The sequence below is a fragment of the Ambystoma mexicanum genome, chromosome 8 (genome assembly GCF_040938575.1).
Source record: "Ambystoma mexicanum isolate Mex_15411 chromosome 8, UKY_AmexF1_1, whole genome shotgun sequence".
NCBI classification, from domain to species: domain Eukaryota; kingdom Metazoa; phylum Chordata; class Amphibia; order Caudata; family Ambystomatidae; genus Ambystoma; species Ambystoma mexicanum.
This window is the reverse complement of record NC_090929.1, coordinates 1,732,521,848-1,733,009,434: the sequence shown is the minus strand read 5'-3', so window position 1 is coordinate 1,733,009,434 and position 487,587 is coordinate 1,732,521,848. Positions and strand designations below refer to the sequence as shown.

Below are 487,587 nucleotides of genomic sequence, written 5' to 3'. Positions count from 1 at the left end.
CTCCATACACGCCCATAGCAATCAATGGGCTTTCACCCTCCAAACACAAATCTGGTGTTTTCACCCACCCAGATGTCATTAAAGGTTGAGAACAATGGCGGGAACAAACTAAATATTTGATTTTGAATAAATTCATAGATTCAAGTAGGCCGGCCTGATTGATTTCATGCCTTTGATATACAAACCCATCAAAAACAAAGAGTGACTAAATATAGAAGGAATGATAAAAGAGGTGTGCGCAAGAGGTCAACGCAGACACACCTGCGGATGGGAGAATCCGTCGTAAGCAGTGCAACATGGAACTTATTGAAGACGAAACCCACGTTCTCCATCACCTCCACTGAACCGGGTATCAACACCCGATAAGGACCTCTCTTGTCACAAGTGCCAACCTTCCCGATTTATATTGCTATTTTTTACATTCTCCCGCCTAAAAAAATCTCACCCCAATGCAAACCTATGGGAGCATCCGTTTCTCCCGTTTTCTGTGATTCATTCTCTCTCCCAGGTGCCTAGAAGGAAGACTTTTATGTGTTGGAGACTTTGAATCACAAGCTTCCAAATGATTTTTAAAAAAATAACAGAAATACAAATGTAATTCCTTGAACCAGTAGCAGTTGTCCCAATATTAAACATCAACACCGTTGCAATGAGAATGGTGTGTTATTGTTGTATTAGCGCCTCTGCTCGTTGCTGCCCCTCCTAGGCACTTTCCGGAGCCTATAATGGGGGGAGAGGCCCGTTAAGCAGGCGGTTTCCGGAATCCCCTTGTGCGCATGCTCCGTTGTCCCCTTGTGCGCATGCTCTGTTGCTTTTTGCTGCAATGCGCATGCTCACCCCAGTATCTCCGCTGGCCTCGTGCCGTATGAAACCATCTTATCACTGCGCATGCTCTGATAGGCTGTAGGTCATAGTGTATCTGACATTGAGCATGCGCAGAAAGGAGCTAAGGGAACACCCGCAGAGTGCTGAGCAAGGGGTGATCTGCTATAGGTCTCTCTGACCCCCTCCCCTGCCTCCTGCTCCTCTCAAATGGTTAAGATGCGGCGCAAGCGATGAAGCAGTGATGAGGGCCTCACTTACTGCAAGTGATGGACAGAGGCGAGGCCACTTTCTTCCAGGATCAGCATCTGTGATATGAGGAGGGGGGGAGGGGCAGGAGGGGTGGGGTGCACGGCTCCTCCCCTTCCAGCCTTTCTGCTGTGAGATGAGGAGGGGGGGAGGGGCAGGAGGGGTGGGGTGCGCGGCTCCTCCCCTTCCAGCCTTTCTGCTGTGAGATGAGGGGGGAGGGGCAGGAGGGGTGCACGACTCCTCCCCTTCCAGCCTTTCTGCTGTGATATGAGGGGGGAGGGGAGGGATGCATGGCTCCTTCCCTTCCAGCCTTTCTGCTGTGATATCAGGAGGGGGGAGGGGCAGGAGGGGTGGGATGCACGGCTCCTCCCCTTCCAGCCTTTCTGCTGTGAGATGAGGAGGGGGGGAGGGGCAGGAGGGGTGGGGTGCGCGGCTCCTCCCCTTCCAGCCTTTCTGCTGTGAGATGAGGGGGGAGGGGCAGGAGGGGTGCACGACTCCTCCCCTTCCAGCCTTTCTGCTGTGATATGAGGGGGGAGGGGAGGGATGCATGGCTCCTTCCCTTCCAGCCTTTCTGCTGTGATATCAGGAGGGGGGAGGGGCAGGAGGGTGGGGTGCACGGCTCCTCCCCTTCCAGCCTTTCTGCTGTGATATCAGGAAGGGGGGAGGGGCAGGAGGGGTGGGATGCACGGCTCCTCCCCTTCCAGCCTTTCTGCTGTGATATGAGGAAGGGAGAGGGGCAGGAGGGGTGGGGTGCACGGCTCCTCCCCTTCCAGCCTTTCTGCTGTGATATCAGGAGGGGGGAGGGGCAGGAGGGGTGGGGTGCGCGGCTCCTCCCCTTCCAGCCTTTCTGCTGTGAGATGAGGAGGGGGGGGGGGCAGGAGGGGTGGGGTGCACGGCTCCTCCCCTTCCAGCCTTTCTGCTGTGATATCAGGAGGGGGGAGGGGCAGGAGGGGTGGGATGCACGGCTCCTTTCCTTCCAGCCTTTCTGCTGTGATATAAGGAGGGGGGAGGGGCAGGAGGGGTGGGATGCACGGCTCCTACCCTTCCAGCCTTTCTGCTGTGATATGAGGGGGGAGGGGAGGGATGCATGGCTCCTTCCCTTCCAGCCTTTCTGCTCTGATATGAGGAGGGGTGGAGGGGCAGGAGGGGTGAGGTGCACAGCTCCTTCCCTTCCAGCCTTTCTGCTGTGATATAAGGAGGGAGGAGGGGTGGGATGCACGGCTCCTACCCTTCCAGCCTTTCTGCTGTGATATGAGGAGGGGGGGGCAGGAGGGGTGGGGTGCACAGCTCCTTCCCTTCCAGCCTTTCTGCTGTGATATGAGGGGGCAGGGGAGGGATGCATGGCTCCTTCCCTTCCAGCCTTTCTGCTCTGATATGAGGAGGGGTGGAGGGGCAGGAGGGGTGAGGTGCACAGCTCCTTCCCTTCCAGCCTTTCTGCTGTGATATAAGGAGGGGGGAGGGGCAGGAGGGGTGGGATGCACGGCTCCTACCCTTCCAGCCTTTCTGCTGTGAGATGAGGAGGGGCGGGAGGGGAGAGGAGGGGAGGAATGCACGGCTCCTTCCCTTCCAGCCTTTCTGCTGTGCATATGAGGAGGGGCGGGAGAGGAGGGTGAGATGCACAGCTCCTTCCCTGTGATTTCATGTGCATAGCGCCTTTTCCCATTGGTGTGGTTTCAAAGCGCTGTAGGTGAAGGTCCTCGGGGACCGATATCCAAGGTTTGGGAAAACTGATCAGAGGAGTTTAGAATGCGTGCGTGTGTTTAGCCAATGTGAAGTTGGGTAGGGATGCCTGTATTGAACTGACAAGCAGACGGGCGCTTTGTTGTCGACTGGAGAGTTTTATTTATTTATTAACATTTATATAGCGCACAGCAGCCCTGAAGCATTGAGGTACTGGTACAGGTGCACATAACTGGTTACAGAAACAAGGATAGTAAATTTCATGGCAGGGTGTTTGGATATACATAGTTACAGGCAATACATAGGAGATGCAGAATTCAGTAGGAATGGGGGGAGTGTTAGTTGAATAGTGTGGTTCTGAGGCCTTTGTGGAAAGCGGTGAGGGATGTCTCAGCTCGGGGAGTGTTGGGCAGGGGGTTGCAAAGTTTGGGTGCTAAATGAGGAAAGCCGATTACCCCCCTTGCTTTAGCCCTTTTGACTGGCTGGAGGCGCAGGTGGTTGGCGTAGTGAGTACTCTTGGGACGTAGGGAAGTAGCTCTGATAATGGTTTCTGAAAGGTAGGAGGGGGCCGAGAGGCTAAAGCATTTATGTGTTAAGGTCGGGGTCTTAAATGTAATTCTGTCCTTAACCGGGAGCCAGTGGGCAGCCCCTCTGGCCTGTGCGATGTGGTCTCTTTTGGGGATATTGAGTGCTGCTCTGAGCGCGTTATTCTGGACTGTTTGAAGCCAGTTGAGGTTTTTGGCTGAAGTGCCTGCAAGAAGAGTGTTGCAGTAATCTAGTTTAGATCCAATGGTGGCTCGGGCAATTGAGAGGCAGTTTTGGTTGGAAAGGAATTGGGTGATAGTGTTTGGTGGTGTGTGCAGAGGCAAAGGCAGTGACCTGTCGGGTCATTGACAGGGTGGAATCTACATAAATCCCAAGGGTCTTCACTGAGGCGGAGACGGGGATGGTGGTATTGTCAATGATGAAGTTACCGTATTTATGGTTAATTTTGGACAAGGTTCCTTTGCAACCTAAGAGAATAATCTCTGTTTTATCTCCATTGAGGCATAGTCCATTGTTTGCCATCCGTTCTTGGATGGTGGAATATATTTGGAGAAGGGCTGCAGAGTCTTGGTCTTACGAGCCAGTGAGAGGGAGGCTAACTTGTGTATCCTCGGCATAGTTGGTGTAGGTTATGCCGAGGGAGTCCAGTTTGTCGAAAAGGGGCTTAGTAAACAGGTTGTAGAGGGTCAGTGCAGTGCACGAGCCCTGGGGAACACTGCAGTAGATAGTGGTAGGAGCTGCGTTTGCCAGATCTGAGAATACTTTTATGGCTCTACCTTCTAGGAAGGAGTTTATCAAAGAGGAGGCCTGTTTAGAAAAGTGAGCTGCATTGGTGAGGTGAGAGGTAAGAATTTTGTGATACACAAGATCAAATGCGGCTGACAGGTCTAATAGCAATAAAAGGGCTTGTTTGCCTTTGTCCAATATCTCGGTTATTTGTTTTTTTGGGTCCAGAATGGCGGTTTCGGTGCCATGGCCTTTTGCGGATCCTGATTGCGTTTTACCTAGGATGGTGTTGGATTCAAGGAAGTGTTGGATCTGATTGTGTGCCGCTTTTTATCTAGGATTTTAAGGAGGAATGGGATGTTGGCCATAGGGTGGTAGTTGTTAGCGGATGAGGGGTCTAGGGAGGACTTTTTAAGAAGGGGGCGGACCAAAGCTTCTTTTAGGCTGGACGGGACAGTACCTGTGGTAAATGAAGCATTAATGAATGCTGTGATGAGAGGAGCCAGGGAATCAGCGCAGTCTTTGATAATGTTGGGTGGACAGATGTCTCCTTTACACGTGGAGGGTTTAAGTTGTTGGAGGAGATCTGACTTCTGTTTCTGAGGCGTCTCTGAAGGAGAAGAGAGGGGTGGGAGGCTTATGTGGGGGGGTGCTAGGTATGGCATGACGGTCGGCTTTGGTTAGTGCTTTGCGTTGTGTTTGTATTTTGTCTTGGAGAAGAGTAATTTTGTTTAGTGGTGCTGCCTGTATGCTAGAGCACCAGGCTTCATCTTTTCTGATTTCATCGGGGCTGGTGGGTGGGGTGGTGTGATCTTTAAAGATGGAGAATTTGGAGTTAGCTTTAGAGATCCGTAGGTTGAAGGTGTTAGCCTTGGCCTGGAATATAGCTTTTTATATTGCGCTGATATTCTTTTTAATTCTTCATTGGTGGAGTCACAGGGGTTGGACTGCCAGTTGGTTAGAGCAGTCCGTTTGCTGGTGCGGAGGGCTAGTAAGTCATCCGTAAACCAGGAATTAGTATGCATGGATCTTTCTTTTTTTAGCTTCCATCAGGCTATGGTGTGAATGGCTTTGGTGAGAGTGTGAGCATAGAAGTCCGCGGGTGTGTTGGGGTCATTTGCGAATGGGGGTTTCAGTTCCTTGGCATCCAGGAGGGGGCAAAGGTTGTCTATTGTGAGTTTTTTCTGGAGCTTCTGACTCTGAGGGGGAGGCATAGGAGAGTAATTTAGTGGTAGGCATGGTGGGGACGTAGAATTGGATGCGATTTATGGTCTGTCCACGGCTAAGCTGAGTTGGAGGCAATGGTGGAGGAGCAGTTGAGGTCTGCCACCCAATCGAGGGTGCAGCCTTTGGATTGAGTTGAGTGAGTAACTTTTCGTGTGAATCCAAGGTCTTTGAGTTCCTTGGCAAGGGTTGAGGCTGCTTTGTCCTTGGGGGTCGGCAAGACTGAGAATGAGGTCACAGAGTAGGATGGTTTTAGTGGAGGGTTTTAGATTGTTGCTTAGAACATGTAGGAGATGCCCTTGGAAGTTGGGGGCTGTGCCAGGAGGCCTGTATATGATATGTATGTTTATAGTGCAGTTTGCAGACAGGGATAGTTTGGCTGAGAGGAGGTCGGCGTTGCCTTCCTTGGTGTGATTGCACAGCCGGATGGGGAGCTCGTCCCTGGATATGAGAGCAACTGTCCTGGCGGCGGATGGAGTAGCCCTGTGTAAGAGCGAGCACGATGGCTGGGCCGGAGGCCTCATGGAGCCAAGTTTCCGTGATGGCAAGTAGGTCTAGGTTAAGGGTGGTGATGAGGTCGTTAATCTCTTAATCTCGAGGGCGTGAGCGGGGAGAGATCAGGCGTTGATAAGGGCACATTTGAGGGCATGGGGAGGCCTATTTTTTAGGGTTGGAGGAGTGGGGAGGGGAGCTGGTGGAGTGCAGGGCAGGGGTGACTGAGGAGGTGGTGATGCAGATAGGTTTGGTAGAGGGGGTTAGGAGGATGTAGGTGGATTGTGTGAGGAGACGCTGAGGTGTTGTCTGGTGTGGTGGCACTAGCTTGCTATGGGTGTGTTTGTCTGTGGTGTGATGGGGGGGTGAGTAAGTGGGTTCGGTGCGAGAGCCTAGTTTAAGATTTCTCCTTGCCATATTGTCGGGGAGGCTAGGATGCAGTGAGGGCTCAGTGCGTGCTCTGAATCTGGAGTTTCTGGTTTTTAAGTGTGTTTAGAGAGCCTGAAGGGTGGAGAATTTGCTCATGGTGGCAGCGTTAGCTGGCCTAACAAACTTGTAGGGTGAGAATGAGGCGAGGTGTCTGTTGGCCGTAGTCAATGTGGCTGCTGGGTCTGTGTGCAGGAGTGTGGCTAGTGTGAGAACTATTGCGATGAGGGGATGAAGTGAGGGAGGCGTCTGGGGAGTGTATTAATGTGTAGACATGTGTGGTGGCCGGGGTGGTGTAGTCGGATACATTGGAATGTATGGGTGTACACGGCACAGAGAGGGCAAAAACACTTTTTTTTCTCGCACAAATGAGCATCAGTATAATGTGAGGCAAACTGGACACGGCTCAGAGTGGGCAAGATATAATTTTCTTTGCACAACACGTACGGCCCAGTGTGGGCAGAATGCAATTTGTTTTTGTATGCCTGTGCATCAATGTAATGCAGGGCAAAGTGGGCAAAATACAGTTTTTAGCACAATTTGTATGACTCAAAGACGGCAAAAATACATTTTTATGGCACAATTCGTACTGCCCCAGAGAGAGCAAAAATACACTATTATGGCACAATTCGTACGGCCCCTGAGTGGGCAGGATACAGTTTTTAGCACAATTCGTATGGCCCCAGAGTGGGCAAAAATACAGTATTATGGCACACTTGGCATCAAAGAAGTGCAGCACAGAGTGGGCCGAGAGCACTTTAGCAAGTCTATTATGTGGTACCTTAATGGTTGTATGATATGATATTTTATTTGTAACGCGCTCGTACACGAGTGTTTCAGAGCGCGACAAGGCAAGGGAGGGGATACAGTGGAGATAACAGAACAACGATCTTACTAGGCCCAGTGACATTGAGAATGTGCAAGTGCATGGGAAAGGGAAAGTGGAAAAGTGCATGGAAGGGGGAGACTGGAGAGTGCGGAGCAGAGGGGAGACAGATAAATAATAAAATAGATAATGGAGAAATAAATAGGGGTAGTGCAGCCAACACGTGGCAAGTGATGTGCTTACGCCAGCAGAACTGGGTAAGTCTGATAAGTGCATGAAAGAAGAAAAAGGGGTATTGGGGGACTGTATGGGTACAGATATAGTCCCCAGTGCAAGGGGTGGCCAGAAGGCCGTGCAGAAAGGGTGGCAAGGTGAACAGGTACCAGGGCCCAGGGGACAGAAGGTGGCCAGGTGCACAGTGCCAGGATTAAGCAGATCAGCAAGGGAGAGGGGGAGCAAAGGCAGAAGCAAAGAGGAAAGTCTTTAGGTGCTTCGGAACTTGAGATGCTTCTCCTCAAGTTTTAGAGTGGCCGGGAGGCTGCTCCAGAGGGAGGCCCCCGCCGAAGACGGAGATCTACCCCCAGCTCGTTTCTTTGAAAAACGACTGACCCTGAGGGAGTTAGCGGTAGAGGAGGGAAGAGCTTGAGAGGAGAGGTATTTGCGGAGGGATAGCTGAAGGTATTTTGGACACAGGCCCCAGAATGCCTTGTGGACAATGCATAGGGTTTTAAATTTAAACACGTGTTTCGGTCTGGTTGGACCTCATCAGTAGGGAGGAGCTGTGCCTCTCTAAGAATAGTGAGCAAGGGGTCCATGTCTGGATTCCCCTAGTAACTTAGGGTGAGACCCAAAGTTACTCAAATATACAAATTACAAGGGGGGATCCTGGGAGTCCCGCTGCCAGACATTAGTCCTGGTTGCGAGAGACTTACCCAGAGTCTTTAGCTCACTATCTTTCACAGAGAAGAAATATCCCAAACATATCAGTCTTTGTCCTGCCCTCGGGCAGTCCAGCACCGAAATGCTAGGCAATTCTCCTCTGAACAAGAGTACCAACAGCATTCCCAGACACGTGTTTTGCTCTGGTTGGACCTCATCAGTAGGGAGGAGCTGTGCCTCTCTAAGAATAGTGAGCAAGGGGTCCACGTCTGGATTCCCCTAGTAACTTAGGGTGAGACCCAAAGTTACTTAAATATGCAAATTAACAAGGGGGGTCCTGGGAGTCCCTGTGCCAGACATTAGTCCTGGTTGCGAGAGACTTACCCAGAGTCTTTAGCTCACTATCTTTCACAGAGAAGAAATATCCCAAACATACCAGTCTTTGTCCTGCCCTGGGTCAGTCCAGCAATTCTCCTCTGAACAAGAGTACCAACAGCATCCCCAGACACGTGTTTTGGTCTGGTTGGACCTCATCAGTAGGGAGGAGCTGTACCTCTCTAAGAATAGTGAGCAAGGGGTCCACGTCTGGATTCCCCTAGTAACTTAGGGTGAGACCCAAAGTTACTCAAATATGCAAATTAACAAGGGGGGTCCTGGGAGTCCCTCTGCCAGACATTAGTCTTGGTTGCGAGAGATTTACCCAGAGTCTTTAGCTCACTATCTTTCACAGAGAAGAAATATCCCAAACATATCAGTCTTTGTCCTGCCCTGGGGCAGTCCAGCACCGAAATGCTAGGCAATTCTCCTCTGAACAAGAGTACCAACAGCATCCCCAGACACGTGTTTCCGTCTGGTTAGACCTCATCAGTAGGGAGGAGCTGTGCCTCGAAGGAGAGGAACGGAAGAGTACCTCTGAGGAGGCGCAGAAGGAAGTTGGACTTTTTTGAGACCTCAGAGATGTGGGTGGAGAAGGAGAGTGTGGAGTCAAAGATGACCCCGAGGTTCTTAGCCTCACAGGTGGGGATAGGAGGAGGGCCAAGCGAGGCCAGCCAGAGAGAGATCGGAAATGATGGGGAAGGAGTGCCGATGAGGAGGATCTCAGTCGTACTGGCATTCAGACAAAGGTCATTGGCAGCACACCAAACTTGAATGGCAGTTAGGCAGTCGGAGATGAGAGAGGGAGAGGAGGTGGCCGAGGGCAGCCTGAAAATGAGTTGAGTGTCGTCAGCGTAGCACTGGCAATTTGAGCATAGTGTGGCAATGCAGTGGGCGAGAGTTGCCAGGTATTGGTTGAAAAGCCAGGGCGAGAGGTTAGACCCCTGGGGAACACCACAGGTAGAGAGGAAGATAGAGGATAGGAAGGACCCAAGTTGGACCTGGGAGGGTCGATCAGAGAGGCAAGAGGTCAGCCAGGCAAGAGCCTGATCAGTGATACCCAGGTTCTCACGGAGGTGGTTGAGCAGGATGGTATGGTTGACCGTGTCAAAGGCAGAAGAGAGATCAAGTAGGATGAGAACAGAGGGAATGTTAGAGTCAAGGTTGGAGAGTAGATCTTCACGGATGTTCAGGAGAGCAGTTTCCGTGCTTCTGGCTGCTCTGAAACCAGACTGGTGGTCATGGAGACGACCAACAGAGTCAGTATGAAGGTTAAGCTGAGAGATGGCCAGCTTCTCAAGGAGTTTGCCAAGGAATGGAGTAATGGAGATTGGGCGATAGTTAGCTGGACATGAAGGATCAGCTGTAGGTTTCTTGAGGAGAGGATGCACAAGGGAGTGTTTCAGAGGGGAGGGGAAAGATCCTGAGGAAAAGGAATGGTTACAGAAATTGGCAAGGGTTGGAGCGAGGATGTCAATGTGGTCCTTGATGGTTTTGGAGGAGCAGGGATGAACCTGTTTTGACGTGGCTTTCATAGATCGGACTTGACTAGCGACCTCAACAGGTGAGAAAAGGGGAAAGGAATAGAAGGAGGGAGGGGGTGATTAAGGGAGGGTTAGTAAGCGCAGGGGGAGGGGGAATAGGAGGGGGAGGGGAGGAGAGGGAGGACAAGATGTCCTTGGTTTTTGAGATAAAGTGAGAGGCAAGGTCGTTGCAGAGAGCTTGGGAGGTAAGGGGGGGGAGAGACTGCAGCAGGGTTGGCAAGGTCCTTGCAGATTTTGAAGAGTTCAGCCGAATTGTTAGAGGCCGCAGAGACACAGGCTTGAATGTGGACTCGCTTCTTGGTGAGGACAGAGAGTCGGTATTGCCTTTGAACCAGGCGGCAGGCCAGTTTGTCAGAGCATGAGCAGGAATCCCTCCATTTCCTCTCAGCCGCCCTAGACTTACGTTTAAGTGTAGCTAGGTCTGAATCATACCAGGAATTACACTTGGCTTTGGACTTCAAGCGGATCCTCATGACAGGGGCAAGAACATCAAGAGTTTCAGAAATGGAAGAGTAGAGAAGGGAAAAGGTTGTGTCTGGGTGTGATTCAGCCAGAGGAGGAGAGGGTGGGGAGAAGGCGGCAGCGAAAGCCTCAACTGACACACGCTTCATAGGTCGAATGTCCAAGAAGGTAGGTGGCAGTGTAGGGGTGAGCTTGGCTTGAGGGGACGAAAGTGAGAGATGGGAGGAGAGAAGGCAGTGGTCACTCCCGGAGAGAGGAGTGGTCAGAGGGATAGAGAGGGGTAGGCCAGAAGAGATCAGGACATTGAGGGTGTGTCCTGCAGAGTGTGCCGGGCCAGATGGGAGGATAGAGAGGGAGAGGGAATCACAAAGGTCGCGAAAAAGCAGAGATGAGGGACAGGGGGAATCGAGATGGATGTTGAGGTCACCAAGGAGGAGGAGTTTAGTGGTAGCAGTCAGGAGGGAGGAGGCGAGGTCGGACCACTCGGAGAGAAAAGAGGTGATTTGCCCAGGGAGCCGGTGGTGAGTAGCAACAGTAAGAGAGTGGCTAGGAGAGATTGAGAGTCTGCAGACAAGACATTCGAAAGAGGAGTAAATCTGAGTGGGAATGATAGTGCCCGGAATCCACTCAGGAAAGATCAGGGCTACACCACCTACGGGCCGGGTGGATCTGGGTGCAGAGAGGATCTTGTAGCCATCAGGGAGGAGAATGTCAAAGCTCGTGACAGAGCTGGCCATGAACCGTGTCTCCGTAAAACTGAGGACATCAAGGTCCAATTCTTCAAGGAGGTGGCAGATGTCAGAGAAGTGTTTGACAGCAGAGCGGGAATTTAGAGTGGCAAGATGAAGAAGGTTGCCTGCCTTAAAGACCTTCCAGGGAGGGGTACAAATCAGAGGTACGCCCTGCAGAGTTGTGGATGGAACCTGAAGAGGGGCAGAGGAGAGGGAAGGAAGAGTGGGCAAAGTAGCCAAGGAATAAGAGGAGGGGACAGCCGGAGAGGAATGGAAGTTGATGAGGCAAGGAAAGCACCCGTTGAAGAGGAGGAGGTTGGCCTGAGGGCCTTGGACCATGACCATGCCATTTAGGTAGACATTAAGGATGACTCTGGAGGAGTCAAATGAAGCCATGAGGACTTCCAAGCGAGTGCCACCGTTAATGGGAGAGGAGGAGACGGGAGAGAGCACAGTGATCACATGGGGGGTGCATAGATCCGGCGAAGGAACAACAAAGAGGATGTCCATGAGGTTTTGTCTGGAAGAGGCACTGGTATAAGTATCAGCAATAGGGAGACCAGGGTTCGAAGCCAGGATATCTTTTTTTAAACTTCTTCTTTCCAGACTTAGAAAGAAGAGAGGGATAGTTGATAGAGAAGCAGTTTGAATAGATGGGAAAAACCAAAAGCGCCATATGTGTGGGGAGTGGAGGCAGAGGGAGGAGAAGCAAATACAGCGGTATAGCGCAGTCACAGAGCTAGCAGGTTACAGTTGATAGCCAAAGTAAAATGCAAAACACTACCCACATTTGACTTTCAAGTAAAATGCAAAAACACCCAAGTTTGACTTTCAAGTAAAATGCAAAAACACCCAAGTTAGACTTTCAAGTAAAATGAGGGAAGAGTGGTTAGGGGAATAAAGATGGGAGTAAGAATGGTAAAGGTGAGAATGGAAACAGCTTAAGATGAGTACATATGCAGAATGTGGTCGGAGAAGACATGATAGTCCGATTGTCAAGTGGTGGCAGCCTCTTGGAGGGTTGGGCTGTGCCAGATAACAGGGGTGGCCTTTATCGGTCTGTCAGTGGACAGGGAGCTGACAGGGGCCTTAGAGGTGGGCCTTTGAGACAGTGGGACGGCTAAAAGCCTACTGGTCCCTCGTTGGTGAAGAAAAGCCACCTTACCTGCCAGAGTCATGAGGAGGAGTGCAGAGTCAATGTAAGAGCGAGCAGGGGTGGGCAGCCTACCTTTGTTTACATCAGTAAAGGTGGTAACGGCACGGCACCGCACTCCTAAGCACAAACAGGGCCTTGTCTTCAGGGGCCTTTGTGCAAACGGGCCGGCTTCCGCCTGCCAGCGGAAAGGCACAATTCAAAAGTAAACTGTTTCCTAGCAACGCACCGCTGGCCTCTGTAGGAGAGCAGTCGGCTATCTTAGGAGCAGGCAATAGCCTTGTGTGATCAAATGAAGAACGAGAAAATCAGCAGTATCTATGATGCAAGTACCATGTACTTGGTCAAAAAACAAGCTTCTGGTTGAAACGGCGACCTTACCTTTCAGGTGGAAAGCGCACGAGAAGTGCATGTGGGGAGCCAGCTGCTCCTGTAGTGCGAGGGGGTTTAATAAAGTGTATTTGAGATAGTAAAGCTGAGACTCGAGACACAGAGCTGCTGTGGAGTCATTGTGTTTGATCCAGGCAGCTTTATTTACATAGTTACAAATGTACATCATCCAGTTTCTCTCGAGGGTATTTACAGTGACATAGTTGACAGGACAGGACATAAGTATAGAGTAGACCCACCGGCCATCCTTCACACTCCAGCTCAGGCCCCAACTGACACACTCAGAACATTCACTCACAGATGCACCCAACATTCTCCTGAGCTGCATTCATGCATCAACATTCTAACATCAAGCACTCCAGGCCAGTGACGACATAAGACAAGACTACATTATAACAGGGGGTTAAGGCAGCTGTAGGGAATGACGCAGGTGATGGGGAGGGGGGTCCTGCCCTCTCCGAGATCCGAACGAAATGAATGCCCCTGATGCTCAAACAGGGCCTTGTCTTCACAGACGTTTGCGCTAAGTATGTGAGAGTAGGAGACTCATTATGTGTCCTGCTAGACCACATTTCTGTCATGGAGGATGGCTGCATTGTAATGGCAGAGGTGTTGTGCGGTGTATCATATGATAGCAGATGCATGCGGGTGGGAGACCTTGCCTTCGGGTATCTTCCATAAGCATGGAGTGTACCTCTGTGTTCTGGCTGGCTTCTTGGCTTCGTAGATGTGGCAGGGATTCTGTCCTGTTGCCTGCTGGAGATTATGGGATTATTCTCACGGTCATTCAGTGATTGCATGGAAGTTTGGTGATGCCCATCCCTACCTGAAAAGTGGTTGACTAACCAGACGAGGGCAGGGTTCATCAGGGTGCTGGGGGAATAGCCAGGACTTGAGGAGCCTAGCTTTGCAGTTCTGGACCCGTTGGAGCTTTCTGAGTTGATATACAGGGTTTCCAAGGTAAAGGGAGTTGGCATAGTCTAGGTGTGAGATGACGATGGACAAGATTACAGTGACTCTGCGAAGGTAGGAGAGGTAAGGGAAGATGCGTCTGAGAATGTAGATAGCAAGATTTAGACACTGTGTTAATGCGATATGAGCGTGTCAGGTTAACGTCCATGGTGCATCCCAGGTTTTTTACTGTGATGGATGCGGTGGGGCAGGGCTAGGGAGGATGTTGAATGGGTGGTTTGGGGGAAAAAGCTATCTGCCCACAGAGCATAATTTCTTTTTTTCTGAGATTGAGGAGGGGAGGTGGTTGGTCATCCTCCAATGATTGATGTCTAAGAGGCAGAGGGCGAGGTCAGGGTGGGAGGTGGAGACGGACCTAGGGCTCTTAAAGATGATTTGGGTGTCTGCATAGTTGTAGCAGGTTAGGGTTTGTGGATGAAAACGGGCGGGGGGAGGGCTGATGAAGAGGTGGAAGACTAGCAGCGATAGGCAGGCGCTTTGAGGAACTCGATTGGTGACAGGGAGGGGGGCCAAGCTGGAGGGATTTGGTATCTGTTGGCGAGGAATACAGAAATCCATCTTAGTGCTTTGCCCCTTATGCTGAGTGAGTGGAGTCGGTCAGTGAGGATGCTGTGGTCAATGGTGTTGAACACCGCTGGCAAGTGGAGGAGTAGTGCGGCACAGCCTTCTTCGTGCGCAGTGCTTTTGGGGCTCATCCCAGATGGGGAATAGGGATGATTTTGTTCCACAGAGGGGTCTGAAGCCGGACTGGGTAGCGTTGAGAAGGTGATTGGATTAATTGAAGAGGCAACGCTGGGAGTCAGCCGTTTGGTCAGTGAGTTTGGCTAAGAAATGTGGTGTTAGAAATGGGTCTGTAGTCGGCTGGAAAGAAGGGGTAAAGTGGGGATTTTTTGAGGAGGCGTTTGATGTGTGATGTCTTGAATACTGCTGGGAAGATGCCTGAGGTGAGGGAGGAGTTAAGGATGGGTCTTGTGATGCTGCCTGCACAGGTTGAAGTAAAGATTTCTTTGAGGAGTGCAGGAGGGCATGGGTCTTTCGGGGATCTAGACAGATGGCTCCTGGCAAGTAGCTTAAGGAATGCCTGTCTAGATGGGAGGGAAACAGGAGAAGATGGGGTTAGGAGATAGAGGGGTCAGGCAGGGGTGTAAATGATCAGTTTGGGGCGAGGGTGCAACCTCTTTCTACCGACGTTATAGAAATAGTCAGAGAGGGCATCACAGAGTGCTTGGGAGATGGGAGCAGGGGGGGGGCATGGGAATTACTTATTTTGAGATGATATCGTGGCGTTCCTTGCTGCTGATTTGGTCGTTGAGAATTCTGTTTGCGTTAAAGGATTTTTCGGCCTTCTGGATTTCTGCATTGCAGGCTTGGATCTGACGGGCGTAGGCTGCTCTGTTATGGGGAGATGGGCCGGCCTGACATCTGCACACTAAGGTGTAGTCTAGTGTTTTGAGGGATTTGAGGAAAGGAGTGAACCATCTATGAGAGATGTCTTGTGTATGGGAGGTTGATCTAGAGGGGGTGAGATGTAGATGAATTAAGCACATGATAATGTTTTCTTTCCCCAGACCTGAATACTTCATTGGTGTGTCCTCGTGTTCAGCAAAAAGCAAGGAGCACAAACTGCAAAAGGTAAATAACTGCAGTGATCTATGTATGCCTCTCTGCACGCGTTGTTCTTTGTGTCTGATGTGGCTTGTCTCATGGCCTGCATACTCGTGCACTCCATGTCTCCTTGTCCGTTTCTGTGCAGTGTCCCCCCGCCCCATCATCGTACACTGTGACTGGGCTAGGAACCAATAGTGGCCCTGGACATTGTTTTCAAAGTGGCCTCATGTTGCATTGAGCAAAGAAGAATAACGAGCCATCCCAACCCCTCGAGGGAAAATAACGAGCAATCCCAACCCCTCAAGGAAGAATAACGAGCCATCCCAGCCCCTCAAGGGAGAATAACGAGCCATCCCAGCCCCTCGAGGGAGAATAACGAGCCATCCCAGCCCCTTGAGGGAGAATAACGAGCAATCCCAACCCCTCAAGGGAGAATAACGAGCAATCCAGCCCCTCAAGGGGAGAATAACGAGCAATCCCAGCCCCTCAAGGGAGAATAACGAGCAATCCCAGCCCCTCAACGGAGAGTTTGGATGAACAGTGATTAAAAATCAGGTTTTAAACATGTTCAACTTATTTCAGGAGTCCCCTGAAGACAAATGTCCATCCAATCAAAAAGAATCTATGTCCCCCTCCTGACCCCTCCGCCCCTGTCGCATTCTGTAGCTTGATATGCTGGCCCAAAGAGTCTCCATTCCTCCCACCCCTTCTCCCCATCACAACCCATATCTTGATTGTATTTATTATTTTATTTTTAATGTATTTACTTGTACCATGCCGTTAGCCCGCTGGCATCGGGGCGCCAACACTAAGGCATAGACAGGGGACTAACGGTATGACAGGACAATTAACAAGAAACCTGATAGAGTACTGTCTCACTAAGCTAGTCTAACCCTGACCTGGTTTCACTGAAATAGGGGAGTTTTAAGTTTCTTGCTGAAGACAGTGTATGTTGACGCTAGTCTTAGTTGTAGTGGTAGGTTGTTCCATTTGGTTGCAGCCTTTATAGGGAAGGCATTACCCAAGCCGTTGGAGCACTTGTGAGGTGCAACTATGATCTGGCCCCGTGCTTCTGATCTCAGGGTTCGCCCCGGTACATAGCGAGTGATCTTTTCCTTCAGGTATGCTGGAGCTTTCCCATGTAGACATCTATGAACCAGGGTCAAAGCCTTGAACTCGATCCTGTCCTCCACTGACAGCCAATGCATGTCCCTTCTTTCTTTGCTGGTGTGCTCTTTCCTGGTTTTCTTTTTCACTATTCTGTGTTGTTCTGAATCACTTGGCATTTTGTTATGCACGACTTATTCCTAGTAGTAGAGCATTGCCGTAGTCCAGCCGAGACAATATGGTAGCTCTGGCGATGTCTGCACAGTTTCCCACACTCGGGTAGGGTTGCATTGCTCTAAGGAGCTGAAGATAGAAGGAACCGTTTTTACTCACAAATATAATCCGTGCTTCTGCACTCATTGAGCCTTCCAAAAACATCCCTTGTGTCTTCACTTTGCCTACTACCTGTATGGGGTAGTCTCTGATGTGAAATGGCTCGTATTGAGGATCCAACTTGGCCCCAGCTTGGTGAGAGCCAAAAAGCATCAGTTCTGTTTTGTTGCCATTAAGGTACATCCAAATGTCCATGATATGATATGAAATGGCATTTATAATGCACCTATACACAAGTTTGTCAAGGCGCATTCAGGTTTCAGTTGTTTTATATAGGGCCTTTACTTTGGTACTATCCTGTGAGTAGTTACCACTCGGCTCTACCACCAACTGGCTATCGTCTGCGTAGATGGTGAAATGTGCACCGATGTTATCTAAAGCTACGCAGGTGGATCTGAGGTAGAGGTTGAAAAAGAACGGTGATAAACTGGCACCTTGAGGGACACCACAGAGTATGGAGGTCTCATGGGAAAATGTATCCCCCCCCAATGGACCTTGGATTTCCTGTCTGTAAGGAAAGAAGCCAACCAGCTGCTGGCTCCTTTGGAGCAATTTGCCACCTTCTCTAGTAACTGTTGGAGCTGTTCATGGTCCAAAAGATTGAATGTGGCGCTTAGATCGAGGAGTAAGAGTAGCCATGTGTTCCCTTTGTCTATTATGGTCAGCGTGTGCGTTTGTCAATCAAGCATTGCTCTTCCCGTGCTATGAGCTGCTCGGAGACCCAACTGTCGATTATGTAATATCGTGTTTTCCTTCAACATGGGACGGCAGTTGAGCCGTGGCAATCTTATCAATCTCCTTGAGGAGGAAATTGCAATTTGTTATAGGTCTCAAAATTCCCGTTTCCCTTTGATCTAACAATGGTTTCTTCACCAGTGGTGTGATGGTTACTGTTTTGATGCTTGTTGCCACTACTCTGTTACGGAAGGTTGCATTAACAGTCTTAGTGAGCAGTGGGGCAAAGATGTTTATATTCTCCAGAATACTCTTCAGAGGGAGGACATTTTCGGCAGATGATATAGGTTTCATGCCGGACAGTCAGCCAGCCAATCACCACAGAGTACACTTGGATCTCCTAGCAGACTAAGCACAGGGAATTTCGGGCACCTCCCTCACTTCCTGCCCATCTCAGGCGCCAGAGGCGGTCTTCACTCCTTAAGCCTGCCAAAGGCGAATGAACGAATGGACCAAACCTGGATTGGCGCACAGAGACAAACTCTAGAAGGACTTTTCCACAAATAAATGGCGAAAAAAAGACTGGGATCTTTTTAAACAAAGGAGGCTCAGACGCCATCTTGAAAAACATGGCTTCTGCGATTTAATGCTACCGGAGCTACGAACAGTTAGCGGTCGGGAAAAATCATGGTAGTTCGTTGTAAAACCACTGCCACCAGCCATTCTGAGAGGAAAGGGTAGCATTTGTTTGTTTGTTTGTTTGTTTATTTTTATTGCGCACCTGGCCCAAAGGCATCTGGGCGCATTTCTTAAGGAAGGTACAATGGTTACAAGGAAAGGTACATATAATAACAGTGATGTACATCAATGGCAAAATGCAGCAAGGAGTACATACCTTACAAAGAGGCAATATAAACTAGAGTGAGTAACATATTTATAACAGAGGCACAGTTACTAACGTAGGAAAGTATATTTACAGGAGGTAAAGAGAGATGGTTGTAGAACAGCGGCAAGTTTACTTAAATGACGTAGTGTGGTCCTGCTCGATGAGCCAAGTTTTGACTTTATTCTTAAACGCATGGTAAGAAGGTTCAGCTCGGAGTGGAGGAGGTAATGTGTTCCAGATTTTGGCGGCAAGGACTGGGAAGCTGGAGCTCCCTGCCTTCTGGAGCTTGAATCTGGGAATAGACAATGAGTGGGCTTGAGCAGATCTTGAGGGTCTGCTAGGAGTGTGGGCAGTGAAGCGGTTGGTAAGATAGATGGGTGCCTGGTAAGCTTGGGATTTGTGAGTCAAAGCAAGAGTTTTGAGTGATATTCTTGAGGCAACAGGGAGCCGGTGTAGACTACGTCGTGTTTCAGAGATAGGAAGTTTCCTAGGGATGTTGAGAGCTGCCCTTATAGCATTGTTCTGGGTGACCTTGAGCTTATTGCTATTTCTTTGGCTGGTCCCTAAATATAGGGCATTACAATAATCAATGTTTGCCATAACAAGGGTTCTGGCGAGGATGATGCAGTTGGGGGCCGTTAGGAAAGGTCTTCATGCTGTTATAAGCTTGCAAGTGTAGGCCGATACTGATACCACAGCATTAGTTTGTCTTGTGAGTGACAGGGTAGAATCAAGATAGATACCTAGTGTTTTTGTATCATTAGAAACGTTAATGCTATTCCCGTCAATAATGAAGGATTTGAAGGTGAGGTGCAGTTTACGGAGTCTAGGGTGAGTAGCTCCGTTTTTTCATCATTTAGACACAGTCCATGATGTGCCATCCAGGCCTGGATGACAGAGCAAACATCGTTAAGTGCTTTAGAGTCAATAGCACAGTTACCAGTGATAGGGATGAGTATCTGGGTGTCATCAGCATAATTGGTAAAGGAGACACCCAGATAGTCGAGAATATCGAAGAGGGGTTTTGTAAATACATTGTATAGTTTCAGGGAGACACAATATCCTTGTGGGACCCCACACAGGACTGGTGATGGTTCAGCAGAAGTGGTCGGTGAAAAGACACGCATGGTCTTGTTTGGCAAGAATGATCTGATCCAGGCTGTGGCTTCGTCTGAGAAGTGGGCAGCAGTTTTAAGATGTTGGCACAAAATTTGGTGGTTGACCAAATCGAAAGCTGCCGATAGGTCAAGCAATAGAAGTAGGGCCAGCTTGCCTTTATCTTTTAAATCCTCAATTTGTGTTTTTAGGTCAATAAGGGAAGTTTCTGTTCTGTGTCTAGGACGGAAGCCCGATTGACGGAGGCCAAGGAGATTGTTTGATTCATGGTAAGCCTGAATTTGTAAATAGGCTCCCCTGTCCAGCATTATTAGGAGGAAGGGCATCGTGGTAATGGGTCTGTAATTAGCCGGGTTACTAGGCTCAAGGGTAGGGTTTTTGATTAAGGGGATAACCCAGGCATCCTTGAGGTTCTCTGGGACAATCCCAGATTTAAAGGAAGCGTTTATGAAGGTAGTGATAAAGGGGGCAAGCTTGTGGGCCGCCTCCTTAATGATAGGTGCTGGGCAGGAGTCACCTTAACAGTTGGAAGGTTTCACCTTTTTAATAATGTTCTCTACTTCCCAAGTGGAAAGCGGTGAGAAGCTGAATGGTTTGGCAGGATGTGGTGAAGTTGTGGTGTTAAATGCAGAGTTGAGTACAGGATCTGGGACTAAACTACATTTTTTAATGTTAATTTTAGTTTGTAATGTTGATATTTTATCAAGAAGGTCTTTCTGGGTGTTGGCGCTCCAGGCGGAATCTGTGATACACTGGTCTAATGGGGCTACGGGAGGCTCAAGTTCTTTAAGGATCTTAAAGAGCTCTTTAGTATTAAATTCGGCCAGCAAGATATGATTGTTGTAAGCATCTTTTTTGGCAAGGAATATAGTTTATTTGTAGTTAGATGATGCCGTAATCGGGGAACTTTTATTAGTGCCAGATGGTGCTTTTCAAATGTGCCTCTGCATTACTTTCAGCTTTGCAGAGGTCTCTGAGATGAGATGTAAACCACAAATTCAGATGTGGACGTGGTTTTGGTTTACGCAATTATAGTGGGGCTATAGCGTTTAGAGCTTTTAGGCTAGTGAGGTTATAGGTGTCCACTAGGACTGTAGGGTCAGAATTAGATGATGACATATTATTAAGAAGGGGGATAATTAAAGGGAGCAGTTTCTCCTTAGTGATGTCCTATTTGTTGCGAGTAGGGCTGGCAGGTGCTATGTTTGTTTTGGAACTTAGAGGGGAGGCTTTGATGGAGAAGATTATTTTGTGGTGGTCTGAACATAGGCATGGTGTTACTGACAACAGGTTAATTGTGCAGTTCAAGTCTGGAAGCCAGTTAAGGGTTTTACACTTGATGCAAGTAGGTTCCTGGATGTGCTGAGTGAAGCCTAGATCCATTAGGGAGTTGGCAAGGTCAAGGGCTATAGAATTAATCGGGTCTTGGAAGCCGAGATTGAGGTCTCCAAGTAATATTATTTGTGACTTCGGCTTAGTGTTGGCAGCAAGGATAGTGGAGATATCCTCGGTGAAGGAGGCGGTAGGTCTTGGTGGCCTGTAGATGAGGTGCATTGATGCAGTGTGGTTGGGCGAGATGGGTAATTTGACTGATAACAATTCAGCAGAGGGGATCTGCGAGTGCGGAGTAGGTCTGAGCCCAAGGGAGCTTTTGAAGATTATGGCAATGCCGCCACCTTTGGATTGGTTGGTACTCCTATCACATCTAATGATGCATAGTTGTCTGGTATAGGCAAGTCTCAGTAGGTTAACATGGCAACACTGCTGCCTAAGCCTCGAGCATGAGCTCTCCCTCTGGGAACACCAGCCACATTGGACCAGCGAGCAAGTCTCAATAGGTTATCATGGCAACACTGCCATGATAACCTACTGCCCAAGCCTCGAGCATGAGATTGCTCTCAGGGCACCACCGGCCACAGTGGACTAGCAAGTAGTAAGGCTTTCATTGGGCTCTTCTCACAGAGCTGGACGGTGCCTGCAGAGAAGGCTCCAGAAATGACATCAAAGCTTAAATACTGCTTCCCTTTAGACACCGGGTGAAACTGGAGAGGAGGAATGGTTGTGAATCTGTGTTGGCAGGATGACCTCTGCAAAACAAGCATCTGGGGTTAAAACTTGCCTCCTTTCCAATCATAGGATCCCTAAACCCCCAAGAATTGACAGATATTAAATTAACAGATTGCCTGTTGGAAGTAATGGATTCAGTTGTGTTTGAAATGAGTATGTGAGAAAGCGTCTTTCATTTTGGTAGTACATTGAATGAACATTAAAATGGGTTTGTCTATTGCTCTTCATGCTGGAGACCCTAAGCGCGGGACCGGGTTTTGAACCCCTGTTGCTCTGCGTTGTCTTCCCTACCAAGTTGTTGGATATTAGCAATGATGGGGCGCCATCCCCACTAGATACTAAAGATGTGATGAGAGCAGTTCTCGGGGTAACATTTAGTGAGTTCTTGGGCACAGCACAGAGGGCGCAGGGGTACGCTGAGATTGAACCTGTTCTTGGGCACAGCACAGAGGGCGCAGGGGCACGCTGAGATTGAACCTATTCTTGGGCACAGCACAGAGGGCGCAGGGGCACGCTGAGATTGGACGTTTTCTTGGGCACAGCACAGACGGTACAGTGGCACGCTGAGATTGAACCTATTCTTGGGCACAGCACAGAGGGCGCAGGGGCACGCTGAGATTGGACGTTTTCTTGGGCACAGCACAGAGGGTACAGTGGCACGCTGAGATTGAAGCTATTCTTGGGCACAGCACAGGGGGTGCAGGGGCACGCTGAGTTTGAAAGTGGGGTCCATTTATCAGAATCCACAACAAGACAGGCTTTGGGACACTGGCAAGTGACAGAACCATTTGCACACACCCCTTAACAGTAAGACTGCATGTGTGTCCCCCTCCAGAGTTTTAACCTGTGGTATTTTGTACAGGGCAATACAAGTGGTACCCCTTGGGCCAATTGACTTTATTACATGGCAATAGGGCATTTGTATAAACAATTAGGAAGTCAAATGGGACAATAGAGGGAAGTTGGGGGGGGGTCTCCCATACACTTTGCCTCATTCTATCGGTCTCTGGCATAAGCTTTTTCTTTCCGTGAATCCGAAAGGAAGGGGATGTGTTTCGAGATTATCTGTTTAAAGTCAATGTTTAAATGCAGTTTAGCAGGGCCTGTGCCATTCACACTGTGGCAAGAAACTGGTGCTTTTTCTTTCAATCTCAGTTCAGTCCTTGCTTCCTCAATAGTGCTGGTATAGATTTGTGTTTGCCCACATGAAATGAGGTCATCAGTAATTGCACAATAGAGTTCTCAAACGTGTCATATTGGTGAAGAACCGCTGACCTAGGCTCAGACGCCTGCCTTTATCGGGTGTATGGAAATGGGGCGCTTTAAAGCACTAGTTTAGTCATTTAGAATGGTGATTAAAATATGCACTTAAAATGTTTGTCACCCACTCTGTTTTTCTTTTCTCTTTCGCTCTTGGATGCTAAAACGTTCTAAATAACTATAAATTGCACTATTCCTACTGCAAATCACTATTCCTACTGCAAATCACTCTATCATGTTTAAGGGTCTCATTGGAGCACCACTAATCTGCCACCTATCAGGGTGCCTCATTACTATGTGAGTAATTTACTAATGCACATCACTATTACTGAGCACCATTGCACTATTACTGAGAACCATTTCACTATTACTGAGAACCATTCTGCATGTTACATGTGATGCCTGCGATTGTGAACATGTTGAAACTAATAATGTACTTCTCATTTTCCTTCAATAGGTGACTGATGGCCCAGAAAAGTCAACGATAGTGAATGTTAAATTCTGTGGACTTATGAAGTGGAAAGCCTGAAACCAGCATTACAGACTAACTAACACAATAGGGTTTGAGAATGATAGCACCAGTGCTTTATGTGCAGTGAGACAAGGCTTTTTATTTTGCCTATTATTCCGGAGAGAACACATATGAGCGCTAGTCTATATACATTCTGAATGTAAGTCTAGTTGCTTTAAAGAATTATTTGGAAACACCCGTAAAATCTAATTACTAACAGCATCCATGCACTGAATATTTTAACAGCTTCAGTCAGAGAAAACGTCTGTTTGTCACCAGAAATGATCTACAGACGAGAAAGCTCACCTGTGCCCTGAATTTGATGAACGGATCAGTGGAAAAGGGCCTTTTATTAAGTGCCTCTCAAAATACACTGGCGAGAAACCATACACGTGCTTACCATGTCGAGAATGTTACCATCTCAAAAACAAACTTATTGCCCACATGAGGACATAGGTAAACATCCTTATCAGTGCACTGAATTTGAGAATAATGTCCATTTGCCTGATACACTTATCTGCCAACAAGTACATACAGGCCAGAAACCTCATGTGTGTATTGACTGTGGTAAAGGGTTTGCTCAGAAGGGCGATCTTATTAACCACCAGAGAACCCATACAGGTGAGAAATTACTTGAGTGCACTGAATGTGGGAAAGGGTTCGCTGCTATCGGAAATCTTGCTATCCACCTGAGAACACATACAGGTGAGAGACCCCATGAGTGCCCTGAATGTGGGAAAGGGTTTGCTCAGAAGGGGGCTCTTATTAACCACCAGAGAACACATACAGGTGGGAGACCCCATGAGTGCCCTGAATGTGGGAAAGGGTTTGCTCAGAAGGGGGCTCTTATTAACCACCAGAGAACACATACAGGCGAGAAACCCCATGAGTGCAGTGAATGTGGGAAAGGGTTTTCTCAGAAGGGAAGTCTTACTATCCACCAGAGAACACATACAAGTGAGAAACCTCATGTGTGCACTGAATGTGGGAAAGCGTTTGCTCGGAAGGGAGCGGTCACTATTCACCAGATGACACATACCGGTGAGAAACCTCATGAGTGCACTGCATGTGGGAAAGAATTTGCTCGTAAGGGAACGCTCACTATCCACCAGAGAACACATACAGGTGGGAAACCACATGCGTGCATTGAATGTGGGACAGGGTTTTCTGTGAAGGGAGCGCTCACTATCCACCAGAGAACACATACAGGTGAGAAATTACTTGAGTGCACTGAATGTGGGAAAGGGTTCGCTGCTATCGGAAATCTTGCTATCCACCTGAGAACACATACAGGTGAGAGACCCCATGAGTGCCCTGAATGTGGGAAAGGGTTTGCTCAGAAGGGGGCTCTTATTAACCACCAGAGAACACATACCGGTGAGAGACCCCATGAGTGCCCTGAATGTGGGAAAGGGTTTGCTCAGAAGGGGGCTCTTATTAACCACCAGAGAACACATACAGGCGAGAAACCCCATGAGTGCAGTGAATGTGGGAAAGGGTTTTCTCAGAAGGGAAGTCTTACTATCCACCAGAGAACACATACAAGTGAGAAACCTCATGTGTGCACTGAATGTGGGAAAGCGTTTGCTCGGAAGGGAGCGGTCACTATCCACCAGATGACACATACTGGTGAGAAACCTCATGAGTGCACTGCATGTGGGAAAGAATTTGCTCGTAAGGGAACGCTCACTATCCACCAGAGAACACATACAGGTGGGAAACCACATGCGTGCATTGAATGTGGGACAGGGTTTTCTGTGAAGGGAGCGCTCACTATCCACCAGAGAACACATACAGGTGTGAAACCTCATGTGTGCACTGAATGTGGGAAAGGGTTTTCTCAGAAGGGATCGCTCACTATCCACCAGAGAACACATACAGGTGAGAAACCACATGAGTGCACTGAATGTGGGACAGGGTTTTCTGTGAAGGGAGCGCTAGCCCGTCACCAGAGAACACATACAGGTGAGAAACCTCATGTGTGCACTGAATGTGGGAAAGGGTTTTCTCAGAAGGGAGTGCTCACTATCCACCAGAGAACACATTCAGGTGAGAAACCTTATGAGTGCACTGAATGTGGGAAAGGGTTTGCTGAGAAGAGAATTCTTGTTATCCACCACAGAACACACACAGGTGAGAAACCTCACAAGTGCAGTGAATGTGGGAAAGGGTTTGCTGCGAAGAGAAATCTTGCCATCCACCATAGAACACATACAGGGGTGAAACCTCATGTGTGCAGTGAATGCGGAAAAAGCTTCAGTCGGAACAGTAACCTCATTGGGCACCAGAGCAAACATAAACGTCAGTATCCGTTTTAGTCTCCTTAATATGGAAACACTTCAGGATGATACTATCCGCCAGGAGAAAGGACACGTAGGTGGTGAATCCTCCTCTGCAATAGAAGCTTCAGAGAGGAGACGGTGCTTCTTCAATGGGACTGAGTTTGGCAATTGTGTATTACACTATTGCCTGTCTCTAGGGAAACACTGTTCTCCCCAGGATCCCCTCTAGTGTATTACACTAGTGTCCATCTCTAGGGCAACACTCTTCTCCCCAGGATCCCCTCTAGTGTATTACACTAGTGTCCATCTCTAGGGGAACACTCATCTCCTCAGGATCCCCTCTAGTGTATTACACTCTTCTCCTCAGGACCCCCTCTAGTGTGTTACACTATTGCCTGTCTCTAGGGAAACACTGTTCTCCCCAGGATCCCCTCTAGTGTATTACACTAGTGTCCATCTCTAGGGCAACACTCTTCTCCCCAGGATCCCCTCTAGTGTATTACACTAGTGTCCATCTCTAGGGGAACACTCATCTCCTCAGGATCCCCTCTAGTGTATTACACTCTTCTCCTCAGGACCCCCTCTAGTGTGTTACACTATTGCCTGTCTCTACTGGAACACTCTTCCCCTCAGGATCCCCTCTAGTGTGTTACACTATTGCCTGTCTCTACTGGAACACTCTTCCCCTCAGGATCCCCTCTAGTGTATTACACTATTGCCTATCTCTAGTAAAAAACCCTTCTCCTCGAATCCCAGTGATTTGGCCGAAGCCAAAATTGCGGGGACTAACCTTTCCCAATGTTTCAAAAATATGCTAACAGCAGAAATAAAATACTAATATAGGATCCAGCTTCAAATGTGCAAAAATGCTAATTTTTAATCGCGTGTCCAGTACCATCTCTGTGGGGACCTGAATGCGTGTTACCATCTTGTGAGGACTTAATTATTCTTATTTGGAATTGAATGTATCCCTATGCAAACGCTAAATGTTTGTTTCATAGGCATCTTTGTAAATTGCACAATTCTATTTCTACATATGAGTACCTACCCACACCGTAGGTATACACAATAGATGGATTGTAATCGTGGTGTATTTTCCATAAGAACCTCACTAAACAGTTCCTAAATCTGGCATGAGACCATATCACAAAAAACTCCAAGTGTGTCAGAAAGGAGAACTGGGGAACTGAAATATTAGGTGAATGGCTCAGCATCACACAATGTGGTCACGTGGAGAAGCAGAGATTTGAATACAGGTTTCATTGTTTCACAGTCACCATCTTGTCCACTGAAACACATCTCTCTGATTGGTCTGATGACGAATATGTTACAGTCCCCATTAAAATGGTGTTTGATGTTGGTGATTTTGAAGTCCGAATAGAGATTGTCTGTCATGATACTGATTTCAGATCCTCACAGAGATGGTTTGTACGAATAATCGTGTTTAAGACAGCATTCCTATGTTGTTTTATAATACTGTTGTTAAAGTCCACACAGAGTTGGTGTGTGATTAACATGATGATAAAGTACTAATACGCATGGTGTTTGATGTTGGTGATGGTGAAGTCCCAGCAGAGATTGTATTTTGTGATACTGATATCCATGTCCTCACAAAGATGGTATGTGATATTTGTTAAAGTCCGCACAGAACTGGCGTGTGTTTATAATAAGTCCCTACAGTGATGGTATGTGATAATAATGATTTTAAAGTCCCCACAGAGATGGTGTGTGATTATCTTGATGCTAAAGTCCCCACAGAGATGGTGTGTGATTATAATAACTTTAAAGTCCCCACAGTGATGGTATGTGATAATAATGATTTTAAAGTCCCCACAGAGATGGTGTGTGATTATCTTGATGCTAAGTCCCCACAGAGATGGTGTGTGATTATCTTGATGCTAAGTCCCCACAGAGATGGTGTGTGATTATCTTGATGTTAAAGTCTCCAGATATGTTGTGTTTGATGTTGGTGATGTTGAAGTACCAATATATATTGTATGTCATGATACTGATGTCCAGGCCCTCACATAGATGGTGTGTGAGGTTTATGTTAAAGTTCCCACAAAGGTGTGTGTGATAATGATGTTAAATTCCACACATAGACAGTGTGTTATTTTCATGATGTTAAGGTTCCCATAGACATTGTGTGAAGTTGGGGATGTTAAAGTCCCAATAGAGATTCTGTGTCCTTATACTGATATTCAGGTCCCCACAGAGTTGGTGTGTGATAATTTTGATTCTAAAGTCTCCCTTAAAGCTAGTGGGCCTCATTACAACCCTGGCGTTAAGGGGTTAACGGCGCCGTAAAAGGTGTCGGCGCCGTTAAACCCTTAACGCCTGATTACGAGGTCCCTTTGCGGGTTGAACTTTAACGCCTGCTTTTAGCAGGAAACTGAAATATTGGGTGAATGGCTCAGCATCACACAATGTGGTCAGGAGGAGAAGCAGAGATTTGAATACAGGTTTCATTGTTTCACAGTCACCATCTTGTCCACTGAAACACATCTTTCTATGATTGGTCTGATGACGAATATGTTACAGTCCCCATTAAAATGGTGTTTGATGTTGGTGATGTTAAAGTCCGAATAGAGATTGTCTGTCATGATACTGATTTCAGATCCTCACAGAGATGGTGTGTACGAATAATCGTGTTTAAGACAGCATTCCTATGTTGTTTTATAATACTGTTGTTAAAGTCCATACAGAGTTGGTGTGTGATTATCTTTTAGCAGGTGTTAAAAAACCAACCCGCAAAGGGACCTAGAAGCTAATTACGGCACCGTAATTTACAGTGCCGTAATTAGCGCCTTCCCCATTCCCATTGAGCCCTATGGCCCAAAAATGGGAATGGGGAAGGGGCCATGGTGAATGGGGAATTACCGCCCCACCAACCATGGAATGGGCGGTAATTCCGCCATTCACCATGGCGGTCCCCGGCATGGACCATGGTGCTAATAGCACCATGGTTTAGCGCCGGGGTCGTAATGAGGCCCAGTGTGTTAAAAATAGGACATACAAGTCTCCATAGAATTGTGTGTGTTTGGAAAAGTGGTGATGATGACAATGATGATGTTACAGCCCAGACAAAGCATGTTTTCTCTTGGTTATGTTGCAACCGAGATTGTGCTTGTTAATAAGGATGTTGAAATCCCCACAGTAATTCTTTGTGATGAAAATGGTGTTACAGTCCACGTTGGGATGGTATGTGGTTATGATGATGTGAAGGAACCCACAGCGATGGTGTATCGGCCCTCACAGAGCCAGTGTGATTGAAAATGGCAATGTTGATATCCCCCAGATAACTTCAATGTGATCATAATATTGTTAAAATTCCCTCTGACATTGTGTGTGATATTGAAGCCCCTCTGAGATGGTGTGTGATAGTAATGGTGATCAGGTCCTCAAATGAATAGTGTGTGATAATGGCAATGTCAAAATCATTGCAAACATGGTGTTTTAAGTTTTGATTTCTCTGCATTGATAGCTTGTGATTATCTTGATGTTAAACTTTCAACAGAGATTTTGAGCGAGATGAGGAGTTCTGTGTCACAAGAGGTGTGGAGCGTAATAACAGGAAAGAAGAGAACAATGTAGTATAAGTCAAGATTCAGTGATCCACTATCATCAAATGAGCAAATAGACCATCTCTACTACAGAAAGTAGACCACATATTTGTAGCACTTGTTTGATGTTAGTTACATTTTCAAAATAGATATACTATGTCATATTAGTGATGTCAAAGGATTATGCACAAAGAGATAGCACCAACACCTTTAGTTAAACTAAGTTTATTTACACAGCCAAAATATAAGGAAAATAACAACATATAAGTTAAGTCTCTTGAATCACAGTCTCGGGCTTAAGAGTTTCCCAGCACACTTCTTCACCTACCACAGGGTCAATGCCAAGGTTTATTCATCTGGCTTTAATGGGGTTCCCACATTCTGCCAGTAGGCAATTTTGTTCTCTGATCTTCTGTCTGTAATTGCTGCCCAAGTAAACAGGTACATGTGGAGTGTATCAGATGTGGTCAAGGAACACTGGGTTGGAGCACCTCTCGGATGGCAAGCCTTATTCTCCTGCCCCTCATCGTTGCTCCTCTGCTTGTCCTTTACCTCCTGATTACTGTGCAATGGTCTCATTCCTCCTTTCACCATGGGTTTAACCCCTTCAGACTGGGATTTGCCCCTACCTCCTGCCTTGGGCCAAGATCTCCCACTCTGTCCTTCATAGGCTGTATAACTATGCCCTTTGTTACCTCCTCCAATGTTTCACTCCTGCCTCCTCCTGATCACCAACTTCTTCCTCCACCTCCTGTTGAACACCTCCAACCACTTCTTGCTCTTCATCTTCAACCGCTTTCTTTTGTTCATCTCCAGCCATCTCATGCCGTACACCTCCAGCCAACTCCTGCTGTTCACCTCAAACCACACATGCTGTTATTTCTCCTCCTCTAGTGGCTCTCCCTCCTCCAATTTTTCCAAACACTATCCAATGGGTAATTGGCTGAAGTCCTGTGATTGGGTGTTAAATGATTGACCTGAGTCAAATGGGGACCTGGGAGATTGGGTAAAGTTTGAATATTACAAAATACCCATCTTCAAAACCCTTTCGTTTTGTGTGCCACACTGCAGACATCCTGGATGTGGCTGTTCTCCAGACACCAGGTTTATGAGCAGTGAACAGGCATATCAGTGGCAAACAATGACTAAAAAAACATTGGAGCATGGCACTGGTTTCCTGTCAGCTTGTGGCAACTTTGTGTTGCAGGAAACCATGTGTGGAGCCTCTTGAGTGAACAAGCTTTCTGGACAGATGTCAATGAGAACTCCATCATTGTAATGTTTACATTATTGGTCTGTGAACTGAGTGCATAGTGTAAAGACCTTGTGGTCCTTCATGTGTTATTTCCTGGCACACTATGTCAGAGCCTACAAAGTACTCTGGAGCTTGAGGCAAACATCTAGGAGCCCATTCCAATCTGGATATCACCACACATGAACATGAGAGAAGTGCCTCTCTGGAAAAGGGATGCCATTGTCTGTTATTAATAGCATGAGGTCCTTTCCTTGAATAGAAGGATGCTTGTCTCATGCAGAAGGGTTGTGACCAAGCAGTTCAGGCTGGACTGACCCTTTTGGTGTGCTACCAAGCCTGATTTAGCATATGGTCTTTCCCCTTTTGTAATGGGTTGGCAGGCGAAGAACGATGTTCTGGAGGGTTGCTTAGAGAAATGCCAGATGTTAAGATTATCTCTAAACCTTCCATCACCCCTTTTGTTCTGCTATAGTTAACGTGAGTGGGACAGGTACGCCCAGACATGGGTCTCGTGCCTGTTGGGCCTAGAGACCCAAACATCTCCTTGCTGATGAGACCCAACAAGGCTGAAACATGTTTGCAGATGCTTGTGGTCTCGTGCAGAAGGGATGTGACCAAGTCGTTCAGGCTGGACTGCCCCCTTTGGGGTGGCCCAAGCCCGATTTTGCATATGGTCTTTCCCCTTCTGTAATGGCTTGGCAGGCGACGAAAGATGGTCTGGGGGGTTGCCCAGAGCAATGCCAGAGGGAAACGTTAGTTCTAAACCTTGCAGCCATCACCCCTTCTATTTTGCCATGATGGGTGTGGGGCATGATTCATTACAACATACTTCAGACCAAGAGCAAGTGTTTGCTTCATCCTCAATCAGATCTTGCTGTTTAACATGTTATAGTTATGAGACAGTTAAGTTGTTCACTTTATTCCAATGGTGCTGTTATGCTACATCTCACTCGGCCTGTGGTATTAAGACACCATGGCCCATTGGCCATGGAATGTGGCCACTTTGCAGCAATTAGTGATTGGGACTAACGTGTATGCTCCTCTGGCTGTGTTCTAGCAGACATTTAGAAAAGGGTTCCTTGTGTCACGCTTTTTTATTCTGACAAGATTTACTCATGGAATTTAACCACAAGTAAATATCTCAAGATTATAATTGTGTTTTCCGATTGCTATGAGAATTGCCCACAAACTGCCTTAATTATACTTTTTTTTTTTTTTTACAAGACTCCTCAAACTTTACATGTGCACACATCCTCTTTTATTGTCTACTCAGATCCATCCTGAAGGCAAAGTGCCCCCAGGCTATCTGCCAATATCATTTTAAGAATGTTTAATCGTCTGATGCACATCTAATTCCCGTGAGAACCCTGCAGTTATTGTGAAGTGGCAGTGGAAACAGTACATACAAAGCAACAAAAAAGTTAGGAACTAAATATATTTCATAATCCTCCCTAGTTTCCTAACTCACCAATTAGACCGGTTTCACCCTCTCCTCATCCACCCTGAAGGAATACATTCTTTTACTTCATTCCTAGGAACATTGTAAGCACATTTCTTTTTCTGTCTTTGCAGGAAGTCTTGCGAAAATTTCTCACACTGAAGGAACAAATGTGTGACTTCTCATTTCTGAAAAGTCTTTCTTGCTTCAACGCACCACAGGAGATATTCTGTTATGTTATGTTATTTTGCATTTATATAGCGCCTTATATACCATTGGTATGGTCTGAAGGCGCTGGTAGGTTGAACGCCCTTGGGAACCGAAGTTCAGATCAGTAGAGAGAGTCAACGGTGCGTGTGAGCACCGGGTATGTGTGCAGCTGGTGCGGTATTCGTGTAGTAGCTGCTTCTTAGCGGTAGGTGTGGTGGTTGAGAGATCAGGAATATGTGATCGTTCTGGCAGGATTTATCCAGACCAAGTGTGGCATCCTAATCTGCTCCAGGCACTCTGGTTCGCTCGACGCACTCATGCACTCCAGTCCGCCTGCGCACTCCAGTCCGCCCCACGCATGCACTCCAGTCCGCCCCACGCATGCACTCCAGTCCGCCCCACGCATGCACTCCAGTCCGCCCCACGCATGCACTCCAGTCCGCCCCACGCATGCACTCTTGTCTGCCCCACGCATGCACTCTTGTCTGCCCCACGCATGCACTCCTGTCTGCCCCACGCATGCATTCTTGTCTGCCACACGCGCTCCACTTCACTCGTTCCATCCACTCTATGCATTTGGCTGCTCTACGTACTCATCCGCTCAATGCAACTCGTCCACACTATCCGACATGTCCATTCCACTCTAGTCACTCGTTCGCTCTAGGCATCCGTTCGCTCCAGGCACTCGTCCTCTTTATGCCCTCACACGCACTATGCTTTCACCTGTTTTGCTCACTCACCCCCTCTGCGCCCTCGCCCCCCTCTGCGCCCTCGCCCCCCTCTGCGCCCTCGCCCCCCTCTGCGCCCTCCGCCCCTCTAGGCCCTCCGCCCCTCTCACCAGCTTTCCACGCGCATTCGCCCTCCCCGCGCTCATCTGCTCCCCACGCATTCAACAGCAACATGCACTCATCGGCCTTATAAAGTCATTCGCTAGTAGGCAGTAATCCTGTTCTATCTATTCGTCTGCCCTCTACACTCATCTGCTCTATACCTTCATTTGTTCTGTACACGCATGCGCTCTGTACACGCATGCACTCTGTACACGCATGCGCTCTGTACAAACATGCGCTCTGTACACTCGGGCGCTCTATACAGCTATATACAGATATATAGAGCACCCCAATATCCATATTTAAACAAAATACTGGATGGATTTGTAGCAAACTACCACGAGGTACAACTGCATTGCTTCCTGCCCAACCTGTTTTGTATTTGAAGCAAATCCATGGAGCTCTTTGGGTTCTGAGACTGTTTAATGCAAAAGAGGAAAACCACCCCTTTCTTCAATGCTTTACATCTTTTAAACCGTTAGATGAATTTGTAAACAACTTTAGGGGGATGGTGGTAGGAAACATATTTGGAAAATTTCACACAGATACATCAAAAGAGACAAGTGTTATTAGCAGTCTAAGCCGAAGGATCTTAGGGTTCACCCTTATTTTAGGGTGACAAACATTGCTGTATAAAATATATACAGTTATGGTGAACCCTAAGATCCATCCACTTTGCAAAAATAATATTGCTAATAACTTAACTCATATATAGTATTTGTGCACTTGTAGTTCCAGAGAGAGAGAGAGAGAGAATTTTTTTAAAAGCATTTAAATTAAATATACCATTACTCGCATACTTTTGTATGACTTATTTCTCGAAGATGTCCATAATTATTTATATACATATATATAATGATGTGAGAATTGTGTGCATACCGTGATATTTCCTGCGTGTCCCGTGTCCACCCTGAAACACAAGAGAAGGTACTAATGCTGGAATAAGATCAAACATTGTTTGTTGGTAATATTCAGGGTTGTGAGGGACAGAAATAACCTCTTGTGGCCTGTGCAACACACTGCCTCCTCGTTCCTTGTGCAGCTAGCATCACATGGGGTAAAATGTATTACAAAAGTATCTCCAAAGCTGGTTTGTGACGGTACTGATTGGCATGGTGATTGAAATCTCTATATCTAGATATTAGAATCAATCAATGGGATTGGTTTCTCACATTTATCCACAGATATTGGCAGACACTTAAGTCCAAATTTAAAACATCTCTCACAACATAGAAATAGTAACTATTCCTGTGCCAGGTACTTATTTAACATATTCTGACAGATGATAATATCAGAGCATGGGAGGTTTGATCCAAAGAAAGTGATCACATTTTCTGTCCCTATGTTTCAATAATTTAATTTTGAAATAGCACCTCCAGCCATGTTAATCCAGCATCTGAGTGCTGCCCAACAGATGGTATTATTTTACCCCAATCCCATTGGGCTCCATTTATCAACAGCAGTAATATGAAAGGTTAAATCTGTCCTGGTGGGATTCGAACCAGTGACTGCACATTTTAAACAGATTTCAAAGACGATTGATTAATTCACTGAGCTTTATTCCCAGCTTACATATTAAATCAAAGTTTGTGAATATAATATGGAGGCTTCTAAGAAGTGTTTTAGCAGCAGAATGAGACTAGGATTTGGATATGCATATCAATGACCTTTATTCTTTGAATACAGTTGCTCACGTATGTCTATTACCCAATGTTTTTTGTGAAGTGGTTTTAGGAGGTTTCTCATAAACCCATTTTTTTCACATGTGTCCATTCCCAAATTGACCTTTCTGGAAAAAAAGATGTCCTTTGTAATAAACTGACAATTGTCTTATTTTGATCGCTTAATTTAGTACATTTAAATGCTTGCTTCCTAATTCAGTCCTTTTGGCTATTGCTTCAGACTTACCTGCTGCCCTATTTATCATTAAGAGTCATTGAATATATGCATTATTGATATTTATAAAGCACTAAGTACCAAATACCTCAGAAAGAATCAAAGAGGGGAAGATGGAAAGTAAATAATGAGAGCTCTTATCATAGTTAGAGGTCTACACTGAAAGAGGATGAATGTCATTTTGTGAGCTGAGTATATTGAGTTCCTTCCAAAAGATAGAAGAGTCTTGCTTATACGAAGTAGCTATCAATTTAGTAAGGCTGTAGGTGACATCAAGGAGAGCTGTTTCTGTGCTTCGTCCTGGACGTAAACCTGTCTGGCAATCTCCAGGCTAGTTTAACTGTGCTAAATGCTTTCTTAACTGAAGGGAGGCAATATTGTTCATCATTTCCACAAGACATTAATAGTTGAAGATGGGTCTGTAGCTTGCACAGTCAGTAGGAACTAAACTGTTTTTTTTTAGAAGGTTATACCAAGTCAATGGTACTTTTTTATTAGCCTTAGAAAAATGATAAACTGTCATTCTTTCCTTATCTGGACCTGTATGTATGTATGTATGCATGTATGTAGGTCATTAATATAGTGTGTACATATTTTAGGGAGTGGAGCATAGTGGAGTAGGATTATCTTGTCAGTCTATGGCACTCATTGGTTGGTTAAGTGTTCCTTGAAGAATAGGATTTTTAGATTTTTCCAGGAATGCAGGAGAGAGGGAGCCAGACTTATGTTAGCAAGAAAGTTGTTCCAGACTGTGGTAGCATTGCACGAGAATTCTTCTTATCTGTTCTTCTCGTTCCTACACCTCTTGTATTCCAGTCTGCTGATATCTTGGCTTCTGGTTTAACATTGACACCCTGAGAGGGGGATCTTTGTAGCGAAGTATAATGTTGTTTTGGAGGTTACAGCTTTGTAAGTGATGCAGGCTGTCTTGCAGGTGATGCATGCTTCAGGGTAGACCAGTGTAGTTCCTTTAGAGTGGGGTAAATGTGGCTGAATTTCTTCAGTCCTGCAATGAGTCAAGCAGCAGCATGCTGGACGGCTTTCTGGGGAGCCAGAATAGCGGTTGGGACACGGGTGGGGGTGGGGCATGGCAACCATCCAGGTTGGTGAGCACTAGGGCCTGGAATTTGGAGCTGATGTCTGAAGCAGAGATGAAAGAGCTGATTTAATGTGAGCAATGCAGGATACATGACACACCCTTAATGTGACAGATTAGGTTCTTGTAGATGTGTTTTTTACGCTTGGCTCCTTTCCTGAATATGACCCACCGTGGCCTGTGGGCCTTGATAGTTGGATTTTTCCATTGTGTTTGTGATTGCAAGCCTTATTCTACAGGAAAACAGGCAGTGTAACATTCATTGCGGGATGTCTAACCTGCAAATGAACAATCATGTACTCATAAGCATGAACGTTGCTGCCAACCTACAGTAGTCGGATTCTTCACCCCGCATCTAAGCCGTATTAAGGATACTGCTGAACGTCTCCTCCCAGTAAGTCTCTTTAGTGGTCTCCTTGTGGTGGAGTGCCAAGAGATCACAGACCATGGCCTTAAGATAAATTCACTGTTTCTTGATCTCCTCTGTGTTAGAGAGAATTCTCCAGAATGGCTAATTTCCCTTACCTGTTGAGTGCCTCAGCAGCTTTGCTGGATTTCTAGGATACATTTTTTCACCAGGTCAAAGTGTGAGCCTTTTTCCCACTCTTACATTTGTTTTGCTGTGTTTTTTACATTTTTGTGTTCATAGACTCTGGAGTCCCCCTTACTCCATAGACATCATCTTTTTACTGTGTGTTACACAGCACCTGTAGTGCAGTGACACAGGGTTGTCTTTTTCAGACTTCCCACTCTAAACTCCATTTTCTGGGACTGACTACTCTCTCCCAGAACATGTAATGTTGCCATTGACTTTATTAGTCTTTTTAAATTCACAGACCCAGTACAAACTATCTTACATAGAGTACTGGAAAGGGTTAATAGTTATCCCTTTTTGTCTGTTTCTCAGGGAACGTTATTTTGTTCCCCTTTCTTTAAGATTTGGCTGGTGGCACTGGAATCTACCCTATTTTTCTATGTAAATAGCCTTGGTACTGTTTTAGGCTAAGTTAATAGCCTCAAACTTAAATCCGCTGGACCCCTTTTATTTTATTTTGGTTCCGGCTGGGTTTATTCACCATTTCTTTTTGTAAAGGTCTTTTACTCTGCGCGCCAAACCAGGTTTGGTTCCTTTGTTCGCCGTCCTTTGGTGGGCTTCAGCACAGAAGCCCTCCTTAGGCTTCTGAATGTCTGAGGGGGACAGGATGTGAGGGAGGGGTTTGCGACTCCCTGCACAGGGTCTCCTTAGAAACCCATGTCGCACTCTGTATGATTGGCTGTGGTGACTGTCCCGCCAGGACACCAACCCTGCTGTGTGATTGACAGCCAGGCTGTGTGAATGGGGGAAAACTGCATAAAAACCAGGTCTCTGGGACTGAAAAGTGGAGTCACCACTGGATCGAGAGAACTGAAGAGAAGCTGAAGGAAGAGGACCACTACCATGACTGAACCTCCAGGTGAAGCCCTACTGCGGTTCCGAATCGTCAAGCTTCGACGACAGAGAAGATCTGCAAGGAATCATCTTCTCTTGTCTTCTTCCCTTGAGCTGGTGGGACCAACCAGTTCGCCAAACTCCAAGCCAGGCCTCCTTCCTCTGGTCGATTTTGCTGTGCACAGCTACAGTGAACCGGATAGCCAGGAGGACCGGACCCTGCTTGGGTTTTAAGGAGCGCACCTTTTATTTGTTGCTTTGCTCTGCTGCTGGTTTCTTCCCTGGGCAGTGCAGGACCCTCCAGTCTTCCTTCTTCGTGTCAGTCCGACAGTCGCTTCAGGAACCGTGAGCCTGCAGGACCTGCCAGGAACCTCTGCCTCAGCTACAGCATTCTTCTTCTTTTAAGGTACTGTGCAAACCCGGTTGTTTGTTTCGTCCGACCGCGGTGAAAGTCTTTAAAATCTTTTGCCAATCCGAGGGCTTGTCCTTCTCTACTCTTTCAAGTAACTTTTCTTCTGACCAACTTCGTTTCGAACTTTTGGCAAAGACTTAACCGCAAACTACTCTGAACTGTGTGATCCTCTGCAAAGACCCTGAACCACAGACATTGGCCCAGGCCTATTGATTTGAATCCTCACTGTAGTAAGCCTTTTCTAGATTGCCCTGCCTACTCACTTGTTGGTGCTGCTTAATTGTGAATAACCTTGTCTTTCCCTCCCTTTTTAAATTACTGGAGTGCCATTTTGCTCACACTTCGTTTTGAGCTTAACTTGTCCAGCATTCATTGGGTGTGGTGTAGTGTATTAAGATTGTGATTTTCTACTACTTTACTTTAGTGAGCTGTTTTACAAATGATGTGTACATAAATGTATATTCTCTTACTCAGAAACCTTGAGTCAGTATTTGCTTGAACCATAGTAACTGCTGTCCTTTGTGTAACTTCTGATACTGCTCACTTTACTCTTGAGATAATTCTGGCTGCTCAGCAATCGCTACCACTTTACTGTGTAGTACAGGCTTGTACCAAAGGTGAATTTGTACTGTCACATGTAGTCTTAATTGTGTGTGGTGTTCCCAAAGGGTACTGCATATGATTCTGCCTAACACTCTGCACCCCTTGGCACCGTCCCAACTGCCACCACCTTTTCATGCAGCCATATTCAGATGGCAGACTTCCTCTGGTGTGTGCTTTCCCACCTTGTGCCACAGATACCTCTAGCACATGAGTCACATCTTCCTCAGTCATCACAGTGAGCTCTCATTCAGTAAACTTTGGCTTCCTCAGCCCAATTTCTGAGATTTTGGATTTGGTCTTGTCCCCTGACATGTTTGCTGTGGATTTCTCCCATAGATGGCATCATAAAATGGGTGGTTATTCAATGGATTCTATTTTCAAAGAAGTTTGCTGCTCAGCTTCCCGTGGAGGAATACCAAGGGTTAATGTTGAAAGTTCTTGGAGGAATTACCACTCAGTAATTCCTCCATGTACAGCTAGTGGTAACGGTAAAACTTCCAATTGATATATATTCCTCAAGAAGTAATTAGAGTTACTGCCAGGCCGATTGTTGCATGCCCATGGGCCTGTAAAACAATGGTAATTCCATTTGACACTTCGGTCGGTGATAACAATAATTCCATTTGGAAGAATTAACACCATAATTACTGCTAATATTGTAATTAAGTCCTATGTAACAATTTGCAGTCATTTGTACATTCCAAGAATCTAAGTAGGTTGGGGGGAAGGGTACAAAGTGCTGGGACCAAAGACAAAGTGTGGCAATAATAGCGAAAGTGCACAAGAGATTCTGGGAGAACAAACCAGGGAGAGGCAATTGGAGAATAGAAAAGATATTATGAAGCAATACGTTTGTCATGCATCTATAGATTTTATGTGTGAAATTACTAGTAAATAGGAGGACATAAAATGCCTGGCTATCAGGACACAAAAGCCTTTATAAAAATGTCTGTAGTTTTTACCTGATAAACAGGTAGTTTTCCACATCTCCAGGTGCCATGGGTAAATTTTTCACGGCGCTGGCAGCTCTACTGGCACCGTTAACCCCCTACCGCCTTCCTCGTAATGAGGCCTATTGTCGTAAATCTCCCCCCGTCTCACCTGTGATCGGGATCTCCCTTGTTTGGCCGCAGGACTCTTCCTGTGAGTGGTTCGGGTCTTGAATAGGCTCGCCCGAGCCTCGTCCGGTTGCAGGGCGCGTTCAGAGTTCCGGGATGTTCGTGGTTCCAGCGTATCCAGGATTAGCGATAACAAGCAAAGTAGGGGGGTCAATCCAGGAACAGAAAGTAGGCAAGGAAGGAAGTAAGAGGATCAAGGAAATCAATGTAGAGAGCAAACACACGTCGGGTCACTACCGAAGATAGCGTTGAGACACGCGGACCCGCAGGGGCGTGACCAATTTATAGTACGTGCCATGACGTGAAAGCTAGTGCGTAGCACGGAGCTTGGTACGGCCATGTTGGGAGGAACAAGGAGTACAAACCCTTTGTGACAATGACCATGAGGTCCAGAAGGGGCAATTTCGCCGGGTCATGACAGCATACCCCCTCCGAAGACTGGTTTCTCCAGGCTTGCCTGGGTGAATAAGACGGAATCTTCTGAGCAAACGAGGGGTCTTTAAATTAGAAACTGGTTCCCATGTTCTCTCGCTAGGGGGGTAGCCTTTACACTCGACCAGATATTGTAGTCGACCCCTCCTATACCTGGAATCGCATATCCTGGACACCTCATATTCCAACTGGTCGTCCACAACAACAAGTGTGGGTTTGAAGGGTTTCCGAGTAGAACTAACGTAGGGTTTCAACAGGGAAGTATGGAAGAATGGATGTATCTTCTTCCAGGAATCCGGGAGCTTAAGTCGGAAGGAGACAGGATTGATGATCTCCTTTATAGAAAATGGACCATAATAGCGAGGAGCCAATTTGTTTGGTCGTAGATGTCGAGGTAACATTTTCGAGGCTAACCAGACTTGATCGCCAACAGAATAGGAAGGTGATGGTCTTCTCTTAGAGTCCGCATATCATTTGGTTCGAGTCTGGGCCTGTTCTAACTGATCCTTGGCCTCTCTTTGTAAGTTGATCAGCGTCTGAATCCAAGAGTCAAGGGTAGGTACCGGAGTAGATTCTGGAAGAACTGATTGTAAAACAGACGGATGATAACCTTGACTGAAATAGAAAGGGATGATCTTGAGAGCTGAATGATCTGAGTTATTGTAGGAGAATTCGGCTAAAGGTATAAGGAGAGACCAATCGTCTTGAACCTTGGTGGCAAAACAACGAAGATATTGTTCCAGGGTTTGATTTACTCGTTCCGTTGCCCCATTGGTTTGTGGATGATAGCCTGAAGAAAGGGCACGTTGGATTCCTAGGACACGACAGAGATGTTTCCAGAATTGTGAAATATACTGAGGTCCTCGATCCGAAATAATCTTGGAAGGTAGGCCATGAAGACGAAAAATATGTTCCAGGAAAATTCCAGCAAGTTCTGAGGAAGATGGTAGTTTATACAATGGTGTAAAATGAGCTAGATGAGTGAACAAGTCAATGGTTACCATGATGGTTGTATATCCTCGGGAAGGTGGTAATTCAACAATGAAGTCAGTGGCAATAACTTCCCAGGGTCTGGTTGGCAACGTAGGTTGTAGAAGCAGACCCGCCGGCCTCTGGTTATCGTATTTGTTCTGACTACAAATTGCACAGGTCTTGATGTATTGAACTACACTGGCCTTCATCCCTGGCCACCAGAACTGTCTTTGTATAAGACGGAAGGTGTTGGTTACTCCTCGATGGCCGGAGTGAAGAGTATCATGGCATAGATTCATTACCTTCTGTTGAAGTTCTTTTGTCGGAATGACCACTGAATTGTTCTTGAATAAATATCCTTCCTTGATTGTCAGATGCCAGGGATTTTTCTCGGATATGTCCTTCCAGAGTTCAGATGATTGAGTCTGTACTCTGATTTCTTCCAGGAGATTGATCGCTTGAGCTACAAAGATTGTAGGTGGAAACATTTTAGGATAGATCTTATTCTCCAAGGGAACGTAGTCGGGACGCCGAGAAAGGGCATCGGCAATCATGTTTTGCGGTCCAGGAACATGTGAAATTTGAAATTGATATTGAGCAAAGAAGTAGGCCCATCAAGCTTGTCTACTGTTCCTGCACTCCATGGATTGTAGGACCTGAAGATTTCGATGATCAGTACGGACTTGAACTGGATATTTAGCACCCAGGAGTAGATGCCTCCATTCAGTGAAGGCATGGCGAATGGCCAATAACTCCTTCTCCAGAACTGAGTAGTGAGTCTCGCTGGTGGTCAGGGTCTGTGAAAGGTAAGCAATGGGATGTTCCAACTTATCATCGGATTCTTGTTTTAAAACTGCTCCTATGGCGTAATTGGAGGCATCAGTTTCCACTAGAAAAGGACGATTTATGTCAGGTTGGGCCAGGATGGGGGCCTGAGTGAATTATTCTTTGAAGCGTTGGAATGCCTTGCCTTGTGGTATAGACCAGTTGAATGGAACGTCTTTCTTCAGGAGATTAACAATGGGTTGAACAATCTCGGAAAAGGTGGGAATGAATTTCCGGTAGAAGTTGGCAAGCCCCAGGAAGGATTATATTTGTTTTACAGATGTTGGGGCGGGCCAAGCCAGTATGGCCTTCACCTTTGAAGGGTCCATACTAATTCCTTCTGAACTAAGGACAAATCCCAGATAGTGAACTGATGTAACATGAAACAAACATTTTTCTGGTTTGGCTAAGAGTTGATTTTCACGGAGACGTTGAAGTACTGCCTTTACATGTTCTTCATGTTTCAAGGAATCCTTTGGGAAGATCAATATGTCATCCAAGTAGACAATAACATTGAGAAATAACATGTCAGAGAACACCCTATCCATAAAACGCTGGAAGACTGCGGGTGCATTAGTCAGACCAAAGGGCAGGACTAGGTATTCAAAGTGACCAAAGGGTGTTCTAAAGGCTGTTTTCCATTCGTCTCCTTCCCAGATACGGATCAAATGGTAAGCACCTCGGAGATCCAGTTTCGTGAATATCGCTGCACCTCTCACAGCTTCAAGGATATCCGAGATCAGGGGTAGTGGGTATCTGTCTTTCAGGGTGTGTTGATTTAGGCCCCGATAGTCCAGGCAAGGTCTGAGCTCTTTGGTATCCTTTTTAGGAACGAAGAACAATGAAGCACCATCTGGTGATTTTGAAAGTCTTATGGTACCGTTCTCAAGATTAGTGTCTAGGTATTCCCGGAGGGCTCTCTTTTCTGGTTCTGAAAGGATAACCATCCTGCCAAAGGGAATCACTGCTGAGGGTTCAGTATCTATGGTACAGTCTTCGGGTCTATGTGGAGGTAAGGCTTGAACAATGGCATTAGAGAATACATCAGCATACCCTTGATAGATCTCTGGAACTTGTACAATATTGGAAACCATGAGTGGTGTCTCTGGACACCTTGGTAGACTTTTAGGGGCTGTGACTGAGATATCCAGGTTTAAACAATGGTTCATACAGAACTCCGAGCCCAGGAATAAGGATCCGGCCGTCCAGTTGATATATGGATTGTGCCTTTGTAACCAGGGCATGCCCAGAACCAAGGGGTAATGGGCTGATTTTATAATGTCAAACACAATTCTTTCTTGATGATGATTTATGGAAAGATGGATCTCCCTTGTTTACAGACTTATGGGTCCTGAGGAAAGAGGTCTTCCGTCAATTGCTTCCACTGGCTGTGAAAAACCTCTTGCTTCATATGGAATGTTATGACTTCTGACCCAATCTTGATCAATGAAGACTCCCATTGCTCCGCAATCCACCAAGGCCAGTATGGGGTAGACCTTGTCCTTGGATGGTGATAAAAAGGCCTGTAATATCACCAATTTGTTTTGTCCAGGAGAGTTCAAGGATGGAATTGATGTGGAGCAAACATCGCTCTCCCGAAACCTTGCTCCATTTAGGATCGGGAGCTGGCGTTTCCCGAGCGTCGGGGAGGAGCCAGAGGACACTCTTTAACTAGATGTTTATCCAAAGCACAATACATGCATAAGCCTGTGTGTATCCTTCTTAACCTTTCCTGCAGGGAAATTGGTCCACGAAAGGCTCCAAGTTGCATGGGTTCAGAATCAGTGCTCGGACTCTTGGCAGATTCTGTCCTTGTAGTATTCTCGAGGGAGTTTCTTTGAATTGATACTTTTATTCTTTTTCTTTTCAGCCTTTCTTTCTTGGATTCTAAATTCTATTTGCATAGACAAGTCCAGGAGGGCCTGGAATGAACTAGGATGTGCCACCCTGGCTAGCTCGTCCTTAATCTCTTCATTTAGACCTCTGCGAAACAAGGTAAAACTGGCTTCCAGGGGCCAGACCGCCTCTTTGGCTAGCTTTTTGAATCTGGTAAGGTCAACATGTCTTGGGATCCTTGTTGGAAGTCAAGTAACTTTTCTTGAGCACCGTGAACCAGCTCTGGTCGTTCGAACATGGTCTTGAGTTCTGCGATGAACCCTCGGTCGAACTCTTTAAAATCTGCAAGGATCTTGCCAACCCTGCTGCAGTCTCTACCTCTCCTGTCCCCTCCCAGGCCCTCTGCACTGCACTTGCCTCTCACTTCATCTCTAAAACTCAGGACATCCTGTCCTCACTCTCCTCCTATCACCTCCCTCCCTCCCTCTCTTCCTGGCTTTTCTTCTGGCCCTTCTACAGCCACCCCTCCTCCCTCCTTCTCTGCCTTTCCCCTTTTTTCTGCTGACGAGGTTTCCAGACAAGTCCGATCTATGAAAGTCTCGTCTAAACAGGTTCACCCCTGTTCCTCCAAAACTATCAAGGACCACATTGACGCCCTGGCTCCTGCCCTGGCTGGCTTTTGCAACCACTCCTTCGCCTCTGGAGTCTTCCCATCCCCCCTTAAGCACTCCCTTGTGCACCCTCTTCTTAAGAAACCCTCTTCTGACCCCTCCTGCCCGGCTAACTATCGCCCAATCGCCATCACTCCCTTCCTGGGCAAGCTCCTGGAGAAACTGGCCATCTCCCAGCTTAACCTCCATGCTGAATCTGTTGGCAGTCTTCATGACTATCAATCTGGCTTCAGAGCTGCCAGAAGCACGGAAACTGCTCTCCTGAACATCCATGAGGACCTACTCTTGAATCTTGACTCCAACACTCCGTGTGTTCTCATTCTGCTCGATCTCTCTTCTGCCTTTGACACTGTCAACCATGCCATCCTGCTCAACCGTCTCCGTGATAACCTGGGTATCACTGGTCAGGCTCTGGCGTGGCTGACCTCTTTCCTCTCCAATCGACCCTCCCAGGTCCAACTGGGGTCCTTCCTCTCTGACATCTTTTTCTCCACCTGTGGTGTCCCCCAGGGATCAAATCTCTCCCCCTGGTTGTTCAACCAGTACCTGGCACTCCTTGCCCACCGCCGCTCTCTGCCCCAACTTTCAGTGCTATGCGGACGATACCCAGCTCATTTTCAGGTTACCCTCGGCCTCCTCCTCTCCTTCCCTCATCTCTGACTGTCTGCTATCCAGGAATGGTGTGCCGCCAATGACCTCTGCCTTAATGCCAGTAAGACTGAGATTCTACTCATCGGCACACCCACTCCCTCCTTCCCTGTAGCTCTCTGGCCGTCCTCTCATGGCCCTCTTCCTGCTCCTACCTGCACGGCAAAAAACCTCAGGGTTATCTTCAACTCCACACTCTCCTTCTCTCCTCATATATCTGACGTCTCTAAGAAGTCACACTACCAGCTGCACCTCCTCAGAGGTATTCTTCCCTTCCTCTCCTTCCCCCAGAAGCTCACTGTCTCACGAGCCCTGGTTCTCTCAAAGCTGGACTACTGTAACAGCCTCTATCTTAATCTACCTGCCTCCACTCTCCGCCCTCTGCAACTCATCCAGAACAGAACTGCAAGACTTGTCCTTGGCCTCAAGCCCAGTGACCGTATCTCCCCAGGACTGAAGTCTCTACACTGGCTCCCAGTGGCTGCGAGAATAAGGTTCAAAACCCTCTGCATTGTCCACAAGGCCTTCTGGGGCCTGGGGCCTAAATACCTTCAACTCTCTCTTCCTAAATATCTTCCTTCCCGAGCCCTTCGCTCATCCGTCTCCAACTCCCTCAGGGTCAGCCGCTTCTCGAAGCAACGAGCTGGGGGTAGATCTCTCTCCGTGGCAGGGGCCTGTAACGCTCACCTGATTCCCGCAGAGGCGCCGGTCTTGACTGGGTGAATGCCGTATCTTCAAAGGTGATGTGTAACACACGGTTGGCTCTTTGGGCTGGACCTCTGTGCACTGTATGTCTGACTCGAAGAGTAAGATGTCTGCAGATAGAAAATATGGGATTAATGAGCTGGGGTTATTGGGTGCCTCTCTCCTCTTCCCTTTCTCTTCTCCTGTAAAACCCCAAAGGTTAACGCCCTCACCTTAGGTAAGTGAACGCCGAGCTCTCCATCTGCCCCGGGGCAGGGTCCTGTAACCAGTTCCTTCACTGGATAAGGGTGCAGGCCTCTTGACCTCAGAGGACTGCTGTCCGTCGTTAACTGCACGAACGGTAAGTTCTGGGCACTTCAAATGTCTTTAAAAGTCTTTTGTAATGATATCTCTTGTTTTGCAGGGTTCCAGCGATGGCGGGCTGATGAGAGTTGAGCATCGAACCCGCGTGAGGAATAGAAGCGCCTGGAAGCACGTAAGTAAGCGCTTGTTGCCTGCTTCACGATGCGCATTAACTGTCCCTTTTATCTTGCAGGTACAAGTTCGGAGCTTTAGAGAGAAGCTGAAGGGTGCTGGAATACCCACTGGATTCGGCGTGGGAAGGAGTAATGGCACGTGAGTAATAAAGTTGCCCAATGTCTTTAAACGCACCTTCTTTTGTCTTTCAGATGCGGGATGCAGCGCCGAAGGCCTCCGGAGCGTGCGAAGAGCTGGTAAGGTTTTGTCTTTCAGATGCCGGAATGCAGTGCGAAGACCTCCGGAGCATGCGAAGAGTAGGTAAGCCTTTGTCTTTCAGATGCCGGAATGCAGCGCGAGGCGTTGGTGACAGCCGATGGACCAGGTAAGAGATGCGCTGCCACTGAAGACCGTAGTGCTAACCTGTTCTTTCCTTGTCTTTACAGGTGCTGTTGAAGACTGGATTCCAGGATGGTAAGCCTTTGTTCCCTTAGGCCCAGGATCAGAAGCAGAAGACACGAAGAGCGTTCTGCTGCAGAGAATGCAGAATAACGCAAAGCAAGATTCATCCATCGGGTGTGGTTTAAATAGCCTCCTGTAGTGCTTAGGTGTCTCCTTCCACAGCCTCGCCTAGGTAAGAAAAGAGTTCCTGCTTTCCAGAAGAGTTCCAGTGTTCTGAACTTAGGGAGTGGCTCCTGCCCCACCCAACAGGAAAAGTAGTCCCAAACAGAAGAGGATCAGGGGCTCAACTAGCAGGTAAGTAAGCAGCATGGTCTGCTGCAGGTAAGTCCACCCAAGCATTATGAGCCCGGCGCTTCCAGCGCTGGGACTGGGCATCTTTATGAGCCTGGTGCCACTAGCGCCAGGACAGGGTCTAAAAGGTCCCAATTGGGACTGGCTGGCACTCGGAACCGGGGTTATGGGTCTGCTTCCAAGGGAGTTGGGCAAGTCCTGATCTTTTGGAAGCAGCGATCATGACAGGGCCTCCCTCTGGAACAGCCTTCCTGCCTCCCTGAAACTTGATGAGAACCATCTATGGTTCCGGAAGCACCTCAAAACCTTCCTCTTTGCTTCTGCTTTCTCTCTCCCTCTCCCCTGCTAATTCTTCGCTGAATCTGCACCGAATCTGCAACTGGGCCACTCTCGCCGACCTCGGTCCTGTGCCCAGCCACTCTCCACTTGCACCTCCTCCCTGGCAACCCCTGCACTGCGGGACTGTCTCTGTATCCCTACAGCCCCCATTCCCAGCACTTGTCTGCACTTACCACCAGCTGGCCCTATTTATTTTATTCTACTTACCTTGTACTGCACTTCCCCTCCCCTTGCACTTTCTCCCTTCCCCCTACCCCTGCACTTGTGCGATCTGAATGACACCTGGCCTAGTAGGATCGTTGTCTGTCTTTCCCTGTGACCCCCTCCCTGCCTCGTCGCGCCTTGAAACACTTGAAACCCTTGTGTATAGGCGTGTTACAAATGCCATATCATATCATAATCATCCAGGAGAGCATCCCCTGAATTGAGTAAAGGAGTGGCCCATGTAAGGGCATTACCGAAAAGATGTGATATTATGAAGCCTACCTTAGCCCTAGGAGTTGTGAAATAGTAGGGCTTGAAGGTAAAATGTACCAAACAAGAATCCAGGAATCCACGTAAGGTCTTTGTTGAACCGTCGTATTTATCAACCACTCCTCCCAATAATACGCTGTCCTTGTTCGCGGAGTCGCGTGACAAGACGAGCTGTCTTAGCGCAGCATTCTCGGCTTTTAAATTCTGCATCTCTGTGGAAAGTTCTTGCATTCCGCGCATCAGGTCCTGAATAGCATTCTCCATGGTAGAATCCGTATTGATCGTTTGGCGTCTCAAACTGTCGTAAATCTCCCCCCGTCTCACCTGTGATTGGGATCTCCCTTGTTCGGCCGCAGGACTCTTCCTGTGAGTGGTTCGGGTCTTGAATAGGATCGCCCGAGCCTCGTCAGGTTGCAGGGCGCGTTCAGAGTTCCGGGATGTTCGTGGTTCCAGGGTATCCAGGATTAGCGATAACAAGCAAAGTAGGGTGGGAAATCCCGGAACAGAAAGTAGGCAAGGAAGGAAGTAAGAGGATCAAGGAAATCAATGTAGAGAGCAAACACACGTCGGGTCACTACCGAAGATAGCGTCGAGACGCGCGGACCCGCAGGGGCGTGACCAATTTATAGTACGTGCCACGACGTGAAAGCTAGTGCGTAGCACGGAGCTTGGTACGGCCATGTTGGGAGGAACAAGGAGTACAAACCCTTCGTGACAATGACCATGAGGTCCAGAGGGGGCAATTTCGCCGGGTCATGACACCTATAGGCTTGACCGTGCAGTGGCATAATGAGCCCCCACCATGGGTATCCAGACCTTAGTCTCCTGGAGGAATGGAAATTAGAGCGGGCAAGGAAAAGACGATGGGAACGTGTGAAGTAGATCTTTCAAAGGGAGGCATGCAGCAGGGTAGCAATGTTTTGAGATGGCATATGTGCATGTGAGGCCCATAGTTGTAGAAAAGGGAGGAAGCAGATAGGTCCTACATTGTTGTGATTATTGGATTGTGTTTCTAATGGGAGTTTAAAGAATTGTAAGTTAGTACAAAGTTTAATGTTGGAAGCATGAAAGGTTTGAGAATCGGCTCCAGCAATCCTGTACGTTTGCTGGCTTATTTTCCTGGGTCTTTCTATACGTTGTACCTCAAGTAAAACTCTAGAAGGTTAATTCTGTGACTACCAAACTTGAGTCAGGAATGGGGTAGTCAAGAATAGAGTGCTACTTGCTCCAATCATTTTCAAACTTTATTGGGGCGTTAGCAATAAATGTTTCCAACACATAGAATTAACAATAGAACAGTTAATTCAAATTGATTCAAAGAAGAAAGCCCCAACACATTCTCTACATAAAATTGTAAAAACAAGCAATTAAACATCAACAATTAAATATAAAAATAAAAATCATTACATATAAATTCTAATTGGGCTAATAAACCATGCACAAATTGCCAAAATGAGTGACTAAACATCACTATTACAGTTGGGGGACTAACATTAACCACCCCACCCGCGCTCCATGATTGGTCCCTCCTCTCCATATCGTGATACCCGGCAGCCCCTGCGGCTAAGGGCCCCAAGGCAAAGGGCGGCTCCCACACTGGCGGCTCCAAGACGTGTCTGCAGGTGTCCGCTGGGGAAGCAAAGGAAGACAACAGACACCAACAAAACTGTAAGTGTGGCACGGGTGGGGTGTAGAGCAATTACTCTACTCCAGAAAGCCCCTGCCACTCTACCTTACCTTCCTATAACGTAGACTGCCATAGAATTACACCATGCATACTTGAGATTTGTGACCACCAACCAAAATCCACTATTGGCTAGACTGTAAATGCTGCATTGCACTACACATTCACATACTAGCCAATGTTAACTAGTGCCACACCCACAGAGAACAGTCAAGAGAAGCCTGCGTCTCATCTAGACAGGTTCAACAATGTTAGCATGCTCCACACTTAGATGGAATTCTTAACCTTAGCTTGCGTCGCATCTAGACAAGATTATGAATGTTAGCATGCTCCACACTTAGATGGAATTCTTAACCTTAGCTTTCACCGCATCTAGACAAGATTATGAATGTTAGCATGCTCCACACTTAGATGGAATTCTTAACCTTAGCTTTCACCACATCTAGATAGAAATGTGAATGTTAGCATGCACCACACTTAAATGATACTGTGCACAATAAGTGCCACACTGGGATGGAATCGTGGTCACTGGTCTGCCTCTCATCTAGACAGGATGTTGAAGATTAGCAAGTGCTGAACTCAGATGGAATGGTGAATGATAGCAATCATCACACCTAGACATAATTGCAAGGACAGCAATGCCAACTAACCAATCCACTAACAATTTCATCCCTCTGCACACACCTCTCAAACTCTAACCAAACACAAACACAACCACAAACTTAAATACAGCAATCCACATAAATGTCACGACATTGCTACAACAAAACAAACCACACATAGACTTGCACAACAGCACATGACGACTACCGACCATAAAACAACCCAAGGCCGCCAACAGCACATCACTGCTCTCTTGCACTTTTCCAGCTTATTCACACTAACTTACCCCCTCCTCCCTTTTTCAGAGCCGCCAGAACACCAGGGGACCACTCCGGTGGTGATAGTGCACGGTACAAATATCCTTTAACATTAACACTTTAGGCTTCGTCAACCAAGTTCCATGTATAAACTTTGCAACAAAATGAACTACTGTCAAGTCACAAGTGTTCCTACAGTTCACTGTTGCCAAGTCATCTTGACTAATGCCAACCAGCCTAAGAATGGGGACTAGGTATTTTTCTTGCAGGTCCTTGTACCCCTCAAAAAAAAAACAAGAAAATAATGATGGACTTTTCCTGTGCCTCACAGACTGGGCAAACTGAGTTGTTATATTCAAACCAGTTCTGTTTGAATGATGTCAATTTCAAAATGCCAAGACGGAATTCCAGGTAGAGGGAGTGTGCAAAGTGAGGCCTTATCACATCCAGATAGGCCTCGTCGCCAAAATCGGGCTTGATCAACAAATAGAGACGTCCGGTGCTAAGATTAGCACAGGCCGCCTCCATAGACCGACAAGATGAAACGACACTCGCTCGTTTGATCATTTCCTTGCTTTCAGTGGTCATGGATTCCGGAGACCTCCGTAAGTGCCCAAGATTCAAAGCCAGGAGCCAGGATTTCACATGTTTAAGCCACTGAAGGGAACAAGAGCTTTTGAGAGTCATAGCATACATAAGAGCATCTCTATAACAAGCTAAACCTGGGGAGGTCCATAATGCCGCCCAATATAAAATAGGTTTCAACTTAATAAAATAACTCACCAGTTTAAGATCACTTTCCATATGCATGCTAGCATTGGGGGCAGACAATGGTAACATTAATAACAGTTTCAGGAATGTATCATCCACAAGGAGGGAATTCACGCCTAATATGTCTTAGTTGAAAGCATGTACATCAATCGTTGGTCAGTGGTATGAGCAGCATGGATTGCTTACCAAGCACCGGAAATGTCTTCAGCAGAAGTATAGACATCGCCTAGGTGGTATTACAGGAGGTGGTAAAAGTGATGCTGTTAGTAGTATTAAGCTTTGGCCAACACAATTAGATCAAGTGCTGTTCCCTGACTAAAACAAAGGGGCTGACACCCAGGGCTTTCACTGCTGAACTCACGATCAGTCTTGCACATAATATTATCACATTTTTAAATAGCCTTTATACTGGGTTCCTCCCACTTAGGAGTGCTCCAATAACATGTGTTATAATAACAGATTGTAAATGTACTCAATTTACCCATTTCAGAAGGATAGGGACTGAGTCAGGCCTGCCAGAATGCCAAACTATCGGCATGCTGAATGCAGGTGATTTAAGTGAGCACTTACCTCACTATCTTGACAGCTACAATGATTAACCAGGAAACTACAACTGTTAATGAACTGAGCAGCACCACTGGTCACATCAGGTCAAATGGATTATATCTAAAATGACTCTCTGCACTCGGTGGATGGACGTCAGAAGCAAGTTTAAAATCTTGTGCTTATGCTGAAATGCATTCGTGTATGGCACCGCTAAGGCAACCTCTCACAAAAAAGAATTTGCAGGATTTCTAACAAAGCCTCTCTCTCCTCGCGTAAAATATAATGCAGAACTGTCCGATTAGACGATTTACTATGGTGGATTTACATGCACACCAGGACGCTGTTTTAGATGATCACACTATCAAAAGCGCTTCAGAATAATTGTAAAATGTTCACTTTTCAAATGAACCAATACTGCTGTGTGTCTCCATACTGCTCCCTTCCCCCTTCCCCCGCCTCTTTTTCTGAGTAGAAACATGAGGGAAGCAGGGGAGGGGGGAGGGGGGCAAGAACCCTTCCCAGAGCATTGTTCACAAGGCCCACAGTGATTCAGGTGCATGTGGCTGAGCATTAGTAATACTTTAATTGGCGATTTATTTATTTTTTTTGTTTTTTGTTTTTTTGTTTTTTTGGTTAGATAAAGTTAAACCTTTAACATTCCTTTAGCAATCCCTCCTCAAAGAGGTGGAGGCCCCCCAAAAATAGGGTCGAGTTCAAAATTCTCTAAATGATTGCCCCTAGGCCAGAGTCACCAGTTGTTTGGGTGGCGTCCACCTCGGACTCCCCCTCCTCCCACTCCAGCTTCAAAGATTCAAAAAATTTCAATGCGTCCAAAGTACGGCCCACTTTCTCAGCTGTGATGAGCCTTTCCCAATACTCTTCTTCATTCTCCTCCGTGATCAGACTCGTATAATTTCCCATATACATCAGACAAATCAGTTTCAGGTTCGGACAAGTTAGCATCACATGCCTTATAGTTTCCAGTTGGACCTTCTTTCTGCAAAATCGACAGTATGCTAGTGATTTGTCAATTTGCCTTCTACGCCACCTTATTTCTCTCGAGTGCCAGATGTTAAATCTACAGCGCATGAGCAGATCTCGATAGTGCTGTGAGGGAAATTTCATCAAATATGGAGGTAACAAATTCAGGACTTTGCGTTCCCAGATGACATTATGACATAGGTCTTGTGCTAATTTCTTTTCCTGTGTTTCCTCCCAGTCTTTTTCCCGATTTGTTCTTTTAGCCTTTTCTGGATTATTTTTCAGAGTGTCGTCGGAAATCGCCAGGTGTTTTAAAGTTTCTTCACAACTCTTTTTCCAGTCTTGGAGAATTTAATCACTACTGGAAATGCCTGGCTTTGCTAGGATTCTGAATGGGACAGGTGGATTGTCTAAAATGCACTTTCTATAGAGGGATAATGATTTCCACGTCGTAATTGAAGTGATGGATTGCAGTCTTAATTCCATTCTTATAAGTTCCAAGGGTAGCGAATTTGGAAGGCGCAAGATCTTTCGCCAAAAATAGGCTTCACATTGGTTCCAGACCTCCCAACTTAGGGCTAGAAGGGCCTCGGCTCCATATGTGATGACAGCTACTACCTTTTGCTTATAGAAGGTTATAATCGGCAATAGAGAAAATTTCCTGTATCTGCGATGTACAAGTAGCCCTTGGTTAACCAGACTTTTTAGTTTTTCTCTGATCAGAGTATAGTGGGCCTGCTCATTATAGCTTCTATTAATTCTTATCCCAAGGTAGATCGTAGTATCGACCACTGCCAGTTTTTCTTTATCCAACGACCATGACTGTATTTTCCCTGCCAATTTCTTTCCGCGACTTGATTTCATGGTCAAAATCATAGATTTTTTTGCGTTTACTTTCATATCATTGGCTTTAAGATATTCATTGAAGGCCTCGATCCTGCGCTGAAGACCTATCGGCGTCTGATCTATGAACACTGCATCATCCGCGTATAGCATCCATGGTATATCTATGCCATTTACCTTCGGAGGGAAGGCCCGGATCCGATCTTGTGAGGATTTCATGTCAGCCATGTAGAGTATGAAGAGAAAAGCCATTTATAATCAACCACCTCCTCGCCCTTTTCTACAGCTTCCTGGAAGATTTTCACCAGTGTTGGTATGATCTGATCTTTAAGTCGCAGTCTGTTTCTTCCCCATGATATCTCAGTTTCCATCACATTTCCTCCCTTTGGGAGAGTTCTTGAATCCCATACAAGCTCAGTTTCCAGAAGAGAGTGGTCACTATTAGCTTGCTTGATGACTCGAAACGAATTTACCCAGGCAAGCGTATCTCTTCCCACAAAACAATAGTCCAAGCAAGCTCTCAATTTTCCACTATGCCAAGTGTCGGCCCCCAATAGGTCACCCTTTGTTTGGCTATTTAACATCATCATATCCCGTATGCCCATTTCCATCATCCATTGGCTTTCTTTTCCTGTAAGATTTTCAATCTCTTTAATTTTGCCCCTTATGTCTAGGAGCTTGATGTTTAAATCACCATTCAGCAATATAAGCTGATCTTCTTCCTCCGTCATGGACTTGTCAATGGCGTTCGTGATTGATTTTAAGTATGACCCTGGGTTTGGCATGTTTTCCCTCCAATATGTATTAATCAATAGCAATTTAGTCGTCTCCTCCTGGTTTTCTGTTGTAGAGACTATTTTCAATATTTGGACATAAGGATTTGGAACTTCGTGCTTGAGTATTTGTAGGTGGCTATCGATTTTCTTTAGTACCAGTAAGCCAGCAAACGGTCGGCCTTTCAGCCCCTTCTTTGCCGGATTGAAGTAGACTTCAAATCCTTCACATATTGGAGGTTCACACAGCCATGATTCTTGGATACAAATAAGATCATATTTGGTCAAGAAAGCGCTTTCCGTCGAGAACAGATGATGGAATCCTCTGGTATTCCATGAGGCACAGCAAACGAAGCCATATCCAGCTTCCTTATTCTATTGTTTCTTTTTTGAGTTACGATCATTTGACATGGGGTGTTGAAAATTTGATTTATTTTCAAATTTGTTTTCATTTATTTTATCCTTCCTTGGGTTTTGTGAATTATCAACCGTGAACCTCAAAGATTTTAAGTTTTCGACATTTTCTTTGGTGCTGTGTAAATGGATTTCGGGGTTTTTGTTGCCTTCTTTTTCGTTTTCTTTTGGAGTCTTCCTCTTTTTTTCTTCTTTTTCTTGACCATTTTTCCCCCTCCTTTTCCCCGTAGATTCTTTTTCGGTATAGGATGAGAACTCTTTTTTCTCCTTTCTTCTATCCTTTGAGGATATATCGATACCATCAGGCTTAATATCATCCTCCAATTCTGTCAAACGAAATCCCTTTCTTTTTAGGATGTCAGTTGCCTTCAGAAATTTCTGCTTGATGTCATTTGAGTTGAGATGCAATATAACTTGGTCCATTCTCTGTTCTCTTGGGAATTCCACAACTTTGATGTCTTCGGTAGATATCATGCGTAGAGCTGATGTTTGGTTGCAAAGTGAGACAACGTAGCTCCTATTGAGCAAAGCCCTTCTTGGTCCATTTGGTGTCGTCTCTAATTTCAAACAGCATTCTTTTGATGGAGCTGTCCTCAAGGGAGGGGCGGACGCTTTTGTTCCTTTATTGCTCTTCTTTGTTTCTTTAATTCTATTTTTACCATCCTGTTTTGGATGAGAGTTTTCAAGTTTAAATTGTACCCTCTTTTCTTTGGTAGCCAGCACTTGTCTTTTTTGCTCTAAGGTTTTGAAGTTAGCAGAATTGTCATCAGCCTCATTGAACTCCTCTATTTCCAATGAGTCGGGTCGGTTTTTTGTCTCCTTTAAGATTTTCGGCGGGATATCTCGTTGGGGAATCTTACGATTAGAGGGATTAAAGCTCCTCTCCACCATCTCCCAGTTGTCCATAGTTTCCCATTCTGATGGGCTGATGCATTGCCATTCTTCATCCTCCCTATATTCTTCCATAATGTCAATCAGATCACTTAGATCTTCTCGTTGGTCTGACTCATCTCCATTAACCTTCAAGGCGGGGGTGGGGTTGTTCCCCCCTCCCACATCCTTTGCATTTGTGTCCACCAAAATGTTCGTGTCTCCCATTGCCAGTTCTCTCCTTGGCTTCTTTGCCTGTTGGGGGTTTTCTCATCTTGGAGGCGTTCTTAGATTCCTTAAAAATGCCCTAGAGCCATTTGTCTTCCGTTTTAAGCCTTCATTTTTAGTTTTTTTACCATTTTCGTTAGATAAGGAAAGTGAGCTGAAGATAAAACCTAAGAGCAGGTCCTTGGATGTCCCACCTCTAAAGATAGTGAAGTTTGTTTTTTCTGGTTGAAGTTTAGAGTCAAAAATTCCCATCCCCTTACAGCCAGGAGAGATCAATATTACCTCTTTGGTCATTTGCTCATTTTGCATAGGTTGATATGGTTTAATTTGACTCAGTTTCATGGGACCTTTACCTCGACGCGGATTTTCAGCCAAGCTTATCTCATCTTTTTTCTGTTTACATAGATTTCGCATCCACTTGCAGTCTTCCAGAACCGCCTCCATCAATAGGGACTTATCGTTAGCATCTATCCTTGCCAGATCCGTGAGGCGATTTTGCCATGTGAGCGATTTTTCGGCTTCTTTATCCATTCGTACATTCAAATTCCTCAGGGACAATTCTGTTTGTATATTTGCCGCTTTAATTTGTATGTTAGTAGTAGTCATCTCTTTCACAGAATCATTTATCATCTCACACAATTTTAGGTATGGTGCCAGTGTGATGTTCAATGAGGTCATAATCACTTGCTGAAGATGTTTCATATCCTTTTCTCTGTCCATTTGGTAAGCGTCTTTAATTAGGTGTATAGTTTGGTCTTTCGTAAAAGTTTCAGAACACTGCTCTTGGCCATCCAACACAGGCGTCTGAGTTATCTTCGTTGTCACTTGGGGTTCTACAGAATGGCCTTGTGGTTTTGAGCTTGGCAGTCTCTCTTCGAGACATGGATTTCTCCTCTCAGTTAGAGATCTTTGTGATAGGGTCAGTGACCTAGGGTCTCTTTGGGTTTTTGTTACGAGGAGCTCGGCCCCCACGACCTCCGACTCCAGAGAGCTCCCTTTGGTTTGATCCTTTTCAAGTTCAGCCATTTTCTCGCTTATTATCGAGAAACTCCTCCTTTTTTCTCTCTCTATTTTCCCCGTCAAAAGGGTGAGGTCTTGCATGATTTTGCTAGCTAAATTTGAGTTACTCAGATTAGCTAGTGGCAACATTGTCATTCCTTCAGTGCCTATAGTTTTTTACGGAGTTTCGCTTCCAAAATTCCACAGGGTTTTCTTTTCTAATCTGGCCTTTGGGGGGAGCATCCCCTTGGGGTAGGGCGTCTCCGGCATATCTTTATGGAGGGTCCAAGGAGGAAATTGATGGGCCGTTAGGTCGTTTGGTACCAGGGCAGTTGCCCCCTGCTGGGTGTTATTTTGGGGGCTCTTTTCCTTGAGCCACTGACCTCTGCTCTCTTCCCTGTATGGCTGGAAGATATCGCTTATCGTTGTGGTTTCCTCCATGGCTCTCAGGTGTTGTTTTTTTTTCTCTATTTCCTTGTTGGAATCCAGTGAAGCTTTCTCCCATAATTCTAAGTCATTTGTGGCCCATTGATCCTCCTTTTCCCAGACAGACTCACACAGTAAAGGTCTGTTTCTGATTTCCTTTAAAGTCAAAGTAGGGGAGGCCAATGCCACATCCAGACTAGAATTTTCGTCCAAAATGCTTTCACACATGTTCAGTATAGGTGCAGTTCCATAGTTGACTACATCATAAATCGGCATGTTTACAGAGTCAATTCCCTTTCTTGGGGAGATTACAGGTGGAATCGGACCACGTGAGTCTCTCCAAATATCAAGGTTGCTAGGTTGATCTAGTATATCCGTCGTCTTTTCAAGGCTCAGATTAGCCGAGAGAACTGGACCTTTCTCGGATGACATCCCTACCGTCTGATTTACTTCAGCTAAACTTTTTTCTTTGTCTCCTGGGGACGCAGTGTTGGTCATTTTGCTCGGATATCCTTCACCAGCAATTAAATCTGACTTCTAAGCCTGATCGGCATCCTCCTCGTACAAGTTCGATGTTTCAAGGGGGGGAGGAGGGTGACTTACAGGTTCTTCGAGATTAGAAACTGTGCAAGCCATAGGTAGAACAGGTGATTTTGGGACTAACCGCACAGGGTCTTCTATAGCCATACTCAACCTTTTTTCACTACCTATATCGATCGTGGGGGCCCCCATAGATGAGCTTTTCCGCTTCTTGGTGCAAAAGGGTAGGCGAGATTGTTTCAACGTCGGCATGTTCTGTACACACTCCGGGCTACCATTTGCTTCCGGGAGTGATGTACATTTTTGCCTTACCTGCAGGCGAGTTCGCACGGCTGTTCCTGATGAATCCATATGTGCAGCCGTAGGTTTCATCCTGTAGTGCAGCTCCTCGGTGTGAGCTTTATTTCCTCAGCTCTGCCTGTCGTAGCAGTTGGCTTTTGCTTACGCAGCCCAGCAGCCAAACAGCACAACAGCAGGATACTCCGTAAGATCGATGCCCTTTGCGCGCTCGGGCTTAGCGCCGCAAGGGTGCTTGGGAAGTCCCTTTATGGCACTTCCTGGAGGCGGTGCCCGGGGGCGGGAAAGGGGCGGAGCTAAATCCGCACTTCTCTCTCCTTCAATGCGCCGCACCTCGCTCTCCTCGCTCTCCTCGCTCTCCTCTCCTCGCTCTCCTCGCTCTCCTCGCTGCAACAGCTGATTGAGGGTCGTAGATGCAGCCACAGCACAACAGCAGGATACTCCGTAAGATCGATGCCCTTTGCGCGCTCGGGCTTAGCGCCGCAAGGGTGCTTGGGAAGTCCCTTTATGGCACTTCCTGGAGGCGGTGCCCGGGGACGGGAAAGGGGCGGAGCTAAATCCGCACTTCTCTCTCCTTCAATGCGCCGCACCTCGCTCTCCTCGCTCTCCTCTCCTCGCTCTCCTCGCTGCAACAGCTGATTGAGGGTCGTAGATGCAGCCACAGCACAACAGCAGGATACTCCGTAAGATCGATGCCCTTTGCGCGCTCGGGCTTAGCGCCGCAAGGATGCTTGGGAAGTCCCTTTATGGCACTTCCTGGAGGCGGTGCCCGGGGGCGGGAAAGGGGCGGAGCTAAATCCGCACTTCTCTCTCCTTCAATGCGCCGCACCTCGCTCTCCTCGCTCTCCTCGCTCTCCTCTCCTCGCTCTCCTCGCTGCAACAGCTGATTGAGGGTCGTAGATGCAGCCACAGCACAACAGCAGGATACTCCGTAAGATCGATGCCCTTTGCGCGCTCGGGCTTAGCTTCCTAAACAGATTTTGCACAATCTGTGAGTAAATTACCAAAGTACGTACTGCTCTTCTGCAGGAATCCTGGTGCATGTTGCTCTGCAACCAGCTCCTGTGGCTTTGGATTTGAATGGCTTGTTAAGGAGGTGTGAAAATGTGCCTCCTGGAAGTTGTCTGCAGCCGCGCCATGTAAACGGAGCCCTTTGTAGAAAGCCTGGTTCTTTGTTTCATCAACAGGAAATCACTTGACCAACAATTCAACTTTTGTCTATGGAACAGCGCAGCATCGATGTAAAGTTATCTTCACTTTGCCCTCACTTTGAATTATAAAATGACCCGTTTCTTTCCGTGATCAGCATTCAAAAGAGAATTCCAGTCCCACGCATTTACAAGAGGTTAAAGTTGAATTAGAATTACAATTGCAGAGGTGTTTTTTTATTTTTAAATAACGTGTATATCTGTGTATTATATGACATATCCTTAAGGAAGTCTACCACTAACACTTTAGGCCAGAAACCTACATTTAAAGGCAAAGTGTGCAGTCACTAAGAAATCCAAGACGATCACTGTGTTTTTGGGCCGTGACAATTACTCTGCCATTGACGCCTGGCACCATCTTTGAAGAAAGAAACGTTTTTCTATAATGGCATGTAACGAGCGAGCTTATCAAGTTAATCCAGCTGCTTAACAAATTATGTTTTACTTTTCCAGGTTCCTCAAATCAAATGGCAATTTTGGCGACTGATTGTAATCCCTGTTATTTACTGTGCACCAGTGAATGCTGTGGAAACGGGCATATTGTAAAATGCATTATGCAATTGAGATTAGCCATTCAACCTGTGTATTTAGGATCTATTTATCTATTTGGAATATGTTACTATTTTCCTTGCAGAGTATAATCCATCAGTGTAGGACATCTGCTGACATCAATGGCCAAACAAACTGTTTCTTCAAAAAATTCAAGTACACAACATGCAACATCAACAATGACAACGCTGCGCACCTACAGAGAGCATGTACTGCATCGGGCTGTCTTTGTATATCAAGTTTAGTCGAACACATTAGGAAGTCAAAGAAATCTGTTGGGTGGTTGTGCGGGCACATGCCAATAAGAGCTGTTGCTGAAGACAGGTGCTTGTTTTTAAGTGTAAATCATAGCTCTCCACCTTTTGTGTCGCTAAGGTGGTAAAAAACACCCAATATCTTTTTTTTGGGGTTGGTGAGCGACCATTGGAGTGAATGGCTGTATAGGAAACTTGGCAGTTGAGTCAGCTGATTGCAAGATGCGTCACCCACCAAAAGCATGTGGGTTGAGAGCTATGGTAAATACATTCTGTATACAAAATGTACTAAACAGTGTAATATACCATGTATTCCATATTACACTTTTTTTTATCGACGAGTTGGCCATGGCTCACATGTCACTTTGACAAAGTCGAATCAAGATACAAATCATGTTGTGTGCACTATTTAAATAGGCGTCGCTCCACATTATGCCCCTCCATGGCCTCACTCGACCTCCATCCACCACTGGCACCTACCAGCATTCGAGCGCTGCATCTACCATCCAGCAACCCGCTCCCACCACTGACCACAACATTAAGTTTTGATCAGGGTGGCTGCCACAGGACTGCATCGCCTAGCCTCACCTGTGCCAATGCTCCAGAAAGCTGCTTCTGCCTCCCAGTATTGCCATTGGCCGCATCATTGACGTAAAACCAGCTCCCCAGTGGCCACATTGTTGCTGTGACCCCACCAACTACCTCCAGCCCCGACATGAGGCTCTCCCCTTTCTGCCCCTCAGTGGTCTCACTCGACCTCCATCCCCCACTGGCACCTGCCAGCACACGTGTGCTGCATCTTCCATCCAGTAGCCCGCAACCACCACCGACAGCAACCTTGGGAGCTTTGAGCAGGGCGGCCACCACAACAATCCATCTCCCTGCCTCCCCTGCTCCATCACACCAGACTGCTGCTCCTGACTCCCAGCACCGCCATTGGCCGCATCATAGCTGGAAACCCAGCACCGCCATTGGCTACATTGTCACCGGCAAACCCAGCTCCCTGTTGGCTGCATTGTTGCTGTGACCCCCCCCCCCAACTACAACCAGCCCTGTGGTGAGGCCATCCCCATTCTGCCCCTCTGTGACCTCGCTCAACCTCCATCCCCGATGGCACTGCACATAGAGCAACCCACTCCCACCACCAACTGCAACACAATTAGTTTGAGCAATGGAGTCGCCATAGGACTCCATAGGACTCCATCTCCCAGTCTCCCCTGCACTGACACTCCAGACTGCTGCTTCTGCCTTCCGGCACCGCCAGGGTCACATCATTGCTGGAAGCCCAGATCCCCATTGGCGGCTCCCCATCACTCCTACCATTTTACCTCCGACCTTTGGGGCGACCCTAGCCCTGGGGTGTTCCAGCAAAGGTCCAACATCTAAGGGACATTATTCCAGTCTTCCTGCAGCCTCTTTGCTTACGAGCTATTGCTGTACTCTACCCTCCAACTGTTCTATAGGTTATACCTGCACCTCTCCCCTAACCCTACCATCGCCATGTTCTGCTCTTCCTACCCATTCCTCTGCTTCCTACTTCTCTCCTCTGCCCATAACCAGTTTACCTTCCTCCCGATTCCCATCGCCACATTTGCTTGACATCACCCCCTTCCCCATCTCCCCCCTCCGCTCTCCCTATCCACCACTCATCTCCTCCCTAATCCCAAGTACCCTCCCCTTCCCCATCTACCCCCTCCTCTCTCTCCTCTGCTCTCCCTATCCACCACTCATCTCCTCCCTAATCCCAAGTACTCTCCCCTTCCCCATCTACCCCCTCCTCTCTCTCCTCTGCTCTCACTATCCACCACTCATCTCCTCCCTAATCCCAAGTACCCTCCCCTTCCCCATTTACCCCCCTCCTATCTCTCCTCTGCTCTCCCTAACCACCACTCATCTCCTCCCTAATCCCAAGTACCCTCCCCTTCCCCATCTACCCCCTCCTCTCTCTCCTCTGCTCTCCCTAACCACCACTCATCTCCTCCCTAATCCCAAGTACCCTCCCCTTCCCCATCTACCCCCTCCTCTCTCTCCTCTGCTCTCCCTATCCACCACTCATCTCCTCCCTAATCCCAAGTACCCTCCCCTTCCCCATCTACCCCCTCCTCTCTCTCCTCTGCTCTCCCTATCCACAACTCATCTCCTCCCTAATCCCAAGTACCCTCCCCTTCCCCATCTACCCCCCTCCTCTCTCTCCTCTGCTCTCCCTATCCACCACTCATCTCTTCCCTAATCCCAAGTACCCTCCCCCTCCCCATCTACCCCCTCCTCTCTCTCCTCTGCTCTCCCTATCCGCCACTCATCTCCTCCCTAATCCCAAGTACCCTCCCCTTCCCCATCTACCCCCTCCTCTCTCTCCTCTGCTCTCCCTATCCGCCACTCATCTCCTCCATAATCCCAAGTACCCTCTCCTTCCCCATCTGCCCCCTCCTCTCTCTCCTCTGCTCTCCCTATCCGCCACTCATCTCCTCCCTAATCCCAAGTACCCTCCCCTTCCCCATCTACCCCCTCCTCTCTCTCCTCCGCTCTCCCTATCCACCACTCATCTCCTCCCTAATCCCAAGTACCCTCCCCTTCCCCATCTACCCCCCTCCTCTCTCCTCTGCTCTCCTTATCCACCACTCATCTCCTCCCTAATCCCAAGTACCCTCCCCTTCCCCATCTACCCCCCTCCTCTCTCTCCTCTGCTCTCCCTATCCACCACTCATCTCCTCCCTAATCCCAAGTACCCTCCCCTTCCCCATCTACCCCCCTCCTCTCTCTCCTCTGTTCTCCCTATCCACCACTCATCTCCTACCTAATCCCAAGTACCCTCCCCTTCCCCATCTACCCCCTCCTCTCTCTCCTCTGCTATCCCTATCCACCACTCATCTCCTCCCTAATCCCAAGTACCCTCCCCTTCCCCATCTACCCCCTCCTCTCTCTCCTCCGCTTTCCCTATCCACCACTCATCTCCTCCCTAATCCCAAGTACCCTCCCCTTCCCCATCTACCTCCCTCATCTCTCCTCTGCTCTCCCTATCCACCACTCATCTCCTCCCTAATCCCAAGTACCCTCCCCTTCCCCATCTACCCCCCTCCTCTCTCTCCTCTGCTCTCCCTATCCACCACTCATCTCCTCCCTAATCCCAAGTACCCTCCCCTTCCCCATCTACTCCTCCTTTCTCTCCTCTGCTCTCCCTATCCACCACTCATCTCCTCCCTAATCCCAAGTACCCTCCCCTTCCCCATCTACCCCCTCCTCTCTCTCCTATGCTCTCCCTATCCACCACTCATCTCCTCCCTAATCCCAAGTCCCCCCCTCCCCCATCTACCCCCTCCTCTCTCTCCTCTGCTCACCCTAGCCACCACTCATCTCCTCCCTAATCCCAAGTACCCTCCCCTGCCCCATCTACCCCCTGCTCTCCCTATCCACCACTTATCTCCTCCCTAATCCTAAGTACCTTCCCCTTCCCCATCTACCCCCCTCCTCTCTCTCCTCTGCTCTCCCTATCCACCACTCATCTCCTCCCTAATCCCAAGTACCCTCCCCTTCCCCATCTACCCCATCCTCTCTCTCCTCTGCTCTCCCTATCCACCACTCATCTCCTCCCTAATCCCAAGTACCCTCCCCTTCCCCATCTACCCCCTCCTCTCTCTCCCCCGCTCTCCCTATCCACCACTCATCTCCTCCCTAATCCCAAGTACCCTCCCCTTCCCCATCTACCCCCCTCCTCTCTCCTCTGCTCTCCCTATCCACCACTCATCTCCTCCCTAATCCCAAGTACCCTCCCCTTCCCCATCTACCCCCCTCCTCTCTCTCCTCTGCTCTCCCTATCCACCACTCATCTCCTCCCTAATCCCAAGTACCCTCCCCTTCCCCATCTACCCCCTCCTCTCTCTCCTCTGTTCTCCCTATCCACCACTCATCTCCTCCCTAATCCCAAGTACTCTCCCCTTCCCCATCTACCCCCTCCTCCTCTCTCTCCTCTGCTCTCCCTATCCACCACTCATCTCCTCCCTAATCCCAAGTACCCTCCCCTTCCCCATCTACCCCCTCCTCTCTCCTCTGCTCTCCCTATCCACCACTCATCTCCTCCCTAATCCCAAGTACCCTCCCCTTCCCCATCTACCCCCTCCTCTCTCTCCTCTGCTCTCCCTATCCGCCACTCATCTCCTCCCTAATCCCAAGTACCCTCCCCTTCCCCATCTACCCCCTCCTCTCTCTCCTCTGCTCTCCCTGTCCACCACTCATCTCTTATCTAATCCCAAGTACCCTCCCCTTCCCCATCTACCCCCTCCTCTCCTCTGCTCTCCCTATCCGCCACTCATCTCCTCCCTAATCCCAAGTACCCTCCCCTTCCCCATCTACCCCCTCCTCTCTCTCCTCTGCTCTCCCTGTCCACCACTCATCTCTTCTCTAATCCCAAGTACCCTCCCCTTCCGTATCTACCCCCTCCTCTCCTCTGCTCTCCCTATCAGCCACTCATCTCCTCCCTAATCCCAAGTACCCTCCCCTTCCCCATCTACCCCCTCCTCACTCTCCTCTGCTCTCCCTATCCACCACTCATCTCCTCCCTAATCCAAAGTACCCCATTCCCCATCTACCCCCTTCCTCTCTCTCCTCTGCTCTCCCTATCCACCACTCATCTCCTCCCTAATCCCAAGTACCCCCCTTCCCCATCTACCCCCTCCTCCCTCTCCTCTGCTCTCCCTATCCACCACTCATCTCCTCCCTAATCCCAAGTACCCTCCCTTCCCCATCTACCCCCTCCTCTCTCTCCTCTGCTCTCCCTTTCCACCACTCATCGCCTCCCTAATCCCAAGTACCCTCCCCTTCCCCATCTACCCCCTCCTCTCGCTCCTCTGCTCTCCCTATCCACCACTCATCTCCTCCCTAATCCCAAGAACCCTCCCCTTCCCCATCTACCCCCTCCTCTCTCTCCTCTGCTCTCTCTATCCACCACTCATCTCCTCCCTAATCCCAAGTACCCTCCCCTTCCCCATCTACCCCCTCCTCCCTCTCCTCTGCTCTCCCTATCCACCACTCATCTCCTCCCTAATCCCAAGTACCCTCCCTTCCCCATCTACCCCCTCCTCTCTCTCCTCTGCTCTCCCTTTCCACCACTCATCGCCTCCCTAATCCCAAGTACCCTCCCCTTCCCCATCTACCCCCTCCTCTTTCTCCTCTGCTCTCCCTATCCACCACTCATCTCCTCCCTAATCCCAAGTACCCTCCCCTTCCCCATCTACCCCCTCTTCTCTCTCCTCTGCTCTCCCTATCCACCGCTCATCTCCTCCCTAATCCCAAGTACCCTCCCCTCCCCTATCTACCCCCTCCTCTCTCTCCTCTGCTCTCCCTATCCACCGCTCATCTCCTCCCTAACCCCAAGTACCCTCCCCTTCCCCATCTACCCCCCTCCTCTCTCTCCTCTGCTCTCCCTATCTGCCGCTCATCTCCTCCCTAATCCCAAGTACCCTCCCCTTCCCCATCTACCCCCTCCTCTCTCTCCTCTGCTCTCCCTATCCACCACTCATCTCCTCCCTAATCCCAAGTACCCTCCCCTTCCCCATCTACCATCCTCCTCTCTCTCCTCTGCTCTCCCTATCCACCACTCATCTCCTCCCTAATCCCAAGTACCCTCCCCTTCCCCATCTACCCCCTCCTCTCTCTCCTCTGCTCTCCCTATCCACCACTCATCTCCTCCCTAATCCCAAGTACCCTCCCCTTCCCCATCTACCCCCTCCTCTCTCTCCTCTGCTCTCCATATCCACCACTCATCTCCTCCCTAATCCCAAGTACCCTCCCCTTCCCCATCTACCCCCTCCTCTCTCTCCTCTGCTCTCCCTATCCACCACTCATCTCCTCCCTAATCCCAAGTACCCTCCCCTTCCCCATCTACCCCCTCCTCTCTCTCCTCTGCTCTCCCTATCCACCACTCATCTCCTCCCTAATCCCAAGTACCCTCCCCTTCCCCATCTACCCCCTCCCTCTCCTCTGCTCCCCCTATCCACCACTCATCTCCTCCCTAATCCCAAGTACCCTCCCCTTCCCCATCTACCCCCTCCTCTGCTCTCCCTATCCTCCACTCATCTCCTCCCTAATCCCAAGTACCCTCCCCTTCCCCATCTACCCCCTCCTCTCTCTCCTCTGCTCTCCCTATCCACCACTCATCTCCTCCCTAATCCCAAGTACCCTCCCCTTCCCCATCTACCCCCCTCCTCTCTCTCCTCTGCTCTCCCTATCCACCACTCATCTCCTCCCTAATCCCAAGTACCCTCCCCCTCCCCATCTACGCCCTCCTCTCTCTCCTCTGCACTCCCTATCCACCACTCATATCCTCCCTAATCCCAAGTACCCTCCCCTTCCCCATATACCCCCTCCTCTCTCTCCTCTGCTCTCCCTATCCACCACTCATCTCCTCCCTAATCCCAAGTACCCTCCCCTTCCCCATCTACCCCCTCCTCTCTCTCCTCTGCTCTCCCTATCCACCACTCATCTCCTCCCTAATCCCAAGTACCCCCCTTCCCCATCTACTCCCTCCTCTCTCTCCTCTGCTCTCCCTATCCACCACTTATCTCCTCCCTAATCCCAAGTACCCTCCCCCTCCCCATCTACGCCCTCCTCTCTCTCCTCTGCACTCCCTATCCACCACTCATCTCCTCCCTAATCCCAAGTACCCTCCCCTTCCCAATCTACCCCCTCCTCTCTCTCCTCTGCTCTCCCTATCCACCACTCATCTCCTCCCTAATCCCAAGTACCCCCCTTCCCCATCTACCCCCTCCTCTCTCTCCTCTCCCTATCCACCACTCATCTCCTCCCTAATCCCAAGTACCCTCCCCTTCCCCATCTACCCCCCTTTTCTCTCTCCTCTGCTCTCCCTATCCACCACTCATCTCCTCCCTAATCCCAAGTACCCTCCCCCTCCCCATCTACGCCCTCCTCTCTCTCCTCTGCACTCCCTATCCACCACTCATCTCCTCCCTAATCCCAAGTACCCTCCCCTTCCCCATATACCCCCTCCTCTCTCTCCTCTGCTCTCCCTATCCACCACTCATCTCCTCCCTAATCCCAAGTACCCTCCCCTATCTACCCCCTCCGCTCTCTCCTCTGCTCTCCCTATCCACCACTCATCTCCTCCCTAATCCCAAGTACCCCCCCTTCCCCATCTACTCCCTCCTCTCTCTCCTCTGCTCACCCTATCCACCACTTATCTCCTCCCTAATCCCAAGTACCCTCCCCCTCCCCATCTACGCCCTCCTCTCTCTCCTCTGCACTCCCTATCCACCACTCATCTCCTCCCTAATCCCAAGTACCCTCCCCTTCCCAATCTACCCCCTCCTCTCTCTCTCCTCTGCTCTCCCTATCCACCACTCATCTCCTCCCTAATCCCAAGTACCCCCCTTCCCCATCTACCCCCTCCTCTCTCTCCTCTGCTCTCCCTATCCACCACTTATCTCCTCCCTAATCCCAAGTACCCTCCCCTTCCCCATCTACCCCCTCCTCTCTCTCCTCTGCTCTCCCTATCCACCACACATCTCCTCCCTAATCCCAAGTACCCTCCCCTACCCCATCTACCCCCATCATCTCTCTCCTCTGCTCCCCTATCCACCACTCATCTCCTCCCTAATCCCAAGCACCCTTCCCTTCCCCATCTACCCCCCTCCTATCTCTCCTCTGCTCTCCCTATCCACCACTCATCTCCTCCCTAATCCCAAGTACCCTCCCCTTCCCCATCTACCCCCTCCTATCTCTCCTCTGCTCTCCCTATCCACCACTCATCTCCTCCCTAATCCCAAGTACCCTCCCCTTCCCCATCTACCCCCTCCTCTCTCTCCTCTGCACTCCCTATCCACCACTCATCTCCTCCCTAATCCCAAGCACCCTTCCCTTCCCCATCTACCCCCCTCCTATCTCTCCTCGGCTCTCCCTATCCACCACTCATCTCCTCCCTAATCCCAAGTACCCTCCCCTTCCCCATCTACCCCCTCCTATCTCTCCTCTGCTCTCCCTATCCACCACTCATCTCCTCCCTAATCCCAAGTACCCTCCCCTTCCCCATATACCCCCTCCTCTCTCTCCTCTGTTCTCCCTATCCACCACTCATCTCCTCCCTAATCCCAAGTACCCTCCCCTTCCCCATCTACCCCCTCCTCTCTCTCTGTAACGCTCACCTGATTCCCGCAGAGGCGCCGGTCTTGACTGGGTGAATGCCGTATCTTCAAAGGTGATGTGTAACACACGGTTGGCTCTTTGGGCTGGACCTCTGTGCACTGTATGTCTGACTCGAAGAGTAAGATGTCTGCAGACAGAAAATATGGGATTAATGAGCTGGGGTTATTGGGTGCCTCTCTCCTCTTCCCTTTCTCTTCTCCTGTAAAACCCCAAAGGTTAACGCCCTCACCTTAGGTAAGTGAACGCCGAGCTCTCCATCTGCCTCGGGGCAGGGTGCCGTAACCAGTTCCTTCACTGGATAAGGGTGCAGGCCTCTTGACTTCAGAGGACTGCTGTCCGTCGTTAACTGCACGAACGGTAAGTTCTGGGCACTTCAAATGTCTTTAAAAGTCTTTTGTAATGATATCTCTTGTTTTGCAGGGTTCCAGCGATGGCGGATGGCGGGCTGATGAGAGTTGAGGATCGAACCCGCGTGAGGAATAGAAGCGCCTGGAAGCACGTAAGTAAGTGCTTGTTGCCTGCTTCACGATGCGCATTAACTGTCCCTTTTATCTTGCAGGTACAAGTTCGGAGCTTTAGAGAGAAGCTGAAGGGTGCTGGAATACCCTCTGAATTCGGCGTGGGATGGAGTAATGGCACGTGAGTAATAAAGTTGCCCAATGTCTTTAAACTCACCTTCTTTTGTCTTTCAGATGCGGGATGCAGCGCCGAAGGCCTCCGGAGCGTGCGAAGAGCTGGTAAGGTTTTGTCTTTCAGATGCCGGAATGCAGTGCGAAGACCTCCGGAGCATGCGAAGAGTAGGTAAGCCTTTGTCTTTCAGATGCCGGAATGCAGCGCGAGGCGTTGGTGACAGCCGATGGACCAGGTAAGAGATGCGCTGCCACTGAAGACCGTAGTGCTAACCTGTTCTTTCTTTGTCTTTACAGGTGCTGTTGAAGACTGGATTCCAGGATGGTAAGCCATTGTTCCCTTAGGCCCAGGATCAGAAGCAGAAGACACGATGAGCGTTCTGCTGCAGAGAATGCAGAATAACGCAAAGCAAGATTCATCCATCGGGTGTGGTTTAAATAGCCTCCTGTAGTGCTTAGGTGTCTCCTTCCACAGCCACGCCTAGGTAAGAAAAGAGTTCCTGCTTTCCAGAAGAGTTCCAGTGTTCTGAACCTAGGGAGTGGCTCCTGCCCCACCCAACAGGAAAAGTAGTCCCAAACAGAAGAGGATCAGAGGCTCAACTAGCAGGTAAGTAAGCAGCATGGTCTGCTGCAGGTAAGTCCACCCAAGCATTATGAGCCCGGCGCTTCCAGCGCTGGGACTGGGCATCTTTATGAGCCTGGTGCCACTGGCGCCAGGACAGGGTCCAAAAGGTCCCAATTGGGACTGGCTGGCACTCGGAACCGGGGTTATGGGTCTGCTTCCAAGGGAGTCGGGCAAGTCCTGATCTTTTGGAAGCAGAGATCATGACAGCACCCCCCCTCAAGGCTCCTCCCAAACCGGGCTTCTCCGGGGGTTTGGGCTTGTTAGGAAATGTTCGATGAAATCTTTTGATTAGACGAGGCGCGTGGACATATTCCGCAGGTTCCCAGGATCTTTCTTGGGGGCCGTAGCCTTTCCAGTCAATCAGGTAAAATAGTTTAGATTTGGAGATCTTGGAATCCAGGATGCTTTTGACTTCAAACTCGAGTTCTCCATCAACTAGGATAGGTTTTGGAGATTTAGTTAGTCGGGTTTGAGGTTGCACGGGTTTTAATAGAGAGACGTGGAAGACCGGATGTATCTTCATGTGAGGGTGCAAGTCCAACTTGACCGCTACTGGATTTACTATGGTAGTGATGGAATAGGGACCCAGGTATCTTGGGTTGAATGTGCGTGGTCCTTTTAGAGGTAGATATTTGGTGGATAACCAGACTTGATCTCCTACTTGATATTGGGGGGCTTCCTTCCGATGTTGGTCTGCTCCTTTCTTGTATTGTTCTTTAGCCCTTTGAAGGTGAGAAACGGCTTCCTTAAAGGCTTGGGTGATTGTAGAATGCAGGTGTTCTACTGCTGGTGTTCCAAGATCTTGGAGTGGATCCAACTCCGAGGTTCGAGGGTGACTACCGTATAAAAGAAAAAACGGGGTCTTCCCAGTTCCCGAGTGGACAGAGTTATTGTAGGCATATTCGGCTATCCAAAGGATATCTTTCCAAGTTTTTTCAGTTTGTTGCAGCATGCAGCGCAAATACTGTTCCAGAGTTTGATTGGTCCTCTCGGTTTGTCCGTCAGTTTGAGGGTGGTGGCTGGTCGAAAGTCTCACATCAATTTGAGCCGACCGACAGCAACTTCGCCAAAAATGAGAAATAAATTGACTACCTCGATCCGAAATTAGAACTGAAGGAAAACCGTGCAGTCGGACGATGTTCTCGAGAAATTCTCGGGCCAGAGTTGCTGCTGTTGGTAAGCCTTTGAGTGGAATGAAATGCGCCATCTTGGAGAATAGGTCCACGATTACTAGGATCGTATTGTATCCGGAGCATGGAGGTAGATCGGTGATGAAGTCCATAGAAAGCGTATGCCAAGGGCGAGGTGGGATGTCAATAGGGCGTAAGAGGCCGGCTGGTTTTTTCTTTTGACTCTTGTTTTGGGCGCATACTCCACAGGACATTATAAAGTCTCTGATATCTTTTTTCCAAGACGGCCACCAGAAGTAGCGCTTGATCTTTTCCGAGGTTTTGGCCATACCGGGATGTCCTTCCATTAAAGAATCGTGATAACAAGAGATTACCTTTTTCTGCAAATCTGTGCTGGGCAGGTATAACCGTTCTTGGAAATATAATAGGTTGTCCTTCACCGTAAAGTCCTTTCCCTGCAGATGCCAATTCTGTATGTCTGCTGGAGTTACCAGTAGCCTGGCTTTATCCTTAACTTCCTCTATGGATTGTGTGGCGATTACACCCAGAATTCTTTGTTCGGGAATGATAGGTACAGGTTTAGGATTGATCAAATGTTCTTCCACTCCCATCCGAGAAAGGGCATCAGCTTTACCGTTTTTTGTTCCAGGTCGATAGGTAATTAGGAAGTCAAACTCGGCAAAGAATAGTGCCCAACGGAGTTGCCTAGAGGATTGAGCTTTTGCGGTTTTCAAATATTGCAGGTTTCGGTGATCTGTAATCACAGTAACGGTGTGTCGAGCCCCCAGAAGATAATGCCGCCAAGCCTTAAAGGCGGACTTGATAGCTAGAAGTTCCTTATCAGTAATAGTGTAATTGATTTCAGGAGGCGAGAATTTGCGGGACCAAAATGCCACGGGATGCAACTGATTAGTTACTGGGTCCTTTTGTGATAGAACTGCCCCCATGGCAAGGCTCGAAGCATCAGTTTCAACGATGTAGGGGAGTTCTGGGCGAGGATGTTTTAAGATCGGTGCAGAGATAAATCTAGTCTTCAAATTCAGGAAGGCTTGTTCCGCCTCGGTAGACCATTCAAAACGTTTGTATTTCTTTAACAAGGCGGTGATGGGCTGGACTATTCGAGAGAATTCGGGGATAAACCTGCGGTAAAAGTTAGCGAAGCCTAACATGCTTTGAACACCTTTTACGGAGGATGGCGATGGCCATTTGAGAATTGCATCGACCTTCTTTGAATCCATACGCACTCCGCTAGGTGATAATATGAATCCCAAGAATTCAACTTCAGTCACGTTGAAAACACATTTTTCCAATTTAGCGAAAAGTTTGTGTTGACGCAAACTCTCGAGGACCATTTTCACGTGTTTCCGATGTTCAGTTTCCGATGAAGAATAAACGAGGATGTCGTCAATGTAAACAACAACACACACATCTATGAGCTCTCTGAGGACATCGTTCATAAAATATTGAAAGGCGGCCGGGGCATTGCAAAGTCCGAAGGGCATGACCTGATATTCAAATAGCCCATACTTGGTGCGGAAAGCCGTCTTCCATTCATCGCCCTCTTTTACTCGTACCAAGTGGTAGGCTCCTCTAAGATCCAGCTTTGTATATATGCATGCTTTTCTGACTTGGTCCAGGAGTTCAGGGATCAAAGGTAACGGATATCTATTCTTGACGGTGATCTGGTTCAGGGCGCGATAATCTATACAAGTTCTAAGGTCCCCTTCTTTTTTTGGAACGAAGAACAAAGCTGAGGAAGCAGGGAACTTGGAAGGACGAATAAACCCATTCGCTAGGTATTGATCCAGGTATTATCGGAGGTGAAGATTCTCAGGCTCGGTGAGGGCATAAATTCTACTACAAGGAGGAGTAGATCCAGGTATCAGGTCTATCTGGCAGTCATAAGACCTATGAGGAGGTAGAGAGTTAGCCTGATCCTTCCGGAAAACATCTTGGAATTCTAGGTATTCGGGAGGTAACTGGGGAGCCTCCGAAGAAATTGCTGCCAGTGCAACACCAGGTCGAGGGTGACAAGTAGAGACACATTCTGGAAACTGAACCGTTCTTGCTCGCCAATCGATCTGAGGATTGTGCTTCTCTAACCAAGGAATTCCTAGAATAATCTGGAACTGAGGGGCCTTGATCACATCGAACACGATCTTCTCATGGTGTCCATCTTGACTCACTAGCGTCACTTCTTGGGTGGTATGCGTTACTGGTCCGGAGGCTATCTCCGTACCATCCACCGTAGTAATGACGTCCTTTACAGCCTTTGGACAAAGAGTCAGATTCATCCTCAAAACCATTTCATGATCCACATAATTGCCGATGGCACCGCTGTCGACGTAAGCTTCAATCGCATGTAATCGATCCGGATGTTCAGGGCTAATGAGGACCATAGGTATCACGAAATGCGAGGTCACGGATCTGGTTTTAACGCTCGGCAAGAGGACCTCTATTCTTGTCGGGCGAGGTCGTTTCCCTGCTCGGAGTTTGTGACCCTGGTAACTGCAGCTCCTACTGCCTTCTTGGCTGGTTTCACCGGACAGTCTCGAAGAAAGTGCCCCGGGTTTCCGCAATAGAGACATAATTGCAGCTGTTTTCTCCTTTCCCGCTCCTTTTGTGTTAGTGGTCCTTTCAGGCCCCCTATTTGCATGGGTTCCCCGGAGTCTACTCCTTTGGTAGAAGTTGGTGGTTTGGAAAATACTTGAGCATCAAACTTGGAACGATCGGCCTTCCTGTTCTGCAGTCTGTGGTCTATTTGAACGACTAAGTCAATATAGTCCGAACAGTCTTGCGGGGGATTCACTACTTGGGCTAACACATCTTTGAGCTCTCCACGTAAACCTCTATAAAACAGCGTAATCCTTTTGTCCTCAGGCCATTGAGTTTCCACTATCAGTCTGTTGAAAGACGCAATATAAGCCAAAAGGTCTTGATTACCCTGTCGCAATGAAAGGAGCTCATTGTCCAAGGCCTGCCCCTGTGAATGTCTTGCAAACAGTTTTTCCATACTGAGCTGAAAAGCTTGAAAATCATGGAGAACCGGATCATCTTGATTAACTAGAGGGATCGACCAGTCTGCTGCATTGCCACTAAGGTACGAAAGCACGAAAGCTACCTTAGCTTGATCAGTTGGAAAGGCTGCTGGCCGGCATAAGAAGTGCAACCGGCACTGATTAATAAATACTGCAAACCTCTTTGGGTCACCAGAAAATCGTTCGGGCGGAGCCAGAGGTACATTCCCAGGTAGGTTAATCTGCACTGGGTTCGTAGAGGATGTTGAAGGAAGATTTGCCACTGATGCGGGTAACGGAGTTTGTCCGGCTTGTGACTGTAGCAATTGTCTAGCGAGATCGTCTGTTCGCTCCTTGGAAATAATCAGTTCCCTTCTTAGAGCATTCGTTTCCTGACGGGCTGCATGCACTTCTGCTCTTAGTTCCCCAAGTAACTGGGCTAGCTGGTCGGTATCCGAGGTTTCCATAGCGCCTGGGTGGGAGTTTTGCGGTCGGCTTTGCGTTCTGTAACGCTCACCTGATTCCCGCAGAGGCGCCGGTCTTGACTGGGTGAATGCCGTATCTTCAAAGGTGATGTGTAACACACGGTTGGCTCTTTGGGCTGGACCTCTGTGCACTGTATGTCTGACTCGAAGAGTAAGATGTCTGCAGACAGAAAATATGGGATTAATGAGCTGGGGTTATTGGGTGCCTCTCTCCTCTTCCCTTTCTCTTCTCCTGTAAAACCCCAAAGGTTAACGCCCTCACCTTAGGTAAGTGAACGCCGAGCTCTCCATCTGCCTCGGGGCAGGGTGCCGTAACCAGTTCCTTCACTGGATAAGGGTGCAGGCCTCTTGACTTCAGAGGACTGCTGTCCGTCGTTAACTGCACGAACGGTAAGTTCTGGGCACTTCAAATGTCTTTAAAAGTCTTTTGTAATGATATCTCTTGTTTTGCAGGGTTCCAGCGATGGCGGATGGCGGGCTGATGAGAGTTGAGGATCGAACCCGCGTGAGGAATAGAAGCGCCTGGAAGCACGTAAGTAAGCGCTTGTTGCCTGCTTCACGATGCGCATTAACTGTCCCTTTTATCTTGCAGGTACATGTTCGGAGCTTTAGAGAGAAGCTGAAGGGTGCTGGAATACCCACTGAATTCGGCATGGGATGGAGTAATGGCACGTGAGTAATAAAGTTGCCCAATGTCTTTAAACTCACCTTCTTTTGTCTTTCAGATGCGGGATGCAGCGCCGAAGGCCTCCGGAGCGTGCGAAGAGCTGGTAAGGTTTTGTCTTTCAGATGCCGGAATGCAGTGCGAAGACCTCCGGAGCATGGGAAGAGTAGGTAAGCCTTTGTCTTTCAGATGCCGGAATGCAGCGCGAGGCGTTGGTGACAGCCGATGGACCAGGTAAGAGATGCGCTGCCACTGAAGACCGTAGTGCTAACCTGTTCTTTCTTTGTCTTTACAGGTGCTGTTGAAGACTGGATTCCAGGATGGTAAGCCATTGTTCCCTTAGGCCCAGGATCAGAAGCAGAAGACACGATGAGCGTTCTGCTGCAGAGAATGCAGAATAACGCAAAGCAAGATTCATCCATCGGGTGTGGTTTAAATAGCCTCCTGTAGTGCTCAGGTCTCTCCTTCCACAGCCACGCCTAGGTAAGAAAAGAGTTCCTGCTTTCCAGAAGAGTTCCAGTGTTCTGAACCTAGGGAGTGGCTCCTGCCCCACCCAACAGGAAAAGTAGTCCCAAACAGAAGAGGATCAGAGGCTCAACTAGCAGGTAAGTAAGCAGCATGGTCTGCTGCAGGTAAGTCCACACAAGCATTATGAGCCCGGCGCTTCCAGCGCTGGGACTGGGCATCTTTATGAGCCTGGTGCCACTGGCGCCAGGACAGGGTCCAAAAGGTCCCAATTGGGACTGGCTGGCACTCGGAACCGGGGTTATGGGTCTGCTTCCAAGGGAGTCGGGCAAGTCCTGATCTTTTGGAAGCAGAGATCATGACACTCTCCTCTGCTCTCCCTATCCACCACTCATCTCCTCCCTAATCCCAAGTACCCTCCCCTTCCCCATCTACCCCCTCCTCTCTCTCCTCTGCTCTCCCTATCCACCACTCATCTCCTCCCTAATCCCAAGTACCCTCCCCTTCCCCATCTACCCCTCTTCTCTCTCCTCTGCTCTCCCTATCCACCACTCATCTCCTCCCTAATCCCAAGTGCCCTACCCTTCCCCATCTACCCCCTCCTCTCTCTCCTCTGCTCTCCCTATCCACCACTCATCTCCTCCCTAATCCCAAGTACCCTCCCCTTCCCCATCTATCCCCCTCCTATCTCTCCTCTGCTCTCCCTATCCACCACTCATCTCCTCCCTAATCCAAAGTACCATCCCCTTCGCCATATACCCCCTTCCTCCTCCTCTCTCTCCTCTGCTCTCCCTATCCACCACTCATCTCCTCCCTAATCCCAAGTACCCTCCCCTTCCCCATCTTCCCCCCTCCTCTTTCTCCTCTGCTCTCCCTATCCACCACTCATCTCCTCCCTAATCCCAAGTACCCTCCCCTTCCCCATCTACCCCCCTCCTCTCTCTCCTCTGCTCTCCCTATCCACCACTCATCTCCTCCCTAATCCCAAGTACCCTCTCCTTCCCCATCTACCCCCTCCTCTCTCTCCTCTGCTCTCCCTATCCACCACTCATCTCCTCCCTAATCCCAAGTACCCTCCCCTTCCCCATCTACCACCCCTCCTCTTTCTCCTCTGCTCTCCATATCCACCACTCATCTCCTCCCTAATCCCAAGTACCCTCCCCTTCCCCATCTACCCCCTCCTCTCTCTCCTCTGCTCTCCCTATCCACCACTCATCTCCTCCCTAATCCCAAGTACCCTCCCCTTCCCCATCTAACCCCTCCTCTCTCTCCTATGCTCTCCCTATCCACCACTCATCTCCTCCCTAATCCCAAGTACCCTCTCCTTCCCCATCTACCCCCTCCTCTCTCTCCTCTGCTCTCCCTATCCACCACTCATCTCCTCCCTAATCCCAAGTACCCTCCCCTTCCCCATCTACCCCCTCCTCTCTTTCCTCTGCTCTCCCTATCCACCACTCATCTCCTCCCTAATCCCAAGTACCCTCCCCTTCCCCATCTACCCCCTCCTCTCTCTCCTCTGCTCCCCCTATCCACCACTCATCTCCTCCCTAATCCCAAGTACCCTCCCCTTCCCCATCTACCCCCTCCTCTCTCTCCTCTGCTCTCCCTATCCACCACTCATCTCCTCCCTAATCCCAAGTACCCTCCCCCTCCGCCATCTACCCTCTTCCTCCTCTCTCCTCTGCTCTTCCTATCCACCACTCATCTCCTCCCTAATCCCAAGTACCCTCCCCTTCCCCATCTACCCCCTCCTCTCTCTCCTCTGCTCTCCCTATCCACCACTCATCTCCTCCCTAATCCCAAGTACCCTCCCCTTCCCCATCTACCCCCTCCTCTCTCTCCTCTGCTCTCCCTATCCACCACTCATCTCCTCCCTAATCCCAAGTACCCTCCCCTTCCCCATCTACCCCCTCCTCTCTCTCCTCTGCTCTCCCTATCCACCACTCATCTCCTCCCTAATCCCAAGTTCCCTCCCCTTCCTCATCTACCCCCTCCTCTCTCTCCTCTGCTCTCCCTATCCACCACTCATCTCCTCCCTAATCCCAAGTACCCTCCCCTTCCCCATCTACCCCCTCCTCTCTCTCCTCTGCTCTCCCTATCCACCACTCATCTCCTCCCTAATCCCAAGTACCCTCCCCTTCCCCATCTACCCCCTCCTCTCTCTCCTCTGCTCTCCCTATCCACCACTCATCTCCTCCCTAATCCCAAGTACCCTCCCCTTCCCCATCTACCCCCTCCTCTCTCTCCTCTGCTCTCCCTATCCACCACTCATCTCCTCCCTAATCCCAAGTACCCTCCCCTTCCCCATCTACCCCCCTCCTCTCTCTCCTCTGCTCTCCCTATCCACCACTCATCTCCTCCCTAATCCCAAGTACCCTCCCCATCTACGCCCTCCTCTCTCTCCTCTGCAATCCCTATCCACCACTCATCTCCTCCCTAATCCCAAGTACCCTCCCCTTCCCCATATACCCCCTCCTCTCTCTCCTCTGCTCTCCCTATCCACCACTCATCTCCTCCCTAATCCCAAGTACCCTCCCCTTCCCCATCTACCCCCTCCTCTCTCTCCTCTGCTCTCCCTATCCACCACTCATCTCCTCCCTAATCCCAAGTACCCCCCCTTCCCCATCTACTCCCTCCTCTCTCTCCTCTGCTCTCCCTATCCACCACTTATCTCCTCCCTAATCCCAAGTACCCTCCCCCTCCCCATCTACGCCCTCCTCTCTCTCCTCTGCTCTCCCTATCCACCACTCATCTCCTCCCTAATCCCAAGTACCCTCCCCTTCCCCATCTACCCCCTCCTCTCTCTCCTCTGCTCTCCTTATCCACCACTCATCTCCTCCCTAATCCCAAGTACCCTCCCCTTCCCCATCTACCCCTCCTCTCTCTCCTATGCTCTCCCTATCCACCACTCATCTCCTCCCTAATCCCAAGTACCCTCTCCTTCCCCATCTACCCCCTCCTCTCTCTCCTCTGCTCTCCCTATCCACCACTCATCTCCTCCCTAATCCCAAGTACCCTCCCCTTCCCCATCTACCCCCTCCTCTCTCTCCTCTGCTCTCCCTATCCACCACTCATCTCCTCCCTAATCCCAAGTACCCTCCCCTTCCCCATCTACCCCCTCCTCTCTCTCCTCTGCTCTCCCTATCCACCACTCATCTCCTCCCTAATCCCAAGTACCCTCCCCTTCCCCATCTACCCCCTCCTCTCTCTCCTCTGCTCTCCCTATCCACCACTCATCTCCTCCCTAATCCCAAGTACCCTCCCCCTCCGCCATCTACCCCCTTCCTCCTCTCTCCTCTGCTCTTCCTATCCACCACTCATCTCCTCCCTAATCCCAAGTACCCTCCCCTTCCCCATCTACCCCCTCCTCTCTCTCCTCTGCTCTCCCTATCCACCACTCATCTCCTCCCTAATCCCAAGTACCCTCCCCTTCCCCATCTACCCCCTCCTCTCTCTCCTCTGCTCTCCCTATCCACCACTCATCTCCTCCCTAATCCCAAGTGCCCTCCCCTTCCCCATCTACCCCCTCCTCTCTCTCCTCTGCTCTCCCTATCCACCACTCATCTCCTCCCTAATCCCAAGTGCCCTCCCCTTCCCCATCTACCCCCTCCTCTCTCTCCTCTGCTCTCCCTATCCACCACTCATTCCCAAGTACCCTCCCCTTCCCCATCTACCCCCTCCTCTCTCTCCTCTGCTCTCCCTATCCACCACTCATCTCCTCCCTAATCCCAAGTACCCTCCCCTTCCCCATCTACCCCCTCCTCTCTCTCCTCTGCTCTCCCTATCCACCACTCATCTCCTCCCTAATCCCAAGTGCCCTCCCCTTCCCCATCTACCCCCTCCTCTCTCTCCTCTGCTCTCCCTATCCACCACTCATCTCCTCCCTAATCCCAAGTACCCTCCCCTTCCCCATCTACCGCCATCATCTCTCTCCTCTGCTGCCCTATCCACCACTCATCTCCTCCCTAATCCCAAGTACCCTCCCCTTCCCCATCTACCTCCATCATCTCTCTCCTCTGCTGCCCTATCCACCACTCATCTCCTCCCTAATCCCAAGTACCCTCCCCTTCCCCATATACCCCCTTCCTCCTCCTCTCTCTCCTCTGCTCTCCCTATCCACCACTCATCTCCTCCCTAATCCCAAGTACCCTCCTCTTTCTCCTCTGCTCTCCCTATCCACCACTCATCTCCTCCCTAATCCCAAGTACCCTCCCCTTCCCCATCTAGCCCCTCCTCTCTCTCCTCTGCTCTCCCTATCCACCACTCATCTCCTCCCTAATCCCAAGTACCCTCTCCTTCCCCATCTACCCCCTCCTCTCTCTCCTCTGCTCTCCCTATCCACCACTCATCTCCTCCCTAATCCCAAGTACCCTCCCCTTCCCCATCTACCACCCCTCCTCTCTCTCCTCTGCTCTCCCTATCCACCACTCATCTCCTCCCTAATCCCAAGTACCCTCTCCTTCCCCATCTACCCCCTCCTCTCTCTCCTCTGCTCTCCCTATCCACCACTCATCTCCTCCATAATCCCAAGTACCCTCCCCTTCCCCATCTACCACCCCTCCTCTTTCTCCTCTGCTCTCCCTATCCACCACTCATCTCCTCCCTAATCCCAAGTACCCTCCCCTTCCCCATCTACCCCCTCCTCTCTCTCCTCTGCTCTCCCTATCCACCACTCATCTCCTCCCTAATCCCAAGTACCCTCCCCTTCCCCATCTACCCCCTCCTCTCTCTCCTCTGCTCTCCCTATCCACCACTCATCTCCTCCCTAATCCCAAGTACCCTCCCCTTCCCCATCTACCACCCCTCCTCTTTCTCCTCTGCTCTCCATATCCACCACTCATCTCCTCCCTAATCCCAAGTACCCTCCCCTTCCCCATCTACCCCCTCCTCTCTCTCCTCTGCTCTCCCTATCCACCACTCATCTCCTCCCTAATCCCAAGTACCCTCCCCTTCCCCATCTAACCCCTCCTCTCTCTCCTATGCTCTCCCTATCCACCACTCATCTCCTCCCTAATCCCAAGTACCCTCTCCTTCCCCATCTACCCCCTCCTCTCTCTCCTCTGCTCTCCCTATCCACCACTCATCTCCTCCCTAATCCCAAGTACCCTCCCCTTCCCCATCTACCCCCTCCTCTCTTTCCTCTGCTCTCCCTATCCACCACTCATCTCCTCCCTAATCCCAAGTACCCTCCCCTTCCCCATCTACCCCCTCCTCTCTCTCCTCTGCTCCCCCTATCCACCACTCATCTCCTCCCTAATCCCAAGTACCCTCCCCTTCCCCATCTACCCCCTCCTCTCTCTCCTCTGCTCTCCCTATCCACCACTCATCTCCTCCCTAATCCCAAGTACCCTCCCCCTCCGCCATCTACCCTCTTCCTCCTCTCTCCTCTGCTCTTCCTATCCACCACTCATCTCCTCCCTAATCCCAAGTACCCTCCCCTTCCCCATCTACCCCCTCCTCTCTCTCCTCTGCTCTCCCTATCCACCACTCATCTCCTCCCTAATCCCAAGTACCCTCCCCTTCCCCATCTACCCCCTCCTCTCTCTCCTCTGCTCTCCCTATCCACCACTCATCTCCTCCCTAATCCCAAGTACCCTCCCCTTCCCCATCTACCCCCTCCTCTCTCTCCTCTGCTCTCCCTATCCACCACTCATCTCCTCCCTAATCCCAAGTTCCCTCCCCTTCCTCATCTACCCCCTCCTCTCTCTCCTCTGCTCTCCCTATCCACCACTCATCTCCTCCCTAATCCCAAGTACCCTCCCCTTCCCCATCTACCCCCTCCTCTCTCTCCTCTGCTCTCCCTATCCACCACTCATCTCCTCCCTAATCCCAAGTACCCTCCCCTTCCCCATCTACCCCCTCCTCTCTCTCCTCTGCTCTCCCTATCCACCACTCATCTCCTCCCTAATCCCAAGTACCCTCCCCTTCCCCATCTACCCCCTCCTCTCTCTCCTCTGCTCTCCCTATCCACCACTCATCTCCTCCCTAATCCCAAGTACCCTCCCCTTCCCCATCTACCCCCCTCCTCTCTCTCCTCTGCTCTCCCTATCCACCACTCATCTCCTCCCTAATCCCAAGTACCCTCCCCATCTACGCCCTCCTCTCTCTCCTCTGCAATCCCTATCCACCACTCATCTCCTCCCTAATCCCAAGTACCCTCCCCTTCCCCATATACCCCCTCCTCTCTCTCCTCTGCTCTCCCTATCCACCACTCATCTCCTCCCTAATCCCAAGTACCCTCCCCTTCCCCATCTACCCCCTCCTCTCTCTCCTCTGCTCTCCCTATCCACCACTCATCTCCTCCCTAATCCCAAGTACCCCCCCTTCCCCATCTACTCCCTCCTCTCTCTCCTCTGCTCTCCCTATCCACCACTTATCTCCTCCCTAATCCCAAGTACCCTCCCCCTCCCCATCTACGCCCTCCTCTCTCTCCTCTGCTCTCCCTATCCACCACTCATCTCCTCCCTAATCCCAAGTACCCTCCCCTTCCCCATCTACCCCCTCCTCTCTCTCCTCTGCTCTCCTTATCCACCACTCATCTCCTCCCTAATCCCAAGTACCCTCCCCTTCCCCATCTACCCCTCCTCTCTCTCCTATGCTCTCCCTATCCACCACTCATCTCCTCCCTAATCCCAAGTACCCTCTCCTTCCCCATCTACCCCCTCCTCTCTCTCCTCTGCTCTCCCTATCCACCACTCATCTCCTCCCTAATCCCAAGTACCCTCCCCTTCCCCATCTACCCCCTCCTCTCTCTCCTCTGCTCTCCCTATCCACCACTCATCTCCTCCCTAATCCCAAGTACCCTCCCCTTCCCCATCTACCCCCTCCTCTCTCTCCTCTGCTCTCCCTATCCACCACTCATCTCCTCCCTAATCCCAAGTACCCTCCCCTTCCCCATCTACCCCCTCCTCTCTCTCCTCTGCTCTCCCTATCCACCACTCATCTCCTCCCTAATCCCAAGTACCCTCCCCCTCCGCCATCTACCCCCTTCCTCCTCTCTCCTCTGCTCTTCCTATCCACCACTCATCTCCTCCCTAATCCCAAGTACCCTCCCCTTCCCCATCTACCCCCTCCTCTCTCTCCTCTGCTCTCCCTATCCACCACTCATCTCCTCCCTAATCCCAAGTACCCTCCCCTTCCCCATCTACCCCCTCCTCTCTCTCCTCTGCTCTCCCTATCCACCACTCATCTCCTCCCTAATCCCAAGTGCCCTCCCCTTCCCCATCTACCCCCTCCTCTCTCTCCTCTGCTCTCCCTATCCACCACTCATCTCCTCCCTAATCCCAAGTGCCCTCCCCTTCCCCATCTACCCCCTCCTCTCTCTCCTCTGCTCTCCCTATCCACCACTCATTCCCAAGTACCCTCCCCTTCCCCATCTACCCCCTCCTCTCTCTCCTCTGCTCTCCCTATCCACCACTCATCTCCTCCCTAATCCCAAGTACCCTCCCCTTCCCCATCTACCCCCTCCTCTCTCTCCTCTGCTCTCCCTATCCACCACTCATCTCCTCCCTAATCCCAAGTGCCCTCCCCTTCCCCATCTACCCCCTCCTCTCTCTCCTCTGCTCTCCCTATCCACCACTCATCTCCTCCCTAATCCCAAGTACCCTCCCCTTCCCCATCTACCGCCATCATCTCTCTCCTCTGCTGCCCTATCCACCACTCATCTCCTCCCTAATCCCAAGTACCCTCCCCTTCCCCATCTACCTCCATCATCTCTCTCCTCTGCTGCCCTATCCACCACTCATCTCCTCCCTAATCCCAAGTACCCTCCCCTTCCCCATATACCCCCTTCCTCCTCCTCTCTCTCCTCTGCTCTCCCTATCCACCACTCATCTCCTCCCTAATCCCAAGTACCCTCCTCTTTCTCCTCTGCTCTCCCTATCCACCACTCATCTCCTCCCTAATCCCAAGTACCCTCCCCTTCCCCATCTAGCCCCTCCTCTCTCTCCTCTGCTCTCCCTATCCACCACTCATCTCCTCCCTAATCCCAAGTACCCTCTCCTTCCCCATCTACCCCCTCCTCTCTCTCCTCTGCTCTCCCTATCCACCACTCATCTCCTCCCTAATCCCAAGTACCCTCCCCTTCCCCATCTACCACCCCTCCTCTCTCTCCTCTGCTCTCCCTATCCACCACTCATCTCCTCCCTAATCCCAAGTACCCTCTCCTTCCCCATCTACCCCCTCCTCTCTCTCCTCTGCTCTCCCTATCCACCACTCATCTCCTCCATAATCCCAAGTACCCTCCCCTTCCCCATCTACCACCCCTCCTCTTTCTCCTCTGCTCTCCCTATCCACCACTCATCTCCTCCCTAATCCCAAGTACCCTCCCCTTCCCCATCTACCCCCTCCTCTCTCTCCTCTGCTCTCCCTATCCACCACTCATCTCCTCCCTAATCCCAAGTACCCTCCCCTTCCCCATCTACCCCCTCCTATCTCTCCTCTGCTCTCCCTATCCACCACTCATCTCCTCCCTAATCCCAAGTACCCTCCCCTTCCCCATCTACCCCCTCCTATCTCTCCTCTGCTCTCCCTATCCACCACTCATCTCCTCCCTAATCCCAAGAGCAAACTTATCCAATATTTTTCCTCACTCTGAGGTGTGCGGACAAGGCCGCTTGAGAGGTAGCACCAACAGGAAGTTCAGGAGAGCCACCTGCCTCCAGTGTGCAACGTCTGTGGTTTGCTGTTCATTGCAAACAGAACTATTTGTGATTACTCAGAGCTTTCATAAACTTTTGTGAATGGCTTTCTCACACATCTCTACTTATTTGCTGTCACTTCCCCACTCAGAAAAGAGGCTGAGTAAGCAGACACACGTATCCTGCTCTCACTCTGAGCATGGTGTGCACCACATCTTATCACACTAACCAGAAAGAAAATGTCAGACAGACATATTTACAACTCTGTTACCTTAACTTGTAATGAAGCGCCTGTTCTTCACCTTGACAGCCTTGAGTCACTAAAGCATCCAACGGAAGCAGACCATCTTCCTCTTCATTAGCAACATATGCAGCATTCCTTTTGGTTCTTCCAAAGACCAAAAGCCACTGACTAGGTCACAGATGACGTTGTGCTTTGCCAAGCAGGGTACATTACCATCTCCATGACCATCAGTCTGGCTTTTCCCAGCTTAATCTTCACACTGAATCAGTTGGTTGTCTCCATGACCATCAGTATGGCTTCAGAGCTGCCAGAAGCATGGAAACTGCTCACCTGGACACCCGTGAAGATTTTCTCTCTAACCTTGATTCCAGCATTCTTTCTGTCCTAATCCTCCTTGATATTTCCTCTACTTTTCGACTCAGTCAACCACTCCATCCTGATCAATCGACTATGTGACAACCTGGGCATCACAGATCAGGCCCTGGAGTGGCTGACCTCCTCACACTTGGACTGCCCCTCACAGGTCCAACTTGGTCCCCTTCTCTCCGCCATCTCTCTCGCTACCTGTGGCGTTCCCCAGGGCTCTATCCTCTCACCCTGGTTTTTCAACCTCTACTTGACTAGTTTGTCCACCTGATTTCTACCTTCTCCTCTAACTTTCAGTGTTTTATTGCGCCCCTGAACACAAGCACGGACACCATTCACCATATACACACACCCAGCCATTTAAGTGTGTATCCTTTCACCATACAGTCATACACACCCAGGCACCCACCCATACATTTAATTGTGCACCCTTTCACCATACACTCACATGGGCAGCCACCTATACATTTAAGTGTGCACCCTTTAACCGTACACGCACATGCACGCCCAGCCACCCATACATTACATATGTCATGGGGTTGAAGGGAGCCCTATTACTTCAAAAAAAAATTGTTTCTTTTTGAAGTCACTCTGACTTCATAAAAACATGATTTCCGTTAAGGACCGAACCATAATGGAAATAATTTCTTTAAGAAGGCAGAGTGACTTTAAAAATAAACTATTTCTTTTTGAAGTCATAGGTTCCCCCTCAGACCCCATGACATGGAAGCCTCCAGCCGGGGGTCTTCAATGTCATGGGGCTGGGGGAGCCCTCGGACTTCAAAAAGAAAGTTTCTTTTTGTAGTCACTCTGCCTTCATAAAGACATTATTTCTATTACAGAAGTAATTTCTTTATGAATGCGGAGTGGATTCAAAAAGAACATTTTTTTTTTTAAAAGAAATTAAAAAAAAATCTTTTTCTTCAAATGGGGCTCCCTCCCAGGACATGTGCTAGCGGGGGCCCCCTGCACCATGGGGGCTTTGGGGGCCCCTGTTACGCCAGTGCTGGTGGGCACCAAATGAGCCTTCTTTACTGACATTTTTGAGAACAGGCAAATTTGCAAATGTTTGTACTACTGCCGTGGCTGCAGCAACCATTCCCCCTCCTCCACAGCAGGAATTCAAAGCCAAGGGTGTGGGAATGAGGTGCTAAATTCCCCTGAGCCCAGGAGCATCTGCATTACAATAGCCCTTCCCGGGCTGGAAGTGACCGCTCCCTAGATTACACTGGCATCATCATTGCCAAAGGGAACACAAAACATGCAGTTGCAAGTGAAACCTCGCATTCAGCGTTTTCTAAAATGGGAAACACCAAACATATAAACTGTTTAAAAGCTGCACAGTATTTTGAGTCTCAAAGTGAATAATGATTTTTATAAAGTTAAGCAACACTAAAGTATTGGTTTCACTTTTAATCTTTGTCATTATATTGTTGTCATGTTTCCTACTGAAATTGTTTCACAAATGGTAAAGGCAGATATTCCCATTTTAATTGCAGTGTATTTGCGCGTTTACTATGCTTAAACTTTATACATTTTGCGCACCAATGCTTTGCAAAAGGTTTATATGGAAACAGGGAAGCCTATTTGCATCTCACTGCACTTACTTCATGGCACTCAATTTTAGCGCATATCTTTCGATGTGGGGCACTGGGATAAACCCTGTGTACTGGGTCTCATTACAAGGTCAGCTGCGCAGGGAAAACCTTGTGGTTATTCCGTTACAGCCATTGTTTGGCAGTAAGGAAATTACCAGTTTTTCTCGCACCACCGAATTATAACTTTTGAGGCAAAGTGGACAATTTCCCTACAGCAACAAGCTGAAGGTAAAACCGTCACTTTACCTTTTCAAATCGACATATTTAACACGCAGTACTTCTGCCAGCAGTATATAGAACACAATTCCCCATGGAGCCCTAAGCACTCCATAAATGGGGAATTGCCAACAATAGTAAACCCACGAGACCAAGTGGTGGCAATGGTACTCAAGTTTGGTGGTAATTTGGCTGATTGCTATCAAATTACCACCAAACCCGTAAGGAGTCCCAGTGTGTGATGGTGGAGAAATGTGAGTGGAGTGTAGAGTAATAAGTAGGGCTGCATCTGGACATGAAAGCACTTATGTGAAGACACACATTTACACATATGACATCCACCAAATTACAGGTTTTGTTGCACTGTGCATTATGGCATATACTGTTACCATGTGGTAATACCACTTTTCCACAGTGGAATTCAATGCCACTCAAAAACGGGTAATAACTATTGAATCATGCATATCCCTCCCATTACTGCATGCTTATACCATGTATCATTGTTGTTTGGCAATATTTCCAAATGAATATTATCCCAACTCCTAATGAAGCCCTTTGCCATAAACAAATAAAGTCCCTCAAAATAATCTGAAAATGCATTAAGCTCCATCAACTGAAACCTTGTTACTATTATTAGGGTATTTATTGATCGTGGACCTTACTTCAGGATGCGATGGAGCGCTTTTCTATCATATGATATGATATATGGTAAGATAAGTCATTTATAACGCATCTGTACACAAGTGTTGCTAGGCGCGACAAGACAAGGAAGGGAGGACAGAAGGAGGACAAAACAACAATCTTACTAGGCCTTGTGTCATTCACATCGCACAAGTGCGGGGGGATGCAGGGGGAGAAGTGCCAGGGTGGGAGGGAGAGTGCAAGCAGCTAGTCAGTGCAGCCGGCAGGCTACTCATATGTGCAGAGAGTCAGGGACTGTAGGGTTGCAGACACAGTGCCTTAAGTGTTTGGGGGGCCCAGAGGCAGTGAAAGGGCAACCGGTCGTGCAGGAGCCTGGTCACGTAGGTTCAGTGGGTGGGCAGGTAAACAGTATGCACAGCAGAGAGAGATAACAGCAAGGGAGAGGGGAGAGAGAAAGCGGAATCGAAAAGGAAGGTCTTGATTTGCTTCCGGAACCTTAGGTGGTCCTGCTCAAGTTTCAGAGGGGCAGGGAGGCTGCTCCAGAGCGAGGCCCCAACTGAGGGCAGAGATCTACCCCCACTCTCTGCCTGGAGAAGTGTTTGACCCTCAGAGAGTTGGAGGTGGATGAGCAGATGTGTCGAGAAGGAAGATGCTTAGGAAGAGAAAGTTGGATGTAGTGTGGTCCCCAGCCCTAGAAAGCCTTGTGGACAATGCAGAGTGTCTTGAACTTGATCCCCACAGCCAGAGGGAGTCACAGGGAGCCAGTGGAGAGATTTCAGGGTGGAGAGATATGATCCCTGGGCTTGAGGCCAATGACAAGTCTCACAGTCCTGTTCTGGATAAGTGGTAGAGGGTGAAGAGTAGAGGCAGGCAGATTTAGAAAGAGACTGTTGCAGTAGTGCAGCCTAGAGGGGACCAGGGCTCTGGAGACAGTGAGCTTCTGGGGAAAGTTAGAAAAAGTAAGAATACCGCTGAGGAGGTGCAACTGATAGTGTGACTTCTTAGAGACGTCAGAGCTGTGAGGAGAGATGGAGACGGTGGAGTTGAAAATGACCCCAAGGTTCTGCGCCTCCCCGGAAGAAGCAGGTAGTGGGCCCAGGGTGGGCAGCCAGAGTGAGAGAGGGAAGGCGGGAGCAAGAGTCCCAATGAGCAGGATCTCGGTCTTACTGGCATTAAGGCAGAGATCGTTGGAGGCACACCACTCCTGAATTGCGGATAGACAGTCAGGTATGAGAGAAGGAGAAGAAGAGGCTGAGGGGAGCCTGAAGGATAGCTGGATGTAATCTGCATAACACTGAATGTTAGAGCAGAAGGTAGAGATGCGGAAGGCCAGAGGTGCCAGGTAGTGGTTAAATAGCCAGGGAGAGAGGTTAGACCCCTGGGAAACACCACAAGTAGAGAGAGTGCTAGAAGAGAGGAAAGACCCAAGTTGGACCTGGGAGGGTCTATCAGTGAGAAAGGAGGTCAACCATGCAAGGCCATGGCCCGAATTACCCAGGTTTTCTCTGAGAAGATTGAGCAGGATGGCATGGTTGACGGTGTTGAAAGCAGAGGATAGATCAAGGAGAATGAGGACAGAACATAGGTTAGAGTCAAGGTTGGAGAGCAAGTCTTCACAGGTTTTCAGGAGAGAAGTTTCAGTACTTCTTGCTGCTCTGAATCCAGACTGGTGGTCATGGAGACAGCCAACAGAGTTAGTATGTAGCTTAAGCTGGGAGATGGCTAGCCTTTCCAGAAGTTTGCCCAGGATGAGAGATCGGGCGATAGTTTGCTGGAGAGGAAGGCTAGGCAGAAGGCTTCTTAAGAAGGGGGTGCACAAGGGAGTGCTTGAGGGGGAGGGAAAGGTTCCAGTGGCAAAATAATGATTGCAGAATTCGGCCAGGCTTGAGAAAGGGTGTCAATGTGGTCCTTGATGGTTCTGGAGGAGCAGGGGAGCACCTGCTTTGACAAGATTGTCATAGATCGGACTTGTCTAGAAACATTGTTGGGAGTGAGCAGGGGGAAGGAGGATAACTGACCAGAGAGGGGCCTGAAAAGGTAGAGGGAGAGGAAGAGGAGGTAGAGGAAGAGAGAGTGGACAGGATGTCCTGAATTATAGTGGTGAAATGAGATGTCAATGCTGTGCAAAGGGCCTGGGAGGGGACAGGAGAGGTAGAGACTGCAGAAGGATTAGCCAGCTCCTTGTAGATTTTGAAAAATACGTCAGAGTTGTTAGAGGCTGCTGAGATGCAGGCTTGGATGTGAGGGGCAAAAAACATTGAGGAAGCAGAAAAACAAGGGAACGGGCAGCTAATAGGGGAGGGGGGGGTATGAGCTATTTAGCAGCAAGAGATCTGCAAGCAACTGGGGAGGAATCAGTGGGGGACAGTTCACCCAGTCTCCGATAGGGTGGGAAGTGGTTGATGCGTGGACCCAGGTGTTAGGGGGGAGCCATTCCTTGAAGAGAAGGATCTTGAGCTTATTCCTGAACTTTAGAAGTGAGGGGGAAACTCTCATGTTGATGGTAGGAGGTTCTAGAGTCTTGGGGCATAGACACAGAAGACCTGTCTTCTGGTTCTCTCCTTCCTGCACCTCCGGAGTTCACGTCTGCACATATCATTACTTCTTGAGGATTGTAGGCCTCTGGAAATACTGAGTTTCTCAGTGAGGTAGATTGGGTACTTCACAGTAACAGCCTTTTACATGATGCAGCAAGATGAGTGTCGGGTGATGTGGTTGAATGTGCAGAGTGATTTGATAAGACAAGCTGCAGCATGCAGGACACCTCTCAGGGGTGCCATGGCAGTCACTGGGAGGCCTTCCCACCTAGATGAGGGCATTGCCATCATCTAGGTGGGAGAGGACCAAGGCTTGGACAGTAAATCTGAAGTTGTTTTCTGGTATGAAAGGCTTGATTTTCCACAGGAGAGTGAGTTGGTACCAAGCTGTGTGTGTCCTCCTTGCTATGTGAAGTATGAAGGAGAGGTGTCTGCCAGTGTCGTACCTGAGAGATTTGGCGCAGGTGGCCAGCTGGGGTTTGAATTCCTCGAGATGCACAGCACAGAGCAAGTTCTGGATGTCAGGGTGTTAGGAGTTGTTGGTCAGCAGTAGGAAATCAGTCTTCTAGGGATTCAGCTACAGGTAAGCACTGGACATCCATGAATGGATCAACGTGAGGCTGGCCTTAAGCCTGTGGATGACTTTGATGGAAGAATTCTTGAGCTAGACCTGCGTACCATCTGCGTATTTATGGGTGTGGATGTTGTGTGAAGCGAGGAGGGTTCCAATTGGTTCCATCTAAAGATTGTAGATCACAGGGGAAAGGACAGATCCTTGCGAGGCTCCAAAGGTGGTTGGAAGAGTTGGTGATCTGGAGGAATCCATTTGTATCAACTGGTGGCAATTAGCAAGGTAGGATTTGAAGCAGCTGAGGATGACACTGATGATCCCCATATGCAGATGTAGATTTTCGGTCAGTGTTTGTCGATTACAGTTTTGAATGCTGCTGAGATATCAAGAAGAACTAGGAAGCAAAGATAGCCATCATTAAATATTTTAAGGTGCAGAAGATGGTGGATGTGAACAGGTGAATGTGAGGCAAGAGAGGCTGTAGAAGGAGGGGAGCCCATAGGTGCTGGAGAATGTGGAGGTGTGGAAGAGTTGGAAACAACATGATGGTGTTGAAGCATGAGAACAAGGATACAATGGAGGTGCTGGTGGGAAGTGAACAGCAGGAGGGGATGAGGGAACTGGAGAATCGGAAGGAGGAAGTGAGAGAGAAAAACTAGGGGAGTAGAAGAATGGATATGACAAGTAAGGGGGTGCTGTACAGTCATCAGCAATGATTCCAGATTGTACATGGGAGAAACAAAAAAAAGATTACACAATATTTTCATAGTCAGTGAGTTATTTGCAGATAGATTGCTAATATTTGATAACTCATCTCCACAAACAGATGGTTCATGCATTCAATCTCCTATAGTCAGGATTACTTTCCACTGCCACTCTGCTAACTATAGACCCATGAATGTGGAGGAAATATAGACAGTTGAGGTTACTCAGTATACTACGAGAACATGTACATCACACAACCAGGAAACTGTCATTTCCGTCATTGAGCCCATGTTGGCCTCAGGTGTTCCCTCTAAGATGTAACATGAACTTATTGATTTGGTTACAGAGACCAAAGATAACACATAGAGGGCCTCATTACGACCTTGGCGGAGGACCATGGTGCAATTTGCACCATGGTCCATGGCGCTAAGCTGCCAACTCCGCCATGGGGGTTGGCGGATTTACCGCCCCATTCCGACCCAGGCGGAGCGGTAAATCCCCAATCCCCATTTTACCCTTCCCCATTCCCATTCTTGCCCCATAGGGTATAATGGGAGTGGGGAAGGCGTTAATTACGCCACCGTAGATTACGGTGGCGTAATTAACAACAAGGTCCCTTACCGCCATGGATTTTACCGCCTGCAAAAAGCAGGCGTTAAACTCTCCATGGGGGTAAGAAATCTCGTAGTAGGGCGGAGGGGTACGCCATGCTCTACGCTGGCGTAAAACCCCCTCCGCCAGGGTCGTAATGAGGCCCAGAGTCTATTGGATGGGGAAAATACACCAGAAATAGGAAAATGCATCGTTTCTAGGGAACATGCGTGGTGGAAGATAACTATATAGATGGGAATATTGGCGATGTTGTAGTGCATGTTAAGGAAAGGTGTGGGAGAAACAGTGGAGGCCTTGCTATTTGGATGGGATCAATGTTAAATTAAACATCTGGTGCAGATGGTAGTTTGGACGAGTCCAGGGGCAGGTAAAAGCTGATGTGCACTAATGTTTGGAACCTTATGATTGTTAGATTGTAATAATACCTCAGTAAATAGTGCTGGTGCATCCATGCTCAATTCCATGATGGTATTTAATATTGCGACAGCATTTACTAAGTATGTCTTGAGAATAGATACACCACTTATCAAAGCATTCATTGCACCATTTAGTACAACTTTCAATAGAGTGAACAGAATACGATGTAATGCATGCATACTGTGGGGAGGCAGTTTATAGAATTATCGAGAATGGGTTGTTCAGTACCAGCAACTTTGATATTTGCTGGTTTCTGTTTCCGCTCACGCGCTTGACATCGCTCTGTTTCCGCTCACGCGCTTGACATCGCTGACTTCATTGTGACTGAAAACCTTGACTTTCTGGCTGTTACAGAAACCTGGCTACATGCGGCATCTGGCCCTGCCCTGACCCTCGCCATTCCCAATAACTACTCCATCATTAGATGTGATAGGGACACCAATCAAACTAAGGGGGGGGGATTAGCGTTTATATTCAAGAGCTCTCTTAACTTAAGAGTCGCTAACAGTCATCAGCTACCCTCTGCTGAACTACTCTCAATCAAACTCCCTATCTCTCCCAATCATACTGCCTTAGTACACCTCATCTATCGGCCACCTGGTCCTACGTCCACTTTCGTAGAAGATATCTCTTCTATCCTAGCATCCAGCACCAAGCCTAAATCCCAAATTATCTTACTTGGTGACCTTAATCTAGGCTACTTGGACACGAATGACACTAAAGCCGGTGACCTAGCCAATGTCCTATCTGACTTTGGCTTCACTCAGCATGTCAACGTACCTACCCATATCAAAGGACGTACACTGGATTGGGTTTCTGACATGAATTGTGCACTAAACTTAATCTCGGTGCTACCATGTGCATGGTCCGACCATCACAAAATAACATTTTCTATCAAATCTTGCCCATCTATGGATAAACCTTGTACGGCGCCACCCACACTTACTCGTAACAAGAAGGATATCACAACTGAGAAACTACTCCCACTCATCCTACCACTATTAAATTCGGTCTCCACAACCTGTGCTGACCCTACCGTTCTGGTGGACACCTACAATCGAGCTATGTTAAAAGCCTTGGATTCCATTGCCCCACTTAAACAGCGCAAAGAAAAATCACGCAACCATCTCAACCCCTGGTTCACCCCACTTCTACGAGAACTTCGCAAAGATAAACGCAAAGCTGAGTCTCTCTGGAGAAACTCACCTACGCCAGAAAATAAAATTAACCTTCTATCCATCACCCTCTCTTACAAAGAAGCCATACTAGCGGCAAAAAAAGAAGTCTATAACAACAGGATCACACAAGCTCAATCCAATACTAAGGAACTCTTTAGAATTCTGAAGGAATTAGAGTCCCCAGCCGCCCCCATTGACACCTGTACCCCTGACACAGAATGGTGCGCCAACATACAAAAAGCATTACTCAACAAAATCACGACACTCCAAGCTAAAATTAACACAAAAAAAACCCATCTCCGCGACTCAGCAGGGAACCCCCAACCCTCCAACATCTCATCCCCCATTCATCCATTCAAACCTTTTAGCTTCTCACCGCTTACCACTAGGGAAGTGGAAAATATCATCAAGAAGCTAAAACCTTCTAACTGTCAAGGCGACGCCTGCCCAGCACCAATCATAAAGGAAGCAGCACCTGAGCTCGCTCCCTTTATAACATCCTTCATCAACTCTTCTTTTAAATCTGGCATAGTACCTAACAACCTCAAGGATGCTTGGGTAATCCCCTTAATCAAAAAACCTAACTTAGACCCTAATAATCCCACCAACTATAGGCCCATCACCACGGTACCTTACCTCCTAAAAATCCTGGACCGTGCTGCATATCTCCAAATTCAAGATTATCTTGACAAAAATAACCTATTAGGACTCAGGCAATCTGGTTTCCGACCGAGACACGGCACTGAGACAGCTCTATTAGATCTAAAAACACAAATTGAGGATCTAAAAGACAAGGGCAAACAAGCGCTCCTACTCCTCTTAGATCTATCCGCCGCCTTCGATCTGGTGGACCACCAAATCCTTTGCCAGCATCTCAAAACGGCCGCCCACTTCTCCGATGCAGCCACCTCTTGGATAAGCTCATTCCTTGCCAACAGATCCCTGAGAGTCTTCTCACCTCTGGCCGCGGCTGACCCAGCGCATGTCCCTTGCGGAGTCCCACAAGGCTCATGCGTATCACCTACGCTCTACAATGTATTTACTAAACCACTCTTTGATATTCTTGACCATCTGGGTGTCACCTACACAAATTATGCGGATGACACCCAGATACTCATCCCTATCACTGGTGACTATGTAACTGACGTCAAAGCTCTTAATGCAGTCTACTCCGTCATCCAGGCGTGGATGGCCCACCACGGTCTCTGCCTAAATGATGAGAAAACTGAGCTACTCATCCTCGGTTCTCAATCCAAACTTGCAAAACTTGACAGCAAATATGATGCCTTCATCATTGATGGTAACATTATCAAGGTCACTAAGGTCACTAAAACACTCGGTATTTATCTTGACTCGACCCTCTCTCTCACTAGACAAACCAACTCAGTAGTTTCAGCATCTGCGCACACGTGCAAACTAATCACTGCTTGCCGCCCGTTCTTATCTACGGACAATTGCTTGATCCTTGCCAGAATTCTCATCTTATCCAAAATTGATTACTGCAATGCCCTTTACTTGGGAACCAGTCAAAAAAACATTGACAAACTTCAGGTAACCCAGAATAACGCCATCAGGGCTGCTCTTAATATACCTAGGCGCACCCACATCTCCTCCACTAGACGCAACTTACGATGGCTCACCATCTCACGGCGCATTGCCCTCAAAACACTGGTTCTTAGTTACAAAGCACAGAACAACGCTGCACCAGCCTACTTGTCAGAGCGCTTCACACAACACACAGCCCACAGACCCCTAAGATCTGCACAAGCTAATACACTCATCATTCCTAGCTTCAAGCTCCAGACTGCCAGAGGCTCGAGCTTCCCAGTCCTGGCAGCCAAGCTCTGGAACTCACTTCCCAATGATCTCAGGAATGTCCCCTCCCTTCAATCCTTCAAAAATAGAGCAAAACAATGGCTTTATGAGCAAGACGAAGCTTCAGCCTCCTTTTTGTAAACACTCACTGCACGCTGTACCAATCCTATCACCTCTGTATATATTGGGTCGACTAACTACCTTGTAAATATATGTATATTTCTTTGCCTTATGTATATTTATACTTTGTAATATGTAACTGCCTTCCTGTAACTGTCTTTCTGTAACTTCTCATTGTAACCCTTCCAAACATGCGCCCTGATGCCCTTGGGCAGGCTGCGCAATATAAATAAACAAATACAAATACAAATATATGTTAGAGATGCTGCATCAGTTTAGTGCAAGTTTTGTTCTTTTGTAAAATAGAAAATCAATTTGAGCAGAATATATCTGGTTGGACAGTACTGGGGGTTCTAGCGGCCATTTTACAGTTTTGGCCTCCTTCTTGCCCATGGGCACATGGAACTTCTTTCATACCGGGGGTTATGACCTTATGATTGATATACAAAGGAGGTTTCAATAAATCCCAGGTAGGACCAGGGGTAAACTTGTGGATGTGTTTGTGGGATATCCACACTGGATATTGTTGGGTTGTCATTATGTACTGCCAGGTTTGAGGTTAGAATTGGTTCAGAGTTCGTACAATCTGTAAGCAAAGATTCATTCTCCTTGATAAGTACTGTAGCTTGTGAGACAGATTTTGCTGATGCCACAGCCTCTTTATAAATGGAGCATTTAGCAGTTCTAAAATGCTGGCCTTTGCGTTTGGCTATGTTTATATATCAATGGAGGTCAGAAGGGAGCTAGACAATGTAGTCAGTCCACCAGTCTGTTAGTGGCACATCTGACTGACTCCAAGGGCTTAGCTCAAGTCTGTCTCCCCACTCAACAACACTAGGCAGTAAATGATGGTAAAACCTGCCACATGCCAATGCACCTTCATCCTGATGTGCACTCTTCGTTCTTTACTCCAGTGATATGTATCACATAGCTCTGTCACTGAATTGCAACATCCAAATACTCTAACATTGCTAGTACTGTCCAACCAAAAGTAATACAACTTTTCTGAGAAAAGTTGTTAGCCCCCCATCAAAAGTGCAACACGCCTGCTGAGCAGAACTTGTTCTGCCACATCTAAAGTATGTCAGGCCTGCTGAGACTTACAGGCACTTACAAAATAAAGGTCTAGCAATGCCTTGGAGACGTGTTGCCACCATCACTTTAAAGATGTAACAGGGCCTTTGAGAACTGCTGGTATCTCCATTTATAAACAGTCAACCTTATAATCATGTCCTTTACTAATGTGGTTGTGATATGATGGGGCTATGAAATACATTTCGACCAGATGTACAGCTACATCAGGAGAGTGGCATCCGAGCCCCTCCTGCAGCTGTCTGCATGCAGGAGAAGGCTAATGTCGAAATAATCATTATTTATTTGTTGGAGAAGTTGCTCTTTGAAGATGGCCACTGTGTGTGGCAGAGAACATAGTTGGCAGGCCAGGCCGGCCTCCCCACGTAGGGCCCCCAGTTAAGGCAGAGGGTGGAATAATAATTCTTTATTCGTCTGAGCAGTTGCTCTTTGAAGATGGCCGCTGTGCGTGACAGAGACCATAGAATCTACTACACCTTACAGCTTGCAAGACTCTTCCACCTGAGGTCACATTGTTGTCTGCCTTTCTGCCCTCTGATTGGAGGACTACACTCTAAAACTCTTACCAGTCTCCTAGCCGGCTGGCTGGGCTGTCCTTCCCATCTTCATTAAGAAGACTTCAACATCATCACACACTATCCATGTGAGGACTTCAATATCATCACATATCAACCCTGTGGGGACCGCACCATCAGCACACACCATCGATGTGAGCACTTCAATATCATCACATATCATCCCTGTGGGGACCTCACCATCAGCACACACCATCCATGTGAGGACTTAAATATCATCACATATCATCCCTGTGGGGACCTCACCATCAGCACACACCATCCATGTGAGGACTTAAATACCATCACATATCATCCCTGTGGGGACCTCACCATCAGCACACACCATCCATGTGAGGACTTCAATATCACCACATATCAACCCTGTGGGGAACTCACCATCAGCACACACCATCCATGTGAAAACTTCAATATCATCACATATCATCCCTTTGGGGACCTCACCATCAGCACACACCATCCACGTGAGGACTTCAATATCATCACATATCAACCCTGTGGGGACCTCACCATCAGCACACACCATCCATTTGAGGTCTTCAATATCATCACATATCAACCCTGTGGGGACCTCACCATCAGCACACACCATCCATGTGAAAACTTCAATATCATCACATATCATCCCCGTGGGGACCTCACCATCAGCACACACCATCCATGTGAGGACTTCAATATCACCACATATCAACCCTGTGGGGAACTCACCATCAGCACACACCATCCATGTGAAAACTTCAATATCATCACATATCATCCCTTTGGGGACCTCACCATCAGCACACACCATCCACGTGAGGACTTCAATATCATCACATATCAACCCTGTGGGGACCTCACCATCAGCACACACCATCCATTTGAGGTCTTCAATATCATCACATATCAACCCTGTGGGGACCTCACCATCAGCACACACCATCCATTTGAGGTCTTCAATATCATCAAATATCATCCCTTTGGGGACCTCACCATCAGCACACATCACCCATGTGAGGACTTTAATATCATCACATATCATCCCCGTGGAGACCTCACCATCAGCACACACCATCCATGTGAGGACTTCAATATCATCACATATCATCTCTTTGGGGACCTCACCATCAGCACACACCATCCAGTTGAGGACTTAAATATCATCACATATCATCCCTGTGGGGACCTCACCATCAGCAGACACCATCCAGTTGGAGGATTCAGTTTCATTGCATTCCATCTCTATGGGACCTTGAGCATAACTACATACTATTCTCATGGGACCTTCTTTGCCATGACACAGCATCTCTATGAATACCTTTATGTCATCAAACAACATCCCAGTGGGTACCTGAACATGAGCACACACCATCCTTTTGGTGGACTCAGTACCATCATATCAGCTCTATGGGGACTTCAGCATCATTACATACTATTCGTATTCACATACCCTTGTATGGCCAATTGGGTGCATCTGTGACTTCATTTGCATCACCTGAATGCATTTCCCTTCACCTTTTGGGTATTTTTGGTTAAATTGGCCACTATTTTTGGCAGTGTTTCGTTTGGTATTTTAACTTGAAGATAGGATCGAATTAGCATTTTTATTTCCAGTGCTAATTCCACTGGAGGATTTAGCCCCGGGGGAATTATCACTGGTTTCATTGCTTATTCCTCCAGCGCTAATTTCTTCAGGGTTAATTCCACCAGAGGAATTAGCGTCCATTTTCAATAACCCTTATATCAGCAGATTGATCAAAGTGCCAGCAATTCCATTACTGCCACCTTTTCCCCTTGGAGATCAACTTGTAATGAAACCAAATGAGTATCAATTAAACATCAACCTTGTGAATATTTTTTGAATAATCAGACAAAATGTGATGCCAACACTCAATTAATTCACATATCAGACTATAGACACGATGACATCAGTGCACATAATGTGTTGCCTTCACAGTGTGGATACGATGACATCAGTGCACATAACGTGTTGCCTTCACAGTGTGGACAAGATGACATCAGTGCACATAACGTGTTGTCTTCACAGTGTGGAATTCAATATCATCACACACCACCCCTATGGGGACTTCAACAAAATCACAGAAAAATAAGGAAGTAAAGTAAGACACATTGTGATTGGTTTGTTACAAAAGTAGCCAATGTTTGAAATGAATCTGGAAGTGTGTTGTGCAATCAATGAGGGACCACTTACATTGCATATCAATTATATCCAATTCTGTAAACATACAAAATACACAAAAAACAGCTTAATTTCATTATTTTACATTTAAACGCAGAGCTCAGGCCATTTAAAACACAATTGAATTTGTGTATAAATGGTTCCCATGAATCTGCTGTCTGCTGCCTAAGCATGTAGGGCATCCGATGTATCATGTGTGTTTAAATTCCTGTCCGTGTGTTGATGACTGCAATACCAAACCCAGCCTGTGGGGGCAGAGCTGAGTAAAAAAATCAACACACCAAAATAAACACAGGTCCCCACAAGGCCATTTTTTAAAAAGTTATAAAAATTGCCACAGATGTCTTTTAAGTTGTTTTAAGTCATCTGGAAGGCATTACCATGTGGGGACTTGGGTTTAGGTCTCCACAGTGAAATCAAGTCCCCACAGCGTGTGTGTGTTTTCATACCCAAGTAACCACAAGGATAGTAACACACACACACACACACACACACAACCCACCCCCTCACAGCCCCCCCGCAGCCCCCGTTTTTATTAAATGCTACCACCAAAGGATCAAACTTTTGGTGTTCGATCCTTTGGTGGTAGCATTTTTCGAACTTTTGGTCATTTCGACCTTTTTTTTTTAGAGCATTTCAACCTAAACCTTCTCCTCAGGACCCCCATCTATTGTATTACACGATTGCCTATATCTAGTGGAGCACTGTTCTCCTCAGGACCCCTGCTAGTGCATTACACTATTGCCTATCTATATTGGAGCATGCAAGATTACTAGATAGCAGGGTCGAACTGGAGCATAACATTGTCTCAGTCACTAATGAAAAAGTGGCCCACAGTTGCAAATGGGAATTCATTCCTTTTATAACACTGTTTGAATAGTACCCAAGGTTTTCTTTTTTGATAAAATGTGAATATTTAGCAACACTGGTCAAAACTATTAGCTGCATAGTGACTCAGCAACCTGGCCCACATTAGCCAAAAAAGTGGCCCACCTTGAGCTAAAAAACTGGCACACAAAAGCATTTTGCATTTTTTTTGTTCGGCCCAGGGACTATGGCCTATAGGCCAGTCCGAGCCTGCTAGATAGTTCCCTGGCCTGGGGTTGGCATAGGAGCCTGCTAGATAGTTCCCTAGGCCTAGGGTCGGCATAGGACCCTGCTAGATAGTTCCCTGGCCTGGGGATGGCATAGGAGCCTGCTAGATAGTTCTCTGGCCTTGGGTCAGCATAGGGAGGTACTTGCACAAGTGAGGGTGCATGCCCACTATTGAAGCACGGTTGTAAAGGAAATTGGTTTGGTGTGAAGTGCATGGAAAAGATGTGAAGTGTTCCATTAAAAAATATGTAAATGTATTTAAAAAAGGAGACATTTTGTGAATAGAGTAGAAAGGACAAATAGAAGTATTCACTGAGTTGAAGCAATAAAACCCATGCACATTTGGACATTAAATTGTACTTTTCTGTCAAAAATAAAAAGTGTTGTGGGAGTAATGATATCGTATCTGTTCTCTCGAATTTCCAAGAATAAATAGTGAGCAAAACCTTTTACAAGATTAAAAAATGTTTACTAAATGAAATTGGTCCTTGAAAAGCTGAGATGCTGAATGTACTCCCCACCCAAGTGTGCTCATTAACTGAATAAAATGGTGATTAAAAGAATATTGACCTTCAGCGAATACTGTGTTAACATTACAAATACATTGTTACTTGTACCTCCAAGTGTGTTTCTGTCTTTACTTTGGAGTAAACTGCTTCGTGGAACAGAGGCGATGTATTTGTTCGGGTGGCCATCTTGATTTCAGTTTTATGTTCAATTCTCCAATTTTGCAAATCTCTCAAATAGTGACTATTTCAACAGCACCTGATCAAGAACTAATCCCAGTGGTGTGCCCAACCACACACAGACCTCATCCACCGCACTGCACTTCTGTGGAAAGATGCCAGCCCTAGCGCTGGCTACCCACACTATGTGAATTACCTGCTTCTCTCGAGTTAGGTCTGGTGCCCTGATGCCCGCGGGCTATGGCGCGATGCAAATAAATACATTAAATAAATAGGTCTGTGCTCTACACAATAAAATCAAAAAGCTGCAAGGCAGGTAGCAAACATTATATTACATTTACATAACACAATTGAACTTAATATTAAAAGAGTGCCATAGGTCTACATCTATTGGAAGCCAACCACTAAGGTATGAAAGATATAAACCCAATAAAGTAGTTGACTTCATGTATACCAAAAGGTATTTAAGTGGACCGTGGGATTTAGGGAATGTGAATTTCCAAATGGTTTTCTTTTTCACTGGTCAACCTGATCATTTTTCATCTGTTTAGAGCCTTTACAGTGTTTTTTTGTTTTACATTAAAGAGTCGGGAGGCAACGAAGATGCTCGTCATCGTATCACGTGGGTGATTAGAACAAACATGGAAGGATTCACGCTTTGGTCAGAGATGTCCTATACAAGGCGCGACTCTCACCTCAAGCTGACCAAAGCCTAATTTGAGTTGATTGGTTCTGTAATCTCGGACGAGCACACATTTAGTAGTGTACACCCATCTATTGATCACAAGTCAAAAACATTTGGGGGAAGGTAGTGTTGGTCTTATGCGACATTGTGAGTGAATAGATCACACTTCATCTGTTTCATCCAATACAAGTTGTTTCATCCACACACTCTTCTTGGCTAGAGTGCCACACACTCTAGTTTCTTGTTGTCATCATTGTCCCCCCTTTTGAACTTTATGGTGTAAAATGTGTGTGCCTATTTATATATTACTCCAATAAGAGTATATTATGTGAAGGTGTCACCCACCTGACCATATAAGGCACCTGCCCCATGAGGCATGGCTTGTGATAAGGGATGGCCATGACCATGGTGTGGCTGCCACCACCTGCCCCATGAGGCATGGCTTGTGATAAGGGATGGCCATGGTGTGGCTGCCACCACCTGCCCCATGAGGCATGGCTTGTGATAAGGGATGGCCATGGTGTGGCTGCCACCACCTGCCCCATGAGGCATGGCTTGTGATAAGGGATGACCATGGTGTGGCTGCCACCACCTTCCCCATGAGGCATGGCTTGTGATAAGGGATGGCCATGGTGTGGCTGCCACCACCTGCCCCATGAGGCATGGCTTGTGATAAAGCATGGCCATGGTGTGGCTGCCACCACCTGCCCCATGAGGCATGGCTTGTGATAAGGGATGGCCATGGTGTGGCTGCCACCACCTGCCCCATGAGGCATGGCTTGTGATAAGGGATGGCCCTGGTGTGGCTGCCACCACCTGCCCCATGAGGCATGGCTTGTGGTAAGGGATGACCCTGGTGTGGCTGCCACCACCTTCCCCATGAGGCATGGCTTGTGATAAGGGATGGCCATGGTGTGGCTGCCACCACCTGCCCCATGAGGCATGGCTTGTGATAAGGGATGACCATGGTGTGGCTGCCACCACCTGCCCCATGAGGCATGGCTTGTGATAAGGGATGGCCATGGTGTGGCTGCCACCACCTGCCCCATGAGGCATGGCTTGTGATAAGGGATGACCATGGTGTGGCTGCCACCACCTGCCCCATGAGGCATGGCTTGTGATAAGGGATGACCATGGTGTGGCTGCCACCACCTGCCCCATGAGGCATGGCTTGTGATAAGGGATGACCATGGTGTGGCTGCCACCACCTGCCCCATGAGGCATGGCTTGTGATAAGGGATGGCCATGGTGTGGCTGCCACCACCTGCCCCATGAGGCATGGCTTGTGATAAAGCATGGCCATGGTGTGGCTGCCACCACCTGCCCCATGAGGCATGGCTTGTGATAAGGGATGGCCATGGTGTGGCTGCCACCACCTGCCCCATGAGGCATGGCTTGTGGTAAGGGATGACCATGGTGTGGCTGCCACCACCTGCCCCATGAGGCATGGCTTGTGGTAAGGGATGACCATGGTGTGGCTGCCACCACCTTCCCCATTCGGCATTGGCTTGTGATAAGGGATGGCCATGGTGTGGCTGCCACCACCTTCCCCACCTTCCCCATTCGGCACGGCTTGTGATAAGGGATGGCCATGGTGTGGCTGCCACCACCTGCCCCATGAGGCATGGCTTGTGATAAGAGATGACCATGGTGTGGCTGGCTGCCACCACCTGCTCCATGAGGCATGGCTTGTGATAAGGGATGACCATGGTGTGGCTGCCACCACCAGCACCATGAGGCATGGCTTGTGATAAGGGATGACCATGGTGTGGCTGCCACCCCCTGCCCCATGAGGCATGGCTTGTGATAAGGGATGACCATGGTGTGGCTGCCACCACCTGCCCCATGAGGCATGGCTTGTGATAAAGCATGGCCATGGTATGGCTGCCACCACCTGCCCCATGAGGCATGGCTTGTGATAAGGGATGACCACGGTGTGGCTGGCTGCCACCACCTGCCCCATGAGGCATGGCTTGTGATAAGGGATGACCATGGTGTGGCTGCCACCACCTGCCCCATGAGGCATGGCTTGTGATAAAGCATGGCCATGGTGTGGCTGCCACCACCTGCCCCATGAGGCATGGCTTGTGATAAGGGATGACCACGGTGTGGCTGGCTGCCACCACCTGCCCCATGAGGCATGGCTTGTGATAAGGGATGACCATGGTGTGGCTGCCGCTACCTGCCCCATGGGGCGTGGCTTGTGATAAGGGATGGGCACGGTGTGGCTGCCACCACCTGCCCCATGAGGCATGGCTTGTGATAAGGGATGACCATGGTGTGGCTGCCGCTACCTGCCCCATGGGGCGTGGCTTGTGATAAGGGATGGCCACGGTGTGGCTGCCACCACCTGCCCCATGCGGCATGGCTTGTGATAAGAGATGACCATGGTGTGGCTGGCTGCCACCACCTGCTCCATGAGGCATGGCTTGTGATAAGGGATGACCATGGTGTGGCTGCCACCACCAGCACCATGAGGCATGGCTTGTGATAAGGGATGACCATGGTGTGGCTGCCACCCCCTGCCCCATGAGGCATGGCTTGTGATAAGGGATGACCATGGTGTGGCTGCCACCACCTGCCCCATGAGGCATGGCTTGTGATAAAGCATGGCCATGGTATGGCTGCCACCACCTGCCCCATGAGGCATGGCTTGTGATAAGGGATGACCACGGTGTGGCTGGCTGCCACCACCTGCCCCATGAGGCATGGCTTGTGATAAGGGATGACCATGGTGTGGCTGCCACCACCTGCCCCATGAGGCATGGCTTGTGATAAAGCATGGCCATGGTGTGGCTGCCACCACCTGCCCCATGAGGCATGGCTTGTGATAAGGGATGACCACGGTGTGGCTGGCTGCCACCACCTGCCCCATGAGGCATGGCTTGTGATAAGGGATGACCATGGTGTGGCTGCCGCTACCTGCCCCATGGGGCGTGGCTTGTGATAAGGGATGGCCACGGTGTGGCTGCCACCACCTGCCCCATGAGGCATGGCTTGTGATAAGGGATGACCACGGTGTGGCTGCCGCTACCTGCCCCATGGGGCGTGGCTTGTGATAAGGGATGGCCACGGTGTGGCTGCCACCACCTGCCCCATGCGGCATGGCTTGTGATAAGGGATGACCACGGTGTGGCTGCCACCACCTGCCCCATGGGGCATGGCTTGTGATAAAGGATGACCACGGTGTGGCTGCCGCCACCTGCCCCATGAGACGTGGCTTTTGATAAGGGATGACCACGGTGTGGCTGCCACCACCTCACCCATGGGGCGTGGCTTGTGATAAGGGATGACCACGTTGTGTGGCTGCCGCCACCTTCCCCATGAGGCATGGCTTGTGATAAGGGATGACCACGATGTGGCTGCCGCCACCTGCCCCATGAGACATGGCTTGTGATAAGGTATGGCCATGGTGTGGCTGCCACCACCTGCCCCATGAGGCATGGCTTGTGATAAGGGATGGCCACTGTGTGGCTGCCACCACCTGCCCCATGAGGCATGGCTTGTGATAAGGGATGGCCACTGTGTGGCTGCCACCACCTGCCCCATTAGGCATGGCTTGTGATAAGGGATGACCACGGTGTGGCTGCCACCACCTGCCCCGTGCGGCATGGCTTGTGATAAGGGATGACCACGGTGTGGCTGCCACCACCTGCCCCGTGCGGCATGGCTTGTGATAAGGGATGACCATGGTGTGGCTGGCTGCCACCACCTGCCCCATGTGGCATGGCTTGTGATAAGGGATGACCATGGTGTGGCTGCTGCCACCTGCCCCATGCGGCATGGCTTGTGATAAGGGATGGCCATGGTGTGGCTGCCACCACCTGCCCCATGCGGCATGGCTTGTGATAAGGGATGGCCGTGGTTTGGCTGCCACCACCTGCCCCATGAGCATTGGCTTGTATTTGTATTGTATTTGTATTGTATTTGTTTATTTATAACGCGCAAACCATTAGGCCCGGGGGCATCAGGGCGCAATTTGTACAAAGTTGCAGAAGAAAATACAGACAATAAAATTACATTACAAAATTTACAGTAACAGTATATTATAAGGGATAAGGGATGACAATGGTGTGGCTGCTGTGATGCTGGAAATGCATCGGAGGGACAGGGCCTCCGTGTCCTTGTCCTTTACTGCTTTTTATCGTGTGTTATGTCGTGTTTTCCGCGCAGGAGTTCATGTGGGACTCCTGGCGGTGCAGCTCTCTCTCTTTTGGTTTGGTGAACGGACCCGTGGGATACCCTTATGGCACCCATGGGTGGGAGTACAACCCTGTGCCCCTAGTGTATGTTTTTGGGCACCTGTGGGTGGCCCGCAGAGCAGGGTATGGGCTGGTGGCAGCTCCATGCTGAATTTGACAGGTGCGCGGAGTATCCTCCATTTTGGGATACCCCAGCCCTGCCATTGGGATCAGTTGATTCCTGATGGAAAACAAGATGGCCCCGGTGGCCTCTTGCTTTCTATTACCCATTACCTTGTTTTTCCAAAGTCCTGGGAAGCCCTAACTCTGTCCCTTCCCCCTGACTGGCTGTTGGGTGGAAATGCTATATATGGTGTTGTTGTGAAGGCCCGGCTAGACTAGCTGGAACTTTCCCGGTGATGTATGTTGTGGGTACCTCCTGTGGGTGGGACCCGGGTGAATAGAGTGTGTGAGGAATATGCATTCTGTGTTGTGGATGTCTAGTATCTGGTGGTTGACACAATGACTGAGACAGCCCTGCCCGAAACCGGTATGAATGCAGCTTGGAGTGTTGAATGGCTCGGTACTTGTCCCAATACACATAACTTGTTGTGAGTGTCTGGAGAGAAGTGAATGGCCTGAATACCTCGTGTGCCTGATTGGCTGCCTGCCTGCATGAATGCCCGTAGTCGTGATTGGATGCTTGAGTGTGACCCAGCAGAATGAATGGGAGATCAACAGTATATCTGGGGACCTCTCACTGCTAGGAATCGTGTTCAGAAGCTGAAGTCCACTACGACGAGTAACTGGAGTAACTGACGCTTGACCTTGAACCCCTGCTGGACGAGAAGGAGTGCTGTTGCTCTCCCTCGCAATCTGTAATTTGCTGTGTTTCCAAGGACTGACCCAGAGAGGACCTGGTAAGGCGCCCTCTTCCCGAGCTATGAGGGACCATTGGGCACAGCTGATCTTTGCCAACGCTACTTGGTAGACAGACCTTTGACAGGCTGCCGACCCGATACGGGGACTGCTGCGGAACTCCAAGGAGAAGCATCGGACTGTTGTCCGCCACTGTCGACTACCGCCGTCGCCGACCGGAGCCGCCGTGCTCCCGTTTGCCTAAGAACTTCAATTTATCATCGGACGCTCTCGTCTGCATCGTCACCCGCTTGTCTCCCACTGGAGAAGGCCCGACCGTTGATGCGCCGAAGAGTATCCACCGGTGGGTTTCCCGCCACCTAAAGACCACAGCGACACCAACGACTCGACGCCCTTGCTGGGCCACAGTTCTTCATCATCTCTTTGCTGTCCAGAACTATCGTCACCGAGGTGCCTCGTACGCCTCTTCCTTGCAGGACGCCAACGCTCTGTCGTTGACAAGCACCGCTAGGAACGAAGCTGCCACTTCACGGCTATAGTTCAACCTGTTCACCGTCGGACGTTCGACGACCCGTGACTCCCGCCTTAAAGGGAGGGCACTCAAGAAGGGCCGTCGATTCCCCAACACCGAACGCCGAGGTACTCGACACCTTTAGACGATCCGTGGCTCCTGCCTGAAAGGGAGTCACTCAAGAAGGATCGGTCGGCGCATCGTCGGAGACCTCTACTCCACCAGGTACATTGGGTGGGTAAAACCTTAATAGGAAGAAGTGAGACTATTGATCATATGGACTGGGCTTGTGCGATTTATTTTTATTTACAGGTTGCCCAGGTGGGGGATCTCCACACAGAACTGTGCCTCGTGGTAGGGGTCAGTATTCTGCCTATAGTTTCAACCATCTTGCGTTCCTGCCTATCTCTATTGCTGGTTTCCACGTTATTAACCTGTGTGACATTTTAACCGTACAGTTGATGCACTTTAATGAAATTGGATAACATTAGTGGTACCACTTTAGAACTGTATATATTTATCATTATTGACTTCCACGTACAAAGTGCGTTATTGTGATTGTGTACATACCTTTGAATATTATACAAAGACTGTGTTTTCAGTAATACAGTGTGTGGACCTTGCTTTGTGGGGGTTCGAGGACTACACTGTACTTAAGAACCAGCCCGCATCACCTCCTGAGAAGCTAGGCCTTGATTGCTCGTCCATTGCTACCGTATCCATTGCTACCTTATAGAGAATCTTGGCTGGGGTCTGCTGTGCCTCCCCTCTACCATATAGAGAGCGGAAGTACAGACACCCCCTACCAGTCTTTACAGCTGCCACCATCTGCCCCATGAGGCATGGCTTGTTATAAGGGATGGCCATGGTGTGGCTGCCACCACCAGCCCCATGAGGCATGGCTTGTGATAAGGGATGGCCATGGTGTGGCTGCCACCACTTTCCCCATGAGTCAATGCTTGTGATAAGGCATGGCCATGGTGTGGCACCACCACCTGCCCCATGAGGCACGGCTTGTGATAAGGGATGGCCATGGTGTGGCTGCCGACACCTGCCCCATGAGGCATGGCTTGTGATAAGGGATGGCCATGGTGTGGCTGGCTGCCACCACCTGCCCCTTGAGGCATGGCTTGTGATAAGGGATGGCCATGGTGTGGCTGCTGCCACCTGCCCCATGAGGCATGGCTTGTGATAAGGGATGGCCATGGTGTGGCTGGCTGCCACCACCTGCCCCATGCGGCATGGCTTGTGATAAGGGATGACCATGGTGTGACTGCCACCACCTGCCCCATGCGGCATTGCTTGTGATAAGGGATGACCATGGTGTGGCTGCCACCACCTGCCCCATGAGGCACGGTTTGTGATAAGGGATGGCCATGGTGTGGCTGCCACCACCTGTCCAATGAGGCAGGGCTTCTGAAAAGGGATGGCCATGGTGTGGCTGCCACCACCTGCCCCATTAGGCAGGGCTTGTGATAAGGGATGACCATGGTGTGGCCGCCAGCACCTGCCCCATGAGGCATGGCTTGTCAGAAGGGATGACCATGGTGTGGCCGCCGCCACCTGCCCCATGAGGAATGGCTTGTGATAATGGATGACCATGGTGTGGCTGCCACCACCTACCCCATGAAGCGTGGCTTGTGATAAGGGATGACCATGGTGTGGCTGCCACCACCTGCCCCATGAGGCATGGCTCGTGATAAGGAATGCCCATGGTGTGGCTGGCTGCCACCACCTGCCCCATGAGGCATGGCTTGTGATAAGAGATCACCATGGTGTGGCTGCCACCACCTGCCCCATGAGGCATGGCTTGTGATAAGGGATGCCAATGGTGTGGCTGGCGGCCACCACCTGCCCTATGAGGCAGGGCTTGTGATAAGGGATGACCATGGTGTGACTGCCTCCACCTGCCCCATGAGGCATGGCTTGTGATAAGGGATGACCATGGTGTGGCTGCCACCACCTGCCCCATGAGGCATGGCTTGTGATAAGGGATGCCAATGGTGTGGCTGGCTGCCACCACCTGCCCTATGAGGCATGGCTTGTGATAAGGGATGACCATGGTGTGACTGCCACCACCTGCCCTATGAGACATGGCTTGTGATAAGGGATGACCATGGTGTGGCTGCCACCACCTGCCCCATGAGGCATGGCTTGTGCTAAGGGATGCCAATGGTGTGGCTGGCTGCCACCACCTGCCCTATGAGGCATGGCTTGTGATAAGGGATGACCATGGTGTGACTGCCTCCACCTGCCCTATGAGGCATGACTTGTGATAAGGGATGACCATGGTGTGACTGCCACCACCTACCCCATGAGGCAGGGCTTGTGATAAGGGATGACCATGGTGTGGCTGCCACCACCTGCCCCATGAGGCATGGCTTATGTGCATCCTGTAGAACAAGCCCAGCATCCGGGGATAGAAGGATTGCATATAAATTCCAGGCCTCAGAGAGGACAGAAACTGGAGTGTGGTGAAGGGGCGAGAGTGGAGGAGGTTGGAAAGGATAGAGGAGCAGAAGACCCTCATAGACCTGGGGGGCGAAAATCAGCGGAGAAAGTGGTGAAAATAGAACCAAAGGACTTGGAGAGTGGTACATAAGCAGAGGACTTGATGTAAAGAGGAGGAGGTGGTAAGTTCAGGGGATGGCGTACGGAAGAGAGGAGCAAGGAGAAGGCTGGGAAGAGGCAGACATGGAGGTGGTCTGGAGGACCAGGTCCCTGTGAGATTCTGTGGCCCAGCCTATGGTGCCTCAAAGCGAGCCTCCTTAGGTGGAGATTGTGGGCCCTGTAGGATCTGTGGCCCCTCATTCGAGAGCTGGGGCGGCACCATGCCTCCTTCGCTCAACCAAGAAGCAGGTGCCGCTTCAGGGCCAGGTATCTGGAGACTTGGTGCCGTTTCAGGGCCAGGTATCTGGAGACTTGGTGCCTCTTCAGGGCCAGGTATCTGGAGACTTGGTGCCTCTTCAGGGACAGGTATCTGGAGACTTGGTGCTGCTTCAGGGCCAAGGATTTGGAGGTTTGGTGCCGCTTCAGGGCCGGATATCTGGATACTTGGTGCCGCTTCAAGGCCAGGTATCTGAAGACTTGGTGCCGCTTCAGAGCCAGGTATCTGGATACTTGGTGCTGCTTCAGGGCCAGGTATCTGGAGATTGGTGCCTCTTCAGGGCCAGGTATCTGGATACTCGGTGCCTCTTCAGGGCCAGGTATCTGGAGACTCGGTGCCGCTTCAGGGCCAGGTATCTGGAACCTTGGTGCCGCTTCAGGGCCGGGTATCTGGATACTTGGTGCCGCTTCAGGGCCAGGTACCTGGAGACTTGCTGCAGCTTCAGAGCCAGGTATCTGGATACTTAGTGCCGCTTCAGGGCCAGGTATCTGGAGACTTGGTGCCACTACAGGGCCAGGTATCTGGAGACTTGGTGCCGCTTCACGGCCAGGTATCTGGATACTTGGTGCCGCTTCACGGCCCGGTATCTGGAGACTTGGTGCCTCTTCAGGGCCCGGTATTTTGAGACTTGCTGCCGCTTCAGGGCCAGGTATCTGGGGACTTGGTGCCTCTTCATGGCCAGGTATCTGGATACTTGGTGCCGCTTCAGGGCCAGGTATCTGGAGACTTCGTGCTGCTTCAGGGTCAGGTATCTGGATACTTGGTCCCGCTTCAGGGCCAGGTATCTGGAGACTTGCTGCCGCTTCAGGGCCAGGTATCTGGAGACTTGGTGCTGCTTTAGGGTCCGGTATCTTGAGACTTGGTGCCGCTACTGGGCCAGGTATCTGGAGACTTGGTGCCACTTCAGGGCCAGGTATCTGGAGACTTGGTGCCGCTTCAGGGCCAGGTATCTGGAGACTTGGTGCCGCTTCAGGGCCAGGTATCTGGAGAGTTGGTGCCACTTTAGGGCCAGGTATCTGGAGACTTGGTGCCACTACAGGGCCAGGTATTTGGAGACTTGGTGCCGCTTCACGGCCAGGTATCTGGAGACTTGGTGCCGCTCCACGGCCAGGTATCTGGAGACTTGGTGCCTCTTCAGGGCCCAGTATCTGGAGACTTGCTGCCGCTTCAGGGCCAGGTATCTGGAGACTTGGTGCCTCTTCATGGGCAGGTATCTGGAGACTTGGTGCCGCTTCAGGGCCAGGTATCTGGAGACTTGGTGCGGCTTCACGGCCAGGTATCTGGAGACTTGGTGCGGCTTCACGGCCAGGTATCTGGAGACTTGGTGCCTCTTCACGGCCAGGTATCTGGATACTTGGTGCCGCTTCAGGGCCAGGTATCTGGAGACTTGGTGGCGCTTCACAGCCAGGTATCTGGTTACTCGGTGCCGCTTCAGGGCCAGGTATCTGGAGACTTGGTGCTGCTTCAGGGCCAGGTATCTGGAGACTTGGTGCTGCTTCAGTGCCAGGTATCTGGAGACTTGGTGCCGCTTCAGGGCCAGGTATCTGGAGACTTGGTGCCACTTCAGGGCCAGGTATCTGGAGACTTGGTGCCGCTTCAGGGCCAGGTATCTGGAGACTTGGTGCTGCTTCAGGGCCAGGTATCTGGAGACTTGCTGCCGCTTCAGGGGCCAGGTATCTGGAGACTTGGTGCCACTTCAGGGCCAGGTATCTGGAGACTTGGTGCCGCTTCCGGGCCAGGTATCTGGAGACTTGTTGCTGCTTCAGGGCCAGGTATCTGGAGACTTGTTGCTGCTTCCGGGCCAGGTATCTGGAGACTTGGTGCCGCTTCAGGGCCAGGTATCTGGAGACTTGGTGCCGCTTCAGGGCCAGGTGTCTGGAGACTTGGTGCCGCTTCGGGGCCAGGTATCTGGAGACTTGGTGCCGCTTCAGGGCCAGGTATCTGGAGACTTGGTGCCGCTTCAGGGCCAGGTATCTGGAGACTTGGTGCTGCTTCAGGGCCAGGTATCTGGAGACTTGCTGCCGCTTCAGGGGCAGGTATCTGGAGACTTGGTGCCACTTCAGGGCCAGGTATCTGGAGACTTGGTGTCACTTCAGGGCCAGGTATCTGGAGACTTGGTGCCGCTTCCGGGCCAGGTATCTGGAGACTTGGTGCCGCTTCCGGGCCAGGTATCTGGAGACTTGGTGCCGCTTCAGGGCCAGGTATCTGGAGACTTGGTGCCGCTTCAGGGCCAGGTATCTGGAGACTTGTTGCTGCTTCCGGACCAGGTGTCTGGAGACTTGGTGCCGCTTCCGGGCCAGGTATCTGGAGACTTGCTGCCGCTTCAGGGCCAGGTATCTGGAGACTTGTTGCTGCTTCAGGACCAGGTATCTGGATACTTGGTGCCACTTCAGGGCCAGGTATCTGGAGACTTGGTGCCGCTTCAGGGCCAGGTATCTGGAGACTTGTTGCTGCTTCAGGGCCAGGTATCTGGAGACTTGTTGCTGCTTCCGGGCCAGGTATATGGAGACTTGGTGCTGCTTCAGGGCCAGGTATCTGGAGACTTGGTGCCGCTTCAGGGCCAGGTGTCTGGAGACTTGGTGCTGCTTCAGGACCAGGTATCTGGAGACTTGTTGCTGCTTCAGGGCCAGGTATCTGGAGACTTGGTGCCTCTTCAGGGCCAGGTATCTGGATACTTGTTGCTGCTTCCGGGCCAGGTATCTGGAGACTTGGTGCCGCTTCAGGGCCAGGTATCTGGAGACTTGTTGCTGCTTCCGGGCCAGGTATCTGGAGACTTGGTGCCGCTTCAGGGCCAGGTATCTGGAGACTTGCTGCCGCTTCAGGGCCAGGTATCTGGAGACTTGTTGCTGCTTCAGGACCAGGTATCTGGATACTTGGTGCCACTTCAGGGCCAGGTATCTGGAGACTTGGTGCCGCTTCAGGGCCAGGTATCTGGAGACTTGTTGCTGCTTCAAGGCCAGGTATCTGGAGACTTGTTGCTGCTTCCGGGCCAGGTATCTGGAGACTTGGTGCCGCTTCAGGGCCAGGTATCTGGAGACTTGATGGCGCTTCAGGGCCAGGTATCTGGAGACTTGGTGCCGCTTCAGGGCCAGGTATCTGGAGACTTGTTGCTGCTTCAGGGCCAGGTATCTGGAGACTTGTTGCTGCTTCCGGGCCAGGTATCTGGAGACTTGGTGCCGCTTCAGGGCCAGGTATCTGGAGACTTGGTGCCGCTTCAGGGCCAGGTGTCTGGAGACTTGGTGCCGCTTCAGGACCAGGTATCTGGAGACTTGTTGCTGCTTCAGGGCCAGGTATCTGGAGACTTGTTGCTGCTTCAGGGCCAGGTATCTGGAGACTTGGTGCCGCTTCAGGGCCAGGTATCTGGATACTTGTTGCTGCTTCCGGGCCAGGTATCTGGAGACTTGGTGCCGCTTCAGGGCCAGGTATCTGGAGACTTGGTGCCGCTTCAGGGCCAGGTGTCTGGATACTTGGTGCCACTTCAGGACCAGGTATCTGGAGACTCAGTGCCGCTTCAGGGCCAAGTATCTGGAGACTCAGTGCCGCTTCAGGGGCAGGTGTCTGGAGACTCGGTGCCTCTTCAGGGGCAGGTATCTGGAGACTCGGTGCCGCTTCAGGGGCAGGTATCTGGAGACTCGGTGCCACTTCAGGGGCAGGTATCTGGAGACTCGGTGCCGCTTCAGGGCCAGGTATCTGGATACTTGGTGCCGCTTCAGGGCCAGGTATCTGGAGACTCAGTGACGCTTCAAGACCAGGTATCTGGATACTTGCTGCTGCTTCAGGGCCAGGTGTCTGGATACTTGCTGCTGCTTCAGGGCTAGGTGTCTGGATACTTGGTGCAGCTTCAGGACCAGGTATCTGGAGAGTTGGTGCCGCTTCAGGGCCAGGTATCTGGAGACTTGGTGCCGCTTCAGGACCAGGTATCTGGAGACTTGGTGCTGCTTCAGGGCCAGGTATCTGGAGACTTGTTGCTGCTTCAGGGCCAGGTATCTGGAGACTTGTTGCTGCTTCAGGGCCAGGTATCTGGAGACTTGGTGCCGCTTCCGGGCCAGGTGTCTGGAGACTTAGTGCCGCTTCAGGGCCAGGTATCTGGAGACTTAGTGCCGCTTCAGGGCCAGGTGTCTGGAGACTTGGTGCCAGTTCCGGGCCAGGTCACTGGAGACTTGGTGCCGCTTCCGGGCCAGGTGTCTGGAGACTTAGTGCCGCTTCAGGGCCAGGTATCTGGATACTTGGTGCCGCTTCCGGGCCAGGTATCTGGAGACTTGTTGCTGCTTCAGGGCCAGGTGTCTGGAGACTTGCTGCCGCTTCCGGGCCAGGTGTCTGGAGACTTGTTGCTGCTTCAGGGCCAGGTATCTGGATCTTGGTGCCGCTTCAGGGCCAGGTATCTGGAGACTCGGTTGTCCTGAGCTGCGTGTATCCTGTTCGCGTGCCAAATCTCCACGCGGACGCTGTCTGCAAGCGCGGCTGTCCTGAGCTGCGTGTATCCTGTTCGCGTGCCAAATCTCCACGCGGACGCTGTCTGCAAGCGCGGCTGTCCTGAGCTGCGTGTATCCTGTTCGCGTGCCAAATCTCCACGCGGACGCTGTCTATAAGCGCGGCTGTTCTGAGCTGCGTGTATCCTATTCGCGTGCTAAATCTCTACACGCGGACGCTGTTTTCAAGCGCGGCTGTCCTGGGCTGCGTGTATCCAGTTCGCGTGCTAAATCTTCACGCGGAAACGCTGTCTCCAAGCGTGGCTGGCCTGGCTGCGTGTATGCTATCGCGTGCAATCCTGCATGTGGTTTTCTGAACTACTTTGAACCTTTGGTACCTGTGACAGTTAACAGGGGAAATTCTAATTTGGGAAAGGAAGTATTTCATGAACTATTGGAAGGTGATTGTGCACAGTACTTTGGACGCTATCCTGTGGTGCACCAACCCGGTATCTAGCGAGAGCCTCGTGCCGTTCGGGATAAGTCTCCCTTACTAATCTTCCCTTCCTTTGTCGTTTGTTCAACTCCTGGTTTTCTTCAAGAGACTTTCGTGGATTACTTCAGTTTTGCCATAAGGTTAGTGTCTGAATTAATGCTAATACTGTGTTATCTTAGTAATTCGAGTTTGGGACAGTTTCTTATGATACTTTATCTATCCTAGGCATACTTCCTACACAATTCCCACGCCCTTTCCAGTGATCCATCTCTCTGCCTGTTTCATTCAGTCAGAGAGTTGTATCATTTGGAAGGTCTAATTTGACCTATCTACAATCAAGTCGTGTGAAAATAGGATCCGGAAGAGCCCTACCAATTGTATCCTCTTTGGTTACCGTATCATTTTCAATTGATACATTGGTGATTTATGACAATCATGTGTTGAATGGGTTGGATGACTTCTGTCTTGCATATCTAGATGATATAGCAGTTTTCAGTGCCACCTGGGAAGACCATGTGAAACACCTTGGGATTGTGTTACAGGCTCTTCACAAGGCCCACTTAACCATAAAGGCCGGTAAGTGCCAGATTGGACAAGGATCAGTGGTCTTCTTGGACATGAAGTAGGTGGAGAGAGGATACAGCCCCTACCCAGTCAAGTACAAGCAGTACAAGACTGGCCTACCCCCACTACACAGACCCAAGTGAGAGCCTTTTTGGGACTCACTGGGTACTACAGAAACTCATGGCAGACTATGGTACCATAGCTGCCCCTCTGACTGCTCTCACTACTCCAAAGAAACCCAAGACGATAACTTGGTCTGAAGAGTGTGGGAAGGCCTTTAATGGCTTAAAAGATTCCTTGTGCCAGGCCCCTGTTCTCAGGGCCCCTGATTACCAAATACCTTTTATTGTGCAGACAGATGCCTCTGACACTGGGATAGGAGCTGTACTATCACAAGTAGATTGCCAGGAGTCAGGGGTTGGGCAGGAAAAGGTGTGTAATACGAAAGTAAAGTAGGGAAACTACACTTCCCAGTAGGCAATGGGGCATTGTGTAGTTCCCCATGCGTGCCACTCAGCAGCTGTCGGCAATCTCAGGGACTTGCTTATAACCACCAACCGCCGCAGCCGCGACAGCGAGGTCCCAAACTGGAGATATGGTCAGGCGAGCAGAAGGAACGAACTCTGGCGGGGGCGTTGGATTAAGCGCTCCCGACATCTTCGTGCATGGAGATACTCGCCTCACGGCGGTGAGAGGAGCCTGCAACGCTGATACTCTGCTTCATTTCTTCAGGTCCGGGTGTCCTTACGAGGCGCCCCGGACATCCAGTTAAGTGGCTCACAAGTCTTGTATATGTTTTCCTGTTACTCTGCTAGTGCCTGGGTCGCGTCGATGAAGGGAGGCAGCCAGGCGCAAAACTCTGCTTCACTACCTCGGGTCCAGACTGCCTTAGGAGGCGTCCGGGCATGCAGTTAAGTGTCTACTTGCTAAAGAAGCCTTCATAGATCATATATGCCTGCTGTGCCTGTAGGGTCTTACAGACATTCTTTGTTAAAACACAGAAAATAACTGATTCGTTTTGGAGGTGTTGGGAGAACAGTTAATGCCAGTGAATGGTGCTTTTGCACACAAGATGTTTAGTTTCAATACATGTACAGAACTATGTTCCTTGTTTTGTGGCTTCTGCTTGCCCATTTAGGGCCACGTGTCTCTGTCACAGTCATTACAGGGAACCCCCTATGTTTGTGCCATCATGCTTACGCAATATTACGTTCTGTGTATGAGAAGTTGGTTATTGGTGTTATGTGTCTTTTAAGTCAAGACCACTAACCTCTATGTTGCATATGTCATTCTTTACTAGTGCCATATACCCAGGTTAAAAGTAAGAGGTGGAGAGTAGTGTTCATGAGGTAATAAGTCAGGTGTATTTTCTTGTCAGGCAGGTGCTAGGAGTAGTTAGGTCTTTCTGTCTATGTATGCATGTTTCTTTCCCCTACCTTACCTTTGTCATTCCATCCCCTTTCCCTAACTCTGTCTTCCCCCCATTGGCTGCCACGTGGTTCCCTGTATTATTAACATTCAGGCGCCCGTGCCACCCACGGTGGGAGGGTCGATCTATTCGGCTTCTGTGATTTGGGAGAGGGGATTGATATCCCTCTCCGTTATGCAATATTGACATAGATGAGAAGGGTAAGGCACACCCTAATGGCTTCATTAGTCGCCAGCTTAAGGACAGGGAGCTCAGATGGTCCACAGTAAAGAAAGAGTGTTTCTTTGTTGTGTGGGCCCTAAGGAAGCTGAGGCTCTACCTCTATGGGACCCACTTCACTGTGCAAACTGACCATAAGCCCTTAAAGTGGCTAATGAACATGAAGGGAGAGAATTCTAAGTTGCTTAGGTGGTCCATAAGTCTGGAAGGCATTGACTTCACTATTGAGCATAGGCCAGGTGTCCAACATAGCAATGCTGATGGGTTTCCCAGAATGTTTAACCAATCTGAACAAGAAACTCATCCAGGGATGGATTAGTTCCCCTGTCCTTAGTCTGGGAGAGGCGAGTGTTAGGAAAGATTTCATAATTTTATGTAATTTTCCCTCCATGTGTCAACCCCCAAACTTTTTGCTGCTATTTAGACATGATTGACTGACTTTGCCAGAGAAGCACAGCCCTCAGCTGCACTCCTCTGGGCTTTCGTTCACTTTTTATGGGGAAACTGACGTGCTCTTAAGACAGTCAGTACTGGGAGACTTTGTTTCCCTTAGTCTTTTCCTCATGTTGCAACTGTTGTGCAACATGTAACAAGTGTGCAATGTATCTTACCATACAGCACACGTGGGTCTATACTCCTTTTCCTAAAGCCATAGAAACTCTCGCTGGACTTTTTATAAACTGTGCAGATGTGTCATGGATAAGACTGGTGGCAGCTATCTTTTTGCATTCTTTTTAACCCTTTCCTGTCATGTTAACTGCATTTGGCACGAATAGGTGCCTGGCCCCAAAATGGCCATGCCACACGGTTCTTTGTTCAACCCGGGTCAGTCCTTATTTGGTCATGCACTTTCCCGCAAATCCCAATGCTTTCGCAGGCTTCTGCATGCCTTGTGTGTGTGCCTCCAGGATGTGGGCTGGATCGTCTGGTTCCAATACACATCCTGGGTGCCAGAGAGTCTGGAGTGCCATGAATGACTAGAACCACCATGGTCCGTGATTGGTCCCCGTATGGAGTGTGTGTTTGTGAGCAGATCTCCCATTGGGTCCCCTCCAATTTGGCACAAAGGGAACTTTGGATAAGAGGAGGCTGAAAACACCACTACCATGTCGATCTCCTGAGTTTACACTGAACAAAGGATATGATCCAAGTATGCTGCCACTACGAAGCTGAGTCGAGGAACCTCTGGTGACCCGCTGGAAGGTTTGGCACCCTGATCCCGCTGTCGCCCTGTGGGACCCCTCTGCATCTGGTCATCCTAAAAGGCCTGCGAAGACGCTTCGACCCATTGGATTAGTGGGACCAACTATTCTCGGCACCTTCATCAAACTCTGCCAGTAAGCTTTCTCGGAAGTGTCCGTGGGCCAACCAGTGGTCTGACCAGCTTACACAGTTGCTTTGCTCTGTCACTGCAGCCGTTTTGAGTTGGCCCTCGAAACTTGGCATACTGCTAGCTCTGCACCCTCACACCGAATTTCGTACACTGGGCGTTCCCAGGTCTGAAGAGAGACGAGTGCATCAGGACCGGAGGACGCGGTTACCGTGTTGTCTTGCCGCAGCAATGTCCTTTGTAAGTCCGCTGCATTTGTGACCCTCTTGCCCCTGAGCCTGCTGCAGTGAAACTGGGTCGATTCATCCACCTGGAGCAGAGAAATCACCCCTGTCACGCTTGGGAATCATTGCTGTATCTCAGGAACTAAAAGGTGCCAAGACGTCCTTTTTGCTGCATTCGAACCTGCAAGCGAAGTGGACTGACCTGCCAAAGTTGGGGACCGCTTGCATCGGGGACCAGTGAGTACTCAATACCCCAACCGGTGGCCCCTAGCACAAGGGCCCATTTTTATGCACGAGTGGCCCCTGGTCCCTAAAAGGCCAAAAAATGAACAGTCACTTTAATTCTTTCCCCGATTCTAGAACACCATCTTTCACTCTCATAACATTCTTCTTACTTGCACACAGACACACTCCCTACGCACCCCTCCTGGGCTTCCTCCGCACTTAAAAGAGATATGGTAACAAAACAAACTAAAATAATATGCTAAACTAAAACAACAACAACTCTTCCCAAGTTCTCTAACTATACAGAGCTCCTCATTTTTCCTTGTATTCTTTCTTCTAGGACTGGTCGAGACAGTGCACTTTGGATCCACCTTCTCCCCTCTCTCGAGATGCTCCCTATTTTTACTCCTTTTATCTCTTATATATACAGCTAAAAACAAACAAACAAAAACATTCTACAAGACAAACTATACTTTCACTTTCATTCACTGTGTGTTCCTCCTTTCATGCAGCTCCATACCCAACCCTAAACATCGTTATCCCTTGCAATCTATACTCACGTGTCCATGTTTTTCCAAAATCCTCAGTTTGTGGGTAATCCACAACAGGTCTGGGCCTCTCCCTGGGGCTGCACCCCGCTCCAAGGAGCAGGCGGAAATTCTGCAAAGATGCACCCACAAAGGCCACTTCCACTGCGTACAGACAGGACTCCTAGATATCACCACAAGTACGGGGGCGGTGGAATCGCGTCATAGGGTTCACCAAATTAAGGCAATTTCCTCTATACGCACACTCCAGAGTAAATACAACCTGCTAGGAAAATAGGCCAAGAGATAGCTTTGCAAGGATAACAAGGTTTAATTGTACAGAATATAAATGCCAGCAAAGGAATCTGTTGCTCGAGAGCGCTCTGGTCTTACATTCACAAGCATGGGTTTATAAACAATAAAATTGTCATTCAGTGTTAGGGAGAATTCTCCAGAATTTCCCTTACCTACTGAGTCTCTCAGCAGCTTTGCTGGATTTCTAGGATTTATTTTTTTCACCTGGTAAGAGTGGGAGCCTTTTGTTTCCCACTCTTACATGTGTTTTGCTGTGTGCGTTTAACATTTTTGTGTTCATAGACTGTGGAGCCTCACCTACTCCACAGGCATCATCTTTTTACTGTGTGTTACACAACACCTTCAGTGCAGTGACACAGGGTTGTCTTTTAGACTTCCCAACTCTGACTCCATTTTCTGGGACTGACTACTGTCTCCCAGAACACACAAAGTTGCCATTAACTTTATTAGCCTTTGTAAAACCACAGGCCCAGTACAACCCTATCTTACATAGAGTACTGGAAAGGGTTACTAATGATCCCTTTTTGTCTGTTTCTCTTGGAGCATTGTTTCACTCCCTTTTCATCAAGACTTGGCTGGTGGCAGTGGTGACTACCCTATTTTTCCTACCGCGGTTATCTTAAATAACCTTGAAATTGTTTTAGGCTATCTTGGTAGCCTCGAATTTAAACCCGATAGACCATCTATGTTTTATTTCGGTTCCGGTTGGGTTTATTCACCATTTCCTGTTGTAAAAGTCTTTCTCGTGTTTACTCTGTGCGCCAAACCAGGATTGATGCCTTTGTTCACAGTTTTTTCGCGGGCTTCTACTCAGAAGCCCTCCTTAGGTGCCTGTATGTCTGAGGGGGGACAGGATGTGAGGGTGGGGTTTAGGACTCCCTGTACAGGGTCTCCTTGGAGGCCCTTGTCACACTCTGAAATGATTGGCTGTGGTGACTGTCCCGGCCGGACAGCCACCCTGCTTTGTGATTGACAGCCAGGCTGTGTGAATTGGGGAAAACTGCATAAAAAGCAGATCACTGGGTCTGGAAAGGCAGATTCGCCACTGGAATAAGAGAACCGGCGAGGAGCTGCCAGAAGAGGACCCTTACAACGACTGAACCGCCCGGTGAAGCCCTGCTGCACGTCCTAATCTTCAAGCTCCAACGACAGAGAAGACCTACCAAGAATCTTCTTCCCCTGAGCTGGTGGGACTAACTAGTTCACCCAAACTGCAAGCCAGGACTCCCTCCTCTGGTCGAATTTGCTCTACAGAGCTACAATGAACCGGATAGCCAGGAAGGTCGGACCCTGCTTGGGTTTTAAGGAGCGCACCTTTTATTCGTTGCTTTGCTGCTGGTTTCTTCCCTGGGCAGTGCAGGGCCCACCAGTCTTCCAACTTCATGTCAGTCCGACAGTCGCTTCAGGAACCGTGAGCTTGCAGGAACTGCCAAGAATGTCCGCCTCTGCTACAGCTTCTTCTCCATTTAAAGGTACTCTGCAAATCCGGTTGTTTGTTTTGTCCAGCCGTGGTGAAAGTGTGTGTGAAATCTTTCTCCAATCTGAGGGCTTGTCCTTCTCTACTCTTTAAACTAACTTTTCTACCAACCAACTTCGCCCGGAACTCTTGGCAAAGACTTAACCGCAAACTACCCTGAACTGTGTGATCTTGAGCAAAATACTTTTGTCCTATTGACTTTGGCCCTAAGCCTTTTTGATTTGTTTCCATCACTGTAGTTCCTCTTTCTAGATTGCCCTGCTTACTTACCTGTTATTGCTGCTCAATTTCTACCTAAGTTTGTCTTTCCCTCCCTTTTAAATTGCTGAAGTGCCATTTTGCTCCCACTTCATTTGTGAGCTTAACTTGTCTGGAATCTATTGGGAGTGGTGTGGTGTATTAAGAGTGTGATTTTTAAACTGCTTTGCTTTAGTGAGATGTTATACAACTGATGGGTAAATAAATGTATATTCTTTTACTCAGAAACCTTGAGTCAGTGTTTGTTTGTAACTATTGATACTGCTCACTTTACTCTTGAGATAAGTCTGGCTGCTCAGCCATCGCTACCACTATAACTGTGTAGTACAGGCTTGTAGCAAAGGTGAATTTGTATTGTCACTTGTAGTCTTAATTGTGTGTGGTGTTACCAAAGGGTACTGCATATAATACTGCCTAACATTCACATATAGTACGGGTTTGTGCCACTGATTCATACATGCCAACCCTCCCGATTTTTAGGTGAAAAATATTGCTATTTTTCACACTCCCCCGCCAAAATAACTGTAGCCCCAATGCATTCCTATGGGGAAATATCCATCTCCCGATTTCCCTGTGGAAATCTCCCTCCCCGGTGCATTTGAATGTTGGCATGTATGCTGATTGGTGGCACCCTACACATGGGCCTACTCCATATGGGATGTCAGGCGGTAATTGGCTGATCTTTCTCTGACGATCTTGAGGCACGTTGGTCAGCTGGGCTCATCCTCACGACAAAGGTCAGGGCATGCATAAAACACAGGGGGTCATTCTGAGTATGGCAGTAGGGGGTTAACGGCACTGGTAAGGATGCCGGTGCCGTTAACCCCCTACTGCCACATTCTGAGGTCCCTTAGCGGGTCCCACCAGAACCGGCTGGTTTGATCAGCCGTCCTTAGCGGGACCCGTTAAGGGACCATGGAGCTAATAACGGGCCGGCAATTAGCTCCTTCCCCATATAGCCCTATGGGGCTCAAATGGGAATGGGGAATGGTTTTCTAAATGGGGACTTACCGGGTCCGCATAGGTCAGAATGTCCCGGTAAGTCCCCATTCCAACTACCCGGACTGCTAGTTGCTGCTAGAGAGACATACAGTTGTGTAGGCTTTAGATCTGCGGTGGACACTTTATGGAGGTTTTGACCTGGGGGTCTTGGGCTTTGTAACCCTGTGTGAACTCGGGACATGAGCAGTGCAAACCTGCAGCTTGTCCTTTCTGGGCCTAATACAAAATGGAGCTGTGGGTTATGGGCATTTCTAGTACTATACAGCTACTTCTATGCGCTGCAGTGCCTTTGTATGAGACCAGTTGATGGGGGCTGCTCCCCCCTTGTATGTTACATTGCCTTGTATGGCATTCGCCTTAATCACCTAGGGGAGTGGGATAGGCTCATTTCCATCCCATCAATACCTAGCAGCTGAAAACCCCCACCCCTTTCCCAACACAAACGCTTCCTCACGGACATTTCATCATGAGCAACAATGGACCAACACCATGTTCAGGCAATTACTGATCATTACACACACCATCACACTTCCCTACACAGATAAAAGGCGGAGCACGAAAGCACACTCTGAGCGAGGGAAAAATACACGAGGAAGCAGCAATTTGAAGTAATGGGGTACTCAGGCTCACACACTATGCTGGAGTCAGGAGGTAAGTTATGGGTATGTTTATGCCTAACTGTGAGCACAGGTAAGTTAGCTAATAGAAATACTGGGACATCCACCCCAGCCAGCACAGCAACTCCAAATGTCACTGTAGGAACCCATAGAACCGAGCCACACCAACACTCCAGGTTCCATGTGACGTCACCAGCCTGCATCCACACACAGATGCCCATGTGACATCACTATCCTGCATCCACACACAGATGCCCATGTGACATCACTATCCTGCATCCACACACAGATGCCCATGTGACGTCACTATCCTGCATCCACACACAGATGCCCATGTGACATCACTATCCTGCATCCACACACAGATGCCCATGTGACATCACTATCCTGCATCCACACACAGATGCCCATGTGACATCACTATCCTGCATCCACACACAGATGCCCATGTGACATCACTATCCTGCATCCACACACAGATGCCCATGTGACATCACTATCCTGCATCCACTCACAGATGCCCATGTGACATCACTATCCTGCATCCACACACAGATGCCCATGTGACATCACTATCCTGCATCCACACACAGATGCCCATGTGACGTCACTATCCTGCATCCACACACAGATGCCCATGTGACATCACTATCCTGCATCCACACACAGATGCCCATGTGACTTCACTATCCTGCATCCACACACAGATGCCCATGTGACATCACTATCCTGCATCCACACACAGATGCCCATGTGACATCACTATCCTGCATCCACACACAGATGCCCATGTGACATCACCAGCCTGCATCCACTCACAGATGCCCATGTGACATCACTATCCTGCATCCACACACAGATGCCCATGTGACATCACTATCCTGCATCCACACACAGATGCCCATGTTACATCACTATCCTGCATCCACACACAGATGCCCATGTGACATCACTATCCTGCATCCACACAGATGCCCATGTGACATCACTATCCTGCATCCACACACAGGTGCCCATGTGACATCACTATCCTGCATCCACACACAGATGCCCATGTGACATCACTATCCTGCATCCACACACAGATGCCCATGTGACATCACTATCCTGCATCCACACACAGGTGCCCATGTGACATCACTATCCTGCATCCACACACAGATGCCCATGTGACATCACTATCCTGCATCCACACACAGATGCCCATGTGACATCACTATCCTGCATCCACACACAGATGCCCATGTGACATCACTATCCTGCATCCACACACAGATGCCCATGTGACATCACTATCCTGCATCCACACACAGATGCCCATGTGACATCACTATCCTGCATCCACTCACAGATGCCCATGTGACATCACTATCCTGCATCCACACACAGATGCCCATGTGACATCACTATCCTGCATCCACACACAGATGCCCATGTGACATCACTATCCTGCATCCACACACAGATGCCCATGTGACATCACTATCCTGCATCCACACACAGATGCCCATGTGACATCGCCAGCCTGCATCCACACACAGATGCCCATGTGACATCACTATCCTGCATCCACACACAGATGCCCATGTGACTTCACTATCCTGCATCCACACACAGATGCCCATGTGACATCACTATCCTGCATCCACACACAGATGCCCATGTGACTTCACTATCCTGCATCCACACACGGATGCCCATGTGACATCACTATCCTGCATCCACTCACAGATGCCCATGTGACATCACTATCCTGCATCCACACACAGATGCCCATGTGACATCACTATCCTGCATCCACTCACAGATGCCCATGTGACATAACTATCCTGCATCCACACACAGATGCCCATGTGACATCACTATCCTGCATCCACACACAGATGCCCATGTGACATCACTATCCTGCATCCACACACAGATGCCCATGTGACATCACTATCCTGCATCCACACAGATGCCCATGTGACATCACTATCCTGCATCCACTCACAGATGCCCATGTGACATCACTATCCTGCATCCACTCACAGATGCCCATGTGACATCACCAGTCTGCATCCACACACAGGTGCCCATGTGACATCACCAGTCTGCATCCACACACAGATGCCCATGTGACATCACCAGTCTGCATCCACACACAGATGCCCATGTGACATCACTATCCTGCATCCACACACAGATGCCCATGTGACATCACTATCCTGCATCCACACACAGATGCCCATGTGACATCACTATCCTGCATCCACACACAGATGCCCATGTGACATCACTATCCTGCATCCACACACAGATGCCCATGTGACATCACTATCCTGCATCCACACACAGATGCCCATGTGACATCACTATCCTGCATCTACACACAGATGCCCATGTGACATCACTATCCTGCATCCACACACAGATGCCCATGTGACATCACTATCCTGCATCCACACACAGATGCCCATGTGACATCACTATCCTGCATCCACACACAGATGCCCATGTGACATCACTATCCTGCATCCACACACAGATGCCCATGTGACATCACTATCCTGCATCCACACACAGATGCCCATTACAGCACAGTTCCAAGATGGCGATTTAACACAATGAGAAAGACGGCGATACCGGAGTGGGTTGCAAGGAGGAAAGTGCCCTTGACCTTGAGAAACTGTTACTTTCATGAGCCTTGGAGAGTAAGAAGCCTAAGACTGGGAAATGACGCTCATCTGTCCTACACTGTGCATCAAAGATATCGGGGGCACTCCTGTGTGAATAGCCCAGGCCAGGATGAGTGATTGCCACTGTGCTACTGTGCACGAGTAAAAGCAGCACAGCACTGTCAGGGAAACTGACACAAAATCAACTTGTGTTTTAACCAAGGTTGCAAGCAGCAACATTGTATGAAGAATTCCACAAAGAATGTGTTTGAAGCGCATGTAACGAGAGGTGCGAATAAGTGGAAACTAAGGGAGTGAATGTACTTTGAAGATGCCATGTAGAGAGTAGTCCGGCACCACATGGGTGCTCAGTCAAAGGTCTCTGTTTGGTATCCAAATTACTGGCAACTATATTGTAAAAATAACTTCATGTCGAAGTGGTCCTGCAACAGGTCAACCTAAACCCTGTGCACATTTGAAATTCTTCGATAAGTGCAAAGTGAACTGCAATTGGTATGAGCCCAGCTGAGGTAGACTAATTAAATATAAAGAAGGGATCTGAGCGCTGCTGAGGGGGACCCAGGGAGAACCGTGAGCCACCCGAGAAAGAATAGTTTCTGAACATTAAAGTAAAGGAATCTGAGTCTGGAAGAGGGGGACCCGCAGTAACGGAAAAGGGATCTGAGCCCGGCTGAGGGGGATCGACGGTGAGACACCCGAAATAGAAAATTATAAGAAGAAAATAACTTTCTATTTTTTTTTGTTCTGTGCATCAGGCCCTCTGAATCAAGACACTTTGAAGAGGAAAGAGACTTGGGCATAGAAGGCCCTGATGCTGGTATTGGAACTTTATCCTTGTGTCGAGGAAGCCAGAGTGTGTCCCTAGATCGAGTGAACTGCCTTGCAGTGTGCTGAAAACGTAGGCCAATGGCCCGAACATCCTGAGTTATCATTTTGGGAACACTTCTTTCTTTCTCATGAACATTAACCCACACTATTTGTAGCTTTGCGGTAAGGATTGGCAATAGTTTGATTTTTCAGTATAGGCCCTTTTATTTTGACGAGACTCTCTAGGACTGCATTATTATGATTTTTATGGTTGTAGCTTCCTCCTATCTGGGATGTAGGTTTAGATAGGCGTTTTGTGTGCATATGTGAACGTTCAATAAACACCCTTGAACTGTGGTCACTTGTGTCTGTCTTACTTCGATACCATGTCTTCCTTACAGGACCCACCATTTGCAGCTGCACACTATGTGCCTGGAAAGCTGCATTATTCTGCATAGTGCAAGATGCACTAGGCATTGTGCCTCTATAATTGGGACTGCTTGCAGTATTTACACCATGGGAGCCCCTGACGACGTGTGTGGAATGAGTGAACACGCATAACAGCTTCCATTCACAGCCTTTCTCCCCACTGCACTCACACAGAATACCCTAAGTTGGTGAAGTCAGGATGGTGAATAGACTCACATCCAAACCCAGCCTTTGGTATGTGTCATACTTTTGTCGAACTTCTCTTTTCATTTTTCTATACATGCTTTCAGGGATGGCCGCCGCTTTAATGGTGCTATTAGAAATAACATTATATTGCAGTGGTAGACAATATCATACTTAATGAACCCAACCTATTCTCTGCTCCCCCACCAACCTATCCTGAATATTAGTTAGAGTCATTCAATGCATTTCATTATTATTGTTAGTGTTCACATTAGTGGTAATATATTTAAATACACTCGTATTATTAAAATGTATATGTATCATCCCATTTGGACAATATGACACAATCCAGACACAATTGTTTGTTTTAATTGTTGGTTGTCTGCACAGGGTATATACTGGTATCTTGATTGCTAGAGATGGAGCATATAGAATCCAAATGTAAGTCTACTTCCGGTTGGGCCAGACCATCAGTTTACTAAATTCTTTTTTGGTGAGAGAAGAATAATCATAACTGTGCTTCTCATAGTTTTCGTATGCACATCCTTAATTGTTATACATTTTAAGAACTCTCAGAACTCTCTACACGTGTTTCACCCTTTTATGGTCAAAGGGCTCATCAGGAGAGTATCTAGTGAATAAGAAAAGTTTCACATTCTTAGGCATTCATGTATGAAAGCATTCATTGAAATTAAACACAGTGAAAGCAAAGATGAGCGCCTGGTATATGTTATCGGAGAGCACTGACTTTGAAAAACATAATTAGCCCAAGTCATCTGAAACCTCTAAAAACAAAAGATCTCAGAAGCCTCCATGTGGAAGCTACAGAAGCGGAAATTGCAAACTATGTCCGCAAATTGCAAATGGAGCAAAGAACATCACTCTGCCCAATGGAAAAGGAAGGCCAGTCTTACAGCTAATGACCTGTAATAGTACATTTGGAATATACGGCATAAATTGTGTCTGCTTGAAACTTTATATTGGGAGCACCATCAGATGCCTTAAACCAGAGTCTTCGAACCTCTTCGGGCAATTAGGAAAAATGACTCAAGATACCCCTTGCAATCCACTGCAATACGGAGCACCCTGGCCTAAATGCAGAACAGATGATAATATATGGGTTAGAACAAATTAACTACCTACCTAGAGGTGGAATCAAAGAGTTAATATTGAGGCAAAAAGGCTTAAATTGTGATAATGAGTTTTCTAACTGGCTGTAGAAATGTACAAAATTGCCCTTGCATTGCAGGTATTTTCTCTACCCTTATGTACTATTGTTAGATGAGTAATGAGAAAGGGACTTATTAAAATAACTCAGGAATATACCTGTATTTTATCTTTAATAGGCAAACTGTTGTAACATTACAAATTGTAAATCTTCACAAATGGTTTGGTCTAAACATTTACATTTCTACTTTTCTATTCCTTAATGATCTAATAGACAAACCGTTATGACAGTATCATTTGTAAATTCCCAGAAGAAGAAGTCATTCATTGTTTTGTCCGAATCCTTATATGCTGACACTAGACGACAACAACATTGCAATATCAAAATAAATAAAAACAATTTCATCCAAAATGGCTACGCTGCTCCTACGGGATGACATCATCGCACACGCATCATACGAGCGTGATGATGTCACCTCAGCATCTACCCACACTATAAAAGTCCACAAATTTGTTTGGGCTTTATGCATCAGATCTCCTGCATGAAAGGACAATCGTATCCTCTACATAAAAGCTGCATAAGTGACAACCTTAAAGATGGGGGAATCTACGATTATATGTTATCAGAATAACAGTAAAAAATATGGCTGTTTTTCCCTTTCTAACTTAGTTCCGGCAACTGAAAAGACCTGGAATTTAAAAGAGATCTGTGATTATAAAATTGAATAAAAACTATTGCATTAGAAGAAAGTGCACACTACGCTTCCCGAGTTTGTACAAATAGGTGAGTAGCCCTCTAACAAACCTAACGTTTCTCACAACTTTCTAGCTTTAAATAAGCCAATATGATAGACTTCAACTGGTAAAGATTGACAATGAAACCTACAAAAAAGAAAGTAGACTTTATGATATTAAGATGGCCTGTTGTGTTCAAAGTATGTAAACATGATTTTATTTAGGTTCTTTTTCATTTTTTCATTTATGCCTTATTGCAAAAACAAACTATTTTTAGTTTTTTCCTCATCTTTGCTTTCACTTTGTTTAATTTCAAGGAATTTTTACATACATGAATGCCTCAGAATGTGAAACTTTTCTTATTCAATAGATACTCTCCTGATGAGCCCTTTGACCATAAAAGGGTGATAAACGTGTAGAGAAGTATAAGAAGCACAGTTGTGATTATTCTTCTCTCACCAAAAAAGAATTTAGTAAACTGATGGTCTGGCTCGACCAGGAGTATACTTACAATTGGATTCCATTTGGATAATATACAATCCTATTTCCCCCATGGCCCCTTTTTAGGACATCCCCTATAACACCCTCCCCAATACACTCCCAACAGTACGAGCGATATTACACAGAGACATACAGAAATTGCTGATCCAGAATAATAAACATAGGTCCATATTCTCTCATTCGTGCATCGCCACCTCGGGTGCCTACTTAACAAATTATTTACATTAGTAACGTCCATCTTCTTCTTTCCTGAAATGAAAGCACAGACGCAGCACAAAACAATGAAAAGGAGAGACGCACAAGACGTACTTTGTACACACATAAAGAAGGAAAAAGGGAGAGAGAAAGAGAAATGAACGTAGATCCCATCATTTTCAGGGTTTGAATTATCAGTTCCCTGAGGTCAGACTCCAGATTCCAGAGTTTTCCAGGCCCAGGTAAGTAGGTGCTGGGAAGGGGATGGGAGTGGCGACAGCAGTGCATCTGTGCACCTTTTTGTAGAGGGCTCACACGGCCCCCCCTTGAGTGTTTTTGAGTCTGGGAGTAGCAAGTTCTCTTCCATTTAAATGAATGGTTTGTTGAGTGTTCAGCTGCTATGACCAGTGCCGTAGTTTTGGGAAAGGCTTGAGGGTTCAGTCATTTTGTCACAGCTAGGTGAAAAGCAGAGTGTCGGACATCTTTAGCTCGGCATGATAGTCCTCATGTGGATTGCACTCGACGCAAGCTGCAGGGATCCGCGGTCTGGGAAGGTGTGGAAATTGCCATGTTTTTGCAAGCATTTGGTGCATGTGGGCCGAGTCGCGATGACCCAATCTCATCTCGGGGCTCAGACCCCGCCAGCTAATTTTTGACTTGGAGATGTTGTTGATCATTAAATCCTGGGACAATGGTGCTCATGAAGCTTCGATCCAGGAGACACGCCTCTCAGAAATAACACCATGACAGTTCTTTATGCTATGATATGATATGATAAGGCATTTATAACGTGCCTATACACAAGTGTTTCACCTCAGGAACATGTAAAGTGGTGCTAAAGAATATTAAGACAGTCCTCACAATAGCCTACTGAACTGGCCATCGGGTGGGTTAGACCGATAGCTTGTCAATACATTGTTCATCGTGGACCTTACTGGGTGCCGGCTCCTGACAATCTTACCACTGGTCATCAGGCAGGTTAGACCGATAGCTTGTCAATACATCGTTCATCGTGGACCTTATTGGGAGCCGGCTCCTGACAATCTTACCACTGGTAATGGGGCAGGTTAGACTCATAGCTTGTCAATACATCGTTCATCATCGACCTTATTGGGAGCCGGCTTCTGACAATCTTACCACTGGTAATCGGGCAGGTTAGACCCATAGCTTGTCAATACATCGTTCATCGTGGACCTTATTGGGAGCCGGCTCCTGACAATCTTACCACTGGTCATCAGGCAGGTTAGACCCATAGCTTGTCAATACATCATTAATCGTGGACCTTATTGGGAGCCGGCTCCTGACAATCTTACCACTGGTAATCGGGCAGGTTGGACCCATTGCTTGTAAATACATTGTTCATCGTGGACCTTAATGGGAGCCAGCTCCTGACAATCTTACCACTGGTAATGGGGCAGGTTAGACCCATAGCTTTTCAATACATCGTTCATCGTGGACCTTATTGGGAGCCGGCTCCTGACAATCTTACCACTGGTAATCGGGCAGGTTAGACCCATAGCATGTCAATACATCGTTCATCGTGGACATTATTGGGAGCCGGCTCCTGGCATTCTTACCACTGGTATTCGGGCACATTAGACCCATATCTTGTCAATACATCGTTCATCGTGGACCTTATTGGGAGCCGGCTCCTGGCAATCTTACCACTGGTATTCGGGCACGTTAGACCCATAGCTTGTCAATATATCGTTCATCGTGGACCTTATTGGGAGGCGGCTCCTGACAATCTTACCACTGGTAATCGGGAAGGTTAGACCCATAGCTTGTCAATACATCGTTAATCGTGGACCTTATTGGGAGCCGGGTCCTGACAATCTTACCACTGTTAATCGGGTAGGTTAGACCCATAGCTTGTCAATATATCGTTCATCGTGGACCTTATTGGGAGGCGGCTCCTGACAATCTTACCACTGGTAATCGGGAAGGTACGACCCATAGCTTCTCAATACAACGTTCATCGTGGACCTTATTGGGAGCCGGCTCCTGGCAATCTTACCACTGGTAATCGGGCAGGTTAGACCCATAGCTTGTCAATACATCGTTCATCGTGGACCTTATTGGGAGCCGGCTCCTGACAATCTTACCACTGGTAATCGGGCAGGTTAGACCCATAGCTTGTCAATATATCGTTCATCGTGGACCTTATTGGGAGCCGGCTCTTGACAATCTTACCACTGGTAATCGGGAAGGTTAGACCTATAGCTTGTCAATACGTCGTTCATCATGGACCTTATTGGGAGCCGGCTCCTGACAATCTTACCACTGGTAATCGGGCAGGTTAGACCCATAGCTTGTCAATTAGATTGAAAATCGATGCCCACAAGCGACTGTAGTTGCACCTGGACCTGACTTGCCCGTAGGTTAAACATTGGTGCCCCCTAGCGTCTGGAGTTGCACCTGCCTTGCCACTCTATGGCAGAAAGGCTGGCATCACTTCTAATAGGTTTGCAATGAGGACACGGCTGTACCGGCTGCACAGAATTCTTTTAACCTCTAATGACTGCATTTTCTTCACACCCAGCTGCACACATAGATATTTCCTGAAACAAAAGCACACAGGAGCATGGTTTACTCTATTTAGCTTCCAATCGGGGCGTTCATTTTGGGACTAAGAGCCAAAGCGGCTTAGGTTGGTGTTGCAGTAATTGTGCGACATGAGCAGGGGGGGCATGGTTCAAAATGGCTGCCAGCGAACCCGTGCTTTAAGCACAGGTGACAGAAAGCATATCGTGACCATGTGGGCTACAGATCCTTTGTCTGATGTTTGCAGAAGACAGCAAATATATGCAAAGGGCCTCTTGAAGGTACAGTGGGGCCTAGCTCTCATAAGAGACATTTAAGGAAATGATAGGCTTACGCTGGTCAGGCTCAGTAGGACTGTCTCTTGTTCTGAAACAAGCCTCTATGGATGGAGGTATGGAAGCACTTCACCCTGGAGTATCAATGGCACGAACCTCTGCTCATTTGTATTTGCGTTGGTGATGGATACATCGTTATCATTCACCTTAGCTAAGTATCTGTGTGTTGTAGAAGGTGAAAAAACAAAACGCAGACCCATTAATCCTTTAAAGTGCCAAGACTAATATAGTGCAGTCAGGGGCAGTTCCTGGGCTATGCTGCGACAGAGAGATGCCAAATTCGCCTTAGAATGGCCCTAAAGACTGCAAATTGCACCCAATTGGTGAATGGTGATGTGAAATGTTACTTCATCTGGGTAGGAACAATCCTAGCAGGACCCTGAGCAGAGTCGTCTAGGTCATTGTGTGTGGTCCAGTTATGTGTGGGTTTGGTGCCCCTTTAAGAGAAAGCTCCCCCCAATAAAAGGGGTTCTGCTGGCACGCAAAGATCAGTTCAGCAGAGACCCGGGAAGCGGCACCTATTGGCTGTCTATTATTTCATGAGACTGCCCAATGGGATTATTTGTTTAGTTTGATAGAAATATATTACTATATTGTGAGTGTAGAACAGATATCTTTGTTTAATCCATAACTCTTTGCACCGAGTGATTCATGACAATTAAAATATGCCTCTTTACGTGAAAGCCCCTCTACAGATAAGCAAGTCATGATATCAGTGCTTCTTCCTGTGGCACTGCTCTGCTGGTACCACTGATCGGAACATGTGCCTCGAGCTCTGGGGGGGGGGGGGCAGGTTCAGGAAACTATGTGCCCACGCTTTCCTATTGTTGCTTTATTTTTAGTCCCTTTTTTTGTTTGGGGTATTTGCCTGTGTTTAGGGATGAAAAATGGCTTGGACTCCACTTATCTGTAAGACTGACTATTGCTCTTAGTCAGTGCAAAGTATTACTAGAAGCAACACAATTCAAACTTCTCTGCTAAATTTAATGTAAACATACTTTCCTCTCAATGGAGTTTTCCAGGGAGAATCTTTTTGTTTTTAACTCAGAAAGAGGCTACCATCGTGAATGTCTAATGATCAGTTAATTCCCTGTATCTTTACCTGTGCCTGTAAGTGCTAATGTTTGTGTGCTATAAACAGTATTATAACGATATTCTGTATTTTTATGGGTTACAAAATAATGTGATTATTGTTCTGCATAAACCTAATGATTTCTCAAGTCATTAACAGGCCTTGAACCATCACCTGGTGGTGGCGCATTCTTTCTTTATCAAGGATGGACCTATCTATCTGGCTTTCATGGATCTGAGCACGGTTCTATGTTCATTCATCGTCAGTCATTTTTGCGACTGCCTTGTAAACGAGTGGAAAATTACGAAAAAGGTCATCCAATTCTTTTTTTGGTGGATAGGGTTCCCCCTCAAACCCCCCCCCCCCCCACATATTTTTAACTATTATTCACCCCAACCCGGTATCTGCCCTTTCCCACTCCCCAAAAAATGTTGATAATCTTTTTCATAATTTTATACTGGTTTGGAAGGCAGCCGTAAATATGACTGCGATGAAACGTCGTTATACCCTGAGCACTGCGTTTGACAAGGTCAATCGTGGCTGGCGATGGAGCATGCTCAGATCCATGAATTGCCCCGGTGCCGTGGTGGATCTTTTAGAAGGATTACATCACACGATGGTGGCCTGAGTGAGGAGTGGACATACTCGACATTGCACCCTTTTGTTTTAAGTCAAATGAGGAGTACATCCAGGCTGTGTTTTGGCCCCTTTGCTTTTTTGTCTTCATATAAATGGTCTCTATGACCATTTACTTAAAACTAATTGTGACTTTCCCAGCCTGGGCTAAACGCATCCTCCCTTACTTGCATATGCAGACGACACAGTTTTACTCGCTCGCACCCCTAGGTCTCTTCAGTGCCTCATTGATGATTATGCCCAATTCATGGATACCTTTGGTCTAAAGGTAAATGCCCAGAAGTCAGCTGTGATGGTTTCCCACAGGAGGAAACACCCTCCGAGGTTTTCAGATATTTTTTGTAAAAGAGAGCTAGTCCCACGAGTGGCTCACTTTGATTACCTGAAGGTGAGGTTCTCATCGAATTGCGGGGCAGAGGCACATGTGGCGAAGCAGACCCTGAGATTTAAGCAGGCAATTGGGGTAGCAAGAGCTTTGGGGTCACTTAAAATAAAACTGATTGAGCTAAAACTCAAAGGCGTTCAGGGCAAAGATTCTTCTGTGGCAAGACATGGCACGGAACTCTGGAGATTTGGCAACAATGATCCTATCCAGGTGGTTGAGAACACGTTTTTCAAGAGCACTTTGGGCTACCTGAGTTTGCCCCCAATTTTGCAGTTCATCAAGAACTGGGCTGCTGCTTTCTTACTGATCTGATTGCATCTATGCCTGCCCGTCATTGGCTAAGAATTTGGGGCAATGCCAAAGCTACCTTGACCCAGGAACTGGTTTGTCACCCTGTGTGCATGGATCCCCTTTTGAGGACCACATGGTTGAGGTATGTGAAAACCATGTTGTTTGAGGTGGGTGTGGTTCACTACTTTTCCACTGCAGCCCTTTTTTCTAAACTCTACAAAAACAGTGTACTCCGGTCTCTTCAGACGAAGAGAGAGTCTTTGGAGATCATGAGACCTGCCAATAGAAAATATTGCCTTATTTCGTCTCCTGGCTTGCAAATCTAGCGGAGGTGTCATCATGCCTTCGTGACTGTTTGAGGGCCGTTGGCGACTGGATGGACTACAACTCGCTAAAGCTTAATGGAGATAAGACTGAGGTGCTGGTGGTGGGATGTCCCCTGGATCCTTCACTATGGGATACTGCCTTCTGGCCCCCTACTCCTGGTCCCCTCCCTTGCCCATTTATCAAGGTAAAACATCTTGGGGATATTCTTTCTGCCTCTCTCTCCATGACAAACCAAGTTGCAGCTGTGTGCCAAGCAGGCCACTAACAACTTAAGATTCTGAAGAAGGTCCTCCCTATGATACCTGAACCTCTTTGTCCTCCGGTAGTTGCAGCGTTGGTCCTATCCTGCTTGGACTATTGTAACTCTTTGTATCTGGCCCAGCCAATCGGCCTGATACAACGGTTACAACTGATACAGAACCTGGCGGCCAGGCTGGCTGCGGGCACCCCATATGGAGCTCATATCATCCCGGTGCTGCGTTCACTTCACTGGCTGCCAGTCAAGCAGCGTATCAGCTTCAAGGCTATGTTCATAGTCCATAGGGATATTCAGGGCCAAGGGCCTGAGTGTCTGCAGACCAAATTTCTTAGTTACCATCCAGAATGGACTCTCCGCTCTTCTACCGCCGACCTCCTTGTTGTTCCGAGGTTTCGGCGTACTAGGATAGGTGGTCGAGCCTTTTCCATAGTTGCGGCTAACCTATGGAATGGCCTGCCCTCTGTAATGAGGAACATTTGCTATCATCTAGGCTTTAGAAGAGCGCTTAAAACGACCCTTTTCTAGGTTTTATGTTGTGGTTCAACACTGATTGGTCTGATCTCCCTCTCTAGCACCATGATGCCTTCGGACGGCCTTGCGCTATATAAATGAATGTAACATAACAAGTATTTGAGCTGCGCACAGCACCCGTTTCAATGTATCCTTATTTCTAGGGCATGTTTTCACTGTATTCATTTAAGAGCTGTGGTGGCAGCGAGGCTCAAGCAGACTGCGGACCAATCGTGTTTTGTTTGTGGGGCGCCTAAGGAGGAATTGGCACGCTTTCTCATGTTTGGCCTAGCTTTTTCAGTTATTAGAGAGCATACTCTGAAACCTGTATTGGTGGGTTTGGGCTTTCGTTGTTACGAGCCTGCATTGTACTACTTGCTGCGCGCAGAGTCTGTACAAGTGGGTTGGGCTGTGTTGACTTTTTTGAAATGTGCTCTGTTTTGGAGAGAATCTCTGTTCAGATCAGTTACATCTTGAGTGTTGTAGTTTTATTTTTGTAAGTCTTTTTATGGTTGTTCGGCTGATTTTAGCTATTTTATTTTTGCGTAATATTGTTGATTGTTAATCTTCCAGACATGCTGTTGTGCTGTGCTTTGTTTTACCGAAATAAACAATGGAAATGAGGTTCTTCTGTCTATTCATTTGAAAGGTGTCTCTTTGTGTTACGGGTAATTAATGAAGACATATTGGTCTCAGATACATTAAGCAATCTTCTCACAGCCACAAAAACCGGCGCCAAGGACCTCTTATTCTAATGTGACATGGGTGTAGTTGGAGAGCTGGGTTGGGATGAGCAAGTCCAACCGCGTTTGCACATCCTAGTGAGTGTGTCACAAACGACCATCTTAGGTATTTGTACCCTTAAGTAACAAGGATGGAGAGCTGTGCCTATATACTCCTTATTTCAGTCGGTAAAATGTAAAAAACAATAGAAATGCTCATGCTGTGCACAAGAGATTCCATTATGGACACTGCTGCACAAGCAGCGATTGAAAGATTCCCCATTCTGCTCTGCTCATACCCCCGGGGCCCGGGTGCTGCAGAAGGAGTGTATCTCGGAGCTCCTGCTTTTGTCCATCAGGGATGTGCTCCACTGTGTGCTGGTAACAATATCAGCCAGGCTCATAAAAGCACATGTTATGCTCGCCCTGAACGGCATGCGCAAATCCATTTGCACATGCAGAGGTTAACATTTGTAATTCAGGATGGACATAAGATACATTTATTTCTTGGTTTACGCAAAGTACGCAAAAATGTCTTTGAATCAGGCTCGTGTAAATTCTTTTCAAAATCAACTTAGTTCTGTATTTTGTTGTCAGGGCCAGTTTTTAGAGGTTTCCTTCTCAATTTGCCTAATTATTGTCTTTTAAATGTTTTTTTTTTTAAATCAGCTGACAACAGAATAACTAAAAGTACGTTTTATGGGAATTAGACCTTAGAAGGTTAATTTTACAGAAAGATGAATGGATGGTTTTGAGATTACTGGGACTGGCCTTGTGTGTGTAGATGTTGTGTATGTTTGGATGCTTCAGGAATAGGACTCATTGTGCTCGGGAGGGTAGCTCAGGGGCAACACGCTTGTCTTGGAAGCAAAACCTACACGGAGCAGCACAGGTTCACTCCCCACTCTGGGCATTAAACGTGTTATAAATGACCAATTATAAATTATAAGAAAGCTCTTCCAGAAATGAACAACATGGGAAAATATGGAACTAGCAGCTAATCTTCAGCCTGCCACTGCAGCGTGCCACTGCACACGTATCGACCATGGACAGGCTGGTGAAGTAGATTGGGTGCAAGTACTGCTACCCTTTATTTTAAAATAACGGATGCACCGGTGTGTGCTCTGTAGGCGCCCTTCGTATATCAGAGAGGTGGACCCAGTAGTGCGATTCCTTGACTTTAATAGCAAGGGGAGTACAAAACACCACCTCGTAAGTTCCTTGGAACCGAGGGTTATTCCATCTGCATGCAAAATTGCAACTGTAAATGAAGACCCCGGGCAGAAGTGGTTGTGTGGTCATATGCTCCGGATCTGTCACCGTAGTAGTCTCAGCATCATCACAATCTCGTGTCTCTGTCGCTACAATCCTGGGAAGCGCAATCTGTCGGGAGACTTATTTAATGGCCCTAGTTGGTGTAGTCAAATACTCCTTGATCTCATCGCCTAGCACCGCTGCCGCCCCGTGTGCATCTGAAGCCCTTCTTATGGGGATATCGGAGTATGCATATGCCGGCCAGTGACCACTTCATGAGGTGACAAATAGTGGTCTTTACTCGGCTGCGTGAGTAAACTGAAGAGAGCCAGGGGCAAACAGAGCAACCAGTTTCCCTTCAACGTGGTACACAGTTTGGATAACTTACTTTCAAGGAGCCTATTTATCCTCTCCACAATGCTATTGGCCTGTGGGTGGTAAATCAAACGCATCTGGTGCTTGATGCCAAGTAGTGCTGTAACGTGCTGAAATAATTAATTGATGAAATGTGTGCCATTGTCTGACCTTAAAACTTCACACACACCCCATATCTGGAAGACTTCCCGTACTAAACACCTAGCAGCACACTTGTCATCCGGGTCTGCACAGGGCCCTCTTTTCACCCACCATGAGAAAGGACAGACCTCTACAATGAGGTACCTAGACCCATTACAACGTTCACCCATATCAGTGTAGTCTATGTGTAATTCAGAGAACGGCCCAGTAGGGCAGTGCAGGGTGCCCCGTAACATCCGTAGTGTCATCCCTCTACTAAAACGTTGACATGGGTTGCAATTCTACGACCATTTCTGTGATACTTTCCTTAATATTTGGAATAAACCAGTCCTCCTGTATATCTGCTGCTATGTGCTGTTTCAAACTGTGGGATGGGTAGTGTAATTGTTCAAAGGCTACAGCTAGCACCTCCTGGTGAATTACAGTCTTCCCAGAGCTCTCCTGCCTCCATAACAGATCTGTCGGAGATTGCTTACAACCTCTCTGTAACCAGAACTCTTTCTCCATTTCAGGTGCCCTTCCTTGTAGTTCGATAATCTTGGAGATGGGCAATGCTGTGTAAGGTAATGGATGCTCACTTGCCGGTGGGGCAATCACAACATACTCATTGGGTATTTCATTTGGCAGATACACAGCCATTTTGGCTGCCGCACCCGCGGCTGCCTTCCCCATTGATCTTTCATCAGTTCTGTTAGTGTGGGTGGCGCATTTGATGACCGCCACAACAGATGGCTGTGATAACGCTTCTATCAGTATTTCCAACAGTGGCACATGCTGCACTGGGGATCCATACGCCCTCCGAAATCCCCTCCTCTTCCAATGAGATAAACCGGCATGTATCGCCGTTGTAACGTATGCTGAGTCCAAATATATTGTGACATGGCACCCTTGAGACGCTCTCAGTGCTTCGATGAGTGCCACGAGTTCTGCTGCCTTTGCAGAATAATGCATGGGCAACATTTTCATGACCCCTGTCTTGTACACCACTTCCTCAAGTCGTACTACCGCTGCCCATGTCTTTACCCTTATCAATTGTGGAAGACCCGTCAACAAAAAGTATCTCACCTTCTGTCAATGCTCAGTCCCTTAATTTAGGAATATCATCCTACTCCCCCTCGTATGTGGCACAGTCGTGCACCGTCATGTCCTCTGTAGTAGGCATGTCTATTTAAAAGTGGCAGGGTTCACTGTTTTACACTGTGTACACTCTTCTCCTCAGAACCCCCTCTAGTGTATTACACTTTTTCCTATCTTTAGTATAAATCTCCTCTCCTGAGCATCCCCTCTAGGGCATTACACTATTGCATTTCTAAAGTGTACACTCTTCTCCTCAATATCCCCTCTAGCGTAATACACTATTGCCTATTTCTAGTGGAACACTCCTCTCCATAGCATCCCCTCTAGTGTAATACACTGTTGCCTATTTCTAGTGGAACACTCCTCTCCATAGCATCCCCTCTAGTGTAATACTCTGTTGCCTATTTCGGTTGAACACTCTTCCCCTCGGGATCCCCTCTAGTGTATTATACTATTGCCTATCTCTAGGGAAACACTTTTCTCCTCGGGATCCCCTCTGGTGTATTACACTAGGAGAACACTTTTCTCCTCCGGATCCCCTCTAGTGTGTTACACTGTTGCCTATTTCTAGTGGAACACTCTTCTCCTCAATATCCCCTCTAGCGTAATACACTATTGCCTATTTCTAGTGGAACACTCCTCTCCATAGCATCCCCTCTAGTGTAATACACTGTTGCCTATTTATAGTGGAACACTCCTCTCCATAGCATCCCCTCTAGTCTATTGCACTATTGCCTATCTCTAGTGAAACCCTCTTCTCCTCAGGATCCCCTCTAGTGTGTTACACTATTGCCTATCTCTAGTGGGACCCTCTTCTCCTCAGGAGCCCCTCTAGTGTATTACACTGTTGCCTATCTCTAGTGCAACACTGTTCTCCTCGGGACTCCCTCAAGTTTATGACACTAGTGCCTATCTCTAGGGAAACACTTTTCTCCTCGGGATCCCCTCTGGTGTATTACACTAGGAGAACACTTTTCTCCTCCGGATCCCCTCTAGTGTGTTACACTATTGCCTATCTGTAGTGGAACACTCTTCTCTGGATCCCCTCTAGTGTATTACACTATTGCCTATCTCTAGCGGAACACGTTTCTCCTCCAGACCCCTCTAGTGTGTTACACTATTGCCTATCTCTAGTGGAACACTCTTCTTCTCAGGATCTGTTAGGCAGAATTACATGCAGTACCATTCTGGAACACTAGACACAATTAAGACTACAGGTCTTAGCACAACCTCCCCTTTGGTACAAGCTTGTACTACACAGTTATGTGTTAGCAGTGGCTGAGCAGCCAGACTTATCTCAAGAGGGATATGACCAGTACAAGATGTTAGACAAAGGACTTGCAATCACAGTAGTTCAAACAAACACTCAAGGTTTCTTGGTAAAAGAATATACATTTATTTACACATTTAGTTAGAAAACATTCCACTTGTAAGAAGCAGCACAATATCACACTATAATACACTACAGTACACAACCAATACGTTTCTGAACACGTTAGGCTCCCCAGAAGTGGGAGAAAAATGGCACTTCAGTAACTTTCAAAAGGGGTAGAAAGACAAAGGTTATAAGAATCAAAACACAATTACTTTGAGAGGCAGGGCAAATAGTTTCAGTTCACTACAAGAGGCAATTCAATTCAATAGGCCTGGGCTAAAGTCAATGGTTCAGTGTCTTGGATAGGAGAGCACAGTTCTGGTAGTAAACGGTTAAGTCTTTGCCAATGTTCTTAGAAGTAGTTTGCCAGAAAAAGAGATATATGTCGCATTAGGAGCGAACAAGACTCCATAGTTGGGAACATTTCACTGACTTTCACCACGGCAGAAAGGATTTCCACACCCCATTTGCACAGTACCTTATGGATGAAGAAAAGCTGTAGCTGAGGCAGTTGTTCCTGGCAGTTCCTGCAGACCTCCCTGTTCCTGAGCTTCAGTCATGGGGACAAGAAGGAGGACGTCGGGAGGTTCCTGCACTGCCCTGGGAAGAAGCCACAAGCTTGGCTAAACGTCGGTTTTAAGGTGTGAGTGCCTTAAAGTCCACAAACTGGTATCCTTCTCACTGGCTATCCGGTTTTCAACAACACTCTGAAGACAATTCGACCAGTATGGAGATGGTGTCCAGGTGGCTTGCGAGTTGGTTGTTCCCACCACAACTGAAGAAGTCGTCCTAAGGGCTTCTCTGTCGAGGGAGTTTCAGGAAATTCTGACCTGCAGCAGGGCTTCACAGGGCAAACCAGCGGTCCAGGTGTTGCGGCAGTTGTCTTCCTTCAGCTCATCTTTGGTTCTTTCGTTCCAGTGGTCGACTTTGCTTTCCAAGTCCCAGAGATCTGCTTTTAAACAGTTTTCTCCCATTCATTCCAGCCTAGCTGTCACTCACCTAGAAGGGTGGCTGTCCTTGCCGGACACACAGCCAGCCAATCACACCAGAGTGCCTTCAGGTCTTCTAGGAGACTAAGCACAGGGAGTTTCGGGCACCTCCCTCACATCTTGTCCACCCCAGACACTTAAGAGACGTAGGATGGCTTAGCACTGAAGCCCACCAAAGGACATCGAACAAATGTACCAAACCTGGTTTAGCGTGCAGAGTTAAACACAAGAAGGACCTTTTCTAATAGAAACAGCAAAAAAAGATGACCGGAGTCTGTTTTTACAGAGGGGTCTTGGCCGCCATATTGGAAAACATGGCTGACCCGATTTTTAGCTACCGGTGTTCGTGGTCAGGAAAAATCATGGTAGTTAGTTCTAAAACCACTGCCACCAGCCATTTCAAGAGGAAAGGGTAACATTTGACTGTTGCATGAGTGTTTTGACTCGGCGGATGCTGGGCAACACCTCCAGCACTCTATAGGAAGATAGTTTGTGCTGGGTCTATGAATTTAAAAAGACTAGCAAAGTCAATTTAACTTTACATGCTCTGGGAGACAGTAGTCAGTCCCAGAGAAGGTATTTAAACCTTGGGGAGTCTGAAATACACTCCTGTGCCACCGCACTGAAGGTGATGTGTGACACACAAGAAAAAGATGATGCCACTGGAGTTTGTCTAAAACCCCCATATCCAAAGAACACAAAAGTAAAAAACACTCCAAAATACACAAAAGAGTGGGATTAAAGGCTCACACTCTTTCCAGATTAAAATTAAAGTCCCAGAAATCCAGAAAGGTTGCTGGGGTCTCAAAAGTTATGGGAAATTAGCACATATTTGAGAATTCTCCCTAACAGGACCCCCTCTAGTGTATTACACTATTGCCTATCTGTAGTGGAACACTCTTCTCATCAGGACCCCCTCTAGTGTATTACACTATTGCCTATCTCTAGTGAAACACTTTTCTCCTCAGGACCCCTCTAGTGTGTTACACTATTGCCTATCTCTAGTGGAACACTCTTCTCCTCAGGATCCCCTCTAGTGTATTACACTGTTGCCTATTTCTAGTGGAACACTCTTCTCCTTGGGACTCCCGCTAGTGTATTACACTATTGCCCATTGTTAGGCAGAATCACATGCAGTACCCTTTGGGAACACTACACACAATTAAGACTACAAGTGTCAGTACAATTTCACCTTTGGTAAAAGCCTGTACTACAAAGTAATGTGGTAGCAGTGGCTGAGCAGCCAGACTTATCTCAAGAGTAAAGTGAGCAGTGCAAGAGCTTACACAAAGGAATAGCAATCACAGTGATTCAAACAAACACTTACTCAAGGTTTCATGGTAAAAGAATATACATTTATTTACACAGTCAGTTGGAAAATATTCCACTCGCAAGAGCAGCTCAATATCACAATCTAATATAATACAATACACAACCTATCAGTTTCTGAACAAGTTCAGCTCCCTTGAAGTGGGAGCAAAATGGCACTTCAGTTACTTTAGAAAGGGGTAAAATGACAAGGTTATAAGAATCAAAAGCACAAATACTTTCAGAGGTAGGGCAAATAGTTTCAGTTCACTACAACCAGCAATTCAATTCAAAAGGTATGGGCCAAAGTCAATGGTTCAGAGTCTTGGATAGGATAGCACAGTTCTGGTAGTAAACGGTTAAGTCTTTGCCATGGTTTTTAGAAGAATTTTGTCAAACGAAAAGTTAGATGTTGGTTTAGGGAAGGACAAGCCTTCAAAATCGGGAAAGATTCAGAAACTTTCGCTGCGGCCGAACAGAGTATTGAACCGCACTTGCACAGTACCTTGTAAGTGAAGAAAAGCTGTAGCTGAGGCAGTTGTTCTTGGCAGTTCCTGCAGATCTCGCTGTTCCCGAGCTTCAGTTGTGGCGACAGAAGGAGGACATCGGGATGTTCCTGCACTGCCCAGGGAAGAGGCCACAAGCTTGACAAAATGTTGGTTTAAGGTGTGAGTGCCTTAAAGCCCACAAACTGGTATCCTTCCCATTGGCTATCCGGTTTTCAACAGCACTCTGAAGAAAATTTGACCAGTATAGGGACGGTGTCCAGGTGACTTCCGAGTTGCTTGTTCCCACCAAACTCAAGGGAAGAAGTTAATCTTGAAGGGCTTCTCTTTCAATGGAGTTTCAGGCATTTCGGATCTGCAGAAGGGCTTCACCGGGGGACCAGGAGTTGCAACAGTCGTCTTCCTTCAGCTCGTCTTCGGTTATTTCGTTCCAGTGGTCGACTCTGCTTTCCGAGACCCAGGGGCCTGCTTTTAAACAGTTTTCCCCCATTCATTCCAGCCTGGCTGTCACTAACACAGCAGGGTGGCTGTCCTTGCCGGACAGCCATCCGGCCAATCACGCCAGAGTGCATTCAGGTCTCCTAGGAGACTAAGCACAGGGAGTTTCGGGCACCTCCCTCACATCCTGTCCACCCCAGACACTCAGGAGCCAGAGAAGGGCTGGTTTGACATGCTGTGTTAAACACAAGAAGGACCTTTTCTAAAAGAAATGGTGAAAAAAGTTGACCGGAGTCTGTTTTTACAGATAGGTCTTGGGCGCCATATTGGAAAAGAAGGCTGACCCGATTTTTAGCTACCAGTGTTCTCGGTTGGGAAAAATCATGGTAGTTTGATCTAAACCTCTGCCACCAGCCATTTCAAGTAGAAAAGGATAACATTTGACTGTTACATGAGTGTTTAGACTCAGTGGATGCTGGGCAACCCCTCCAGTACTCTACAGGAAGATAATGTGTGCTGGGTCTGTAAATTGCAAAAGACTAGTAAAGACAATTTAACTTTACATGCTCTGGGAGACAGTAGTCAGTCCCAGAGAAGGTATTTAAACCTTGGGAAGTCTGAAAGACACCCCTGGCCACTGCACTGAAGGTGCTGTGTGACACACAAGAAAAATATGATACCTATGGAGTTGTTTTAAAACTCCATATCCAAAAAACACAAAAGCAAAATGCACATCAAAATACAGGAATGAGTGGGAAAAAAGGCTCACGCTCTTTCCAGGTAAAAATTCAAATTCTAGAAATCCAGCAAAGTTGCTGGGGGTCTCAAAAGGTGAGGGAAATTAGCACATTCTTGAAAATTCTCCTTAACACTCACCCCACCCACAAACTAAGGGACAGGAAGATTTAATCCACTCCTGAATGAATCTCCTTACTGCAGTCGGTCAAACATCCAGCATTTTGGTGGTGACACCCAGACCTGTGTTCAATGGTAAAATCAAACCCTTGCAGGCTGATTGACCATCTTAGTAGTTTAGGGGTTTCCCCTTTCATTTGCATCAACCATCTCAAGGGTTGCTGGTCAGTCTGAATGACAAAAGTAGAACCATACAAGAATGGTCTAAACTTCTTCAGTGACCACACAATAGCAAAGCACTCATGCTCAATGGTTGCCCACCTATTGTCTGGTTCCTTCAGCTTCCTGCTGATGAAGCAAACGGGGTGCTCCCTACCTTTCTCATCCAGCTGACTCAGAACTGCACCTATACCTGTATTTGAAGCATCTGTTTGCACAATGCGTTTTGGTTATAATCAGGAGCTCTTAGGACTGGGCTCTCTTTAGGCCTTCAAATGCTTGAGTGCTATCCTCATTCCACCTGACCTTTTTAGGAAATTTGGGTGAGGACACCACATTCAATGGAGAAGCTATGGTCCCATAGTTCTCTATGAAGATCCCATTGTAACCAGTGAGGCCTAGAGAGGCTCTCACCTGGGTGTGAGTAGTAGGGGGGGGCAGTCTTGTACAGCTTGTACTTTGCTAGGCAATGGCCCGATTTCACCTCCTGCTACCTCATGTCCAAGGTAGACCACTTTACTCTGACCAATTTGACACTTACTCGCCTTTATGGTCAGATGGGCCTGCTCAAGAGCCTGCAAAACATATCCTAAGTGGTCAACATGTTCTTTCCAAGTAGGGCTGAACACTGCAATGCCATCCAAGTATGCCATGCAGAAGTCCTCCATCCCATTCAGAACCTGGTTAACCATCATTTGGAATGTTGTAGGTGCATTGTTTAGTCCAAAAGGCATTACCTTAAACTGGTAGAGGGCTGATGGGGTTGAGAAGGAAGTTTTCTCCTTGGCATGGTCTGTCAGTGCTATTTGCCAATAGCCTGAAGTGAGATCAAATGTGCTGAGGTACTTGGCTGAACTAAGTTTGTCCACCAGTTCATCTGTCCTGGGTAAAGGGTGGGCATCAGTCTTGGTGGCTGCATTAAGAGCTCTATAGTCCACACAGAATCTCAACTCCTTGGATCCTGCCTTTGGTACTAGAACAACTGGACTAGACCATGGACTGGTAGAGGGCTCTATTACCCCGAGATCAAGCATCTTGTTGACCTCCTCCTTTATGTGGGTTCTTACATGATCTGACATCATGTAACCTCTGCTTTTGACTGGCAGACAGTCACCAGTGAGTATCTCGTGCTGTCCCCGAGGGTTCAAGCCTGGTGAGAGTGAGAACAGGGAGGCAAACTGATTTAACATAGATTTGCACTCCTCTTGTTGCTCAGGTGTCAGATCTGAAGAGAGATTGACTCCTTCAATTTTCTCATCTAAAGGTAAACCTCTGAGGAGATCAGGGAGAGACTCACTCTCTTCTTCCTCTGCTGCTGAAGCTAGAAGCAAGGCTCCTACTTCAGGTCTGGAGACTAACACTTTCAGTCGGTTGGTGTGGAAGACTTTAGGAGCTTCCCTAGGTCTGCCCAGATCCACCAGATAGTTGACCTCTCCAGGTTTTCCCACAACTTTGAAGGGTCCCATCCATTTGTCTCGCAAGGCCCTCTGCCTTGTTGGGAGCATAACGAGAACTAGCTGGTCTTGAGTGAACTCAACCATGTTAGCCTTTTGATCATGCCAATGCTTGACCAAAGCTTGTCCAGCTTTCAGGTTATCACTAGCTTCTGCCATCATGTGTGACATTCTCCTTCGGAGACCTATCACATAGTCAGTCACTCTGACTGGCTTGAGGGGAGGAGCACCTTCCAATCCCTCCTTAATCAGGGCCAACGGACCTCTGACTGGATGGCCATAGAGAAGTTCAAAGGGAGAATAACCTACTCCCTCCTGAGGGACTTCTCTATAAGCAAAGAGAAGGCATGGCAGTAGAAGGTCCCACTTTCTTTTCAGAGGTTCCTCTAAAGCACCTATCATGTTCTTCATGGTTCTGTTAAACCTTTCTATCAACCCATTGGTCTGGGGGTGGTATGCGGTTGAGAACTTGTAAGTAACTCCACAGGTTTTCCACATGGCTTTCATGTAGTGGGACCTAAAGTTTGACCACCTGTCGGATATTACTTCCTTAGGAAACCCAACCCTGGTAAAAATACCAAGGAGGGCCTTAGCCACAGCCGGAGCTGTAACAGTCCTCATAGGAAATGCCTCAGCGTATCTAGTAGCATGGTCTACTACAACAAGGATAAACCTGTTGCCTGAGGAGGTTGGGGGATCAAGGGGACCAACAATGTAAATCCCTACCCTCTCAAATGGGACTCCCACAACTGGGAGAGGCACTAAAGGTGCCACATTCTTGGAGCCAACCTTACCAGAAGTTTGGCAGGTATGGCAGCTCTTGCAAAATTTATCTACTTCTGCCCCCATTTTTGGCCAATAGAAGTAGAGTGAGAGCCTTTCCTTGGTCTTCTTGAAACTTAAGTGACCAGCCAAAGGAATCTCGTGGGCTAAGTGCAAGAACTGTTGTCTGTTTTCTTGAGGTACTACAAGTCGTTTGTAGTCTCCATGTTCAGACTCAGTTGGTTCACTGTAGAAGAGGCCATCTTCCCAGTGCAACCTATACTTCCCAGGCTCTTGCCCATCAGCCTGAGCAGCTGCCTGGTGGCGAAGACCCTCTAGAGCTGGACATTCTCTTTGTCCCTTACGGAAAGCTGCCCTGCTGGGCCCACCTTCTGCCAGTAAAGACTGCAGCTCAGGATGGTCCTCAGGGACTAGATCTCCAATAAGTTCTTGGCCTCCCACTAGCTCTTCTTCAGAGTCTAGTTCAACCACACAGGGTTGTACCTCCCTCTCAGCCTCAGCTGGAGGTGGGGTTACAGGTCTAACTGTTGGAAGCACTGGAGTGCTTGCTGCTGACTTTTACCTAGGAGTCTTGGGTTGCCCCTTTGCTCCATATCTGGTAGTTACTGCAATGAGTTGCTCCAGTGGTAAAGGAGTGATCTCTGTCATCATCTCCTGAGATAACCCTCGCAGGGTTTTCTCTCTTGCAGGTTTTGTGACCTCCTGTAACCTTTTACTAGGTGGTCTGGGGGTATGTGACACAACTCCAAGAGCTTTCAGGTCATTACCCAACAGAACCCTACCTGGTACTTCACATTGTAGACTGACAGGTATATTTACAGCCATATCATTACACTGGATGAGAACTGGTAACTGGGGACACATCTGCACAGGCCCTCCAGCTAACTTGGTGAGGCATTTGGGTGCCTTAGCAACATCCTCTGCCTTGAAAAATGATTCATCCACCACAGTTATGCTGGCCCCAGTGTCTCTAGTGCCAGGAGTCTCCTGACCATTCACCTGGACACTGTCTTTATAATACTCTTTAGTATTATCTGGGATAGAATTATACACATCTAAGTTCTGTTGTTCCCACAACCCCAGAGAGACTAAAGAAACACTGGCTGAGATACCAATGGGTTTCATCAGCCAGCAATAGAAAGTTTCCACTTGCCATTGAGACTTCCCCTTCTGGAGCGAAGGCTAGGGACGCAAGTTGGATCCCTGAAGGTTTACCCTTGCATCTGGGATCTCCTTTCACATGGTCAGTAGAGCCACAAACAAAGCATTTACCAAATGCCTTCTGGAATGGGGGCTCGTTCTGACCTCCCTCTGGTTTGGCACCAGAGGAGATACTATTCTGCTGTGGTTTCCCTTGTGGCTTACCCTTATGGTTTTGTTTGGGGCCCTCTTTGGAATTTGCAGTATTAGAATTCTCTTTGGAGTCCTTTTTAGGCTGTTTCCCCTCATCCTTTTTCTGAGTTACCCCAGAATCCTTGTGAGTGGCCCTGTTGGCAACCCACAAGTCAGCAGCCTTAGCTAGTTTTCGGGAATCTAATTCCTTTGAATCAGCCAAGTGCTGTCTGAGCTCAGGAGAGCAGGCATCATAAATTGACTCCAACATAAAAAGATTCTTCATACCTTCATACCAACCAATTCTTTAGGCATCCGGGGTCTTTTAGGACTGGAACTTCTAGAGGAGCCAGAGAGAGAAGCATTTTCAACAGATAATTTCTTCATTTCTAGCTCATGCTTGAGCTCCATTTCCCTTAGCCTTAGTTCTTGATTCCGTTCCTGGTGTCTCTGTTCAGCCTGAGTATTCAGTTTCTTGAACTCTAGTTCAAGTTTCATTTTCTCTAATTCGAGATATTGAGGACTAAGTGTGGGACTTGGCAAAGGCCCAGCAGGTACAGCAGGTAGAGCAGACAGAGGCCTAGGGGGGACAGTCACAGCAGCCTCACCCTCCTCTTCTGACTCTTCCTCAAGATTGTCAACATTTTGATCAAGAACAATCTCTATACTGTTATCTACAGTTTCTGGCATCTTAGGTTCCTCAGACCCATCATCCAGACTTTGGTTAGCTAACAACCTTTCTATCAATTCCATTTTCTTGCCTTTAGTCAGGAGATTCTTATGCTTACAGAGAACTCTCAAACAATCACCAGTTTTTGTAGCAAGGGACTCTTGACTATAACTTTCCATAGTTAACATGTTAGAAAGATTACTTTTTCAGTGCTAAGCTTTGTGGTTAGTTGCACTAAGGTATCCTAAAGCACTCTAAAATGTATACTCAATACAAATCCCACTGCTGTACACCAGTGTTAGGCAGAAACCTGTGCAGTTCCCTTTGGGAACATTGCAAAAGATTTAGGACTACAGGTGTTAGCAGTAAACCCACTTGGTAGCAGTCTGTACCACCCAGATTCACTTGGTAGCTGTGGCTGAGCAGTCAGACTTCCCTCAAGAAGAGTTAGGCAGTATGCAAAGTATACACAATAGGCACTCAGACACAATAGCACAAGCAAACACTGACCAGAGCTTTGGTAACAAGGTATATAATTATTTATTTAAAAACACACTGTTTGAAACACTCCAGCACTCTTATTGTAAAACACTCTAAACACAGTTACTATATAATATATACACCCCTTATTCCTTATCAGATGAGTCTTAGTAAAACACCACTTATTTTCATACAGAGGTGAGCGCTTAACTAGATGGCACTCCAATAAGTTTGTGAAAAAGGGAGGGAAAAAGACAGAATATGGAAAGGTACACCACTCTAAGATTTAGGAACACTGTTAGCAAGGCAGAAGAGCAAAAGTCACTGGTGAGCCAAAGTCCAACGGCTGGGCCCACTCTTAGAGAGAGCAGAGCACAAATGCGCCCAAGATCACACAGTTACACTAGGCTTAGAAAGTCTTGCAGGGAGTTCAAAAAGAGTTTAGAGAGGCTCAGAAAAGTTTAGCCAGGGTGTCCCAGGCTAACCCAGGTTCGAAAGCCGGGGACTAAATCTACCCCGTACAGTCGGTGGCAAGGGAAGCCAGGCGGGACACGGTACCTTAAGTGGGTAGGATCCTCCAGCGGGGGCAGTTGTTCCTGGCAGTGGGTGCAAGTTGCTCTGTCGTCCAGGGGAAGAGAAGATCTCGACTTAGAGGAAAGATGAAGGTTGTTGCACTGCCAGGGAAGAAACCAGCCGTGGAGTTTTCCGGTTAAAGGTAGTACCCTTTAATTCGCGGTCGTGGTAAAACGTTGTATCCCGGTTGCCGGGGTGCTTGGCACAGGTAAGGCAGCCAAGAGATACGTCGGGAAGGCGAAAAGACGGTGAAACTGGTTGTCCCCACCAGTCAAAGGAAGAAGACTCTCCGGCGGGAGATCTCCTCTGTCGTTGGGAAAAGTGGTGAGACGGTCCAGCAGGGCTCCACCGGTGGTGTCGTCGTGGCAGGTCGGCTCAGCTTCTCCCTCGTCGGATTCTTAGGTCCTGTGGTGACTTCTGAAGTTCCAGTCCCCAAAGCCCTGCTTTTATGCAGAAAAACCCCATTCACTCAGCCTAGCTGTCACTCAAACATGCTGGCTCACCACTTGGGCCAATCAGGACGGAGTGCGACTTGAGTTGCCTAGGCAACTCAGTCCAGGGTGCCTAAATCCCCCTCCACCCCTCCTAAGTACCCCAGACAGAGAGGCACCACTTTGGAGGGCTTCTGTGGAGAAGCCCGCCAAAAAATGGAACAAAGGGCTCGACTTGGGTTGGAGTCACAGAAGAGAACACAAACGCCATTTTAGAATCAAGTTTTGGCAAAAAATACCAACCGGAGAATTAATATTAATTAAATAAACCGGCGGTATGTTCGAGGCTACCGTAAATAATTAAATAAAGATAGTAGCCTAAAACAATGGGAAATCCCATAGGAAAATATTCGCGGTTGAATATAAGAAGTAGTATCCACTGCCACCAGCCAAAACTCGATCAGGGGGGACGGATACGTGCCCCCTCGACTAACAGACCCTGGGGCAATTGAATTGCCCCAGCCAGTACGTCCACAATATGATGGTTTGTACTGGTTCTGTTCAGAATTTAAGACTAGTAAAGTCAATGGTGACTTTACATGCCCTGGGAGACAGTAGTCAGTCCCAGGGTATGGAGTCTATACTGGGGGGTCACTATGACACCCCTGTGTTACTGCACTGAGGGTGCTGTGTAACACACATCACAAAAACATATGAAGCCCTATGGGGTAAAAGACCCCATAGCCCATTAAACACATCTAGATTCAAAGAAACACACTCAAATCATGCCCAAGAGTGAGGGTGAAAGAGTCTCACTCTTGGCAGGATAAAAAAATAAACCCCAACAATCCAGCAAAGCTGCTGGGGGACTCACTAGGTTAGGAAATTTAGCCTAAACAGAGAATTCTCCCTAACACCCAGGGACACTTCTGTTAGGCAGAAACCTGTGCAGTTCCCTTGGGGAACACTGCAAAAGATTTAAGACTACAGGTAGAGCAGTAAACCCCTTTGGTAGCAGTCTGTACCACCCAGATTTACCTGGTAGCTGTGGCTGAGCAGTCAGACTTCTCTCAAGAAGAGTTAGGCAGTATGCAAAGTATACACAATATGTACCAAAACACAATAGCACAAGCAAACACTGACCAGAGCTTGGTTTCAAAAGTATATAGTTATTTATTTAAAAACACATAAGTTAAAAACACTCTAGCAAAATATAGTAAACACTTCAAACACAGTTATAATGAAAGTAGATTCAATCCTTTCTCCTATCTAGACAACTCTAGGTTAACACCACTTAATTAAAACAGAGGTGAGTGCTTAACGTTAGATGACACTCTAGTAGTTTCCAAGAAAGGGAGAGAAAAAGCAGAAATGGGTTAAACACACCACTCTAAGGTCCAGAACACTTGCAATAGGCTCAAAGAAGCACAAAGTCACAGGTGAGCAAAAGTCACTAGGCAGGGCCCACTCTTAGAGTAGCCGGAGCGAAAATGTGCCCAAGATCACACTGTTAGTTAGAGATTCAAAGTCTTGCAAGGAGTCAAAAAGAGTTTAGAGTGGCTCAGAAAGTTTAGCCAAAGTGTCCCAGGCACTCCCAGGTTCGAAAGCCGGGGACTAAATCTACCCCGTACAGTCGGTAGCAAGGGAAGCCAGGCGGAACACAGTACCTTAAGCGGAAAGGATCCTCCAGCGGGGGCAGTTGTTCCAGGCAGCGACAGCAAGGCTCGACGTCGGTCAGGGGAGAAGAATATCTCGCTGAAGAGCAGAAGAGAAAGGTCGTAGCACTGCCCGGGAAGAAACCAGCCGCGGAGTCCTCCGGTTAAAGGGTTGGTACCGACTTTCGCGGTATGGGGGTAAAGTGTGGTATTCCGGATGCCGGGGTGCTTGGCACAGGCAAGGCGGCCACGAGATACCTCAAAGAACGGAAAGAAGGCGAAAACTGGTTGTCCCCACCAGTCAAGGGAAGGAGCCACTCCGTTAAGAGTTCTCCTCGGTCGTCGGGAAAAAGTGGTGAGACGGTTCAGCAGGGCTCCACCGGGTGGTGTCGTCGAAGCAGGTCGGCTCAGCTCTTCCCTCGTCGGATTCTTGGTCCTGTGGCGACTTCTGAAGTCCCAGTCCCCAAAGCCCTGCTTTTATGCAGCAAGCCCCCATTCACCCAGCCTAGCTGTCACTCAAACATGCTAAGTGGTGAGCCGGGCGGCTCACCACTTGGGCCAATCAGGACGGAGTGCGACTTGAGTTACCAAGGTAACTCAGTCCAGGGTGCCTAAATCCCCCTCCACCCCTCCTAAGTATCCCAGACAGAGTGGCACCACTTTGGAGGGCTTCTGTGGAGAAGCCCGCCAAAAGTGGAACAAAGGGCTCCACTTTGGGTCAGAGTTACAGAGGCGAACACCAACGCCATTTTAGAATCAAGTTTTGGCAAAAAGTCCCAACCGGAGTTATAAAAATAAATATATAAACCGGCGGTATGTTTAAGGCTACCGTAAATAAATAATTAAATGTGTTAGCCTAAAACAATGGGAAATCCCATAGGGAAATATTCGCGGTCGAATATAAAAAGTAGTTTCCACTGCCACCAGCCAAAACTCGATCAGGGGGGACGGAGACGTGCCCCCTCGACTAACAGACCCTGGGGCAATCGAATTGCCCCAGCCAGTACGTCCACAATATGATGGTTTGTACTGGTTCTGTTCAGGATTCAAGACTAGCAAAGTCTTTGGTGACTTTACATGCCCTGGGAGACAGTAGTCAGTCCCAGGGTATGGAGTCTATGTTGGGGAGTCCCTAGGACACCCCTGGGTCACGGCACAGAGGGTGCTGTGTGACCCACATCACAAAAATACATGAGGCCCTATGGAGTAAAAGACCCCATAGCCCATTCAACACAAGGTTTAACCAAGAAAACACACTTCAACATGTCCAAGAGTGAGGGTAAAAGAGTCTCACTCTTGGCAGGAGAAAAAAATTAAACCCCAGAAATCCAGCAAAGCTGCTGGGGGACTCACTAGGTAGGGAAATTCAGCCTAAACAGAGAATTCTCCCTAACACTCGCCCCCCCCAGACTAAGGGACAGGAGGATTTAATCCACTCCTGGATGAACCTCATACCTCTAGTCGATGATATACATCCTAGAGAGTCCATCAGCATTTTGATGGTGACACCTTGACCTATGTTCAATGGAGAACTCAAAGGTTTTCTTTTGCAAGCTAACGGACCTACAGACCCTTTGAGGAACATCAGTCTTTTTGTTATAGGGGATCTGGTTGACCAGTCCCTCAGAAGTTGGTACAACTTCTGAACCTATGTTAGGCTTTTTCAAGGGGTCCTTATAAAGGATTCCCTTAGATCTAGAGGGGCCTCCAAGGTTCCTCACCACCTCTCTTGTGGGAGCAGGTTGGGTCTTAGGCCTCTTGGTTGGAGGGGTTGGGGTTAGGCAATGTACCTGCTTCCCCTTCCTCTTAGATCTACCCTTACCTATTTTAGGAGTTTCCCCCCTAATATTAGGATTTGAGTTGGGGTCTTCAGTAGAAGGTCCAACAGTCTGAAGGTTTTTGGCCTTAGACTTTTCTTTTCTGGTTTTCCACCAGCACTGAGAATTACCAGTTCTCTCAGGTCCAGATAGGGGCCTAGTTGGTCTATCCACCTCTTCCTCAGAAGCAGGGGGAGTCAGAGACTCTGAGACTAGGGGAACAATGATGGAGCTTGGTTGGGGCTCCCATGTTCCTAGCATACTATCCGGAAAGGTGCCTGGGTCAGAGGTCAACTTACTAAACCCAGGGCTTGTAGTGGGGTTCTCAGTAGAGGGTCCCACAGGCTTAGAAGGGTCCTTCAAGGTAGCCTTTCTAGCCAATTTGGTTAAGTTCTGCTTCTCCATACTGGGAGGCCTGGGGGTATGTGACACTACTCCTAGAGTTCTTAGGTCATTCCCTAACAGGACCTTCCCAGGTACCTCAGCCTGAACACTGACAGGGATCCTTACTGTCATGTTGTTACATTGAATGAGGGCTGGTAGAATAGGAACCATTTGGACAGGGCCTCCAGACATCTTAGTGGGACCTTTGGGTGCTTTGGCCACATCTTCAGGTTGAAAGAAGCTTTCATCCACTACTGTTCTGCTGGCCCCAGTGTCTCTCCTGGCAGGAGTATCCTGACCATTGACAAGAACACTGTCCACATAATACACCTTAGAGTTAACAGGTAGGGAGTTATACACAACCCTATTCTGGGGACTAACCAGACCCATAGGCTCTAAGTTTACAGTTGCTTGAAGACCCAAGGGTTCTTCAGCAAAGAGTTCAAAGTGGGCACTAGCCATCTGTACTTCATCCTCAGGAGTGAAGGCTAAGGAGACTGTGCTGATCCCTGCAGGTTTACCCTTGCACTTGGGATCTCCTTTGATATGGTCAGTACCCTGACAGACATAGCATTGTCCAAATGCTCTCTGGAAGGGTGGCTTGTTCTGACCTCCTTCTGGCTTGTGGCCAGAAGGTACAGTAGCCTGACTAGGTTTCCCATGTGGCTTACCCTGGTTATTTTGTGGTTTGGGGCCCTCTTTGGGATAGGAATTATTAGAATTCTCTTTGGAGTCTTTTTTAGGCTGTTTCTCCCCATCCTTCTTCTGAGTTACCCCAGAATCCTTGTGAGTGGCCCTGTTGGCAACCCACAAGTCAGCAGCCTTAGCTAGTTTCCGGGAATCCAATTCCCTGGAATCAGCCAAGTGCTGTCTGAGCTCAGGAGAGCAGGCATCATAAATAGTCTCCAACATAAACAAATTCTTCATACCTTCATAAGTGTTCACCTTGTAACCCTTAATCCATCCCTCTAAGTTTTTCAAACATTCACTCACCCAGGTAGCCCAAGGGGTACCATCATGCTTTTTGAGGTTCCTAAACCTCTTAAGATACTGGGAAGGGGTCTTCCCAAACCTAGCTATCAAAGCTAGTTTTACACATTCATAGTCCTTCCTATCCTCCTCCCCCATCTCCATTACCACATCAGTTGCAACAGGGGGAAGCCTAGAGAACAACCAGGTGAGTAAGTCATTTCCTGTGATGTTCTGGAGCCCATGATTATATTCAAACAGAGACAACCAATCCAACACATCCAACTTAGGCTCATACATACCAACCAATTCTTTAGGCATCCGGGGTCTTTTAGGACTGGAACTTCTAGAGGAGCCAGAGAGAGAAACATTCTCAACAGATAATTTCTTCATTTCTAAGTCATACTTGAGCTCCATTTCCCTTAGCCTTAGTTCTTTGTCAGTTTGAGCATTAAGTTTCTTATACTCCAATTCTAGCTTCATTTTCTCCAGTTCAAAGTACTGAGGACTAAATGTGGGACCTGGTAAAGGTCCAGTAGGCACAGCAGGTAGAGCAGGCAGAGGCCTAGGGGGGACAGTTACAACAGCCTCACCCTCCTCTTCTGACTCTTCCTCAGAATCATCAACATTTTTCTCCATGTTAATTTCAACACTGTCATCTACAGTTGCTGGAGTGGTAGGTTCCTCTGAACCATCACCCAGACTTTGGTTAGCTAACAATCTTTCAATCAGCTCCATTTTCTTGCCCTTAGTCAGGAGATCCTTATGTTTACAGAGCACTCTTAAACAATCAGCAGTTTTGGCTGCAAGGGACTCTTGACTATAGCTTTCTATAACTGACATGTTAGAGGTTTTACTTTTTCAGTGCTAAGCTTTGTGGTTAGTTGCACTAAGGTATCTAAAGCACAATAAAATGTATACTCAATACAAATCCCACCGCTGTACACCAGTGTTAGGCAGAAACCTGTGCAGTTCCCTTGGGGAACACTGCAAAAGATTTAAGACTACAGGTAGAGCAGTAAACCCCTTTGGTAGCAGTCTGTACCACCCTGATTTACCTGGTAGCTGTGGCTGAGCAGTCAGACTTCTCTCAAGAAGAGTTAGGCAGTATGCAAAGTATACACAATATGTACCAAAACACAATAGCACAAGCAAACACTGACCAGAGCTTGGTTTCAAAAGTATATAGTTATTTATTTAAAAACACATAAGTTAAAAACACTCTAGCAAAATATAGTAAACACTTCAAACACAGTTATAATGAAAGTAGATTCAATCCTTTCTCCTATCTAGACAACTCTAGGTTAACACCACTTAATTAAAACAGAGGTGAGTGCTTAACGTTAGATGACACTCTAGTAGTTTCCAAGAAAGGGAGAGAAAAAGCAGAAATGGGTTAAACACACCACTCTAAGGTCCAGAACACTTGCAATAGGCTCAAAGAAGCACAAAGTCACAGGTGAGCAAAAGTCACTAGGCAGGGCCCACTCTTAGAGTAGCCGGAGCGAAAATGTGCCCAAGATCACACTGTTAGTTAGAGATTCAAAGTCTTGCAAGGAGTCAAAAAGAGTTTAGAGTGGCTCAGAAAGTTTAGCCAAAGTGTCCCAGGCACTCCCAGGTTCGAAAGCCGGGGACTAAATCTACCCCGTACAGTCGGTAGCAAGGGAAGCCAGGCGGAACACAGTACCTTAAGCGGAAAGGATCCTCCAGCGGGGGCAGTTGTTCCAGGCAGCGACAGCAAGGCTCGACGTCGGTCAGGGGAGAAGAATATCTCGCTGAAGAGCAGAAGAGAAAGGTCGTAGCACTGCCCGGGAAGAAACCAGCCGCGGAGTCCTCCGGTTAAAGGGTTGGTACCGACTTTCGCGGTATGGGGGTAAAGTGTGGTATTCCGGATGCCGGGGTGCTTGGCACAGGCAAGGCGGCCACGAGATACCTCAAAGAACGGAAAGAAGGCGAAAACTGGTTGTCCCCACCAGTCAAGGGAAGGAGCCACTCCGTTAAGAGTTCTCCTCGGTCGTCGGGAAAAAGTGGTGAGACGGTTCAGCAGGGCTCCACCGGGTGGTGTCGTCGAAGCAGGTCGGCTCAGCTCTTCCCTCGTCGGATTCTTGGTCCTGTGGCGACTTCTGAAGTCCCAGTCCCCAAAGCCCTGCTTTTATGCAGCAAGCCCCCATTCACCCAGCCTAGCTGTCACTCAAACATGCTAAGTGGTGAGCCGGGCGGCTCACCACTTGGGCCAATCAGGACGGAGTGCGACTTGAGTTACCAAGGTAACTCAGTCCAGGGTGCCTAAATCCCCCTCCACCCCTCCTAAGTATCCCAGACAGAGTGGCACCACTTTGGAGGGCTTCTGTGGAGAAGCCCGCCAAAAGTGGAACAAAGGGCTCCACTTTGGGTCAGAGTTACAGAGGCGAACACCAACGCCATTTTAGAATCAAGTTTTGGCAAAAAGTCCCAACCGGAGTTATAAAAATAAATATATAAACCGGCGGTATGTTTAAGGCTACCGTAAATAAATAATTAAATGTGTTAGCCTAAAACAATGGGAAATCCCATAGGGAAATATTCGCGGTCGAATATAAAAAGTAGTTTCCACTGCCACCAGCCAAAACTCGATCAGGGGGGACGGAGACGTGCCCCCTCGACTAACAGACCCTGGGGCAATCGAATTGCCCCAGCCAGTACGTCCACAATATGATGGTTTGTACTGGTTCTGTTCAGGATTCAAGACTAGCAAAGTCTTTGGTGACTTTACATGCCCTGGGAGACAGTAGTCAGTCCCAGGGTATGGAGTCTATGTTGGGGAGTCCCTAGGACACCCCTGGGTCACGGCACAGAGGGTGCTGTGTGACCCACATCACAAAAATACATGAGGCCCTATGGAGTAAAAGACCCCATAGCCCATTCAACACAAGGTTTAACCAAGAAAACACACTTCAACATGTCCAAGAGTGAGGGTAAAAGAGTCTCACTCTTGGCAGGAGAAAAAAATTAAACCCCAGAAATCCAGCAAAGCTGCTGGGGGACTCACTAGGTAGGGAAATTCAGCCTAAACAGAGAATTCTCCCTAACAACTTCCGAAGAGGCTTACGTGCAGGGTTTGATGAAGGTGCTGGGAATAGTTGGTCCCACTATTCCAATGGGTCGAAGCGCCTTCGCAGACCTTCTAGGATGATCAGATGCAGAGGGGTCTCGCAAGGTGACAGCAGTGCAGGGTGCCAAACCTTCAGCGGGTCAACAGCAGTTCCTCTACTCAGCTTTTTGTTGCAGGATACTTGGCTCCTTATCCTTCGTTCGTGAGAACTCTGGAGATCGACCTGGTAGTGGTGTTTCCAGCCTCCTCTTATCCAAAGTTCCCTTCGCGCCAAAACGACGAGGACCCAATGAGAGATCTGCTCACAAAACACACACTCCATACGTGGACCAATCACGGACCACGGTGGTCCCAGGCATTCAGGCAATTCCAGACTCTCTGGCACCCAGGATGTGTATTGGGACCAGACATCCCAGCCCACATCCTGGAGCACACATACCAGGCATGCAGAAGCCGGTGAAAGCGTTGTGTTTCGCGGGAAAGTACATGAGCAAATAAGGACTTTCCCAGGTCGGCTCGACCTGGGGGAGGTGAAGGGGCAAGACGGTCAGCGGACAGGACAAAGAACCTCGTGGCATGGCCATCTTGGAAGCCAGGCCACTACTTTGTGCCGAGCGCGATAAGCGCAGAGTACATGGCAAGAAAAGGGTTCGAAAATACAAGAGAAACGATAGCTGCCACCAGTCCCGTCCGTAACACACTTGCACAGTTCATGATAAATCCAGTGAGAGTCTCTAGGGCCTTTTGGAATGACTAAAGACCCAAGTGTGCGGTAAAGTAAGTTACATGGCACACTTGTTCCATGTTGCACAAAAGCTGCAACGTGAGGAAAGAACTAAGGGAAATGAAGTCTCCCCGTACTGACTGTTTTAAGGGCATGTCAGTTTCCCCATAAAAGTGAGCGAAAGCCCTGAGGAGTGCGGCCGAAGGCTGCGCTTCTCTGGCAAAGTCTAGATCAGGGTGTAAAACAGCAGCAAAAGGTTTTGGGTTTGACACATGGAGGGAAAATTACATACAATTATGAAATCTTTCCTAACAGGGGTAAAGAAGAGCAGGTTCGGCCAGAGGGTGGGCAGGCAGGGGGGGAGAGAAAGTACAGGTGTCCGACCCGAGGGCGGGCAGGCGGGCAGTAAGGGGGTAGAGAGAGAGCAGGTGTCTAGCCAGAGGGCGGGCGGGAGGGCGGGGAGAGCAGGTGTCCGGCCAGAGGGTGGGCAGGCAGGGGGGGGAGAAAGAGCAGGTGTCTGGCCAGAGGGTGGGAGGGCGGGGGGGAGAGAAAGAGCAGGTGTCCAGCCAGAAGTCGGACAGGCAGGGGGGGAGAGAAAGAGCAGGTGTCCGGCCAGAGGGCGGGTGGGCAGGGGGGGTGAGAAAGAGCAGGTGTCCGGCCAGAGGGCAGCCGGGCAGGGGGGAGGAGAAAGAGCAGGAGCAGCCAGAGTGTGAGCGGGCAAGAAGAGCAGGAGTGGCCAGAGGGCGGGCGGGCAGGGGGGGGAAAGCAGGAGCAGCCAGAGGGCGGGCGGGCATGGGGGGGAAGAGCAGGAGCGGCCAGAGGGCGGGCGGGCGGGCAGGTGGGGGAGAAGAGCAGGTGTCCGGCCAGAGGGTGGGCGGGCAGGGGGGGGAATTGGCTTCATTGAAAGACGTGAGCATATTCATAGTATAACGTGTCTAAAGGAGGGCGGTATATAATAAAGTCACCCAGGACAATGACGGGTGTATTGGCTTTAGTGAAAGACGTGAGCATATTCATAGTATAACATGTCTAAAGGAGGGCGGTATATAATAAAGTCACCCAGGACAATGACAGGTGTATTGGCTTTAGTGAAAGACGTGAGCATATTCATAGTATAACATGTCTAAAGGAGGGCGGTATATAATAAAGTCACCCAGGACAATGACAGGTGTATTGGCTTTAGTGAAAGACGTGAGCATATTCATAGTATAACATGTCTAAAGGAGGGCCCTATATAATAAAGTCACCCAGGACAATGACAGGTGTATTGGCTTTAGTGAAAGACGTGAGCATATTCATAGTATAACATGTCTAAAGGAGGGCGGTATATAATAAAGTCACCCAGGACAATGACAGGTGTATTGGCTTTAGTGAAAGACGTGAGCATATTCATAGTATAACTGTCTAAAGGAGGGCCCTATATAATAAAGTCACCCAGGACAATGACGGGTGTATTGGCTTTAGTGAAAGACGTGAGCATATTCATAGTATAACATGTCTAAAGGAGGGCCCTATATAATAAAGTCACCCAGGACAATGACGGGTGTATTGGCTTTAGTGAAAGACGTGAGCATATTCATAGTATAACGTGTCTAAAGGAGGGCGGTATATAATAAAGTCACCCAGGACAATGACGGGTGTATTGGCTTTAGTGAAAGACGTGAGCATATTCATAGTATAACATGTCTAAAGGAGGGCGCTATATAATAAAGTCACCCAGGACAATGACAGGTGTATTGGCTTTAGTGAAAGACGTGAGCATATTCATAGTGTAACATGTCTAAAGGAAGGTGCTATATGATAAAGTCACCCAGGACAATGACGGGTGTATTGGCTTTAGTGAAAGACGTGAGCATATTCATAGTGTAACATGTCTAAAGGAGGGCGGTATATAATAAAGTCACCCAGGACAATGACGGTGTATTGGCTTTAGTGAAAGACGTGAGCATATTCATAGTGTAACATGTCTAAAGGAGGGCCCTATTTAATAAAGTCACCCAGGACAATGACAGGTGTATTGGCTTTAGTGAAAGACGTGAGCATATTCATAGTGTAACATGTCTAAAGGAGGGCGGTATATAATAAAGTCACCCAGGACAATGACGGTGTATTGGCTTTAGTGAAAGACGTGAGCATATTCATAGTGTAACATGTCTAAAGGAGGGCCCTATTTAATAAAGTCACCCAGGACAATGACAGGTGTATTGGCTTTAGTGAAAGACGTGAGCATATTCATAGTATAACATGTCTAAAGGAGGGCGCTATATAATAAAGTCACCCAGGACAATGACAGGTGTATTGGCTTTAGTGAAAGACGTGAGCATATTCATAGTATAACGTGTCTAAAGGAGGGCGGTATATAATAAAGTCATCCAGGACAATGACAGGTGTATTGGCTTTAGTGCAAGACGTGAGCATATTCATAGTATAACATGTCTAAAGGAGGGCCCTATATAATAAAGTCACCCAGGACAATGACGGGTGTATTGGATTTAGTGAAAGACGTGAGCATATTCATAGTATAACGTGTCTAAAGGAGGGCGGTATATAATAAAGTCACCCAGGACAATGACAGGTGTATTGCCTTTAGTGAAAGACGTGAGCATATTCATAGTATAACATGTCTAAAGGAGGGCGGTATATAATAAAGTCACCCAGGACAATGACGGTGTATTGGCTTTAGTGAAAGACGTGAGCATATTCATAGTGTAACATGTCTAAAGGAGGGCCCTATTTAATAAAGTCACCCAGGACAATGACAGGTGTATTGGCTTTAGTGAAAGACGTGAGCATATTCATAGTGTAACATGTCTAAAGGAGGGCGGTATATAATAAAGTCACCCAGGACAATGACGGTGTATTGGCTTTAGTGAAAGACGTGAGCATATTCATAGTGTAACATGTCTAAAGGAGGGCCCTATTTAATAAAGTCACCCAGGACAATGACAGGTGTATTGGCTTTAGTGAAAGACGTGAGCATATTCATAGTATAACATGTCTAAAGGAGGGGGGTATATGATAAAGTCACCGAGGACAATGACAGGTGTATTGGCTTTAGTGAAAGACGTGAGCATATTCATAGTATAACATGTCTAAAGGAGGGCGCTATATAATAAAGTCACCCAGGACAATGACAGGTGTATTGGCTTTAGTGAAAGACGTGAGCATATTCATAGTATAACGTGTCTAAAGGAGGGCGGTATATAATAAAGTCATCCAGGACAATGACAGGTGTATTGGCTTTAGTGCAAGACGTGAGCATATTCATAGTATAACATGTCTAAAGGAGGGCCCTATATAATAAAGTCACCCAGGACAATGACGGGTGTATTGGATTTAGTGAAAGACGTGAGCATATTCATAGTATAACGTGTCTAAAGGAGGGCGGTATATAATAAAGTCACCCAGGACAATGACAGGTGTATTGCCTTTAGTGAAAGACGTGAGCATATTCATAGTATAACGTGTCTAAAGGAGGGCGGTATATAATAAAGTCACCCAGGACAATGACAGGTGTATTGGCTTTAGTGAAAGACGTGAGCATATTCATAGTATAACGTGTCTAAAGGAGGGCGGTATATAATAAAGTCACCCAGGACAATGACAGGTGTATTGGCTTTAGTGAAAGACGTGAGCATATTCATAGTATAACGTGTCTAAAGGAGGGCGGTATATAATAAAGTCACCCAGGACAATGACGGGTGTATTGGCTTTAGTGAAAGACGTGAGCATATTCATAGCATAACGTGTATAAAGGAGGGCGGTATATAATACAGTCACCCAGGACAATGACAGGTGTATTGGCTTTAGTGAAAGACGTGAGCATATTCATAGTATAACGTGTCTAAAGGAGGGCGGTATATAATAAAGTCATCCAGGACAATGACAGGTGTATTGGCTTTAGTGCAAGACGTGAGCATATTCATAGTATAACATGTCTAAAGGAGGGCCCTATATAATAAAGTCACCCAGGACAATGACGGGTGTATTGGATTTAGTGAAAGACGTGAGCATATTCATAGTATAACATGTCTAAAGGAGGGCCCTATTTAATAAAGTCACCCAGGACAATGACGGGTGTATTGGCTTTAGTGAAAGACGTGAGCATATTCATAGTATAACGTGTCTAAAGGAGGGCCCTATTTAATAAAGTCACCCAGGACAATGACGGGTGTATTGGCTTTAGTGAAAGACGTGAGCATATTCATAGTATAACCTGTATAAAGGAGGGCGGTATATAATAAAGTCACCCAGGACAATGACAGGTGTATTGCCTTTAGTGAAAGACGTGAGCATATTCATAGTATAACGTGTCTAAAGGAGGGCGGTATATAATAAAGTCACCCAGGACAATGACGGGTGTATTGCCTTTAGTGAAAGACGTGAGCATATTCATAGTATAACGTGTCTAAAGGAGGGCCCTATTTAATAAAGTCACCCAGGACAATGACGGGTGTATTGGCTTTAGTGAAAGACGTGAGCATATTCATAGTATAACCTGTATAAAGGAGGGCGGTATATAATAAAGTCACCCAGGACAATGACAGGTGTATTGGCTTTAGTGAAAGACGTGAGCATATTCATAGTGTAACATGTCTAAAGGAGGGCGCTATATAATAAAGTCACCCAGGACAAGACAGGTGTATTGGCTTTAGTGAAAGACGTGAGCATATTCATAGTGTAACATGTCTAAAGGAGGGCGCTATATAATAAAGTCACCCAGGACAATGACGGGTGTATTGGCTTTAGTGAAAGACGTGAGCATATTCATAGTATAACATGTCTAAAGGAGGGCGGTATATAATAAAGTCACCCAGGACAATGACAGGTGTATTGCCTTTAGTGAAAGACGTGAGCATATTCATAGTATAACGTGTCTAAAGGAGGGCGGTATATGATAAAGTCACCCAGGACAATGACAGGTGTATTGGCTTTAGTGAAAGACGTGAGCATATTCATAGTATAACGTGTCTAAAGGAGGGCGGTATATAATAAAGTCACCCAGGACAATGACAGGTGTATTGGCTTTAGTGAAAGACGTGAGCATATTCATAGTGTAACATGTCTAAAGGAGGGCCCTAAATAATAAAGTCACCCAGGACAATGACAGGTGTATTGGCTTTAGTGAAAGACGTGAGCATATTCATAGTATAACATGTCTAAAGGAGGGCCCTATATAATAAAGTCACCCAGGACAATGACAGGTGTATTGGCTTTAGTGAAAGACGTGAGCATATTCATAGTATAACATGTCTAAAGGAGGGCGGTATATAATAAAGTCACCCAGGACAATGACGGGTGTATTGGCTTTAGTGAAAGACGTGAGCATATTCATAGTATAACGTGTCTAAAGGAGGGCCCTATATAATAAAGTCACCCAGGACAATGACGGGTGTATTGGCTTTAGTGAAAGACGTGAGCATATTCATAGTATAACGTGTCTAAAGGAGGGCCCTATATAATAAAGTCACCCAGGACAATGACAGGTGTATTGGCTTTAGTGAAAGACGTGAGCATATTTATAGTGTAACATGTCTAAAGGAGGGCCCTATATAATAAAGTCACCCAGGACAATGACAGGTGTATTGGCTTTAGTGAAAGACGTGAGCATATTCATAGTATAACGTGTCTAAAGGAGGGCCCTATATAATAAAGTCACCCAGGACAATGACGGGTGTATTGGCTTTAGTGAAAGACGTGAGCATATTCATAGTATAACCTGTATAAAGGAGGGCGGTATATAATAAAGTCACCCAGGACAATGACAGGTGTATTGCCTTTAGTGAAAGACGTGAGCATATTCATAGTATAACGTGTCTAAAGGAGGGCGCTATATAATAAAGTCACCCAGGACAATGACAGGTGTATTGGCTTTAGTGAAAGACGTGAGCATATTCATAGTGTAACATGTCTAAAGGAGGGCGCTATATAATAAAGTCACCCAGGACAATGACAGGTGTATTGGCTTTAGTGAAAGACGTGAGCATATTCATAGTATAACGTGTCTAAAGGAGGGCCCTATATAATAAAGTCACCCAGGACAATGACGGGTGTATTGGCTTTAGTGAAAGACGTGAGCATATTCATAGTATAACCTGTATAAAGGAGGGCGGTATATAATAAAGTCACCCAGGACAATGACAGGTGTATTGCCTTTAGTGAAAGACGTGAGCATATTCATAGTATAACATGTCTAAAGGAGGGCCCTATATAATAAAGTCACCCAGGACAATGACGGGTGTATTGGATTTAGTGAAAGACGTGAGCATATTCATAGTATAACATGTCTAAAGGAGGGCCCTATTTAATAAAGTCACCCAGGACAATGACGGGTGTATTGGCTTTAGTGAAAGACGTGAGCATATTCGTAGTATAACATGTCTAAAGGAGGGTGCTATATGATGAAAGCATGCCTACACTGGTTCTGATCTCTGGTAATCTTGGATACAGGTAAACACCACCTCTGTGCCATGCGGTGATGGAAAGCATGCCTACACTGGTTCTAGTCTCTGGTCTCCTTGGATGCAGGTGAACACCACCTCTGTGCCATGCAGTGGTGGAAAGCATGCCTACACTGGATCTGATCTCTGGTAATCTTGGATACAGGTGAACACCACCTCTGTGCCATGCGGTGTTGGAAAGCATGCCTACACTGGTTCTGACCTCTGGTAATCTTGGATACAGGTGAACACTACCTCTGTGCCATGCGGTGGTGAAAGCAAGCCTACACTGGTTCTGATCTCTGGTAATCTTGGATACAGGTGAACTCTACCTTTGTACCATGCAGTGGTTGAAAGCATGCCTGCAGTGGTTTTGATCTCTGGTAATCTTGGATACAGGTGAACACTACCTCTGTGCTATGAAATGGTTGAAAGCATGCCTACACTGGTTATGATCTCTGGAAAATCCTGGATACAGGTGAACACGACCTCGGGGCCATGCAGGGGTGGAAAGCATGCCTACAGTGGTTCTGGTCTCTGGTAATCTTGGATACAGGTGAACACTACCTCTGTGCCATGCAGTGGTGGAAAGCATGCCTACACTGGTTCTAGTCTCTGGTAATCTTGGAAACAGTTTGACACAACCTCTGTGCCAAGCGGTGGTGGAAAGCATGCCTACACTGGTTCTGATCTCTGGCAATCTTGGATACAGGCGAACACCACCTCTGTTCCATGCAGTGGTGGAAAGCATGCCCACACTGGTTCTGCCCTCTGCTACTCTTGGATACAGTTGAACACCACTTCTGTGCCATGCGGCGGTGGAAAGCATGCCTACACTGTTTCTGATCTCTGGTAATCTTTGATACAGATGAACACCTCCTCTGTGCCATGCGGTGGTGGAAAGCATGCCTACACTGGTTCTGATCTCTGGTAATCTTGGATATAGGTGAACACCACCTCTGTGCCATGCAATGGTTGAAAGCATGCCTACACTGGTTTTGATCTCTGGTAATCTTGGATACAGGCGAACACTACCTCTTTGCCATGCAATGATGGAAAGCATTCCTAGACTGGTTCTGATCCCTGGTAATCTTGGATACAGTTGAACACAACCTCTGCGCCATGCGGTGGTGGTAAGCATGCCTACACTGGTTCTGATCTCTGGTAATCTTGAATACAGGTGAACACTACCTCTGTACCATGCAGTGGTTGAAAGCATACCTACACTGGTTCTGATCTCTGGTAATCTTGGATACAGGTAAACACCACCTCTGTGCCATACGGTGGTGGAAAGCATGCCTACACTGGTTCTGATCTCTGGTAATCTTGGATACAGTTGCACACTACCTCTGTGCCATGCAATGGTTGAAAACCTCACTACATTGGTTCTAGTCTCTGGTCTCCTTGGATACAGGTGAACACCACCTCTGTACCATGTGGTGGTGGAAAGCATGCCTACACTGGTTCTGATCTCTGGTAATCTTGGATACAGGTGAACACCACCTCTGTGCCATGCGATGGTGGAAAGCATGCCTACACTGGTTCTAATCTCTGGTAATCTTGGATACAGGTGAACACCACCTCTGTGACATGTGGTGGTGGAAATCATGCCTACACTGGTTCTGATCTCTGGTAATCTTGGATACAGGTGAACGCTACCTCTGTGCCATGCGGTGATGAAAGCCAGCCTACACTGGTTCTGATCTCTGGTAATCTTGGATACAGGTGAATACTACCTCTGTACCATGCACTGGTTGAAAGCATGCCTACACTGGTTCTGATCTCTGGTAATCTTGGATACAGGTAAACACCACCTCTGTGCCATGCGGTGGTGGAAAGCATGCCTACACTGGTTCTGATCTCTGGTAATCTTGGAGACAAGTGAACAATACCTCTGTCCCATGCAATGGTTGAAAAACTGCCTACACTGGTTCCAGTCTCTGGTCTCCTTGGATACAGGTGAACACCACCTCTGTACCATGCAATCGTTGAAAGCATACCTACACTGGTTCTTATCTCTGGTAATCTTGGATACAGGTGAACACCACCTCTGTGCCATGCAGTGTTGGAAAGCATGCCTGCACTGGTTCTGATCTCTGGTAATCTTGGATACCTGTGACCTCCACCTCTGTGCCATGTGGTGTTGGAAAGCATACCTACACTGGTTCTGACCTCTGGTAATCTTGGATACAGGTGAACACTACCTCTGTGCCATGCGGTGTTGAAAAGCATACCTTCACTGGTTCTGACCTCTGGTAATCTTGGATACAGGTGAACACTACCTCTGTGCCATGCGGTGTTGGAAAGCCAGCCTACACTGGTTCTGACCTCTGGTAATCTTGGATACAGGTGAACACTACCTCTGTGCAATGCGGTGGTGAAAGCAAGCATACACTGGTTCTGATCTCTGGTAATCTTGGATAGAGGTGAACACTACCTCTGTGCCATGCGGTGTTGGAAAGCATACCTACACTGGTTCTGACCTCTGGTAATCTTGGATACAGGTGAACACTACCTCTGTGCAATGCGGTGGTGAAAGCAAGCATACACTGGTTCTGATCTCTGGTAATCTTGGATACAGGTGAACACCACCTCTGTGCCATGCGGTGTTGGAAAGCATACCTACACTGGTTCTGACCTCTGGTAATCTTGGATACAGGTGAACACTACCTCTGTGCCATGCGGTGGTGAAAGCAAGCATACACTGGTTCTGATCTCTGGTAATGTTGGATACAGCTGCATTCTACCTTTGTACCATGCAGTGGTGGAAAGCATCCAAAAGGCCTATCTTTCTCCTCCTTCCCTCCCTCCACCACATTATACCTTACACCCTCCAATGAGGAGAGGCTTTCCCAGTATGTTTACTTATACCTACTACGCCCTATGTATGCATGCCTGATGAAGCTCCCCGTAACAAGAGTCGAGGCTTTCCCAGTATGTTTACTTATACCTACTACGCCCTATGTATGCATGCCTGATGTAGCTTCCCGTAACCTGAGGAGAGGCTTTCCCAGTATGTTTACTTCTACCTAGAACGCCCTATGTATGCATGCCTGATGTAGCTCCCCATAAAATGAGGAGAGGTTTACCCAGTATGTTTACTTATACCTACTATGCCCTATGTATGCATGCCTGATGTAACTCCCCCGGTAACTTGAGGAGAGGCTTTCCCAGTATGTTTACTTACACCTACTATACCTACTATATCCTATGTATGCATGCCTGATGTAGCTCCCCGTAACTTGAGGAGAGGCTTTCCCAGTATGTTTACTTACACCTACTATGTCCTATGTATGCATGCCTGATGTTGCTCCCCATAAAATGAGGAGAGGCTTTCCCAGTATGTTTACTTATACCTACTACACCGTATGTATGCATGCCTGATGTAGCTCCCCATAAAATGAGGAGAGGCTTTCCCAGTATGTTTACTTGTATTTACTACGCCCTATGTATGCATGCCTGATGTAGCTCCCCCGGTAACTTGAGGAGAGGCTTTCCCAGTATGTTTACTTACACCTACTATGTCCTATGTATGTATGCCTGATGTAGCTCCCCGTAAAATGAGGAGAGGTTTTCCCAGTATGTTTACTTATACCTACTATGCCCTATGTATGCATGCCTGATGTAACTCCCCCGGTAACTTGAGGAGAGGCTTTCCCAGTATGTTTACTTACACCTACTATACCTACTATATCCTATGTATGCATGCCTGATGTAGCTCCCCGTAACTTGAGGAGAGGTATTACCAGTATGTTTATGTGTACCTACTATGCCCTATGTATGCATGCCTGATGTAGCTCCCCTTAACATGAGGATAGGCTTTCCCAGTTTGTTTACTTGTACCTACTATGCCCTATACATGCATGCCTGATGTAGCTCCTTGTAACATGAGGAGAGGCTTTCCCAGTATGTTTACTTGTGCCTACTATGCCTTATGTATGCATGCCTGATGTAGCTCCCCATAAAATGAGGAGAGGCTTTCCCAGTATGTTTACTTGTATTTACTACGCCCTATGTATGCATGCCTGATGTAGCTCCCCCGGTAACTTGAGGAGAGGCTTTCCCGGTATGTTTACTTACACCTACTATGTCCTATGTATGTATGCCTGATGTAGCTCCCCGTAACAAGAGGAGAGGCTTTCCAAGTATGTTTACTTGCATCTACTACGCCCTATGTATGCATGCCTGATGTAGCTCCCTGTAACAGGAGGCAAGGCTTTCCCAGTATGTTTACTTGCATCTACTACACCCTATGTATGCATGCCTGATGTAGCTCCCCGTAACACGAGGAGAGGCTTTCCCAGTTTGTTTATGTGTACCTACTACGCCCTATGTATGCATGCCTGATGTAGCTCCCCGTAACAAGAGGAGAGGCTTTCCCAGTATGTTTACTTGTACCTACTACTCCCTATGTATGCATGCCTGATGTAGCTCCCCGTAACACGAGGAGAGGCTTTCCCAGTTTGTTTACTTGTACCTACTACGCCCTATGCATGCATGCCTGATGTAGCTCCCCATAACATGAGGAGAGACTTTCCCAGTATGTTTACTTGTATTTTCTACACCCTATGTATGCATGCCTGATGTAGCTCCCCGTAACATGGGGCGAGGCTTTTCCAGTATGTTTACTTATACCTCCTACACCCTAAGTATGCATGCCTGATGTAGCTCCCAGTAACTTGAGGAGAGGCTTTCCCAGTATGTTTACTTATACCTACTACACCCTATGTATGCATGCCTGATGTAGCTCCCCATAAAATGAGGAGAGGCTTTCCCAGTATGTTTACTTGTATTTACTACGCTCTATGTATGCATGCCTGATGTAACTCCCCCGGTAACTTGAGGAGAGGCTTTCCCAGTATGTTTACTTACACCTACTATGTCCTATGTATGCATGCCTGATGTAGCTCCCTGTAACATGAAGAGAGGCTTTCCAGTATGTTTACTTGTATCTACTACGCCCTATGTATGCATGCCTGATGTAGCTCCCTGTAACATGAGGCGAGACTTTCCAGGTATGTTTACTTGCATCTACTATACCCTATGTATGCATGCCTGATGTAGCTCCCCATAAAATGAGGAGAGGCTTTCCCAATATGCTTACTTGTATTTACTACGCCCTATGTATGCATGCCTGATGTAGCTCCCCGTAACATGAGGAGAGGCTTGCCCAGTATGTTTACTTGTACCTAATATGCCCTATGTATGCATGCCTGATGTAGCTCCCCGTACCATGAGGAGAGGCTTGCCCAGTATGTTTACTTGTACCTAATATACCCTATGTATGCATGCCTGATGTAGCTCCCCGTAACATGAGGAGAGGCTTGCCCAGTATGTTTACTTGTACCTACTACACCCTATGTATGCATGCCTGATGTAACTCCCCCAGTAACTTAAGGAGAGGCTTTCCCAGTATGTTTACTTATACCTACTATGTCCTATGTATGCATGCCTGATGTAGCTCCCCGCAACATGAGGAGAGACTTTCCCAGTATATTTACTTGTATCTACTACCCCCTAAGTATGCATGCCTGATGTAGCTCCCCGTAACATGAGGAGAGACTTTCCCAGTATGTTTACTTGTATTTACTACACCCTATGTATGCACGCCTGATGTAGTTCCTTGAAACATGAAGAATGGCTTTCTCAGTATGTTTACTTGTATCGTCTACGCCATATGTATGCATGCCTGATATAGCTCTCTGTAACAGGAGGCAAGGCTTTCCCAGTATGTTTATGTGTACCTACTATTCCCTATGTATGCATGCCTGATGTAGCTCCCCGTAACAAGATGAGAGGCTTTCCCAGTATGTTTATGTGTACCTACTATTCCCTATGTATGCATGCCTGATGTAGCTCCCCGTAACAAGAGGAGAGGCTTTCCCAGTATGTTTACTTGCACCTACTACGCTCTATGCATGCATGCCTGATGTAGCACCCTCTAACATGAGGAGAGGCTTGCCCAGTATGTTTACTTGTACCTACTACCCACTATGTATGCATGCCTGCTGTAGCTCCCCGTAACATGAGGAGAGGCTTTCCCAGTATGTTTACTTGTATCTACTAGCCCCTATGTATGCATGCCTGATGTAGCTCCCCGTAACTTGAGGAGAGGCTTCCCCAGTATGTTTACTTGTACCATTCCAAGATGGCCTCCCTTTCTTTCCTGCAGCCCCATATGCCTATCTAGGCTACCAGCAGCCTCCCGATTGGCTACTGGGCCTATCTCCTCACCCATTGGCTACCGGCAGACGAAGCCGGCCCACTTCCTCCAAGGATCACGGGAGACAAGGACTTCACCTGTTTCTGTGCCTGTTTATGCATGAGTCTGCCGTCTGCCATACCCCATGCCCGTCTCATTCCAGGTAACTTTTGACCAACACTACTGCACTACTCCCAGCTACCCCATTGCCTCCACCACCATGTGTGTCTGTGACACCCCAGGAAATAGTATCTAAAAGTGCAAAATCCGTGTGCACCACTGGACTGTTATGTTAAAACTGCCACTTAAATACTAACGGACCAAAATGCTTTTCAGTTCGCTGCAAATGTCCGGTTTAATGCATATTAGTGACCTGCACACCAGATTCAGCCTGAATGCCCAAAATACAAGCCTGTTTGATTCTGCCTGAATGCGCTCACTACTGCCAGCATCCCAGACTTAGCTCACTAAAACTAGGTGCCTTCTGCTGCACCCATTTCATTCACTGTCAATTTATTAAATTGCCCCCTTAGCCAATGCATTCCAATATGTTTAGCTATCTTCGGCGCGGTGCCCTGTGTCCCAGCCTAATTGACATATCCTGAGCTTAGGTGCTACCCCACTGCATTCTTCCCACTGCATTTTTGCCAAACTATGCTATTTTGAACTTAGGTGCTACCCCACTGCATCCTTGCCAAATCGTGCTATTTTGAACTTAGGTGCTACCCCACTGCATCCTTGCCAAATCGTGCTATTTTGAATTTAGGTGCTACCCCACTGCATCCTTGCCAAATCGTGCAATTTTGAATTTAGGTGCTATACCACTGCATATTTGCCCGATTGTGCTATTTTGAACTTAGGTGCCACCCCACTGCATTTTTGCCAAATTGTGCTATTTTGAACTTAGGTGCTATCCCACTGCATATTTGCCCAATTGTGCTATTTTGAACTTAGGTGCTACCCCACTGCATCCTTGCCAAATTGTGCTATTTTGAACTTAGGTGGTACCCTTCTGTGCTGTGCCTGCTGACCTGTGCTATGCCTTACGGTCGTCAATAGGTGAAACCAGTTACTTCATGTATCCCAAAGTAGACTCTTGCATTTAGGTGATACACTGCCATAGTTAGCTTATCTTTACCTGCCTTGTCCGCCACTACCTGTACATGTACCGCCTATGATATCTACATTTAGCCTGCCCACTGAATGCTGAACTTAGCCTACCTATGATAATATGCTGTCTTCGGCCCGCCTATGTAAGCTACATTTAGCCTGCCTATTGAAAGATGTACTTGTCAACTGTACTGCCGATTGTACTCTAGTCAATTGCCACCATCCCAAACTTAATCGCCATCTACTACACCTGAGTTAACTGCCTCATCCGCACAGACCCTAACCCTGATCAGGCCGGACTACACAGCCTACTCTAGTTCATTCTGCCACCCTCCACAGTGACGTCACAAGATGCAAACCTTACAAGCCACATTAGCCCTTCTCACTTTAACAACATTCCTAGTCCACATACCCAGACTCACTCCCACCATTGAGTACACTACCCCCCAATGCTCAGCTCACTCCCCTGCAATGACACAGACTCTACCTCAACCATTATTAAGTCGGAATGACCAAACTGAAGAACCTCAACAACTTAGAACCTTTGAATCTAAACCATGCAATACCATATCTAGAAATGCTAGACTCCGAGCCAGACTTGCAAAACTATATGAACCACGCGCCAGAACACTGACCACATCTAACCGTAGCAAACCCTCACATAATAGGGGCATAGAAAAACCACACAGCCTACACCCAAAGACACAAAATGCATGTATGCACACTTCTGCCACAATCCATGAAAAGACATGCACACCCCCATCCACCAGCCCACTTCTAAAAGGTGCACTAGTTAATGCTAGGTCCTTGATTGCTCATGCCATTGAGATTGCTGATCTTATCCAGACTGAAAAGTTTGACTTCCTGGCCATCACGGAATCCTGGCTACATGCCGCCGCAGGACCAGCCATTATGCTAGCAACCCCCAACGACTACACCATCCTAAGAGCAGATAGAAGCGAAGCCCGCGGAGGGGGCATAGCCCTTATTATTAAATCTAACCTATCCATCAGGCTAGTGCCCTCGAACAACACTAACTCATGCGAAAGCCTAACAGCTAAACTAGCTATTAACAACTCCCAAACCCTCACTATCCACCTTATCTATAGACCTCCAGGCCCTATTGGAACCTTTGAGGAGGACATTTCTACCATCCTATCGCACAACCTAAAACAATCATCACAAGTCATCCTGCTAGGGGATCTTAACCTAGGCTTCAATGACCAAAATGACCCACAGGCAACTCGAATAGCCAACCTACTCTCTGAACTAGGCTTCTCACAAAAAGTACTTCACCCCACCCACAACAAGGGTAGAATACTCGATTGGGTGGCAGACCACAACTGCAATGCCTCCATCCTATCGATCTCCCCACTAATTTGGACAGACCATCTCCTTATAACTTTTGCTCTAGAAAAGATCAGATCCACTACCGCCTCAGTCCAGCCAGCACCATCCATCCCAACCAGAAATAAGAAAAACATCACCCCGGACAACCTACTCCCGCTCATCCTCCCCACACTTAATTCACTACCAGACAACCTGGACCCTGAAACACTAGTGTACGAGTACAACAAAGTCATGTCCTCTGCCTTGGACATAATTGCACCACTCAAAGTGAGACGCAGCAAACCTAAAGCCCACCTCAACTCCTGGTACACCCCCTATCTAAAAACTCTTCGTACCATAAAAAGACAATGCGAGGTCGCATGGAAATTACAACCATCGGAAGAAAATAAAAGCACCCTGAGTGATATATCTACCCTCTACAAAAAGGAAATAATAGCAGCCAAACGGGAAACCTACAACAATAGAATAGCCCAAGCCAACTCTAGCATGAAAGAACTCTTCATTATCCTAAAGGAAATAGAATCCCCCATCCCAGTGCCTGACAACTGTGTCAAAGATAAAACATGGTGCACCAACATTCAGCAAGCCCTAGCTAATTAAGTAACATCTCTCCAATCTAAAATTGCCACGAAAAAATCCTCGCTCAGTCTCGACACTAAGCCCAAAACAGATATCACCCCTCCTAAAAATAGCACCAACTACCCTCGCTTCAAATTCTCAAAAGTATCCACTATTGAGACTGAAAAAATCATACTGTCACTCAAACCATCTAATTGCCAGGGGGATCAATGTCCTCCTCAACTGATAAAGGACGCAGCTAGAGACCTGGCTCCCTTTATCTCAAAACTCATTAACGCCTCATTCGCTACAGGGTCCATACCAAGCAACCTAAAAGAATCTTGGGTACTCCCTTTGCTCAAAAAACAGACACTAGACCCTGCCATACCCACAAACTACCGCCCAATCACCACTGTGCCATTCCTCTTAAAAATCATAGACAAAGTGGCGTACTCACAAATACAGAAACACCTTGAAAACAACAATTTACTAGGAGTATGGCAGTCTGGCTTCCGTCCCCAGCATGGAACCGAAACTGCCCTCCTAGACCTAAAGGCGCAAATTGACGAGCTAAGGGATCAAGGCAAACCAGCCTTACTCCTCCTCCTGGATTTATCTGCCGCATTTGACCTTGTTGACCACAAGGTCCTCTGCAGGCACCTGGATACAGCCGCGCACTTCTCAGAAGAAGCCACAAAATGGATCCAATCCTTCCTCAATAACAGGACAATGAGAGTCTTCTCCACCACTGCGGCAGCAGACTCCATCCCCATTACATGTGGTGTGCCCCAAGGATCCTGTGTTTCGCCTACACTCTATAACATCTTCACTAAGCCCCTTTTCGATAATCTGGACCTTCTTGGTATCACCTACACTAAATACGCAGATGATACCCAGATTCTCCTACCACTTACCGGTGATTACGACAAGGATTTGGCCTTGGTGAACAGAGTGTATCTCATCATCCAGGCATGGATGGCCACACACGGTCTATGCCTGAATGATGACAAAACTGGAATCATCATCCTGGGCACACCACCCACCCTCAGAAAACTGGGCCCCAACTACTCCTCCTTCAATATCGACAACAACCAAATCACAACCGCCCACGCGGTTAAAACTCTGGGTTTCTACCTGGACTCCACCCTTTCTTTCAACAAGCAGGTCAATGCGATGGCTTCAGCAACCGCCTATACCTGCAAATTGATAAGAGCAGGCAAACCCTTCCTATCAAACGATGGCTGCATCACACTCGCTAGAGCGCTCGTGTTATCAAAACTGGACTACTGCAACTCGCTCTATATTGGGGCTAACAAGGAAGTCATCAAAAGAATTCAAATTCTGCAAAACAACGCGCTTAGAGCAGCACTTTGCATTCCCAGGAGAGCCCACATCACCGCACTCAGACGAGCTAACAACTGGCTCTCTACTCAGGAGAAAATCCTACTAAAAGTTGCCTCTTTGGTCCACAAATGCCTTAACAACGCCGCACCGCAGTACCTCTATGCCAGATTCACCAAACTAAAACCAACACGACTTACTAGATCTGCTAACTCCAATAACCTATCCATACCTAGAGTCAAACTGACTAAAGTCGGCGGCTGCAGCTTTCAGGTGAAAGCAGCTCAACTCTGGAACGCCCTACCATCCACCTTGAAGACTGACCAACCCTACCCCACCTTCCGACACAACCTTATAACGTGGATCAAAAATGCAGATACACTTTAGATCATCTACTTCCTGAACATATTCAAGCCTAGGAATCTCTGCCTAGGACCGTAAACACATGCTTTTACACTCCACATGCTGTATATTCCTGTATATTTTGTGTATACTCCTGTATATTTTGTTGTATATTATTCTTGTTGATCTATTTTTGCTATTTTTGCCATGTGATCTTGTAACAAAGTTTTGAGCTGTCGTATAAAATGCGCCCGGTTACCTTTGGGTCTGGTGCGCAATATAAGTAATAAAACAAAAACAAACAAACAAACAAACAAAAAACAAAACCTACTAAGCCCTATGTATGCATGCCTGATGTAGCTCCCCGTAACATGAGGAGAGGCTTTCCCAGTATGTTTACTTGTCTCTACTACACCGTATGCATGCATGCCTGATGTAGCCCCCCGTAACATGAGGAGAGGCTTTCCCAGTATGTTTACTACACCCTATCTATGCCCTATGTAGGCATGCCTGATATAGCTCCCCTGTGGGATATATTCACCCACTCAACGGCATTGCCCCACATCCCTAAACTGCATTTGCGCAGAAACAACCACAAAAGGGCTGCACTGGCTCATGTGAGCGCCATAGCTCAAAACTGCATTTTGCAAACAACAACCAAAAATTACTACACCATCATGCCAAACACACATCAGGCACATTGAAGAGATTGCCAGTGTGTTCCAACATAAATAAAAGGGAGAAAGTGGAAAAAGCAGCATTGCTTTGCTGGAAAAGCCAAAATATCAATTGAAAAGAAACCCTTTTTCACCTTTAAAAAAGAAATGCGGCAACGCTAATTCCACTTGTTCATTAAGGTTACTGTGATTAATAAGCCCTACCAAGCCCTGTGTGTCTCACTGTGCCTCAGAAAAACCAGGTATGATTCTGAATAGACAAGCCCAGTCAAACTAACTCTAAAAAAATCAACCAGGAACTTTACTTTTACTTACATGAGAAACACAGTCATTTTCTTTGCAAAAGTATCCAAAACTCAGCTGTTCAGAGAGAGACTCTAACTAGATGAGCCATATCTGTGTCAATGTATCTGTGCTGCAGACCAACTCCAGCATTCAAGAGAATAACTATAGCTGCAAGACAGTGTGTGAGATGAAACGTTGAATTTAAGAAGGAAAAGCCAGCTGCACCACTTGTAATAAAAATGGGCTTTTGGAAAATTAAAGAAAACAAATGCCTGCGTTTTGGAACAGTAAACTGGTGAATGAAAGCCTGCCAGTCTTTAGCAATATGAAAGGGTTTGTTGATGGTGAGACTATGTAACATGGGTTATTTTATGCAACCGGCTTGCTTTAATTCTGGATCTAAGATCAGAAATGAAAGATTAAAACTATGGTGGCTGGAGCTGCAAGTTGAAAAACAGGTTTTCTGCCCAGAGGGCTCTCTCTCTCAGCAGATACTGACCTCTCTCTGATAATTACGGGGTTGAGCAGACGTTTATCTTTGCGGGGACCCTGACAATAAAGCTCCCAGGGAAGGAAGCCGGAAGTGCGAAGGGGCAATATAACTTCAATCAAGGGAGAAACCCCCACCATGCTCTAAAGGAAAGGGCAGTTGGCAGCAGTGCAGGACAGAAAAAAAATGGACCCAGGAACAAAGAGACTGCCATTTGGTCCCAAAGACTATTTCAGGAATAAACTTTAAAGACTTCTATCTTTGCAGCAAGACTTTGAAAAATTGTAAAAATGTCACAGTTTAAAAGTGATTTTGTGTGCTTTCTTTTGAGACGTAATAGAACTCACTGACACCTTGGGGGCAGAAAGGTCTAAGTATTGAGGATAAATCAAATAGTATCAATGTTGCAAACATAACATTTTGTACATACATCCCTAAAGATAATTCACATCTGTGTATAAAATTATGGAATTTTAGGCCGAATCTTTATTGTTTAAAATTAGCAAAATGTATCAGCAGGGCAAAACAAGGTCCCACAGACTGGAGGATTGGACTGACACGTGCTACACATAATATGTAACCTGTGTGTATAATTTGCTAAGAGATTGCAATTGAATAAATGCATGTTTTTGGCAAAATCGGATTATAAGTAAAGTAAATGTGGGAGTTTTTGGACATTGTAAAACTCACCTCATAAACCTGACATCATTCCCTTGGAAATCCAACCAGTTGAGAGCAAGGCGGAAAACTAGCACTCCTGCCCAATCCAAGTAGTTAAGGGGCGTGCATAGTTAACTCTGCCCAGCCTATACTTTGATGATGTCATGACACACACTCTTCCTGCTATTTTTGCCATGTGATCTTGTAACAAAGTTTTGAGCTGTCGTATAAAATGCGCCCGGTTACCTTTGGGTCTGGTGCGCAATATAAGTAATAAAACAAAAACAAACAAACAAACAAACAAAAAACAAAACCTACTAAGCCCTATGTATGCATGCCTGATGTAGCTCCCCGTAACATGAGGAGAGGCTTTCCCAGTATGTTTACTTGTCTCTACTACACCGTATGCATGCATGCCTGATGTAGCCCCCCGTAACATGAGGAGAGGCTTTCCCAGTATGTTTACTACACCCTATCTATGCCCTATGTAGGCATGCCTGATATAGCTCCCCTGTGGGATATATTCACCCACTCAACGGCATTGCCCCACATCCCTAAGCTGCATTTGCGCAGAAACAACCACAAAAGGGCTGCACTGGCTCATGTGAGCGCCATAGCTCAAAACTGCATTTTGCAAACAACAACCAAAAATTACTACACCATCATGCCAAACACACATCAGGCACATTGAAGAGATTGCCAGTGTGTTCCAACATAAATAAAAGGGAGAAAGTGGAAAACGCAGCATTGCTTTGCTGGAAAAGCCAAAATATCAATTGAAAAGAAACCCTTTTTCACCTTTAAAAAAGAAATGCGGCAACGCTAATTCCACTTGTTCATTAAGGTTACTGTGATTAATAAGCCCTACCAAGCCCTGTGTGTCTCACTGTGCCTCAGAAAAACCAGGTATGATTCTGAATAGACAAGCCCAGTCAAACTAACTCTAAAAAAATCAACCAGGAACTTTACTTTTACTTACATGAGAAACACAGTCATTTTCTTTGCAAAAGTATCCAAAACTCAGCTGTTCAGAGAGAGACTCTAACTAGATGAGCCATATCTGTGTCAATGTATCTGTGCTGCAGACCAACTCCAGCATTCAAGAGAATAACTATAGCTGCAAGACAGTGTGTGAATCTGCTGGAGATGAAACGTTGAATTTAAGAAGGAAAAGCCAGCTGCACCACTTGTAATAAAAATGGGCTTTTGGAAAATTAAAGAAAACAAATGCCTGCGTTTTGGAACAGTAAACTGGTGAATGAAAGCCTGCCAGTCTTTAGCAATATGAAAGGGTTTGTTGATGGTGAGACTATGTAACATGGGTTATTTTATGCAACCGGCTTGCTTTAATTCTGGATCTAAGATCAGAAATGAAAGATTAAAACTATGGTGGCTGGAGCTGCAAGTTGAAAAACAGGTTTTCTGCCCAGAGGGCTCTCTCTCTCAGCAGATACTGACCTCTCTCTGATAATTACGGGGTTGAGCAGACGTTTATCTTTGCGGGGACCCTGACAATAAAGCTCCCAGGGAAGGAAGCCGGAAGTGCGAAGGGGCAATATAACTTCAATCAAGGGAGAAACCCCCACCATGCTCTAAAGGAAAGGGCAGTTGGCAGCAGTGCAGGACAGAAAAAAAATGGACCCAGGAACAAAGAGACTGCCATTTGGTCCCAAAGACTATTTCAGGAATAAACTTTAAAGACTTCTATCTTTGCAGCAAGACTTTGAAAAATTGTAAAAATGTCACAGTTTAAAAGTGATTTTGTGTGCTTTCTTTTGAGACGTAATAGAACTCACTGACACCTTGGGGGCAGAAAGGTCTAAGTATTGAGGATAAATCAAATAGTATCAATGTTGCAAACATAACATTTTGTACATACATCCCTAAAGATAATTCACATCTGTGTATAAAATTATGGAATTTTAGGCCGAATCTTTATTGTTTAAAATTAGCAAAATGTATCAGCAGGGCAAAACAAGGTCCCACAGACTGGAGGATTGGACTGACACGTGCTACACATAATATGTAACCTGTGTGTATAATTTGCTAAGAGATTGCAATTGAATAAATGCATGTTTTTGGCAAAATCGGATTATAAGTAAAGTAAATGTGGGAGTTTTTGGACATTGTAAAACTCACCTCATAAACCTGACATCATTCCCTTGGAAATCCAACCAGTTGAGAGCAAGGCGGAAAACTAGCACTCCTGCCCAATCCAAGTAGTTAAGGGGCGTGCATAGTTAACTCTGCCCAGCCTATACTTTGATGATGTCATGACACACACTCTTCCTGCTATTTTTGCCATGTGATCTTGTAACAAAGTTTTGAGCTGTCGTATAAAATGCGCCCGGTTACCTTTGGGTCTGGTGCGCAATATAAGTAATAAAACAAAAACAAACAAACAAACAAACAAAAAACAAAACCTACTAAGCCCTATGTATGCATGCCTGATGTAGCTCCCCGTAACATGAGGAGAGGCTTTCCCAGTATGTTTACTTGTCTCTACTACACCGTATGCATGCATGCCTGATGTAGCCCCCCGTAACATGAGGAGAGGCTTTCCCAGTATGTTTACTACACCCTATCTATGCCCTATGTAGGCATGCCTGATATAGCTCCCCTGTGGGATATATTCACCCACTCAACGGCATTGCCCCACATCCCTAAGCTGCATTTGCGCAGAAACAACCACAAAAGGGCTGCACTGGCTCATGTGAGCGCCATAGCTCAAAACTGCATTTTGCAAACAACAACCAAAAATTACTACACCATCATGCCAAACACACATCAGGCACATTGAAGAGATTGCCAGTGTGTTCCAACATAAATAAAAGGGAGAAAGTGGAAAACGCAGCATTGCTTTGCTGGAAAAGCCAAAATATCAATTGAAAAGAAACCCTTTTTCACCTTTAAAAAAGAAATGCGGCAACGCTAATTCCACTTGTTCATTAAGGTTACTGTGATTAATAAGCCCTACCAAGCCCTGTGTGTCTCACTGTGCCTCAGAAAAACCAGGTATGATTCTGAATAGACAAGCCCAGTCAAACTAACTCTAAAAAAATCAACCAGGAACTTTACTTTTACTTACATGAGAAACACAGTCATTTTCTTTGCAAAAGTATCCAAAACTCAGCTGTTCAGAGAGAGACTCTAACTAGATGAGCCATATCTGTGTCAATGTATCTGTGCTGCAGACCAACTCCAGCATTCAAGAGAATAACTATAGCTGCAAGACAGTGTGTGAATCTGCTGGAGATGAAACGTTGAATTTAAGAAGGAAAAGCCAGCTGCACCACTTGTAATAAAAATGGGCTTTTGGAAAATTAAAGAAAACAAATGCCTGCGTTTTGGAACAGTAAACTGGTGAATGAAAGCCTGCCAGTCTTTAGCAATATGAAAGGGTTTGTTGATGGTGAGACTATGTAACATGGGTTATTTTATGCAACCGGCTTGCTTTAATTCTGGATCTAAGATCAGAAATGAAAGATTAAAACTATGGTGGCTGGAGCTGCAAGTTGAAAAACAGGTTTTCTGCCCAGAGGGCTCTCTCTCTCAGCAGATACTGACCTCTCTCTGATAATTACGGGGTTGAGCAGACGTTTATCTTTGCGGGGACCCTGACAATAAAGCTCCCAGGGAAGGAAGCCGGAAGTGCGAAGGGGCAATATAACTTCAATCAAGGGAGAAACCCCCACCATGCTCTAAAGGAAAGGGCAGTTGGCAGCAGTGCAGGACAGAAAAAAAATGGACCCAGGAACAAAGAGACTGCCATTTGGTCCCAAAGACTATTTCAGGAATAAACTTTAAAGACTTCTATCTTTGCAGCAAGACTTTGAAAAATTGTAAAAATGTCACAGTTTAAAAGTGATTTTGTGTGCTTTCTTTTGAGACGTAATAGAACTCACTGACACCTTGGGGGCAGAAAGGTCTAAGTATTGAGGATAAATCAAATAGTATCAATGTTGCAAACATAACATTTTGTACATACATCCCTAAAGATAATTCACATCTGTGTATAAAATTATGGAATTTTAGGCCGAATCTTTATTGTTTAAAATTAGCAAAATGTATCAGCAGGGCAAAACAAGGTCCCACAGACTGGAGGATTGGACTGACACGTGCTACACATAATATGTAACCTGTGTGTATAATTTGCTAAGAGATTGCAATTGAATAAATGCATGTTTTTGGCAAAATCGGATTATAAGTAAAGTAAATGTGGGAGTTTTTGGACATTGTAAAACTCACCTCATAAACCTGACATCATTCCCTTGGAAATCCAACCAGTTGAGAGCAAGGCGGAAAACTAGCACTCCTGCCCAATCCAAGTAGTTAAGGGGCGTGCATAGTTAACTCTGCCCAGCCTATACTTTGATGATGTCATGACACACACTCTTCCTGATTTCCTGTGCCCGTCATCTTCAAGATCCAGACTCCAACTAGTACAAGGCCAAGCATTGCTGATCCTACCCAAGGGCCCACTGCAAAACCAATATAAAAGAAACCACTAAATCTCCCATTAACAAGGGGCAAACTGTGGTACCTTTGGCATCCTGATCCAGCCTGACTTGCTGCCACTCACTGCATGCTGCTACAATCCTGCTAGCCTGATGACCTATATTATCCAGTGACCAGAATTGCCAGTCCAGAAGTGCTACCCGGTAATCAGGAACTGCCCAGATGTTTGCCAGGCGCCCTGCTGTGTAGTGCCCAGAACGCTGACGGTCCAAACATCCTAAAGTGGACTGTGAGTATCAATAGAAATCCATAGTACATCTAAACCCATAGCCTATCTTGTCTTGGCCCTTATACCACTCACTAAGTCATCCTATCCTTATCCTGATAACTTGGAAAACTGTCAGAATCATTTTTTGCCACACTGCCATTGATTTCTAGTGCTAGTGCCATCTCTTTAGTAATTTTGTCTTGTGAAATCCTAAACTATTAATCCTATTTCGAGTGATCGGACTGGTTCCGCCAGCACGGCGCTGGGGCGAGAGGGTTTAACTCGCGAATTAACCCTAGAGCTTACTGTGTCCTTCCTGGGTGGCCTAGCCTGAATACTCTAGTGTAGAGTAAAACTGTTCTTCTCACAACCTGATTTCCTTTCCTTTTTTGCGCCTTCATTTACTCAAAGTGCACCTTCTTAGATCTTTCATAACTTATTCAATGTACCAGCTAGAGACTCACTTTCACTTCCATAGTGTACCTGTGATCCATAACTATCCCACAACCAAACAACCGCATTGCGATTTACAATATTTCACACATTTTTCAAAGAAACCGTTTTAGTAGATTTACACGGAAAACGGAAATATTTGCAAAGTTTCCAACGTGTCATTTGGATTGTAAACTGTTTTAAATCTTCCATTCATTCTTTGAACTGTATGCTCTAGCTAATTCATTGCTTTTGATTGTTAGTACCTTTACATTGTTCCTTTAGGAAGAACTGTATTTGTTTCAAGGTTTTTGCACACATTCCTTATTTTATCCATCCATTTCCGAGTCTCCTTTTTAACATTGCCAGGGTTTCAATTCCGTTTTTCACTCTTATTTGGGGAGGGAAGTTCGGATTTGCATTCCGTTTTCAGCTCCTTATTCCTGATCATCTGCTGCTTCCTTATATCCATTCGGAATTAATTATTTGTGGGTTGAGGTAACTCTGCAGGGGGAAATCCCAACTTGGGTGCTATCTGTCCTAAATCAAAAGTGCTCCTATCCTGTTGTGCTGTGTATGTACTCCACTAAGAAGTCAAACCCAGTGCATTGCTCACATTCTCAGCTGTAACTATCACTCCATTGGTGATTGCTGCCCTATATTAAGAGTGTGTGATTTATTTTGAATTTTAAATCAATAAATAAATATGGCACTTGACTAACCAGCCTGGTTCATGGTCCATTATGACCCGGAGTATTTGAAAAGGGGGAGTGATATGAGTGGTGTACCATCCCAAAATTGAATCGACATAAATAAGGAGAAAAGCACCTCAGTTAGGCCCTACAGACTAGGCCGAGACCACGGTGTGCGTGTCGCCCGATTGAAATCCTTAACAGGATCACTATGAAGCACCAGCAGGGTCTTCACAGGATCACTATGAAGCACTAGCAGGCTTTTCACAGGATCACTATGAAGTACCAGCAGGCTCTTAACATGATCACTAGGAAGCACCAGCAGGCTCTTCACATGATCACTAGGAAGCACCAGCAGGCTCTTCACAGGATCACTAAGAAGCACCAGCGGACTCTTCAAATGGTCACTATGAAGCACCAGCAGGCCCTTCACATGATCAATTGGAAGCACAAGCAGGCTCTTCACAGGATCACTACGAAGCACTCGCAGTCTTTTCCAGGATCGCTATGACCACCGGCAGGCTCTTCACAGAGTCACTGGGAAGCACCAGCAGGCCCTTCACATGATCACTACAAAGCACTCGCAGGCTCTTCACAGGATCACTATGAAGCACCAGCAGGCTCTTCACAGGATCACTAGGAAGCACCAGCAGGCCCTTCACAGGAGAACTATGAAGCACCAGTAGGCCCTTCACATGATTACTATGAAACACCAGCAGGCTCTTCACAGTATAATTATGAAGCACCAGCAGGCTCTTCACAGGATAACTAGGAAGAACCAGCAGGCCCTTCACATGATCACTACAAAGCACCAGCAGGCTCTTCACAGGATCACTATGAAGCACCAGCAGGCTCTTCACAGGATCACTTGGGAGCACAAGCAGGCTCTTCACAGGATCACTATGAAGCACTAGCAGGCTTTTCCAGGATCGCTATGACCACCGGCAGGCTCTTCACAGAGTCACTGGGAAGCACCAGCAGGCCCTTCACAGGATCACTATGAAGCACCAGTAGGGGCTTCACATGATTACTATGAAGCACCAGCAGGCTCTTCACATGATTACTATGAAGCACCAGCAGGCTCTTCACAGGATCACTATGAAGCACCAGCAGGCTCTTCACAGGATCACTAGGAAGCACCAGCAGGCTCTTCACATGATCACTAAGAAGCACCAGCAGGCTCTTCGCAGGATCACTATGCAGCACCAGCAGGCTCTTCACATGATCACTAAGAAGCACCAGCAGGCTCTTCACAGGATCACTATGCAACACCAGCAGGCTCTTCACAGGATCACTATGAAGTACCAGCAAGCCCTTCACAGAATCACTAGGAAGCACCAGCAGGCTCTTCATAGGATCACTAGGAAGCACCAGCAGGCTCTTCACAGGATCACTAGGAAGCACTAGCAGCCTCTTCACAATATCACTATGAAGTACCAGCAGGCTCTTCACAGGATCACTATGAAGCAGCAGCATGCTATTCACAGGATCACTTAGAAGCACCAGCAGGGTCTTCACAGGGTCACTATGAAGCACCAGCAGGCTCTTCACATGATCATTATGAAGCACCAGCAGGATCTTCACAGGATCACTATGAAGCACTAGCAGACTCTTCACAGGATCACTCAGAAGCACCAGCAGACTCTTCACAGATCACTAGGAAGCACCAGCAGGATCTTCACAGGATCACTATGAAACACCAGCAGACTCTTTGCAGGATCACTCAGAAGCACCAGCAGACTCTTCACAGGATCACTCAGAAGCTCTAGCAGGCTCTTCCCAGGATCACTTGGAATCACCAGCAGGCTTTTCACATGACCACTAGGAAGCACAAGCAGGCTCTTCACAGCATCACTATGAAGCACCAGCAGGCTCTTCAGAGGGTCACTATGAAGCTCCAGCAGACTCTTCCCAGGATCACTAGGAAGCATCAGCAGGCTCTTCAGAGGGTCACTAGGAAGCACCAGCATGCTCTTCCCAGGATCACTAGGAAGAACCAGCAGACCCTTGACAGTATCACTATGAAGCACCAGCAGGCTCTTCACAGGATCACTAGGAAGCACCAGCAGGCTCTTCACAGGATCACTTGGAATCACCAGCAGGCTCTTCACAGGATCACTAGGAAGCACCAGCAGGCTCTTCAGAGGTTCACTATGAAGCATCAGCAGACCCTTCACATGATCACTATGAAGCACCAGCAGACCCTTGACAGTATCACTAGGAAGCACCAGCTGGATCGTGTAAGGGAGGAAGGGTCCCTTCGAATCCTAGCATTCCATATGAAGTGAATCATACGCTCATTCAATTGCTGGGAGACATCCCCCAAGCCTGGGCCTCTGGCGACAGGGCACAGTAGCCATTGCATGACACATATCGACTTCATTTTGTACGCCCCCAGGCTCCATTTTCTGACTAGGCCGCACAATTATCTATAAAGGGTCTTCTCTCCCCTTGTCCAGTACCGTGCACAGCCAGGCCTGACACCCCCACCTCCTCCCCTGTTGGCACGACACCAGCCTTGTTCTCATGGAAGCCTAGGCACAAATTGTTGTAAACTGAAAAGTATACTTTCTCTTCTTCTGAGCTCAATGCCCTGTGTGTGACCAGAGCTTGCTCTGGCTTGCACGTTCATCTGTCTACAAACCTGCTCCTGCTCTTCTGACCCCCACCTTTAGAAATTATTGCCTATGCAACCCTTCACCCCTCCGTTGCTCTTTCATGTAGCAGTTGGTGAGACCCTTCCCCATGGGCCACCCTAGATTGCCCCCAATAAACCTAATCCTGTGTGATCGTATATTCTCCATGAATTAACACCCATCAGTCCATTCGTTTGAACCATGAGGCACTAAGCAGAATACATTTCAGATCAACATCTCTAGATAAGGCACTTGGGAAAAGAGAATACTGTACCCCAAACCCCACAAGGTCTGGGTCAGCAATGTGTATGTTTACTCATGATTTACATGCAACCCCACATTCTGGTATACGTTTATATTCTGCATTAATCCTTTGCATGCCAATGATACTGTGTAGTTTAGATTAGTTAGAACACTGGCATCTTGTGGACCCGGTCCGAGCTTCTCCTCTCGGAGATTAGCCCAGCTGTCCCATGTGCCCACAGACCCCTCAGCAGCAACATCTGTCCCCATATGTGGTTGTATACTGAGCCATAGGGCCCCACCAATGAGCATTGCTAACCTGTACTGTATGTCATGACGATTTTATGTTTTATAAACTGTTGCTCATGTATCTTTTGGTAGAGTGCTCTCAGAGCAGTAGAGTGCTCTGCGTGCATCATTTATTTGATAAAAAACATCAATTTACTTGCAATCATTCTCCTGGTCTCATTCCCTACTGGGGTGTGTCCATTTATTCTGAGTTCGGATCTGCATGTTGGTGAATGACCACCTTCAACCTTCACATGATCACTATAAAGCACCAGCAGGCTCGTCGCAGGATCACTATGAAGCACCGGCAGGATCTTCACAGGATCACAATGAAGCACCAGCGGGATCTTCACAGGATCACAATGAAGCAGCATCAGGCTCTTCACATGATCACTATGAAGCACCAGCAGTCTCTTCACAGAATCATCATGAAGCACCAGCAGGCTCTTCACAGGATCACTATGAAGCACCAGCAGGCTCTTCACAGAATCATCATGAAGCACCAGCAGGCTCTTCACAGGATCACTATGAAGAACCAGCAGGCTCTTCACAGGATCACTATGAAGCACCAGCAGGCTCTTCACAGGATCACTATGAAGCACCAGCAGGCTCTTCACAGGATCACTATAACGCACCAGCAGGCTCTTCACATGATCACTATTAAGCAACAGCAGGCTCTACACAGGATCACCAGGAAGCACCAGCAGGCTCTTCACAGGATCACTATGAAGCACCAGCAGGCTCTTCAGAGGGTCACTATGAAGCAACAGCAGACCCTTCACATGATCACTATGAAGCACCAGCAGGCTCTTCACAGGATCACTATGAAGCACCAGCAGGCTCGTCGCAGGATCACTATGAAGCACCAGCAGGCTCTTCACAGGATCACTATGAAGCACCAGCAGGCTCTTTACAGATCACAAGGAAGCACCAGCAGACTCTTCACATGGTCACTGTGAAGCACCAGCAGACCATTCACAGGATCACTAGAAAGCACCAGCAGGATCTTCACAGGATCACTATGAAACACCAGCAGACTCTTTGCAGGATCACTCAGAAGCACCAGCAGACTCTTCACAGGATCACTCAGAAGCTCTAGCAGGCTCTTCCCAGGATCACTTGGAATCACCAGCAGGCTCTTCACATGACCACTAGGAAGCACAAGCAGGCTCTTCACAGCATCACTATGAAGCACCAGCAGGCTCTTCAGAGGGTCACTATGAAGCTCCAGCAGACTCTTCCCAGGATCACTAGGAAGCACCAGCAGGCTCTTCAGAGGGTCACTAGGAAGCACCAGCATGCTCTTCCCAGGATCACTAGGAAGAACCAGCAGACCCTTGACAGTATCACTATGAAGCACCAGCAGGCTCTTCAGAGGTTCACTATGAAGCATCAGCAGACCCTTCACATGATCACTATGAAGCACCAGCAGACCCTTGACAGTATCACTAGGAAGCACCAGCTGGATCGTGTAAGGGAGGAAGGGTCCCTTCGAATCCTAGCATTCCATATGAAGTGAATCATACGCTCATTCAATTGCTGGGAGACATCCCCCAAGCCTGGGCCTCTGGCGACAGGGCACAGTAGCCATTGCATGACACATATCGACTTCATTTTGTACGCCCCCAGGCTCCATTTTCTGACTAGGCCGCACAATTATCTATAAAGGGTCTTCTCTCCCCTTGTCCAGTACCGTGCACAGCCAGGCCTGACACCCCCACCTCCTCCCCTGTTGGCACGACACCAGCCTTGTTCTCATGGAAGCCTAGGCACAAATTGTTGTAAACTGAAAAGTATTCTTTCTCTTCTTCTGAGCTCAATGCCCTGTGTGTGACCAGAGCTTGCTCTGGCTTGCGCGTTCATCTGTCTACAAACCTGCTCCTGCTCTTCTGGCCCCCACCTTTAGAAATTATTGCCTGTGCAACCCTTCACCCCTCCGTTGCTCTTTCATGTAGCAGTTGGTGAGACCCTTCCCCATGGGCCACCCTAGATTGCCCCCAATAAACCTAATCCTGTGTGATCGTATATTCTCCATGAATTAACAACCATCAGTCCATTCGTTTGAACCATGAGGCACTAAGCAGAATACATTTCAGATCAACATCTCTAGATAAGGCACTTGGGAAAAGAGAATACTGTACCCCAAACCCCACAAGGTCTGGGTCAGCAATGTGTATGTTTACTCATGATTTACATGCAACCCCACATTCTGGTATACGTTTATATTCTGCATTAATCCTTTGCATGCCAATGATACTGTGTAGTTTAGATTAGTTAGAACACTGGCATCTTGTGGACCCGGTCCGAGCTTCTCCTCTCGGAGATTAGCCCAGCTGTCCCATGTGCCCACAGACCCCTCAGCAGCAACATCTGTCCCCATATGTGGTTGTATACTGAGCCATAGGGCCCCACCAATGAGCATTGCTAACCTGTACTGTATGTCATGACGATTTTATGTTTTATAAACTGTTGCTCATGTATCTTTTGGCAGAGTGCTCTCAGAGCAGTAGAGTGCTCTGCGTGCATCATTTATTTGATAAAAAACATCAATTTACTTGCAATCATTCTCCTGGTCTCATTCCCTACTGGGGTGTGTCCATTTATTCTGAGTTCGGATCTGCATGTTGGTGAATGACCACCTTCAACCTTCACATGATCACTATAAAGCACCAGCAGGCTCGTCGCAGGATCACTATGAAGCACCGGCAGGATCATCACAGGATCTCAATGAAGCACCAGCGGGATCTTCACAAGATCACAATGAAGCAGCATCAGGCTCTTCACATGACCACTATGAAGCACCAGCAGTCTCTTCACAGAATCATCATGAAGCACCAGCAGGCTCTTCACAGGATCACTATGAAGCACCAGCAGGCTCTTCACAGAATCATCATGAAGCACCAGCAGGCTCTTCACAGGATCACTATGAAGAACCAGCAGGCTCTTCACAGGATCACTATGAAGCACCAGCAGGCTCTTCACAGGATCACTATGAAGCACCAGCAGGCTCTTCACAGGATCACTATAAAGCACCAGCAGGCTCTTCACATGATCACTATTAAGCAACAGCAGGCTCTACACAGGATCACCAGGAAGCACCAGCAGGCTCTTCACAGGATCACTATGAAGCACCAGCAGGCTCTTCAGAGGGTCACTATGAAGCAACAGCAGACCCTTCACATGATCACTATGAAGCACCAGCAGGCTCTTCACAGGATCACTATGAAGCACCAGCAGGCTCGTCGCAGGATCACTATGAAGCACCAGCAGGCTCTTCACAGGATCACTATGAAGCACCAGCAGGCTCTTCACAGATCACAAGGAAGCACCAGCAGACTCTTCACATGGTCACTGTGAAGCACCAGCAGACCATTCACAGGATCACTAGAAAGCACCAGTAGGCTCTTCACATGATCACTGTCAGAAGCACCAGCAGGATCTTCACAGGATCACTAGGAAGCACCAGCAGGCTCTTCACAGAATCACTATAAAGCACCAGCAGGATCTTCACAGGATCACAATGAGGCAGCATCAGGCTCTTCACAGGATCACTATGAAGCAGCAGCAGGCTCTTCAAAGGATCACTATGAAGCACCGGCAGTCTCTTTACAGGATCACTCAGAAGCACCAGCAGGCTCTTCACATAGTCACTATGAAGCACAAGCGGGCTCTTCACAGGATCACTATGATAAATGTGTCAAATGTATTGGGCATAGTAGCACAGTACCTACTTGTCAACACCTCTGGATTTCCTCTTAAGTGGCGCACGCTTTTGTTTACCGAAATGGCCCAGGCTGCTGTAACTATTGAAATCCTACTCACTAATCCAGATTTAGCAAAGAAAAAGATCTTTGAATATGACTGGATCAAAAACTGTGCAGCTTGTAAGACCTACAAGGACTTTGATAGCACAGTCTTTGGTTTGAAAATACAAGGTCCTGGCGGAATACTTAACTAAATGTCCATCTCCGCATATACGACGACAATATATGAGAGTCAGATTTAATTTGTGGCACCCCCGTGATGTTTTACAGAGGCGAAAACAAATTGCCCCGCATGAGAATTTTTGTCGTTACTGCCTAAATGTACAACAGAATGAAACTCTTCAACACTTAGTTGTGGCGTGCCCTGGCCTCTATTCTCTGCGCATGAAACTGTTTCAAAATGTACTTGTCTTCTTTTCTGAGCCGGATGAGGGAACACTTTGGAAATCTCTCTTTACAAGTCCTAGATTGGCTGTGAAGGTAGCTATTGTACATTTTTTAGAGACAATCGTGCCAGATGTTTCTAGTGTATAAATGTATGAAACATCTAAGAAAAGCTGAGAAGTGAGATGCATTTTAGAAAAATAATTGTATGTAAATGTATTATTTTATTGATTCTGAAACAATTGTTAAATATTTGAAAAGTTGTTTGTAACAGCTAAACAAATAAAATAAAAAAATAAAAAACTATGAAGCAGCATCAGGCTCTTGACAGAATCACTATGAAGCACCAGCAGGCTCTTCACAGAATCTGGCTAACTATCGCCCCATCTTCATCACTCCTTTCCTGGGCAAACTCCTGGAAAAGCTGGCCATCTCCCAGCTTAATCTTCACATTGAATCTGTTGTTTGTCTCCATGACCATCAGTCTGGCTTCAGAGCAGCCAGAAGCATGGAAACTGCTTTCCTGAACATCCATGAAGACGTGCTCTTTAACCTTGATTCTAATCTCTCCTCTGTCCTCATCTTACTGAATCTTTGTTCGCCTACCGCATTGCCGCTCTCTGCTCCAACTTTCAGTGCTATGCGGATGACACTCAGCTTGTTTTCAGGCTACTCTCTGACACCGCTTCTCCTTTGTTCATCTCTGTCTGTTTGCTATCCAGGAGTGGTGTGCCGCCAACGATCTATGCCTTAATGCCAGTAAGACAGAGATTCTCCTCGTCAGCACACCTGCATCCTCCTTTCCTGTCATTCTCTGGCCGGCCCCCTTTGGTCCTCTTCCTTTTCCCACCTTTGAGGCTAAGAACCTCAGGGTCATCTTCGATTCCACACTCCAACTCCCTCAGGGTCAGTCGCTTCTCCAAGCAACGAGTTGGTGGTAGATCTCTTTCTTCGGCTGGCGCCTCCCTCTGGAACAGCCTCCCTGCCTCTCAGAAAGTTGAGGAGAACCATCTTCGGTTCCGTAAGCACCTCAAGACCTTCCTCTTTGCTTGTGCCTTCTCTTTTCCTCTCCCCTGCTGATTTCCCGTCTGATACTTCACTGGTCACCTGGCTACCCTCTGATTTCGGGCCCAGGTCCCTGCTCGCCCAGTTGCACACCCGTACTGCCTCTCAGCAACCCTTGCACGTGTGTCTGTATTTGTAACCCTACAGTGCCCCTACCTGCACTTTTGGACACCTGCTGTCTGCACTTACCCTTGCACCTGCCACCTGCTGCCCACACTTCTTGTTGTTTTGATCTCATGTACAGCACTGCCCCATCCCTTTTCCCTGGCACTTTTCCACTCCCCCTCCACTGCACTTGCGCAATCTCAATGTCACTTGGCCTAGTAAGATCTTGTCTCTGCCCTCCCTGTTGTCGCGCCTTGAAACACTTGTGTATAGGCGTTTTACAAAAGCCATATCATATCATAGCAATATGGGAAAGAGAGCCATAGCGGAGGGAAACTAATTAAACATGCAAAACTGAAGAGGCGGGAACAATAATGAAACAGGGTAAGCAGGAGCCAAACTTCTCAAGTCACCTGCTTTTGGTGGGTGTTACCCGCCACTTAGGCAGCTGTCTCACCCGCCAAGCTCCATACACGCCCATAGCAATCAATGGGCTTTCACCCTCCAAACACAAATCTGGTGTTTTCACCCACCCAGATGTCATTAAAGGTTGAGAACAATGGCGGGAACAAACTAAATATTTGATTTTGAATAAATTCATAGATTCAAGTAGGCCGGCCTGATTGATTTCATGCCTTTGATATACAAACCCATCAAAAACAAAGAGTGACTAAATATAGAAGGAATGATAAAAGAGGTGTGCGCAAGAGGTCAACGCAGACACACCTGCGGATGGGAGAATCCGTCGTAAGCAGTGCAACATGGAACTTATTGAAGACGAAACCCACGTTCTCCATCACCTCCACTGAACCGGGTATCAACACCCGATAAGGACCTCTCTTGTCACAAGTGCCAACCTTCCCGATTTATATTGCTATTTTTTACATTCTCCCGCCTAAAAAAATCTCACCCCAATGCAAACCTATGGGAGCATCCGTTTCTCCCGTTTTCTGTGATTCATTCTCTCTCCCAGGTGCCTAGAAGGAAGACTTTTATGTGTTGGAGACTTTGAATCACAAGCTTCCAAATGATTTTTAAAAAAATAACAGAAATACAAATGTAATTCCTTGAACCAGTAGCAGTTGTCCCAATATTAAACATCAACACCGTTGCAATGAGAATGGTGTGTTATTGTTGTATTAGCGCCTCTGCTCGTTGCTGCCCCTCCTAGGCACTTTCCGGAGCCTATAATGGGGGGAGAGGCCCGTTAAGCGGGCGGTTTCCGGAATCCCCTTGTGCGCATGCTCTGTTGTCCCCTTGTGCGCATGCTCTGTTGCTTTTTGATGCAATGCGCATGCTCACCCCAGTATCTCCGCTGGCCTCGTGCCGTATGAAACCATCTTATCACTGCGCATGCTCTGATAGGCTGTAGGTCATAGTGTATCTGACATTGAGCATGCGCAGAAAGGAGCTAAGGGAACACCCGCAGAGTGCTGAGCAAGGGGTGCTCTGCTATAGGTCTCTCTGACCCCCTCCCCTGCCTCCTGCTCCTCTCAAATGGTTAAGATGCGGCGCAAGCGATGAAGCAGTGATGAGGGCCTCACTTACTGCAGGTGATGGACAGAGGCGAGGCCACCATCTTCCAGGATCAGCATCTGTGATATCAGGAGGGGGGAGGGGCAGGAGGGGTGGGGTGCAGGGCTCCCTCCCTTCCAGCCTTTCTGCTGTGATATCAGGAGGGGGGGAGGGGCAGGAGGGGTGGGATGCAGGGCTCCTTCCCTTCCAGCCTTTCTGCTGTGATATGAGGAGGGGCAGGAGGGGTGGAGGGGCAGGAGGGGTGGGGTGCACAGCTCCTTCCCTTCCAGCCTTTCTGCTGTGAGATGAGGGGGGAGGGGAGGGATGCACGGCTCCTTCCCTTCCAGCCTTTCTGCTGTGAGATGAGGGGGGAGGGGTGGGATGCACGGCTCCTCCCCTTCCAGCCTTTCTGCTGTGATATCGGGGAGGGGCGGGAGGGGTGGGGTGCACAGCTCCTTCCCATACAGCCTTTCTGCTGTGATATGAGGAGGGGCAGGAGGGGTGGGGTGCAGGGCTCCTTCCCTTCCAGCCTTTCTGCTGTGATATCAGGAGGGGGGGAGGGGCAGGAGGGGTGGGATGCAGGGCTCCTTCCCTTCCAGCCTTTCTGCTGTGATATCAGGAGGGGGGGAGGGGCAGGAGGGGTGGGATGCAGGGCTTCTTCCCTTCCAGCCTTTCTGCTGTGATATGAGGAGGGGCAGGAGGGGTGGGTGCACGGCTCCTCCCCTTCCAGCCTTTCTGCTGTGAGATGAGGAGGGGCAGGAGGGGTGGGATGCAGGGCTCCTTCCCTTCCAGCCTTTCTGCTGTGATATGAGGAGGGGCAGGAGGGTGGGGTGCAGGGCTCCTCCCCTTCCAGCCTTTCTGCTGTGATATGAGGAGGGGTGGGGTGCATGGCTCCTTCCCTTCCAGCCTTTCTGCTGTAATATCAGGAGGGGGGAGGGGAAGGAGGGGTGGGGTGCACGGCTCCTCCCCTTCCAGCCTTTCTGCTGTGATATCAGGAGGGGGGCAGCGGCAGGAGGGGTGGGGTGCACGGCTCCTTCCCTTCCAGCCTTTCTGCTGTGATATCAGGAGGGGGGAGGGGCAGGAGGGGTGGGGTGCAGGGCTCCTTCCCTTCCAGCCTTTCTGCTGTGATATCAGGAGGGGGGAGGGGCAGGAGGGGTGGGGTGCATGGCTCCTTCCCTTCCAGCCTTTCTGCTGTGAGATGAGGAGGGGTGGGATGCAGGGCTCATTCCCTTCCAGCCTTTCTGCTGTGATATGAGGAGGGGCAGGAGGGTGGGGTGCAGGGCTCCTCCCCTTCCAGCCTTTCTGCTGTGATATGAGGAGGGGCAGGAGGGGTGGGGTGCATGGCTCCTTCCCTTCCAGCCTTTCTGCTGTAATATCAGGAGGGGGGAGGGGAAGGAGGGGTGGGGTGCACGGCTCCTCCCCTTCCAGCCTTTCTGCTGTGATATCAGGAGGGGGGCAGCGGCAGGAGGGGTGGGGTGCACGGCTCCTTCCCTTCCAGCCTTTCTGCTGTGATATCAGGAGGGGGGAGGGCCAGGAGGGGTGGGGTGCACGGCTCCTCCCCTTCCAGCCTTTCTGCTGTGATATCAGGAGGGGGGCAGGGGCAGGAGGGGTGGGATGCACGGCTCCTCCCCTTCCAGCCTTTCTGCTGTGATATGAGGAGGGGGGAGGGGCAGGAGGGGTGGGGTGCACTGCTCCTTCCCTTCCAGCCTTTCTGCTGTGATATCAGGAGGGGGGGAGGGGCAGGAGGGTGGGGTGCATGGCTCCTCCCCTTCCAGCCTTTCTGCTGTGATATCAGGAGGGGGGCAGGGGCAGGAGGGGTGGGATGCAGGGCTCCTTCCCTTCCAGCCTTTCTGCTGTGATATCAGGAAGGGGGGAGGGGCAGGAGGGGTGGGGTGCACGGCTCCTCCCCTTCCAGCCTTTCTGCTGTGAGATGAGGAGGGGCAGGCGGGGTGGGGTGCATGGCTCCTTCCCTTCCAGCCTTTCTGCTGTGAGATGAGGAGGAGGGAGGGGCAGGAGGGGTGGGATGCACGGCTCCTCCCCTTCCAGCCTTTCTGCTGTGATATTAGGAAGGGGGGAGGGGCAGGAGGGGTGGGGTGCACGGCTCCTCCCCTTCCAGCCTTTCTGCTGTGATATCAGGGAGGGGCAGGAGGGGTGGGATGCAGGGCTCCTTCCCTTCCAGCCTTTCTGCTGTGATATGAGGAGGGGGGGAGGGGCAGGAGGGTGGGGTGCATGGCTCCTTCCCTTCCAGCCTTTCTGCTGTGAGATGAGAAGGGGGGGGAGGGGCAGGAGGGGTGGGGTGCACGGCTCCTTCCCTTCCAGCCTTTCTGCTGTGATATGAGGAGGGGGGGGCAGGAGGGGTGGGGTGCACAGCTCCTTCCCTTCCAGCCTTTCTGCTGTGATATGAGGATGGGGGGAGGGGCAGGAGGGGTGGGATGCACGGCTCCTCCCCTTCCAGCCTTTCTGCTGTGATATGAGGATGGGGGGAGGGGCAGGAGGGGTGGGATGCACGGCTCCTCCCCTTCCAGCCTTTCTGCTGTGATATGAGGATGGGGGGAGGGGCAGGAGGGGTGGGGTGCACGGCTCCTCCCCTTCCAGCTTTTCTGCTGTGATATGAGGATGGGGGGAGGGGCAGGAGGGGTGGGGTGCACGGCTCCTCCCCTTCCAGCCTTTCTGCTGTGATATGAGGATGGGGGGAGGGGCAGGAGGGGTGGGGTGCACGGCTCCTTCCCTTCCAGCCTTTCTGCTGTGATATGAGGAGAGGGGGGCAGGAGGGTTGGGGTGCACAGCTCCTTCCCTTCCAGCCTTTCTGCTGTGAGATGAGACGGGGGGGATGGGCAGGAGGGGTGGGGTGCACAGCTCCTTCCCTTCCAGCCTTTCTGCTGTGATATGAGGATGGGGGGAGGGGCAGGAGGGGTGGGATGCACGGCTCCTTCCCTTCCAGCCTTTCTGCTGTGATATGAGGAGGGGGGGGGCAGGAGGGGTGGGGTGCACAGCTCCTTCCCTTCCAGCCTTTCTGCTGTGATATGAGGAGGGGCAGGAGGGGTGGGGTGCACGGCTCCTTCCCTTCCAGCCTTTCTGCTGTGATATGGGGGGGGGGGGAGGGGTGGGATGCACGGCTCCTTCCCTTCCAGCCTTTCTGCTGTGATATGAGGAGGGGCAGGAGGGGTGGGGTGCATGGCTCCTTCCCTTCCAGCCTTTCTGCTGTGATATCAGGGGGGGGCGGGAGGGGTGGGATGCACGGCTCCTTCCCTTCCAGCCTTTCTGCTGTGATATGAGGAGGGGCAGGAGGGGTGGGGTGCATGGCTCCTTCCCTTCCAGCCTTTCTGCTGTGAGATGAGAAGGGGGAGGGGCAGGAGGGGAGGGATGCACGGCTCCTTCCCTTCCAGCCTTTCTGCTGTGAAATCAGGAGGGGGGGAGGGGCAGGAGGGGAGGGATGCACGGCTCCTTCCCTTCCAGCCTTTCTGCTGTGATATCAGGAGGGGGGGAGGGGCAGGAGGGGAGGGATGCACGGCTCCTTCCCTTCCAGCCTTTCTGCTGTGATATGAGGAGGGGGGAGGGGCAGGAGGGGTGGGATGCAGGGCTCCTTCCCTTCCAGCCTTTCTGCTGTGAGATGAGAAGGGGGTGAGGGGCAGGAGGGGAGGGATGCACGGCTCCTTCCCTTCCAGCCTTTCTGCTGTGATATCAGGAGGGGGGGAGGGGCAGGAGGGGAGGGATGCACGGCTCCTTCCCTTCCAGCCTTTCTGCTGTGATATGAGGAGGGGGGAGGGGCAGGAGGGGTGGGATGCAGGGCTCCTTCCCTTCCAGCCTTTCTGCTATGAGATGAGAAGGGGGGGAGGGGCAGGAGGGGAGGGATGCACGGCTCCTTCCCTTCCAGCCTTTCTGCTGTGATATCAGGAGGGGGGAGGGGCAGGAGGGGAGGGATGCACGGCTCCTTCCCTTCCAGCCTTTCTGCTGTGACATCAGGAGGGGGGGAGGGGCAGGAGGGGAGGGATGCACGGCTCCTTCCCTTCCAGCCTTTCTGCTGTGATATGAGGAGGGGGGAGGGGCAGGAGGGGTGGGATGCAGGGCTCCTTCGCTTCCAGCCTTTCTGCTGTGATATCAGGAGGGGGGGAGGGGCAGGAGGGGTGGGATGCACGGCTCCTTCCCTTCCAGCCTTTCTGCTGTGATATGAGGAGGGGCAGGAGGGGTGGGGTGCACAGCTCCTTCCCTTCCAGCCTTTCTGCTGTGAGATGAGGAGGGTGGGATGCATGGCTCCTTCCCTTCCAGCCTTTCTGCTGTGAGATGAGAAGGGGGGGAGGCTCAGGAGGGGTGGGGTGCACAGCTACTTCCCTTCCAGCCTTTCTGCTGTGATATCAGAAGGGGGGAGGGGCAGGAGGGGAGGGATGCACGGCTCCTTCCCTTCCAGCCTTTCTGCTGTGAGATGAGTGGGGAGGGGAGGGATGCACGGCTCCTTCCCTTCCAGCCTTTCTGCTGTGATATCAGGAGGGGGGGGATGCACGGCTCCTTCCCTTCCAGCCTTTCTGCTGTGAGATGAGAAGGGGGGGGCAGGAGGGGTGGGGTGCACAGCTCCTTCCCTTCCAGCCTTTCTGCTGTGAGATGAGAAAGGAGGGGTGGGGTGCACAGCTCCTTCCCTTCCAGACTTTCTGCTGTGAGATGAGAAAGGGGGGCAGGGGCAGGAGGGGTGGGGTGCACAGCTCCTTCCTTTCCAGCCTTTCTGTTGTGATATGAGGAGGGGCAGGAGGGGTGGGGTGCACAGCTCCTTCCCTTCCAGCCTTTCTGCTGTGATATCAGGAAGGGGGCAGGGGCAGGAGGGGTGGGATGCACAGCTCCTTCCTTTCCCGCCTTTCTGCTGTGATATCAGGAGGGGGGGAGGGGCAGGAGGGTGGGATGCACGGCTCCTTCCCTTCCAGCCTTTCTGCTGTGAGATGAGAAGGGGGGGGGCAGGAGGGGTGGGATGCACGGCTCCTTCCCTTCCAGCCTTTCTGCTGTGATATGAGGAGGGGGGGAGGGGCAGGAGGGGTGGGATGCACGGCTCCTTCCCTTCCAGCCTTTCTGCTGTGAGATGAGAAGGGGGGGAGGGGTGGGATGCACGGCTCCTTCCCTTCCAGCCTTTCTGCTGTGATATGAGGAGGGGGGGAGTGGAGGGGTGGGATGCACGGCTCCTTCCCTTCCAGCCTTTCTGCTGTGAGATGAGAAGGGGGGGAGGGGCAGGAGGGGTGTGATGCACGGCTCCTTCCCTTCCAGCCTTTCTGCTGTGATATGAGGAGGGGCGGGAGGGGAGAGGTGGGATGCACAGCTCCTTCCCTTCCAGCCTTTCTGCTGTGATATGAGGAGGGGGGAGGGGAGGGGAGGGGAGGGGTGGGATGCACGGCTCCTCCCCTTCCAGCCTTTCTGCTGTGAGATGAGAAGGGGGGGAGGGGCAGGAGGGGTGGGATGCACGGCTCCTTCCCTTCCAGCCTTTCTGCTGTGAGATGAGAAGGGGGGGGAGGGGCAGGAGGGGTGGGGTGCACAGCTCCTTCCCTTCCAGCCTTTCTGCTGTGAGATGAGGGGGGAGGGGAGGGATGCACGGCTCCTTCCCTTCCAGCCTTTCTGCTGTGATATCAGGAGGGGGGAGGGGTGGGATGCACGGCTCCTTCCCTTCCAGCCTTTCTGCTGTGAGATGAGAAGGGGGGGGGGCAGGAGGGGTGGGGTGCACAGCTCCTTCCCTTCCAGCCTTTCTGCTGTGAGATGAGAAGGGGGGGAGGGGCAGGAGGGGTGGGATGCACGGATCCTTCCCTTCCAGCCTTTCTGCTGTGAGATGAGGAGGGGGGAGGGGCAGGAGGGGTGGGATGCACGACTCCTTCCCTTCCAGCCTTTCTGCTGTGATATGAGGAGGGGAGGGGTGGGATGCACGGCTCCTTCCCTTCCAGCCTTTCTGCTGTGAGATGGGGAGGGGTGGGATGCATGGCTCCTTCCCTTCCAGCCTTTCTGCTGTGAGATGAGAAGGGGGGGAGGAGCAGGAGGGGTGGGATGCACGGCTCCTTCCCTTCCAGCCTTTCTGCTGTGAGATGAGGAGGGGAGGAGGGGCAGGAGGGGTGGGATGCACGGCTCCTTCCCTTCCAGCCTTTCTGCTGTGATGTCAGGAGGGGAGGAGGGGCAGGAGGGGTGGGATGCACGGCTCCTTCCCTTCCAGCCTTTCTGCTGTGATATCAGGAGGGGGGGAGGGGCAGGAGGGGTGGGATGCACGGCTCCTTCCCTTCCAGCCTTTCTGCTGTGATATGAGGAGGGGAGGGGTGGAGTGGGATGCACTGCTCCTTCCCTTCCAGCTTTTCTGCTGTGATGAGGAGGGGGGAGGGGAGGGGTGGGATACACGGCCCCTTCCCTTCCAGACTTTCTGCTGTGATATGAGGAGGGGGGAGGGGTGGGATGCACAGCTCCTTCCCTTCCAGCCTTTCTGCTGTGATATCAGGAGGGGGGAGGGGCAGCAGGGGTGGGATGCATGGCTCATTCCCTTCCAGCCTTTCTGCTGTGATATGAGAAGGGGCGGGAGGGCTGGGGTGGGGTGCACGGCTCCTTCCCTTCCAGCCTTTCTGCTGTGATATGAGGAGGGGCAGGAGGGGTGGGATGCACAGCTCCTTCCCTTCCAGCTTTTCTGCTGTGATATGAGGAGGGGGGAGGGGAGGGGTGGGATACACGGCCCCTTCCCTTCCAGACTTTCTGCTGTGATATCAGGAGGGGCGGGAGGGGAGGGGTGGGATGCACAGCTCCTTCCCTTCCAGCCGTGATATGAGGAGGGGCGGGAGGGGAGGGGTGGGATGCATGGCTCCTTCCCTTCCAGCCTTTCTGCTGTGATATGAGGAGGGGCGGGAGGGGAGGGGTGGGATGCACAGCTCCTTCCCTTCCAGCCTTTCTGCTGTGATATGAGGAGGGGCAGGAGGGGAGGGGTGGGATGCATGGCTCCTTCCCTTCCAGCCTTTCTGCTGTGATATGAGGAGGGGAGGGGTGGGATGCACGGCTCCTTCCCTTCCAGCCTTTCTGCTGTGCATATGAGGAGGGGCGGGAGAGGAGGGTGAGATGCACAGCTCCTTCCCTGTGATTTCATGTGCATAGCGCCTTTTCCCATTGGTGTGGTTTCAAAGCGCTGTAGGTGAAGGTCCTCGGGGACCGATATCCAAGGTTTGGGAAAACTGATCAGAGGAGTTTAGAATGCGTGCGTGCGTTTAGCCAATGTGAAGTTGGGTAGGGATGCCTGTATTGAACTGACAAGCAGACGGGCGCTTTGTTGTCGACTGGAGAGTTTTATTTGTTTATTAACATTTATATAGCACACAGCAGCCCTGAAGCATTGTGGTGCTGGTACAGGTGCACATAACTGGTTACAGAAACAAGGATAGTAAATTTCATGGCAGGGTGTTTGGATATACATAGTTACAGGCAATACATAGGAGATGCAGAATTCAGTAGGAATGGGGGGAGTGTTAGTTGAATAGGTTGGTTCTGAGGCCTTTGTGGAAAGCAGTGAGGGATGTCTCAGCTCGGGGAGTGTTGGGCAGGGGGTGTCATGCACCAGCCCTGGAAATTCATGCATAGGTGGAAATACCACTAACATGGTTCTGATTGTTCCAGGTTGAAGGTCTAGTGTTTTTCCAACATGGCCGCCGGGAACTATAAACAACGATGCAAACTGGCGCTTAGCGCGTTGTATCGACTTCGTTACGTTCACTGCCAGTTTCGTTTCCAGAGGCGACTTGCAGTTCAGAGCTAATTCTCTCCCTGTCTCCCTTCTCTGTATGTATTTCACCCTTATTCCCTCACGTGGGTGTTTTCAGGTTAAGGTAAGGTAGCGGTTGGTTCTGTTTCTCTATTTTGTTCATACACGTAGCGCTTACCTCCCTTTGTGTCTGCCGCTATTTCCCTATGCGTGTCTACATCGGCTATCTCTCTCAGCCTTTTCTCTTTATTTTACCGACGTCCACAGTATCGGAAGTCTTACCTTGTTCTATTTCTTTCCCGTTATCTTTTTCTTACCTATTTCTTTCTTTTGTGGAAACTACTGGACTCTGATTTCTATATTTGACCTATTATTAACTCCATCAGAGGAATCGTTGGAGAATTTGTGTACTGTTTCCAAAGACAATTGAAAGATACTTTCAAACAAACACTCACCGCATCTACAGACGGACAGTCTCTCAGGGTTTTTTGCCTTTGGGCTTTTTCCCAGCACGAAGGGCGTGCTCCTCGGGTTTCCCCAAGATCTGTAAAACACCCAGATCAAGGTGGCCACCGAGGGAGCGCGTCCTTACTTACGTCAGAAAAAGGAGAAGAAGTCAGGAGAAAGCGTAAGAACTAGGAAGAAGACAGAAGCATTAAGGTTGGAGGAGATACAAGAAGACCCAGGTGAGGAGGAGAAAGGGGTAGAGGAATCCAGTTTTGACAGTATACAACGCCCAATCAAACCTATGGCGTCTCCGGAACAGATACAGGAGATGTGCAACGCCATACAAGGACTCAGAGTGGAGATGCAAACCCTACATGCTGAGAACCTTCTACTTCGTCAACAGGCTGCAGCTAGAACAGAGAGTAGAGATGATCTACCACCTATGCCATTCTCATATGGTAAATATGAAGGAAACCCCAAGACAATAAAGGAGTTCCTAGATGCCTGTGCAGTATATTTTTCCTTCAGACCTAGAGCTTTTGAGTCTGAAAGGGCTCGGATAGGATTTATCATTGCTAACTTAGCGGGTAGTGCTCTGGCCTGGGCGACCCCCCTGGTCACTAACCAGGATCCTTTGGTTAATGATTATGCTGTATTCATACAGGGCTTCAAAGACCGTTTTGAACGTCCGGAGGTCCAGTATACCAAATACGAAGCTTTCCTCGATGTAAGGCAGGGAAATCAGGACCTTCAAGCTTACATTGCGCAATTCCAGAGTCTAGCAGTATCTGCTGGTTGGCCAGATACAGCGCAACAAACAATCTTCAGAAGGGGATTGAACGAAGAAATGAAGGACGAATTGGCCCGCGTAGCTCGTCCCAACAGCTTTCGTGAACTAGTTACCCTCTCCCTCCAGATCGAATTTCGGATCCAAGAGCGACGTTTGGAGAGAAGGAGAGGAAGAGGCTATGTCCAAAGGTATAGTCCTCCACAAGGAAGAAGAGAACGTCCAACCCTAGAGGAACCGATGCAGATAGGATCTACCAGAGGACCCTTAACCAGGATTGAAAGGAAGAGAAGACAAGAACTGAACCTCTGTATGTACTGTGGATCCTCTAGACACAGCCTCAAGGACTGTTCTGAAATTCCCTCCAGAAGACAGGGAAACGACAGACCCCAGGTCTATGCAAGGGAGATCGTGGGGACAACGGCTCACACCCTTGCAATCTTACCAGATTCAGTCAGGAAGGAATAGAAGACAACCGTTTAATGGTATTTCAGGTCTTGTTTTCCTACAACTTGAAACAGAATATCCCTGTACTAGCCATGCTAGATTGTGGAGCTGCGGGAAATTTCATTGATGTCAACTGGGCCCAAGAAAACCAAATTCCACTCCAAAAGAAGACAACCCCTCTCCCAGTTGAAGGTGTAGATGGACGTCCTTTATCTTCCGGAGTTATTACGATGGAAACGGTTCCTATCTCATTGGGAATGGGACACCACACGGAGAACCTTAGCTTTGATGTCATCAGAGCGGCACATTTCCCTCTGATACTAGGTATCTCCTGGTTACGACGTCATAACCCCACAATAGATTGGACAGCTAACAAACTCAGCTTTGATTCTGATTACTGCGGAGAACATTGCATGAAGGGACTCCAGGTTGAAGTCCAAGCTAGCATTTCCAAAGGACTATCCCACATTTCTGTTTCCTCTATCCCCGTACAGTACCAGACTTTTTCTAAGGTGTTTGAAGATATAAACCCTAGACTCCTCCCACCTCACCGAAAAGAAGATTGTAGCATAGACCTCAAGGAGGAGGTCTCTCTTCCATTTGGACGGATGTACCCTTTGTCCTTAGCAGAAAAGGCTACTCTGAAATAGTATTTAGATACCAACTTGGAGAACGGACTGATCCGACCATCAAGGTCTTCAGGAGGAGCATCATTGTTCTTTATATCTAAAAAGGACTCAAAGGAGTTACGCCCATGTATCGATTACAGGGGTTTAAATAGCCTGACTATCCGTGACAGATACCCAATGCCCCTTATCCGAGATATTCTCGAAGCTGTCCGGAATTCCAGAGTTTTCACCAAGATCGACCTAAGAGGGGCCTACCATTTGTTAAGGATTAAAAGAGGGGATGAGTGGAAGACTGCATTCAGAACACCAATGGGGTTATTCGAATACTGCGTGATGCCATTTGGTTTAGTGAACGCCCCGGCGATATTTCAGAGATTTGTGGACAAGATCTTTGCAGATCTTCTATATACATCTGTAGTAGTATATCTGGATGATATACTGATCTTCTCACCATCCTTGGAAGAACATCGAATTCAGGTTAATAGGGTTCTACAGAGACTACTAGAGAATCACCTCTTTGCTAAACCAGAGAAGTGCGTCTTCGACGCTTCCGAAGTCTCATACCTCGGTTTTATTTTGGCAGCCAATGGGGTACGAATGGATCCTAACAAGATCCGGGCAATAGACCGATGGCCAGATCCTTCTTCTGTTAAGGAAATACAACGCTTCCTTGGTCTGGCAAATTTTTATCGTCGGTTTATTCCTAATTTTTCAGACCTGGTTTTGCCCTTAACCTCACTCCTTAAAAAGGGAGTAGTTTTTCACTGGGATACAGAAGCACAGGAGGCATTCAAGAACCTCAAGAAACGCTTCACTTCTGCTCCAGTTTTGTTACAACCTGATCAGACTAAACCATTTGTCCTGGAGACAGACGCCTCCGGAGGTGCCTTGGGGGCAGTATTATTACAGGAGAATCAAGAAGGGGAAGAACACCCCATAGCCTACTACTCCCGCACCTTGACGGGAAGCGAAAGGAATTATTCTGTGCTCGAGAGAGAGCTATTAGCTATGCGAGCTGCCTGTCAAGAATGGAGACACCTTTTGCAAGGGGCAGCGCAACAGTTCACGATCCGCACAGATCATAGAAACTTGAAGGTACTCCAACAGATGGAGTGTAGAAATTCGAGACATGCTCGCTGGGCATATTACTTTTCTAATTTCGACTTCCAAATCACCTACATCCCTGGATCTCAGAACAGTGTTGCGGACGCATTATCCCGAAGCTGGGAGAATGAGAAGCCAGAATTACAGAGGGAAAGAATCCTACCGAAGCATCATTTTTATATGATTGCAAATCTTTTTCTACAAGAAGTTCATAGTGGATTGGAAGAATTCACACAAGAAGTAAGAGAAACCTATCAATTGCAAGACATTGACGGATTATGGTTTCGCCAGTCTGCACTATTTCTACCCACCTCAACTCTTCAGAACCAAGCCATCCACTTTTGTCATGATCTACCCTTGGCAGGACATAAGGGGGAAAAGGCAACTTATGAACTGATATCCAGAAGTTTTTGGTGGCCATCTATGCGAAAAGATATCACCTCCTATGTTTCTACTTGCCCCATCTGTGCTATCAATAAGACCCCTCGTCAAAGACCATTAGGACTCTTACATCAAGCCAAGGCACCGACACGTCCTTGGGAAGACCTTTCGATGGATTTTGTAGTAGAGCTACCAACTTCAAATGGTAAAACAGCAATTTTGGTAACGATTGATTCTTACACAAAGCTAGCCCACTTTGTAGCGTTACAAGGAGTACCCTCTGCCTCCGAAACGGCTACCATATTCCTCAAGGAGGTTATAAGACTACACGGCTTACCCCGAACCATAATTTCGGACAGAGGAACCCAATTTACCTCAAAATTTTGGGACTCCCTTTGTCATCAACTTGGAGTTCAACGAGCTCTCTCCTCGGGGTATCATCCTCAATCAAACGGACAGACGGAGAGACTGAACGCCAATTTAGAACAGTACCTTCGTTGCTATTGCAATAGAGAGCAAGACAACTGGGCTTCTTTGCTACCCATGGCAGAATTTGCCTATAATAACACTTATCATACAGCTATCAAGATGAGTCCCTTCAAATGTACCTACGGGTACCATCCTCATCACTTACCAGAAATCATAGCTCCAAGATCTAAGATATCCACACCAGCCATTGAAGAGATGTTAATGGATCTCAGGGTCTCACACAAAGAAGCATTGCGAGCATTGGAAGACAGTAGGAGGAAGTACAAGGTGTCAGCCGACACCAAAAGAAGCCCCAATCCATTATGGAAACCAGGAGATCGAGTCTGGCTCTCTACTCGGTATTTACCTCGTTGGATCCATATGGGTAAATTTGCAGCTAGATTTATAGGTCCATATCGTATTCTATCCAGGATCAATCCAGTTGCATTCAAGTTACAACTACCCAGCGCCTTAAGAAGAATCCATCCGGTATTTCATTCCTCTCTTCTAAAGGCTCATAAGGACGATCCTTACAAGAGGACAAGAAGAAGCCCGATTACTTCCCCTCCCGAAGAACCAAAAGAGTATGAAGTGGCCAGGTTGGTTGATTCTCGTTATAGAAGGGGAACTCTTCAATACCTGATACATTGGAAGGGATATCCGATTGCTGAAAGAACATGGGAACCCAGATCACATGTACATGCCCCTCGACTGGTTCAACAGTTCCACCGACGGAATCCGGGGAAGCCTGGAGGAAGCAGGTATAGAAGGGGGCATACTGTCATGCACCAGCCCTGGAAATTCATGCATAGGTGGAAATACCACTAACATGGTTCTGATTGTTCCAGGTTGAAGGTCTAGTGTTTTTCCAACATGGCCGCCGGGAACTATAAACAACGATGCAAACTGGCGCTTAGCGCGTTGTATCGACTTCGTTACGTTCACTGCCAGTTTCGTTTCCAGAGGCGACTTGCAGTTCAGAGCTAATTCTCTCCCTGTCTCCCTTCTCTGTATGTATTTCACCCTTATTCCCTCACGTGGGTGTTTTCAGGTTAAGGTAAGGTAGCGGTTGGTTCTGTTTCTCTATTTTGTTCATACACGTAGCGCTTACCTCCCTTTGTGTCTGCCGCTATTTCCCTATGCGTGTCTACATCGGCTATCTCTCTCAGCCTTTTCTCTTTATTTTACCGACGTCCACAGTATCGGAAGTCTTACCTTGTTCTATTTCTTTCCCGTTATCTTTTTCTTACCTATTTCTTTCTTTTGTGGAAACTACTGGACTCTGATTTCTATATTTGACCTATTATTAACTCCATCAGAGGAATCGTTGGAGAATTTGTGTACTGTTTCCAAAGACAATTGAAAGATACTTTCAAACAAACACTCACCGCATCTACAGACGGACAGTCTCTCAGGGTTTTTTGCCTTTGGGCTTTTTCCCAGCACGAAGGGCGTGCTCCTCGGGTTTCCCCAAGATCTGTAAAACACCCAGATCAAGGTGGCCACCGAGGGAGCGCGTCCTTACTTACGTCAGAAAAAGGAGAAGAAGTCAGGAGAAAGCGTAAGAACTAGGAAGAAGACAGAAGCATTAAGGTTGGAGGAGATACAAGAAGACCCAGGTGAGGAGGAGAAAGGGGTAGAGGAATCCAGTTTTGACAGGGGGTTGCAAAGTTTGGGTGCTAAATGAGGAAAGCCGATTTCCCCCCCTTGCTTTAGCCCTTCTGACTGGCTGGAGGCGCAGGTGGTTGGCGTAGTGAGTACTCTTGGGACGTAGGGAAGTAGCTCTGATAATGGTTTCTGAAAGGTAGGAGGGGGCCGAGAGGCTAAAGCATTTATGTGTTAAGGTCGGGGTCTTAAATGTAATTCTGCAGCCCCTCTGGCCTGTGCGATGTGGTCTCTTTTGGGGATATTGAGTGCTGCTCTGAGCGCGTTATTCTGGACTGTTTGAAGCCAGTTGAGGTTTTTGGCTGAAGTGCCTGCAAGAAGAGTGTTGCAGTACTCTAGTTTAGCTCCAATGGTGGCTCGGTCAATGGAGAGGCAGTTTTGGTTGGAAAGGAATTGGGTGATAGTGTTTGGTGGTGTGTGCAGAGGCAATGGCAGTGACCTGTCGGGTCATTGACAGGGTGGAATCTACATAAATCCCGAGGGTCTTCACTGAGGAGGAGACGGGGATGGTGGTATTGTCAATGATGAAGTTACCGTATTTATGGTTAAGTTTGGACAAGGTTCCTTTGCGACCTAAGAGAATAATCTCTGTTTTATCTCCATTGAGGCATAGTCCATTGTTTGCCATCCGTGCTTGGATGGTGGAATATATTTGGAGAAGGGCTGCAGAGTCTTGGTCTTACGAGCCAGTGAGAGGGAGGATAACTTGTGTATCCTCGGCATAGTTGGTGTAGGTTATGCCGAGGGAGTCCAGTTTGTCGAAAAGGGGCTTAGTTAACAGGTTGTAGAGGGTCAGTGCAGTGCACGAGCCCTGGGGAACACTGCAGTAGATAGTGGCAGGAGCTGCGTTTGCCAGATCTGAGAATACTTTTATGGCTCTACCTTCTAGGAAGGAGTTTATCAAAGAGGAGGCCTGTTTAGAAAAGTGAGCTGCATTGGTGAGGTGAGAGGTAAGAATTTTGTGATACACAAGATCAAATGCGGCTGACAGGTCTAATAGCAATAAAAGGGCTTGTTTGCCTTTGTCCAATATCTCGGTTATTTGTTTTTTTGGGTCCAGAATGGCGGTTTCGGTGCCATGGCCTTTTGCGGATCCTGATTGCGTTTTACCTAGGATGGTGTTGGATTCAAGGAAGTGTTGGATCTGATTGTGTGCCGCTTTATCTAGGATTTTAAGGAGGAATGGGATGTTGGCCATAGGGTGGTAGTTGTTAGCGGATGAGGGGTCTAGGGAGGACTTTTTAAGAAGGGGGCGGACCAAAGCTTCTTTTAGGCTGGACGGGACAGTACCTGTGGTAAATGAAGCATTAATGAATGCTGTGATGAGAGGAGCCAGGGAATCAGCGCAGTCTTTGATAATGTTGGGTGGACAGATGTCTCCTTTACACGTGGAGGGTTTAAGTTGTTGGAGGAGATCTGACTTCTGTTTCTGAGGCGTCTCTGAAGGAGAAGAGAGGGGTGGGAGGCTTATGTGGGGGGGTACTAGGTATGGCATGACGGTCGGCTTTGGTTAGTGCTTTGCGTTGTGTTTGTATTTTGTCTTGGAGAAGAGTAATTTTGTTTAGTGGTGCTGCCCTTATGCTAGAGCACCAGGCTTCATCTTTTCTGATTTCATCGGGCTGGTGGGTGGGGTGGTGAGATCTTTAAAGATGGAGAATTTGGAGTTAGCATTAGAGATCCGTAGGTTGAAGGTGTTAGCCTTGGCCTGGAATATAGCTTTTTATATTGCGCTGATATTCTTTTGAATTCTTCATTGGTGGAGTCACAGGGGTTGGACTGCCAGTTGGTTAGAGCAGTGCGTTTGCTGGTGCGGAGGGCTAGTAAGTCATCCGTAAACCAGGAATTAGTATGCATGGCTTTTTCTTTCTCTTTTTTTTAGCTTCAATCAGGCTATGGTGTCAATGGCTTTGGTGAGAGTGTGAGCATAGAAGTCAGCGGGTGTGTTGGGGTCATTTGCGAATGGGGTTTTCAGTTCCTTGACATCCAGGAGGGGGCAAAGGTTGTCTGATGTGAGTTTTTTTGGAGCTTCTGACCTTAGCTGGGGGGGGCATAGGAGAGTAATTTGGTGGGGACCCAGAATTGGATGCGATTAGGGTCTTTCCATGGGTAAGCTGAGTTGGTGGTAATGGTGGAGGAGCAGTTGAGGTCTGCCACCCAATCGAGGGTGCAGCCTTTGGATTGAGTTGAGTGAGTAACTTTTCGTGTGAATCCAAGGTCTTTGAGTTCCTTGGCAAGGGTTGAGGCTGCTTTGTCCTTGGGGGTCGGCAAGACTGAGAATGAGATCACAGAGTAGGATGGTTTTAGTGGAGGGTTTTAGATTGTTGCTTAGAACATGTAGGAGATGCCCTTGGAAGTTGGGGGCTGTGCCAGGAGGCCTGTATATGGAGGCCTGTATATGATATGTATGTTTATAGTGCAGTTTGCAGACAGGGATAGTTGCCTTCCTTGGTGTGATTGCACAGCCTGATGGGGAGCTCGTCCCTGGATATGAGAGCAACTGTCCTGGCGGAGGATGGAGTAGCCCTGTGTAAGAGCGAGCAAGATGGCTGGGCCGGAGGCCTCATGGAGCCAAGTTTCCGGGATGGCAAGTAGGTCTAGGTTAAGGGTGGTGATGAGGTCGTTAATCTCGAGGGCGTGAGCGGGGAGAGATCAGGCGTTGATAAGGGCACATTTGAGGGCATGGGGAGGACTATTTTTTTAGGGTTGGAGGAGTGGGGAGGGGAGCTGGTGGAGTGCAGGGCAGGGGTGACTGAGGAGGTGGTGATGCAGATAGGTTTGGTAGAGAGGGTTAGGAGGATGTAGGTGGATTGTGTGAGGAGACGCTGAGGTGTTGTCTGGTGTGGTGGCACTAGCTTGCTATGGGTGTGTTTGTCTGTGGTGTGATGGGGGGGTGAGTAAGTGGGTTCGGTGCGAGAGCCTAGTTTAAGATTTCTCCTTGCCATAGTGTCGGGGAGGCTAGGATGCAGTGAGGGCTCAGTGTGTGCTCTGAATCTTGAGTTTCTGGTTTTTAAGTGTGTTTAGAGAGCCTGGAAGGGTGGAGAATTTGCTCATGGTGGCAGCGTTAGCTGGCCTAACGAACTTGTAGGGCGAGAATGAGGCGAGGTGTCTGTTGGCGTAGTCAATGTGGCTGCTGGGTCTGTGTGCAGGAGTGTGGCTAGTGTGAGAACTATTGCGATGAGGGGATGAAGTGAGGGAGGCGTCTGGGGAGTGTATTAACGTGTAGACATGTGTGGTGGCCGGGGTGGTGTAGTCAGATACATTGGAATGTAGGGGTGTACACGGCAGAGAGGGCAAAAACACTTTTTTTTCTCGCACAAATGAGCATCAGTATAATACGAGGCAAACTGGACAAGGCTCAGATTGGGCAAGATATAATTTTCTTTGCACAACACGTACGCCCCAGTGTGGGCAGAATGCAATTTGTTTTTGTATGCCTGAGCATCAATGTAATGCAGGGCAAAGTGGGCAAAATACGGTTTTTAGCACAATACGTATGGCCCAGAGTGGGCAAGATAGTTTTTGACACAATTTGTATGGCTCAAAGACGGCAAAAATACATTGTTATGGCACAATTCGTACTGCCCCAGAGAGAGCAAAAATACACTATTATGGCACAATTCGTACGGCCCCTGAGTGGGCAGGATACCGTTTTTAGCACAATTCGTATGGCCCCAGAGTGGGCAAAAATACAGTATTATGGCACACTTGGCATCAAAGAAGTGCAGCACAGAGTGGGCCGAGAGCACTTTAGCAAGTCTATTATGTGGTACCTTAATGGTTGTATGATATGATATGATATTTTATTTGTAACGCGCTCGTACACGAGTGTTTCAGAGCGCAACAAGGCAAGGGAGGGGATACAGGGGAGATAACAGAACAACGATCTTACTAGGCCCAGTGACATTGAGAACGTGCATGTGCATGGGAAAGGGAAAGTGGAAAAGTGCATGGAAGGGGAAGAGTTTAGAGTGCAGAGCAGAGGGGAGACAGATACATAATAAAATAAAATAGATAATGGAGAAATAAATGGGGGTAGTGCAGCCAACACGTGGCAAGTGATGTGCTTACGCCAGCAGAACTGGGTAAGTCTGATAAGTGCATGAAAGAAGAAAAAGGGGTATTGGGGGACTGTATGGGTACAGATATAGTCCCCAGTGCAAGGGGTGGCCAGAAGGCCGTGCAGAAAGGGTGGCAAGGTGAACAGGTACCAGGGGACAGAGGGTGGCCAGGTGCACAGTGCCAGGATTAAGCAGATCAGTAAGGGAGAGGGGGAGCAAAGGCAGAAGCAAAGAGGAAAGTCTTTAGGTGCTTCGGAACCTGAGATGGTTCTCCTCAAGTTTTAGAGTGGCCGGGAGGCTGTTCCAGAGGGAGGCCCCCGCCGAAGACGGAGATCTACCCCCAGCTCGTTTCTTTGAAAAACGACTGACCCTGAGGGAGTTAGCGGTAGAGGAGCGAAGAGCTTGAGAGGAGAGGTATTTGCAGAGGGATAGCTGAAGGTATTTTGGACCCAGGCCCCAGAATGCCTTGTGGACAATGCTTAGGGTTTTAAATTTAATCCTTGCATCCACTGGGAGCCAATGGAGAGATTTCAGAGCTGGAGAGATACAATTCCAGGGCTTGAGGCCGAGGACAAGTCTCGCAGTCCTGTTCTGGATTAGTTGCAGAGGGCGGAGAGTAGAGGCAGGAAGATTTAGAAAGAGGCTGTTACAATAGTCCCGCTTGGAGAGAACCAGAGCTTGGGAGACAGTGAGCTTCTGGGGGAAGGAGAGGAACGGAAGAGTACCTCTGAGGAGGTGCAGAAGGAAGTTGGACTTTTTTGAGACCTCAGAGATGTGGGTGGAGAAGGAGAGTGTGGAGTGAAAGATGACCCCGAGGTTCTTAGCCTCACAGGTGGGGATAGGAGGAGGGCCAAGCGAGGCCAGCCAGAGAGAGATCGGAAATGATGGGGAAGGAGTGCCGATGAGGAGGATCTGTCGTACTGGCATTCAGACAAAGGTCATTGGCAGCACACCAAACTTGAATGGCAGTTAGGCAGTCGGAGATGAGAGAGGGAGAGGAGGTGGCCGAGGGCAGCCTGAAAATGAGTTGAGTGTCGTCAGCGTAGCACTGGCAATTTGAGCATAGTGTGGCAATGCAGTGGGCGAGAGTTGCCAGGTATTGGTTGAAAAGCCAGGGCGAGAGGTTAGACCCCTGGGGAACACCACAGGTAGAGAGGAAGATAGAGGATAGGAAGGACCCAAGTTGGACCTGGGAGGGTCGATCAGAGAGGCAAGAGGTCAGCCAGGCAAGAGCCTGATCAGTGATACCCAGGTTCTCACGGAGGTGGTTGAGCAGGATGGTATGGTTGACCGTGTCAAAGGCAGAAGAGAGATCAAGTAGGATGAGAACAGAGGAATGTTAGAGTCAAGGTTGGAGAGTAGATCTTCACGGATGTTCAGGAGAGCAGTTTCCGTGCTTCTGGCTGCTCTGAAACCAGACTGGTGGTCATGGAGACGACCAACAGAGTCAGTATGACGATTAAGCTGAGAGATGGCCAGCTTCTCAAGGAGTTTGCCAAGGAAGGGAGTAATGGAGATTGGGCGATAGTTAGCTGGACATGAAGGATCAGCTGTAGGTTTCTTGAGGAGAGGATGCACAAGGGAGTGTTTCAGAGGGGAGGAGAAAGATCCTGAGGAAAAGGAATGGTTACAGAAATTGGCAAGGGTTGGAGCGAGGATGTCAATGTGGTGCTTGATGGTTTTGGAGGAGCAGGGATGAACCTGTTTTGACGAGGCTTTCATAGATCGGACTTGTCTAGCGACCTCAACAGGTGAGAAAAGGGGAAAGGAATAGAAGGAGGGAGGGGGGTGATTAAGGGAGGGTTAGTAAGCGCAGGGGGAATAGGAGGGGGAGGGGAGGAGAGGGAGGACAAGATGTCCTTGGTTTTTGAGATAAAGTGAGAGGCAAGGTCGTTGCAGAGAGCTTGGGAGGTAAGGGGAGGGGAAGAGACTGCAGCAGGGTTGGCAAGCTCCTTGCAGATTTTGAAGAGTTCAGCCGAGTTGTTAGAGGCCGCAGAGACACGGGCTTGAAAGTGGACTCGCTTCTTGGTGAGGACAGAGAGTCGGTATTGCCTTTGGACCAGGCGACATGCCAGTTTGTCAGAGCATGAGCATGAAGCCCTCCATTTCCTCTCAGCCGCCCTACACCTACAAGAACATGGGCAAGAACATCAAGAGTTTCAGAAATGGAAGAGTAGAGAAGGGAAAAGGTTGTGTCTGGGTGTGATTCAGCCAGAGGAGGAGAGGGTGGGGAGAAGGTGGCAGCGAAAGCCTCAACTGACACACGCTTCATAGGTCGGATGTCCAAGAAGGTAGGTGGCAGTGCTGGGGTGAGCTTGGCTTGAGGGGACGAAAGTGAGAGATGGGAGGAGAGAAGGCAGTGGTCACTCCCGGAGAGAGGAGTGGTCAGAGGGATAGAGAGGGGTAGGCCAGAAGAGATCAGGACATCGAGGGTGTGTCCTGCAGAGTGTGCCGGGCCAGATGGGAGGATAGAGAGGGAGAGGGAATCACAAAGGTCGCGAAAAAGCAGAGATGAGGGACAGGGGGAATCGATATGGATGTTGAGGTCACCAAGGAGGAGGAGTTTAGTGGTAGCAGTCAGGAGGCGAGGTCGGACCACTGAGAGAGAAAAGAGGTGATTTGCCCAGGGAGCCGGTAGAGAGTAGCAACAGTAAGAGAGTGGCTAGGAGAGATTGAGAGTCTGCAGACAAGGCATTCGAAAGAGGAGTAAATCAGTGGGAATGATAGTGCCCGGAATCCACTCAGGAAAGATCAGGGCTACACCACCTCCGGGCCGGGTGGATCTGGGTGCGGAGAGGATCTTGTAGCCATCAGGGAGGAGAATGTCAAAGCTCGTGACAGAGCTGGCCGTGAACCGTGTCTCCGTAAGACTGAGGACATCAAGGTCCAATTCTTCAAGGAGGTGGCAGATGTCAGAGAAGTGTTTGACAGCAGAGCGGGAATTTAGAGTGGCAAGATGAAGAAGGTTGCCTGCCTTAAAGACCTTCTGGGGAGGGGTACAAATCAGAGGTACGCCCTGCGGAGTTGTGGATGGAACCTGAAGAGGGGCAGAGGAGAGGGAAGGAAGAGTGGGCAAGGTACCCAAGGAATAAGAGGAGGGGACAGCCGGAGAGGAAAGGAAGTTGATGAGGCGAGGAAAGCGCCTGTTGAAGAGGAGGAGGTTGGCCTGAGGGCCTTGGACCATGACAATGCCATTTAGGTAGACATTAAGGATGACTCTGGAGGAGTCAAATGAAGCCATGAGGACTTCCAAGCGAGTGCCACCGTTAATGGGAGAGGAGGAGACGGGAGAGAGCACAGTGATCACATGGGGGGGGGGTCCATAGATCCGGCGAAGGAACAACAAAGAGGATGTCCATGAGGTTTTGTCTGGAAGAGGCACTGGTATAAGTATCAGCAATAGGGAGACCAGGGTTCGAAGCCAGGATATCTTTTTTTAAACTTCTTCTTTCCAGACTTAGTAAAAAGAGAGGGATAGTTGATAGAGAATCAGTTTGAATAGATGGGAAAAACCAAAAGCGCCATATGTGTGGGGAGTGGAGGCGGAGGGAGGAGAAGCAAATACAGCAGTATAGCGCAGTCACAGAGCTAGCAGGTTACAGTTGATAGCCAAAGTAAAATGCAAAACACCCAAGTTTGACTTTCAAGTAAAATGCAAAACACCACCCAAGTTTGACTTTCAAGTAAAATGCAAAAACACCCAAGTTAAACTTTCAAGTAAAATGAGGGAAGAGTGGTTAGGGGAATAAAGATGGGAGTAAGAATGGTAAAGGTGAGTATAGAAACAGCTTAAGATGAGTACATATGCAGAATGTGGTCGGAGAAGACATGATAGTCCGATTGTCAAGTGGTGGCAGCCTCTTGGAGGGTTGGGCTGTGCCAGATAACAGGGGTGGCCTTTATCGGTCTGTCAGTGGACAGGAAGCTGACAGGGGCCTTAGAGGTGGGCCTTTGAGACAGTGGGACGGCTAAAAGCCTACCGGTCCCTCGTTGGTGAAGAAAAGCCACCTTACCTGCCAGAGTCATGAGGAGGAGTGCGGAGTCAATGTAAGAGCGAGCAGGGGTGGGCAGCCTACCTTTGTGTACATCAGTAAAGGTGGTAACGGCACGGCACCGCACTCCTAAGCACAAACAGGGCCTTGTCTTCAGGGGCCTTTGCGCAAACGGGCCGGCTGCCGTCTGCCAGCAGAAAGGCACAATTCAAAAGTAAACTGTTTCCTAGCAACGCACCGCTGGCCTCTGTAGGAGAGCAGGCGGCTATCTAAGGAGCAGGCAATAGCCTTGTGTGATCAAATGAAGAACGAGAAAATCAGCAGTATCTATGATGCAAGTAACATGTACTTGGTCAAAAAACGAGCTTCTGGTTGAAACGGCGACCTTACCTTTCAGGTGGAAAGCGCACGAGAAGTGCATGTGGGGAGCCAGCTGCTCCTGTAGTGCGAGGGGGTTTAATAAAGTGTATTTGAGATAGTAAAGCTGAGACTCGAGACACAGAGCTGCTGTGGAGTCATTGTGTTTGATCCAGGCAGCTTTATTTACATAGTTACAAATGTACATCATCCAGTTTCTCTCGAGGGTATTTACAGTGACATAGTTGACAGGACAGGACATAAGTATAGAGTAGACCCACCGGCCATCCTTCACACTCCAGCTCAGGCCCCTAACTGACACACTCAGAACATTCACGCACAGATGCACCCAACATTCTCCTGAGCTGCATTCATGCATCAACATTCTAACATCAAGCACTCCAGGCCAGTGACATAAGACAAGACTACATTATAACGGGGTTAAGGCAGCTGTAGGGAATGACGCTGGTGATTGGGAGGGGGGTCCTGCCCTCGCCGAGATCCGAACGAAATGAATGCCCCTGATGTGCAAACAGGGCCTTGTCTTCACAGACGTTTGCGCTAAATATGTGAGAGTAGGAGACTCATTATGTGTCCTGCTAGACCACATTTTTGTCATGGAGGATGGCTGCATTGTAATGGCAGAGGTGTTGTGCGGTGTATCATATGATAGCAGATGCATGCGGGTGGGAGACCTTGCCTTCGGGTATCTTCCATAAGCATGGAGTGTACCTCTGTGTTCTGGCTGGCTTCTTGGCTTCGTAGATGTGGCATGGATTCTGTCCTGTTGCCTGCTGGAGATTATGAGATTATTCTCATGGTCATTCAGTGATTGCATGGAAGTTTGGTGCTGCCCATCCCTACCTGAAAAGTGGTTGACTAACCAGATGAGGGCAGGGTTCATCAGGGTGCTGGGGGAATAGCCAGGACTTGAGGAGCCTAGCTTTGCAGTTCTGGACCCGTTGGAGCTTTCTGAGTTGATATACAGGGTTTCCCAGGTAAAGGGAGTTGGCATAGTCTAGGCGTGAGATGACGATGGACAAGATTACAGTGACTCTGCGAAGGTAGGAGAGGTAAGGGAAGATGCGTCTGAGAATGTAGATAGCAAGATTTAGACACTGTGTTAATGCGATATGAGCGTGTCAGGTTAACGTCCATGGTGCATCCCAGGTTTTTTACTGTGATGGATGCGGTGGGGGAGGGCTAGGGAGGATGTCGACTGGGTGGTTTGGGGGGAAAAAGCCATCTGCCCACAGAGCATAATTTCTTTTTTTCTGAGATTGAGGAGGGGAGGTGGTTGGTCATCCTCCAATGATTGATGTCTAAGAGGCAGAGGGCGAGGTCAGGGTGGGGGGTGGTGACGGACCTAGGGCTCTTAAAGATGATTTGGGTGTCTGCATAGTTGTAGCAGGTTAGGGTTTGTGGATGAAAACGGGCGGGGGAGGGCTGATGAAGAGGTGGAAGACTAGCAGCGATAGGCAGGCGCTTTGAGGAACTCGATTGGTGACAGGGAGGAGGGCCAAGCTGGAGGGAGGGAGGTGGGTGATTTGGTATCTGTCGGCGAGGAATACAGAAATCCATCTTAGTGCTTTGCCCCTTATGCTGAGTGAGTGGAGTCGGTCAGTGAGGATGCTGTGGTCAATGGTGTTGAACACCGCTGGCAAGTGGAGGAGTAGTGCGGCACTGCCTTCTTCATGCGCAGTGCTTTTGGGGCTCATCCCAGATGGGGAATAGGGATGATTTTGTTCCACAGAGGGGTCTGAAGCCGGACTGGGTAGCGTTGAGAAGGTGATTGGATTAATTGAAGAGGCAACGCTGGGAGTCAGCCGTTTGGTCAGTGAGTTTGGCTAAGAAATGTGGTGTTAGAAATGGGTCCGTAGTCGGCTGGAAAGAGGGGGTAAAGTGGGGATTTTTTGAGGAGGCGTTTGATGTGTGATGTCTTGAATACTGCTGGGAAGATGCCTGAGGTGAGGGAGGAGTTAAGGATGGATCTTTTGATGCTGCCTGCTCAGGTTGAAGTAAAGATTTCTTTGAGGAGTGCAGGAGGGCGTGGGTCTTTCGGGGATCTAGACAGATGGCTCCTGGCAAGTAGCTTAAGGAATGCCTGTCTAGATGGGAGGGAAACAGGAGAAGATGGGGTTAGGAGGTAGAGGGGTCAGGCAGGGGTGTAAATGATCAGTGTGGGGGTGCTGCTAGGTTTGGGGCGAGGGTGCAACCTTTTTCTACCGACGTTCTATAAATAGAGAGGGCATCACAGAGTGCTTCGGAGATGGGAGCAGGGGGGGGGCATGGGAATTACTTATTTTGAGATGATATTGTGGCGTTCCTTGCTGCTGCTTTGGTCGTTGAGAATTCTGTTTGCGGTAAAGGATTTTTCGGCCTTCTGGATTTCTGCGTTGCAGGCTTGGATCTGACAGGCGTAGGCTGCTCTGTTATGGGGAGATGGGCCGGCCTGACATCTGCACACTAAGGTGTAGTCTAGTGTTTTGAGGGATTTGAGGAAAGGAGTGAACCATCTATGAGAGGTGTCTTGTGTATGGGAGGTTGATCTAGAGGGGGTGAGAGGTAGATGAATTAAGCACATGATAATGTTTTCTTTCCCCAGACCTGAATACTGTATTGGTGTGTCCTCGTGTTCAGCAAAAAGCAAGGAGCACAGACTGCAAAAGGTAAATAACTGCAGTGATCTATATATGCCACTCTGCACGCGTTGTTCTTTGTGTCTGATGTGGCTTGTCTCATGGCCTGCATACTCGTGCACTCCATGCCTCCTCGTCCGTTTCTGTGCAGTGTCCCCCCGCCCCATCATCGTACACTGTGACTGGGCTAGGAACCAATAGTGGCCCTGGACATTGTTTTCAAAGTGGCCTCATGTTGCATTGAGCAAAGAAGAATAACGAGCCATCCCAACCCCTCAAGGGAGAATAACGAGCAATCCCAACCCCTTGAGGGAGAATAACGAGCAATCCCAGCCCCTCGAGGGAGAATAACGAGCCATCCCAGCCCCTTGAGGGAGAATAACGAGCAATCCCAACCCCTCAAGGGAGAATAACGAGCAATCCCAACCCCTCAAGGGAGAATAACGAGCAATCCCAGCCCCTCAACAGAGAGTTTGGATGAACAGTGATTAAAAATCAGGTTTTAAACATGTTCAACCTATTTCAGGAGTCCCCTGAAGACAAATGTCCATCCAATCAAAAAGAAACTATGTCCCCCTCCTGACCCCTCCACCCCTGTCGCATTCTGTAGCTTGATATGCTGGCCCAAAGAGTCTCCATTCCTCCCACCCCTTCTCTCCATCTCAAACCATATCTTGATTGTATTTATTATTTTATTTTTAATGTATTTACTTGTACCATGCCGTTAGCCCGCTGGCATCGGGGTGCCAACACTAAGGCATAGACAGGGGACTAACGGTATGACGGGACAATTAACAAGAAACCTGATAGAGTACTGTCTCACTAAGCTAGTCTAACCCTGACCTGGTTTCACTGAAATAGGGGAGTTTTAAGTTTCTTGCTGAAGACAGTGTATGTTGACTCTAGTCTTAGTTGTAGTGGTAGGCGGTTCCATATGGTTGCAGCCTTTATAGGGAAGGCATTACCCAAGCCGTTGGAGCACTTCTGAGGTGCATTAGTGATCTGGCCCCGTGCTTCTGATCTCAGGGCTCGCCCCGGTACATAGCGAGTGATCTTTTCCTTCAGGTATGCTGGAGCTTTCCCATGTAGACATCTATGAACCAGGGTCAAAGCCTTGAACTCGATCCTGTCCTCCACTGACAGCCAATGCATGTCCCTTCTGTCTTTGCTGGTGTGCTCTTTCCTGGTTTTCTTTTTCACTATTCTGTGTTGTTCTGAATCACTTGGCATTTTGTTATGCACGACTTATTCCTAGTAGTAGAGCATTGCCGTAGTCCAGCCGAGACAATATGGTAGCTCTGGCGATGTCTGCACAGTTTCCCACACTCGGGTAGGGTTGCATTGCTCTAAGGAGCTGAAGATAGAAGGAACCGTTTTTACTCACAAATATAACCCGTGCTTCTGCACTCATTGAGCCTTCCAAAAACATCCCTTGTTTCTTCACTTTGCCTACTACCTGTATGGGGTAGTCTCTGATGTGAAATGGCTCGTATTGAGGATCCAACTTGGCCCGAGCTTGGTGAGGGCCGAAAACCATCAGTTCTGTTTTGTTGCCATTAAGGCACATCCAAATGTCCATGATATAATATGATATGGCATCTATAATGCACCTATACACAAGTCTTTCAAGGCGCATTTAGGTTTCAGTTGTTTTATATAGGGCCTTTACTTTGGTACTATCCTGTGAGTAGTTACCACTCGGCTCTACCACCAACTGGGTATCGTCTGCGTAGATGGTGAAATGTGCACCGATGTTATCTAAAGCTACGCAGGTGGATCTGAGGTAGAGGTTGAAAAAGAACGGCGATAAACTGGCACCTTGAGGGACACCACAGAGTATGGAGGTCTCATGGGAAAATGTATCCCCCCCAATGGACCTTGGATTTCCTGTCTGTAAGGAAAGAAGCCAACCAGCTGCTGGCTCCTTTGGAGCAATTTGCCACCTTCTCTAGTAACTGTTGGAGCTGTTCATGGTCCAAAAGATTGAATGTGGCGCTTAGATCGAGGAGTATGAGTAGCCATGTGTTCCCTTTGTCTATTATCGTCAGTGTGTGCGTTTGTCAATCAAGCATTGCTCTTCCCGTGCTATGACCTGCTCGGAGACTCGACTGTCGATTATGTAATATTGTGTTTTCCTTCAACATGGGACTGTAGTTGAGCCGTGGCAATCTTATCAATCTCCTTGAGGAGGAAATTGCAATTTGTTATAGGTCTCAAAATTCCCGTTTCCCGTTGATCTAACAATGGTTTCTTCACCAGTGGTGTGATGGTTACTGTTTTGATGCTTGTTGCCACTACTCTGTTACGGAAGGTTGCATTAACAGTCTTAGTGAGCAGTGGGGCAAAGATGTTTATATTCTCCAGAATACTCTTCAGAGGGAGGACATTTTCGGCACACGATATAGGTTTCATTGAGGACAGCGATTTAGCCATGTCTTCAGTTGTGACATTATGGAAATTGAAAGTTTCTTGATGATTCAATAATTTTCTCATGATGGGCGGGTCGACCTGGACCTTGGATGATATCTGAGCATCTATTATCTGATCCCTGTCTTTAATGTTGTTTGAGAAGGCTGCCTGAACCATATCGCAATCTTCCTGGGACGGTGTAAAAGTAGATGCTAATGCTTTTGGCTTCTACTGGCGGAATTTGCGGCTGACCTAATTTGTTCGTTAAAGTAGGTCATTTTTGCTTCACAAAGTTTTCTCAATTTCTTTCCAACTTTCCTTATTGGCCTGCGATGGGTTCTTCAGCCAGCTGCCCTGTCTGTTCCTTTTTTCCTTTCTTTAGCTCTACTAATTTGGAGTCAAACCATTTTCGATGGTTTCTATTTCGTCTGACCAATTTAGACCTTATTGGTGCCCTCAGGGCCACCAGCTCTTTTACATGGTGTATATATAGTTTGAGATGAGTTCATCACACGAATCCTCCTCTTTGGATTCCCTCAAAACTTTCATTATGTACTGTTCTAGGTGTGCGGTCTCAATTTTCTTGTAATTCCTGCTTTGTAGTCTCTTCTGCTCATTAGTTATTTTTCTGTTGAGGATATTTTATGCACAAAGTGAATGACACTTTAAAGTGGTCTGTCCAAATGCACGGCATGGTTGTTTACCCACTAGTCTCTAAGTTATGCGTAACAACTCAGTCAAGTTGGTTCCCGTTTGCCATGGTAGGATCAGCGTTCATGACCCTGTAATCGATATTATTCAACGTCTTCTCGAGGTTAATAGCCTCTTTGGCTTTGGAATGACCACACCATCTATTGAAATCCCCCAGCAACAATGTGGCCGTGCTAGTGCCCTTCAGGATGTTAAGTTGTTGCATGATTTCTTCATTAAATCTGATGTTAAAGATGGGGTCTATGTATCAAGAATATGTTGTTGCTGCTTTTATCTGTGTGATGGGGGTGTTTAAGATGTAAGATTTCACATCCAGTACATTTCGTTGTGGAGCGAAACATGTGAACAGAGTCCCTGACTATCATGGCGACTCCCCCCATCCCAGTCTCTCTGTTTTTATGGTGAATGATATATCCCGCAGGGACAGTGATGGTGCATGTGGGTCCAATAGGGTCCTGCAGCCATGTTTCTGTAATGCAAGTGATATCCAAGTCTTCCTCCAGTATCAGATCATGAATGCTCTGGGCGTGTTTATCCAAGGAGCAAGTATTTACTAAACACACCTTTAGTGTTTTAGTATTTTTCCCTTATGAGGTGGATTGGTTTTGTGACTTGGTCTTCCTGAGTCAGGTGTGCCTGGAATGTTGCCTCCTCTAGGTTCCGGTGCGTGTCAGTTGAAGAGAGCCTGGCCTAGAGTAAGGGGGCTGGTGGATGTTTCTCCTTTATGTAACTTACTTTCTCTTACACCTTGTTACCTTATTCCTGTAACTTGAGCCTAAGTAAAGGACTTACTTGCAGAGTGCTTCTGTCTCCTCTTTGTTGTAGCAGGATCTAACCGTGGCAACCAGGATCTCAAAGAACCCATGAACCATGCCTAAACAGAAAATATAAATAAAGGGGAAGTTGAGAAGAAGCAGAAGACTGCAGAGCTGAAGTGTGGTCTAGAACCAAAAGGAAAAGAGACATCTACCGGACCCCAAAGGTAAGCCAAACCCTAGCCCATAGTAAGCATTTGGGCCTTGAGCAGTGAGGGGCACTTGGGGGCTGGAATGCAGCTTCAGAGAGAAATGAGGAAAGGCCTGCTAGTAATCGGGGCAATCTTACTATGGAAGAATTTTTGCTGAGAGCAATACAACGAAACTGAAGTGGTATTGGCGCACGCACTCCCACTTTATTGCTTCAAGGTGAGTCTGCAATGAGAGATTCAGCGCGGCTACTAGTGAGCCAGTGCCAGCAGTAGTGAGAGACACATGCCCATAAGTGAATAAACGCCAGTTATAGTGAAGGTCAGCGCGATCACAACTGCAGGGAGGGGACAGTGCGGGAATGAGTCTGTAGGCGCAGCAGAGCGTGAGGGACATACCTCCCAGGGGCACGCTGCATGAGTAGACGCAGCAGAGCGTGAGGGACATACCTCCCAGGGGCGCATTGCATGAGTAGATGCAGCAGAGCGTGATGGACATACCTCCCAGGGGGGCGCTGCATGAGTAGATGCAGCAGAGCGCGAGGGACATACCTCCCAGGGGGGCGCTGCCTGAGTAGATGCATCAGAGCGCGAGGGACATACCTCCCAGGGGTGCGCTGCCTGAGTAGATGCAGCAGAGCATGAGGACATACCTCCCAGGGGCGCGCTGCCTGAGTAGATGCAGCAGAGCGTGAGGGACATACCCCCCAGGGGCGTGCTGCCTGAGTAGATGCAGCAGAGCGCGAGGGACATACCTCCCAGGGGCGCGCTGCCTGAGTAGATGCAGCAGAGCGCGAGGGACATACCCCGCAGGGGCGCGCTACCTGAGTAGATGCAGCAGAGCGCGAGGGACATACCTCCCAGGGGCGCGCTGCCTGAGTAGATGCAGCAGAGCGCGAGGGACATACCTCCCAGGGGCGCGCTGCCTGAGTAGATGCAGCAGAGCGTGAGGGACATACCTCCCAGGGGTGCGCTGCCTGAGTAGATGCAGCAGAGCGCGAGGGACATACCTCCCAGGGGCGTGCTGCCTGAGTAGATGCAGCAGAGCGCGAGGGACATACCTCCCAGGGGCGCGCTACCTGAGTAGACGCAGCAGGCGGCTTTGCAGAGGCATGAGCTACGTTAGTCATTCTGCCTGATGTATAATGATGACGTTAGCCAAGTATTCAACAGCCGAATTGTTGATTCATTCCACGCACATCGAGGTTGTCCCTTCCTCTAAAGAACGGAGCCTTGCTCTCCTCGGGAAACAGAGGGTCTGCGCTGATGGCGTAGCTTCAAGCAGAGATGCCGATGGTATGATATGATATGATATGATATGGTATTTGTAACGCGCCTATACACGAGTGTTTCAAGGCGCGACGAGGCAGGGAGGGGGGGAAACAAGGGGAAGACAGACAAACGATCCTACTAGGCCAGGTGTCATTCAGATCGCGCAAGTGCAGAGGTAAGGGGAAAAGGAGAAGTGCAGGGGGAGGAGGTGGGGGGGAAAGTGCAATACAAGGTAAGTAGCGTAATAAAATAATAAATAATAAATAAAAGGGCCAGCTGGTGGCAAGTGCGAGGTAAGTGCAGAGCAAGTGCTGGGAAGGGGGCTGTAGGGATGCAGTGACAGTCCCGCAGTGCAGGGGGAGCCAGGGAGGCAGTGCAAGTGGAGAGTGGCTGGGCCCTGGGCCGAGGTCACAGAGTGGCCCAGATGCAGGTTAAGTGCAGACTTCGGAGGGGAGTTTAGCAGGTTTAGCAGGGGAGAGGGAGAGAGAAGGCAGAAGCGAAGAGGAAGGTTTTGAGGTGCTTCCGGAACCGGAGATGGTTCTCCTCAAGTTTCAGGGAAGCAGGAAGGCTGTTCCAGAGGGAGGCCCCTGCTGCGGAGAGAGATCTGCCCCCAGCTCGTTGCTTCGAGAAGCGGCTGACCATGAGGGAGTTGGAGACGGATGAGCGAAGGGCTCGTGAAGGCAGATATTTAGGAAGAGAGAGTTGAAGGTATTGTGGCCCCAGGCCCCAGAAGGCCTTGTGGACAATGCAGAGGATTTTGAACTTAATCCTCGCCGCCACTGGGAGCCAGTGAAGAGATTTCAGTCCTGGAGAGATACGGTCCCTGGGCTTGAGGCCAAGGACAAGTCTCGCAGTTCTGTTCTGGATAAGTTGCAGAGGGCGGAGAGTGGAGGCAGGCAGATTAAGATAGAGGCTATTACAGTAGTCCAGCCTTGAGAGAACCAGGGCTCGGGAGACAGTGAGCTTCTGGGGGAAGGAGAGGAAGGGAAGAATACCTCTGAGGAGGTGCAGCTGGTAATGTGACTTCTTAGAGACGTCGGAAATATGAGGAGAGAAGGAGAGTGTGGAGTCGAAGATGACCCCGAGGTTTTTAGCTTTGCAGGTAGTGGCAGGAAGGGGGCCAAGGGAGGCCGGCCAGAGAGCTGCAGGAAAGGAGGGAGTGGGTGTGCCGATGAGTAGAATCTCAGTCTTACTGGCGTTAAGGCAGAGGTCATTGGCGGCACACCATTCCTGGATAGCAGACAGACAGTCGGAGATGAGGGAAGGAGAGGAGGAGGCCGAGGGTAGCCTGAAAATGAGCTGGGTATCGTCCGCATAGCACTGAAAGTGGGGGCAGAGAGCGGCGATGCGGTGGGCAAGGAGTGCCAGATACTGATTGAAAAGCCAGGGAGAGAGGTTGGATCCCTGGGGGACACCACAGGTGGAGAAAAAGATGTCAGAGAGGAAGGAGCCCATTTGGACCTGGGAGGGTCGACCAGAAAGGAAAGAGGTCAGCCATGCCAGAGCCTGACCAGTGATACCCAGGTTATCACGGAGACGGTTGAGCAGGATGGCATGGTTGACAGTGTCAAAGGCAGAGGAGAGATCGAGCAGAATGAGAACACAGGGAGTGTTGGAATCGAGGTTCAGGAGCAGGTCCTCACGGATGTTCAGGAGAGCAGTTTCCGTGCTTCTGGCCGCTCTGAAGCCGGATTGATGGTCATGAAGATTACCAACATATTCAGCATGGAGGTTAAGCTGGGAGATGGCCAATTTCTCCAGGAGCTTGCCCAGGAAGGGAGTAATGGAGATTGGGCGATAGTTGGCCGGGCAGGAGGGGTCAGAAGAGGGTTTCTTGAGGAGGGGGTGCACAAGGGAGTGCTTGAGGGGGGATGGGAAGACTCCAGAGGCGAATGAGTGGTTGCAAAAGTCAGCCAGGGCAGGAGCCAGGGAGTCGATGTGGTCCTTGATGGTTTTGGAGGAACAGGGGTGAACCTGTTTAGACGAGGTTTTCATAGATCGGACTTGTCTGGAAACCTCATCAGCAGAAAAAGGTGGAAAAGCAGAGAAGGAGGGCGGAGGGGCGGCTGCAGGAGAGCAAGAGGAAGAGCAGGGAAGAGAAGGAGGGAGGAGAGAGGAGGAGAGCGAGGACAGGATGTCCTGAGTTTTTGAGATGAAGTGCGAGGCCAGTGCAGTGCAGAGGGCCTGGGAGGGGACAGGAGAGGTAGAGACTGCAGCAGGGTTGGCCAGCTCCTTGCAGATTTTAAAGAGTTCGGCCGAGTTGTTAGATGCCTCAGAGATGCGGGCTTGGATAAGGGCTCTCTTCTTAGTGAGAACGGAGAGCCGGTATTGCCTTTGGAGCAGGCGGCAGGCCAGTTTGTCAGAGGATAAACATGAAGCACGCCATTTCCTCTCTGCCACCCTGCACTTGCGTTTTAGGGTGACGAGATCCGAGTCATACCAGGAGTTGCATTTGGCTTTGGGCTTCAGGCGGATTCTCATGACGGGGGCAAGGATATCGAGAGTATCAGATATAGAGGAGTAGAGCATGGAGAGGGCTGCGTCAGGGTGGGAGTCAGCCGAGGGGGGAGAAGGGGCTGAGAAGGTAGCAGCGAAGGCCTCAGCTGACACGCGCTTCATGGGTCGGATGACCGAGAAGGTGGGTGGCAGTGAGGAGGGTGGCTTTGCCTGTGGGGTAGGGAGGGAGAGGTGGGAGGATAGGAGAAAGTGATCGCTCCAAGAGAGAGGAGTGGAGAGAGGGAGGGAGAGGGGAAGGTCAGAAGAGATCAGAGCATCAAGAGTGTGCCCTGCAGAGTGAGTAGGCCCAGACGGGAGAATAGAGAGTGAGAGAGAGTTGCAGAGTTCGCGGAAGAGACCTGAGGGGGGACAGGAGGCATCGAGATGGATGTTGAAGTCACCGAGAAAGAGGAGTTGGGTGGTTGAGGACAGGAGTGAGGAGGAGAGGTCAGCCCACTCCGAGAGGAAGGAGGAAATTTGGCCAGGTGGCCGATAGATAGTAGCCACGGTGAGGGAATGGCTAGGAGAGAGAGAAAGTCGGCAGACAAGACATTCAAAAGAGGAGTAGGTCTGCGTAGGAGTGACAGTGGCAGGAATCCACTCAGGGAAGATAAGGGCAACACCACCCCCTGAACGGTTGGGCCTGGGCACGGAGAGGATCTTGTAGCCGTCAGGTAGGAGTGTGTCAAAGCTGGTGGCAGAGCTGGCAGTGAACCAAGTCTCAGTGAGACCGAGGACGTCGAGGTCCAGTTCCTCAAGAAGGCGACAGATATCAGAGGAGTGCTTGATGGCAGAGCGAGAGTTTAGAGTGGCAATGTGGAGAAGATTGCCATCCTTGAAAAACTTCCGGGGAGGGGTACAGATCAGAGGTACGCCCTGCGGAGGTGTTAGAGAAGGAGTTGAAGAGGGAGCAAGAGAAGGGGCAGGGAGGGAGGGGAGAGGCAAGGTAGCCGAGGAGGGGGGACAGCGGGAGCGGAGAGGAAGTTGATGAGGCATGGGAAGCGTCTATCAAAGAGGTGAAGGTTGGCCTGAGGGCCTTGGACCAAGACGGTCCCGTTAGCATAGACATTAATGATGGCTTTAGAGGAGTGGAAAGGGGCCAAGAGGACATCCCAACGGGTGCCACCATTAATGGGAGAGGTAGAGAAAGGAGAGAGCACAGCGACCATGTGAAGGGTCCATAGGTCAGGTGAAGGCACGAAAAAGAGAATGTCAGTGAGAGTTTCCTTGGAGCAGGCGCTCGTGTAGGTGTCAGCGATAGGGAGGCCTGGGTTGGAGACCAGGATGTCCTTTTTAAACTTTTTCCTACCGGATTTAGTGAGGAGAGCAGGATAGTCAATAGAGAAGCAGTTAGAGTAGATAGGCGAGATAGAGAGCACCATGGAGTAGGATGGGAGGCGGACGACACGAGTATGCAGACAGGAAGTGAGTGGAGGGCACTAGTTTGCCACAATGCAGAGCAAACAGAGCAAACAGTAATGCGTAGTAGGTCAGGGCCACCTAAGTTTGAGAATCCTGCGAGGGGAGAAAAACACCCTAGTTTACCACAATGCAGAGCAAACAGTAATGCGTAGTAGGTCAGGGCCACCTAAGTTTGAGAATCCTGCGAGGGGAGAAAAACACCCTAGTTTACCACAATGCAGAGCAAACAGTAATGCGTAATAGGTCAAGGCCACCTAAGTTTGAGAATCCTGCGAGGGGAGAAAAACACCCTAGTTTACCACAATGCAGAGCAAACAGTAATGCGTAGTAGGTCAGGGCCACCTAAGTTTGAGAATCCTGCGAGGGGAGAAAAACACCCTAGTTTACCACAATGCAGAGCAAACAGTAATGCGTAGTAGGTCAGGGCCACCTAAGTTTGAGAATCCTGCGAGGGGAGAAAAACACCCTAGTTTACCACAATGCAGAGCAAACAGTAATGCGTAATAGGTCAGGGCCACCTAAGTTTGAGAATCCTGCGAGGGGAGAAAAACACCCTAGTTTACCACAATGCAGAGCAAACAGTAATGCGTAATAGGTCAGGGCCACCTAAGTTTGAGAATCCTGCGAGGGGAGAAAAACACCCTAGTTTACCACAATGCAGAGCAAACAGTAATGCGTAATAGGTCAGGGCCACCTAAGTTTGAGAATCCTGCGAGGGGAGAAAAACACCCTAGTTTACCACAATGCAGAGCAAACAGTAATGCGTAATAGGTCAGGGCCACCTAAGTTTGAGAATCCTGTGAGGGGAGAAAAACACCCTAGTTTACCACAATGCAGAGCAAACAGTAATGCGTAATAGGTCAGGGCCACCTAAGTTTGAGAATCCTGCGAGGGGAGAAAAACACCCTAGTAGTGCTCCACCTAGATGGTGGAGCACTACTCGAGCCCATCATGAGAGATGTTATGAAAGGTGACCCACTGTATGGAAAGAAGATTAGACTGGCCAATACAGAGGATAGTGTTGTGACTGAGTTGCCGGCAGTGTTTCACGGGCATCAAATTGTGAGGGAAAATATGCCCATAATTGAAGTGGGCACAGAAAGGGGAGTAAATCTAAAAGGACACATTTATAGTTATTGGTAATTTCATGATAGAGGCGCTGCACTATGTGATGGCTGTGTGGCGGCTATTGAAGATCTAGACCCTCATTGGAACGAGACTTGGGGCCATTGTCATGCGTGCAGAGTTTTGCTTGGGGAGGAAGTTGCCACCTCGATTGCTGTCTTGGAAGAACTGGATCCAGATTTCATCTGTTTTTATTAGGGATCTAACTGTTTATAACAGAGAATACTAGGCTTAGTTGTGATGTGAGGCCGGTATTGAGTTAAGCCTGTTGAGTTAAAACACGTGCTGAAATTGGTTGTGGCTGAGTGGGAGTTGCTCGAAGAGGGGATGTATGTTGTGGCCTCTGTTGACTAGACTGTTACATTAGTTATGTTATATTGAGGAGAAAAATGCATTGGTCAGGTTGTGTTATGCGACAATGGCAACAATGTAATATTTTCTTCCGCAGGTTCTTCGTCAATTTTTTATGGACTTGGGTACTTATTGGTAGCCTAAAGTTCAAAAAGAAGATAATCACATGGTGTGCGTAGTGTGGAAATGGCGGTATACGGGCGTTGGGAGTATGGTAAGCTGCCACATTATTGAAAGGGGGTTTGGTACCCCATCTTGACACCACATTTTTGGAGGGTGGTTTACAACCCCGGCATAACGCCACGGTTTTTGGAGGGAGGTACACAACCCTGGCATCAGATGCGATAGTTGTGGGGGTGGGGGTGGGGGTTTGTATCCCCAGCAATTAACATGCCCTTATGTGGAGGGGGCGAGGGCTAGGTAGTCTCCTGTTAGTTTTGGATGTTGGACATCCAGTAGTAGCACTGGGTGGGTTACCTTGATCATCTGATATGCTGGATGGATGCCCGGCACCCTGCAGGGGGTGAGGGGGCAGTCTGTTTGCCCTTTGCATGAGGTAGGTGTTGGTGTCTGGTGTATTTGTTTTGGAGGCTATGGGTGAGAAGTGGCTGTCTGAATCGTGTTCCCAGCGGACTGATAGTATGATGAGACAATGGAGCGGTGAGTGCTGGTTGTTGGATCTTGGTAGTTGCGAGAGGGTATTTGGGGTCGGTCCTCATGTTAGGTGTGCACTGGATAAGAGGGGAGGGGTTTGAAAAAAGGTGCCTGTGCACTAGGTTATCCACCTTTAGTTATGGGTTGGGACCCAGGCATGCTGCGTGCGCAGTCCCACAGAGCCTACCCTTCCAAGGCTCAAAGTCAATTAGAAGTTACAATTAGTATGGGAATGCAGTCAAACACGCAAAGCAAACAGGTATGAAATAGATTCAAAATAATTATGTAGCTATATTCACAAAGTGCAAATCTAGCATAGACACAAAGATTGTTTTAATTGGTTTCTGTACAGCCGACACGCGCTTCGACCCAAATGGTCGTTTTCAAGGCCCAAAATCCAAGATGGATTGTACCAGGAATGGAGTATGGTCCCAGACGTATGGTAAGTATATCACGGAAATCTGAAGGCGATGTTCAAGAGCGGTTATATAACGGATTCAATCCAAAGGCGGCGGTACAGCAGAATCAAAGAGCAGTACCATTTGGTAAAAGGCTACAATTATTCTCAGATAGTGCAAATATTTAGAGTTCACCAGAACATTCAATTCAATAGGCTAGGCCAAAGTCAATGTGCTAAAGTCTTGGATAGGATAAAGCAGTTCTGGTAGCTAAATAGAAAAGTGCCTGCAAAAGTTCTAAGGAATAGTTTGTAGCAAGAAAAATCATATGTTGGATCACAACCTGATTAGGTGTGTGCGTTGGGAAAGTTTCAAGCACTTTAACCGCGAGAGGTAAGTACTCTCAGTCTGGTTTTACAGTACCTTACAAATGAAGAAAAAGTCAGTTGATGACTTCTGTTCCTGGCAGATCTCGCTGCTCCTGGGCCTCAGTCGTGGGGACAAGAAGGAGGACTTCGGGGGACTCCTGCACTGCACTTGAACAGTCAAAAAGCTTCACAAAACTTCAATTCCGGTAGCTGTAAGTCAAGCACACAAACTGGTGTCTCTCTCCATGGCTAGACAGTTTCCTGCAGCACTCTGATGAAAATGCAATCGGCTCCAAGATGAGTATCCAGGTGGCTTCGTGTCGAGTTGATTGATTCCACCAACTCAAAGGAAGAAGTCGTCCTTGCAGGGGCTTCTCTGCCGAGGTGAACTTGGCGATTCGGACCTGCAGCAGGGCTTCACCGGGCAAACCAACGGTCCAGGAGTTGCAGCAGCCGTCCTCTTCAAGCTCGGCTTCGGTTCTTTTGTTCCAGTGGTCGACTCTGCCTTCCAAGCCAAGAGACTCGCCTTTTATTCAGTTCTCTCCCATTCATTCCAGCCTAGCTGTCACTCGCCCAGCAGGGTGGCGGTCCTTGCCAGACAGTCAGCCAGCCAATCACCACAGAGTACACTTGGATCTCCTAGCAGACTAAGCACAGGGAATTTCGGGCACCTCCCTCACTTCCTGCCCATCCGGCGCCAGAGGCGGTCTTCATTCCTTAAGCCTGCCAAAGGCGAATGAACGAATGGACCAAACCTGGATTGGCGCACAGAGACAAACTCTAGAAGGACTTTTCCACAAATAAATGGTGAAAAAAAGACTGGGATCTTTTTAAACAAAGGAGGCTCAGACGCCATCTTGAAAAACATGGCTCCCGCGATTTAATGCTACCGGAGCTACGAACAGTTAGCGGTCGGGAAAAATCATGGTAGTTTGTTTTAAAACCACTGCCACCAGCCATTCTGAGAGGAAAGGGTAGCATTTGTTTATTTGTATTGCGCACCTGGCACAAAGGCATCTGGGCGCATTTCTTAAGGAAGGTACAATGGTTACAAGGAAAGGTACATATAATAACAGTGATGTACATCAATGACAAAATGCAGCAAGGAGTACATACCTTACAAAGAGGCAATATTAACTAGAGTGAGTAACATATTTATAACAGAGGCGCAGTTACTAACGTAGGAAAGTATAATTACAGGAGGTAAAGAGAGATGGTTGTAGAAGAGCGGCAAGTTTACGTAAATGACGTAGTGTGGTCCTGGTCGATGAGCCAAGTTTTGACTTTATTCTTAAACGCATGGTAAGAAGGTTCAGCTCGGAGTGTAGGAGGTAATGTGTTCGAGATTTTGGCGGCAAGGACTGGGAAGCTGGAGCTCCCTGGCTTCTGGAGCTTCAATCTGGGAATAGACAATGAGTGGGCTTGAGCAGATCTTGAGGGTCTGCTAGGAGTGTGGGCAGTGAAGCGGTTGGTAAGATAGATGGGTGCCTGGTAAGCTTGGGATTTGTGAGTCAAAGCAAGAGTTTTGAGTGATATTTTTTAGGCAACAGGGAGCTAGTGTAGACTACGTCGTGTGTCGGAGATAGGAAGTTTCCTAGGGATGTTGAGAGCTACCCTTATAGCATTGTTCTGGGTGACCTGGAGATTATTGCTATTTCTTTGGCTGGTCCCTAAATATAGGGCATTACAATAATCAATGTTTGCCATAACAAGGGTTCTGGCGAGGATGATGCAGTTGGGTCCGTTAGGAAAGGTCTTCATGCTGTTATAAGCTTGCAAGTGTAGGCCGATACTGATACCACAGCATTAGTTTGTCTTGTGAGTGACAGGGTAGAATCAAGATAGATACCTAGTGTTTTTGCATCATTAGAAACGTTAATGCTATTCCCGTCAATAATGAAGGATTTGAAGGCGAGGTGCAGTTTACTGAGTCTAGTATGTGAACCTAGGGTGAGTAGCTCTGTTTTTTCATCATTTAGACACAGTCCATGATGTGCCATCCAGGCCTGGATGACAGAGCAAACATCGTTAAGTGCTTTAGAGTCAATAGCACGGTTACCAGTGATAGGGATGAGTATCTGGGTGTCATCAGCATAATTGGTATAGGTGACACCCAGATAGTCGAGAATATCGAAGAGGGGTTTTGTAAATACATTGTATAGTGTCAGGGAGACACAAGATCCTTGTGGGACCCCACACAGGACTGGTGATGGTTCAGCAGAAGCGGTCGGTGAAAAGACACGCATGGTTTTGTTTGCCAAGAATGATCAGATCCAGGCGGTGGCTTCGTCTCAGAAGTGGGCAGCAGTTTTAAGATGTTGGCACAAAATTTGGTGGTTGACCAAATCGAAAGCTGCCGATAGGTCAAGCAATAGAAGTAGGGCCAGCTTGCCTTTATCTTTTAAATCCTCAATTTGTGTTTTTATGGTCAATAAGGGAAGTTTCTGTTCCGTGTCTAGGACGGAAGCCCAATTGACGGTGGCCATGGAGTTTGTTCGATTTAAGGTAAACCTGAATGTGTAAATAGGCTGCCCTGTCCAGAATTTTTAGGAGGAAGGGCATTGTGGTAATGGGTCTGTAATTTCCGGGTTATTAGGCTCAAGGGTAGGTTTTATGATTAAGGGGATAACCCAGGCATCCTTGAGGTTGTCCGGGACAATCCTAGATTTAAAGGAAGCGTTTATGAAGGTAGTGATAAAGGGGGCAAGCTCGTGGGCCGCCTCCTTAATGATAGGTGCTGGGCAGGAGTCACCATGACAGTTGGAAGGTTTCACCTTTTTAATAATGTTCTCTACTTCTCAAGTGGAAAGCGGCGAGAAGCTGAATGGTTTGGCAGGATGTGGTGAAGTTGTGGTGTTAAATGCAGAGTTGAGTACAGGATCTGGGACTAAACTACATTTTTTAATGTTCATTTTAGATTGTAATGTTGATATTTTATCAAGAAGCGCTTTCTGGGTGTTGGTGCTCCAGGCGGAATCTGTGATACACTGGTCTAATGGGGCTACGGGAGGCTCAAGTTCTTTAAGGATCTTAAAGAGCTCTTTAGTAGTAAATTCGGCCAGCAAGATATGAGCCTCAAGCATGAGATCATTCCCAGGGCACCACCGGCCACATTGGACTAGCGAGCAAGTCTCAATAGGTTAACATGGCAACACTGCCCAAGCCTTGAGCATGAGATTGCCCTCAGGACACCACCGGCCACAGTGGACTAGCAAGTAGTAAGGCTTTCATTGGGCTCTTCTGATAGAGATGGACGGTGCCTGCAGAGAAGGCTCCAGAAATGACATCAAAGCTTAAATACTGCTTCCCTTTAGACACCGGGTGAAACTGGAGAGGAGGAATAGTTGTGAATCTGTGTTGGCAGGATGACCTCTGCAAAACAAGCATCTGGGGTTAAAACTTGCCTCCTTTCCAATCATAGGATCCCTAAACCCCCAAGAATTGACAGATATTAAATTAACAGATTGCCTGTTGGAAGTAATGTATTCAGTTGTGTTTGAAATGAGTATGTGAGAAAGCTTCTTTCATTTTGGTAGTACATTGAACGAACTTTAAAATGGGTTTGTATATTGCTCTTCATGCTGGAGTCCAGTTTATAAGCGCGGCACCGGGTTTTGAACCCCTGTTGCTCTGCGTTGTCTTCCCTTCCAAGTTGTTGGATATTAGCAATGATGGGGCACCATCCCCACTAGATACTAGAGATGTGATGAGAGCAGTTCTCAGGGTAACATTTAGTGAGTTCTTGGTCACAGCACAGAGGGCACAGGGGCACGCTGAGATTGAACCTATTCTTGGGCACAGCACAGAGGGCGCAGGGGCACGCTGAGATTGAACCTATTCTTGGGCACAGCCCAGAGGGCTCAGGGGCACGCTGAGATTGAACGTATTCTTGGGCACAACACAGAGGGTACAGTGGCACGCTGAGATTGAACCTATTTTTGGGCACAGCACAGGGGGTGCAGGGGCATGCTGATCTTGAAAGTAGGGTCCATTTATCAGAATCCACAAAAAGACAGGCTTTGGGACACTGGCAAGTGACAGAACCATTTGCACACACCCCTTAACAGTAAGAGTGCGTGTGTGTCCCCCTCCAGAGTTTTAACCTGTGGTATTTTGTACAGGGCAATACAAGTGGTACCCCTTGGGCCAATTAACTTTATTACATGGCAATAAGCCATTTGTATAAACAATTAGGAAGTCAAATGGGACAATAGAGGGAAGTTGGGGGGAGTCTCCCATACACTTTGCCTCATTCTATCGGTCTCTGGCATAAGCTTGTTCTTTCTGTGAATCCTAAAGGAAGGGGGATGTGTTTCGAGATTATCTGTTTAAAGTCCATGTTTAAATGCAGTTTAGCAGGGCCTGTGCCATTCACACTGTGGGAAGAAACTGGTGCTTTTTCTTTCAATCTCAGTTCAGTCCTTGTTTCCTCAATAGTGCTGGTATAGATTTGTGTTTGCCCACATGAAATGAGGTCATCAGTAATTGCACAATAGAGTTCTCAAATGTGTCATATTGGTGAATAACTGCTGACCTAGGCTCAAATGCCTGCCTTTATCGTGTGTATGGAAATGGGGAGCTTTAATGCACTAGTTTAGTCATGTGTAATGATGATTAAAATAGCCACTTAAAATGTTTGTTACCCACAATGTTTTTTTTCTCTTACGCTCTTGGATGCTAAAACGTTCTAAATAACTATAAATTGCACTATTCCTACTGCAAATCACTATTCCTACTGCAAATCACCTCTATCACATTTAAGGTTCTCATTGGTGCACCTCTAACTTGCCTGTCAGGATGCCTCGTTACTATGTGAGTAATTAACTAATGCACATCTCTATTACTGAGCACCATTTCACTATTACTGAGAACCATTTCACTATTACTGAGAGCCATTCTGCATGTTACATGTGATGCCTGTCATTGTGAACATGTTGAAACTAATAACGTACTTCTCATTTTCCTTTAATAGGTGATTGATGGCCCAGAAAAGTCAACGACAGTGATTGTTAAATTCTGTGGACTTATGAAGTTCAAAGCCTGAAACCAGCATTCCAGACTAACTAACACAATAGGGTTTGAGAATGATAGCACCAGGGCTTTATGTGCAGTAAGACAAGGCTTTTTGATGTGCCTATTGTGCTAGTCTATATACATTCTAAATGAAAGTTTAGTTTGTTTAAAGAATTATTTGGAAACTCCCGTAAAAATCAAATTACTAACAGTATCCATGCACTGAATATTTTAAAAGCTTCAGTCGGAGGAAACGCTTGTTTGTCCCCAGAAATTATCTACAGGCAGAAAGCTCACCTGTGCCCTGAATTTGATGAAAGGATCAGTGGAAAAGGCCCTCTTATTAAGTACCTGTCAAAATATACTGGTGAGAAACCATACACGTGCTTACCATGTCGAGAATGTTGCCATCTCAAAAACAAACTTATTGCCCACATGAGGACATAGGTAAACATCCTCATCAGTGCACTGAATTTGAGAATAATGTCCATTTGCCTGATACACTTATCTGCCAACAAGTACACACAGGCCAGAAACCTCATGTGTGTATTGACTGTGGTAAAGGGTTTGCTCAGAAGGGCTATCTTATTAACCACCAGAGAACACATACAGGTGGAAAACCACATGAGTGCCCTGAATGTGGGAAAGGGTTTGCTCAGAAGGGGGCTCTTGTTAACCACCAGAGAACACATACAGGCGAGAAACCCCATGAGTGCAGTGAATGTGGGAAAGGGTTTTCTCAGAAGGGAAGTCTTACTATCCACCAGAGAACACATACAAGTGAGAAACCTCATGTGTGCACTGAATGTGGGAAAGCGTTTGCTCGGAAGGGAGCGGTCACTATTCACCAGATGACACATACCGGTGAGAAACCTCATGAGTGCACTGCATGTGGGAAAGAATTTGCTCGTAAGGGAACGCTCACTATCCACCAGAGAACACATACAGGTGGGAAACCACATGCGTGCATTGAATGTGGGACAGGGTTTTCTGTGAAGGGAGCGCTCACTATCCACCAGAGAACACATACAGGTGAGAAACCACACGAGTGCCCTGAATGTGGGAAAGGGTTTGCTCAGAAGGGAGCGCTTACTATCCACCTGAGAACACATACAGGTGAGAGACCCCATGAGTGCCCTGAATGTGGGAAATGGTTTGCTGCTATGGGAAATCTTGCTATCCACCTGAGAACACATACAGGTGAGAAACCACATGAGTGCACTGAATGTGGGAGAGGGTTTGTTCATGAGGGAGCGCTTACTATCCACCAGAGAACACATACAGGTGAGAGACCCCATGAGTGCCCTGAATGTGGGAAATGGTTCGCTGTTATGGGAAATCTTGCTATCCACCTGAGAACACATACAGGTGTGAAACCTCATGAGTGCACTGAATGTGGGAAAGGGTTTGCTCAGAAGGGGAATCTTATTAACCACCAGAGAACACATACAGGTGAGAGACCCCATGAGTGCCCTGACTGTGGGAGAGGGTTTGTTCATAAGGGAGCTCTTACTACCCACCAGAGAACACATACAGGTGAAAATCTTCATCAATGCACTGAATGTGGAAAAGGGTTTTCTCTGAAGGGAGATCTTACTCGCCACCAGAGAACACATACAGGTGAGAGACCCCATGAGTGCCCTAAATGTGGGAAAGGGTTTGCTCAGAAGGGGACTCTTACTCGCCACCAGAGAACACATACAGGTGAGAGACCCCATGAGTAACCTGAATGTGGGAAATGGTTCGCTGTTATGGGAACTCTTGCTATCCACCAGAGAACACATACAGGTGAGAATCCTCATGAGTGCACTGAATGTGGGAAAGGGTTTGCTGCGAAGGGAGCGCTAACCCATCACCAGAGAACACATACAGGTGAGAAACCACATGAGAGCACTGAATGTGGCAGAGGGTTTGTTCATAAGGGAGCTCTTACTACCCACCAGAGAACACATACAGGTGAGAAACCTCATGAGTGCACTGAATGTGGGAAAGGGTTTGCTGCGAAAGGAGCACTAACCCGTCACCAGAGAACACATACAGGTGAGAAACCTCATATGTGCACTGAATGTGGGAAAAGCTTCTGTCAGAAAAGTAACCTCATTGGGCACCAGAGCAAACATAAACATCAGTATCCGTTTCAGTCTACTTAATATGGAAACACTTCAGTAAACAGGATGATACTATCCGCCAGGAGAATGGACACGTAGGTGGTGAAACCTCCTCTGCAATTGAAGCTTCAGAGAGGAGGCGGTGATTCTTCAATGGGACTGAGTTTGGCAATCGACTAAAACTGTGAAGAACCTGCCTGCACAGCTGCACCCAGTTTCCTTTGGCTCACATATAGTGGCTGATTATGATGGGTTAAATCTCTGCTGTTTGAAATGCATCCCTTCTGGAATATTCCAAAGATACCCGTTGTTTGCCTAAATTAATGGGCTCCAACATTTTGAAAAAGCTTAAAGACTCAGTGGTTGAATCGATAACTATAGACCCTCTTCTCCTCGGGATAACCTCTAGTGTATTACACTATTACCTATTTCTAGTGGAACACATTTCCCCTCAGTATTCCCTCTATTGTATTACACTATTGCCTATCTCTAGTGGAAGGCTCTTCTCCTCTGGACTCCCCTCTATTATATTACACTATTGCCGATCTCTAGGGACACACTCTTCTTCACAGGATCCCCTCTAGTGTATTACACTAGTGTCCATCTCTAGTGGAACACTCTACTCCTCAGGGTCCCCTCTAGTGAATTACACTGTTGCCCATCTCTAGTGGAAGGCTCTTCTCCTCAGGACCCCCTCTAGTGTATTACACTATTGCCTATCTCTAGTGAAATGCTCTTCTCCTCTGGACCCCCCTCTATTATATTACACTATTGCCGATCTCTAGGGACACACTCTACTCCTCAGGGTCCCCTCTAGTGAATTACACTATTGCCTATCTCTAGCGGAACACTCTTCTCTCAGGACCCCCTCTAGTATATTACACTATTGCCGATTTCTAGGGACACACTCTTCTTCACAGGATCCCCTCTAGTGTATTACCCTAGTGTCCATCTCTAGTGGAACACGCTCTCCTCAGGATTCCCTCTATTGTAGTACACTATTGCTTATCTCTAGTGGAACACGCTCTCCTCAGGATCCCCTCTAGTGTATTACACTATTGCCTATCTGTAGTGGAACACTCTTCTCCTCAGGATCCCCTCTTGTATTACATTATTGCCTATCTCTAGTGGAGCATTTTTCTCCTCGGGATGCCCTCTAGTGTATTACACTATTGCCTATCTCTAGTGTAACACCCTTCTCCTCAGGAACCCCCTCTATTGTATTACACTATTGCCTATATCTAGTGGAGCACTGTTCTCCTCAGGACCCCCTCTAGTGTATCACACTATTACCTATCTATATTGGAGCATGCAAGATTACTAGATAGCAGGGTCGAACTGGAGCATAACATTGTCTCAGGCACCAATGAAAAAGTGGCCCACAGTTGCAAATGGGAATTCATTCCTTTTATGACACTGTTTGAATAGTACCCAAGGTTTTCTTTTTTTGATAAAATGTGAATATGTATTCAGCAACACTGGTCAAAACTATTAGCTGCATAGTGACTCATCAAACTGGCCCACCTTGAGCAAAAAAAACTGGCCCACCTTGAGCAAAAAAACTGGCCCACACAAGCATTTTGCATTTTTGGTTCAGCCCTGGGACTATGCCCTATAGGTCAGTCCGAGCCTGTTAGATAGTTCCCTGGCCTGGGGTCGGCATAGGAGCCTGTAAGATAGTTCCTTGCCCTGGGGTCGGCATAGGAGCCTGCTAGATAGTTCCCTGGCCTGGGGTCGGCATAGGAGCCTGCTATATAGTTCCCTGGCCTAGGGTGAGCATAGGAGACTGCTAGATAGTTCCCTGGCCTGGGGATGGCATAGGAGCCTGCTAGATAGCGACGGCATAGGAGCTTGCTGGATGGTTCCCTGGCCTGGGGATGGCATAGGAGCCTGCTAGATAGTTCCCTGGCCTGGGGTCGGCATAGGCGCCTGCTAGATAGTTCCCTGGCCTGGGGTCGGCATAGGAGCCTGCTAGATAGTTCCCTGGCCTAGGGTCGGCATATGACCCTGCTAGATAGTTCCCTGGCCTGGGGTCTGCATAGGAGCCTGCTAGATAGTTCCCTGGCCTAGGGTCGGCATAGGAGCCTGCTAGATAGTTCCTTGGCCTAAGGTCGGCATAGGAACCTACTAGATAGTTCCCTGGCCTGGGGACGGCATAGGAGCCTGCTAGATAGTTCCCTGGCCTGAGGACGGCATAGGAGCCTGCTAGATAGTTCTCTGGCCTAGGGTCGGCATAGGAGCTTGCTAGATAGTTCTCTGGCGTGGGGTCGGTATAGGAGCCTGCTAGGTAGTTCCCGGCATAGGGAGGTACTTGCATAAGGGAGGGTGCATGTCCACTGTTGAAGCAAAGTTTTAAAAGAAATTGGTTTGGTGTGAAGTGCCTGGAAAGAATGTGCAATGTTCCATTAAATTATATGTACATGTATTTAAAAAAGGAGACATTTTGTGAATAGAAGTATTCACTGAGTTGAAGCAATAAAACCCATGCACATTTGGAAATTAAATTGTGCTTTTCTGTCAAAAATGAAGTGTTGTGGGAGTAATGATATAGTAGCTGTTCTCTCTAAATTCCAAGAAGAAATAGTGAGCAAAACCTTTTACCTGATTAAATTGTTCCTGGATAAGCTGAGATTGTGAAACGTAATCCTGACCCAAGTGTGTTCATTAACTGAATAAAATATTGACCATCAGCGAATACGTCACTGTGTCAACTTTACAAATACATTGTTACTAGTACCTCTATGTGTGTGTTAAGTCAATTTATTTTTCCTGTCTTTACTTTGGAGTAAACTGCTTCGTGGAACAGAGGCGATGTATTTGCTTTAAGTATCGGGGTGGCCATCTTGATTTCAGTTTTATGTTCAATTCTCCAATTTTGCAAATCTCTCAAATAGTGACTATTTCAACAGCACCTGATCAAGGCGCTAATCCCAGTGGTGTGGCCAACCACACACAGACCTCATCCACCGGACTGCACTTCTGTGGAAAGATGCCAGCCCTACCGCTGGCTACCCACACTATGTGAATGATCTGCTTCTCTCGAGTTAGGTCTGGTGCCCTGATGCCCGCGGGCTATGGCGCGATGCAAATAAATACATTAAATAAATAGGTCTGTGCTCTACACAATAAAATCAAAAAGCTGCAAGGCAGGTAGCAAACATTATATTACATTTACATAACACAATTGAACTTAATATTAAAAGAGTGCCATAGGTCTACATCTATTGGAAGCCAACCACTAAGGTATGAAAGATATAAACCCAATAAAGTAGTTGACTTCATCGATACCAAAAGGTATTTAAGTGGACCGTGGGATTTAGGGAATGTGACTTTCCAAATGGTTTTCTTTTTCACTGGTCAACCTGATCATTTTTCATCTGTTTAGAGCGTTTACAGTGTTTTTTTGTTTTACATTAAAGAGCCGGGAGGCAACGAAGATGCTCGTCATCGTATCACGTGGGTGATTAGAACAAACATCGAAGGATTCACGCTTTGTTCAGAGATGTCCTATACAAGGCGCGACTCTCACCTCAAGCTGACCAAAGCCTAATTTGAGTTGATTGGTTCTGTAATCTCGGACGAGCACACTTTTAGTAGTGTACACCCATCTATCGATCACAAGTCAAAAACATTTGGGGGAAGGTAGTGTTGGTCTTATGCGACATTGTGAGTGAATAGATCACACTTCATCTGTTTCATCTAATACAAGTTGTTTCATCCACACACTCTTCTTGGCTAAAGTTTCCACACACTCTAGTTTTTTGTTGTAATCATTGTCCCCCCATTTTGAACTTGATGATGTAAAATGTGTTTGCCTATTTATATATTACTCCAATAAGAGTATATAATGTGAAGGTGTCACCCACCTGACCACCGGGGTGTATAAGGGATGGCCACGGTGTGGCTGCCACCACCTGCCCCATGCGGCATGGCTTGTGATAAGGCATGGCCATGGTGTGGCTGGCTGCCACCACCTGCCCCATGAGGCATGGCTTGTGATAAGGGATGACCATGGTGTGGCTGCCACCACCTGCCCCATGAGGCATGGCTTATGATAAGGGATGACCATGGTGTGGCTCCCGCCACCTGCCCCATGAGGCATGGCTTGTGATAAGGCATGGCCATGGTGTGGCTGCCACCACCTGCCCCATGAGGCATGGCTTGTGATAAGGGATGGCCATGGTGTGGCTGGCTGCCACCACCTGCCCCATGAGGCATGGCTTGTGATAAGGGATGGCCATGGTGTGGCTGCCACCACCTGCCCCATGAGGCATGGCTTGTGATAAGGGATGGCCATGGTGTGGCTGCCACCACCTGCCCCATGCGGCATGGCTTGTGATAAGGTATGGGCATGGTGTGGCCGCCGCCACCTGCCCCATGAGGCATGGCTTGTGATAAGGGATGACCATGGTGTGGCTTCCGCCACCTGCCCCATGAGGCATGGCTTGATATAAGGGATGACCATGGTGTGGCTGCCACCACCTGCCCCATGAGGCACGGCTTGTGATAAGGGATGACCATGGTGTGGCTGGCTGCCACCACCCGCCCCATGAGGCATGGCTTGTGACAAGGGATGACCATGGTGTGGCTGCCACCACTTGCCCCATAAGGCATGTTTTCTGATAAGGCATGGCCATGGTGTGACTGCCACCACCTGCCCCATGAGGCATGGCTTGTGATAAGGCATGGCCATGGTGTGACTGCCACCACCTGCCCCATGAGGCATGGCTTGTGATAAGGGATGACCATGGTGTGGCTGGCTGCCACCACCTGCCCCATGAGGCATGGCTTGTGATAAGTGATGACCATGGTGTGGCTGGCTGCCACCACCTGCCCCATGAGGCATGGCTTGTGATAAGGGATGGCCATGGTGTGGCTGCCACCACCTGCCCCATGCGGCATGGCTTGTGATAAGGCATGGCCATGGTGTGGCTGGCTGCCACCACCTGCCCCATGAGGCATGGCTTGTGATAAGGGATGACCATGGTGTGGCTCCCGCCACCTGCCCCATGAGGCATGGCTTGTGATAAGGCATGGCCATGGTGTGGCTGCCACCACCTGCCCCATGAGGCATGGCTTGTGATAAGGGATGGCCATGGTGTGGCTGCCACCACCTGCCCCATGCGGCATGGCTTGTGATAAGGGATGGCCATGGTGTGGCTGCCACCACCTGCCCCATGAGGCATGGCTTCTGATAAGGGATGGCCATGGTGTGGCTGCCACCACCTGCCCCATGCAGCATGGCTTGTGATAAGGGATGGCCATGGTGTGGCTGCCACCACCTGCCCCATGAGGCATGGCTTGTGATAAGGGATGACCATGGTGTGGCCGCCACCACCTGCCCCATGAGGCTGCCCCATGAGGCATGGCTTGTGATAAGGGATGACCATGGTGTGGCTGGCTGCCACCACCTGCCCCATGAGGCATGGCTTGTGATAAGTGATGACCATGGTGTGGCTGGCTGCCACCACCTGCCCCATGAGGCATGGCTTGTGATAAGGGATGGCCATGGTGTGGCTGCCACCACCTGCCCCATGAGGCATGGCTTGTGATAAGGGATGACCATGGTGTGGCCGCCACCACCTGCCCCATGCAGCATGGCTTGTGATAAGGTATGGGCATGGTGTGGCCGCCGCCACCTGCCCCATGAGGCATGGCTTGTGATAAGGGATGACCATGGTGTGGCTTCCGCCACCTGCCCCATGAGGCATGGCTTGATATAAGGGATGACCATGGTGTGGCTGCCACCACCTGCCCCATGAGGCACAGCTTGTGATAAGGGATGACCATGGTGTGGCTGGCTGCCACCACCCGCCCCATGAGGCATGGCTTGTGACAAGGGATGACCATGGTGTGGCTGCCACCACTTGCCCCATAAGGCATGTTTTCTGATAAGGGATGACCATGGTGTGGCTGCCACCACCTGCCCCATGAGGCATGGCTTGTGATAAGGCATGGCCATGGTGTGACTGCCACCACCTGCCCCATGAGGCATGGCTTGTGATAAGGCATGGCCATGGTGTGACTGCCACCACCTGCCCCATGAGGCATGGCTTGTGATAAGGGATGACCATGGTGTGGCTGGCTGCCACCACCTGCCCCATGAGGCATGGCTTGTGATAAGTGATGACCATGGTGTGGCTGGCTGCCACCACCTGCCCCATGAGGCATGGCTTGTGATAAGGGATGGCCATGGTGTGGCTGCCACCACCTGCCCCATGAGGCATGGCTTGTGATAAGGGATGACCATGGTGTGGCCGCCACCACCTGCCCCATGCAGCATGGCTTGTGATAAGGTATGGGCATGGTGTGGCCGCCGCCACCTGCCCCATGAGGCATGGCTTGTGATAAGGGATGACCATAGTGTGGCTTCCGCCACCTGCCCCATGAGGCATGGCTTGATATAAGGGATGACCATGGTGTGGCTGCCACCACCTGCCCCATGAGGCATGGCTTGTGATAAGGGATGACCATGGTGTGGCTGGCTGCCACCACCTGCCCCATGAGGCATGGCTTGTGATAAGGGATGACCATGGTGTGGCTGCCACCACTTGCCCCATAAGGCATGTTTTCTGATAAGGGATGACCATGGTGTGGCTGCCACCACCTGCCCCATGAGGCATGGCTTGTGATAAGGCATGGCCATGGTGTGACTGCCACCACTTGCCCCATGAGGCATGGCTTGTGATAAGGGATGACCATGGTGTGGCTGGCTGCCACCACCTGCCCCAAGAGGCATGGCTTGTGATAAGTGATGACCATGGTGTGGCTGGCTGCCACCACCTGCCCCATGAGCCAATGCTTGTGATAAGGGATGACCATGGTGTGGCTGCCACCACCTGCCCCATGTGGCATGGCTTGTGATAAGGGATGACCATAGTGTGGCTGGCTGCCACCACCTGCCCCATGAGGCATGGCCTGTCATAAGGGATGGACATGGTGTGGCTGCCACCACCTGCCCCATGAGGCATAGCTTGTGATAAGGGATGGCCATGGTGTGGCTGCCCCATGAGGCATGGCTTGTGATAAAGGATGACCATGGTGTGGCTGCCGCCACCTGCCCCATGAGGCATGGCTTGTGATAAGGGATGACCATGGTGTGCTGCCACCACCTGCCCCATGAGGCATGGCTTGTGATGAGGGATGACCATGGTGTGGCTGGTTGCCACCACCTGCCACATGAGGCATGGCTTGTGATAAGGGATGACCATGGTGTGGCTGCCACCACCTGCGCCATGAGGCATGGCTTGTGATAAGGGATAACCATGGTGTGGCTAGCTGCCACCACCTGCCCCATGAGGCATGGCTTATGATAATGGATGACCATTGTGTGGCTGCCGCCACATGCCCCATGAGGCATGGCTTGTGATAAGGGATGCCATGGTGTGGCTGCCAGCACCTGCCCCATGAGGCATGGCTTGTGACAAGGGATGGCCATGGTGTGACCATTGTGTGGCTGCCACCACCTGCCCCATGAGGCATGGCTTGTGATAAAGGATGACCATGGTGTGGCTGCCGCCACCTGCCCCATGAGGCATGGCTTGTGATAAGGGATGACCATGGTGTGCTGCCACCACCTGCCCCATGAGGCATGGCTTGTGATGAGGGATGACCATGGTGTGGCTGGTTGCCACCACCTGCCACATGAGGCATGGCTTGTGATAAGGGATGACCATGGTGTGGCTGCCACCACCTGCGCCATGAGGCATGGCTTGTGATAAGGGATAACCATGGTGTGGCTAGCTGCCACCACCTGCCCCATGAGGCATGGCTTATGATAATGGATGACCATTGTGTGGCTGCCGCCACATGCCCCATGAGGCATGGCTTGTGATAAGGGATGCCATGGTGTGGCTGCCAGCACCTGCCCCATGAGGCATGGCTTGTGACAAGGGATGGCCATGGTGTGACCATTGTGTGGCTGCCACCACCTGCCCCATGAGGCATGGCTTGTGATAAGGGATGACCATGGTGTGGCCGCCACCACCTGCCCCATGAGGCAGGGCTTGTGATAAGGGATGGCCATGGTGTGGCTGCCACCACCTGCCCCATGAGGCATGGCTTGTGATGGCTTGTGGGTGTTGAGGGAACATTAACCCCACAAGACCCAGGAAAAAGGAGCAAGGGCTTGTCACAGGAGACCTAGGTTCCAGTGCCTCTCTAACAGATGGTGATGCAAGCAGTGCACAATAACCCCATTTATATCGCAAGGCGGGAGCCTTGGGAGTAGGTCCTGTGTGTAGAATACAATCCACAAAACAATAAAATGGGTACCCAAGCAAAGGTCCCGTGGTGCTGGGCCTCGTGGGAGAACATCTAATATAGCAGACTGCTGGATAGGCCCTCTACTCGCACAACATGGTGCTTGTGGTTTCCTTCCCATGTGCGAGGAGTACTTGCAATTCATGATTCTGACCAGGATTGTATAGGCTTGTTCTGCACTGCAAGAGAAACGCAATGTCAGGAATTGGAAACACCTGAGTCTATTAAACCCTTTGATCCCAAATAATAGTTCAATGAAACCCCTTCATAACACACGTGCCTCCTCGTTGAGGAAGCCCGGCATCCAGCGATAGGACTGCATATAAATACCAGGCCTCAGAAGGACACATGTGTATCCTCTAGAACAAGCCCATCATCCAGGATAGAAGGATTGCATATAAATACCAGGCCTCAGAAAGGAAACATGAGCATCCTCTAGAACCAGCCCAGCATCCGGGATAGAAGGATTGCCTATAAATACCAGGCCTCAGAAAGGAAACATGTGAATCCTCTTGAATGAGCCCAGCATCCGGGGATAGAAGGATTGCATGTAAATACCAGGCGTCAGAAGGAAACATGAGCATCCTCTAGAACAAGCCCAGCATCCGGGGATAGAAGGATTGCCTATAAATACCAGGCTTCAGAGAGGAAACATGTGCATCCTCTAGAACAAGTCCATCATCCGGGATAGAAGGATTGCATATAAATACCAGGCCTCAGAAAGGAAATGTGTATCCTGTAGTACAAGCCCAGCATCCGGGGATAGAAGGATTGCATGTAAATACCAGGCCTCAGAAAGGAAACATGTGCATCCTCTAGAAGCCCAGCATCCGGGGATAGAAGGATTGCATGTAAATACCAGGTCTCAGAAAGGAAACATGAGCATCCTCTAGAACAAGCCCAGCATCCAGGGATAGAAGGATTGCCTATAAATACCAGGCGTCAGAAAGGAAACATGAGCATCCTCTAGAACAAGCCCAGCATCCGGGGATAGAAGGATTGCATATAAATACCAGGCCTCAGAAGGAAACATGTGCATCCTCTAGAACCAGCCCATCATCCGGGATAGAAGGATTGCATATAAATACCAGGCCTCAGAAAGGAAACATGTGCGTCCTCTAGAACAAGCCCAGCATCCGGGGATAGAAGGATTGCATATAAATACCAGGCGTCAGAAAGGAAACATGAGCATCCTCTAGAACAAGCCCAGCACCCGGGGATAGAAGGATTGCCTATAAATACCAGGCGTCAGAAAGGAAACATGAGCATCCTCTAGAACAAGCCCAGCACCCGGGGATAGAAGGATTGCCTATAAATACCAGGCGTCAGAAAGGAAACATGTGCATCCTCTAGAACAAGCCCAGCATCCGGGGATAGAAGGATTGCATATAAATACCAGGCCTCAGAAAGGAAACGTGCATCCTCTAGAACAAGCCCAGCATCCGGGGATAGAAGGATTGCATGTAAATACCAGGCCTCAGAAAGGAAACGTGCATCCTCTAGAACAAGCCCAGCATCCAGGGATAGAAGGATTGCCTATAAATACCAGGCGTCAGAAAGGAAACATGAGCATCCTCTAGAACAAGCCCAGCACCCGGGGATAGAAGGATTGCATATAAATACCAGGCCTCAGAAAGGGAACATGTGCATCCTCTAGAACAAGCCCAGCATCCGGGGATAGAAGGATTGCATATAAATACCAGGCCTCAGAAAGGAAACATGAGCATCCTCTAGAACAAGCCCAGCATCCGGGGATAGAAGGATTGCATATAAATACCAGGCCTCAGAAGGAAACATGTGCATCCTCTAGAACCAGCCCATCATCCGGGATATAAGGATTGCATATAAATACCAGGCCTCAGAAAGGAAACATGTGCATCCTCTAGAACAAGCCCAGCATCCGGGGATAGAAGGATTGCATATAAATACCAGGCCTCAGAAAGGAAACATGTGCATCCTCTAGAACAAGCCCAGCATCCGGGGATAGAATGATTGCATATAAATACCAGGCCTCAGAAAGGAAACATGAGCATCCTCTAGAACAAGCCCATCATCCGGGGTAGAAGGATTGCCTATAAATACCAGGCCTCAGAAAGGAAACATGAGCATCCTCTAGAACAAGCCCATCATCCGGGATAGAAGGATTGCCTATAAATACCAGGCCTCAGAAAGGAAACATGAGCATCCTCTAGAACAAGCCCATCATCCGGGATAGAAGAATTGCCTATAAATACCAGGCCTCAGAAAGGAAACATGAGCATCCTCTAGAACAAGCCCATCATCCGGGATAGAAGGATTGCCTATAAATACCAGGCCTCAGAAAGGAAACATGAGCATCCTCTTGAATAAGCCCTGCATCCGGGATAGAAGGATTGCCTATAAATACCAGGCCTCAGAAAGGAAACATGAGCATCCTCTAGAACAAGCCCAGCATCCGGGGATAGAAGGATTGCATGTAAATACCAGGCCTCAGAAAGGAAACGTGCATCCTCTAGAACAAGCCCAGCATCCGGGATAGAAGGATTGCATATAAATACCAGGCCTCAGAAAGGAAACATGAGCATCCTCTAGAACCAGCCCAGCATCGGGGGATAGAAGGATTGCCTATAAATACCAGGCCTCAGAAAGGAAACATGTTCATCCTCTAGAACAAGCCCAGCATCCGGGGATAGAAGGATTGCATATAAATACCAGGCCTCAGAAAGGAAACATGTTCATCCTCTAGAACAAGCCCAGCATCCGGGGATAGAAGGATTGTGTATAAATACCAGGCCTCAGAAGGACACATGTGTATCCTCTAGAACAAGCCCAGCATCCGGGGATAGAAGGATTGCCTATAAATACCAGGCCTCAGAAAGGAAACATGAGCATCCTCTAGAACAAGCCCAGCACCCGGGGATAGAAGGATTGCATATAAATACCAGGCCTCAGAAAGGAAACATGTTCATCCTCAAGAACAAGCCCAGCATCCGGGGATAGAAGGATTGCATGTAAATACCAGGCCTCAGAAAGGAAACGTGTATCCTGTAGAGCAAACCCAGCATCCGGGGATAGAAGGATTGCCTATAAATATGAGCATCCTCTAGAACAAGCCCATCATCCGGGATAGAAGGATTGCCTATAAATACCAGGCCTCAGATAGGTAACATGTGCTTCCTCTAGAACAAGCCCAGCATCCGGGGATAGAAGGATTGCATATAAATACCAGGCCTCAGAAAGGAAACATGAGCATCCTCTAGAACAAGCCCAGCATCCGGGGATAGAAGGATTGCATATAAATACCAGGCCCCAGAAAAGAAACATGAGCATCCTCTAGAACAAGCCCATCATCCGGGATAGAAGGATTGCCTATAAATACCAGGCCTCAGAAAGGAAACATGAGCATCCTCTAGAACAAGCCCATCATCCGGGAGAGAAGGATTGCCTATAAATACCAGGCCCCAGAAAGGAAACATGAGCCTCCTCTAGAACAAGCCCATCATCCGGGATAGAAGGATTGCCTATAAATACCAGGCCTCAGAAAGGAAACATGAGCATCCTCTAGAACAAGACCATCATCCGGGATAGAAGGATTGCCTATAAATACCAGGCCTCAGAAAGGAAACATGAGCATCCTCTAGAACAAGCCCATCATCCGGGATAGAAGAATTGCCTATAAATACCAGGCCTCAGAAAGGAAACATGAGCATCCTCTAGAACAAGCCCATCATCCGGGATAGAAGGATTGCCTATAAATACCAGGCCTCAGAAAGGAAACATGAGCATCCTCTTGAATAAGCCCTGCATCCGGGATAGAAGGATTGCCTATAAATACCAGGCCTCAGAAAGGAAACATGAGCATCCTCTAGAACAAGCCCAGCATCCAGGGATAGAAGGATTGCATGTAAATACCAGGCCTCATAAAGGAAACGTGCATCCTCTAGAACAAGCCCAGCATCCGGGATAGAAGGATTGCATATAAATACCAGGCCTCAGAAAGGAAACATGAGCATCCTCTAGAACCAGCCCAGCATCGGGGGATAGAAGGATTGCCTATAAATACCAGGCCTCAGAAAGGAAACATGTTCATCCTCTAGAACAAGCCCAGCATCCGGGGATAGAAGGATTTCATATAAATACCAGGCCTCAGAAAGGAAACATGTTCATCCTCTAGAACAAGCCCAGCATCCGGGGATAGAAGGATTGTGTATAAATACCAGGCCTCAGAAGGACACATGTGTATCCTCTAGAACAAGCCCAGCATCCGGGGATAGAAGGATTGCCTATAAATACCAGGCCTCAGAAAGGAAACATGAGCATCCTCTAGAACAAGCCCAGCACCCGGGGATAGAAGGATTGCATATAAATACCAGGCCTCAGAAAGGAAACATGTTCATCCTCAAGAACAAGCCCAGCATCCGGGGATAGAAGGATTGCATGTAAATACCAGGCCTCAGAAAGGAAACGTGTATCCTGTAGAGCAAACCCAGCATCCGGGGATAGAAGGATTGCCTATAAATATGAGCATCCTCTAGAACAAGCCCATCATCCGGGATAGAAGGATTGCCTATAAATACCAGGCCTCAGATAGGTAACATGTGCTTCCTCTAGAACAAGCCCAGCATCCGGGGATAGAAGGATTGCATATAAATACCAGGCCTCAGAAAGGAAACGTGCATCCTCTAGAACAAGCCCATCATCCGGGGATAGAAGGATTGCATATAAATACCAGGCCCCAGAAAGGAAACATGAGCATCCTCTAGAACAAGCCCATCATCCGGGATAGAAGGATTGCCTATAAATACCAGGCCTCAGAAAGGAAACATGAGCATCCTCTAGAACAAGCCCATCATCCGGGAGAGAAGGATTGCCTATAAATACCAGGCCCCAGAAAGGAAACATGAGCCTCCTCTAGAACAAGCCCATCATCCGGGATAGAAGGATTGCCTATAAATACCAGGCCTCAGAAAGGAAACATGAGCATCCTCTAGAACAAGCCCATCATCCGGGATAGAAGGATTGCCTATAAATACCAGGCCTCAGAAAGGAAACATGAGCATCCTCTCGAACAAGCCCATCATCCGGGATAGAAGGATTGCCTATAAATACCAGGCCTCAGAAAGGAAACATGAGCATCCTCTAGAACAAGCCCATCATCCGGGATAGAAGGATTGCCTATAAATACCAGGCCTCAGAAAGGAAACATGTGCTTCCTCTAGAACAAGCCCAGCATCCGGGGATAGGAGGATTGCATATAAATACCAGGCCTCAGAAAGGAAACATGAGCATCCTCTAGAACAAGCCCAGCATCCGGGGATAGAGGGATTGCATATAAATACAAGGCCTCAGAAAGGAAACATGTGCATCCTCTTGAATAAGCCCAGCATCCGGGGATAGAAGGATTGCATATAAATACCAGGCCTCAGAAAGGAAACATGAGCATGCTCTAGAACAAGCCCAGCATCCGGGATAGAAGGATTGCATATAAATACCAGGCCTCAGAACGGAAACATGAGCATCCTCTAGAACAAGCCCATCATCCGGGATAGAAGGATTGCCTATAAATACCAGGCCTCAGAAAGGAAACATGAGCATCCTCTAGAACTAGCCCATCATCCGGGATAGAAGGATTGCCTATAAATACCAGGCCTCAGAAAGGAAACATGTGCATCCTCTAGAACAAGCCCATCATCCGGGGATAGAAGGATTGCATATAAATACCAGGCCTCAGAAAGGAAACATGAGCATCCTCTAGAACAAGCCCAGCATCCGGGATAGAAGGATTGCCTATAAATACCAGGCCTCAGAAAGGAAACATAAGCATCCTCTAGAACAAGCCCAGCATCCGGGATAGAAGGATTGCCTATAAATACCAGGCCTCAGAAAGGAAACATGAGCATCCTCTAGAACAAGCCCAGCATCCGGGGATAGAAGGATTGCATATAAATACCAGGCCTCGGAAAGGAAACATGTGCATCATCTAGAACAAGCCCAGCATCCGGGGATAGAGGCATTGCATATAAATACCAGGCCTCAGAAAGGAAACATGTGCATCCTCTAGAACAAGCCCAGCACCCGGGGATAGAAGGATTGCGTATAAATACCAGGCCTCAGAAAGGAAACATGTTCATCCTCTAGAACAAGCCCAGCATCCGGGGATAGAAGGATTGTGTATAAATACCAGGCCTCAGAAGGACACATGTGTATCCTCTAGAACAAGCCCAGCATCCGGGGATAGAAGGATTGCCTATAAATACCAGGCCTCAGAAAGGAAACATGAGCATCCTCTAGAACAAGCCCAGCACCCGGGGATAGAAGGATTGCATATAAATACCAGGCCTCAGAAAGGAAACATGTTCATCCTCAAGAACAAGCCCAGCATCCGGGGATAGAAGGATTGCATGTAAATACCAGGCCTCAGAAAGGAAACGTGTATCCTGTAGAGCAAACCCAGCATCCGGGGATAGAAGGATTGCCTATAAATATGAGCATCCTCTAGAACAAGCCCATCATCCGGGATAGAAGGATTGCCTATAAATACCAGGCCTCAGATAGGTAACATGTGCTTCCTCTAGAACAAGCCCAGCATCCGGGGATAGAAGGATTGCATATAAATACCAGGCCTCAGAAAGGAAACATGAGCATCCTCTAGAACAAGCCCAGCATCCGGGGATAGAAGGATTGCATATAAATACCAGGCCCCAGAAAGGAAACATGAGCATCCTCTAGAACAAGCCCATCATCCGGGATAGAAGGATTGCCTATAAATACCAGGCCTCAGAAAGGAAACATGAGCATCCTCTAGAACAAGCCCATCATCCGGGAGAGAAGGATTGCCTATAAATACCAGGCCCCAGAAAGGAAACATGAGCCTCCTCTAGAACAAGCCCATCATCCGGGATAGAAGGATTGCCTATAAATACCAGGCCTCAGAAAGGAAACATGAGCATCCTCTAGAACAAGCCCATCATCCGGGATAGAAGGATTGCCTATAAATACCAGGCCTCAGAAAGGAAACATGAGCATCCTCTAGAACAAGCCCATCATCCGGGATAGAAGAATTGCCTATAAATACCAGGCCTCAGAAAGGAAACATGAGCATCCTCTAGAACAAGCCCATCATCCGGGATAGAAGGATTGCCTATAAATACCAGGCCTCAGAAAGGAAACATGAGCATCCTCTTGAATAAGCCCTGCATCCGGGATAGAAGGATTGCCTATAAATACCAGGCCTCAGAAAGGAAACATGAGCATCCTCTAGAACAAGCCCAGCATCCGGGGATAGAAGGATTGCATGTAAATACCAGGCCTCATAAAGGAAACGTGCATCCTCTAGAACAAGCCCAGCATCCGGGATAGAAGGATTGCATATAAATACCAGGCCTCAGAAAGGAAACATGAGCATCCTCTAGAACCAGCCCAGCATCGGGGGATAGAAGGATTGCCTATAAATACCAGGCCTCAGAAAGGAAACATGTTCATCCTCTAGAACAAGCCCAGCATCCGGGGATAGAAGGATTGCATATAAATACCAGGCCTCAGAAAGGAAACATGTTCATCCTCTAGAACAAGCCCAGCATCCGGGGATAGAAGGATTGTGTATAAATACCAGGCCTCAGAAGGACACATGTGTATCCTCTAGAACAAGCCCAGCATCCGGGGATAGAAGGATTGCCTATAAATACCAGGCCTCAGAAAGGAAACATGAGCATCCTCTAGAACAAGCCCAGCACCCGGGGATAGAAGGATTGCATATAAATACCAGGCCTCAGAAAGGAAACATGTTCATCTCAAGAACAAGCCCAGCATCCGGGGATAGAAGGATTGCATGTAAATACCAGGCCTCAGAAAGGAAACGTGTATCCTGTAGAGCAAACCCAGCATCCGGGGATAGAAGGATTGCCTATAAATATGAGCATCCTCTAGAACAAGCCCATCATCCGGGATAGAAGGATTGCCTATAAATACCAGGCCTCAGATAGGTAACATGTGCTTCCTCTAGAACAAGCCCAGCATCCGGGGATAGAAGGATTGCATATAAATACCAGGCCTCAGAAAGGAAACGTGCATCCTCTAGAACAAGCCCATCATCCGGGGATAGAAGGATTGCATATAAATACCAGGCCCCAGAAAGGAAACATGAGCATCCTCTAGAACAAGCCCATCATCCGGGATAGAAGGATTGCCTATAAATACCAGGCCTCAGAAAGGAAACATGAGAATCCTCTAGAACAAGCCCATCATCCGGGAGAGAAGGATTGCCTATAAATACCAGGCCCCAGAAAGGAAACATGAGCCTCCTCTAGAACAAGCCCATCATCCGGGATAGAAGGATTGCCTATAAATACCAGGCCTCAGAAAGGAAACATGAGCATCCTCTAGAACAAGCCCATCATCCGGGATAGAAGGATTGCCTATAAATACCAGGCCTCAGAAAGGAAACATGAGCATCCTCTCGAACAAGCCCATCATCCGGGATAGAAGGATTGCCTATAAATACCAGGCCTCAGAAAGGAAACATGAGCATCCTCTAGAACAAGCCCATCATCCGGGATAGAAGGATTGCCTATAAATACCAGGCCTCAGAAAGGAAACATGTGCTTCCTCTAGAACAAGCCCAGCATCCGGGGATAGGAGGATTGCATATAAATACCAGGCCTCAGAAAGGAAACATGTGCATCCTCTTGAATAAGCCCAGCATCCGGGGATAGAAGGATTGCATATAAATACCAGGCCTCAGAAAGGAAACATGAGCATGCTCTAGAACAAGCCCAGCATCCGGGATAGAAGGATTGCATATAAATACCAGGCCTCAGAACGGAAACATGAGCATCCTCTAGAACAAGCCCATCATCCGGGATAGAAGGATTGCCTATAAATACCAGGCCTCAGAAAGGAAACATGAGCATCCTCTAGAACTAGCCCATCATCCGGGATAGAAGGATTGCCTATAAATACCAGGCCTCAGAAAGGAAACATGTGCATCCTCTAGAACAAGCCCATCATCCGGGGATAGAAGGATTGCATATAAATACCAGGCCTCAGAAAGGAAACATGAGCATCCTCTAGAACAAGCCCAGCATCCGGGATAGAAGGATTGCCTATAAATACCAGGCCTCAGAAAGGAAACATGAGCATCCTCTAGAACAAGCCCAGCATCCGGGATAGAAGGATTGCCTATAAATACCAGGCCTCAGAAAGGAAACATGAGCATCCTCTAGAACAAGCCCAGCATCCGGGGATAGAAGGATTGCATATAAATACCAGGCCTCGGAAAGGAAACATGTGCATCATCTAGAACAAGCCCAGCATCCGGGGATAGAGGCATTGCATATAAATACCAGGCCTCAGAAAGGAAACATGTGCATCCTCTAGAACAAGCCCAGCACCCGGGGATAGAAGGATTGCATATAAATACCAGGCCTCAGAAAGGAAACATGTGCATCCTCTAGAACAAGCCCATCATCCGGGATAGAAGGATTGCATATAAATACCAGGCCTCAGAAAGGAAACATGTGCATCCTCTAGAACAAGCCCAGCATCCGGGGATAGAAGGATTGCCTATAAATACCAGGCCTCAGAAAGGGAACATGTGCATCCTCTAGAACAAGCCCAGCATCCGGGGATAGAAGGATTGCATATAAATACCAGGCCTCAGAAAGGAAACATGTGCATCCTCTAGAACAAGCACAACATCCGGGGATAGAAGGATTGCCTATAAATACCAGGCCTCAGAAAGGAAACATGTGCTTCCTCTAGAACAAGCACAACATCCGGGGATAGAAGGATTGCATATAAATACCAGGCCTCAGAAAGGAAACATGAGCATCCTCTAGAACAAGCCCAGCACCCGGTGATAGGAGGATTGCATATAAATACCAGGCCTCAGAAAGGAAACATGTGCATCCTCTAGAACAAGCCCAGCACCCGTGATAGGAGGATTGCATATAAATACCAGGCCTCAGAAAGGAAACATGTGCATCCTCTAGAACAAGCCCAGCATCCGGGGATAGAAGGATTGCATATAAATACCAGGCCTCAGAAAGGAAACATGTGCATCCTCTATAACAAGCCCAGCATCCGGGGATAGAAGGATTGCATATAAATACCAGGCCTCAGAAAGGAAACATGTGCATCCTCTAGAACAAGCCCATCATCCGGGATAGAAGGATTTCCTATAAATACCAGGCCTCAGAAAGGAAATATGAGCATCCTCTAGAACAAGCCCATCATCCGGGATAGAAGGATTGCCTATAAATACCAGGCCTCAGAGAGGAAACATGTGAATCATCTAGAACAAGGCCATCATCCGGGATAGAAGGATTTCCTATAAATACCAGGCCTCAGAAAGGAAACATGAGCATCCTCTAGAACAAGCCCAGCATCCGGGATAGAAGGATTGCCTATAAATACCAGGCCTCAGAAAGGAAATATGAGCATCCTCTAGAACAAGCCCATCATCCGGGATAGAAGGATTTCCTATAAATACCAGGCCTCAGAAAGGAAACATGAGCATCCTCTAGAACAAGCCCAGCATCCGGGATAGAAGGATTGCCTATAAATACCAGGCCTCAGAAAGGAAACATGAGCATCCTCTAGAAGCCCAGCATCCGGGGATAGAAGGATTGCATGTAAATACCAGGCCTCAGAAAGGAAATGTGTATCCTGTAGAACAAGCCCAGCATCCGAGGATAGAAGGATTGCATATAAATACCAGGCCCCAGAAAGGAAACATGTGCATCCTCTAGAAGCCCAGCATCCGGGGATAGAAGGATTGCATGTAAATACCAGGCCTCAGAAAGGAAACATGAGCATCCTCTAGAACCAGCCCAGCATCCAGGGATAGAAGGATTGCCTATAAATACCAGGCCTCAGAAAGGAAACATGAGCATCCTCTAGAACAAGCCCATCATCCGGGATAGAAGGATTGCCTATAAATACCAGGCCTCAGAAAGGAAACATGAGCATCCTCTAGAACAAGCCCAGCATCCGGGATAGAAGGATTGCCTATAAATATCAGGCCTCAGAAAGGAAACATGAGCATCCTCTAGAACAAGCCCATCATCAGGAATATAAGGATTGCCTATAAATACCAGGCCTCAGAAAGGAAACATGAGCATCCTCTAGAACAAGCCCATCATCCGGGATAGAAGGATTGCCTATAAATACCAGGCCTCAGAAAGGAAACATGAGCATCCTCTAGAACAAGCCCATCATCCGGGATAGAAGGATTGCCTATAAATACCAGGCCCCAGAAAGGAAATATGTGCATCCTCTATAACAAGTCCAGCATCCGGGGATAGAAGGATTGCATATAAATACCAGGCCTCAGAAAGGAAACATGAGCATCCTCTAGAACCAGCCCAGCATCCGGGGATAGAAGGATTGCATATAAATACCAGGCCTCAGAAAGGAAACATGAGCATCCTCTAGAACAAGCCCATCATCCGGGATGGAAGGATTGCCTATAAATACCAGGCCTCAGAAAGGAAACATGAGCATCCTCTAGAACAAGCCCATCATCCGGGATAGAAGGATTGCCTATAAATACAGGCCTCAGAAAGGAAACATGAGCATCCTCTTGAATAAGCCCAGCATCCGGGATAGAAGGATTGCATATAAATACCAGGCCTCAGAAAGGAAACATGTGCATCCTCTAGAACAAGCCCAGCATCTGGGGATAGAAGGATTGCATATAAATACCAGGCCTCAGAAAGGAAACATGAGCATCCTCTAGAACAAGCCCATCATCCGGGATAGAAGGATTGCATATAAATACCAGGCCTCAGAAAGGAAACATGAGCATCCTCTAGAACAAGCCCATCATCCGGGATAGAAGGATTGTCTATAAATACCAGGCCTCAGAAAGGAAACATGAGCATCCTCTAGAACAAGCCCATCATCCGGGGATAGAAGGATTGCCTATAAATACCAGGCCTCAGAAAGGAAACATGTGCATCCTCTAGAACATGCCCAGCATCCGGGGATAGAAGGATTGCCTATAAATACCAGGCCTCAGAAAGGAAAAACGAGCATCCTCTAGAACAAGCCCAGCATCCGGGGATAGAAGGATTGCATATAAATACCGGGCCTCAGAAAGGAAACATGTGCATCCTCTAGAACAAGCACAACATCCGGGGATAGAAGGATTGCCTATAAATACCAGGCCTCAGAAAGGAAACATGTGCATCCTCTAGAAGCCCAGCATCCGGGGATAGAAGGATTGCATGTAAATACCAGGCCTCAGAAAGGAAATGTGTATCCTGTAGAACAAGCCCAGCATCCGAGGATAGAAGGATTGCATATAAATACCAGGCCCCAGAAAGGAAACATGTGCATCCTCTAGAAGCCCAGCATCCGGGGATAGAAGGATTGCATGTAAATACCAGGCCTCAGAAAGGAAACATGAGCATCCTCTAGAACCAGCCCAGCATCCAGGGATAGAAGGATTGCCTATAAATACCAGGCCTCAGAAAGGAAACATGAGCATCCTCTAGAACAAGCCCATCATCCGGGATAGAAGGATTGCCTATAAATACCAGGCCTCAGAAAGGAAACATGAGCATCCTCTAGAACAAGCCCAGCATCCGGGATAGAAGGATTGCCTATAAATATCAGGCCTCAGAAAGGAAACATGAGCATCCTCTAGAACAAGCCCATCATCAGGAATATAAGGATTGCCTATAAATACCAGGCCTCAGAAAGGAAACATGAGCATCCTCTAGAACAAGCCCATCATCCGGGATAGAAGGATTGCCTATAAATACCAGGCCTCAGAAAGGAAACATGAGCATCCTCTAGAACAAGCCCATCATCCGGGATAGAAGGATTGCCTATAAATACCAGGCCCCAGAAAGGAAACATGTGCATCCTCTATAACAAGTCCAGCATCCGGGGATAGAAGGATTGCATATAAATACCAGGCCTCAGAAAGGAAACATGAGCATCCTCTAGAACCAGCCCAGCATCCGGGGATAGAAGGATTGCATATAAATACCAGGCCTCAGAAAGGAAACATGAGCATCCTCTAGAACAAGCCCATCATCCGGGATGGAAGGATTGCCTATAAATACCAGGCCTCAGAAAGGAAACATGAGCATCCTCTAGAACAAGCCCATCATCCGGGATAGAAGGATTGCCTATAAATACAGGCCTCAGAAAGGAAACATGAGCATCCTCTTGAATAAGCCCAGCATCCGGGATAGAAGGATTGCCTATAAATAACAGGCCTCAGAAAGGAAACATGAGCATCCTCTAGAACAAGCCCATCATCCGGGGATAGAAGGATTGCATATAAATACCAGGCCTCAGAAAGGAAACATGTGCATCCTCTAGAACAAGCCCAGCATCTGGGGATAGAAGGATTGCATATAAATACCAGGCCTCAGAAAGGAAACATGAGCATCCTCTAGAACAAGCCCATCATCCGGGATAGAAGGATTGCATATAAATACCAGGCCTCAGAAAGGAAACATGAGCATCCTCTAGAACAAGCCCATCATCCGGGATAGAAGGATTGCCTATAAATACCAGGCCTCAGAAAGGAAACATGAGCATCCTCTAGAACAAGCCCATCATCCGGGGATAGAAGGATTGCCTATAAATACCAGGCCTCAGAAAGGAAACATGTGCATCCTCTAGAACAAGCCCAGCATCCGGGGATAGAAGGATTGCCTATAAATACCAGGCCTCAGAAAGGAAAAACGAGCATCCTCTAGAACAAGCCCAGCATCCGGGGATAGAAGGATTGCATATAAATACTGGGCCTCAGAAAGGAAACATGTGCATCCTCTAGAACAAGCACAACATCCGGGGATAGAAGGATTGCCTATAAATACCAGGCCTCAGAAAGGAAACATGTGCTTCCTCTAGAACAAGCCCAGCATCCGGGGATAGAAGGATTGCATATAAATACCAGGCCTCAGAAAGGAAACATGTGCATCCTCTAGAACAAGCACAACATCCGGGGATAGAAGGATTGCATATAAATACCAGGCCTCAGAAAGGAAACATGAGCATCCTCTAGAACAAGCCCAGCACCCGGTGATAGGAGGATTGCATATAAATACCAGGCCTCAGAAAGGAAACATGTGCATCCTCTAGAACAAGCCCAGCATCCGGGGATAGAAGGATTGCATATAAATACCAGGCCTCAGAAAGGAAACATGTGCATCCTCTAGAACAAGTACAGCACCCGGTGATAGGAGGATTGCATATAAATACCAGGCCTCAGAAAGGAAACATGTGCATCCTCTAGAACAATCCCAGCATCCGGGGATAGAAGGATTGCCTATAAATACCAGGCCTCAGAAAGGAAACATGTGCATCCTCTAGAACAAGACCAGCATCCGGGGATAGAAGGATTGCATGTAAATACCAGGCCTCAGAAAGGAAAGATGAGCATCCTCTAGAACCAGCCCAGCATCCAGGGATAGAAGGATTGCATATAAATACCAGGCCTCAGAAAGGAAACATGAGCATGCTCTAGAACAAGCCCAGCATCCGGGATAGAAGGATTGCATATAAATACCAGGCCTCAGAACGGAAACATGAGCATCCTCTAGAACAAGCCCATCATCCGGGATAGAAGGATTGCCTATAAATACCAGGCCTCAGAAAGGAAACATGAGCATCCTCTAGAACAAGCCCATCATCCGGGATAGAAGGATTGCCTATAAATACCAGGCCTCAGAAAGGAAACATGAGCATCCTCTAGAACAAGCCCAGCATCCGGGGATAGAAGGATTGCCTATAAATACCAGGCCTCAGAAAGGTAACATGTGCATCCTCTAGAACAAGCCCATCATCCGAGGATAGAAGGATTGCATATAAATACCAGGCCTCAGAAAGGAAACATGAGCATCCTGTAGAACAAGCCCAGCATCCGAGGATAGAAGGATTGCATATAAATACCAGGCCCCAGAAAGGAAACATGTGCATCCTCTAGAACAAGCCCTTCATCCGGGATAGAAGGATTGCCTATAAATACCAGGCCCCAGAAAGGAAACATGTGCATCCTCTATAACAAGTCCAGCATCCGGGGATAGAAGGATTGCATATAAATACCAGGCCTCAGAAAGGAAACATGAGCATCCTCTAGAACCAGCCCAACATCCGGGGATAGAAGGATTGCATATAAATACCAGGCCTCAGAAAGGAAACATGAGCATCCTCTAGAACAAGCCCATCATCCGGGATGGAAGGATTGCCTATAAATACCAGGCCTCAGAAAGGAAACATGAGCATCCTCTAGAACAAGCCCATCATCCGGGATAGAAGGATTGCCTATAAATACCAGGCCTCAGAAAGGAAACATGAGCATCCTCTAGAACAAGCCCATCATCCGGGATAGAAGGATTGCCTATAAATACAGGCCTCAGAAAGGAAACATGAGCATCCTCTTGAATAAGCCCAGCATCCGGGATAGAAGGATTGCCTATAAATACCAGGCCTCAGAAAGGAAACATGAGCATCCTCTAGAACAAGCCCATCATCCGGGGATAGAAGGATTGCATATAAATACCAGGCCTCAGAAGGAAACATGTGCATCCTCTAGAACCAGCCCATCATCTGGGATAGAAGGATTGCATATAAATACCAGGCCTCAGAAAGGAAACATGTGCATCCTCTAGAACAAGCCCAGCATCCGGGGATAGAAGGATTGCATATAAATACCAGGCCTCAGAAAGGAAACATGTGCATCCTCTAGAACAAGCCCAGCATCCGGGATAGAAGGATTTCCTATAAATACCAGGCTTCAGAGAGGAAACATGTGCATCCTCTAGAACCAGCCCAGCATCCGGGGATAGAAGGATTGCATATAAATACCAGGCCTCAGAAAGGAAACATGTGCATCCTCTAGAACAAGCCCAGCATCCGGGGATAGAAGGATTGCATATAAATACCAGGCCTCAGAAAGGAAACATGTGCATCCTCTAGAACCAGCCCAGCATCCGGGGATAGAAGGATTGCATATAAATACCAGGCCTCAGAAAGGAAACATGTGCATCCTCTAGAACAAGCCCAGCATCCTGGGATAGAAGGATTGCATATAAATACCAGGCCTCAGAAAGGAAACATGAGCATCCTCTAGAACAAGCCCATCATCCGGGATGGAAGGATTGCCTATAAATACCAGGCCTCAGAAAGGAAACATGAGCATCCTCTAGAACAAGCCCATCATCCGGGATAGAAGGATTGCCTATAAATACCAGGCCTCAGAAAGGAAACATGAGCATCCTCTAGAACAAGCCCATCATCCGGGATAGAAGGATTGCCTATAAATACAGGCCTCAGAAAGGAAACATGAGCATCCTCTTGAATAAGCCCAGCATCCGGGATAGAAGGATTGCCTATAAATACCAGGCCTCAGAAAGGAAACATGAGCATCCTCTAGAACAAGCCCATCATCCGGGATAGAAGGATTGCCTATAAATACCAGGCCTCAGAAAGGAAACATGAGCATCCTCTAGAACAAGCCCAGCATCCGGGATAGAAGGATTGCTATAAATACCAGGCTTCAGAGAGGAAACATGTGCATCCTCTAGAACCAGCCCAGCATCCGGGATAGAAGGATTGCATATAAATACCAGGCCTCAGAAAGGAAACATGAGCATCCTCTAGAACAAGCCCATCATCCGGGATAGAAGGATTGCCTATAAATACCAGGCCTCAGAAAGTAAACATGAGCATCCTCTAGAACAAGCCCATCATCCGGGGATAGAAGGATTGCCTATAAATACCAGGCCTCAGAAAGGAAACATGTGCATCCTCTAGAACCAGCCCAGCATCCGGTGATAGAAGGATTGCATATAAATACCAGGCCTCAGAAAGGAAACATGTGTATCCTCTAGAACCAGCCCAGCATCCAGGGATAGAAGGATTGCCTATAAATACCAGGCCTCAGAAAGGAAACATGAGCATCCTCTAGAACAAGCCCAGCATCCGGGGATAGAAGGATTGCATATAAATACCAGGCCTCAGAGCAGAAACATGTGCATCCTCTAGAAAAAGCCCAGCACCCGGGGATAGAGGGATTGCATATAAATACCAGGCCTCGGAAAGGAAATGTGTATCCTGTAGAACAAACCCAGCATCCGGGGATAGAAGGATTGCATATAAATACCAGGCCTCGGAAAGGAAACATGTGCATCCTCTAAAACAAGCCCAGCATCCGGGGATAGAAGGATTGCATATAAATACCAGGCCTCAGAAAGGAAACATGAGCATCCTCTAGAACAAGCCCAGCATCCGAGGATAGAAGGATTGCATATAAATACCAGGCCCCAGAAAGGAAACATGAGCATCCTCTAGAACAAGCCCATCATCCGGGATAGAAGGATTGCCTATAAATACCAGGCCCCAGAAAGGAAACATGTGCATCCTCTATAACAAGCCCAGCATCCGGGGATAGAAGGATTGCATATAAATACCAGGCCTCAGAAAGGAAACATGAGCATCCTCTAGAACCAGCCCAGCATCCGGGGATAGAAGGATTGCATATAAATACCAGGCCTCAGAAAGGAAACATGAGCATCCTCTAGAACAAGCCCATCATCCGGGATGGAAGGATTGCCTATAAATACCAGGCCTCAGAAAGGAAACATGAGCATCCTCTAGAACAAGCCCATCATCCGGGATAGAAGGATTGCCTATAAATACCAGGCCTCAGAAAGGAAACATGAGCATCCTCTAGAACAAGCCCATCATCCGGGATAGAAGGATTGCCTATAAATACCAGGCCTCAGAAAGGAAACATGAGCATCCTCTAGAACAAGCCCATCATCCGGGATAGAAGGATTGCCTATAAATACCAGGCCTCAGAAAGGAAACATGAGCATCCTCTAGAACAAGCCCATCATCCAGGATAGAAGGATTGCATATAAATACCAGGCCTCAGAAAGGAAACATGAGCATCCTCTAGAACCAGCCCAGCATCCGGGATAGAAGGATTGCCTATAAATACCAGGCCTCAGAAAGGAAACATGAGCATCATCTAGAACCAGCCCAGCATCCGGGGATAGAAGGATTGCATATAAATACCAGGCCTCAGAAAGGAAACATGTGCATCCTCTAGAACAAGCCCAGCATCCGGGGATAGGAGGATTGCATATAAATACCAGACCTCAGAAAGGAAACATGAGCATGCTCTAGAACAAGCCCATCATCCGGGATAGAAGGATTGCCTATAAATACCAGGCCTCAGAAAGGAAACATGAGCATCCTCTAGAACAAGCCCATCATCCGGGGATAGAAGGATTGCATATAAATCCCAGGCCTCAGAAGGAAACATGTGCATCCTCTAGAACAAGCCCAGCATCCGGGGATATAAGGATTGCATATAAATACCAGGCCTCAGAAAGGAAACATGTGCATCCTCTCTAACAAGCCCAGCATCCGGGGATAGAAGGATTGCATATAAATACCAGGCCTCAGAAAGGAAACATGTGCATCCTCTATAACAAGCCCAGCATCCGGGGATAGAAGGATTGCCTATAAATACCAGGCCTCAGAAAGGAAACATGTACATCCTCTAGAACAAGCCCAGCATCCAGGGATAGAAGGATTGTATATAAATACCAGGCCTCAGAAAGGAAACATGTGCATCCTCTAGAACAAGCCCATCATCCGGGATAGAAGGATTTCCTATAAATACCAGGCCTCAGAAAGGAAACATGAGCATCCTCTAGAACAAGCCCATCATACGGGATAGAAGGATTTCCTATAAATACCAGGCCTCAGAGAGGAAACATGTGAATCCTCTAGAACAAGCCCAGCATCCGGGGATAGAAGGATTGCATATAAATACCAGGCCTCAGAAAGGAAACATGTGCATCCTCTGTAACAAGCCCATCATCCGGGATAGAAGGATTTCCTATAAATACCAGGCCTCAGAAAGGAAACATGAGCATCCTCTAGAACAAGCCCAGCATCCGGGATAGAAGGATTGCCTATAAATACCAGGCCTCAGAAAGGAAACACGAGCATCCTCTAGAACAAGCCCATCATCCGGGATAGAAGGATTTCCTATAAATACCAGGCCTCAGAAAGGAAACATGAGCATCCTCCAGAACAAGCCAATCATCCGGGATAGAAGGATTTCCTATAAATACCAGGCCTCAGAAAGGAAACATGAGCATCCTCTAGAACAAGCCCAGCATCCGGGGATAGAAGGATTGCATATAAATACAAGGCCTCAGAAAGGAAACATGAGCATCCTCTAGAACAAGCCCAGCACCCAGGGATAGAAGGATTGCCTATAAATACCAGGCCTCAGAAAGGAAATGTGTATCCTGTAGAACAAGCCCAGCATCCGAGGATAGAAGGATTGCATATAAATACCAGGCCCCAGGAAGGAAACATGTGCATCCTCTAGAAGCCCAGCATCCGGGGATAGAAGGATTGCATGTAAATACCAGGCCTCAGAAAGGAAACATGAGCATCCTCTAGAAACAGCCCAGCATCCAGGGATAGAAGGATTGCATATAAATACCAGGCCTCAGAAAGGAAACATGAGCATCCTCTAGAACAAGCCCAGCATCCGGGATAGAAGGATTGCATATAAATACCAGGCCTCAGAAAGGAAACATGAGCATCCTCTAGAACAAGCCCATCATCCGGGATAGAAGGATTGCCTATAAATACCAGGCCTCAGAAGGAAACATGAGCATCCTCTAGAACAAGCCCATCATCCAGGATAGAAGGATTGCCTATAAATACCAGGCCTCAGAAAGGAAACATGAGCATCCTCTAGAACAAGCCCATCGTCCGGGATAGAAGGATTGCCTATAAATACCAGACCCCAGAAAGGAAACATGTGCATCCGCTATAACAAGTCCAGCATCCGGGGATAGAAGGATTGCATTTAAATACCAGGCCTCAGAAAGGAAACATGAGCATCCTCTAGAACCAGCCCAGCATCCGGGGATAGAAGGATTGCATATAAATACCAGGCCTCAGAAAGGAAACATGAGCATCCTCTAGAACAAGCCCATCATCCGGGATGGAAGGATTGCCTATAAATACCAGGCCTCAGAAAGGAAACATGAGCATCCTCTAGAACAAGCCCATCATCCGGGATAGAAGGATTGCCTATAAATACCAGGCCTCAGAAAGGAAACATGAGCATCCTCTAGAACAAGCCCATCATCCGGGATAGAAGGATTGCCTATAAATACAGGCCTCAGAAAGGAAACATGAGCATCCTCTTGAATAAGCCCAGCATCCGGGATAGAAGGATTGCCTATAAATACCAGGCCTCAGAAAGGAAACATGAGCATCCTCTAGAACAAGCCCATCATCCGGGGATAGAAGGATTGCATATGAATACCAGGCCTCAGAAGGAAACATGTGCATCCTCTAGAACCAGCCCATCATCCGGGATAGAAGGATTGCATATAAATACCAGGCCTCAGAAAGGAAACATGTGCATCCTCTAGAACAAGCCCAGCATCCGGGGATAGAAGGATTGCATATAAATACCAGGCCTCAGAAAGGAAACATGTGCATCCTCTAGAACAAGCCCAGCATCCGGGGATAGAAGGATTGCATATAAATACCAGGCCTCAGAAAGGAAACATGAGCATCCTCTAGAACAAGCCCATCATCCGGGATAGAAGGATTGCCTATAAATACCAGGCCTCAGAAAGGAAACATGAGCATCCTCTAGAACAAGCCCATCATCCGGGATAGAAGGATTGCCTATAAATACCAGGCATCAGAAAGGAAACATGAGCATCCTCTAGAACAAGCCCATCATCCGGGGATAGAAGGATTGCCTATAAATACCAGGCCTCAGAAAGGAAACATGTGCATCCTCTAGAACAAGCCCAGCATCCGGGGATAGAAGGATTGCCTATAAATACCAGGCCTCAGAAAGGAAACATGAGCATCCTCTAGAACAAGCCCAGCATCCGGGGATAGAAGGATTGCATATAAATACCAGGCCTCAGAAAGGAAACATGTGCATCCTCTAGAACAAGCACAACATCCGGGGATAGAAGGATTGCCTATAAATACCAGGCCTCAGAAAGGAAACATGTGCTTCCTCTAGAACAAGCCCAGCATCCGGGGATAGAAGGATTGCATATAAATACCAGGCCTCAGAAAGGAAACATGTGCATCCTCTAGAACAAGCACAACATCCGGGGATAGAAGGATTGCATATAAATACCAGGCCTCAGAAAGGAAACATGAGCATCCTCTAGAACAAGCCCAGCATCCAGGGATAGAAGGATTGCATATAAATACCAGGCCTCAGAAAGGAAACATGTGCATCCTCTAGAACAAGCCCAGCATCCGGGGATAGAAGGATTGCATATAAATACTAGGCCTCAGAAAGGAAACATGTGCATCCTCTAGAACAAGCCCAGCACCCGGTGATAGGAGGATTGCATATAAATACCAGGCCTCAGAAAGGAAACATGTGCATCCTCTAGAACAAGCCCAGCATCCGGGGATAGAAGGATTGCCTATAAATACCAGGCCTCAGAAAGGAAACATGTGCATCCTCTAGAACAAGACCAGCATCAGGGGATAGAAGGATTGCATATACATACCAGGCCTCAGAAAGGAAACATGAGCATCCTCTAGAACAAGCCCATCATCCGGGATAGAAGGATTTCCTATAAATACCAGGCCTCAGAAAGGAAACATGTGCATCCTCTATAACAAGCCCAGCATCCGGGGATAGAAGGATTGCCTATAAATACCAGGCCTCAGAAAGGAAACAAGTAATTCCTCTAGAACAAGCCCAGCATCCAGGGATAGAAGGATTGTATATAAATACCAGGCCTCAGAGAGGAAACATGTGAATCCTCTAGAACAAGCCCAGCATCCGGGGATAGAAGGATTGCATATAAATACCAGGCCTCAGAAAGGAAACATGTGCATCCTCTAGAACAAGCCCATCATCCGGGATAGAAGGATTTCCTATAAATACCAGGCCTCAGAAAGGAAACGAGCATCCTCTAGAACAAGCCCATCATCCGGGATAGAAGGATTGCCTATAAATACCAGGCCTCAGAGAGGAAATGTGTATCCTGTAGAACAAGCCCAGCATCCGGGGATAGAAGGATTGCATATAAATACCAGGCCTCAGAAAGGAAATGTGTATCCTGTAGAACAAGCCCAGCATCCGGGGATAGAAGGATTGCATATAAATACCAGGCCTCAGAAAGGAAACATGTGCATCCTCTAGAAGCCCAGCATCCGGGGATAGAAGGATTGCATGTAAATACCAGACCTCAGAAAGGAAATGTGTATCCTGTAGAACAAGCCCAGCATCCGAGGATAGAAGGATTGCATATAAATACCAGGCCCCAGAAAGGAAACATGTGCATCCTCTAGAAGCCCAGCATCCGGGGATAGAAGGATTGCATGTAAATACCAGGCCTCAGAAAGGAAACATGAGCATCCTCTAGAACCAGCCCAGCATCCAGGGATAGAAGGATTGCATATAAATACCAGGCCTCAGAAAGGAAACATGAGCATCCTCTAGAACAAGCCCAGCATCCGGGATAGAAGGATTGCATATAAATACCAGGCCTCAGAAAGGAAACATGAGCATCCTCTAGAACAAGCCCATCATCCGGGATGGAAGGATTGCCTATAAATACCAGGCCTCAGAAAGGAAACATGAGCATCCTCTAGAACAAGCCCATCATCCGGGATAGAAGGATTGCCTATAAATACCAGGCCTCAGAAAGGAAACATGAGCATCCTCTAGAACAAGCCCATCATCCGGGATAGAAGGATTGCCTATAAATACAGGCCTCAGAAAGGAAACTTGAGCATCCTCTTGAATAAGCCCAGCATCCGGGGATAGAAGGATTGCCTATAAATACCAGGCCTCAGAAAGGAAACATGAGCATCCTCTAGAACAAGCCCATCATCCGGGATAGAAGGATTTCCTATAAATACCAGGCCTCAGAAAGGAAACACGAGCATCCTCTAGAACAAGCCCAGCATCCGGGATAGAAGGATTGCCTATAAATACCAGGCCTCAGAAAGGAAACATGAGCATCCTCCAGAACAAGCCCATCATCCGGGATAGAAGGATTTCCTATAAATACCAGGCCTCAGAAAGGAAACATGAGCATCCTCTAGAACAAGCCCAGCATCCGGGGATAGAAGGATTGCATATAAATACCAGGCCTCAGAAAGGAAACATGAGCATCCTCTAGAACAAGCCCAGCACCCGGGGATAGAAGGATTGCCTATAAATACCAGGCCTCAGAAAGGAAATGTGTATCCTGTAGAACAAGCCCAGCATCCGAGGATAGAAGGATTGCATATAAATACCAGGCCCCAGGAAGGAAACATGTGCATCCTCTAGAAGCCCAGCATCCGGGGATAGAAGGATTGCATGTAAATACCAGGCCTCAGAAAGGAAACATGAGCATCCTCTAGAAACAGCCCAGCATCCAGGGATAGAAGGATTGCATATAAATACCAGGCCTCAGAAAGGAAACATGAGCATCCTCTAGAACAAGCCCAGCATCCGGGATAGAAGGATTGCATATAAATACCAGGCCTCAGAAAGGAAACATGAGCATCCTCTAGAACAAGCCCATCATCCGGGATAGAAGGATTGCCTATAAATACCAGGCCTCAGAAGGAAACATGAGCATCCTCTAGAACAAGCCCATCATCCGGGATAGAAGGATTGCCTATAAATACCAGGCCTCAGAAAGGAAACATGAGCATCCTCTAGAACAAGCCCATCGTCCGGGATAGAAGGATTGCCTATAAATACCAGACCCCAGAAAGGAAACATGTGCATCCGCTATAACAAGTCCAGCATCCGGGGATAGAAGGATTGCATATAAATACCAGGCCTCAGAAAGGAAACATGAGCATCCTCTAGAACCAGCCCAGCATCCGGGGATAGAAGGATTGCATATAAATACCAGGCCTCAGAAAGGAAACATGAGCATCCTCTAGAACAAGCCCATCATCCGGGATGGAAGGATTGCCTATAAATACCAGGCCTCAGAAAGGAAACATGAGCATCCTCTAGAACAAGCCCATCATCCGGGATAGAAGGATTGCCTATAAATACCAGGCCTCAGAAAGGAAACATGAGCATCCTCTAGAATAAGCCCATCATCCGGGATAGAAGGATTGCCTATAAATACAGGCCTCAGAAAGGAAACATGAGCATCCTCTTGAATAAGCCCAGCATCCGGGATAGAAGGATTGCCTATAAATACCAGGCCTCAGAAAGGAAACATGAGCATCCTCTAGAACAAGCCCATCATCCGGGGATAGAAGGATTGCATATGAATACCAGGCCTCAGAAGGAAACATGTGCATCCTCTAGAACCAGCCCATCATCCGGGATAGAAGGATTGCATATAAATACCAGGCCTCAGAAAGGAAACATGTGCATCCTCTAGAACAAGCCCAGCATCCGGGGGTTGAGGAAGGCATATAAATACCAGGCCTCAGAAAGGAAACATGTGCACCCTCTAGAACAAGCCCAGCATCCGGGGATAGAAGGATTGCATATAAATACCAGGCCTCAGAAAGGAAACATGAGCATCCTCTAGAACAAGCCCATCATCCGGGATAGAAGGATTGCCTATAAATACCAGGCCTCAGAAAGGAAACATGAGCATCCTCTAGAACAAGCCCATCATCCGGGATAGAAGGATTGCCTATAAATACCAGGCCTCAGAAAGGAAACATGAGCATCCTCTAGAACAAGCCCATCATCCGGGGATAGAAGGATTGCCTATAAATACCAGGCCTCAGAAAGGAAACATGTGCATCCTCTAGAACAAGCCCAGCATCCGGGGATAGAAGGATTGCCTATAAATACCAGGCCTCAGAAAGGAAACATGAGCATCCTCTAGAACAAGCCCAGCATCCGGGGATAGAAGGATTGCATATAAATACCAGGCCTCAGAAAGGAAACATGTGCATCCTCTAGAACAAGCACAACATCCGGGGATAGAAGGATTGCCTATAAATACCAGGCCTCAGAAAGGAAACATGTGCTTCCTCTAGAACAAGCCCAGCATCCGGGGATAGAAGGATTGCATATAAATACCAGGCCTCAGAAAGGAAACTTGTGCATCCTCTAGAACAAGCACAACATCCGGGGATAGAAGGATTGCATATAAATACCAGGCCTCAGAAAGGAAACATGAGCATCCTCTAGAACAAGCCCAGCATCCAGGGATAGAAGGATTGCATATAAATACCAGGCCTCAGAAAGGAAACATGTGCATCCTCTAGAACAAGCCCAGCATCCGGGGATAGAAGGATTGCATATAAATACCAGGCCTCAGAAAGGAAACATGTGCATCCTCTAGAACAAGCCCAGCACCCGGTGATAGGAGGATTGCATATAAATACCAGGCCTCAGAAAGGAAACATGTGCATCCTCTAGAACAAGCCCAGCATCCGGGGATAGAAGGATTGCCTATAAATACCAGGCCTCAGAAAGGAAACATGTGCATCCTCTAGAACAAGACCAGCATCGGGGGATAGAAGGATTGCATATACATACCAGGCCTCAGAAAGGAAACATGAGCATCCTCTAGAACAAGCCCATCATCCGGGATAGAAGGATTTCCTATAAATGCCAGGCCTCAGAAAGGAAACATGTGCATCCTCTATAACAAGCCCAGCATCCGGGGATAGAAGGATTGCCTATAAATACCAGGCCTCAGAAAGGAAACATGTACATCCTCTAGAACAAGCCCAGCATCCAGGGATAGAAGGATTGTATATAAATACCAGGCCTCAGAGAGGAAACATGTGAATCCTCTAGAACAAGCCCAGCATCCGGGGATAGAAGGATTGCATATAAATACCAGGCCTCAGAAAGGAAACATGTGCATCCTCTAGAACAAGCCCATCATCCGGGATAGAAGGATTTCCTATAAATACCAGGCCTCAGAAAGGAAACGAGCATCCTCTAGAACAAGCCCATCATCCGGGATAGAAGGATTGCCTATAAATACCAGGCCTCAGAGAGGAAATGTGTATCCTGTAGAACAAGCCCAGCATCCGGGGATAGAAGGATTGCATATAAATAACAGGCCTCAGAAAGGAAATGTGTATCCTGTAGAACAAGCCCAGCATCCGGGGTTAGAAGGATTGCATATAAATACCAGGCCTCAGAAAGGAAACATGTGCATCCTCTAGAAGCCCAGCATCCGGGGATAGAAGGATTGCATGTAAATACCAGACCTCAGAAAGGAAATGTGTATCCTGTAGAACAAGCCCAGCATCCGAGGATAGAAGGATTGCATATAAATACCAGGCCCCAGAAAGGAAACATGTGCATCCTCTAGAAGCCCAGCATCCGGGGATAGAAGGATTGCATGTAAATACCAGGCCTCAGAAAGGAAACATGAGCATCCTCTAGAACCAGCCCAGCATCCAGGGATAGAAGGATTGCATATAAATACCAGGCCTCAGAAAGGAAACATGAGCATCCTCTAGAACAAGCCCAGCATCCGGGATAGAAGGATTGCATATAAATACCAGGCCTCAGAAAGGAAACATGAGCATCCTCTAGAACAAGCACATCATCCGGGATGGAAGGATTGCCTATAAATACCAGGCCTCAGAAAGGAAACATGAGCATCCTCTAGAACAAGCCCATCATCCGGGATAGAAGGATTGCCTATAAATACCAGGCCTCAGAAAGGAAACATGAGCATCCTCTAGAACAAGCCCATCATCCGGGATAGAAGGATTGCCTATAAATACAGGCCTCAGAAAGGAAACATGAGCATCCTCTTGAATAAGCCCAGCATCCGGGGATAGAAGGATTGCCTATAAATACCAGGCCTCAGAAAGGAAACATGTGCATCCTCTAGAACAAGACCAGCATCGGGGGATAGAAGGATTGCATATACATACCAGGCCTCAGAAAGGAAACATGAGCATCCTCTAGAACAAGCCCATCATCCGGGATAGAAGGATTTCCTATAAATACCAGGCCTCAGAAAGGAAACATGTGCATCCTCTATAACAAGCCCAGCATCCGGGGATAGAAGGATTGCCTATAAATACCAGGCCTCAGAAAGGAAACATGTACATCCTCTAGAACAAGCCCAGCATCCAGGGATAGAAGGATTGTATATAAATACCAGGCCTCAGAGAGGAAACATGTGAATCCTCTAGAACAAGCCCAGCATCCGGGGATAGAAGGATTGCATATAAATACCAGGCCTCAGAAAGGAAACATGTGCATCCTATAGAACAAGCCCATCATCCGGGATAGAAGGATTTCCTATAAATACCAGGCCTCAGAAAGGAAACGAGCATCCTCTAGAACAAGCCCATCATCCGGGATAGAAGGATTGCCTATAAATACCAGGCCTCAGAGAGGAAATGTGTATCCTGTAGAACAAGCCCAGCATCCGGGGATAGAAGGATTGCATATAAATACCAGGCCTCAGAAAGGAAATGTGTATCCTGTAGAACAAGCCCAGCATCGGGGGATAGAAGGATTGCATATAAATACCAGGCCTCAGAAAGGAAAAATGTGCATCCTCTAGAACAAGCCCAGCACCCGGGGATAGAAGGATTTCATATAAATACCAGGCCTCAGAAAGGAAACATGTGCATCCTCTAGAAGCCCAGCATCCGGGGATAGAAGGATTGCATGTAAATACCAGGCCTCAGAAAGGAAACATGAGCATCCTCTAGAACCAGCCCAGCATCCAGGGATAGAAGGATTGCATATAAATACCAGGCCTCAGAAAGGAAACATGAGCATCCTCTAGAAAAAGCCCAGCATCCGGGATAGAAGGATTGCATATAAATACCAGGCCTCAGAAAGGAAACATGAGCATCCTCTAGAACAAGCCCATCATCCGGGATAGAAGGATTGCATATAAATACCAGGCCTCAGAAAGGAAACATGAGCATCCTCTAGAACAAGCCCATCATCCGGGATGGAAGGATTGCCTATAAATACCAGGCCTCAGAAAGGAAACATGAGCATCCTCTAGAACAAGCCCATCATCCGGGATAGAAGGATTGCCTATAAATACCAGGCCTCAGAAAGGAAACATGAGCATCCTCTAGAACAAGCCCATCATCCGGGATAGAAGGATTGCCTATAAATACAGGCCTCAGAAAGGAAACATGAGCATCCTCTTGAATAAGCCCAGCATCCGGGATAGAAGGATTGCCTATAAATACCAGGCCTCAGAAAGGAAACATGAGCATCCTCTAGAACAAGCCCATCATCCGGGGATAGAAGGATTGCATATAAATACCAGGCCTCAGAAGGAAACATGTGCATCCTCTAGAACCAGCCCATCATCCGGGATAGAAGGATTGCATATAAATAACAGGCCTCAGAAAGGAAACATGTGCATCCTCTAGAACAAGCCCAGCATCCGGGGATAGAAGGATTGCATATAAATACCAGGCCTCAGAAAGGAAACATGTGCATCCTCTAGAACAAGCCCAGCATCCGGGATAGAAGGATTGCCTATAAATACCAGGCTTCAGAGAGGAAACATGTGCATCCTCTAGAACCAGCCCAGCATCCGGGGATAGAAGGATTGCATATAAATACCAGGCCTCAGAAAGGAAACATGAGCATCCTCTAGAACAAGCCCATCATCCGGGGATAGAAGGATTGCATATAAATACCAGGCCTCAGAAAGGAAACATGTGCATCCTCTAGAACAAGCCCAGCATCCGGGGATAGAAGGATTGCATATAAATACCAGGCCTCAGAAAGGAAACATGTGCATCCTCTAGAACAAGCCCAGCATCCGGGATAGAAGGATTGCCTATAAATACCAGGCTTCAGAGAGGAAACATGTGCATCCTCTAGAACCAGCCCAGCATCCGGGGATAGAAGGATTGCATATAAATACCAGGCCTCAGAAAGGAAACATGAGCATCCTCTAGAACAAGCCCATCATCCGGGATAGAAGGATTGCCTATAAATACCAGGCCTCAGAAAGGAAACATGAGCATCCTCTAGAACAAGCCCAGCATCCGGTGATAGAAGGATTGCATATAAATACCAGGCCTCAGAAAGGAAACATGTGTATCCTCTAGAACCAGCCCAGCATCCGGGGATAGAAGGATTGCCTATAAATACCAGGCCTCAGAAAGGAAACATGAGCATCCTCTAGAACAAGCCCAGCATCCGGGGATAGAAGGATTGCATATAAATACCAGGCCTCAGAGCAGAAACATGTGCATCCTCTAGAAAAAGCCCAGCACCCGGGGATAGAGGGATTGCATATAAATACCAGGCCTCGGAAAGGAAATGTGTATCCTGTAGAACAAACCCAGCATCCGGGGATAGAAGGATTGCATATAAATACCAGGCCTCAGAAAGGAAACATGTGCATCCTCTAGAACAAGCCCAGCATCCGGGGATAGAAGGATTGCATATAAATACCAGGCCTCAGAAAGGAAACATGTGCATCCTCTAGAACAAGCCCAGCATCCGGGGATAGAAGGATTGCATATAAATACCAGGCCTCAGAAAGGAAACATGAGCATCCTCTAGAACAAGCCCAGCATCCGAGGATAGAAGGATTGCATATAAATACCAGGCCCCAAAAAGAAAACATGAGCATCCTCTAGAACAAGCCCATCATCCGGGATAGAAGGATTGCCTATAAATACCAGGCCCCAGAAAGGAAACATGTGCATCCTCTATAACAAGCCCAGCATCCGGGGATAGAAGGATTGCATATAAATACCAGGCCTCAGAAAGGAAACATGAGCATCCTCTAGAACCAGCCCAGCATCCGGGGATAGAAGGATTGCCTATAAATACCAGGCCTCAGAAAGGAAACATGAGCATCCTCTAGAACAAGCCCATCATCCGGGATGGAAGGATTGCCTATAAATACCAGGCCTCAGAAAGGAAACATGAGCATCCTCTAGAACAAGCCCATCATCCGGGATAGAAGGATTGCCTATAAATACCAGGCCTCAGAAAGGAAACATGAGCATCCTCTAGAACAAGCCCATCATCCGGGATAGAAGGATTGCCTATAAATACCAGGCCTCAGAAAGGAAACATGAGCATCCTCTAGAACAAGCCCATCATCCGGGATAGAAGGATTGCATATAAATACAAGGCCTCAGAAAGGAAACATGAGCATCCTCTAGAACAAGCCCATCATCTGGGATAGAAGGATTGCCTATAAATACCAGGCCTCAGAAAGGAAACATGAGCATCCTCTAGAACCAGCCCAGCATCCAGGGATAGATGGGTTGCATATAAATACCAGGCCTCAGAAAGGAAACATGAGCATCCTCTAGAACAAGCCCAGCATCCGGGATAGAAGGATTGCATATAAATACCAGGCCTCAGAAAGGAAACATGAGCATACTCTAGAACAAGCCCATCATCTGGGATAGAAGGATTGCCTATAAATACCAGGCCTCAGAAAGGAAACATGAGCATCCTCTAGAACAAGCCCATCATCCGGGATAGAAGGATTGCATATAAATACCAGGCCTCAGAAAGGAAACATGAGCATCCTCTAGAACAAGCCCAGCATCCGGGGATAGAAGGATTGCCTATAAATACCAGGCCTCAGAAAGGTAACATGTGCATCCTCTAGAACAAGCCCATCATCCGAGGATAGAAGGATTGCATATAAATACAAGGCCTCAGAAAGGAAACATGAGCATCCTGTAGAACAAGCCCAGCATCCGAGGATAGAAGGATTGCATATAAATACCAGGCCCCAGAAAGGAAACATGTGCATCCTCTGAACAAGCCCAGCATCCGGGGATAGAAGGATTGCCTATAAATACCAGGCCCCAGAAAGGAAACATGTGCATCCTCTAGAACAAGCCCAGCATCCGGGATAGAAGGATTGCATGTAAATACCAGGCCCCAGAAAGGAAACATGTGCATCCTCTATAACAAGCCCAGCATCCGGGGATAGAAGGATTGCCTATAAATACCAGGCCTCAGAAAGGAAACATGAGCATCCTCTAGAACAAGCCCATCATCCGGGATAGAAGGATTGCCTATAAATACCAGGCCTCAGAAAGGAAACATGAGCATCCTCTAGAACAAGCCCATCATCCGGGATAGAAGGATTGCCTATAAATACCAGGCCTCAGAAAGGACACATGAGCATCCTCTAGAACAAGCCCATCATCCGGGGATAGAAGGATTGCATATAAATACCAGGCCTCAGAAAGGAAACATGTGCATCCTCTAGAACAAGCCCAGCATCCGGGGATAGAAGGATTGCATATAAATACCAGGCCTCAGAAAGGAAACATGTGCATCCTCTAGAACCAGCCCAGCATCCGGGGATAGAAGGATTGCATATAAATACCAGGCCTCAGAAAGGAAACATGTGCATCCTCTAGAACAAGCCCAGCATCCGGGATAGAAGGATTGCCTATAAATACCAGGCTTCAGAGAGGAAACATGTGCATCCTCTAGAACCAGCCCAGCATCCGGGGATAGAAGGATTGCATATAAATACCAGGCCTCAGAAAGGAAACATGTGCATCCTCTAGAACAAGCCCAGCATCCGGGGATAGAAGGATTGCATATAAATACCAGGCCTCAGAAAGGAAACATGTGCATCCTCTGTAACAAGCCCATCATCCGGGATAGAAGGATTTCCTATAAATACCAGGCCTCAGAAAGGAAACATGAGCATCCTCTAGAACAAGCCCAGCATCCGGGATAGAAGGATTGCCTATAAATACCAGGCCTCAGAAAGGAAACACGAGCATCCTCTAGAACAAGCCCATCATCCGGGATAGAAGGATTTCCTATAAATACCAGGCCTCAGAAAGGAAACACGAGCATCCTCTAGAACAAGCCCAGCATCCGGGATAGAAGGATTGCCTATAAATACCAGGCCTCAGAAAGGAAACATGAGCATCCTCCAGAACAAGCCAATCATCCGGGATAGAAGGATTTCCTATAAATACCAGGCCTCAGAAAGGAAACATGAGCATCCTCTAGAACAAGCCCAGCATCCGGGGATAGAAGGATTGCATATAAATACAAGGCCTCAGAAAGGAAACATGAGCATCCTCTAGAACAAGCCCAGCACCCGGGGATAGAAGGATTGCCTATAAATACCAGGCCTCAGAAAGGAAATGTGTATCCTGTAGAACAAGCCCAGCATCCGAGGATAGAAGGATTGCATATAAATACCAGGCCTCAGAAAGGAAACATGAGCATCCTCTAGAACAAGCCCAGCATCCGGTGATAGAAGGATTGCATATAAATACCAGGCCTCAGAAAGGAAACATGTGTATCCTCTAGAACCAGCCCAGCATCCGGGGATAGAAGGATTGCCTATAAATACCAGGCCTCAGAAAGGAAACATGAGCATCCTCTAGAACAAGCCCAGCATCCGGGGATAGAAGGATTGCATATAAATACCAGGCCTCAGAGCAGAAACATGTGCATCCTCTAGAAAAAGCCCAGCACCCGGGGATAGAGGGATTGCATATAAATACCAGGCCTCGGAAAGGAAATGTGTATCCTGTAGAACAAACCCAGCATCCGGGGATAGAAGGATTGCATATAAATACCAGGCCTCAGAAAGGAAACATGTGCATCCTCTAGAACAAGCCCAGCATCCGGGGATAGAAGGATTGCATATAAATACCAGGCCTCAGAAAGGAAACATGTGCATCCTCTAGAACAAGCCCAGCATCCGGGGATAGAAGGATTGCATATAAATACCAGGCCTCAGAAAGGAAACATGAGCATCCTCTAGAACAAGCCCAGCATCCGAGGATAGAAGGATTGCATATAAATACCAGGCCCCAAAAAGAAAACATGAGCATCCTCTAGAACAAGCCCATCATCCGGGATAGAAGGATTGCCTATAAATACCAGGCCCCAGAAAGGAAACATGTGCATCCTCTATAACAAGCCCAGCATCCGGGGATAGAAGGATTGCATATAAATACCAGGCCTCAGAAAGGAAACATGAGCATCCTCTAGAACCAGCCCAGCATCCGGGGATAGAAGGATTGCCTATAAATACCAGGCCTCAGAAAGGAAACATGAGCATCCTCTAGAACAAGCCCATCATCCGGGATGGAAGGATTGCCTATAAATACCAGGCCTCAGAAAGGAAACATGAGCATCCTCTAGAACAAGCCCATCATCCGGGATAGAAGGATTGCCTATAAATACCAGGCCTCAGAAAGGAAACATGAGCATCCTCTAGAACAAGCCCATCATCCGGGATAGAAGGATTGCCTATAAATACCAGGCCTCAGAAAGGAAACATGAGCATCCTCTAGAACAAGCCCATCATCCGGGATAGAAGGATTGCATATAAATACAAGGCCTCAGAAAGGAAACATGAGCATCCTCTAGAACAAGCCCATCATCTGGGATAGAAGGATTGCCTATAAATACCAGGCCTCAGAAAGGAAACATGAGCATCCTCTAGAACCAGCCCAGCATCCAGGGATAGATGGGTTGCATATAAATACCAGGCCTCAGAAAGGAAACATGAGCATCCTCTAGAACAAGCCCAGCATCCGGGATAGAAGGATTGCATATAAATACCAGGCCTCAGAAAGGAAACATGAGCATACTCTAGAACAAGCCCATCATCTGGGATAGAAGGATTGCCTATAAATACCAGGCCTCAGAAAGGAAACATGAGCATCCTCTAGAACAAGCCCATCATCCGGGATAGAAGGATTGCATATAAATACCAGGCCTCAGAAAGGAAACATGAGCATCCTCTAGAACAAGCCCAGCATCCGGGGATAGAAGGATTGCCTATAAATACCAGGCCTCAGAAAGGTAACATGTGCATCCTCTAGAACAAGCCCATCATCCGAGGATAGAAGGATTGCATATAAATACCAGGCCTCAGAAAGGAAACATGAGCATCCTGTAGAACAAGCCCAGCATCCGAGGATAGAAGGATTGCATATAAATACCAGGCCCCAGAAAGGAAACATGTGCATCCTCTGAACAAGCCCAGCATCCGGGGATAGAAGGATTGCCTATAAATACCAGGCCCCAGAAAGGAAACATGTGCATCCTCTAGAACAAGCCCAGCATCCGGGATAGAAGGATTGCATGTAAATACCAGGCCCCAGAAAGGAAACATGTGCATCCTCTATAACAAGCCCAGCATCCGGGGATAGAAGGATTGCCTATAAATACCAGGCCTCAGAAAGGAAACATGAGCATCCTCTAGAACAAGCCCATCATCCGGGATAGAAGGATTGCCTATAAATACCAGGCCTCAGAAAGGAAACATGAGCATCCTCTAGAACAAGCCCATCATCCGGGATAGAAGGATTGCCTATAAATACCAGGCCTCAGAAAGGACACATGAGCATCCTCTAGAACAAGCCCATCATCCGGGGATAGAAGGATTGCATATAAATACCAGGCCTCAGAAAGGAAACATGTGCATCCTCTAGAACAAGCCCAGCATCCGGGGATAGAAGGATTGCATATAAATACCAGGCCTCAGAAAGGAAACATGTGCATCCTCTAGAACCAGCCCAGCATCCGGGGATAGAAGGATTGCATATAAATACCAGGCCTCAGAAAGGAAACATGTGCATCCTCTAGAACAAGCCCAGCATCCGGGATAGAAGGATTGCCTATAAATACCAGGCTTCAGAGAGGAAACATGTGCATCCTCTAGAACCAGCCCAGCATCCGGGGATAGAAGGATTGCATATAAATACCAGGCCTCAGAAAGGAAACATGTGCATCCTCTAGAACAAGCCCAGCATCCGGGGATAGAAGGATTGCATATAAATACCAGGCCTCAGAAAGGAAACATGTGCATCCTCTGTAACAAGCCCATCATCCGGGATAGAAGGATTTCCTATAAATACCAGGCCTCAGAAAGGAAACATGAGCATCCTCTAGAACAAGCCCAGCATCCGGGATAGAAGGATTGCCTATAAATACCAGGCCTCAGAAAGGAAACACGAGCATCCTCTAGAACAAGCCCAGCATCCGGGGATAGAAGGATTGCCTATAAATACCAGGCCTCAGAAAGGTAACATGTGCATCCTCTAGAACAAGCCCATCATCCGAGGATAGAAGGATTGCATATAAATACCAGGCCTCAGAAAGGAAACATGAGCATCCTGTAGAACAAGCCCAGCATCCGAGGATAGAAGGATTGCATATAAATACCAGGCCCCAGAAAGGAAACATGTGCATCCTCTGAACAAGCCCAGCATCCGGGGATAGAAGGATTGCCTATAAATACCAGGCCCCAGAAAGGAAACATGTGCATCCTCTAGAACAAGCCCAGCATCCGGGATAGAAGGATTGCATGTAAATACCAGGCCCCAGAAAGGAAACATGTGCATCCTCTATAACAAGCCCAGCATCCGGGGATAGAAGGATTGCCTATAAATACCAGGCCTCAGAAAGGAAACATGAGCATCCTCTAGAACAAGCCCATCATCCGGGATAGAAGGATTGCCTATAAATACCAGGCCTCAGAAAGGAAACATGAGCATCCTCTAGAACAAGCCCATCATCCGGGATAGAAGGATTGCCTATAAATACCAGGCCTCAGAAAGGACACATGAGCATCCTCTAGAACAAGCCCATCATCCGGGGATAGAAGGATTGCATATAAATACCAGGCCTCAGAAAGGAAACATGTGCATCCTCTAGAACAAGCCCAGCATCCGGGGATAGAAGGATTGCATATAAATACCAGGCCTCAGAAAGGAAACATGTGCATCCTCTAGAACCAGCCCAGCATCCGGGGATAGAAGGATTGCATATAAATACCAGGCCTCAGAAAGGAAACATGTGCATCCTCTAGAACAAGCCCAGCATCCGGGATAGAAGGATTGCCTATAAATACCAGGCTTCAGAGAGGAAACATGTGCATCCTCTAGAACCAGCCCAGCATCCGGGGATAGAAGGATTGCATATAAATACCAGGCCTCAGAAAGGAAACATGTGCATCCTCTAGAACAAGCCCAGCATCCGGGGATAGAAGGATTGCATATAAATACCAGGCCTCAGAAAGGAAACATGTGCATCCTCTGTAACAAGCCCATCATCCGGGATAGAAGGATTTCCTATAAATACCAGGCCTCAGAAAGGAAACATGAGCATCCTCTAGAACAAGCCCAGCATCCGGGATAGAAGGATTGCCTATAAATACCAGGCCTCAGAAAGGAAACACGAGCATCCTCTAGAACAAGCCCATCATCCGGGATAGAAGGATTTCCTATAAATACCAGGCCTCAGAAAGGAAACACGAGCATCCTCTAGAACAAGCCCAGCATCCGGGATAGAAGGATTGCCTATAAATACCAGGCCTCAGAAAGGAAACATGAGCATCCTCCAGAACAAGCCAATCATCCGGGATAGAAGGATTTCCTATAAATACCAGGCCTCAGAAAGGAAACATGAGCATCCTCTAGAACAAGCCCAGCATCCGGGGATAGAAGGATTGCATATAAATACAAGGCCTCAGAAAGGAAACATGAGCATCCTCTAGAACAAGCCCAGCACCCGGGGATAGAAGGATTGCCTATAAATACCAGGCCTCAGAAAGGAAATGTGTATCCTGTAGAACAAGCCCAGCATCCGAGGATAGAAGGATTGCATATAAATACCAGGCCCCAGGAAGGAAACATGTGCATCCTCTAGAAGCCCAGCATCCGGGGATAGAAGGATTGCATGTAAATACCAGGCCTCAGAAAGGAAACATGAGCATCCGCTAGAAACAGCCCAGCATCCAGGGATAGAAGGATTGCATATAAATACCAGGCCTCAGAAAGGAAACATGAGCATCCTCTAGAACAAGCCCAGCATCCGGGATAGAAGGATTGCATATAAATACCAGGCCTCAGAAAGGAAACATGAGCATCCTCTAGAACAAGCCCATCATCTGGGATAGAAGGATTGCCTATAAATACCAGGCCTCAGAAAGGAAACATGAGCATCCTCTAGAACCAGCCCAGCATCCAGGGATAGATGGGTTGCATATAAATACCAGGCCTCAGAAAGGAAACATGAGCATCCTCTAGAACAAGCCCAGCATCCGGGATAGAAGGATTGCATATAAATACCAGGCCTCAGAAAGGAAACATGAGCATACTCTAGAACAAGCCCATCATCTGGGATAGAAGGATTGCCTATAAATACCAGGCCTCAGAAAGGAAACATGAGCATCCTCTAGAACAAGCCCATCATCCGGGATAGAAGGATTGCATATAAATACCAGGCCTCAGAAAGGAAACATGAGCATCCTCTAGAACAAGCCCAGCATCCGGGGATAGAAGGATTGCCTATAAATACCAGGCCTCAGAAAGGTAACATGTGCATCCTCTAGAACAAGCCCATCATCCGAGGATAGAAGGATTGCATATAAATACCAGGCCTCAGAAAGGAAACATGAGCATCCTGTAGAACAAGCCCAGCATCCGAGGATAGAAGGATTGCATATAAATACCAGGCCCCAGAAAGGAAACATGTGCATCCTCTGAACAAGCCCAGCATCCGGGGATAGAAGGATTGCCTATAAATACCAGGCCCCAGAAAGGAAACATGTGCATCCTCTAGAACAAGCCCAGCATCCGGGATAGAAGGATTGCATGTAAATACCAGGCCCCAGAAAGGAAACATGTGCATCCTCTATAACAAGCCCAGCATCCGGGGATAGAAGGATTGCCTATAAATACCAGGCCTCAGAAAGGAAACATGAGCATCCTCTAGAACAAGCCCATCATCCGGGATGGAAGGATTGCCTATAAATACCAGGCCTCAGAAAGGAAACATGAGCATCCTCTAGAACAAGCCCATCATCCGGGATAGAAGGATTGCCTATAAATACCAGGCCTCAGAAAGGAAACATGAGCATCCTCTAGAACAAGCCCATCATCCGGGATAGAAGGATTGCCTATAAATACCAGGCCTCAGAAAGGACACATGAGCATCCTCTAGAACAAGCCCATCATCCGGGGATAGAAGGATTGCATATAAATACCAGGCCTCAGAAAGGAAACATGTGCATCCTCTAGAACAAGCCCAGCATCCGGGGATAGAAGGATTGCATATAAATACCAGGCCTCAGAAAGGAAACATGTGCATCCTCTAGAACCAGCCCAGCATCCGGGGATAGAAGGATTGCATATAAATACCAGGCCTCAGAAAGGAAACATGTGCATCCTCTAGAACAAGCCCAGCATCCGGGATAGAAGGATTGCCTATAAATACCAGGCTTCAGAGAGGAAACATGTGCATCCTCTAGAACCAGCCCAGCATCCGGGGATAGAAGGATTGCATATAAATACCAGGCCTCAGAAAGGAAACATGTGCATCCTCTAGAACAAGCCCAGCATCCGGGGATAGAAGGATTGCATATAAATACCAGGCCTCAGAAAGGAAACATGTGCATCCTCTGTAACAAGCCCATCATCCGGGATAGAAGGATTTCCTATAAATACCAGGCCTCAGAAAGGAAACATGAGCATCCTCTAGAACAAGCCCAGCATCCGGGATAGAAGGATTGCCTATAAATACCAGGCCTCAGAAAGGAAACACGAGCATCCTCTAGAACAAGCCCATCATCCGGGATAGAAGGATTTCCTATAAATACCAGGCCTCAGAAAGGAAACACGAGCATCCTCTAGAACAAGCCCAGCATCCGGGATAGAAGGATTGCCTATAAATACCAGGCCTCAGAAAGGAAACATGAGCATCCTCCAGAACAAGCCAATCATCCGGGATAGAAGGATTTCCTATAAATACCAGGCCTCAGAAAGGAAACATGAGCATCCTCTAGAACAAGCCCAGCATCCGGGGATAGAAGGATTGCATATAAATACAAGGCCTCAGAAAGGAAACATGAGCATCCTCTAGAACAAGCCCAGCACCCGGGGATAGAAGGATTGCCTATAAATACCAGGCCTCAGAAAGGAAATGTGTATCCTGTAGAACAAGCCCAGCATCCGAGGATAGAAGGATTGCATATAAATACCAGGCCCCAGGAAGGAAACATGTGCATCCTCTAGAAGCCCAGCATCCGGGGATAGAAGGATTGCATGTAAATACCAGGCCTCAGAAAGGAAACATGAGCATCCGCTAGAAACAGCCCAGCATCCAGGGATAGAAGGATTGCATATAAATACCAGGCCTCAGAAAGGAAACATGAGCATCCTCTAGAACAAGCCCAGCATCCGGGATAGAAGGATTGCATATAAATACCAGGCCTCAGAAAGGAAACATGAGCATCCTCTAGAACAAGCCCATCATCCGGGATAGAAGGATTGCCTATAAATACCAGGCCTCAGAAGGAAACATGAGCATCCTCTAGAACAAGCCCATCATCCAGGATAGAAGGATTGCCTATAAATACCAGGCCTCAGAAAGGAAACATGAGCATCCTCTAGAACAAGCCCATCGTCCGGGATAGAAGGATTGCCTATAAATACCAGACCCCAGAAAGGAAACATGTGCATCCGCTATAACAAGTCCAGCATCCGGGGATAGAAGGATTGCATTTAAATACCAGGCCTCAGAAAGGAAACATGAGCATCCTCTAGAACCAGCCCAGCATCCGGGGATAGAAGGATTGCATATAAATACCAGGCCTCAGAAAGGAAACATGAGCATCCTCTAGAACAAGCCCATCATCCGGGATGGAAGGATTGCCTATAAATACCAGGCCTCAGAAAGGAAACATGAGCATCCTCTAGAACAAGCCCATCATCCGGGATAGAAGGATTGCCTATAAATACCAGGCCCCAGAAAGGAAACATGAGCATCCTCTAGAACAAGCCCATCATCCGGGATAGAAGGATTGCCTATAAATACAGGCCTCAGAAAGGAAACATGAGCATCCTCTTGAATAAGCCCAGCATCCGGGATAGAAGGATTGCCTATAAATACCAGGCCTCAGAAAGGAAACATGAGCATCCTCTAGAACAAGCCCATCATCCGGGGATAGAAGGATTGCATATGAATACCAGGCCTCAGAAGGAAACATGTGCATCCTCTAGAACCAGCCCATCATCCGGGATAGAAGGATTGCATATAAATACCAGGCCTCAGAAAGGAAACATGTGCATCCTCTAGAACAAGCCCAGCATCCGGGGATAGAAGGATTGCATATAAATACCAGGCCTCAGAAAGGAAACATGTGCATCCTCTAGAACAAGCCCAGCATCCGGGGATAGAAGGATTGCATATAAATACCAGGCCTCAGAAAGGAAACATGAGCATCCTCTAGAACAAGCCCATCATCCGGGTTAGAAGGATTGCCTATAAATACCAGGCCTCAGAAAGGAAACATGAGCATCCTCTAGAACAAGCCCATCATCCGGGATAGAAGGATTGCCTATAAATACCAGGCATCAGAAAGGAAACATGAGCATCCTCTAGAACAAGCCCATCATCCGGGGATAGAAGGATTGCCTATAAATACCAGGCCTCAGAAAGGAAACATGTGCATCCTCTAGAACAAGCCCAGCATCCGGGGATAGAAGGATTGCCTATAAATACCAGGCCTCAGAAAGGAAACATGAGCATCCTCTAGAACAAGCCCAGCATCCGGGGATAGAAGGATTGCATATAAATACCAGGCCTCAGAAAGGAAACATGTGCATCCTCTAGAACAAGCACAACATCCGGGGATAGAAGGATTGCCTATAAATACCAGGCCTCAGAAAGGAAACATGTGCTTCCTCTAGAACAAGCCCAGCATCCGGGGATAGAAGGATTGCCTATAAATACCAGGCCTCAGAAAGGAAACATGTGCATCCTCTAGAACAAGCACAACATCCGGGGATAGAAGGATTGCATATAAATACCAGGCCTCAGAAAGGAAACATGAGCATCCTCTAGAACAAGCCCAGCATCCAGGGATAGAAGGATTGCATATAAATACCAGGCCTCAGAAAGGAAACATGTGCATCCTCTAGAACAAGCCCAGCATCCGGGGATAGAAGGATTGCATATAAATACTAGGCCTCAGAAAGGAAACATGTGCATCCTCTAGAACAAGCCCAGCACCCGGTGATAGGAGGATTGCATATAAATACCAGGCCTCAGAAAGGAAACATGTGCATCCTCTAGAACAAGCCCAGCATCCGGGGATAGAAGGATTGCCTATAAATACCAGGCCTCAGAAAGGAAACATGTGCATCCTCTAGAACAAGACCAGCATCGGGGGATAGAAGGATTGCATATACATACCAGGCCTCAGAAAGGAAACATGAGCATCCTCTACAACAAGCCCATCATCCGGGATAGAAGGATTTCCTATAAATACCAGGCCTCAGAAAGGAAACATGTGCATGCTCTATAACAAGCCCAGCATCCGGGGATAGAAGGATTGCCTATAAATACCAGGCCTCAGAAAGGAAACATGTAATTCCTCTAGAACAAGCCCAGCATCCAGGGATAGAAGGATTGTATATAAATACCAGGCCTCAGAGAGGAAACATGTGAATCCTCTAGAACAAGCCCAGCATCCGGGGATAGAAGGATTGCATATAAATACCAGGCCTCAGAAAGGAAACATGTGCATCCTCTAGAACAAGCCCATCATCCGGGATAGAAGGATTTCCTATAAATACCAGGCCTCAGAAAGGAAACGAGCATCCTCTAGAACAAGCCCATCATCCGGGATAGAAGGATTGCCTATAAATACCAGGCCTCAGAGAGGAAATGTGTATCCTGTAGAACAAGCCCAGCATCCGGGGATAGAAGGATTGCATATAAATACCAGGCCTCAGAAAGGAAATGTGTATCCTGTAGAACAAGCCCAGCATCCGGGGATAGAAGGATTGCATATAAATACCAGGCCTCAGAAAGGAAACATGTGCATCCTCTAGAAGCCCAGCATCCGGGGATAGAAGGATTGCATGTAAATACCAGACCTCAGAAAGGAAATGTGTATCCTGTAGAACAAGCCCAGCATCCGAGGATAGAAGGATTGCATATAAATACCAGGCCCCAGAAAGGAAACATGTGCATCCTCTAGAAGCCCAGCATCCGGGGATAGAAGGATTGCATGTAAATACCAGGCCTCAGAAAGGAAACATGAGCATCCTCTAGAACCAGCCCAGCATCCAGGGATAGAAGGATTGCATATAAATACCAGGCCTCAGAAAGGAAACATGAGCATCCTCTAGAACAAGCCCAGCATCCGGGATAGAAGGATTGCATATAAATACCAGGCCTCAGAAAGGAAACATGAGCATCCTCTAGAACAAGCCCATCATCCGGGATGGAAGGATTGCCTATAAATACCAGGCCTCAGAAAGGAAACATGAGCATCCTCTAGAACAAGCCCATCATCCGGGATAGAAGGATTGCCTATAAATACCAGGCCTCAGAAAGGAAACATGAGCATCCTCTAGAACAAGCCCATCATCCGGGATAGAAGGATTGCCTATAAATACAGGCCTCAGAAAGGAAACTTGAGCATCCTCTTGAATAAGCCCAGCATCCGGGGATAGAAGGATTGCCTATAAATACCAGGCCTCAGAAAGGAAACATGAGCATCCTCTAGAACAAGCCCATCATCCGGGATAGAAGGATTTCCTATAAATACCAGGCCTCAGAAAGGAAACACGAGCATCCTCTAGAACAAGCCCAGCATCCGGGATAGAAGGATTGCCTATAAATACCAGGCCTCAGAAAGGAAACATGAGCATCCTCCAGAACAAGCCCATCATCCGGGATAGAAGGATTTCCTATAAATACCAGGCCTCAGAAAGGAAACATGAGCATCCTCTAGAACAAGCCCAGCATCCGGGGATAGAAGGATTGCATATAAATACCAGGCCTCAGAAAGGAAACATGAGCATCCTCTAGAACAAGCCCAGCACCCGGGGATAGAAGGATTGCCTATAAATACCAGGCCTCAGAAAGGAAATGTGTATCCTGTAGAACAAGCCCAGCATCCGAGGATAGAAGGATTGCATATAAATACCAGGCCCCAGGAAGGAAACATGTGCATCCTCTAGAAGCCCAGCATCCGGGGATAGAAGGATTGCATGTAAATACCAGGCCTCAGAAAGGAAACATGAGCATCCTCTAGAAACAGCCCAGCATCCAGGGATAGAAGGATTGCATATAAATACCAGGCCTCAGAAAGGAAACATGAGCATCCTCTAGAACAAGCCCAGCATCCGGGATAGAAGGATTGCATATAAATACCAGGCCTCAGAAAGGAAACATGAGCATCCTCTAGAACAAGCCCATCATCCGGGATAGAAGGATTGCCTATAAATACCAGGCCTCAGAAGGAAACATGAGCATCCTCTAGAACAAGCCCATCATCCGGGATAGAAGGATTGCCTATAAATACCAGGCCTCAGAAAGGAAACATGAGCATCCTCTAGAACAAGCCCATCGTCCGGGATAGAAGGATTGCCTATAAATACCAGACCCCAGAAAGGAAACATGTGCATCCGCTATAACAAGTCCAGCATCCGGGGATAGAAGGATTGCATATAAATACCAGGCCTCAGAAAGGAAACATGAGCATCCTCTAGAACCAGCCCACCATCCGGGGATAGAAGGATTGCATATAAATACCAGGCCTCAGAAAGGAAACATGAGCATCCTCTAGAACAAGCCCATCATCCGGGATGGAAGGATTGCCTATAAATACCAGGCCTCAGAAAGGAAACATGAGCATCCTCTAGAACAAGCCCATCATCCGGGATAGAAGGATTGCCTATAAATACCAGGCCTCAGAAAGGAAACATGAGCATCCTCTAGAACAAGCCCATCATCCGGGATAGAAGGATTGCCTATAAATACAGGCCTCAGAAAGGAAACATGAGCATCCTCTTGAATAAGCCCAGCATCCGGGATAGAAGGATTGCCTATAAATACCAGGCCTCAGAAAGGAAACATGAGCATCCTCTAGAACAAGCCCATCATCCGGGGATAGAAGGATTGGATATGAATACCAGGCCTCAGAAGGAAACATGTGCATCCTCTAGAACCAGCCCATCATCCGGGATAGAAGGATTGCATATAAATACCAGGCCTCAGAAAGGAAACATGTGCATCCTCTAGAACAAGCCCAGCATCCGGGGATAGAAGGATTGCATATAAATACCAGGCCTCAGAAAGGAAACATGTGCATCCTCTAGAACAAGCCCAGCATCCGGGGATAGAAGGATTGCATATAAATACCAGGCCTCAGAAAGGAAACATGAGCATCCTCTAGAACAAGCCCATCATCCGGGATAGAAGGATTGCCTATAAATACCAGGCCTCAGAAAGGAAACATGAGCATCCTCTAGAACAAGCCCATCATACGGGGATAGAAGGATTGCCTATAAATACCAGGCCTCAGAAAGGAAACATGTGCATCCTCTAGAACAAGCCCAGCATCCGGGGATAGAAGGATTGCCTATAAATACCAGGCCTCAGAAAGGAAACATGAGCATCCTCTAGAACAAGCCCAGCATCCGGGGATAGAAGGATTGCATATAAATACCAGGCCTCAGAAAGGAAACATGTGCATCCTCTAGAACAAGCACAACATCCGGGGATAGAAGGATTGCCTATAAATACCAGGCCTCAGAAAGGAAACATGTGCTTCCTCTAGAACAAGCCCAGCATCCGGGGATAGAAGGATTGCATATAAATACCAGGCCTCAGAAAGGAAACTTGTGCATCCTCTAGAACAAGCACAACATCCGGGGATAGAAGGATTGCATATAAACACCAGGCCTCAGAAAGGAAACATGAGCATCCTCTAGAACAAGCCCAGCATCCAGGGATAGAAGGATTGCATATAAATACCAGGCCTCAGAAAGGAAACATGTGCATCCTCTAGAACAAGCCAAGCATCCGGGGATAGAAGGATTGCATATAAATACCAGGCCTCAGAAAGGAAACATGTGCATCCTCTAGAACAAGCCCAGCACCCGGTGATAGGAGGATTGCATATAAATACCAGGCCTCAGAAAGGAAACATGTGCATCCTCTAGAACAAGCACAGCATCCGGGGATAGAAGGATTGCCTATAAATACCAGGCCTCAGAAAGGAAACATGTGCATCCTCTAGAACAAGACCAGCATCGGGGGATAGAAGGATTGCATATACATACCAGGCCTCAGAAAGGAAACATGAGCATCCTCTAGAACAAGCCCATCATCCGGGATAGAAGGATTTCCTATAAATGCCAGGCCTCAGAAAGGAAACATGTGCATCCTCTATAACAAGCCCAGCATCCGGGGATAGAAGGATTGCCTATAAATACCAGGCCTCAGAAAGGAAACATGTACATCCTCTAGAACAAGCCCAGCATCCAGGGATAGAAGGATTGTATATAAATACCAGGCCTCAGAGAGGAAACATGTGAATCCTCTAGAACAAGCCCAGCATCCGGGGATAGAAGGATTGCATATAAATACCAGGCCTCAGAAAGGAAACATGTGCATCCTCTAGAACAAGCCCATCATCCGGGATAGAAGGATTTCCTATAAATACCAGGCCTCAGAAAGGAAACGAGCATCCTCTAGAACAAGCCCATCATCCGGGATAGAAGGATTGCCTATAAATACCAGGCCTCAGAGAGGAAATGTGTATCCTGTAGAACAAGCCCAGCATCCGGGGATAGAAGGATTGCATATAAATAACAGGCCTCAGAAAGGAAATGTGTATCCTGTAGAACAAGCCCAGCATCCGGGGTTAGAAGGATTGCATATAAATACCAGGCCTCAGAAAGGAAACATGTGCATCCTCTAGAAGCCCAGCATCCGGGGATAGAAGGATTGCATGTAAATACCAGACCTCAGAAAGGAAATGTGTATCCTGTAGAACAAGCCCAGCATCCGAGGATAGAAGGATTGCATGTAAATACCAGGCCTCAGAAAGGAAACATGAGCATCCTCTAGAACCAGCCCAGCATCCAGGGATAGAAGGATTGCATATAAATACCAGGCCTCAGAAAGGAAACATGAGCATCCTCTAGAACAAGCCCAGCATCCGGGATAGAAGGATTGCATATAAATACCAGGCCTCAGAAAGGAAACATGAGCATCCTCTAGAACAAGCACATCATCCGGGATGGAAGGATTGCCTATAAATACCAGGCCTCAGAAAGGAAACATGAGCATCCTCTAGAACAAGCCCATCATCCGGGATAGAAGGATTGCCTATAAATACCAGGCCTCAGAAAGGAAACATGAGCATCCTCTAGAACAAGCCCATCATCCGGGATAGAAGGATTGCCTATAAATACAGGCCTCAGAAAGGAAACATGAGCATCCTCTTGAATAAGCCCAGCATCCGGGGATAGAAGGATTGCCTATAAATACCAGGCCTCAGAAAGGAAACATGTGCATCCTCTAGAACAAGACCAGCATCGGGGGATAGAAGGATTGCATATACATACCAGGCCTCAGAAAGGAAACATGAGCATCCTCTAGAACAAGCCCATCATCCGGGATAGAAGGATTTCCTATAAATACCAGGCCTCAGAAAGGAAACGAGCATCCTCTAGAACAAGCCCATCATCCGGGATAGAAGGATTGCCTATAAATACCAGGCCTCAGAGAGGAAATGTGTATCCTGTAGAACAAGCCCAGCATCCGGGGATAGAAGGATTGCATATAAATACCAGGCCTCAGAAAGGAAATGTGTATCCTGTAGAACAAGCCCAGCATCGGGGGATAGAAGGATTGCATATAAATACCAGGCCTCAGAAAGGAAACATGTGCATCCTCTAGAACAAGCCCAGCACCCGGGGATAGAAGGATTTCATATAAATACCAGGCCTCAGAAAGGAAACATGTGCATCCTCTAGAAGCCCAGCATCCGGGGATAGAAGGATTGCATGTAAATACCAGGCCTCAGAAAGGAAACATGAGCATCCTCTAGAACCAGCCCAGCATCCAGGGATAGAAGGATTGCATATAAATACCAGGCCTCAGAAAGGAAACATGAGCATCCTCTAGAAAAAGCCCAGCATCCGGGATAGAAGGATTGCATATAAATACCAGGCCTCAGAAAGGAAACATGAGCATCCTCTAGAACAAGCCCATCATCCGGGATAGAAGGATTGCATATAAATACCAGGCCTCAGAAAGGAAACATGAGCATCCTCTAGAACAAGCCCATCATCCGGGATGGAAGGATTGCCTATAAATACCAGGCCTCAGAAAGGAAACATGAGCATCCTCTAGAACAAGCCCATCATCCGGGATAGAAGGATTGCCTATAAATACCAGGCCTCAGAAAGGAAACATGAGCATCCTCTAGAACAAGCCCATCATCCGGGATAGAAGGATTGCCTATAAATACAGGCCTCAGAAAGGAAACATGAGCATCCTCTTGAATAAGCCCAGCATCCGGGATAGAAGGATTGCCTATAAATACCAGGCCTCAGAAAGGAAACATGAGCATCCTCTAGAACAAGCCCATCATCCGGGGATAGAAGGATTGCATATAAATACCAGGCCTCAGAAGGAAACATGTGCATCCTCTAGAACCAGCCCATCATCCGGGATAGAAGGATTGCATATAAATAACAGGCCTCAGAAAGGAAACATGTGCATCCTCTAGAACAAGCCCAGCATCCGGGGATAGAAGGATTGCATATAAATACCAGGCCTCAGAAAGGAAACATGTGCATCCTCTAGAACAAGCCCAGCATCCGGGATAGAAGGATTGCCTATAAATACCAGGCTTCAGAGAGGAAACATGTGCATCCTCTAGAACCAGCCCAGCATCCGGGGATAGAAGGATTGCATATAAATACCAGGCCTCAGAAAGGAAACATGAGCATCCTCTAGAACAAGCCCATCATCCGGGGATAGAAGGATTGCATATAAATACCAGGCCTCAGAAAGGAAACATGTGCATCCTCTAGAACAAGCCCAGCATCCGGGGATAGAAGGATTGCATATAAATACCAGGCCTCAGAAAGGAAACATGTGCATCCTCTAGAACCAGCCCAGCATCCGGGGATAGAAGGATTGCATATAAATACCAGGCCTCAGAAAGGAAACATGTGCATCCTCTAGAACAAGCCCAGCATCCGGGATAGAAGGATTGCCTATAAATACCAGGCTTCAGAGAGGAAACATGTGCATCCTCTAGAACCAGCCCAGCATCCGGGGATAGAAGGATTGCATATAAATACCAGGCCTCAGAAAGGAAACATGAGCATCCTCTAGAACAAGCCCATCATCCGGGATAGAAGGATTGCCTATAAATACCAGGCCTCAGAAAGGAAACATGAGCATCCTCTAGAACAAGCCCAGCATCCGGTGATAGAAGGATTGCATATAAATACCAGGCCTCAGAAAGGAAACATGTGTATCCTCTAGAACCAGCCCAGCATCCGGGGATAGAAGGATTGCCTATAAATACCAGGCCTCAGAAAGGAAACATGAGCATCCTCTAGAACAAGCCCAGCATCCGGGGATAGAAGGATTGCCTATAAATACCAGGCTTCAGAGAGGAAACATGTGCATCCTCTAGAACCAGCCCAGCATCCGGGGATAGAAGGATTGCATATAAATACCAGGCCTCAGAAAGGAAACATGAGCATCCTCTAGAACAAGCCCATCATCCGGGATAGAAGGATTGCCTATAAATACCAGGCCTCAGAAAGGAAACATGAGCATCCTCTAGAACAAGCCCAGCATCCGATGATAGAAGGATTCCATATAAATACCAGGCCTCAGAAAGGAAACATGTGTATCCTCTAGAACCAGCCCAGCATCCGGGGATAGAAGGATTGCCTATAAATACCAGGCCTCAGAAAGGAAACATGAGCATCCTCTAGAACAAGCCCAGCATCCGGGGATAGAAGGATTGCATATAAATACCAGGCCTCAGAGCAGAAACATGTGCATCCTCTAGAAAAAGCCCAGCACCCGGGGATAGAGGGATTGCATATAAATACCAGGCCTCGGAAAGGAAATGTGTATCCTGTAGAACAAACCCAGCATCCGGGGATAGAAGGATTGCATATAAATACCAGGCCTCGGAAAGGAAACATGTGCATCCTCTAGAACAAGCCCAGCATCCGGGGATAGAAGGATTGCATATAAATACCAGGCCTCAGAAAGGAAACATGAGCATCCTCTAGAACAAGCCCAGCATCCGAGGATAGAAGGATTGCATATAAATACCAGGCCCCAAAAAGAAAACATGAGCATCCTCTAGAACAAGCCCATCATCCGGGATAGAAGGATTGCCTATAAATACCAGGCCCCAGAAAGGAAACATGTGCATCCTCTATAACAAGCCCAGCATCCGGGGATAGAAGGATTGCATATAAATACCAGGCCTCAGAAAGGAAACATGAGCATCCTCTAGAACCAGCCCAGCATCCGGGGATAGAAGGATTGCCTATAAATACCAGGCCTCAGAAAGGAAACATGAGCATCCTCTAGAACAAGCCCATCATCCGGGATGGAAGGATTGCCTATAAATACCAGGCCTCAGAAAGGAAACATGAGCATCCTCTAGAACAAGCCCATCATCCGGGATAGAAGGATTGCCTATAAATACCAGGCCTCAGAAAGGAAACATGAGCATCCTCTAGAACAAGCCCATCATCCGGGATAGAAGGATTGCCTATAAATACCAGGCCTCAGAAAGGAAACATGAGCATCCTCTAGAACAAGCCCATCATCCGGGATAGAAGGATTGCATATAAATACAAGGCCTCAGAAAGGAAACATGAGCATCCTCTAGAACAAGCCCAGCATCCGGGATAGAAGGATTGCCTATAAATACCAGGCCTCAGAAAGGAAACATGAGCATCATCTAGAACAAGCCCATCATCTGGGATAGAAGGATTGCCTATAAATACCAGGCCTCAGAAAGGAAACATGAGCATCCTCTAGAACCAGCCCAGCATCCAGGGATAGAAGGATTGCATATAAATACCAGGCCTCAGAAAGGAAACATGAGCATCCTCTAGAACAAGCCCAGCATCCGGGATAGAAGGATTGCATATAAATACCAGGCCTCAGAAAGGAAACATGAGCATACTCTAGAACAAGCCCATCATCTGGGATAGAAGGATTGCCTATAAATACCAGGCCTCAGAAAGGAAACATGAGCATCCTCTAGAACAAGCCCATCATCCGGGATAGAAGGATTGCATATAAATACCAGGCCTCAGAAAGGAAACATGAGCATCCTCTAGAACAAGCCCAGCATCGGGGATAGAAGGATTGCCTATAAATACCAGGCCTCAGAAAGGTAACATGTGCATCCTCTAGAACAAGCCCATCATCCGAGGATAGAAGGATTGCATATAAATACCAGGCCTCAGAAAGGAAACATGAGCATCCTGTAGAACAAGCCCAGCATCCGAGGATAGAAGGATTGCATATAAATACCAGGCCCCAGAAAGGAAACATGTGCATCCTCTGAACAAGCCCAGCATCCGGGGATAGAAGGATTGCCTATAAATACCAGGCCCCAGAAAGGAAACATGTGCATCCTCTAGAACAAGCCCAGCATCCGGGATAGAAGGATTGCCTATAAATACCAGGCCCCAGAAAGGAAACATGTGCATCCTCTATAACAAGCCCAGCATCCGGGGATAGAAGGCTTGCCTATAAATACCAGGCCTCAGAAAGGAAACATGAGCATCCTCTAGAACAAGCCCATCATCCGGGATGGAAGGATTGCCTATAAATACCAGGCCTCAGAAAGGAAACATGAGCATCCTCTAGAACAAGCCCATCATCCGGGATAGAAGGATTGCCTATAAATACCAGGCCTCAGAAAGGAAACATGAGCATCCTCTAGAACAAGCCCATCATCCGGGATAGAAGGATTGCCTATAAATACCAGGCCTCAGAAAGGAAACATGAGCATCCTCTAGAACAAGCCCATCATCCGGGGATAGAAGGATTGCATATAAATACCAGGCCTCAGAAAGGAAACATGTGCATCCTCTAGAACAAGCCCAGCATCCGGGGATAGAAGGATTGCATATAAATACCAGGCCTCAGAAAGGAAACATGTGCATCCTCTAGAACCAGCCCAGCATCCGGGGATAGAAGGATTGCATATAAATACCAGGCCTCAGAAAGGAAACATGTGCATCCTCTAGAACAAGCCCAGCATCCGGGATAGAAGGATTGCCTATAAATACCAGGCTTCAGAGAGGAAACATGTGCATCCTCTAGAACCAGCCCAGCATCCGGGGATAGAAGGATTGCATATAAATACCAGGCCTCAGAAAGGAAACATGAGCATCCTCTAGAACAAGCCCATCATCCGGGATAGAAGGATTGCCTATAAATACCAGGCCTCAGAAAGGAAACATGAGCATCCTCTAGAACAAGCCCATCATCCGGGGATAGAAGGATTGCCTATAAATACCAGGCCTCAGAAAGGAAACATGTGCATCCTCTAGAACCAGCCCAGCATCCGGTGATAGAAGGATTGCATATAAATACCAGGCCCCAGAAAGGAAACATGTGTATCCTCTAGAACCAGCCCAGCATCCGGGGATAGAAAGATTGCCTATAAATACCAGGCCTCAGAAAGGAAACATGAGCATCCTCTAGAACAAGCCCAGCATCCGGGGATAGAAGGATTGCAAATAAATACCAGGCCTCAGAGCAGAAACATGTGCATCCTCTAGAAAAAGCCCAGCACCCGGGGATAGAGGGATTGCATATAAATACCAGGCCTCGGAAAGGAAATGTGTATCCTGTAGAACAAACCCAGCATCCGGGGATAGAAGGATTGTCTATAAATACCAGGCCTCGGAAAGGAAACATGTGCATCCTCTAGAACAAGCCCAGCATCCGGGGATAGAAGGATTGCATATAAATACCAGGCCTCTGAAAGGAAACATGAGCATCCTCTAGAACAAGCCCAGCATCCGAGGATAGAAGGATTGCATATAAATACCAGGCCCCAAAAAGGAAACATGAGCATCCTCTAGAACAAGCCCATCATCCGGGATAGAAGGATTGCCTATAAATACCAGGCCCAAGAAAGGAAACATGTGCATCCTCTATAACAAGTCCAGCATCCGGGGATAGAAGGATTGCATATAAATACCAGGCCTCAGAAAGGAAACATGAGCATCCTCTAGAACCAGCCCAGCATCCGGGGATAGAAGGATTGCCTATAAATACCAGGCCTCAGAAAGGAAACATGAGCATCCTCTAGAACAAGCCCATCATCCGGGATGGAAGGATTGCCTATAAATACCAGGCCTCAGAAAGGAAACATGAGCATCCTCTAGAACAAGCCCATCATCCGGGATAAAAAGATTGCCTATAAATACCAGGCCTCAGAAAGGAAACATGAGCATCCTCTAGAACAAGCCCATCATCCGGGATAGAAGGATTGCCTATAAATACCAGGCCTCAGAAAGGAAACATGAGCATCCTCTGGAACAAGCCCATCATCCGGGATGGAAGGATTGCATATAAATACAAGGCCTCAGAAAGGAAACATGAGCATCCTCTAGAACAAGCCCAGCATCCGGGATAGAAGGATTGCCTATAAATACCAGGCCTCAGAAAGGAAACATGAGCATCATCTAGAACAAGCCCATCATCTGGGATAGAAGGATTGCCTATAAATACCAGGCCTCAGAAAGGAAACATGAGCATCCTCTAGAACCAGCCCAGCATCCAGGGATAGAAGGATTGCATATAAATACCAGGCCTCAGAAAGGAAACATGAGCATCCTCTAGAACAAGCCCAGCATCCGGGATAGAAGGATTGCATATAAATACCAGGCCTCAGAAAGGAAACATGAGCATCCTCTAGAACAAGCCCATCATCCGGGATAGAAGGATTGCCTATAAATACCAGGCCTCAGAAAGGAAACATGAGCATCCTCTAGAACAAGCCCATCATCCGGGATAGAAGGATTGCATATAAATACCAGGCCTCAGAAAGGAAACATGAGCATCCTCTAGAACAAGCCCAGCATCCGGGGATAGAAGGATTGCCTATAAATACCAGGCCTCAGAAAGGTAACATGTGCATCCTCTAGAACAAGCCCATCATCCGAGGATAGAAGGATTGCATATAAATACCAGGCCTCAGAAAGGAAACATGAGCATCCTGTAGAACAAGCCCAGCATCCGAGGATAGAAGGATTGCATATAAATACCAGGCCCCAGAAAGGAAACATGTGCATCCTCTGAACAAGCCCAGCATCCGAGGATAGAAGGATTGCATATAAATACCAGGCCCCAGAAAGTAAACATGTGCATCCTCTAGAACAAGCCCATCATCCGGGATAGAAGGATTGCCTATAAATACAGGCCTCAGAAAGGAAACATGAGCATCCTCTTGAATAAGCCCAGCATCCGGGGATAGAAGGATTGCCTATAAATACCAGGCCTCAGAAAGGAAACATGTGCATCCTCTAGAACAAGACCAGCATCGGGGGATAGAAGGATTGCATATACATACCAGGCCTCAGAAAGGAAACATGAGCATCCTCTAGAACAAGCCCATCATCCGGGATAGAAGGATTTCCTATAAATACCAGGCCTCAGAAAGGAAACATGTGCCTCCTCTATAACAAGCCCAGCATCCGGGGATAGAAGGATTGCCTATAAATACCAGGCCTCAGAAAGGAAACATGTACATCCTCTAGAACAAGCCCAGCATCCAGGGATAGAAGGATTGTATATAAATACCAGGCCTCAGAGAGGAAACATGTGAATCCTCTAGAACAAGCCCAGCATCCGGGGATAGAAGGATTGCATATAAATACCAGGCCTCAGAAAGGAAACATGTGCATCCTCTAGAACAAGCCCATCATCCGGGATAGAAGGATTTCCTATAAATACCAGGCCTCAGAAAGGAAACGAGCATCCTCTAGAACAAGCCCATCATCCGGGATAGAAGGATTGCCTATAAATACCAGGCCTCAGAGAGGAAATGTGTATCCTGTAGAACAAGCCCAGCATCCGGGGATAGAAGGATTGCATATAAATACCAGGCCTCAGAAAGGAAATGTGTATCCTGTAGAACAAGCCCAGCATCGGGGGATAGAAGGATTGCATATAAATACCAGGCCTCAGAAAGGAAACATGTGCATCCTCTAGAACAAGCCCAGCACCCGGGGATAGAAGGATTTCATATAAATACCAGGCCTCAGAAAGGAAACATGTGCATCCTCTAGAAGCCCAGCATCCGGGGATAGAAGGATTGCATGTAAATACCAGGCCTCAGAAAGGAAACATGAGCATCCTCTAGAACCAGCCCAGCATCCAGGGATAGAAGGATTGCATATAAATACCAGGCCTCAGAAAGGAAACATGAGCATCCTCTAGAAAAAGCCCAGCATCCGGGATAGAAGGATTGCATATAAATACCAGGCCTCAGAACGGAAACATGAGCATCCTCTAGAACAAGCCCATCATCCGGGATAGAAGGATTGCATATAAATACCAGGCCTCAGAAAGGAAACATGAGCATCCTCTAGAACAAGCCCATCATCCGGGATAGAAGGATTGCCTATAAATACCAGGCCTCAGAAAGGAAACATGAGCATCCTCTAGAACAAGCCCATCATCCGGGATAGAAGGATTGCCTATAAATACAGGCCTCAGAAAGGAAACATGAGCATCCTCTTGAATAAGCCCAGCATCCGGGATAGAAGGATTGCCTATAAATACCAGGCCTCAGAAAGGAAACATGAGCATCCTCTAGAACAAGCCCATCATCCGGGGATAGAAGGATTGCATATAAATACCAGGCCTCAGAAGGAAACGTGTGCATCCTCTAGAACCAGCCCATCATCCGGGATAGAAGGATTGCATATAAATAACAGGCCTCAGAAAGGAAACATGTGCATCCTCTAGAACAAGCCCAGCATCCGGGGATAGAAGGATTGCATATAAATACCAGGCCTCAGAAAGGAAACATGTGCATCCTCTAGAACAAGCCCAGCATCCGGGATAGAAGGATTGCCTATAAATACCAGGCTTCAGAGAGGAAACATGTGCATCCTCTAGAACCAGCCCAGCATCCGGGGATAGAAGGATTGCATATAAATACCAGGCCTCAGAAAGGAAACATGAGCATCCTCTAGAACAAGCCCATCATCCGGGGATAGAAGGATTGCATATAAATACCAGGCCTCAGAAAGGAAACATGTGCATCCTCTAGAACAAGCCCAGCATCCGGGGATAGAAGGATTGCATATAAATACCAGGCCTCAGAAAGGAAACATGTGCATCCTCTAGAACCAGCCCAGCATCCGGGGATAGAAGGATTGCATATAAATACCAGGCCTCAGAAAGGAAACATGTGCATCCTCTAGAACAAGCCCAGCATCCGGGATAGAAGGATTGCCTATAAATACCAGGCTTCAGAGAGGAAACATGTGCATCCTCTAGAACCAGCCCAGCATCCGGGGATAGAAGGATTGCATATAAATACCAGGCCTCAGAAAGGAAACATGAGCATCCTCTAGAACAAGCCCATCATCCGGGATAGAAGGATTGCCTATAAATACCAGGCCTCAGAAAGGAAACATGAGCATCCTCTAGAACAAGCCCAGCATCCGGTGATAGAAGGATTGCATATAAATACCAGGCCTCAGAAAGGAAACATGTGTATCCTCTAGAACCAGCCCAGCATCCGGGGATAGAAGGATTGCCTATAAATACCAGGCCTCAGAAAGGAAACATGAGCATCCTCTAGAACAAGCCCAGCATCCGGGGATAGAAGGATTGCATATAAATACCAGGCCTCAGAGCAGAAACATGTGCATCCTCTAGAAAAAGCCCAGCACCCGGGGATAGAGGGATTGCATATAAATACCAGGCCTCGGAAAGGAAATGTGTATCCTGTAGAACAAACCCAGCATCCGGGGATAGAAGGATTGCATATAAATACCAGGCCTCGGAAAGGAAACATGTGCATCCTCTAGAACAAGCCCAGCATCCGGGGATAGAAGGATTGCATATAAATACCAGGCCTCAGAAAGGAAACATGAGCATCCTCTAGAACAAGCCCAGCATCCGAGGATAGAAGGATTGCATATAAATACCAGGCCCCAAAAAGAAAACATGAGCATCCTCTAGAACAAGCCCATCATCCGGGATAGAAGGATTGCCTATAAATACCAGGCCCCAGAAAGGAAACATGTGCATCCTCTATAACAAGCCCAGCATCCGGGGATAGAAGGATTGCATATAAATACCAGGCCTCAGAAAGGAAACATGAGCATCCTCTAGAACCAGCCCAGCATCCGGGGATAGAAGGATTGCCTATAAATACCAGGCCTCAGAAAGGAAACATGAGCATCCTCTAGAACAAGCCCATCATCCGGGATGGAAGGATTTCCTATAAATACCAGGCCTCAGAAAGGAAACATGAGCATCCTCTAGAACAAGCCCATCATCCGGGATAGAAGGATTGCCTATAAATACCAGGCCTCAGAAAGGAAACATGAGCATCCTCTAGAACAAGCCCATCATCCGGGATAGAAGGATTGCCTATAAATACCAGGCCTCAGAAAGGAAACATGAGCATCCTCTAGAACAAGCCCATCATCCGGGATAGAAGGATTGCATATAAATACAAGGGCCCTCATTACGACCCTTGCGGAAATCGGAAAACGATGGCGGAGATGCAATACCGCCATCGAATAGCGCTCGGTGCGACTATGACCCGCCACCGCAAAGTACGAAGTCATTAGCGACACCGTAGTGAACGCCAACGCTAACTGCACCAAGTACGCGCGCGCGCGCCATGCCAAACCGTAAATACCACCATGGCGCAAGGGTACGCGAATTCCGACCCTAGCGGACATGCACCTAACGCCATCAAGCATGGCGGAAAGCACCATTCCGCCATGGTGAGAAGTACGGCATCGCGAATCAACCGTAAACGGCCCCACTGAGTGCCTGTACACCGCTCCCTGCCCACAAAGCACAACTCCTCGTAGGTGCAATGAAGTCACAATGCTACCAGTGAAATGTACAAGTCACCCATGCATGCCAACGAACAAAAGATCCACAAGAGGGGCCAATGGGAGCTGCAGGGCACAGATGGCACGAATACAGAAGCCATTCCAATGGACATGACCACATTCCCCCCCCGAAACGCACGCAAACACAGGCACCTGTGACCAGCAATATCACGAAACTCACAACATTCCACCAGTCCACCTGGCTGACCGTCGTCTGTTACACAAAACCCAATCCCCCGCCCCTGAGCATGACAACATCCAAACAGTCATATTGGCATCCCCCATCCCTGACCTCACTGGGCTCCGTAGGCAAACGCGCCCAGCACAGTACCACGCGACTATACTCCGAAACCGGAACCCAATGCAGATCTCCTCACAAAACATCGCTCCCCAAATAGGAATATGCCACATCACTCGCAAAGAAGAACGCTACACGGGCCATATCAGAATAGAAATTCAATGCACAACTAAATCACCAAGCCCATACAGCCATCAGTCCATGAACTCCAAAACACATATCACCATTGTGGGCTGCATCCGCAAGGAATGACCAGCTACTACTTGTGTGACGCCCTGTCCCATCATGGTACACAGAGCCACATTCACGTACGAAAAGGCAACATGGAAGCGCACAGAACCGCAGGCCCGTCCCAATGGGGAGGCACTAGTCCAACTGAAAGGCCGAAATGTTGCTCCGAGCCACTAGTACTGCGTAAGGGCATGTGGCCCATTGGCGATCGTCCCATAAGATCGTAATGCTGCTCCACTGATTAACACGAAGCAGCAGGTGTCGGGAGTAAACGCCATCTGCAGGAGTGGCATACAGATGGCAGTGGCAAAAGGGCAGGAGATACCTGTCAACAAAAAGAAAAGAAAAAGAACAGAATGGCCTTCAGAAGTACATTCGAACAACTCACTCCAATGACCACACTAAATCCACAGCCATATGCATGCTAGCCCACTCCAAAGGATCATCACCACCCCAAAACCACTTGCCACTCATAACTATCTACATCGAGGTATAAACACCATCCCAAACGAGTGTACCTGTGCATGCGTCTGTCAAAACAGATTCCATCAGATGGGAATGTCAACGTGCATGGACACAAGTGTCTGAAGGCGCGTCGAGACAGGGAGGGCTCAACAAGGCCAGATAGACGATGGTGCCACTATGGCAGCCCTGCATCACATAGCGCAGGGGAGGCGGATAGATTCCAACAAGCCCTGTACATGGCAAACCCTGTATCAAATCAGCTGGCCATGCATCCATTCATCATTCCCTCATCCTGTTATGAATACACCGGAATAATTACTCACAAGACATTCGGGATTTCCATTGAGTCTGTGCGTAATGCAGCCTGCAAAATCCACAGTGTCCCAGCCCGTAATATCTGTGTTGTGAAGCTACATGATTTTGGGAACGTCCGGCCTCATCGCCCACGTCAATATAGCGCATCCCAAACTATTCATATCAATCATTGCTTCCTCGCCATGGCCTCTGTCTCAAGGACATCGAACAATAGAACATTATACTTGCAGTCAGACCTGTGGGCATCTCCTCTCAGCTAGCCGAAGACCGAAAGCGCCGGCCTTCGAATTCCTCATTTGCAACATCACGTCGAAAAGGCATCTGTGGCCGTTTGAAATCACAAATTAATCCAGCTAGTGCAGCTGTGTGTGAAAATGTCAACTGCCATCACCCACTAATGGGACGCCCCGCCCGTCGTTGCAACCCTGTACAGTGATGCATGAGGGCCCACCGTTACTCGAGTACTACGTTCCACTGACCCATCACAAGTCTGTTCGCGACTGCAAAGATTGTATGTAAAACAATGGGACCATAGCCGAATGTACATATCAACAAATGTTACACGGCCATCGGGTACAAATACATGATTGCAATAGCAAGATGCCGTTCCTCGATTAGCAGCGTTGTGTGCGGGACGTGCTCGGCCAAAGGGGAGAGCAGCTTGCACAGGTGGAATGAATCACCACAGGTGGAGGCCATACAGCCTGAAAACACATAAAGTGCACACCCAGTCTCCTCCCACAACCACACCCACTCCGAAATGCTACCGGCAGGACTCGCGATGTTGGCCCTGGGGGACCTGATAGCACTGCAAGTACTCCAACTCCAAGAAGAAGACGAACACCAACTACAACCGGCCGCACGGAGGAGACGCAGGAGGAGGAGGAGGCCAAGGCAGGGCCCGCAAGGGCCGCCAGCACAGCCACTACCACCACGCAGGCAGCCCGCAATCCCACGCCTCTGAGCACATCCGTTCAACCTCACTGATGAGCAGATCCACACCCTCTACCGTTTGGACCGGGACACCATAGCCGCAACAGTGGACATGACACAGGCTGACCTTGTCAGCATGATAGACAGCCCAACCGCCATCCCACCCCTACTGAAGGTGGTGTCTGTACTCCACTTCCTGGCCACAGGCACCTACCAGCACACAGTCGGACAGTTGCATGGCATATCACAGCCACTGTTCTCACGGACACTATTGCAAGTGCTCGATGCCCTCCTGAAGCACGCAGACGACTACATCTCTCTACCACGCTCGGAGCAGGACATTACCAACACCAAAGTGGGATTCCATGCACTTGCCGGCATACCGGGTTGCATTGGTGCCATCGACTGCACCCATGTGGAATTGGTCGTCCCACATGCCATGGAGGCCCAGTACCGCAACCGAAAACAATATCATTCCCTGAATGCACAGATGGTGTGTGACTCCAACAGGATCATTACACATTGTTGTGCCAGATTCCCTGGATCAACCCATGATTCTATGGTCTTGAGGAACTCTACTATACCACGCTACATGGAGCGACACGCAGGGAACAGATCCTGGCTACTCGGTGAGTCTCTTTTCATGCATGATGATGTGGGGTATGTGATGCGGCAATGACCTGGCAGGAAGGGGGGGGGGTGCGTACGTAGCAATGGCATTCCACATCATACGTTTATCGTCCACATACAGGTGATGCTGGGTATCCACTGAAGAGATGGCTCCTCACACCAGTCCGGAACCCACGGGACCAGCATGAGGAGGACTACAACCATGCCCACTCACGTACCCGTGTAGTCATTGAACAGGCATTCGGCCTACTGAAGACTCGTTTCCGCTGCCTCAGCAGGTCTGGCGGGGCACTCCTGTACCGCCATGAGAAGGTTGCAAAGATGGTGATGGCATGTGTCATGCTCCACAACATGTGCGTACGTAGAAATGTGCCCATGCCCCCAGACGCAGAACTGCAAGCACCTGATGATGGTCATGATGAGGGTGGGGATGTGGCAGCACCTCAAGGAGTCTGCGAGGCGCCGGAGGGCCGTGACATTCGTCAGCATGTCATTGATGCATGCTTCTAGCACTCACGCCTGGTGGCTGATACATGGACACGGGACTCGTGGCACTGTGTGTGTCTGGTACATGCACAATATGGACTGTACGCCTATGATGGCCTAGTACATAATGATCATCGTCGACACATCTCATTGGTTGATCGTGCACTTGTTTATGGCATATGTGATATCATGGTGAACACCCTATCGACCCGCCACCCAAGTGAGCCCAACACACCCCCTCCACCCTCCTACCTCCCCCCCGAACACCAGTGTCCAAAGATGCTCATTGTCAGTGGGCTGTCGCTATTGCAAGCCCCCTCTGCGGGTATCAGGGGCACCCCTGCCTGTGGAGCGCAGGTTCCTCCCAGATCTACGTTGGGGGCTGCCCTGGACGGAACTTGCAACGGATGATGTCTCTGCCTGCTCACGTCCATGCATGTCCCTAAGGGTTTGTGAGAGCTCAGTGAGCACACGGCGCACTGCGGCAAGTTCGGCACATACCTCTTTGGACGTCGCATGCAGTTCCCCCCTCAGGCTCTCGGTGCTACTCTCCATTTGTGCCCTTAGTGTCTCTGTACTTCTCTCCATTTCTGCCCTAAGTGTCTCAGTTGATGTTTCTATGTCTGCCTTAGTGCCCCCACATTCATCGGCATGGTCCTTGAGGAGCGTGGCCAGTTGCTGCTGTTGCCCGATTAACTTGTCGAGGGACTGTTGCCTCTGCTGGGCCATGGCCATTTGCGGGGGGGTCACAGAGGGGCTGTTGACCTCATGTTGCCTTGCCACAGGGCTTGGGGGGGATGGCCAGTCGTCGTCTTGTGGGTGCCCCTGCGTGGTATTCTCATGTTGTACGGGATGGGACAGACAGGGGGATTGGGACAGGTCATGGATGGATCTGACTTCGACATCTCCGTCTTCCGTGTCGGAGCATGCTGCCATCATTGGGGTGTCACCTATGGTGCTGCTGCCACCAGAGCCAGTGCCTTCTGTGGCATCCGTTGGGGGGACCTGTGGTGGTGGTGTAGTGGGCATGCTGGCTGCTGGGGTGCCTGTTGATGTTCCCTCCTCTGTGCTGCCACCTGATTTGTGCTGCTGCCGTGTCTTGATGCGTGCAGCTGAGGTGGAGGGTCTTTGGCCGTTGGTCTTGGCCCTCTTTGCAGGTGTGCTGGTAGGGGTGTCCTGATGCTCGTCGTTTGGATCGGACCCTGTGGTCGAGTAAAGGAGGGCGAGGGTTATTAATGGGTCTGTGGGTATTGGAATGGCATTGTATCACATGCATTGGGGTGGTACATGAGGGTGATTTGGGTCGGGGCCTTAGTGGTGCTTTCATTTGTGTGTGGGGTGAGGGTGCAGTTGTTTGGCAGCCTGCAGTTAGGGTGTGCCTGCTGGACGTGTGGTGGGTGTTTTAGGGGTTTTTAATTATTTATGTATTTATTGTGGTTTTAAGGTGCGCTATGAGGGCGATGTGTGTGGACGTTCTCCTGGACATGTGTTCCTGTTGCACTATGTGGACACATGGTACTTCACATGATTGGACATTGTGGTTTTAGCATTATTTTATCTGGCCCACCTACCTGATTCTTCTGATGTCTGCACTCCTTTCTCCATCCCTCCGACTCCCTCAATGCTCTCCATTCCGATGGTGGAGGCACAGATTTCTTCCCAGGGGGTCAACTTGATGGGTGATTCAGGACCTCCCCCGGTGGCTGTGGCAATGTTGCGGTTGGCAGAGAGTATGCTGCGGACGCGTATCCGCAGGTCGTCCCACCGCTTTCGGCATTGTTGTGGTGTGCGGGGTGCGGTCCCCACCGCGCTTACCCGCTGTGCTACCAGAGCCCATATGGCCTTCTTGTTCGCAAGTGCCGTCCTGGTCATTTGCGTGGAGAAGACGACGGCACCATTCTCCTGGAGGGTCTCTGTTAGCACGGTGAGTTCCTCGCGGGAGAAGTGGACCTGCCGCTTGCGGTCGCACGCTTTCTTCGCTGCTTTTCCCATTTTACTTGGTTTCGCTAGGGTGGATGACGGGTTGGGGTGTGTCTCAGGGTTGTGTTTTTAGTGGTAGTGTGGTTTTAGTGGTTTTATAGGTGTACGGCGGGTTGTTTCCCGTTCCGGGCCCATGTTTTTGCTTCCGTTTCCGTATATTTCCGGTCACCGTACTTTCCGGTAGGCGCACTCTGCGGTGTCCGCTGTGATGGGTGGCGATATTGCACCTAGGGCGACGTACGGCGGCGGTGTGGGCCGTTTTGGGGCCATTTGCGCCATCGCGGACTTTGCACTTCCGCCATGGCGTGGTGCTCGTGCCCGATGGGTCGGAATGGACCGCTCTTTGCTCCTTCGTGCAATGGCGGAAACGCTATTTACGCTGTTGCGGTCCGGTCAGTCACTTTCCGCCAGGGTCGTAATGAGGGCCAAGGCCTCAGAAAGGAAACATGAGCATCCTCTAGAACAAGCCCAGCATCCGGGATAGAAGGATTGCCTATAAATACCAGGCCTCAGAAAGGAAACATGAGCATCATCTAGAACAAGCCCATCATCTGGGATAGAAGGATTGCCTATAAATACCAGGCCTCAGAAAGGAAACATGAGCATCCTCTAGAACCAGCCCAGCATCCAGGGATAGAAGGATTGCATATAAATACCAGGCCTCAGAAAGGAAACATGAGCATCCTCTAGAACAAGCCCAGCATCCGGGATAGAAGGATTGCATATAAATACCAGGCCTCAGAAAGGAAACATGAGCATACTCTAGAACAAGCCCATCATCTGGGATAGAAGGATTGCCTATAAATACCAGGCTACAGAAAGGAAACATGAGCATCCTCTAGAACAAGCCCATCATCCGGGATAGAAGGATTGCATATAAATACCAGGCCTCAGAAAGGAAACATGAGCATCCTCTAGAACAAGCCCAGCATCCGGGGATAGAAGGATTGCCTATAAATACCAGGCCTCAGAAAGGTAACATGTGCATCCTCTAGAACAAGCCCATCATCCGAGGATAGAAGGATTGCATATAAATACCAGGCCTCAGAAAGGAAACATGAGCATCCTGTAGAACAAGCCCAGCATCCGAGGATAGAAGGATTGCATATAAATACCAGGCCCCAGAAAGGAAACATGTGCATCCTCTGAACAAGCCCAGCATCCGGGGATAGAAGGATTGCCTATAAATACCAGGCCCCAGAAAGGAAACATGTGCATCCTCTAGAACAAGCCCAGCATCCGGGATAGAAGGATTGCCTATAAATACCAGGCCCCAGAAAGGAAACATGTGCATCCTCTATAACAAGCCCAGCATCCGGGGATAGAAGGCTTGCCTATAAATACCAGGCCTCAGAAAGGAAACATGAGCATCCTCTAGAACAAGCCCATCATCCGGGATGGAAGGATTGCCTATAAATACCAGGCCTCAGAAAGGAAACATGAGCATCCTCTAGAACAAGCCCATCATCCGGGATAGAAGGATTGCCTATAAATACCAGGCCTCAGAAAGGAAACATGAGCATCCTCTAGAACAAGCCCATCATCCGGGATAGAAGGATTGCCTATAAATACCAGGCCTCAGAAAGGAAACATGAGCATCCTCTAGAACAAGCCCATCATCCGGGGATAGAAGGATTGCATATAAATACCAGGCCTCAGAAAGGAAACATGTGCATCCTCTAGAACAAGCCCAGCATCCGGGGATAGAAGGATTGCATATAAATACCAGGCCTCAGAAAGGAAACATGTGCATCCTCTAGAACCAGCCCAGCATCCGGGGATAGAAGGATTGCATATAAATACCAGGCCTCAGAAAGGAAACATGTGCATCCTCTAGAACAAGCCCAGCATCCGGGATAGAAGGATTGCCTATAAATACCAGGCTTCAGAGAGGAAACATGTGCATCCTCTAGAACCAGCCCAGCATCCGGGGATAGAAGGATTGCATATAAATACCAGGCCTCAGAAAGGAAACATGAGCATCCTCTAGAACAAGCCCATCATCCGGGATAGAAGGATTGCCTATAAATACCAGGCCTCAGAAAGGAAACATGAGCATCCTCTAGAACAAGCCCATCATCCGGGGATAGAAGGATTGCCTATAAATACCAGGCCTCAGAAAGGAAACATGTGCATCCTCTAGAACCAGCCCAGCATCCGGTGATAGAAGGATTGCATATAAATACCAGGCCCCAGAAAGGAAACATGTGTATCCTCTAGAACCAGCCCAGCATCCGGGGATAGAAAGATTGCCTATAAATACCAGGCCTCAGAAAGGAAACATGAGCATCCTCTAGAACAAGCCCAGCATCCGGGGATAGAAGGATTGCAAATAAATACCAGGCCTCAGAGCAGAAACATGTGCATCCTCTAGAAAAAGCCCAGCACCCGGGGATAGAGGGATTGCATATAAATACCAGGCCTCGGAAAGGAAATGTGTATCCTGTAGAACAAACCCAGCATCCGGGGATAGAAGGATTGTCTATAAATACCAGGCCTCGGAAAGGAAACATGTGCATCCTCTAGAACAAGCCCAGCATCCGGGGATAGAAGGATTGCATATAAATACCAGGCCTCTGAAAGGAAACATGAGCATCCTCTAGAACAAGCCCAGCATCCGAGGATAGAAGGATTGCATATAAATACCAGGCCCCAAAAAGGAAACATGAGCATCCTCTAGAACAAGCCCATCATCCGGGATAGAAGGATTGCCTATAAATACCAGGCCCAAGAAAGGAAACATGTGCATCCTCTATAACAAGTCCAGCATCCGGGGATAGAAGGATTGCATATAAATACCAGGCCTCAGAAAGGAAACATGAGCATCCTCTAGAACCAGCCCAGCATCCGGGGATAGAAGGATTGCCTATAAATACCAGGCCTCAGAAAGGAAACATGAGCATCCTCTAGAACAAGCCCATCATCCGGGATGGAAGGATTGCCTATAAATACCAGGCCTCAGAAAGGAAACATGAGCATCCTCTAGAACAAGCCCATCATCCGGGATAAAAAGATTGCCTATAAATACCAGGCCTCAGAAAGGAAACATGAGCATCCTCTAGAACAAGCCCATCATCCGGGATAGAAGGATTGCCTATAAATACCAGGCCTCAGAAAGGAAACATGAGCATCCTCTAGAACAAGCCCATCATCCGGGATAGAAGGATTGCATATAAATACAAGGCCTCAGAAAGGAAACATGAGCATCCTCTAGAACAAGCCCAGCATCCGGGATAGAAGGATTGCCTATAAATACCAGGCCTCAGAAAGGAAACATGAGCATCATCTAGAACAAGCCCATCATCTGGGATAGAAGGATTGCCTATAAATACCAGGCCTCAGAAAGGAAACATGAGCATCCTCTAGAACCAGCCCAGCATCCAGGGATAGAAGGATTGCATATAAATACCAGGCCTCAGAAAGGAAACATGAGCATCCTCTAGAACAAGCCCAGCATCCGGGATAGAAGGATTGCATATAAATACCAGGCCTCAGAAAGGAAACATGAGCATCCTCTAGAACAAGCCCATCATCCGGGATAGAAGGATTGCCTATAAATACCAGGCCTCAGAAAGGAAACATGAGCATCCTCTAGAACAAGCCCATCATCCGGGATAGAAGGATTGCATATAAATACCAGGCCTCAGAAAGGAAACATGAGCATCCTCTAGAACAAGCCCAGCATCCGGGATAGAAGGATTGCCTATAAATACCAGGCTTCAGAGAGGAAACATGTGCATCCTCTAGAACCAGCCCAGCATCCGGGGATAGAAGGATTGCATATAAATACCAGGCCTCAGAAAGGAAACATGAGCATCCTCTAGAACAAGCCCATCATCCGGGGATAGAAGGATTGCATATAAATACCAGGCCTCAGAAAGGAAACATGTGCATCCTCTAGAACAAGCCCAGCATCCGGGGATAGAAGGATTGCATATAAATACCAGGCCTCAGAAAGGAAACATGTGCATCCTCTAGAACCAGCCCAGCATCCGGGGATAGAAGGATTGCATATAAATACCAGGCCTCAGAAAGGAAACATGTGCATCCTCTAGAACAAGCCCAGCATCCGGGATAGAAGGATTGCCTATAAATACCAGGCTTCAGAGAGGAAACATGTGCATCCTCTAGAACCAGCCCAGCATCCGGGGATAGAAGGATTGCATATAAATACCAGGCCTCAGAAAGGAAACATGAGCATCCTCTAGAACAAGCCCATCATCCGGGATAGAAGGATTGCCTATAAATACCAGTCCTCAGAAAGGAAACATGAGCATCCTCTAGAACAAGCCCATCATCCGGGGATAGAAGGATTGCCTATAAATACCAGGCCTCAGAAAGGAAACATGTGCATCCTCTAGAACCAGCCCAGCATCCGGTGATAGAAGGATTGCATATAAATACCAGGCCTCAGAAAGGAAACATGTGCATCCTCTAGAACCAGCCCAGCATCCGGGGATAGAAGGATTGCCTATAAATACCAGGCCTCAGAAAGGAAACATGAGCATCCTCTAGAACAAGCCCAGCATCCGGGGATAGAAGGATTGCATATAAATACCAGGCCTCAGAGCAGAAACATGTGCATCCTCTAGAAAAAGCCCAGCACCCGGGGATAGAGGGATTGCATATAAATACCAGGCCTCGGAAAGGAAATGTGTATCCTGTAGAACAAACCCAGCATCCGGGGATAGAAGGATTGCATATAAATACCAGGCCTCGGAAAGGAAACATGTGCATCCTCTAGAACAAGCCCAGCATCCGGGGATAGAAGGATTGCATATAAATACCAGGCCTCAGAAAGGAAACATGAGCATCCTCTAGAACAAGCCCAGCATCCGAGGATAGAAGGATTGCATATAAATACCAGGCCCCAAAAAGGAAACATGAGCATCCTCTAGAACAAGCCCATCATCCGGGATAGAAGGATTGCCTATAAATACCAGGCCCCAGAAAGGAAACATGTGCATCCTCTATAACAAGCCCAGCATCCGGGGATAGAAGGATTGCATATAAATACCAGGCCCCAGAAAGGAAACATGAGCATCCTCTAGAACCAGCCCAGCATCCGGGGATAGAAGGATTGCCTATAAATACCAGGCCTCAGAAAGGAAACATGAGCATCCTCTAGAACAAGCCCATCATCCGGGATGGAAGGATTGCCTATAAATACCAGGCCTCAGAAAGGAAACATGAGCATCCTTTAGAACAAGCCCATCATCCGGGATAGAAGGATTGCCTATAAATACCAGGCCTCAGAAAGGAAACATGAGCATCCTCTAGAACAAGCCCATCATCCGGGATAGAAGGATTGCCTATAAATACCAGGCCTCAGAAAGGAAACATGAGCATCCTCTAGAACAAGCCCATCATCCGGGATAGAAGGATTGCATATAAATACAAGGCCTCAGAAAGGAAACATGAGCATCCTCTAGAACAAGCCCAGCATCCGGGATAGAAGGATTGCCTATAAATACCAGGCCTCAGAAAGGAAACATGAGCATCCTCTAGAACAAGCCCATCATCTGGGATAGAAGGATTGCCTATAAATACCAGGCCTCAGAAAGGAAACATGAGCATCCTCTAGAACCAGCCCAGCATCCAGGGATAGAAGGATTGCATATAAATACCAGGCCTCAGAAAGGAAACATGAGCATCCTCTAGAACAAGCCCAGCATCCGGGATAGAAGGATTGCATATAAATACCAGGCCTCAGAAAGGAAACATGAGCATCCTCTAGAACAAGCCCATCATCCGGGATAGAAGGATTGCCTATAAATACCAGGCTTCAGAAAGGAAACATGAGCATCCTCTAGAACAAGCCCATCATCCGGGATAGAAGGATTGCATATAAATACCAGGCCTCAGAAAGGAAACATGAGCATCCTCTAGAACAAGCCCAGCATCCGGGGATAGAAGGATTGCCTATAAATACCAGGCCTCAGAAAGGTAACATGTGCATCCTCTAGAACAAGCCCATCATCCGAGGATAGAAGGATTGCATATAAATACCAGGCCTCAGAAAGGAAACATGAGCATCCTGTAGAACAAGCCCAGCATCCGAGGATAGAAGGATTGCATATAAATACCAGGCCCCAGAAAGGAAACATGTGCATCCTCTGAACAAGCCCAGCATCCGGGGATAGAAGGATTGCCTATACATACCAGGCCCCAGAAAGGAAACATGTGCATCCTCTAGAACAAGCCCAGCATCCGGGATAGAAGGATTGCCTATAAATACCAGGCCCCAGAAAGGAAACATGTGCATCCTCTATAACAAGCCCAGCATCCGGGGATAGAAGGCTTGCCTATAAATACCAGGCCTCAGAAAGGAAACATGAGCATCCTCTAGAACAAGCCCATCATCCGGGATGGAAGGATTGCCTATAAATACCAGGCCTCAGAAAGGAAACATGAGCATCCTCTAGAACAAGCCCATCATCCGGGATAGAAGGATTGCCTATAAATACCAGGCCTCAGAAAGGAAACATGAGCATCCTCTAGAACAAGCCCATCATCCGGGATAGAAGGATTGCCTATAAATACCAGGCCTCAGAAAGGAAACATGAGCATCCACTTGAACAAGCCCATCATCCGGGGATAGAAGGATTGCATATAAATACCAGGCCTCAGAAAGGAAACATGTGCATCCTCTAGAACAAGCCCAGCATCCGGGGATAGAAGGATTGCATATAAATACCAGGCCTCAGAAAGGAAACATGTGCATCCTCTAGAACCAGCCCAGCATCCGGGGATAGAAGGATTGCATATAAATACCAGGCCTCAGAAAGGAAACATGTGCATCCTCTAGAACAAGCCCAGCATCCGGGATAGAAGGATTGCCTATAAATACCAGGCTTCAGAGAGGAAACATGTGCATCCTCTAGAACCAGCCCAGCATCCGGGGATAGAAGGATTGCATATAAATACCAGGCCTCAGAAAGGAAACATGAGCATCCTCTAGAACAAGCCCATCATCCGGGATAGAAGGATTGCCTATAAATACCAGGCCTCAGAAAGGAAACATGAGCATCCTCTAGAACAAGCCCATCATCCGGGGATAGAAGGATTGCCTATAAATACCAGGCCTCAGAAAGGAAACATGTGCATCCTCTAGAACCAGCCCAGCATCCGGTGATAGAAGGATTGCATATAAATACCAGGCCTCAGAAAGGAAACATGTGTATCCTCTAGAACCAGCCCAGCATCCGGGGATAGAAAGATTGCCTATAAATACCAGGCCTCAGAAAGGAAACATGAGCATCCTCTAGAACAAGCCCAGCATCCGGGGATAGAAGGATTGCATATAAATACCAGGCCTCAGAGCAGAAACATGTGCATCCTCTAGAAAAAGCCCAGCACCCGGGGATAGAGGGATTGCATATAAATACCAGGCCTCGGAAAGGAAATGTGTATCCTGTAGAACAAACCCAGCATCCGGGGATAGAAGGATTGCATATAAATACCAGGCCTCGGAAAGGAAACATGTGCATCCTCTAGAACAAGCCCAGCATCCGGGGATAGAAGGATTGCATATAAATACCAGGCCTCTGAAAGGAAACATGAGCATCCTCTAGAACAAGCCCAGCATCCGAGGATAGAAGGATTGCATATAAATACCAGGCCCCAAAAAGGAAACATGAGCATCCTCTAGAACAAGCCCATCATCCAGGCTAGAAGGATTGCCTATAAATACCAGGCCCAAGAAAGGAAACATGTGCATCCTCTATAACAAGCCCAGCATCCGGGGATAGAAGGATTGCATATAAATACCAGGCCTCAGAAAGGAAACATGAGCATCCTCTAGAACCAGCCCAGCATCCGGGGATAGAAGGATTGCCTATAAATACCAGGCATCAGAAAGGAAACATGAGCATCCTCTAGAACAAGCCCATCATCCGGGATGGAAGGATTGCCTATAAATACCAGGCCTCAGAAAGGAAACATGAGCATCCTCTAGAACAAGCCCAGCATCCGGGATAGAAGGATTGCTATAAATACCAGGCTTCAGAGAGGAAACATGTGCATCCTCTAGAACCAGCCCAGCATCCGGGATAGAAGGATTGCATATAAATACCAGGCCTCAGAAAGGAAACATGAGCATCCTCTAGAACAAGCCCATCATCCGGGATAGAAGGATTGCCTATAAATACCAGGCCTCAGAAAGTAAACATGAGCATCCTCTAGAACAAGCCCATCATCCGGGGATAGAAGGATTGCCTATAAATACCAGGCCTCAGAAAGGAAACATGTGCATCCTCTAGAACCAGCCCAGCATCCGGTGATAGAAGGATTGCATATAAATACCAGGCCTCAGAAAGGAAACATGTGTATCCTCTAGAACCAGCCCAGCATCCAGGGATAGAAGGATTGCCTATAAATACCAGGCCTCAGAAAGGAAACATGAGCATCCTCTAGAACAAGCCCAGCATCCGGGGATAGAAGGATTGCATATAAATACCAGGCCTCAGAGCAGAAACATGTGCATCCTCTAGAAAAAGCCCAGCACCCGGGGATAGAGGGATTGCATATAAATACCAGGCCTCGGAAAGGAAATGTGTATCCTGTAGAACAAACCCAGCATCCGGGGATAGAAGGATTGCATATAAATACCAGGCCTCGGAAAGGAAACATGTGCATCCTCTAAAACAAGCCCAGCATCCGGGGATAGAAGGATTGCATATAAATACCAGGCCTCAGAAAGGAAACATGAGCATCCTCTAGAACAAGCCCAGCATCCGAGGATAGAAGGATTGCATATAAATACCAGGCCCCAGAAAGGAAACATGAGCATCCTCTAGAACAAGCCCATCATCCGGGATAGAAGGATTGCCTATAAATACCAGGCCCCAGAAAGGAAACATGTGCATCCTCTATAACAAGCCCAGCATCCGGGGATAGAAGGATTGCATATAAATACCAGGCCTCAGAAAGGAAATATGAGCATCCTCTAGAACCAGCCCAGCATCCGGGGATAGAAGGATTGCATATAAATCCAGGCCTCAGAAAGGAAACATGAGCATCCTCTAGAACAAGCCCATCATCCGGGATGGAAGGATTGCCTATAAATACCAGGCCTCAGAAAGGAAACATGAGCATCCTCTAGAACAAGCCCATCATCCGGGATAGAAGGATTGCCTATAAATACCAGGCCTCAGAAAGGAAACATGAGCATCCTCTAGAACAAGCCCATCATCCGGGATAGAAGGATTGCCTATAAATACCAGGCCTCAGAAAGGAAACATGAGCATCCTCTAGAACAAGCCCATCATCCGGGATAGAAGGATTGCCTATAAATACCAGGCCTCAGAAAGGAAACATGAGCATCCTCTAGAACAAGCCCATCATCCAGGATAGAAGGATTGCATATAAATACCAGGCCTCAGAAAGGAAACATGAGCATCCTCTAGAACCAGCCCAGCATCCGGGATAGAAGGATTGCCTATAAATACCAGGCCTCAGAAAGGAAACATGAGCATCATCTAGAACCAGCCCAGCATCCGGGGATAGAAGGATTGCATATAAATACCAGGCCTCAGAAAGGAAACATGTGCATCCTCTAGAACAAGCCCAGCATCCGGGGATAGGAGGATTGCATATAAATACCAGACCTCAGAAAGGAAACATGAGCATGCTCTAGAACAAGCCCATCATCCGGGATAGAAGGATTGCCTATAAATACCAGGCCTCAGAGAGGAAACATGAGCATCCTCTAGAACAAGCCCATCATCCGGGGATAGAAGGATTGCATATAAATCCCAGGCCTCAGAAGGAAACATGTGCATCCTCTAGAACAAGCCCAGCATCCGGGGATATAAGGATTGCATATAAATACCAGGCCTCAGAAAGGAAACATGTGCATCCTCTCTAACAAGCCCAGCATCCGGGGATAGAAGGATTGCATATAAATACCAGGCCTCAGAAAGGAAACATGTGCATCCTCTATAACAAGCCCAGCATCCGGGGATAGAAGGATTGCCTATAAATACCAGGCCTCAGAAAGGAAACATGTACATCCTCTAGAACAAGCCCAGCATCCAGGGATAGAAGGATTGTATATAAATACCAGGCCTCAGAAAGGAAACATGTGCATCCTCTAGAACAAGCCCATCATCCGGGATAGAAGGATTTCCTATAAATACCAGGCCTCAGAAAGGAAACATGAGCATCCTCTAGAACAAGCCCATCATACGGGATAGAAGGATTTCCTATAAATACCAGGCCTCAGAGAGGAAACATGTGAATCCTCTAGAACAAGCCCAGCATCCGGGGATAGAAGGATTGCATATAAATACCAGGCCTCAGAAAGGAAACATGTGCATTCTCTGTAACAAGCCCATCATCCGGGATAGAAGGATTTCCTATAAATACCAGGCCTCAGAAAGGAAACATGAGCATCCTCTAGAACAAGCCCAGCATCCGGGATAGAAGGATTGCCTATAAATACCAGGCCTCAGAAAGGAAACACGAGCATCCTCTAGAACAAGCCCATCATCCGGGATAGAAGGATTTCCTATAAATACCAGGCCTCAGAAAGGAAACACGAGCATCCTCTAGAACAAGCCCAGCATCCGGGATAGAAGGATTGCCTATAAATACCAGGCCTCAGAAAGGAAACATGAGCATCCTCCAGAACAAGCCAATCATCCGGGATAGAAGGATTTCCTATAAATACCAGGCCTCAGAAAGGAAACATGAGCATCCTCTAGAACAAGCCCAGCATCCGGGGATAGAAGGATTGCATATAAATACAAGGCCTCAGAAAGGAAACATGAGCATCCTCTAGAACAAGCCCAGCACCCGGGGATAGAAGGATTGCCTATAAATACCAGGCCTCAGAAAGGAAATGTGTATCCTGTAGAACAAGCCCAGCATCCGAGGATAGAAGGATTGCATATAAATACCAGGCCCCAGGAAGGAAACATGTGCATCCTCTAGAAGCCCAGCATCCGGGGATAGAAGGATTGCATGTAAATACCAGGCCTCAGAAAGGAAACATGAGCATCCTCTAGAAACAGCCCAGCATCCAGGGATAGAAGGATTGCATATAAATACCAGGCCTCAGAAAGGAAACATGAGCATCCTCTAGAACAAGCCCAGCATCCGGGATAGAAGGATTGCATATAAATACCAGGCCTCAGAAAGGAAACATGAGCATCCTCTAGAACAAGCCCATCATCCGGGATAGAAGGATTGCCTATAAATACCAGGCCTCAGAAGGAAACATGAGCATCCTCTAGAACAAGCCCATCATCCAGGATAGAAGGATTGCCTATAAATACCAGGCCTCAGAAAGGAAACATGAGCATCCTCTAGAACAAGCCCATCGTCCGGGATAGAAGGATTGCCTATAAATACCAGACCCCAGAAAGGAAACATGTGCATCCGCTATAACAAGTCCAGCATCCGGGGATAGAAGGATTGCATATAAATACCAGGCCTCAGAAAGGAAACATGAGCATCCTCTAGAACCAGCCCAGCATCCGGGGATAGAAGGATTGCATATAAATACCAGGCCTCAGAAAGGAAACATGAGCATCCTCTAGAACAAGCCCATCATCCGGGATGGAAGGATTGCCTATAAATACCAGGCCTCAGAAAGGAAACATGAGCATCCTCTAGAACAAGCCCATCATCCGGGATAGAAGGATTGCCTATAAATACCAGGCCTCAGAAAGGAAACATGAGCATCCTCTAGAACAAGCCCATCATCCGGGATAGAAGGATTGCCTATAAATACAGGCCTCAGAAAGGAAACATGAGCATCCTCTTGAATAAGCCCAGCATCCGGGATAGAAGGATTGCCTATAAATACCAGGCCTCAGAAAGGAAACATGAGCATCCTCTAGAACAAGCCCATCATCCGGGGATAGAAGGATTGCATATGAATACCAGGCCTCAGAAGGAAACATGTGCATCCTCTAGAACCAGCCCATCATCCGGGATAGAAGGATTGCATATAAATACCAGGCCTCAGAAAGGAAACATGTGCATCCTCTAGAACAAGCCCAGCATCCGGGGATAGAAGGATTGCATATAAATACCAGGCCTCAGAAAGGAAACATGTGCATCCTCTAGAACAAGCCCAGCATCCGGGGATAGAAGGATTGCATATAAATACCAGGCCTCAGAAAGGAAACATGAGCATCCTCTAGAACAAGCCCATCATCCGGGATAGAAGGATTGCCTATAAATACCAGGCCTCAGAAAGGAAACATGAGCATCCTCTAGAACAAGCCCATCATCCGGGATAGAAGGATTGCCTATAAATACCAGGCATCAGAAAGGAAACATGAGCATCCTCTAGAACAAGCCCATCATCCGGGGATAGAAGGATTGCCTATAAATACCAGGCCTCAGAAAGGAAACATGTGCATCCTCTAGAACAAGCCCAGCATCCGGGGATAGAAGGATTGCCTATAAATACCAGGCCTCAGAAAGGAAACATGAGCATCCTCTAGAACAAGCCCAGCATCCGGGGATAGAAGGATTGCATATAAATACCAGGCCTCAGAAAGGAAACATGTGCATCCTCTAGAACAAGCACAACATCCGGGGATAGAAGGATTGCCTATAAATACCAGGCCTCAGAAAGGAAACATGTGCTTCCTCTAGAACAAGCCCAGCATCCGGGGATAGAAGGATTGCATATAAATACCAGGCCTCAGAAAGGAAACATGTGCATCCTCTAGAACAAGCACAACGTCCGGGGATAGAAGGATTGCATATAAATACCAGGCCTCAGAAAGGAAACATGAGCATCCTCTAGAACAAGCCCAGCATCCAGGGATAGAAGGATTGCATATGAATACCAGGCCTCAGAAAGGAAACATGTGCATCCTCTAGAACAAGCCCAGCATCCGGGGATAGAAGGATTGCATATAAATACTAGGCCTCAGAAAGGAAACATGTGCATCCTCTAGAACAAGCCCAGCACCCGGTGATAGGAGGATTGCATATAAATACCAGGCCTCAGAAAGGAAACATGTGCATCCTCTAGAACAAGCCCAGCATCCGGGGATAGAAGGATTGCCTATAAATACCAGGCCTCAGAAAGGAAACATGTGCATCCTCTAGAACAAGACCAGCATCGGGGGATAGAAGGATTGCATATACATACCAGGCCTCAGAAAGGAAACATGAGCATCCTCTAGAACAAGCCCATCATCCGGGATAGAAGGATTTCCTATAAATACCAGGCCTCAGAAAGGAAACATGTGCATCCTCTATAACAAGCCCAGCATCCGGGGATAGAAGGATTGCCTATAAATACCAGGCCTCAGAAAGGAAACATGTAATTCCTCTAGAACAAGCCCAGCATCCAGGGATAGAAGGATTGTATATAAATACCAGGCCTCAGAGAGGAAACATGTGAATCCTCTAGAACAAGCCCAGCATCCGGGGATAGAAGGATTGCATATAAATACCAGGCCTCAGAAAGGAAACATGTGCATCCTCTAGAACAAGCCCATCATCCGGGATAGAAGGATTTCCTATAAATACCAGGCCTCAGAAAGGAAACGAGCATCCTCTAGAACAAGCCCATCATCCGGGATAGAAGGATTGCCTATAAATACCAGGCCTCAGAGAGGAAATGTGTATCCTGTAGAACAAGCCCAGCATCCGGGGATAGAAGGATTGCATATAAATACCAGGCCTCAGAAAGGAAATGTGTATCCTGTAGAACAAGCCCAGCATCCGGGGATAGAAGGATTGCATATAAATACCAGGCCTCAGAAAGGAAACATGTGCATCCTCTAGAAGCCCAGCATCCGGGGATAGAAGGATTGCATGTAAATACCAGACCTCAGAAAGGAAACATGAGCATCCTCTAGAACAAGCCCATCATCCGGGATAGAAGGATTGCCTATAAATACCAGGCCTCAGAAAGGAAACATGAGCATCCTCTAGAACAAGCCCATCATCCGGGATAGAAGGATTGCCTATAAATACCAGGCATCAGAAAGGAAACATGAGCATCCTCTAGAACAAGCCCATCATCCGGGGATAGAAGGATTGCCTATAAATACCAGGCCTCAGAAAGGAAACATGTGCATCCTCTAGAACAAGCCCAGCATCCGGGGATAGAAGGATTGCCTATAAATACCAGGCCTCAGAAAGGAAACATGAGCATCCTCTAGAACAAGCCCAGCATCCGGGGATAGAAGGATTGCATATAAATACCAGGCCTCAGAAAGGAAACATGTGCATCCTCTAGAACAAGCACAACATCCGGGGATAGAAGGATTTCCTATAAATACCAGGCCTCAGAAAGGAAACGAGCATCCTCTAGAACAAGCCCATCATCCGGGATAGAAGGATTGCCTATAAATACCAGGCCTCAGAGAGGAAATGTGTATCCTGTAGAACAAGCCCAGCATCCGGGGATAGAAGGATTGCATATAAATACCAGGCCTCAGAAAGGAAATGTGTATCCTGTAGAACAAGCCCAGCATCCGGGGATAGAAGGATTGCATATAAATACCAGGCCTCAGAAAGGAAACATGTGCATCCTCTAGAACAAGCCCAGCATCCGGGGATAGAAGGATTGCATATAAATACCAGGCCTCAGAAAGGAAACATGAGCATCCTCTAGAACAAGCCCATCATCCGGGATAGAAGGATTGCCTATAAATACCAGGCCTCAGAAAGGAAACATGAGCATCCTCTAGAACAAGCCCATCATCCGGGATAGAAGGATTGCCTATAAATACCAGGCATCAGAAAGGAAACATGAGCATCCTCTAGAACAAGCCCATCATCCGGGGATAGAAGGATTGCCTATAAATACCAGGCCTCAGAAAGGAAACATGTGCATCCTCTAGAACAAGCCCAGCATCCGGGGATAGAAGGATTGCCTATAAATACCAGGCCTCAGAAAGGAAACATGAGCATCCTCTAGAACAAGCCCAGCATCCGGGGATAGAAGGATTGCATATAAATACCAGGCCTCAGAAAGGAAACATGTGCATCCTCTAGAACAAGCACAACATCCGGGGATAGAAGGATTGCCTATAAATACCAGGCCTCAGAAAGGAAACATGTGCTTCCTCTAGAACAAGCCCAGCATCCGGGGATAGAAGGATTGCATATAAATACCAGGCCTCAGAAAGGAAACATGTGCATCCTCTAGAACAAGCACAACATCCGGGGATAGAAGGATTGCATATAAATACCAGGCCTCAGAAAGGAAACATGAGCATCCTCTAGAACAAGCCCAGCATCCAGGGATAGAAGGATTGCATATAAATACCAGGCCTCAGAAAGGAAACATGTGCATCCTCTAGAACAAGCCCAGCATCCGGGGATAGAAGGATTGCATATAAATACTAGGCCTCAGAAAGGAAACATGTGCATCCTCTAGAACAAGCCCAGCACCCGGTGATAGGAGGATTGCATATAAATACCAGGCCTCAGAAAGGAAACATGTGCATCCTCTAGAACAAGCCCAGCATCCGGGGATAGAAGGATTGCCTATAAATACCAGGCCTCAGAAAGGAAACATGTGCATCCTCTAGAACAAGACCAGCATCGGGGGATAGAAGGATTGCATATACATACCAGGCCTCAGAAAGGAAACATGAGCATCCTCTAGAACAAGCCCATCATCCGGGATAGAAGGATTTCCTATAAATACCAGGCCTCAGAAAGGAAACATGTGCATCCTCTATAACAAGCCCAGCATCCGGGGATAGAAGGATTGCCTATAAATACCAGGCCTCAGAAAGGAAACATGTAATTCCTCTAGAACAAGCCCAGCATCCAGGGATAGAAGGATTGTATATAAATACCAGGCCTCAGAGAGGAAACATGTGAATCCTCTAGAACAAGCCCAGCATCCGGGGATAGAAGGATTGCATATAAATACCAGGCCTCAGAAAGGAAACATGTGCATCCTCTAGAACAAGCCCATCATCCGGGATAGAAGGATTTCCTATAAATACCAGGCCTCAGAAAGGAAACGAGCATCCTCTAGAACACGCCCATCATCCGGGATAGAAGGATTGCCTATAAATACCAGGCCTCAGAGAGGAAATGTGTATCCTGTAGAACAAGCCCAGCATCCGGGGATAGAAGGATTGCATATAAATACCAGGCCTCAGAAAGGAAATGTGTATCCTATAGAACAAGCCCAGCATCCGGGGATAGAAGGATTGCATATAAATACCAGGCCTCAGAAAGGAAACATGTGCATCCTCTAGAAGCCCAGCATCCGGGGATAGAAGGATTGCATGTAAATACCAGACCTCAGAAAGGAAATGTGTATCCTGTAGAACAAGCCCAGCATCCGAGGATAGAAGGATTGCATATAAATACCAGGCCCCAGAAAGGAAACATGTGCATCCTCTAGAAGCCCAGCATCCGGGGATAGAAGGATTGCATGTAAATACCAGGCCTCAGAAAGGAAACATGAGCATCCTCTAGAACCAGCCCAGCATCCAGGGATAGAAGGATTGCATATAAATACCAGGCCTCAGAAAGGAAACATGAGCATCCTCTAGAACAAGCCCAGCATCCGGGATAGAAGGATTGCATATAAATACCAGGCCTCAGAAAGGAAACATGAGCATCCTCTAGAACAAGCCCATCATCCGGGATGGAAGGATTGCCTATAAATACCAGGCCTCAGAAAGGAAACATGAGCATCCTCTAGAACAAGCCCATCATCCGGGATAGAAGGATTGCCTATAAATACCAGGCCTCAGAAAGGAAACATGAGCATCCTCTAGAACAAGCCCATCATCCGGGATAGAAGGATTGCCTATAAATACAGGCCTCAGAAAGGAAACTTGAGCATCCTCTTGAATAAGCCCAGCATCCGGGGATAGAAGGATTGCCTATAAATACCAGGCCTCAGAAAGGAAACATGAGCATCCTCTAGAACAAGCCCATCATCCGGGATAGAAGGATTTCCTATAAATACCAGGCCTCAGAAAGGAAACACGAGCATCCTCTAGAACAAGCCCAGCATCCGGGATAGAAGGATTGCCTATAAATACCAGGCCTCAGAAAGGAAACATGAGCATCCTCCAGAACAAGCCCATCATCCGGGATAGAAGGATTTCCTATAAATACCAGGCCTCAGAAAGGAAACATGAGCATCCTCTAGAACAAGCCCAGCATCCGGGGATAGAAGGATTGCATATAAATACCAGGCCTCAGAAAGGAAACATGAGCATCCTCTAGAACAAGACCAGCACCCGGGGATAGAAGGATTGCCTATGAATACCAGGCCTCAGAAAGGAAATGTGTATCCTGTAGAACAAGCCCAGCATCCGAGGATAGAAGGATTGCATATAAATACCAGGCCCCAGGAAGGAAACATGTGCATCCTCTAGAAGCCCAGCATCCGGGGATAGAAGGATTGCATGTAAATACCAGGCCTCAGAAAGGAAACATGAGCATCCTCTAGAAACAGCCCAGCATCCAGGGATAGAAGGATTGCATATAAATACCAGGCCTCAGAAAGGAAACATGAGCATCCTCTAGAACAAGCCCAGCATCCGGGATAGAAGGATTGCATATAAATACCAGGCCTCAGAAAGGAAACATGAGCATCCTCTAGAACAAGCCCATCATCCGGGATAGAAGGATTGCCTATAAATACCAGGCCTCAGAAGGAAACATGAGCATCCTCTAGAACAAGCCCATCATCCGGGATAGAAGGATTGCCTATAAATACCAGGCCTCAGAAAGGAAACATGAGCATCCTCTAGAACAAGCCCATCGTCCGGGATAGAAGGATTGCCTATAAATACCAGACCCCAGAAAGGAAACATGTGCATCCGCTATAACAAGTCCAGCATCCGGGGATAGAAGGATTGCATATAAATACCAGGCCTCGGAAAGGAAACATGAGCATCCTCTAGAACCAGCCCAGCATCCGGGGATAGAAGGATTGCATATAAATACCAGGCCTCAGAAAGGAAACATGAGCATCCTCTAGAACAAGCCCATCATCCGGGATGGAAGGATTGCCTATAAATACCAGGCCTCAGAAAGGAAACATGAGCATCCTCTAGAACAAGCCCATCATCCGGGATAGAAGGATTGCCTATAAATACCAGGCCTCAGAAAGGAAACATGAGCATCCTCTAGAACAAGCCCATCATCCGGGATAGAAGGATTGCCTATAAATACAGGCCTCAGAAAGGAAACATGAGCATCCTCTTGAATAAGCCCAGCATCCGGGATAGAAGGATTGCCTATAAATACCAGGCCTCAGAAAGGAAACATGAGCATCCTCTAGAACAAGCCCATCATCTGGGGATAGAAGGATTGCATATGAATACCAGGCCTCAGAAGGAAACATGTGCATCCTCTAGAACCAGCCCATCATCCGGGATAGAAGGATTGCATATAAATACCAGGCCTCAGAAAGGAAACATGTGCATCCTCTAGAACAAGCCCAGCATCCGGGGATAGAAGGATTGCATATAAATACCAGGCCTCAGAAAGGAAACATGTGCATCCTCTAGAACAAGCCCAGCATCCGGGGATAGAAGGATTGCATATAAATACCAGGCCTCAGAAAGGAAACATGAGCATCCTCTAGAACAAGCCCATCATCCGGGATAGAAGGATTGCCTATAAATACCAGGCCTCAGAAAGGAAACATGAGCATCCTCTAGAACAAGCCCATCATCCGGGATAGAAGGATTGCCTATAAATACCAGGCCTCAGAAAGGAAACATGAGCATCCTCTAGAACAAGCCCATCATCCGGGGATAGAAGGATTGCCTATAAATACCAGGCCTCAGAAAGGAAACATGTGCATCCTCTAGAACAAGCCCAGCATCCGGGGATAGAAGGATTGCCTATAAATACCAGGCCTCAGAAAGGAAACATGAGCATCCTCTAGAACAAGCCCAGCATCCGGGGATAGAAGGATTGCATATAAATACCAGGCCTCAGAAAGGAAACATGTGCATCCTCTAGAACAAGCACAACATCCGGGGATAGAAGGATTGCCTATAAATACCAGGCCTCAGAAAGGAAACATGTGCTTCCTCTAGAACAAGCCCAGCATCCGGGGATAGAAGGATTGCATATAAATACCAGGCCTCAGAAAGGAAACTTGTGCATCCTCTAGAACAAGCACAACATCCGGGGATAGAAGGATTGCATATAAATACCAGGCCTCAGAAAGGAAACATGAGCATCCTCTAGAACAAGCCCAGCATCCAGGGATAGAAGGATTGCATATAAATACCAGGCCTCAGAAAGGAAACATGTGCATCCTCTAGAACAAGCCCAGCATCCGGGGATAGAAGGATTGCATATAAATACCAGGCCTCAGAAAGGAAACATGTGCATCCTCTAGAACAAGCCCAGCACCCAGTGATAGGAGGATTGCATATAAATACCAGGCCTCAGAAAGGAAACATGTGCATCCTCTAGAACAAGCCCAGCATCCGGGGATAGAAGGATTGCCTATAAATACCAGGCCTCAGAAAGGAAACATGTGCATCCTCTAGAACAAGACCAGCATCGGGGGATAGAAGGATTGCATATACATACCAGGCCTCAGAAAGGAAACATGAGCATCCTCTAGAACAAGCCCATCATCCGGGATAGAAGGATTTCCTATAAATACCAGGCCTCAGAAAGGAAACATGTGCATCCTCTATAACAAGCCCAGCATCCGGGGATAGAAGGATTGCCTATAAATACCAGGCCTCAGAAAGGAAACATGTACATCCTCTAGAACAAGCCCAGCATCCAGGGATAGAAGGATTGTATATAAATACCAGGCCTCAGAGAGGAAACATGTGAATCCTCTAGAACAAGCCCAGCATCCGGGGATAGAAGGATTGCATATAAATACCAGGCCTCAGAAAGGAAACATGTGCATCCTCTAGAACAAGCCCATCATCCGGGATAGAAGGATTTCCTATAAATACCAGGCCTCAGAAAGGAAACGAGCATCCTCTAGAACAAGCCCATCATCCGGGATAGAAGGATTGCCTATAAATACCAGGCCTCAGAGAGGAAATGTGTATCCTGTAGAACAAGCCCAGCATCCGGGGATAGAAGGATTGCATATAAATACCAGGCCTCAGAAAGGAAATGTGTATCCTGTAGAACAAGCCCAGCATCCGGGGATAGAAGGATTGCATATAAATACCAGGCCTCAGAAAGGAAACATGTGCATCCTCTAGAAGCCCAGCATCCGGGGATAGAAGGATTGCATGTAAATACCAGACCTCAGAAAGGAAATGTGTATCCTGTAGAACAAGCCCAGCATCCGAGGATAGAAGGATTGCATATAAATACCAGGCCCCAGAAAGGAAACATGTGCATCCTCTAGAAGCCCAGCATCCGGGGATAGAAGGATTGCATGTAAATACCAGGCCTCAGAAAGGAAACATGAGCATCCTCTAGAACCAGCCCAGCATCCAGGGATAGAAGGATTGCATATAAATACCAGGCCTCAGAAAGGAAACATGAGCATCCTCTAGAACAAGCCCCGCATCCGGGATAGAAGGATTGCATATAAATACCAGGCCTCAGAAAGGAAACATGAGCATCCTCTAGAACAAGCCCATCATCCGGGATGGAAGGATTGCCTATAAATACCAGGCCTCAGAAAGGAAACATGAGCATCCTCTAGAACAAGCCCATCATCCGGGATAGAAGGATTGCCTATAAATACCAGGCCTCAGAAAGGAAACATGAGCATCCTCTAGAACAAGCCCATCATCCGGGATAGAAGGATTGCCTATAAATACAGGCCTCAGAAAGGAAACATGAGCATCCTCTTGAATAAGCCCAGCATCCGGGGATAGAAGGATTGCCTATAAATACCAGGCCTCAGAAAGGAAACATGTGCATCCTCTAGAACAAGACCAGCATCGGGGGATAGAAGGATTGCATATACATACCAGGCCTCAGAAAGGAAACATGAGCATCCTCTAGAACAAGCCCATCATCCGGGATAGAAGGATTTCCTATAAATACCAGGCCTCAGAAAGGAAACATGTGCATCCTCTATAACAAGCCCAGCATCCGGGGATAGAAGGATTGCCTATAAATACCAGGCCTCAGAAAGGAAACATGTACATCCTCTAGAACAAGCCCAGCATCCAGGGATAGAAGGATTGTATATAAATACCAGGCCTCAGAGAGGAAACATGTGAATCCTCTAGAACAAGCCCAGCATCCGGGGATAGAAGGATTGCATATAAATACCAGGCCTCAGAAAGGAAACATGTGCATCCTCTAGAACAAGCCCATCATCCGGGATAGAAGGATTTCCTATAAATACCAGGGCTCAGAAAGGAAACGAGCATCCTCTAGAACAAGCCCATCATCCGGGATAGAAGGATTGCCTATAAATACCAGGCCTCAGAGAGGAAATGTGTATCCTGTAGAACAAGCCCAGCATCCGGGGATAGAAGGATTGCATATAAATACCAGGCCTCAGAAAGGAAATGTGTATCCTGTAGAACAAGCCCAGCATCGGGGGATAGAAGGATTGCATATAAATACCAGGCCTCAGAAAGGAAACATGTGCATCCTCTAGAACAAGCCCAGCACCCGGGGATAGAAGGATTTCATATAAATACCAGGCCTCAGAAAGGAAACATGTGCATCCTCTAGAAGCCCAGCATCCGGGGATAGAAGGATTGCATGTAAATACCAGGCCTCAGAAAGGAAACATGAGCATCCTCTAGAACCAGCCCAGCATCCAGGGATAGAAGGATTGCATATAAATACCAGGCCTCAGAAAGGAAACATGAGCATCCTCTAGAAAAAGCCCAGCATCCGGGATAGAAGGATTGCATATAAATACCAGGCCTCAGAAAGGAATCATGAGCATCCTCTAGAACAAGCCCATCATCCGGGATAGAAGGATTGCATATAAATACCAGGCATCAGAAAGGAAACATGAGCATCCTCTAGAACAAGCCCATCATCCGGGATGGAAGGATTGCCTATAAATACCAGGCCTCAGAAAGGAAACATGAGCATCCTCTAGAACAAGCCCATCATCCGGGATAGAAGGATTGCCTATAAATACCAGGCCTCAGAAAGGAAACATGAGCATCCTCTAGAACAAGCCCATCATCCGGGATAGAAGGATTGCCTATAAATACAGGCCTCAGAAAGGAAACATGAGCATCCTCTTGAATAAGCCCAGCATCCGGGATAGAAGGATTGCCTATAAATACCAGGCCTCAGAAAGGAAACATGAGCATCCTCTAGAACAAGCCCATCATCCGGGGATAGAAGGATTGCATATAAATACCAGGCCTCAGAAGGAAACATGTGCATCCTCTAGAACCAGCCCATCATCCGGGATAGAAGGATTGCATATAAATAACAGGCCTCAGAAAGGAAACATGTGCATCCTCTAGAACAAGCCCAGCATCCGGGGATAGAAGGATTGCATATAAATACCAGGCCTCAGAAAGGAAACATGTGCATCCTCTAGAACAAGCCCAGCATCCGGGATAGAAGGATTGCCTATAAATACCAGGCTTCAGAGAGGAAACATGTGCATCCTCTAGAACCAGCCCAGCATCCGGGGATAGAAGGATTGCATATAAATACCAGGCCTCAGAAAGGAAACATGAGCATCCTCTAGAACAAGCCCATCATCCGGGGATAGAAGGATTGCATATAAATACCAGGCCTCAGAAAGGAAACATGTGCATCCTCTAGAACAAGCCCAGCATCCGGGGATAGAAGGATTGCATATAAATACCAGGCCTCAGAAAGGAAACATGTGCATCCTCTAGAACCAGCCCAGCATCCGGGGATAGAAGGATTGCATATAAATACCAGGCCTCAGTAAAGGAAACATGTGCATCCTCTAGAACAAGCCCAGCATCCGGGATAGAAGGATTGCCTATAAATACCAGGCTTCAGAGAGGAAACATGTGCATCCTCTAGAACCAGCCCAACATCCGGGGATAGAAGGATTGCATATAAATACCAGGCCTCAGAAAGGAAACATGAGCATCCTCTAGAACAAGCCCATCATCCGGGATAGAAGGATTGCCTATAAATACCAGGCCTCAGAAAGGAAACATGAGCATCCTCTAGAACAAGCCCAGCATCCGGTGATAGAAGGATTGCATATAAATACCAGGCCTCAGAAAGGAAACATGTGTATCCTCTAGAACCAGCCCAGCATCCGGGGATAGAAGGATTGCCTATAAATACCAGGCCTCAGAAAGGAAACATGAGCATCCTCTAGAACAAGCCCAGCATCCGGGGATAGAAGGATTGCATATAAATACCAGGCCTCAGAGCAGAAACATGTGCATCCTCTAGAAAAATCCCAGCACCCGGGGATAGAGGGATTGCATATAAATACCAGGCCTTGGAAAGGAAATGTGTATCCTGTAGAACAAACCCAGCATCCGGGGATAGAAGGATTGCATATAAATACCAGGCCTCGGAAAGGAAACATGTGCATCCTCTAGAACAAGCCCAGCATCTGGGGATAGAAGGATTGCATATAAATACCAGGCCTCAGAAAGGAAACATGAGCATCCTCTAGAACAAGCCCAGCATCCGAGGATAGAAGGATTGCATATAAATACCAGGCCCCAAAAAGGAAACATGAGCATCCTCTAGAACAAGCCCATCATCCGGGATAGAAGGATTGCCTATAAATACCAGGCCCCAGAAAGGAAACATGTGCATCCTCTATAACAAGCCCAGCATCCGGGGATAGAAGGATTGCATATAAATACCAGGCCTCAGAAAGGAAACATGAGCATCCTCTAGAACCAGCCCAGCATCCGGGGATAGAAGGATTGCCTATAAATACCAGGCCTCAGAAAGGAAACATGAGCATCCTCTAGAACAAGCCGATCATCCGGGATGGAAGGATTGCCTATAAATACCAGGCCTCAGAAAGGAAACATGAGCATCCTCTAGAACAAGCCCATCATCCGGGATAGAAGGATTGCCTATAAATACCAGGCCTCAGAAAGGAAACATGAGCATCCTCTAGAACAAGCCCATCATCCGGGATAGAAGGATTGTGTCAGGAATCGGTGGGTAAGCTGAGGACGGCGCTTGGTACTTGTAAGGTGGAGATACTACAATTCCCAATAGGCTTTTGGATTTTGGTAGTTTTCTCTAACGCGCGCTTCACCAGCTGGTCATTATCAGCAACGGTTAAAACCAGTCGCCGCCTGTGCCTCGGTGCAGGTAATTACTGATTATCGGCATGGGCGGCGGCTGCATCGGAGCAGACCTGTAGGAAAACGTTGGACGCCGAAGGACTTGTCGAACTTCTCCCTGTCTCGGCCTCGACGACAACGTTGAAGAACACCAGAAAGCCTGTCATGGGCTGCGGCGGTGTAGCGGTTCTCTCTACACCGGATTTGACCTCGCTCTTCAGGGTCCGGATGTCCTCGTGAGGCATCCGGGCCATCAGTTAAGTAGATTTGGCTCTCAGTGTTCATATGGTACGATCATGATATGTGGGTGTTCCCGCATTTAGTATCCAGTAATACAGGGAGTGTGTGAGGTAACACGCTCTAAGACCCGTTTATTCACGCCTTTCGGAGAGGAAATCTATAAGAACTATGAACTGATGACTATTGGTTCACGCAACACTCTGTCTTGTGGGTTCATGGCGCCCATTGGGCCGTATGTCTTGTATGTTCACGAAAAAGAACCATCCTAGGGTGGTCATGGGGCTTGTAAATCCTCTCATGTATTGTTGTGAGATTACTGTCCCCAGTAACAGGTTAAGGTCAATGTTTGTGTTATGTTATGTTTTGTGATGTTCAAAGTGAAGACTCGAAAAGTCCCCAAGGTTATGTTCACTCCATGATTAGGAGATTAGGCTAGGTGATCAGGAATTAGAGTTACAGGAACAGGAGTTTTGTTGTTATACGTATTGGTATGTTATGTTTCCCTCCTTTCCTTTGTCTCTCCATCCCCTTTCCCTAACTCCATCTTCCCCCCATTGGCTGCCACGTGGCTTCCTGTGAAATACGTTCAGGCGCCCGTGCCAACCACGGTGGGAGGGGTCAATCTATTTGGCTTCTGTGGTTCGGAGGAGAGGATCGAGGTCCCCTACTTCCTTTAGACTTGACAGAATTACCTGCCCCCGATTTCGGGGTAATTGAACCACCCAGGCCAAATGGATACGAATCCTCCCTCGTTAGCAGATGTGCTAAAAGCAATACAGGATATACAAGTAGAATTGGTACAGACCAGACAGGAGTCGAGTATATTGAAGGCTCAGGTACAGGGTTTAGTCGCACAAGGTACCCCGCTTGACGGGGCTGGAACCTCCACTGGAGGACAAACGGGTAGAACCACCCCTACCGTGATTGTACAACCCTCTAGTAGTGTGCCATTGGCCACACCTGAAAGATTCACAGGAGATCCTAAGAAATATATGACCTTTTTAACACAGTGCCGACTTCATTTTTTGTGTAAACCAAAGGCTTTTGAGACAGTACAAGCTAGAACTGCATTTGTTATTTCCTATTTAACGGGAGATGCAGCAGCATGGGCAATGCCTTTGGTGCAAAAGGATGATCCTTTATTATATGATTGGGAAGGTTTTCTAGTAGAATTTGGAAGATTATTTGATCGCCGGGAGATTTCCTTGGCTCAAGACAAAGAATTGTTAGCTTTAAGGCAAGGAACACGTGACCTGATTGCGTATGTTACACAATTTAACAGGTTGGTGATTGAGACAGATTGGCCAGAAAAGAAACAGACTGTATTGTTTTATCAAGGGCTCAAAGAGGAGCTGAAGGATGCTATCGCTCAAGTAGAACCCCAACCCATGACATGCACCGCCATGATTGATTTAGCGCTTAGATTGGATCATCGTATAGGAGAGCGTAGGGGTGAGAAGAAGAGACCGGAAGTGTTGCCCTTTGCTAGATTGGATAGGAGTAAAGGAAACAGGAGTACAGAAGGGGAACCCATGCAAATTGGTGGACTAAGGGGCCCCCTGTCTGTTACAGAGAAAGAACAACGTAGGGCTAATAACTTGTGCCTCTACTGTGGACAACCAGGACATTTTATTAGAACTTGCCCGAATACTCCCAAGAAAGGGGCAGGGGTAGATAGAAACAAGGTTGAGTCGGGAAAAGGATTGGGCCGGCCTTAGGGGGAACTCAGGCGACGGGCCCAGACACAAATAGGTTCCCCAATTGGAGTGCAAATACGACAGGGAAAAGAAATTCACATTTGTACATTCTTGTGTCTTTACTGTTTGCATGTACGAAGCAATTAGTGTCTGCAATGGTGGATTCAGGCGCTACTGGTAATTTCATTGACATTGGTTTGGCAAAAAGATTGTGTTTACCATTGAAGGAAAAATCACAGGTCGAGGGGGTACAATCAGTGGATGGTTCACCTTTGATTTCAGGACCCATTTGGCAACAAACGGAGCCGCTTATAATGAGGTGTGAGTCCGGGCATTCAGAAGAAATTGTTTTTGATTTGATTGCGGCGCCCCAGTTTGGGCTCATTTTGGGCATGCCTTGGTTGCTTAAGCACAATCCAAGGATTGATTGGATTAAGCGGGAGGTGGTTTTTGCAGGAGTAGAATGTGAGGGTCACATGGAGGAAGAGGTGAGACCCGCATTGTATTTGGCGGATCAAGTGGCAGAACCACAGAGGGTGGGCGCAATGGCTGTGAGTATCCCACATCAATACCAGGATCTAGCGAAGGTATTCGACAAAGGGGGAGCAGACAAGTTGCCACCCCATAGGTCTTATGATTGTGTAATTGATTTGGAACCAGGGGCAAAGTTACCTTGCAGTAGAATCTATGCATTGACTGAGAAAGAAAACCAACATTTACGTGAATATTTGGATGACATGCTAAACAAGGGATTCATTAGACATTCCACCTCACCTGTGTCGTCCCCATTATTTTTTGTTCCAAAAAAAGAGGGAACACTTAGAACATGTATTGACTATAGAGCATTGAATAAGGTGACAGTAAAAAATAGGTATCCCTTACCTTTGATTTCCGTGTTGTTAGATCAAGTGAAATCAGCAGTGATTTACACTAAATTGGATTTGAGAGGGGCTTACCATTTGATCCGGGTGAAAGCAGGGGATGAGTGGAAGACAGCTTTCAGAACTAAGTTTGGTCTGTTTGAGTACATGGTGATGCCTTTTGGTTTATGTAATGCTCCTGCAGCATTTCAATACTTTATGCAGGAAGTTTTGAGTGAGTTTTTAGATCAATTTGTTATAGTTTACATTGATGACATTTTGATTTATTCCTCTTCTGAAGAACACCACAGAGATCATGTAAGAGCAGTGTTAAAAAGATTACAAGACCACCAGTTATATGTAAAACTGGAAAAATGTGCTTTTCATACCACTCAAGTGGAATTTCTGGGTTTCATTTTGACTCCCTCTGGTATTGTGATGGACAAACGGAAAGTACAAGCAGTTACGGAATGGCCAGCGCCTCAATGCATTAAAGATGTCCAATCCTTTTTGGGTTTTGCAAATTTTTATAGGCGCTTTATTTCCAACTTTTCACAAATCATTACACCTATTACCAGATTACTAAAGAAGTCCACTAAGTTTGAGTGGAATGATGAGGCAGAAGTAGCTTTCCAAGAGTTAAAAGAAGCATTTACATCAGCTCCGGTATTGAGACACCCTAATACTGAAAAACCTTTCCAAGTGGAAACAGATGCTTCCAATGTGGCTGTTGGAGCGATATTGTCTCAAAAGGATGAGGAAGGAGTCTGGCATCCTGTGGCTTTTTACTCTCGCAAGCTTACAAGCTGTGAACAAAATTATTCAATCACCGACAAAGAATTATTGGCAATTAGAGCAGCCTTTTTGGAATGGCGACATTATTTGTTGGGGGCCAAATATCAGGTGACAGTGGTTACAGATCATAAGAATTTACAATACTTCAAGACAGCACATACATTAAGTCCCAGGCAGTTAAGATGGTCACAGTATTTTAATGAGTTCAATTTTGTAGTCACCTTTCGACCAGGAAAGAAGAATGGAAAGGCTGATGCGCTATCTCGGCAGCAGCATATGGAAAACATGATAACCGAAGTTAAGACTATCATCCCGGCGGAAAAGGTAGTAGGTGCAATAATGACTCAGTTACTAAGACAGGTCAAGCAGGAAATGAAAGGACAGGTTAAACTGAAATGGGGAGAGAATCCAGCAGAAACATTCCACAAGGGAATTCCCTATTATGCAGGGAAATTATTTTTACCTTCGCTCGCTTTACGTAAAAAGGCGTTGCATTGGTGTCATAATTCCCCTTTGGCAGGACATTCAGGAAGCAAAAAGACACAAGGGTTACTAGAGAAATATTTCTGGTGGCCGGAGTTAAGACAAGATTCTATTAAATACATCCAAGAATGCGAAACATGTGTACGCAGTAAGTCAGATCATCAAAAGAAAGCAGGGTTACTCCAGCCACTACCCACTCCGGAGAAGGTTTGGACACATATATCCATGGATTTCATCACTGATTTGCCTCCGGATAATCAGTATGACACCATCTGGGTGGTGGTGGATTACCTTTCTAAACAAGCCCATTTTGTACCTTGTAAAGGTATTCCTGGTGCAGGTAGATTGGCAGAATTGTTCCTACAACATGTGGTCAGATTACATGGTTTACCTCAAAGTATTGTATCTGATAGAGGTCCACAATTTACTTCAAAATTCTGGCGTGCTTTTTGTAAAATGTTAGGCATGGAGTGTGCTTTGTCCACTAGCTATCATCCACAAACAGATGGACAAACTGAGAGAGTCAATCAAACGCTTGAACAATACTTGCGATGTTATTTAAGTGATGGACGTGAATCGTGGGTACAATCTTTATGGTTGGCTGAGTTCACTTATAATAACACTGAACATGCCTCATTGGGAATGTCTCCGAATGTATGTTTGTATGGTCAGACACAAAATATGTTACCTGAACATCTACCTGACATGGAGCATATCCCTATGCTTCAGGATAGAAAAGAGTTATTATCACAACTTAGACAGAAAGCACGAGCCAATTTAGATCAAGCTAAGAAAGAATATAAGAAATATGCTGACAGGAAAAGGCGGGAGGCTCCTAAGTATAAAGTGGGGGATAAGGTATGGCTTTCAACACACCATCTGCCTTTAATGGGACCTCGGAAATTTGCTCCCAGGTTTATTGGTCCTTACGAAGTCGTGAAATGTATTTCTACAGTGGCTTGTAAACTAAAGTTGCCCCACAAGTTAAAAATACATCCAGTGTTCCATGTGTCTCTGTTTAAACCTGCAGCTCCGGGAACGCGAGTACAGAGACCACCAGCTATTATCAAGGATGGGCAGACTGAATATGAAGTCAAGAAGATACTGGACTCAAGATGGAGACAGAAAAAGTTATGGTATCTCATACAGTGGGTAGGATATGGACCGGAGGATTGTTCATGGGAACCGGCCAGTGCGGTGCATGCACCTAGATTGGTGCGACAGTTTCAATTGCAACAGTCTAAGAAAACAAAACTTGGAAGGGGCCTTAAGAGGGGAGGTACTGTCAGGAATCGGTGGGTAAGCTGAGGACGGCGCTTGGTACTTGTAAGGTGGAGATACTACAATTCCCAATAGGCTTTTGGATTTTGGTAGTTTTCTCTAACGCGCGCTTCACCAGCTGGTCATTAGCAGCAACGGTTAAAACCAGTCGCCGCCTGTGCCTCGGTGCAGGTAATTACTGATTATCGGCATGGGCGGCGGCTGCATCGGAGCAGACCTGTAGGAAAACGTTGGACGCCGAAGGACTTGTCGAACTTCTCCCTGTCTCGGCCTCGACGACAACGTTGAAGAACACCAGAAAGCCTGTCATGGGCTGCGGCGGTGTAGCGGTTCTCTCTACACCGGATTTGACCTCGCTCTTCAGGGTCCGGATGTCCTCGTGAGGCATCCGGGCCATCAGTTAAGTAGATTTGGCTCTCAGTGTTCATATGGTACGATCATGATATGTGGGTGTTCCCGCATTTAGTATCCAGTAATACAGGGAGTGTGTGAGGTAACACGCTCTAAGACCCGTTTATTCACGCCTTTCGGAGAGGAAATCTATAAGAACTATGAACTGATGACTATTGGTTCACGCAACACTCTGTCTTGTGGGTTCATGGCGCCCATTGGGCCGTATGTCTTGTATGTTCACGAAAAAGAACCATCCTAGGGTGGTCATGGGGCTTGTAAATCCTCTCATGTATTGTTGTGAGATTACTGTCCCCAGTAACAGGTTAAGGTCAATGTTTGTGTTATGTTATGTTTTGTGATGTTCAAAGTGAAGACTCGAAAAGTCCCCAAGGTTATGTTCACTCCATGATTAGGAGATTAGGCTAGGTGATCAGGAATTAGAGTTACAGGAACAGGAGTTTTGTTGTTATACGTATTGGTATGTTATGTTTCCCTCCTTTCCTTTGTCTCTCCATCCCCTTTCCCTAACTCCATCTTCCCCCCATTGGCTGCCACGTGGCTTCCTGTGAAATACGTTCAGGCGCCCGTGCCAACCACGGTGGGAGGGGTCAATCTATTTGGCTTCTGTGGTTCGGAGGAGAGGATCGAGGTCCCCTACTTCCTTTAGACTTGACAGATTGCCTATAAATACCAGGCCTCAGAAAGGAAACATGAGCATCCTCTAGAACAAGCCCATCATCCGGGATAGAAGGATTGCATATAAATACAAGGCCTCAGAAAGGAAACATGAGCATCCTCTAGAACAAGCCCAGCATCCGGGATAGAAGGATTGCCTATAAATACCAGGCCTCAGAAAGGAAACATGAGCATCATCTAGAACAAGCCCATCATCTGGGATAGAAGGATTGCCTATAAATACCAGGCCTCAGAAAGGAAACATGAGCATCCTCTAGAACCAGCCCAGCATCCAGGGATAGAAGGATTGCATATAAATACCAGGCCTCAGAAAGGAAACATGAGCATCCTCTAGAACAAGCCCAGCATCCGGGATAGAAGGATTGCATATAAATACCAGGCCTCAGAAAGGAAACATGAGCATACTCTAGAACAAGCCCATCATCTGGGATAGAAGGATTGCCTATAAATACCAGGCCTCAGAAAGGAAACATGAGCATCCTCTAGAACAAGCCCATCATCCGGGATAGAAGGATTGCATATAAATACCAGGCCTCAGAAAGGAAACATGAGCATCCTCTAGAACAAGCCCAGCATCCGGGGATAGAAGGATTGCCTATAAATACCAGGCCTCAGAAAGGTAACATGTGCATCCTCTAGAACAAGCCCATCATCCGAGGATAGAAGGATTGCATATAAATACCAGGCCTCAGAAAGGAAACATGAGCATCCTGTAGAACAAGCCCAGCATCCGAGGATAGAAGGATTGCATATAAATACCAGGCCCCAGAAAGGAAACATGTGCATCCTCTGAACAAGCCCAGCATCCGGGGATAGAAGGATTGCCTATAAATACCAGGCCCCAGAAAGGAAACATGTGCATCCTCTAGAACAAGCCCAGCATCCGGGATAGAAGGATTGCCTATAAATACCAGGCCCCAGAAAGGAAACATGTGCATCCTCTATAACAAGCCCAGCATCCGGGGATAGAAGGCTTGCCTATAAATACCAGGCCTCAGAAAGGAAACATGAGCATCCTCTAGAACAAGCCCATCATCCGGGATGGAAGGATTGCCTATAAATACCAGGCCTCAGAAAGGAAACATGAGCATCCTCTAGAACAAGCCCATCATCCGGGATAGAAGGATTGCCTATAAATACCAGGCCTCAGAAAGGAAACATGAGCATCCTCTAGAACAAGCCCATCATCCGGGATAGAAGGATTGCCTATAAATACCAGGCCTCAGAAAGGAAACATGAGCATCCTCTAGAACAAGCCCATCATCCGGGGATAGAAGGATTGCATATAAATACCAGGCCTCAGAAAGGAAACATGTGCATCCTCTAGAACAAGCCCAGCATCCGGGGATAGAAGGATTGCATATAAATACCAGGCCTCAGAAAGGAAACATGTGCATCCTCTAGAACCAGCCCAGCATCCGGGGATAGAAGGATTGCATATAAATACCAGGCCTCAGAAAGGAAACATGTGCATCCTCTAGAACAAGCCCAGCATCCGGGATAGAAGGATTGCCTATAAATACCAGGCTTCAGAGAGGAAACATGTGCATCCTCTAGAACCAGCCCAGCATCCGGGGATAGAAGGATTGCATATAAATACCAGGCCTCAGAAAGGAAACATGAGCATCCTCTAGAACAAGCCCATCATCCGGGATAGAAGGATTGCCTATAAATACCAGGCCTCAGAAAGGAAACATGAGCATCCTCTAGAACAAGCCCATCATCCGGGGATAGAAGGATTGCCTATAAATACCAGGCCTCAGAAAGGAAACATGTGCATCCTCTAGAACCAGCCCAGCATCCGGTGATAGAAGGATTGCATATAAATACCAGGCCCCAGAAAGGAAACATGTGTATCCTCTAGAACCAGCCCAGCATCCGGGGATAGAAAGATTGCCTATAAATACCAGGCCTCAGAAAGGAAACATGAGCATCCTCTAGAACAAGCCCAGCATCCGGGGATAGAAGGATTGCAAATAAATACCAGGTCTCAGAGCAGAAACATGTGCATCCTCTAGAAAAAGCCCAGCACCCGGGGATAGAGGGATTGCATATAAATACCAGGCCTCGGAAAGGAAATGTGTATCCTGTAGAACAAACCCAGCATCCGGGGATAGAAGGATTGTCTATAAATACCAGGCCTCGGAAAGGAAACATGTGCATCCTCTAGAACAAGCCCAGCATCCGGGGATAGAAGGATTGCATATAAATACCAGGCCTCTGAAAGGAAACATGAGCATCCTCTAGAACAAGCCCAGCATCCGAGGATAGAAGGATTGCATATAAATACCAGGCCCCAAAAAGGAAACATGAGCATCCTCTAGAACAAGCCCATCATCCGGGATAGAAGGATTGCCTATAAATACCAGGCCCAAGAAAGGAAACATGTGCATCCTCTATAACAAGTCCAGCATCCGGGGATAGAAGGATTGCATATAAATACCAGGCCTCAGAAAGGAAACATGAGCATCCTCTAGAACCAGCCCAGCATCCGGGGATAGAAGGATTGCCTATAAATACCAGGCCTCAGAAAGGAAACATGAGCATCCTCTAGAACAAGCCCATCATCCGGGATGGAAGGATTGCCTATAAATACCAGGCCTCAGAAAGGAAACATGAGCATCCTCTAGAACAAGCCCATCATCCGGGATAAAAAGATTGCCTATAAATACCAGGCCTCAGAAAGGAAACATGAGCATCCTCTAGAACAAGCCCATCATCCGGGATAGAAGGATTGCCTATAAATACCAGGCCTCAGAAAGGAAACATGAGCATCCTCTAGAACAAGCCCATCATCCGGGATAGAAGGATTGCATATAAATACAAGGCCTCAGAAAGGAAACATGAGCATCCTCTAGAACAAGCCCAGCATCCGGGATAGAAGGATTGCCTATAAATACCAGGCCTCAGAAAGGAAACATGAGCATCATCTAGAACAAGCCCATCATCTGGGATAGAAGGATTGCCTATAAATACCAGGCCTCAGAAAGGAAACATGAGCATCCTCTAGAACCAGCCCAGCATCCAGGGATAGAAGGATTGCATATAAATACCAGGCCTCAGAAAGGAAACATGAGCATCCTCTAGAACAAGCCCAGCATCCGGGATAGAAGGATTGCATATAAATACCAGGCCTCAGAAAGGAAACATGAGCATCCTCTAGAACAAGCCCATCATCCGGGATAGAAGGATTGCCTATAAATACCAGGCCTCAGAAAGGAAACATGAGCATCCTCTAGAACAAGCCCATCATCCGGGATAGAAGGATTGCATATAAATACCAGGCCTCAGAAAGGAAACATGAGCATCCTCTAGAACAAGCCCAGCATCCGGGGATAGAAGGATTGCCTATAAATACCAGGCCTCAGAAAGGTAACATGTGCATCCTCTAGAACAAGCCCATCATCCGAGGATAGAAGGATTGCATATAAATACCAGGCCTCAGAAAGGAAACATGAGCATCCTGTAGAACAAGCCCACCATCCGAGGATAGAAGGATTGCATATAAATACCAGGCCCCAGAAAGGAAACATGTGCATCCTCTGAACAAGCCCAGCATCCGAGGATAGAAGGATTGCATATAAATACCAGGCCCCAGAAAGTAAACATGTGCATCCTCTAGAACAAGCCCATCATCCGGGATAGAAGGATTGCCTATAAATACCAGGCCCCAGAAAGGAAACATGTGCATCCTCTAGAACAAGCCCAGCATCCGGGATAGAAGGATTGCCTATAAATACCAGGCCCCAGAAAGGAAACATGTGCATCCTCTATAACAAGCCCAGCATCCGGGGATAGAAGGATTGCCTATAAATACCAGGCCTCAGAAAGGAAACATGAGCATCCTCTAGAACAAGCCCATCATCCGGGATGGAAGGATTGCCTATAAATACCAGGCCTCAGAAAGGAAACATGAGCATCCTCTAGAACAAGCCCATCATCCGGGGATAGAAGGATTGCATATAAATACCAGGCCTCAGAAGGAAACATGTGCATCCTCTAGAACCAGCCCATCATCCGGGATAGAAGGATTGCATATAAATACCAGGCCTCAGAAAGGAAACATGTGCATCCTCTAGAATAAGCCCAGCATCCGGGGATAGAAGGATTGCATATAAATACCAGGCCTCAGAAAGGAAACATGTGCATCCTCTAGAACAAGCCCAGCATCCGGGATAGAAGGATTGCCTATAAATACCAGGCTTCAGAGAGGAAACATGTGCATCCTCTAGAACCAGCCCAGCATCCGGGGATAGAAGGATTGCATATAAATACCAGGCCTCAGAAAGGAAACATGAGCATCCTCTAGAACAAGCCCATCATCCGGGGATAGAAGGATTGCATATAAATACCAGGCCTCAGAAAGGAAACATGTGCATCCTCTAGAACAAGCCCAGCATCCGGGGATAGAAGGATTGCATATAAATACCAGGCCTCAGAAAGGAAACATGTGCATCCTCTAGAACCAGCCCAGCATCCGGGGATAGAAGGATTGCATATAAATACCAGGCCTCAGAAAGGAAACATGTGCATCCTCTAGAACAAGCCCAGCATCCGGGATAGAAGGATTGCCTATAAATACCAGGCTTCAGAGAGGAAACATGTGCATCCTCTAGAACCAGCCCAGCATCCGGGGATAGAAGGATTGCATATAAATACCAGGCCTCAGAAAGGAAACATGAGCATCCTCTAGAACAAGCCCATCATCCGGGATAGAAGGATTGCCTATAAATACCAGTCCTCAGAAAGGAAACATGAGCATCCTCTAGAACAAGCCCATCATCCGGGGATAGAAGGATTGCCTATAAATACCAGGCCTCAGAAAGGAAACATGTGCATCCTCTAGAACCAGCCCAGCATCCGGTGATAGAAGGATTGCATATAAATACCAGGCCTCAGAAAGGAAACATGTGCATCCTCTAGAACCAGCCCAGCATCCGGGGATAGAAGGATTGCCTATAAATACCAGGCCTCAGAAAGGAAACATGAGCATCCTCTAGAACAAGCCCAGCATCCGGGGATAGAAGGATTGCATATAAATACCAGGCCTCAGAGCAGAAACATGTGCATCCTCTAGAAAAAGCCCAGCACCCGGGGATAGAGGGATTGCATATAAATACCAGGCCTCGGAAAGGAAATGTGTATCCTGTAGAACAAACCCAGCATCCGGGGATAGAAGGATTGCATATAAATACCAGGCCTCGGAAAGGAAACATGTGCATCCTCTAGAACAAGCCCAGCATCCGGGGATAGAAGGATTGCATATAAATACCAGGCCTCAGAAAGGAAACATGAGCATCCTCTAGAACAAGCCCAGCATCCGAGGATAGAAGGATTGCATATAAATACCAGGCCCCAAAAAGGAAACATGAGCATCCTCTAGAACAAGCCCATCATCCGGGATAGAAGGATTGCCTATAAATACCAGGCCCCAGAAAGGAAACATGTGCATCCTCTATAACAAGCCCAGCATCCGGGGATAGAAGGATTGCATATAAATACCAGGCCCCAGAAAGGAAACATGAGCATCCTCTAGAACCAGCCCAGCATCCGGGGATAGAAGGATTGCCTATAAATACCAGGCCTCAGAAAGGAAACATGAGCATCCTCTAGAACAAGCCCATCATCCGGGATGGAAGGATTGCCTATAAATACCAGGCCTCAGAAAGGAAACATGAGCATCCTTTAGAACAAGCCCATCATCCGGGATAGAAGGATTGCCTATAAATACCAGGCCTCAGAAAGGAAACATGAGCATCCTCTAGAACAAGCCCATCATCCGGGATAGAAGGATTGCCTATAAATACCAGGCCTCAGAAAGGAAGCATGAGCATCCTCTAGAACAAGCCCATCATCCGGGATAGAAGGATTGCATATAAATACAAGGCCTCAGAAAGGAAACATGAGCATCCTCTAGAACAAGCCCAGCATCCGGGATAGAAGGATTGCCTATAAATACCAGGCCTCAGAAAGGAAACATGAGCATCCTCTAGAACAAGCCCATCATCTGGGATAGAAGGATTGCCTATAAATACCAGGCCTCAGAAAGGAAACATGAGCATCCTCTAGAACCAGCCCAGCATCCAGGGATAGAAGGATTGCATATAAATACCAGGCCTCAGAAAGGAAACATGAGCATCCTCTAGAACAAGCCCAGCATCCGGGATAGAAGGATTGCATATAAATACCAGGCCTCAGAAAGGAAACATGAGCATCCTCTAGAACAAGCCCATCATCCGGGATAGAAGGATTGCCTATAAATACCAGGCCTCAGAAAGGAAACATGAGCATCCTCTAGAACAAGCCCATCATCCGGGATAGAAGGATTGCATATAAATACCAGGCCTCAGAAAGGAAACATGAGCATCCTCTAGAACAAGCCCAGCATCCGGGGATAGAAGGATTGCCTATAAATACCAGGCCTCAGAAAGGTAACATGTGCATCCTCTAGAACAAGCCCATCATCCGAGGATAGAAGGATTGCATATAAATACCAGGCCTCAGAAAGGAAACATGAGCATCCTGTAGAACAAGCCCAGCATCCGAGGGTAGAAGGATTGCCTATACATACCAGGCCCCAGAAAGGAAACATGTGCATCCTCTAGAACAAGCCCAGCATCCGGGATAGAAGGATTGCCTATAAATACCAGGCCCCAGAAAGGAAACATGTGCATCCTCTATAACAAGCCCAGCATCCGGGGATAGAAGGCTTGCCTATAAATACCAGGCCTCAGAAAGGAAACATGAGCATCCTCTAGAACAAGCCCATCATCCGGGATGGAAGGATTGCCTATAAATACCAGGCCTCAGAAAGGAAACATGAGCATCCTCTAGAACAAGCCCATCATCCGGGATAGAAGGATTGCCTATAAATACCAGGCCTCAGAAAGGAAACATGAGCATCCTCTAGAACAAGCCCATCATCCGGGATAGAAGGATTGCCTATAAATACCAGGCCTCAGAAAGGAAACATGAGCATCCACTAGAACAAGCCCATCATCCGGGGATAGAAGGATTGCCTATAAATACCAGGCCTCAGAAAGGAAACATGTGCATCCTCTAGAACAAGCCCAGCATCCGGGGATAGAAGGATTGCATATAAATACCAGGCCTCAGAAAGGAAACATGTGCATCCTCTAGAACCAGCCCAGCATCCGGGGATAGAAGGATTGCATATAAATACCAGGCCTCAGAAAGGAAACATGTGCATCCTCTAGAACAAGCCCAGCATCCGGGATAGAAGGATTGCCTATAAATACCAGGCTTCAGAGAGGAAACATGTGCATCCTCTAGAACCAGCCCAGCATCCGGGGATAGAAGGATTGCATATAAATACCAGGCCTCAGAAAGGAAACATGAGCATCCTCTAGAACAAGCCCATCATCCGGGATAGAAGGATTGCCTATAAATACCAGGCCTCAGAAAGGAAACATGAGCATCCTCTAGAACAAGCCCATCATCCGGGGATAGAAGGATTGCCTATAAATACCAGGCCTCAGAAAGGAAACATGTGCATCCTCTAGAACCAGCCCAGCATCCGGTGATAGAAGGATTGCCTATAAATACCAGGCCTCAGAAAGGAAACATGTGTATCCTCTAGAACCAGCCCAGCATCCGGGGATAGAAAGATTGCCTATAAATACCAGGCCTCAGAAAGGAAACATGAGCATCCTCTAGAACAAGCCCAGCATCCGGGGATAGAAGGATTGCATATAAATGCCAGGCCTCAGAGCAGAAACATGTGTATCCTCTAGAACCAGCCCAGCATCCGGGGATAGAAAGATTGCCTATAAATACCAGGCCTCAGAAAGGAAACATGAGCATCCTCTAGAACAAGCCCAGCATCCGGGGATAGAAGGATTGCCTATAAATACCAGGCCTCAGAAAGGAAACATGTGTATCCTCTAGAACCAGCCCAGCATCCGGGGATTGAAAGATTGCCTATAAATACCAGGCCTCAGAAAGGAAACATGAGCATCCTCTAGAAAAAGCCCAGCACCCGGGGATAGAGGGATTGCATATAAATACCAGGCCTCGGAAAGGAAATGTGTATCCTGTAGAACAAACCCAGCATCCGGGGATAGAAGGATTGCATATAAATACCAGGCCTCGGAAAGGAAACATGTGCATCCTCTAGAACAAGCCCAGCATCCGGGGATAGAAGGATTGCATATAAATACCAGGCCTCTGAAAGGAAACATGAGCATCCTCTAGAACAAGCCCAGCATCCGAGGATAGAAGGATTGCATATAAATACCAGGCCCCAAAAAGGAAACATGAGCATCCTCTAGAACAAGCCCATCATCCAGGATAGAAGGATTGCCTATAAATACCAGGCCCAAGAAAGGAAACATGTGCATCCTCTATAACAAGCCCAGCATCCGGGGATAGAAGGATTGCATATAAATACCAGGCCTCAGAAAGGAAACATGAGCATCCTCTAGAACCAGCCCAGCATCCGGGGATAGAAGGATTGCCTATAAATACCAGGCATCAGAAAGGAAACATGAGCATCCTCTAGAACAAGCCCATCATCCGGGATGGAAGGATTGCCTATAAATACCAGGCCTCAGAAAGGAAACATGAGCATCCTCTAGAACAAGCCCATCATCCGGGATAGAAGGATTGCCTATAAATACCAGGCCTCAGAAAGGAAACATGAGCATCCTCTAGAACAAGCCCATCATCCGGGATAGAAGGATTGCCTATAAATACCAGGCCTCAGAAAGGAAACATGAGCATCCTCTAGAACAAGCCCATCATCCGGGATAGAAGGATTGCATATAAATACAAGGCCTCAGAAAGGAAACATGAGCATCCTCTAGAACAAGCCCAGCATCCGGGATAGAAGGATTGCCTATAAATACCAGGCCTCAGAAAGGAAACATGAGCATCATCTAGAACAAGCCCATCATCTGGGATAGAAGGATTGCCTATAAATACCAGGCCTCAGAAAGGAAACATGAGCATCCTCTAGAACCAGCCCAGCATCCAGGGATAGAAGGATTGCATATAAATACCAGGCCTCAGAAAGGAAACATGAGCATCCTCTAGAACAAGCCCAGCATCCGGGATAGAAGGATTGCATATAAATACCAGGCCTCAGAAAGGAAACATGAGCATCCTCTAGAACAAGCCCATCATCCGGGATAGAAGGATTGCCTATAAATACCAGGCCTCAGAAAGGAAACATGAGCATCCTCTAGAACAAGCCCATCATCCGGGATAGAAGGATTGCATATAAATACCAGGCCTCAGAAAGGAAACATGAGCATCCTCTAGAACAAGCCCAGCATCCGGGGATAGAAGGATTGCCTATAAATACCAGGCCTCAGAAAGGTAACATGTGCATTCTCTAGAACAAGCCCATCATCCGAGGATAGAAGGATTGCATATAAATACCAGGCCTCAGAAAGGAAACATGAGCATCCTGTAGAACAAGCCCAGCATCCGAGGATAGAAGGATTGCATATAAATACCAGGCCCCAGAAAGGAAACATGTGCATCCTCTGAACAAGCCCAGCATCCGAGGATAGAAGGATTGCATATAAATACCAGGCCCCAGAAAGGAAACATGTGCATCCTCTAGAACAAGCCCATCATCCGGGATAGAAGGATTGCCTATAAATACCAGGCCCCAGAAAGGAAACATGTGCATCCTCTATAACAAGCCCAGCATCCGGGATAGAAGGATTGCCTATAAATACCAGGCCCCAGAAAGGAAACATGTGCATCCTCTATAACAAGCCCAGCATCCGGGATAGAAGGATTGCCTATAAATACCAGGCCCCAGAAAGGAAACATGTGCATCCTCTAGAACAAGCCCAGCATCCGGGGATAGAAGGATTGCCTATAAATACCAGGCCTCAGAAAGGAAACATGAGCATCCTCTAGAACAAGCCCATCATCCGGGATGGAAGGATTGCCTATAAATACCAGGCCTCAGAAAGGAAACATGAGCATCCTCTAGAACAAGCCCATCATCCGGGATAGAAGGATTGCCTATAAATACCAGGCCTCAGAAAGGAAACATGAGCATCCTCTAGAACAAGTCCATCATCCGGGATAGAAGGATTGCCTATAAATACAGGCCTCAGAAAGGAAACATGAGCATCCTCTTGAATAAGCCCAGAATCCGGGATAGAAGGATTGCCTATAAATACCAGGCCTCAGAAAGGAAACATGAGCATCCTCTAGAACAAGCCCATCATCCGGGGATAGAAGGATTGCATATAAATACCAGGCCTCAGAAGGAAACATGTGCATCCTCTAGAACCAGCCCATCATCCGGGATAGAAGGATTGCATATAAATACCAGGCCTCAGAAAGGAAACATGTGCATCCTCTAGAACCAGCCCAGCATCCGGGGATAGAAGGATTGCATATAAATACCAGGCCTCAGAAAGGAAACATGTGCATCCTCTAGAACAAGCCCAGCATCCGGGGATAGAAGGATTGCATATAAATACCAGGCCTCAGAAAGGAAACATGAGCATCCTCTAGAACAAGCCCATCATCCGGGATAGAAGGATTGCCTATAAATACCAGGCCTCAGAAAGGAAACATGAGCATCCTCTAGAACAAGCCCATCATCCGGGATAGAAGGATTGCAATAAATACCAGGCCTCAGAAAGGAAACATGAGCATCCTCTAGAACAAGCCCATCATCCAGGGATAGAAGGATTGCCTATAAATACCAGGCCTCAGAAAGGAAACATGTGCATCCTCTAGAACAAGCCCATCATCCGGGATGGAAGGATTGCCTATAAATACCAGGCCTCAGAAAGGAAACATGAGCATCCTCTAGAACAAGCCCATCATCCGGGATGGAAGGATTGCCTATAAATACCAGGCCTCAGAAAGGAAACATGAGCATCCTCTAGAACAAGCCCATCATCCGGGATAGAAGGATTGCCTATAAATACCAGGCCTCAGAAAGGAAACATGAGCATCCTCTAGAACAAGCCCATCATCCGGGATAGAAGGATTGCCTATAAATACCAGGCCTCAGAAAGGAAACATGAGCATCCTCTAGAACAAGCCCATCATCCGGGATAGAAGGATTGCCTATAAATACCAGGCCTCAGAAAGGAAAAATGAGCATCCTCTAGAACAAGCCCATCATCCGGGATAGAAGGATTGCCTATAAATACCAGGCCTCAGAAAGGAAACATGAGCATCCTCTAGAACAAGCCCATCATCCGGGGATAGAAGGATTGCCTATAAATACCAGGCCTCAGAAAGGAAACATGTGCATCCTCTAGAACAAGCCCATCATCCGGGGATAGAAGGATTGCCTATAAATACCAGGCCTCAGAAAGGAAACATGAGCATCCTCTAGAACAAGCCCAGCATCCGGGATAGAAGGATTGCATATAAATACCAGGCCTCAGAAAGGAAACATGAGCATCCTCTAGAACAAGCCCAGCATCCGGGATAGAAGGATTGCATATAAATACCAGGCCTCAGAAAGGAAACATGAGCATCCTCTTGAATAAGCCCAGCATCCGGGGATAGAAGGATTGCCTATAAATACCAGGCCTCAGAAAGGAAACATGAGCATCCTCTAGAACAAGCCCAGCATCCGGGGATAGAAGGATTGCATATAAATACCAGGCCTCAGAAAGGAAACATGTGCATCCTCTAGAACAAGCCCATCATCCGGGATAGAAGGATTGCCTATAAATACCAGGCCTCAGAAATGAAACATGTGCATCCTCTAGAACAAGCCCAGCATCCGGGGATAGAAGGATTGCATATAAATACCAGGCCTCAGAAAGGAAACATGTGCATCCTCTAGAACAAGCCCAGCATCCGGGGATAGAAGGATTGCATATAAATACCAGGCCTCAGAAAGGAAACATGAGCATCCTCTAGAACAAGCCCAGCATCCGGGATAGAAGGATTGCCTATAAATACCAGGCCTCAGAAAGGAAACATGAGCATCCTCTTGAATAAGCCCATCATCCGGGATAGAAGGATTGCCTATAAATACCAGGCCTCAGAAAGGAAACATGAGCATCCTCAAGAACAAGCCACGCATCTGGGATAGAAGGATTGCATATAAATACCTAGAACCACTTGTACCTACTCCCCATCTGCAAAGGAAAAAAGGCTGAAGGGCTCCTTAAGTAGGGAAACAGAGCGTCAAGCAGGAAGGCACTAGGTGGGCGGGGCTTGCTAAGTGTGAAAAAGAGCGGCAGGCAGGAAGGCACCAGGTGGGCGGGGCTTAGGTCAGGTGACCCAGATCCAACTTGCACCTGCTCCCCATCTGCAAAGGAAAAAAAGGCTGGAGGGCTCCTTAAGTAGGGAAACAGAGCGGCAAGCAGGAAGGCACCAGGTGGGCGGGGCTTGCTAAGTGGTGAAAAAGAGCAGCAAGCAGGAAGGCACCAGGTGGGCGGGGCTTGCTAAGTGGTGAAAAAGAGCAGCAGGCAGGAAGGCACCAGGTGGGCAGGGCTTAGGCCAGGAGACCTAGATCCACTTGCACCTGCTCCCCTTTCAATGTATTCTTATTTCTAGGGCATGTTTTAACTGTATTCATTTAAGAGCTGTGGTGGCAGCTAGGCTCAAGCTGACTGCGGACCAATCGTGTTTGCTTTGTGGGGCGCCTAAGGAGTACTTGGCACGCTTTCTCATGTTCGGCCTAGCTTTTTCAGTTATTAGAGAACATACTCTGAAACCTCTATTGGTGGGTTTGGGCTTTCGTTGTTACGGGCCTTCATTGTACTACTTGATGTGGGTGGATTCTGTACAAGTGGGTTGGGCTGTGTTGACTTTTTTGAAATGTGCTCTGTTTTGGAGAGAATCTCTGTTCAGATCAGTTGGATCTTGAGTGTTGTAGTTTTATTTTTTAAGTCTTTTTATGGTTGCGCTTGATTTTAGCTATTTTATTTTTTTATTTTTGTGTAATAACGTTGATTGTTAATCTTTCTGTCATGTTGTTATGCTGTGCTTTGTTTTACCGAAATAAACAATGGAAATTAGGTTCTTCTGTCTATTCATTTGAAAGGTGTCGCTTTGTGTTACGGATAATTAATGAAGACATATTGGTCTCAGATACATTAAGCAATCCTCTCACAGCCACCAAAGATGGCGTCAAGGACCTCTTATTCTAATGGTGACATGGGTGTGGTTGGAGAGCTGGGTTGTGATGGGCAAGTGGCCCTCAGTCCAACCGGGCTTGCACATCCTGGTGAGTGTGTCACTACCTTTCTATGATGGATGTAGTCCACTGCTTGTACAAAGTACATAATCAATTCATATATGAATATATAGAAGCTTACCCGAAAAGTCACTTTCACAAAAAGTCATGGGTTAATCCCTGTGGAGCAAAAACAAAGGCGAGTGTGTTCAACTTCTTAACAAAGCATCATCGTTGGCGCTAAAACCCATTTCCCCGCCTTTTCTTAACTTAATCTACGCTCGAGCAAAATATAACACGTGTCAAATCCCTATTTCATGCCCTTATTATTTACTCTTGAAACCCCCTACGGGCCGCGCACATTGAATGCATTTCCTCATCCCCTGTCCTCGCTTACCGTTATCTTCCAGCTGCTATTCCTCGCGTCGGCGGGCAAACTGTTCCGAGACAGTGCCTAACGCGTACATAGATGTTTGTAGGTTGCCAAGGCAACCTCACTCCTTAGTCCCTTGTTACTGTTTCTCGCGTCGTATTTTATGGCGGCCATCTTGTAGTGGACCCAATAGCGGTGATCCCATATAATGCAAATTCCATCCCCGATAGTTTAGACCATAACATGTTATGATTCAAGTATGTTTGTGTACTATTATGCCTGAATGCTATTCAATTGCGTCTTGATAGCTCAATAAAGAACAAAATTAATATGCAACAAAAAATCTATAAGTATATCTAAAATTAAAAATGGCCAAAATAACAAGCAATCTACTGCGTTTGTCAAGAGGTTAAGCATTAAGTCTGGTTGTCAGTGTTCCCTGGTCTGTTCGTGTTAGGCATATAAATTCAGGCCAAAAATGTCAAAAGTGTCCAAAAAAAAAAGAAATATATATATTTTCTGATTTACTCCTGACCCTAATTCGTGTGTGCCGCTGTGGCTAAACGATTTAAACCAAGAATCTGTAGTTCAAAAAGAAAACGTATTATATCTTTGCGCTACTTCCCACTAGAGTGTACATGACTTACTGTTCATGCTGCATGATTCCTTTCTTCAGTCATCAGACTTTCGGGATTCCACCTGTATCACACATCATATACTCAAGACTCATATGTAAGCATTGCATTGAAACATAATGGAATTAATTTCATCATAGTTGAAAAAACTCTCCCCTTTAAAACTTTTTCTCTTTTTACTTTTATAACATGATGCATTTCCCCCCACACAGAATCCTTGGCAAATTTAAACTGAACTTTGCATCAATGACTGGGAAATGAATCGTAACTCGAGTTCAGAAAACATGCTCAGAATTCTGGTTCAACATGCGGAAAGGGAACACATACGTGCAACGGAACAGATTGATGTTATCACCAAAGAAATTGCGGATACTATGGCATCAGAAGAAACAAAAGAAAAAAACTATAAAAAGATGTATGAGATTTTAAAGGAATATCAGGAGGACATTAAATTAAGGAAATTACAAAAATTCTTTAGGGATGAAAGAGATTATCAAGAGGACCGCGTATACACTTTTCAAGAAAAGTTTGACAAATTAGCCAAAACGGCTTCTAAATCAAGTACACCAAACACATCTTCGGCTAGTTCCGAGGTAGATTCAGATATAGATAAGGAGAGTGCAGACCTTGAAGAAGTATCAGGGGCGAACAAACCCAAAACAGGTATTAAAGAGAGTGCAGGTTTTCTGAACCAAATCAAGAGATACAAAAAAGGAACGAGAAATTTGAATCAAATTCAGAAGCAAGTCCATTTTCAATTACCAGCAGTACAGAACAGAAATACACCAGTACAAGGAGGAGAGGAAGGAGGAGGGGTTGTAGACAACGGCAATCCCGATGTACTAGAGGATTTCCGACGGTTGACGAGAGCGTCCGCCAGGGAAGTTGCCAGGAAAAGCAAGTAATAAACTTGGTAATGAATATTTCAAGCAGAAACCTAACAAATGACGAACTATCCGTCTTGAATAAAGGATTGTCATCCGCACCCACCAATCACTTGAATGTCATAGAGACACAGATTGATTTATTTAAGTTCATACGGAAACTTAGACTAAAGAAATACTTTGCCACGGCAGTTGGAAAACCCAAGGAGATTCAAGAAACAAAGGAGATTAGTGATTTCACAATTCAAGACATTGAGAATATTCACTTACTTAGGTCCTAACTTTAAGCAGAGTCTGATGAAATACATATGACATTGAATGAATTGGGAGTCGTGCAGATATGCCCGATGGACAAGGAATTGAAGAACAAATCAAAGTTTTCACCTCAATTTGCTTCGGAAAACTTGATTGAGGTTTTTTATAAAGCAACAGCCAAGGATATCTATGGAATAAACGATGGCTCAAAGAGGAAGGAAGAGATCTCGAATCTAACCAATAATGAAAAGAGGGCATTATCCGATCTCCAAAAAGATAGGAACATAGTGATTAAGGAGGCAGACAAGGGAGTAAATATTGTTGTGATGGACAGGATGGACTATATCCGAATGGCTTCAAACCATTTAGAATTACCAGCATGCTATGACAAGTTGACTACTAACCCTAAAAAAGAAATTCAAACTCAAATGGATGAACTGATAATCAAATGGCACAGACAAGGATTGATATCGGATGAGGAAAAGTCAGCCTTAATAAATAAGTTCCCAACAATTCCAACTTTATATTTCCTACCGAAGGTACATAAATCCTTTGAAAAAATTCCGGAGGGTCGGCCAATACTTAGCGGTATTGGATGGTTAACAGAAAGGATTGCTGAATACATTGACAATGCACTAAGACCCAGGGTATCAAAATTGAAAGCTTACATCAAAGATACCACTGACACATTAAAAATAATCAATGAAGTGATCTGGAATCTGACATATATACTGGCCACCTGGGACGTACGCTCTCTGTACACCATCATTGAACATTCTGAAGCGATTAATACTATAGAATATGAGTTAAAAAAGATACGGCATCACATTATCAACATGTACAAATGCTCAAGGAGATGTTGGCATTTACATTGAATAATAACATATTCATGTTTGATGACTGTTTTTATAAACAAAAAAGAGGCATAGCGATGGGCACAAAATATGCCCCAGCCTTAGCTAATCTGTTTATGGGGAAATATGAAGAACAACAAGTATATATGGATGAATCATATAAAAAGAATGTAAAGTTGTGGATCAGGATCATTGATGATGTCTTACTAATATGGGATGGAACCAGTGAGGCATTGAACAACGAATGAACCTGAATAAACTTGGAATAGAATTCGTTGGTCATGAGAGTAAAACTGAAATTGACTTTTTAGATTTGACGATATTTGTAGAGGGTTATAAACTGTCCACCAAAACCTTCAGAAAAGAAACAGAGGTGAACTCTACTTTACATGCACAAAGTTGCCATCACAAACCAGTGAACTGGAATATCCCAACAAGGGAATTCATTAGGGCCAGACGAAATTGCAAGGGGTCAAAGGACTTCAAAGATGAATGTGAACTACTACAAGAGCGTTTCCAACAAAGGGGTTATTCAAAAGGATGTATCAAAAATGCACGTCAAAAGGTGACTAGAATGTCATGGGAACAAACAGTGACGCCAAGAACAATGCCAGCGGGAACGGATATGAATCAGACAAACTTTATAACTACGTACAGTGACGAGAATATTCAATTGAGGAAGATCTTGAACAAAAATTGACATCTATTGAAGCTCGATCCACATCTTACCAAACATATTGGGGACAAACCTGGGATGACTTTTCGTAAAGCAAAAACAATCAAAATGATGCTAAGCCCTTCACTTTTACCAGAAATTATCGATGAGACACCTAGAACATGGCTACAGGACAAACCCCTTGGGGTTTAGGAAATGTGGGGGATGCTCAATGTGCATCTACGCTCACGAACCAACAACATCCTTCGAGGACAAAAGAGGAACACGAATGAGGATAAAGGACAACATTAACTGTCGCTCAAAATTTTGTGTTTACGCAATAATATGTGTATGTAATTTAATATATATTGGAAGCACGATTAGGGAAGTAAGGACACGAATTTGGGAGCATTTTGGATCAGTTGGTAGCCAGGATCCGACTTTGCCACGGGCCCAACATTGGCAAACCAAACATCAACTAGAAGATAAAAAGAATCTGAGATTTATTGGACTACAAAAAGTGAAGATGGGCAGAAGAGGAGGAAATTGGGAACAAAAATTGAGACAGGCCGAAGCAAGAACTATTTGCAAATTTAGAGCGATCGATTTTGGATTAAATAAGGACAATGAGATGGTGCATTTTTTGTGATGCAAAGTTCAGTTTAAATTTGCCAAGGATTCTGTGTGGGGGGAAATGCATCATGTTATAAAAGTAAAAAGAGAAAAAGTTTTAAAGGGGAGAGTTTTTTCAACTATGATGAAATTAATTCCATTATGTTTCAATGCAATGCTTACATATGAGTCTTGAGTATATGATGTGTGATACAGGTGGAATCCCGAAAGTCTGATGACTGAAGCAAGGACTCATGCAGCATGAACAGTAAGTCATGGACACTCTAGTGGGAAGTAGCATAAAGATATAATACGTTTTCTTTTTGAACTACAGATTCTTGGTTTAAATCGTTTAGCCACAGCGGCACACACGAATTAGGGTCAGGAGTAAATCAGAAAATATATATATTTCTTTTTTTTTTGGACACTTTTGACATTTTTGGCCTGAATTTATATGCCTAACACGAACAGACCAGGGAACACTGACAACCAGACTTAATGCTTAACCTCTTGACAAACGCAGTAGATTGCTTGTTATTTTGGCATTTTTAATTTTAGATATACTTATAGATTTTTCGTTGCATATTAATTTTGTTCTTTATTGAGCTATCAAGACGCAATTGAATAGCATTCAGGCATAATAGTACACGAACATACTTGAATCATAACATGTTATGGTCTAAACTATCGGGGATGGAATTTGCATTATATGGGATCACCGCTATTGGGTCCACTACAAGATGGCCGCCATAAAATACAACGCGACAAACAGTAACAAGGGTTTAAGGAGTGAGGTTGCCTTGGCAACCTACAAACATCTATGTACGCGTTAGGCACTGTCTCGGAACAGTTTTCCCGCCGACGTGAGGAATAGCAGCTGGAAGATAACGGTAAGCGAGGACAGGGGATGAGGAAATGCATTCAATGTGCGCGGCCCGTAGGGGGTTTCAAGAGTAAATAATAAGGGCATGAAATAGGGATTTGACACGCGTTATATTTTGCTTGAGCGTAGATTAAGTTAAGAAAAGGCGGGGAAATGGGTTTTAGCGCCAACGATGATGCTTTGTTAAGAAGTTGAACACACTCGCCTTTGTTTTTGCTCCACAGGGATTAACCCATGACTTTTTGTGAAAGTGACTTTTCGGGTAAGCTTCTATATATTCATATATGAATTGATTATGTACTTTGTACAAGCAGTGGACTACATCCATCATAGAAAGGTAGTGGAATAGAGGTTACGCAATTAGGTTAATTTATATATTTTTTTTACCAGATGCACAAACGCGGTAAATTATTTCAGTGGTGTGGGAAATATACTACAATACTGCAGGTTAAGGATATTATTATGCGGGTGCACTCTGGCTGATATGATTGTTATTTTCAACAACAACAACATTTTTGAAATGATGTTAAAAAAGATTGGTTTAAGTTGGATTGTGGAAATGTTTTGAAAGCGCATTTCATAGCGCAATCTCTAATTTTCTTTTTTCTGTTATTTTCTCTTTTCTCTCTCCATCCTTCTCCATTTTTTCCATGTACTCTTTTGCAAATCGTTTTTTGTGAATAACTCGCCATATCTGACTATGTTTATTTGTGTGTGGTTATTTTTTTCATGATACGTGCATTTGATGTTATTTATGTTATTTAGAGAAAAGGAAAACATTCTTTTGGCACAATAACTTTGCCCTTGAGATTAATCTTTTGTTTTGAAAAAGGCCCTTGAGAGGCGGAAACACGTGTCAACAATGGTCAAAATGGGCAATAAGAGCTATCAATGAATACATTTGCTCAAACCTTACTACAGTGTGGGATAATCATTTTTCAAAACGACAACAGGAGGTGGCGCAGTCTCGAAGTGTGTTGAAACCCCTTCACTTTGCAACCAAGGGAAGGAGGGGAATGGTCCTTCCCTACCAATTAACACACTAGACATAGGTCGCTGGTTTAAAATAAGCCTCTACCACCAAAAAACCCCAGTTAAATTTAGAACACATCCAGGATGAGGTCACCATGATGTTCGATCTGGGTGTTATTGAACACTCAACCAGTCCCTGGTCCAGTCCAGTGGTCCTTGTCCCCAAGGCAAGTTCCCAGGCAGGTACCACCAAGGTTATGTATGTGACGCTATGCTCACTGCACGGCTGTGACCTGCACTAGGCCCATATCATTGTATTAGTCTACCTACCAGGCTCAACATATTGCTGTGTTTCGCATTACTCCTATATCAATGCACTAAGCCCAACTGCTATGCCGAATTGTACTTCATTGATCCACCTCAGTCCTATACCACTGTATTCGGAACTCATGATCGCTGTGTTATTGTGACTTTGACCAAGCTAGCTACTATTTCAAGGTGCTATCCTTGCCATCTGCATTACGTTATTGTGCATTCTGACCCCCTGGTATTGTGAATTGCTTCATGCGAGACAATATTTATCTTGCTAGCTATTAATTGCATCTGCTATTCTTACTGGCTGCATTACGCTACTGTGCACCCTGACTCGCACACTGAGAACCCTAGGTAGGCTTCACCCAGTTACCCACTTCATGGCCGCCTTTCACACAGTCACTCTCACTATGGCTACTATTCTCCCCTTAGTCCAAGCCATCTCACCCACCCCTTTCCTTCCCCCGCTCCAGACCTTAGAAAACCAGACTCCAATAGGCAACACCTACCACAATGATACCTATAGGAAGCAACTAAGCCCAGCAGAGTGGATCCAACGGTTCGCCACACCCCCCACTCTGTTAATACCCTGTCCCACTAACATCAGAAACAAGAGATTAGGCTCTCGACTCCCTTCCCACTCAATGTACGCAATATGGCCTTCGCAAATGCCATCCAAACCTTCCAAACCTATGCCCAACTCTCCCTTAACTGACCTTAAAGTGAAAACCATCCAGTCACTGCACGCCAACCAGTTTAAGACACCCTGTCACACTGCCTTTAAAAAACCACCTTGCACTATCCTTGCAACATTACCAGCTATCAAAGGTGCTTTGATCAATGCACGATCACTAGTTGCCCATGCTCCAAACATTGCAGACATCATCACAGAAAACAGCCTCTACTTCCTGGCTGTTACAGAGACTTGGCTCCACCAGGCAGCAGGCCCCGCACTTTCCTTAGCTTTGCCAGAGAGCTACACTATCACTAGATCTGACAGAAACACAGGAAGAGGAGGAGGACTAGCCTTCAGTGCCAAAACTAACTTAGGCCTTAGAGACACTACCCTAGCAAGTCTACCTTCAGCTGAATTCCTATCAGTTAAATTCCCGCTAACCGCTACCAAAACCATACTTCTGCATCTCGCCTACCATCCCCCAGGCCTCATCTCCTCCTTTGAGGAAGACATTACAGGCCTACTAACAACCAATATAAAACTAGGCTCCCAAATCATACTACTTGGAGATATGAACCTTCGGTTCCAAGACAACAATGGCCCCAATGCCCTCTCCCTCGAAAACTCTATCTCCCAACTCGGATTCAAACATCGCATTTCAGAGCCTACACATGTTAAGGGTCGGACCCTTGATTGGTTATCCGATCTCAACTGCTCCATTAAAATACTCCAGAATACACCCATTGCTTGGACAGATCACCACTACATAGCCTTCAATATCCAGGGAACCACACAATTTCCTCCTAGCATGGCCCCCCTACCCTATATAGGAATTCCCGGAACATAACTTTGCCCAACCTGCGCCCACTGATCAACAACATCATGGACAGCTCCACCTACAAGAATCTAGATACCACTAACCTAGTTGACCTCTACAACAACACCCTCAAGACTGCTTTGAACAAAATTGCACCACTCAAACTAAAAAAGGCAAAACCGATTGCCCATCTCAACAATTGGTTCACCCAGGAACTCAAAATCTTGAGAAACAAAAAAAGATTGGCAGAATCCAACTGGCGTAATTCACCCACCCCTGACAATAAAGCCCTATACAACACAGCATCAGCCACATACAAAGCTTCCATCCTCGCCACCAAAAAAGAAACTTACAACAACAGAATTCTCAATGCTCAATCAAAATCTAAGGAGCTATTTAACATCTTAAGAGAGCTGGAGTCCCCAGCCCCTCCCTCAGATGTCTGCAAAAAGGATGCAGCCTGGTGTGCCAGAATACAAAAAGCCCTCTCCGACAAAATTGCCTCCCCCCAAATGAAAATTGAAGCAAAAATAACGAGTCTTTCTTGTAACATTCCTCCTAAGCACTCGCCCAATCAACAAGCACCAAAATGCCCACCGTTTGCATTCTCCTCAGTCACAGCCAAAGAAGTTGAAGATATCATTAGAGGCTTAAAACCCTCACGATGCCAAGGAGACGTTTGTCCAGCACCCGTTATCAAGGAAGGAGCCAAGGAACTCTCCCCATTTATCGCCACATTAATAAACACTTCCTTCAACACCAGCCAGGTCCCCAACAACTCCAAGGAGGCGTGGGTCATGCCCCTCCTAAAAAGACCTTCTCTGGAGCCTAGTATACCAACAAATTTCAGACCTAGAACTACTGTCCCCTTTCTTCCAAAGATTATGGATAGAGTTGCATATCTGCAAATTCAGAAACACCTAGAAGATGATAACCTGCTTAGCCTTCGACAATCTGGCTTTCGGCCTATACACGGTACTGATACTGCCCTTCTGGATCTGAAAATTCAGATGGAGGAGGCCAAAGGCAAACTAGCTATCCTACTCCTGTTAGACCTCTCAGCTGCCTTTGATCTGGTTGATCACCAGATCCTTACTGAACACTTGTCCACAGCAGCAGCATTTTCCACCAACGCATCCAATTGGATTTAATCCTTCCTGATGAACCGTACCACTAGATTCTTCTCGGCCTCAGCCTCAGCAGACCCGATTCCCATCCACTGTGGGGTACCCCAAGGCTCCTGTGTTTCACCAACGCTATACAACATTTTCACAAAGCTCCTCTTCGACCGTCTCGACAACCTGGGTGTCATCTACACAAACTACGCAGATGACACGCAGGTTCTCATCACGCTGTCAGGATGCTATGAAGATGACTCTAAGCTAATCAATGACACATACCTCGAAATCCAGGCATGGATGGCGGCCCACAGCCTCTGCCTAAATGATGAAAAAACAGAGCTCTTGATTGTCGGCACGCAAGCACGCTTATCCAAACTTGGCCTACAATACACATCCTGTAATATAGATGGTAACCTAATTAAAGTTGCGAAGGATATAAAAACACTTGGAGTCTACCTGGACCCTACATTATCACTAAAAAGACAAGTCAGCTCTATTGCATCATCTACAGCCTACACCAATAAGCTGATTAATGCGTGTAAATCTTACCTCTCCCCGACCAGCCGTATGACGTTAGCAAGAGCTCTGGCGCTCTCTAAAATAGACTACTGTAACACACTTTTCCTAGGATCCTCAGAACTCAATCTCAATAGACTCCAGGTCTTACAGAATAATTCACTAACGTCTGCATTAAGCATTCCTAGATCCAGCCACATCTCGAGCCTAAGAAAGAACTCGAACTGGTTGTCTCTGCACGACAGAATAGCTCTCCACGCTCTAGCAATCACCCACAAATGCCTGTCTAACTCTGCTCCCAATTACTTGGCCGACAAGTTCTCCAAATACCAACCGGCCCGTCCTACTAGATCCACCCATTCCCAACTCCTCACAGTCCCGAGGTTTAACTTAAGAACCGCAGGTGGCACTAGCTTCCCAGTTCAAGCTGCCAAAATCTGGAACTCTCTACTCCCCTACCATTAGAATGCAACCTTCCTTTGGGATGCTGGCTCTCAGAGAAATCCAACACCTGAGGTCCTTCAAGCACTCCTACCTAGACGTGTCTATCTGGCTCTCATATTCATGCCGTCTTTAGCTATGATCATATGTTATTTTTTGTCATGCCCTCACCTAATTTGTATGTATGTGTAATTATATACAATTAATAATTTCTTATTTATTGCACCAGACCTACCTGTAACCTTGGTCGTCCCAACTGTGATTACCTATGTATGTACTTTTTGTAACATGTTAAGCCTTTCCAGCGCCCATTTACCTCAGGGTCATGTGCGCGTTATAAATATTAAACAAATACAAAATACAAATACCAACAATTGGCGGTTCCATGTGGACTACAGAGGAGTCAATGCTGTCACCAAAACTGACGTGCACCCATTGCCCAGGGCTGATGGGCTTGTGGACACCATAGGTGCTGCTAAATTTGTAAGCACGTTTGACCTCACCTCAGGCTATTGGCAAATAGCTCTGACGGACCATGCCAAGGAAAAGACTGCGTTCTCCACTCCTGAGGGGCTCTACCAGTTTAGAGTCATGCCTTTTGGGTTGAAGAATGCCCCTGCCACCTTCCAGAGATTGGTCAATCATGTGCTCAGTGGGCTGGAGGCCTTTTGTGTGGCCTACCTAGATGACATTGCTGTCTACAGTTCCACCTGGGAAGAGCATTTGACTCATTTGGATAAGGTGTTGCAGGGCTTGAAAAGGGCTAACCTCACTATCAGGGCCACCAAGTGCCAGATAGCTCAGGGGAAAGTCACTTATCTTGGTCATGAGATGGGAGGGGGTCGAATCTAAACTCTCCCCAGTAAAGTACAGGATGTACATGACTGGGAGACTCCCACTACTCAAACCCAGGTGAGAGCCTTTTTGGGCCTCACTGGGTATTACCGCAACTTCATGGCGGACAGCTCTGACTTCTCCCAAATAACCAAGGAAGGTTAATTGGACAGAAGACTGTCATAGGGCCTTTACTGGCTTGAAGAAAAGTCTGTGTAAGGCACTTTTATTGTGTGCGCCTGATTACAGCAAGTCCTTTATCGTTCAAACCGACGCATACGACACCGGATTTGGAGCTGTCTTGTCCCAGTTAGATGACAAAGGGAGAGAACATCCTATCATATTAATCAATAGGCAACTCAAAGGTAGAGAACTTAGGTGGGATACTGCTGAAAAGGAATGTTCTAGCAGTTTGGAGCCTTAGGCGTTTTAGAGCCTACATTACAGGGTCTACCTTCAAGGTCCAAACAGATCATAAGCCCCTGAAGTGGCTTATGCAGATGAAGGGTGAAAACCTGAAACTGCTCAGGTGGTCCATTAGCCTGCAAGGGCTAGACTTCACCATTGAGCACAGACCAGGGTAGAGTCATGATAATGCAGATGGCCTTTCCAGAAGGTATGTTGACCGTCTGGATGAGGGTGTCAATCTCATGGGAGATTAGACCACCCTAACCTCAGTCTGGGGGGGTGACTGTGATGCTGGAAATGCATCAGAGGGACAGGGCCTCCGTATCCTTGTCCTTTATATCATATGTTCTGTCTTGTTTTCCGCGCAGGAGTTCATGTGGGACTCCTAGCTGTGCGGCTCATCCTCTTTTTGGTTTGGTGAACAGACTCTTGGGATACCCTATGGCAACCATGGGTGGGAGTACAACCCTGTACTCCTAGTGTATGTTTCTGGGCACCTGTGTGTGGCCCACAGAGCAGGGTATAGGCTGGTGGCAGCTCCATGCTGAAGTTGACAGGTGCTGCGAGTATCCTCCATTTTGGGATACGCAGGCCCTCCCATAGGAATCAGGGGATTCCTGATCGGGGCTTGTGTGATGTTTTTACCCATGCATCCAAGCCCTACCATAAAACTGTGCATTACTGGCATTGAAAACATCATGATGGCCAGAACTCCCCAGAGAGTGCACAGGGAAAACATGAAGAATAGGCTGCCACCCATTTTTGCCTATGTTGTGAGCACAGGAGGGCACTGCCTAAAACCACCATTGGGCTACACACACAGTAGCCTGAAACAATTGGGAATGGCAATGCTGATTGCCAAAAGCAACCCAGAACTGTGAGGAATTCATTTTCTTAATGTCAAAAATGGATGCAATAATGGTGCTCACCACTATCAGAAAGCCGGCGTTTTAAAACCACCAGACTTTTGTGTAAAACTGAACAAATTAACCCAAACCAGGCCAAGGAAAGACTTGCTAAGAGTTGGATACAATGTAAAACTATATTCTGAAATGACTTGAAGGAAGTAATTATTTAAAGTATATATAAAAAATAGCTGGGGATGTCAGCAGCTTAAGTGAATTTGGGTTTAAAGCCACTAAAATCGAAATGTTTAGAATAAATGAGTGACCTACTTGTGAGTGTCACATAGGTTGCAATTGTTTAAATGTCATAGTTTTGAACCTAGAATCAGCATTCTAGCTGCATGTGCAAAAATTGTAAGTTGGATTTGAACGTAGAAAACTGGGAACTAAAGTGACATTTAGCTGAATTCTGCCTGACAACTACCCCCGACAGGAGAAACCTGCTCAGCCACTCTTCCCAGGCCTAGCTGCATCCTGCTGCCCCTGCCAAAAGGAGATGACACCTCTCTGATTGGATTAGGGGAGGAGCACCTGGGGACTGCAGGAAGTTGAACAAAGCCCTGTCCTGGACTCAGGCAAATGTTACATTGGGGGGGTCGTAAAATGGCTTCCTCTTGGGAGAAACTGGGAGGGGCAGTGCCTGTGAGGGCAAGCTGAGCTTGGGGGAAGTGGATAAACCAGAATTCAACCATTGTGCTTTGGAAAACCACACCCCTTTGGGGCCAGAGCATGATTTTAAAAAGATGGATAATTCACAGTGCGGACTTGTCAAAATTATTTAAATAACATCATCATTTTTGTGATTTTTCTGTGCACATTTTAAGAGGTGTTAGGATCCTGTGGTATGTTCTTGGAGATAGTAGCGGAAAAAAAGGTTGTTACTCCAAATGTATGCATGTTAAAAATCTGACACTTTATCATCTGAAACCCATATCCCTGGTGCACATTTGTGTAAAATCTGGAAAGGTTTAGAGGTCGTTATCTGGATGAAAAGGGGAGAATTCTGTCATCAGTGGACACAGCATCGTACAAAGACAGGGATCGGATGGTTTGGTGCTACAGAAAATATGTTAACTGGACCTATAATATTAGAAAAATGGTACACAGATAAATATGTATTTGGATCAGAAATAGATTTGTGTGCAATTTGACAAGGGGAGGTTCCTCTGACCATAAAACCTACAGCATCACTCTGACACTCCATTTCTTTCCCCCAATCAAGGGAGAGAGGAAATCTTGGCCAATGATAAGTGAGAGGGGGAGGCTTAGCTAGGCCCAGGCACACACCCATTTTCAAAACACATAAAAGGAACATTGAAACCCAGGTAGAGACATTCACTTTCCACTTTCTTGCGGGACACTTTGCCGGAAGACTTCAGACTTCACATCCAGAGATCCAGACGTCAAATCCATCAATCTCCAGAGACCAGAAATTAACTCCAGAATTTGTAGCAGAGAGGCCTGAATCCAAAAGCTGAATCCTCTTCAGCAGGCCTCAAAACCAACCAAACTATTCAACAGCCGGGCAAGCTGTTTGAATTCTTTGCCAAGAACTTTTGCAAGAACCTGTAGCAGTATCCAGAAATCAGTGCTGTATCCGGAACCAGAGAGAACCAGAGACCAGATCACTGTGAAGAACCGCTAGCAGAAGTCTCGCCAATCCTGACCCGATCGGTGACGAAGTCGCATTCCTGTCCAAAATCTAGTGTGAGTACCCAGCTAGCACTGTGCCAAAACCAATCTCTTAGTTTAAAATAATCTAATCCAAACTATTTTAGCCTATTAGACTGCCTCCTAGAATCGTGTCATTCTGTCATTTTTAAAACTGAAAACTGTCATCTGTCATTCTGAGCTTTAAAATTTCAAATCTTAAAAACTACCTTTACTAAATCGGCCACCTCTCCGGAACCGGGTTTTAACTGTCATCTTAAAGCTAAGATTCTAGGCTTTCCAACGAACCTCGAACCGACTTCCTACTCCTTATAGTGCCTCTGTAATTGCGCTCGACGCACGTGACTAAATTTGCCGCGATTTGACATTTTGCTTAATTTCAGCCACGTGTAAAAATATTTGTCCTTGCTTTCCTTGCTGAAATTCGTGTGCAACCTGACAATCATTCATAGAGCATTGCTAAAGTGATCCTGAATTAATTTAAGTATCTCTCACTCACCCTGAACCTCCTATAGGGAATTAAAAGCAATTTGAGTATATGTTTTCATTGCCACCACATTTAAAAGGATTTTGCCCGTGTTTTCCTCTAAGCTTGCTAGGGGGGGAACTGAATTATATTTGATTGCATTCCTGAGAACTGTGTCCATCTCTTTACCTTGCATAAAGAGGGGGGGGGGAATTGTCAAAGAAAAGTGATTACATTGTCTTTTGTTGAAGTTATATCAAGCTTATTTTCTGTACTGCATTTTCATTCATCATTGCATTGTCCTTGAAGCCATAAAAGCATTCTCAGCTACTTTATCCTCTCTATATCACTTCTAAACCATCAAAAAGAGTGTACCACTGTAACATTATCCATTGTTGACCACTGTCATCTTCACAAGTGTGTTATCAAATATTAATGTATTATAAAAGTGTGATAGATATATATATTGTTTAATTTTCAAATAAACCTTTTAATTTGAAAAACAAACCTACTTCGTGGCTCAGTGGGGTCAGGTGAATTCTAAGAGAGGGGTGTTATATAAGGGTTGTCATCCAGAGTAAACGAACTGGACATAAAAATATATCAATAAGGGTGTCCCTCAGCATCCCAGACTAGGCATTGACTTAGCTGTAGTGTTGAATTGAATCCGCTTACAAAGTGGGGGCTCGTAGCCGGGATATTCTGGATTAGATTTACCACTTGTGCAGCTTAATACAGTGTGTCAACTGACCAGATACACATATCCGGTTAGATCACCACGCTGTTTTACACTGTGAAAGCACCCCTCAAAGGAACGCTCTAAGGAAACGGTCTGTTTTGCAAAATAAAATACAAACTTCTCTAAGTCAGGAAGGAACTCAAATTCCAGAATGACGACACTGGTAGACATCAAAATAGCCAGAGAGCACTTCTTACATAAGCTATTTGTGAGAGGTGAATGGACTGAGCAGGGCCACGATGCGTGGTTGCAGGCAATCACACGACAGGTCACTGCAACTGGGTTAGATATCTGGAGAGATCAGGGTCCCTTACATGTAGCCCTGAGTGAACTATACATGGTTCCTAAAGCTAAAGATGAACACAACAATATGGTTAGGATAGCGGCATATTTGTATCTATATATGGGAGCCATGCAGGACAAATGTGCTGAAGGCCAAGATCTGGCAAATAGGCAACAGATCGCGTTCGAGAAGACCCAATCTGACCTGGTCTCTTCTGAGCAGAGGATGCACAGAAGCCAGGAGTCAGAAAATGAGAGCAGACAGTATCTCATTAAAATCAAAGAGGACATGTGTATCCTCCAACAGGAAAAGTCTGACCAGGATACCAGATTTCTGGCCTTGCAGAAGGAGTACCAAGAAGGTTTGGACTCCCTACTGCAGAGCCAGAAAAAGCTGGAGCAACAATTAGATTTCAATAGGGCATGTGCTGAGCAGGTAGTCACCCTGCAAAGCCACCTAGATAGGGAAAAGGCAGAGAGCAATAAACTGATCCTGAAAGACCTGGATACCCAGGCAGAGTTTGATCAGGAGCGCCAGAAAGCTGGTGCCCTTCAAAGGCAAAGGGACGACCTGGCGGCACAGATGCAGACTCTTAGTCAGGAAAGGGACACCTTAGGCCAGGAAGTCTGCCATTTAAAAAGAAAAACTGAAGAAAATCACTTGGCCCTCCAGGGGCTGGGTGACCTCCAAAAAGAGCATCAGAACCTGTTAGAGCACACCAGGAGGGTGGAAGAGGCTCTGGCAAGAAAGGAGCAGGCCAGTAGGGATGGACTCAGGAGGTAACCCTCCTGCAGCAAAGACTGGCCCAGTACTCCAGGACCAATCAGGAGGCACAGAGAGAGAATGAGGCTCTCTGCCAGCACAATGATAGGCTCCAGCAACAGGTAGCCATGCAGGAGAGACTGATAGAGTCTAGTAAGGCCTTAACTGAGGAACTGAAAGCGCAGGCTCTTGCATTGCAACAGGGAGCAGGTGCTGATGGAGATGAGGTTTGCTGGGAAAGGGAAACGCCTGAGCATAACCTCAGGAGCCCTGGTACCAGAGGCCTTCATCTCTCCCAGTCCCTGGACTCTGCCACCCACATGTCCCATGGCGCACATGAGCACAGGGCCATAGGGATGGCAGATTACTATCCAACCAAAAGTATGGGGCTCATAGGCCAGTACCACCCAGGAATGGATGGGCGGGCATCCGGGTATGGGCACCTAAGTACAGTGCAATTTAGCGGGGAACCCCAGGAGAGTAGGCCCACTAAGGGCATCCTGAAAACATCTGCCCAGTTAGGTCAGTGGGGGGGGTACTCATCAAATCCTGGTAGCAAGGAGGGATCTGAAGACTCCTCTGAGCGTTACAGGACACAGGAGACCGGGTCCCCACATTCTGCCAGCCATTCCCAGGTTCGCAGAATCCGGGAAAACCTGGAAGATCAGACGGGCACCTCTGGGAGCAGTGCTTCTGAATCAGAGGATGAATGGACCAGGGTTACCCGAACCAAAAAGGCCAATAAGGTGAAAAGGGCCTTGCTTAAGGATCCCTTAAAACAGATTAAGGCAATCAGGAGTGTCATCACGCCTTATCATAAGAACGCCAAGTATTCTGTTTGGGAACACTTGGAGCTCTATGAGCAAATGATGGAGGCTTTCCATTTGAAGGACAGCAGTAGCTGCATCCAGTACATCAAATGGACATTCTCCTCTGAATGTTTCTTTGCGGGGCTGGAGGACCAAAACCATTCAAGATGGTCCACATATAGGGCGGCCATCTTGAAACATTTTTCTGTACATAGAAATCCCCAAGAGGCTCACAAGGCAGCGTACAATTTGCAATGTGGGGAGGATCAGGCCCCACAAGAATTCGTGCAAGAATTGAAGCGTGCCTTTGCGCAGACCACCAGAAGGGTGCGCACGGACAGCAGAGAATTCATCAACACATTTTTCCATGCTCTTCCCAAGTACATAATGACCCAGCTCGTGAGAGATTTTCACGAGAAAAGATCTTTAGACTGGGTCATTGAGCAAGCCACCCGGATCTATGAGGTGCAGAAGCCCATAGAAAATAAAAGTAATGTGCAGAAAAACCCCAAAACCAACAGCACGCCTGCTGCTGCCAAGGTGGCGGAGGTAAAGGTTGCCCCCATTTTAGATTTGGAGATGGGGGGGCCTAAAAACCTGCCTGCGCCAAATAAGTCACAGCCCAGAAGGCCCTCGGGCCAGTCACAGACAGGGAGTCGGGGAGGTAGTCCCACAAATGGGGTCCCTCGCTCCCCTGATTATGTAAGTCCCCGCTACAAGGGAAACCGACCAATCCTGGGTTATGTGTGGACTCCTCCAGCCCAAGGGGGGGGATCCAGCCAAGCACCTGACCCAGGGAACTTCCCTCCTAACTTCCCACAGGAGGGCAGAAATTCCCCAAACACTGGGCAGAACTTTTTTCCCAGGTATCCACAAGGTTTCCAGCCCCAAAACCATCCATCCTTCTTTCCCCAATTCCCTGAGCCCAGACAACCTAATACGGGAGAGGGGAGGGCAAGGGTGTAGGGGTACCCAAATCTTCACAACCCGGGGTATTACCAGAGAAGGGATAGCTACCCTTCCTGGGATCAGCCCAGGGGAGAAAATAGAGCCCCGTATCAGCTTGAGCGGGTTTCACAACTGGAGCGCCAGGTCCAAAATATGGCACGGGATCTGGGTCACATACTGAGGGCTCAACAGAACCCTCAGATGAGCATGCCACCGCAGAATGCCCCAAACTCTGGGCCTGGTGCTTCAGAACAATGACGGGGGCAGCACCCCGATAACCCACCAGTTCCCAGGCAGGAGGCACAAGGGGAAGGGGGGTGTAAAGCCTTGGAGGAAGCTTCCTTCCCAACTTGTAAACAGCCCCTGGAAAACCAGGAACCGGAAACAAAATCTCCTGCCCCTGAAAGCCTGCATCCCAAGGAGCAGAGGGGGGGTAGGAGAAACAAAGGACCCAAACAGACCCACTTTGTGGAGGAGGTACAGGTCTTCCAATTGGAGGGAGAGGGATCCTCAGAAGATCCTGGGAAAAGGATCTTCTCCTTCAGAGATGGGGGAACTCCTCGCAAGGAAAAATGGGTCCCAAGAGATTCCAATCCAGACTGGGTAGATGCGGGATTGAGCGGTCGCCGCCCATCATCCTATCCCAGAACCAACAAAACCAAAAACCACTGGTTCAAACCCATCCTGGTGACTGCCTCCAAAAAGGGGGGGGGGGGCGGCCCAGAACCCGAAACCATTTCCAGTTGCCAACTTTATCTTTCAGATTCCCCAGGCTTTCCACAGAATTCTGCCCAAATCTCTTCGCTAGCAATGTCCAAAACCAGAAAATTAGCCCACCAGTTGTCCAAAAATGTGCATTATCTGTGCCCCTTTGAAGAGAAGGAGGGAAGATACTATGCCCCGGTACAAGTACAGGGGCAGGGTACAATTTTGGCACTGGTGGACACTGGATCCCAAGCTACCCTTCTGTCCAAAAGGTCCTTTGATGAACTAAATGCAGGAAGGGGGGAGAATTACCGAATTCCTCTCACCTCTCTTCCTGGACAACTGCAGAACTTTGACGGGAAGGAAATTCCCGTCGAGGGGACTGCAGACTTGGACATTAAACTTGGGCGACACAAGGTGAAACACCCGGTCATAGTAGTGACTCCAGAGGGCACCCCTTGTTTACTAGGGAATGACCTCCTGAGAAGGTTGTCAACCCTAATAGATTGTGTAAACAAGGTTCTCTGGACACAGACTAGCCGACCAATAAAATTAAAACAGAGTGTCAACCATGTTAGTTTAAACAGCACCTGCCACATGGTTGAACAAAAATCTGACCAAGTAGAATTTCACTTCCAGAACAACCAAATTCCAGACGTGACAGTAATAGCAGTAGGACAACAGACTGGTGATGGGGGGGTCCTCTCTATTTCTGAAAATCAACCTTCCTTCCAGTTTAAGGTGGTATTCCACACTGGAAGGAAATACCCTGAAATTCTTTACCAATCCACAATCAGACACTCCCACTCCTATAGTCCAGAAAGATGTGAAATGAGCTCAGAGCCTGGCTGATATTCAGCAAATTGGAGAGCAGTTGTTCATCCCTGTTCAGTTAAATGATGGGAAGGACTCTGTTCTCGCTCGAGTGTGTGTGAACAACGGTAAGAGCTTCATCAGCGAAGCCATGTTCCGCCAACTCCCAAAAGATCCAGCCATTCCCACATTCAAACTGATAGACAAATGGGAAATGAATCTGGAAACATCCAATTCCAAACATCTCCTGCCAAGCAGGTGTATGTTCAAAATCTCCATTGGCAACAAGAGAATAGTCCATAATTGTTGGGTCGTGCGAGACGTCACTGCCGCCTTTTACTTAGGCAGTGACATTCTCAATCGCTTTGCCATTAATTTGGACCTAATAAACTTCAAAGCTTGGTCCCGATTATCAGATAATCCCATGGGCTTTGATGATTCAGAAAAAGCATTTAGGTCAGGTCAATTGCTACCTTATGCAGTTGAAATTCAGAGTAAAGAGGAAGTCACCACCCCAGATAGGACCCGACAATTCTCCCTGGAAGTGAAAGTTAAAAGAGGACAAAAATTGAAAAACCCTGATGCTTATATTCATCTAAATGCTTCTCTCCAACAGCAAGGGTTAGGGGTAAACCCAACACCATTAGTCAACATAGAACATGACACCATTCCAATAGAGGTGGATAACAGCAACTTAAAGAGTATTACTCTAGCCGCAGGCACCATTATTGGAATGGCGGTTGATGACCGACATTTCTACATTGATTTAGGAAATTAACTGTTAGGACCAATCCCCAAGGACTGTTTTGACAGTGACATTGAGGACAATACAACACCAGACAGGATTTTCACCCGGCATGGGGGGAACTTCCTGGTGTACACTTCTTGCCCTTATGGTAAGGAAGATGTGACTTGTGACTTCAGGCGAGATGAGGTGATTTTCCAGGTCCATGAGGGCTGCCTTTCCCACCTGAAGCCTCCAGTCCAAATCAGCACTCTGACCAGGGAGTTCTCCACCCAGCTGGAGGAGGCCGCTGAGATAGCTAAACCAGAAGTCTTTCCAGGCTTCAGGCAGATGGTGGAAGAGAGAGTCAACCTAGCTGATGCCTGTGTGACTCTGGAACAGAAGCAAAAGTTGAAACAAGTTTTCTTGGATTTCCAAGATCTCTTTGCGGTAGACTCATATGACTGTGGTCGCACCGATATCCACACAACAACAATTCCCACGGACCCTGGCATGACTCCAGTGTTTGTGAAGCAATATCGCTTGCCTCTCGCATCCATGGAGTCCCTTACTGAAATAATCAAGAACCTTGAGTCCCGGGGAATAATCCGTCCAGTACACAGCACTTTCAATAATCCGGTGCTGGGAATATTGAAGCCAAACGGCCAGTGGAGACTCTGCGCCGACCTTAGGGAGCTCAACAAACGGGTTCATACTTCCCGATGGCCTCTGCCCTACATTGACCAAGGGCTGGCCCGGATCCAGGGGTCACAGGTATTCACTGCAATAGACCTGACCAATGGATACTGGACTGTGCCTGTCAGTAGAGAGGACCAATACAAACTGGCTTTTACCTTTGGGGGCCAGCAGAACACATGGACCCAGACTCCCTTCGGATACCTCAACTCCGGCAATGAATTCAACATTTTCCTACATAAGGCCATGCCCGACCTGGGTGCAAGGGGTAACCTGGCTTATGTAGATGATGTCCTCATCAAAAGTTCATCTGTGGAGGAACACATAGCGGAGATCCGTTATGTTCTGACCCAGTTGAGGGCCGCCGGAGCAAAACTTCCCTTTCAGAAAGCACAGTGGTGTAGAACCCGTGTTAATTTCTTGGGGCATGAGATTACTCCTCAGGGTCTCTGTCCCCAAGAAAAGAAAGTGGAAGCACTTCAGAAACTGAAGGATCCCACAACTCTGCAGGAACTAAGGAGCCTCCTTGGACTGACTAATTACAGCAGAAAGTTCATTGAAGGCTACGCAGAGATCACCAGACCCCTGATTCATCTCTTGAAAGGGGGGGTCAAGTGGGAATGGGGTCCTGAACAATCCGAGGCAGTAAGACAACTCAAGAGAAGCCTCTCACAAGCGCCTTGCCTAGCTTACCCTGTCAGAAACAAGGAGTTATTCCTGGAGACAGGGTTTTCTAATACGCGCTTGACGGCAGTATTATACAAAAAGCATGACAAGGTCAATAAAGTAATCTCCTATGCGAGCAAAACTTTATCTTCTGTGGAGGAAAAATTCAACGATTGTGAGAAGGCACTCCTGGCAACGGTGTGGGCATTGAAGAATTACCGCCCGTTTATCCAGGGGGAACACATCATAGTGGAGACTCCACACCAGCCTCTGCAATATCTCCAAAGTGACAGAATCCAGGCTGGAAATGTGAGTAATTCCCTAATTACTTCCTGGATTCTGTCAATGCAAGGCTTTCCTGTGGAGGTCAGATATGGCCAAAACAAGAAGAGTCCCCTCACGCAAGGTCTGGCTGACTTGCATGATTGTGCCAGAGAAAACTGTCTCGAGGACGAAAGTCTAAAAATCAAGGACAACATGGAGGCATACCTTAATTCCCCACACAAAGTCTTTGAAGAAGACAAGTGTGAGGGAAGGCCCACTGTCTATGTGGATGGATGCTCTTACCATGTTGACAACAACGGGGAGAAAGAACTGGTGGCCGGCGTAGGGAATACATTGTTGAAGGAGTTTCCACAACCCTCTGCTGGGTACAAAATTGGTCCCCGAAGTAGTCAGGTAGCAGAGTTGATGGCTGTGCATCAAGCCATCCTCACTGCTGTCCAACATCAACTCCACGAACTGGTCATAATCACAGATTGGGATTATGTACGGAACGGGTTCGTGGAGCACCTGGTTAACTGGAAAACCAGAGGCATGCTATGTGCTAATAACAAACCTTTGAAACATGGGAAGTTAATTCAAAACATTGATGATCTGGTCACATCGAATGGGATGACCATCTACTGGAAGAAGATCAAGGGTCATTCCAAAGTAGAGGGACCAGACAAAACTGGAAATGACTTAGCTGATCAGCTGGCCAAAACCGGGGCCATCCAAGGGGATCTGTTGGGGGAAATCCAGGTCACTGCTATCACTAGGTCCCAGACAAATGCTCACAATGATCTTTCAATGGCACAATGGAGTAAGGAGACCCCTGATGCTGATTTAATTACGGCTCAAAAGGGGGATCCAATAATTGGTAAGTTTTACCAACACATTGAGGACCCTGAGAACTTTCCCCTGATGGATACCGATTACATTGGGAAAGAGGACCTAAGAGTGTTGATGAAATGTCCAAAAAGGTTCCGAATCCAAGACGGTTTGTTGGTAAGGAAATCCCAAGCTGGCCATGATCAGTGGGTGGTTCCTACCTCATTCCGAAGCCTGATGTTAAGTCACGCCCATGATGCGGCCACCGCCGGTCATAGGGGGTTTCATACAACACTTGAAATCTTAAGAGAGGTTGCATACTGGCCACACATGGGGAGGGACCTCGACCAATACTTGAAGGGGTGTCTTGTGTGTGCACAATTTCAGCCAACATCCCTCACACACCGGGCGCCTCTCCAAAAGAGGAGGATGACACTGCCATGGTCAGATTTGCAAATCAACTTCGTAGGCCCTGTAATTCGCTCGTCTAGAGGAAACAAGTACATGTTGACCGTCACATGCTTGTTTACCAAGTGGGTGGAATGTCTCCCGGCCCCAAATTGCAAGGCAGAAACAGCAGCTGCCCTGATGATTAACCACATCTTTTCCCGTTTTGGTCTACCTCTAAGGATCGAGTCAGACAGAGGTAGCCATTTCACCAGCGAGGTAATGAGAAAGATGTGGGAGATACTGAGGGTTAAAAGGAAGCTACACATTGCTTACCGGCCAGCTTCTTCTGGAGCAGTGGAGAGATACAACCGAACCATTGTGAGCATCTTAAAAAAGTTTGTGGCAGATTCTGGGCCAAGTTGGGATATCCAATTACCTCTGGTCCTAATGGCCATCAGATCTACCCCTTCATCTGCTACTAAAATGTCACAATTTGAGTTGATGACCGGATGCAAGATGGTGCTTCCCCAGCATTTGCTCTACAGGACCCAAGAGAAGACACTGATAAATGCCTCCACAACTCATGAGTATGTGGAGAATTTAAGGAAACACCTTCAGCATGCTTTTGCCTATGCTCAGCGGAATCTAGAAAGATCAGCTGATAGCATGAAAACCCACTACGACCTGAAGACCACCAGGAAGGAATATATTGTGGGAGAAAGGGTCTATCTATACAATTTCCAAAGAAACCAGGCCAAACAGCGAAAAATTTTACCTACATGGAAGGGACCATTTGAAATTATAGACAAAATCTCCCCTGTAGCTTACAAGATCTGCATCCCCAAAGGCAGTTCGGCAGAGGGGGAAGACAAGTGGGTACATATAAATCAGCTAAAGTGTTGCCATCCTAGGCACACTCTGCAACAACTGGAGGAAGCCTCTGGAATCCCAGAGGGGACCGCTCCAGATTAATCCAGTTCCAACCTAAATTATCCCATGTATATAGTCTCAAATATATTATGATTCTTGTAAAAATGTTTCATGTTATATCTTGTTTTAAAATAAGACTGAAAAATGTATCCTGATGTATAAAATGTATGTGTTCGCCACACCATTAATAGTGGTGGAGAAATGTCTACGAATAGGTATTGCCGCTTTTGCTTTATCATCCTAGGAGAGATGAAACCACGGAGACTGACCCAGGAGAACAACCCGGAGACCGGGAGCAAAGATCCAAGGGGCCCGGGGCACCGCCCAATATTCCCATCAGGACCGGCGAGGAGAACCGATCGATCCAACTGGATGGAGGAAAAGATGCTGAACTGTGCCATCTACGGAATTGGAAGAAGATGAGGCGAACATCCCAGATCTTGCGAGTTCCATCAGTGAAAGATCAGAATGGCCATCGCAAGAGGGGGGGCTTGTGGGATGTTTTTACCCATGCATCCAAGCCCTACCATAAAACTGTGCATTACTGGCATTGAAAACATCATGATGGCCAGAACTCCCCAGAGAGTGCATAGGGAAAACATGAAGAATAGGCTGCCACCCATTGTTGCCTATGTTGTGAGCACAGGAGGGCACTGCGTAAAACCACCATTGGGCTACACACACAGTAGCCTGAAACCATTGGGAATGGCAATGCTGATTGCCAAAAGCAACCCAGAACTGTGGGGAATACATTTTCTTAATGTCAAAAATGGATGCAATACTGGTGCTCACCACTATCAGAAAGCCAGCGTTTTAAAACCACCAGACTTTTGTGTAAAACTGAACAAATGAACCCAAACCAGGCCAAGGAAAGACTTGCTAAGAGGTGGATACAATGTAAAACTATATTCTGAAATGACTTGAAGGAAGTAATTATTTAAAGTATATATAAAAAATAGCTGGGGATGTCAGCAGCTTAAGTGAATTTGGGTTTAAAGCCACTAAAATCGAAATGTTTAGAATAAATGAGTGACCTACTTGTGAGTGTCACATAGGTTGCAATTGTTTAAATGTCATAGTTTTGAACTTAGAATCAGCATTCTAGCTGCATGTGCAAAAATTGTAAGTTGGATTTGAACGTAGAAAACTGGGAATTAAAGTGACATTTAGCTGAATTCTGCCTGACACCTACCCCCGACAGGAGAAACCTGCTCAGCCACTCTTCCCAGGCCTAGCTGCATCCTGCTGCCCCAGCCAAAAGGAGATGACACCTCTCTGATTGGATTAGGGGAGGAGCACCTGGGGACTGCAGGAAGTTGAACAAAGCCCTGTCCTGGACTCACGCAAATGTTATATTGGGGGGGTCGTAAAATGGCTTCCTCTTGGGAGAAACTGGGAGGGGCAGTGCCTGTGAGGGCAAGCTGAGCTTGGGGGAAGTGGTTAAACCAGAAATTCCACCATGTGCTTTGAAAAACCACACCCCTTTGGGGCCAGAGCATGATTTTAAAAAGATGGATAATTCACAGTGCAGACTTGTCAAAATTATATAAATAACATCATAATTTTTGTGATTTTTCTGTGCACATTTTAAGAGGTGTTAGGACCCTGTGGTATGTTCTTGGAGATAGTAGCGGAAAAAAAGGTTGTTACTCCAAATGTATGCATGTTAAAAATCTGACACTTTATCATCTGAAACCCATATCCCTGGTGCACATTTGTGTAAAATCTGGAAAGGTTTAGAGGTCGTTATCTGGATGAAAAGGGGAGAATTCTGTCATCAGTGGACACAGCATCGTACAAAGACAGGGATCGGATGGTTTGGTGCTACAGAAAATATGTTAACTGGACCTATAATATTAGAAAAATGGTACATAGATAAATATGTATTTGGGTCAGAAATAGATTTGTGTGCAATTTGACAAGGGGAGGTTCCTCTGACCATAAAACCTACAGCATCACTCTGACACTCCATTTCTTTCCCCCAATCAAGGGAGAGAGGAAATCTTGGCCAATGATAAGTGAGAGGGGCAGGCTTAGCTAGGCCCAGGCACACACCCATTTTCAAAACACATAAAAGGAACATTGAAACCCAGGTACAGACATTCACTTTCCACTTTCCTGCGGGACACTTTGCCGGGAGACTTCAGACTTCACATCCAGAGGTCCAGACTTCAAATCCATCAATCTCCAGAGACCAGAAACTAACTCCAGAATTTGTAGCAGAGAGGCCTGAATCCACAAGCTGAATCCTCTTCAGCAGCCCTCAAAACCAACCAAACTATTCAACAGCCTGGCGAGCTGTTTGAATTATTTGCCAAGAACTTTTGCAAGAACCTGCAGCAGTATCCAGAAAGCAGTGCTGTATCCGGAACCAGAGAGAACCAGAGACCAGATCGCTGTGAAGAACCGCTAGCAGAAGTCCAGCCAATCCTGACCCGATCGGTGACAAAGCCGCATTCCTGTCTAAATTATAGTGTGAATACCCAGTCAGCACTGTGCCAAAACCAATCTCTTAGTTTAAAATAATCTAATGCAAACTATTTAGCCTATTAGAACTGCCTGCTAGAATCGTGTCATTCTGTCATTTTTAAAACTGAAAACTGTCATCTGTCATTCTGAGCTTTAAAATTTCAAATCCGAAAAACTACCTTTACTAAATTGGCCGTATCCCCGGAACCGTTTGTGCTAGGAGCGAGTTTTAACTGTCATCTTAAAGCTACGATTCTAGGCTTTCCATCGAACCTAGAACCGACTTCCTACTCCTTATAGTGCCTCCGTAATTGCGCTCGACTCACGCAACTAAATTTGCCACGATTTGACATTTTGCTGAATTTCAGCCACGTGTAAAAATATTTGTCCTTGCTTTCCTTGCTGAAATTCGTGTGCAACCACGCAATCATTCATAGAGCATTGTTAAAGTGATCCTGAATTAATTTAAGTATCTCTCACTCACCCTGAACCTCCTACAGGGAATTAAAATCAATTTGAGTATATGTTTTCATTTCATTGCCACCACATTTAAAAGGATTTTGCCTGTGTTTAAAACTCCTACCTGTTTTCCTCTAAGCTTGCTAAGGGGGAACTGAATTATATTTGATTGCATTCCTGAGAACTGTGGGCTTCCCTTCCATCTCTTTACCTTGCATAAAGGGAGGGGGAATTGTCAAAGAAAAGTGATTACATTGGCCCTCATTACAACCCAGGCGGTAAGTTACCGCCTGGGTTGTGACTTTACCGCCATGGCGTAAACTACGTTTACGCCATGGCGGCATGGGGATTTACCGCCCCATTCCGACCTTGGCGGGGCGGTAAATCCCCATGTCCCATTTACCCTTCCCCATTCCCATTTTTGCCCCATAGGGCATAATGGGAGTGGGGAAGGCGTTAATTACGCCACCGCAAATTACGGTGGCGTAATTAACTCCATGGTCCCTTAGCGCCATGGATTTTAACACCTGCTAAAAGCAGGTGTTAAATCCTCCATGGCGCTAAGGGACCTCGTAATCAGGCGGTAAGGGTCGGCGCTGTTAACGCTGCCGTAAACCCCTTACCGCCTAAGTTGTAATGAGGGCCATTGTCTTTTGTTGAAGTCATATCAAGTTTATTTTCTGTACTGCATTTTCATTCATCATTGCATTGTCCTTGAAGCCATAAAAGCATTCTTAGCTACTTTATCCTCTCTATATCACTTCTAAACCATCATAAAGAGTGTACCACTGTAACATTATCCATTGTTGACCACTATCATCTTCACAAGTGTGTTATCAAATATTAATTTATTATAAAAGTGGCTCAGTGGGGTCAGGGGGATTCTAAGAGAGGGGTGTTATATAAGGGTTGTCATCCATAGTAAACGAACTGGACATAAAAATATATCAATAAGGGTTTCCCTCAGCATCCCAGACTAGGCACTGACTTAGCTGTAGTGTTAAATTGAATCCGCTTACAGACAAGATGGCCCATGTGGCCTCTTGCTTTCTATCGCCTGTTACGTTGTTTTCCCGAAGTCCCGGGAAGCCCTGACTCTGTCCCTTTCTCTGACTGGCTGTTGGGTGGAAGTTCCATATATGGTAGTGTGGGGAAGTGCCGTCCAGACTGGCTGGAGCCTTCCCAGTGACTGTATGTTGTGGGTACACCCTGTGGGTGGGACCTGGGTGAATGGAGTGTGTGACGAATACGCATTTCATGTTGTGTGTGTCTAGCATCTGGTAGTTGACACAATGACTGAGACAGCCCTGCCCGAAACTGGTATGAATGCAGTGTGTAGTTCTGAATGGCAGTGCTTGTCTTAATCCACATTCCGTGTTGTGAGTGTCTGGATGGAGAAGAATGGCCTGCATGCCTGCCTGAATGCCCTTCTGAATGATTGGTAGTCTGAGTGTGATCGAGCAGAGTGAATGAGAGACCAAAAATATATCTGGGGACCTCTCACTGAGGGAAATCATTCAGAAGCTGAAGTCAAAACTTGTGGCTTAACCTTGAGGCCATTGGGAAGAAGAAGAATTCCTGCTGCTGTCCTTTGCTAATCTGAAACCTGTGTGACTGTCAAGGAACTGATCCAAGAGGGGACCTGGCTCGGAGACCTCTTCCCAAGCTACGAGAGGCCATCGTGCACCAGCTAATCTTCACCAAGACTCCCTGGAACTCAGACCCTCAAAAGGCTGCCAACCGGAGACGGGGATCGCAGAGGAATCTGAAGTCAAGCACCCGGACATTGAAGTCCATCACTGTCGACCGAGATTCGGAGGTATCGCTGTAACCTCATCGACCGGAGCCGCAACGCTCCATTGCCTAAGGAACTTTGAATAGGGACTCCCTTGCTCATCACCGTCAACTGCTTTTGTCCTGCAGGAGAAAGTCAAGGTCCTTGACGACCGAGGAGAATCCATCGGCGGGTTTCCCACCAACCGAAGACCTCAAAGATGCCAACAAAGATCCGGAAGTCAGTGTGGTCAAGTCCTGTTCACCGATGCCAATGACCCGACGTCCTGGCTGGGCATACAGTGCTTCATTGTCTTTTCTTTGTGGCAACAAACACTTTTCCTCGAGGTGCATCGCATGCCTCACCGTTGCAGGACGTTTTCGACCGATCGTCAATGAGCACTGCAAGGACCGAAGCTGCCACCTCGACAACATTGTTCACCTCTTCTACAAGGAATCCCGACGATCCGTGGCACCTGCCTTAAAAGGAGTTCAGTCGTGAATGATCCGTTGACGACTCAGAGAACTCTGCTAAACCAGGTATATTGGGCTAGTAGAACATTTATAGAAGTGAACAAGATTCTGCTAAACAATATATGGACTGGGCATGTCAGTATATCTTATTTACAGGTTGCCCAGGTGAGGAGACCATCACACAGAACGGTGTTGGGTTGTAGTGACCCCGTATTCTGCCAATTGTTTAACTATTTGTTTTTCTCCTATGTCTGGTGTTGGGTCCCATTACTATTAGACTTGTATATTATTGCAACTGTCGCCAGTTTGTACATTTTAAAGGATTCAAGAGGGAATTGTGGTACCACAGAGATATTGTATATATTTATCATCATAGAATTGCCTGAGCACAAAGTGTGTTATTGTTTGTGTATATATATTTGAACCTTATTTATATAAAGGACTGTGTTATCACTAACATAGTGTGTGGACATTCCTTTGTGGGTGCTCGGGGACTACACTGAACGTAAGAACCCATCTAAATCACCTCCTGAGAGCTTAAGCCTTGATTGCTCATCCATTGCTACCGCATAGATAATCTTGGCCGGGGTGCTCTGTGCTTCTACTCTGCCGTACATAGGGCAGGAGTACAGAAACCCCCCCTCCAGTCTTTACACTCGACTACAATTACTTCGTCCTTTGCAACTGGTCCAGGGTATGAGATATGCGTACTTACAGTTCCCTTGAATTAATGAAAGTAAATCCTACATAGGATTCTATTAGACTATGGGCCTCATTACGAGTTTGGCGGTAGCCGTGCCGGTAAAACCAGCATGGCTACCGCCAAACTCGTAATATTACTGGCACCCGGCAATGGGCAATTACCGGGGAATGCTGATCCCAGCGCACCCGGTAATTACCCATCACCTGGTGCCGAAATGTATTACTCCCCATTCCCATTTGAGCCTGATAGGGCTCACTGGGATTGGGGAGGTGGGATGCACCAGCACCATTCATGAATGGTGCTTGTGCATCCGTCGAGTTGTGCTCGCGGGTGACAGTCTGCCCGCCAGATCAGACCTTGCAGGCAGAAAGGCACCCGTGAGCACAACTCGTAGTTTGCCGGTCTGGTAACAACGGTACCGGCAAGCTTACCGTACCGTTGCTACCGGACCGGCAAACTTGTAATGAGGCCCAAGACATGCATATAACCATGCAGTGTTTCAAACTTTTCTGATTTCAGTTCTAATGTTACACTTCCCCCCCCTAATGCAGATTTCATTGCAAAAAGTTTGAGGGCAACATTACAATCAGTATGTTTTGCACTGTGATCTCTGATCAAGTATACTTGCCATCTTGGATGGCTGTCTGTTAGGCAGAATTATATGCAGTACCCTTTGGGAACACCACACACAATTAAGACTACAAGTGACAGTACACATTCACCTTTGGTACAAGCCTGTACTACACAGTAAAGTGGTAGCGATGGCTGAGCAGCCAGACTTATCTCAAGAGTAAGTGAGCAGTATCAATAGTTACACAAAGGACAGCAATTACTATGATTCAATCAAACACTGACTCAAGGTTTCCGAGTAAAAGGATATACATTTATTTACACATCAGTTGTAAAACATTTCACTAAAGTAAAGCAGTTGAAGAATCACACTCTTAATACACCACACCACACCCAATAGATTCTGGACAAGTTAAGCTCAAAATGAAGTGTGAGCAAAATGGCACTCCAATAATTTAAAAGGGAGGGAAAGACAAAGTTAGACTAAAACTGAGCAGCACCAACAGGTAAGTAAGTAGGGCAATCTAGAAAGAGGAACTACATTGATGGAATCAAATCAAAAAGGCTTAGGGCCAAGGTCAATAGGACAAAAGTCTTTTGCTCAAGATCACAGACTTCAGGGTAGTTCACGGTTAAGTCTTTGCCAAGAGTTCCGGACGAATTTGGTCTGCAGCAAAGTTAGTTTAAAGAGTAGAGAAGGACGAGCCCTCGGAATGGCGAAAGGTTTCACACACCTTCACTGCGGCTGGATGAAACGAACAACCGGATTTGCACAGTACCTTTCAGTGGAGAAGAAGCTGTAGCTGAGGCGGACGTTCCTGGTAGTTCGTGCAGGCTCACGGTTCCTGAAGCGACTGTTGGACTGACATGAAGTAGGAAGACTGGAGGGTCCTGCACTGCCCAGGGCAGAAACTAGCAGCAGAGCAAAAGCAACGAATAAAAGGTGCGCTCCTTGAAACCAAAGCAGGGCCCAACCTTCCTGGCTATCCGGTTCACTGTAGCTCTGTACAGTAAATTCGACCAGAGGAGGGTGTCCTGGCTTGCAGTTTGTGTGAACTGGTTGGTCCCACCAGCTCAGCGGAAGAAGATTCCTGGTAGATCTTCTCTGTCGTTGGAGTCTGAAGATTCGGACCTGCAGCAGGGCTTCACTGGGTGGTTCAGTCGTTGTAGGGGTACTCTTCTGTTAGCTCCTCGTCGTTCTTTCGTTCCATTGGTGACTCTGCCTTTCCAGACCCAGAGACCTGCTTTTTATGCAGTTTTCCCCCATTCACACAGCCTGTCTGTCAATCACACAGCAGGGTGGATGTACCGCCGGGACAGTCACCACAGCCAATCATACAGACTGTGACATGGGTCTCCAGGGAGACACTGTGCAGGGAGTCCTAAACCTCTCCCTCAATTCCTGTCCCCCCCAGACATAGAGGTGCCTAAAGAGGGCTTCTGTGTAGAACCCCGCGAAATTCGGCGAACAAAGGAACCAAACCTGGTTTGGCGCGCAGAGTAAAACACGAGAAAGACTTTTACAAAAAGAAATGGCAAATAGACCCAGCCGGAACCGTATAAAAACGTATATGGTCTAGCAGGTTTAAGTTCGAGGCTACCAAGCTAGCCTAAAACAATACCAAGGTTATTTAAGATAACCGCAGTAGGAAAAATAGGGTAGTTACCACTGTCTAGTGGTAGGGTAATCGCCAAGTCTTGATGAAAAGGGAGCAAAACAGTGCTCCAAGATAAATAGACAAAATGGGATAATTATTAACCCTTTCCAGTACTCTATGTAAGATAGTTTGTACTGGGTCTGTGGATTTTTAAGAGACTAATAAAGTCAATGGCAACTTTACATGTTCTGGGAGACAGTAGTCAGTCCCAGAAAATGGAGCCTGAGTTGGGAAGTCTAAAAGACAACCCCGTGTCACTGCACTGAAGGTGCTGTGTAACACACAGTAAAAAGATGATGCCTGTGGAGTAGGTGAGGCTCCACAGTCTATGAACACAAGAAAATGTTAAACACACACGGCAAAACACATGTAAGAGTGGGAAAAAAGGCTCACACTCTTACAAGGTGAAAAAGAAAATCATCTTAGAAATCCCGCAAACTGCTGAGGGACTCAGTAGGTAAGGGAAATTTGCGATTCTGGAGAATTCGCCCTAACACTATCCGGTTACATTTGAAATGTACATTATGACTAAATGACGTACACTGTTTGCGAGGGTAGGTGTGTAAGCGTGCTGTGCGATGAAAGATTTTAATTTCCAATATGATTGACTTTTTACTTTTATTTTCATGAATATTCTATTCAAGGAATGTACACAAAGGGCCTCATTAGGACCTTCGCGGAATGGGTTAACGGTCTCTGCTAATGGAGGCGGACCCGTTAAACCCGTCCCCCGAAATTACGAGGTCCCCTCGCGGGACTCGGTAAGGATGCCTGGTAAAACCAGGCGTCGTTACCGGGTCCCGCGAGGGGAAGAGGGAGCTAACAATGGGCCGCTCGTAATCGGCCCATTGGTAGCTCCCTCTCCCATTCCCATTGAGCCCTATCGGGGCTCAGATGGGAATGGGGAAGGTCCGGGCCCGGGTTCCCAGAGGGAGGAATTACCGGGCCCTCCGTACTCGGAATGGCCTGGTAATTCCCCATTCTGGGAACCCGGTAAAGGAGCCCGGTTTGGCGGCCATGGCTACTGCCAAACTCGTAATGAGGCCCAAAGTGTGGAAATAGAAGAGGTGGTACATGGACCAGAGATGAACATAAACTAATAATGGATACAATTGGACATCAAATTGCATTTGGAATACATTTTTATGTTGTAATTATTTTTTTCTCAATCAAGTTGGTTCTGTTTGTAGATATTTACATATGTTTGCGTGTAAATGAAATGTGCTTGATTTAAACCATATAAAAAGATTTTTTTCAGCTTGCTAGTGCGGTTGTTAAAGAGAAGCCCACGGTTTCACAGAAAATCAAGAAAACAAGGGTAACGAACAAACAATTTTGTTTTTTAGAAGTTTTTAGGCTGGTGTTTTATTCATAACATGTTTTTGTATTTAAAGTGCTATCTGCTGTATGTGTGCTATACATTAAACATGTTTTTACAATGCATCTCCTAGGGTCCCAGAAGAAAAAGAAGTATAAAGACACAGACAACAAATGAAACCAAAAATGTCGCTTGACAAACACATTTCACAATGGAGCAACTACTATTTGGGGTGCAGCGTGGTCCAATCAATAAGCAGACTTGTGATGCTTATGTCCAATGACCTGAAACTGAATGGAATGTGACAGGCGAACCCAGCAAAGTGGCCATGGACCATTGCTACCATGTGACAACTCGACAAGATGAAACCGTAAGCAATGAAGATGCATTGGAATTCCTCGCAGACCCCTTGACACAATCTACACCCGCCAAAAATGTTCCACCCAATAAACATTAAATGTTACCTGTTTCTCCAATACGTGTGCAAATATCACAACCTGAACTAACAGACTAACAGGGTAATTCATAGAATTTCACAGAAAAGTGTCGCAAGCGGCTGGCGCAGAGTGTCCGCGTGCGATTGTCTGCGCCAGGCACGTGCGCTAAAACCGATTTCCGCGCACAGCGTATTCATGGATTTTAGGCTCCCAAACCAGCCGTGGCGCACAGTATCGCAGCGACCCTGCAGCAGCGCCCGTAACGCCCCCAAGAACGCCCTCGCGCAAGGAAAAGCCATCAAAATCGCAAAATCATCGCAAAGGGCTGCGCTAACCCTGGACCAGTTTACAGGGCTGCCAAACAAGGAACGCAAAGCGGGTAACGTGCATATCAGGGGTAGGCATGAAGTTTTACACGCGATTAGCCAGGGCACGTGTATCACAGGGGTACGCAGGAATTATCAGACGCGATTTGGCTGGGTACGTGCGACTTGGCTGGGTACGTGTATTACAGGGGTACACGGGAAGTTTTACACGCGATTCGGCTGGGTACGTGTATTACAGGGGTGCGCGGGAATTCTCACATGCGATTTGGCCAGGTACGTGTATTACAGGGGTGCGCAGGAATTATCACACGCGATTTGGCTGGGTACGTGTATTACAGGGGTGCGTGGGAAGTCACACACGCGATTAGGCTGGGTGGGTCCTCACAGGTGTTCCCTGTACACCCTCCACGGCCCCTGCAGGCAGCCTACAAAACAGGGGACTACCCTGCACACCTGCTCATGTCCCCCTGCACCCCCACCCCCAGCAGTGCAGGGGCAGCCTCCACCAGGCCCCCACTCATGTCTCCCACCACCCCCACCCTCCAGCCACCAGGGGCAGCCTCCACCAGGCCCCCACCCATGTCTCCCACCACCCCTACCCTCCCGCCACCAGGGGCAGCCTCCACCAGGCCCCCACTCATGTCCCCTATCACCCCCAGACCCCCGCCACCAGGGGCAGCCTCCACCAGGCCCGCACCCATGTCTCCCACCACCCCCACCCCCCCGCCACCAGCGGTACCCTCCACCAGGCCCCCACTCATGTCCCCTATCACCCCCACCCCCATCAGTGCAGGGGCAGCCTTCACCAGGCCCCCACTCATGTCCCCTATCACCCCCACCCCCCAGCAGTGCAGGGGCAGCCTCCACCAGGCCCCCACCCATGTCTCCCACCACCCCCACCCTCCCGCCACCAGGGGCAGCCTCCACCAGGCCCCCACTCATGTCCACTATCACCCCCACCCCCCCGCCACCAGGGGCAGCCTCCACCAGGCCCCCACCCATGTCTCCCACCACCCCCACCCTCCCGCCACCAGGGGCAGCCTCCACCAGGCCCCCACTCATGTCCCCTATGACCCCCACCCCCCACCACCAGGGGCAGCCTCCACCAGGCCCCCACCCATGTCTCCCACCACCCCCACCCCCCCGCCACCAGGGGTACCCTCCACCAGGCCCCCACTCATGTCCCCTATCACCCCCACCCCCCGCCACCAGGGGCAGCCTCCACCAGGCCCCCACCCATGTCTCCCACCACCCCCACCCCCCAGCAGTGCAGGGGCACCCTCCACCAGGCCCCCACCCATGTCTCCCACCACCCCCACCCTCCCGCCACCAGGGGCAGCCTCTACCAGGCCCCCACTCATGTCCCCTATCACCCCCACCCCCCCGCCACCAGGGGCAGCCTCCACCAGGCCCCCACCCATGTCTCCCACCACCCCCACCCCCCCGCCACCAGGGGTACCCTCCACCAGGCCCCCACTCATGTCCCCTATCACCCCCACCCCCAGCAGTGCAGGGGCAGCCTCCACCAGGCCCCCACTCATGTCTCCCACCACCCCCACCCTCCCGCCACCAGGGGCAGCCTCCACCAGGCCCCCACTCATGTCCCCTATCACCCCCACCCCCCCGCCACCAGGGGCAGCCTCCACCAGGCCCCCACTCATGTCCCCTATCACCCCCACCCCTCCGCCACCAGGGGTACCCTCCACCAGGCCCCCACTCATGTCCCCTATCACCCCCACCCCCCCGCCACCAGGGGTACCCTCCACCAGGCCCCCACTCATGTCCCCTATCACCCCCACCCCCCCGCCACCAGGGGTACCCTCCACCAGGCCCCCACTCATGTCCCCTATCACCCCCACCCCCCAGCAGTGCAGGGGCAGCCTCCACCAGGCCCCCACTCATGTCTCCCACCACCCCCACCCTCCCGCCACCAGGGGCAGCCTCCACCAGGCCCCCACTCATGTCCCCTATCACCCCCACCCCTCCGCCACCAGGGGTACCCTCCACCAGGCCCCCACTCATGTCCCCTATCACCCCCACCCCCCCGCCACCAGGGGTACCCTCCACCAGGCCCCCACTCATGTCCCCTATCACCCCCACCCCCCCGCCACCAGGGGTACCCTCCACCAGGCCCCCACTCATGTCCCCTATCACCCCCACCCCCCAGCAGTGCAGGGGCAGCCTCCACCAGGCCCCCACCCATGTCTCCCACCACCCCCACCCCCCACCACCAGGGGTACCCTCCACCAGGCCCCCACTCATGTCCCCTATCACCCCCACCCTCAGCAGTGCAGGGGCAGCCTCCACCAGGCCCCCACTCATGTCTCCCACCACCCCCACCCTCCCGCCACCAGGGGCACCCTGCTCCAGGCCCCCACCCATGTCTCCCACCACCCCCACCCCCCTCGCCACCAGGGGTACCCTCCACCAGGCCCCCACTCATGTCCCCTATCACCCCCACCCCCAGCAGTGCAGGGGCACCCTCCACCAGGCCCCCACCCATGTCTCCCAACACCCCCACCCACCAGCACTGTGGGGCACGTGGCCAGCAGGCAGTCAGGCAGCAGCAGATGGCAGGTGGGAGCGTGCTCAGGGCTCTGGGGGGCAGTAATTTGGCCTCCTGGCCAGGAGCGTGGTCTTTCGTGTGTGAACGCGTGGACAGCCTGATAGGGAGTGATTTTGCACGTGAAAATCCCACACGTCAGCGTGTGAATCGAGGAAAGGCCCTTAGCGCGTAAACCCGTCACCAGCATATGCGCGCCTATAGTCACCTACACGTGCAGGAAATTGTTGCGTGACACGTCCCAGTGTCAAAGCGTGTGATTGGTGAAAATGGATCTACACGCAGGAGTGACAAAGCGTGTGATTGGTGAAAATGGATCTACACGCAGAAGTGACAAAGCGTGTGATTGGTGAAAATGGATCTACACCCGCAGAAGTGACAAAGCGTGTGATTGGTGAAAATGGATCTACACACAGGAGTGACAAAGCGTGTGATTGGTGAAAATGGATCTACACGCAGGAGTGACAAAGCGTGTGATTGGTGAAAATGGATCTACACGCAGGAGTGACAAAGCGTGTGATTGGTGAAAATGGATCTACACACGCAGAAGTGACAAAGCGTGTGATTGGTGAACGTACACGCCGCGTAAGTGACGCTGTACGTGTGGGCCTGTATATAAGGTACATGTAGAACACCATTTCCTTGTACGTGCTTTTCGTGGAGAGCGAGTGGGTGAATTCTGTACTTCTTGTCGTTTCACACGCGATTTACTTCACGGCGTTTCCAGTTCGTACTCCCTGTTACCTCTGACAGCTTTTTCTCTTTTTTCTCTTGTACTGGTTTACCTGGGCCTGTTCCCTCAAACAGTGTCCCCTTCTACTGTTGTCCTGTCTTCTCAGACAGCGAACACATCTTCTTTTGGCGGGGGTATTGCCAACCAAACGCGCTCATTTTTCACGCTCTTTTACCTGGCAGATGGTGAGTCACGCACGTATCTAACTTCTGTGCTTGCCCCGTGTGTAGCCTACCCCTTCAGAGGTCATTCTAGGCTGCGTGTGACACGCATACGTTCATTCTTGTGTTACTGGGTGCCACAGCGTAGTGCAGGTTTTTCTTTCTGCACACGTGGTCTAGGAGGGGTTGCGTGCACGTCATCTCCCTTTTTTGGGCCTCCTGTGCGTTGCGTGACCCGTCATCTTTCCCCGGGGGTTACAATCAGCCGTGCTAGAGCACTAGGGTACAATTACCATCTGGTACCCAACCCCTTTGACCCCCAATTGCCCAGGACAATTGTCTACAGCCACTCCCATACGCACATTAATATCAGTGCCATGGCTGGGAGGCGAGGATTCCGTAAGGGTGGCAAAGGTGGAAGAGCCACAAGTGGTGGCCGTGGTGGATCCGGTAGGGGACATGGTCGTAACTTGCAGGGTGAGCCTGTCCCCCCATGTGTGGAGGACCAGTCAAGGGCACCCATCATCCCCCTCCCACCCCCCCTCCCGTTGAGGCTGAAGTGGCTGACACCATCCATGCTCAGCCTTTGTTGGACCAGCCCATTGTGGCACCAGACCTGGCTGACTCCATGGCTGACTTCCAGGTCAGCAGGCTACGACACGTGCGCAGCAAGGTCATCTGCTGCCCCAAGTAGGCAGGGCGGAGAGGCTGCAGGGGCAGCTGCAGCTCCATCCACCCCAGCTCTCACACACCCAGCCAGGACAGTGTCCGTCCTAGTCCATTCTGCTGACATTCCCCATGACACCATTACACTTGAGCCAATGCCTGCACCAACTCCCATGCTGAGTGTGCAATCCCACACACCTGATACAGAGCCCACCAGGGCTCCTGCCCCTAGTGTCCAGAGCGGCGCAGGACACTCAGGATCACCACCACCTTCCAAGCGGAAGAGGAAGAGTGCTCGTCCGATACAGGCTGATGCCCCAGACACGGCTACACAGTCCGGTCCGTCGAGGAAGCCCAGCTTCATGGATGAGGAACTGAATGCACTTGTCCAGTATGTGTCCGGACATGATAACGAGATGGTCATTGTTGCAGGATCCAAGACCACACCTGCACAACGCCAGGCACACTGGCAGACCGTTGCGGACATCGTAAGTGCCCTTGGAATCGTGAGGCGCACAGCCAATGATTGCTACAAGCGCTGGAATGACCTAAAGCGCAGGGCAAAAAAGAAGCTGGCCTCAAGTCATGCTGCAACTCTAGTGACTGGAGGTGGGTCTCCAGTAGAAGACATGGAACTCACTCCACATGAGTCAGTCGCTGGGACCTACGTCACGGAGGAACAGATCCAAGGCGTGGGAGATCTGCCTGATTACGAGGCATTGTCCGGTGAGTGCACATGCATGTGTGTGTCATCCATGTGCATGGTGTGTGTGTGAGGGCATCTGTTTGTGTGCCAGGTGAGAGTGTGTGCGCCTGAGTCGAATGGGTCAGCCATGTGCTTCATGCAATACATCCTGTGCAGCTGCATTTCGCCATTGCAGTATCCCTTCTGCCAACAGTAGACATCTAGCCCAACAGCACCCAAGTTGGCCTTGAAGTGTCACCTTGCCACAACATTGTTGATTATTTTCCTATGTTCAATCAGACAGATTGTATGCATTCCACCACTTATACTAGGCATTCCTCAGTCCTCTAGTCACATGTATGGCATGGCCATGGTAAAGTGGAGTTACTTTGTTACCTGGATATCATATGTTCACACATGTCCCTGTGCAATTGGACCATATTGGACTGGCAGCTCCAGGTGATAAAGCAGACCTGTTTGAATTAGAAAAGCTATTGCATGTGGGAACTGGACAGAATGAATAAGTGCTGCCCTCCTCTCCATCTACACTCAATAGCAATGGCACATGCCATCTGTGTGATGGCATGTGTGTGTCACCTGGCAATCACAGGGCAATGTGTGATGCCACTGCCAGGCAGCATGCATGAAATGTGTTCATCTTCCATCTTTGTGTAATGAGTGTGTGCCATTTGCCTGCCCTTCATACGCAGTGAGGGTGCATGCATGGGAGGGTCTTAGTCATGTGGGACATGTGTCAATCAAGTACTGGTTCTCTTGCTTCTCAGCCCTCATTGTGTGCCATGGTGCTAATGCGGGTTTCCATTTCTTTGTCATTATGTCATTGCAGGGGAAGACGCACCTGATACTGCTGGGGTTGTGGAGACGGTGCAGAGCCAGGAGGGGTCCGAGGGTCGACCAACCACCAGTGAGGGACGTGGTGTGCTGGTGGGTGAAAACCCACAAGTGCTGCAGGTCGTGCTCTCAAGGGGTGTCTCTGGCTGCACCTCCCCCGAGCTGTACTCAGCTGTTGACTTGGATGATGAGACCTACGTGCCGTCGCAGGTGAGTGTTCCAGGGAGGGAATCTGTTCTGTCCCACCCACCTGCACCAGGGTCAGAACCCTCAATGGGGATGTCAGTGTTGGCAGCTAGGCCTTTGGTGGTTACGGATGCAGGGTCACACTCCGCGACATCTGATCCTGTTCCTGGGCGAGCAGATCAGAGGGGGAATGCAGTCCTGCAGCCTCAGGCAGTGCCGGCACAGCAAGGCGCAGTCCGCCTTGCCCCAGACAGGTGTGGTGCCCGCCGACGTGGTGGCCGTACGCCACCTGGCAATACCGCATGGGAGCAATCCATTTACGGTATGACTACCCAACAGGCAGCATCATCCGAGATGATGGCTCAGGCCATGGATAGGGTGGCCACTTCCATTGTCCCCCCTGAAAGGCTGATGGAGCGACTAGAGCAGGCAACCGACTCCATCTGCCAGTCACACAGGGAGGACATGTTGGCGTCCAACAGGGACAGGCGGGCGGCACTGGCGACTCTGCAGGAGGCCATCTCCATAGAGTCCCAGGGCCACAGGGAAGCCCTGAGGCAGGAGCTACATCAACTCAGGACGACTCTTGTTGAGCTAGAGGCTTCAACACACCAAAGGACAGAACAGCAGCTGGAGCGTCTCACCCGTACGCTCTCAGCTGAGATGCAAGCAACGAGGGCGGAGGTCCGGGCATCCCGTGAGTTGTTGCATGGGGACCTCCGCACCCTCATCCTCCAGAACGAGACCTACCACACCCGCATTCTTGCAGCCATGGAGGAACAGAGTAGGGCCTTGCGTGGGCTGCCTCCCATAGTGCAACCACCTCCGGATGCAGCTGCACAGGATGATAATAGCGACAGCAGTGATACTCCCACAATAGGGTAGCTGTGTGGGCCATGAGCCCATGGAGGTGTTTTTTTTCCCAGGATCCACACAGGTGGTTTCTGGTATGCACCCTGACCTCGGACCTCCTGGGTGGCCTCCCCAACCCCCCCGGGCCCTTTAATGGCCATTTTTTATTTTTTTTTTATTTTTATTTTTTTTTAATTTTTTTTTTATTTTTATATTTTTCCCAATTTTTTTGGGACAATTTGTTGGCTTCCGTGGTTCCTGTGGGCATACGCTGCATTGTGGCTGGGCACATGCAGGCTTGTCATGTATTAGGTTCAGATGCCTGGGTTTGAGTCACACACACCCCTCCTGCTTCCCGTTTCCATGGGCTTGCAAAGGGTGTGCCCAAGTGACATTGAAGTACATGGTGACATTGGACTCCCACTACATGTGTGGGTAGTCTAGTCAATACTGTTTATACATTCCTAGTGCATATTGCTGTTGTGTTGTACACTGCATGTTGCATTGATGTGTAACTCATCATCTGTGTCTGCCTCCCAATTTGCAGGTCCCTTCCTCATGTCTACACAAGGCCCTCTAGTCTGGAGATGGGGTCCTTGTTGGCAGCAGTGCACCTACAACTCTACATGACACCAACACTGTTCAGTTGGAAGTGGTGGGAGTGCAGGCATATCCAGGTGGTGAGACAACTGATTTATTACATTACTGAAGTCATGTTTATGGTAGTACGTGCTCAAGTTTGTTGTTTGTCCTGCATTACAGTGAGCATTTCAGGTGTAGGAAGTTTCAATTGGGGACACTGTACATCGCAACACTTGTCATGTTGTGGGGATTACTTTGTTTACCTGCACATAGCATGACATGGCACGGTGTGTTGTGTGGCGGTGCTGGGGATGGGTTGGGTGACATGGCACTGTCCTCTTGTTGCATTTAGCAAGTGGGTATTCATTTTGGCTGCTTGAATGTGTTCCTTCACAAAACTGCATTGGTGTTGTGTGTGGGTAGGGATGCACACATTGTAACACTTCCAGGTGAACAATCTCAGGCTGATATGCTTTTCATGGTTGAATCTCCAGACATTCAGGATCAGTGTCAGGTTGAGTCATCATTGATTGTCAGATGGAATGTGCCAGGCCAGTGTGCACTCCACAGGGGAGTGAATACTATGTGAAGTAATTAGCCACTAGCTGTGTACGGGCTGCCTCCCCTCGTGCCCTTTCCCCTCCCATGCGCAGCGGCTGTGCATGTGGTTGGGGATGTGGGGCCACCACCATGTCCACGGGCAGGCCCCGGCGTGTTGCAACGTTGTGCAGGACACATGCTGCCACTATGATCCTGCACACTACTGGGGGAGCGTATAACAGCTGCCCGCCAGAACGGTCAAGGGAGCGAAAGCGTGACTTTAGCACTCCGAATGTGCGCTCCACTATGCCCCGGGTTGTAATGTGGGCTGTGTTATATCTTACCTCGGGTGGCGTGGTGGGGTTCCGAATTGGCGTCATCATGTGGGGGCTGAGAGGGTAGGCACTGTCCCCTGTGGAGGTGGTGATTGGTATCATTGGTGGGGTTGTGACCTTGCTCAGTATCCAACATGCATGCATGTGCAGTGGCATACATACTCACCAAGAAGCCATGTATCGCCATGCCGCCCAGCATCTTTGTCCCGGCATAGGGTGGACATTCGGTAAATGAAGCTGTCGTGGGTGGACCCGGGATAGTTGGCATATACTGAGGTGATGATTCCCTTGGCATTACATACTACCTGCACGTTGATGGAATGCCAGTGCTTGCGGTTCCTATAGATGTGCTCAGATGCCCTGGGGGGACGTAGAGCCACATGGGTGCAGTCGATGGCACCTAGCACTTTGGGGAATCGTGCCACACCATAAAAATCCAGGGCGGCAGCATGCCTTTCAGCAGGTGTTCTGGGCAGGTATATGTGCCTGCGGACTGATGGGCGTGCAGTGATGATGTCCAAGACCTGGTGTAGGCAGCGTGACTGGGTGGCCTGTGACACCCCACCCACTATGGCACTTGTCCGCTGAAATGATCCAGTGGCTAAGAAGTGCAGTACATTGAGGACCTTCTCCAGGGGGCTGAGTGCTTGAGAGCACAGGGTGGGTGATGTGAGGTCATCCTCCCACTCACTCACCAGGTCCAGTATTATGTGTGGTGGAAACCTGTACCTTCCATACACCTGGTCATCAGGCATCCCGAAAAGGCTGGTTCTGGGTGTGAATATTCTGGCCCTGACTCTCCTCCTCCTCCTCCTTTGGTAGCCCACTGCCACTGCTGCTAGGAACGGTATGTTCATCTTGGCATCTGGCTTGTTATTTGAAAAGTGCGCAAATTAATGCTTTGCGCGTGTTCTAGGCGAGCGTGTGACCCGCGCACCCCTGGAATCTAGTTCCCACTCTAATAGCGTGTGGAAATTCCCACGCAGCACGGGATACAGGTGCGCTGACGTACTTGCGTGTGTAAGTGCCCGCGCACCCCTGAAATACACGTACATAGGCCAATCGCGTGTACGCGCACTTTTGTCCAATTACACGCGAAGACGCACCCCAGAAATACACGTACATAGGCCAATCGCGTGTACGCGCACTTTTGTCCAATTACACGCGATGAAATACACGTACATAGGCCAATCGCGTGTACGCGCACTTTTGACCAATTACACGCGATGACACTCTGACGTGCAGTATTTCCACGTGTGCTCCGTCATCACGTGCTGAGTGGGGAATGCCCGTGCGGGTCACGTCAGACGCGCTTACGCGCTGAGGGACTCTGGTCCAATAGAATCGCGTATGCGTGCTGACGCGCTTACGCGCTAAGGGCCTTTCCTCGGATTTCACGCTGACGTGCAGGATTTTCACGTGCCAAATCACTCCGTATCAAGCTGGCCACCCGAAAACACACGGAAGACCACGCTCCTGCCCAGAAGGCCGAGTTACTGCCCCCCAGTGCCCCGAGCAGCCTCCCACGTGCTATCTGCTGCTGCCTGCCTGCCTGCCTGCCTGCCTGCCTGCCTGCCTGCTGCCACCGTGCCCTGCCATTTGGTGCCTGCACATCAGCCATCTGCAGGGGTCCAGTTGCTGTGTCCACCCCTGCTGGAACTGAAGACTCCCAACTGGGATTACATCGCTCCACAGCCCAGCCCCAGGACCCAGTTGCCCACCCACACCTGCCTCTGGGGTTGCCATGTCGGGCACTTCCACATCTGGCACCAGTGGCAACCCCAGGCCAGAGGGGCAGAGGGGCACCAGCTTCACTGCCACCGAAGTTGGTGTCCTGGTGGAGCATGTCCTGGGGCAGTATGATGCCCTCTTTGGATCGTCCCGCGCCAGCAAGGAAGGACGGGAGAGGATCTGGGCCGACTGTGTGGTTGCCATCAACGCGGAGGGGGTGGCAACCCGCAACGCCCAGAAGATCAAGAAGCGCTGGGAGGACTTGAGGTCCAGGACCCTTGTGAAGGCCCGGTGCCTCGTGGAGGGGGGCCGGGGCCGCATGAGTTCCACCCAGAAGAGGGTCCTGGAACACGTACGTCCAGCGCTCCACGCCCAGGTCCTTGAGAGGGCGGCCCGTCTGGAGTTGAGCGGTAAGTGTCCAAGCATTACTGTGTGAGACAGGGCATGTTGCAGTGTGCTGGTTCTATGATACTTGCCTGTATGTGTGCCATGGGCCATGTATGCATGTATGTGTGCAGGGACATCATGGTAATGCATGTGCGACCAGTGATGTGTGACCCACATGGTTGTTGCATGTGTTGAAATGCGGCATGGGGAGCCCTATGCAGATTTTGGACATGAGAGCATGCCAGTCTCTGTACCTGGACATGGATGGGGGTGAAGGATGTGTGCTGATGCCAGGTACATATATGGTAGCCATGTCTGTGTGCCTGACCTGCGTGTCTGTGACTTGTGCATGCCATGGATGCATGACACATGTGTGCGACAATGCACAGATTCAGTGACGCACCCAACTTACCCTTGTTTCGCCTGTGTTCGGTGTGTTTGGGGCCAGATGGATGTGACCGAGGTGAAGTGTGTGCATGTGATATGCATGAGCCATGATGCATGTGCGTTACATATCATTGAATGTTTCAAGAGTCCATTGGACATGCATGGAAATGTCCATGGCATGCACCATGCCTGTTACTGTGTGTGTTTTGCCTGGACTGACCCATGTGTTGTGGAGGGACATGATGGAAGTGTACTTTGACAGTGGTGCTCATCTGCTATTGCTTCCTGTCTAGGGGACCATTGTACAGTAGCCTGATGCTTGTGTCCTTTGTCTCCCTCTACGCAGCGGCTAGTGAAGAAGAGGACGGAGACGGCGCTGTGGAGCAAGGCGGCGGGGATGCCCCCACGGCTGCAGCGGAAGGGGTGGGTGAGCCCCCACAGGGGCCTGCTACGGCAGGAGACGGTGAGGAGCCATCCAGGTTGGGGGTTTGCACAGAGGAGGAGGAGGCCGACACTGGTGCACACATGGGGCCTGGTGGGAGCATCCCTGCTGGTGCAAGTGGTGCAGTCCAGGGCCAGGGGCAGGAGGCAGCACAGGTCACCGTGGAGGGGCCTGTGCATGTCACTGTCCCTGACCCTGTGAGTGCACCACCATGCACCAGCAGGGATGCCCCGTCCCAGGCCCGTCCGCAGGTAGAGGGGATGTCCATGTCACCTGACTCCCCTCCACCTGCGGACGTGGGAACCCCTGGCCGCGTGGAGAAGGTCCTGATTGGGGTCGCGATGCGCACGGCTGTGATTCGTGGTGACGTGCGTGCTTCCCGGGAGGAGCACGCACGTCATCACGAAGTGCACCGTGCCGACGTGGCCCAATTGGGATCGGCCATGTTCGGGGGTTTCCTGCATGTGTTGGCCAATCTGACGGCCCTCTCCTCCTCTGTGCAGGCTATCCACCGGTCGTTCTCCTTGCCGTCTTCCGGCCCAGATGCCACCAGGGCCCCCTGTGGACCTGCCCTGACCAATGCAGCCAGCTCGGTGGGGATCCCATCCCTGCCACAGTTGGGAGTCGGAGGTCCAGCAGGGGTGGACAACACAGCAAGTGGACCCCAGCAGATGGAAGATGTGACGGCATCATCGGGCAGGGCACGTGCACGACGGCGTCGGTGGTTTCCATCAGCCTGGATGCCGTCGTGCTGGCAGAGGCAGTGGCGTCGGAGGCAGCAGCGGGCTCGACGTGGGAGGCATCATGGCTCGGGGCCATCAAGATCAGAGGGGCAGGCATCGGCCGGAGGGCAGGGCAACCCTGGCATGGTGGTGTGTTCCGTGTGGGAGGAGTTTGGCCAGCGGATAGGTGCGGAGCGGCAGCGGGCGGAAGAGGAGCGGCTCGCCATGGTCAGGGCGGAGTTCTCCATGCGTCGGGCATTGAGGCGGGCTGAGTGCCTCGAGGAAGCTCGCAGGGAGTTTGAGGTGGACATGGGGTTGTCCCTGCGAGACCTCGGGGCCAGGACAGAGTCCCGCCTCCAGGACATCGACATGGAGTTCGATGATGCCCTGGCCAGCAACATCACCAAGTGAGCCGCAGGACTTGCCCGCTGCCTTTGTATATAGTTATTTAGTTAGTTAGTGCTAGGTTTCCTTTATTTATTTTTATTATTTTGGACCGCTCGGACAATGGCCACTTTTTTGTACATATATTTTACATTAGTTAGTATTAGGTTTCATTTATGGTGTTGGGCTCATGGACCCTGGAACATTCCTGTATATAGTTTGTTTTTTTGGGAGATACATTTTTTTAATTTCTTATTGTTTTCACCATGACGTAATGGTTTTTCATTAATTTCCTACTAAATGATTTTGCTTTGGACAAATTCTTTTTATTTTTTATTCCTTTGTTTTTTTGTTTATCACTTTTGTTCTCGGACATGGACCTTTTATTTACTTTGCCACATAGTTGTATGTTTTATTAGTTTACTTATTTTTTGTTTTTAATACATTTTTTATATTTTCTTACACTTGTGTTATTTTCTCATTGGTTTCTTACATGTCATGATATGGGTTTTGACATTCACTTGCACCCATTGTGTATGTGTGTGTGACGGACATGTGTTCTTTTGCATACTTGCCATTGGGGTTGTGTCATGTGATTGCATTCACTATGTGGGTGGATGCAATCCTTGCCTGGGTGTTTGTGCTGGGTATGCTGGCCATTACTGCCATGATTGTGTATCGTCAGGACCTGGGGCCAGGGGGACATGTGTGGGGGCCTGCTGGCAGGTTCCCCACAGTGCTGGGGGTTGGGGGTGGTGGGAGACATGGGTGGGGGCCTGGTGGAGGGTGCCCCTGCACTGCTGGGGGGTGGGGGTGGTGGGAGACATGGGTGTGGGCCTGGTGGAGGGTGCCCCTGCACTGCTGGGGGGTGGGGGTGGTGGGAGACATGGGTGGGGGCCTGGTGGAGGCTGCCCCTGGTGGCTGGGGGTTGGGGGTGGTGGGAGACATGGGTGTGGGCCTGGTGGAGGGTGCCCCTGCACTGCTGGGGGGTGGGGGTGGTGGGAGACATGGGTGTGGGCCTGGTGGAGGGTGCCCCTGCACTGCTGGGGGGTGGGGGTGGTGGGAGACATGGGTTGGACATGGGTGGGGGCCTGCTGGCAGGTTCCCCACAGTGCTGGGGGGTGGGGGTGGTGGGAGACATGGGTGTGGGCCTGGTGGAGGGTGCCCCTGCACTGCTGGGGGGTGGGGGTGGTGGGAGACATGGGTTGGACATGGGTGGGGGCCTGCTGGCAGGTTCCCCACAGTGCTGGGGGGTGGGGGTGGTGGGAGACATGGGTTGGACATGGGTGGGGGCCTGCTGGCAGGTTCCCCACAGTGCTGGGGGGTGGGGGTGGTGGGAGACATGGGTGTGGGCCTGGTGGAGGGTGCCCCTGCACTGCTGGGGGGTGGGGGTGGTGGGAGACATGGGTGTGGGCCTGGTGGAGGGTGCCCCTGCACTGCTGGGGGGTGGGGGTGGTGGGAGATGTTAGGGAGAATTCTCTGTTTAGGCTGAATTTCCTAACCTAGTGAGTCCCCCAGCAGCTTTGCTGGATTTCTGGAGTTTGTTTTTTTTCTATCCTGCCAAGAGTGTGACCCTTTTCTCTCACTCTTGGACATGTATGTGTGTAATTCCTTTGAATGTCAATGTGTTCGATGGGCTATGGGGTCTTTTACTCCATAGGGTCTCATATGTTTTTCTATGTGTGTCGCACTGCACCTTCCGTGTCGTGACATGGGGGCGCCTTAGCAGGTCCCCCCACCATAGACTCCATACTCGGGGACTGACTACTGTCTCCCCAGGCATGTAAAGTCACCATTGGCTTTACTAGACCTAAATTTGCTAACAGAACTAGTACCAACCATCCTATTATGGACGTGCTAGTAGGGGTAATTCGATTACTCCTGGATCTGTTACTCGAGGGGGCACTGTCCCGTCCCCCCTCGTCGAGTTTTGGCTGGTGGCAGTGGAAACTACTTGTTATGGTCGACCCCGATCATAACCCTATGGGATTCGTCCCATTGTTGGAGATTGATACTTTTTCTCGTTAATCTCCGACGTACCACCGATCTACTTATCTTAAATAAGTTTATCGAGTGGTATTTTCTGCCAGAACTCGGTTTGTAAAATGGCGTCTGTGTTCGTCTCTGTGACTCCTAAACCAAAGGTTGAGCCCTTTGTTCCACTTTTGGTGGGCCTCTGGACAGAGACCCTCCAAAGTGGTGCCATTCTGTCTGGGTTACCTCAGGGGTGTGGGAGGGGGTTTAGACACCCTGGACCGAGTTGCCTTGCCAACTCAGGTCGCACTCTGGAGTGATTGGCCCAGGTGGTGAGCCTTCCCGCTCACCACTTAGCATGTGTTGATTGACAGCTAGGCTGAATGAATGGGGGGCGTCTGCATAAAAGCAGGGCTTTTGGGACTGGATCTTCAGAAGTCGCCACAGGACCTAAAGAATCCGACGAGGGTAACGCTGAGCCGACCTGCACGACGACACCTGGAGCCCTGCGGAATCGTCTCACAATCTCCCGACGACAGAGGAGATCTCCCTTCCGGAGAGTCTCTTCCCCTGGCTGGTGGGAACAACCAGTCTTCTTCTTCTTTGTGCTTTTTGTTCGCCCAGGACGCAGTGGTCGAATTGCCCGTGCAGAGCACCCGGCAACCGGATAGCCACTACCCCTGTACTGCGACCGAAAGGTGGTGCCTTGTGACGGAGCACTCCGCGGCTGGTTTCTTCCCTGGTGGTGCACCGGACATCTTTCCTTCGACGACGAGATCATCTCTACTCTTGGCCAAGACCTATCGTGCATCCACCACCAGGAACAACTGCCCCCGCCGGAGCTGCCCTCGACAACAAGGTACCGTAACCGCCTGGCTTCCCTTTTCGATCGGTTCGAGTGAGGTATCTGATTCCTCTCCGTTCTGTTGGGTTGCCTCCAAGCTTTATTCACTCTTTGTTCTGAACTGGTTCCACCTGTCGCTAACATTTTGCTAACAAAGACTTGAGCGCATCTTCAGTAGAGACTTTCCAGGACATCGTGCCTTGCCTCTCACCGAGTGGGCCTGGCCGCTGAACTTTATGACCTATTGTGATTATTGCCTTCCTGCCTTGCATTTTACCCGCTTCAGTACGAACCGTGTTGACTTCATTACCTGCCTATCTCTTTTCTCCCTTTCTCACAAAAATATTGAGTGTCATCTAGGTTGAGGTATACACCTCTGTCTGAAAATACGTGGTGCCGTTAGAACCTAGAGTTGTCGATATTGTGTTTCAGGAGATCGAGCTTTATTCCATTCCGCAGAGTAATTGCATTTTGATTTGTTTGCCGTGATTTGCCTTAGTATTTTTCATAGACGTTCTGTTATAAATAAATAACTTACTATCTTTATACTAAGCCTTGTTGCGTGCTTACTTGTTGTGCTGTGAAGAATTGCCCTATCTTGTATACTCCCCATACTGACCAACTTTTCTTGAGAGAAGTCTGACTGCTCAGCCACAGCTACCAATTGAATCTGTGTGGTACAGACTGCTACCAAGTGGGTTCATCGCAACACCTGTAGTCCTAAATCTTTTGCAGTGGTCCCAGAGGGAACTGCACAGGTTTCCGCCTAACACTGGTGGCAGTGGTGGGATTAGTATCGAGTATACAGTTTAGAGTGCTTTTCGACGCTGTAGGACAACTAACCACAAAACTTTACGAAAGCAACTTTCAAAAAAACATGTCTACGATGGAAATTTACAGCCAAGAGTCTTTGTCGGATAAAAATGCTGAGAGTCTGCGAGCTCTCTGTAGACAAGAGAATCTTCCTGTAAAAGGCAAGAAGTTAGAATTGATAGAGAGATTGCTGGCGAACCAAAGTCTGGGTACTGGTTCAGAGGAACCAAACTCTCCAGCAACTGTAGATAACAGTGATGGTGTTGATCTGAATCGTAATTCTGATGATAGCGATGAAGAGGCTGACGAGGACGGCGAGGCTAACGAAAATGTCTCTCCCGCTCCTCTATCTGCCTTACCAACTGTGTCTACGGGGCCCATACCAGGTCCCACAAGTAACCCTGCTTATTTTGAACTTGAAAAAATGAAGCTCGAATTAGAATATAAACGATTTTTGGCTCAATCCGAACGAAACCAAGAACTCGAGTTCAGACGGATGAATGCCCAGGCTGAGCAGAAACAGGCTGAGTTGAGACTCAGAGAAATAGAGCTTAATCATGAGTTAGAAATGAAAAAGTTGTCTATGGAAAATGCTTCTCTCTCCTCTGGTTCCTCTAGGAGCTCCAGTCCCAAAAGACCCCGGATGCCGAAGGAATTAGTGGGTATGTACAAACCGAGATTGGATGTGTTGGATTGGTTGAAACAGTTTGAATACAATCATGGGCTCCAGGACATCACCGGGAACGCGCTGCTTCCCTGGTTGTTCTCTAGGCTTCCTCCTGTTGCGACTGATGTGGTAATGGAGTTGGGGGAGGTGGATAAGACGGATTATGAAAGTGTGAAACTAGCTTTGATAGCTAGATTCGGGAAGACCCCTTCCCAGTATCTTAAGAGGTTTAGAACCCTCAAAAAGCATGATGGTACCCCTTGGGCTACCTGGGTGAGTGAAGGGTTGAAAAACTTAGAGGGATGGATTAAGGGTTACAAAGTTAACACTTACGAAGGTATGCGAAATCTTTTTATGTTGGAGTCGATTTATGATGCCTGTTCTCCTGAGCTCAGACAGCACTTGGCTGATTCGAAGGAATTAGATTCCAGGGCTCTAGCTAAGGCTGCTGACTTGTGGGTTGCCAACAGGGCTACTCACAAGGATTCTGGGGCAACTCAGAAAAAGGACGAGGGAAAACAGCCTAAAAAAGACTCAAAGGAGAATTCAAATAACTCACATTCCAAAGAGGGCCCCAAACAAAACCAGAAGGGTAAGCCACCGGGAAAACCACAGCAGAATAGTGTAACTTCTGGTGCCAAACCGGAAGGAGGTCAGAACAAGCCACCATTCCAGAAAGCATTCGGAAAATGCTTTGTTTGCGGCTCGACTGATCATGTGAAAGGAGATCCCAGATGTAAGGGTAAACCTTCAGGGGTCCAACTTGTCTCCTTAGCCTTCGCTCCAGAGGAGGAAGTCCAAATGGCAAGTGGAAACTTTCTACTGCTAGCTGACGAACCCATTGGAGTCTCAGCCAGCGTTTCTTTAGTATCTCTAGGGTTGTGGGAACAACAGAATTTAGATGTCTATAATTCTATCCCCGATAATACTAAAGAGTATTATAAGGACAGTGTCCAGGTGAATGGTCATGAGACGCCTGCCATTAGGGACACTGGGGCCAGCATAACTGTGGTGGATAAATCATTTTTTCAGGCTGAGGATGTTGCTAAGGCACCCAAACGCCTCACCAAGTTAGCTGGAGGGCCTGTGCAGATGCTTCCCCAATTACCAGTTCTCATCCAGTGTAACGACATGACTGTAAAGATACCTGTCAGCATACAGAGTGAGGTACCAGGACGCGTACTGTTGGGTAACGATTTGAAGACTCTCGGAGTTGTATCGCATACTCCCAGACCTCCTAGTAAAAGGTTACAGGAGCTAACCAGACCTGCAAGAGAGAGGACCATGCGCGGAACTCTCGAGGAGATGATGAAAAAAGAGATCACTCCTGCTCCATTGGAAATGGCGGCCACTGTCTCTAAGAATGCAGAAGCAAAAGGGAAACCTAAGACTTCTAAACCGAAACCAGCAGCCCGCATTCCAATGCAGCCGACACGGACTTCCCCGCGGTTGTCCAACGTCACACCCGTAACTCCACCTCCAGCTGAGGCTGAGAGGGAGGTACAACCCTGTGTGGTGGAATTAGACTCTGAGGAAGAGCTAATAGAAGGCCAAGAACTCATTGGAGATCTGGATCCTGTTGACCATCCTGAGCTGCAGTCGTTACTGGCAGAAGGTGGACCCAGCAGGGCAGACTTCAGTAAGGGACAGAGAGAATGTCCAACTCTGGAAGGTCTTCGCCATCAGGCAGAAGCTCAGGCTGAAGGGCAAGAGCCTGGGAAACATAGGTTGCACTGGGAAGATGGCCTCTTCTATAGTGAACCGACCGAGTCTGCACCTGGAGAATACAAACGCCTTGTAGTACCCCAAGCAAACAGACCACAGTTCTTGCAGTTAGCCCACGAGATTCCTTTGGCTGGTCACTTGAGTTTCAAGAAGACTAAGGAAAGGCTCTCACTCTACTTCTATTGGCCAAAGATGGGGGCCGAAGTAGAAAAACACTGCAGAAGCTGCCATGCCTGCCAGATCTCTGGTAAGGTTGGGTCCAAGAATGTGGCACCGTTAGTGCCTCTTCCCGTTGTGGGAGTCCCATTTGAGAGAGTAGGGATTGATATCGTTGGTCCCCTTGATCCTCCAACCTCCTCAGGCAACAGGTTTATACTTGTTGTAGTAGACCATGCTACTAGGTATCCTGAGGCAATTCCTATGAGGACTGTTACAGCTCCGGCTGTGGCTAAGGCCCTCCTTGGTATTTTTACTAGGGTCGGATTTCCTAAGGAAGTAATCTCTGACAGGGGGTCAAATTTTATGTCCCACTACATGAAAGCCATGTGGAAAACCTGCGGAGTAACTTACAAGTTCTCAACGGCTTACCACCCACAAACCAATGGGTTGGTAGAACGGTTCAACCGAACCATGAAGAGCATGATAGGTGCTCTAGAAGAACCCCTTAAGCATAAGTGGGACCTTCTATTGCCATGCCTTCTTTTTGCTTAAAGAGAAGTCCCTCAGGAGGGAGTAGGTTACTCTCCCTTCGAACTGCTCTATGGTCATCCCGTCAGAGGTCCATTGGCCCTGATTAAGGAGGGGTTGGAGAGTGCTCCTTCCCCCAAGCCAGTCAGAGTGACTGACTACTTGATAGGTCTCCGGAGGAGAATGTCGCACCTTGTTAGGCAGAAACCTGTGCAGTTCCCTTGGGGAACACTGCAAAAGATTTAAGACTACAGGTATAGCAGTAAACCCACTTGGTAGCAGTCTGCACCACCCAGATTTACCTGGTAGCTGTGGCTGAGCAGTCAGACTTCCCTCAAGAAGAGTTAGGCAGTATGCAAAGTATACACAATATGTACTCAGACACAATAGCACAAGCAAACACTGACCAGAGCTTGGTTTCAAAAGTATATAGTTATTTATTTTCAAGAACATATAAGTTGAAAACACTCTAGCAAAAATATAGTAAAACACTCTAAACACAGTTATATGGAAAGCAGTCCCAATCCTTATTCCTATCTAGACAACTCTAGGTTAACACCACATAATTCAAACAGAGGTGAGCGCTTAACGTTAGATGACACTCTAGTAGGTTCAAGAAAGGGATAAAAAGAAACAGCTATGGGTTAAACACGCCACTCTAAGGTCCAGAACACTTGCAATAGGCTCAAAGAAGCACAAAGTCACAGGTGAGCAAAAGTCACTAGGCAGGGCCCACTCTTAGAGTAGCCGGAGCGAAAATGTGCCCAAGATCACACTGTTATTAGGGATTCAAAGTCTTGCAAAGAGTTAGAAAGAGTTTAGAGTGGCTTAGAAAGTTTAGCCAGGGTGTCCCAGGCACTCCCAGGTTCGAAAGCCGGGGGCTAAATCTACCCCGTACAGTCGGTGGCAAGGGAAGCCAGGCGGAACACGGTACCTTAAGCGGAAAGGGTCCTCCAGCGGTGGCAGTTGTTCCAGGCAGTGGCAGCAAGGCTCGACGTCGGTCAGGGGAGAAGAAGTTCTCGCTGAAGAGCAGAAGAAGAAGGTTGTTGCACTGCCCGGGAAGAAACCAGCCGCGGAGTCCTCCGGTTAAAGGGTTGTACCGACTTTCCGGTTGCCGGGGTGCTTGGCACTGGCAAGGCGGCCACGAGATACCTCGAGAAGCGAAAAGAAGGCGAAAACTGGTTGTCCCCACCAGTCAAGGGAAGGAGCCACTCCGTTAAGAGTTCTCCTCGGTCGTCGGGAAAAGTGGTGAGACGGTTCAGCAGGGCTCCACCGGGTGGTGTCGTCGAAGCAGGTCGGCTCAGCTCTTCCCTCGTCGGATTCTTGGTCCTGTGGCGACTTCTGAAGTTCCAGTCCCCAAAGCCCTGCTTTTATGCAGCAAACCCCCATTCACCCAGCCTAGCTGTCACTCAACATGCTAAGTGGTGAGCCGGCCGGCTCACCACTTGGGCCAATCAGGACGGAGTGCGACTTGAGTTACCAAGGTAACTCAGTCCAGGGTGCCTAAATCCCCCTCCACCCCTCCTAAGTACCCCAGACAGAGTGGCACCACTTTGGAGGGCTTCTGTCGAGAAGCCCGCCAAAAGTGGAACAAAGGGCTCCACTTTGGGTCAGAGTTACAGAGGCGAACGCCAACGCCATTTTAGAATCAAGTTTTGGCAAAAAGTCCCAACCGGAGTTATAATAATAAATATATAAACCGGCGGTATGTTTAAGGCTACCGTAAATAAATAATTAAATGTGTTAGCCTAAAACAATGGGAAATCGCATAGGAAAATATTCGCGGTCGAATATAAAACGTAGTTTCCACTGCCACCAGCCAAAACTCGATCAGGGGGGACGGAGACGTGCCCCCTCGACTAACAGACCCTGGGGCAATCGAATTGCCCCAGCCAGTACGTCCACAATATGATGGTTTGTACTGGTTCTGTTCAGGATTCAAGACTAGCAAAGTCTTTGGTGACTTTACATGCCCTGGGAGACAGTAGTCAGTCCCAGGGTATGGAGTCTATGTTGGGGAGTCCCTAGGACACCCCTGGGTCACGGCACAGAGGGTGCTGTGTAACCCACATCACAAAAATACATGAGGCCCTATGGAGTAAAAGACCCCATAGCCCATTCAACACAAGGTTTAACCAAGAAAACACACTTCAACATGTCCAAGAGTGAGGGTAAAAGAGTCTCACTCTTGGCAGGAGAAAAAAAGAAACCCCAGAAATCCAGCAAAGCTGCTGGGGGACTCACTAGGTAGGGAAATTCAGCCTAAACAGAGAATTCTCCCTAACACTCGCCCCCCCCAGACTAAGGGACAGGAGGATTTAATCCACTCCTGGATGAACCTCATACCTCTAGTCGATGATATACATCCTAGAGAGTCCATCAGCATTTTGATGGTGACACCCTGACCTGTGCTCAATGGTGAAATCAAACCCTTGCAGGCAGATTGACCATCTCAATAGTTTTGGATTTTCCCCTTTCATTTGCATTAACCATCTCAAGGGTTGGTGGTCAGTCTGAATAACAAAAGTAGAACCATACAAGTATGGCCTAAACTTCTTCAGTGCCCACACAATAGCAAAGCATTCTCTTTCGATAGTTGCCCACCTTGTCTCAGGATCCTTCAGTTTCCTACTGATGAAGCAAATGGGGTGCTCCCTACCCTTCTCATCCAGTTGGCTTAGAACTGCACCTATACCTACATTGGAAGCATCAGTTTGTACAATAAAAGGTTGGTGGTAGTCAGGAGCTCTCAATACTGGAGCTTGGCAAAGAGCTCTCTTCAGTTTTTCAAAGGCCTGATTGCACTCCTCATTCCATTTTACCTGTTTAGGGAATTTGGGAGAGGAGATTACATTCAGTGGAGAAGCTATGGTCCCATAGTTCTCAATGAAATTCCTGTAATATCCAGTGAGGCCTAGAAAAGCTCTCACTTGGGTTTGAGTAGTTGGTGTTGTCCAATTTTGCACAGCTTCAATCTTGCTGGGCAAAGGCCTTATTTCTCCACCTCCTACCTCATGTCCAAGGTAGACCACTTTACTTTGACCAATCTGGCACTTACTGGCTTTGATTGTCAAATGGGCCTGTTCCAGAGCCTGCAACACATGTCCTAGGTGGTTCACATGTTCTTCCCAGGAGTGGCTGAAGACTGCAATGTCATCCAAGTATGCCATGCAGAAATCTTCCATCCCAGCCAGAACTTGGTTCACCATCCTTTGGAATGTGGCAGGTGCATTTTTTAGTCCAAAAGGCATGAACTTAAACTGGTACAAGCCAACTGGGGTTGAAAATGCAGTTTTCTCCTTGGCATGGTCTGTCAGGGCTATTTGCCAATAGCCTGACGTCAGGTCAAATGTGCTGAGGTACTTGGCTGCACCAAGTTTATCCACCAACTCATCTGTCCTGGGCAAAGGGTGGGCATCAGTCTTGGTGACTGCATTTAGAGCTCTATAGTCCACACAGAATCTCAAGTCTTTGGATCCTGCCTTTGGTACTAACACAACTGGGCTAGACCATGGACTAGTAGAGGGCTCTATTACCCCGAGATCAAGCATCTTCTTGACCTCTCCTTTGATGTGGGTTCTGACATGTTCTGACATTCTGTAACCTCTGCTTTTGACTGGCAGACAGTCACCAGTGAGTATCTCATGCTGACCCCAAGGGGTCAAGCCTGGTGACAGTGAGAACAGGGAGGCAAACTGATTTAACATAGATTTGCACTCCTCTTGTTGTTCAGGTGTCAGGTCTGAAGAGAGATGGACTCCTTCAACTTTTTCATCTAAAGGCACACCTCTGAGGAGATCAGGGAGAGATTCACTCTCTTCTTCCTCTGCAGCTGAAGCTAGAAGCAAGGCTCCTACATCAGGTCTGGAGATGTATGCTTTTAGTCGGTTGGTGTGGAAGACTCTAGGAGCTTCCCTGGGTCTGCCCAGATCCACCAGATAGTTGACCTCTCCAAGTTTTCCCACAATCTTGAAGGGTCCCATCCATTTGTCTTGCAAGGCCCTCTGCCTTGTTGGGAGCATAACTAGAACTAGCTGGTCTTGAGTAAACTCAACCATGTTAGCCTTCTGGTCGTGCCAATGTTTGACCAGAGCTTGACCAGCTTTCAAGTTGTCACTTGCTTCTGCCATCATGTGTGACATTCTCCTCCGGAGACCTATCACATAGTCAGTCACTCTGACTGGCTTGAGGGGAGGAGCACCTTCCAATCCCTCCTTAATCAGGGCCAATGGACCTCTGACTGGATGGCCATAGAGAAGCTCAAAGGGAGAATAACCTACTCCCTCCTGAGGGACTTCTCTATAAGCAAAGAGAAGGCATGGCAGTAGAAGGTCCCACTTTTTCTTAAGGGGTTCTTCTAAAGCACCTATCATGCTCTTCATGGTTCTGTTAAACCTTTCAACCAACCCGTTTGTCTGAGGGTGGTATGCGGTTGAGAACTTGTAGGTAACTCCACAGGTTTTCCACATGGCTTTCATGTAGTGGGACATAAAGTTTGACCCCCTGTCAGAGATTACCTCCTTAGGAAACCCAACCCTGGTAAAAATACCAAGGAGGGCCTTAGCCACAGCCGGAGCTGTAACAGTCCTCATAGGAATTGCCTCAGGGTACCTAGTAGCATGGTCTACTACAACAAGGATAAACCTGTTGCCTGAGGAGGTTGGGGGATCAAGGGGACCAACAATGTCAATCCCTACCCTCTCAAATGGGACTCCCACAACTGGGAGAGGCACTAAAGGTGCCACATTCTTGGAACCAACCTTACCAGAAGTCTGGCAGGTGTGGCAGCTCTTACAATATCTATCTACTTCAGCCCCCATCTTTGGCCAATAAAAGTAGAGTGAGAGCCTTTCCTTGGTCTTCTTGAAACTCAAGTGACCAGCCAAAGGTATCTCATGGGCTAGTTGTAAGAACTGTTGTCTGTTCTCTTGTGGGACTACAAGGCGTTTGTAGTCTCCAGGTTCAGACTCAGTCGGTTCACTGTAGAAGAGGCCATCTTCCCAGTGTAACCTATACTTCCCAGGTTCTTGCCCATCAGCTTGAGAAGCTGCCTGGTGGCGGAGACCTTCCAGAGTTGGACATTCTCTTTGCCCCTTACGAAAAGCTGCCCTGCTAGGCCCACCTTCTGCCAGTAAAGACTGCAGCTCAGGATGGTCCTCAGGGTCCAAATCTCCAATAAGGTTGGGGCCTCCTTCTAGCTCTTCCTCAGAGTCTAGCTCAACCACACAGGGTTGTACCTCCCTCTCAGCCTCAGCTGGAGGTGGAGTTACAGGGGTAACTTTGGACAACCTAGGGGAAGTCCTTGTTGGAAGCACTGGAGTGCTGGCTGCTGGCTTTTTCCTGGGAGTCTTGGGTTGCCCCTTTGCTCCTGATCTGGTAGTTACTGCAGTCAGTTGCTCCAGTGGGAGAGGAGTGATTTCTGTCATCATCTCCTGAGATAACCCTCTCAGGGTTTTCTCTCTTGCAGGTTTTGTGAGCTCCTGTAACCTTTTGCTAGGGGGTCTGGGGGTATGTGACACAACTCCAAGAGCTTTGAGGTCATTACCCAACAGAACCCTACCTGGCACTTCACATTGTACACTGACAGGTATTTTTACAGCCATATCATTACATTGGATGAGAACTGGTAACTGGGGACACATCTGCACAGGCCCACCAGCTAACTTGGTGAGGCATTTGGGTGCCTTAGCAACATCCTCTGCCTTGAAAAATGATTCATCCACCACAGTTATGCTGGCTCCAGTGTCCCTAATGGCAGGAGTCTCCTGACCATTCACCTGGACACTGTCCTTATAATACTCTTTAGTATTATCTGGGATAGAGTTATAGACATCTAAATTCTGTTGTTCCCACAACCCCAGAGAGACTAAAGAAACACTAGCTGAGACTCCAGTGGGTTCATCAGCTAGTAATAGAAAGTTTCCACTTGCCATATGTACTTCCTCTTCTGGAGCGAAGGCTAAGGAGGCAAGCTGGACCCCTGAAGGTTTACCCTTACATCTGGGATCTCCTTTCACATGGTCAGTAGCCTTACAAACAAAGCATGAGCCAAAGGCTCGCTGGAATGGAGGCTTGTTCTGACCTCCTTCTGATCTGGGACCAGGAGGTACACTAGCCTGATTTGGTTTCCCTTGTGGCTTACCCTTATAGTTTTGTTTGGGGCCCTCTTTGGAATTTGTAGTATTAGAATTCTCTTTGGAGTCCTTTTTAGGCTGTTTCTCCCCATCCTTCTTCTGAGTGACCCCAGAATCCTTGTGAGTGGCCCTGTTGGCAACCCACAAGTCAGCAGCCTTAGCTAGTTTCCGGGAATCTAATTCCCTGGAATCAGCCAAGTGTTGTCTGAGCTCAGGAGAGCAGGCATCATAAATAGTCTCCAACATAAACAAATTCTTCATACCTTCATAAGTGTTCACCTTGTAACCCTTAATCCATCCCTCTAAGTTTTTCAAACATTCATTCACCCAGGTAGCCCAAGGGGTACCATCATGCTTTTTGAGGCTCCTAAACCTCTTAAGATACTGGGAAGGGGTCTTCCCAAACCTAGCTATCAAAGCTAGTTTCACACATTCATAGTCCTTCCTATCCTCCTCCCCCATCTCCATTACCACATCAGTTGCAACAGGGGGAAGCCTAGAGAACAACCAGGTGAGTAAGTCATTTCCTGTGATGTTCTGGAGCCCATGATTATATTCAAACAGAGACAACCAATCCAACACATCCAACTTAGGCTCATACATACCAACCAATTCTTTAGGCATCCGGGGTCTTTTAGGACTGGAACTTCTAGAGGAGCCAGAGAGAGAAGCATTCTCAACAGATAATTTCTTCATTTCTAAGTCATACTTGAGCTCCATTTCCCTTAGCCTTAGTTCTTTGTCAGTTTGAGCATTAAGTTTCTTATACTCCAATTCTAGTTTCATTTTCTCCAGTTCAAAGTACTGAGGACTAAAGGTGGGACCTGGTAAAGGTCCAGTAGGTACAGCAGGTAGAGCAGGCAGAGGCCTAGGGGGGACAGTCATAACAGCCTCACCCTCCTCTTCTGACTCTTCCTCAGAATCATCAACATTTTTCTCCATGTTAACTTCAATACTGTCATCTACAGTTGCTGGAGTGGTAGGTTCCTCTGAACCATCACCCAGACTTTGGTTAGCTAACAATCTTTCAATCAGCTCCATTTTCTTGCCCTTAGTCAGGAGATCCTTATGTTTACAGAGCACTCTTAGACAATCAGCAGTTTTGGCTGCAAGGGACTCTTGATTATAGCTTTCTATGACTGACATGTTAGAGGATTACTTTTACAGTGCTAAGCTTTGTGGTTAGTTGCACTAAGGTATCTAAAGCACAATAAAATGTATACTCAATACAAATTCCCCCGCTGTACACCAGTGTTAGGCAGAAACCTGTGCAGTTCCCTTGGGGAACACTGCAAAAGATTTAAGACTACAGGTATAGCAGTAAACCCACTTGGTAGCAGTCTGCACCACCCAGATTTACCTGGTAGCTGTGGCTGAGCAGTCAGACTTCCCTCAAGAAGAGTTAGGCAGTATGCAAAGTATACACAATATGTACTCAGACACAATAGCACAAGCAAACACTGACCAGAGCTTGGTTTCAAAAGTATATAGTTATTTATTTTCAAGAACATATAAGTTGAAAACACTCTAGCAAAAATATAGTAAAACACTCTAAACACAGTTATATGGAAAGCAGTCCCAATCCTTATTCCTATCTAGACAACTCTAGGTTAACACCACATAATTCAAACAGAGGTGAGCGCTTAACGTTAGATGACACTCCAGTAGGTTCAAGAAAGGGATAAAAAGAAACAGCTATGGGTTAAACACGCCACTCTAAGGTCCAGAACACTTGCAATAGGCTCAAAGAAGCACAAAGTCACAGGTGAGCAAAAGTCACTAGGCAGGGCCCACTCTTAGAGTAGCCGGAGCGAAAATGTGCCCAAGATCACACTGTTATTAGGGATTCAAAGTCTTGCAAAGAGTTAGAAAGAGTTTAGAGTGGCTTAGAAAGTTTAGCCAGGGTGTCCCAGGCACTCCCAGGTTCGAAAGCCGGGGGCTAAATCTACCCCGTACAGTCGGTGGCAAGGGAAGCCAGGCGGAACACGGTACCTTAAGCGGAAAGGGTCCTCCAGCGGTGGCAGTTGTTCCAGGCAGTGGCAGCAAGGCTCGACGTCGGTCAGGGGAGAAGAAGTTCTCGCTGAAGAGCAGAAGAAGAAGGTTGTTGCACTGCCCGGGAAGAAACCAGCCGCGGAGTCCTCCGGTTAAAGGGTTGTACCGACTTTCGTGGTTGGGGTAAAAGTGGTGGGGTTCCGGTTGCCGGGGTGCTTGGCACTGGCAAGGCGGCCACGAGATACCTCGAGAAGCGAAAAGAAGGCGAAAACTGGTTGTCCCCACCAGTCAAGGGAAGGAGCCACTCCGTTAAGAGTTCTCCTCGGTCGTCGGGAAAAGTGGTGAGACGGTTCAGCAGGGCTCCACCGGGTGGTGTCGTCGAAGCAGGTCGGCTCAGCTCTTCCCTCGTCGGATTCTTGGTCCTGTGGCGACTTCTGAAGTTCCAGTCCCCAAAGCCCTGCTTTTATGCAGCAAACCCCCATTCACCCAGCCTAGCTGTCACTCAACATGCTAAGTGGTGAGCCGGCCGGCTCACCACTTGGGCCAATCAGGACGGAGTGCGACTTGAGTTACCAAGGTAACTCAGTCCAGGGTGCCTAAATCCCCCTCCACCCCTCCTAAGTACCCCAGACAGAGTGGCACCACTTTGGAGGGCTTCTGTCGAGAAGCCCGCCAAAAGTGGAACAAAGGGCTCCACTTTGGGTCAGAGTTACAGAGGCGAACGCCAACGCCATTTTAGAATCAAGTTTTGGCAAAAAGTCCCAACCGGAGTTATAATAATAAATATATAAACCGGCGGTATGTTTAAGGCTACCGTAAATAAATAATTAAATGTGTTAGCCTAAAACAATGGGAAATCCCATAGGAAAATATTCGCGGTCGAATATAAAACGTAGTTTCCACTGCCACCAGCCAAAACTCGATCAGGGGGGACGGAGACGTGCCCCCTCGACTAACAGACCCTGCGGCAATCGAATTGCCCCAGCCAGTACGTCCACAATATGATGGTTTGTACTGGTTCTGTTCAGGATTCAAGACTAGCAAAGTCTTTGGTGACTTTACATGCCCTGGGAGACAGTAGTCAGTCCCAGGGTATGGAGTCTATGTTGGGGAGTCCCTAGGACACCCCGGGGTCACGGCACAGAGGGTGCTGTGTGACCCACATCACAAAAATACATGAGGCCCTATGGAGTAAAAGACCCCATAGCCCATTCAACACAAGGTTTAACCAAGAAAACACACTTCAACATGTCCAAGAGTGAGGGTAAAAGAGTCTCACTCTTGGCAGGAGAAAAAAAGAAACCCCAGAAATCCAGCAAAGCTGCTGGGGGACTCACTAGGTAGGGAAATTCAGCCTAAACAGAGAATTCTCCCTAACACACCTGATGACAGAAGCAAGCGATAACTTGAAAGCTGGACAAGCATTGGTCAAGCACTGGCACGATCAAAAGGCTAACATGGTTGAGTTCGCTCAAGACCAGCTCGTTCTTGTTATGATCCCCACAAGGCAGAGGGCCTTGCAAGATAAATGGATGGGACCCTACCGAGTAGTGGGTAAGCTCGGTGAGGTTAACTATCTGGTGGACTTGGGCAACCCCAAGGAGGCTCCGACAGTCTTTCACACCAACCGACTTAAAGCGTATGTCTCGCGACCTGATGTAGGAGCGTTGCTTCTAGCATCATCCGAGGAAGAAGAAGAGAGTGAAGCTCCTCCGGATCTCCTCAGAGGCTTACCTTTAGATGAAAAAATTGAAGGAGTGAATCTCTCCTTCAATCTGACACCCGAGCAACAAGAGGAGTGCAAGTCTATGTTGAATCAGTTTGCCTCTCTGTTCTCGCTCTCACCAGGCTTGACCCCTTGGGGCCAGCACGGGATGCTCACTGGTGACTGTCTGCCTGTCAAAAGCAGAGGATACCGCATGTCAGAAAACGTAAGAACCCACATAAAAGGTGAGGTCAGCAAGATGCTTGATCTCGGGGTAATAGAGCCCTCTACTAGTCCATGGTCTAGCCCAGTTGTGTTAGTACCAAAGGCCGGGTCTAAAGAACTTAGATTCTGCGTGGATTACCGAGCTCTTAACGCAGTCACCATGACTGATGCCCACCCTTTGCCAAGGACAGATGAGTTGGTGGATAAGCTTGGCGCCGCCAAGTTCCTCAGCACATTTGACTTGACGTCAGGCTATTGGCAAATAGCCCTGACCAACCATGCCAAGGAGAAAACTGCATTTTCTACCCCCGTTGGTTTATACCAGTTTACGGTAATGCCTTTCGGACTAAAAAATGCACCTGCTACGTTTCAACGGATGGTAAACCAGGTTCTGAGTGGGATGGAGGACTTCTGCATGGCATACTTGGATGACATAGCAGTGTTCAGCGATTCCTGGGAAGAACATGTAACCCACCTGAGAGATGTTTTGCAGGCTCTAGGACGAGCCAATCTGACCATAAAGGCGAGTAAATGCCAAATTGGACAGAGTAAGGTAGTCTACCTTGGACATGAGGTAGGCGGTGGAGAGATAAGGCCTTTGCTCAGTAAGATTGAAGCTGTGCAAAATTGGACAACACCGACTACTCAGACTCAGGTGAGAGCCTTCCTAGGCCTCACCGGGTATTACAGGAATTTCATAGAGAACTATGGGACCATAGCTTCTCCACTGAATGTCATCACCTCGCCCAAATTCCCTAAAAAGGTTAAATGGAACGAGGAGTGCAATCAGGCTTTTGAAAACCTGAAAAAGGCTCTTTGCCAAGCCCCAGTACTCAGAGCTCCTGATTACCGCCAACACTTCATTGTGCAGACAGACGCTTCCAATGTAGGGATAGGTGCCGTACTCAGTCAACTGGATGGGAAAGGTAGGGAGCACCCCGTTTGCTACATCAGCCGCAAGCTGAAGGATCCTGAAACAAGGTGGGCAACAATCGAAAGAGAGTGCTTTGCTATCGTGTGGGCTCTGAAGAAGTTTAGGCCGTACTTGTATGGTTCTACTTTTGTTATTCAGACTGACCACCAACCCTTGAGATGGTTAATGCAAATGAAAGGGGAAAACCCAAAACTACTGAGATGGTCGATCTGCCTGCAAGGGTTTGATTTCACCATTGAGCACAGGTCAGGATGTCACCACCAAAATGCTGATGGTCTCTCTAGGATGTATGTCATCGACTAGAGGTATGAGATTCATCCAGGAGTGGATTAAATCCTCCTGTCCCTTAGTCTGGGGGGGCGAGTGTTAGGGAGAATACTCTGTTTAGGCTGAATTTCCTAACCTAGTGAGTCCCCCAGCAGCTTTGCTGGATTTCTGGAGTTTGTTTTTTTCCATCCTGCCAAGAGTGTGACCCTTTTCTCTCACTCTTGGACATGTATGTGTGTAATTCCTTTGAATGTCAATGTGTTCGATGGGCTATGGGGTCTTTTACTCCATAGGGTCTCATATGTTTTTCTATGTGTGTCGCACTGCACCTTCCGTGTCGTGACACGGGGGCGCCTTAGCAGGTCCCCCCACCATAGACTCCATACTCGGGGACTGACTACTGTCTCCCCGGGCATGTAAAGTCACCATTGGCTTTACTAGACCTAAATTTGCTAACAGAACTAGTACCAACCATCTTATTATGGACGTGCTAGTAGGGGTAATTCGATTACTCCTGGATCTGTTACTCGAGGGGGCACTGTCCCGTCCCCCCTCGTCGAGTTTTGGCTGGTGGCAGTGGAAACTACTTGTTATGGTCGACCCCGATCATAACCCTAGGGGATTCGTCCCATTGTTGGAGATTGATACTTTTTCTCGTTAATCTCCGACGTACCACCGATCTACTTATCTTAAATAAGTTTATCGAGTGGTATTTTCTGCCAGAACTCGGTTTGTAAAATGGCGTCTGTGTTCGTCTCTGTGACTCCTAAACCAAAGGTTGAGCCCTTTGTTCCACTTTTGGCGGGCCTCTGGACAGAGACCCTCCAAAGTGGTGCCATTCTGTCTGGGTTACCTCAGGGGTGTGGGAGGGGGTTTAGACACCCTGGACCGAGTTGCCTTGCCAACTCAGGTCGCACTCTGGAGTGATTGGCCCAGGTGGTGAGCCTTCCCGCTCACCACTTAGCATGTGTTGATTGACAGCTAGGCTGAATGAATGGGGGGCGTCTGCATAAAAGCAGGGCTTTTGGGACTGGATCTTCAGAAGTCGCCACAGGACCTAAAGAATCCGACGAGGGTAACGCTGAGCCGACCTGCACGACGACACCTCCGGTGGAGCCCTGCGGAATCGTCTCACAATCTCCCGACGACAGAGGAGATCTCCCTGCCGGAGAGTCTCTTCCCCTGGCTGGTGGGAACAACCAGTCTTCTTCTTCTTTGTGCTTTTTGTTCGCCCAGGACGCAGTGGTCGAATTGCCCGTGCAGAGCACCCGGCAACCGGATAGCCACTACCCCTGTACCGCGACCGAAAGGTGGTGCCTTGTGACGGAGCACTCCGCGGCTGGTTTCTTCCCTGGTGGTGCACCGGACATCTTTCCTTCGACGACGAGATCATCTCTACTCTTGGCCAAGACCTATCGTGCATCCACCACCAGGAACAACTGCCCCCGCCGGAGCTGCCCTCCACAACAAGGTACCGTAACCGCCTGGCTTCCCTTTTCGATCGGTTCGAGTGAGGTATCTGATTCCTCTCCGTTCCGTTGGGTTGCCTCCAAGCTTTATTCACTCTTTGTTCTGAACTGGTTCCACCTGTCGCTAACATTTTGCTAACAAAGACTTGAGCGCATCTTCAGTAGAGACTTTCCAGGACATCGTGCCTTGCCTCTCACCGAGTGGGCCTGGCCGCTGAACTTTATGACCTATTGTGATTATTGCCTTCCTGCCTTGCATTTTACCCGCTTCAGTACGAACCGTGTTGACTTCATTACCTGCCTATCTCTTTTCTCCCTTTCTCACAAAAATATTGAGTGTCATCTAGGTTGAGGTATACACCTCTGTCTGAAAATACGTGGTGCCGTTAGAACCTAGAGTTGTCGATATTGTGTTTCAGGAGATCGAGCTTTATTCCATTCCGCAGAGTAATTGCATTTTGATTTGTTTGCCGTGATTTGCCTTAGTATTTTTCATAGACGTTCTGTTATAAATAAATAACTTACTATCTTTATACTAAGCCTTGTTGCGTGCTTACTTGTTGTGCTGTGAAGAATTGCCCTATCTTGTATACTCCCCATACTGACCAACTTTTCTTGAGAGAAGTCTGACTGCTCAGCCACAGCTACCAATTGAATCTGTGTGGTACAGACTGCTACCAAGTGGGTTCATCGCAACACCTGTAGTCCTAAATCTTTTGCAGTGGTCCCAGAGGGAACTGCACAGGTTTCCGCCTTACAGGAGACATGGGTGTGGGCCTGGTGGAGGGTGCCCCTGGTGGCGGGGGGGTGGGGGTGATAGGGGACATGAGTGGGGGCCTGGTGGAGGCTGCCCCTGGTGGCGGGAGGGTGGTGGTGGTGGGAGACATGGGTGGGGGCCTGGTGGAGGGTGCCCCTGCACTGCTGGGGGGTGGGGGTGGTGGGAGACATGGGTGTGGGCCTGGTGGAGGGTGCCCCTGCACTGCTGGGGGGTGGGGGTGGTGGGAGACATGGGTTGGACATGGGTGGGGGCCTGCTGGCAGGTTCTCCACAGTGCTGGGGGTTGGGGGTGGTGGGAGACATGGGTGGGGGCCTGGTGGAGGGTGCCCCTGGTGGCGGGGGGTGGGGGTGGTGGGAGACATGGGTGGGGGCCTGGTGGAGGGTGCCCCTGCACTGCTGGGGGTTGGGGGTGGTGGGAGACATGGGTGTGGGCCTGGTGGAGGGTGCCCCTGCACTGCTGGGGGGTGGGGGTGGTGGGAGACATGGGTGGGGGCCTGGTGGAGGGTGCCCCTGCACTGCTGGGGGTTGGGGGTGGTGGGAGACATGGGTGTGGGCCTGGTGGAGGGTGCCCCTGCACTGCTGGGGGGTGGGGGTGGTGGGAGACATGGGTGTGGGCCTGGTGGAGGCTGCCCCTGCACTGCTGGGGGGTGGGAGTGGTGGGAGACATGGGTGTGGGCCTGGTGGAGGGTGCCCCTGGTGGCGGGGGGGTGGGGGTGATAGGGGATATGAGTGGGGGCCTGGTGGAGGCTGCCCCTGGTGGCGGGAGGGTGGTGGTGGTGGGAGACATGGGTGGGGGCCTGGTGGAGGGTGCCCCTGCACTGCTGGGGGTTGGGGGTGGTGGGAGACATGGGTGTGGGCCTGGTGGAGGGTGCCCCTGCACTGCTGGGGGGTGGGGGTGGTGGGAGACATGGGTTGGACATGGGTGGGGGCCTGCTGGCAGGTTCCCCACAGTGCTGGGGGTTGGGGGTGGTGGGAGACATGGGTGGGGGCCTGGTGGAGGGTGCCCCTGGTGGCGGGGGGGTGGGGCTGGTGGGAGACATGAGTGGGGGCCTGGTGGAGGGTGCCCCTGGTGGCGGGGGGTGGGGGTGATAGGGGACATGAGTGGGGGCCTGGTGGAGGCTGCCCCTGGTGGCGGGAGGGTGGGGGTGGTGGGAGACATGGGTGGGGGCCTGGTGGAGGGTGCCCCTGCACTGCTGGGGGTTGGGGGTGGTGGGAGACATGGGTGTGGGCCTGGTGGAGGGTGCCCCTGCACTGCTGGGGGGTGGGGGTGGTGGGAGACATGGGTTGGACATGGGTGGGGGCCTGCTGGCAGGTTCCCCACAGTGCTGGGGGTTGGGGGTGGTGGGAGACATGGGTGGGGGCCTGGTGGAGGGTGCCCCTGCACTGCTGGGGGGTGGGGGTGGTGGGAGACATGGGTTGGACATGGGTGGGGGCCTGCTGGCAGGTTCCCCACAGTGCTGGGGGTTGGGGGTGGTGGGAGACATGGGTGGGGGCCTGGTGGAGGGTGCCCCTGCACTGCTAGGGGGTGGGGGTGGTGGGAGACATGGGTTGGACATGGGTGGGGGCCTGCTGGCAGGTTCCCCACAGTGCTGGGGGTTGGGGGTGGTGGGAGACATGAGCAGGTGTGCAGGGTAGTCCCCTGTGGTGTGTGCTGCCTGCAGGGGCCGTGGAGGGTGTACAGGTAATGCCTGGGAGCACACAGCCAAATCGCGTGTGGAACTTCCCGCGCACCCCTGAAATCCACGTACCCGGCCAAATCGCGAGTGGAACTTCCCGCGCACCCCTGAAATCCACGTACCCTGACTAATCGCGTGTGGAACTTCCTGCGCACCCCTGATATCCACGTACCCGGCCATATCGCGTGTGGAACTTCCCGCGCACCCCTGCAATCCACGTACCCGGCCATATCGCGTGTGGAACTTCCCGCGCACCCCTGAAATCCACGTACCCGGCCATATCGCGTGTGGAACTTCCCGCACACCCCTGCAATCCACGTACCCGGCCATATCGCGTGTGGAACTTCCCGCGCACCCCTGAAATCCACGTATACGGCCATATCGCGTGTGGAACTTCCCGCGCACCACTGAAATCCACGTACCCGGCCATATCGCGTGTGGAACTTCCCGCGCACCCCTGCAATCCACGTACCCGGCCATATCGCGTGTGGAACTTCCCGCGCACCCCTGAAATCCACGTACCCGGCCATATCGCGTGTGGAACTTCCCGCGCACCCCTGCAATCCACGTACCCGGCCATATCGCGTGTAGAACTTCCCGCGCACCCCTGAAATCCACGTACCCGGCCATATCGCGTGTGGAACTTCCCGCGCACCCCTGCAATCCACGTACCCGGCCATATCGCGTGTGGAACTTCCCGCACACCCCTGAAATCCACGTACACGGCCATATCGCGTGTGGAACTTCCCGCGCACCACTGAAATCCACGTACCCGGCCATATCGCGTGTGGAACTTCCCGCGCACCACTGAAATCCACGTACCCGGCCATATCGCGTGTGGAACTTCCCGCGCACCCCTGCAATCCACGTACCCGGCCATATCGCGTGTGGAACTTCCCGCGCACCACTGAAATCCATGTACCCTGCCTAATCGCATGTGGGACTTCCCGCGCACCCCTGCAATCCACGTACCCGGCCATATCGCGTGTGGAACTTCCCGCGCACCACTGAAATCCACGTACCCTGCCTAATCGCGTGTGGGACTTCCCGCGCACCCCTGAAATCCACGTACCCTGCCTAATCGCGTGTGGGACTTCCCGCGCACCCCTGCAATCCACGTACCCTGACTAATCGCGTGTGGTACTTCCCGCGCACCCCTGAAATCCACGTACCCGGCCATATCGCGTGTGGAACTTCCCGCGCACCCCTGAAATCCACGTACCCGGCCATATCGCGTGTGCAACTTCCCGCGCACCCCGGTATACACGCACACGTTTATTTTTTCTCTCAGCGCGTGTCTGTGTTTGTGGGTACCCCTTTGTACGTCATTTGTCCTAGAGGGCCACAGTATTGGACATTCATCATGGCTGTATATAGGTGCTATTTGTTGGCGCACCTTTTAGCGCACATTTCTTCCAGGCGCAGAGACGCTACCGCCTGCTTTCTTGTGGCGGTCGTGTTTGTGCCTGTGCGCTGGTTTGAGCGTGCGCTTTTTTGCCCTATTCTATTCCATGAATACGTGTTGTAGGCGAGCGTGTGGGCGTTCTGCGCACTTTTACCCTGTGCTTCCCCCGTGACGCCCACATTTTGGCAAGTTGTTCCCCATTCCGAGTGTTACGCCCCGTGTTCCGCCTACTTTTGTTGCGTGTGCCGCGCTATGTGCGATTTTCGCTGTGGACTGTGCGATTTTCGCTGTGACCTGGCGCACGCCGTTAGATGGCCTGTGCACCAACGTGCGCCGCGCACTTTCTTATCGCACGTCCGATGGTTTTCTCGCGCACGGCCTTCCATGAATCGATGTGCGCTGCTTTTCGTGCGATTTTCGCTATTCCACTGCGATTTTCGCTATTCCACTGCGATTCGCACGTTTTTGGCCACTTGCGCCGCGCTAATTATTCCATGAATCGGCTTGTAAATCTTCAATGCAATTGACCGAGGAACTTGCCAAAGATCTCGACTACAGTTTGCCTAGTTTGGGCGATTTGTCCACCGCAGTGGAGTCACAAACCACATTCATGACGGACGATTGGGTAATAAAGGACCAAAAATACATTGTATTCGACAGCTGCCTGGTAGAGACCATACAGATGCTGAAATGTGTCAATACATTGAGGGGGAACATATGTGGGGAGCCATTGGTGAATGTGCCTTGTGTATTACAAGGCACTAACCAGAAAATCCAGGGCAGCTGTGTCCACCTCCATAATGGTCTGCTCAACCGATGCTGGGCAGCTGGAAATCTACTTTGTTCAGCAGCTTTACTTTTCAGCGGGTCGACTTTCAGTAAAATGTCCAGTTTCTGTCAATTTTTTGGAGTTGAGTTCTTTGCTAAAACCCAGTACTACAAATATCAAAGGGAATTCTTATTCCCTGCTATTAGTCAAGCATGAAAATCGAATAGACGTCAATGGAAAGTGCATTCTGTGGCAAACGTTTCAGGCTAGCTGGCGACAGACAGTGTGACAGCCCCGGATTTTCAGCAAAGTACTGCACATACCCCTTTCAGGACATGTAAACTAAAATAATTGTGTGTTCGGAGATCGTGCAGGAGTCCCAATGTACATCCTCTGTGGCCATGGAGAAACATGGTTTCATCAAATCCGTCAAACATCTTCAATCGAGGCGAATGCAAATTGACCTCATAGGCACTGACAAAGAATGTTTCAATAGCCAAGACCATGTGAGAGCAGTTTCACACATTCGTCATCAATTTGATGTATGGCACGTTGCCAAATCAGTCAATAAAAAAGTACAGCTGCTGGTAAAAAGGGTTCGGAAAATATTTTACAGTGGTCTCAGTCTTTCAGCAATCGTCTTTGGTGAGCTCCAAAACTTGTGATGGGTCTGTGGAAATTCTACTTGAAAAATGGTGCCCATTGATGCACCAATGTTCCAACGTTCACTCATTTATTTTATTTATTCATTTATTACATTGGTTACACGCCCAGACCCTCGGGTATCACGGCGAGGTTGCAAAAGCATTGTTCAAGGTTACAAATAGAGTATTCACATAGTTACACAGAGGGATTGAGCTGCTTCATTCTAGGCAGTCATTCTAGCAATATAGCAAGCAGAAGATAGTTACAATTTTATACATGAGGAGAAAAGTTACAGTTACATTTACAGTCACTCAGGGTTATTGCCCTCCATATTAATTGAAAAGTCATGTTTAGAGTGATTTATTTTTAAACCTGAAATGTACTCTCTTCTTTGATGCTATTGGGAAGGGAATTCCAATGTTTGGGGGCTAAGTATTTGAAGCTACTGCCAACCACTTTGGTATTCTTGTAGCGAGGAATCTCAAGTAGTCGATGGTTGTAAGATCTAAGTGTTCTTAGGAAGGTTTTTTTTGCAGTACTTTGTTAAGGTACTTGGAAGCTGAGCCCTGTTGGCATTTATAGGAATTGCACAGGGTTTTGAAGATGATCCTGTTTGCAACAGGGAGCCAGTGGTGATCTCTTCTAATCTTAGAGATGTGGTCTGATTTCCTTATGCCGAGGGCTGCTCTGAGGGCTTTATTTTGTATGAGTTGTAATTTTTTTAGATTGGATTCAGAGGTGTCTAATAGTAATACATTACAATAGTCAAGTTGTGACAGTATTAGGGCTCTGGCCAGAGTGACGCAGTTTGCAGGGATGAGAAATTGTCTACTTAATGCAATTAGTTTCGCTGTGTAGGAGGTGGTAGACGAGACGCTGCTGATGTGTTTGTTCATGGTCAGATTAGCATCCAGGTAAATTCCTAATGTTTTTACTTGTTTCAGGTCAGGTATCATGGTGCCATTAATGTTGATCGAGACATAGTCAGAGTGAAGGGCGCTGATTTTAGGCTGCAAATCCACTATGAGAATTTCGGTCTTCTCATCGTTGAGACAAAGACTATTTAAGGCCATCCAATTTTGGATGATCGTGTAAATTCTGTTGATGAGTAAGGTATCTTGGGTGTAATTACCTGAGAGTGGGATGAGGATCTGGGTGTCATCCACAAAGTTGGTGTAGATGACACCCATATCGTCTAACGCTACAAAGAGGAGCTTTGTGTATGTATTGTACAGTGTGGGAGAGAGGCAAGAGCCTTGGGGCACTCCTATGGGGACGGTGATGGGGTCGGCAGCTTCCTTTCCTAGGGAGACTCTAGAGGTTCGGTCAGCTAGAAAGGATTTAATCCACATGGTGGCATCCATAGAAAAGTTAAAATCTTTGGCTAACGTGTTGCAGAGTTTATCATGGTCCACGAGGTCGAACGGTGCAGAAAGGTCTAATAAAAGGAGGATACATGGTTTGCCTGAATCTCTAATGGTATCCATCTTTGATTTTGAGATCTACTAGAGCTGTTTCTGTACTATGATTTGGCCTGAATCCGGATTGTCTTGAGCCGAGAAGTTGGTAATTTTCTAGATGAGATTGGACTTGGTTATAAGCTATTTTATCAATGATTTTGAGTAAGAAGGGAACTGTCGTTATTGGATGGTAATTGGTGGGTACAGTCGGGTCTAGAGTGGGTTTTTTTTAATAGTGGGGTGACCCATGCTTCTTTAATACTAGCTGGGACCAGATTGGCTTTTGTTAAGACGGATTTCTGAACTCTGTCCTGGTGGCGCAGAAGTTCAGAAGGCCAACCTAATTACTTGGAACAGGGTAACCTCTGGACGTGCCAGACCAATCAAGGTAGCGATTGCGGCGGTCAAGACTAGGGGCCTCATTACGACCCTGGCGGAAAGGGGTTTACGCCAGCGTTAGCTGCGCCAACCCCTTTCCGCCAATTACGAGTTCCCTTACCGCCATGGAGATTTTTCCGCCTGCTTTTTGCAGGCGGGAAAATCCATGGCGGTAAGGGACCTTCGTGTTAATTACGCCACCGTAATTTACAGTGGCGTAATTAACGCCTTACCCACTCCCATTATGCCCTATGGGGCAAAAATGGGAATGGGGAAGGGTAAATGGGTCAATGGGGACTTACCGCCCCGCCAAACTCGGAATGGGGCGGTAAGTCCGCCATCCGCCATGGCGTAAACGGACTTTACGCCATGGCGGTAAAGTCCGGCCCTGGCGGAAAAAATCCGCCAGGGTCGTAATGAGGCCCTAGGTCTCAAGAGGGGTGAGGGTGACTGAAAACCCGCAATGAGCACACAAAGCAAGATCACTTACAAACTACTCCAAACAGGTGTTATATCAAAAATATATACACATTTATTTTAAGGCCTTTAAAACAATGACCGTAGCAAGAAAATCACAATATCACAATATTAAACCAACACATACCATATCATCACAATATATATACAAATACGACAGTCGCAAGCGTTATATGCACGAAATGTGTAGTCCACCTGAAAGGGAAGGAAAACAGGCAGTGCGATAATGCTTTAGACTCAGTTCGCCTTCAGAGGCACCTAACTAGATGGAAGTCCGAGCCCTGCGAAGAGTGGAGCCTTGTGCTCAAAGTACCTGCATGCGCTGGTGCCAACGGGCAAAAGGAGAAGCTCTTCGGAGGAAGTCAGGCAGTTCGGTTTAGTGCACAACAGAAGAAGAACAGGTTCCGCGACTCAAGCGCAGCCTCCACAGTGGGCAGAAGCAGAGCGCGAGTACGGACAAAAGGGTGCTGTTTTTACACAGCGGGGAAAAGCAATGGGCTCCTGCAGGAGGGCGACCAGATCCTAGCTATGCTACTCACCGGTCCCCGATGCAAGCAGACCCAGGCTTCTCCACGTCAGTTTCAGCAGCTGGCAGGTTCAGAAGAGCCTGGGAATGCCTCGTTGTCGTGTAGAGCAAAAAGACGTCCCAATCGAAGAAACCTGAACAGTTTGTTGCCGCAGCAGGACAACGGAGCGGCCGTGTGTATCTGAGCCAAATGTACACTTCTCCCTTCAGACCTGGGAACGCCAAGTGTACGAAGCGTGGGAGAGTGACAAGGACTCGAAATACTACACAACCTGGTGGCGGTTACAGAGCAGGACTCCTGTGTAAGCTGGTCAGTCAACTGGATGGCCCAGAGACGCTTCCGAAGGCTTACTGTCAGGAGATGATGAAGTTGCCGAGAATAGCTGTTCCTGGTATTCCAAAGGTCGAAGCACCAGTACAGGCCTTCTGGTTCGATCAAAGGAGGAAAGGGTTTCACAGGACGACAGCAGTGCAAAGGAGGAGTCCTTCAGCGGGTCACCAGCGATTCCTCGGTTCCGCCTCTTGGTTGTGGGAGAAAACGCCTTCATGGAAGAGTCTGGCGTCATGGAGACTGATACTTCAAGATCACTGGTCACGTCAGAGTTCAGGTTCAGCTCGGGGTTTAGTTCTGGAAGGGTTTCTCATTCCTGGAGATTGGGCACCACCTCACTTTGCATATCTGGAAGGATTACAGCTCCCGTATTAGAACTCTGGAGAACTGCTGAGGGGTCGATTTGTCGAGCAGACTCGGGTTCAGGTTCAGGGTGGACTGTAGCCAAAACCTTGAACGAAAAACTAGACCTGCGTCCAATCTGTGGGTTCATTGACTTGGAAGTGGTAGAAATGGATGCCAAGTGTGTTGCTTTCAATGTATCACACATTTTATTCATTATTTCTATTTGATGGGGAGGGGGAGTTGAGTGAAGATCCGAATCGTTGCTGTTGTGATTGCTCGCTACGTTGAGCGCCATAGAGAGAGGCGCTGCGAGCGAGTCAAAACCTTCGCTGAAGGCTACTGGAGCCGGCCCCTCCCTACCAGGAAGCATTAGCAATGGACATCGTTGGCTGCCAGGAAGATCACCAGAAGTTGGACTGAGTGTATGACTTTCGTGTTCCCCTAGAAGAGACGCAAATCTTGGCAGAAGGGTCATTCCATGGCTGCATTGGCTCGGAACACTTGATCTCCCGGACTCCACCCCTGACTCTTGCAGTGCCTCCCGAGTCTGATGGGGGAGCTCCGCGTCCGGAACGGGGCACACTGTCACTGATATTTCAGTGGACACAGTCTGAGGGAATAACAGCGGTAAAGCTGAAGGGTCCGGGGCCGAAGGGTCCGCTGACAAAGGTAAGACTTGCATGCTTTTTAAGATACTGTCTGGCAAGGACTCATTGGGGGCACGGTGACTTCTCAGATGCCGGCCTTTTCCTTCATTGTTTGCCTTGTTGGTTTTGTGAGTTGTTTGAAATCCTGACTCCATGATTTATTGCGGGAAGTTGGTAGCAAGTTATTAGGTTTGCGCTATGATTTGCACTATATTGTGTTAAGTGACCAAGTAACAGCGAAGAGCGGCTCTCGGCTCCCTCGAGTCCTGAGATCACTGCAGATCATTTTCCTCCCCACTTTCCGTTCCGCGGCGTAATGGGGCTTTTGACTGCTGCTGCTGGAGAACGAGTTCAGAGGCCACACCTTCTCCGTGGAAATGGAAAGAATACTGCAGTGCTTCTCGCAGGCACCGCAGATCACTTTCCTCCCCACTTTTTGTGATATAATAAACATCTTTTAACTAACATTATTAGATGGGAATTGATGCTTCAACGAAGAAAAATTGCCAAGTTCCACAGACATGGGGCCTACAAGGAGAAGGCTCGTTCATCCATTCTTATGCATGCGAGACATGGGTGACCATGAATCAGGCAGAATGGAAATAAACGTTACTGGTATGGAAAATAGTGGCTTTACCTAGGACAGTGTTAGGGAAAGCAGGATGGATCACAATAAGTACTCTGCAACCTACAGGGAAAGCATGATGGATCACAATAAGTACTCTCTGCATCCTACAGGGAAAGCATGATGGATCACAATAAGTACTCTCTGCATCCTACAGGGAAAGCATGATGGATCACAATTAGTATTCTCTGCATCCTACAGCGAAAGCATGATGGATCACAATAAGTACTCTCTGCATCCTACAGGGAAAGCACGATGGATCACAATAAGTACTCTCGGCATCCTACAGGGAAAGCATGATGGATCACAATAAGTACTCTCTGCATTCTACAGGGAAAGCATGATGGGTCACAATAAGTACTCCCTGCATCATACAAGGAATACATGATGGATCGCAATAAGTGCTCTCTGCATCCTACAGGGAAAGCATGATGGATCACAATAAGTACTCTGCATCCTACAGGGAAAGCATGATGGATGACAATAAGTACTCTCTGCATCCTACAGGGAAAACAGGATGGATCACAATAAGTACTCTCTGCATTCTACAGGGAAAGCACGATGGATCACAATAAGTACTCCCTGCATCATACAGGGAAAACATGATGGATCGCAATAAGTACTCTCTGCATCATACAGGGAAAACATGATGGATCACAATAAGTACTCTCTGCATTCTACAGGGAAAGCATGATGGGTCACAATAAGTACTCCCTGCATCATACAAAGAAAACATAATGGATCGCAATAAGTGCTCTCTGCATCCTACAGGGAAAGTATGATGGATCACAATAAGTACTCTGCATCCTACAGGGAAAGCATGATGGATCACAATAAGTACTCTCTGCATCCTACAGGGAAAACAGGATGGATCACAATAAGTACTCTCTGCATTCTATAGGGAAAGAATGATGGATCACAATAAGTACTCCCTGCATCATACAGGGAAAACATGATGGATCGCAATAAGTACTCTCTGCATCCTACAGGGAAAACAGGATGGATCACAATAAGTACTCTCTGCATTCTACAGGGAAAGCACGATGGATCACAATAAGTACTCCCTGCATCATACAGGAAAAACATGATGGATCGCAATAAGTACTCTCTGCATCATACAGGGAAAACATGATGGATCACAATAAGTACTCTCTGCATTCTACAGGGAAAGCATGATGGGTCACAATAAGTACTCCCTGCACCATACAAGGAAAACATGATGGATCGCAATAAGTGCTCTCTGCATCCTACAGGGAAAGTATGATGGATCACAATAAGTACTCTGCATCCTACAGGGAAAGCATGACGGATCACAAAAAGTACTCTCTGCATCCTACAGGGAAAACAGGATGGATCACAATAAGTACTCTCTGCATTCTACAGGGAAAGAATGATGGATCACAATAAGTACTCCCTGCATCATACAGGGAAAACATGATGGATCGCAATAAGTACTCTCTGCATCCTACATGGAAAGCATGATTGATCACAATAAGTACTCTGCATCCTACAGGGAAAGCATGATGGATCACAATAAGTACTCTCTGCATCCTACAGGGAAAGCATGATGGATCACAATAGGTACTCTCTGCATTCTACAGGGAAAGCATGATGGATCGCAATAAGTACTCCCTGCATCATACAGGGAAAACATGATGGATCGCAATAAGTACTCTCTGCATCCTACAGGGAAAGCATGATGGATCACAGTAAGTACTCTCTGCATCCTACAGGGAAAGCATGATGGATCACAATAGGTACTCTCTGCATTCTACAGGGAAAGCATGATGGATCGCAATAAGTACTCCCTGCATCATAAAGGGAAAACATGATGGATCACAATAAGTACTCTCTGCATCCTACAGGGAAAGCATGATGGATCACAGTAAGTACTCTCTGCATCCTACAGGGAAAGCATGATGGATCACAATAAGTCCTCTCGGCATCCTACAGGGAAAGCATGATGGATCACAATAAGTACTCTCTGCATCCTAAAGGGAAAGCATGATGGATCACAATAAGTACTCTCTGCAACCTAGAGGGAAAGCATGATGGATCACAAAGAGTACTCTCGGCATCCTACAGGGAAAGCATGATGGATCACAATAGGTACTCTCTGCATTCTACAGGGAAAGCATGATGGATCGCAATAAGTACTCCCTGCATCATAAAGGGAAAACATGATGGATCACAATAAGTACTCTCTGCATCCTACAGGGAAAGCATGATTGATCACAATAAGTACTCCCTGCCTCATATAGGGAAAGCATGATGGATCATAATAAGTACTCTCTGCCTCCTACAGGGAAAGCATGATGGATCACAATAAGTACTCTCTGCATCCTACAGTGAAAGCATGATGATCACAATAAGTACTCTCAGCATCCTACAGGGAAAGCATGATGGATCACAATAAGTACTCTCTGCATCCTACCGGGAAAGCATGATGGATCACAATAAGTACTCTGCATCCTACAGGGAAAGCATGATGGATCACAATACGTACTCTCTGCATCCTACAGGGAAAGCATGATGGATCACAGTAAGTACTCTCTGCATCCTACAGGGAAAGCATGATGGATCACAATAAGTCCTCTCGGCATCCTACAGGGAAAGCATGATGGATCACAATAAGTACTCTCTGCATCCTACAGGGAAAGCATGATGGATCACAATAAGTACTCTTTTCATCCTACAGGGAAAGCACAATGGATCACAATAAGTAATCTCTGCCTCCTACAGGGAAAGCATGAAGGATCACAATAAGTACTCTCTATATCCTACAGGAAAAACATGATTGATCACGGTTAAGTACTCTCTGCCTCCTAAAGGGGAAGCATGATGTACTCTCTGCATCCTACAGGGAAAGCATGATGGATCACAATAAGTACACTCTGCACACTGCAGGCAAAGCATGGTGTATCACAGTAAGTACTCCCTGCATCATACAGGGAAAACATGATGGATCACAATAAGTACTCTCTGCATCCTACAGGGAAAGCATGATGAATCACAATAAGTACTCTGCATCCTACAGGGAAAGCATGATGGATCACAATAAGTACTATCTGCATCCTACAGGGAAAGCATGATGGATCACAGTAAGTACTCTCTGCATCCTGCATCGAATGCATGATGGATCACAATAAGTGGAAAGCATGATGGATCACAATAAGTACTCTGCATCCTACAGGGAAAGCATGATGGATCGCAATAAATACTCTCGGCATCCTACAGGGAAAGCATGATTGATCACAATAAGTACTCTCGGCATCCTACAGGGAAAGCATAATGGATCACAATAAGAACTCCCTGCATCATACAGGGAAAGCATGATGGATCACAATAAGTGGTCTCTGCACCCTACAGGGAAAGCATGATGGATCGCAATAAGTACTCTCTGCCTCCTACAGGGAAAGCACGATGGATCACGGGTAAGTACTCTCTGCATCCTACAGGGAAAGCATGATAGATCACAATAAATACTCCTTGCATGATACAGGGGAAGCCTGATGGATCGCAATAAGTACTTTCTGCATCCTACAGGGAAAGCATGGTGTATCACAGTAAGTACTCTCTGCATCCTACAGAAAAAGCAGGATGGATCACAATAAGTACTCTGCAACCTACAGGGAAAGAATGATGGATCACAATATGTACTCTCTGCCTCCTACAGGGAAAGCATGATGGATCACAATAAGTACTCTCTGCATCCTACAGGGAAAGCATGCTGGATCACAATAAGGACTCCCATCATCATACAGGGAAAACATGATGGATCGCAATAAGTACTCTCTGCATCCTACAAGGAAAGCATGATGGATCACAATAGGTACTCTGCAACCTACAGGGAAAGCATGATGGATCACAATAAGTACTCCCTGCATCATACAGGGAAAACATGATGGATCGCAATAAGTACTCTCTGCATCCTACAGGGAAAGCATGCTGGATCACAATAAGGACTCTCTGCATCCTACAGGGAAAGCATGATGGATCACAATAAGTACTCTCGGCATCCTAGAGGGAAAGCATGATGGATCACAATAAGTACTCCCTGCATCATACAGGGAAAACATGATGAATCGCAATAAGTACTCTCTGCATCATACAGGGAAAACATGATGAATCACAATAAGTAGTCTCAGCATCCTACTGGGAAAGCATGATGGATCACAATAAGTACTCTCTGCATTCTACAGGGAAAGCATGACGGATCACAATAAGTACTCCCTGCATCATACAGGAAAAACATGATGGATCGCAATAAGTACTCTCTGCATCCTACAGGGAAAGCATGATGGATCACAATAAGTACTCTGCATCCTACAGGGAAAGCATGATGGATCACATTAAGTACTTTTTGCATCCTACAGGGAAAGCATGATGGATCACAATAAGTACTCTGCATTATACAGGGAAAACATGATGGATCACAATAAGTACTCTCTGCATCCTACAGGGAAAGCATGATGGATCACAACAAGTACTCTTTTCATCCTGCAGGGAAAGCACAATGGATCACAATAAGTAATCTCTGCCTCCTACAGGGAAAGCATGATGGATCACAATAAGTACTCTCTGTATCCTACAAGGAAAACATGATGGATCACGGTTAAGTACTCTCTGCATCCTACAGGGAAAGCATGATGGATTGCAATAAGTACACTCTGCATCCTGCAGGCAAAGCATGGTGTATCACAGTAAGTAATCCCTGCATCATACAGGGAAAACATGATGGATTGCAATAAGTACTCTCTGCATCCTACAGGGAAAGCATGATGGATCACAATAAGTACTCTGCATCCTACAGGGAAAGCATGATGGATCACACTAAGTACTCTTTTCATCCTACAGGGAAAGCACAATGGATCACAATAAGTAATCTCTGCCTCCTACAGGGAGAGCATGATGGATCACAATAAGTACTCTCTGTATCCTACAGGGAAAACATGATGGATCACGGTTAAGTACTCTCTGCATCCTACAGTGAAAGCATGATGGATCACAATAAGTACACTCTGCATCCTGCAGGCAAAGCATGGTGTATCACAGTAAGTACTCCCTGCATCATACAGGGAAAACATGATGGATTGCAATAAGTACTCTCTGAATCCTACAGGGAAAGCATGATGGATCACAATAAGTACTCTGCATCCTACAGGGAAAGCATGGTGGATCACACTAAGTACTCTCTGCATCCTAAAGGGAATGCATGATGGATCACAAGAAGTGGAATGCATGATGGATCACAATAAGTATTCTCGGCATCCTACAGGGAAAGCATGATGGATCACAATAAGTACTCTCGGCATCCTGCAGGGAAAGCATAATGGATCATAATAAGAACTCCCTGCATCATACAGGGAAAGCATGATGGATCACAATAAGTGGTCTCTGCACCCTACAGGGAAAGCATGATGGATCACAATAAGTACTTTCGGCATCCTACAGGAAAAGCACGATGGATCAAGGGGTAAGTACTCTCTGCATCCTACAGGGAAAGCATGATAGATCACAATAAGTACTCTCTGCATTCTACAGGGAAAGCATGATGGATCACAATAAATACTCTCTGCATGATACAGGGAAAGCATGATGGATCACAATAAGTACTCTCTGCATCCTACAGGGAAAACAGGATGGATCACAATAAGTACTCTCTGCATTCTACAGGGAAAGCACGATGGATCACAATAAGTACTCCCTGCATCATACAGGGAAAACATGATGGATCACAATAAGTACTCTCTGCATTCTACAGGGAAAGCATGATGGGTCACAATAAGTACTCCCTGCATCATACAAGGAATACATGATGGATCGCAATAAGTGCTCTCTGCATCCTACAGGGAAAGCATGATGGATCACAATAAGTACTCTGCATCCTACAGGGAAAGCATGATGGATCACAATAAGTACTCCCTGCATCATACAGGGAAAACATGATGGATCGCAATAAGTACTCTCTGCATCATACAGGGAAAACATGATGGATCACAATAAGTACTCTCTGCATTCTACAGGGAAAGCATGATGGGTCACAATAGGTACTCCCTGCATCATACAAAGAAAACATGATGGATCGCAATAAGTGCTCTCTGCATCCTACAGGGAAAGTATGATGGATCACAATAAGTACTCTGTATCCTACAGGGAAAGCATGATGGATCACAATAAGTACTCTCTGCATCCTACAGGGAAAACAGGATGGATCACAATAAGTACTCTCTGCATTCTACAGGGAAAGAATGATGGATCACAATAAGTACTCCCTGCATCATACAGGGAAAACATGATGGATCGCAATAAGTACTCTCTGCATCCTACAGGGAAAACAGGATGGATCACAATAAGTACTCTCTGCATTCTACAGGGAAAGCACGATGGATCACAATAAGTACTCCCTGCATCATACAGGGAAAACATGATGGATCGCAATAAGTACTCTCTGCATCATACAGGGAAAACATGATGGATCACAATAAGTACTCTCTGCATTCTACAGGGAAAGCATGATGGGTCACAATAAGAACTCCCTGCACCATACAAGGAAAACATGATGGATCGCAATAAGTGCTCTCTGCATCCTACAGGGAAAGTATGATGGATCACAATAAGTACTCTGCATCCTACAGGGAAAGCATGATGGATCACAATAAGTACTCTCTGCATCCTACAGGGAAAACAGGATGGATCACAATAAGTACTCTCTGCATTCTACAGGGAAAGAATGATGGATCACAATAAGTACTCCCTGCATCATACAGGGAAAACATGATGGATCGCAATAAGTACTCTCTGCATCCTACATGGAAAGCATGATTGATCACAATAAGTACTCTGCATCCTACAGGGAAAGCATGATGGATCACAATAAGTACTCTCTGCATCCTACAGGGAAAGCATGATGGATCACAATAGGTACTCTCTGCATTCTACAGGGAAAGCATGATGGATCGCAATAAGTACTCCCTGCATCATACAGGGAAAACATGATGGATCGCAATAAGTACTCTCTGCATCCTACAGGGAAAGCATGATGGATCACAGTAAGTACTCTCTGCATCCTACAGGGAAAGCATGATGGATCACAATAGGTACTCTCTGCATTCTACAGGGAAAGCATGATGGATCGCAATAAGTACTCCCTGCATCATAAAGGGAAAACATGATGGATCACAATAAGTACTCTCTGCATCCTACAGGGAAAGCATGATGGATCACAGTAAGTACTCTCTGCATCCTACAGGGAAAGCATGATGGATCACAATAAGTCCTCTCGGCATCCTACAGGGAAAGCATGATGGATCACAATAAGTACTCTCTGCATCCTAAAGGGAAAGCATGATGGATCACAATAAGTACTCTCTGCAACCTACAGGGAAAGCATGATGGATCACAAAGAGTACTCTCGGCATCCTACAGGGAAAGCATGATTGATCACAATAAGTACTCCCTGCCTCATATAGGGAAAGCATGATGGATCACAATAAGTACTCTCTGCCTCCTACAGGGAAAGCATGATGGATCACAATAAGTACTCTCTGCATCCTACAGTGAAAGCATGATGATCACAATAAGTACTCTCAGCATCCTACAGGGAAAGCATGATGGATCACAATAAGTACTCTCTGCATCCTACCGGGAAAGCATGATGGATCACAATAAGTACTCTGCATCCTACAGGGAAAGCATGATGGATCACAATACGTACTCTCTGCATCCTACAGGGAAAGCATGATGGATCACAGTAAGTACTCTCTGCATCCTACAGGGAAAGCATGATGGATCACAATAAGTCCTCTCGGCATCCTACAGGGAAAGCATGATGGATCACAATAAGTACTCTCTGCATCCTACAGGGAAAGCATGATGGATCACAATAAGTACTCTTTTCATCCTACAGGGAAAGCACAATGGATCACAATAAGTAATCTCTGCCTCCTACAGGGAAAGCATGAAGGATCACAATAAGTACTCTCTATATCCTACAGGAAAAACATGATTGATCACGGTTAAGTACTCTCTGCCTCCTAAAGGGGAAGCATGATGTACTCTCTGCATCCTACAGGGAAAGCATGATGGATCACAATAAGTACACTCTGCACACTGCAGGCAAAGCATGGTGTATCACAGTAAGTACTCCCTGCATCATACAGGGAAAACATGATGGATCACAATAAGTACTCTCTGCATCCTACAGGGAAAGCATGATGAATCACAATAAGTACTCTGCATCCTACAGGGAAAGCATGATGGATCACAATAAGTACTATCTGCATCCTACAGGGAAAGCATGATGGATCACAGTAAGTACTCTCTGCATCCTGCATCGAATGCATGATGGATCACAATAAGTGGAAAGCATGATGGATCACAATAAGTACTCTGCATCCTACAGGGAAAGCATGATGGATCGCAATAAATACTCTCGGCATCCTACAGGGAAAGCATGATCGATCACAATAAGTACTCTCGGCATCCTACAGGGAAAGCATAATGGATCACAATAAGAACTCCCTGCATCATACAGGGAAAGCATGATGGATCACAATAAGTGGTCTCTGCACCCTACAGGGAAAGCATGATGGATCGCAATAAGTACTCTCTGCCTCCTACAGGGAAAGCACGATGGATCACGGGTAAGTACTCTCTGCATCCTACAGGGAAAGCATGATAGATCACAATAAGTACTCTCTGCATTCTACAGGGAAAGCATGATGGATCACAATAAATACTCCTTGCATGATACAGGGGAAGCCTGATGGATCGCAATAAGTACTTTCTGCATCCTACAGGGAAAGCATGGTGTATCACAGTAAGTACTCTCTGCATCCTACAGAAAAAGCAGGATGGATCACAATAAGTACTCTGCAACCTACAGGGAAAGAATGATGGATCACAATATGTACTCTCTGCCTCCTACAGGGAAAGCATGATGGATCACAATAAGTACTCTCTGCATCCTACAGGGAAAGCATGCTGGATCACAATAAGGACTCCCATCATCATACAGGGAAAACATGATGGATCGCAATAAGTACTCTTTGCATCCTACAAGGAAAGCATGATGGATCACAATAGGTACTCTGCAACCTACAGGGAAAGCATGATGGATCACAATAAGTACTCCCTGCATCATACAGGGAAAACATGATGGATCGCAATAAGTACTCTCTGTATCCTACAGGGAAAGCATGCTGGATCACAATAAGGACTCTCTGCATCCTACAGGGAAAGCATGATGGATCACAATAAGTACTCTCGGCATCCTAGAGGGAAAGCATGATGGATCACAATAAGTACTCCCTGCATCATACAGGGAAAACATGATGGATCACAATAAGTACTCTGCATCCTACAGGGAAAGCATGATGGATCACATTAAGTACTTTTTGCATCCTACAGGGAAAGCATGATGGATCACAATAAGTACTCTGCATTGTACAGGGAAAACATGATGGATCACAATAAGTACTCTCTGCATCCTACAGGGAAAGCATGATGGATCACAACAAGTACTCTTTTCATCCTACAGGGAAAGCACAATGGATCACAATAAGTAATCTCTGCCTCCTACAGGGAAAGCATGATGGATCACAATAAGTACTCTCTGTATCCTACAGGGAAAACATGATGGATCACGGTTAAGTACTCTCTGCATCCTACAGGGAAAGCATGATGGATCGCAATAAGTACACTCTGCATCCTGCAGGCAAAGCATGGTGTATCACAGTAAGTAATCCCTGCATCATACAGGGAAAACATGATGGATTGCAATAAGTACTCTCTGCATCCTACAGGGAAAGCATGATGGATCACAATAAGTACTCTGCATCCTACAGGGAAAGCATGATGGATCACACTAAGTACTCTTTTCATCCTACAGGGAAAGCACAATGGATCACAATAAGTAATCTCTGCCTCCTACAGGGAAAGCATGATGGATCACAATAAGTACTCTCTGTATCCTACAGGGAAAACATGATGGATCACGGGTTAAGTACTCTCTGCATCCTACAGTGAAAGCATGACGGATCACAATAAGTACACTCTGCATCCTGCAGGCAAAGCATGGTGTATCACAGTAAGTACTCCCTGCATCATACAGGGAAAACATGATGGATTGCAATAAGTACTCTCTGAATCCTGCAGGGAAAGCATGATGGATCACAATAAGTACTCTGCATCCTACAGGGAAAGCATGGTGGATCACACTAAGTACTCTCTGCATCCTAAAGGGAATGCATGATGGATCACAAGAAGTGGAATGCATGATGGATCACAATAAGTATTCTCGGCATCCTACAGGGAAAGCATGATGGATCACAATAAGTACTCTCGGCATCCTGCAGGGAAAGCATAATGGATCATAATAAGAACTCCCTGCATCATACAGGGAAAGCATGATGGATCACAATAAGTGGTCTCTGCACCCTACAGGGAAAGCATGATGGATCACAATAAGTACTTTCGGCATCCTACAGGAAAAGCACGATGGATCATGGGTAAGTACTCTCTGCATCCTACAGGGAAAGCATGATAGATCACAATAAGTACTCTCTGCATTCTACAGAGAAAGCATGATGGATCACAATAAGTACTCTCTGCACCCTACAGGGAAAGCATGACAGATCACAATAAGTACTCTCTGCATCCTACAGGGAAAGCATGATGGAGCACTATAAGTACTCCCTGCATCATACAGGGAAAAAATGATGGATCACAATAAGTACTCTGTGCATCCTACAGGGAAAGCATGATGGATCACGGGTAAGTACTCTCTGCATCCAACAGGGCAAGCATGACAGATCACAATAAGTACTCCCTGCATCATACAGGGAAAAAATGATGGATCACAATAAGTACTCTCAGCATCCTACAGGGAAAGCATGATGGATCACAATAAGCACTCCCTGCATCATACAGAGAAAACATGATGGATCACGGGTAAGTACTCTCTGCATCCTACAGGGAAAGCATTATGGATCATGGGTAAGTACTCTCTGCAATCCTGCAGGGGAAAGCATGATGGATCACAATAAGTACTCTGCATCCTACAGGGAAAGCATGATGGATCACACTAAGTACTCTTTTCATCCTACAGGGAAAGCACAATGGATCACAATAAGTAATCTCTGCCTGCTACAGGGAAAGCATGATGGATCACAATAAGTACTCTCTGTATCCAACAGTGAAAGCATGATGGATCACAATAAGTACACTCTGCATCCTGCAGGCAAAGCATGGTGTATCACAGTAAGTACTCCCTGCATCATACAGGGAAAACATGATGGATTGCAATAAGTACTCTCTGAATCCTGCAGGGAAAGCATGATGGATCACAATAAGTACTCTGCATCCTACAGGGAAAGCATGGTGGATCACACTAAGTACTCTCTGCATCCTAAAGGGAATGCATGATGGATCACAAGAAGTGGAATGCATGATGGATCACAATAAGTATTCTCGGCATCCTACAGGGAAAGCATGATGGATCACAATAAGTACTCTCGGCATCCTGCAGGGAAAGCATAATGGATCATAATAAGAACTCCCTGCATCATACAGGGAAAGCATGATGGATCACAATAAGTGGTCTCTGCACCCTACAGGGAAAGCATGATGGATCACAATAAGTACTTTCGGCATCCTACAGGAAAAGCACGATGGATCATGGGTAAGTACTCTCTGCATCCTACAGGGAAAGCATGATAGATCACAATAAGTACTCTCTGCATTCTACAGGGAAAGCATGATGGATCACAATAAGTACTCTCTGCACCCTACAGGGAAAGCATGACAGATCACAATAAGTACTCTCTGCATCCTACAGGGAAAGCATGATGGAGCACTATAAGTACTCCCTGCATCATACAGGGAAAAAATGATGGATCACAATAAGTACTCTGTGCATCCTACAGGGAAAGCATGATGGATCACGGGTAAGTACTCTCTGCATCCAACAGGGCAAGCATGACAGATCACAATAAGTACTCCCTGCATCATACAGGGAAAAAATGATGGATCACAATAAGTACTCTCAGCATCCTACAGGGAAAGCATGATGGATCACAATAAGCACTCCCTGCATCATACAGAGAAAACATGATGGATCACGGGTAAGTACTCTCTGCATCCTACAGGGAAAGCATTATGGATCATGGGTAAGTACTCTCTGCAATCCTGCAGGGGAAAGCATGATGGATCACAATAAGTACTCTCTGCATTCTACAGGGAAAGCATGATGGATCACAATAAGTACTCCCTGCATCATACAGGGAAAACATGATGGATCGCAATAAGTACTCTCTGCATCCTAGAGGGAAAGCATGATTGATCACAATAAGTACTCTGCATCCTACAGGGAAAGCATGATGGATCACAATAAGTACTCTTTGCATCCAACAGGGCAAGCATGACAGATCACAATAAGTACTCCCTGCATCATACAGGGAAAAAATGATGGATCACAATAAGTACTCTCAGCATCCTACAGGGAAAGCATGATGGATCACAATAAGCACTCCCTGCATCATACAGAGAAAACATGATGGATCACGGGTAAGTACTCTCTGCATCCTACAGGGAAAGCATTATGGATCATGGGTAAGTACTCTCTGCATCCTACAGGGAAAGCATTATGGATCATGGGTAAGTACTCTCTGCATCCTACAGGGAAAGCATGCTGGATCACAACAAGTACTCTTTTCGTCCTACAGGGAAAGCACAATGGATCACAAAACGTGATCTCTGCCTCCTACAGGGAAAGAATGATGGATCACAATAAGTACTGTCTGTATCCTACAGGGAAAGCATGATGGATCATGGTTAAGTACTCTCTGCCTCCTACAGAGGAAGCATGATGGATCACAATAAGTACTCTCTGCATCCTACAGGGAAAACATGATGGATCACAATAAGTGCTCTCTGCATCCTACAGGGAAAGCATGACAGATCACAATAAGTACTCCCTGCATCATACAGGGAAAAAATGATGGATCGCAATAAGTACTCTGTGCATCCTACAGCGAAAGCATGATGGATCACAATAAGTACTCTCTGCATCCAACAGGGCAAGCATGACAGATCACAATAAGTACTCCCTGCATCATACAGGGAAAAAATGATGGATCACAATAAGTACTCTCAGCATCCTACAGGGAAAGCATGATGGATCACAATAAGTACTCTCTGCATTCTACAGGGAAAGCATGATGGATCACAATAAGTACTCCCTGCAGCTACCCACACCCTGTACAGAGCTCCAGTGCTCATGAGATAGCTCTCCATATGCCAGCTACCCACACCCTGTACAGAGCTGCACTGCTGTTGCGATAGCTCCCCAAATGCCAGCTACTCACACCCTGTACAGAGCTCCAGTGCTCATGAGATAGCTCCCCAAATGCCAGCTACCCACACCCTGTACAGAGCTCCACTGGTAATGAGATAGCTCCCCATATGCCAGCTACTCACACCCTGTACAGAGCTCCACCTTTCTCGAGATCACTTCCCATATGCCAGTTGCCCACACCCAGTATAGAGCTCCACTGCTCTCCAGATAGCTCGCCATATGCCAGCTACCCACACCGTATACAGAGCTCCACTGCTATCGAGAAAGCCCCCCAAATGCCAGGTCCCGACACCCTGTACAGAGCTCCACAGCTCTCGAGATAGCTCCCCCTATGCCAGCTACCCACGCCAAATACAGAGCTCCACGGCTCCCGAGATAGCTCCCCATATGGCAGCTACCCACACCCTGTACAGAGCTCCACTGCTCTCGAGATAGCTCCCCAAATGCCAGGTCCCGACACCCTGTACAGAGCTCCACAGCTCTCAAGACTGCTCCCCCTATGCCAGCTACCCACACCCGGCACCGTGCTCCACTGCTCTCGAGATAGCTCCCCATATGCCAGCTAACCACACCCTGTACGGAGCTCCACTGCTCTCCAGATAGCTCCCCAAATGCCAGCTACCCGCACCCTATACAGAGCTCCGTTGTTCATGAGATTGCTCCCCATATGCCAGCTACCCACACCCGGCACCGTGCTCCACTGCTCTCGAGATAGCTCCCCATATGCCAGCTAACCACACCCTGTACGGAGCTCCACTGCTCTCCAGATAGCTCCCCAAATGCCAGCTACCCGCACCCTATACAGAGCTCTGTTGTTCATGAGATTGCTCCCCACATGCCAGCTACCCACACCCTGTACAGAGCTCCACAGCTCTTGAGATAGCTCCCCAAATGCCAGCTACCCACACCCTGTACAGAGCTCCACAACTCTCAAAATAGCTCTCCATATGCCAGCTACCCACACCGTGTACAGAGCTGCACTGCTCTCGAGATAGTTCCCCAAATGCCAGCTACCCACACCCTGTCCAGAGCTCCAGTGCTCATGAAATAGCTCCCCAAATGCCAGATACCCACACCCTGTACAGAGCTCTGCTCCTCATGAGATAGCTCCCCATATGCCAGCTACCCACACCCGGTAAAGAGCTCCACAACTCTCAAAATAGCCCTCCATATGCCAGCTACCCACACCCTGTACAGAGCTGCGCTGCTCTCGAGATAGCTCCCCAAATGCCAGCTACCCACACCCTGTCCAGAGCTCCAGTGCTCATGAAATAGCTCTCCAAATGCCAAATACCCACACCTTGTACAGAGCTCCACTGCTCATGAGATAGCTCCCCATATGCCAGTAACCACACCCTGTACTGAGCTCCACTGCTCTCCAGATAGCTCCCCAAATGGCAACTACCCACACCCTGTACAGAGCTCCACTGCTCATGAGAAAGCTCCCCATATGCCAGCTACCCACACCCTGTACAGAGCTCTACAGCTCTTGAGATAGCTCCCCTTATGCCTGCTACCCACACCCTGTACAGAGCTCCCCTGCTCTTGAGAAAGCTCCCCAAATGCCACCTACCACACCGTGTACAGAGCTGCGCTGCTCTCGAGAAAGCTCCCCAAATGCCAGCTACCCACACCTTGTACATAGCTCCACTGATCATGAGATAGCTCCCCATATGCCAGCTACCCACACCCTGTACAGAGCTCCACTGCTCTCCAGATAGCTCCCCAAATGCCAGCTACCCGCACCCTGTACAGAGCTCGCTGCTCATGAGATTGCTCCCCATATGCCAGCTACCCACACCCTGTACAGAGCTCCACTGCTCTCCCGAGAGCTCCCCTTATGCCAGCTACCCACACCCTGAACAGAGCTCCACAGCTCTTGAGATAGCTCCCCTTATGCTAGCTACCCACACGCTGTACAGAGCTCCGCTGCTCTCCAGATAGCTGCCCAAATTCCAGCTACCCACACCCTGTACAGAGCTCCGCTGCTTATGAGATAGCTCCCCATATGCCAGCTACCCACACCCGGTAAATAGCTCCACAACTCTCAAGATAGCTCCCCATATGCCAGCTACCCACACCCGGTAAATAGCTCCACAACTCTCAAGATAGCTCCCCAAATGCCAGCTACCCACACCCTGTACAGAGCTCCAGTGCTCATGAAATAGCTCCCCAAATGCCAGATACCCACACCTTGCACAGAGCTCCACTGCTCATAAGATAGCTCCCCATATGCCAGCTACCCACACCCTGTACAGAGCTCCACAGCTCTGGAGAAAGCTTCGCAAATGCCAACTACCCACACCCTGTACAGAGCTCCAGTGCTCATGGGATAGCTCTCTATACGCCGGCTACACACACCCTGTACAGAGCTGCGCTGCTCTCGAGATAGCTCCTCAAATACCAGATACCCACACCCTGTACAGCGCTCCACTGCTCATGAGATAGCTCCCCATATGCCAGCTACCCACACCCTGTACAGAGCTCCGCTGCTCATGAGATTGCTCCCCAAATGCCAGATACCCACACCTTGTACAGAGCTCACCTGCTCATGAGATAGCTCCCCATATGCCAGCTACCCACACCCGGTAAAGAGCTCCACAACTCTCAAAATAGCCCTCCATATGCCAGCTACCCACACCCTGTACAGAGCTGCGCTGCTCTCGAGATAGCTCCCCATATGCAAGCTACCCAAACCCTGTACAGAGCTCCAGTGCTCATGAAATAGCTCCCCAAATGCCAGATACCCACACCCTGTACAGAGCTCCGCTGCTCATGAGATAGCTCCCCATATGCCAGCTACCCACACCCTGTACAGAGCTCCACTGCTCTCCAGATAGCTCCCCAAATGCCAGCTACCCACACCCTGTACAGAGCTCCACTGCTCATGAGATAGCTCCCCATATGCCAGCTACCCATACCCTGTACAGAGCTCCACAGCTCTTGAGATAGCTCCCCTTATGCCAGCTACCCACACGCTGTACAGAGCTCCCCTGCTCTTGAGAAAGCTCCCCATATGCCAGCTACCCACACCCGGTACAGAGCTCCACAGCTCTCAATATAGCTCTCCATATGCCAGCTACCCACACCCTGTGCAGAGCTCTGCTGTTCTTGAGATAGCTCCCCAAATGCCAGCTACCCACACCCTGTACAGAGCTGTGCTGCTCTCGAGATAGATCCCCAAATGCCACCTACCCACACCTTGTACAGAGCTCCACTGCTCATGAGATAGCTCCCCATATGCCAGCTACCCACACCCTGTACAGAGCTCCGCTGCTCATGAGATTGCTCCCCAAATGCCAGATACCCACACCTTGTACAGAGCTCCACTGCTCATGAGATAGCTCCCCATATGCCAGCTACCCACACCCTGTACAGAGCTCCGCTGCTCATGAGATTGCTCCCCATATGCCAGCTACCCACACCCTGTACAGAGCTCCACTGCTCTCGAGATTGCTTCCCATATGCCAGCTACCCACACCCTGTACAGAGCTCCAGTGCTCATGAAATAGCTCCCCAAATGCCAGATACCCACACCCTGTACAGAGCTCCGCTGCTCATGAGATAGCTCCCCAAATGCCAGCTACCCACACCCTGTACAGAGCTCCACTGCTCATGAGATAGCTCCCCATATGCCAGCTACCCATACCCTGTACAGAGCTCCACAGCTCTTGAGATAGCTCCCCAAATGCCAGCTACCCACACCCTGTACAGATCTGTGCTGCTCTCGAGATAGATCCCCAAATGCCACCTACCCACACCCTGTACAGAGCTCCAGTGCTCATGAGATAGCTCCCCAAATGCCAGCTACCCACACCCTGTACAGAGCTCCACTGCTCATGAGATAGCTCCCCATATGCCAGCTACCCACACCCTGTACAGAGCTCCACTGCTCTCGAGATAGCTCCTCATATGCCAGCTACCCACACCCTGTACAGAGCTACACTGCTATCGAGAAAGCCCCCCATATGCCAACTACCCACACCAAGTATAGAGCTCCACAGCTCTCGAGATAGCTCCCCATATGGCAGCTACCCACACCCTATACAGGGCTCCACAGCTCTCGAGATAGCTCCCCATATGCCAGCTACCCACAACCGATAAAGAGCTCCACTGCTCTCGAGATAGCTCCCCAAATGCCAGCTACCCACACCCTGTACAGAGCTCCACTGCTCATGAGATAGCTCCCCATATGCCAGCTACCCACACCCTGTACAGAGCTCCTCTGCTCTCAAGATCACTTCCCATATACCAGTTACCCACACCCAGTACAGAGCTCAACTGCTCTGCAGATAGCTCCCCATATGCCAGCTACCCACACCCTGTGCAGAGCTCCACTGCTCTCGAGATCGCTCCCCATATGCCAGCTACCCACACCCTGTACAGAGCTTCTGTTCTATCGAGAAAGCCCCGCATATGCCAGCTACCCACTCCAAGTATAGAGCTCCACGTCTCTCGAGATAGCTCCCCATATGGCAGCTTCCCCCACCCTGTACAGAGCTCCACAGCTCTCGAGATAGCTCCTCATATGCCAGCTACCCACACCCAGTACAGAGCTCCACTGTTCTTGAGATAGCTCCCCAAATGCCAGGTCCGACACCCTGTACAGAACTCCGCTTGTCATGAGATAGCTCCCCATATGCCAGCTACCCACACCATGTACAGGGCTCCACAGCTCTCGAGATAGCTCCCCAAATGCCAGTTACCCACACCCTGTACAGAGCTCCAGTGCTCATGAGATAGCTCCCCAAATTCCAGCTACCCACACCCTGTACAGAGCTCCACTGCTCTCGAGATCACTTCCCATATGCCATTTACCCACACCCAGTACAGAGCTCCACTACTCTCCAGATCGCTCCCCATATGCCAGCTACCAACACCCTGTACAGAGCTCCACTGCTCTCGAGATAGCTCCCCATATGCCAGCTACCCACACCCTGTACAGAGCTCCACTGCTATTGAGATAGCCCCCCATATGCCAACTACACACACCAAGTAAAGAGCTCCAAGGCTCTCGAGATGGTTCCCCAGATGGCAGCTACCCAGACCCGGGTACAGAGTTCCACTGCTCTCGAGATAGCTCCCCATATGCCAGCTACCCACACCCTGTACAGAGATCCAGAGCTCTCGAGATAGCTCCCCAAATGTCAGCTACCCACACCCTGTACAGAGCTCCACTGCTCTCCAGATAGCTCCCCAAACGACAGCTACCGACACCCTGTACAGAGCTCTGCTGCTCATGAGATTACTCCCCATATGCCAGCCACCCACACCCTGTACAGAGCTCCACTGCTCTCGAGAGAGCTCCCCTTATGCCAGCTACCCACACCCTGTACAGAGCTCCACAGCTCTTGAGATAGCTCCTCTTATGCTAGCTACCCACATGCTGTACAGAGCTCCGCTGCTCTCGAGATAGCTCCCCAAATGTCAGCTACCCACACCCTGTACAGAACTCCAGTGTTCATGTGATAGCTCCCCATATGCCAGCTACCCACACCCGGTACAGAGCTCTACAGCTCTCGAGATAGCTCTCCATATGCCAGCTACCCACACCCTGTACAGAGCTCCGCTGCTCTCGAGATAGCTCCCCAAATGTCAGCTACACACACCCTGTACAGAGCTCCAGTGCTCATGAGATAGCTCTCCATATGCTAGCTACCCAGATCCTGTAGAGCTGTGCTGCTCTTGAGATAGCTCCCCAAATGCCAGCTACCCACACCCTGTACAGAGCTCCGCTGCTCTCGAGATAGCTCCCCAAATGTCAGCTACCCACACCCTGTACAGAGCTCCAGTGCTCATGAGATAGCTCTCCATATGCTACCTACCCGCACCCTGTACAGAGCTGTGCTGCTCTCGAGATATCTCCCCAAATGTCAGCTACCCACACCCTGTACAGAACTCCAGTGTTCATGTGATAGCTCCCCATTTGCCAGCTACCCACACCCGGTACAGAGCTCCACAGCTCTCGAGATAGCTCTCCATATGCCAGCTACCCACACCCTGTACAGAGCTCTGCTGCTCTCGAGATAGCTCCCCAAATGTCAGCTACCCACACCCCGTACAGAGCTCCAGTGCTCATGAGATAGCTCTCCATATGCTAGCTACCCACATCGTGTAGAGCTGTGCTGCTCTTGAGATAGCTCCCCAAATGCCAGCTACCCACACCTTGTACAGAGCTCCGCTGCTCTCGAGATAGCTCCCCAAATGGCAGCTACCCACACCCTGTACAGAGCTCCAGTGCTCATGAGATAGCTCTCCATATGCTACTACCCACACCCTGTATAGAGCTGTGCTGCTCTCGATATATCTCCCCAAATGCCAGCTACCCACACCCGGTACAGAGCTCCAGTGCTCATGAGATAGCTCCCCAAATGCCAGCTACCCACACCCTGTACAGAGCTCCAGTGCTCTCAAGATCACTTCCCATATGCCAGTTACCCACACCCAGTACAGAGCTCCACTGCTATTGAGAAAGCGCCCCATATGCCAACTACCCACACCAAGTATAGAGCTCCACGGCTCTCGAGATAGCTCCCCATATGGCAGCTACCCACATCCGGTACAGAGCTCCACTGCTCTCGAGATAGTTCCCCAAATGTCAGCTACCCACACCCTGTACATAGCTCTGCTGCTCCCCATATGCCAGCTACCCACACCCTGTACAGGGCTCCACTACTATCGAGATAGCCCCCCATATGCCATCTACCCACACCCAGTACAGAGCTCTACGGCTCTCAGGATAGCTCCCCATATACCAGCTCCCCATACCCTGTACAGAGCTCCACAGATCTCAAGATAGCTCCCCAAATGCCAGCTACCGACACCCTGTACAGAGCTCCACAGCTCATGAGATAGCTCCACTTATGCCAGCTACCCACACCCTGTACAGGGCTCCGCTGCTCATGAGATAGCTCCCCATATGCCAGCTACCCACACCCGGTACAGAGCTCCACAGCTCTCGAGATAGCTCCCCAAATGCCAGCTACCGACACCCTGTACAGAGCTCCACAGCTCATGAGATAGCTCCACTTATGCCAGCTACCCACACCCTGTACAGGGCTCCGCTGCTCATGAGATAGCTCCCCATATGCCAGCTACCCACACCCGGTACAGAGCTCCACAGCTCTCGAGATAGCTCCCCAAATGTCAGCTACCCATACCCTGTACAGAGCTCCTCTGCTCTCAAGATCACTTCCCATATGCCAGCTACCCACACCCTGTACAGAGCTCCACTGCTATCGAGAAAGCCCCCCATATGCCAACTACCCACACCAAGTATAGAGCTCCACAGCTCTCGAGATAGCTCCCCATATGGCAGCTACCCACACCCTATACAGGGCTCCACAGCTCTCGAGATAGCTCCCCATATGCCAGCTACCCACAACCGATAAAGAGCTCCACTGCTCTCGAGATAGCTCCCCAAATGCCAGCTACCCACACCCTGTACAGAGCTCCACTGCTCATGACATAGCTCCCCATATGCCAGCTACCCACACCCTGTACAGAGCTCCTCTGCTCTCAAGATCACTTCCCATATACCAGTTACCCACACCCAGTACAGAGCTCCACTGCTCTGCAGATAGCTCCCCATATGCCAGCTACCCACACCCTGCACAGAGCTCCACTGCTCTCGAGATCGCTCCCCATATGCCAGCTACCCACACCCTGTACAGAGCTTCTGTTCTATCGAGAAAGCCCCCCATATGCCAGCTACCCACACCAAGTATAGAGCTCCACGTCTCTCGAGATAGCTCCCCATATGGCAGCTTCCCCCACCCTGTACAGAGCTCCACAGCTCTCGAGATAGCTCCTCATATGCCAGCTACCCACACCCAGTACAGAGCTCCACTGTTCTTGAGATAGCTCCCCAAATGCCAGGTCCGACACCCTGTACAGAGCTCCGCTTGTCATGAGATAGCTCCCCATATGCCAGCTACCCACACCATGTACAGGGCTCCACAGCTCTTGAGATAGGTCCCCAAATGCCAGTTACCCACACCCTGTACAGAGCTCCAGTGCTCATGAGAGAGCTCCCCAAATTCCAGCTACCCACACCCTGTACAGAGCTCCACTGCTCTCGAGATCACTTCCCATATGCCATTTACCCACACCCAGTACAGAGCTCCACTACTCTCCAGATCGCTCCCCATATGCCAGCTACCAACACCCTGTACAGAGCTCCACTGCTCTCGAGATAGCTCCCCATATGCCAGCTACCCACACCCTGTACAGAGCTCCACTGCTATTGAGATAGCCCCCCATATGCCAACTACACACACCAAGTAAAGAGCTCCAAGGCTCTTGAGATGGTTCCCCAGATGGCAGCTACCCAGACCCGGGTACAGAGTTCCACTGCTCTCGAGATAGCTCCCCATATGCCAGCTACCCACACCCTGTACAGAGATCCAGAGCTCTCGAGATAGCTCCCCAAATGTCAGCTACCCACACCCTGTACAGAGCTCCACTGCTCTCCAGATAGCTCCCCAAACGACAGCTACCGACACCCTGTACAGAGCTCTGCTGCTCATGAGATTACTCCCCATATGCCAGCTACCCACACCCTGTACAGAGCTCCACTGCTCTCGAGAGAGCTCCCCTTATGCCAGCTACCCACACCCTGTACAGAGCTCCACAGCTCTTGAGATAGCTCCTCTTATGCTAGCTACCCACATGCTGTACAGAGCTCCGCTGCTCTCGAGATAGCTCCCCAAATGTCAGCTACCCACACCCTGTACAGAACTCCAGTGTTCATGTGATAGCTCCCCATATGCCAGCTACCCACACCCGGTACAGAGCTCCACAGCTCTCGAGATAGCTCTCCATATGCCAGCTACCCACACCCTGTACAGAGCTCCGCTGCTCTCGAGATAGCTCCCCAAATGTCAGCTACACACACCCTGTACAGAGCTCCAGTGCTCATGAGATAGCTCTCCATATGCTAGCTACCCAGATCCTGTAGAGCTGTGCTGCTCTTGAGATAGCTCCCCAAATGCCAGCTACCCACACCCTGTACAGAGCTCCGCTGCTCTCGAGATAGCTCCCCAAATGTCAGCTACCCACACCCTGTACAGAGCTCCAGTGCTCATGAGATAGCTCTCCATATGCTACCTACCCGCACCCTGTACAGAGCTGTGCTGCTCTCGAGATATCTCCCCAAATGTCAGCTACCCACACCCTGTACAGAACTCCAGTGTTCATGTGATAGCTCCCCATTTGCCAGCTACCCACACCCGGTACAGAGCTCCACAGCTCTCGAGATAGCTCTCCATATGCCAGCTACCCACACCCTGTACAGAGCTCTGCTGCTCACGAGATAGCTCCCCAAATGTCAGCTACCCACACCCCGTACAGAGCTCCAGTGCTCATGAGATAGCTCTCCATATGCTAGCTACCCACATCGTGTAGAGCTGTGCTGCTCTTGAGATAGCTCCCCAAATGCCAGCTACCCACACCTTGTACAGAGCTCCGCTGCTCTCGAGATAGCTCCCCAAATGGCAGCTACCCACACCCTGTACAGAGCTCCAGTGCTCATGAGATAGCTCTCCATATGCTACTACCCACACCCTGTATAGAGCTGTGCTGCTCTCGAGATATCTCCCCAAATGCCAGCTACCCACACCCGGTACAGAGCTCCAGTGCTCATGAGATAGCTCCCCAAATGCCAGCTACCCACACCCTGTACAGAGCTCCAGTGCTCATGAGATAGCTCCCCATATGCCAGGTACCCACACCCTGTACAGAGCTCCACTGATCTCAAGATCACTTCCCATATGCCAGTTACCCACACCCAGTACAGAGCTCCACTGCTATTGAGAAAGCGCCCCATATGCCAACTACCCACACCAAGTATAGAGCTCCACGGCTCTCGAGATAGCTCCCCATATGGCAGCTACCCACATCCGGTACAGAGCTCCACTGCTCTCGAGATAGTTCCCCAAATGTCAGCTACCCACACCCTGTACAGAGCTCTGCTGCTCCCCATATGCCAGCTACCCACACCCTGTACAGGGCTCCACTACTATCGAGATAGCCCCCCATATGCCATCTACCCACACCCAGTACAGAGCTCTACGGCTCTCAGGATAGCTCCCCATATACCAGCTCCCCATACCCTGTACAGAGCTCCACAGATCTCAAGATAGCTCCCCAAATGCCAGCTACCGACACCCTGTACAGAGCTCCACAGCTCATGAGATAGCTCCACTTATGCCAGCTACCCACACCCTGTACAGGGCTCCGCTGCTCATGAGATAGCTCCCCATATGCCAGCTACCCACACCCGGTACAGAGCTCCACAGCTCTTGAGATAGCTCCCCAAATGTCAGCTACCCATACCCTGTACAGAGCTCCAGTGCTCATGAGATAGCTCTCCATATGCTACCTACCCACACCCTGTACAGAGCTGTGCTGCTCTCGAGATAGCTCCCCAAATGCCAGCTACCCACACCCTGTACAGAGCTCCAGTGCTCATGAGATAGCTCCCCAAATGCCAGCTACACACACCCTGTACAGAGCTCCACTGCTCATGAGATAGCTCCCCATATGCCAGCTACCCACACCCTGTACAGAGCTCCACTGCTCTCGAGATCACTTCCCATATGCCAGTTACCCACACCCAGTACAGAGCTCCACTGCTCTCCAGATAGCTCCCCATATGGCAGCTATCCACACCCGGGTACAGAGCTCCACTGCTCTCCAGATAGCTCCCCATATGCCAGCTACCCACACCCTGTACAGAGCTCCACTGCTCTCGAGATCACTTCCCATATGCCAGTTACCCACACCCAGTACAGAGCTCCACTGCTCTCCAGGTAGCTCCCCATATGGCAGCTACCCACACCCGGGGACAGAGCTCCCCATATGCCAGCTACCCACACCCTGTACAGAGCTCCACTGCTCTCGAGATAGCTCCCCATATGCCAGCTACCCACACCCTGTACAGAGCTTCACTGCTATTGAGAAAGCCCCCCATATGCCTGCTACCCACACCCTGTACAGAGCTCCGCTGCTCACGAGATAGCTCCCCAAATGTCAGCTACCCATACCCTGTACAGAGCTCCAGTGCTCATGAGATAGCTCTCCATATGCTACCTACCCACACCCTGTATAGAGCTGTGCTGCTCTCGAGATAGCTCCCCAAATGCCAGCTACCCACACCCTGTACAGAGCTCCAGTGCTCATGAGATAGCTCCCCAAATGCCAGCTACCCACTCCCTGTACAGAGCTCTACTGCTCATGAGATAGCTCCCCATATGCCAGCTACCCACACCCTGTACAGAGCTCCACTGCTCTCGAGATCACTTCCCATATGCCAGTTACCCACACCCAGTACAGAGCTCCACTTCTCTCCAGATAGCTCCCCATATGCTAGCTACCCACACCCTGTACAGAGCTCCACTGCTATTGAGAAAGCCCCCCATATGCCAACTACCCACTCCAAGTATAGAGCTCCAAGGCTCTCGAGATAGCTCCCCATATGGCAGCTACCCACACCCGGGTACAGAGCTCGACTGCTCTCGAGATAGCTCCCAATATGCCAGCTACCCACATCCTGTACAGAGATCCACAGCTCTCGAGATAGCTCCCCAAATGTCAGCTACCCACACCCTGTACGGAGCTCCGCTGCTCAAAAGATAGCTCCCCATATGCCAGCTACCCACACCCTGTAGAGCTCCACTGCTCTCCAGATAGCTCCCCTAATGCCAGCTACCGACACCCTGTACAGAGCTCCGCTGCTCTTGAGATAGCTCCCCAAATGTCAGCTACCCACACCCTGTACAGAGCTCCAGTGCTCATGAGATAGCTCCCCATATGCCAGCTACCCACACACGGTACAGAGCTCCACAGCTCTCGAGATAGCTCTCCATATGCCAGCTACCCACACCCTGTACAGAGCTCCAGTGCTCATGAGATAGCTCTCCATATGCTAGCTACCCACATCCTGTACAGAGCTGTGCTGCTCTTGAGATAGCTCCCCAAATGCCAGCTACCCACACCCTGTACAGAGCTCCGCTGCTCTCGAGATAGCTCCCCAAATGTCAGCTACCCAAAGCCTGTACAGAGCTCCAGTGCTCATGAGATAGCTCTCCATATGCTAGCTACCCACATCCTGTACAGAGCTGTGCTGCTCTCGAGATAGCTCCCTAAATACCAGCTACCCACACCCGGTACAGAGCTCCAGTGCTCATGAGATAGCCCCCCAAATGCCAGCTACCCACACCCTGTACAGAGCTCCAGTGCTCATGAGATAGCTCCCCATATGCCAGGTACCCACACCCTGTCAGAGCTCCACTGCTCTCGATATAGCTCCCCATATGCCAGGTACCCACACCCTGTCAGAGCTCCACTGCTCTCGATATAGCCCCCCATATGCCATCTACCCACACCAAGTATAGAGCTCCACGGCTCTCGCGATAGATCCCCATATGGCAGCTACCCACACCCGGTACAGAGCTCCACTGCTCTCGAGATAGTTCCCCAAATGTCAGCTACCCACACCCTGTACAGAGCTCCGCTGCTCATAAGATAGCTCCCCATATGCCAGCTACCCACACCCTGTACAGAGCTCCGCTGCTCTCGAGATAGCTCCCCAAATGTCAGCTATCCACACCCTGTACAGAACTCCAGTGCTCATGAGATAGCTCCCCATATGCCAGCTACCCACACCCGGAACAGAGCTCCACAGCTCTCGAGATAGCTCTCCATATGCCAGCTACCCACACCCTGTACAGAGCTCTGCTGCTCTCGAGATAGCTCCCCAAATGTCAGCTACCCACACCCTGTACAGAGCTCCAGTGCTCATGAGATAGCTCTCCATATGCTAGCTACCCACATCCTGTACAGAGCTGTGCTGCTCTTGAGATAGCTCCCCAAATGCCAGCTACCCACACCCTGTACAGAGCTCTGCTGCTCTCGAGATAGCTCCCCAAATGTCAGCTACCCACACCCTGTACAGAGCTCCAGTGCTCATGAGATAGCTCTCCATATGCTACCTACCCACACCCTGTACAGAGCTGTGCTGCTCTCGAGATAGCTCCCCAAATGCCAGCTACCCACACCCGGTACAGAGCTCCAGTGCTCATGAGATAGCTCCCCAAATGCCAGCTACCCACACCCTGTACAGAGCTCTGCTGCTCATGAGATAACTCCCCATATGCCAACTACCCACACCCTGTACAGAACTCTGCTGCTCTCGAGATAGCTCCCCATATGCCAGCTACCCACACCTGGTACAGAGCTCCACTGCTCTCGAGATAGCTCCCCATATGCCGGCTACCAACACCCTGGGCAGAGCTCCGCTGCTCATGAGATATCTCCCCATATGCCAGGTACCCACACATTGTACAGACCTCTGCTGCTCATGAGATAGCTCCCCATATGCCAGCTACCAACACCTGGTACAGAGCTCCACTGCTCTCAAAATTGCTCCCCATATGCCATCTACCCACAGCCTGGGCAGAGCTCCACTGCTCTCGAGATCACTTCCCAAATGCCAGTTACCCACACCCAGTACAGAGCTCCACCGCTCTCCAGATAGCTCCCCATATGCCAGCTACCCACACCGTGTACAGAGCTCCACTGCTCCCAAAATAGCTCCCCATATGCCAGCTACCCACACCGTGTACAGAGCTCCACTGCTCTCGAGATCACTTCCCAAATGCCAGTTACCCACACCCAGTACAGAGCTCCACCGCTCTCCAGATAGCTCCCCATATGCCAGCTACCCACACCGTGTACAGAGCTCCACTGCTCCCGAAATAGCTCCCCATATGCCAGCTACCCACACCGTGTACAGAGCTCCACAGCTCTTGAGATAGTTCCCCATACGCCAGCTACGCACACCCAGTACAGAGCTCCACTGCTCTCGAGGTAACTCCCCATATGCCAACTACCCACACCCTGTACAGAGATCCGCAGCTCTCGAGATAGCTCCCCAATTTGTCAGCTTCCCACACTGTGTACAGAGCTCCGCTGCTATCGAGATAGCCCCCCATATGCCATCTACCCACACCCAGTACAGAGCTCCACGGCTCTCAGGATAGCTCCCCATATACCATCTCCCCATAACCTGTACAGAGCTCCACAGATCTCGAGATAGCTCCCCAAATGCCAGCTACCGACACCCTGTACAGAGCTCCACTGCTCATGAGATAGCTTCCCATATGCCAGCTACCCACAACCTGTACAGAGCTCCACTGCTCTCCAGATAGCTCCCCTTATGCCAGGTACCCACACATTGTACAGACCCCCGCTGCTCATGAGATAGCTCCCCATATGCCAGCTATCCACACCCTGTACAGAACTCTGCTGCTCTCAAGATAGCTCCCCATATGCCAGCTACCCACACACCTGGTACAGAGCGCCACTGCTCTCAAGATAGCTCCCCATATGCCAGCTACCCAAACCCTGGGCAGAGCTCCACAGCTCTCGAGATAGCTCCCCCTATGCTGGCTACCCACACCCTGTAGAGAGCTCCGCTGCTCTTGAGATAGCTCCCCATATGCCAGTTACCCACACTCTGTAAAGAGATCCACAGCTCTCGAGATAGCTCCCCAAATGTCAGCTACCCATACTGTTAGGCAGAAACCTGTGCAGTTCCCTTAGAGACCACTGGAAAAAGTTTAAGACTACAGGAGTTAGCAGTAAACCCAATTGGTAGCAGTCTGCACCACCCAGATTTACCTGGTAGCTGTGGTTGAGCAGTCAGACTTCTCTCAAGAAGAGTTAGGCAGTATACAGAGCATACACAATAGGGTAGATAGGCACAGTAAAACAAGCAAACACTGACCAGAGCTTGGGTGTAAAAGATATATAATTATTTATTTAAAAACACATCTATGAGAACACACTGGCACTAATATCAAGCTCATTCAAAAACACAGTCACTAAAGTATATACACTCCCTTAACATAATATTAGACAAGTCTTAATTAAAGCACCACTTATTTTCAGACAGCGGTGAGCGCTTAACGCAGATGGGCACTCTAATAATTTGGTTCAAAAGGGAGAGAAAGGCAAAACATAGATTGAAACGATCCCAACACTCTCAGAAGAACACAGTAAGAGGAGAAGGCAGGATAAAACTGTGAAGTTAAAGTTCAGAAGGCCGGACCCACTTTAAGAGGATCCGGACGAAACGTGTCCAAGGTCAAACGGTTGAAAAGTGCACAAAAGTCTCGAAAAGGTTCAGAAAGGAGTTGGACCAAAAGAAAGGGACCAGTTAGATGGTCAAGAGGCCAGCCCAGTCCAGAAGGTTAAGGATTTACTGTCACCTTGTAGCAATCTATAGACAGGGAGGCCAGGCGGACATGGTACCTTGAAATGGTGAGAACGCTCCAGCGTGGGCAGTTGTTCCTGGCAGCGGGTGCAAGTCTGTGCTTCGTCCGGGGGAAGAGAGGATCTCGTCTTGGAGGAAAACAGACGGTTGTTGCACTGCCAGGGAAGAAACCAGCCCCAGAGTTCTCGATTAAAAGGAGCGGTCCTTCTATTCGCAGTCCAGTGGTAAATTGCTATCCGGTTGCCACGGGTGCCTGGCACGGGCATTTCGACCACTAGACGTCCTGGTAGGCGAAAAAGAAAGCGAACTGGTTGTCCCCACCAGCTCTAGGGGAAGAGACTCTCTGGCAAGAAGATCTCCTCTGTCATTGGGAAGTGTCGAGACGGTTCAGCAGGGCTCCACCGGTGGTGTCGTCGTTGCAGGTCGGCTCAGCTTCTCCCTCTTTGGATTTTCAGGTCCTGTGGCGACTTCTGAAGTTCCAGTCCCAAAAGCCCTGCTTTTATGCAAGAAACCCCCATTCATTCAGCCTAGCTGTCAATCAAACATGCTAAGTGGTGAGCGGGGTGGCTCACCACTTGGGCCAATCCTGCAAGAGTGCGACTTGGGTTGGCAAGGCAACTTAGTCCAAGGTGCCTAAACCCCCTCCCACACCCCCTGTGGTACCCAGACAGAGTGGCACCACTTTGGAGGGCTTCTGTGTAGAATCCCGCCAAAAGTGGATCAAAGGGCTCGACCTTTGGTTTGGAGTTACAGAGGCAAACACAAACGCCAATTTAAAACCAAGTTCTGGCATAAAGACCTTACTGGTGAATTAATATTAAATAAATAAACCGGCTGTATCTTTAACATTGCACCAAAAAGTGGTGCGTTTAAAATACATGGGAAAATCCCATAGAGAATATTCTTAAGGAATATTACGCGTGGTAACCACTGCCACCAGCCAGAAACTCGAAGAGGGAGGACTGCACAGTACCCCCTCGAAAAACAGACCCAGGGGCAATCGAATTACCCCTACCAGTACCTCCACATTATGATGGATTGTACTGGTTCTGTTACTAAATTTGGGACTAGTAAAGCCAATGGTGACTTTATATGCCCTGGGAGACTGTAGTCAGTCCCAGGGTATGGAGTCTATGGTGGGGTGTCACTATGGCACCCCTGTGTTACTGCACTGAGGGTGCTGTGTAAAACACATAGTAAAAACACATGAGACCCTATGGAGTAAAAGACCCCATAGCCCATAAAACACATTAACAGTCAAAGAAACACCTCAAATCATGTCCAAGAGTGTGAGGAAAAATAGTCTCACTATTGGCAGGAGAAAAAAACAAACTCCAGAAATCCAGCAAAGCTGCTGGGGCCCTCACTACGTTAGGAAATTCAGCCTAAACAGAGAATTCTCCCTAACACACACCCTGTACAGAGCTCCGCTGCTCATAAGATTGCTCCCCAAATGTCAGCTACCCACACCCTGTACAGAGCTCCAGTGCTCATGAGATAGCTCCCCATATGCCAGCTACCCACACACGGTACAGAGCTCCACAGCTCTCGAGATAGCTCCCCTAATGCCAGCTACCGACACCCTGTACAGAGCTCCGCTGCTCTTGAGATAGCTCCCCAAATGTCAGCTACCCACACCCTGTACAGAGCTCCAGTGCTCATGAGATAGCTCCCCATATGCCAGCTACCCACACACGGTACAGAGCTCCACAGCTCTCGAGATAGCTCTCCATATGCCAGCTACCCACACCCTGTACAGAGCTCCAGTGCTCATGAGATAGCTCTCCATATGCTAGCTACCCACATCCTGTACAGAGCTGTGCTGCTCTTGAGATAGCTCCCCAAATGCCAGCTACCCACACCCTGTACAGAGCTCCGCTGCTCTCGAGATAGCTCCCCAAATGTCAGCTACCCAAAGCCTGTACAGAGCTCCAGTGCTCATGAGATAGCTCTCCATATGCTAGCTACCCACATCCTGTACAGAGCTGTGCTGCTCTCGAGATAGCTCCCTAAATACCAGCTACCCACACCCGGTACAGAGCTCCAGTGCTCATGAGATAGCCCCCCAAATGCCAGCTACCCACACCCTGTACAGAGCTCCAGTGCTCATGAGATAGCTCCCCATATGCCAGGTACCCACACCCTGTCAGAGCTCCACTGCTCTCGATATAGCTCCCCATATGCCAGGTACCCACACCCTGTCAGAGCTCCACTGCTCTCGATATAGCCCCCCATATGCCATCTACCCACACCAAGTATAGAGCTCCACGGCTCTCGAGATAGATCCCCATATGGCAGCTACCCACACCCGGTACAGAGCTCCACTGCTCTCGAGATAGTTCCCCAAATGTCAGCTACCCACACCCTGTACAGAGCTCCGCTGCTCATAAGATAGCTCCCCATATGCCAGCTACCCACACCCTGTACAGAGCTCCGCTGCTCTCGAGATAGCTCCCCAAATGTCAGCTATCCACACCCTGTACAGAACTCCAGTGCTCATGAGATAGCTCCCCATATGCCAGCTACCCACACCCGGAACAGAGCTCCACAGCTCTCGAGATAGCTCTCCATATGCCAGCTACCCACACCCTGTACAGAGCTCTGCTGCTCTCGAGATAGCTCCCCAAATGTCAGCTACCCACACCCTGTACAGAGCTCCAGTGCTCATGAGATAGCTCTCCATATGCTAGCTACCCACATCCTGTACAGAGCTGTGCTGCTCTTGAGATAGCTCCCCAAATGCCAGCTACCCACACCCTGTACAGAGCTCTGCTGCTCTCGAGATAGCTCCCCAAATGTCAGCTACCCACACCCTGTACAGAGCTCCAGTGCTCATGAGATAGCTCTCCATATGCTACCTACCCACACCCTGTACAGAGCTGTGCTGCTCTCGAGATAGCTCCCCAAATGCCAGCTACCCACACCCGGTACAGAGCTCCAGTGCTCATGAGATAGCTCCCCAAATGCCAGCTACCCACACCCTGTACAGAGCTCTGCTGCTCATGAGATAACTCCCCATATGCCAACTACCCACACCCTGTACAGAACTCTGCTGCTCTCGAGATAGCTCCCCATATGCCAGCTACCCACACCTGGTACAGAGCTCCACTGCTCTCGAGATAGCTCCCCATATGCCGGCTACCAACACCCTGGGCAGAGCTCCGCTGCTCATGAGATATCTCCCCATATGCCAGGTACCCACACATTGTACAGACCTCTGCTGCTCATGAGATAGCTCCCCATATGCCAGCTACCAACACCTGGTACAGAGCTCCACTGCTCTCAAAATTGCTCCCCATATGCCATCTACCCACAGCCTGGGCAGAGCTCCACTGCTCTCGAGATCACTTCCCAAATGCCAGTTACCCACACCCAGTACAGAGCTCCACCGCTCTCCAGATAGCTCCCCATATGCCAGCTACCCACACCGTGTACAGAGCTCCACTGCTCCCAAAATAGCTCCCCATATGCCAGCTACCCACACCGTGTACAGAGCTCCACTGCTCTCGAGATCACTTCCCAAATGCCAGTTACCCACACCCAGTACAGAGCTCCACCGCTCTCCAGATAGCTCCCCATATGCCAGCTACCCACACCGTGTACAGAGCTCCACTGCTCCCGAAATAGCTCCCCATATGCCAGCTACCCACACCGTGTACAGAGCTCCACAGCTCTTGAGATAGTTCCCCATACGCCAGCTACGCACACCCAGTACAGAGCTCCACTGCTCTCGAGGTAACTCCCCATATGCCAACTACCCACACCCTGTACAGAGATCCGCAGCTCTCGAGATAGCTCCCCAATTTGTCAGCTTCCCACACTGTGTACAGAGCTCCGCTGCTATCGAGATAGCCCCCCATATGCCATCTACCCACACCCAGTACAGAGCTCCACGGCTCTCAGGATAGCTCCCCATATACCATCTCCCCATAACCTGTACAGAGCTCCACAGATCTCGAGATAGCTCCCCAAATGCCAGCTACCGACACCCTGTACAGAGCTCCACTGCTCATGAGATAGCTTCCCATATGCCAGCTACCCACAACCTGTACAGAGCTCCACTGCTCTCCAGATAGCTCCCCTTATGCCAGGTACCCACACATTGTACAGACCCCCGCTGCTCATGAGATAGCTCCCCATATGCCAGCTATCCACACCCTGTACAGAACTCTGCTGCTCTCAAGATAGCTCCCCATATGCCAGCTACCCACACACCTGGTACAGAGCGCCACTGCTCTCAAGATAGCTCCCCATATGCCAGCTACCCAAACCCTGGGCAGAGCTCCACAGCTCTCGAGATAGCTCCCCCTATGCTGGCTACCCACACCCTGTAGAGAGCTCCGCTGCTCTTGAGATAGCTCCCCATATGCCAGTTACCCACACTCTGTAAAGAGATCCACAGCTCTCGAGATAGCTCCCCAAATGTCAGCTACCCATACTGTTAGGCAGAAACCTGTGCAGTTCCCTTAGAGACCACTGGAAAAAGTTTAAGACTACAGGAGTTAGCAGTAAACCCAATTGGTAGCAGTCTGCACCACCCAGATTTACCTGGTAGCTGTGGTTGAGCAGTCAGACTTCTCTCAAGAAGAGTTAGGCAGTATACAGAGCATACACAATAGGGTAGATAGGCACAGTAAAACAAGCAAACACTGACCAGAGCTTGGGTGTAAAAGATATATAATTATTTATTTAAAAACACATCTATGAGAACACACTGGCACTAATATCAAGCTCATTCAAAAACACAGTCACTAAAGTATATACACTCCCTTAACATAATATTAGACAAGTCTTAATTAAAGCACCACTTATTTTCAGACAGCGGTGAGCGCTTAACGCAGATGGGCACTCTAATAATTTGGTTCAAAAGGGAGAGAAAGGCAAAACATAGATTGAAACGATCCCAACACTCTCAGAAGAACACAGTAAGAGGAGAAGGCAGGATAAAACTGTGAAGTTAAAGTTCAGAAGGCCGGACCCACTTTAAGAGGATCCGGACGAAACGTGTCCAAGGTCAAACGGTTGAAAAGTGCACAAAAGTCTCGAAAAGGTTCAGAAAGGAGTTGGACCAAAAGAAAGGGACCAGTTAGATGGTCAAGAGGCCAGCCCAGTCCAGAAGGTTAAGGATTTACTGTCACCTTGTAGCAATCTATAGACAGGGAGGCCAGGCGGACATGGTACCTTGAAATGGTGAGAACGCTCCAGCGTGGGCAGTTGTTCCTGGCAGCGGGTGCAAGTCTGTGCTTCGTCCGGGGGAAGAGAGGATCTCGTCTTGGAGGAAAACAGACGGTTGTTGCACTGCCAGGGAAGAAACCAGCCCCAGAGTTCTCGATTAAAAGGAGCGGTCCTTCTATTCGCAGTCCAGTGGTAAATTGCTATCCGGTTGCCACGGGTGCCTGGCACGGGCATTTCGACCACTAGACGTCCTGGTAGGCGAAAAAGAAAGCGAACTGGTTGTCCCCACCAGCTCTAGGGGAAGAGACTCTCTGGCAAGAAGATCTCCTCTGTCATTGGGAAGTGTCGAGACGGTTCAGCAGGGCTCCACCGGTGGTGTCGTCGTTGCAGGTCGGCTCAGCTTCTCCCTCTTTGGATTTTCAGGTCCTGTGGCGACTTCTGAAGTTCCAGTCCCAAAAGCCCTGCTTTTATGCAAGAAACCCCCATTCATTCAGCCTAGCTGTCAATCAAACATGCTAAGTGGTGAGCGGGGTGGCTCACCACTTGGGCCAATCCTGCAAGAGTGCGACTTGGGTTGGCAAGGCAACTTAGTCCAAGGTGCCTAAACCCCCTCCCACACCCCCTGTGGTACCCAGACAGAGTGGCACCACTTTGGAGGGCTTCTGTGTAGAATCCCGCCAAAAGTGGATCAAAGGGCTCGACCTTTGGTTTGGAGTTACAGAGGCAAACACAAACGCCAATTTAAAACCAAGTTCTGGCATAAAGACCTTACTGGTGAATTAATATTAAATAAATAAACCGGCTGTATCTTTAACATTGCACCAAAAAGTGGTGCGTTTAAAATACATGGGAAAATCCCATAGAGAATATTCTTAAGGAATATTACGCGTGGTAACCACTGCCACCAGCCAGAAACTCGAAGAGGGAGGACTGCACAGTACCCCCTCGAAAAACAGACCCAGGGGCAATCGAATTACCCCTACCAGTACCTCCACATTATGATGGATTGTACTGGTTCTGTTACTAAATTTGGGACTAGTAAAGCCAATGGTGACTTTATATGCCCTGGGAGACTGTAGTCAGTCCCAGGGTATGGAGTCTATGGTGGGGTGTCACTATGGCACCCCTGTGTTACTGCACTGAGGGTGCTGTGTAAAACACATAGTAAAAACACATGAGACCCTATGGAGTAAAAGACCCCATAGCCCATAAAACACATTAACAGTCAAAGAAACACCTCAAATCATGTCCAAGAGTGTGAGGAAAAATAGTCTCACTATTGGCAGGAGAAAAAAACAAACTCCAGAAATCCAGCAAAGCTGCTGGGGCCCTCACTAGGTTAGGAAATTCAGCCTAAACAGAGAATTCTCCCTAACACACACCCTGTACAGAGCTCCGCTGCTCATAAGATTGCTCCCCATATGCCAGCTACCCACACCCTGCACAGAGCTCCACTGCTCTGAACCATATCTCCCAACTCACCTGCTTTTGGTGGGTGTCACCCGACACTTAGGCAGGTCTCTCACCCACCAATCTCCATACGCACCCATAGCAATCAATGGGCTTTCACCCGCCAAATACAAAATCTGGTGTTTTCAGCCACCCAGATGCCATTAAAGGTTGAGAACAAAGACAGGAACAAACTAAATATTTGATTTTGAATTAATTCAAAAATTCAGGTTGGTCGGCCTGATTGATTTCATGCCTTTGATATACAAACCCATCAAAAACAAAGAGTGACTAAATATAGAAGGAATGATAAAAGAGTTACGCGTGAGAGGTTAACGCAGACACACCTGCGGATGAGAGAATCCGTCGTAAGCAGTACAACATGGAACTTATTGAAGATGAAACCCACTTTCTCCATCACCTCCACTGAACTGGGTATCAACACACGATAAGGACCTCTCTCTTTTATTTTATTTTATTTTTTTGAATTTTTAAAGCATTCACACAGGCCGCGGGTATCAAGGCGCTGTTACAGGAATTGTTTGTTTTTTAGTTGCGTAATTGTTCTGGTCTTAGTTGCGTATTTATAATGCGCTTAGATGCCCAGAGGTTACTAAGCACGGACCCGGGGATCGAACCTGTGTTGCTTTGTGTCGTCTTGCTTCTGTGCTTCTGAGCTATCCTCCCGGGTCAAACATGCCAAGGTTACTTTCTCCCGCCTAAACAAACCTCACCCCAATGCAATCCTATGGGAGCATTCCTTTCTCCCGCTTCCTGGGATTCATTCTCTCTCCAGGTGCCTAGAAGGACGACATGTACGTGTTGGAGACTTTGAATCACCAGCTTCCAAAAGCTCCAAAAAAAGAACAGGAAATGCAAAAAGTCTCAGTTTAAATCTGTGAGACAGTAGCATTGTCCCGATATTAAACATCAGCATCCATCCAGGAAGCTTTAGGGACAGATATGGGCAGAGTTGCAATGAGAATGGTGTGTTATTATTGCATTTCGCCTCTGGCTGCACTTCCGGTGTGTGTTGAGCGAGCAATTTCCGGTGTCCCCTTTGCGTGCGCGCTCCGGAGGTCACCAGTACGCACGCTCAGTCCCGTATCCCTCTCATGCGCATGCGCATCTTCACTATGGTGATTGTATCTCAGCAATGCGCATGCTCTGATAGAGCGTTCTCACCTCAAGCATGCGCAGGAAGGCGGAACCCGCTCGGAGCATGTGCAGAAAGGAGCCACGAAAACAGCCCGCCTCCTGCTCCTCTCTCAGACCCCCTCCCCTGCCTCCTGCTCATCTCTCAGACCCCCCTCCCAGGCCTCCTGCTCATCTCTCAGACCCCCTCCCCTGCCTCCTGCTCATCTCTCAGACCCCCATCCCCTGCCTCCTGCTCATCTCTCAGACCCCCCTCCCCTGCCTCCTGCTCATCTCTCAGACCCCCATCTCCTGCCTCCTGCTCATCTCTCAGACCCCCTCCCAGGCCTCCTTCTCATCTCTCAGACCCCCTCCCAGGCCTCCTGCTCATCTCTCTGACCCCCTCCCCTGCCTCCTGCTCATCTCTCTGACCCCCCTCCCCTGCCTCCTGCTCATCTCTCAGACCCCCTCCCCTGCCTCCTGCTCATCTCTCAGACCCCCTCCCAGGCCTCCTTCTCATCTCTCAGACCCCCTCCCAGGCCTCCTGCTCATCTCTCTGACCCCCTCCCCTGCCTCCTGCTCATCTCTCTGACCCCCCTCCCCTGCCTCCTGCTCATCTCTCAGACCCCCTCCCCTGCCTCCTGCTCATCTCTCAGACCCCCTCCCAGGCCTCCTGCTCATCTCTCTGACCCCCTCCCCTTCCTCCTGCTCATCTCTCTGACCCCCCTCCCCTGCCTCCTGCTCATCTCTCAGACCCCCCTCCCAGGCCTCCTGCTCATCTCTCTGACCCCCTCCCCTGCCTCCTGCTCATCTCTCTGACCCCCCTCCCCTGCCTCCTGCTCATCTCTCAGACCCCCTCTCCTGCGTCCTGCTAATCTCTCAGACCCCCTCCCAGGCCTCCTGCTCATCTCTCAGACCCCCTCCCCCGCCTCCTGCTCTTCTCTCAGACCCCCTCCCCTGCCTCCTGCTCATCTCTCAGACCCCCTCCCAGGCCTCCTGCTCATCTCTCTGACCCCCCTCCCCTGCCTCCTGCTCATCTCTCTGACCCCCCTCCCCTGCCTCCTGCTCATCTCTCTGACCCCCCTCCCCTGCCTCCTGCTCATCTCTCTGACCTCCTCCCCTGCCTCCTGCTCATCTCTCAGACCCCCCTCCCCTGCCTCCTGCTCATCTCTCAGACCCCCTCCCAGGCCTCCTGCTCATCTCTCAGACCCCTGCTTCCTGCTCCTCTCTCTGACCCCTTCCCCCGCCTCCTGCTCATCTCTCTGCCCCCCCCCGCCTCCTGCTCATCTCTCAGACCCCCTCCACTGCCTCCTGCTCATCTCTCTGACCCCCTCCCCTGCCTCCTGCTCATCTCTCTGACCCCCTCCCCTGCCTCCTGCTCATCTCTCTGCACCCCTCCCCTGCCTCCTGCTCATCTCTCTGCCCCCCCTGCCCATCTCTCTGCACCCCTCCCCTGCCTCCTGCTCATCTCTCAGACCCCTGCCTCCTGCTCATCTCTCAGACCCCCTCCCCTGCCTCCTGCTCATCTCTCTGACCCCCTCCACTGACTCCTGCTCATCTCTCTGACCCCCCCTCCCCTGCCTCCTGCTCTTCTCTTCTCTCAGACCCCCTCCCCTGCCTCCTGCTCATCTCTCAGACCCCCATCCCCTGCCTCCTGCTCATCTCTCAGACCCCCTCCCAGGCCTCCTGCTCATCTCTCAGACCCCCTCCCAGGCCTCCTGCTCATCTCTGACCCTCTCCCCTGCCTCCTGCTCATCTCTCTGACCCCCCTCCCCTGCCTCCTGCTCATCTCTCAGACCCCCTCCCCTGCCTCCTGCTCATCTCTCAGACCCCCTCCCAGGCCTCCTGCTCATGTCTCAGACCCCCTCCCCTGCCTCCTGCTCATCTCTCTGACCCCCCTCCCCTGCCTCCTGCTCATCTCTCAGACCCCCTCCCCTGCCTCCTGCTCATCTCTCAGACCCCCTCCCAGGCCTCCTGCTCATCTCTCTGACCCCTTCCCCTGCCTCCTGCTCATCTCTCTGACCCCCCTCCCCTGCCTCCTGCTCATCTCTCAGACCCCCTCTCCTGCGTCCTGCTCATCTCTCAGACCCCCTCCCAGGCCTCCTGCTCATCTCTCAGACCCCCCTCCCAGGCCTCCTGCTCATCTCTCAGACCCCCCTCCCCTGCCTCCTGCTCATCTCTCAGACCCCCCTCCCCTGCCTCCTGCTCATCTCTCTGAACCCCCTCCCCTGCCTCCTGCTCATCTCTCTGACCCCCTCTCCTGCTCATCTCCCAGACCCCCTCCCCTGCCTCCTGCTCATCTCTCAGACCCCCCTCCCCTGCCTCCTGCTCATCTCTCAGACCCCCTCCCAGGCCTCCTGCTCATGTCTCAGACCCCTGCTTCCTGCTCCTCTCTCTGACCCCCTCCCCCGCCTCCTGCTCATCTCTCTGCCCCCCTCGCCCGCCTCCTGCTCATCTCTCAGACCCCCCTCGCCCGCCTCCTGCTCATCTCTCTGACCCCCTCCCCTGCCTCCTGCTCATCTCTCTGCACCCCTCCCCTGCCTCCTGCTCATCTCTCAGACCCCTGCCTCCTGCTCATCTCTCTGACCCCCTCCACTGACTCCTGCTCATCTCTCTGACCCCCCTCCCCTGCCTCCTGCTCATCTCCCAGACCCCCTCCCCTGCCTCCTGCTCATCTCTCTGACCCCCTCCCCTGACTCCTGCTCATCTCTCTGACCCCCCTCCCCTGCCTCCTGCTCATCTCCCAGACCCCCTCCCCTGCCTCCTGCTCATCTCTCAGACCCCTCCCCTGCCTCCTGCTCATCTCCCAGACCCCCTCCCCAGGGATGTCATTTAGGGGTCGCCAGAGGTCGCAACTGCAACCTCTGAGGTCTCCCTTGCGACCTCTGGTGAAAAAGTAAAAAAAAAAAGAAATGTGTTAAAAAATGTTCTTTTTTTTGTTGTAATGCAGCCTCATGAGCTGTGGCCAGCACGATGTGGCTCTTTACTTCTGGAGTGGCTGGCTTTCTTTTTCAGGCCCCTTAAAAAAAAGAAAAATAAGAACAGGAGTGCCGCAAGTCTTACACTTTCAGCACTGGCACTAAATAAGAAGGAATAGGAATACAAAATAATGAGTCTTTCTGGAATTCTATGCAAGAATTGCTAGACTCATTAAAGGTTTATTTCAGGCACACTTCAGGGGGTGAGTCAATGATTTAGTCTGTTCTTAAACGCCTCAACTAAGCCTTTCATCCTTCTGAGGTTGATAAATGAGTACCAACACAGGTTGGGTGAAATTGGGTGTATATTTTTTCTATATAAAGCACTTAGGCGTAAGTAAGTGCTATATAATAAACACATCATTATCATTTGGTCATGGACGTCTGCTTAGATTCACAGTAATTTGGTAATATGGGCCTATACACACTGATCTTAATGATACATATGGCCATCCATTCTTCTATGAAATGTACATCACATTATAGTGATATCGTAACCATATTTTTCATAGTGTACAATGCTATGTGATGCCACTCCCTGTTTTGTCAACGAGTGAAAGGTCGTGTTGCATAGCTTCCCGCGATATCACTTTGGGGTTGGTCAAATGACATCACTTCCTGTGATGTCATCAGGGGTAAAGGTTCGTGTGATGTCACTTCCGCTACCCCAGTCATTTTGGTGAAATGACGTCCCTGCCCCTCCCAGGCCTCCTGCTCATCTCTCAGACCCCCTCCCCTGCCTCCTGCTCATCTCTCTGACCCCCTCCCCTGCCTCCTGCTCATCTCTCGGACACCCTCCCCTGCCTCCTGCTCATCTCTCAGACCCTCCCGCAGAAAGGAGGTACTTGAGCCAGTTTGGGTAAACTGTTTGCATTTTAGCCAATGTGAAGCTGGGTAGGGATGGGCGAGTCCCTACTAGGGTGGCCAACTCTTTGATAGTCTGTCGCGGGACACTTGCCCACAAGGCGGTGATGACGTCATGTCATTCACTTGGCCCGCCCCTTTTTGAAATGTAATTTTTTTTTAATGGCTCTTAATTCCTGGCTTAATTGAAATGCAAATGGTTTGTCCTTGGGAGGTGATGGTCACATTTTTTAACTGCAAACATGACCATCACGACCCCAGGAACAAAGCATTATCATTTCAATGAAGCCAGGTGTCAGAGGTTACAGCTCGACCTGGAGGCTCAAAAGGAGCCAGGACTGCACAGTCGCCGGGAGAAAGAAAGCAGCCGGCGGCAGCGCCAAGCTGTGTACATGGCCACTTCAGTTTGCAGAGGGGCTGTGCTGGAGGCAGGTTGTTCCGACGCAAGTCGGGACAACTTGCGTCCCGCACAGCCACTCTGCAAACCGCAGGACGGAGCACCTAATTGCGGGACAATCCCACGAAATCCGGGACCGTGGGCCACCCTAGTCCCTACTAGCTGCCCGTATAGACCTGGCAAGCGGACGGGTTCTTTGGGTTCGACTGGAGAATATGCAAGGGTAGGAGACACGTTATGTGTCCTGCTAGACCAAGTATAGCTGCATTGTAATGGCAGAGGTGTTGTGCAGGTTGGAGGCCTTGCCTTTGGGTATCTTCCCTAAACATGGAGTGTGATATGTCCCCGTGTGTTCTGGCTGGCTTCTTGGCTTTGTAGATGTGGCATGGATGTTGGAGATTACGAGATTATTCTCACAGTCATTCAGTGATTTCATGGAAGTTCATTGCTCCGCATCCCTACCTGAAAAGTGCTTCGGATGCTAAGGCGAGTTCAGTTCCAAATAGATGGAGCTTGGACGGAGAAGGAGGATCCCCCACATCCCAGTCGATTTGAAGGGAGGGATCACAAGGAGGAGTGCAGTGCATGAAGGCAGGTTTGTTAGGTTCATAGTAGGTGAGTTTCTGTTGAAGGCATTCTAGGCCTGTCTTGAGGTTGATGCACATGGCTTTGAAAGTGCCCCGTCATCTGACAGTGAGCTAGTGGTGCACTCGGGGAGCAGGAGTGATGTGCTCTCTGGGGCTTAGAGCAGGGAGGAGCGTAGCTTTGCAGTTCAGGACCCTTTGGAGCTTTCTGAGTTGAAATAAAGAGTTGCCCAGGTAAAGGGAGTTGGCATAGTCTAGGCGTGAGATGACGATGGACAAGATTGCAGTGACTGCGAAGGTAGGAGAAGCGTCTGAGAATGTAGATAGCAAGATTTAGACACGGCCTCGTCACGACTTGGGCGGTAACGCTGCCCTAATACGCTGGCGCTATCTGCCCTACCGCTGAACCCCCCGGCGCTAATAGCGCCAGATCACGGGTTCGGCGGTAATGGAATTCCCCATGCCATTACAAATTTCACGCTCATACCACCAGCGGATTACCCGCTGGCGGTATGAGCGTGAATTTTCGGCGCATTTCTCCCCAGCTCAGAGCTGGGGAGAAATCCGCCGAAGCCCTGATTCGGCGGACCCTTAAATCCAGCAGTAATAGCGCTACCGCCGGATTTAAGGGTTACCGCCGAAGTCGTGATGATGCCCTCAGTGTTAATGCGATGTGAGCGTGTCAGGTTGACGTCCATGGTGCATCCCAGGTTTTTTACTGTGATGGATGCAGTGGGGGGAGAGCTAGAGTGGATGGGCAAGGAGTGGGTTGGGAGGGAAAGAGCTGTCTTCCATCAGAGCATGATTTATGTTTTTTGGGGATTCAGGAAGAGGTGGTTCCCTGTCATCCAATGATCAATGTCTGTGAGGCAGGATGTGTGGTCAGGGTAAGGTTATAGACGGACTTGGGGATCTTAAAGATGATTTGGGTGTCTGAAGAGTGGTAGTAGGTTAGGGTTTGTGGGTGAATAAGGGCAGGGGGAGGGCTTATGTAGAGGTTGAAGACTAGCGGTAATAGGCAGGTGCCTTGTCGAACTTGTTGACAAGGAGGGGGGCCAAGTTGAAAGGAGGGAGCTGGGTGATTTGGTATCTGTTGGCGAGGAATGCAGAAATCCATTTTAGTGCTTTGCCCCTTATGCTGAGTAAGTGGAGTCGGTCAGTGAGGATGCTGTGGGCAATGGTGTTGAATACCGCTGGCAGGTGGAGGAGTATAAGTGCGGCACAGCCTTCTGCGTGTGTGGTGCTTTTGGGGCTCATCCCAGATGGGGAATAGGGATGATTTTGTTCCACAGAGGGGTCTGAAGCCGGACTGGGTAGCGTTGAGAAGGTGATTGAATTCAGCGAAGAGGCATAGCTAGGAGTAGGCCGTTTGGTCAGTGAGTTTGGCTAAGAAGTGGGGTGTTAGAAATGGGCCCGTAGTCGGCTGGAAAGAGGGGGTAAAGTAGGGGGAGGAGTTAAGGATGGATCTTGTGATGCCCCCTGCACAGGTTGAAGTAAAGATTTCTTTGAGGAGTGCAGGAGGGCATGGGTCTTTCGGGGATCTAGACAGATGGCTCCTGGCAAGTAGTTTAAGGAACGCCTGTCTAGATGGGAGGGAAACTGGAGAAGATGGGGTTAGGAGGTAGAGGGGTCAGGCAGGGGTGTAAATGATCAGTGTGGGGGTGCTGCTAGTTTTGGGCCGAGGGTGCATCCTCTTTCTACCGACGTGTTATAGAAATAGGCAGAGAGGGCATCACAGAGTGCTTGGGAGATGGGAGCAGGGGGGGCATGGGAATTACTTATTTTGAGATGATATTGTGGCGTTCCTTGCTGCTGTTATGGGCGTTGAGAATTCTGTTTGCGTTAAAGGATTTTTCGGCCTTCTGGATTTCTGCATTGCAGGCTTGGATCTGACGGGCGTAGGCTGCTCTGTTATGGGGAGATGGGCCGGCCTGACATCTGCATACTAAGGTGTAGTTTAGTGTTTTGAGGGATTTGAGGAAAGGCGTGAACCATCCATGTGAGGGGCCTTGTTTACGGGAGGTTGATCTGGAGGGGGTGAGAGGTAGATGAATTAATCACATGATAATGTTTGCTTTCTCCAGACCTGAATACTTTATTGGTGTGTCCTCGTGTTCAGCAAAAAGCAAGGAGCACAGACTGCAAAAGGTAAATAACTGCAGTGATCTATATATGCCACTCTGCACGCGTTGTTCTTTGTGTCTGATGTGGCTTGTCTCATGGCCTGCATACTCGTGCACTCCATGTCTCCTCGTCCGTTTCTGTGCAGTGTCCCCCCCACCCAATCATCGTACACTGTGACTGGGCTAGGAACCAATAGTGGCCCTGGACATTGTTTTCAAAGTGGCCTCATGTTGCATTGAGCAAAGAAGAATAACAAGCAATCCCAACCCCTCAAGGGAGAATAACGAGCAATCCCAACCCCTCAAGGGAGAATAACGAGCAATCCCAGCCCCTCAACGGAGAGTTTGGATGAAGGTAAAAGTGTGCATTTTTTAATGCACATTTATCCTTAAACAGTGATTAAAAGGTCAGGTTTTAAACATGTTCAACTTATTTCAGGTGTCCCCTGAAGACAGATTTCTTCCACCCAATCAAAAAGAATCTATGTCCCCCTCCGCCCCTGTCGCATTCTGTAGCTTGATATGCTGGCCCAAAGAGTCTCCATTCCTCCCACCCCTTCTCTCCATCTCAAACCATATCTTGATTTTATTTATTATTTTATTTTTTATTTATTTACTTGTACCATGCTGTTAGCCCGCTGGCATCGGGGCGCCAACACTAAGGCATAGACAGGGGACTAACGGTATGACAGGACAATTAACAAGAAACCTGATAGACTACTGTCTCACTAAGCTAGTCTAACCCGGACCTGGTTTCACTGAAATAGGTGAGTTTTAAGTTTCTTGCTGAAGACAGTGTATGTTGACTCTAGTCTTAGTTGTAGTGGTAGGTGGTTCCATTTGGTTGCAGCCTTTATAGGGAAGACATTACCCAAGCCGTTGGAGCACTTCTGAGGTGCATTAGTGATCTGGCCCTGTGCTTCTGATCTCAGGGCTCGCCCCGTTACATAGCGAGTGATCTTTTCCTTCAGGTATGCTGGAGCTTTCCCATGTAGACCTCTATGAACGAGGGTCAAAGCCTTGAACTCGATCCTGTCCTCCACTGACAGCCAATGCATGTCCCTTCTGTCTTTGCTGATGTGCTCTTTCCTGGTTTTCTTTTTCACTATTCTTTGTTGTTCTGAATCACTTGGCATTTTGTTATGCACCACTTATTCCTAGTAGTAGAGCATTGCCATAATCCAGCCGAGACAATATGGTAGCTCTGGCGAGGTCTGCACGGTTTCCCACACTCGGGTAGGGTTGCTCTAAACAGCTGAAGATAGAAGGCACTGTTTTTACTCACAAATATAACCCGTGCTTCTGCACTCATTGAGCCTTCCAAAAACATCCCATGTGTCTTCATTTTGCCTGCTACCTGTATGGGGTAGTCTCTGATGTGAAATGGCTCGTATTGAGGATCCAACTTGGCCCGAGCTTGGTGAGAGCCGAAAACCATCAGCTCTGTTTTGTTGCCATTAAGGCACATCCAAATGTTGTCCATGATATGATATGATATGGCATTTATAATGCGCCGATACGCAAGTGTTTCAATTGATTTATATAGGGCCTTTACTTTGGCAATATCCTGTGAGTAGTTACCACTCGGCTCTACCACCAACTGGCTATCGTCTGCGTAGTTGGTGAAATGTGCACCGATGTTATCTAAAGCTAAGCAGATGGATCTGAGGTAGAGGTTGAAAAAGAGCGGTGATAAACTGGCACCTTGAGGGACACCACAGAGCATGGAGGTCTCATGGGAAAATGTATCCTTTGGAGCAATTTGCCACCTTCTCTAGTAACTGTTGGAGCTGTTCATGGTCCAAAAGAATGAATGTGGCACTTGGATCGAGGAGTATGAGTAGCCATGTGTTCCCTTTGTCTATTATGGTCAGCATGTGCGTTTGTCAATCAAGCATTGCTCTTCCCGTGCTATGAGCTGCTCGGAGACCCGACTGTCGATTATGTAATATCGTGTTTTCCTTCAACATGGGACTGCAGTTGAGCCATGGCAATCTTATCAATCTCCTTGAGGAGGAAATTGCAATTTGTTATGTCTCAAAATTCCAGGTTCACTTTGGTCCAACACTGGTTTCTTCACCAGTGGTGTGATGGTTACTGTTTTGATGCTTGTTGCCACTACTCTGTCGTTGAAGGTTGCATTAACAGTCTTAGTGAGCAGTGGGGCAAAGATGTTTATATTCTCCAGAATACTCTTCAGAGGGAGGACATTTTCGGCACACGATATAGGTTTCATTGAGGACAGCGATTTAGCCATGTCTTCAGTTGTGACATTATGGAAATTGAAAGTTTCTTGATGATTCAATGATTTTCTCATGATGGTCGGGTCGACCTGGACCTTGGATGATATCTGAGCATCTATTATCAGATCCCTGTTTCTTTTAATTTTGTTTGAGACGGCTGCCTGAACCATATCGCAATATTCCTGGGATGGTGTAAACGTAGATGCTAATGCTTTTGGCTTCTACTAGCCGAATTTGCGGCCGACTTAATTTGTTCGTTAAAGTAGTTAATTTTTGCTTCGCAAAGTTTTCTCAATTTCTTTCCAACTTTCCTTATTGGCCTACGGTGGGTTCTTCAGCCAGCTGCCCCCTCTCTTCCCTTTTTCCTTTCTTTAGCTCTACTAATTTGGAGTCAAACCATTTTTGGTGGTTTCTATTTGGTCTGACCAATTTAGACCTTATTGGTGCCCTCAGGGCCACCAGCTCTTTTACATGGTGTATACATAGTTTGAGATGAGTTCATCACACAAATCCTCCTCTTTGGATTCCCTCAAAACTTTCATTGTGTACAGTTCTAGGTGTGCCGTCTCAATTTTCTTGTGATTCCTGCTTTGTAGTCTCTTCTGCTCATTAGTTATTTTTCTGTTGAGGATATTTTATGGACAAAGTGAATGACACTTTAAAGTGGTCTGTCCAAATGCACAGCATGGTTGTTTACCCACTAGTCTCTAGGTTATGCGTAACAACCCATTCAAGTTGGTTCCCATTTGCCATGGTAGGATCAGCGTTCATGACCCTGTAATCGATATTATTCAACGTCTTCTTGAGGTCAATAGCCTCTTTGGCTTTGGAATGACCACACCATCTATTGAAATCCCCCAGCAACCATGTGGCCGTGCTAGTGCCCTTCAGGATGTTATGTTGTTGCGTGATTTCTTCATTAAAATCTGATGTTAAAGATGGGGTCTATATGTCAAGAATATGTTGTTGCTGTTATCTGTGGGGGTGTGGTTAAGATGTAAGATTTCACATCCAGTACATGTCGTCCCTAACTATCCTGGAGACACCCCCCCATCCCAGTCTCTGTTTTTATGGTGAATTATATATCCTGCAGGGACAGTGATGGCGCCTGTGAGTCCAATAGGGTACTGCAGTCATGTTTCTGTAATGCAAGCGATATCCAAGTCTTCCTCCAATATCAGATCATGAATGCTCTCTGCGTGTTTATCCAAGAAGTAAGTATTTGCTAAACACACCTTTTAGTGTTTTAGTATTTTTCCCTTATGAGGTGGATTGGTGTTGTGACTTGGTCTTCCTGAGTCAGGTGTGCCTGGAATGTTGCCTCCTCTAGGTTCCGGTGCGTGTCAGTTGAAGAGAGCTTGGCCTAGAGTAAGGGGGCTGGTGGAAGTTTCTCTTTATGTAACTTACTTTCTCTTACATCTTGTTACCTTATTCCTGTAACTTGAGCCCAAGTAAAGGATTTACTTGCAGAGTGGCTGTGTGGTGGTTATAGATGGGCTAGATCCTCATTGGAACGAGACTTGGGCCCATTGTCATGCGTGCAGAGTTTTGCTTGGAGAGGAAGTTGACACCTCGATTGCTGTCTTGGAAGAACTGGATCCAGATTTCATCTGTTTTCATGTTAATGTTAATGTTAATGTTAATGTTAAAGGTCATTTGTACCGTGCACTATCACCACCGGAGTGGTCCCCTGGCACTCGTCAGGGATCTAACTGTTTATAACAGAGAATATTAGGCTTAGTTGTGATGTGAGGCCGGTATTGAGTTAAGCCTGTTGAGTTAAAAGGTTTATAGTCATAATGTAGAAAAAAAAATGTCGACTTACAAAAATGTCGAAAAAAAATGTCAATTAGCATTATCAATAAATACATAAACAAGAAGAGTATAATTTACTGGGGGGTCCCCCCCAAACCCCCTCACCCAACACCCCCCAGCCACCCCCCAACCCCCAAAACCCTATCACCCCTCATACTCAACACATTTTAATTATATATATATATATTTTTTTTTTTTTTCGAAAAATGCGAAAAAATTCGACATAATTGGTTTTCGACATTATTGTTTTCTAAAAAGAAATTCGACAGTTTGACTTTCGACATTATTGCATTCTACATTATGACTTACCACCGAGTTAAAACACGTGCTGAAATTGCTTGTGGCTCAGTGGGAGTTGCTCAAAGAAGGGATGTATGTTGTGGCCTCTGTTGACTAGACTGTTACATTAGTTAGGTTATATTGAGGAGAAAATGCATTGGTTAGATTGTGTTATGTGACAATGGCAACAACGTAATATTTTCTTCCGCAGGTTCTTCGTCAATTTATGGACTTGGGTACTTATTGGTAGTCTAAAGTTCAAAAAGAAGATAATCACAAGGTGTGCATGGTGTGGAAATGGCGGTATACAGGCGTTGGGAGTATGGTAAACTGCCACATTATTGAAAGGGGTTTTGGTACCCCGGCTTTACACCACGTTTTTTGGAGGGTGGTTTACAACCTCGGCATAATGCCGCGGTTTTGGAGAGGGGTTTACAACAACGGCATCAGTTGCCACGTTTTGGAAAGGGGTTTGCAACCCCGGCTACACGCCACAATGTTGGAGGGTGTTTACAACCCCGGCATCAGTTGCCACGTTTTGGAGGGGGGTTTGCAACCCTAGCATAACGCCACGGTTTTTGGAAGGAGGTACACAACCCTGCCATCAGATGCCATAGTTTTGGGGGTGGGGGTTTGGATCCCCAGCAATTAACTTGCCATTATATGGAGGGGGCGGGGGCTAGGTAGTCTCCTGTTAGTTTTGGATGTTGGACATCCAGTAGTAGCACTGGGTGGGTTACCTTGATCATCTGATATGCTCGACTGATGCCCGGCACCCTGCGGGGGGTGAGGTGGCAGTCTGTGGTATCATTAATGTTCTAGTATTCCCGTTTTTTGCTCTTTGCGTGAGGTAGGTGTTGGTGTTGGTGTTTGGTGTATTTGTTTTGGAGGCTATGGGTGAGAAGTGGCTGTCTGAACCGTGATCCCAGTGGACTGATAGTATGATGAGAAGATGGAGCGGTGAGTGCTGGTTGTTGGATCTTGTAAGTTCCGAGAGGGTATTTGGGGTTGGTCCTCATGTTAGGTGTGCACTGGATAAGAGGGGAGGGGTTTGAAAAAAGGTGCCTGTGCGCTAGGTTATCCACCTTTAGTTATGTGTTGGGACCCAGGTGTGCTGCATGCGCTGTCCCACAGAGCCTTCCCTTCCAAGGCTCAAAGTCAATTAGAGGTTACAATTAGTATGGGAATGCAGTCAAACGCGCAAAGCCAAACAGTTATGAAATAGATTCAAAAAAATTATGTAGCTATATTCACAAAGTGCAAATCTAGCATAGACACAAATATTGTTTTAATTGGTTTCTGTACAGCCGACACGTGCTTCGACCCAAATGGTCGTTTTCGAGGCCCAAAATCCAAGATGGATTGTACCAGGGGCAGTGATGAAATTCATTTGTGACCAAAGAGATAAATCATCAGGAATGGAGTATGGTGCCAGACGTACGGTAAGTATATCACAGAAATCTGAAGGATGTTCAAGAGAGGTTATATAACAGATTCAATCCAAAGGCGGCGCCGGTACAGCAGAATCAAAGAGCAGTACCATTTGGTAAAAGGCTACAATTATTCTCAGACAGTGCAAATATTTAGAGTTCACCAGAATATTCAATTCAATAGGCTAGGCCAAAGTCAATGTGCTAAAGTCTTGGATAGGATAAAGCAGTTCTGGTAGTTAAATGGAAAAGTGCCTGCAAAAGTTCTAAGGAATAGTTTGTAGCAAGAAGAATCATATGTTGGATCACAACCTGATTAGGCCTATGAGTTGGGAAAGTGTCAAGCACTTTAACCGCGAGAGGTAAGTACTCTCAGTCTGGTTTTACAGTACCTTACAAATGAAGAAAAAGTCAGCTGATGACTTCTGTTCCTGGCAGTTCCTGCAGATCTCGCTGCTCCTGGGCCTCAGTTGTGGGGACAAGAAGAAGGACTTCGGGGGACTCCTGCACTGCACTTGAACAGTCAAAAAGCTTCACAAAACTTCAATTCCGGTAGCTGTAAGTCAAACACACAAACTGGTGTCTCTCTCCCTGGCTAGACAGTTTCCTGCAGCACTCTGAGGAAAATGCAATCGGCTCCAAAATGAGTATCCAGGTGGCTTTGTGTCGAGTTGATTGGTCCCACCAAGGGAGAAGTCGTCCTTGCAGGGGCTTCTCTGCCGAGGTGAACTTGGCGATTTGGACCTGCAGCTGGGCTTCACCAGGCAAACCAACGGTCCAGGAGTTGCAGCAGCCGTCCTCTTCAAGCTCTCCTTCGGTTCTTTTGTTCCAGTGGTCGACTCTGCCTTCCAAGCCAAGAGACTCGCCTTTTATTTAGTTCTCTCCCATTCATTCCAGCCTAGCTGTCACTCACCCAGCAGGGTGGCGGTCCTGGCTGGACAGTCAGCCAGCCAATCACTACAGAGTACACTTGAGTCTCCTAGGAGACTAAGCACATGGAGTTTCGGGCACCTCCCTCACTTCCAGCCCATCCCAGACACTCGGGCGCCAGAGGCGGTCTTCACTCCTTAAGCCTGCCAAAGGCGAATGAACAAAGGGACCAAATCTGGATTGGCGCACAGAGACAAACTCTAGAAGGACTTTTCCACAAAGAAATGGCGAAAAAAAGACTGGGATCTGTTTAAACAAAGGAGGCTCAGACGCCATCTTGAAAAACATGGCTCCTGAAATTTAACGCTACCGGCACTATGAATAATTAGCGGTCGGGAAAAATCATGGTACTTCGTTGTAAAACCACTGCCACCAGCCATTCTGAGAGGAAAGGGTAGCATTTGTTTGTTTGTTTATTTGTATTGCGCACCTGGCCCAAAGGCATCTGGGTGCATTTCTTAAGGAAGGTACAATGGTTACAAGGAAAGGTACATATAATAACAGTGATTTACATCAATGGCAAAATGTAGCAAGGAGTACATACCTTACAAAGAGGCAATATTAACTAGAGTGAGTAACATATTTATAACAGAGGCGCATTTACTAACGTAGGAAAGTATATTTACAGGAGGTAAAGAGAGATGGTTGTAGAAGAGCGGCAAGTTTACGTAAATGACGTAGTGTGGTCCTGCTCGATAAGCGTTCTTAAACGCATGGTAAGAAGGTTCTGCTCTGAGTGTAGGAGGTAATGTGTTCCAGATTTTGGCGCCCAGGTCTGGGAAACTAGATCCCCCTGCCTTCTGGAGCTTGAGTCTTGGAATAGACAATGAGTGGGCTTGAGCAGATCTTGAGGGTCTGCTAGGAGTGTGGGCAGTGAAGCGGTTGGCAAGATAGATGGGTGCCTGGTTAGCTTGGGATTTGTTAGTCAAAGCAAGAGTTTTGAGTGATATTCTTTAGGCAACAGGGAGCCAGTGTAGACTACGTCGTGTGTCAGAGATAGGAAGTTTCCTAGGGATGTTGAGAGCTGCCCTTATAGCATTGTTCTGGGTGACCTGGAGCTTATTGCTGTTTCTTTGGCTGGTCCCTAAATATAGGGCATTACAATAATCAATGTTTGCCATAACGAGGGTTCTGGCGAGGATGATGCAGTTGGGTCCGTTAGGAAAGGTCTTCATGCTGTTATAAGCTTGCAAGTGTAGGCCGATGCTGATACCACAGCATTAGTTTGTCTTGTGAGTGACAGGGTAGAATCAAGATAGATACCTAGTGTTTTTATATCATTAGAAACGTTAATGCTATTCCCGTCAATAATGAAGGATTTGAAGGCGAGGGGCAGTTTACTGAGTCTAGTATGTGAACCTAGGGTGAGTAGCTCCGTTTTTTCATCATTTAGACACAGTCCATGATGTGCCATCCAGGCCTGGCTGACAGAGTAAACATTTTTAAGTGCTTTAGAGTCAATAGCACGGTTACCAGTGATAGGGGTGAGTATCTGGGTGTCATCAGCATAACCAGATGATCGAGAATATCGAAGAGGGGTTTTGTAAATACATTGTATAGTGTCAGGGAGACACAAGATCCTTGTGGGACCCCACACAGGACTGGTGATGGTTCAGCAGAAGCGGTCGGTGAAAAGACACGCATGGTTTTGTTTGCCAAGAATGATCCGATACAGGCGGTGGCTTCGTCTGAGAAGTGGGCAGCAGTTTTGATGTTGGCCCAAATTTTGGTGGTTGACCAAACTGAAAGCTGCCGATAGGTCAAGTAATAGAAGTAGGGCCAGCTTGCCTTTATCTTTTAAATCCTCAATTTGTGTTTTTAGGTCAATAAGGGCAGTTTCTGTTCTGTGTCTAGGACGGAAGCCCGATTGACGGAGGCCAAGGAGTTTGTTCGATTCATGGTAAGCCTGAATTTGTAAATAGGCTGCCCTGTCCAGAATTATTAGGAGGAAGGGAATTGTGGTAATGGGTCTGTAATTAGCCAGGTTACTAGGCTCAAGGGTAGGTTTTATGATTAAGGGGATAACCCAGGCATCCTTGAGGTTGTCCGGGACAATCCCAGATTTAAAGGAAGCGTTTATGAAGGTAGTGATAAAGGGGGCAAGCTTGTGGGCCGCCTCCTTAATGATAGGTGATGGGCAGGAGTCACCTTAACAGTTGGAAGGTTTCACCTTTTTAATAATGTTCTCTACTTCACAAGTGGAAAACAGTGAGAAGCTAAATGGTATAGCAGGATATGGTGAAGTTGTGGTGTTAAATGCAGAGTTGAGTACAGGATCTGGGACTAAACTACATTTTTTAATGTTAATTTTAGTTTGTAATGTTGAGATTTTATCAAGAAGGTCTTTCTGGGTGTTGGCGCTCCAGGCGGAATCTGTGATACACTGGTCTAACGGGGCTACGGGAGACTCCAGTTCTTTAAGGATCTTAAAGGGCTCTTTAGTAGTAAATTCAGCCAGCAAGATATGATTGTTGTAAGCATCTTTTTTGGCAAGGAATATAGTTTATTTGTAGTTAGATGATGCAGTAATCGGGGAACTTTTATTAGCGCCAGATGGTGCTTTTCAAATGTGCCTCTGCATTACTTTCAGCTTTGCAGAGGTCTCTGAGATGAGGTGTAAACCACAAATTCAGATGTGGACGTGGTTTTGGTTTACGCAATTATAGTGGGGCTATAGCGTTTAGAGCTTTTAGGATAGTGAGGTTATAGGTGTCCACTAGGACTGTAGGGTCAGAATTAGATGATGACATATTATTAAGAAGGGGGGTAATTAAAGGGAGCAGTTTCTCCTCAGTGATGTCCTATTTGTTGCGAGTAGGAATGGCAGGTGCTATGTTTGTTTTGGTACTTAGAGGGGAGGCTTTGATGGTGAAGATTATTTTGTGGTGGTCTGAACATAGGCATGGTGTTATTGACAACAGGTTAATTGTGCAGTTCAAATCTGGAAGCCAGTTAAGGGTTTTACACTTGATGTGAGTAGCTTGCTGCATGTGGTGAGTGAAGCCTAGATCCGTTAGGGAGTTGGCAAGGTCAAGGGCTATGGAATTAATCGGGTCTTGGACGCCGAGATTGAGGTCTCCAAGTAATATTATTTGTGAGTTGGGCTTAGTGTTGGCAGCAAGGATAGTGGAGATGTCCTCAGTGAAGGAGGATGGTGGCCTGTAGATGAGTTGAATTGATTCAGTGTGGTTGGGCGAGATGGGCAATTTGACTGATAACAATTCAGCAGAGGGGATCTGCGAGTGCAGAGTAGGTCTGAGCCCAAGGGAGCTTTTGAAGATTATGGCAATGCCGCCGCCTTTGGATTGGTTGGTACTCCTATCACATCGAATGATGGCATATTTGTCTGGTATAGGCAAGTCTCAGTAGGTTAACATGGCAACACTGCCCAAGCCTCGAGCATGAGATTGCCCTCAGGGCACCACCGGCCACATTGGACTAGCGAGCAATTCTCAATAGGTTAGCATGGCAACACTGCCCAAGCCTTGAGCATGAGATTGCCCTCAGGGCACCATGGACCACATTGGACTAGCGAGCAAGTCTCAATAGGTTTACATGGCAACACTGTCCAAGCCTCGAGCATGAGATTGCTCTCAGGGCACCACCGGCCACATTGGACTAGCGAGCAAGTCTCAATAGGTTAACATGGCAACACTGCCCAAACCTCGAGCATGAGATTGCTCTCAGGGCACCACAGGTCACATTAGACTTGCAAGCAAGTCTCAGTAGGTTAACATGGCAACACTGCCCACGCCTCGAGCATAAGATTGCTCTCAGGGCACCACCAGCCACAGTGGACTAGCGAGCAATTCTCAATAGGTTAACATGGCAACACTGCCCAAGCCTCGAGCATGAGATTGCTCTCAGGGCACCACAGGTCACTAGGATCCCTAAACCCCACAAGAATTAACAGATACTAAATGAACAGGTTGCGTGTTGGAAGTAATAGTTTCAGTTGTGTTTGAAATGAGTATGTGAGAAAGCTTCTTTCATTTTGGTAGTACATTGAACATTAAAATGGGTTTGTATATTGCTCTTCATGCTGGAGTCCAGTCTCTAAGCGCGTGACCGGGTTTTGAACCCCTGTTGCTCTGCGTTGTCTTCCCTTCCAAGTTGTTGGACATTAGCAATGATGGGGCGCCATCCCCACTAGATACTAGAGATGTGATGATAGCAGTTCTCAGGGTAACATTTAGTGAGTTCTTGGTCACAGCACAAAGGGCGCAGGGGCACGCTGAGATTGAACCTGTTCTTGGGCACAGCACAGGGGGCGCAGGGGCACGCTGAGATTGAACCTATTCTTGGGCACAGCACAGGGGGCGCAGGGGCACGCTGAGATTGAAGCTATTCTTGGGCACAGCACAGGGGGCGCAGGGGCACGCTGAGATTGAAGCTATTCTTGGGCACAGCACAGGGGGCGCAGTGGCACGCTGAGATTGAAGCTATTCTTGGGCACAGCACAGGGGGCGCAGGGGCACGCTGAGATTGAACCTATTCTTGGGCACAGCACAGGGGGCGCAGGGGCACGCTGAGATTGAACCTATTCTTGGGCACAGCACAGAGGGTGCAGGGGCACGCTGAGATTGAACCTATTCTTGGGCACAGCACAGGGGGTGCAGTGGCACGCTGAGATTGAACCTATTCTTGGGCACAGCACAGGGGGTGCAGGGGCACGCTGAGATTGAAGCTATTCTTGGGCACAGCACAGGGGGTGCAGGGGCACGCTGAGATTGAAGCTATTCTTGGGCACAGCACAGGGGGTGCAGGGGCACGCTGAGATTGAAGCTATTCTTGGGCACAGCACAGGGGGTGCAGGGGCACGCTGAGATTGAAGCTATTCTTGGGCACAGCACAGGGGGTGCAGGGGCACGCTGAGATTGAAGCTATTCTTGGGCACAGCACAGGGGGTGCAGGGGCACGCTGAGATTGAACCTATTCTTGGGCACAGCACAGGGGGTGCAGGGGCACGCTGAGATTGAAGCTATTCTTGGGCACAGCACAGGGGGTGCAGGGGCACGCTGAGATTGAAGCTATTCTTGGGCACAGCACAGGGGGTGCAGGGACACGCTGAGATTGAAGCTATTCTTGGGCACAGCACAGGGGGTGCAGGGGCACGCTGAGATTGAAGCTATTCTTGGGCACAGCACAGGGGGTGCAGGGGCACGCTGAGATTGAACCTATTCTTGGGCACAGCACAGGGGGTGCAGGGGCACGCTGAGATTGAACCTATTCTTGGGCACAGCACAGGGGGTGCAGGGGCACGCTGAGATTGAACCTATTCTAGGGCACAGCACAGGGGGTGCAGGGGCACGCTGAGATTGAACCTATTCTTGGGCACAGCACAGAGGGTACAGGGGCACGCTGAGATTGAACCTATTCTTGGGCACAGCACAGGGGGTGCAGGGGCACGCTGAGATTGAAGCTATTCTTGGGCACAGCACAGGGGGTGCAGGGGCACGCTGAGATTGAAGCTATTCTTGGGCACAGCACAGGGGGTGCAGGGGCACGCTGAGATTGAAGCTATTCTTGGGCACAGCACAGGGGGTGCAGGGGCACGCTGAGATTGAAGCTATTCTTGGGCACAGCACAGGGGGTGCAGGGGCACGCTGAGATTGAAGCTATTCTTGGGCACAGCACAGGGGGTGCAGGGGCACGCTGAGATTGAAGCTATTCTTGGGCACAGCACAGGGGGTGCAGGGGCACGCTGAGATTGAAGCTATTCTAGGGCACAGCACAGGGGGTGCAGGGGCACGCTGAGATTGAACCTATTCTTGGGCACAGCACAGGGGGTGCAGGGGCACGCTGAGATTGAACCTATTCTTGGGCACAGCACAGGGGGTGCAGGGGCACGCTGAGATTGAAGCTATTCTTGGGCACAGCACAGGGGGTGCAGGGGCACGCTGAGATTGAAGCTATTCTTGGGCACAGCACAGGGGGTGCAGGGGCACGCTGAGATTGAAGCTATTCTAGGGCACAGCACAGGGGGTGCAGGGGCACGCTGAGATTGAACCTATTCTTGGGCACAGCACAGGGGGTGCAGGGGCACGCTGAGATTGAACCTATTCTTGGGCACAGCACAGGGGGTGCAGGGGCACGCTGAGATTGAAGCTATTCTTGGGCACAGCACAGGGGGTGCAGGGGCACGCTGAGATTGAAGCTATTCTTGGGCACAGCACAGGGGGTGCAGGGGCACGCTGAGATTGATTTTTTTTGGGAGGGTTTTAAAAATTAAATAAATATTTGTGGGTGAAAGAGAATAAATAAAAAAAAAAAAGGGGTGTTTGGTGCGGTAACCCCCCCAAAAAAATTAAAATAATAAACGGCGATGAAAAGTCCCGCGATGAAAAATCCTGCGGCAAAATAACGTAGAACCCACAAAAAGACAGGCTTTGGGACACTGGCAAGTGACAGAACCATTTGCACACACCCCTTAACAGTAAGACTGCGTGTGTGTCCCCCTCCAGAGTTTTAACCTGTGGTATTTTGTACAGGACAATACAAGTGGTGCCCCTTGGGCCAATTAACTTTATTACATGGCAATAAGCCATTTGTATAAACAATTAGGAAGTCAAATGGGAAGATAGAGGGAAGTTGGGGGGAGTCTCCCATACACTTTGCCTCATTCTATCGGTCTCTGGCATAAGCTTGTTCTTTCTGTGAATCCTAAAGGAAGGGGGATGTGTTTCAAGATTATCTGTTTAAAGTCCATGTTTAAATGCAGTTTAGCAGGGCCTGTGCCATTCACACTGTGGGATGAAACTGGCGCTTTTTCTTTCAATCTCAATTCAGTACTTGTTTCCTCAATAGTGCTGGTATAGATTTGTGTTTGCCCACATGAAATGAGGTCATCAGTAATTGCACTATTACCTATTTCTAGTGGAACACGTTTCTCCTCAGGATTCCCTCTATTGTATTACACTATTGCCTATCTCTAGTGAAATGCTCTTCGCCTCTGACCCCCCTCTATTATATTACACTATTGCCGATCTCTAGGGACACACTCTTCTTCACAGGACCCCCTCTAGTAAATTACACTATTGCCTATCTCTAGTGGAACACTTTTCTCTTCGGGACCCTCTCTAGTGTCTTGCACTATTGCCTATCTCTAGTAGAACAGTTTTCTCTTCGGGACCCCCTCTAGTGTCTTGCACTATTGCCTATCTCTAGTGAACCACTCCTCTCCTCAGCATCCCCTCTAGTGCGTTCCACTATTGCCCTTCTATAGTGTATACTATTCTCCTCAGTATCCCCTCTAGTGTAATACACGTTGCCTAGCTCTAGGGGAACACTCTTCTCCACAATATCCCTGATAGTGTATTACACTGTTGCCTATCTCTAGTGGAACATTTTTCTCCTCGGGATGCCCTCTAGTGTATTACACTATTGCCTATCTCTAGTGTAACACCCTTCTCCTCAGGAACCCCCTCTATTGTATTACACTATTGCCTATATCTAGTGGAGCACTCTTCTCCTCAGGACCCCTGCTAGTGTATCACACTATTACCTATCTACATTGGAGCATGCAAGATTACTAGATAGCAGGGTCGAACTGGAGCATAAAATTGTCTCTGGCACCAATGAAAAAGTGGCCCACAGTTGCAAATGGGAATTCATTCCTTTTATGACACTGTTTGAATAGTACCCACGTTTTTCTTTTTTTGATAAAATGTGAATATTTATTCAGCAACACTGGTCAAAACTATTAGCCACATAGGGACTCATCAAACTGGCCCACATTGGCCAAAAAAGAGGCCTACCTTTTGCCAAAAAACTGGCCCACACAAGCATTTTGCATTTTTGGTTCAGCCCTGGGACTGTGCCCTATAGGTCAGTCCGAGCCTGCTAGATAGTTGCCTGGCCTGGAGTCGGCATAGGAGCCTGCTAGATAGTTCCCTGGCCTGGGGTCCGCATAGGAGCCTGCTAGATAGTTCCCTGGTCTGGGGTCGGCATAGGAGCCTGCTAGATAGTTCCCTGGCCTATGGTCAGCATAGGAGACTGCTAGATAGTTCCCTGGCCTAGGGATGTACTTGCATAAGGGAGGGTGCATGTCCACTGTTGAAGCACAGTTTTAAAGGAAATTGGTTTGGTGTGAAGTGCCTGGAAAAGATGTGAAACGTTCCATTAAATTATATGTACATGTATTTAAAAACAGGAGACATTTTGTGAATAGAAGTATTCACTGAGTTGAAGCAATAAAACCCATGCACATTTGGAAATTAAATTGTGCTTTTCTGTCAATAATGAAAGTGTTGTGGGAGTAATGATATCGTAGCTGTTCTCTCGAAATGTTCAATTCTCCAATTTTGCAAATCTCTCAAATAGTGACTATTTCAACAACACCTGATCAAGAACTAATCCCAGTGGTGTGCCCAACCACACACAGACCTCATCCACCGGACTGCACTTCTGTGGAAAGATGCCAGCCCTAGCGCTGGCTACCCACACTATGTGAATTACCTGCTTCTCTCGAGTTAGGTCTGGTGCCCTGATGCCCGCGGGCTATGGTGCGATGCAAATAAATACATTTAATAAATAGGTCTGTGATCTATACAATAATATGAAAAAGCTGCAAGGCAGGTAGCAAACATTATATTACATTTACATAGCACAATTGAACTTAATATTAAAAGAGTGCCATATGTCTAAATCTATTGGAACCCAACCACTAAGGTATGAAAGATATAAACACAATAAAGTAGTTGACTTCATCTATACCAAAAGGTATTTAAGTGGACCGTGGGATTTAGGGAATGTGAATTTCCAAATGGTTTTCTTTTTCACTGGTCAACCTTATCATTTTTCATCTGTTTAGAGCCTTTACAGTGTTTTTTTGTTTTACATTAAAGAGCCGGGAGGCAAAGAAGATGTTCGTCATCGTATCATGTGGGTGATTAGAACAAACATCGAAGGATTCACGCTTTGGTCAGAGATGTCCTATACAAGGCGCGACTCTCACCTCAAGCTGACCAAAGCCTAATTTGAGTTGATTGGTTCTGTAATCTCGGACGAGCACACATTTAGTAGTGTACACCCATCTATTGATCACAAGTCAAAAACATTTGGGGGAAGGTAGTGTTGGTCTTATGAGACATTATGAGTGAATAGTTCACACTTCATCTGTTTCATCTAATACAAGTTGTTTCATCCACACACTCTTCTTGGCTAGAGTGCCACACACGCTAGTTCCCGTTGTAATCATTGTCTCCCATTGAGAACTTGATGTAAAATGGGTTTGCCTATTTATATATTACTCCAACAAGAGTATATTATGTGAAGGTGTCTCCAGTCTGACCACCAGGGTGTATAAGGGATGGCCACGGTGTGGCTGCCACCACCTGCCCCATGAGGCATGGCTTGTGATAAGGGATGGCCATGGTGTGGCTGCCACCACCTGCCCCATGCGGCATGGCTTGCGATAAGGGATGGCCATGGTGTGGCTGCCACCACCTGCCCCATTC

The 487,587-nt window shown here is 48.3% G+C and overlaps 1 protein-coding gene across 1 annotated transcript; it reads left to right on the top strand.

Moving 5' to 3' along the window:
• The first annotated feature begins 14,836 nt into the window (after positions 1 to 14,836).
• LOC138473489 (uncharacterized) lies at positions 14,837 to 240,906 on the top strand. The gene is given in 8 exon segments (XM_069612131.1): positions 14,837 to 15,129; positions 23,007 to 25,377; positions 25,465 to 25,480; positions 68,257 to 68,336; positions 186,041 to 186,455; positions 202,672 to 203,330; positions 204,356 to 206,553; positions 236,435 to 240,906. Coding segments are annotated over 7 exon segments (7,062 nt in total). The 5' UTR covers positions 14,837 to 15,129; positions 23,007 to 23,461; the 3' UTR covers positions 238,213 to 240,906.
• Positions 240,907 to 487,587: the final 246,681 nt, after the last annotated feature.